Source organism: Taudactylus pleione, unplaced genomic scaffold (assembly GCF_031769625.1).
Source record: "Taudactylus pleione unplaced genomic scaffold, aTauple2 ptg000329l, whole genome shotgun sequence".
In the NCBI taxonomy this organism is placed as follows: domain Eukaryota; kingdom Metazoa; phylum Chordata; class Amphibia; order Anura; family Myobatrachidae; genus Taudactylus; species Taudactylus pleione.
In genome coordinates this window covers 12,670,880-13,247,330 of record NW_028284730.1, presented here as the reverse complement: position 1 = coordinate 13,247,330, position 576,451 = coordinate 12,670,880, and the positions used below count along the sequence as shown (strand labels likewise).

Sequence of the window (576,451 nt, the reverse complement as noted above, 5' to 3'; positions counted from 1 at the left end):
GATAATGGCCCTCATTCAGACCCACTCGCGAGCGGCTGTCCGCTCGCAAGTGGGTCGATGGTCCCCACTGCGCATGCGCACGACGGAGGGAGCTCCGTCGTGCGCATGTGCGAGACCCGACGAGCGAAGGACTTCGCTCGTAGTGTCTCATCAAAGGGGGCGTGCTGTCGATGGTGACTGACAGCACGCCCCCTTGGTGGGCGTGCCGGGGGCGTGCCTGCCAGACGGAGGCGTTCCCAAGGGAACGCCTACCGTCTGAAGCCGGCCCCACTGACATCACTAGTGATATCAGTGGGAGTGATTTTGGCTCTGATAGAGTCAAAATCACTCCTGGCCTTGCGGTTGAAAAACCCAACCGCAGGCTTTTGCTCACAGTTTCGGTGGTCGCGATGGTCAAGACCATCGCGACCATCATCCTGCATGCTCGTATATGCTGTGGGTGGTGACCCACAGCTATACGAGCGTCCAGGAGGACGCTCCATATTAATGGAGGTGGGCCCTGATTCAGAGCGAGCGCTCTGGTCAGAGCGTCTGGCTCTGAATCAGGGCCAATGTCAGGACATCTGTCCATGAGATGCATCTGAAGAGAATTTTGGTCATGCAGCAAGACAACGACCCAAAGCACACAAGTTGTTCGACCAAAGAATGGGTAAGAAGAATAAATGTAAAGTTTTGGAATGGCCAAGTCAAAGTCCTGACCTTAATCCAATTGAAATGTTGTTGAAGGACCTGAAGCGAGCAGTTCATGGGAGGAAACCCACCAACATAACAGAGTTGAAGCGGTTTTGTACAGAGGAATTGGGTAAAATTACTCCAAGCCGATGTTCAGGACTAATAAACAATTCACGGAAAACTTTAGGAGCAGTTATTGCTGCACAAGGGGGTTATACCAGATACTGAAAGCAAAGGTTCACATAATTTTGCCACTCACAGATATGTCATATTGAATCATTTTCCTCAATAAAAAAATTAGCACGTCTAACTTTTTTGTTTCATTTGTTTGATTTGGTTCTCTTTATCTACTTTTAGGACTGAAAATATGAGGTAGTTTTAGGTCAAATTTCAACAGAAATGTAGAAAATTTACCAACTTTCAAGCAACACTGTAGCTGTCACTGAAGATAACTCGAGAGAGGAGGACAGGGAAGAATTTAGAAAGACTTTGTGCTGCACAGTTGGCCATGAAGATTGACCTTCATGACACGTGGGCTCCCCTAGAGTTATGGCTGGGAAGCAATCAATTAATACTGCCCCAGCCATATATAATGTAGCTCTTAGTATTAACACGCAATGTTCCCGTAGTCGTAGTGGGTCACATGGGCAACTGCAAATGCGTTGCTTAGCTCCAGCATAGCTTTTTTTGGCCAGGAATGGTTTAAATGAGAAGCGTTATGTTTGGAGAAAGAAGAACACTGCATTCCAGCATAAAAACCTCATACCATCTGTAAAACACAGTGGTGGTGGTATCATGGTTTGGGCCTGTTTTGTTGCATCTGGCACAGGATGACTTGCCATCATTGATGGGACAATGAATGCTGAATTATACCAGAATATTGTAAAGGATAATGGCCCTCATTCAGACCCACTCGCGAGCGGCTGTCCGCTCGCAAGTGGGTCGATGGTCCCCACTGCGCATGCGCACGACGGAGGGAGCTCCGTCGTGCGCATGTGCGAGACCCGACGAGCGAAGGACTTCGCTCGTAGTGTCTCATCAAAGGGGGCGTGCTGTCGATGGTGACTGACAGCACGCCCCCTTGGTGGGCGTGCCGGGGGCGTGCCTGCCAGACGGAGGCGTTCCCAAGGGAACGCCTACCGTCTGAAGCCGGCCCCACTGACATCACTAGTGATATCAGTGGGAGTGATTTTGGCTCTGATAGAGTCAAAATCACTCCTGGCCTTGCGGTTGAAAAACCCAACCGCAGGCTTTTGCTCACAGTTTCGGTGGTCGCGATGGTCAAGACCATCGCGACCATCATCCTGCATGCTCGTATATGCTGTGGGTGGTGACCCACAGCTATACGAGCGTCCAGGAGGACGCTCCATATTAATGGAGGTGGGCCCTGATTCAGAGCGAGCGCTCTGGTCAGAGCGTCTGGCTCTGAATCAGGGCCAATGTCAGGACATCTGTCCATGAGATGCATCTGAAGAGAATTTTGGTCATGCAGCAAGACAACGACCCAAAGCACACAAGTTGTTCGACCAAAGAATGGGTAAGAAGAATAAATGTAAAGTTTTGGAATGGCCAAGTCAAAGTCCTGACCTTAATCCAATTGAAATGTTGTTGAAGGACCTGAAGCGAGCAGTTCATGGGAGGAAACCCACCAACATAACAGAGTTGAAGCGGTTTTGTACAGAGGAATTGGGTAAAATTACTCCAAGCCGATGTTCAGGACTAATAAACAATTCACGGAAAACTTTAGGAGCAGTTATTGCTGCACAAGGGGGTTATACCAGATACTGAAAGCAAAGGTTCACATAATTTTGCCACTCACAGATATGTCATATTGAATCATTTTCCTCAATAAAAAAATTAGCACGTCTAACTTTTTTGTTTCATTTGTTTGATTTGGTTCTCTTTATCTACTTTTAGGACTGAAAATATGAGGTAGTTTTAGGTCAAATTTCAACAGAAATGTAGAAAATTTACCAACTTTCAAGCAACACTGTAGCTGTCACTGAAGATAACTCGAGAGAGGAGGACAGGGAAGAATTTAGAAAGACTTTGTGCTGCACAGTTGGCCATGAAGATTGACCTTCATGACACGTGGGCTCCCCTAGAGTTATGGCTGGGAAGCAATCAATTAATACTGCCCCAGCCATATATAATGTAGCTCTTAGTATTAACACGCAATGTTCCCGTAGTCGTAGTGGGTCACATGGGCAACTGCAAATGCGTTGCTTAGCTCCAGCATAGCTTTTTTTGGCCAGGAATGGTTTAAATGAGAAGCGTTATGTTTGGAGAAAGAAGAACACTGCATTCCAGCATAAAAACCTCATACCATCTGTAAAACACAGTGGTGGTGGTATCATGGTTTGGGCCTGTTTTGTTGCATCTGGCACAGGATGACTTGCCATCATTGATGGGACAATGAATGCTGAATTATACCAGAATATTGTAAAGGATAATGGCCCTCATTCAGACCCACTCGCGAGCGGCTGTCCGCTCGCAAGTGGGTCGATGGTCCCCACTGCGCATGCGCACGACGGAGGGAGCTCCGTCGTGCGCATGTGCGAGACCCGACGAGCGAAGGACTTCGCTCGTAGTGTCTCATCAAAGGGGGCGTGCTGTCGATGGTGACTGACAGCACGCCCCCTTTGGTGGGCGTGCCGGGGGCGTGCCTGCCAGACGGAGGCGTTCCCAAGGGAACGCCTACCGTCTGAAGCCGGCCCCACTGACATCACTAGTGATATCAGTGGGAGTGATTTTGGCTCTGATAGAGTCAAAATCACTCCTGGCCTTGCGGTTCAAGCAACACTGTAGCTGTCACTGAAGATAACTCGAGAGAGGAGGACAGGGAAGAATTTAGAAAGACTTTGTGCTGCACAGTTGGCCATGAAGATTGACCTTCATGACACGTGGGCTCCCCTAGAGTTATGGCTGGGAAGCAATCAATTAATACTGCCCCAGCCATATATAATGTAGCTCTTAGTATTAACACGCAATGTTCCCGTAGTCGTAGTGGGTCACATGGGCAACTGCAAATGCGTTGCTTAGCTCCAGCATAGCTTTTTTTGGCCAGGAATGGTTTAAATGAGAAGCGTTATGTTTGGAGAAAGAAGAACACTGCATTCCAGCATAAAAACCTCATACCATCTGTAAAACACAGTGGTGGTGGTATCATGGTTTGGGCCTGTTTTGTTGCATCTGGCACAGGATGACTTGCCATCATTGATGGGACAATGAATGCTGAATTATACCAGAATATTGTAAAGGATAATGGCCCTCATTCAGACCCACTCGCGAGCGGCTGTCCGCTCGCAAGTGGGTCGATGGTCCCCACTGCGCATGCGCACGACGGAGGGAGCTCCGTCGTGCGCATGTGCGAGACCCGACGAGCGAAGGACTTCGCTCGTAGTGTCTCATCAAAGGGGGCGTGCTGTCGATGGTGACTGACAGCACGCCCCCTTTGGTGGGCGTGCCGGGGGCGTGCCTGCCAGACGGAGGCGTTCCCAAGGGAACGCCTACCGTCTGAAGCCGGCCCCACTGACATCACTAGTGATATCAGTGGGAGTGATTTTGGCTCTGATAGAGTCAAAATCACTCCTGGCCTTGCGGTTGAAAAACCCAACCGCAGGCTTTTGCTCACAGTTTCGGTGGTCGCGATGGTCAAGACCATCGCGACCATCATCCTGCATGCTCGTATATGCTGTGGGTGGTGACCCACAGCTATACGAGCGTCCAGGAGGACGCTCCATATTAATGGAGGTGGGCCCTGATTCAGAGCGAGCGCTCTGGTCAGAGCGTCTGGCTCTGAATCAGGGCCAATGTCAGGACATCTGTCCATGAGATGCATCTGAAGAGAATTTTGGTCATGCAGCAAGACAACGACCCAAAGCACACAAGTTGTTCGACCAAAGAATGGGTAAGAAGAATAAATGTAAAGTTTTGGAATGGCCAAGTCAAAGTCCTGACCTTAATCCAATTGAAATGTTGTTGAAGGACCTGAAGCGAGCAGTTCATGGGAGGAAACCCACCAACATAACAGAGTTGAAGCGGTTTTGTACAGAGGAATTGGGTAAAATTACTCCAAGCCGATGTTCAGGACTAATAAACAATTCACGGAAAACTTTAGGAGCAGTTATTGCTGCACAAGGGGGTTATACCAGATACTGAAAGCAAAGGTTCACATAATTTTGCCACTCACAGATATGTCATATTGAATCATTTTCCTCAATAAAAAAATTAGCACGTCTAACTTTTTTGTTTCATTTGTTTGATTTGGTTCTCTTTATCTACTTTTAGGACTGAAAATATGAGGTAGTTTTAGGTCAAATTTCAACAGAAATGTAGAAAATTTACCAACTTTCAAGCAACACTGTAGCTGTCACTGAAGATAACTCGAGAGAGGAGGACAGGGAAGAATTTAGAAAGACTTTGTGCTGCACAGTTGGCCATGAAGATTGACCTTCATGACACGTGGGCTCCCCTAGAGTTATGGCTGGGAAGCAATCAATTAATACTGCCCCAGCCATATATAATGTAGCTCTTAGTATTAACACGCAATGTTCCCGTAGTCGTAGTGGGTCACATGGGCAACTGCAAATGCGTTGCTTAGCTCCAGCATAGCTTTTTTTGGCCAGGAATAACTCAGAACGTGAAGTAGTACCATGCTTACCCCAACCTCTGGTAAGCGGCCACATCTGATTCAGATATGTACGCTATTGTACAGCTCCCAGCGGCTGTTCAATCAAATGCTAATGCCACAGGAGGCGTCTTGTGTAAATAGAGACCTCCTGCCGCCTTCTCTGATCCACTGCTGCATCCTAAGATGCAGCATTAGATGATCTGCTTGAACATCAGCCATCTGAGTAGTACAGGGCAGCACTGACTCTAACTGTGTGGAGTTTGTATAGTCTCGCTGTGCTTGCGTGGGTTTCTACCGGGTACTCCGGTTTCCTCCACATTCCAAAAATATACTGGTAGGTTAATTGGCTCCCAACAAGAATTAACCCTAGTACATGTGGCAGGTAATATAGATTGTAAGCTCCACTGGCTGCAGGGATTGATGTAAATGGACAAATGTTCTCTGTAAAGCGCTGCGGAATATGTGCACTATATAAATAACTGGTAATAAATAAAATAAATCTGAAGTAAGCTGCGATATCACCCCTAAACTAACATACTCTGTGACAGAGCCGTAGCTAGACATTTTTGGTGCCCTGTGCCAGAAAGAGCTTTGGTGCGCCCCCTCCCCCATCGTAAACAGGGGCTAGTTTACGATGGGGGGGCGCACGGGACAAAAAAAGGGCATAGTCTCATTGGGGAAGGGCGTGGCCACACTATAGTACCCCCAATTCACATTAGGCCACACAGTAGTGCCCCTTATTTCCATTACACTACATACATGTAGTAGTGTCCCTTATACACAATACGCTAAATTGTATTAATGCCCATTACAAATTATGCGACACAGTACAACTCCCCCCCTCCTCCCTTACACATTGTGCCACACAGTACAACTCCCCCCCTCGCACATTATGCCACACAGTACAACTCCCCCCTCCTCCCTTACACATTATGCCACACAGTACTACTCCCCCCCTCCTCCCTTACATATTAAGCCACACAGTACAACTCCCCCCCTCCTTGCACATTATGCCACACAGTACAACTCCCCCCTCCTCCCTTACACATTATGCCACACAGTACAGCTCCCCCCCTCCCTTACATATTATGCCACACAGTACAACTCCCCCCTCCTCCCTTACACATTATGCCACACAGTACAACTCCCCCCTCCTCCCTTACACATTATGCCACACAGTACAACTCCCCCCCTCCTCGCACATTATGTCACACAGTACAACTCCCCCCTCCTCCTTTACACATTATGCCACACAGTACAACTCCCCCCTCCTCCCTTACACATTATGCCACACAGTACAACTGCCCCCTCCTCCCTTACACATTATGCCACACAGTGCAACTCCCCCCTCCTCCCTTACACATTATGCCACACAGTACAACTCCCCACTCCCTTACACATTATGCCACACAGTACAACTCCCCCCTCCTCCCTTACATATTAAGCCACGCAGTACAACTCTCCTCCCTTACACATTATGCCACACAGTACAACTCCCCCCTCCTTCCTTACGTATTACACCACGGCACCGCCCACCCCTGTCTGTAGCTGTGTTAACAACACAGTGGACTGGACCTCACCTAGCAAGTTCTGTCACTGTCCAGTGTCCTGGTGTCCACACAGCGCGTGTCCTGGTGTCCACACAGAGCAGCCGCTCCCTTTCCGACCCACCCAATAGCAGCAGCTCCTCCGCAGAGAGACTTTACCGACGGAACTGTGGGAGCCTTGGGCGGGCAGACGTCATGACGTAATTACGTCTCTCCCATCCCAATAGATACAGGGTTTGTTGCACTTGCCGGGACTCGTGAGGCGGCGCCGGAGACTCAGACTGATTGAGTCACACTCTTTCACATGTAGGGAGGGAGAGCCGGAGGCTGCGGCTGTTAACTGACCACCTGCTTGGCGCCGCGGCCGAGCATCGCGCTTTAAGCAGCGGCCGCCCAGTGTCAGCAGAGAGACTAGAGAAAATTAGGTGGGTGACCGGTGTTCCACCCTGAGGGCAGATGCGCTCTGTGCGGTGGCACCGGTGCACCACCCTACCTACGGCCCTGCTCTGAGAAAGGCTTAACATAATCTCAGACAGTTGTTACGGGCATATGTCCATTCGGAGGGGTGAAACTGGTAGAAGCTTCTGCAGCAGCTAGATGTCTGTCTAATATGGCTACCTACCTGTTTAGCATGTCTCTGTACAGTAATTGTCTGGCTACCTACCAGTCTATCAAATATCTGTACAGAATCTGTGTAATATGGCTACCTACCTTTCTATCAAATATCTACAGTACACACTTGCCTACTTTTGAAAAAGCATTTCAGGGAGATTGTGAAAGCAACACCTATGAGCGCGCTACAGTAGACGTATACCCTCCAACATTTTACAGTAAGAACCCGGTACAGGGGCGTGGCCACCGATAAAGGGGGTGTGGTCACAGATAATAGGGCGTGTCCACGTGGGGCTGGAGACAGCTGGTTTAAACCTTACAGTATAAGCCAGTCTGTCGCCCGGAGCGCCATGGTATCCGGCGGGCACATGAAAAGTCCTCTCACACAGCGCTGTTGATGATATACGCTCGGGGAGGGAGCGGAGGAGGGAAGGGGCAGCAACACAGGACAGTGCTGGGCGCGGCACAGCCTAGAGCCGGCCCTGAGTATAAGTACTGCAAGTTCTATATACCGGAGCTAGCATCAGGGCAGGCTGTAGAGAACCACGGAGGACGGAGAAGAGCCGGCTGTCACGCAGCAGCACCGTGAGAGTCCTGTGTCCCAGCAGCACTGCTTAAGAAATAGGGAGATTGTACCCACCCGGTACAAAACGGTACAGCCCCTGTTTGCCGGTACAGTCCATTAAAAAACGGTACTGTACCAGCTAAAACGGTATAGGTGGAGGGTACGTAGACGTATACTGCTACATCTGAGAGACGTGTCATAAAATTGACTTACAGACAAATGTAAATGAGCCCCAAAGCAGTTAGTAAGATCTACAGACTTTTTAGAAAATACATGTAGCCATAGGGATCATTGTGCCTTATATCCAATGCAGGGAAATGATACTAATGATCCCATTTGAATGTATATATCTCTGTTTTTTTAATATAACAGCTTCAAAATGGGGGTAAGGTTCAATCAGGGAGATTGCTGGACTCGACAGGGAGATTGTTACTATTTCAGGGAGTCTCCTACCTTTCTATCAAACTACATTTCTATCAAATATCTGTACAGTATCTGTGTAATATGGCTACCTTCCTTTTTATTACATACAGTGGGGCAAAAAAGTATTTGGACAGCCACCGATTGTGTAAGTTGTTGCACTTTAAAAGATGAGAGAGGTCTGTAATTTCCATCATAGGTACACTTTAACTGTGAGAGACAGAATCGGAACAAAAAATTCCGGAAATCACATTGTATGATTTTTAAACAATTTATTTGTATATTCTTGCGGAGAATAAATATTTGGACACCTACCAACCAGCAAGAATTCTGGCTTTCACAGACCTGTTACTTCTTCTTTAGGAAGCTCATCTATCTCCACTCGATACCTGTATTAATGGCACCTGTTTGAACTGGTTAACTGTATAAAATACACCTGTCCACACCCTCAAACAGTCAGACTGCAACCTCTCCACCATTGCCAAGACCAGAGGGCTGTCTAAAGCTGGCCACACATCTAAAGATTATCTGTCCAACCAGCCAACATGTTTATTGGTTGGAATGAAAATCTGGTACCGTATGGGAGTAACTGATGATCAGAAATTTGCTCCTAAATGCCAGAAAACAGATGAAAATGGTTGTTCAGTCAAGTTTGTTAAATGTTTGATCTGTACATTTTGTTCAAACAACAGTTTTTGTCCCATTTTTCGGCGTTTGGGAGCAAATTGCTAATTGTCATTTGCTTTCATACCTTACCAAATTTTCATTCCAACCAATCAACTAGTTGGATGTAAGTTGGTCTAGTGTGTGGCCAGCTTAAGGACAAAATTGTAGACCTGCACAAGGCTGGGAAGAGCTACTAGACAATAGTCAAGCAGCTTGGTGAGAAGAGATCAACTGTTGGCGCAATTATTAAAAAATGAAAGAAATACAAGATCACTGACAATCTCCCTCGACCAGGGGCTCCATGCAAGATCTCACCTCGTGGGGTATCAATGATCTTGAGAACGGTGAGGGATCAGCCCAGAACTACACGGGGGTCCTGGTCAATGACCTCAAGAGAGCTGGGACCACAGTCACAAAGGTTACCATTAGTAACACACTGCATCGTCATGGATTCAAATCCTGCAACGCCCGAAAGGTCCCCCTGCTTAAGCCAGCACATGTCCAGGCCCATCTAAAGTTTGCCCGTGACCATCTGGATGATCCAGAGGAGGATTGGGAGAATGTCATGTGGTCAGATGAGACCAAAATAGAACTTTTTGGTATAAAATCCACACTCCATGTTTGGAGGGAGAAGAATGATTAGTGGCATCCCAAAAACACCATACCCACTGTGAAGCATGGGGGTGGAAACATCATGCTTTGAGGATGCTTTTCTGCAAAAGGGACAGGACGACTGATCCGTATTACGGAGAGGATGAATGGGGCCATGTATTGTGACATTTTGGGGAAAAACATTCCCTCAATAAGAGCATTGAAGATGCAACATGGCTGGGTCTCCCAGCATGACAATGACCCCAAACACACTGCCCGGGCAACTAAGGAATGGCTCCGTAAGAAGCATTTCAAGGTCCTGGACTGGCCTCGCCATTCTCCAGACCTCAAACCAATTGAAAATCTGTGGAGGGAGTTGAAAGTCTGTGTTGTCCGACGACAGCCCCAAAACATGACACATCTAGAGAAGATCTGCATTGAAGAGTGGGCCAAAATACCTGCTGCAGTGTGTGCAAACCTGGTAAAGAACTACAGGAAACGTTTGACCTCTGTAATTGCCAACCGAGGACACTTTACAAAGTATTGAGTTAAACTTTTTGATTGTCCAAATATTTTTTTTCAGATAGAATATACAAATAAATTGTTTAAAAATCATACAATGTGATTTCCGGATTTTTTTGTTCTGATTCTGTCTCTCACAGTTGAAGTGTACCTATGATGGAAATTACAGACCTCTCATCTTTTAAAGTGCAACAAATATGGCGACCTACCTTTCTATCACATATCTGTACAGCATCTGTGTAATATGGCTACTTACCTTTCTATCAAATATCTGTACAGTATATGTGTAATATGACTACCTACCTTTCTATCACATATCTGTACAGTATATGTGTAATATGGCTACCTACGTTTCTATCAAATACCTGTACAGTATATGTGTAATATGGCTACCTACCTTTCTATCAAATACCTGTACAGTATATGTGTAATATGGCTACCTACCTTTCTATCAAATATCTGTACAGTATATGTGTAATATGACTACCTACCTTTCTATCAAATATCTGTACAGTATATGTGTAATATGACTACCTACCTTTCTATCACATATCTGTACAGTATCTGTGTAATATGGCTACCTACCTTTCTATCAAATATCTGTACAATATAACGAGGCTGAAGTTAGCTTCTTATTCATTTTCCAGCTTCTTATTCAGAAAATATTAAACCATTTAAATCAAATAGAATCACTAAGCTTTACATTGTATAAACATAATATGGTATCTATTATACAAATTTCAATTGTATTTTGCTTGGCCCACAAAACTTTTGGGCACGAAATAGGGTGGTAAAGTGGGCACAAGGACCAGATTTTCTATATTTGAATAAGTAGCTGTAGTTGTGCAAGGGTTAAATAGCCTTGGGCAACAAATTTGACACTTGGAATCCAGAGAGGGGGGTCACTTATGTATGACCCCCTCTGTGAATTCCAAATGTCAAATTTGTTGCCCAAGGCTATTTAACCCTTGCACAACTACAGCTACTTATTCAAATATATAAATTGGTGATTGTGCCTACTTTACCAACCAATTTCATGCCCAAAACCTTGTTGGGCAAAGCCAATTGCATGCGGGTCATATGTAAGTGACCCCCCTCTGTGGATTCCAAATGTCAAATTTGTTACCTAAGGCTTTTTAAACCTTGCACAACCACAGCTACTTATTCAAATATATCTGTACAGTATCTGTGTAATATGGCTACCTACCTTTCTATCACATATCTGTACAGTATATGTGTAATATGACTACCTACCTTTCTATCACATATCTGTACAGTATATGTATAATATGACTACCTACCTTTCTATCACATATCTGTACAGTATATGTGTAATATGACTACCTACCTTTCTATCACATATCTGTACAGTATCTGTGTAATATGGCTACCTACCTTTCTATCAAATACCTGTACAGTATCTGTGTAATATGGCTACCTACCTTTCTATCACATGTCTGCACAGTATATGTGTAATATGACTACCTACCTTACTATCACATATCTGTACAGTATCTGTGTAATATGGCTACCTACCTACTACATTTCTGTACAGTACCTGTCTATGCAATCTCTGTACTGTACGTTATATGTATAATATACATTCCTGGTAGTTTAATCTCCGCTGCACCTGCCTGTCTGTCTAGTTGGCCAGAGTAAGTGCCAGCCTACTGTGCCTTTGTTTATATTATGGAGGAAGGGGGGATGTCTCACGTGTGTAACACGTTTTATATTTCGCCGAAACAGACAGGTATTATACACATGACATGAGCTTGTTCATATATTTGTCTGCCCCCCTCAGAGAATGTATGTACCAGGCGGGTGGTCTCAGTCTGCCGCCGCCGCCGCTGCTTCCTGCTTTCTATCTAACGTTCCATTGTGAGGAGGTTCCATTGTGACGTCACGGCACTGTGTGTCCATATATGGACAGTTACGTCACTGGAGCTTCCCCGGGCGGGGATAAAAGCAGCCGGAGTCCTGGACAGTGCATCGGGATCCAGAGAGGACGCGAGGGATAATACATACTTCCACCCGGGGGAGAGATCTAATGCACTCTTGCTGACACTTCAATTACCAGCCAGGGGGCATATCTAATAGCCACACCCAGCCGCCCCCAATAATACCCCCTGCCCCCTTCCCTGGGTACAGCTGGCAGCTATCTGCCCCAGACACCTGTTGCACATCCCATGCAGCTTGTTCACCTTCCCCAGGCTGCAAGTAGATGCAAGATATCCATTATTCTTTATTTAACCCTTTCCGCTCAGACTGCACATTCCTCCATCTTATGGGGTAGCGCTTTATATTAACATTTCATTCATTCCACGAGCACTTTGCTGGCTCTCACCCGCCACATCCCTTCTCATTCATCATTTATCTGGGGCAAATGTGAAGCGCACATACGCCATGGATCACAGTTAGTGCCCCCTCTGATTCCCATCTGCCCATCTGGGGGTAGATTTACCAGCGAGGCAGAGCCCGTACCAGAGGCAGATTTGAGGATTTCTAATCCAGGATCTGACACCCTTCGCTGCAAGGTGGGGTAACTCTGCTGGACACCCTGTCACCTGGTGCTATGACTGGGAAGCTGCTGGAAAAGCTACAGGTGAATATGACATCGCTTCTACCCGACACACTCTACGCTGATGAGGGGCAAGATCTGCCGGGTGCTCTGGCTATCTACCCCGGAGGGGGCAACGAGCAGCACTACTCCACCATGTCTGCAGGTGAGTAAGAGTACGAGCCGGGCAGAGGATGGGTGGGAGAGCAACGAAGATGGAGGGGGAAGGGGAGACAAACTATGGCTCCCCAGCAACTAAAAGTCATGCTAGAGAGCTTGAGAGCCACTGGATGCCTAATGCTTATGGTAACATTAATTTGACTCTGCGTATAGTATTACAGATACAATCGCAAGTACGATATATGCTTTATACAGTATATACATGTATAACACTGTGTAATACTATTATATATATATGTATTACATAGCTGTGTAATAATATTGAAACGGACACATGCACTACAACTGTATAACAATGATGTCATATTTACACGTACTACGGATGTGTATTATAGATACATGTATTATGACTGTGTATTAATATTATAGATACATGTACTATGGCTGTGTCTTAATATTATATATACATGTACTATGGCTGGCTGTGTATTAATATTATAGATACATGTACTATGGCTGCATATTAACATTATAGACACATATACTATGGCTGTGTATTACCGGTAGTATTATATATATATATGCATGTACTACGGCCATGTATTAGTATTATAGATAAATGTATAGATGTGTATTATATATATTAATTCCACTGAGTTGCAATAATATTGTAGATACATGTATACTTTGTATATTAGTAATTAATACATATCTAGAGAGATAGACAGACACATAGAAATAGCGATTAGTAATATCTCAGATACATGTACAATGGCTGGGCATAGCCTAGCGATGTGTGCTACATTGTATCGTTAGGAAGTTTTCTCGCCTCTTATGATGTATGTGTGGGAATGCTAGCTGAAACATGGCTGTTCTGCATGTCCCATGGCTTGCGATGTTATATCCTCTCCTTATTGGTGTTAATTTGTCTATAAGGATGTCTATAGCAATTTCCTAACGATTCATAACGTGCACTGATCAATAATCTGATGGTTATCTATAATAATCTGATGGTTATCTATAATAATCTGATGGTTATCCATCTCCAGGGTCCCTGGCGGTCCGAACGCCCTGGGATGATAGCACCTGGGTTTGTCAGTCCGGCACCAGAAGGGGAACCTATTTCCACTATACACCTATCTGTCCCATCAGCTGGAGGTAACCCACCTTGAAGGTGCCTGATTATCAGAGCGCTGTGTCAGTACTATAGCACAAAGTAGCACTATAACATGAGAGGAGCCACAGACATGTGTTTAGTGATATCTACAAGTGTCCCATCAGCTGACGGTAACCCACCTCCAGGGTGCCTCACCGCTATGACAGCTGCTCAGTTCCCTCCTCAGACTTTTGAAACGTCACATTGTGGGGGCAGAAAGTCTTTAAATATGGTTGCGGAGGTGGGGAAGCTCCCAGCCCGGTGTGTGGGGGAAGCAGGCGACTGAGTTGGAAGGTGACACGTGGGGGCAGCTTGTGACAGCTCACAGGATGGAGGGTGAGTGGGTGAACTGTGAGGAGGGGGTTTTCCATGCTTAACCCCTTAAACCCCATATGACCTGCAGGCAGCATTTTGCTAAGCAAAGGGGGTCATTATAAACATAGCTCCACTTTACTCAGTGAATGTTTAAGTCAAATATGGTGTAAATTCATATTCACATAGTGTAGTCTTATTTGATTTTAAAAAAAGGTAAATGCACTTTATTGGTCCGTAGCAGGAACATGTCCTAAATTATTAAAGTTTTTTTTATTTAATATTACCTTAAAATAAATCCTTAGATATAAATAATAAATACTAATAAATTACTGTTAAGAAAAGCATTAGGATAATTAGGTCAGGAGTAGTGGAGCTGTATTTATTGTAATACAGGTCTCATAGTCAACGTGTCTAGAGACAGACCCTATGTCAAATCATTAAACGTATTGTTACAGTCATAATTATAGCAGACATTCTATGGTGCTATTAAAGCTGCATCGCGGTCCAGCAATGGGAAGACTTTTTCCCCTAGCTAACTTTTCATGCTGCAGCTGGCTGATGATACATGTAGCTAATACATGTAGCTGCCCACAATGGGGCTGATTCACCTGCAGATTGTCTGTAGTTGCCGGCAGCTGCAGAAGCCAGACATAAGGACCCCATATATATAATGACAGGTTTCGCGATTCTGCGATCGAATCGGAAACAGTGCCAACCGGTGGCCATCGATGTTCCGCGATCCGGCGGAGGGTCAGTGAAATTATACATGTTAAATTTCACACATTTGAAAATCATGATCATATTTTGATCGTGATCGGCAAATCTGTGAAATCCAACATGTTGGATTTCACCGATCCTCCGACCCGGCATCGCAGTAACGCAGGATCGCGGCAATCCATAGCAGATGTATGGGGGCCTTTACTACATTATGCTAATGTGAGATTCCATAGGGCTAATGCGGGGCTCCATGTATCTGTTGCCTGCTGGTCATCATTAGTATCAGCATGTGCTCCAGCTCCAAGCTAGGTGCAAGACATCTGTCAGAAACAGGCTACTTTCCTCAGTATGCATGGAGCTTATAATACCCACGACAAGCCAATGACACATCCACAAGTCAGGTCAGTTACGTGCCAACCTATTGTTACCGCTCAGATCCTGCCCCAAAACACCCCATTTCCCAGAAAGACAGATCCAACTAAGGGCCTGATTCAGACCCACTCGCAAGCGGCTGTCCGCTCGCAAGTGGGTCGATGTTGTGCACTGCGCATGCGCACGACGGCGGGAGCTCCGTCATGCGCATGCGCCAGACGCGACGAGCGAAGGACTTTCCTTCGCTCGTTGTGTCTGATCAAAGGGGGCGTGCTGTCGATGTTGATTGACAGCACGCCCCCTTTGGTGGGCATACCGGGGGCGTGCCTCCCTGACGGGGGCGTTCCCAAGGGAACGCCTACCGTCAGAAGCCGGCCCACTGACATCACTAGTGATGTCAGTGGGAGTGATTTTGGCTCTGATAGAGCCAAAATCACTCCGGGCCTTGCGGTTGAAAAACTCAACCGCAGGCTCCGGCTCGCAGTGGCGATGGTCGCTGTGACCCACAGCTATACGAGCGTCCAGGAGGACGCTCCATAATTATGGAGGACGGCCCTCATTCAGAGCGTGCGCTCTGCTCAGAGCGTACGGCTCTGAATGAGGGCCTAAGTTCCATCCAGGACTGACATACGCAAAAATGTGGAACTTCACATCTGCGCATGTGCTGTATGCAAAAACTTGTCGTTTGCGGCTGTGCACAGAGGTCCATCCAACGCAGAATAAGCCCCTGATGCGCAGTGTGTTCTGACACCTTGCTATCACAGCAGGGCTGTCTTAACAGCAGTGTGAGCCCTGGGCAAAGCAATACACTGGAGCCCCTACCCACCCATTCATCGGGAAAAAAATTTAGATGGTCAATGAATTTAAACCCTCCTGCATGCCCATTCAAACCTCCCACACATGCTCATCTGATATCGTCTCATCATGCCCCTTACATGCCCATCAGGCTTACCAATAGGCTTATACCATATCATAGTATGTTATGGTATTATTGCAGAAATAAGCCCAGTCATAGTGAGATTTGTCGGGTTATAATTATAGGATTGCGCAGTCATTTGATTTATGCTGCACAGCTCAGCCGCAGCATAGCCCTTACCTTTTCAGTGCAGGTGGGTGCGCTTGTGGCCGGGCGGGAGTCGCCGGGACAGAGGCAGTGGCTCAGGCTGGTAGAGGAGTCTCCTGAGGAGGCTGAGACCAGGCGGACGGGTCCTCCAGGTCCGGAACTCAGGGCCTGATTCAGAGCCGGACGCTCTGACCAGAGCACTCGCTCTGAATCAGGGCCCTCCTACCTAATAATGGAGCGGCCTCTTGGACGCTCGCATAGCTGTGGGTTACCACCCACAGCTTATGCGAGCGTCCATGATGATGGTCGCGATGGTCAAGACCATCGCGACCATCGGGCTTGCGACGAGACCCTGTGGTAGGGTCTCGGTGACCGCAAGTCCTGGAGTGATTTTGGCTTTATCAGCGCCAAAATCACTCCCACTGACATCACTAGTGATGTCAGTGGGGCCGGACCCAGATGGTAGGCGTTCCCATGGGAACGCCTCCGTCTGGGCAGCCACGCCCCCGGCACACCCACCAAAGGGGGCGTGCTGTCACTCACCATCGACAGCACGCCCCATTTGGTGCGAGACCCCGAGCGACGGCTTCCCCGTCGCTTGCCGGGTCTCGCGCATGCGCACGAAGGAGCAGCCTCCATCGTGCACATGCGCATTTGGGTACCATCGACCCGCTCGCGAGCGCAGGACTGAATGAGACCCTCAGTCTACGCGGCAGCGGCTGAGCAGTACACACACCGCACCAGCCAGCAGCAGCTCTCAAGGCAAGGCAACGCCCAAACTGCCAGGCCTGGGCAGAGCTTCTGCTGCTCACGCATCAACCAGTCAGCAGTCATCTCTCACACTTAGAGAGACTCTGTCTGACAGGTCTGAAGCCGGCGGATGAAGTGAAACTGGGACTGAGGTGAGTACTCGTCACTGGGAAGTGGGGGGAGGGGGGAGGTTAGATCGGAATACAGTGCACCGGCGGCCGGCTTATAAAAATGTTACAAATTTAACAACTGCCCGTGGCTGCAGGGGGGCGGGTTGGTGTGCCCCTACAAGCTTCAGGCCCTTGGGCAACTGCCCAGCAAGCCCAGTGGAAGAGACGGCCATTAACTACTACTTGTGCTACAGTGGCCCTTCTATGGAATAAGACCAGACTGGCTAGCCTTCGTTCCCCAAGTATATCAAGGAGCCTTGGCACCGCACACCATAAACCCATTATAAATACACCTATGGCTAGTGTCGGACTTGGGCATAAAAGGCCCCACCAGGGGAATGCAGTGATAGGGGCCGATGTTTAAGGGGTGTGGTCAACCACCAGAAGGGGAGTGACCAGCCACCACAGTTGCTTGACTAATCATTAGGCAAGTCTTGGTGTGTTTTCTACAGAAACAAACCAATAACCAATGTTTATCAGTGGTCCGGCTCCATCAGGTAACTGATCCTCTAATAGTAACAATGTACAATTCAGTACATAGTCTGGAACCTGATCCCTAGAGGAGGGGGTGGGGCACTCAGGCAGTGGGGCCCACCTGGAATTTCCCCTGTACCTCCGTGGGCCTGTCCAACCCTGCCTATGGCACCCATGACTCTGTTCTCAGTTCACCGTTTGTTCTTCCTTGGGCCACTTTTGGTAGGTACTTAACACTGCATACCGGGAACACCCCACAAGACCTGCCATTTTGGAGATGATGTGACCAGTCGTCCAGCCATCACAATTTGTTCCTTGTCAGAGTCGCTCAGATCCTTATGCTTGCCCATTTTTCCTGCTTCCATCTCTTCAACTTCAAGACTTGAGTGTTCACTTGCTGCCTAATATATCACAACCCTAGACGGAAGGCAGTCGGGAAGCCAACGGACGGAATCCCGACCACCGGCTTCCCGACTGTCTAATCCCAACAAGGGTTAAATGACAGGCATCGAAATCCCGACGCCAGTCATTTTACCTACGCCGGGAGCCTGATGCCTGGCTTCCCGATCGAAGGTAAACCGGGTGCGGACAGCCGCACGGGGGGAGAGTTAGGATAGGGGCTCCCGGGGGGTACTTAGAGTTAGCCAACCCCCCGGGAGGGTTAGGTTTAAGATAGGGGAAGGGGTGGTTAGGGTTAGGCACCCCTGGGGGGAGGTTAGGGTTAGGCACCCCCCCGGGAGTCTTAGCTTTAGGGTGCGGGAAAGGGGGGGTTAGGTTTAGGCACTTAGAGGGGGAATTAGGGTTAGGCACTGGGGGGGGAGGTTAGGGTTAGGCACCCCTAAGGGAGGGTTAGGGTTAGGGGTGGGAAATATATGAGGGATACTTACCTAAAACTCCGTTCGACATTTTGACCCTTGTCGGGCTTCATACCAATCCCCCCTTATCCAGTGTAATGAGATAATCAATGTTATTCACTTCACCTGTGGCCAAATACAATTCAGTGCAATCTTTCGGAACAATTTGCCTTGTACCACTGGGCAAACCCACATAGAACACATCAATAAAAATTGAATGTATACTCCACTACTAGCGCTTTCGAGTCAGCTAAGGACCTCACATAACAAAATGTTGGAAATCATACAATCTGGTTGTCCATTCTGTCATATGACTGTCTGGGATGTAGCCACACTCTGGCCCTCATTCAGACCCAGTCGTAAGCGCTGAGCGCTCGCAACCAGGTTGATGTTTAGGCCCTGCGCACGCGCAGCGGCCGCACTGCGCATGCGCAAGCCCCAGAGTGAGAGAGAAATTCTCTCGCTCCGGAGCTCACTACAAAAGGGCCGGCTGTCGATGTTGATCCACAGCTCGGCCCGTTTTGTAGGCGTGGCGGGGGGGTGGTTTCACAAACGGAGGCGTTCCTTAAGTAGGTTTCCATTGCCGGCGTTCATCCACCGTCACATTGGTACATTGCTGATATCGTCTGTACATCGCTTCTAATTGATTCACCCCTAAAAATTCTATCTATCTATTTAGCAATCTATTATTTATTTATTTATTACCAGTTATTTATATAGCGCACACATATTCCGCAGCGCTTTACATAGAATATTTGGCCATTCACATCAGTCTCTGCCCCAGTGGATCTTACAATCTATGGGCCTGATTCAGAGCTGCTCGCTCACGCTGTGCATTCGCAAGCGGCCCGATGTTTTGCGTGCGCGCATGCTTCGTTCTGCGCATGCGCGAACTACACACTGCGATCGCATCCCTCTCGCTCGCCCAGCAAAGGCAGCCCATGGTAATGAGTGACAGGAGAGGCCATTTGTGGGTGGTAACAGGGGCAGGACACTAATAACGAGGGGTTAGAGATGCGAACGCAGGCGTGCCTGAGTGTTTCAACGCCATTTTAGAGGCATGCATAATTAAGAGGCAGTGTCATAGCACACGTCACTTGCCTTTTTTTTACACTGATTTCCTCGCAATGCTTGCGGTAGGGTGAAGCTACCTCAAACACTGCGTTCACATCCGATGGTGCTCGAAGTACCAATGTTTTAATACACTTCCTGGAGATGACGTGTTGCTGGTGGGTGGCTCTGCCTATGCGATTGGGCGTATGCATACACAAATTGGCCGCTCGCTAATACATGGTGGTGCGTGCTTATGCCTTGGCGAGCGTTCACTTCCTGTGGCGTCACTTTGACAAATTTGCATACGCATCCAGCGAGCGTATGCAAATAGCGAACAGGTCTGAATCAGGCCCTATATTCCATATCACAAGCACACACACATACACACTAGGGGTTATTTTTTCGTTTGGAGCTGATTAACCTACCACATTATTTTTGGAGTGTGGGAGGAAACCGGAGTACCAGGAGGAAACCCACGCAAGCACAGGGAGAATATACAAACCCCACACAGTTAGGGAATCAAACCCACAACCTCAGTGCTGTGAGGCAGTAATGCTAACCATTACACTGTCTGTGCTGCTCTATCTATCTATCTATCTATCTATCTATCTATCTCTGGACCTCATTCAGAGGCGGTCATTAGTTGCAAGCGGTCGCACTGAGGGCCTGATTCAGACCCGCTCGCGAGTCTGGCGTTAACACCCACAGCTCTAGCAACCGACATGGGTGATGGTCGCGATGGTCAAGACCACCGCGACCATCGGGGCTTACGACCAGACGCTAAGGTTGGGTCTGGGCACTCGTAAGCCCCAGGGAGCTTCCTGCTCTGATCGAGCAGGAAGCTCCCCACTGACATCAGCAATGATGTCAGTGGGGCCGCCCCCAAATGGCAAGTGTTCCGGCGGAAACACCTCCGTTTGGGCAGGCACGCCCCCTGCCCGCCTCCCAAACGAGGCGAGCTGTCACTCACCATCGACAGCTCGCCCCGTCTGCTGCGAGACCCCTAGCAACGGAGTGTCCGTCGCAAGCTGGGTCTCGCGCATGCACACGACGGAGCCGGCTTCATCGGGCGCATGCCCAGTGGGGCAACATCGAGTCGGTTGCGAGCGCTTAGCGCTTGCAACCGACTATGAATGACCCCCTTTGTCTGTATATCCGTCTGTCTGTCTATCTATCTATAATCTGTTTATATATATCTCTGTCTGTCTATCTATAATCTTTCTGTCTGTTGATCTATAACCTGTCTGTCCGTCTACCTGTAAGGAGCTGTACATTTTGGGCTTCCAGTCAGGAAAGCCACCACATGACATTGACTTGCCTCTTCTAGCAGAGAAGATAAGTGCCTAAACCTAGCCCCCCCTTCCCCGCCGCCTAAACCTAATTCCCCCGGGGGGGTGCCTAACCCTAGCCTCCCCACGGGGGTGCCTAACCCTAACCCTCCATTCCCCTAGCCTAACCCTAAACTCCCAGGGGGTGCTTAACCCTAAGTCCCCCCCCCCGGGAATCCTAAACCTAACCCTCCCCCCAGCGCGGCTGTCCGCACCCGGCTTACCTTTGATCGGTGAGTCGGGTGTCGGGCTCTCGGCGTAGGTAAAATGACGTGTCGGGATTTCGCCGTCTGTCATTTAACCCCTTGCCGGGATTAGACAGACGGGAAGCCTACCTTTGGGATTCCGTCCGTCGGCTTCCCTACTGCTTCCCATTTAAGAGGCACAAATGGTCAAGGGAAAGCATATATAATCCTCCTTGGTGTTAATATAGGCGTCATTTGCTCAGATATGCCTAGATTTTCACCACAGCTAGATGTGGAGGAACTTGTGGAGCTAGAGATGAAGAGGAATATGTGAAGCTAGATGTGAAGAGGAAGATGTGGAGCTAGATGTGGGGATGAAGATGTGGGGATGAAGATGTGGAGCTGGATGTGGGGATGAAGATGTGGAGCTGGATGTGGGGATGAAGATGTGGAGCTGGATGTGGGGATGAAGATGTGGAGTTGGATGTGGGGAGGAAGATGTGGAGCTGGATGTGGGGAGGAAGATGTGGAGCTAGATGTGAGGAGGAAGATGTGGAGCTGGATGATGTGGAGCTGAATGTGAGGAGGAAGATGTGGAGCTAGATGTAAGGAGGAAGATGTGGAGCTAGATGTGAGGAGGAAGATGTGGAGGAACTTGTGGAGCTGGATGATGTGGAGCTGAATGTGAGGAGGAAGATGTGGAGCTGGATGTAAGGAGGAAGATGTGGAGCTAGATATGGGGAGGAAGATGTGAAATTAGATGAGGGATGGAATATGTGGAGCTAGATATGGTGGTGTATACAGAGCACAATGTGGCGGAAGATGTTGAGCTAAATGTGGAGTAAGATGGGGAGCTATATGTGGGGAGGAAGATGTGGAGCTGGATGTGAAGGAACTTGTGGAGCTAGACGTAAGGAGGAATATGTGGGGATTAAGATGTGGAGTTAGATGTGGGGAGGAAGATGTGGAGCTAGATGTAAGGAGGAATATGTGGGAATTAAGATGTGGAGTTAGATGTGGGGAGGGAAATATGGAGCTGGATGTAAGGAGGAATATGTGGGATTAATATGTGGAGTTAGATGTGGGGAAGAAAATGTGGAGGAAGATGTGGAATTAGATGTGAGGAGGAAGATGTGGAATTAGATGTGACGAGGAAGATGTGCAGATGGATGTGGGGAGGAAGATGTGTGGAGGAAGCTTTTGAGCTAGATGTAGGGAGGAAGATGTGGAGATGGATGTGGGGAGGAAGATGTGGAGCTGGATGTGAAGGAACATGTGAAGCTAGATCTGTAGGGAGATGTGGAGCTAGATGTGTGGAGGAAGCTTTTGAGCTAGATGTGTGGAGAAAGGTGTTGAGCTAAACGTGGAGGAACATGTGGAGCAAGATGTGGGGAAGAAGGTATGGGGCCTTATGTTTAGCAGCCAATGTGTGGAGTTGTGTGGAGCATGGGCGTTCCTCACTATAGAGAGTAGGTGCAGCAGTTCTCCTGGTTTTGCCGAGTGCAACATGAGGTTTAATTTTGTGAAGTGATATTATTGGAATAGTATCAAGGAGGGTATGGGGCACATTTTTGGAGTGTTATTTGTTTTCCAAAAGAGTGAACTGACATTCTCACACTTGATGTAAGAGGTTAAACTTTAGTGTGACAGTTACACTATGGTACAATGCACCTCTTCGGTTTCTTCACCTCCCCACAAATCTAGGAACACTTGTAATCTACAGATGTGTCTCCTGGGCAGAGACACTGACGTATCTATAATGGACCCTGCACCCATTTCTTCAATATTTACTGTACCTCTCCGGAATCCTGCGTCGGAGGCAGCAGTGCTGAACAAATCACTGGGAAAATTGCGCAGAGCCACATGTTTTGCACATGCGCAGTAGGAAAATCGCAGAGGAAAATTACTGCCGTACCATTTCCCCGGAGACCTGCACATGCGCAACAGACTCTGGCACAGCGCTAGAGTCAACTAGTGCTCAGAGTCTACTGCGCTGCTGGGTAGAGACAAGAGGCCCCCTGGACGGAGACAGCACATGGGCCCTCCTTAGTTAAGACGCCCCTGAGCAGAGAGTAGGCATTCACCGTTCAAAATCAATGAGATTTGCTGTGTTCGGAATCAAATGGATGCCGGGCTCCCGACATCAAATCCAGTGATGCGATGATGGTGTAGTATTGGCGATGGTATGGCAAAGTAATAGAATACTCCAGCAGGTCCCTCTGAGTCACAAAACAGCCCAGTGCTTTACAAATGGGGTAGTTTATTTAGCAGTAATGTGATTTATACAGCTGTACTCAGTTATACTTTCACTTACTCTTGGCATGGAGCAGAGCTTATGTGGAGCATACAAGTGACCAGCTGGTGACTGTATACGGGTAGCGGTGCTTGAATAAGCATCAGCGGTATGCTGTGGGGGCGGGTATCTCCCAGTATATAGCAGGGTCCCACAGAGCTAAGTGGGACACATCTTTGTCCCACTGTGGTGCTCATACACAGTGGCAAGAAAGCGCCACACATGCACAGAAGTACAGAAGGTGGCCATCTTGGTAAAAGGTAATTACTTCTGATGGAGACAACACAGAAGTGCTCGCCATATTCCAACACACAAACATGCACACGCACACACACAGACAGAGAGACAATAGAGACAGACAGCCCTCGCTGCAAAAAACAATTTTACCTTTAGCACTAAAGCAGCATCCTGCAAAAACTTGAGGGTTAGAAAAACAGGAATACATCTATATTTCAAACAATTCTAGTCCTCATTCCTTTGAAAGAATATCAGTCAGAGTCCTCTCACTGCGTGAACTACATCAACAGTCTGTTTCATCACGGACTCACGACTGCTGTCACTCTTGATGTTGTTGATGCCTTCCATACTTCATACATACTCAAAGGGCCTGAATCAGAGATGGATGTATTGCACAGCTGCAAGGGAGCCGTACAATACAGTACAAGGAGAAGCAATTCTTGCCAAACTTTGGGGCATGAGTCATTAACCCCCACTTACCCTAAAACCGATTTGCCCAAGGAAGTACCCCAACCGCCCGAGGAAGACTCCACTTCATGAGAGGCCTCATGCTTCTTATGCTGAGAGTTGTGATAGTCACTTGTCATGCTCTGATGAGCTGACCCACCATCTTCGCATCCACACAGGACATAGGCCCTCATTCAGAGCCGTTCGCTATTTGCGGTCGTTCGTTTAAAAACAAGGGGTGGCTATTCAAATGATCCGTACGCACATTGCTGTCTGTCCACACCTCTAAGTCTGAACGAGCGTGCAAAACATACGCTCGTTTATTTGTTAAAAACGCCCCCTGGCCGCTCGCATCCTACGTCATGTCCGCTATTTATTAGATTAATCGAGTACATCGACCAGCGTATGAACTGCTCGCTATTCTTGTGGTTGGTGTTTGCTACCACAAATTTGCGTGCAGTTCTGGCTATAAAATAACCCAGTGACGTGGTCAATGACGCTGCTGTTTTAAATATACACACCCATAAAACGCCCGCTTTGACCTTTAAGCACGCCTGCGTTCGGATCTCCACTCCCCATTTTCAAGCACCTTCCCCTGTTACCACCCACATACGCCTCATTCTGTCACTCAAAATAGCAGGCACTCGCTATATAGCGTACAAAGGATTTTCGGCCGCACTGACTGGTTCGCGCATGCGTACTAAAACGCGTACGCATGCGCAGATGTGCAAACATCGCTCGGAACGAGCGTACAGCCGCTAACGAGCGGCTCTGAATGAGGGCCCTAAGCCCTTCCAATGTCGTATCTGTATGCGAAGCTTCAGCCGTTCCGACCACCTAACTACCCACATCCGCACACATACAGGGGAGAAGCCCTTCGCTTGTGACTTCTGTGGACGCAAGTTTGCACGCAGTGATGAGAGGAAGCGACATGCCAAGATCCATCTCAAACAGAAGGAGAAGAAAGGAGGGGATAAAGCAGTCTGCTCACCCTCTGTCGCTGGGGCACCAGCAGTTACCACAATTGCAACCATCGGACGCTGCCCCCAAACACCGCAGCATGTCAATCATGCTGCAGCTAAGGGGGGTCTGCGAGTGAGCATGCAGGACCCATTATGGACATGTGCAGAATGGGTCTTGCGCCTACACAGACCCAGAAACATCTGAGATGTACGCAAGCCATTGGACCATCTGTGACCACTTTGCTTTAGGATACTGATGGCTATGAGATTTGTTTCCATCTCTGATACGTAGAATATTTACAAATTCCTCATAGTATCTCCTTGGTGGCTTTCCAATAATCGACGTTGCATAATACACTTTATGGAGCTTAAGTCCAACTTGCGTCTTCTTTCTTTTGGTATGAGTATGAGGTGGTGCTTGCAAAAGTTCTGAGATGCTTAACACTTGGCTTTTTTTCTGACCACGTTTCAATTGGCGTTTTGTCTTTTTAAGGCCACTATGGGAGCACGATTCTTCAGAAAAACTGCTGTTGACACTGCTTCCACCCAAAATGGCTTGTTCAGGCCTGTATCTTTCAGCAGCATCTGGCTCTCTCCACTAATGTGCGATTTGCACAGTCCCTTACACCATTCTGCTCTGGTGTGTATGCCATGGTCAATTTATCCTCAATTTCATGTTTCTTTAGGAAGAATTCCACGTCTGTTTAGCTATTCTCCACCATTATCAGATTTCAAGGTATTTAGGGCCTTATTCAGGTTGGATTGCATGGCTGTGTTCGCACGCAGCCGGTCGATGTTTCTGCTCTGCGCATGCGCACGCAGTGCGTGAACCGGCCGCTCTGATTGGGAAGCGATTGCAGTGAGCACGCAGCCCAATAGCATAGTGATTGACATGAAGTGACCGTTTAGGGGTGGCGAGGGGGGGTGGTTGGCTGAAAGCATTCGTGCCTGTGCACTTGAACGCCGTTACAAGGGCATGCATAATTGAGCCCCTGCGATTGTATACGCTGCCAGAGGTCTAGATGGCGACAGGAAGTTTAGCAGTTTGTGAGGTAGGGTCAGGTCAACCACATCTGTGCGAATGGTTCTGATGTTACCGATGTTTTTGCTGATTTGCGGATGCATGTCATGGGGTGGGCGGCTTTATACAGTGATGGGCGTCTTGGTATGGAGCTGTGGTTGCCATGCGATGGCATTCATTAGCATTTTTTCGCAGCTAGAGGGTGCATGCAAATGCAGTCGTGTGATCCGTGCTGAATCAGGCCCTTAGTCTGTGACCGGTCTGATTTTCCACCAATCTGTTATAGTCTGCAATTGCAGGGGAGCTTCAGCTCTGTTTGCTGACTCTTGAAATGGACAACTAATTTGTTTGCCTGTTATACAGCTTTCACACATAGGACCTCATTCAGAGTCTCTCGCAAGCGCTGTGCACTCGCAAGCAGCCCGATGGTTTGCAATCGCGCATGCGCACGCTTCGTTCTGCGCGTGCGCAAACTACTCTGTGCGATCGCTCACCCAGCAAAGACAGCCTAGTAAAATGAGTGACAGGAGAGGCCGTTTGTGGGTGGTAACAGGGGCAGGACACTAATAGCGGCGGAGTGGAGGTGCGAACGCAGGCGTGCCTGAGCGTTTCAACGCCGTTTTTAAGGCATGCATAATTAACAGGCAGCGTCATAGTACACGTCACATGCTTGTTTTTTACACTGAAGTCCTTGCAGTGCTTGCGGTAGGGTAAGGCAACCACAAGCGCTGCGATCGCTACCGATGGTGCTCGATGTACCAATGTTTTAATACACTTCCTGGAGATGACGTGCGCTAGTGGGCGTCTCTACATAGGCTAATGGGTGTCAGCATACACAGAGCGATCGCTCGCACAGCTAAAGTGGGTGTGCTTATGCTTTGGCGAGCGATCGCTTCCCACGACGTCACTTTGAAAAATTTGCATATGCTGGATGCGAGCGATCACATCTAGCGAGCGGCTCTGAATGAGGTCCATAGTCTTTTCTGGATCAGTCACTGACATTTCTGTAGCCATCACATTCAATGGTTTCTGGGTATTGTCACAACCAAAGTGACCTAATCTTCTGTGTCAGAGTTCCGTAGGTCAGATGTCATCATTGCATAACACTGTTGTGTGCTAAGGACATTTAATTGACAGCACTTTCAATGCACTTTCCATTTGCGAACTGGACTCTGTGACCTCTTAAAACTAGGACACTGATGGCTATGAGATTTGCTTCCATCTCTGGTACGTAAAACACATCTTGGAATTCTGAGACTTTTGTTTTTGTCCCTATTTTCAAGTGTGTAGTGATTGTCCCAACTTTTGTAGTTGTAAGTACTTAATTTCCAATTCCTTTAACTGTTATATTAGCACACGTGGATATTAAAGTGAGCCACTCTGCATTGCAGCAGAAATGCCTGGTAGCACCTGAGTCAAAATACCAGTAATCTTTTTTCAGTTGTCTGTGACAATCAAAGCTGACTTATCTCTACTGCTGCAATTCTTACCTTGCATAGAATTTGTATTCTGCTTACACTCAGATATTTTGTGACCTATTTTGTGACATATACAGTCAGGTGCATAAATATTGGGACATTGACAGAATTTTCATATTTTGGCCTCTATTCACCACCACAGTGGCTTTGAAATGAAACAAACAAGATGTGCTATAACTGCAGACTTACAGATTTAATTTGAGGGTAATTACATCCAAATCAGGTGAACGGTGTAGGAATTACAACGGTTTCTATATGTGCCTCCCACTTTTTAAGGGGCCAAAAGTAATGGGACTATCAACTCAAAAGCTATTTCATGGATAGGTGTGGGCTATTCCCTCGTTATTTCATTATCAATTAAGCAGGTAAAAGGTCTGGAGTTGATTCTAGGTGTGACATTTGCATTTGGAATTAGTTGCTGTCGACTCTCAATATGAGAGCCAAAGAGCTGTCACTATCAGTGAAGCAAGCCATCATTAGGCTGAAAAATCAAAACAAACCCATCAGAGAGATAGCAAAAACATTAGGTGTGGCCAAATAAACTGTTTGGAACATTATTAAATAGAAAGAACGCACCGGAGAGCTCAGCAAAAGACCCGGAAGACCATGGAAAACAACTGTGGTGGATGACATAAGAATTATTTCCCTGGTGAAGAAAACCCCTTCACAACAGTTGGCCAAATCAAGAACACTCTCCAGGAGGTAGGTGTATATGTGTCAAAGTCAACAATCAAGAGAAGACTTCACAAGAGTGAATATAGAGGGTTCACCACAAGATGTAAACCATTGGTGAGCCACAAAAACAGGAAGACCAGATTAGAGTTTGCCAAACAACATCTAAAAAAGCCATTACAGTTCTGGAACAACATCCTATGGACAGATGAGACAGATGAGACAAAGATCAACTTGTACCAGAGTGATGGGAAGAGAAGAGTATGGAGAAGGAAAGGAACTGCTCATGATCCAAAACATACCACCTCATCAGTGAAGCATGGTGGTGGTAGTGTCATGGCGTGGGCATGTATGGCAGCCAGTGGAACAGGTTCCCTTGTATTTATTGATGATGTGACTGCTGACAAAAGCAACAGAATGAATTCTGAAGTGTTTCGGGCAATATTATATGCTCATATTCAGTCAAATGCTTCAGAACTCATTGGACGGCGCTTCACAGTGCAGATGGACAATGACCCGAAGCATACTGCAAAAGCAACCAAAGAGTTTTTTAAGGCTAAAAAGTGGAATGTTATGCAATGGCCAAGTCAATCCCCTGACCTGAATCCGATTGAGCATGCATTTCACTTGATGAAGACAAAACTGAAGGGAAAATGCCCCAAGAACAAGCAGGAACTGAAGACATTTGCAGTAGAGGCCTGGCAGAGCATCACCAGGGATGAAACCCAGCGTCTGGTGATGTCTATGCGTTCCAGACTTCAGACTGTAATTGCCTGCAAAGGATTTGCAACAAAGTATTAAAAAGTGAAAGTTAGATTTAGGATTGTTTAGTTTGTCCCATTACTTTTGGCCCCTTAAAAAGTGGGAGGCACATATAGAAACCGTTGTAATTCCTACACCGTTCACCTGATTTGGATGTAGTTACCCTCAAATTAAATCTGAAAGTCTGCAGTTAAAGCACATCTTGTTTGTTTCATTTCAAAGCCATTGTGGTGGTGAATAGAGGCCGAAATATGAAAATTCTGTCAATGTCCCAATATTTATGCACCTGACTGTATAACATTAGTATTTGATTTTCTGGACTTCTCACTCTTAGGGGTATATTTACTAAAGTGAGAGTTTTTAGAAGTGGAGTTGTTGCCCATAGCAACCAATCAGATTCTACTTATCATTTATCTAGCACCTTCCAGGGGCAGAAGTATGGGAGACAATGGAGGCGCCTGCCGCCGGGCGCCAGCACTGAAGGGGCACCTCCTCCATCACCCACAATATATTCACCCCATATAGGGCTGTAAATATGGGGGATAGGGGGGCACTAAATGATAACTTGCCTCCGTGCGTCTGGGATGAATTTACGCCACTGGCACCTTCTAGAAGATAATAGCTATAATCTGATTAGTTGCTATGGGCAGAAACCACTTCTAAAAACTCTCACCTTAATAAATATACCCCTTAGTGTGTAATGCAGTATTCTCAGCATTTAAATCAACTGGCACATGTTCTTGGAACTGTAGCAGCTTTGTTCTGACAAATTCTGTAGTTAGCTTGGCTGTACTTGCTTCTACCAGAAAATCAAATTCAGGCATTAAGGGCCTGATTCAGCAAGGAACGCAGTTGCTAATACGCATGCAGTCGGCTGATTGTTGCGTACTGCGCAAACGTACTGCGCATACGCGCTCAAACCGGCCACTGCGATCACAGTAGCTACGCAGACCCATCGCAGAGTGATTAACTGGAGGTGCAGTTTGTGGGTGGTGACGGGGGGTGGTCGAGCGAAGGCACATCAGATCGGATAATCTGCAGGAACATCAGCCGGCTTAAGTGACCCATGGGGTCACGCAAGCATGCCGCCACAGAGACAAGAAACAGGCCAGGAAATCTCCGTCAGCCTCTTCCCTCCCCCCAAATGGCAGTGACACACCTCTGTCTGCGCCCCCTTCCTGCCCACAAACGGCAGAAGACTGTCAATGACAGACTGCTGCCAGTCTGCGTGCAGATCGCCAGGTACCTGTGCAGATTTCCGACCATCGGGAATTATTATCACAGGGCTTCCCCCGGTATCTATTAGAGCAGGAAGTTCACTCGGGCTTGCGGGAACCGAGACCCTACCACAAGGGTCTTGTCGCAAGCCCGATGGTCGCGATAATCGTGACCATCGCCAGGCCATTTGCAAAAGCTGTGGGTGGTCACCCACAGCTATGCGAGCGGCCTGGAGGCAGATTTTTTTATTTTTTTTTAAATCCGCCCTGATTCAGAGCGAGCGCTCGCAAATAGCGAGCACCTCTGACATGCGCGAACCATTCAGTGCGGCCGAAAATCGTGTGTACGCAAAATAGCGAATGCCTGCTATTTTGAGTGACAGAATGAGGCGTATTTGGGTGGTAACAGGGGAAGGTGCTTGAAAACGGGGAGTGGAGATCCGATCGCAGGCGTGCTTAAAGGTCAAAACGGGCATTTTATGGGTGTGCATAATTAAAACTTCAGCGTCATTGACAACGTCACTGGTTTTTTTTTTAGCCAGAACTGCTCGCAAAATTGTGGTAGCAAAAACCAACCACAAGAATAGCGAGCAACTCATACCCTGTTCGATGTACTCGATTAATCTAATAAATAGCGGACATGACGTAGGATGCGAGCGGCCAGGGGGGCGTATTTTCCCAAAAAACTACCGCAAGTTTTGTACGCTCGTTCAGACCTAGAGGCGTGAACAGACCGCAAACAGCGAATGGTTCATTTGAATAGCCACCCCTATTTTCTTGACGAGCGAGCGCAAATAGCGTCCGGCTCTGAATCAGGCCCTATGTGTCGTAGTAAAGGGCAAATTAAATTATTTCTTGTGTCATGTGTAACATCTGTCACATCTGCCTTATGGGCTCAGATGAGATGAGTACACTTGGTAATTAAGGGTCTGATTTAGAGGTGGGCACTGATCCTGTTGCGGCTGGGTCTTTTTACACAGCGGTAGAGAGAACTCAAGCTAATGCAGCTGGGGGTATATTTACTAATGTGCGGGTTTTTAGAAGTGGAGATGTTGCCCATAGCAACCAATCAGATTCTACTTATCATTCATTTAGCATCTTCTAGAAGATAATAGCTAGAATCTGAGTGGTTGCTATGGGCAACAACTACACTCAGGGGTGTTTAAGAGAGGAGGGTGCCTGTGTGCAGACTCAGGCCCTGATTCAGAGCCAGACGCTCTTACAGAGCGCTCGCTCTGAATCAGGGCCGTCTTTATCTTTTTTAAGAGCGGCCTCCTGGCCGCTCGCATAGCTGTGGGTGACCACCCACAGCTATAGCGAGCAGCCAAAATGATGGTCGTGATGGTCAAGACCATCACGGCCATCGGGCTTGCGACGAGACCCTTGTGGTAGGGTCTCGTCTGCCGCAAGCCCTGGAGTGCTTTTGGCTCTATCAGAGCTTGGCCGTCGTTACTCGGGTCTCGTACATGCGCACGACGGAGTCGCCTCCGTCGTGCGCATGCGCACTTGGCCAACATCGACCAACATCAGCGCTCGCGAGCGGGTCTGAATCAGGCCCTCAGTGTGGGCCCCCTCCTCTCTCTGGTGGTGCTGCAGTGCAGTAGATTCTGGCTTAGTGTGGGTCTTCATTTCCCGGGGACAGCAGTACCACGCATGCGCGTGTCACCGGGAAAATGGCTGCCGCCATTTTCCCAGTGATTTTTACTGCTCTGCCGACCCGGCGCTGCAGAGCAGCACTCTGGAGACTACGGACAGGTAAGAATAAGACCATATGGGCGCAGGGTGTGCCCCGCACACACTGCACCCATTATAGATATGCTCGACTCCACTTCCAAAAACCCGTACTTTAGTAAATATAGTAATAGTAATCCTATGTGCCTGATCTGCCCCTTATGTACAAAGACGCACAATCGTTCAAACTACTGAACTATCCTATGGCTTTCAGAACTAAGCCGTCGGGGAAAGCGTAAAAAGATGCAGTAACTGGCTGCAACACGCCCACAAAACGCTTGCGGCACGCCCACGTTTGACTAGCCACACACACACCAGTTACCTCCTATGCACACTGACTGAGAAATATTCACTACGGCCACTGTCGGTCAATATCAAAGTGCATGTGCTATGCGACGCAGACCCACGCACAGTACAAAAGACATCGGACAACTGCGCCAAACAACGGCATAACGTTCACCTCTGAATCAGGCTCTAAGTTTCAATGGAGAAGATTCCAGCCAGGGGTAAGCATAGGTACTTTTCACATTCTGTCATTGTCCAAGTATCTACCGATGTCCATTTAAACCTTGTATGTCTCCGGCGCATGTATGCACTACAGTTGGCTATATTATATTTGATTAGTGAACCATACTGCAACAATTCAATTATCTGAGTAGTAAGGCTGATTCTTTGTGCTATCACTGAATTACCCGTAACTGCCGTTTCTCTCTGACATCTGGTGCTATGGAGATACATTAGAGCTTAGTAACTCCCTCGGTGCTGGGGGCATTGTTGTAGAGCTCACATTATATATTAAGCATTGTATAAAGCGACAATGATAATGTTATTTCCTAAAGTGGTATTTGAGTAACTCAGAACGAAATAATAGGGAAGAAAATAGCATGTCACACATAGATAGAGCAAATCAACAATGCTACAGAGGGTCCTGTTCCTACAACCTAGCTATAGATATATTCTGATAATATGTGCACCACGCTCTATGATAATCATGATCAGTTTCTGCATTGATAATTTATAAGCCTTATTCTGTCTTTCTGTCTCCCTTCAGATAACGTAATGGATTTAGGTCTGAGCAATGACAAGACCAGCCAGGACCTCTCTTATACTGGTACATTCCAGCCAGGCAACAAGACTGTCACATACCTGGGCAAGTTCTCTTTTGATTCCCCATCCAACTGGTGCCAAGAAAACATCATCAGCCTGATGAGCGCAGGCATCCTTGGTGTACCAACATCCCAAGCGCCAAGTGCAGGTGGGGGAGGAAATGGTGGAGGTAGCGGGGGCATCATGGGGCAGGCACAAAGTGATGTGGAGTCTATGTTCCACAGCCTTCCACCTTATTCTAGTTGTGGGGATCTGTACCATGATCAGGTGGGCTTTCAAGGAGGTGGTATGCCCCCGTACTCCTCCCAGGAGTACCCATCTGCCAAACAAAGCTTAGACTCTAGTGTGTTTCCAATGATACCTGACTACAACTTGTTTCACCACAACACAGAGATACCCACAGTAGATCAAAAGCCTTTCCAAAACATGGAGGCCATGCGGGTCAATCCACCACCCATCACCCCACTGGAAACCATTAAAGCTTTCAAGGAGAAGCAAGTCTTGCCAAACTTTGGGGGCATGAGCCATCAGCCCCCACTTACCCTTAAACCGATTCGCCCAAGAAAGTACCCCAACCGCCCCAGCAAGACTCCACTTCATGAGAGGCCTCATGCTTGTCCTGCTGAGGGTTGTGATAGGCGCTTTTCACGCTCTGATGAACTGACCCGCCATCTTCGCATCCACACAGGACATAAGCCCTTCCAATGTCGTATCTGTATGCGGAGCTTCAGCCGTTCCGACCACCTAACTACCCACATCCGCACACATACAGGGGAGAAGCCCTTCGCTTGTGACTTCTGTGGACGCAAGTTTGCACGCAGTGATGAGAGGAAGCGACATGCCAAGATCCATCTCAAACAGAAGGACAAGAAAGGAGGGGATAAAGCAGTCTGCTCACCCTCTGTCGCTGGGGCACCAGCAGTTACCACATGCGCTTGAGTCATCGGCCAAATTGACTTTTCCCTGAGGCAATTGAGGGGAGTACATTGTGCAGTGTACTCACCTTCATTGTGAATGGTGCTCTGCAGACCATTACGCTATACTGATTATTACTATTAGTGAGCTGTAGCTTATTTAAGAGGGACCTGCAGAGCATTTCTCTCCTCAACTGTTTACTGCCAGTGATCTGCAGAGCATTACTCAACTTTCTAGCTCAAATGCAAAAATGACTTCATAACTACTCCTTCAAGTTCCATTTTTGGAGCATTAGACCATCACTCTCCTGATGAAGACATTAACACCAACCCATAACAGCTCTAACTGCAGACCATTCCTTCATCTCCCATGCAGATCATCTCTGCTTCAGGCCACGCCCAATGACTGTGACTTGTACAGCCTCACTCCATATTCCTAATCCTATTCTACATGCTGGAAAGATGAGAACAAGGGTCTCAGGGTACATAGGATTTGGGGAAGCTGAATCCTTAAAGTTTGAGGCAGGGTCGCTAATTTGCTGCTATGGCAAAAATATTCTGCTGCTATGTCCAAATGTTACACCCTCATGTGCCTGCTGTCCGCGTGCGTCCCCTCCTCCTTTATTTGTATTCATCATTCTTTTCATCCTCATCCTGCAATCATTATCTCTCTAGGTTCACATCTGACAGTTTTCACATTTCCTTTTATTTCAGAGGTTTTCTCGTCTTATCATTCTCTTGCCTCTCCATCCCCCCCTCCACTCTCTCTCTCCTGTACAGCCCCCCCTGATTCCTTTTCAACGTCTGTCACACAGTTTTATTAGGGAAAAAAACAACTACAGCTTGAGTCAGTGTGTGTGAAACTGTGTGTGCATGAGTACATACCATATACAGTAAATCACTTGGCCAAGTTTAATTGTCCACAGCTCAGGCTCAGAGAAATGAAAGAATATGAGGATTGTGTCCATGTTTCTTTGTTTTTTTGACCAAAGCGCAACTCAGTTTAGTCTCCAGCTGCATGTGGGCCAGAACTAATATTCTGGGCCTGATTCTTTAAGCATCGCTATTGCGATCGCAGCTCCGTAATCGCATGTAGGTTTGCTGCGAAAATATGCTAATGATTGCAATTGCAATGCATTCGCACTGCCAGCATAGAGAGGCCCACTACCGCTATTTCACATCCGTAATACCTTGCAAACCTCCATAAACATCGGTAACATCGAGCACCATCGGCCCCTCACGCAGGATTACAGCAGCCCTGACCCTACTTAGAAATTGCAAAACCTCATTGCACACAGTGAGTACTCAAGCTGTGTATGCAATCAGCAGCGGCGTTCAAACGGTCAGACACGCCTGCGTTTCGCCGACCCCCCCCGTCACCACCCCCAAATGCTCACTGCCTGTCAATCACTCTGCGATGGCTGTGCGTTGTTTCTGTGATCGCAGTGCAATCGCAGTGGTGCCTTCGAGCATGTGCACTGCGATGCATGCGCGGTACGCAACAACCACCCGTCTGCGTACGCTTTAGCAATAGCGATCCGTAATGAATCAGGCCCTCTGTCCGTTGTTCTGAGTGTGAAGTGTAATTGTGGATCCACGTAATGAAAGGCCTGCCTAAGATTCCCCGGACACAGGCTTCTGTGGCAACTTTCTCACATTCTATTCTTATTTTACTTATTGCTGTCTGTTGCTCATTTATTTGCAAAATAAAGGGACATTTATAAAAATATATACAAGCATATCAAATGGCACTCTATGGGGCCGATGCAGAGTTGTAACTGACCGTTGTCATGTAGACTAAAGCTGGGTACACACCCAGGGCCGGCTCCAGGCACGTTCATTGCGTGCGGTCGCACAAGGGCGCCAGGGGGAGGGCAGTGGTTACAGGGCAGCACAGGATATCGCTGGGTGCCGAGAAACCTAGCATGGGCCCTGTACACACCATACGATGGTGCGACCCAGCGACAGTGCGATGCCATGTAACGATACATCATCAACGCCATACACACTGCAACATCCAGTAATTGGCGGTGTAATGTGTCATTACATGCTGCATGTAACATCTCCGCATCGTGCAGAACAGCAGATGGGACGATGCAATTAACGACCATCATGAATGACGGATCGGGCGTACGCACTACACGATGTGTACGGTATATCGTTCTGATCCATGTTGGAAAGATATGTCATAGGATACATTGTACAATGTGTGTACCCAGCTTAAGATTAGTGAGAATTTGTACACTGAACTGCGGCCAATACAGAAATGGGCAAATATGCCGGTTTCAGGCAAAACTTTGCAGCAAGGATTGAGCTGGTGCAAGTGCGCACTAACAAAGAAACGGCTATCAAACAGAGGGCCTGATTCAGACCCGCTCGCAAGCGGGTCAATGGTGGGACATTGCGCACGCGCGGCGTGCGCAAGCCCCGGAGCGAGAGAGAAATACTCTTGCTCCGGGGCTCGCTACAAACGGGGCGGCTGTCGATGATAATCGACAGCTCGCCCCGTTTTGTAGGCTGGGTGGGGGGGTGGCTGGACAAACGGAGGCGTTGCTGAAGGAACGCCTGCCATTTGTGGGCGGCCCTACTGACATCACGAGTGATGTCAGTAGTGAGCTTCCGGCTCTATTAGAGCCGGAAGCTCACTTGGGCTTGTGGCAGACGAGACCCTACCACAAGGGTCTCGTCGCAAGCCCGATGGTCGGGACCATCACAGCCATCACCTGGCCGCTCGCTAAAGCTGTGGGTGGTCACCCACAGCTTAGCGAGCGGCCAGGAGGTCGGGTTTTTAAAAACAAAGCTGCCGCCCTGATTCAGAGCGAGCGCTCGCTTTTTGCGAGCGGGTCTGAATCAGGGCTTGAGTGTACAGATGGAGTGGTCTGTGCACAACTCAGCATATGGGCAAATATACGCATTTAGTTCTGTGCACACGTGTTCAAATCTGCATCGGCCCCTATGTGTCTCATCGTTTTCTCTTTGTTTCTTTATGCAAGCAATAAAAGGCAAAAAGGCTTTCTTTAATATCGTTTTAGATGTACGAAGCCAGTACTCAATTAACTTTACACTGGGTCAAGTTATAGTGCCCGCATATTTTTTTTTTTTATCTGCGAAGCAATCCTATGTGATCAGATCATACAGTTACCACTACGTCCAGCACATTATTGATCTAAAACCATGCACCTTAATCTAAAGAATCGTAATTCAGAAATATGATTGGCCAAGTGTGTGCAATATAATTGGCCGATACTAGTGAACAATTGTTTTGCTGTTTGCGCAGAGTGAATGGTCATTAATTAGCTAGTGTTTCTGTGCACGGTTACAATTTGTCATGTAGGGCTCATTTACTAACACTATATGTAGGTGCAAAATGCATTCTGAGCCACTGCAACCAAACAGCAATTAGCTTTTAGCTTTCTAGCGCAAGTTAGACAATGAAAGCAAGTGGGAGGTTTCACAACGATTTACTGAAAATTTTCCACGTAAAAGCAATCTTAGTAAATGAGTCTTTGGGGCCCATTTATCAAGGATCACTTTTGCAACGCGATCAGGGCCTGCCAGTAACACCCCTGAAGGCATTGCAAAAAGCGATCTATCCGGCCGGATATATCATGCAGGACACGCAGGGACACGGGCTCCAAAAGAAGCCCGTCCCTGCGATGTCTCCGGAGAGCTGCCGACCTCTACAGAAGGTGGAGCGCATGCGCCATCCCCTGGACTGCACATGCACATCCGCCATAGCCGGGAAGGGTTTCCGGCGGATCCCTCCGCCGGCTAATAGTGCGTGGTGTAGCGCATAGGCTACAGCGGCTAACGTAACCTTCAGTTGGCATTAGCTGCGGGGGCCAATATCTGGAATGCATCGTATTCCGGATATTGGTAAGTTTGCCAGCATCGGTTCTCCCATAGAAACCTATGGGGGAGGTGGCTGCCAGCGGTAAGGGAGGGATTACAGCAGGTATCAGAGATACCGGCTGTGGTCCATCCTTAATACATACGGAGGAGGCAAACCTTAATACATACGTATTTGAGGCAAACCCCCGAAAACGCCCGTTTTCTGGGATTTTACCTCATACATTTTGATAAATGGGCCCCTTTGTGTGTACAAATTGTTCAATGATTACATAATTGGAGAATTATATAACTCGTCTTAAAATTCATATAAGTGAATGCGTGAACGGGGGTACCTTTAAACTGAATTTAAAAGCATAAAATACTTACAGAAGAGATGCAACAATTTTACAAAAATGAGAAATACAAAGTGACATTATATAGATTGCATCGGATTTTATATATGTCCCTCATTGATGATCGGCAAAGTGTTTGTAAAACGGTTCAGGAACAAATCCAGAACATGGGACAGACGGGGGGCAAAAACATATCACATGGAACGGCTATGGGTTCTATGACTGAACGCCAGATTTTATGTTCCATACGAAGCGTTTCAAATGTCATAAAATTCTAGGTCTATCTACTGATTTTCTGTATTCTGTTCCCTGATCACTTTTAGTTTCCGTTTATTACTCCTCTCCAATTCATTCTCCTGATTCCTCTTCTCTCCTATATTTTCCTTGTCACTTACACTCTCTCTGCGGCTGTCATTCTCCTCCTCCTCTGAAATTCCTGCTTGTGCTGCAGCCCTCTTTTTTATACAATGACATGTGTTTGTCACTTTGAGACGAGTTGGTGGGGGCAGGTTTGGGGGTGAGCCACCCCACCCCTCTCTTGCATGTCTCTGCATGACAGTCAGGTCTTTTTTGCTAATTACTCCTTTTGCTGCTATGTTATAATATACTATTGCAAAAAAAAAAATCACCCCTTTACTGTCAGAACAGAGATATAACCAAATACATTGTTGCATTGCCTGTGTATTAAAGCATATATACTGTATTATGTATATGGGCAAGCAGAAAGCACTACATTCCTGGAGCGATTCATTCCCTGCTAGATAATGGACCTGGCTTTTAGTACAGGTAGAATAAGCAATTGATTAATAGACAGTAAACATTTTCATTCCTGATAGTAGGACCTTTATAGAGGCAGTAAAGGACTCATTTGCACCAAATCAAACCATAGCAACCAGCCAGACATACTATATAACTGGCAACATTTTCCTTTCTAATGACATTGGGGGAAATGGATCAAACCTTTTAAAGATGACAAGTAAAGGTGTTGTCCATATCAGCCAATCAGCTTCTGCCTCCTATTTTATAGAATGTACTAGATAAATTATAGCTAGAAGCTGATTGGTTGCTATGGGAAACTTCTCCCTTTGATACATCTCCCCCATTGTCTTACGTGCGGCTTTTATGGATACAGACATTTTGGATCACTAAAAACACTGGGCTTCTGCTAAATACAGTAAGAGGCCCGTCAGATATCTGCAGTCTCCGAGTACTTCATCCTATTTTAATATTTTATCCTGCAACAATGAAATGCCTTTACTTATATATTCCCACAGTCCAGTATTCCGTAATGAACGCCCGCTTCGAGCACCTATGCGCACATCCTGCAGAAAGGTACACCCATGTGTGGTTTTTGCATTTTCAGTTAGTAAATAATGAACTGTATGTCCTAAACTTATACTTACTAGAAAGAAACACAGAGATACAAAAAACGTTAACACTCTCCTGCAGTTCATATAACATCCTCCAGAATTCCGAATAACCCTAATTACCTGGATATGACCATATCCAGGTACACATTGTGGCTGAGATTTTACATAAGCACTTTACAGGCACTTTGACCGCAGTGTAGATTGCTTTCTATGTGCACCGCACTTTCTTCCTTATACATATATGTACTGCTCCGCTCATCATTTCAGTATGCACTTCGATATCCACACACTATGGGGGTATATTTACTAAAATGTGAGTTTTTAGAAGTGTTGCCCATAGCAACCAATCAGATTCTAGCTATTATCTAGAATGTCTGATTGGTTGCTATGGGCAACATCTCCACTTCTAAAAACCTGCACTTTAGTAATTATAGCCCTATAAGTCTGCACCCTATATGCTGTGTGTGCGCACGTACATGTATTGCTTAAATACACATTGCAGCTGTACAGTCAGGAGAACATTTGTGTTCTGGCAGATAACGGGTTAAAGGCAATGTACAGTGTCCCTTTTCTACCTACTTACTTACGCATGTATCAATCTACAGAACTGGCAAACCAATATGGTACCTGAGAGGGCGTTTCCACTCCCATTCCTGCCCTAAGATACCATGACATTGATCATCGTTATGGCTGGTAATCAATGTACTGCCCTTTATAGTTGTGTCAAGTATTTCTTTGCAATGATGAACATGCTGCACTGTATAATGACGCTGAGTATCTCTATACTCTCTGTAGGACTACAAGGTACAGCAGGTCATACTTGGCACTGCTTTATGTGCTTTTTTAAGTGTCGATGGTCTCGGGAGTGGGAGCTGCTGCTTTTGTGGGAACACTTTTCCAAAATGGCGGTTGTTTTAATACACGCTTATTTTTTTGTACAAAGTTGTATAAAAGTGAAAGCAGATGTCCTATATATTTTGTGGCTGTTTATATTCCCAGAGAGATTTCTATGTACCTTATAATAAGGTGAAAATATATCTATATTTCCAGGAACATGTGGCTTGGCTGGATCTCTGGCGGAGGGAACTGCACTGCGCGCCCTCTGCCTGAGAGAGAGAGTTACTATGCTGTGGATTAGGTCTTTCAGATCCCACGTTTGCTCCCTCTGTAAAGTGGACGTGTCAGGCTGATATATAAAAGCATTTCAATCCAGGACTGGTCAAATTTACTCCTGTGTGTGTCTCATTCCTTCTATTGGATGCAAGTGATAGCGCGTGTTGTGTGCATGGGAGCCTCTGAGTGCAGCAAGTAGGCCCTGGATGGGCAAACACTGAGGGTGAGAATGGAGAGTAAAGAAAAACCCCATCACACACAGTATAAAGAACATAGAACAAATCAATGAAACTTTACAGGGTTAAAGTGTGTGTGTGTGTGTGCCCTCTGTGTGTGTGTCATACATGCCAACTCTCCCTCATTGTCAGGGAGACTCCCTGAAATAGTAGTAATCTCCCTGTCTCCCTGAAGAGTCTATAAATCTCCCTGATTGCACCTTACCTACATTATGAAGCTGTTATATATATAACAAAACAGATATATACATTCAAATGGGGTCATTAGTGTAATTTCCCTGCATTGGTTATAAAGGCACAATGATACCTATGGCTAGAGGTATTTTCTAAATAGTTTCAGTGTGCTTTCATCAACAAATAGATCTTATAAACTGCTTTGGGGCTCATTTACATATGAATGTAAATCAACTTTATGGCACGCCTCTCAGATGTAGCAGTACACGCCCACTTTACCACTGCGTTTCTAGGTGCTGCTTTCACAATCTCCCTGAAATGCTTTTTAAAAAGTAGGCAAGTGTGTGTGTGTGTGTGTGTGTGTGTGTGTGTGTGTGTGTGTGTGTGTGTGTGTGTGCCCTCTGTGTGTGCCCTCCGGGGGCAGCTAGGTCTGCATAGTGAGGGGGTGTGGTGGGAGAGGGCGTGGAATTGAGACGAGGGGCGCCACCGCTACACAGTGTTGAGATTACCGGCATTGGTAAGAAGGGGACGGGGCCATGGTGATAATCAGCGAGTATGGCATCACCCCTCCCCCCTGCTGTGGGGTGTGTGTATGTGGGGGGGGGTTTGAGGACACGAGGCCGGCCAGGAGACTTGCACACTTTTCCGGATGGCCGGGAGTGCCACACGATATTCGGGGGCCTTCCAGCTGTTCCAGGAGACTAGGCTAGTATGTGTAGATGGTCAAATCAATCAATGATCTGTTTTAAATTGATGAACTTTTGCTAAAAAGTGACCACACCTGAACTTTGGGGTTCTGAGTCGAGCTGAGTCAGGACTCGGATAAGTTTTTGGGTTCCAAGTAGAAGCGAGTTGCTGCTCGGGTCTTCCTGCAAGTCAAATCTCAGATCTAAAAAAACGTATCTTTTGTATTTTTTATTGCATGCAATTCCCTCTCCCGTGATATAAGGTGCCAAATCTGGTCATAATTGACAGGAAACTAATGTTATAGGAACACAAAAACAAGTCTAAGTTACCGTACATGCTTTTAGCTGTTTTTATTTTAAAGTAATCCAAAACAGAAGCAAAACACTTGAGTGTAGTTTTACCAAAACCTTTGAGGGTGGTTTTACCAAAACCCAAACTCGGGGGTCTGAGCACATGGTATTCGGTAATTAGGCCTACATTGTCTAGATAATGTTTAGGTAGACAATGGAAGATAGACAGGCAGTAGGTCGACAGGGACTGAAGGTCGACACACGAATGGTCGACTAGTAACAAGGTCGACAGGGACTGAAGGTCGACACACTAAAGGTTGACTAGTAACAAGGTCGACATGTACTGAATGTCGACATGGTCACTAGGTCGACATTCATATGGTCGCCATGCAAATGTTCAACACATTTTTTTTTTTTAGCCTTAATCTTTACCCTAATCCTAACCCTCCCTTCAAGTGCCTAACCCTAACCGTCAGGGTAAATGCCTAACCCTAACTATCGGGGTAAGTGCCTAACCCTAACCATCAGGGTAAGTGTCTAACCCCAACTGTCCGGGTAAGTGCCTAACCGTCCGGGTAAGTGCCTAACCCTAACCGTCGGGATAAGTGCCTAACCCTAACCGTCGGGATAAGTGCCTAACCCTAAACGTCGGGATAAGTGCCAAACCCTAAACGTCGGGATAGGTGCCTAACCCTAACCGTCGGGATAAGTGCCTAACCCTAACCGCCGGGATAAGTGCCTAACCCTAACCGCCGGGATAAGTGCCTAACCCTAACCGTCGGGATAAGTGCCTAACTGTCGGGGTAATTGCCAAACCCTAACCGTCGGAGTAAATGCCTAACCCTAACCGTCGGAGTAAGTGCCTAACCCTAACCGTCGGAGTAAGTGCCTAACCCTAACCGCCGGGGTAAGTGCCTAACCCTAACCATCGGAGTAAGTGCCTAACTCTGACACTAACCCTAAAAAAAATATAAAAAATGTGTCAACCATTTGCATGTTGACTATATGAGTGTCGACATAATTACAATGTCGACCTTCAATACATGTCGACCTTGTTACTAGTCGACCTTCAGACCCTGTCAACCTTCAGTCCCTGTTTACCTATTGCCTGTCGACCTTCAGTCCCTGTCAACCTATTGGCTGTCGACTTTCAGTCCCAGTCGACCTATTGCATCTCGACCTTCGGTACCTGTCGACCTATTGCCTGTCAACATTCAGTACCTATCGACCTATTGCCTGTCGACCTTCACTACCTGTCGACCTTGTTACTAGTCAACCTTTAGTGTGTTGACCTTCAGACCCTGTCGACCTTCAGTACCTGTCTATCTATTGCCTGTCTATATTCCATTGTCTACCTAAACATTGACTATCTAGACAATGTAGACCTAATGATCCACACCCCTGAAATGGCCGGATCTCTATGTATGCTCACCACTAAACAGCTTGCAATTCTGTCACAGGCTCACGTCACTCTCATCCTATGTGCAAACACCTTATTGCTGCCCAGTTACACCTATTTAGCTGCAAGTGGGGATCTGACTTATGTGCATCTCTGAATAGCCCGCAGATCCCCAGTGATGCGTATCTACAAATCAGAGACCAGCAGACGCATGCGCCATGTGAAAACAGATGCACCTGGTTTGTGTGAGACTCAATCAGGCGACTCTTTCCTCCATATTTGTCTTAGTACATAGACCTCTTAAGTCTCACTTCCATAAACCCCATATTATACCTTGCATTAATGCTGCTGGCAATGTTATCTTGTGCGAAGTGAAGTGAACACCTACCAGAAACGGTATGCATGCAGATCCCTTTGCCATACCAATAACACCCAGGACCCTAAATCTCTCCTACATTTAGTATGAGCTGTAAAAGCCTTTCTACTGTATCAGATAAAAACTAATGCCTGTGAGACCACTCAACTGTGTTACTTATGATCCGAACAAAAAGGATCTAATTAATTGCGTATGTTAGAAAGAATATCTGTTAAGAAGGACTGGCAACAGTGGTGTGACTACACACTTGTGAGTGCCCAATGGTAACAGACATATAGATAGAGCAAATGATAGTGCAGGATGGAGGGGGGGTTCCAATTGCCCGGCAAATGCACTCCCCCTCCTTCTTTACCAGTGGTTCATATTGTGACCACAATAGCAGTAATATATAATATGATTTTATTAGTGCTGAGGTTGTAATTTGGAATATAAGAAAGGATGGAACAGAGCTGCTGCATAAGTCCAGTGGAGCAGCTCTTCTACCAACTCTGCTGTGTGTATGGAGAAGGCTGGCAACAGAAATCCTGGGGCCCGGTACGTAGATATCTCTGGGGCTCCCCTCCCAATTTCCCCCCCACCATCGCCCCCTAGTCTGCCTCCATCTTTGCAATGTACATTTTGTGCTATTATCAACCACAAGCAAAAGTTTCTCTTTTTCAAGTACACTTGTCCCCAAAGCATAATAATAAGATCCAGCTATTAAAAAGTCGACATACAGTATATATATATATATATATATATTTATATACATATATATATATATTATATATATAAACAACACAGGGAGATTGACTGTGGGCGACAATTCCGCTCATAAGTGGTTTTTATGTAAACAATATAAATCCCATACCCAGTTTTATGGGATAAATATAAGGTGCAAGGTGCCAATCAAATAAAGTGCATGATAATAACACTAAACAGCATAGATCCATAAGAATAAAATATATAGATACAATTAAAATGTAAAACACAATTTAATTCAGGGATTTTAAAACATGAACATAATAAAAAACTGCTAAGCAGGAGAAGTTCACTTAATGAATAGCCAGTGCAACAATAAATAAATAGGAGATAAATATAGAGAAAATAAAAAATCTAAAAAATACAAATAAAAATAAATAAGCTTATCTGAGTCAAGGTAAAGCTTATTTCTGGGACAAAGATAGAATACCCAACGCGTTTCGTCTGCTGACTTCTTCATGGGGATGAAGGTTGTGGTGTATTGTCCACCTTTTTATACCCCTTCATAACTCATTACGGACAATTAGTTTCGGGTTCAAGGTTCAACTGTGATTCCTATTAGCATCAGTAAGCTCTATAATCCATGTAAACACTGACTCAGGGAGTAAAAAACGAATTAATAGTCAGCTAAAAAAACTATATGTTAAAAAAGTTAATTAGATAATTTAATTTCATGACCGGAGTGCTCCCGCTCGAGGTCCAGAGCGATACGTCACTTCCGCCCGCTGTCCTTGCTTCTACCAGGCCGTTAGGAGTCCGGAGCGTCATGTCACTTCCGCCCTTCTTCGTCCGGCTTCAGACATTGCTGCATCGTGTCACTTCCGCCCTCTGCTGTACTCCGGGATGTGCCGCGTCATATCAGCCCTCTTCACTCGCTTTTAGATGATGCGGTGTTAGCACAGGACTTCCGCCCTCACTTCTTGCCAGGATCCGGTCTCTAATAGTCCACTCGCCTCTGCTCTTAACATCCTGCACACAGCGTACTTCCGCCCTTCTTGTTCTGCTTTACATTCTGGGATGCCCTTAATGCAAATAGCAGGATCCCTAGAATTAAGCAGAATCAATAATATATTTATAGAAATAGACAGCAATGTCCAGACGGGGGAGAGGGGTTACCATGCTTTGTTATTTTTAGTTACATAAAAATTCCTGCAGTGTGTATATTTAAGCAGGTATTTATGATTATCAATATAGAACTTGATTGCCCGAACCTTGAACCTGGAAGTAATTGTCCCTAATGAGTTATGAAGGGGTATAAAAAGGTGGACATTACACCACAACCTTCATCGCCATGAAGAAGTCAGCAGACGAAACGCGTTGGTATATTCTCTCTTTGGGCTCTATTTACTACAATCCGCATATTGAATGCGGATTGTAGTGTGATATTACCGAGTGAATTCGCATTGCGAATTCAGACAATATCACAGGGATTTACTATAAATCCCTTGCAGGGACAGAGCTTGCGATAAACCTCTGTCCCTGCGGATCCCACCCGCACTCTAGTCGCGGTATTTTCGGAAAAATACCGCGACTAAGAGCCCGCGCAAGCGCCGACCAACCACCGCTACTACCCCCCACCGACGCTAAGCCCCGCCCCCCGCGACCCCCCCTCCCTTCATTACACTTACCTGCATCCTCCTGGCCTCCGGTGATCTCCGGGCTTCCCGATCAGGTGATCTCCCATACTGCACTGGGGCCCGATCACCTGATGACTAGGCCCCAGTGTACTATGGGAGACCAGCTGACCGGAGAGGAGCCATCACCGGAGGCCCGATCACCGGTCCCTGGAGTCAGGTAAGTAAAAAAAAAAATGTTTAATTTTTTTTTTTTTTTTTTTTTACAGTAATCAGCTTGCGGTCTGCTTAGACCACATAGCTGATTACAGGTACCAGCTCCCGCCTCGGCTCTCCACGTTAGAGCAGAGTGGGAGCCCGGTAACCGGGGGAGACCCTGGATAACGCCACCTCCAGGTGGCGTTATTATCACAGGGCTTCCCCCGGTATTTTTTTACAATTTATTTTTAGTAACTTAGGTCGGATCACATTTCCCATTACAATTATGGGAAATGCGATCTGCTTTACTAAAAATAAGTGATACTGGAGGTTGGAGTAGAATTTTACTAATTCAACTCCAATTGCCCTGTAATAACTACAGGTGAAACTAAAATAATGTGAAATGGGTGTGAAAACACCCTTTTTCACTTTATTTTAGTAAAAATAATGTTAATAAATAGAGCCCTTTGTCCCAGAAATAACCTTTACCTTGACTCAAATAACCTTATTTATTTTTATTTGTATTTTTTAGATTTTTTATTTTCTCTATATTTATCTCCTATTTATTTATTGTTGCACTGGCTATTCATTAAGTGAACTTCTCCTGCCTAGCAGTTTTTTATTATGTTCATGTTTTAAAATCCCTGAATTAAATTGTGTTTTAAATTTTAATTGTATCTATATATTTTATTCTTACGGATCTATGTCTTTTAGTGTTATTATCATGCACTTTATTTGATTGGCACCTTGCACTTTATATTTATCCTATAAAACTGGGTATGGGATTTATATTGTTTACATAAAAACAACTTTTGAGCGGAATTGTCGCCCACAGTCAGTCCCCCTGTGTTGTTTAGCTCTTTAGTAGTATATCACCTATACTACATTTATTCATTTATTGACACGGAGCTGACGCCCAATTATAGTTCGGGGCTTTTCCGCAAACACTTATTGAAGTTTGGTATTATTCACTGTCACTTGTTATTGTGAAAAATATTACTGGCGCCGAATCCACGTATATCTACATATATATATATTGACATATGCTGCCTAATATTCAGTGTACAGTCCAATGTTAAATTTAAAGGGGTAGATTTAATTAATTGGGATGTAGAAGGATTTCATTAAAATGGAAATTATATTGAGTAAAAATACACTGTCACTTACCTTACCACAGCGCATGCCGTCTCTAGTGCAGGCTGCTGAGGTCAGTGTCAATGCTGCGGTGGATACCTCATGGGTGGGGAGGGTGTCTTCAAGGAGCAGATACTGATAGTGCCTGCAAGTAGTTGCTGCTTCAAGTCCCGCAGTGCCCACTGCTCTGAGGTTCCACGCTCGTCATCAGGCTGCGTGTCCCTGCTGTTCTTAGGCGGACCGTGACTGCGACAACAGGGAGGCAGGCAGGTACAGGACAGAAGGGTACAGCGTCGCGCATAATGACTTCGCAATGCGCACGGACCGAACCAGAACATGTGACGTGGAAGGAGGGGTATCTTAGCCTGCGGTCACTTGATAATTTTATTGTCTCTGCGCAGACTACCGTCAGTTTATAAGTTACACTTAGGTTTCTCTGAACTTAGGGGTCCCCTGAACCTTCGGGCCCGGGATGGGTATACCCTTAGTACCACCTGTTGCCGGCAGTGTCAGATTAACGTCCACATGGGCCTGGAGCTGAAATTCATGAGGGGCCTATTGTGTACTGCTGTTGGGGGTGTGACAAGTGCCGCAGCAGTGTGACTGGTGATGTGGGGTCATGACCAATGTGGTGTAGGTGTGGTTTACATAGGGGTGTGGCCTGTGCTGTGGGTGTGTTTAGTTCCATGGAAGGTATTGCTGGCACCTACCTTAAAACTAAGCGGCCACTGTTGGAAATCTGCCATTCTCTCTCCTTCCCTCCAAACACCACTCTCAATTTTTATATATTCATTATATATATATATATATATATATATATATATATATATATATATATATATATACACACACACACACATTGGGCTCAATTCTATTAAACGCGAAGTGAATAGCGCGAGGAATCAGCTCCCGGAGCTATACAATTAATCGCGCTGCTAAGCCCGACTGGGGATCTCTTCTCCGAAATCCGACAAAAGTCCACCTGCGATGCTGTTTTCTGCCTTTAGCGCTGGGAAAACAGCATCGCACCGGGAAGTTTAGTTGGAGAATGCCCGTTCTCGCAACTAAACACCCTGTTTAAGGTGTGAGAATGGCTATTCCCTGACCTAACAGCGCGCTGAATTGAATAGCGCCGGGAGCTCATTCCCGGTGCTATTCACTTCGCATTTAATTGAATCGAGCCCATTGAGCGCAGTGCCGCACTGATAAGACTTTGGGCACTAGAGTGTGTCCAGAGACTATAGTGCATGCACAGGTCACCAAGAAAATGCCCGTGGCAGCCATTTCCCCTGTACTGAGCATGCGCAAAACAATGGGAAAATGACCATGGCGGCCTTTCTCCAATCATTTTTTACAGTGTTGACACCGATGCCGACGTGGGACTCCTGAGTGGTATGTATATTATGGATGCAGGGTGTGCGTTGCGGGCCCCCCTTGAGCCCGTGAGCACTGCATACCCTGTACCCATTATAAATATGCCCCAGTATATATATATATATATATATATACATACACACGCACTATATATATATATATATATATATATATATATATATATATATTAGGGACGTGCAAACTCGAACCTATCCGAGCCTGCACATCCCTAATATATATATATTTACATACATACATATACACACGCACATAGTGTATATATATATATATATATATATATATACAAAAAGCAACATGGTATGGGGTGCAACATGGTATGTGACCACATTGTTTAAATAGAAATCACAGGGGCTCACACACACACGTCATATATATATATATATATATATATATATATATATATATATACTGTATATATAAATACTCTGGAGCCAGACATTACACTGACCTGTAGCAGGAAGTAAATATGGACCTGCTGGGCTGCCTTCCTTCCTGATTAATGAGCTAGGTGACAGGGTGGTGGGAGCAGGAGGGTCAGTGGGCAGAGCTTCGGATGAGTCGGGGGGCGGAGCTTCGGCGGGTCGGAGGTGGGCGGAGCTATGGCCAGCCGATCCGTCCACCGGCCGAGGGGGAAGGAATGGGAGGTGGGCAAGGGGTTGTGGAAAAGGATTAACCGGGGGAAGAGTTAGCTGGGCTGGTGGTGACAGGAAAAAAAAAAGTATTTTTTTTTTTCCTGTCTCCACCGCAGCCAGTGTATGTGGGCCTATTTTCAACGGGAGGCCTGGAGCTGTAGCTCCACCCGCCCCATTGTTAATCCGGCCCTGGTTGCCGGGCCTGTGTATGGATCTGAGTGCTCAATCATCACCCTGGACCAGAGAGTTTAGTTCTGTTTCCTACTGGTTATACTATGTATGTATATTTATCATGGGATGTATAACCTTTTCCTGACCAATTATTTATATGAGATAAATATATTCCACACAGAAAGTTTGATTTTTAGTCTTTCTCCCCTACAACCTATACTATAGGCCATCTATAGTGTAAATAATTAAAACTGTATTACCTACAGTATCCAGTGTGTAAGGAGACCAATGTGTCCATATATGCCATGGGCCTGTGCTAGGTCCTTCTGCTGCTCCCCAAGACCCCCGAAGCTGCCCCAATTATCCGCAGAGCTGGCACTTGGTTTGTGGAATGAGGCTCATATCCGGAAAATTCACCTCGGGAAGACCACATCAAACGGCTTACTGTGATCGCTGGCCCTGTATATGTTTGAAGTATTACAAACACTGATCTTGTTTGAGGCAGACTATTGCTTGTTATGTGCTAATTATGCCCTCGTCATGGGCTGGTCACACTCACTTTAAGCCAAGCATTCGGATCCCCCCTAGAAATCCTGCATTTGCCCCTGCAGAGGGCTTTGCCAGGATAGGCGTTCCCCGCAGCCGTGTGTCCCTTAGCAGCTGCTCCTCTGGTAGTTACATCCGTGAATGGCTAGATATTAAGACCCACTTGGCTATTTTCAAAAGTGACTATTTTAGTAGAGCCATAGTGGGCAGTTCTTTTTGCCTCTGACAAAATGTAATTGAAATAGTGCGTTATGTTTTGAGTGTGGGGTTTATTTGCACACTAATGTAAAGTTGTATGTGTGTTACTTGTATTTTAAGTATGTTAAAGGTTTATGAAGCTTAGTCCTACACCCCACCCGTGTATCATAGCTGGCAACACTTTAAAATAAATTCCAGGGACACTTTGCTGCTGAGCTGGGGTACATACAAAGGTTACCCACAATATGGCCTTGGTAGACCTTTGCACTATTTGCATGTTAACTATTTATTTTTAATACATGAACTACTGTAGCCCAGAGAATAATGATAGATGGTCAGAATTGCATCTAACATACAGAACAATTATAAAAACAGGGACAGTTCCAGAGTGACATTTCCAATAACTAAGCTGTAAATACTAGCAGCAGTCCCTGTAATTCAAGATGAAAAGAGCTCTCTACATATCCGCAGACTTACTTTTAATGTTAGAATAAATAACAGGAATTTGTTAATATTGAATACTCAACCAAATGTCAGACATTATTCATAAACGCACCAGGGGTACGTATTACCCTGGAAAATCACAGCTCAGCATTTATTAGCTTAGGTCATCCTACGGTTTGTGGACCTAAGTGAATTTGGACAAGTAAGTCGCATTAACAAAACATAGATGTGAATGTACTGAAAGATAAGAATGGATGGAACAGATGGGAAGTGGTTTCATGTACACAACTGGAAGAAATGTCTTCATTCCTCCTGGTGCACATGTCTGTGTGTATGTGTAGGGAGAGGGACCTGCAATGCAATACAGGAATGAAGCAGAATGGGGTAACAGTGGTTGTCATGGTAATTGCTTGGCCTGGAATTTTTGAATAGCAAACGTTGATGGAGAACCAGGCACTGCCAGCTCACCACTGAGGTGGGGGAGAGTGCACTCTCAGGCTCTATATCAATGCAGCTATAGCCTTCCAGGCTCCAGTTCTACTCTGAAAAAAAGATGGCCAGGATCCTCCTCCATCACATGAATAGCCAGAGCAGAGCGGAGGCCTTTAAGTCTGGCGACCTTGGCCCCCTCACCGTCAAGTCCTGTATCAACCATACCCATACTTGCCTACTGTTGAAAAAGCAGTTCAGGGAGACTGTGAAAGCAGCACCTATTAGCGCGGCGGTAAAGTGGGCGTGTACTGCTACATCTGAGGGGCGTGTCATAAAAATTACTTTCATCCAAAAGTAAACGAGCCCCAACAGCTGTTAGTAAGATCTACTTGTTGATGAAAACACACTGATACTTTTCATAAAATACATGTAGCCATAGGGATCATTGTGCCTTATAACCAATGCAGGGAAATTATACTAATGATCCCATTTAAATGTAAATGTTTTATTTTTTTTACATAACAGCTTCATAATGGGGGTAACGTGCAATCAGGGAGATTGCTAGACTCTTCAGGGAGATTGCTACTATTTCAAGAAGTCTCCCTGACAATGAGGGAGTGTTGGGAAGTATGGCCATACACCCTGATCCCACTGTCATTCATTCCTAGCCACCATTCCAAGGCCCCTGCTCTGCTTTGTCATTTGATTCCAAGTGTTCACTAAGGGCCTGATTCAGAGCCGCTCGTAAGCGGCCGCTCGTTCGTTCCGAGCGATGTTTGCCCAATTGCGCATGCGTACGGATCGTAATACGCATGCGCGAACCAGTCAGTGCGGCCGAAAATCGTTTGTTCGCTAAATAGCGAATGCCTGCTAATATGAGTGACAGGAGGAGGTGTAAGTGGGTGGTAACAGGGGAAGGTGCTTGAAAACGGGGAGTGGAGATCAGAACGCAGGCGTGCTTAAAGGTCAAAACGGGCGTTTTATGGGTGTGCATAATTAATACAGCAGCGTCACTGACCACGTCTCTGGGTTATTTTATAGTCAGAACTGCTCGCAAATTTGTGGTAGCAAAAACCAACCACAAGAATAGCGAGCAGTTCATACGCTGGTCGATGTACTCGATTAATCTAATAAATAGCGGACATGACGTATGATGCGAGCGGCCAGGGGGCATTTTTAACAAAAAAAGACCGCATGTTTTGTTCGCTCGTTCAGACATAGAGGCGGCAACAGACCGCAAAGAGCGAACGGTTCATTTGAATAGCCACCCCCTTTTTCTGAACGAGCGAGCGCTAATAGCGACCGGCTCTGAATCAGGCCCTAAGCTCTGTTCTTATAATTTCACACACGCCCACATAGAAGTGAGCATGCCCATGAACTCTGATGGATGGGCTACCATAGATGTAGTCAAATTAAGATGATAAAGAAGAATGCAGAATGGCAGTGACTATTAGTCATACAGTAATGAGTGGGGGAAGCTATGAAGGGTAAAGCAGGAAGGATGGGTAATCAGTGTAACTATCCTGGATAAAGTCATATAGAGTGACAACAGTTATCATGAATAAGGTGGGAGTAGAGGAGTTGGGCACCTCCATTACATTACTGGGTAAGTTGGGAAGATGAGATTGAGTAGCAGTGGCTGGGCCAAACATAATAGGGTGACAGTTTAGAAAATGTGAGAGTTTAGCAGTAATCTCTCACATTATTATATTGGTTGAGTTTTATCTTCAAAATGGGAAAACACCTGGATGAGAGTTTAAATCTTGAGAGTTTTTTGAGTCTGAAAAAGTGAGTTTCATGTTCTCAGACCCTATTACATTGGCCGAGTATAAAAGTGTCAGAGGTTACTGCTAAACTGACATTTTCTAGCGCTCACCCTATTACATTTGGCCAAATATGTTATATAAAGTAGGATGGATTAGCAGGTAGAAGTGCATGTAGTGAAAATAGCCATCATGGAGAAAAGAGATGGAGTAGGAGTGGTGGCTCAAATTAAAGTGGGCGAAGAGAAACTGTCAATGGTTATTTTGGAGAAAATAGTTTGGAGCAGCAGCACTATCACTGAACATATGCAATGGGCTCAGATACTGAGTTAAAGTCAATTAATTGGTGAGACTGACATGGACATAGTGGGATGGAGGCAGAAAGGGTGTGATCATAAGTAATACAGTAATATAGAGTGGGAGTGGTTATGAATAAGGTGGAAGTGGGAATTATTGGGTAGGGTGAACAGGATATAGGGTAGCAGCAGCTATTTTGGATACAGTAGAATGGAGTGGCAGTGCTATAATGGATAAAAGGGGATGGCATAAAGTAGATATCTTAGATAAAGAGATGGAATGGGAGTAGCTAGCATGGTTATAGTGGGAATGGGGATAAAGTAAATGAAGTGAAGATTATATAAAGGGAAAAAGGTATCTTGGATAAAGTGGGATGAGATGGAGTGTGAGTGACTATCACTGTACACATCACCTGCATGTATTTCAGCCACTGCTGATCCATGTGCTTGCAGCAGGCTAAGGCAACCCCAAGAGCTGCGAGCAGCTCCGATGGCTCACGATGGTCTCGATCAATCCTTCATTTCCCGGAGATGACGTGTGTTGCGAGTGGCAAGGGAGCGTCTTCAGACATTTGCAAGACCACTTTGCCGTAGCTCACTAAAACATAGTGGGCGTCCTTACGCGATGCAGTGCGAGCGCTTCATTTAAATATCAGGCCCCTTTTGCCAGCGAGCGATCGCATCTTGTGAGCGGCTCTAAATCAGGTCCAGAGTGAGCAATTACCTAACCCCTTATCAGGTGACCAGGAGACCCTGTGTTACAGTCACCTAAACAATGGAAGGGTTAAACTATCCCAAGGGGGGGAGTGACTCAGAGCAGCCTGTGAAAGGGAATAAAAATGTGTGTTTGATATGAAACACTGGGCCTGATTCAGACCCGGTCGCAAGCGTTGAGCGCTCGCAACCGGGTCGATGTTTGCCCACTGGGCATGCGCACAATGGAGCCGGCTCCATCGTGCGCATGCGCAAGACGCGTCTAGCGACGGGTGCTCCGTCGCTCCAGATCTCGCACCAAAGGGGGCGAGCTGTCGATGGTGATTGACAGCTCGCCCCATTTGGTAGGCATGCCCGGGGGGTGGTTTCACAAACGGAAGCGTTCCCAAGCGAACGCCTGCCATTTGTGGGCAGCCCCACTGACATCACAAGTGATGTCAGTGGGAGAGCTTCCGGCTCTATTAGAGCCAGAAACTCTCTGGGGCTTGCGGCCACGAGACCCTACCACAAGGGTCTCGTTACAAGTCCGATGGTCGCGATGGTCTTGACCATCGCGACCATCATCCTGGCTGCTCGTAATAGCTGTGGGTGGTCACCCACAGCTATGCGAGCGGCCAGGAGGCCGCACAAAAAAAAAAAAAGTGCTCTTTCAGAGCGTCCGGCTCTGAATCAGGGCCTCTGTTCATTCTGCATGAGGCTATCGAAGGATATAGATGATCCCTAATTCGTCATTGGGAAGGCCTCATACCAGAACCATTTAATCCAACGTGATCCAAATGGTTTGTTTATCACTTTTTATTATTTGATTTGATTTTCTGGAAAGTGTAAGTAACTGTAATTCTTTAACATTATTATATTCTTTCTAACTTTTTGTACATAAGCTTTGAAGGCCGCATATGGCTCATGCTACCTATTTTTCTAAGTATTGATAATTGTGTACGCAGGAGAGAGCAGAAGCTCACCTTCTGCCTTAGCATTATACTCTTCTTCTGCTGGTGGCAGTTACCAGGTTTAGTTAACCACACGTGCGGAGGTAACCTGTAAAAGTCACGGGCGGCGATTCTCAGATTGACGTATCTGGAGGGTTGGCCCGCAGGACCGTGACAATTGGTTCACAGCAGTGGGAAAAGTTTTTATAAAAAAAATAAATAATTAAGTGAAGGAGGGAGTACTCCAAGAGAGGAACCCAATTTCACCAGATACCAGAACTCAAAGCGTATATTAGGAAAAGGTCACACTGTGAAAGCAATTTCTGTTGCCCCACCCGTTCTCTTATTTTTATTTTGGAGAATGATGGCCGTAAACTACAAAGAGCTCAGGAAGGAAAAGCTTGAGGCGTGGTGCAGGCAGAAGGGTCTGGTCAGTGAGGACCAAACCAGGCAACAGATTATCAAAGTCCTAATGGACAGACCAGCAGCAGAGAGCTGGAGGGGATCCACTGGATTCCAGGTCTGTTGTTGGGGATCAGTTGGCACTGGACGTAACGGTCGGGCTCCTCTAATACTTCCAGTGGGAACTCTGGGCCTGATTCAAGCCCGCTCACGAGCGGGTCGATGTTAGGCCACTGCGCTTGCACACGCAGGAGCCGGCTCTGACGTGCGCATGCATGAGACCCGGCAAGCGATGGGCGCGCCGTCGCTCCGGGTCTCGCACCAAAAGGGGGCGGCTGTCGATTTTGATCGACAGCTCACACCATTTTGGAGGCGTGGCGAGGGGGTCGCTTCACAAACAGAGGCGTTCCCATGCGAATGCCTGCCGTTTGTGGGTGGCCTCACCGACATCAAGACGACGAAAGAAGCTGCCAGACTGGCAGACAAGTACGCTGCTACGCGAACCACCACAGCAAAGAAAAGCTGGGGACCGCCAGGTCAACCTGCCTGGAAAGAGAAGCAACCTGGAGGAGCCATCCCATCGCCTTCCTTTGCAGCTTCGACTCCTGTTTAAGCACTAGTAAAGCGGGTGGGGGGAAAACCGGTTTGGACCACAGGCCACTGGTGTTTTGTATGTGATGATCCCGGGCACCTCAGTGCTAGTTGTCCTGTAAAAAAAGATGACACCCTTTCCTGAAGGGGGCCTCACCAGCAAAACCCGTGTACGCAGTTTTGTATGCACAAGGGTCCCAGTAGGGCACCAGCAAGAACCTGCAAGCTGTGGTCGTAGGAAGCTAGGTAACTGTGGGGCTACGTGACACTGGAGCAGATTTGACATTAGTGCATCCCACCTTAGTGGACCTGTAGAACTTTATTCCCAAAAAGACAATTGCTGTACGCGGTGTCGGGGAATCCACTCTGAAGTAGCCTTGGCCCGGGTATACCTGGACTGGAGGGTGGGCAGACCTAGGTCGTTTGAGCGCCACCTTTGTGACAGCACCTGATGTCTCAAATACCATGTTGCCAGTTTCTCCCACTAACCTCATTCCTCCCCAGGCAGCAAGTGATCCCAATAAAGTCTATGTGTAAGAGGGGGGCAATGATTCCATGTAGTGATGAAAATGCTCATGTTGATTTACAGGTACCCAGAGAGAATACACCAGGTCGGGTTAATGTGGTTAATGTTGATAATGTATTGTCTTGTGCCACTGTAGCCAGTAATCCTGCCAATGCATGCATCACTGCTGGGGATGTGCCTATGTGTGGGAGAGACCAGGGGGAACCTGTATGTGTTACTAATATGTCTGTTGAGGATGGTACCATACATATGTGTGCTGTCACTACACCTTCAGAAAGCCCAGTCCAGTGGAGAGCACACACAGGAAACACTTCTCCAACACACTGAGATTGCATTAGAGAGCTTGGCATTCCAAGTCGAGCCAAGGACTGACCCCCCCCTACTCACCCTCAGGGTAGCAGCTGATGAGCCTGACAATGCAAAACACACACACACAGAGTGTACTGGGAAAATGGTTGCTTACAGGGAAGCTCTGTCCCTGGTACTACACCAGGGCAAGTTACTGAGTGGCAGCTTGTAGTACCCCAAACGTATCGGGAGGGTCTGCTTAGGGTAGCACATGAAATACCCCTGGCAGGGCACCTTGGCGTTAACAGGACGAAGGTGCACCTGACACCAAATTTCTACTGGCCAGGCATGCTGACTGACATACCATAATACTGTCAGTCATGCATACCTGCCAGTTAGTAGGGAAATCCGGGGATGTAGGGAAGGCCACCCTTAGTCCCCTCCCCATTATTTCAGAACCATTTGAGCAAGTGGCCGTAGGCATTGTAGGGCCCCTTGCGATTCCCAGTAGCTCAGAGAAAGAATACATCCTGACTGTGGTAGATTACGCCACCCGCTACCCAGAGGCTGTGCCCCTCTCCTCAATTAGAGCAGACAAGATAGCAGACGCCCTTATCACCATCTTCTCCTGGGTAGGGTTCCCCAAGGAGATGCCGACTGACCAGGGCCCGCAGTTCATGTCCAGCCACATGCAGAGCCTCTGCAAAAGGATGCAGGTGGATCACCTGATCACCTCTCCTTATTACCCGGCTGGGAATGGACTCGTGGAAAGGTATAATAGCACCCAGAAGCAAATGCTCCGTACATTTGTGGAGTCCCAGGGAAGAGACTGGGAGAGATTCCTGCCACACCTCCTCTTTGCATACCGTGAAGTACCGCAGGAATCCACTGGCTTCTCACCTTTCGAACTCTTGTATGGACGCAAGGTGCACGATCCCTTGGATTTGATCCTAGAGGGCTGGAAAGGGAAACTAGTCACCCCCGAGACATCTGTCATGCATTATGTCATGCAGTTTAGGAAAAAGATGCAGACCTTGATGGGGTTGGCCCAGAGCAACCTTTAGGCTGCACAAACCAGACAGAAGCTCTGGTATGATCTTAACGCCAAGGAGCACATATTTGAAGTGGGGCAAAAGGTCCTGGTACTGATTCCATTAAGGCAGAACAAACTGCAGGCTGCATGGGAAGGCCCATACACGGTAGTCCAGTGCATAAAGGATGTGAACTATGTAATTGCTGGAGAGGAGGGCATAAAGAGACATAGATCATGTGAATATGCTCAAGGCCTACCACGACAGGGACACATGCGTGCTAGCAGTTTGCAACCTCCTGGAAGAGAAACAGGAACCGGACACACTGCTGGACCTCACTGCAGCGGCTGCATCAGGTGGGACCCTGGCAGATGCCCAGTATGGGAAAGAGTTGCAGTGAAGTCAGCTATCTGACACCATGTGTAACCTACCAGACCAACTTCACAGGAAATATTAAAGGGAAGGAAAATGGAAAATGGGAAGTGTCACTGCACAGGTTTCATTATGCACAAGAGAAATATGCCCTATTTATTGATCCCAGATAAGCATGTTGTCAGGGCTCTGCCGGGGATCAGCGCGGCCTTACCTCCTCGCCGGCTTCCTTTGATCTCCTGGGCGGTCGGGCAGCTGGCGCGGCGGCTGAGAGGACGCTGAGCATTCCCCCCGTGCGTAGGGGACTGCGGGCGGTTCGGTGTCTGGACTCGGGGTTCCCGGCATGGGCGCCGCCATGTCAGTCGGCCCATGTGACTGTACTTCTGGCCTGGGATAGGTGAGCGTCAGCTGATCGCTGTGCACCTATCAAAGGGTTCTGTGGGGTATATAGCCTGCTTCCACCTTTCTGCAAACTGCCTGAACAACGGTTGTCTCCTAGTCCCTAGTTGAGTTCCGGTCCAGGTTCCTGGCGTTCTATTTCCTCTACAGTGTGTTCCATCTCTGCCTGTGTGCCAAGACGTTACTGTGATCCCTGTGCAACAGTGAGTTACCATCTGCCTGTGTGCTAAACGTGTCTCTAGTGAACTTCTTGCAACAGTGTATTACCATCTGCCTGTGTGCTAAACGTGTCTCTAGTGAACCTTGTGCAACAGTGAATTACCATCTGCCTGTGTGCTAAACGTGTCTCTAGTGAACTTCATGCAACAGTGTATTACCATCTGCTTGTGTGCTAAACAAGTCTCTAGTGAACCAGGTGCAACAGTTAATTACCATCTGCCTGTGTGCTAAACGAGCCTCTAGTGAACTTCATACAACAGTGAATTACCATATCTGCCTGTGTGTTAAACGTGTCACTAGTGAACTTTGTGCTACAGTATTGCCAGACTTCTTTACGTTGTTTGTGGATCACTCCACAGTGCCTTAAATCTTAGGCATCTCTTATTAGGGCCACGGTTGTTTGTGTCTCCAATTCCCACTGAGCTCGGGTACCTGGTCAAAGGACCGCGACCTGCTCACAGGGTGCAGCTAAGCCCAAATCCCGATTGGAGGGGTCACTGGCGAACACCATCCTGTGGGTTAGACTCCGCACCATTGCCCAGGTCTCGTCAACACTCGAACCCGGACCCAGAGTTTCCACTCCCCCAGCGCCAAGCGTGACACATGTATAACATGTATTGCTTTCACAAGGAATGTTACTGAGGTATCTCTATGGCTGGTAACCGCTCCATATATGGAGTAAATAGTTTGTGGATGGTGTAACTGAACCTGGTGTCGGGGTGTCCCGTACTGCGCAGTCACGGGGCACCCGGGTCCGACGCGCGTTTCGCCTGTTGTGGCTTGGTCACGGAGATCAGCTGCAGGTTTTTTGTAGATCTATCATTGATGGTGATTATCTCATGTCCTATATAGGGAGCAAATTTTGATTTATTATTCTGTACCTGGTGTTTTTTACATTAAAACCTTTTAACATTTATGTTAGTGATGTATCTATGTAAAATTTGTAATACTTCGCCTTTAAATGACCAATAACTACAGTGATTACAATATACTGCAGTTTTGTCAACTTGTCTATATCTGTTATATGTAAATGTGAGTCCAATTTTACTTTGTTTCCAACAATCTAATTAAAGGTTAAATTTTAGTCAGATAATAATGGGTGATAACTTGCTATTTTGAGTGCTCTCTCTATAGAGTCTTTTGTGGCTGGCCTAGACCTTCCACCTTTTCTTTTACTACTTCACAGGGAGAATGCACCTAGTCACACATCATGTAGACACAGGCAACCAAACCCCCCTTAGACAGCCAGCATACAGAACTACCTTGGATGTGTTACAGGCAATGAGGCGGGAGGTGGATAAGATGCTGAGATTAGGGGTAATAGAGAAGTCCTGTAGTTCATGGGCTGCACCCATAGTGCTGGTTCCAAAGAAGTGGGAGGGCTCTCGGTTCGGAGTGTACTGAAGGTTAAACAAGGCTACGGCATATGACCCATATGCCATGCCCAGGAAGGATGACCTGATAAGTCAGCTGGCCTCGGCATGATATGTCGCCATCATGGATCTCAGCCGAGGGTACTGGCAGATCCCTTTGTCACCCGATGACCATGAGCGGTCTGCCTTTATCACCCCATTTGGGCTGTATGAATTCTTAGTCATGCCCTTTTGGGATGAAAAATGCCCCAGCCTCTTTCCAGTGCCTGGTTAATGACCTGCTGAAGGGCCGGGAGGGGCACATGGTTGTGTACCTGGATGACATTGCGGTGTTCAGTCAGACCTGGGAGGAACATGTGATCCATTTGGATGATGTATTAAAACAGATCACTGAGGCCAGCCTGACCATTAAGTGCCAGCTGGGCATGCTTGAGGTAAAGTACACAGGACACAGAGTAGGGGGTGGTAACATCCATCCAGAGCCAGGGAAGGTGGAAGTTGTTGCTGCATGACCTACCCCCTGAACCAAGAAACAGGTCATGTCTTTTTTGGGAACTGCAGGGTACTATCGCAAGTTTCTACCCCAGTACAGTACAATTGCGAAGCCCCTGACAGATCTCACAAAAAAGAAGCTTCCCCAGTTGGTACACTGGACTGAGGCCTGTGAACTGGCCTTCTGCACTCTGAAGTCCACCCTTTCTGAAGCCCCGGTGCTGCAAGCAACTGTCTTTAAACGAAGGTTCATAATGCAGACGGACGCATCTAACCTTGGTCTGGGGGCCATGCTCAGTCAGGTTGATGACCAAGGGGGGATACACCCTATTATGTTTCCAAGCCGAGGGCTGCTCCTTCGCGAGGTAGCATATGCAACCATTGTGAAGGAGTGTATTGCAATAGTCTGGGCTGTCCAGAAAGTACAGTCCTTTCTGTACGGACGTGATTTCACTGTAATAACGGACCATAATCCATTAAGATGGTCACACCGTGTCTCTGGTGACAATGGAAAGTTGCTCCAGTGAAGTTTGTTACTGCAGCAGTATAACTTCACCATTCAGCACCGAAGGGGCCCACATCATGGGAACTGCAATGGTCTGTCTCGACAGGGGGACAACAGCAGCCCATAACGCCAGCAGAATTGCGCCTGTTAGACGCTGCTACTCTAGTGGCTATCTAAAGGGGGAGATGTAGCGGGGAAGCCCATTTTGTCTTGGAATGGGCGTATTAACAAATTGTACTGTTTACAGTGTATGTAATATATATTTTCTGTAGGAAAAATGTATTTTAAATTGTATAGCTGAGAGGTAATTTACTGTCTAGTGTTTACTTATTGCCTTAGGCTCAGTGTACAAGTTGTTAATGTCTGTGGTTTTCGCACTTGAAGCATGGATCAAAGACTGGGGTCTGTGTATAACCCCACATTGGGTCAAGCTTACAGGCCAACGATAGACAGACCGACCAGCAAGGTGTCGAATCTTTCTCCTAACCAGCTGAGCTTCAAACAGGATGGAGTGAACAATTACCTAACCCCTGGTCAGGTGATCAGGAGACCCTGTGTTACAGTCACCTAAACAATGGAAGGGTTAAACTATCCCAAGGGGGGGAGTGACCCAGAGCAGCCTGTGAAAGGGAATAAAAATGTGTGTTTGATATGAAACACTGGGCCTGATTCAGACTCGCGAGCGAGTGCTGAGCGCTCGCAAGCGGGTTGATGTTGGGCCAGTGCGCATGCGCACGACGGATTTGGCTTCGTCGTGCGCATGCGTGAGACCCGGATAGCGACGGGCAAGCCGTCGCTATGGGTCTCGCTACAAAGGGGGCGTGCTGTCGATGGTGAGTGAGTTGATGGGTACTCCTACCGCCTGGGACCGGCCCCACTGACATCACAAGTGATGTCAGTGGGAGTGCTTTTGGCTCTGATAGAGCCAAAAGCACTCCAGGGCTTGCGGCAGATGAGACCCTACCACAAGGGTCTCGTCGCAAGCCCAATGGTCGCTATGGTCTTGACCATTGTGATCATCTTTTTGGCCGCTCGTTATAGCTGTGGGTGGTCACCCACAGCTATGCGAGCGGCCGGGAGGCCGCTCTAAAATTCAGAGGGACGGCCCTGATTCAGAGCGAGCGCTTTGTCAGAGAGTCAGGCTCTGAATCAGGGCCACTGTTCATTCTGCATGAGGCTATCGAAGGATACAGATGATCCCTAATTCGTCACTGGGAAGGCCTCATACCAGAACCGTTTAATCCAGTGTGATCCGAATAGTTAATTTCTCACTTTTTATTATTTTACTTTATTTTCTGGAAAGTGTAAGTAACTGTGTGATTCTTTAACATTATTATATTCTTTGTAACTTTTTGTACATAAGCTTTGAAGACATTCTTAAATTAAACATTAATTCTAGTTCTAGATCTGTGGGCCTGATTTAGACCCACTCGCAAGCGGCTGTCCGCTCGCAAGTGGGTCGATGTTGTGCAGTGCGCATGCGCACGACGGCGGGAGCTCCGTCGTGCGCATGCGCCAGATGCGACGAGCGAAGGAAAGTCTGATCAAAGGGGGCGTGCTGTCGATGTTGATTGACAGCACGCCCCCTTTGGTGGGCGTGCCGGGGACGTGCCTCCCTGACAAGGGAACACCTACCATCAGAAGCCGGCCCACTGACATCACTAGTGATGTCAGTGGGAGTGATTTTGGCTCTGATAGAGCCAAAATCACTCCGGGCCTTGCGGTTGAAAACCTCAACCGCAGGCTCCGGCTCGCAGTTTCGATGGTCGCGATGGTCACGACCATCGCGGCCATCATCCTGCACGCTCGTATAAGCTGTGGGTGGTGACCCACAGCTATACGAGCGTCCAGGAGGACGCTCCAGAATTATGGAGGGCGGCCCTCATTCAGAGCGTGCGCTCTGCTCAGAGCGTACGGCTCTGAATGAGGGCCTGTATTTTTATGACCCAAGGCCTCATATGGCTCATGTTACCTATTTTTCTAAGCATTGATAATTGTGTATGCAGGTGAGAGCAGAAGCTCACCTTATGCTTTAGCATTATATTTTTCTTCTGCTGGTGGCAGTTACCAGGTTTACTTGACCACACGTGTTGAGATAACCTGTAAAAGTCACGGGCAGCGATTCTCAGATTGGCGTATCTGGAGGGTCGGCCCGCAGGACCGTGACACTACCATTTCAGTATAGTAGACACATACTCCATTATTGTGAGGATGTACCTCTTCCCTGATCTATGGAAAACAGTCAGTGGATGAACTATGGGCCTGATTCAGAGCCGGACGCAATTAGCGCTCACTCGTCCTGAAAATATGGGTGGCTATTCAAATGAACCGTTCGCTGTTTGCGGTCTGTTCACGCCTCTAGGTCTGAACGAGCGTACAAAACTTGCGGTCATTTTTTGGGAAACTACGCCCCCTGGCCGCTCGCATCCTACGTCATGTCCGCTATTTATTAGATTAATCGAGTACATCGAACAGGGTATGAACTGCTCGGTATTCTTGTGGTTGGTTTTTGCTACCACAATTTTGCGAGCAGTTCTGGCTTAAAAAAAACCCAGTGACGTGGTCAATGACGCTGCTGTTTTAAATATGCACACCCATAAAACGCCCGTTTTGACCTTTAAGCACGCCTGCGATCGGATCTCCACTCCCCGTTTTCAAACACCTTCCCCTGTTACCACCCACATACGCCTCATTCTGTCACTCAAATTAGCAGGCATTCGCTATTTTGCGAGCACATGAATTTCGGCCGCACTGACTGGTTCGCGCATGCGTATAACGATCCGTACGCATGCGCAGTTGGGCAAACATCGCTCGGATCGAACGAGCGGCCGCTTACGAGTGGCTCTGAATCAGGCCCTATGTCCACAACCACCCACTGTAAAGATTCCCCAACTACTGGTAAAGAAGACTTGAAGGGAATGCGATTGTTGGGTACACATTCCAACGCAACCATCATAGACTTCCAGAAGGTCCGGACATCATACGACACTCAGAGTTAGAAAACAATCTGGGGTGAAGCAGAGTTGTCTGCAATTGCACCCAAATCACAGACACAATTTCATTATAGAACCTACCATATATAAAGTGGCAACTACCTTAAGATGAGTGCTGGCTGACAACATTGGCCTATGCACCTGGTATACATCAGCTGAACTTATGTACCACTTGCTAAAATACACACAAAAGCACAATCTATGCCCGAGCCACGCAGAAAGCATCAATCAGTGGCAGCAGAGTGTTCACAGACAGCCAATCACAAGCAGTGTGCCAGTGGCAGCACTGGGGTCGGTGACACCTAGTGCGGCAAGCAAACACCCTGCAGCCGAAAAGGAGGCATGGCCTTGCTGTGATGAAGCGTGGCTTCATGACACATCTCTGGTTTCATCACTTTGGGGGCGTACCCAGCAATCCAAAATAATACAGCGATATGGCACATGTGCATCTTTCTCCCAGTCTATAAAAAGCCTACCCATCCAAAGGCAAGCAGGTGTAAGTGACAGAAGGGCCTATTCATCAACACTAAAATAACAGTTTTAAGGACATTTTCCTTAATTACCATTATTTTAGTATTCATGAAGACACTTAACACAGGAGATATCACTGATATGTCCTGGTTAAGTCCGCCTGCGTTAATTTCCACACTCCCCATACATTAGTACATTAGTATGGGGATATGGAAATTATGGTATTTATCAAATTCCGAAAATTATGCATTTTCAGAATTTGATGGTGTTACTTTACGCCACTCTCAGGATGCGTACAGTGGGTGACACTTACCTGCTGTCAGCTGGGCAGGTCCTCCTCCGCCTCCCTCCGTCGCTCTGGTCCCTTCCTAGGCTCTGGCTGCTGCTCTGTGTTCTCACAGCATTGCGGATGTGAGATACAAGTTTAAAAAAAATAAATAAATGTAAAAAAAAATCTTCAGCCCCCTCTGCCTGTCCGTGCAGACGGGGTCCAGGCGGGAGGTAGGGATCTACAGCTGCAGCCGGCCAAGTAAGTGAAGGGGGGGAGAGGACACAGAATTATCGAGGGTGTAACCTGTGCTGTGCATGCGCTGCTTTTGAAAACGTAACGGCGCATGCGCAGCACTTATTACAGCTGTGGTCAGAGAGTAGATAGGGAAAAGTATATATTTCCCGAAAGCTGTCATCGCAAAAATGACAGCTTTTTGGAATAGATAGTTATGGGGAGGAGGAATGATGAATTCCTCCGGGAATTAGGTAAAACTCCATGCGAATTCTAAACCTAATTACCTCCAGAGAATTTTTAGTTATAAATAATAGGCCCCTGAATCACTCAAATCTGTATGTGTGCACTGTGCATGCACAGCTTAATTTCACACAAAATACAGCATGCCAAATGGCATAGCACCCACTCAGTATGGGCATCCTGTGGAGCCAACAACCAGTCAAATGTCTGTCTCTTTCTAACGTCCTTGCTACCCTGTGTATCAGTTTATAAATTAAAACCTGCAGATAAAATGGGGGAGGTGTCTGAAGGGGTAAGGGTGACAGGTCAAAATTTGTTATAAAGGGCTCTATTTATTAACATTATTTGTACTAAAATAAAGTGAAAAAGGGTGTTTTCACACCCTTTTCACATTATTTTAGTATCACCCAGAGCCGTAACTAGACTTTTTGGTGCCCTGTGCCAGAAAGAGCATTGGCGTCCCCTCATTTTTCAAAGGGACATAATGCACCCAAAAAAGGGCCATGGCTTCATGGGGAAGGACCAGGGAAGAGATAGGAGAGGCCAGGAGATGCTGGGGATGAAATAAGAGGAAGCTACAAGCAAGAATGATAATAACCAGAAATTTGACAGGCCCAAACAGCGCCCCCTGACCTGTGGTGCCCTGTGCGATGGCATCGGCCGCACTACCCTAGCTACGGCCCTGGTATCACCTATAGTTATTACAGGGCAATTGGAGTAGAATTCGTAAAATTCTACTCCAACCCCTAAGTATCACTTATTTTTAGTAAGTAGATCGCATTTCCCATAATTGTAATGGGAAATGTGATCCGACCAAAGTTTCTAAAAATAAAATGTGAAAAAAATACCTAGGGAGGCCCTGTGATAATAACGCCACCTGGAGGTGGCGTTATCCAGGGTCTCCCCTGGTTACTGGCCTCCTACTCTGCTCTAACGGGGAGAGCAGAGCCGCGAGTCGCTCCCAGTAATTAGCTGTGTGGTCTAAACAGACCGCAAGCTGATCACTGCAAAAAAAAGAAAAAAAATTGTAAAAAATTTTTTTTACTTACCTGACTCCAGGGACCGGTGATGTTCTCCCTCCAGTCAGATGGTCTCCCATAGTGTAGCAGCGGCGGCCGGTCGGCGCATGCGCGGGCACTTTGTCACTGTATTTTTTGCGAAAATACCGTGACTAGTGTGCGGAGGGGATTCGCAGGGACAGAGCTTTATCGCAAGCTCTGTCCCAGCAAGGGATTTGTAGTAAATCCCTGTGATATTGCCTGAATTCACAATGCGAATTCAGTCGATAATATCACACTACAATCTGCATTCAATATGCGGATTGTAGTAAATAGAGCCCAAAGTCCTTAATATGTTATTCAGATTCTTTTTCTGAAGATGTTGCTGTTTAGGACCTTATTGAAAGATATAATCCAAAGTTCACATCAGTAGCATACTTGCCTGCTTTTGAAAAATCATTTCAGGGAGATTGTGAAAGCAGCACCTATGAGCGCAGCGGTAAAGTGGGCGTGTACTGTTACATCTGAGAGGCGTGTCATAAACTTGATTTACATTCAAATGTAAACGAGCCCCAAAGCAGTTAGTAAGATCTACTTGTTGATGAAAACACACTGATACTTTCAGAAAATACCTGTAGCCATAGGGATCATTGTGCCTATAACCAATGCAGGGAAATTATACTAATGATCCAATTTGAATGTATATATCTATCTTGTTTTTTGTTTTAAATATAACAGCTTCATAAAGGGGGTAAGATGCAATCATGGAGATTACTAGACTCTTCAGGGAGTCAGGGAGATTGCTATTATTACAGGGAGTCTCCCTGACAATCAGGGAGAGTTGGCAAATATGATCAGTAGCCGTTATCCAAAGTCGCCTAAATAAAGCAGAAACTACTCAGAGAGTATTAATCAGGCTTGCCTACCCTCCCGATTTGGCCGGGAGCCTACCGAATATTGGTTGCCGGTCCCGGCCCCCCGGAAAGGCAGGCAAGCCTCCTGGCTGCCACCTGCCCCCCCGACTACTAATAGAAACCCCTGCAGCGGGCGGAGCCGGTGACGCGCTAAATCGTGGCCCCGCCCCCTGCATCATAATGCCGTTATTTTCGGCATTGTGAAGAGGGGAGGGGCCACGATGACGTGATCTCGTGGCCCCACCCCCAATGCGGCATCATTACCCAGCCACTCCCCCCACTGTGCGCAGACATTCAGCTCCCTCCCGGAAGGAGGGAGCTGAATGTCGGCAAATATGGTATTACTGTAGGACAAATGTCACGACAAAATGGCTGCCAGTAGCTGCACTGTGACCTGCGCTGTGACATCACAATGCATGCAGGCAGCAGCTAGAGATGGCTGTAACTTGGATCAGCTCTGGGCCCAGATGCCCTGCAGCAGCACTCTGAGAATAGAAAAGCTGGTGCTTAGAAGATGGCAATGCAACTCAGTGCAGGGAGAGGGTGGTGCCCAAGAGGCGGCCTGGACCCCGTAGCAGCTGCACTCTCCGACCAACCATAGCTAAGCTCTTGACTGGGATGCAGGTTGTGCTGTGTGGCTGGCACATAGATGCTCTCTGTATTGTATGTCTGTCAAGTTGGCTGTCTGCTAGCACCACATATGTTTGTGTTGGGACATCTACAGTTGAAATTTGAATGAGGCCACTCTCAGGGACACTTTAAGTTCCCAATCTGCCCCTGTCCCCTTGTGTCAGGTCACAGTGCTTATCTCTGGAGTTATTTCCCCCTCTAGGTGCAAGATCAACTCTGGTCAATTCAGCAAGCCTGGGCTGTGCGGAAACAACATCCTCTGCGATGCTGGTGAAAATTGTGTGTCCAGAGGTGAGGAGGTGGCCTGAGATTCCGTCTACTCTAGGAGATTGTTTAGGTTCCTCAGAGCTCGGCCAAGCTGATGTTGTTCCTCCAGAACACTGTAGTGTGGGCACTTGACTCCTGGTGCTGTAGACAAGGAATTTGATCCACGTCACTAATTCAAGACAATTTTACAATTTCTATAGATATCTATTAAAAACAATGGGCCTGATTCAGACCCACTCGCGAGCGGCTGTCCGCTCGCAAGTGGGTCGATGTTATGGACTGAGCATGCGCACGACGGAGGGAGCTCCGTTGTGCGCATGCGCCAGACGCGACGAGCGAAGGAAAGTCCTTCGCTCGTTGTGTCCGATCAAAGGGGGCGTGCTGTCAATGTTGATTGACAGCACGCCCCCTTTGGTGGGCGTGCCGGGGGCGTGCCTCCCTGACGGGGGCGTTCCCACGGGAACGCCTCCCGTCAGAAGCCGGCCCACTGACATCACTAGTGATGTCAGTGGGAGTGATTTTGGCTCTGATAGAGCCAAAATCACTCCGGAGCTTGCGGTTGAAAACCTCAACCGCAGGCTCCGGCTCGCAAATTCGATGGTCGCGATGGTCTCGACCATCGCGACCATCACAATGCACGCTCGTATAGCCTGTGGGTGGTGACCCACAGCTATACGAGCGTCCAGGAGGACGCTCCATGAAAATGGAGCCCGGCCCTCATTCAGAGCGTGCGCTCTGCTCAGAGCGTACGGCTCTGAATGAGGGCCAATATTCACAAAAGATGAAAGACCTACTTGCTAATTGCAATAAAACACAAGTGCACAGAAGCATTTATCCAGCTTGTTTGCAGTTTCCCTAAACGCAGAAGGGCAGAGAATGTGATAGAAGCTTATGGATCCTGTATTTGGGCAGAAGTGAACTGGAAAACTCTTTTGCAGGGCACATCCTGATCACTGGGCCCGTGTAGTGAGCCGTGACCACATGAGTGATACAGGGGGAAATCAGATCATTCCTGGCTTCAGACTTCGGACAAGCCTGACCTTCTGTTTTCATTGTATGCATTTTAACTAGGGGTGTGCACCGGCCACTTTTCGTGTTTTGTGTTTTGGTTTTGGATCTGGATCTTTCTTCGTGTTTTGGATCTGGATTGGTTTTGCAAAAACCACCCTTCCGTGTTTTGGGTTCTGGGTTTTGTGTTTTGGATCTGTATTTTTTAGAAAAAAAGCATAAAAACAGCTAAAATCACAGAATTTGTAGGTTTTTCTGCTGCTATGCTATTATTAACCTCAATAACCTTAATTTCCACTCATTTCCAGTCTATTCTGAATACCTCAAACCTCACAATAGTGTTTTTATGTCCAAAAGGTTGCACCGAGGTAGCTGGATGACTATGCTAAGCGACACGAGTGGGCGGCACAAACACGTGACCCATCTAGGCGTGAAACTGCAGTGGCAGACAGGATGGCATTGAAAAACTAGGCCCCAAACTGTACATAATGCAAAGAAAAAAAAGAGGTGCAAGATGGAATTGTCCTTGGGCCCTCCCACCCACCCTTATGTTGTATAAACAGGACATGCACACTTTAACAAACCAATCATTTCAGCGCCAGGGTCTGCCACACAACTGTGGCTGAAATGATTGGTTCGTTTGGGCCCCCACAAAACAAGCTGGCAATTTATCTGTCCCTGCACAAACTGGCTCTACGGAGGCAAGATGTCATCCTCATCCTCCTCATCCTCCTCATCCACCGATTCCTCACCCTCTTCAGTGTGTACATCCTCATCCTCACAGAGTATTAATTCGTCCCTGCTGGAACCACAGGTCCCTCTGTACGTTCTGGAGGCTGGTCTCCCTGGAAGAGTTGATAATTCATTTTGATGAACATCATCTTCTCCACATTTTGTGGAAGCAACCTCCTACGCCTTTCGCTGACAAGGTTCCCGGCTGCACTAAACACTCTTTCGGAGTACACACTGGAGGGGGGGCAACTCAGGTAAAATAGAGCCAGTTTGTACAGGGACCTCCAAATTGCTTCTTTTTCCTGCCAGTACAGGTACAGACTGTCTGACATGCCTACTTGGATGCTGTCACCGATGTAATCCTTTAACAGACAGACGCACGCTTGTCGCTGCTGCTTTGAGGATTCAAGTGCGGCTACAGCCCACACAATTCACAAAGACAGAAAAAAAAAAAGAATATTTTTATTGTTTGTGGAGCACACTTTGAGGGTTACACCACCCTTTAACAGACAGACGCACGCTTGTCGCGCTGCTTTGAGGATGCAAGTGCGGCTACAGCCCACACAATTCACAAAGACAGAAAAAAGAAGAAGAATATTTTTATTGTTTGTGTAGCACACTTTGAGGGTGTCACCACCCTTTAACAGACAGACGCACGCTTGTCGCTGCTGCTTTAAGGATGCAGGTGCGGCTACAGCCCACACAATTCACAAAGACAAAAAAGAAGAATATTTTTATTGTTTGTGTAGCACACTTTTAGGGTGTCACCACCCTTTAACAGACAAACGCAAGCTTGTCGCTGCTGCTTTGAGGATGCAAGTGCGGCTACATCGCACACAAGTCACAAACACATTAAAAAAATAGTTTTTTATTTTTTGGAGCACTTTGAGAGTTACACCACCCTTTAACAGACAGACGCACGCTTGTCGCTGCTGCTTTAAGGATGCAGGTGCGGCTACAGCCCACACATTTCACAAAGACCAAAAAAAAAGAACAATATTTTAATTGTTTGTGTAGAACACTTTGAGGTGTCACCACCCTTTAACAGACAGACAGACGCACGCTTGTCGCTGCTGCTTTAAGGATGCAGGTGCGGCTACAGCCCACACAATTCACATAGACAGAAAAAAGAAGAAGAATATTTTTATTGTTTGTGTAGCACACTTTGAGGGTGTCACCACCCTTTAACAGACAGACGCACGCTTGTCGCTGCTGCTTTAAGGATGCAGGTGCGGCTACAGCCCACACAATTCACATAGACAGAAAAAAGAAGAAGAATATTTTTATTGTTTGTGTAGCACACTTTGAGGGTGTCACCACCCTTTAACAGACAGACGCACGCTTGTCGCTGCTGCTTTAAGGATGCAGGTGCGGCTACAGCCCACACAATTCACATAGACAGAAAAAAGAAGAAGAATATTTTTATTGTTTGTGTAGCACACTTTGAGGGTGTCACCACCCTTTAATAGACAGACGCACGCTTGTCGCTGCTGCTTTAAGGATGCAGGTGCGGCTACAGCCCACACATTTCACAAAGACCAAAAAAAAAAGAACAATATTTTAATTGTTTGTGTAGCACACTTTGAGGGTGTCACCACCCTTTAACAGACAGACGCACGCTTGTCGCTGCTGCTTTAAGGATGCAGGTGCGGCTACAGCCCACACATTTCACAAAGACCGAAAAAAAAAGAACAATATTTTAATTGTTTGTGTAGCACACTTTGAGGGTGTCACCACCCTTTAACAGACAGACGCACACTTGTCGCTGCTGCTTTGAGGATGCAGGTGGAATCTAGACGGGATTTGGAACCGAGGACACACTACCTCCATCAATTGTCTAAATCCCACTGCACTAATGTTGGATACCGGACGCACGTCTAACACCAACATAGCAGTCAAGGCCTCAGTTATACGTTTTGCTTCAGGATGACTGCTGTCGTACTTCATCCTCATCGCTAGGGACTGTTGGAGGGTCAATTGTTTAGTAAAAGTAGTGATGTTCCTACTTCCTCTCTGGGATGATGAACAACTCCCAGCAGCAGCAACAGCACTAGGAGGAAGTGGTTCTTGATCTTTCCCTATTTTATTTTTATCGGAGAAAGTTTGGTCCTCCATTTATGTTATATTGATATATATACGTGCGGCTAAAGCGCACACAAACACAGAAAATATTTTTTTATTTTTGCTGGAGAGTAGTGCACTTTGTGGGTTACACCACCCTTTAAGAAATGAGCCAGCCAGCTCTTTACTTATGGGACACAGGCGCACGCTTGGCGCTGCTCCTTTGTTGATGCACGTGCAGCCACAGTGCACACAAGTCACAAACACAGAAAATATATATTTTTTTGGATTGGAGTGTACTTTGTGGGTTACAGCACCCTTTAACGGTCAAGCCAGCCGGCCCTTTACTTATGACACAGGCGCACGCTTGGCACTACTTTGTTGATGCACATGCGGCTACTGCGCACACAATTCACAAACACAGAAAATAATTTTTTTTTTGGTTTGGACTGGAGTGTACTTTGGGGGTTACAGCACCCTTTAACGGTCAAGCCAGCCGGCCCTTTACTTATGACACAGGCGCACGCTTGGCACTACTTTGTTGATGCACGTGCGGCTACTGCGCACACAATTCACAAACACAGAAAATTATTTTTTTTTTGGTTTGGACTGGAGTGTACTTTGGGGGTTACAGCACCCTTTAACGGTCAAGCCAGCCGGCCCTTTACTTATGACACAGGCGCACGCTTGGCACTACTTTGTTGATGCACATGCGGCTACTGCGCACACAATTCACAAACACAGAAAATAATTTTTTTTTTGGTTTGGACTGGAGTGTACTTTGGGGGTTACAGCACCCTTTAACGGTCAAGCCAGCCGACCCTTTACTTATGACACAGGCGCACGCTTGGCACTACTTTGTTGATGCACGTGCGGCTACTGCGCACACAATTCACAAACACAGAAAATATATTATTTTTTTAGCACTTGGGGGGAGCACCCCTGATGGACAGAGCACCCCCTGGACAACACTACAGCACTCCTTTAGGACTGGGACACTGCACAGGACTTTGGAGTGGACACAGCCCCTATGGAGAACTGACTGCACAACACAGTCCAGCCAGCCCCTATGGACTTTGAAGTAGTGGACACAGCCCCTATTAACAACAGCAGCACAGCACAACACAGCCAGCCCCTATGGACTTTGAAGTAGTGGACAACAGCAGCACTACACTACACTACACTACACAGCCCTAACTCCCACCCTCCCTCTTCACTGTCCACAGCCGAGTGAGAAAATGGCGCCGACGCGGGTACCTTATATAGGATCCAAAACCCGCGAGACTCGGAAGGCGGGATGATGACGTTTTGCCTCGATTTCAGATCCGAGACAGGCGGGAAAAGTCGAGCCTGACTCGGATCGGACTCGGATCGGGGGGGCTCGGGGGGGTTCGGATTTCAGAAATCCGAACCCGCTCACCCCTAATTTTAACACATTATAGTGATAATGGCTGCTTTCACAAGCAGATGTATAGGACTGGTGCAGCCAAATAAACCAGGCTTGCCCACCCTCCCGATTTGGCCGGGAGCCTCCCGAATATCGGGTGCCACTCCCGGCCCCCCGGAAAGGCAGGCAAGCCTCCCGGTGGCCGCCGTCCCTCCCTCCACCCTCCCCCCAGAGTAAATAGAGAAACCCCCGCAGCGGGGGGGGGGGCGGTAGCGCGATTTGTGCTGAACCGCGTCATCGTGGCCTTGCCCCGCTTTACAACACCATTTATTCCGACATTGTGAAGAGGGGGCGTGGCCATGATGAAGCGATCTTGCAGTCATGCCCCCGGCTCCACCCCCAAAACGACACTATCATCCGGCCACGCCCCCCGCTGTAGACTGACTTTCAGCTCCCTCCCGGAGGTAGGGAGCTGAATGTCGGCAAGTATGAAATAAACGCCTTGATTCTGAATACAGGCGGAGATCTGCAGATTTGTTTCAAGCACGCAATATGGCCACAGATGTGACTACTTGCCTGTGACTCTGATCAGCCCCCCTGGTCAGATCACTATTGGGGAAAGTGCACAGGAGCCAACAAGTTATCTAATTGCCCTTATTCATTTGTAATGTTTCAGTCAAATGTGATTATTGATAAAAAAAAAATAATAATAATCCTTAGAAAACAGTTTTCATTATTTCTGACTGCTGTAGTTGTATATACAGAGGTGTTTATCTATAATAAATTAATAATAAATAAATACCTAATAATTTATAATACATAACCAAACACATATTTTCACAGATTGTCTGTGCTTGGTAAATGGTTTACATGGTTGAAGAACCAGACGCAGAATCCAGGTTTATGATTGGTTGGCCTCACACAGCAAAAGTGAGGTAAATAGATCTGAGTTACCATAGCAACAGAAGCAAACCTCACAAGAAGAGAGCTCAGATAATTAACATTTGTGTCTGGTATGTATAAGTAAGGATGTGTGTATGTGTGTTCCGGTGTATGGGAATATAAGAAGGTGCATAGATATGGATATTTATAGGGCTGCAAAGAGGTAGGTGCACTGTCCAAGTCATGGGGCGGGCAAGAAGATTTTTACTGGTGGTTAAAGAAAACAAATTGATAACCTATAATGGAGATTATATGATGTTAGTGCTGTCTGATTCTGTCCTGATAAAGTGCAGTCAGGATATCAATGTAAATTTATACCTACCTACTCCCTCAGAACGTCCGGGAGGCTCCCGAAAACGGGGTGCTACTTCCGGCCGCCAGGAAAATCGGGCCGGCTACCTACTCCAGGACCCCCTCCCCAAACCCACACACACCGCAGGGTGGGGGAGGGGGTGCTATAACGTGATTTGCGCTGAATCGTATCATCATGGCCCCGCCCCCTGTATCGCAATGCCGGAATCTCGCTCTGCCCCTAATGCCGGGTAATGTCTACGCCACGTCCCCCATGCTGCACCCCCCACCACCACTGCTGCTATGCCGGCCTGGGTGCCCCCTCCCTAAATGTCAGCAAGTATGTGTAAATTAGATATAAACCCAGCACTGTGTGATCCTGATAATGGGCCTGATTCTGAGTCCGTGTCGATGCCGCACGCAGTTGGCCGATGTTGTCTGAGTTGCACAGCGCTGGTGTCCCGATTGTCAGCTCTCAGAGGGGGCGATTCAGTTGTTTAGCTGGCGGCAATTTTTTGAAGGTGACCGACGGAGCAACTCAATCTGAACATGATAGCCGCCGACACCGTCATTTCTGTTTGCACCCTCAGGAGGGTGCAAGCAAAAATGTGCGAGAAACCCGTGGTTAGGGCTCCCTAACCAGGACTTTAGATGGGTTCAGCCGTTTTACATGTCTAAAACCCGGTCTAATAGGACGTGAAGAGGGCGATAATTAATGAGCGCCCAGAACTACTGAATTGCATAACTGGGTGCACATTATCACCACCCATGTAACAATTGAATCGCCCCCACACACACAGGGCCTGATTCAGCAAGGAACGCAGTTGCTTTATATGCACGCAAGTGCTCAATTGTTGCATAATGCTGTGTATGCATCGCAGTGCTCATGCTCGAACTAGCAATTGCGATGGGTACGGCATTTGCAGAGGCTACGCAGACCTATGGCTGAGTGATTGACAGGAAGTGCCGTTTCTGGGTGGTGATGGGGGGATGGTTGGCCAAACGCAGGCGTGCCAGTGCATTTCAGTGCTATTGCAGGGGCGTGCATTAATTAGCCACTGCAATTCCATACGCAGCCTGAGGCCTCATAGCGTGCGCTGATATTAGCAATTCCTGAGAGAGGTCTGACCTGCCTTACCTGTGCGTATGGGTCCGATGTTACTCGATGTTACCGATTGTTTTACTGTGTTGTCCAAGTATACGGATGTGAGTGAATGGAAGTGGGTGTCCTCATGTTAGTCTGAGATCGCATTGTGAATGCAAACATTTACATATCACTGACGGAAATGCATTGTCTCAAGACGCTGCAAGTATGCATCTTAAGTTGTGTGAAAATCAGCCGCAGCATTACCATAAGACCATTGGCGTGTCTATAATGGCTGCAGCAAGTTCAGTACACACAACGCACACCCTGCACCCATAGAATTATACTCCGGATTCCTGCCATTTTCCCAGTGATTTGTGCATGCACAGTAAAGATGTCGCCGAGAAAATAGCACAAGCGCCATGATCCCAGAGACCTGCACATGCACATTAGATTCTAGGACAAAGCCAAAGTCTACTGCGCTGCCGGAGAGGAGGGGGCCCGTGTGCAGCCTTTAAATCTCCCCTGCATAAGACGCAGACGCAAATGTGGCAAAAAAACCCAGATGCATAGGCACCTGCCTCCAATTTATAATTAGGTTCAATATGCAGTCAGGAGATCCCTGGATATAAACCGTGCACTGTGTGACCCTCTCCCGACACCTGTCAGAATTCCGGCGCCGGCATCTCGAAGGTAAGTAGCGGGGTTAGGGGGAGGGTGAGGGGTTAGGCACTAGGGGGAGGGTTAGGCACCAGGTGGTGAGGGTAAGGTTAGGGTGTCGGGAGGGGGAGGTTAGGTGTAGGCACCGGGGAGGGAGGGTTAGGAGATGGGTTAGGAAACCTCCCAACAGGTGTCCGTATCCTAACCCTGTTGGGATGTCGGCAACAGGATTTTGACCGCGGGGATCCTGGGCGTTGGCATCCCGTACCCAACCCCCTGATAATATGCAGTCAGGTGACCACGAAATATAAACCCAGTACTGTGTGATCCTGTCCTGATATTGTGCAGTCAGGAGATTACTGGATAGAAACCCAGGACCTATCTCAGAGATGGACGCAATGTCGATGTTTGCTAATACAAATAATTATCGGTAATCTGTGCATGCATCTGAGCCGCACTGTGCATGCTTCAAGTTTTATTATTGTTGTCACTCGCAGTGAGGAATTATTCACAAAGTGATTAACTGGCAGGGTCCGTTTGTGTGCGGAAACAGGATGGGGTGACTCAAACGCAGGAGCGTCTCCACCCTTTTTTTAGACATGTCTCAGCCTACGACTGCGGTCCCGTACACAGTAAAAATGGCTCTGTTGCCTCAGCTCCAGCAGCCATTCTACACGCTGCACGACCATAGGGTTACTCAGAAGGACGATTATCGGCTGATCTGCAACTGACTCTGTATTTGGGCCTGATTCAGAGTACACAAACCCATTCTCTGGGCGTGCTAAGGTCAGTGTCTGCGTCTTTCAATGCAGCTTCCATGGCCCCAGCAGTTTGAATTTTACGGCTATCCTGAGTAACCTGAGGGTTACACAGATGGCCCGATGTTCACACAAGTGATCCGATGGAGGAGTCCTCAGATGCAGCAGCGGACCATGGTAACCGGCAGGAGGCTTGTATTGACGCAAGATGCCTCCTGAGGCATTAGCATATTATTGCACAACTGCTGCGTACAAAGGGCCTGATTCAGAGATGGATGCTAATGCGATCGCAGCTGCGATTTCATATGCTAATAGTTGTAAAGCTTCCCCGAGCATAGGGACGCACATTGCTGCCTTCTCATCTGTGTCCGAATTTACGTAGCAGCGTAAATATGTTCCAGCATTCCTGCCAGAGCCGTAACTGGACATTTTGGTGCCCTGTACGAGAAAGAGCATTGGTGTGTCTTCATTTAAATAAGATGATGGCATACAAGAAAACATTATTGCTTATTGGTTGCCAGCTACATTAGTGCCTTATCCTTGGCACAGTAAGGATAATTTTAATATTATTATCATGTCATGTTCCCCTCCCCATCTCCGCCCCCCCCTTTCCTCGGGGCTCTTTCCAATAAACAGTCAGCAATAATACAATATCATCAATAATACTCTATGACCAGGCACAGACCGCCACTGCCACAGATTGTGTCGGACCCGAGGAGCCTGCTGCCTAATGTCAAAAAGCCATTTCTGTCTTCATTTATTATCTTTTTTGCATTATATCCCTTTTTTCCCCTTTCAATTAAAGTTTTTACACTCTTCTCCCTTTTTATTATGCCGTTATAAGCACATATTTTATGCTCATTATCCCCTCCCCACTCCCCTTATATATTTTATACCCATCATCCACTTCGCCTCACCCCTTATATATTTTATGCTTATTATCCCCTCACCCAAGTCCTAGGCCAGGATGTCTCACCTTTAATTCCCAGAGTGCATAACCAGCTAGCTCCAGCGCCAGCCTGGCCCTGGCTGGTGCCCGCAGCTCACCCTGACCTCTGCTCTGCCTGGAGCCAATGACGTGCGGTGAGGTAAATGGCTGGGGAGGCACTGGGTAGTATCAGAGTCAGATTTACAGATACATATATGAACCCGAGGGGTCATGTGGGCATTATACAAAGGTGCAGCAGAATATAGTGCTGGAAATTTGGTGTGTTTTGATCAGGGATGTGCGGAAAAGGTAGACGGGGAGGCAGCGCCTCACCTCCCATACACTTATTACTCCAGAGTTTTGACTATAAAAATGATTAGACTAATACAAAGATATTTATAATACTCTTATAATTTTTATAGTAACAACTCTGAAGTATACCTACAGTATGACCGCACATCACTGCCTGGAGCTGCACTGCTGCCTGCAGGATCAGTAGGTGGGCAGGGCTAGGGTTGTACTGTGACTGGCACTGGATGAACCCTTGCCGCCATGTCTGCTCTGATGTGCGCCCAACAAACAGCTCCAACAGCTCCTCACTCTTGGAACTGTGGGAGTGTGGAGAGGAGAGACATCATGATGTTTCTTCCATCACTACAGTGAGTGCGGGAGACATTGGAAGCGGGACTGTGAGTGACAGACAGGCAGGCAGGCAGGCAAACAGACAGGCAGGCAGGGCTGCAGTGAAGGAGCCAGGCACACCGCTAATATACACAGCAGTGCATCCTGCGCTCTGTGCGGTGTCCCAGACCACACCTCCCTAGTTACAGCCCTAATCTATGCACTGCTACCCATTTACAGCATACACTCAATGGCTGGTGAGCTGTCTAAGGGCCTAATTCAGACCCGCTCGCGAGCGCTCGCAAGCGGGTCGATGGTGCCCTAATGCGCATGCGCACGATGGAGGGAGCTCCGTCGTGCGCATGCGCGAAACCCGCATAGCGACAGCCAAGTTGTCGCTATGGGTCTCGCACCAAAGGGGGCGTGTTGTCGATGGTGAGTGACAGCACGCCCCCTTTGGTGGGCGTGCCGGGGGCGTTGCTGCCCAGACGGAGGCATTCCCATGGGAACGCCTACCGTCTGGGGCCGGCCCCACTGACATCACTAGTGATGTCAGTGGGAGTGCTTTTGGTCTTATAGAGCCAAAAGCACTCCAGGGCTTGCGGAAGCGAGACCCTACCGCAGGGTCTCGTCGCAAGCCCGATGGTCGCGATGGTCAAGACCATCGCGACCATCTTTTTGGCCGCTCGCATAAGCTGTGGGTGGTCACCCACAGATATGCGAGCGGCCAGGAGGCCGCTCCATTTTTGGGTAGGAGGGCCCTGATTCAGAGCAAGCGCTCTGGTCAGAGCGTCCGGCTCTGAATCAGGCCCTAAATCCATACTATGCTCAAGCTCCGCTTCATTACCGGTGTACATGTAACAGTGAGTACGGCTGTACCTGCCATGTCTGCCAATACACCAACACCACTGGTTAAGTAACCGGGCTGTCCATAGTTTGTCATCCGCTGGTGTGGTGCGCCTACATAATTTAAAAAAAATTGTTTTTTTAACAGCCAATACACGTACAAATGGAAAGTACACAGGACATCAGAAATTGAATGGTGTGATAACATGAACAAGGAGAAATAACAGTAGAATAGTAAAAACAGCAGAAAACACTTGTTGTAAGCAAGAAAGAGTGATGCCCTATAGATTGTAAGCTTGCGAGCAGGGCCTTCCTACCTATATGTCTGTATGTTATTACCCAGTTTTGTTCTATTAATGTTTACAATTGTAAAGCGCAACGGAATATGCTGCGCTATATAAGAAACTGTTAATAAATAAATGTCATAAGATGTAACAGTCAAAATCAACAGAGAAAGTAGTAATAAAATAAAACATCACCAGCTGTTGGCAGAAGGGGGGGCGGAGGTATCAGCGGGGGAGGCAGAGGCCATCTGAGCCAGAAGGTAATGGAGACGCGCAAGGAGGAGAAATACCTAGAAGGCTTTCTCCTCCTTGCGCGTCTATTCTGCAAATGGATTAGCCTTCTAGGTATTTCTCCAGGGCTGCTGGAGAAATACCTAGAAGGCTAATCCATTTGCAGAATAGGGTCTTTCAACAAAATGTGGGTCTCGTACCACTGTTTGGGGCCCATTTATCAAAGTGTATTTGAGGTAAAATCCCCGAAAACACATATTTTCGGGGGTTTACCTCAAATACTGAGTATCCCCCATATGTATGAAGGATCCCTCCGCTACACTTCCTAAACCTAATGCGGCTAACGCTAAGGGTGCCCTGGACTTACCTCATTCGTGCTGGCGTCCTTCAGCGTTCCGGCGTCGGGATTAAGATAGGCGTCGGTATTTTGACGCCTATCTTAAGTCCCTTGTTGGGATTTCCTTGTCGGTATTGAGACAGGCGGCATCACGGCCGCCGGTCTCATAACTACATCCCATACAGACGCCCACCTTACCTTACACACATCCGTAATACTTTGCCAGACTGCAAAAACATCGGTAACATCGAGTACCATCGGAGCCTCAAACACCTGTCAATCACTCTTTGTGATGGGTCTGCGTAGCCATCTCAGTGCGCGTGTGCGCGAACCAGCCACTGCGATCGGGAAATGTGTGCACTGCAATGCATACGCAAGAGCAGAAGCGACAATCGACCAATAGCGTGCGTAATCGCAGTTGCGATCCAACCTGAATCATGCCCTTGGTTCAGTCTAAATTCGGGGTTATATACCGCCCACTCTGGAGTTAAAGGGAGAAAATGTATCAAATCCAATTTAGTGTTTTTCTTGATCAATGTCCAAAATTGTTTTATTTGCTGGCATTTCCCAGAAGCAATGGTATACAGATGTGTCCTCATACATTATTGCTGCAATGGCACCAAACAGCCAATCTCGACACGTCAGATCTCGTGCTACTCTGCTAGCACCAGGCGTTTTTTTTGGCATCTTTTTTTTGCCGAAAATGCATCTTAATAGAGATGCGATGTACTAGGACACACCAGGAGACTGTGCGATTGAGTTGCCTAGATGTATGAGGACACATCTGTAGTGTGGCAGGAGAAATGGAAGATTTTGGAAATGTTGGGGAATCAGTTTGATCAGGGACGCTTTAGAAGGTGACAGATAACCTCTATAAAATGCTAGACCATCATACCTGTTTGGTGATCACAAGAGAAAAGCAGAGTACGTATAAGGCACTAAAAAAAGGAAATGGCTTTTAGTACACATCAATTGGTCTGAAGCACAATCAAGTACATTGGAACAATCTTATGAAGAGAGAGTGGGTAGTATCAAATGGGCATTATGCCGGACCTGAAGAATAGATAAAGGGAAATAACACAGGAAGTTAAATTTGTCAGTAGCTTGGGCAAAGGTCACAACTCTATGGGACCTATTATCTAGCAACGATCTAATAGAGGATAGGCCATTAGTCACCCAAGAGGAAAAAAAGAGGCCTGGTGCCTCTGGAAATCCTTGCCCAGCAGAGGGAGGAACAGCGAAAGGCGCCATTCAACTTCCACATTTTTGTAGGTTTGAACCAATATAGGGATTAAGCAACTGTGATGCCGCAATAGCAGCTATAGCAGACCATAACCCAAGAAAGAGTGACGAGCAATGGTGAAACCAAGTTTGTGATGGGTTAAAAGCGAGGGTATCGAGGGATTGGAGATGGAAGGACACAAGTTTTGCCAAAAGTTTAAAGTCCTGGTTCATTAAGGGCAATTAGACGGTAGGAGTCAACCAGTTCACAATCTTAGTTGGGCTTATGGATCAGAATGGTACAGTATAACCCTTATTAAAGGTAGGATAAGACACATGGTAGGATACGACGCCTGTCATTTTCCCTACGTCGGGAGCCCGACACCAGGCTTACCATTCCAAGGTAAGCCGGGCGCGGACAGCCGCGGGGGGGAAAGGGTTAGGTTTAAGGTTCCCATCGGGGACTTGGTCAGGCACCCCCCCGGGAGGTTAGGTTTAGGCTAGGGGAAGCGAGGGTTAGAGTTAGGCACCCCTGGAGGGAGGTTAGGTTTAGGCTAGGGGTAGGGAGGGTTAGGCACCCCCGGGGGAGGTTAGGGTTAGGCACTCCCCCCGGGGGACTTAGGTTTAGGCAGCGGGGAAGGGGGGGTTAGGTTTAGGCACTTAGTGGGGGGATTAGGGTTTGGCACTTGGGGGGGAGGTTATGGTTAGGCACCCCTCAGGGAGGGTTAGGGTTAGGGGGGGGAATTAGGTTAGTGAATACTTACCTTGGGACGATCGGGATTTTCATCCTTGTCGGGCTGCCGCTGTCGGGATTTGTAAATCATACTGAATCCGTCACGTACCCATCAGGGTAAATGTGGAGGAGCAGCGGTGGATGAGGGGTTAATAATATAAGACGAGGTTAAGGATGGAGGGAGTAAATAATAGAATAACAGGCTCTGACGGAGGGCTAATAATGCAGAATGGCGCCGTTCATATTGATGCAGAAAATAGGAATTATTGATGACTGGAGAATGAGGATGTTAATGATCATTATGTGGAATGGAGTATAATTATGTTGATTATAATGATGAAGAGGAGGGGGAAAGTATGGCGATTCCAAAGAAGGAGATGTTGATAGGTTCCCGAGGAGAGGCTAATGAGTGAGAAAAAAATGGTTTTGCCTTTGACCAAGTCACTCTCTGTGCACAGAAATGATGAATACGACACCCTGGTCTGACCACTTGTTTAGAGTTGAAAATGAATGTTCTACCCAAGCAATTTGCTGCAGTCACACATACACATTCAGAGAGTAATGTCCACATTATAGTTTGCTGCTCTAAGATTGTGCTCAATAATAACTTCTAAGAAAGTCTGCATTTAATTATTACAGCAGGCTTGCCTACCCTCCCGATTTGGCCGGGAGCCTCCCGATTTTCGGGTGCCGCTCCCGGCCCCCCGGAAAGGCAGGCAAGCCTCCCGGAAGCTTGCGACCCTCCCTACCTCCCCCCTGAAAAAAACGGAAACCCCCGCAGCGGGGGGCCCGGTGACGCGATTCGTGCAGAATCGCGTCATCGTGGCCCCGCCCCCTGCTTCACAATGCTGAAAATAACAGCCGTGGAGCTGGTGAGAAGGCGGCGGAGGGATCGGCTCAGATCCCTCTTCGCATCCCCGGAACTCCTTAACATAGGATGGAGCGGGTATCCGATAAAAAGCGCCGTCTGAAGATGGCGCTTGTTCTAGGCAGCAAACTCCGAAAAGTTTCAGTTTTCGGAGTCTGCTGAATACCGGGGGGGGTCCGATAGATGAATAGCCCGGTAACTTAAAAAAGAGTTTCCGCATGGTTACCGAGCCATTTATCTTTTGATGAATAGGCCCCAATGATTCCTATGGCTACATGCATTTTCTGAAAAGTATCATTGGCCCTCATTCAGAGCCGTATGCTCTGAGCAGAGCGCACGCTCTGAATGAGGGCCGGCCTCCATGAAAATGGAGCGTCCTCCTGGACGCTCGTATAGCTGTGGGTCACCACCCACAGGCTATACGAGCGTGCATTTTGATGGCCGCGATGGTCGTGACCATCGCGACCATCGAAACTGCGAGCCGGAGCCTGCGGTTGAGGTTTTCAACCGCAAGCTCCGGAGTGATTTTGGCTCTATCAGAGCCAAAATCACTCCCACTGAAATCACTAGTGATGTCAGTGGGCCGGCTTCTGACGGGAGGCGTTCCCGTGGGAACGCCCCCGTCAGGGAGGCACGCCCCCGGCACGCCTACCAAAGGGGGCGTGCTGTCAATCAACATCGACAGCACACCCCCTTTGATCAGACACAACGAGCGAAGGACTTTCCTTCGCTCGTCGCGTCTGGCGCATGCGCACGACGGAGCTCCTATCGTCGTGCGCATGCTCAGTCCAGAACATCGACCCACTTGCGAGCGGACAGCCACTCGCGAGTGGGTCTGAATCAGGCCCATTGTGTTTTCATCAACAAGTAGATCTTACTAACTGCTTTGGTGCTCGTTTACATTTCACCCTCTGACACCGCTTCTGCTGCAGCTCTCTCCTCTGGGGGCCTCACCTTTTCCCACACCCCACGACCTGGGGGTCGCCATGGTGGTGGTGTTGGGGTCCTTCTATCCCCTGGTTACTCATACCAACCCATTCCCTCTGAACCATCCCTCACATTCTCTTCATTTGAAGTCCATGCTATACGCCTCTTCCACCCAGTACACCTCCAAGTAGCTGTCATTTACCGTCCCCCTGGCCCTCCCTCCAAGTTCCTTGACAACTTTGCTTCCTGGCTCCCTCACTTTCTCTCCTCAGACCTTCCCTCCATTATCCTAGGTGACTTCAATATTCCAATTGATATCCCCACAGAATCCTCTGCCTCCAAACTCCTCTCCCTCACATCGTCACTTGGTCTCTCCCAATGGACCTCCTCACCCTCCCATGTGAGTGGCCATGTGCTTGATCTGGTATTCACACACCGTTGTGATATTTCTGACCACCTCAATTCCCCATTCCCTCTTTCTGACCATCACCTTCTCTCTTTTAACCTGTCCCTCTCTCCTTCCCCTCCTCTACCTCGAAAAGCCTCCATTACTAAGCGTAACATTGACACTATCGACACAGGTTCCTTTTCTTCCCTGCTTGACTCACTTCTCTCCCCCATCCTCTCTCTCTCCTGCCCTGAACAAGCCGCCTCCCTATACAATGCCTCCCTTACTTCTGCTCTGGACTCTGTTGCCCCAGCGATCACTATTCACACTCGCAGATCTACTCCTCAACCCTGGCATTCCAAATGCACCAGATACCTGCAAAAGTGTTCTCGAACTGCTGAGCGACAGTGGAGAAGATCACGCTCTAAGGCAGATTTTCTCCATTTCAAATTTATGCTCTCATCCTATAGTGCTGCGCTCTCCCTCTCTAAACAGTCATACTTTAAGAACCTCATCTCCTCTCAGTCCTCTAATCCCCAGCGTCTCTTCACTACTTTCAAATCCCTCCTTCGCCCACCCCCTCCTCGTCTCCCCTCCTTGCTCACTGCCCTTGACTTTGCTACCTATTTTACATCTAAAATTGATTCCATACGTCAGGACATCATATCCAATCAGTCCCCCAGCTCTCCACCTCCTCCTTTCCCTAGTCACCCCTCCCCATCAACTTTACCAACTCTAACATCCTTCTCCCCTGTATCTGGAGAGGAAGTCATGGCCCTCATCCGGTCCTCCCCCCCTTCCACCTCCCCCCTTGATCCCATCCCCTCCCGCCTCCTCCGCTTCCTCTCTCTCTCAGCCTGCTCCCATCTTGCCCACCTCATTAACCTCTCCCTCTCATCAGGCACTGTTCCTTCTGCATTCAAACATGCCCTTGTCTCCCCCATTCTTAAAAAACCTACCCTTGATCCTAACCTTCTTTCTAACTACCGTCCCATCTCTCTCCTCCCCTTTGCCTCCAAACTCCTTGAGCGGATTGTCTACAACCGCCTTACCACTTTTCTTTCCTCCCACTCCCTCCTTGACCCTTTTCAGTCTGGCTTCCGTTCTCTCCACTCCACTGAAACTGTCCTCACAAAAGTCAGCAATGACCTCCTTGCTGCCAAATCCCAAGGCCACTACTCTCTTCTCATTCTCCTTGATCTCTCTGCTGCTTTTGACACTGTGTACCACCCTCTCCTGCTGAATATCCTTCACTCCCTTGGTCTACGTGAAACTGCCCTCTCCTGGCTGTCATCCTACCTCTCTGACCGATCTTTTTCAGTTTCCTCTCACGACTCCTCTTCCCCTCCACAGCCTCTTACAGTAGGTGTTCCCCAAGGTTCTGTTCTTGGTCCTCTCCTATTCTCCCTCTATACTTCCTCTCTAGGTGAACTCATCAGCTCTTTTGACCTCCATTATCATCTCTATGCTGATGATACTCAAATCTACCTTTCCTCCCCTGATCTCTCCCCCTCTCTTCTGACTCGTATCTCCAACTGTCTCTCTGCTGTCTCTTCCTGGATGTCCCAGCGATTTCTTAAACTTAATATGTCTAAGACAGAGCTAATCATCTTCCCACCCTCCCACATCACCTCACTTCCCACTATTTCTTTATCAATTGATGGAATAACTATCTCATCTAGTCCCAAGGTGCGCTGTCTTGGAGTTATCCTGGACTCATCCCTCTCCTTCAAACCACATATCCAGAACCTTTCACAGTCCTGTCGTTTCCATCTCAAAAATATTTCTAAGATCAGACCCTATCTCACCCAGGATGCTACTAAAACCCTCATACACTCACTGGTCATCTCCAGATTGGACTATTGTAACCTCCTCCTATCTGGCCTCCCCAAATCCCATCTCTCTCCTCTCCAGTCTGTCCTCAATGCTGCTGCACGGCTTATCTTCCTCTCCAAACATTCTGTATCTGCCTCCCCTCTCCTACAAGCCCTACACTGGCTCCCCTTCCCTTTCAGAGTCCAATTTAAGGTTCTCACGCTTGCTCACAAAGCCCTCACCCAATCTTCTCCCATATACATCTCTGATCTCATCTCCCTTCACGCTCCTCTCCGCCCTCTTCGCTCAACTAATGCACGCCGCCTTTCATGCCAGCTGATTACTTCCTCCCACTCCCGCCTCCAAGATTTTGCCCGCACTGCTCCCCACCTCTGGAACTCTCTCCCACTCCGCATCAGACTCTCCACCTGTTTGCAATCCTTCAAACGGGCTCTCAAGACCCACTACTTCATCAAAGCCTTCCAGCTATCATTCTAACTCCTTGCTACATGCTCATTCGTCCCCATCTACCCCATCTGTGTCAACCCAGTTTGTCTTCCCCCACCTTTTTAGAATGTAAGCTCTCACGAGCAGGGCCATCTACCCTCTTGTGCTTCTCCTTACTATAGTGTCATTTACTTCTTACTCACCACTAGGGCACCTAACACTTGGTTGCTTATGCTCTGTTGCTTATCTGGGTGATATGGTCACTAATGTAGCAATATATATTATCCATGTCCTGTATTGTATTGTTCTGTAAGTCACTTGTATACAATTTGTTTTTGTACTTTGTAAGGCGCTGCGGAACACTTGTGGCGCCATATAAATAAATGCTAATAATAATAATAATAATAATAATTTGGATGTAAATCAATTTTATGGCAGCCTCTCAGATGTAGCCGTACACGTCCCCTTCAAAGCACGCTCATAGGTGTTGCCATCACAATATCCCTGAAATGCTTTTTCAAAAGTAGGCAAATATGGTGCAAGGGCTGAGACTCCCACTTTCCACATGTGCAAGGGCTGAGACGCCCACTTTCCGCATGTGCAAGGGCTGAGACTCCCACTTTCCGCATGTGCAAGGGCTGAGACGCCCACTTTCCGCATGTGCAAGGGCTGAGACGCCCACTTTCAGCATGTGCAAGGGCTGAGACGCCCACTTTCCGCATGTGCAAGGGCTGAGACGCCCACTTTCAGCATGTGCAAGGGCTGAGACGCCCACTTTCCGCATGTGCAAGGGCTGAGACGCCCACTTTCCGCATGTGCAAGGGCTGAGACGCCCACTTTCCGCATGTGCAAGGGCAGAAGACTCCCACTTTCCGCATGTGCAAGGGCTGAGACTCCCACTTTCCGCATGTGCAAGGGCTGAGACTCCCACTTTCAGCGTGTGCAAGGGCTGAGACTCCCACTTTCCGCGTGTGCAAGGGCTGAGACTCCCACTTTCAGCGTGTGCAAGGGCTGAGACTCCCACTTACCGCGTGTGCAAGGGCTGAGACTCCCACTTTCCGTGTGTCCAAGGGCAGAAGACTCCCACTTTCCGCGTGTGCAAGGGCTGAGACACCCACTTTCCTTGTGTGCAAGGGCAGAAGACTCCCACTTTCAGCAAGTGCAAGGGCTGAGACTCCCACTTTCCGCGTGGGCAAGGGCTGAGACTCCCACTTTCCGCGTGTGCAAGGGCTGAGGCTCTCACTTTCCGCGTGTGCAAGGGCTGAGACTCCCACTTTCCGCGTGTGCAAGGGCTGAGACTCCCACTTTCCGCGTGGGCAAGGGCTGAGACTCCCACTTTCCGCGTGTGCAAGGGCTGAGACTCCCACTTTCCGCGTGTGCAAGGGCTGAGACTCCCACTTTCCGCGTGGGCAAGGGCTGAGACTCCCACTTTCCGCGTGTGCAAGGGCTGAGGCTCTCACTTTCCGCGTGTGCAAGGGCTGAGGCTCCCACTTTCCGCGTGTGCAAGGGCTGAGGCTCCCACTTTCCGCGTGGGCAAGGGCTGAGACTCCCACTTTCCGCGTGGGCAAGGGCTGAGACTCCCACTTTCCGCGTGGGCAAGGGCTGAGGCTCCCACTTTCCGCGTGGGCAAGGGCTGAGACTCCCATTTTCCGCGTGTGCAAGGGCTGAGACTCCCACTTTCAGCTGTGCAAGGGCTGAGACTCCCACCTTCCGCATGTGCAAGGGCTGAGACTCCCACTTTCCGCATGTGCAAGGGCAGAAGACTCCCACTTTCAGCTGTGCAAGGGCTGAGACTCCCACTTTCAGCTGTGCAAGGGCTGAGACGCCCACTTTCCGCATGTGCAAGGGCTGAGACGCCCACTTTCCGCATGTGCAAGGGCAGAAGACTCCCACTTTCAGTTGTGCAAGGGCTGAGACTCCCACTTTCCGCATGTGCAAGGGCTGAGACTCCCACTTTCCGCATGTGCAAGGGCTGAGACTCCCACTTTCCGCATGTGCAAGGGCAGAAGACTCCCACTTTCAGCTGTGCAAGGGCTGAGACTCCCACTGAGACCGTTGCCTTCCCCAAACATTGACTACCTGACACTTTGTGAATAAATCCTGAGACCGAAGTCGCTGTGACTTATGCGCAGTGGCAAAAAAAATGAGTTGTACTTCGTCCAAATTCGAACCATCTCTGAACCAGGCCCTGTGTACGCAAACACTTCTGCCACACACCTATTGGACATACAAGTACCATCTCTGTCTTCTGAATAGCCACCTCCCAGGAACCTGCAATACACTTTTAATGTACTTCTGTGTGTGTGCGACCTGCCGTTCGCCCGTACACATGCTGCAGGGACTCGGCGGTGAGTGACAGTTCAACTGGGATGGCGAATTTAAATGCCCGTCCAGTTGTGACGTCAGGCCCGACATATTGGTTCCTTTTCTTCCCTGCTTGACTCACTTCTCTCCCCCATCCTCTCTCTCTCCTGCCCTGAACAAGCCGCCTCCCTATACAATGCCTCCCTTACTTCTGCTCTGGACTCTGTTGCCCCAGCGATCACTATTCACACTCGCAGATCTACTCCTCAACCCTGGCATTCCAAATGCACCAGATACCTGCAAAAGTGTTCTCGAACTGCTGAGCGACAGTGGAGAAGATCACGCTCTAAGGCAGATTTTCTCCATTTCAAATTTATGCTCTCATCCTATAGTGCTGCGCTCTCCCTCTCTAAACAGTCATACTTTAAGAACCTCATCTCCTCTCAGTCCTCTAATCCCCAGCGTCTCTTCACTACTTTCAAATCCCTCCTTCGCCCACCCCCTCCTCGTCTCCCCTCCTTGCTCACTGCCCTTGACTTTGCTACCTATTTTACATCTAAAATTGATTCCATACGTCAGGACATCATATCCAATCAGTCCCCCAGCTCTCCACCTCCTCCTTTCCCTAGTCACCCCTCCCCATCAACTTTACCAACTCTAACATCCTTCTCCCCTGTATCTGGAGAGGAAGTCATGGCCCTCATCCGGTCCTCCCCCCCTTCCACCTCCCCCCTTGATCCCATCCCCTCCCGCCTCCTCCGCTTCCTCTCTCTCTCAGCCTGCTCCCATCTTGCCCACCTCATTAACCTCTCCCTCTCATCAGGCACTGTTCCTTCTGCATTCAAACATGCCCTTGTCTCCCCCATTCTTAAAAAACCTACCCTTGATCCTAACCTTCTTTCTAACTACCGTCCCATCTCTCTCCTCCCCTTTGCCTCCAAACTCCTTGAGCGGATTGTCTACAACCGCCTTACCACTTTTCTTTCCTCCCACTCCCTCCTTGACCCTTTTCAGTCTGGCTTCCGTTCTCTCCACTCCACTGAAACTGTCCTCACAAAAGTCAGCAATGACCTCCTTGCTGCCAAATCCCAAGGCCACTACTCTCTTCTCATTCTCCTTGATCTCTCTGCTGCTTTTGACACTGTGTACCACCCTCTCCTGCTGAATATCCTTCACTCCCTTGGTCTACGTGAAACTGCCCTCTCCTGGCTGTCATCCTACCTCTCTGACCGATCTTTTTCAGTTTCCTCTCACGACTCCTCTTCCCCTCCACAGCCTCTTACAGTAGGTGTTCCCCAAGGTTCTGTTCTTGGTCCTCTCCTATTCTCCCTCTATACTTCCTCTCTAGGTGAACTCATCAGCTCTTTTGACCTCCATTATCATCTCTATGCTGATGATACTCAAATCTACCTTTCCTCCCCTGATCTCTCCCCCTCTCTTCTGACTCGTATCTCCAACTGTCTCTCTGCTGTCTCTTCCTGGATGTCCCAGCGATTTCTTAAACTTAATATGTCTAAGACAGAGCTAATCATCTTCCCACCCTCCCACATCACCTCACTTCCCACTATTTCTTTATCAATTGATGGAATAACTATCTCATCTAGTCCCAAGGTGCGCTGTCTTGGAGTTATCCTGGACTCATCCCTCTCCTTCAAACCACATATCCAGAACCTTTCACAGTCCTGTCGTTTCCATCTCAAAAATATTTCTAAGATCAGACCCTATCTCACCCAGGATGCTACTAAAACCCTCATACACTCACTGGTCATCTCCAGATTGGACTATTGTAACCTCCTCCTATCTGGCCTCCCCAAATCCCATCTCTCTCCTCTCCAGTCTGTCCTCAATGCTGCTGCACGGCTTATCTTCCTCTCCAAACATTCTGTATCTGCCTCCCCTCTCCTACAAGCCCTACACTGGCTCCCCTTCCCTTTCAGAGTCCAATTTAAGGTTCTCACGCTTGCTCACAAAGCCCTCACCCAATCTTCTCCCATATACATCTCTGATCTCATCTCCCTTCACGCTCCTCTCCGCCCTCTTCGCTCAACTAATGCACGCCGCCTTTCATGCCAGCTGATTACTTCCTCCCACTCCCGCCTCCAAGATTTTGCCCGCACTGCTCCCCACCTCTGGAACTCTCTCCCACTCCGCATCAGACTCTCCACCTGTTTGCAATCCTTCAAACGGGCTCTCAAGACCCACTACTTCATCAAAGCCTTCCAGCTATCATTCTAACTCCTTGCTACATGCTCATTCGTCCCCATCTACCCCATCTGTGTCAACCCAGTTTGTCTTCCCCCACCTTTTTAGAATGTAAGCTCTCACGAGCAGGGCCATCTACCCTCTTGTGCTTCTCCTTACTATAGTGTCATTTACTTCTTACTCACCACTAGGGCACCTAACACTTGGTTGCTTATGCTCTGTTGCTTATCTGGGTGATATGGTCACTAATGTAGCAATATATATTATCCATGTCCTGTATTGTATTGTTCTGTAAGTCACTTGTATACAATTTGTTTTTGTACTTTGTAAGGCGCTGCGGAACACTTGTGGCGCCATATAAATAAATGCTAATAATAATAATAATAATAATAATAATAATAATAATTTGGATGTAAATCAATTTTATGGCAGCCTCTCAGATGTAGCCGTACACGTCCCCTTCAAAGCACGCTCATAGGTGTTGCCATCACAATATCCCTGAAATGCTTTTTCAAAAGTAGGCAAATATGGTGCAAGGGCAGAGACTCCCACTTTCCACATGTGCAAGGGCTGAGACGCCCACTTTCCGCATGTGCAAGGGCTGAGACTCCCACTTTCCGCATGTGCAAGGGCTGAGACGCCCACTTTCCGCATGTGCAAGGGCTGAGACGCCCACTTTCAGCATGTGCAACGGCTGAGACGCCCACTTTCCGCATGTGCAAGGGCTGAGACGCCCACTTTCAGCATGTGCAAGGGCTGAGACGCCCACTTTCCGCATGTGCAAGGGCTGAGACGCCCACTTTCCGCATGTGCAAGGGCTGAGACGCCCACTTTCCGCATGTGCAAGGGCAGAAGACTCCCACTTTCCGCATGTGCAAGGGCTGAGACTCCCACTTTCCGCATGTGCAAGGGCTGAGACTCCCACTTTCAGCGTGTGCAAGGGCTGAGACTCCCACTTTCCGCGTGTGCAAGGGCTGAGACTCCCACTTTCAGTATGTGCAAGGGCTGAGACTCCCACTTTCAGCGTGTGCAAGGGCTGAGACTCCCACTTACCGCGTGTGCAAGGGCTGAGACTCCCACTTTCCGTGTGTCCAAGGGCAGAAGACTCCCACTTTCCGCGTGTGCAAGGGCTGAGACACCCACTTTCCTCGTGTGCAAGGGCAGAAGACTCCCACTTTCAGCAAGTGCAAGGGCTGAGACTCCCACTTTCCGCGTGGGCAAGGGCTGAGACTCCCACTTTCCGCATGTGCAAGGGCTGAGACGCCCACTTTCCGCATGTGCAAGGGCTGAGACGCCCACTTTCAGCATGTGCAACGGCTGAGACGCCCACTTTCCGCATGTGCAAGGGCTGAGACGCCCACTTTCCGCATGTGCAAGGGCTGAGACGCCCACTTTCCGCATGTGCAAGGGCTGAGACGCCCACTTTCCGCATGTGCAAGGGCTGAGACGCCCACTTTCCGCATGTGCAAGGGCAGAAGACTCCCACTTTCCGCATGTGCAAGGGCTGAGACTCCCACTTTCCGCATGTGCAAGGGCTGAGACTCCCACTTTCAGCGTGTGCAAGGGCTGAGACTCCCACTTTCCGCGTGTGCAAGGGCTGAGACTCCCACTTTCAGCATGTGCAAGGGCTGAGACTCCCACTTTCAGCGTGTGCAAGGGCTGAGACTCCCACTTACCGCGTGTGCAAGGGCTGAGACTCCCACTTTCCGTGTGTCCAAGGGCAGAAGACTCCCACTTTCCGCGTGTGCAAGGGCTGAGACACCCACTTTCCTCGTGTGCAAGGGCAGAAGACTCCCACTTTCAGCAAGTGCAAGGGCTGAGACTCCCACTTTCCGCGTGGGCAAGGGCTGAGACTCCCACTTTCCGCGTGTGCAAGGGCTGAGGCTCTCACTTTCCGCGTGTGCAAGGGCTGAGACTCCCACTTTCCGCGTGTGCAAGGGCTGAGACTCCCACTTTCCGCGTGGGCAAGGGCTGAGACTCCCACTTTCCGCGTGGGCAAGGGCTGAGACTCCCACTTTCCGCATGTGCAAGGGCTGAGACTCCCACTTTCCGCGTGGGCAAGGGCTGAGACTCCCACTTTCCGCGTGTGCAAGGGCTGAGGCTCTCACTTTCCGCGTGTGCAAGGGCTGAGGCTCCCACTTTCCGCGTGTGCAAGGGCTGAGGCTCCCACTTTCCGCGTGGGCAAGGGCTGAGGCTCCCACTTTCCGCGTGGGCAAGGGCTGAGACTCCCACTTTCCGCGTGGGCAAGGGCTGAGGCTCCCACTTTCCGCGTGGGCAAGGGCTGAGACTCCCATTTTCCGCGTGTGCAAGGGCTGAGACTCCCACTTTCAGCTGTGCAAGGGCTGAGACTCCCACCTTCCGCATGTGCAAGGGCTGAGACTCCCACTTTCCGCATGTGCAAGGGCAGAAGACTCCCACTTTCAGCTGTGCAAGGGCTGAGACTCCCACTTTCAGCTGTGCAAGGGCTGAGACGCCCACTTTCCGCATGTGCAAGGGCTGAGACGCCCACTTTCCGCATGTGCAAGGGCAGAAGACTCCCACTTTCAGCTGTGCAAGGGCTGAGACTCCCACTTTCCGCATGTGCAAGGGCTGAGACTCCCACTTTCCGCATGTGCAAGGGCTGAGACTCCCACTTTCCGCATGTGCAAGGGCAGAAGACTCCCACTTTCAGCTGTGCAAGGGCTGAGACTCCCACTGAGACCGTTGCCTTCCCCAAACATTGACTACCTGACACTTTGTGAATAAATCCTGAGACCGAAGTCGCTGTGACTTATGCGCAGTGGCAAAAAAAATGAGTTGTACTTCGTCCAAATTCGAACCATCTCTGAACCAGGCCCTGTGTACGCAAACACTTCTGCCACACACCTATTGGACATACAAGTACCATCTCTGTCTTCTGAATAGCCACCTCCCAGGAACCTGCAATACACTTTTAATGTACTTCTGTGTGTGTGCGACCTGCCGTTCGCCCGTACACATGCTGCAGGGACTCGGCGGTGAGTGACAGTTCAACTGGGATGGCGAATTTAAATGCCCGTCCAGTTGTGACGTCAGGCCCGACATATTGGTAATTCGACCTACTGTGTACCCAGCGTTAGACAAAAAGAAAATGCACAACCACGTCTGACATGGAAATAGCGTACGACTGAATTAGGCCCTATAGTCAGAGCAGCAGTGACTGCCCGGTCTAAATGTAGCCATACACTGTGACGTTATCGCACCGATCAGCCAATTGCACAGTCAGGGAGTGAGCCAGAGGTGCTCATAGTTGCAGTAGTGCATAGGATAATGAACATCATTTATATAGTAGTTTTCCCATTTCCTACAGCAAATATCATCCATGCCCTCAAGTCTCACTTTGGGGTCTATTCATGAAAGCTTGGAGAGAAACTTGTGAGAGATAAAGTACCAACCAATCAGCTCCTGTCACTTCACATGCTGTGTTTGAAGTATGGCAGTTAGGAGCTGATTGGTTGGTACTTTATCTTTTTTCAATTTTATCTATCGAAGCTTTCATGAATAGACCTCTCTGTCAAACAGGCCACTGGTGGGCATAATATAACCATATATGTGTGTGGCCCATACTGGGTGATTTGAGGTGATTGCTTTTAGCAGCATGAAGCCTGGACAACAAAAAAAAGGTAACACAGCCCATGACGTCACTGCGCAGTGATCCAGGCCATGGCACTGTCACCTGACGGCCGAAGTGACACCTGTTACCCTCCGCTAGCGAGCAGGCGCAGTAAATAGGTTGCTATAGAGACACCGACGCCTCCTCTCTCCAGTTACTGCAATTGGGCTGGAGCCGTCAGGTCACGCCCACTCATGACGTCACTTCCGTCCAGAGCGATGTTTGGGATGTAAACTTCCCAGCCGCTGGTACAGACCCGGAAACCGCAGGAGGATAAAAACACCGGGAGCGTCCGCCGGGCCGGGGGGGAAGATGAGCTGGTGAGTTACCGACACCTATAGGGCCCACTCCTGCTGCCAAAGTCAGAGATTGCTGGGACTTGTGGATCCACAACAGCTGTAGCTCGCTCATTTGTAACCACACCCGGGCATGGCATTGTCAGAGAGTGGTGAGAAGTACGACTTATGTTACATATGAATGTGTCTGTGCGGCCACATAACACAGACCCATCATCATGTCATCAATTAAAATGGTTTATTATGGATTTGTATGCACTTACTCTGCCCATGCTTCACCAGTGTTGTGTAAAGGAGAAGTGTGACATGTATATAATACATTTTCTCTTCCTATTACATTATATAATACATCTTTACTCTTCCTATTACATTATATAATCTCACTTATCAATCTCGTCCGTTCCTGTTTTAATGTTGGGATATACCCAGCGTAGAGGTTAGTACTTTGGGGCATATTTATCAAATAGAATATTGATATAGATCTCCTGACTCTCTTTTCAAACTCACTTGATACATGTTGGCTGAAATCTCCAGCTCAAAAGTACAGTGCAGTAGATCAGTCATAGTGGCACATTTATCATTATTTGCAGCATATTCCCTGAAAACACCCATTTTTGGGGCATATCCGCAATTAAGTATCCCCCAGATGTACTATGGAGACAGTACAGATATCTCCATATCTGCCGGCCATCACTCCATTTCTGACAACAGCCGCAGCTCCCATAGGTTTCTGTGGGCGCTGCGAAGCTGTCAGGTTTACCAAGCTGCGAAATGCGGGTAGATGGTGGAGTCTATGGGCTACAGATCACAGATATTACCAGGAGAGGGTTCCTCTGGACCCCACCCCGGTAATGGCCACTGCACGTGCTTGATCTTTAGACTGCGTGTGGGCAGAACGGCCCGGCTTCGGAAGGAGAATTGAAATGATTGCTTTTGTGATCAGTTCACCTTTTACACATTGCAGGGTACCCCTGTCTCTGCATGTGATTAAAAGCATGTTTAAGCAATCTATGATTTCTTATTGCCGTGAATAAAAAAAATATATGTATTGTATCTAAACCCGATAATTAGTAAATATGCCCCCCAGTCTTGTTTATTTTTTAATTTTATTTACAGAGAACTTTGGCAACTATAGGGTCTTATGTAATACCTGTTAGATACAAGCACAGGTGCAATTTTGGCAAATCTGACCATATTTTCACAGCAGCAATTATTTAAAATCCAACCTGGGTTTGCCTTTTAAATTATTGCTGCTTTAAAAGTACAGGCTACTCACCCGTAGACTTCAATCAAAATGGTTAGTGGCAGTGCAATGTAAGTACTGCTTGTCTTCTAGATTACTCTGGTCCTGTTATTTGTTTACCCATAAATCACATCTATACTTATGCAAGTTTTGATTAAAGTAGATAATAAATGGTAATCTGCTGTAATTATAAGTGACAGTAATTGATGTACATTCAGGATGCATGAGATTTTATGTGAAACCTCTATGGATGCTTTCGAGTGTCCATGTTGGGATACGTGTCCGGTGACATTCCATGGTTATCTGTAGGATTACCAAATGCAGATCGTGGTTTTCAAAGATGTTTAGGTCACATGATGAAAATCACCTAATTATGCAAATATTGACATTTATTTTTAAGAACTGTTTTCCTCTCCTCTTCATACAATAGATTTATAAGTGCATAAATTGTATATGTGCTTGTAAACATAACTGTACCCTGAGATTTTTTTATTTTTATAATATCCTGCTAAAACACAAAATGCTATAGTAACTAATCATGTGGCAGCTTATAAAAATCTAGATGAAAACTGACTTCTAATTGGTTGTTGTGGGCTACAGCAGAAAAAAGTACTTTTTGGGGAGTGATAATGTCTTGTAGGAGTAGCAATTGCAGTTCATGTTAACCAGTCCCTGAAAAACAGGTGGTGCTGTTATTACCATTGATGAATGTCTAACCCACCCTAAATAAAATAAGATATATTGTCTTCAGTTTGTTTAGCTAGCACCCATCACTATATATTTGCTTCCCACTTAGTTTAGGAAAAGAACATCTTGGCCCGTATTCAATTAGAAGCGAAAAGTCAGTTATCGGCGATATATGATGTAATTTTCACCATTTTCACTTTTCCCTATATTCAATTTCAAAGACTTTTCGCAGGTGCGAAAAGTCTTTGTAAAAAAATGGGGATAACTTTTCACCATAGAATAGGTGGCGATAAAAAGTGCAGAATTGGGGTTTTGGGGTGCAGACTTAACAAAAAATAGCCTGCACCCCTTGGAATGTCCCCTAAAAGTAATCTGTGTCAAAAAATATTAAAGTTCAATAGGACACCCCAAAAAAAGTGGTTTAGTTTTGGGGAGAAAATAAAAATGGGGGGACAAGCTTAAAAACTAACGAAATATACTCAGGGGGGATCCCCAAGTATGCGGCAGGTGTTTTTTTTGTAGCGGTTGGTTGCGGCAGGTGGTTTTTTTGTAGCAGTTGGTTGCGACAGGTGGATTTTTGAAGAATTTTAAAAGTTCACTTTAGGGACTTAAAGATATGCTTGCACCCATTTCATGTACCCCAAATTTGATGGGACTGGTTATTTTTCACAAAAAAATGTAGCTAAATACTATTCCTTATCACTTTGTGAAAGACGCATTAAAGCACCTGCCGACACCGTTTAAAAACCCTAAATACCTTTAGCAGGGCTTTACGGGGGTACCCATAGTGATCTCCTGTGTTAGTACATCTTTTGAAGGGTGAGAGGCTGATTTCCCCAAAAAGTGACAGTACTTTTCGATATTTACCTTTCTGCCGGGTCCCGTTTTTGCCAAATCCTAATTGAATGCGCAGATACGCGGGCACGCGCCCGATACTTTATACCCAGGAAAACCTGCGATGATGGGAAAAAGTCCGACCTCTGACTATTCGCCTCTAATTGAATATGGCCCTTTGTCATACAGCTTAGGTTGCAAGCGCACAGGCATTCAGCCCCTGTCTCCTTTCGGTGGAGCTACAGTATGTTACATTCAAACAGGATTCTCAAAGAGATCTTAGATCCCTATAGGTCCACCATGGCCACTCAGGGCAACACAGAGTGACTACGCAATGGAGTGTAGACACAGCTTGATTTGTTTTGTTACCCTATGTTACTCCAAGGGGCCCTGTGAGTGCCCCTTATGATCACCATAGGGATGCATGTTCTCTTATTAGACTCCTGTTGACCGTACCGTGTTTTGTGGCGAGACCTCATCTACTGCACTATAAATGTGCTCAGCAACTGAAGAACTGGGCACTGTTGCAGCACTTTCAATTGAATAAATATATTCCTTACACAGTTTGTGGGCATGTACAAGAGATACAGATCAAAAAGATGACACATATTGTAATAAATAAAAAGCAAGCAAGGAAAGTCATAGAGCATGTAGGTGGCAATTTTTTTTTTTTTTCTTTAAAAAATTTTTACTTTGCAAGTATGGTTCATTTTACTGCGTTTTTGTTCCTATTCTTCGTCTTGCACAATGAATACGTTATCATTTTGGTATAGGTCTGTTTGAAATAAATATTTAGCAGTGATTAGAGTTCTTGCTCTATAATACCAGCTTCAAGCCCAGACTCAAACTGGTGCTACACCTAGGGGGGCCTGTATTGGAATTAATACATTGTAATGTACTTGGGGGTAAATGAGGTGGGTGTTATATAAAGAGACATGGTGCTATGAAGAGGGAGCTCTGTCTTTGTGAATACTAAGGCAATCTTTCATACATTGGCAGGTCTATTTCACTGTAATTTGTCTTGTCTACAGAAATAATTGTTGCTTTAACTATCAGCAGTCAGGAGGACAGTCTCACTTGCCCATGCTTAAAGATGTGCGTGCTTCGGCGACAGAAGGGTTACACAGCTTCCATAGCGCAGAGCTCTCCGCAGAGCCCATTCTTGGGTATTTCTGGCCATTATCCAGCTCTCAGAGAAAAATATCAAATGCAGCCAAATATGCTCCGCAAACAAAATCTATGTGAAGTTCCCCCTCCCCTCCTTCTCTCCCGAGCCCTGAATCACCCTGTTCTGCATTCACTTGTGACAGCTTGGTTCCAGTGACATTCAGGTTCTCAGAGAGGTAACCAAAGTTATATGGCTGATAAACGAGGAGACAGTACACTTAAATAATACACCCATCATCTAGTACAGAACATCAGTACCTGTAATAATACATCTAGAACATCAGTACCTGTAATAATACATCTAGCTGGCCTTTATTAAAGCATGAACAGTCCTCTGTGCACATGCGTCCCTCATGCTAGTGTCATAGGACTTGGTAAGGACTCTAGAAATACTGTATGTAGGATGCTGATGTAATCTATGACACCTTTATTGAGGAATGTGACCGATCAGGCGATACCTCTGACTTCTGTGTTAACCAGAAGGAAAATATGAATGAAAGATTCAGACACTGAACAACCATTTCAAGAATGAGGAAAGACGGACGCAGAGGAGTGTCTTGCACACAATAGCCTGTGCTTTTATATATTAAACATTTTCACTAAAGACTGTATAGAAAAGTATCAGCTCGGGAATGACTGCAACCTCTTTCCGTACTTGGCTCATGAGTTTTACCTTTTAACTCAGAAATATATTGTGTAAGGCTTTTAGTTGATGCCATGCTTCCTTAAACCTGTTAATACAGCCTTTAATTATCTCTTACTTGTTGTCCGGGTCCAGTAGTGGAGTTCTGAGCGGAGAAGGTGCCTCGTTTATCTGTCTACTAGCGACCCGCTCCGGCTTCGCATTTGGAGCAATGTAGTATTTACGGTGATAGTCTTTTTAACCGAGGTCTTATAAGATTGTCTTGTAGATGACATTAGTCGTTTTCCCTCCTGATGTCAACACAAAAAGATCTACCTTTGATGTGACACGCAAAAGGGCCACGTAAAGTTGTCCATGAGAAAAATAGTCTCCACTTAGTTCAATTCCAGCCAAGGTAAAGGTGCCCACACATATAGCGATCTTATTTTTTTACCCGATCTGGCCGATTCCGACACATTGGAACGACAGATCGGGTAAAAAATGCCCAAATCGTGAGTCCCCACTCACGATCACGATGCGATGCGCGCACCCGCAGGTCGCACATCGCATCTTCAGATCTGCCGTTCGGTACGGCAGGTCTGACAATCTAGGACACAATGCACTATAAAAAAGTCTGGCTGCAGGAGATTGTATGAAGATTGGACAGCATATCGTGTGCTGAGCTGCCGGGGAGAATTTCAAGGGAAATCTGACACATCATCGGATCGTAAGTATATCGGTATGTGTGTGGGCATCTTAAGTGTCTGTCCTTGTGCTTTTATTGTCATGCCAAAGCAGACTCTTACCGGGAACTGGACTAGTTTGAAATGTAAAGAATAATTTTTCACATAAATGAAGTCGGAACGGTAAAAATGGGGAAAACTGAAATGTTGTATCAGTAAACATCAATTTTTCTGGAGAAACCAGGTAATACGTATCAATCGCTACATGGTATAAAATAAAGCCAATTGTTGTGATATATCTGTAACAGGCAGCGTAAGCCAATAAAGCACTTGGACGTCCATTTTTCCATGGACTTACTTCATTATATTCATCACTTTTTCGGCTCCCTTTTTATCATAAATTAATGTTTCATACACCTAAACCTTCCTCACCAAATGCTCTGTAGAATAGTGAAAACGCTTCAAAATCCGTCCAGTGGATCTCGAGATTAGCCCAAAGAAAGAGACCGATGCCTATCAGTGCCTATATTTTATACTATTTATAGCACATTTGCCTGAATATATACAGTGGGATGCATGCCAAGATGCATCTATAATTTGTGCCAGGTGTAAGTCAGGGGTAACAAGTTTGTATAGTTGCACTCAGTGCTTTGTTTCTCTATGAAAAAACTACTCATACTATGGTAAAAAGGTGTCTGTACTCACCTAAACTGCTGAAAGTCCAATAGCCAGCTTAGTGTCTCCCTGGTCTATAGAATAGCTAGAATGGAGAAGTCTAGTGATACAAGTTCCAGGCACGACTGTTGAAATATATCAGCAATTGCAGAAGATCTGTTTCCAGAAAGCAAAGGTACCGGAAGTCAGTACTGCTGAGTACCACCATAAAACAGCTGAGTTTTGCTCCGCGATACTGTAGAGATGTATCTTAAGTGTTTGTAGTGAATACAAAAGTTGCGTTACCCTATTTGTGCGCAATATAAAAATGTAGTAAAGTGTCACATACGGAAGAGCAAATGTTGTCTTGACAGTGTTATTAATAAATACAAAGGACGTATGTGCCATATAAAATAGTTAAATACCATTGAAATAAAATACAAACGTGTAGGTTACCCCATTGGGGGACAAACGGGCATCATCTTCTTTCCTGCAATAATCCGAATGGAAATCAATTAAATGTGACTACGATTTCATATGATATAACGGCCACACTAATGATATAAGCATGATTAGATAGAGGGGTCAGTGTGCAACCAGCCGGTCAGGTCTACTTGAGTCCTGATTGCGTAAACACGTGCTTACTGCAACCTGCTTACTCTCGCCCATCGCTTCCCTTCTCCGTTCCCCCTCAGTCAGTGTAAAGGAGGTGCACAAGCTTCCTGTGGGAGCACATGGCTGACTGAATCTGCCGTTTAGACTGTAATAACAGGATTTTGGTACATACCGGTAAATCAATTTCTCCGATTCCACACGGGACACTGGAGCTCAAGACACTGGGGTATAGACGGTGGTAGAGTAGAGCCTGGCACTTTAAATAATTCAGAAGTGTGACTGGCTCCTCTCCCCTCTATGCCCCATCAGCCCTCCATTTCCCAACAGCCCCAGTTTAGAAACTGAGCCCGAGAAGAGATGGAGGACAACAGGCAAACGTAGAGAAGGAGAAGATTACAGGACGGAAGGAACCGACAAAAAAGGGAGTCCAGAGGAGCCCACAGCAGGGAACACATGCAGTCATACAACCATATAAGGACCCGGACAAAAACGTCAGGAAAGCAGCGCTGGGCGGGCGTCCAGTGTCCCCTGCCGAATCGGAGAAATGGATTTGCCGGTAAGTACCAAAATACACACTCTCATGGGAGACGTACTGCTCTCTAAAATCTAGCTTTGATAAAGTGTGGTCTGCTATTATCCCCTAGGCTGTAATATCGTAAGGTATGCGTACACTAGCAGCGCTCTGAAAATACTGTGCATGTGGGGTAAACTGCACAACACACTGATTTCGTGAAACGAGTCGCACAATTGCAAGCTTCTCTATAGTGACAGAGTCCTATCTTATAAAAGGGGACCTTTCCAGTGGGGAGCTCCACAGCGCAAGACCCCCACCCTTCCACTCCGAGCAGGGTTATATGATAAGCCATGGCAACGGTAATTTAGCACAGCGCTAGAGATGTGTACAGAGCCATATACAAAACTCCTAAGTGTGAATACATGGGAGGATACCATATTAGTATATGTGCTGCTGAAGCGAGCACAATAGACATTTTTATATATCATATACATAAATACATATTGGTTGTGTGTCCTGAGGAAGGGGTCGCCGTACCACGAAATGTTGATCATAATAAACACAATGTTTCTTCCCTGAGTCTGAGAAGTCTGCACACACACATACCAGATGCCCTTTTGTAGAGCGCTAGATACAGCAGGACCACGTGGCGCAACTATGTTGCGCTAATGTATGGGAAGAGTCGGGGTGACTGGCACTTGGGGAGCTCTATGGAGTTAGACCCCCCCCCCCTCCATCAGTGCTCAGAGTGGTGAGGAGAATAGGAGCTCTCATCCCAGCTAATAGCGCTGCTATGTGTCAGTCTGCGTTGACTCCTACACAATTAAATGGCGAGGTTGTGTTGTAAAGGAGCTTACCGGGTTGGTGAATCAGAGACCGGCGCCACATTGGCCCCTGCTGCCTGTGTTCGGGGAAGGCAAAGGAGACGGGGAGAAGGTGTAAGTGCATACTCCGGAAGGTGGAGGGGCGCACTCTGGGACCATTACCCTCCTTTAGATAGCAGGATTTTACAAAATGGCGGAGCCGCGCTGTATGACAGAGCGCGCTCAGTAACTCCCTGTGCTGCTTGGACTCACTCACTGTTGTGAAGCATCCTTTGCTTAGAGGAGTGGGAGCAGCAGGACACGCGGTCTCGCTCTCTTATAAAGAGGAGGGAAGCCGGTGGAAAGTGTGACAGCCGCGGCTGCCCTGTTTAACCGCTTACAGGGGGTGATAATATCGACTAACCCCCGGGGTGTACTAACAGCAGAGGTGATGGGGAAGCATAGCGGGGACCTTTTCTATAGTGACAGACCCGGCTGCCAAGTCTAGCTACCTTATAAAACAGTCCTTTTACCGACTGTAACTCTTCCACCCATTATTATGGAGTGGAAGGATGTATAGGGGGGGTCGTCTGTGTGACCGCTGCATCACAGCACGCTGTCACTGAGCCCAGTCTTTCTCCACCGCTCCTGCTACTCTGAAGCGGTCGTATATTTGCAATACTCGAGATGCTGGACTGGTGAGGAACACAAGCCTTTTCCAGCTGTGGCGAGCCTCACAGAGACATTGGACCTCATTCAGAGTCTGTTATTGCGGCCGCACGGTCGTAAGGTAAAAGGGGCCGGATATGCCGGATATGCAAATGAAGTGCTCGCAAGTTGCGTCGTTAAGATGGAATCGTTAGCTGGACGAGCGAGGGGAGCATGCGGCCGTAAGACTAAAAATACGCCCCCTTCTCGTTCGCGTTACACGTCATCTCCTGGCATATAAGGATTAATCGGGAACCATCGGAGCTGCTCGTTGACCATACCCTCTCTTAAGCACTACGATCAAGTCGGTATAAAAACCTCCCATGTCACATGTCCCATGACACTACTTAGTTAATTATGCACTCCCATAAAACGCCGTTTGCATAGTCAGGCACTCCTGCGTTCGGATCTCCACTCCCCCGTTCACAAGCACCTTCCCCTGTTGCCACCCACAAACGCCTCATCCTGTAACTCATACTAACGACCTGGCTGTGTTCAAGGAGAGAGCAATTTCTGATCGTAATAGCTAGTTTGAACACGCGCATTGCATTTTAAAATAAGCTCTGTGCACTCCCTGTCAGGTCTGACTGTGTCCCGACGCCAGGGACCCGGACCCCAAACTTTGCAAAGGTGGCGAAGGGACCCTAATCTAGGCAGACTTGGCTGCTCTGTAAAGTAAAAATAAAATACAAAGGGGCTTGGAGACAGCCCCACTGTGCACCGGCTCTCCCGGGCACAGATTCTAAACTGGGGCTGTTGGGACATGGAGGGGAAGGAGCCAGTCACACTTCTGAACTATTTATAGTGCCAGGCTCTACTCTACCACCTTCTATACCCCAGTGTCTTGAGCTCCAGTGTTCCCTACGGGATGAAGGAGAAAACCAGTTTGTGAGCTTCCCAAACTCCCACTACCATGGGTTTTTTTCAGTTTCCAAAATGACTGTTCCCTAGGTGCACCCAGCAAGTCAAGTGAGAAAGCAGATAGGGAGCTCTGTTACCAGATAATGGTTCTGTGGGGTGCAATTCAGTTGTTTGTGCCACTGGGCTCCCACTATGTCTGCTTGCACCCTCCTAAAGTGGCAAGCAGGAATCCGGCCCTCCCCACTGCAGAAGGGAGCAGCATGGTAGCAGGGTGTCAGGCACAATCCTTCTGTCATTTTAACTCAGGTACTCTTTTTCGGGTTGTCGTGACCTAGTCTAGTGGCGCATTCAGATTTATGCAATGCTTTCAGCAACAGACACTGCCTAACACCACGTACGAATCGGTGTCCCCCACCTCTCCCTTTATTTTCTATCAGTTATTCCTGATCCCTCTCTCATCCAGGTGTCCGCTCATAGAAGACCCTGGACAGCAGAGGGGACCAGGTACTTGTACTCCATACTTACTATTTAAATTTCATTGGGGTTATGTGACACAACATGATATTATCTGTCTATAGTAATTTATAATATTTAAGTATGTCATGCGGGATTGCTATCCTGATATAAATCAGTATCGGGTTATCTGGGATATTTACGCCTACAGGGTGGTCTTTGCTCTCCCCTTTTTTCAGAGTACTCTGCTAGCATTTCATGTGTATATTTATATATTTTTGGTTACATTGAGGTAGTATCCAACCCGGCAATGGGATTAAATAATTTGTTGCAAGGCGGGGATCATTTGCATATGTGTTTGGCCATACATGGTATATGAATTTGGGCTGATACTCAGCAGACACGCTATTATCACACTCAATGTATAGATTTATCTCAAATGACCGAGTGGTTATTATTACATACAGTTCTAATTTATGAGTTATTTCCAATTATTATTTCAAAGTTTTATATGTCATACGAACTGTACCTGACCCTGCTATTATTTATTATGTACCCATCATTAGCTATATGAGCATAAGAATTTAAACAAGCATAGTCACCACATACTTTATGCTAATTCTTATAATAGATCGATTTTTATAAATTCATGAGATTAATTGCTAAGGGAGCTCGATTAGATATTTTATAAATGAGCACAACAAATCCCTATTCTTTTATTGGAAATATATTAAAAGCTAATTTTTAATTATACTAACAAATCATTTATGTACAAAAGAGTGCCCCACGAAGGAATCGCTATACTGATGATTGGTTTTTCCAATTATTGTTACTTTTTGAGTAGAACTAAACATCCCAGCATGCCCTGCCACAGTTTTGCTATTTGACCATGCTAAAACTCTTGCAGGGCATGCTGGGATATGTAGTTCATCAGCAGCTGGATGGCCGCTTTTTGCCCACCCCTAGGTTAGAGTGTAAACTCATTAAATATTGTGAGAGAGTGACCCATTTTGGACCCAAGGACTGGAAATGGATCAGCCTTCCTTTCTGCTCTTAGCGTGTCTGGCTGTGTGACCGGCCACTGGGCCTGATTCAGAGCCGGACGCTATTTGCGCTCGCTCGTTCAGAAAAAAGGGGTGGCTATTCAAATGAACCGTTCGCTCTTTGCGGTCTGTTCACGCCTCTAGGTCTGAACGAGCGAACAAAACATGCGGTCGTTTTTTAAAAAAATACGCCCCCTGGCCGCTCGCATCCTACGTCATGTCCGCTATTTATTAGATTAATCAAGTACATCGACCAGCGTATGAACTGCTCGCTATTCTTGTGGTTGTTTTTTCCTACCGCAATCTTGCGAGCAGTTCTGACTATAAAATAACCAAGTGACGTGGTCAATGACGCTGCTGTATTATGCACACCCTTAAAACGCCCGTTTTGACCTTTTAAGCACGCCTGCGTTCGGATCTCCTCTCCCCGTTTTCAAGCTTCTTCCCCTGTTACCACCCACATACGCCTCCTCCTGTCACTCAAAATAGCAGGCGTTCGCTATTTAGCGAACAAACGATTTTCGGTCGCACTGACTGGTTCGCGCATACGTATTACGATCCGTATGCATGCGCAGTTGTGCAAACATCGCTCGGAACGAACGAGCGGCCGCTTACGAGCGGCTCTGAATCAGGCCCACTGTACCTGCAGCTTTTATTTGGACAGTGACACTTAACCCTAACTGGGATCTCTATTATAAACTGAGGCTCTGATTCAGAGCCGGACGCTCTGACAGAGCGCTCGCTCTGAATCAGGGCCGTCCTTCGTGAATTTTAGAGCGGCCTCCTGGGGGTGACCATGCACAGCTATAGCGAGCGGCCAGGAAGATGGTCGCGATGGTCAAGACCATCGCGACCATCGGGCTTGCGATGAGACCCTTGTGGTAGGGTCTTGTGGCCGCAAGCCCTGGAGTGCTTTCGGCTCAAACAGAGCCGAGAGCACTCCCACTGACATCACTCGTGATGTCAGTGGGGCTGGCCCCAGTCGGTAGGCGTTCCCACCAAAGGGGGCGTGCTGTCACTCACCATCGACAGCACGCCCCCTTTGGTACGAGACCCGGAGTGACGGCTTGACCATCGCTATCCGGGTCTCGCGCATGCGCACGAGGGTGCCGGCTCCGTCGTGTGCATGCGCACTGGGCCACCATCGACCCGCTTGCGAGCGCTCATTTCTCGCGAGTGGGTCTGAATCAGGCCCTGAGTTCCCTGCCGCTTTGCCCATTACAGAAGTGGAATCCCCAGCAGTACTCCAGCCTGTTATAATTGAGGGGTCCTGTGATCTCCTTGCTCTTCTTCTTTTTTTTTTTCTCTTTTTCTTTTGTATTTGCAGCAATGGTTACAGGAACACATTGGGAGAAAGCTGTATAATGGTTCCTTCAGCTGATTTTTGTGACATATTACAGACTGGGGAAATCATTATTTTGTGTGTGTGTGTGTGTGTGTGTGTGTGTGTGTGTGTGTGTGTGTGTGTGTGACTTTTGTTGACTGGCAGTTCTGCGTGCTTTGTGAATGTTACTTGGGAGCCTAATATAAAGCTCAGCATTGTCCAGTGGGTATGCGTTCAGCATCCTGGCGGTCGGGATGGCGACGCTTACATTACCGGCGCCAGAATACCGACGCCGGTCAGAATCCTGGCGTTGGCATCCCGAACGTTGGGATGCCGAAGGTAAGTAGCTGGGTGGGGAGGGTTGGGGTTAGGCACTAGAGGAAGGGTTAGGTTTAGGGTGCGGGGAGGGGTTAGGTTCAGGCACTAGGGGGGAGGTTAGGGTTAGGCACCAAAGAGGGAGGGTTAGGGTAGGTAGAGGGGGAGGGTTAGCATACCGATCAACAAGTGTCGGGATTCTGACCGCCAGGATCCCGACTGTCGGTATTTCATATCGGTTCCGTCCAGTGCAATAGTTTCTGGACTATTTTATGTCTGTATTCTTTCAGTACCCCCTGATTATCAGGATATTCACACTTCTCATTAATGCTGCCATTTCTCCATGGTCCCAGTTCTCTTTCTGCATCTAACTGTAACTGGGAAAGCTCCTCCATTTGCCACTGCTGCCACCTCCGTCCTGGTTGAGACTAAACACTCTCTGCTTGCCCCAGTGGGAAGGCCGAGCTTCTCTTACTGAGTGTACTAGTGGGGAAACTTAGCCTGAGCTCCCTTCAGTCTTCATTAGTACCAAGTTCAGAATCGGTATGCAATACCGGCGGCCGCATGGCCGGCAGTTCGAATCCCGGCAGCGTCATGCCGACAGAGGAAGAGATCCCGGTAGCGACAGCCCGACAGCGCTGGAAATCCCGATCGTCCCCAGGTAAGTACTAACTAGCCTAACCCTAATCCCCCTCTAAATACCTAACCCTCCCTTCCCCTAGCCTAACCCTCCCGGGGGGGTGCCTAACCCTAACCCCCCCTTCTCCTAGCCTAGCTCTAATCCTCCTGGGGGGTGCCTCGCCCTGTCCCCCCCCGGGAGCCCTAAACCTAACCTTCCCCCCCCCCAGCGGCTGTCCACTCGCGGCGCCCAGCATCCCTTCAATCGGGGTGCCGGTCTCCCGACATAGGGGTAATGACAGGCGTTTAGATTTTAGACGCCTGTCATGTAGCCGGGATTGAGGAGTCGGGAAGCCGGTGGTCGGTATTGCGGCCGCCGGCTTCCTAAACGTATACCATTAAGTTCTTTGCATGTTTGGCGCTTAACTTTGTAGTAAGTGAGACAAAATGTCTATTGTAAGCTTCACCAGGAGTTGAGTATATTTTGTCGACATGCAGCACGTCAACAGTAATCATGTCGACAAAACAATCCTGGTGGTTCAGTGGTGACCTTGTTTGGCGGCTCCTGCGGTGACGACATGATGATAAATACTAGCATCCAGCAGTGAGTGACGACCCTAACCCTTCGCTCCCACAGCCTAACTTTTATATCTACTTGTTCCGTGTCGACATATGAACAGTGTCGACATTATGACTGACGTTGTGATTGTTTTCCATTAATATCAGGTTTCCATTGTTACCGAAAGAAGTCTTATGTTGTATGTAAGAGCTGAATTTGTGATGCACATGATTTTGGTGCTCGTGCCAGTTTATACAACAAGCCTAAGCACAATCATGTTCAGTTGACAGCGAGGTGAAAGGGACTTGGATGGTGCTGGGGTGTTCATAGCTTTCATCAGCACATGTGAGGTGCTGCTCCTGGTATCGCACACTTGGGGGGAAAGGAGTTTGTGTTGTAGGACAAGATATCTACATACACTTCAGTGGGTGCAGATTGTGCATTTGGAGGGGCGGCCAGTATCCCTCTCCCTAAGCGTCTTACCTTACACACCTCTGTGGTGCCAAAGGTTGTCCGCCATGCTCTCAGTAAGATACACATGAGGTTCCCAGGAGCAGTATTTTAGGGGAGATGTATTATAGGAGAACATTTGTAACTGCGGGGGTGGTGCAGAGTGACAGTAGGGAGTACTGTGAGGGAATGAGTGGATATAAGCATGCTGCAAGTAGAGACCTCATAGTCAGGCAACTCTTAAAAATAGAAAGTGGGCATGATGTGCCCCCAGCAATTACTGAATGCGCTGTTTTCCCTATATTTTATTGTTGGTAAATAGCCAGGTACAGCCGGCGCTCGCCTTGGTTTCTCTCTGTTCTGTTCATGGTTGTATGATCAGAATTCTGCTGATATTGTGATTTGGTCAATGCTTGTTATACTTTTCTACCTTACAGCTGGTGGGAGCTGGAAAACGCTCACATAATCTATATGTTTATTAGTTCTAGAACCTGGTCTATTCTTCTCGGTATCGTGAACAAGTTGCACTACTTCATAATGCCAAGTATTTCTGTTGGGGATCTGTGCGGGTCCACGTATTATCATTAAACTGTGTCAGTCTGTGTTTTCTGAGAGTCAGGGGGAATCTGTATGGGATCATAGCCCTTTATCACGGTATAGGTGACCAGAGAGAATTGGGCAGACGCTGAGAAATGATTGGCTGGTGGCCGACCGCTCAGTTACATCCAGGATATGCCAAGATCTTGGCCAGCTGGGCTCGTGGCATGGTCTAGGGACACAGCTTAGCACGTAGAGCCCTTTTTAGTACATATGAGACTTGTATAGCCATGTCATTAACACTGAAAATCTCATGGTCAATAGTTATTGGGTGCTATAGAAAGCAGGGGGTTAACCAAGCCTTCCTCTTGAGATGTTAAAAAGCAATAATATATCTGTATATTTTCCTTGCAGTGGATTGTGCTTTCCACGAGTCCATCTGGAGATCTGTACTGTAAACAAGCTGTGAGTCAGGGCTTCTAAATATACCAATGCATAGCCAGCCTCCAAAAACCGGTCCAGCCACTGCTGCCACCCCATTGGCTGTTTGAGAGCTGGTTGCCATGTGCATATCTACTTTTTTTTTTTCTTCTTAATAATTATTTTTTCTTTTTAATTATCCTCTGCTGCCAGAGAACCCCCTGTGCCAGAACTCTTGCATATCCCACTTGTGGAGACATTAAAGTTTGGTGAGGGAGGATGGGAGCAGAGATGGGTATAAGGAGATACCTGGGGGTATATTTACTAAGGTGCGGGTTTTTAGAAGTGGAGATGTTGCCCATAGCAACCAATCAGATTCTAGCTATTATCTTCTAGAAGGTACTAGATAAATGTTAAGTAGAATCTGAGTGGTTGCTATGGGCAACCCATCTCCACTTCTAAAAACCTGCGCCTTAGTAAATACACCCGCTGGTGAGACCAGATCTTATTGTGAGTAATGAGAGCAAGGTACACGGTTATCAGGTCTGTACTGGGACATTTATAGCTCTGTGTATCTGACAAGGGTCATCTGATATTATGCACTCTCCTAACCTAATCACTATCAGCAGTGACATACTAATGATTGTGCTGAACTATATAGTAATGCTGTTTATTTCAACACAGTTATTGTAAACTGGGCATGATACCATTGCTGTATCACTATAGGTATACTGAACATGCTGCACTGTATAATGATGCTGAGCATCTCTATACACTAATAATGATCACACTGCACTGTATAATGATGCTGAGTATCTCTATACACCGATAATGATCACACTGCACTGTATAATGATGCTGAGTATCTCTATACACCGATAATGATCACACTGCACTGTATAATGATGCTGAGTATCTCTATACACTGATAATGATCACACTGCACTGTATAATGATGCTGAGTATCTCTATACACCGATAATGATCACACTGCACTGTATAATGATGCTCAGTATCTATACACAGATAATGATCACACTGCACTGTATAATGATGCTGAATATCTCTATACACTGATAATGATCACTGTGCACTGTATAATGATGCTGAGTATCTCTATACACTGATAATGATCACACTGCACTGTATAATGATGCTGAGTATCTCTATACACTGATAATGATCACACTGCAGCGTATAATGCTGCTGAGTGTATCTATACACTGATAATGATCACATTGCACTGTATAATGATGCTGAGTATCTCTATACACTGATAATGATCACACTGCACTGTATAATGATGCTGAGTATCTCTATACACTGATAATGATCACACTGCACTGTATAATGATGCTGAGTATCTCTATACACTGATAATGATCACACTGCACTCTATAATGATGCTGAGTCTCTCTATACACTGATAATGATCATACTGCACTGTATAATGATGCTGAGTATCTATACACTGATAATGATCACACTGCACTGTATAATGATGCTGAGTATCTCTATACACTGATAATGATCATACTGCACTGTATAATGATGCTGAGTATCTCTATACACTGATAATGATCACACTGCACTGTATAATGATGCTGAGTATCTCTATACACTGATAATGATCACACTGCAGCGTATAATGCTGCTGAGTGTATCTATACACTGATAATGATCACATTGCACTGTATAATGATGCTGAGTATCTCTATACACTGATAATGATCACACTGCACTGTATAATGATGCTGAGTATCTCTATACACTGATAATGATCACACTGCAGCATATAATGCTGCTGAGTGTATCTATACACTGATAATGATCACATTGCACTGTATAATGATGCTGAGTATCTCTATACACTGATAATGATCACACTGCACTGTATAATGATGCTGAGTATCTCTATACACTGATAATGATCACACTGCACTGTATAATGATGCTGAGTATCTATACACTGATAATGATCACACTGCACTGTATTATGATGTGTTTATAGATTAACATCACATGTGTATTATACACTGATAATGAACCTGCACTATATCACAAGGAAGAGTATCTGTTTATGCTAGTAACAAATTTGCTGATTTGTAGAACTATGCTGAGTATCTTGGTACATGTCTATTAGCCATGAGCTCGAACAGCCTGCAGTATCCACTAATGTTAATAGAGGGTATATTTGTTGTCATTAATAAATGCAGTGAGCAGCCCCATTACCAAGTAGTATAGTGCAGCAAGTAGTGACCTGCCGATGGCTCGCACCATATTCTAGAGTGGCCTAGTGTCTGCGTCTCGCTGAGGGATAGAACCGCTCATTAGTGGTTAGACCTCAGTCTGTTCCTGGCAGCCGCATGTCTTCCTGTTCTACTTCTGCTTTTCCCACTACCCCTTCCTGCTGCTATAACTGGAACGTCTTACCCAAGGTGAGCAAATCTGATGTTTATAGAAAATGTATTTGCAGGTGATGTATGTATGCACAGATCAGCTGTGACATGGGTATTGTGGATCATGCATACGTTATATGTTGCGCATTTAAACATGATATGAATGTCGACTTTCAGCACATCGACACTGACAGACTGTTGACATTGTTAATGTCAACAGACAATTTTAGGTGTAGGCTACATTTAGGGTTAGGATTAGGGTAAACTGACAAGTCAGTGGAAAAACGTATTGCCAACATGCTGATTTGACATTCTGGGGCATATTCAATTAGAAGCGAAAAGTATGTTGCCGGACTTTTCGCCGTCAACGCTAGTTTTGGGTGCGAAAAAGTATCGCGTTTATCCCCGTATTCAATTCCAAATTGGCGAAAACGGGACCTGGCGAAACTGAAATCGGCGAAAAGTTCTGTCCGTTTTGGGGAAATCAGCCTGACACCCCCCAAAAGGTGCACTGACATGGAGGGATCTCTATGGGTACCCCCGAATAGCCCTGCTAAAGGTATGTGGGGTTTTTAAATGTTCTCAATAGGCGCTATTTAGCGTCTTTCAGCAAGTGGTGAAGAATAGCATTTTGCTACTTTTGGGGGGGGGAGATAAGTATTCCCATCAAATTTGGGGTACATGAAAATGGGTGCAAGCATATTTTAAAGTTGCTAAAGTCAAGCATTAAAAAGCGACAAAAACACACCTGCAGCAAACTCCTGCAATTCAAAATATCCCCCCCCCCATACTTCCAGACCTCCCCCCAAAGGCTATTTCACTGGATTTTGAATTTGTGATTTTTTTTTCGCCCACTTTTTCAAAGTGCTTTTTTGGGGTGTCCTTTGTGGGGTTTTTATTATTTTTTTTTTAGGCAGTTAACGTCAGGGGGGGTGTCCAAAGGGTGCAGGGTGGTTCCCACAATATTGCACCCCAAAACCCCAATTCTGCAGTTTTTTTCGCGGGTATTCATAGGTGAAACTTTTTCGCCCATTGCGTTATTGCGCCGGCGAAAAGACGTTACAATTGAATACGGGGATAAGTTGAAACCGCCGAAAATGACGTCATCAGCGAAGCTGACTTTTCGATTCTAATCGAATACGTCCCTTTGTCCATGTCAACATTCTGAATGTCTACTTTTTATACCACACGTAGATAATGTTATAATATAGTGAATTACTCTAGACTGACTTTGTTCGTATCAATGGGGCAATTCGGTTAATCCGAACCAGGGCCCTATATGTGTGTAGTTTGTATATTTTCCCCATGTTTGCATGGGGTTTTCCCAGGAGCTCACATTTCCTCCCACACTCCCAAAACATACTTGTAGGTAAATTGACTGATGACTTAAATGTATTTAAATGTATGTGTATGTATTTAGATGGGAAGCTGCTATGGTCCAGGGACTGATGTGAATCACATATTAGGTCTGTACAGCTCTGTATAAATTTTAATAATGTTGGGTGTATTTTTACCTGAAAATAGCCAGGAACCCCTGCAGGTTGGGGTGCCGTGCCGGGAACCCCTGCAGGTTGGGGTGCCGTGCCGGGAACCCCTGCAGGTTGGGGTGCCGTGCCGGGAACCCCTGCAGGTTGGGGTGCCGGGAACCCCTACAGTTTGGGTTGGGGTGTCGTGCCGGGAACCCCTGCAGTTTGGGTTGAGGTGCCGTGCCGGGAACCCCTGCAGTTTGGGTTGCCGGGAACCCCTGCAGTTTGGGTTGCGGTGCCGTGCCGGGAACCCCTGCATTTTGGGTTGGGGTGCCGTGCCGGGAACCCCTGCAGTTTGGGGTGCCGGGAACCCCTGCAGTTTGGGGTGCCGGGAACCCCTGCAGTTTGGGGTGCCGGGAACCCCTGCAGTTTGGGATGAATAATGTTGTGTTGAGCCTTCTAGTTAGGGTAACTTCATTACATTCCATCTACAAGGACACAGAATTTGAAAATGCTGATACCTCAAATAATCAGAAATCTGTCAGATTCTTTTGGTCATTATAAAGTCTGTTATTTTATAACCTTAATGTAGCATGAGGATACATTTACACATATTGTTGACTTTAGTAGACAAAAATAGATTTTGGCTTTTAACACATTCGTCAATCTAGCCCTATGTTATAACACAGCGTGTCTACTGAGGTAATACTCCTATACATGTGCAGGAGCGAGTAATGAGTCAGAAGCAGTTTTTGGTAACACATGGGAGTACAGCCAGATGTGTGACTTACTTGGATGTTCCACTGTCTTATTCCCCCATATCTGGCATCTCATTACTGAACCTTTCCGGGTATTAGGGCTATACTGGCTCATTGCCAGGAGTGCGGTGGGACATGAGCTAAGGGACACTAATAGGTCTTCCTGTGTTTTTGGCAGCTAAGGGGTGCACGGAAGGGTCCAGTGTGAAGGATAGTGGGGGCTATTTATGACTCTTCCGTGAGTGACGCGGTTTGTGTCCTCCTGTGCTGTAACAATAAACAGGAAGGAGTCCAGGCCACAGCCAGTGATTACCTGCCCATAATTGTGTGGCTTTGTGGGCACAGGCGGAAGGAGGGGGAGAACGAGCCAGGAATAAAGTGATCGGAAGTGTTTGGCCAGCCTGCAGCTTCATGTACACAGGCATAGTGAGACCTGTGACTCCCCTGCCAGCATTTTATACATTCCTCCACCTACTCTGCACACTGTACCCCAATGCACCAGGCTGCTAGAGAATACACAATTTAAATCCGAAGGAATATATTAAGGGGTATATTTACTAAACATTCTAGCTATTATCTTCTAGAAGGTGCTAGATAAATAAGTAGAATGTGATTGGTTGCTATGGGCAACATCTCCACTTTTAAAAACCCGCACTTTAGTAAATAAGAGTGAACAGTACTGTTGGGTATTTTCTTAATGTCAGAGATGCTCAGTTTATTCCAAAAATCAGCCAGAAGTTGCTGAGTGCTTGCCGCTATATTTATGTGAATTTCCTCTACATGTTGCTGACTAGGTTTAATACAGTTGGTAAAAAATTGTTGGTTGTAGAACAGATTAAGACTTACAGCAGGGCTCCACAAATCACGGTTGCCATGGCGACTGAGATTTTAGTCCTGGCGACCCAAGTTTTTCAAAGGTTCCCCCCCCGACACACTCCTTCCCCGCCTGCCGCAAGGAGGCTCCATTTGCCACAGGGAGGTTGAAATTTTCCAAGCGGGCGCCCGACTCCCTGCAGCGTCAGCCGAGGCTCACTCCTGAGCTCTGGCGTCCGGCTCCTCACACGGGCACTATGTGAGAGTGACGTCATGACTTCTCTCCCACAATTACGAGGAGCTTCGGACGCCGGAGCACACTCCTGAGCTCTGGGGTCCGGCTCCCCCCCACGGGCACTCCCCCCATAGTTACGAGGAGCGGCGGTCGGCGCTTAAGGTAAGTATTCTGTTTACTGCTTACTTAGCATGTATAAAACCTTAGTTATCAAATAATCTTTATTTCACAGCATTTATACTAAATGAACGAACTTAAATCTTATCCCTTAAAGCTTATGGAACCTTGTATGTGGATATGTAATGTGTGAGTATGCGGGGTTTGATATAAAGACGCTAGTTAACTTGGAGCAGATGCGTGTGCTTAAAGCTAATGAACAGCGTTTTCATATAGGATCTTATGCATTCGCTAATATGCGATTAGTTACCAGCGCAATTGTGCGTATTAATGTGTGTATGAGAAATGGTGCACTTAAATCTCACTTAAACTAAGTGAACACCTAGCAGTGTGGAATGCTGAGCCTTCTAGTTCCACACGCCCCCCTCTCTCAGCAGCCCCCACCCTTCCCAGGCTCAAAAGTAAAGTACTTTGTTCTCCCAGGCTCTTGTGTAAATGCAAATTAGCACAGCTACAAGACCCAAAACCTAAGATAACACTCTTGGCTTTGAAGGTATTTTTATTGCAGGAAGCCTGCTAATGTAAGGTGTGTATTCGAGCAGGGCCACCTGGAGTGAGAGCAGACGTTATATCCAGGAAGCTTGTCTACACAGGCTAGTTGTCATGTGGCCATTTGCTCTGTTTAGCTAATGCAATATATCCTTTAGGGGAATTATAATAATATACACTTTATCCAGAGCACCCAAACTACATAAAGTCATGAAATGGGCTTTTGGCGAATCGCCGTAACTTATGGCGATGGTCACAGATGCAATCGCATGATGCTAATAGTAATATCGCCACATGTACTAAAGAGTGAGTTTATCTAAAATGGCGCTTAGGCGGCCATTCGCAAGATGGTGTCGCTGCGATTCAATTTTAAACTGATCTTGTCTCATTTTACAGGGGGCATTACTACTGGGGGAAATGTTTACAGGGGCACTACTATTGGGGGCATTACTATTGGGTGCACTGCTACTGGGGGCACTGATACAGGAAGCATTACTTTTGGGAGCTCTATTACAGGGGCTGGTATGGGCAATTTGCAGAATCTGATGACCATTAAAGAGGCATGTGTGGTGATTTGATGGCAGGTGGGGAGGTTGAAGGGCACTGAAAGGGCATGTGTGGTAGTCTATACAAGCTTTCATATATTTTGGTAATGGACGATGGTCTGGCTCCTGAGCTTTTAAGATGGCTCCTACAAATTTGTCGAGCCCTGACTGTCAGGATACATTTATATTCTGTATTGGAGCAGGTGACTCCTGTATGTCACACGATACTGTACATAGAACTGTCCACGCTGGATATTGTCAGCCTGATTTTTAGTTGTTCGCAGGTCTGCATGTGGCCACATCTAGCGAGTTTTAGCAGACTGCGCTATAGCAAATGTGCGCATCTCTGCGTATATCTGGTCGATTCTGACTCTGACCGATCTCGGACGTTTCTCTCCATACGTGAAATGAGTGTTTTCAGGGAGTCAGTTGGGCGGCAACTAGACATACGCACAGAAGAGAATTGTGTCATGCGCCAGAAGCCGGATTTGTGTCCTATTCTGAGTCCTTTGTATACAAAGGTGACGCCTCTTTCAGACTGATCGCGTGCCTAGCATAAGGTGGATGGAAAACATTGGGGCGGTGTGATATGTACAAGCCTTATTAGCATTCCGTTGTCAAAGAGTGCGCGTTCCGAGCTGGGTCACATACGGAGCTGTGGGTCATTTGGAATCATTCCCTATATCCTTTGGGGCGGGGGGAATGGCACTTCCCTTTATACAGGTGTTAGTAACTTTTAGGAAGCTAAACTCTGGAGGCATTGTCCTTGCTGCTGGTTTGTCTCTGGCCCATGATCCTGTCTTTACCCTCCTGTCCAATTTACCCATGTGGTAATAATACACTCTAACTACAATAGCTTGGAACATAGTCGAGGGACAGAGTTCAGCAGGAAAAAATGAAAGCCATAGACAAGTTCCTGAATGTGCTGTTATGCTGTGCAGAGAGTAGCACAACACTGTGTCAGACCTATACAATGTGCATCTGTAATATTAACACACCGCACCACAGTTAGAATGGGATCATTTAGGCCAAGCCCAGTAATCTTCTTAGCATACAGTGAATCCCCAGCATTCCCACTGAGTGATCACATGACACTGGACTCCTTCCACAGTGTAGTCACCCCCGTTCCATACCTGACCTAGCCATTGCTCCAGATTAATGCTGGGTACACACTAGACAATGTTTACCCACATCGGCAGGGACTGGACCTGGCATTGGAGCCAGCATCAGCAAGTGCATACACACATGCCGCTGCGGGGAGCAACGGCCATGCTGCATTCAACAGCATGGCCCTCAATAACGACATCCCCCGGCGACCCTACATGCGGGAGCAGGCATAGTCAGCGCCATAGTGGATACACACTAGACGGTGTGCCTGATATGTCTGTCTGATCCGCCGAAGCGAATTACATATCGTCTAGTATGTACCCAACCTAAGAGATCACATAATGCCCTCACTCTTCAGCCCACAGCTCACCCAGCACCACATTTACATTATGCTCCATTGTATTAGGAAGTATTTTATTATTAACTTTCATTTATATGGTGCCACAAAGTGTCCACAACTCCGTACAATGAAAACAAAATTACAGCCATATAGCAAAATACAAGCATAATTAAAGAGGAGGCACTAAACAAAGAGTAGTTGGTTTTTCTATAAGATAGTATTTGTTAAACCTGAGTACCGTATATTTAATGTAGGAAGCTGCATTACTGGTGTGCCTTACCAGGCATCGCCTAATCACAAATCCATGTCTGTCTTTCTGGGGCAAGATTAGACCCATCGCACGCGCTGTACACAATGCACTATCCAGCCTAAGACAGCGCAATGTGTCATTACAACACCGCGTCGTTCATTGCATCGTACCATCTGCCGTACAAAGCAGCAGCTGGGACGATGTGATGAACGACTGATCAGGCGTACAAACCACACGATATATCATTTCCCTATAAATTGTAAGCTTGAAGCAGGGACCTTTTACCTCTGTCTGTTTGTTATTAACCAGTTTTCTATTAATGTTGTTTTGCTATATAAGAAACTTAATAAATATTGTTCTGATCCACATGGGAACGATATATTGTATAGTGTGTACCCAGCTTTATATTTAGCTTCAGTACATGTGTTCATTCTATTCTGTTTACTTTCACTTTAAGAACAGTTTATACTTTCTACCTGTGGGAAAGGAGTATGACGTGTTATTTTATGTTACATCTCTCATATGTAAATCCGTAGGTAATCAGGGAAACCCAACCTGATCTGTTCCACTGGAAATCTACAATACAAATAAAGGCTATAATTAAACCGCACGTTTATCAGTCTGTTAGTACTTTTATTTATGTATCTTCCTCTTTTTACCCCTTGTTGCTTGTATTACTGTTCCACTCTGTTTTATTATTCTGAATATGAAAGTGTCTGTGCAAACTGTGAAACGCAACAGCATTTAAATGCTGTGTTTGTGTATACAGTATATAGCTACATACGGTGTTTGTATATTTTATATATAATATCTATCTCCATGACCCGGAACTCATGAGGTGTAAGCATAAACCAGCCGGATGCCCTCCACAGTAAACCTCATGTTTACGAGGAGATCTGTAAATATCATCCACAAGGCGGCACTCTGTAGTAAAAAAGACACCAGTCATCTTGGCTCATAATGCACCGTTTCAGCGCTTTGATGCGCGGTTTTGTCATATATGTGTGTGTAAAATATATGTGTGTGTGTGTCAGATCAAGTTTATTTATCTGAGAATCAGTGTAGGGACTGGCCAGATGGGAACGACCGTGAAGCGGTGGTCAGCTTAACAAATTATTGCAATATTTTGGAACCAACATTCCCTATGTTCAAAGGAGTTGCAGTTTGAAAAGCATGTGAGTGCCGAGTTTGTATGATATTTTTTATGTAGATGGTGTGGTAACATGCCAAGGGCTCCCCAGATGGTTGAGTGCCGTGGATTAAGCCTGTCATATGTATGTATGTATGTATGTGTGTGTGTGTGTGTGTGTGTATATATATATATATATATATATATATATATATATATATATATATATGTGTGTGTGTATGTGTATATATATATATATATATATATATATATTGTAGTACACATATTTTACACACTACATATATACAGTGTGTTTGTGTGTGTGTGTGTATATATATATGTAGCAGCCAGACCACCGCCCCTCCCAAAATAATTACAGGAGTGAGTGAGGAGCACAGCTCTGTGTGTTATGCAACTGTTATATACACTATACTAGTCCACAAAATGGTCGCAGTTGAATGGATACAGTAAAATGGAGGCCCCCTCACTGCTCTGCACAGCTCCCCTGCTCCACCCCCCACCCTCCAGTAATAACGGGCCACATTTCACGTAAAATAATTGTGCCAGAAAGTACAACAAAACCCCCCTCCCCTTGTGGTCACACCACTATCCCTCTGAAGCCGCTCCGCAATCCCTGGCCACGCATAGACCCTACTACCAGAGAGCTCTATGCAGCCGGAGATGGGAGACAGCAAAATGTGTTGTGTATATGTATACATACATACAGATTCTGTTTACCTCTCCTTATAGGCGGGGATGCAGCTTTTTTATATACTATTATAGGTTGTAGATACAGGTTTTTTTCTTCTCTTCCAGGAACCCCTTCAGACCTGGCCTAAGAAAGCCGATAGTTTCAAAAACAGTAAGTACCCTGTATGTAATTCCTGGGCAATGATGCTGTTGGTTTTCAAAGGTCCAGTTGTGTTGTCTCCTGCTAAAGTATCTTGCTGGTAAGACCCTTCATACAGTACACAGTGCTGGGTGTGAAGTGTACTATGAAATGTTATATTTAGTGATGTTATGTAATAAGTTGCTTTTTGAAAGCTGACACATTGCTCTGAAGTTCTGTTCCAGGCCGCTGGGCACTACCTGCTTGTGGAAGCTATATGTGCTAGAGCACACTTTCTGTTGTGTTTATATCTCTGGTCGGGGTGTTTTATATTATATAGGTAATTTGAGGTGAGAGGTGTTATTTGCTTTTCTATACAGTCCATTTATAAATGTTTATAAATGTTATATATATTTTACGAGTGAGTATATAATGAATGGTGAGATAGTAAATGCCCATTCTGTATCTCTGATTAGAGAAACACTGTGTAAGGACCATTAAACTTACAATACAAGTTGCTTTATATAAGTGGGATATTAATAACACCATTAATATTTATGTAAAATTGTCAGGAGCTTATCAGAACTGAGGAGATAAGGGTGTGATATATGGGGGGGGGGGGGATAGTTTTCCAGGCACAGCACACTTCCTGTCTGTAATCCTATTAAAGGATACTGCTCCTGCACACCGCTTCATGCTGCGGGGGTCAGAGTCTCTGGCTTGTATACCAGCTTCAGCCCTGCTGTGCGTGTGTCCTGAGTGCTGCCCTCTGCTATGCAGTGTGGGCAGCTGATGATGTCTGTGTGTTGGGATCTCGGTCCCATATTTCACAGAGCCTCCATTGTGTGTGACTGTACAACTCTGCACCCACGTGTTTAGCATAAAATTCCCCTTTTCTTTAGCGGGCGAGAGCAGCCGTGACATCACGGAGCCTGGAGATTAGTTCTGAAACCACTTCCATGTGTGCTTATCACTACCGTGTTCTGCTTTCCACCAGTGTCAGCGGCTGGGAGAGGTAGGAGGAAGCACAGGGTCATGGAAAATACTTATTTACCAATCGCCCTGTTAGTACACAAAGAGGATCTCATGGTGACATAAATGCTGAGCACACATAAAAGCGCATCTTTCATCATTCACAAATAGCTGTGACTGGAGTTAGATATGTGATGAGCACTAATACTTAAAATACAGTATATGAAAGGGTTTCTAATATCCAAAAATATACATGTAATAGTGATGGTTCCTGGTTTAGAGCTAGAGATGGCTGGTCATTGTATTTAGAGCTAGAGATGGCTGGTCATTGTATTTAGTGCTAGAGATGGCTGGTCATTGTATTTAGAGCTAGAGATGGCTGGTCATTGTATTTAGAGCTAGAGATGGCTGGTCATTGGATTTAGAGCTAGAGATGGCTGGTCATTGGATTTAGAGCTAGAGATGGCTGGTCATTGGATTTAGAGCTAGAGATGGCTGGTCATTGGATTTAGAGCTAGAGATGGCTGGTCATTGGATTTAGAGCTAGAGATGGCTGGTCATTGCATTTAGTGCTAGAGATGGCTGGTCATTGGATTTAGAGCTAGAGATGGCTGGTCATTGGATTTAGAGCTAGAGATGGCTGGTCGTCGTATTTAGTGCTAGAGATGGCTGGTCATTGGATTTAGAGCTAGAGATGGCTGGTCATTGGATTTAGAGCTAGAGATGGCTGGTCATTGGATTTAGAGCTAGAGATGGCTGGTCATTGGATTTAGAGCTAGAGATGGCTGGTCATTGGATTTAGTGCTAGAGATGGCTGGTCATTGTATTTAGAGCTAGAGATGGCTGGTCATTGTATTTAGAGCTAGAGATGGCTGGTCATTGTATTTAGAGCTAGAGATGGCTGGTCATTGTATTTAGAGCTAGAGATGGCTGGTCATTGTATTTAGAGCTAGAGATGGCTGGTCATTGGATTTAGAGCTAGAGATGGCTGGTCATTGGATTTAGAGCTAGAGATGGCTGGTCATTGGATTTAGAGCTAGAGATGGCTGGTCATTGGATTTAGAGCTAGAGATGGCTGGTCATTGTATTTGCTGAGCAGTTGAACATAGGCTTTATGGTGTCATTTTCTGCACACTAAAAGCTGCAGTGTTCTTATTAAGATTACAGACAGGAAGTCAGCTGAATATTGCAAAAATATCCCCCCTCCCCCCCATCCCACCTTTTCCCTCACCTGAGATCACAACCTTCCCCTAAATGTATTTTATGGTTAGAGGTTAGTTCGGTCACCTGTGTCTGCTGGGGGGAGCGGGCTATGGTTGTGCTCTGTTTTCCTATATCACCACAAGCTCATGAGTCTTCTCTATTTTCAGGTAGAGAGAGACTTTGAGCGTGAATATGGCAAGCTGCAGCAGTAAGTTACTTCTACAACAGTCTGGCACCTATTCTTTCCATTTACCTCCCAGCTAATCCTGGTTTCATAATACTGTACCAATGGCGGTTCTTCTGTCAGCCACCGATCTTCTGTATGGACTGGGGGCCTGATTCAGACCCAGACGCTATTTGCGGCCGCTCGCTCTCAAAAAGGGGCCGGATATTTAAATTGAGCGCTCGCTCTCTGCGGTGTGAGGACGCCTCTGTCTGTGCGAGCGTCCGCTAAATGCGCTCGCTATTTTTTCAAGACGCCCCTTTACCGTTCGCAAATCACGTCGTCTCCTGTTTTTATTAGATTAATCGGGAACATCGAAAGGCATCTGAACTGCTCGCAGCACTTGAGGTAGGAATTACTTCCCGCCATCACTGAGAGCAGTTCAGGCTAAAAGACAAGCAAGTGACATGATCGATGACGCTCCTTTGCTAATTACGCACTCCCATTAAATGCCTTTTTGACCGTTGGGCACGCCTGCATTCGCACAACCACTCCCCCGTTTTCAAGCACCTTCCCCTGTTACCACCCACAAACAGCACATTCTGTCATTCAAATTAGCAGCCCATCGCTGTTTTACGAGCGCACGATTTCCGACCGCAATGACTGGTTTGCGCACGCGTATTGCGAACCATGCGCAGTTGTGCGACCATCGCTCAGTGCGAGCGTGCGGAGGCTTACGAGCGGGTCTGAATCAGGCCCTGTGTTCATCGCTGTCCTTTCCCCCACGCTCTCATGTGCGGCTGTCTGTGTGTCACATGACCTCCATCTCTCCCTTCTGTTTCACAGGCTGGAAGAACAGACCAAAAAGCTGCAAAAAGACATGAAGAAAAGTATAGAGGCAGATTTAGGTATCATGGGATGGGGAGAGGGGTAATAATAAAGGGGTGGTTACCTTTCTCTCTACATCTTACTTATTTCTTTTACTTCCCCATCAGCAATGTCTAAGTCTGCTGTCAGGATCTCCTCAGACCTGCTAGGGAATCCCTTGTGTGAGCCAGACCCAGATTTCCTGTCCATGGTGACTGCACTGGACACAGCAATGAAGCGTATGGATGCCTTCAATCAGGAAAAGGTACAAGACGCACTGTTCCAAATCACTGCACCTGTAAATCTATTGGAGGACTAGTGCAGGTTGGGGTGGTTGCGCTGACCATTAATCTAGGTTGCACGGGATCTCTTAGTGGTGTTGGCAGTAGAGACCTGAACTGGGACTCTCGCACTCCTCGTTTTCATGACTTCATTGGATTTTCCGCTGTCGCACAGGACGGAAGTGTCCAATGATAACGCATTGTGTCCTGTGCCGCTATACGCATTGTATTTGTTGCTCTAAATTTGCAACTTTTCTGTAAAATATACCTTTCAAAGGCGAATTACTTTTTCATATAAAAGATCTACAGATCTATACATCCAGAAGTTTAAGCAGCCTATCGGAATTCCTGATAACTGAGAAAAGGCTTTGGTGTGCATAGGAGAAAACACCCCCCAATGTGAAATCCTGTCTGCAAAAGGACATTAAAAGCTGCCTCTTAATGCCTAACTTGGCGGCTAGAGGAGACGGCATGATACAGTGCAGTAGGAATGTGCCCTGCCATGGTGTGGAGGCACATTATATATTTATCTTATAAGATGGCTGTTCATATTGGATAAGATTGGGTCCCAGGCTATATATTGGTGTTGCTGAGTGGTGTATATGAGAGTTATCCTATAACACTGAGGCTGCTCATATATCTGTCTTTATTATTTCCAGGTGAACCAAATTCAGAAAACAGTGATGGATCCTCTGAAAAGGTGAAGAATATGGGTGTGACATTTGTGGTCATGTACTTGTATGATAATCACTTTTTTTGTCGTGTGTGTTTAGTGTGAGCCCTTAGGTCTGACCGCATAAATAATTGTACAGGAATGAAACCCCACACAGGATAAGCACTTTGAATAGGAATGGGTATGAAGCCCCTGCGGCTAGATAGCTGCCGGTTCATATCCCAATGCCGGAAGCCCGAAGGGAGAAGATCCTAACAGGGCAGGTAAGTACCCTATCCCTACCCCTCCCCCCATAAAAGCCTAACACACACCCCCCCCGGCTAACGCTAAGGGCGCCCCGGACTTACCTCGTTCGGACTGGCGTCCTGGTGTCGGATTAAGATATGCGTCGGTATTTCGATGCCTATGTTAAGTCCCTTGTCGGGATTGTGACCAGCGGTATCGCGGCCGCCGGTCTCCTAACTACATCCCCCTTGGATATTTTAGGTATAGCGTGTTCCCCTCTCTGTACATTGTGGGGAGGCACAGGTATACATTGTGTATATTAGGGGTTCTCAACCCTGATCCTCGTACCATCAACAGGTCATGTTTTGAGGATTTCTTTTGTCATGCACATATGAGTTCATGTATTTTGTTTAGTCAGTAATTATCCCACCTGTTTCTACAGACAGATGTTTCCACAAAACATCACCCGTTAGGGGTACTTGGGGATCGTGGTTGGAGAACCCCTGTTGTATATGATATTTATCACACACAGGTATAGTACCACGTTCCCCTGTCTGAGAATGGCATTGAAGCGCAAGGCCCAGTCTCTAATGTTATAGATTATGTATACGGTATATATCACACACAGGTATAGCAGCATGTTCTCCTCTCTAAACATGGTGGTGAAGGGCAGGGAGCAGTGTCTGTAATGTTATACATTGTGTATATGGTATTTATCACACACAGGTATAGCAGAGTGTTCTCCTCTCTGAGAATGGCTGTGAAACACAGGGCGCAGTCTCTGTAACGTTATGCATACTGTATTTCACACACAGGTATAGCAGCGTGTTCCACTCTCTGGACCTGGCGGCTAAGCGCAGAGAGCAATCTCTGTAATGGTATATGTTATGTACAGTCAGGTGCATAAATATTGGGACATTGACAGAATTTTCATATTTTGGCCTCTATTCACCACCACAATGGCTTTGAAATGAAACAAACAAGATGTGCTTTAACTGCAGACTTTCAGATTTAATTTGAGGGTAATTACATCCAAATCAGGTGAACGGTGTAGGAATTAAAATGGTTTCTATATGTGCCTCCCACTTTTTAAGGGGCCAAAAGTAATGGGACAAACTAAACAATCCTAAATCTAACTTTCACTTTTTAATACTTTGTTGCAAATCCTTTGCAGGCAATTACAGCCTGAAGTCTGGAACGCATAGACATCACCAGACGTTTCATCCCTGGTGATGCTCTGCCAGGTCTCTACTGCAAATGTCTTCAGTTCCTGCTTGTTCTTGGGGCATTTTCCCTTCAGTTTTGTCTTCATCAAGTGAAATGCATGCTCAATCGGATTCAGGTCAGGGGATTGACTTTGCCATTGCATAACATTCCACTTTTTAGCCTTAAAAAACTCTTTGGTATGCTTCGGGTCATTGTCCATCTGCACTGTGAAGCGCCGTTTAATGAGTTCTGAAGCATTTGACTGAATATGAGCATGTAATATTGCCCGAAACACTTCAGAATTAATTCTGCTGCTTTTGTCAGCAGTCACATCATCAATAACTACAAGGGATCAGTTCCATTGGCACCCATACATGCCCATGCCATGACATTACCACCACCATGCTTCACTGATGAGGTGGTATGTTTTGGATCATGAGCCGTTCCTTTCCTTCTCCATACCCTTCTCTTCCCATCACTCTGGTACAAGTTAATCTTTGTCTCATCTGTCCATAGGATGTTGTTCCAGAACTGTATTGGCTGTTTTAGATGTTGTTTGGCAAACTCTAATCTGGTCTTCCTGTTTTTGTGGCTCACCAATGGTTTACATCTTGTGGTGAACCCTCTATATTCACTCTTGTGAAGTCTTCTCTTGATTGTTGACTTTGATACATATACATCTACCTCCTGGAGAGTGTTCTTGATTTGGCCAACTGTTGTGAAGGGGTTTTTCTTCACCAGGGAAATAATTCTTCTGTTATCCACCACAGTTGTTTTCCGTGGTCTTCCGGGTCTTTTGGTGTTGCTGAGCTCTCCGGTGCGTTCTTTCTTTTTAAGAATGTTCCAAACAGTTGATTTGGCCACACCTAATGTTTTTGCTATCTCTCTGATGGGTTTGTTTTGATTTTTCAGCCTAATGATGGCTTGCTTCACTGATAGTGACAGCTCTTTAGATCTCATATTGAGAGTCGACAGCAACTGATTCCAAATGCAAATGTCACACCTAGAATCGACTCCAGACCTTTTACCTGCTTAATTGATAATGAAATAACAAGGGAATAGCCCACACCTGTCCATGAAATAGCTTTTGAGTTGATAGTCCCATTACTTTTGGCCCCTTAAAAAGTGGGAGGCACATATAGAAACCGTTGTAATTCCTACACCGTTCACCTGATTTGGATGTAATTACCCTCAAATTAATTCTGCAAGTCTGCAGTTAAGGCACATCTTGTTAGTTTCATTTCAAAGCAATTGTGGTGGTGAATAGAGGCCAAAATATGAAAATTCTGTCAATGTCCCAATATTTTTGCACCTGACTGTATATGGTATTTATCACACACAGGTTTATCAGCGTGTTCCCCTCTCTGAACATGGCGGTGAAGCGCAGGGAGCAGTGTCTGTAATGTTATACATTATGTATATGGTATTTATCACACACAGGTATAGCAGCGTGTTCCCCTCTCTGAACATGGCGGTGAAGCGCAGGGAGCAGGCTCTGCAGGATTGTAAGAGGCTTCAGTCGAAGGTAGAGAAATACGAGGAGAAGGAGAAAACCGGTCCTGTGATCGCTAAATTACATCAGGTGAGACTGGGTGATGGGCAGTGTGGTTTTACATACCCGGGCACTGGAGAGGGTGACCTGCTATTCCTCTTTATGGTGCTGTCTGCGTTGTATAAATGTTTGTGTGGTGGTAGATAAAGACCAGCACATCCTAACTGTGTTTAGTCTCACATTGTCATCTCTTACTAATTCTCATCTCCAACGTATTCTTAGTGTTTCTTTCTGCTTCAAATCTATTTCAGGCAGCTACTTCCCTTTCAGGTCCTAAAATATCTTCTTCAGAGTATGGGCGAGCTTGTGACAGGTATCGCACTTCTCAGGGGCTGAGTATAGAGTACGCCTGGAATGTGTGCTATGCAGAGAGCTTCACCTCATTTAGTTGCAAGCCTGAGGCATTTAGTATGAGACGCGTTTCTCCTATACAGCTCTCAGCCTGTCAGTCACCACATCATCCCGCTATCGGCATATTCCACCCCCGTCCCGGTCTCTTCCATTCTCCTCCCTCACACTGCCAACGGCATAATCAAAAGGGATTCCACCCTTTCCTTTATTGACTTAGACGGGCAGATCGTTTTCTCCATATACTACAAATGTGTGTATTTTTGTGTACATCTGTTTACAACAAGCCGCTGCTTACACAGAAAATGCCCAGATATATATATATAATATTCTATACCTGTCATGAAACTGACAAGATTGCAGAAGTGAAACTAAACCCAAAGGGAACAACTCCATTCTCCTCGCTGTGTCGTTACCGTAATGTCTGGCTGCACACAAGCCCCCTATGGATTGCTAGAAGAAATGACTGAAGCTCTATAGCTGAGGAGAGCCTTCAACTCTGTTCTGGAGGCAAATTGTAGACAATGGAGGCCCGCACAGAGTCTATACGCTATTTTCTACTTCAGGGTCCATAGGGTATCCACAGGATTCCTTGGGGTATAGGCGATGGCGGCAGACATCCAGGCACCACAGAGTTAAATTTTCAGCCTCCCAGGATGCACTGGGGTCCCTCTCCTATACCCCGCCCCCGAGCCTCAGGCCACTCAGTTTTCGTAGGTGCCTGGCCGGACCAGTCGCACCGTACAGAGGGGGGTCTTTTTAAGGTCCCTGAATATTTCTTCGCAGCTGTGGCTGCACAACCAGAGTGCTCCAGCATAGGACAGTCAGTATTGACGTCCATGCTGTCACTCCTACACCCCGCCGGTACCAGAACGCCGGTACCGATCCGGGGATGCTGGTAGGTAGCTGGGGTCACAGCTAGCGGTGATCCCCTGCTACCTGGACTGTGGCCGGATGCACGGGGAACAAGGTAAACGGCGGGGTCCCGCGGTGGGCACCCGCCGGTAACACAGTCCTGTTTGGTCCCCAGGCAGGGGGCTCCCTGGGGACCGGCTGCGCGTGGGGCCAGGTACTGATCCTGCGCCTTCCACTAGACCACCAGGGACAGCGGGCCGCAGCATGTGCGGTACAGCGCGGCGTCCCAGGGGTTAATAGCACGCCAGGGGAGAACGCCTTCCCTGTCTCACAGCCGGCGTCTCCCCCGCTGCACAGTGCCATTCCACAGCGGTCTGAGCGGGCTGTGTCAGCGCTCCTCCCCCGGGCCCTGCCTTCTCTCTGCTCCTTGTGGCCATTTTCTCACTACGTGTGCTGGGGATGGCAAACGCTGCTGGAAGCTGATATAGATGCCATTGCGGTCCGGGTCCCCCGCATACCTCTCCTTCAATTAAGGTCAGTGTATGCAGCACTGTTTCCTACCAGGCTCTGGTCTGTGTAGTTGATCGCAGTGCTTGTAATGCAGGATGTTATCTGTGCATTGTATGTGACTTAAATGCTAGCGCTGTTTGCCTGTACTTTCATTTCTGACTGTCAGCCTTTTCCTATCCCTGTTCTTCTGCTACAGCCCTTGCGGTGCGGTGTCGCAGGGTGTTTATTACCTCACAGTAAACGTGGTTTTTCTGTGTGGGAGGTCACATACGCTCCGTTCACACTCCTCATGTCGGAAAGTGAACGAGGATATCCTCTTCCAGCTATAATGTACTGATATCATGTGCAGTTAGCGGAGGGATATGTAGACGCTGAGGGTTTATGGAGGGCATGTTGTATTATATATCACGCCCCATTTCTGTCACTGGGCCTGCACAAGAAAAGGGGACCGCCCTCGGCTGGCTTAGTTGCTTACAGCCTTTGTGGGCAACGCCCCCTGCGTTTCCCCATAGGGGTTATCTCAGCCTGTGGTGGTCTCATCACATGCAGGGGTCCCTGGACAGTTGATGGTACCCCAGTGTATCCTGTTTTTCGCCCCCCCAGGTCTCGCAGGAGCCTGTGTGGGTGAATTTATTGTCCAAATGGTATAGCACCTGATGGACGTTTTACAGGGGGAGTCACCATTTCGGCCTTCTAAACGGCCTTTCGGGTCTCAGACGGGTAAAGACATGACGTCTGATGACGGTGACATTATTGACTTTTACAGACACGAGCCCCTTAGTGCAAAGGAGGCGTAGTCTGGGTCTAAAGTCTATATACCTGGCCTTCTACGGGCAGTCCGTGCGGCTTTGGTTATTACATATCCACCGTGGCTAAATCCAAATATGCCTCCTTTAAGGATAAGGGTGTTGCCACTGTAATTCCTCTATCTGGTCAGGTGGATCATTTAGAGGAGGCGTGGAAATTCCGGGTAAGCTGTTCCAGCCTCAAAAACGGTTGACCTTTTGCATACCCCTTTTGCGGATAATTACATTTCCGAATGGGAGTTACCTTTACGGGTAGATTCTCATGTTACACGCCTAGTGAGGAGTGCTACGTTGCCCATGCCCTCCAGGTCCTCTTTGAAGGAGGGGCTTCCAGGCCGGCTATGGCCGTGTGCTGGGGGGCCAGAGCCATGGAACACTGAGTAGGTAACTGGATCTCTGCACACTGACTCTCCAGCAGAGCAGGTAGATAGTGGCAAATTCTCAGAGACTTTGCCACGTTCATAATGAGACGGTCTTACATATAGGCTACTCCTTTCCAGAATCTCCTCGGCAGCAGTAGCGGCTTGCCGCTCCCTGTGGTTGCGCTCTTGGAAAGCGGACGCAGATTCCATTTGGAATGCTTTGCCTTTTACGGGACACGTCCTGTTTGGCCCTCGTCTGGACGCAATTGTGGCCCTGCAGGCAGCAGCTACGTCTGCGTGTCTGCCATCGGCTACAGTCCCATCAGGGTCTGGGACTTTGTCTTTTCGGCCCTGTGAAGCCAGGGTAAGTCTAAAATACAGCTTTCCAAGACAATCAGTAGCCAGGAAATCTGCTCAGCCATAAGAACAGGCTTGGAGTACAAGACGTCCTACTCCCAAGTTGGACTATAAGCCTTCAGCCTCACGGGACGGGCCTCCTCTCGGGAGCCCCCAGAGTTGGAGGACGGCTTCTCCAGTTCGCCCAGTGCTGGTGTCTGACCACCACGGACACTGGGGTAAGAGAAGTATTTTCTTGAAGGTATGTCCTCTCTTCCCGGTAAAAGCCTCCCAGACGGTTTTTCGTTACAGGTCTTCTGTCAATTCAGGACAAGGCCCTGTAATTTTTGAGGGTGTTACACTCTATGCTCCAGGCAGGAGTTATAGTACCTATTCCGTTGCCCCAAAGGGGAACGAGGTATTACTCCATCCTCTTTCTGGTACAGACACCCAATGGGGCTTACCAGGACATTCTCAACCTCGAATCCTTCATAAATTCTTAAGGGTTCCTCGGTTCGGGAGGGGGACCCTGCATTCCATCATTCAATGGAGCCTGGGAATTTTGTGGTGTCGTTGGATATATTCAGGGTGACTACCTGAATATCCCTCTTTTCTTAGCACACCAGTGTTTTCCTCAAGTTCGCAGTGGTCGATAAGCATTTCCAGTTTCTGGCATTGCCCCTTGGTCTGGCCTCACGGTTTACCAGGGTCATGGTAGTTATGGCAGCCCACCTGCGGATGCAGGGGGTCCGCTTGTTACCCTATCCGAGTGACCTCCTGTTGTTACCACGGTCTCCAGAGATACTTCAGTGCCATATGCAACGGACAATATCTGTGTTGCTACGTTAGGGCTGACTGATAAACTGGAAATGGTCCTCTCTGATTCTTCACAGAGGATGCTCCATATCCCAACATCTGAGGATCTTTGTGATTGAGGAAAAGATCTCTGCATTACAGGCAAAGGTACGCAGTTGCCTGCAGAGTCGCCGAGTGTCTATTCACTTGGCAATGTGGTTCCTGAGTTCCAGGGTGTCGCTGTTCGACATGGTGGAGAGTACCCAGCTTCACTCTAAAGAACTTGATCCTCTCCGGATGGGATGGGTTGCCCCATAGGATAAAGTCAATAGGCTTTCCCCGGAGGTTTGTCTCTCTCTGGCCTGGTGGCTGCAGAAAGCTCACCTAAACAAGGGGCACCCCCTTTGGGATTGCGGACAGGGTACTTCTGAAGACGGACGCCAGTATCCGTGGCTGGGAAGCAGTGACGGGTCCACACTTGTTCCAGGGCAGGTGGACATCAGTAGTTTTTGCGCTTCCCATAAACATCTGAGAACTCTGAGCAGTATTCAAGGTTCTCCAGCATGCAGGACAGGTCCTCCACGGAAATACCGTGCAGGTACAGTCTGACAACGCCATCATGATGGCTTATGTAAACCACCTAGGAGGTTCCCGAAGTCAGGCGACACTAACAGTGGTGTCCCGAATTCTGGCTTGGGTGGAAGGCTATATCCCTGCCGTCATCGGCAGTGTTCATTCAGGAATCCTCAGATGGAAAGCAGGCTTTCTCAGCCGTCAAGACGTGCATTCAGGGAAATGTCCTCTTTATCAGGAGGTGTTCAATCTTCTGGTGAACAAGTGGAGCCTTTCAGAGATGAGACTCTTCTGATAGACGTAGGTAGGTCCAGTGGACCTTCCAAGTTGTGTACCTCGTCCCTCCGTTATCCCTTCTTCCTCCAGTAATAGCTGATAGCTCCAGCGTAGTCCAGATGGCACTATTACTCAGATTTTCGGAGCCTCTCAGTTAACACTCCGAAGCTGTTGCCTCTACGCCCGGACCTGTTGTTTCAGGATCCTGGCTGATACCCAGACCTGGGTTGTCTGTCCTTGACGGTGTGGCGGTGGAGACTGCCCTCTTAAGGTCTAGGAGTTTTTCCAGCGCTATAGTTAACAGGGGCTCTGTCCATGCTAAGAGCTCGGAAGTTTTTATCTGCAAGAATTTACCATTAGGTATGGTATACTTTCTTTCAGGTGTCGCCCTAGAGGCTAGGCTCCTCGGGTATTCCGGATATCCAGAGGTTGGCTTTCCTACAGGTGGGCTTAGATAACGGTCTTCGCCTTGCTTACCTGAAGGTGCAGGTTTCTGCCCTGTTAGTATGGTTTCAGTGTAGGATTGCTACTCTTCCTGATGTCCGCACCTTTGTGCAGGGTGTACGTTATATTCAGCATCCCTTTGTTCCACCTGTGGCTCCTTGGGATTTGGCTGTGGGTGGTCCTTAGGGCTCTCTGAGGACCGCCATTTGATCCACTGGGCTCAGTGGATTTCAAATGGCTTACGGCTAGGACTGTATTCCTTCTGGCTCTTAATATGGCCAGTAGGATCTCAGAATGGGAGGCTCTGTCATGTAGACCTCCCTTTTTCTCATCTTTCCTAGGAACAGGGCAGTGCTTGCCTTTACTTCCCCAGTCCTGTCTGCTGGTGAGGCCTATTTGGCTGTGGTACGGGCGCTAAGAATTTAAGTTGACCGTACCAGTCCATTTAGGAAATCAGACTCTCGGTTTTGTCCTTTCTGGTTTCCATAAAAAGGGTTGGCCTGCCACTACGCTAACTTTGGCAGGATGGATTCACAGGTCTTCCTGTTCCATCCTCTATTAAAGCTCTTCCACTAGGTCTGTGGGTCCTTCGTGGCAACTCGACGTGGCGCCTCAGCGGTGATTGGCAACCACGTGGTCATCTGTCCATATTTTTGTAAGGTATTATGCTTTTGATACCTTCGCCTCTCAGGATGCTTCCTTTCGGCGGCGGATTCTCCTTACAGCACAGGAGCGTCCCCACCCTTAAAGGATACTGCTTTGGGACATCCCCAAGGTATCTTGTGGATACCCTATGGACCCTGAAGTAGAAAATATGAGATATCTTAAGAACTTACCCTTGTTATCTCTATTTCTACGAAGTCCATAGGGTTCCACAGGACTCCCTCCCTGTCGCACCTGTACTGCAGATGGGCTTTGATCTGGTCACCGGTTTCTCCGTCTCCTTCTGGTGAGAATGTGATTCTTGTGTGTTCCAGACTGTCTTCTCTCTCTTTTTTTGCTCCTGCTCTGGCCTATGGCTTGTAACGAAACTGAGTGGCCTGAGGCTCGGGGGCGGGGTATAGGAGAGGGACCCCAGGGCATCCTGGGAGGCTGAAAATTTAACTCTGTGATGCCTGGATGTCTGCCGCCATCGCCTATACCCCAAGGTATCCTGTGGAACCCTATGGACTTTGTAGAAATAGAGATAACAAGGGTAAGTTCCATATCTCATATTATAACACTTTGTGGCAGCTGACTATTTCCACATTTGCAAGATGATGATAATTTTATTTAGAAGGACTCGTGGTGCTGTTTAGATTTGCGGAAAATACAGATACCGATAAACATAATACAGGGTTGACGCAGCCATTTTGAATAATAAATTATTATTTATCCTACCCACAAAGGTACCAGACGAGGCAGCCATCTTGGACGCACCACATAGGTTACACAGAGTGGAATAAGCAATGTCTGGAAGAGATGACACATAATGGGGATGGTACATAATACTAAAGTGAGATGTAGGATCCTAAAAAAAATCATCAGGACCATGCATTATGCAGCCTACCCATGAGAGTACCAGACGAGGCAGCCCATCTTGGGCGCACTTCATCAGTTACAATATGTGAGATACGCAATACACGGACAAAGACATATACATGTATATTGTATTAGACACTTTTCATTTACACTATATGAATAGTTCCACGTGTTGCTCATCCTGCCCATGAAAGTACCAGCCGAAGCAGCCGTCTGGGGAGCACTACGTAGGTTACAGTTGGCAGGATGTGCCATTAGTAGAAGTATAACATACAGTGGGGGATTATATATAGATATCATAGGAAAGGGACCATGCGGCGGTGCATTATATGGAAAGCCGGCGGCGCATTGCAGGAAGACGTATATGGTAACAGAATAATAACAAAGGGAACAGAATCAAAAATGAGTGAGGGCAAAGTGCAGAAATGATTAATAAGACATAATGTTATGCACCAGAGCCGTAACTAGACTTTTTGGTGCCCTGTGCATTGGTGCCCCCCCCCTCCCCTCTATTTTTTTTAATAGGGACATAAGATTGTTGCACCTGAAAAAGGGCCCTGGCCTCATGGGAAGGGCCAGGGAAGAGATAGGGGCAGCCAGGAGATACTGGGGATAAAAGAGGAAGCTACAAGTGAGAATGATAATAAACAGGAAATTTGGCAGGCCCAAACAGCGCCCCCTGCCCTGCGGTGCCCTGTTCCATGGCACTGGTAGCACTACCCTAGTTACGGCCCTGTTATGCACTGATGGGTAAAATGACCAGGGGAAGTTGCAGGAGGGTGGCGTAGTAGCAGGCCCGAGGTGCAGTGAGAAATATGTGTACTTTTTATTTTAATTGTTTATCACACAAAGATCGATGCGTGAATTCCGTTTTTGAAAAACGTTTACACCAAAACGCTATGCAGAGTGCCGGCTACCCGACCTTAAAGTGGCCAATACGGGGTACTGTTCATAAGTGCATTCAGTAAGTGCCACTTAAGTGGTTGCATGACGTATAATTACAGTTCATGCTTTAAAGCATTTTAGAAAAATATTTTTAAAACCATTTTGTTATTTATTGGCCATGTACACGCACACCTATACACTAGGATACATTTTTAGGTAAAAAGCCAATTAACCTACCAGTATGTCTTTTAGGAAAGCTCTGTAGCTGGAGGAAATGCGATGTGACTAGGATGCACCAGGAGACTGCACTGATTAATATGAAATGTGACCCTTGTGTATCTGTGTACACCGTAGTCTGACGACTCTGTATACATGGCCCCAGCTTTTATCCACGGCAAGTTCCATTGTATATCTGTGTGCAGTCTGTAAATGAAGAACAAGAGTCGCTTATCAAATTAATCAGAGCAGTCTCCTGGTTCATCCTCACCGCATCGCATTGCTACGAAGACACATATTCTAAAGAAAAAGGCGCCTGGCGCAAACACAGTTCCTTAGGACCTGGCAGCTCACTCGCACCGTCTGGCGTATTGAGGCTAAATGTGTGAGGACACATCTGTAGCTCTATAGGTTGAAACGTCTAAAGATCTCCCCTTGGGGACCAGCACTACAGTCCTTTAGCACGATAGCCGGTAATAGAATGTTAGACACTGCCATCTAGTGTTGTGACTCTGAACTGTCTCCAGTCACAATATGAACTGTGCACGCGGTATGCTGATGTCACACTTTGATGTGTCCTTTGCTCCAGGCCAGGGAAGAGTTACGTCCTGTTCGGGAGGACTTTGATGTGAAGAACCGACAGCTGTTAGATGAGATGCCGAAATTTTACAACAGTCGCATAGATTTCTTCAAGCCCAGCTTCCAGTCATTGATCCGTGCAGAGGTTCGTTCCCTTTCACACCACCACACTTCAGCCATATCCCCCATAGCGATGCTCCTACTCTGACACGGGTCCTGCACTGAATGTCCGTAATCTCCTCCTCTCTAGGTGGTCTATTACACAGAGATGTCCAGGGTGTTTGGAGAGCTGGCGCAGCAGGTGGACGAGGTGCCGCTAACAGACGCTGAGAGAGAGAAGGAAAATGAGGCCAAACTGGCAGAACTGCGTGCCTTGTCCATCGTGGCCGATGACTGATACCAACGCACAGAAGGACAGGGAAATGGTTATATTGGACTGCGATATTGTTACACTAGGTGGCGGCAAGTGTTATCTGGGTCCAAGTTAGGTCAATAGGGCACTCATAATTGGGGTTACCCATAGCCATGTGGCACCTCAGGTATTTGCCATAGAAAATTCTATGACCCCCAGCTGCCTGGACACACACGACTTATATGGGGCAGTGACCTAACGTACTGTGCCCAATCCTATTCCCAGCATGGATGTAGCCAGCGCATTGTAAGAGCCACAGAGGTGACAGAAGGGCAGCTTGAGTAGGGTCGGTATATTTGTTGGACATCCATTGTGCCAACCTGGTCATAATTATGACATTACACATGATAACACATGATGATGATGATGATATACTGTATTTCCTGTCATTCTGTCCCTAACCCTAATGGCAGCCCTAAGCCTTGTGGAACTGTCCATTATGACAACGTCAACACTTCCAATGTCAACAGGTGTTGACATTAATGATGTAGACTCATTAACCATGTCGACATCGTCACTGTTGACTCTGTGATTGTTGGCATAATGAACGGAGACATACTGATTGCATACTGTGTAAGCGTGGGGGTAGTAAATTGTCCATCTCCTAAAGTGCCTTTTTTTTTTTAGTTGTGATGTTTTCACTTTTCTTCTGAATTAGGGTTTGTATAGTATTTGGGTCCACAGAATGTCCATCCCTTCACGTCTTATTGTATAACTTTACATCTGTCCAGTCATCAATTTGGTTTTGTTTCTCCCTTTGATTTACATAACAGCGCTTCACTCAGGATCCCTGTGGCGCACGACATCGCCCATTCGTAGGAAGCCGCTATATCATGTGACAGCCGCTGGCTGACTTGTTCAGGATAGAAATTAGTCTTGTTTATTGCTATTGATAAGTTGTTATAACTCCAACATGTATTGCACCTGAGGTCGCTAGGAGTTATAAGGACACGATACCTCATCTATAATAAGACAGGTGTGCCTCAGCTCTTATCAGTTAAAGGTGTCCGCATACAGTATGTACCTATTCACAAGTGACACAAGTCCACATTTTATAGATTTAATTTATGAAGAAAATAGGTTCTGTAACAGGATTACATGTAATGTGATAAGTGTGTGAGCGTTAGGATCTCTGTTGATGATGTAATGACGCTAGATGCCTCTGCATGTGCTAATCTACATTACTGCTTAAAGAATTGGAATAACAAATGAATTGTTCTTAAAAATATGTTCTAATGGTGGTGGTTTAACGAGTCAGGAATAGGCTATGTGGTCATTTACCAGGAGTTTGCCTAGATTATAATAATTACCCAAATGAGTGGCGGCAGGTAATATAATAGAGGGTACGGGGGAATCTCATTGGCTGAATGTTCCCCTCATCCTGGTGTCAGCTCCCAGGGCCAGGTCTCCTGTTTATTAGCCGCCCTGGAACGTGTTCTATGTAGGATGCCTCACACCACTGAGGGTTATAGGGTGTTCTGAATGTGAAGATCCCTGCAGCATACTGGAGAGACTATATGCTACCTCGGCTTTTTCTCCCTGTACCAAAGAGATAGCCATACGCCACAATCCGTCCATTAACACTATGCATTAGGATTTGTGATCCTGTGTCTCACTCCTGGAGCGTCCATATACTTTGCGTTATTCTCATTTGGAGATGATTACTTACCAGTCTTATTTGTTCCACAATCCCCGTACCACCCTCATCGCTTCTGTCAGAGGCACATAACTAGGGCACTGCTAATAAGCTGCTTACAGTATAAAGAAATGTCAGTTCATGTTACATTTGGAAATAAATGCACTACCTAAACCCTGACCTGCCTAAATTCTAGGCTAAGCTGCGTGCCCCTAGCCCCCTTTTTTTACTCACTTCTACAACAATAGTTTTCGTGCTCCTTTTCATCTGTTCTTCCAGCATTGCAGGTTTTCTGGATCACTGTACATACGCTCTTGTAGCTGAGCAGAATGTGGGACATTTCTCCTCTGCTCTTGTGAAGTGATCCTGAAATCTGGTGTGCTGGGTGCGGTAAAAACTGATATCCTTGTTTTTCAATATTAAAACATGTTCTAGCTTTCAAGCCCGTATTTATATTTTGTCCTATGTAATTAATCTGAGAAATGGCTTATTTTAATACTGTGCAACTGTAACTTGGGCGGATTGTAGGGTTTTGTTTTTTTTAAATAAAAATCTGAAAAATGTCTTGTCCATTACTCCTCTATATGAGTTGGATTTATTCTGTCCTCCATCTCTATCTCCCAGTAATTGTCAGTGGGACAGTGAGGGGGGAATTCCATTGGCTGTGAGATTTACTGCAGGCTTTTAGCTCCTAGGTTAATTAATCAATGGACCTCAATACAAGCAGCATATTTCGTTTAGTATTGCAGTGATACTAATGAATTTACCACTGGTATTTAACAGTACTTACCCCTCCAGCGAGTTCCAGCGACAGCCTCTGCGGCATCCTGCCAGCGACGGGCTGCTGTACCATACGTGATGGCCGGTCTGCACATGTGCATGCCACGTTTACCCAGCGGGGGCCCTGCAGTCCTGTAAGGCTTCACGGAAGCCGGAAAGGCTGTTGCTGGGTCCCCATTGCCGGCAATGGGGACCGTATTGCTTTTGCCATCTATAGATGGTGTAAGCGATATAGTGACAGACAGTGGTAATCTTAGTTTAACGCTGTTCGTTAAATATTGAAAGGAGGCCATAGCCCTGCTAAAGGGGTTATGTCTCGTTGTTAATTGGGGCACTAAGGGGCTAACTCGGCAGTGTACACAAGTGCGATGCTGACCACAGAATCCCAATTATTGAGAATCTGCACGTGCGCAGAACGGGTCCTGCATGTGGTCGCTTCTATGTCTCTGCCTTATTGACAGGCAGAGACATTTAAGGGGTGGTGCGGGGGCGGCCAGCGTTTCCCCTGTTGTACGCCCCATTTTCCGGGAGTGGCAAGGCCAGGGGCTGCGTCCACGGATACAGTTTCCTGTATTCACAAGCCGACCAGCCAGGCTTACTCAGCTGTCGTGATCGCCAATGCTGGTATTGCAAATGCAGAATGGGGTGTTATACGCCTCCTGCTGCATTCACATATTGGCAAGGATGGAATTGCAAAGCTGCCAATTATATCCTAAGCTGAATCAGCCCCTAAGTGTCCAGAGCTATTCAATTATATCCCTTAGTATGCCCCATATCCTGCAGTGAGCCCTGTGGTAAGGCATAAATTCCAGATTAAGTGCCTGGAGCTATGCAATTACCGAGCGCAGTTAATCCACGAGTAATTTACAGCGGCCAGTTATTGAATAGGTCTGTGGTCTTACCCAGGAAGCCCATGGTAAATCCTGCAACTAATTGAATTCCCCCTTCAGTGTGTATGGAAGATTCTGCTATAGTGTTTATCACTAATAATGTGACCTAGAGGGGGACATCTAATTATTGGAGGTTTTGCTTTGAGAAGCCGTTAGGGGCAATAGATCACCATCAAGAGTTGGGTTTTGTTAGAGAGCTTGATGGATACACAATTGGGAGTCGGATAAGATGGGTTGGGTATGGATTCCCGGCGGTCGGGATGCCACGTATACAGCAAACAAGGTAAGTCTAACCCATACTTTAACCCTCCCTCCCAGGTGCCGAAACCTAACCTTCCGCCCCTAGTGAGTAACCTAACCTCCCCCTCCCCGATGACCAACACTCCCCCCTAGTGCCTAACCCCGCACCCTAACCCTCTCCTAACTGGCGATACTTACCTTCGGGATGGCGTCAGACGGGATACTGGTGCCGGGGTCCCGAAGTTGTCGGGGTTTCGTCGCCAGTATTTAGACCATCGGCATCCCACACACCGGGATACTGACTACATCCCGGATAAGACCTGTTAGCTATTCCATAAACACAGCGCAGGAGAAGCCCAGGAGCATTAGTGAGAGGGGGATAGAAGAAGGGTCGGCTATAGGATGCAGTGCAGAGAGTGGTACAATGGGGAACAAGACGCAGCATTACGGAGAGGAGTCTGGATGGGATGTAGTTTAATTCCCAGCTGTGTGGATGTTGGTGCTCAGAATCCCATCGGTAAGTAGTGGGTTAGGGTTAGGCACTGGTGGGGGTTAGATTTAGCAGCAGGGAGGAAGGTTTAGAGGTAGGGTTAGGATACTTACCGATAGGAGTCTGTATACTAAATCTGTTGGGATTCTGACCGCCAGGATCCCGAGCGCTGGCATCCTGTACCCAACCCTTCTGGATGAGGGGAGATTACAGTAACTAATGTGGAAGTTTAGGAGAGTGGGTCAGTTATTTAGTGGAAACTGAGTAATTAAGGAACGTATTCTGCCCGTGTCATTAAGGTGGAGGCAACAGGACTTGGTCATTGCTTTCCATATTCCGTCAGAGTTAAACATTAAGCTTGGAGTTACAGTGTTATTATTGTCGTGTTAAGGAGAAATACACTATGTAGGCAAAAGTGATTGGACACCCCGTGCAGACGAGATTCATGCACTTGCAGTTCTACAGAAATAAATGTTTTTATCAGGACGACAAGTCATGTTTCCAGGGCGATACTGATATACAGAAAATTCGGTTTTGTATACTTAGTATATCAGGAATAGGATTGGAAGTGGTTGGAGGGATGGGTACGAGCGTTCTCTCATCTACAATAAGTTTCCAGAGTCACTCGGGGGGGAGATGGCAGAAAGATGATCTGTGAACAAGCCATGTATAGGGGTAAATTGAGGGGAGGTGGATTTGGGTCTTACTCTAAATACAGGTGACCCACCAGAGAGTATTCGTCTGCTACTGGCAGCAGTAATACGGAGAACAGCAGGAGCCTGGACTTGTAGTACTCTCCAGACAGTGATAATGGTACGAATATCACAGAGAAAGAAACAACAAGGCCCATTTATCAATAATCACATTCAATTCCATCTAGGGCCCGTATTCAGTTAGCGGCAAAAAGTCCCGAACTTTTCACCTGCCGGACTTTGCGTGTTTTTGTAGAAAACACTTTACGCATGCGCCCGCTTTTTGCCCTATTCAATTTCAAAGGACGCGAAAACAGAACCCGGCGAAACTTGAACAGGCGGAAAGTCCTATAAAAAACGGGGAAATCAGCCGGACACCCCACAAAAGATGTTCTGACATGGGGGTTCACTATGGATACCCCCGAATAGCCCTGCTTGAAGGTATTTGGGGTTTTTAAATGGTCGTAATTTGTGCTATTTTGCGTTTTTACAATAGTGGTGAAGAAAAGCATTTAGAAGGGTTTTTTTTGGAGAAAATAACTATTCCCAGCAAATTTGGGGTACCTAAAAATGGGTGAGCATATTTAAAAGTTGCTAAAGTGAAGATTTTAAAAATGTGAAAAATCCATCTGCCGCAAGCACCTGCAATCTTAAAAACACCTGAGGCATACTTAGGGACCCCCGTGGAGTAAATTTCTCTAGTTTTTAAGTTTGTCCCCCAACTTTTTTTTTCACCCCCAAAATTAAAGTAGTTTTTTGGGGTTTTAAGTAATTTTTAAAAGTTTTTTTTATTTACACAGTTTACCTTTTGAGGGGCTGTTCAAAGGGTGCTGGGTGGTTTTCCCATGTTTGCACCCCAAAACCCCAATTCTGCACTTTTTTCCACCTGCTATTCATAGGCGAAACGTTTTTGCCAGGTCCATTGCATTGACTTTCCGCCTAGGCGAAAAGTATTTGGAATTGAATACGGGGATAAGTTGAAACCGGCGAAAATTACGTCATTGGCGAAAAAGTAGCGCCGAAACGGACATTTTGCTTCTAATTGAATACGACCCTGGGCATGATATTAGTGCCAAAAATTGCATTGCAGTATGTGATAATACCGCCATAATGTATGAAATACCTCATGCAGGGAGAGGGGCTCCAAAAGGAGCACGTCCCTGCGATGTGCTCAGAGTAAAGTGACTTCATCAGTGGTCTCTTCACGTCTCTATAAGGGCTTCTGTAAGTACAGTGCCACCCGTGTGCCTCCCACACAGTATTATTATTATTAGCATTCTGTACAGTGCCACCAGGGCTCATCCCACACAGTATTATTATTAGTGTTCTGTACAGTGCCACCAGTGCTCATCCCACACAGTATTATTATTAGTGTTCTGTACAGTGCCATCAGTATTCATCCCACAGTTTTATTATTAGTGTTCTGTACAGTGCCACCAGTGCACATCCCACACAGCATTATTATTAGTGTTCTGTGCAGTGCCACCAGTGCTCATCCCACACAGTATTATTATTAGTGTTCTGTACAGTGCCACCAGTGTGCATCCCACACAGCATTATTATTAGTGTTCTGTACAGTGCCACCAGTGTGCCTCCCAAACAGTATTATTATTAGTGTTCTCTACAGTGCCACCAGTGCACATCCCACACAGCATTATTATTAGTGTTCTGTACAGTGCCACGAGTACTCATCCCACACAGTATTATTATTCGTCTTCTGTACAGTGCCACCAGTGCTCATACCACACAGTATTATTATTAGTGTTCTGTACAGTGCCACCAGTGCGTATCCCACACAGCATTATTATTAGTGTTCTGTATAGTGCCACCAGTGCGCATCACACACAGTATTATAATTAGTCTTCTGTACAGTGCCGTCAGTGTGCATCACACACAGTATTATTATTAGTGTTCTGTACAGTGCCACGAGTACTCATCCCACACAGTATTATTATTAGTCTTCTGTACAGTGCCACCAGTGCTCATCCCACACAGTATTATTATTAGTGTTCTATACAGTGCTACCAGTGCGCATCCCGCACAGCATTATTATTAGTGTTCTGTACAGTGCCACCAGTGTGCATCTCGCACAGTATTAGTGTTCTCTACAGTGCCACCAGTGCGTATCCCACACAGCATTATTATTAGTGTTCTGTATAGTGCCACCAGTGTGCATCACACAGTATTATTAGTAGTCTTCTGTACAGTGCCACCAGTGCGCATCACGCACAGTATTATAATTAGTCTTCTGTACAGTGCCGTCAGTGTGCATCACACACAGTATTATTATTAGTGTTCTGTACAGTGCCACCAGTGCACATCCCGCACAGCATTATTATTAGTGTTCTGTACAGTGCCACCAGTGCGCATCTCGCACAGTATTAGTGTTCTGTACAGTGCCACCAGTGCGCATCACACACAGTATTATTATTAGTGTTCTGTACAGTGCCACCAGTGCGCATCACACACAGCATTATTATTAGTGTTCTGTACAGTGCCGTCAGTGCGCATCACACACAGTATTATTATTAGTGTTCTGTACAGTGCCACCAGTGCGCATCACACACAGCATTAGTATTAGTGTTCTGTACAATGCCACCAGTGCGCATCACACAGTATTATTATTAGTCTTCTGTACAGTGCCACCAGTGCACATCTCGCACAGTATTAGTGTTCTGTACAGTGCCACCAGTGCGCATCACACACAGTATTATTAGTGTTCTGTACAGTGCCACCACTGCGCATCACACACAGCATTATTGTTACTGCGTTCTGTACAGTGCCACCAGTGCGCATCACACACAGTATTATTATTAGTGTTCTGTACAGTGCCACCAGTGCTCATCCCACACAGTATTATTATTAGTGTTCTGTACAGTGCCACCAGTGCGCATCACACACAGTATTATTATTAGTGTTCTGTACAGTGCCGTCAGTGCGCATCACACACAGTATTATTATTATTAGTGTTCTGTACAGTTCCACCAGTGCGCATCACACACAGCAATATTGTTAGTGTTCTGTACAGTGCCACGAGTGCTCATCCCACACAGTATTATTATTAGTGTTCTGTACAGTGCCACCAGTGCTCATCCCACACAGTATTATTATTAGTGTTCTGTACAGTGCCGTCAGTGTGCATCCCACACAGTATTATTATTAGTGTTCTGTACAGTGCCACCAGTGCTCATCCTACACAGTATTATTATTGGTGTTCTGTACAGTGCCACCAGTGTGCATCCCACACAGTATTATTATTAGTGTTCTGTACAGTGCCACCAGTGCTCATCCCGCACAGTATTATTTAGTGTTCTGTACAGTGCCACCAGTGCGCATCCCGCACAGCATTATTATTAGTGTTCTTTACAGTGCCACCAGTGCGCATCCCGCACAGCATTATTATTAGTGTTCTGTACAGTGCCACCAGTGCGCATCCCGCACAGCATTATTATTAGTGTTCTGTACAGTGCCACCAGTGCGCATCTCGCACAGTATTAGTGTTCTGTACAGTGCCACCAGTGCGTATCCCACACAGCATTATTATTAGTGTTCTGTACAGTGCCACCAGTGTGCATCACACAGCATTATTATTAGTCTTCTGTACAGTGCCGTCAGTGCGCATCACACACAGCATTATTGTTACTGTGTTCTGTACAGTGCCGTCAGTGTGCATCTCACACAGTATTATTATTAGTGTTCTGTACAGTGCCACCAGTGCTCATCCCACACAGTATTATTATTAGTGTTCTGTACAGTGCCGTCAGTGTGCATCCCACACAGTATTATTATTAGTGTTCTGTACAGTGCCACCAGTGCGTATCCCACACAGCATTATTATTAGAGTTCTGTACAGTGCCACCAGTGTGCATCACACAGCATTATTATTAGTCTTCTGTACAGTGCCGTCAGTGCGCATCACACATAGCATTATTGTTACTGTGTTCTGTACAGTGCCGTCAGTGTGCATCTCACACAGTATTATTATTAGTGTTCGGTACAGTGCCACCAGTGCGCATCACACTCAGCATTATTATTAGTGTTCTGTACAGTGCAGTCAGTGCGCATCACACACAGTATTATTATTATTAGTGTTCTGTACAGTTCCACCAGTGCGCATCACACACAGCAATATTATTAGTGTTCTGTACAGTGCCACTAGTGCTCATCCCACACAGTATTATTATTAGTGTTCTGTACAGTGCCACCAGTGCTCATCCCACACAGTATTATTATTAGTGTTCTGTACAGTGCCACCAGTGCTCATTCCACACAGTATTATTATTATTAGTGTTCTGTACAGTGCCACCAGTGCGCATCACACACAGCATTATTATTAGTGTTCTGTACAGTGCAGTCAGTGCGCATCACACACAGTATTATTATTATTAGTGTTCTGTACAGTTCCACCAGTGCGCATCACACACAGCAATATTATTAGTGTTCTGTACAGTGCCACTAGTGCTCATCCCACACAGTATTATTATTAGTGTTCTGTACAGTGCCACCAGTGCTCATCCCACACAGTATTATTATTAGTGTTCTGTACAGTGCCACCAGTGCTCATTCCACACAGTATTATTATTAGTGTTCTGTACAGTGCCACCAGTGTGCATCCCACACAGTATTATTATTAGTGTTCTGTACAGTGCCACCAGTGCTCATCCCACACAGTATTATTATTAGTGTTCTATACAGTGCCACCAGTGCGCATCCCGCACAGCATTATTATTAGTGTTCTGTACAGTGCCACCAGTGCGCATCCCGCACAGCATTATTATTAGTGTTCTGTACAGTGCCACCAGTGCGCATCTCGCACAGTATTAGTGTTCTGTACAGTGCCACCAATGCGTATCCCACACAGCATTATTATTAGTGTTCTGTAAAGTGCCACCAGTGCGCATCACACAGCATTATTATCAGTCTTCTGTACAGTGCCGTCGGTGCGCATCACACACAGCATTATTGTTACTGCGTTCTGTACAGTGCCACCAGTGCGCATCACACACAGTATTATTATTAGTCTTCTGTACAGTGCCACCAGTGCTCATTCCACACAGTATTATTATTAGTGTTCTGTACAGTGCCACCAGTGCGCATCACACAGCATTATTATTAGTCTTCTGTACAGTGCCGTCGGTGCGCATCACACACAGCATTATTGTTACTGCGTTCTGTACAGTGCCACAAGTGCGCATCACACACAGTATTATTATTAGTCTTCTGTACAGTGCCGTCAGTGCGCATCACACACAGTATTATTATTATTAGTGTTCTGTACAGTTCCACCAGTGCTCATCCCACACAGTATTATTATTATTAGTGTTCTGTACAGTGCTGTCAGTGCGCATCACACACAGTATTATTATTATTAGTGTTCTGTACAGTGCCACTAGTGCTCATCCCACACAGTATTATTATTAGTGTTCTGTACAGTGCCACCAGTGCGCATCACACACAGCAATATTATTAGTGTTCTGTACAGTGCCACCAGTGCGCATCCCACACAGCATTATTATTAGTGTTCTGTGCAGTGCCACCAGTGCTCATCCCACACAGTATTATTATTAGTGTTCTGTACAGTGCCACCAGTGTGCATCACACAGCATTATTATTAGTGTTCTGTACAGTGCCACCAGTGCTCATCCTACACAGTATTATTATTGGTGTTCTGTACAGTGCCACCAGTGTGCATCCCACACAGTATTATTATTAGTGTTCTGTACAGTGCCACCAGTGCTCATCCCGCACAGTAGTATTATTAGTGTTCTGTACAGTGCCACCAGTGCGCATCCCGCACAGCATTATTATTAGTGTTCTGTACAGTGCCACCAGTGCGCATCCCGCACAGCATTATTATTAGTGTTCTGTACAGTGCCACCAGTGCGCATCTCGCACAGTATTAGTGTTCTGTACAGTGCCACCAGTGCGTATCCCACACAGCATTATTATTAGTGTTCTGTACAGTGCCACCAGTGTGCATCACACAGCATTATTATTAGTCTTCTGTACAGTGCCGTCAGTGCGCATCACACACAGCATTATTGTTACTGTGTTCTGTACAGTGCCGTCAGTGTGCATCTCACACAGTATTATTATTAGTGTTCTGTACAGTGCCACCAGTGCTCATCCCACACAGTATTATTATTAGTGTTCGGTACAGTGCCACCAGTGCGCATCACACACAGCATTATTATTAGTCTTCTGTACAGTGCCGTCAGTGCGCATCACACACAGCATTATTGTTACTGTGTTCTGTACAGTGCCGTCAGTGTGCATCTCACACAGTATTATTATTAGTGTTCTGTACAGTGCCACCAGTGCTCATTCCACACAGTATTATTATTAGTGTTCTGTACAGTGCCACCAGTGCTCATCCCACACAGTATTATTATTAGTGTTCGGTACAGTGCCACCAGTGCGCATCACACACAGCATTATTATTAGTCTTCTGTACAGTGCCGTCAGTGCGCATCACACACAGCATTATTGTTACTGTGTTCTGTACAGTGCCGTCAGTGTGCATCTCACACAGTATTATTATTAGTGTTCTGTACAGTGCCACCAGTGCTCATTCCACACAGTATTATTATTAGTGTTCTGTACAGTGCCACCAGTGTGCATCACACACAGCATTATTATTAGTGTTCTGTACAGTGCAGTCAGTGCGCATCACACACAGTATTATTATTAGTGTTCTGTACAGTGCCACCAGTGCTCATCCCACACTGTATTATTATTAGTGTTCTGTACAGTGCCACCAGTGCGCATCCCGCACAGCATTATTATTAGTGTTCTGTACAGTGCCACCAGTGCGCATCCCGCACAGCATTATTATTAGTGTTCTGTACAGTGCCACCAGTGCGCATCTCGCACAGTATTAGTGTTCTGTACAGTGCCACCAATGCGTATCCCACACAGCATTATTATTAGTGTTCTGTACAGTGCCACCAGTGCGCATCACACAGCATTATTATTAGTCTTCTGTACAGTGCCGTCGGTGCGCATCACACACAGCATTATTGTTACTGCGTTCTGTACAGTGCCACCAGTGCGCATCACACACAGTATTATTATTAGTCTTCTGTACAGTGCCACCAGTGCTCATTCCACACAGTATTATTATTAGTGTTCTGTACAGTGCCACCAGTGCGCATCACACAGCATTATTATTAGTCTTCTGTACAGTGCCGTCGGTGCGCATCACACACAGCATTATTGTTACTGCGTTCTGTACAGTGCCACAAGTGCGCATCACACACAGTATTATTATTAGTCTTCTGTACAGTGCCGTCAGTGCGCATCACACACAGCATTATTGTTATTGTGTTCTGTACAGTGCCACCAGTGCTCATCCCACACAGTATTATTATTAGTGTTCTGTACAGTGCCGTCAGTGCGCATCACACACAGTATTATTATTATTAGTGTTCTGTACAGTTCCACCAGTGCTCATCCCACACAGTATTATTATTAGTGTTCTGTACAGTGCCACCAGTGTGCATCACACACAGCAATATTATGTGTTCTGTACAGTGCCACCAGTGCGCATCCCACACAGCATTATTATTAGTGTTCTGTGCAGTGCCACCAGTGCTCATCCCACACAGTATTATTATTAGTGTTCTGTACAGTGCCACCAGTGTGCATCACACACAGCAATATTATGTGTTCTGTACAGTGCCACCAGTGCGCATCCCACACAGCATTATTATTAGTGTTCTGTACAGTGCCACCAGTGCTCATCCCACACAGTATTATTATTAGTGTTCTGTACAGTGCCACCAGTGCACATCCCACACAGCATTATTATTAGTGTTCTGTGCAGTGCCACCAGTGCTCATCCCACACAGTATTATTATTAGTGTTCTGTACAGTGCCACCAGTGTGCATCCCACACAGCATTATTATTAGTGTTCTGTACAGTGCCACCAGTGTGCCTCCCAAACAGTATTATTATTAGTGTTCTCTACAGTGCCACCAGTGCACATCCCACACAGCATTATTATTAGTGTTCTGTACAGTGCCACGAGTACTCATCCCACACAGTATTATTATTCGTCTTCTGTACAGTGCCACCAGTGCTCATACCACACAGTATTATTATTAGTGTTCTGTACAGTGCCACCAGTGCGTATCCCACACAGCATTATTATTAGTGTTCTGTATAGTGCCACCAGTGCGCATCACACACAGTATTATAATTAGTCTTCTGTACAGTGCCGTCAGTGTGCATCACACACAGTATTATTATTAGTGTTCTGTACAGTGCCACGAGTACTCATCCCACACAGTATTATTATTAGTCTTCTGTACAGTGCCACCAGTGCTCATCCCACACAGTATTATTATTAGTGTTCTATACAGTGCTACCAGTGCGCATCCCGCACAGCATTATTATTAGTGTTCTGTACAGTGCCACCAGTGTGCATCTCGCACAGTATTAGTGTTCTCTACAGTGCCACCAGTGCGTATCCCACACAGCATTATTATTAGTGTTCTGTATAGTGCCACCAGTGTGCATCACACAGTATTATTAGTAGTCTTCTGTACAGTGCCACCAGTGCGCATCACGCACAGTATTATAATTAGTCTTCTGTACAGTGCCGTCAGTGTGCATCACACACAGTATTATTATTAGTGTTCTGTACAGTGCCACCAGTGCACATCCCGCACAGCATTATTATTAGTGTTCTGTACAGTGCCACCAGTGCGCATCTCGCACAGTATTAGTGTTCTGTACAGTGCCGTCAGTGCGCATCACACACAGTATTATTATTAGTGTTCTGTACAGTGCCACCAGTGCGCATCACACACAGCATTAGTATTAGTGTTCTGTACAATGCCACCAGTGCGCATCACACAGTATTATTATTAGTCTTCTGTACAGTGCCACCAGTGCACATCTCGCACAGTATTAGTGTTCTGTACAGTGCCACCAGTGCGCATCACACACAGTATTATTAGTGTTCTGTACAGTGCCACCACTGCGCATCACACACAGCATTATTGTTACTGCGTTCTGTACAGTGCCACCAGTGCGCATCACACACAGTATTATTATTAGTGTTCTGTACAGTGCCACCAGTGCTCATCCCACACAGTATTATTATTAGTGTTCTGTACAGTGCCACCAGTGCGCATCACACACAGTATTATTATTAGTGTTCTGTACAGTGCCGTCAGTGCGCATCACACACAGTATTATTATTATTAGTGTTCTGTACAGTTCCACCAGTGCGCATCACACACAGCAATATTGTTAGTGTTCTGTACAGTGCCACGAGTGCTCATCCCACACAGTATTATTATTAGTGTTCTGTACAGTGCCACCAGTGCTCATCCCACACAGTATTATTATTAGTGTTCTGTACAGTGCCGTCAGTGTGCATCCCACACAGTATTATTATTAGTGTTCTGTACAGTGCCACCAGTGCTCATCCTACACAGTATTATTATTGGTGTTCTGTACAGTGCCACCAGTGTGCATCCCACACAGTATTATTATTAGTGTTCTGTACAGTGCCACCAGTGCTCATCCCGCACAGTATTATTTAGTGTTCTGTACAGTGCCACCAGTGCGCATCCCGCACAGCATTATTATTAGTGTTCTTTACAGTGCCACCAGTGCGCATCCCGCACAGCATTATTATTAGTGTTCTGTACAGTGCCACCAGTGCGCATCCCGCACAGCATTATTATTAGTGTTCTGTACAGTGCCACCAGTGCGCATCTCGCACAGTATTAGTGTTCTGTACAGTGCCACCAGTGCGTATCCCACACAGCATTATTATTAGTGTTCTGTACAGTGCCACCAGTGTGCATCACACAGCATTATTATTAGTCTTCTGTACAGTGCCGTCAGTGCGCATCACACACAGCATTATTGTTACTGTGTTCTGTACAGTGCCGTCAGTGTGCATCTCACACAGTATTATTATTAGTGTTCTGTACAGTGCCACCAGTGCTCATCCCACACAGTATTATTATTAGTGTTCTGTACAGTGCCGTCAGTGTGCATCCCACACAGTATTATTATTAGTGTTCTGTACAGTGCCACCAGTGCGTATCCCACACAGCATTATTATTAGAGTTCTGTACAGTGCCACCAGTGTGCATCACACAGCATTATTATTAGTCTTCTGTACAGTGCCGTCAGTGCGCATCACACATAGCATTATTGTTACTGTGTTCTGTACAGTGCCGTCAGTGTGCATCTCACACAGTATTATTATTAGTGTTCGGTACAGTGCCACCAGTGCGCATCACACTCAGCATTATTATTAGTGTTCTGTACAGTGCAGTCAGTGCGCATCACACACAGTATTATTATTATTAGTGTTCTGTACAGTTCCACCAGTGCGCATCACACACAGCAATATTATTAGTGTTCTGTACAGTGCCACTAGTGCTCATCCCACACAGTATTATTATTAGTGTTCTGTACAGTGCCACCAGTGCTCATCCCACACAGTATTATTATTAGTGTTCTGTACAGTGCCACCAGTGCTCATTCCACACAGTATTATTATTATTAGTGTTCTGTACAGTGCCACCAGTGCGCATCACACACAGCATTATTATTAGTGTTCTGTACAGTGCAGTCAATGCGCATCACACACAGTATTATTATTATTAGTGTTCTGTACAGTTCCACCAGTGCGCATCACACACAGCAATATTATTAGTGTTCTGTACAGTGCCACTAGTGCTCATCCCACACAGTATTATTATTAGTGTTCTGTACAGTGCCACCAGTGCTCATCCCACACAGTATTATTATTAGTGTTCTGTACAGTGCCACCAGTGCTCATTCCACACAGTATTATTATTAGTGTTCTGTACAGTGCCACCAGTGTGCATCCCACACAGTATTATTATTAGTGTTCTGTACAGTGCCACCAGTGCTCATCCCACACAGTATTATTATTAGTGTTCTATACAGTGCCACCAGTGCGCATCCCGCACAGCATTATTATTAGTGTTCTGTACAGTGCCACCAGTGCGCATCCCGCACAGCATTATTATTAGTGTTCTGTACAGTGCCACCAGTGCGCATCTCGCACAGTATTAGTGTTCTGTACAGTGCCACCAATGCGTATCCCACACAGCATTATTATTAGTGTTCTGTAAAGTGCCACCAGTGCGCATCACACAGCATTATTATCAGTCTTCTGTACAGTGCCGTCGGTGCGCATCACACACAGCATTATTGTTACTGCGTTCTGTACAGTGCCACCAGTGCGCATCACACACAGTATTATTATTAGTCTTCTGTACAGTGCCACCAGTGCTCATTCCACACAGTATTATTATTAGTGTTCTGTACAGTGCCACCAGTGCGCATCACACAGCATTATTATTAGTCTTCTGTACAGTGCCGTCGGTGCGCATCACACACAGCATTATTGTTACTGCGTTCTGTACAGTGCCACAAGTGCGCATCACACACAGTATTATTATTAGTCTTCTGTACAGTGCCGTCAGTGCGCATCACACACAGTATTATTATTATTAGTGTTCTGTACAGTTCCACCAGTGCTCATCCCACACAGTATTATTATTATTAGTGTTCTGTACAGTGCTGTCAGTGCGCATCACACACAGTATTATTATTATTAGTGTTCTGTACAGTGCCACTAGTGCTCATCCCACACAGTATTATTATTAGTGTTCTGTACAGTGCCACCAGTGCGCATCACACACAGCAATATTATTAGTGTTCTGTACAGTGCCACCAGTGCGCATCCCACACAGCATTATTATTAGTGTTCTGTGCAGTGCCACCAGTGCTCATCCCACACAGTATTATTATTAGTGTTCTGTACAGTGCCACCAGTGTGCATCACACAGCATTATTATTAGTGTTCTGTACAGTGCCACCAGTGCTCATCCTACACAGTATTATTATTGGTGTTCTGTACAGTGCCACCAGTGTGCATCCCACACAGTATTATTATTAGTGTTCTGTACAGTGCCACCAGTGCTCATCCCGCACAGTAGTATTATTAGTGTTCTGTACAGTGCCACCAGTGCGCATCCCGCACAGCATTATTATTAGTGTTCTGTACAGTGCCACCAGTGCGCATCCCGCACAGCATTATTATTAGTGTTCTGTACAGTGCCACCAGTGCGCATCTCGCACAGTATTAGTGTTCTGTACAGTGCCACCAGTGCGTATCCCACACAGCATTATTATTAGTGTTCTGTACAGTGCCACCAGTGTGCATCACACAGCATTATTATTAGTCTTCTGTACAGTGCCGTCAGTGCGCATCACACACAGCATTATTGTTACTGTGTTCTGTACAGTGCCGTCAGTGTGCATCTCACACAGTATTATTATTAGTGTTCTGTACAGTGCCACCAGTGCTCATCCCACACAGTATTATTATTAGTGTTCGGTACAGTGCCACCAGTGCGCATCACACACAGCATTATTATTAGTCTTCTGTACAGTGCCGTCAGTGCGCATCACACACAGCATTATTGTTACTGTGTTCTGTACAGTGCCGTCAGTGTGCATCTCACACAGTATTATTATTAGTGTTCTGTACAGTGCCACCAGTGCTCATTCCACACAGTATTATTATTAGTGTTCTGTACAGTGCCACCAGTGCTCATCCCACACAGTATTATTATTAGTGTTCGGTACAGTGCCACCAGTGCGCATCACACACAGCATTATTATTAGTCTTCTGTACAGTGCCGTCAGTGCGCATCACACACAGCATTATTGTTACTGTGTTCTGTACAGTGCCGTCAGTGTGCATCTCACACAGTATTATTATTAGTGTTCTGTACAGTGCCACCAGTGCTCATTCCACACAGTATTATTATTAGTGTTCTGTACAGTGCCACCAGTGTGCATCACACACAGCATTATTATTAGTGTTCTGTACAGTGCAGTCAGTGCGCATCACACACAGTATTATTATTAGTGTTCTGTACAGTGCCACCAGTGCTCATCCCACACTGTATTATTATTAGTGTTCTGTACAGTGCCACCAGTGCGCATCCCGCACAGCATTATTATTAGTGTTCTGTACAGTGCCACCAGTGCGCATCCCGCACAGCATTATTATTAGTGTTCTGTACAGTGCCACCAGTGCGCATCTCGCACAGTATTAGTGTTCTGTACAGTGCCACCAATGCGTATCCCACACAGCATTATTATTAGTGTTCTGTACAGTGCCACCAGTGCGCATCACACAGCATTATTATTAGTCTTCTGTACAGTGCCGTCGGTGCGCATCACACACAGCATTATTGTTACTGCGTTCTGTACAGTGCCACCAGTGCGCATCACACACAGTATTATTATTAGTCTTCTGTACAGTGCCACCAGTGCTCATTCCACACAGTATTATTATTAGTGTTCTGTACAGTGCCACCAGTGCGCATCACACAGCATTATTATTAGTCTTCTGTACAGTGCCGTCGGTGCGCATCACACACAGCATTATTGTTACTGCGTTCTGTACAGTGCCACAAGTGCGCATCACACACAGTATTATTATTAGTCTTCTGTACAGTGCCGTCAGTGCGCATCACACACAGCATTATTGTTACTGTGTTCTGTACAGTGCCACCAGTGCTCATCCCACACAGTATTATTATTAGTGTTCTGTACAGTGCCGTCAGTGCGCATCACACACAGTATTATTATTATTAGTGTTCTGTACAGTTCCACCAGTGCTCATCCCACACAGTATTATTATTAGTGTTCTGTACAGTGCCACCAGTGTGCATCACACACAGCAATATTATGTGTTCTGTACAGTGCCACCAGTGCGCATCCCACACAGCATTATTATTAGTGTTCTGTGCAGTGCCACCAGTGCTCATCCCACACAGTATTATTATTAGTGTTCTGTACAGTGCCACCAGTGTGCATCACACACAGCAATATTATGTGTTCTGTACAGTGCCACCAGTGCGCATCCCACACAGCATTATTATTAGTGTTCTGTGCAGTGCCACCAGTGCTCATCCCACACAGTATTATTATTAGTGTTCTGTACAGTGCCACCAGTGTGCATCACACAGCATTATTATTAGTGTTCTGTACAGTGCCACCAGTGCTCATCCTACACAGTATTATTATTGGTGTTCTGTACAGTGCCACCAGTGTGCATCCCACACAGTATTATTATTAGTGTTCTGTACAGTGCCACCAGTGCTCATCCCGCACAGTAGTATTATTAGTGTTCTGTACAGTGCCACCAGTGCGCATCCCGCACAGCATTATTATTAGTGTTCTGTACAGTGCCACCAGTGCGCATCCCGCACAGCATTATTATTAGTGTTCTGTACAGTGCCACCAGTGCGCATCTCGCACAGTATTAGTGTTCTGTACAGTGCCACCAGTGCGTATCCCACACAGCATTATTATTAGTGTTCTGTACAGTGCCACCAGTGTGCATCACACAGCATTATTATTAGTCTTCTGTACAGTGCCGTCAGTGCGCATCACACACAGCATTATTGTTACTGTGTTCTGTACAGTGCCGTCAGTGTGCATCTCACACAGTATTATTATTAGTGTTCTGTACAGTGCCACCAGTGCTCATCCCACACAGTATTATTATTAGTGTTCGGTACAGTGCCACCAGTGCGCATCACACACAGCATTATTATTAGTCTTCTGTACAGTGCCGTCAGTGCGCATCACACACAGCATTATTGTTACTGTGTTCTGTACAGTGCCGTCAGTGTGCATCTCACACAGTATTATTATTAGTGTTCTGTACAGTGCCACCAGTGCTCATTCCACACAGTATTATTATTAGTGTTCTGTACAGTGCCACCAGTGCTCATCCCACACAGTATTATTATTAGTGTTCGGTACAGTGCCACCAGTGCGCATCACACACAGCATTATTATTAGTCTTCTGTACAGTGCCGTCAGTGCGCATCACACACAGCATTATTGTTACTGTGTTCTGTACAGTGCCGTCAGTGTGCATCTCACACAGTATTATTATTAGTGTTCTGTACAGTGCCACCAGTGCTCATTCCACACAGTATTATTATTAGTGTTCTGTACAGTGCCACCAGTGTGCATCACACACAGCATTATTATTAGTGTTCTGTACAGTGCAGTCAGTGCGCATCACACACAGTATTATTATTAGTGTTCTGTACAGTGCCACCAGTGCTCATCCCACACTGTATTATTATTAGTGTTCTGTACAGTGCCACCAGTGCGCATCCCGCACAGCATTATTATTAGTGTTCTGTACAGTGCCACCAGTGCGCATCCCGCACAGCATTATTATTAGTGTTCTGTACAGTGCCACCAGTGCGCATCTCGCACAGTATTAGTGTTCTGTACAGTGCCACCAATGCGTATCCCACACAGCATTATTATTAGTGTTCTGTACAGTGCCACCAGTGCGCATCACACAGCATTATTATTAGTCTTCTGTACAGTGCCGTCGGTGCGCATCACACACAGCATTATTGTTACTGCGTTCTGTACAGTGCCACCAGTGCGCATCACACACAGTATTATTATTAGTCTTCTGTACAGTGCCACCAGTGCTCATTCCACACAGTATTATTATTAGTGTTCTGTACAGTGCCACCAGTGCGCATCACACAGCATTATTATTAGTCTTCTGTACAGTGCCGTCGGTGCGCATCACACACAGCATTATTGTTACTGCGTTCTGTACAGTGCCACAAGTGCGCATCACACACAGTATTATTATTAGTCTTCTGTACAGTGCCGTCAGTGCGCATCACACACAGCATTATTGTTACTGTGTTCTGTACAGTGCCACCAGTGCTCATCCCACACAGTATTATTATTAGTGTTCTGTACAGTGCCGTCAGTGCGCATCACACACAGTATTATTATTATTAGTGTTCTGTACAGTTCCACCAGTGCTCATCCCACACAGTATTATTATTAGTGTTCTGTACAGTGCCACCAGTGTGCATCACACACAGCAATATTATGTGTTCTGTACAGTGCCACCAGTGCGCATCCCACACAGCATTATTATTAGTGTTCTGTGCAGTGCCACCAGTGCTCATCCCACACAGTATTATTATTAGTGTTCTGTACAGTGCCACCAGTGTGCATCACACACAGCAATATTATGTGTTCTGTACAGTGCCACCAGTGCGCATCCCACACAGCATTATTATTAGTGTTCTGTGCAGTGCCACCAGTGCTCATCCCACACAGTATTATTATTAGTGTTCTGTACAGTGCCACCAGTGCGCATCACACACAGTATTATTATTATTAGTGTTCTGTACAGTTCCACCAGTGCTCATCCCACACAGTATTATTATTAGTGTTCTGTACAGTGCCACCAGTGTGCATCACACACAGCAATATTATGTGTTCTGTACAGTGCCACCAGTGCGCATCCCACACAGCATTATTATTAGTGTTCTGTGCAGTGCCACCAGTGCTCATCCCACACAGTATTATTATTAGTGTTCTGTACAGTGCCACCAGTGTGCATCACACACAGCAATATTATGTGTTCTGTACAGTGCCACCAGTGCGCATCCCACACAGCATTATTATTAGTGTTCTGTGCAGTGCCACCAGTGCTCATCCCACACAGTATTATTATTAGTGTTCTGTACAGTGCCACCAGTGTGCAGCACACAGCCTTATTATTAGTCTTCTGTACAGCGCCGCACTGAGACAATGTCGGCACAATATGTCATTTGCGGCCAAATCATAACAACATGTCTATGCACGGCATATGGGCAGGAGTGATGTCAGCACTCCAAATATTTGTGTTGTTACTGATCATGTCTATGTACGGCATATGGGCAGTGGTAATGTGAGCACCCCCATTAATTGTGTTGTTACTGATCATGTCTATGTATGGTATATGGGCTTGGGTAATTTGAGCACCCCCATTAGTTGTAATTAGTAAGGGGAAATAGCTGCCTTCCCAGATAGCCACTCTCCACCCACCCATTTATGTCTCAGTATTAAATAACAAAGCGGTGGGGGGCATTTCCAGTCTGGGTACAATGCATGATGTGTATAGTTGGTAAGGATGCAGAAACCAGTGAAGAGCACAGAATACAGCGCTGACACGTACATTTGTTGTGTTGAGCAGGTTATTCTGAACCTGTGTGAGGTAGACAGATCATTACACCTATCCATTGTGACATGACCACCACATACAAAGCAAGCATTATTCTGTGGTTCTAACTTCCCCTAAGCACACTTTATTTCAATCTTTATCTCATTTGGGTCTGATGGATAAACTGCTCTATTGCCCCCCTGTTTGGCACCTAAATTTATAATAGCATGTATAGTATAGTATAGTATAGTATAGTATATATCTAATCCACCATGTAGGCAGCACTTCTCATAATACACTCTATGTAGAAACGCAGGTGCCCTCCATGTGAAACACCCAGTGGGGCTCAACAATATAACCTTTACCATCCGGTGGTACTCGAGCAGACACAATAATTGTATGCAGTGTAGACCGACGTTTCAATGTTTTAATAACATTTACTCAGGGTGCACCCTGAGGAAAATTTTATTAAAACATTGAAACATCGATATACACTTGTATCTGCAAATATTCTTGTATCTGGATAGAGTGCCGCGGGATGGTAGTGATTATATAATATTACATATATACTGTATATAGTACCATAATAATGGTACGTGTAAGTGTTGTTTGAACTTATGGAAAAGATCAACACCGCACAGTGGTTAGCATTGCAGGGTTGTGAGTTAAATTCCCTACTGTGGAGTTTGTATCTTCTCCCTGTGTTTTTGTGGGTTTTCCCCCCACACTCCAAAAACAGACTGGCAGGTGAAATGGATTCTGCCAACATGAACAGCTGTACGCACACTGTGTTAGAGAATGTAGACTCTAAGCTCCACTGATCCTCAATAAATGTCCAATGCTGTCATTTAAGTGATACAAGGAGAGTACCCATTGAAGATCAGCACTGGTACACGCTGTTACACTCCACCTAGTACAGCAGATTGGACGACAGGACTCCAATACTCCAATGCCATTGTATCCGAAATCAGGTAACGGTGTAAGATTACCCAAAGCGCATTACACATAATCACATTTTCTTTTTTTTTCCCCACAATGTACACTATTGTTGTCTTGCTCAATGTATTTCTTACCATTGGACATATTATATCCACCTTCCGGAAGGGTATGCAGTCGGGAAACCGGCTGCCTTAATACTGACAGACGGCTTCCCGGCTGCTTTATCCTGGCGTGGGATAAATGACCGGCGTCTATATCTAGACGCCTGTCATTTACCCAACGCCAGGAGACCGGCGCCCGGCATCCTGTTTGGAGGGATGCCGGGAGCCGCGGGCGGACAACAGCGGGGGAGCGTTAGGTTTAGGGCACTTAAGGGGGACTTAGGGTTAGCCCCCCCCGGGAGGGTTAGAGTTAGGCTAGGGGAAAGGTGGGGTTAGGGTTAGGCACCCCCGGGGGGATTTAGGCTTAGGCAGCGGGGAAGGGGGGGGTTAGGGTTAGGGTTAGGGGGTTAGGTTAGTTTATACTTACCTTAGGGACGATCGGGATTTCCAGCGCTGTCAGGCTTCTGGTGCCGAGCTCTGCTGATCTGTCGGGCGGCCGCTGCCGGGAATCGAACTGCTGGCCATGCGGATGCCGGGATTCCATACCGATTCATCTACAAGCGCTCTCTCAAATTATGGTGTTGGAAGATGTAGCATTTTTTACCTATATTCTATTACAAAATGTTATGTAAGAAAATTACCTCCTGTTTACCCAATTAGATTTTAGAGATATTTAGTACTTAGCAAGAAATATTTAAATAATTTCACGACAAGGGCCACCATTACAGACAGACTTAATGTAAGCCAGTGCACAATCCCCAACCCCCCTCCCCTGCAAGCTGCAGCATGGAAAATTGCCTTACCTGGGGGAAAGCTATATAAATTGCTTTACACTGACCCCATCTCCTCTTCTACTACATGTGGCAGCTGAGCTGTCCTGGTCACAGCAGTCAATGCGGAATCCTCTCTGGCCAGTATCCTCCTCTGTGTGATGCACAGCTCCACCACAAGCTCTTCTTGACCGTCAGCAAGCGAGCGCACACGGCCTGGCGTCATGACATCACGCACTCGTACATGGGCTGATTCACGATTGGGCTAACACACAGGGGAGGCAGAGCTCTGGAGCAATAAAGTTGAGGCCCCCATACATGGTGCAATTGGGGATCCGACGTCCGACATATCGGGCGGTCCACACACGCGTGCGATCGGGTGGCCAACCGTCTGGTATGCCAGCTCCCCCCTGTCTCACCCGCATAGCAATCCATGGGATCGCACATCACATCCCCTGATCTCATGGTCCTGCAGACAGATCAGGGGTTGCGATGGATGACCCCGCGGGAGCGCGCTCAGCCCGATATCGCAGGCAAATCGCATCAATCAGTCGGATCGCCTGCTAAATCGCCTTGCATATGGGGGCCTTTAAACTGGTCCTCCAGGTCCGGTGCAGCCAAACAGACAATACTGTGCGATCCTGACCAGGCGCCACGGGCAGCCATTCATTAAATAAGATGGATCTGGTGCACCCCCAGACCACCCTCCAGTTCTGCCTATGCAGGTAACTCTTTTGGGAGTGATGGGGACTACCCAAAAAATCAAGATCCTTCACCTTCTAGGAGAGTAGGTATGTGCCTTAGCCTCGCCCCTGTTATCGGTCCTACCCAGCCTGTGTTCGGTAGTAATGCTATGGCATGCCGCTGTTGTGTATTGTACTTATGCCCATTGACTGTGCGCCGGGCTGAGGGGCACACAGCACCCCCCTCCCCAGCACGCGGCACTGCAAATGTTTTTATTTTTTTCTAAGGGGGTGTGGCCACATCTCCCACGATTAGGCCATGCCCCCTGTACCCTGGGCTTGGCGCGGCTCTCGGCGGCCCTGCGCATGCGCAGCAATCCGGGCACATAGCAGGGACAGGCTCCTTTCAGAGCCCCTGTCCCTGCGTGTTCCAGATGATACATCCCAGCGCTATGATTGCATTTTGCAATACGATCAGGGGCAGTAATGTCATTCACCGATTGAATTGCAAATGTGATCATTCATAAATGGGCCCCACAGTATGGCCGCTGGGGACTTCTCATGTGATAAAAAATAGAACGATACCTTTATGTTCAAAAACCTCCATACTACATAATGCTGCAATCCTTCAAAAACAGCTTATATGTTATATTAATACGTTAATAAATAGGCCTCCTGTGTGACTAAAGCTAGACATATATAAGCAGCTGCAACTCTTTATGTCGGGGTATTTAGTAAATACTTTTGTTAATCTAAACTAAACATAACATGTATGTTTAACTAGTCCTTGTCTAACAGAAGTATAATTCGAACACTCACTTCAAGTTTTGCATCCAACCACTTGATGGCGCTGTAGTGCGCTGATTTTATTTACCCAGCCAGCACCAAGTCCAGCAGTTCTGATCGTGGCCACCACGTGTCCTCTGTTTGCCTGGATTGAGGTTGCTGTGCTGTGCTGTGCTGTGCTGTGTGTATACAGGTTTGTCTTATTCATATTCTGCCAGCCTGACTCCATTTCGCAATACTTTTCCTATTTATTTAACTCTAATAACTTTGGATTAGTTATTGTTGACAATGGGTTCAGCATCAGTCCTTTTTTCTCACGGCAATAACCTGTGCTCAGTGTGCTGATAAACTAATTGGGAGAAGGACACAGTCAAGATGAGTCACTGTGTTATGTGGTCACATATTCTAACTAGCACATGCTGCAAAGCCTTTCCTGGGGACTTACTGGTAGAAAATTAGTTTTAGGTTCTTTGGGCATTTATAAAGTGAAACAGAACATATCAATTTTTATACAGTACAAGCCTAGCTGCACTAGTATGTGTGTATTATATAGTATTCATTGTATTTACATTGTTTGGCCGGGATGTACTAAGGTTGACCATTCCCCCAGTCACCGCAACCTTACTAATCGCATATGCCCTTTGCGAAGCAGCTGACGCCGGGTGACTGGGTCTACGTGGGAAGATTAGGAGGACCCAGGAGGAGCGCAGGCCGGCGACCATAGAGTGCAGGTGGGTGGGGGCCAGCGCTGGGCGGCGGTGAAGTGTTGGGTGTGGGGTGCGGTAAGAAGCCCATAGGCTTCTATAGGGTAACGCCAGGTTTTTCTGGCTTTACCCTCTGCACTGATCAAAGTGTGGCCGGGGCGTAGTACATATGGAAATGCGGTAAAAACCCTGTTTTCAGGGTTTTTACCGCATTTTTCTTTTAGTACATGCCGGCCTTTGTTTGCAGTATTTTAGCTTCTAAAACACGCCCATTGCCCACCCTCTAGAGGCAGCCATTATGTGGGCTGAACCAGTCCTCATAAGAATGCAGAGCTTGGTGACCGTGATGTTGCTGGATCCCAAGTCACAACATTGATGAGACAATTCATGACCCAGAGCAGGCCCCTCCAACCTGAGGCTCTCCACTGTTGTGAAACTACAAGTCCCAGCATACCCTCCCACCGCACAGCTGGTCAAGCATGCTGGGACTTGTAGTTTCACAACAGCTGGAGAGCCTCAGGTTGACCAGGCCTGACCCAGTGTAAGGGGCTTTGCCACATAACCCCTTGGGGTGGGTCCAGCACTTTGGAAGTACCAGGTTGCCCCCAGAACCCCTTCACATAAAGCACCACCTTAGGGATGGCCATAGGTGGTATGAAACTATGCAAGGTCATGCCAGCGATGGTTCCTACCATCAAAGTTTTGCACATGCGCGTTGTGGATTCCCAAATCCTTCCTCGCACACAACAGCGAGTGCACTAGTGCCGCCTTGCCCACTGATGAATGAGTGTGTGGGTGAGGCTGCTGACTGGCAGCTGAGGCTGTCAAGTCAGCACACAGCTAAAAGATTAGGGATGAGAGGGGCAATGGCAGGCCAGTGGTGGGTAACAGCAGCACTGATGAACTATTACAGCACAACACGCACTGTATGTATAAGGCTGCCTTAAGCAATGCTGTGCGCTGCCTGGAGGACTTGGCTCTGCATCGCAGGGCTACTAGGCTGACAGGCTAGTAGCTCTGCGCTTCAGTGCAAGTATAAAATGAAAACCATTGGCTGGCAGGCCCATGGCTACCATAGATGCTGTGAAACTATTTGATTCTTCTCCATAAATGATAAAACCACCGGTCATCAAGTGATAACCATCGTTCATCCCTACACCATCTGCACCTGGTATTTGGGGCATTGAAGTAACATCATTCAGTGGGACATTTCTACTTCAGGGTCCATAGGGTATCCACAGGATACCTTGGGGTATAGGTGTGACGTCAGTCGCAGGGCACCAAAGAGTTAAGCTTTCAGCCTCCCAGGATGCACTAGGTCCCCCTCCTATACCCCGCCCCCGGGCCAAGGCACCTCAGTTTAGTTTGGTGCCCGGCCGGAGTCGGGTGCACCTGTTGGAGTGGGGGCTAGAAGAGCCCCTGAAGCTTTTTCTTCATGCAGCTGTGGCTGCACATCTGGATGAACAGCATGGACAGTCAGTCCTGACGTCCATGCTGTCTTCCCTACACCCCGCCGGTACCAGAACGCCGGTACTGATCCGGGGATGCTGGTGGGCGTCTGGGGTCACAGCTAGCGGTGACCCCAGATGCTCCGGACCATGGCCGGATTCAAGGGGGACAGAGGTAAGCAGCGGGGTCCCGCGGTGGGTCCCCGCTGATCACATGGTCCTAAGTCCCCAGGCAGGGGGCTCCCTGGGGACTGGCTGCAGCGTGGAGCCAGGCGACCAACCTGCGCTTCCACTACCCCCTGGGACAGCGGACCGCAGCAGAGCGGTAGCGCTGCGGCGTCCCAGGGGTTAAATGCATGCCAGGGGAGCGCGCCTTCCCTGTCTCACAGCCGGCGCCTCCCCCGCTGCACACAGCCCTCTCTGCACTGTGCTGACTGGTCCTGTGTCAGCGCTCCTCCCCCAGGCCAGCTTCTCTCTGCTCCTCGGCGGCCATCTTCTCTGCAACGCATGGTGAACGATGCTGGAAGTCTGGAAGGAAGCATCGTGGTCTGGGTCCCCCCGCATACCTCTCCTCCGCTGTGGCTCAGGTCTGTGTATGCAGCGCTGTGTCCTACCAGGCCCTGTGTCTGTGTAGTTGAGTGATCAGCGCTGTTAGTGCAGGAATTGTTATTTCTCTGCATTGTATGTGACTGTGCTAGCGCTGCCTGTAACTTTTCTTCTCTAAACTGTCAGCTTTATTACTGTCCCTGTTCTTTCTGCTAAAGCCCTTGCGGTGCGGTGCTGCAGGGTGGTCTCTCGCCTATTTAATACTTAATTGGTGATAGAGGTCACATACGTGGTGCCATCATGTCTGAAAGTGATTTTCCCCTCCGGCTACAGTGTACCACGTGCAAAGTACCGTTAGCGGAGGGGGAGGGTAGCGCGGAGGGCCTTTGCCGGCAGTGTTTGTCCATGGCGCGGCCTATTACGGTTACAGCACCGGTACAGGAGCCGCCCTGGGCTTGTTTCGCTCAGGCGTTAACAGCTTTAGTGGGCCAGTTAGCTCCGCAGCCCGCGTTTACTCCGATGGGTTTGTCCCAGCAGTCTGTGGTGTCGTCACCCATGCAGGGGTTCCCACGACAATTGGTGGTACCCCACAGTCTCCCTATTTCCCCGCTCCCGGGTTCTCAGGAGCCAGCGTGGGTTAACTCCCTGACGAGTTCTGTACAGCACTTGTCGGATGTGTTGCAAGGGGAGTCTGTGATGCGGCCTCATAAAAGGCCGGTGGCGTCTCTGTCCGCTCCTTATGAGGATGACGAAGGGACGTCTGATGATGGGGAGATTCTGGATCCTTACGATCAGGAACCTTTCCATACTAAGGACGCTGATGCTAAGTCCAAAGTATATATTCCTGGACTTATTCGGGCGGTCCGCACAGCCTTGGTGATTGAGGACGAAGTTCCCCCAGCGGCTAAATCTAAGTATGCCTTTTTCAAAGATGTGAAGGGCGATGCCACAGTCTTTCCTCTTTCGGGTCAGTTGGTGGACCATTTAGAGGAGGCGTGGAAACAACCTGGCAAAAGATACCAGCCGCAGAGACGCCTGGCGGTGGCTTATCCGTTCGCGGATAATTATTTTGCTAAGTGTGAATCCCCTCCACAGGTGGATTCTCACGTGACCCGTCTTGTCCGTAGTGCCACATTGCCGATGCCATCCATGTCCTCCCTTAAGGATGCTACGGACCGCAAGGTAGAAATCTGCCTGAAGTCCACTTATTCCCTTGCAGGGGGGGCAGCACGGCCGGCTATGGCCATTTGCTGGGTTGCCAGAGCGATGGAGCGCTGGGCGGATTCATTAGAGGCTTCTTTTGAATCCGACTGTCCGGCCGAACAGGCGGAGTTGATTGGCAATCTCCGTGATTCGGCCACCTACATCAACGAGGCGGCTCTAGACATTAGTACTCTGGTGTCTAGAATTTCTTCAGCAGCGGTAGCTGCTCGTCGCACCTTGTGGCTGCGATCCTGGAAGGCGGACGCAGATCCAAGAAAGGTCTGGAAGCGTTGCCGTTTACCGGAGAAGTTCTCTTCGGTCCGGATCTGGATAAGATTGTGGCCACGCTGGCGGCAGCCAAATCTGCTTGTCTCCCGTCGGCCGCTGCTCCTTCTGGTTCTGGACCATCGTCCTTTCGGTCATCTAGGGCCCAGGGCAGGCCCAAACCACAGTCGTTTCCTCGACAGGCTGGCCCTAAGAAATCGGTCAAGCCCCGGAAACAGGCATGGAGTACCAGACGTCCGGCCCCCAAGCCAGATGACAAGCCTGCGGCCTGACGGTCCGGGTCTCCCCTTGGGGGATCCCAGGGTGGGAGGCCGCCTGCTGCAGTTCTCCCGGTGTTGGTCGTTCACTACGACAGACACTTGGGTTCTGGAGGTGGTCTCTCACGGGTACGCCCTCTCCTTCCGGCACAGACCCCCGGCTCGATTCTTCACCACGGGTCTACCATCAGACCGGAACAAGGCTACGGAGCTGCGGAAGGTATTGCACACTATGCTCCAGGCTGGAGTTATAGTGCCTGTTCCATTCTCCCAGAGGGGCCAGGGTTTCTATTCAAATCTATTTTTGGTACAGAAACCCAATGGGTCATATCGTCCGATTCTCAACCTCAAAGCACTCAACAAGTCTTTGCGGGTCCCGAAGTTTCGGATGGAGACCCTACGGTCCATCATTCTGGCGCTGGAACCTGGGGACTACATGGTGTCATTGGACATACAGGACGCTATGGCGGTCATGGCGGCTTCTCTGCGGCTGCAAGGAGTCCGCATGTTGCCGTACTTGGACGACCTGTTATTGGTGGCAGGATCTCCAGAGCTCCTGTTACACCACTTGGACCTGACCATTGCACTGCTGCAACGGCACGGCTGGCTAATCAACTGGCAGAAGTCCACTCAAATCCCGTCTCGGAGGATTCTGCATCTTGGAGCCTTATTGGACTCGGGACAGCAAAGGATCTTCGTGACGGAGGACAAGATCTCTGCTTTACAGTCAAGGGTGCGCAGTTGTCTGCACAGCCGCCGGGTGTCCTTACACTCGGCGATGAGGTTACTGGGCTCCATGGTGTCGGTGTTCGACATGGTGGAATACGCCCAGTTTCACTCCAGACCTCTGCAGCACCTGATCCTGTCCAAGTGGAACGGGCTGCCTCAGTCTCTGAAGTTCCAGACGATTGTGCTCACCCCGGAGGTTCGCCTGTCCCTTGCGTGGTGGTTAAAGACGACCCACCTCAACAAGGGACGTCCGTTCTGGGTTCCAAATTGGGTACTGTTGACAACGGACGCCAGTCTTCGGGGCTGGGGAGCAGTTTCGGGTCCACACTTGTTCCAGGGCAGGTGGACACCGACAGAAGCGGAGCTTCCAATAAATATCTTGGAACTCCGTGCGGTCTTCAATGCTCTCCTGCAGGCACAGCGGTTTCTCCAGGGTCACCCGGTGCAGGTCCAGTCGGACAATGCTACCACCGTGGCCTACATAAACAGGCAAGGAGGAACTCGCAGTCGGGCGGCTCTCGTAGAGGTCTCTCGGATCCTGGTTTGGGCGGAGCGCAATCTTCCGGCCATATCAGCGGTCTTCATCCCGGGAGTGCTAAATTGGGAGGCGGACTTTCTAAGTCGCCAGGACGTTCATCCGGGGGAATGGTCCCTGCACCCGGACGTTTTTCAACTACTGGTGGACAGGTGGGGTCTTCCAGAAATCGACCTCATGGCGTCCCGGCACAACAACAAGTTGCCGGTGTACGGGTCTCGCACAAGAGACGAAGGGGCGTCTCTGGTGGATGCTCTGTCCGTCCGGTGGACGTTCAGGTTCGCATACCTGTTCCCTCCGGTCTCCCTTCTTCCACGGGTAATCCGGAAATTCAAACAGGAAGGAGGGACGCTCCTGTTGATAGCTCCCGCGTGGCCCAGACGGCACTGGTTCTCAGACCTTCAGGGTCTGTCCGTGGACAGTCCTCTGCAGTTGCCGCTACGACCGGACCTTCTGTCTCAGGGTCCTTGTCTTCACCCGGACCTGACTCGGCTGTCTTTGGCGGCGTGGCTGTTGAGACGGCCATGCTGAGGTCCTGGGGGTTTTCCAGCTCTGTGGTGCGTACCATGTTACGAGCTCGGAAACCGTCTTCCGCGAGGATATACCATCGCGTGTGGCATACGTTCTTCCAGTGGTGTCGACCGAGAGGTTATGCACCGCGGGAGTTTCGTCTGTCTCGGATTCTCGCCTTCCTGCAAGCGGGACTAGATCATGGGCTTCGCCTTGCTTCTTTGAAGGTACAGGTTTCGGCCCTATCTGTCTGGTTTCACCGTAGGATTGCTACAATCCCGGATGTGCGCACCTTTATGCAAGGTGTTCTCCGTATTCAGCCGCCCTTTGTTCCACCTGTGGCGCCTTGGGATTTGGCTGTGGTCCTGAGGGCTCTCCAAGGACCGCCGTTTGAACCACTGGGCTCAGTGGATATTAAATGGCTAACAGCTAAGACTGTTTTCCTTCTGGCCGTTGCTTCAGCCAGACGTGTTTCTGAGTTAGGGGCTCTTTCTTGTAGACCCCCTTTCTTGGTTTTTCATGGGAACAGGGCAGTGCTCCGCACTCGGCCCGAGTTTCTTCCCAAAGTTGTTTCCCAGTTTCATGTTAACGAGGTAATAGTTGTTCCGGCCTTTAACTCACCGGGTCTTTCCGTGGGTGAGGCCTCTTTGGATGTTGTGCGGGCCTTAAGGACTTATGTTGACCGCACTTCTTTGTTTAGGAAGTCGGACGCTTTGTTGTCCTCTATGGCTTCTGTAAAAAGGGTTGGCCTGCTTCAAAGCAAACTTTGGCAGCCTGGATCCGTATGGCTATTTCTGAAGCTTATCTTCATGAAGGCCTACCGGTCCCTCCTTCTCTGAAGGCTCATTCCACTAGGTCTGTGGGTCCTTCATGGGCAGCTCGACGTGGTGCCTCGGCAGTTCAGATCTGCAAGGCTGCTACGTGGTCTTCTGTCCATACCTTCGTGAGGTATTACAGGTTTGACACCTTCGCCTCTCAGGATGCTTCCTTCGGGCGGCGGATTCTCCTTTCTGCACAGGAGCGTCCCCACCCTTAAAGGATACTGCTTTGGGACATCCCCAAGGTATCCTGTGGATACCCTATGGACCCTGAAGTAGAAAATATGAGATATGGTAAGAACTTACCCTTGTTATCTCTATTTCTACGAAGTCCATAGGGTTCCACAGGACTCCCGCCCTGTCGCACCTGTGCTGCAGATGGGCTTTGCTCTGGTCACCGGTTTTCCGTCTCCCTCTGGTGAGAATGTGATTCTTGTATGTGTCCAGATCTTTGTTCTCTCTCTTCCTTCTCCTCCTCCGGCCTATGGCTTGGTAACTAACTGAGGTGCCTTGGCCCGGGGGCGGGGTATAGGAGGGGGACCTAGTGCATCCTGGGAGGCTGAAAGCTTAACTCTTTGGTGCCCTGCGACTGACGTCACACCTATACCCCAAGGTATCCTGTGGAACCCTATGGACTTCGTAGAAATAGAGATAACAAGGGTAAGTTCTTACCATATCTCATATTATCTCCCAACTGTTACAGAATCCTAGAATCAGGACTGTCCCTCCAAATCAGGACATTTGGGAGATATGAAGTGAAAAGTTGTAAAGTCTTTCAGGTCTAGGTGAATAGTGAAACTTGCTTTCATAGTCTTATTACTTGCACTGACAGATACAGTCTAATTGCTGCTCCGTTGCTGTAGTTCTTTGTAAATTTTGCACCTAACTGCAATGTTAGTAATGGAGCCTTACTGTGTTTTGTCCTCCAATTACTGTGTGTTCTCCTCCAATTATCCTTATTCCTATTGATAGTAAATTAGCGGTCACTGTGTACACTGACTAAACACAGTAGTGACACCTATGACTGCCCTCCAGCTGTACTACTAAGCCCTAAACACTGTGATTTCTATGTAAAACAGACACTTATAACATTTTGGGAGTTTTAACAAACCAGAGAAACGCCTCAGATGTCTTACGCTATTTAATGAGACCACAGATTAAATAGCATATAACAGACCATTGCCCTGTTTCAGAGCCGGACGCTCTGAAATAGCGCTCGCTCTGAATCAGGGCGTTTTATGTGTTTTTGGTAACCACCCACAGCTATTGCGAGCGGCCAGGATGGTGGTCGTGATGGTCAAGACCATCACGACCATCGGGCTTGCGACGAGACCCTTGTGGTAGAGTCTCGTGGCCGCAAGCCCCAGAGAGCTTCTGGCTCTAATAGAGCCGGAAGCTCTCCCACTGACATCACTGGTGATGTCAGAGGGGCCGCCCACAAACGGCAGGCATTCGCATGGGAACGCCTCCGTTTGTGAAGCCACCCTCCCGCCACGCCTCCAAAACAGTGTGAGCTGTCGACAGCCGCCCCCTCTTGGTGTGAGACCCGGAGCGACGAGAGCGCCCGTTGCTAGCCGGGTCTTGCGCACGTCGGAGTCGGCTCTGGCGTGCGCATGCGCAGTGGCCTAACATCGACCTGCTCGCGTGCGCATAGCACTTGCGAGCGGGCCTGAATCAGGCCCCATGTTCTTGTTGAAGAAGTGATGTAAATGTTATTTAGACCAGAGTTTCCCAAACTCTGCCCTCAAGGCCCCCTAACAATCCAGGTTTTAAGGATATTCATGTTTGTGCACAGATGGTGTTATCAAATTGACTGAGGTACTAATTAAGTCACCTGGGCTTAAGCATGGATATCCTTAAAACCTGGACTGTGAATTGAGGAATGAGTTTGGGAACCACTGATTAAAACCATTGTGATTAGTATGTAATGCTCAATATAAATTATGAATTTGTTGAAGTGATTCCACTCAATTCTTATTGTCTATGTGTAACAGTCCGCAGTGTCAGACAGTGGATATAACAGGGCAGACATAAATCATGGACTTAGGAGGGAGACCATATAAATTCACCAGAGGAAGGAAAGGATAGGAAGTGTTGTGCACAATTGTGAGAGTACATTCTAGTGGTTGAGACCTGGGGGTAAATTTACTAAAGTGAGAGTTTTTAGAAGTGAGTTTTAAAAGTGATGTTGCCAATAGCAACCAATCAGATTCTAGCTATTATTTTCTAGAAGGTGCTAGTTAAATGTTAAGTAGAATCTGATTGGTTGCTATTGGCAACATCATTTTTAAAACTCACTTCTAAAAACTCTCACTTTAGTAAATTTACCCCCTGGAATGAGTGGATTTTGGCTGAATTGTGAGTAAGAAAATTGCGTATTCATTTAATATTTAGCTTGAGGTGGCAGGATTAGAGATCTATAAAGATTATCCAGAAAGAACTGTGTGAGCTCTCCTTCTGTCCTGTTGACATGTAGCATTATTATTGCAGATGCAGCGTTAATGTATGCTAAGTGTGCACTGTATCTTACATACTGGGGCAGATTCAATTACCTCCCAGGTTAAGTGCCCAGAGCTATTCAATCACTGCACACGGTAAGCCCGCGACTAGCCCTGAGGGTGCATTTAAAGGAGATTTTTGCTACAGAAATCCGCATTAACTAGTCCTTCCGGGGCTAGTTACGGGCTGTAACTGCATAGCGCCATAGTGGCACTTAACTGGGCAGCTATGGCTCACCGCAGGAAATACCTCAATAGCACCGGGCACTACCCAGGAGCTAAACCCTCAGGTAAGTCCCACAGCTAATTGAATCTGCCCCACTAATCTCAGAGATTATCCTTTGTGGACATAGCCTACCACATTAGACTCGCCCAAGGGCAGCCAAACCGTAAACTACAAGGAAAGGCACCTGGTTTGGGGGAGTTCCAATGGAAGAAATGAAGTAATTGCAGCAATGCTGTTTCAGTAAACGGTTATCACAGACAAAGATGTACTAAGAGAAATGAGAGCTTCACAATTAAAGAAGCAATAAACCGTATCCCATCTGTATATTGTGATAAATACACCCAACAAATCATTTTTGATTGTAATAGAACATAAAGGGGCTTATTCTCCTTTTGAGAGCAAAAAAAAAAAAAGTGAGTAACCTTGTTCAGCTAACAGTCGCGCGCCTGGCACTTCAGTCAGAGAATGCCGGTTACCGCGCTTTAACACCCAGGTTAAGTCGCGATAACCGGCATTCTCAGACTTAACCCATTCCCGACGATGCTAACAGCTCGTAGAATTAAATAGCTGCAGGAGATCCCTCTCGCGGCTATTCAACATCGCACTGAATTGAATTCGGCCCTTTTCTTTGCTTTGCTCCCAACTCAGAATCAGACCCCTAAAGTACACAAATAACTAAATACATAAAACATACTCCTTATATCGGTGGGTGGAAGCTCTCTCCATGGAAGTTTGAAGATGTGTACTAAAATATACATTAAAAACAAAACAAAAAAAAAACACAGCTTAACGTGCGTACCACAATGATTATTACAGTTCTGGGGCGGGATGCACTTTGCCTCCATTAATAAATGGGCTACCAAGAGCAGCACGAAGAATGGAACGATAAGTGTCCTTTAAAATAGTGTAACAGTGATCCAAGCCACGGTGACGCTAGAATTTATCCCACCTTTTGATTTGACTATGGAAACGCTGGATCTCACCCTAATTTGCCCAATTCAATTCAGCTTTATTTGTCCAATTATACATAAATATCCTTGTTTCTACTTCAGGGTCCATAGGGTATCCACAGGATACCTTGGGGTATAGGTGTGACGTCAGTCGCAGGGCACCAAAGAGTTAAGCTTTCAGCCTCCCAGGATGCACTAGGTCCCCCTCCTATACCCCGCCCCCGGGCCAAGGCACCTCAGTTTAGTTTGGTGCCCGGCCGGAGTCGGGTGCACCTTTTGGAGTGGGGGCTAGAAGAGCCCCTGAAGCTTTTTCTTCATGCAGCTGTGGCTGCACATCTGGATGAACAGCATGGACAGTCAGTCCTGACGTCCATGCTGTCTTCCCTACACCCCGCCGGTACCAGAACGCCGGTACTGATCCGGGGATGCTGGTGGGCGTCTGGGGTCACAGCTAGCGGTGACCCCAGATGCTCCGGACCATGGCCGGATTCAAGGGGGACAGAGGTAAGCAGCGGGGTCCCGCGGTGGGTCCCCGACATGGTCCTAAGTCCCCAGGCAGGGGGCTCCCTGGGGACTGGCTGCAGCGTGGAGCCAGGCGACCAACCTGCGCTTCCACTACCCCCTGGGACAGCGGACCGCAGCAGAGCGGTAGCGCTGCGGCGTCCCAGGGGTTAAATGCATGCCAGGGGAGCGCGCCTTCCCTGTCTCACAGCCGGCGCCTCCCCCGCTGCACACAGCCCTCTCTGCATGCTGCCGACTGGTCCTGTGGCAGCGCTCCTCCCCCAGGCCAGCCTCCTCTCTGCTCCTCGGCGGCCATCTTCTCCAGAACGCATGGTGAACGCTGCTGGAAGCGCTGGACGGAAGCATCGTGGTCTGGGTCCCCCCGCATACCTCTCCTCCGCTGTGGCTCAGGTCTGTGTATGCAGCGCTGTGTCCTACCAGGCCCTGTGTCTGTGTAGTTGAGTAATCAGCGCTGTTAGTGCAGGAATTGTTATTTCTCTGCATTGTATGTGACTGTGCTAGCGCTGCCTGTAACTTTTCTTCTCTAAACTGTCAGCTTTATTACTGTCCCTGTTCTTCTGCTAAAGCCCTTGCGGTGCGGTGCTGCAGGGTGGTCTCTCGCCTGTTTAATACTTAATTGGTGATAGAGGTCACATACGTGGTGCCATCATGTCTGAAAGTGATTTTCCCCTCCGGCTACAGTGTACCACGTGCAAAGTACCGTTAGCGGAGGGGGAGGGTAGCGCGGAGGGCCTTTGCCGGCAGTGTTTGTCCATGGCGCGGCCTATTACGGTTACAGCACCGGTACAGGAGCCGCCCTGGGCTTGTTTCGCTCAGGCGTTAACAGCTTTAGTGGGCCAGTTAGCTCCGCAGCCCGCGTTTACTCCGATGGGTTTGTCCCAGCAGTCTGTGGTGTCGTCACCCATGCAGGGGTTCCCACGACAATTGGTGGTACCCCACAGTCTCCCTATTTCCCCGCTCCCGGGTTCTCAGGAGCCAGCGTGGGTTAACTCCCTGACGAGTTCTGTACAGCACTTGTCGGATGTGTTGCAAGGGGAGTCTGTGATGCGGCCTCATAAAAGGCCGGTGGCGTCTCTGTCCGCTCCTTATGAGGATGACGAAGGGACGTCTGATGATGGGGAGATTCTGGATCCTTACGATCAGGAACCTCTCCATACTAAGGACGCTGATGCTAAGTCCAAAGTATATATTCCTGGACTTATTCGGGCGGTCCGCACAGCCTTGGTGATTGAGGACGAAGTTCCCCCAGCGGCTAAATCTAAGTATGCCTTTTTCAAAGATGTGAAGGGCGATGCCACAGTCTTTCCTCTTTCGGGTCAGTTGGTGGACCATTTAGAGGAGGCGTGGAAACAACCTGGCAAAAGATACCAGCCGCAGAGACGCCTGGCGGTGGCTTATCCGTTCGCGGATAATTATTTTGCTAAGTGGGAATCCCCTCCACAGGTGGATTCTCACGTGACCCGTCTTGTCCGTAGTGCCACATTGCCGATGCCATCCATGTCCATGGGTTGCCAGAGCGATGGAGCGCTGGGCGGATTCATTAGAGGCTTCTTTTGAATCCGACTGTCCGGCCGAACAGGCGGAGTTGATTGGCAATCTCCGTGATTCGGCCACCTACATCAACGAGGCGGCTCTAGACATTAGTACTCTGGTGTCTAGAATTTCTTCAGCAGCGGTAGCTGCTCGTCGCACCTTGTGGCTGCGATCCTGGAAGGCGGACGCAGATTCCAAGAAAGGTCTGGAAGCGTTGCCGTTTACCGGAGAAGTTCTCTTCGGTCCGGATCTGGATAAGATTGTGGCCACGCTGGCGGCAGCCAAATCTGCTTGTCTCCCGTCGGCCGCTGCTCCTTCTGGTTCGGGACCATCGTCCTTTCGGTCATCTAGGGCCCAGGGCAGGCCCAAACCACAGTCGTTTCCTCGACAGGCTGGCCCTAAGAAATCGGTCAAGCCCCGGAAGCAGGCATGGAGTACCAGACGTCCGGCCCCCAAGCCAGATGACAAGCCTGCGGCCTGACGGTCCGGGCCTCCCTTTGGGGGATCCCAGGGTGGGAGGCCGCCTGCTACAGTTCGCCCAGTGTTGGTCGACCACTACGACAGACACTTGGGTTCTGGAGGTGGTTTCCCACGGATACGCCCTCTCCTTCCGGCACAGACCCCCGGCTCGCTTCTTCACCACGGGTCTCCCATCAGACCGGAACAAGGCTACGGAGCTGCGGAAGGTATTGCACACTATGCTCCAGGCTGGAGTTATAGTGGCTGTTCCATTCTCCCAGAGGGGCCAGGGTTTCTATTCAAATCTATTTTTGGTACAGAAACCCAATGGGTCATATCGTCCGATTCTCAACCTCAAAGCACTCAACAAGTCTTTGCGGGTCCCGAAGTTTCGGATGGAGACCCTACGGTCCATCATTCTGGCGCTGGAACCTGGGGACTACTTGGTGTCATTGGACATACAGGACGCTTACCTGCATGTCCCTATTCTTTTGCGCCATCAACAGTTCCTCAGGTTTGCAATCCGCAGCGACCACTTCCAGTTTCGGGCGTTAACTTTTGGCCTGGCAACAGCACCACGTGTTTTCACCAAGGTGATGGCGGTCATGGCGGCTTCTCTGCGGCTGCAGGGAGTCCGCATGTTGCCATATTTGGACGACCTGTTATTGGTGGCAGGATCTCCAGAGCTCCTGTTACGCCACTTGGACCTGACCATTGCACTGCTGCAACGGCACGGCTGGCTAATCAACTGGCAGAAGTCCACTCTAATCCCGTCTCGGAGGATTCTGCATCTTGGAGCCTTATTGGACTCAGGACAGCAAAGGATCTTCGTGACGGAGGACAAGATCTCTGCTTTACAGTCAAGGGTGCGCAGTTGCCTGCACAGCCGCCGGGTGTCCTTACACTCGGCGATGAGGTTACTGGTTTGGGCGGAGCGCAATCTTCCGGCCATATCAGCGGTCTTCATCCCGGGAGTGCTAAATTGGGAGGCGGACTTTCTAAGTCGCCAGGACGTTCATCCGGGGGAATGGTCCCTGCACCCGGACGTTTTTCAACTACTGGTGGACAGGTGGGGTCTTCCAGAAATCGACCTCATGGCGTCCCGGCACAACAACAAGTTGCCGGTGTACGGGTCTCGCACAAGAGACGAAGGGGCGTCTCTGGTGGATGCTCTGTCCGTCCGGTGGACGTTCCGGTTCGCATACCTGTTCCCTCCGGTCTCCCTTCTTCCACGGGTAATCCGGAAATTCAAACAGGAAGGAGGGACGCTCCTGTTGATAGCTCCCGCGTGGCCCAGACGGCACTGGTTCTCAGACCTTCAGGGTCTGTCTGTGGACAGTCCTCTGCGGTTGCCGCTACGACCGGACCTTCTGTCTCAGGGTCCTTGCCTTCACCCGGACCTGACTCGGCTGTCTTTGACGGCGTGGCTGTTGAGACGGCCATGCTGAGGTCCCGGGGGTTTTCCAGCTCTGTGGTGCGTACCATGTTACGAGCTCGGAAACCGTCTTCCGCGAGGATATACCATCGCGTGTGGCATACGTTCTTCCAGTGGTGTCGACCGAGAGGTTATGCACCGCGGGAGTTTCGTCTGTCTCGGATTCTCGCCTTCCTGCAAGCGGGACTAGATCATGGGCTTCGCCTTGCTTCTTTGAAGGTACAGATTTCGGCCCTATCTGTCTGGTTTCACCGTAGGATTGCTACAATCCCGGATGTGCGCACCTTTATGCAGGGTGTTCTCCGCATTCAGCCGCCCTTTGTTCCACCTGTGGCGCCTTGGGATTTGGCTGTGGTCCTGAGGGCTCTCCAAGGACCGCCGTTTGAACCACTGGGCTCAGTGGATCTTAAATGGCTAACAGCTAAGACTGTTTTCCTTCTGGCCATTGCTTCGGCCAGACGTGTTTCTGAGTTAGGGGCTCTTTCTTGTAGACCCCCTTTCTTGGTTTTTTATGGGAACAGGGCAGTGCTCCGCACTCGGCCCGAGTTTCTTCCCAAAGTTGTTTCCCAGTTTCATGTTAACGAGGAAATAGTTGTTCCGGCCTTTAACTCACCGGGTCTTTCCGTGGGTGAGGCCTCTTTGGATGTTGTGCGGGCCTTAAGGACTTATGTTGACCGCACTTCTTCGTTTAGGAAGTCGGACGCTTTGTTTGTCCTCTTTGGCTTCCGTAAAAAGGGTTGGCCTGCTTCAAAGCAAACTTTGGCAGCCTGGATCCGTATGGCTATTTCTGAAGCTTATCTTCATGAAGGCCTACCGGTCCCTCCTTCTCTGAAGGCTCATTCCACTAGGTCTGTGGGTCCTTCGTGGGCAGCTCGACGTGGTGCCTCGGCAGTTCAGATCTGCAAGGCTGCTACGTGGTCTTCTGTCCATACCTTCGTGAGGTATTACAGGTTTGACACCTTCGCCTCTCAGGATGCTTCCTTCGGGCGGCGGATTCTCCTTTCTGCACAGGAGCGTCCCCACCCTTAAAGGATACTGCTTTGGGACATCCCCAAGGTATCCTGTGGATACCCTATGGACCCTGAAGTAGAAAATATGAGATATGGTAAGAACTTACCCTTGTTATCTCTATTTCTACAAAGTCCATAGGGTTCCACAGGACTCCCGCCCTGTCGCACCTGTGCTGCAGATGGGCTTTGCTCTGGTCACCGGTTTTCCGTCTCCCTCTGGTGAGAATGTGATTCTTGTATGTGTCCAGATCTTTGTTCTCTCTCTTCCTTCTCCTCCTCCGGCCTATGGTTTGATAACTAACTGAGGTGCCTTGGCCCGGGGGCGGGGTATAGGAGGGGGACCTAGTGCATCCTGGGAGGCTGAAAGCTTAACTCTTTGGTGCCCTGTGACTGACGTCACACCTATACCCCAAGGTATCCTGTGGAACCCTATGGACTTTGTAGAAATAGAGATAACAAGGGTAAGTTCTTACCATATCTCATATTATATTTATGTATACTTGGTCAAATAAAGCTGAATTGAATTGGGCAAATTCTAGCGTCACCGTGGTTTGTTCATTTGCAAACATACCCAATATTGATTCTATCTATTACAATAGGATTATTATCTGGTATGATGACCATTTTGTCACAAAAGGCACAAAGATACGTGGTTCCCAAACTTTCTTGATTCACGGCGCCCTAGAGTATCAGCATATTTTTCACGGCACCCCTTGAAAGGAGATTGGGAACTTAAAGTGGCCCTGGAAAAAATTCTGAGAATTACCTCATTCAAATTTAATCTGTAGGTGCCCCAAAACAAACATGGTGCTAGCAAACAGCCAACTTGACAGCCATACAATACAGACAGCATCTTTGTGCCAGCCATGCAGCACAAACAGCATCCCAGTCAAGGGCTTAGCTATTGAAGGTGCGGAGAGTGCGGATGCTACAGGGCCCAGGCCGTCTCTGGGGCCCGACCCTCTCCCTGCACTGAGTTACACTGCCATCTCCTGAGCCCCAACTTTTCTATTCTCACCAGAGTGCTGCTGCGGGTCATTTGGGCCCAGAGCTGATCCAAGTTACAGCCATCTCTAGCTGCTGCCTGCATGCATTGTGATGTCACAGTGCAGGTCACAGCCCTATATAAAGGATGTCCAGCTACTGGCAGCCATTTTGTGGTGACATTTGTCCTACATAGATACTCTGAGTAGTTCCTGCTTTATTTAGGCGACTTTGGATAACGACTACTGATATGAACTTTGGATTACATCTTCCAATAAGGTCTTGAACAGCAGCATCTTCAGAAAAAGAATCTGAATAACTTTTTCAGGTAAGGACTTTATAACAAATTTTGGTCTGTCACCCTTACCCCTTCAGACACCTCCCTCCATTTTATCTATGGATAAAGCAAATTATTCATCTGATATGAAATTGCATGACATAAGATCCTCTGAGGACCCAACTCCAGACCAGACTGTTGACACAATCCTACTGGAGACCTGGACGTAGATTCCACACCCAGTATATGCCTACGCACCTGTCCAATTTTGCAGCAGATCTCGTACAGTAGGTGCAGAGAATGGGGCTGCTATGGGGTCTAGGCCGGCGCTGAGTGCTGCTGCAGGGCATCTGCTCATACTTACCTACCCTCCCGATTTGGCCGGGAGCCTCCCGATAATCGGGTGCCGCTCCCGGCCCCCCGGAAAGGTAGGCAGGTCTCCCGGTCCCCGGCGATCCATCTGGCTCGCCGCCGCTCCCCCTGCAAATACAGTATTATCCCCGTCAGCGGGGGGCCCGATGACGTGATTCGCGTCATCATGGCCCCGCCCCCTTCTTCACACTGCCATTTATCTTGGCATTGTGAAGAGGGGGAGGGGCCGTGATGACGCGATCGCGTTGTCATGCCCATGCCCCGCCCCCATTGACTAGTCATAGTCCGGGTCACGGCCCCTTCTGATGGGTCACGCCCCCCTGCTGAGGATGGCCGACAGCTCCCTCCCGGAAGGAGTGAGCTACAAGTCGGCAAGTCTGCATCTGCTGTCACTGGCTCAGCTGTCTTTGCCTCCATCTCTCACTGACTGATTTATTAGTGAACCATAGCCCTCTTATATATAATGTTATATCATAAACATTTAGGTTTAGAGAAACTATGTCATTTTTAAACTGTATATTTTTTTTTATAATGCTCATTATATGCTAATCATCATTCATTCAGTTCTGCATGTCAGCTAAGTAGACAGATATTTGATCCTGGCTGCTGGTCCTCCATACCCTACGCTTTGAGTGACCCTTGTTGCCCAATTCCTGTTACATATTGCACAAAACAAATTACATACAGCTACCAGTGAATCCTACGACTAATCCGCCCTGCTGTTAGGTGCGCATAGTTATTTTAAGCTGCATACACACGTAAAGATTTTCTGTCCAACCATCCAACTAGTTGATTGGTTGGAATGAAAATCTGGTAACATATGGGAGTAACTGATGATCAGCAATTTGCTCCTAAATGCCAGAAAACAGATGAAAATGGTCATCAGACAAGTTTATTAAATGTTTGATCTAAACAATTTGTTCAAACAACAGTTTTTGTCCATTTTCCGGCGTTTGGGAGAAAATTGCTGATTGTCATTTGCTTTCATACGTTACCAGGTTATCATTCCAACCAATCAACTAGTTGGGTGGTTGGATAGAAAATCTTTACGTGTGTATGCGGTTTTAGTCTACATCAGTATTTTAAGTAATTGTTTCCTATAGTTTGGTAAAATTAGCCAGTATTTTGCTTTGTTTTTACATAGAGGCATGTTATCTCATAACTTAACGCTAGTTAAAGTTAGTATTCTGCAGACTAGAGTACGAGAATGCCAAATTAGGTGTCCCTGAGTTGGTTTGATCACAATTGTATTTTGATTGCTGGCAATCTAAATAGTGTGTGTTTCTGTTAGTTTGATGAGATCTTCATATGGACACTGTGTGTTTGGATGTTTAAGTAATATTTCCTTCACCCCATTTATGAGAGAGGAGGAGTCAATTAAATGTTGAGGACGGGAGGTCTTGTTGGCTGAGACCCACTCTGTTACTCCTCGGGTGAATCCTCTAGCCCAATGGTTCCCAAACTTTTTTGAATCATGGCGTCCTAGAGTATCAGCATTGTTTTCATGGCACCCCTAAGCCAAAAGATCGTTATTGAGAAATTCAGAAAAAATGTAGTAAAGTGAAGTAAATTGTCCTGACCTGTCATCCTTAGGCTCAGTAATATGGTGGTGGACAGGTTTGCGCTGCTCTTTGTCCACATATTTACATTACACTGACCATAAATAATTAGATTTAGTGATGGACCATCAACCTGAGGCACCCCTGCAAGTGTCCCGAGGCACCCCAGGGTGCCACGGCGCACAGTTTGGGAACCACTGCTCTAGCTGGTTGTAACAAAGTAACAGGACTTTGCTCTCTTTGAGGGAGTTTCCCAGCTGCTGGACTTGGGGCTGTTCTCCTGCTGTCAGCAGGGCCAGATTAACAATGGGGTGGATGGAGCTACAGCACCAGGCCTCCACATAAAAATAGGCCCATCACAGGGCCCACACCGCACACCCTGCACCCATATGTTTTAATACTTACCCTCCCGAAGTCCCGCTTCAGGCTGTAGCGCTGGACAAAACACATGAAAAATGGGAAATCGCCCGGAAAATGGCGGCCGGGCCATTTTCTCTGTGACCAGAGCATGCTAAGTAGTCTCTGGGCACACTATAGAGCCCAGCGTTTACTGCTGCAGTGACGTGGCCAGCAGCCGGTGAGAGAGGAGGGGGCCCCGGATGGGGAATGCACACGGGCCCCCTCCTCTCAAGACTCCTCTGGGCCATCACCATAGTAGCATGATGGTGACCAGCTGCATCAAATAGTCAGCCATAAATCATAACTATATAAATGGAATTTCTCTTTTTTTCCCCACAAAATTCTGCAATTTTTCTATTTTGTAATGTATTTAGGTAGACAGTGGGGCTGAGAGTGTGGGGGGGTGTACATGCCCACATGGCTCTGGCCATACCCACACAGCACTGGTCACAGGTCCTCCCCTTTTCAATTTAGGCCATTGAACATTTACAGCCCCAGGCCCATGTAGCCCTTAATGCAGCCCCGCCTGTCAGCCATGGTTAGTAGAAGCAAGGCTTTTTAGGTAGCTTATTCTTCAAAGAGGGCAGGACAAGTGGTGGAACTTCAGTTGTTGTGCCCAGAGGCGGCAGAGACATTTACCAAGTAACTTAAAAAAAACAAAAAAGTGTTTCTTTTTCTCTCAGTTTGTACATTTACCAAATACACACTAAGGCCCTGATTCAGAGCCGGACGCTCTGACCAGAGCGCTCGCTCTGAATCAGGGCCCACCTCCATAATTATGGAGCGTCCTCCTGGACGCTCGTATAGCTGTGGGTCACCACCCACAGCATATACGAGCGTGCAGGATGATGGTCGCGATGGTCTTGTCCATCGCGACCATCGCCACTGCGTGCCGAAGCCTGCGGTTGAGTTTCTCAACAGCAAGGCCCGCAGTGATTTTGGCTCTATCAGAGCCAAAATCACTCCCACTGACATCACTAGTGATGTCAGTGGGGCCGGCTTCTGACAGTAGGCGTTCCCTTGGGAACGCCCCCGTCTGGGAGGCACGCCCCCGGCACGCACGCCAAAGGGGGCGTGCTGTCAATCAACATCGACAGCACGCCCCTTTTGATCAGACACAACGAGCGAAGGAAAGTCCTTCGCTCGTCGCGTCTCGCGCATGCGCACGACGGAGCTCCCTCCGTCGTGCGCATGCGCAGTGCAGACCATCGACCCACTTGCGAGTGGACAGCCGCTCGCGAGTGGGTCTGAATCAGGCAGTAAGTGCAGTCTGTGTTATGCAGGCTATTTGAATGACTGCACACATGGGAGTTACACCATTGGGCAGCGTAAAAATATTTTATACACTATATACAAAACAAAAACACAAAGCAGTACACTGGGAATTACTGATGAAGCTATGGCTTATCCGCCCATGCCCTCAGCAGTGAGTGTACAGCGGCCTAAATCCAGTGTAGGTGCCCCCTGAGCAGTGAGTGCCCAATGATGAATGAGAAAGTGGCCTCCGGGGGTCTGCAGGCGGGGGAGGAGGAGTAACGGATGACCTCTGCTGCAGTGACCAAGGGGGTCAGCAGCAGCCGCCAATACTGCATTCACAGAATAGACAGACAGGGAGTCGTCTGTGGCCGGCTTTGAGGCACTCGCACACCTCACATCCCTACTTTCCAGCACGTGACGCCACCAGCGAGGAGCCAAGTGAGGGTGAGTAGTGGATCAGGAAGGGGTGGGCTGATCTGAGAAGCACAGCCATTAGTGGCTGGTCCCTGGGGAGGGGTCAACCACCATTAACAACTCATGTCGTTTTCAACCATTAATACGCATTACGCATGGGCTGACTCCCATTGGGTGGGTCAGGTCACATATTTAAAAAACAAAAACCCAGAAAAATAAACTGTTTTCATTGTCCCCAAAACAGTCCGTCCCACTGGGAAAACTCTTGCTGAGGTCTATGGCCAATCCGCCCCTGCCCCTAGGCCAAAAGTTTCTTATTGAGAATTTCAGCAAAATTGATTATATTACATGTAAATTGTACTTACCTGTCATCCTTAAGCACCGTACACACGGAGTGATCAGACAGCGATCAGATATCGTTGTCTGATTGTCCTTCATGTGCTGGATGATCGATATCGAACATCCAGCACATACACCAACCCCCAAACAACTGTAACGCTCCGTGATCGAAAGTTCCTATAGTAACCAGGCTAACCTGGTCGATATCGACCCGGTTGGCCGGCATGCACGGGTGATGGTTGATATCGACCATGCGTGCCCAAGCATCGACCATCGTTTGGGGGTTGGAAGGGCCCAAAAACAGGACGATATGATCGATAACAATATATCGATATCGTTATTGTTCTTTTCGTCCTGTTAAATCTGACCGTGTGTACGCACCATTAGGTTCAGCTGTATGGTGGTGGACAGGGCTGTGCTTTTGTTTGTCCACGTATTTTATGATTGGCAGCAACCAGCAGTGTTTTTTCTGTCACATTGACCACCAACCCGTGGCACCCCTTCAAGTACTCTGTGGCACCCCAGGGTGTCACGGTGCCCAGGTAGGGAACCATTGTACTAGGCAATACGCACACAAATACATAATGGGGACGATTCAATTTTTTTTTAGGCGCCCAAATGTAATGGACGCCCATCAGACCAATCCCTTTGTACCCCCCATTGGGCGCGAGTGGTGCGTGTGCGTGCCCAGAAACACCGGACCACGCCTCCTTAAGAAAATAGACCAGAAAAAATATAGTTGCGTAGCGTCACGCGCTGGGGAGGGGGACGCCGTGAGCCCTTCAGCCCAGCGCAAATCCAGGAGGGACCTCACAAGCAGCAGCAAGAAGTCTCCCTTTGCTGCTCAGCTGACAGGGAGGAGGGGGGCAGCGACCCGGGCCCCTCCAGCAAACCCGGGCCCGGGTAATTAGTACCCGCCTCCCCCCCCCTCTCGGCAACCTGGGTTTAGCCAGGCAAAGCAACTAAACCCGTCTAAAGTACTGCTTTACTGCAAACTCCTATGTTGTCGCCCAAACTGCCGACTTATAGCACATTTCTGCTTGCCACCTTGGGAGGCAGCGAGTAGAAATGTGTGCCCCCGTGGCAATTCGTGTCCTAATGCAGCAACAATTGAATTGCTCCGACAGGCGCCCAAAGTAAATAGCTGCAAACAAATGAATTGGCCTTTATAATTTTAAATGTGTGCAATAGAGAACCTGGTGACTGGCCTTCTTTAAAGGGCATATTTATTATCCGGTCCTAGACCCAATAATTATCATTTCTTATTGCCGCTATTTGCTACAATAAAAAATGAATTATTGCCCAGTTATATTAAAAAACCCCCATAGGTAAGGAGCCCGTCCCTGTGGGGCTGTAGATGTGAAGGGATCACTAATGCAATCTCTTCACTTCTCCATCAGCACTACTGTGCATACATGGTCTGCAGAGAACACGCATGTAGTGTAGAGAGTGCCAAGGAGGGATAGATAGGCTACAGCGCCTAACGCCATCTGGTGATGTTGGTAAATTCTGTAATAAATCATCCCCCATAAAAACCTGTGGAGGCTGCTTTTGCGAGTGAAAACTGCGGATGGCAGCAGATATCTGCGGTGGTCCCCAAGATACATTCAGGGGATACTGTAAATTTGCAGATATCCCCAGACATTTTTTATTATTTATTTTGGTTCGGGGATATCTTGCAAATTTAATTTAGTAAATAGGCCCCTATGCCTCTTATTTTTGTGGACTGGAGTGTAGTTCCTTTATGGAACAAAGGGGGAGCTCTTTGCTGTAAGCATTGATATAACAGGTGCTGCATAGCCATAACACTAACACAATAGTTTACAGAGTAATCACAGCAGACAATGCCTCGTTCTTTCTCTATAGGGGAAGTGAGAAAGTTATATCAACTGTGAAAACAAAGACCTAAGAGCTAATTAGTGGACTTTCCTGCTGACTGTGGTGGCATATCTGCCTACTTGTATGATGGTGACATTAACATACAATAGTGCTCACTGTACATTTGCTGTAGAGAATCTAGACAGCAGGACGGTGCTTCTTAGCCATGTAATCCCCATTCATAGTGCGAACGCATCGGATCCCCCCTTACAACCACCTGTCCACACATACTAATAGAATCCAACTCAATCTCAAACAACAGCAGGAGTTTTGTGTGACTGTAACTCTCAAATAGAGGCTAAATGAAAGTACCATTGTATAGTGAGATATAAACTGGAAGCTGCTCTGTGTGCTGTACACAGAGACTTGTATTGTTTATGTGGATATCTAAAGTCAGGTCCCCATTGTACAAGCAAAGATGAAATAAATCCCATCAGAGAAATGGATTTACCTCACACCTCACACCTCCCTCCATTGATGCTTTTATGAACAGCTGATCTTGTGAAGTGCACAATGTGGCCGAAACACAGGGCAGGAAGCCATTTTATGGGCTGGAGCAATGTTCCTGAGAATGCACCTTATAATATCACTGAGACACCATTGAGGCATGAGGCACTTTGTAAGAATGCAGTATGCGTGACCATACATCTGATTGGTTCACTATGAATTGGTGCTTTCCTATGAATATTGGTTCATCTGATAATGACTACCTCTTTCCTCAGTGATGTCACTGATTCCTGGAGGATTGATCGGCTGCCCCTAATATGACTGCCTGTATTGTGTGCAGGTGATGCCCATCGCAAGTGACACGCCTTTGTCAGCGGAACCATGCGGTTTTTCTTTTTACCGGTCTTCATTTTCTGTGTATGGACAGTGGGGGTACATGATAACCCCCCTCCCCTTTTCTAGTCACGTGAATTTTTGTATCTGCCAGTAAAGGAAGCCGTCTGCACTTTTCTGTGCTGCCTAAAGTTCCCTGTACATCAGCGACGGATTGCGGCAATTCAACGATACCCAGACGCCGGGGTCGGGGCATCGGTGAAATCCAACATAAACATAACCTTTTTTTTATCACATGAAGGGTGTGTTTGTCATTGTAAGGGATTCAGGTACAGTAAAATGAGAGAAGATTTATCATTCGAAGCTAAGAACTATAATGTATTAATCCAGTAATATGTCTAGTTTAAGGTTTGCTTGGACATGTAACATGACAGATATACAGTGAATTAACAAATGACTATATCATTTGTGCTCCCTGGCCAAAGTCTGCATAGCACGTACATGGATGGCTACCACGGGTCCTGAATTTCGGGAATGGGTGTCCCTAGTAAATGCCACGATGTCCCATGAATGATACCTATATTTTGCCCGTAAGGTTGAATGTAATCGTATTTGGCAGAGGTGGTTAGAATCCAGGTATGCTGTGTCGGGCTAACTTGGATACACTGAGGCAGTGAGTGAACATCGTTTACTAATCCCCTGTCGTCTCTACTACCGTTACACTCAATTACCGGCAATTAATTCTATTCGGGAAGACAGAACACTATTAAAGCCTATGCAGCATTAACACTTCGCGCAAGGTAAAATCCAGCTCCCTGGTCAATTCAATCTGTGGCTGTATATATGCCTCTGCATTTCTAAACCTATAAGCCTGTACATATCGGAGGGCTGGTGTATCGAACATCTGTGACGTGGAACACTCGGACCGCTGACTCCGTTTGAGAAGTGCGGAGGAACGAATAACAAGTTATTGTACCCGAACAGGGAACTATAAAGGGAGCATATACCGAGACACTGCGTGTGATCATTAAATCATTCTTCTTTCATTACACTTTTTTTTCTTTTATTTATTTTTATATGTGATGTTTATACCGTATGTTGTTACTTGACGCATTGTTTTACCTGAATTATACATTTTTAACTAGTATAATAAATTTCTATTTCATATTGTGAGCGTCTAGCAACTGTTTCTAATGCGCAGTTCCTTGTAACAAATTAGTTTGCATGCTAAAGTATCAGACGACATTCTCATATTCTGACTACAGATAATATGGATGATTAGGGCATAGTGACATATTGTGGTCATACCCTTATTTCTAGTGATCCTTCATTTACCCTAAATGGAGGTGTAAGGATGATTTACACTGTGTTTAGTACTGCTACAGGTATGAGTTTCTTGTATAAATGGTTACACTACGTCTATATATACTGTATATGTCTCAGTGCTGTTTTTACTTCAATGGTACCAAATTTCTGTCTTATGTGCTGTTTTCTGTTCAGTTGTATTTTTCTTTGATGATTTAGATTGTTTTTTTTTCTTGTTTAAATATTTTTTTATTTTGTTTTATTTTATTATGAGTATGTATATGTTTGTTTATGAAAACCAATAAAATAATACTCAATTTGAAACAAACAAACAAATGACCATATAAAAATAGAACTGTATGAGTCGTAGAGGTGCTGTATACAGAATCTTAGCCAATAGTATTTTGGTGCATGTTTTTCCAATGATTTTCTGACTGGGTCTCTTTAATCAGCAGTGAAACAGTTCCCTATGTATAATCTGACTACATCCACTTTAGTTGGATAAATACAGAGCTAGAAATTATAAATACCTCAATAAATATGTCTTCTAATTCTAAATGGCTTTAGGCAGCATTTAAATATATATTTAACCTTTTCTTAAACTTTTATAAGTGGCTTAGCCTAGTTACTGATACTATGCGTCATGAGCGCTGCAAGTACACTAGTAGAAATGACAGTCACACCGTATATATGACACTTGTTTTACACTTGAACCAGATGATCTGGTAACAGTGCATATTAATAATATAATATATTAATGGACAGCATGTAGTATAGTAATTAGCATTATTGACTCAAGGCACCGAGGTTATAAAATAAATTCCTTTCCATGGCCTATATGTGAGTTGTCCGATTTCCGTTGTCGCGCTGGGGGCATGCCCAGCTGGGAAGCTCCCAGCCTCTCAGGACACAGGGGTGTGTGTAATGTATGACACATGCGTGCGTCATCCATCACCGCTGTTAGCTTCTAGTTGATGCCGTTTGAGGGGGTGACACCAAAAAAGCATAGCAGCTCTGCTATTTGGGTTCATCCCCTTGGAGAGTCTCACCGGGTGCGTGCCGCACCCCCCTAGTGACGCCACTGGTGTATCTATAGTGGGTGCAGGGTGTGCCTATGGGTCCAGGGGACTCCGCACCCAGACAATATCTTATACTTCTTACGGCAAGCGGGTCCTTTTGCGTCCGGTGCCGTCTTTCCAGTGATAGCTTTGGAAAGATTGCGCTGCGCGTTTGAAGTAAAAACTCTGTGACAGAACCTTAGATAACTTTTGCGCATGCGCCATCTTCACAAATATTTCTGGGAAGTTGGCGCCGGTCACAGAAGGTGTGTGGGGAGTCCTGCTGTGCAGAGAACTGGCGATGGGCGCTGCACGGTACCCTCACTCGCCGTTAATGCTCCCCTGCCTGCTTGCTTATCAGATTTTATATGCGTAGTTATACTAATTAACTAATAAATTACTATTATGGTACCTTATTTATAAGTCCTTATTTATTTCCCATGTTATTTAATGACTGGGGATTCTTTTATTTATTGAAAAATGATCAATAAAATCTGTCCTAATGAATAAAAGAACTTGTTCAGAAGGTGCAGGGGGTGGATACGTGAGGATGGTACTATGGTCTGACTGTGACAATACTGGTAAGATCATTTACTGTGAATTATACGACCTTTTACTTTCATATAAGGCGCGCTGTATAAACCAACTTAAAGAAAGGATATAGCGACCTCCATTCACCTACAGCTAAGGCATCCTCACTCCGGCATCTAGTACTGCGCTCACAGTCTGCAGTGGTACAGCTGTGTAATGTGACCAACCGCGTCCTGCTTGGCTGATTATTATCCCGGCAGTCGAGGTTGGTTAGTTTTTCCAGTACAGCACGGATAATAAGTACCCTACAATTATGTGATTGGACCTGAGGAGGAGATTGGGAAATCCACCCCAGCATGGGCTGACTGTGCAGACTTTTTGTATGGAACGGTATGAACATTGGGCGCAATATTTCATTGAAAAAAAAGGATCAGATGGGAGATAGGGGGTAAAATGTATATCTTATATGTCAGACACTTTTATGCTTGTCCCTATTGCAGGTGTATGTAAAATACAGCTGGCAGCCTTCCTGCTTCTTGTCTAGGAGTGATAGAGCTGGGAAGGAGATGAGAACGGGATGGCTCAGTATAGTGAAGTATGTGGGCCTAAACCATGCCAGAAGTAACCCATACTAAATAATTCATTGTATCTGAGACACACAGAGAGCCTCCTATTTCAGGGATCACAGTCTTCATAGGACAAGGAGAGAACCAAAATCATAAAATCTATAGTGTAATATTGATAAACTGTTAGTTATAGAAAGTGTACATTTCTATGTAGAGTACACTTATTACCAGTTATTTATATAGCACACACATACTCCGCAGCGCTGTACACAGAATATTTGGGCATTCACATCAGTCCCTTACCCAGCCACATACACACACTTGGGTTTATTTTTATCAGTAGCCAATTAACCTACCAGTGTGTTTTTTAGATTGTGGGAGGACACCAATGCAAACATGGGGAAACATACAAACTCCACACCTAGTTGTGAGGCAGTAATGCTAACCATTACACAAACCATGCTACCTGTATATAACCAGCCTCATGGATTCTCTACCAGTCCATCTGTGATCTTCCAAACAAACATACAATCCTGGAATTAAATCCTGGCAAGCGTGGAGCAAGGAAATGGTCCAAATCCCCTACACATCTTACATACACAGAGCTCCCCAGAGGGAAGGGAAACATGCTCTGACATATATATATATATATATATATATATTGTGGTCGATGGCGCCAATGGAATGAACCTGTTCAGAGGATAATATACTAATAAATAAATACATTAGTGAGGAAGCCATCATTTAATTTGTTCAGTGTGTTTGCAGCAAATATGCTCCGTGCATGTGAAATCAATAACCTGTTACTCTTAAAACATTGGGCCCTTAGTTAAATAGTGGTTAAAATGTGTTTAAAACGAATATGGGACATGTAAAACTTTAAAATACCTTATATGTAGGCTATAAGTACAATCTGATATATAATTTGAATATAATTGTTATATAAAACATCCAGAAATGATTAAAAATGTATATGAATTATAAGATTTTTAAAGATTATACCAAGCAATGTATATAAAAATATTTATGATCAGTTCTTTATATAGCGCACACATACTCAACGCACTTTACAAAGACTACTTCAGTCATTCACTCCAGTCCCTGCCCCAGGGGAAGGTAAAATCTATGGGCCTGATTCAGACCCACTCGCGAGCGGCTGTCCGCTCGCAAGTGGGTCGATGTTATGGACTGAGCATGCGCACGACGGAGGGAGCTCCGTCGTGCGCATGCGCCAGATGCGACGAGCGAAGGAAAGTCCTTCGCTCGTTGTGTCCGATCAAAGGGGGCGTGCTGTCAATGTTGATTGACAGCACGCCCCCTTTGGTGGGAGTGCCGGGGGCGTGCCTCCCTGACGGGGGCGTTCCCACGGGAACGCCTCCCGTCAAAAGCCGGCCCACTGACATCACTAGTGATGTCAGTGGGAGTGATTTTGGCTCTGATAGAGCCAAAATCACTCCGAAGCTTGCGGTTGAAAACCTCAACCGCAGGCTCCGGCTCGCAAATTCGATGGTCTCGACCATCGCGACCATCACAATGCACGCTCGTATAGCCTGTGGGTGGTGACCCACAGCTATACGAGCATCCAGGAGGACGCCCCATGAAAATGGAGCCCGGCCCTCATTCAGAGCGTGCGCTCTGCTCAGAGCGTACGGCTCTGAATGAGGGCCTATGTTCTCTATCACATGGACACACACTAAGGTTATTTTTTTTTTTTTTTTTTGTCAGAAGCCAATTGACCTACCAGTATGTTTTTGCACTGCCGGAGTAAACCAAAGTACCCAGAGGAAATCCATGTTGGCACAAGGAGAACGTACGAACACCAAACATATATGGCCTTTATCTGGAATTGAAATTGTGCTGGGAAGCAGTAATGCTAAGCAATATGCAGGTAAAGATTGAATATTTTATTCAATGCTTTAAAAATGTGACCTGTCAGCAGTTAGTGGGCCTGATTCAGTAAGAATCGCTATTCTGCTTATACACGCGCAACGCAGTTGCTAATATCAGCGGTGATATGTAAATGTTTGCATTCGCATTGCGATCGCCGCCTAACATAAGGACGCCCACTTCCCCTTACTCACATACAAATACTTTGGCAACATAGCAAAATAATCGGTAACATCGGACCCATACGCACAGTTATGGCAGGTCAGACCTCATTCAGGAATTGCTAACATCAGCGCACGCTATGAGGCCTCAGGCTGCGTCTGGTATCGCAGTGGCTAATTTATGCACGCCAATGCAATGCCGTTGATACGTACTGACACGCCTGTGTTCGCCCGACCACCCAGAAATGGCACTTCCTGTCAATCACTCTGCGATGGGTTTGCATCGCCACTGCTATCGCAGTTCCGATCGCAGCGTCTGGTTCTCGCACTGCGATGCATGCGCTATGCGAAATAATCGGCCGATTGTGTGCGTATAAGCAATTGCGGTCCTTGCTGAGTCAGGGCCAGTAGTGTGAAACTGAAGACAATGATTTGGATCTGAATGGATAGTGTTTTTAATGCTCCTTAAAAGTTCCTGGATTCCAGTATTCAAATATGTTTTTAAGGCCACAAGTGGGCTATAAAAGGTGAACTGCTGAGCAGATTGTGCAGTTAAAGATTTGGGAGTAAAATGGGCGTACATTGTTCCTAGATAAAGTACAGAGAACAACAGTGTATTACTGCACATATGCCGAGCTGTATGCAGCACGTCTGCAGCTCATGCTCCTGGCCTTACTACAAGCCATCATCACTAGTGCGTACTAGACAATGGCCTAACCATGTAAGCGTAGATACAATCACAAGTCTTCAGTCTTGTATTTGTGTGCGCACATTTCCCGAGCATGTGCTGTGCATGTATGTTATAAATACGCCCAGCAAAAGGGAGCGTGTTTAACGCTGCATCAGCCGCTGTTATTTATTCAACAGTTATAGGATAAGGGGCCAGATGTACCAAGCTCTGAAAAGTGATACAGTGGAGAGTGATAAACAACCAGCCACTCAACTCCTAACTGTCATGTTACAGGCTGTGTTTGATAAATGACAGTTGGGAGCTGATTGGCTGGTGGTTTATCACTCTCCACTTTATCACTTTTCAGAGCTTAGTACATCTGGCCCAAGGAATCCTAGATCAGCGATGTGTACAGGACATTTATAGGATGAGGAGTAGTAATAGATCAGTGATATGTACAGGACATTTATAGGATGAGGAGTAGTAATAGATCAGTGATATGTACAGGACAGTTATAGGATACGGTTTAGTAATAGATCAGTGATATGTACAGGACAGTTATAGGATGAGGAGTAGTAATAGATCAGTGATATGTACAGGACAGTTATAGGATGAGGAGTAGTAATAGATCAGTGATATGTACAGGACAGTTATAGGATGAGGAGTAGTAATAGATCAGTGATATGTACAGGACAGTTATAGGATGAGGAGTAGTAATAGATCAGTGATATGTACAGGACAGTTATAGGATACGGTGTAGTAATAGATCAGCGATGTGTACAGGACAGTTATAGGATGAGGAGTAGTAATAGATCAGTGATATGTACAGGACAGTTATAGGATGAGGAGTAGTAATAGATCAGTGATATGTACAGGACAGTTATAGGATGAGGAGTAGTAATAGATCAGTGATATGTACAGGACAGTTATAGGATGAGGAGTAGTAATAGATCAGTGATATGTACAGGACAGTTATAGGATACGGTGTGGTAATAGATCAGCGATGTGTACAGGACAGTTATAGGATGAGGAGTAGTAATAGAGCAGACATGTGTACAGGACATTTATAGGATGAGGAGTAGTAATAGATCAGTGATATGTACAGGACAGTTATAGGATGAGGAGTAGTAATAGATCAGTGATATGTACAGGACAGTTATAGGATGAGGAGTAGTAATAGATCAGTGATATGTACAGGACAGTTATAGGATACGGTGTAGTAATAGATCAGCGATGTGTACAGGACAGTTATAGGATGAGGAGTAGTAATAGATCAGCGATGTGTACAGGACAGTTCTAGGATGAGGAGTAGTAATAGATCAGCGATGTGTACAGGACAGTTATAGGATGAGGAGTAGTAATAGAGCAGACATGTGTACAGGACAGTTATAGGATGAGGAGTAGTAATAGATCAGTGATATGTACAGGACATTTATAGGATGAGGAGTAGTAATAGATAAGTGATATGTACAGGACAGTTATAGGATAAGGAGTCCTAGATCAGTGATATGTACAGGACAGTTATAGGATGAGGATTAGTAATAGATCAGTGATATGTACAGGACAGTTATAGGATGAGGATTCTGTATGCGTAGAAGGATGCCAGAGGGACTTCTGGGTGTTAGAACTCTAGCTTGAATGCCAGGCGTTATGTTTGGAGGAAAGTAGGCACTGCTCATCACCAGTCCAATACCATCCCTACAGTAAAGCATGGTGGTGGCAGCATCATGTTGTGGGGATGTTTTTCAGTGGCAGGAACTGGGAGACTAGTCAGGATAGAGGGAAAGATGAATGCAGCAATGTACAGAGACATCCTGGATGAAAACCTGCTCCAGAGCGCTCTTGACCTCAGACTGGGGCGACGGTTCATCTTTCAGCAGGACAACGACCCTAAGCACACAGCCAAGATATCAAAGGAGTGGCTTCAGGACAACTCTGTGAATGTCCTTGAGTGGCCCAGACTTGAATCCAATTGAACATCTCTGGAGAGATCTGAAAATGGCTGTGCACCGACGCTTCCCATCCAACCTGATGGAGCTTGAGAGGTGCTGCAAAGAGGAATGGGTGAAACTGCCTAAAGATAGGTGCGCCAAGCTTGTGGCATCATATAAAAAAAAAACCTTGAGGCTGTAATTGCTGCCAAATGTGCATCAACAAAGTATTGCGCAAAGGTTGTGAATACTTATGTACATGTGATTTCTTTCTTTCTTTGTGAATTTATTCCATTTTGGAATAAGGCTGTAACATAACAAAATGTGGAAAAAGTGAAGCGTTGTGAATACTTTTTGGATGCACTGTAAGTGGCCCACTGTCACACACCTCACATAAGTGGCCCACTGTCACACACAGCACATAAGTGGCCCACTGTCACACACAGCACATAAGTGGCCCACTGTCACACACAGCACATAAGTGGCCCACTGTCACACACAGCACATAAGTGGCCCACTGTCACACACAGCACATAAGTGGCCCACTGTCACACACAGCACATAAGTGACCCACTGTCACACACAGCACATAAGTGACCCACTGTCACACACAGCACATAAGTGGTCATACACAGCACATAAGTGGCCCACTGTCACACACAGCACATAAGTGACCCACTGTCATACACAGCACATAAGTGACCCACTGTCATACACAGCACATACTGTAAGTGACCCACTGTCACACACCTCACATAAGTGACCCACTGTCACACACCTCACATAAGTGACCCACTGTCACACACCTCACATAAGTGACCCACTGTCACACACCTCACATAAGTCACCCACTGTCATACACAGCACATAAGTGACCCACTGTCATACACAGCACATACTGTAAGTGACCCACTGTCACACACAGCACATAAGTGACCCACTGTCACACACAGCACATAAGTGACCCACTGTCATACACAGCACATAAGTGACCCACTGTCATACACAGCACATAAGTGACCCACTGTCATACACAGCACATACTGTAAGTGTCCCACTGTCACACACCTCACATAAGTGACCCACTGTCACACACCTCACATAAGTGACCCACTGTCACACACAGCACATAAGTGACCCACTGTCACACACAGCACATAAGTGACCCACTGTCACACACAGCACATAAGTGACCCACTGTCATACACAGCACATAAGTGACCCACTGTCATACACAGCACATAAGTGACCCACTGTCATACACAGCACATACTGTAAGTGACCCACTGTCACACCCAGCACATAAGTTGATCTCCATACCACTCTGGAAACACAGAGGAAACTGGAAACCTGATCTCAGATATGAGCATCATGATTCCTCTGAGGGGTTATTCCTGGTCTGGATACATTTGGAGGCTGAGCCAGTTTTATGTGTACACGGTCCTTGATTATTTCTACATTAATGTTTAGTTATAAAAATAAGGCATTAGATACGTAGCACCTGGGGTAATGTTACATAAATGTAAGTAATAAGAATATTAGCTTATGATTAGTATATACAGGTTGAGTCTCCCATATCCAAATATTCCGAAATAGTTGTTTTTTTAGCATGACTGAGATAGTAAAACCTTTGTTTTTTGATGGTTCAATGTACAGATGAGACTGATATGACATTAGAGATTCCTGTTCTCCTATGTCATCAAGTGCATAAGAGGGCAGCCTTGGGGTCTCCATTACCAGTGTCAGGCCGTCTGATGGGGAGTCCACTGAAAGTCTCCTTAGGACCAAATGCAATTAGTCCTCTATAAAAACTGCCCAGGTAGACGCCTATTCAGTCCTAGTGACCGCAGTTCAGATTTTTCCCCATGTTAAAATTTGTAGGATAATGGATTTAGGGGTCTATTTATCAAGCAGTGAAAAGTGTGGACAAGTGGAGACGTTGCCCATAACAACCAATCGGCTATTGTTTTATAGACTGTACTTGTTAATTGCTACTTCAAAGCTCATTGGTTGCTATAGGCAACTTCTCCACTGGTTCACTTATCCACACTTTTCACTGCTTGATAAATAGACCCCTTACTTTCTAGCCGTTTGCTTTTGCAGACATCAGTTATTGCCGGTGTGTACACACTTGCTGATATTTTGAACGATAACGATATCGCTATCATTCAGTCCTTCACTAAATCGGCCAGTGTGTACGCTAAATCGATGAACCATAACGACGAACGAGCAACGATGCGCGCTCTGTCGTTGGTCACTATCGTTTGTCGCTCGAACATGCAGGCCAACCTGACAATATTGTCAGGTTGTTGCATGTTCGGGGACGAGGGAGGTTGCCCGGCACTGAACGACATCGTTAATGATATCGTTCAGTGTGTGTGCTCAATGACGTTATCTACATTCAGCACACCCCTGCCGGGGACACGCGCTAGACTATATCGCTCATGGAGCGAATCGTCTAGTGTGTATGCACCTTAACAGCCTGGATACTCCGTATAAATCCCTACAGAGCTATGTGCAGGGGGCGCTGTGATCAACCAAATGAGCAAAGCCACAGTCTCAGAATTATAGCTATGACTAGTTGTTAGTAGTGTCCTCATTGTGGTGGTGGGCTGTGGCAAGCTGAAACTGTGAAATAACACTGCCGACTCTAGTTTTTTTGTATAACATATATAAATAAATACAATTTTGTTAAATAAAATATTTATATTTTAATTCCAATTATATTTATAAATTAACCACATATATACAAATGTAGTTCTGTACATACCTATAGATACATATATATATTGTGCAGCTCTGCATACTGATACAATTGGTAATGTTCGTACATTGTGATAATGTATGTCCTCTGACCAGAGAGCTGCAGCGGTCAGTAAGTCCTTTGCTGATAACACCTTAGTGCAGGGTATGGCTGGAGAAAGGAGGTACATTCCCTGGCAGTGCTACTTATTGCCATTGTTAGTCTTCCCAGATACTGGTGCGTTTCCCCCAGGCTTGTGTGACTGGAAGTAAATGTGTTTTGTACAGTGCATTCCTCCATCAGTCTATTTCCCTAGGAAACAGTCTCTCGCCGGAACTGTTGGTTGTGGTTTCGTGGTCTAATCACCAGTCCGGGCAGGAATAGTCTTTTCGGGTGTTGAGAAGTTCCTTCTAGCAGAGTCTGTGACCTGTGAGGTGGGAAGGAAGAGACCGTTAGTTACTATAACAACACTTATTGCTGCTGCATCTTATCTGCACAAATGCCAAAATGATCTGACAATGGGCTGTTCCCATACCTGCAGTTGTAGTGTGGTTCTGCGGTGTGAGCGCTCCCATGACCGGCTGATGGTCCTGCACTTTTACGGGCTAGTTTAGTGATCATATCCTTCACTTTATACCACTGTGACACTTCTGCCTGTAGGAATAAGAGAGAACTTTGTTACAATAAACATATTGTGCCCATCACCTACACACAGAGGAGGAAGCCATTTTGTGGAATCGCCACCTAGGTTGCCTCTTGAATAAATAAATAGGTCTGGGTTTGCAGGGTCTTATTGTTATTAATTTATATGTATACATACTACTATAATGGAGGGCTGCAGGGTGTTGGTTTGGTAGGCGTGCATGCTAACACAGAGAATACATCATTTGTAGTTCCTGTTACAATACATTTATGTCTAAGTTACAGGTGGGATGTAGGCAAGGGATGTGACCTATAGTACTGCAGCGTTGTGATGGCAAAGGGTGTCGCCAAGCACATGAGGCTGGGGGAGTGGTCAAATCTTTAAACCTAGGCTCACTGGACATATTCAGTATTCATCAGGGGGCAGCCTACAGGGATACATACCACTGGCACATGTTAGCGAATTTATTGGTTGAATGTTGGCCAGCACACACAATAGCCATCTCCACTGGATGTAGTTTATAAAGCAAATCTGTTGTGATTACCTTGGTTTTGGTAACACAGCACCTAAATGGTCCACTCAATACACTTCAAGGTGCTCACCTATCCTACCCTCATTTGGGCTGCTTGCATGGGCGTAACTACCATAGGTGCAAGGGGTGCAGCTGCTATGGGGCCTAGAGCTGAGGGGGGCCCATCTTCCTTGTCAAAGTTACATGTGTTTATATACATTTGTCACCATTGGGTGGTGCATATGGGCCATTACCAACTTTTACTATGGGGCCTTCAAATACCTAGTTATGCCCCTGACTGTTTGTATCACAAGTGGCGATTTTATATGTGTGAATATTGCTGATCTGAGGCATCATCGGCCATCTTTTACTCTTCTATAGTATCGCAACCGTTTTACCCTGGTTACTGCTCTTTGTAGTCTGTATCCTGTGATACCTTGAGGTTTGCTTCTTATGCTAAAGGTGGAAGACGTACATTGTGGGAATGAGTGACGTGTGTGTAATGTGCCAGTCTGTCTTCTGGAGATGAGAGATTACTCACTTTGTAGCTTGGGGTTGCTCTTGGTCTGCCTCCTGCCTGCAGGTTTGGGACACTCACATACTGAGATTCCATTTTGTCTGTTTCTCTCAGAGTTCTGTCTGTAAAAGAAAATGAAACTTATAAGAATGTCAGTCAAACTTTCCAAGCGCAGCCGCAAAATAAACCTCTTCTGAGGCTTGCAGTACAGGTATTATAGAACCGATAGTGTTGATTCTGTTATGTGCAATGCAGTGCGCACCCATACAGTACATGCGGTAGTCCCTATATCATACAGTTTAATTCGCACCCTTTTGGGGGGCTGCAAACTAAAATGCACTATTTAGAGGCTATGAAGGGTGCTGTTGCCGGCGACCCAGTGGCACATCCTCTGCCTCACCGCACATCTCCTCTAATTGAATCGACCCCTTAAAGTCAGCAGCTTAATAAGTCACTATGTACATAGTGTAGTAGCAGTGACTGTTTGGAGCGTCATTCCAGTCTCTCACCTGTGTGTCCGGCCAAGCCGATCAACATTCCCGCGTGGGAGGTCGATCTCTTCCTGTAATGCTGGGCTGTCCAGGTTCCGCCATTGGGAGGGGAGTTATCAGTCAGGTCTGAATCCCTGCGGGCCTGAGAGCCACCACACACACATGAATCTAAGATTAGCACCTACAAAAAGGGAACAGCTCACATCAGCGCTTCCTACCAAAGTGACCGATATAAATCTAATACAATAAGAAACGTTTTATTCGTATTGAGGTGTCACTTCTAGAAGTAGATGTTAAAGATGTTTTTTTTTTTCTTTTACTATTCTGAATTAGTGCAGCTACTTCTTCACCTCTAAATAGGCCGTTGTGGTTATACATATGAAAGTTTCTTATAGACCTGCGCCAGTAGAATTATCAGCGGAGGAATTAACCAGGGAAAGACGCCCTTCAATAGGTCTCCTGTAAGAGTCAATGTATTAAGGGGATTTCCTGGCACTTCTGCAATCCTCAGTATAATAGTTTCTTGGAGTTGGGTTCTTTTTTAGTTATGTTATATTGTGGAACCAAGACTAGAAGAAGAAAAATACGGGTGTCGTACAGAAGATTGACACTATCTAGATAGACATTCAATACATCGATATCAGATGGTAGATAGACAAAAGGTTGACAGATACAAATGGTCGACACATTGTCGACGGCACAAATGGGCAACATGTATAAAAGGTTGACTGTCAAATGGTCGACACGCATATAGTTAACACAAAAACAGTCAGCACTTTTTTTTTTGCTGCAATTTTAGCCTTATCTTCACCATAACCCTGACCCAAGTGCCATCTGGTGTTGAACTGCTGAGTGTCCGTCTTACTGAAATATTCACCACTGTTTTAAAAAATGATGAATTGTCCCAGTCGATAGGTAATAACGCTCACCTTGTGAATGTAATAAATACACTTTGGGCAAACTCCAAGAGACCATTACACTGAGGATTTCTGGGGCACTGAGAACCCCCCTTTTTTACATTGAGTTATATTTATGCCTATTTTTCCCTTCAGCCAGCGAATGTCAGACAGCAGCAGATTACTGTATGGCTTAGCTTGTATCCCTTATTGCTGGTACTCACTCGGTTGCGCAGCCTCTCCTCTGTCTCCTTCTTTTCATGCTGGAGCCTCAGATTCCTTTGCTGTAGCGCTGCAATTTGCTCTAACATGTCACACAGACTCTCTAGGTATCGGAGTCCATCACCTGGGAGAGGCAGGGCGTCCTGATCCTACATATGACAAAGTGAGAACAGTGAGTGTCTGATTATTTATTTATTTATATATATATATATATATATATATATATATATATATATATACATATATATGTGTATATATGTGTATATATATATATATATGGGACTGGTGGAATTGTATATTCTCCCTGTGTTCTTCTGGGGATCTTCAGGATTATCTAGTTCCCCCCGGAGTAATAACACTTGTTGCTTGGTTACCTGGCCCCACTGCTTGTGAATTTGTGTTAGTGTTATTAGATTGTAAGCTCTCCTGGGGCACAAACTGATATGTCAGTATAAAGTTATCTGTACAGCTTTACCTGATGTTAGCATTATAGAAATAAAATATATCAATAAAAATCAACAAAACCCCAAGCGATGTCAGAGAGCTGCTGGTGAAAGGGGGTGTCAGCCCCTTTAAATAGAATGTAAACAAAGAATGAAAAAAACAGCGCTATGTGTGAATGAGCGTAATTACCAATGGACAGTAAGGTCGTAATAATATTCAAATTTAATACAATAACAGATATGATTTATTCACACTAGTATGTGGCTTTTTTATTTAGTTATTTTATTAGATTATGTGCATGCTTATTTTCATGTGTTTTTAGGGTTATTGTATTAAATTTGAATATTATTACGACCTCACTGCCCATTGGTAATTACGCTCATTCACATATAGCGCTGTTTTTTTAATTCTTTGTAGAAATAAAAGATAAATTGCTCAAACTATATGTAATGTATGTAGGACTGACCTTATTTTCTTCAATGTGACGAGTTGGGCTCCTCGCTTGGTGGGAGAAGTTTTTCCCTCTACATTGTTCCTTTAGTGAACCCGGATATTTCCTGTTATATCTTGCTGCCCTGTTCTGGATAGACTCCCTGCTAGTGCTCCGCGGCCGTCTGCTCCTAAGGATTGCCTGTTCAAGCTTATGGGGCACACCTGACGTGTCTCTTTCCCGCTGCTTAGGGTGAAAATATTCCAGTCTGTCAATATCCTTCTGGGGATGCATTGTAAAACTTCCAGGATTCTTAGTAGCAGAATGTTCCAGTGTGTGTGACTCCTCAGAGGGTGAATATGAATCTTTTTTTTCATATCCAGAGCTTTTCAGGCTGTCAGGATCCTCGGAGGCGGAGCTTTCTGGAGTCTCAGAATACTCAGGGGTGGAGCTTTCTAGACTCTCTGGCTCATCTGGGTTATAGCTGCTCTCAGACCCAAAAGGGGAAGGAGGTGGTATCTCCACACCTGAATCTTCTGAGACTGATTTTTCAAAGCATTTACTTCTGACCGTATATTCTCTATTTCCTCCATGGTTACTTGCTAATTGGGCATAATGAGAAACTGCTGGACCACTGCAACCCGTGGGAGGATCCATGAGGCGTCGATATACAGCCGTGCGCCCTATCAGCACACAACCCTCTGAACGCTCTGTAAACACAAAAGGAAATATATAAATTGCTATGCATTGTTAGGTGCAGTTTTCTGCAATGCAAACATCATGTAATGACACCTGCAGTACAGCACTATGTAAATGTCAGGAGTCAGCTGATTAATGACAGTGTCCTGCAGCAATACAGGATGACAGTATAAATTTTCATACACTTACAACTTTAAAGCACATGGCGTCAATTTTATGCATTCTAAATATAACATTTCATACAAGTAAGCACTGATAAGGAAGGTGGAAATAGTGGTACACATATGGCCTGATTCAGATCTGCATGCAAATGCCATTGAAGCTGCGATCTCTCATGGATCGCAGTAGCGAAAATATGGTAATGTCTCCAAAGCCCGCTGCTGCCTTCTCATATCCGTCTGACGACGTGCAATAGAGTGACCATCGGGAATATCAAAGCCGATCTGGCAGCCACGCACTTTCTGAGTGAAGTCTGACCTGTCTCACACACTCTCATGCTGTGAAGGAGATGGCAATGGCTAATTTATGCACGCCCATGAAAAGGCATTTATACGGTCTGCGTTTTCCTAACCACCCCCATTACATCCCCCAAACACTGACTATCTGTCACTTACTTTGCGAGTGAATCCTCTGTGCGAGCGTAATTGCAAATAAATCACATCGTGAGTGCAGTGCGGCTTCCACGCATGCGCAATGGCAGAGTCTCGCTCAGTCTGCAGAAGCATTGGCATTTGCGTGCATATGTGAATCAGACCCACATTCAAGAGACAATATACAGTATAGAGGCTGATGACCTATTGTATAATATAAATAAAAAAAGCAAAAAAAAATAATTAGTTTAGAACTATTTTGGGCCTGATTCAGAGCCGGACGCTATTTGCGCTCGCTCGTTCAGAAAAAGGGGCCGGATATTTAAATAGAGCGCTCGCTCTTTGCGGTCTGTTGACGCCTCTATGTCTGAACGAGCGAACGAAACATGCGCTCGCTATTTTTTAAAAAACGCCCCCTGGCCGCTCGCATCCTACGTCATCTCCGCTATTTATTAGGTTAATCAAGTACATCGAAAGGCATCTGAACTGCTCGCAGTGCTTGTGGTAGGATTTTCCTACCGCAATCATGCGAGCAGTTCAGGCTAAAAGACAACCAAGTGACGTGGTCGATGACGCTGCTTTGTTAATTATGCACACCCTTAAAACGCCCGTTTTGACCGTTTGGCACGCCTGCGTTCGGATCTCCACTCCCCGTTTTCAAGCACCTTCCCCTGTTACCACCCACAAACGCCTCATTCTGTCACTCAAATTAGCAGGCATTCGCTATTTTGCGAGCACACAATTTCCGACCGCAATGACTGGTTCGCGCATGCGTATTACAACCCATACGCATGCGCAGTTGGGCGAACATCGCTCGGAGCGAACGAGCGGCCGCTTACGAGCGGCTCTGAATCAGGCCCTTTGTTCTGTAAATGATGAAACAATTTCAAGGAATGAGATCTCATTAGTTTGATACCTGATGCATATGTTTGTACATCGTATCAAACTATGGTGCTTGTCCATTCAATTCTCTTTGTGTTTGGAGACCAGAACAATTTCTATTAGTTTGGATCGCACCTCTCATTTTGTTATATCATAAATCACTTTACTATGTTTAATTCTGATCTATACAATAATATACCCCAACTGTCTTTCTCTATGGCCGCAAATTAATTGAATGATCTAATTTTGCTTCTGCCACAGTCATTATTGAAGGGACAAGAGAGTCTCCTCCACGTCTTCTTATCGTATAAATATACACTGTTTGCTGTAAGTGAATGAGCAGCTCCCCATGGCAGAGCCCATGGGAATATAGCCTGTGCCCACCGCATCTGAGCAGTATGTTTTCTAGAGGCATATATGGAGCACACCGTGAGAATTATACATATATACAGTTCTGTGTGTTTGCATGGTGTTATTCATTAACGACTGTAAACTGCTGATTATCCCAGCACTCTATGTATATTTGTAATTCTATTATTGTTAAAATCATAGATCACTGACACATGGATATAAATCTGCTTCTACACATTGATATAGTAACATAGGAGACGGTCACATACCTGGCAGTGTACCCAGTGAGCTTTTGAGACAGGTTTATCCAGATATTATACACGATCCTCCGTCTACACCTACAGTATGTCAGTGTTCAGCTGAGACTGAGCTGTCCTAGCCTATTCCCTAGTATACCTGCCCATTCTCACCTGGACACGCACCTCACAGCTTCCTCCCTGCCTTATATGGCTGCATATTATAACGTCAGATTCCTGCCATAGCTGAAACCATCCAGCGACCGGTGCCGGGATATTGGGAATGCAGTATAACTAGAGCTGCCACATTCCAGGTTTCATCTGATAGCAGCAGGTCAGATATTCAATAAGCAAACAATGGTGAACTTGCTGGACTAAATATGCACATGAATAACACACACCTAGGGCTGAATAGACAGGATAATCCATGGACCACACCACATACTGACATTGTATTGATAACACACCAGCTATGTGCCCTGTCTCCCTGGAAGCTGCACCCTTCCCTTTCCTTGCCAGTCAGTCCTGCCACACTGTGCCAGGCTTCTTACACCCTCTTCCCAGGTTTTCTAGATTACCTTAATCATGCTCTAATACCCTAAATGTGCCTAACAGGTTGTCTAGTCTGCCTATATTGTCATGATATGTGTAATTATTGCTTTCACTGTAGCTGCCTTGTACTCTCCTCATGTTTGCTCTAAGTGTAGAACAAAACCTGGAGAGCATGCTGGGGTTTGTAGTTCCAAAACAGCTGGAGGACTACTCAATTACCATGGGCACCTGTGGTCGCTTCATGGCCACTTCGCACCCCCTGGATGTTTTATGTTTATTGCACCTACGTGCAAAATGGGTCTCATCGTTTCAGTAATAGAAAAGCACGCGTACGTCCGCCAACTACATACAGATGTGCCCACATACATCTACCCTGCATGCGCTACAAATTGCGCCACACATAACGTGGCAGCTCCGTGTGACTCCGTAGCGCAGGGTGTCTTTCATGCAATTTTTTACCTTCAAATGATTAAAATGATATGTGGCATGCCTATGTTCTCTTTGCGTCTGCGGGTGTATCTGTATGTGAAATGCTACGTTAGTATAAGAGGCTGTGACACTGTAGCGTAGCATTTCGCATGCAGACGCACACAGACTATAGGCGCGATCAGAAGGGCTGTCTAACGCGCAGGGAGGCTCGATGTATGAGGACACATCTGTATGTGCTGCTGGGTGATATAAATGGCTCACACAATACTAAGATTGAGATAAGCTTATTATAAATGACAAAATGAACAGTTGGCTGTTCTCTGCCCACTTTTTCAGGCACCCACACAGAGCTACGCTTGGCTTACAAAGATGCTGCTTGTGGAATTTATCAGATGACAAATTCACATTCCAGCGGCATGACTAGTGTTACAGGATGGGGCCGAGGTATTGTACATGTGGGGACAAGTGTATACACAGCCATCTCTTCTAGGGGACAGGTATATACACAGCTATCTCTACCAGGCTGACTGCTATCAGCATTGGGGCAATTTATATACACAGCCATATGCACCATGGCAAGTTACATACACAGCTATCTGCACCATTATCTGCACTGGGGCAATTTACATATACAACTATCGGCACAGAGAATAGGTATGTACACCATTATCTACTATGGGAACATTCACATACACAGCTGTCTTCATCAGAGGACATGACATGACCATTTGGGGCTGGTCAATGTCATGGCAGGAGGACCCCATGTTGTGTCTCCCTGTTATGGTGTTTTTCCCCTGGCTTGCTCAGCGTGGTGGTGTTGATTGGAAACTAGGGGGATCCCCATGCTGGTTTTTTTTTCCAATACCAGCTCAGGGTCAGCGGTCCAGGGCTGGTTATTAATTTAAGAGGGACAGCACATTTTTATTTATTTTTTCATAATTTTTAACTATTTTTGTACTTTTTAAACAAAATGATGAAAGTTATGTATAGACTGCTTAACCCAAATTTTCTTGCCACTGGCTGATCTATTGTTTGAAAGGGTTTGATGGCGGTTTTCAAAACCACTGCTTGATCAATTAGGGGTCTTTTATTCTATTCTTTCTATGGTCTAAAACATCCAGGGTGTTGTGATATTCAATTATGCTCTATTCTATTGTAAAGTGCTTTCTCTGCAATTTTGCGCTTAGTAAATCGGTGAATCACAAAACCACCAGGACTTTGATCACACCGCATAGTAAATTTTGCCCTTGGAGCCATTCATGCAATTTGCATCAGACTGCGCTAATATAAAGGAATCTACTGCAAGATAGCAGACTTCACATGCATACATAAATCAGTCATGGCTCCAAAATAGGAAATTTGGACTAATTTGTTAATATATTAATTTTTAATCTGATATTTGTTCACAATTAAAAATACACATAATCTACAGACAAATACAACTCACATTAGTCAATATATACAATACACAAAACAATAAACCTCTATTGAGCATATATATCTATACTAAAAACCACTTTGCTACTTGTGCATGATATGGCATGAATATTTTAAATCAATACAGAAGGTGAAATGCCCAGAGCAGTCCAATTAGAATATTGATCATGTGTCCACCATACAACAGTTAAATGTCATGTACTGACTTGCCAGCCGAATACTGAAAAAGCGCTCTACCTATCCGTTGTACAGGTCAGGTAATATAGCGTTACGGTAAGCAAAATAAGATGCCAATTTCTCCAGTGCAATAGGTTAATGCTATAGCAAGTATGGCTAGGCACAAACAATCATACCGTCTCCCTTGGCTCATGCTGCGCTAATATGTTATCCTCAGCTGTCCTTAATACAGATCAAGCGGTGCAGCGCCGCTGTATTTAATGGGAGGTGGTTTCTCCAGTTAAAGTGAGCGGGTGTTGATGCAGGGGTATTTGGAATCAGTAGTCCCTCAATCTCCCCTCATCTCTGCTCACTTGACAGTACCGCCCAGCTAAAATAACAATGCCGATGCCTCTCTGCAGTGATGCCACGGAGAACAAATAGTGGCTGCAAACAAACCAGCTGGCGGTTCCACTGGAGATTGTCCACAAGTAGGAAATGCTGTGTAGTAAGGAGCCATTCATGTCCGATAAGCTGGTATAGAAATTTCCCAGCTATGCAGTTGTAGTAATTGTGTCATTATACCTCAGCCCTGCTCTGTTATCTGCGAGGTGACATATATGTAATAATATATAATAATAATAATGGCTGGTTGGAACATTTCAAATATGTGGCCCATGTGAAATCCAAGTCGGTTTCTGTATATGTTCCCCAATTTGTAACTGGCTTCACTCAGCCGCCCAAAGCTTCTATCCCCACCCGTCTCCATCAGACAGCAACAGACAAAGGTCTCTCTCCATCCGTCTACAAGACTACATGCTTGGCTGTCTCTATGCTAAGTCTTTTCAGACAGACAGACATATAAATCCCTTGCTCTAATTGTTCTGAACCCTACAATAGAGACCCTGTATTATAACGGAACGTTGTGTCGTACAGCTCTTACAAGCCGCATGCTATATTCACATACATAGGGAGTTACATCTTCCGCAATATATTTACATGAATGGAAGGGTGCCCCTAAACGGGTGCTAGGTTGGACTGATAGAACATTTTGCACCAACTTGCAAAACAAAGTGCAGCTTGATATAATGGGGTGTTTCTAAAGGGCGTGAAATGGGCACGTACCATTAAAGCAGATGGAAGATCAGAGCAAGCAGAATTCACAATAACACATTGGCCCATTTATCATAGGAAGACCCATTTTGGAGAGCAATCTGCTTGCTTGATATTTTTTTCCTTGCAGATGTGGACATAAGTGATACGGGCTTGAACTTTCTTTTCAGCTTCAATAATAAAAAAAAAAAAGAAAAAAGTTTAAAAATGTATTTAACAAATATTGAAAAACCTTTTATATGTAAAAAAAATGCTTTTTTAATAATAATACTAATAATAATAATAATACTAATAAAGCATTTTTTATGGATTTGTTGTGTTGTCACCATCCTATTCCTAGCCTATCCTACTGCATATTGTATAAGGAATTGTATAGAATACAGAATGAGAATACTGAGAATTGCATCCCACACTAGAGAAGTGGTTGTATGTAGTTATTTGTGCACAATATTTCAATATGTGTCCACCAGGGGCGCTGTTGTGAAAATTTGTTTTGCCTTTCACCTAATCTAAGTGGTCTATTTGGCAATTTGCGACTAGTAGGGGTAAATTTAGTTTTTAGAAATGGAGATGTTGCCCATGGCAACCAATCAGATTCTAGCTATTATCTTCTAGAAGGTGCTAGTTAAATGTTAAGTAGAATCCGATTGGTCGCTATGGGCAACATCTACACTTCTAAAAACTCTCACTTTAGTAAATATACCCCTAAGTCTTTTATTACTAAAATCTGTTATTGCCTCAATTTAAATAAAAAAGTCCTGATGTCTTCTGCACTGCGTAAACTGGGCTTTGGGCCTGAATCAGCAGCGGACGTTAATGCAATTGCACCTGCGATTTTGCACGAAACGCAGCTGCGAAAATATGGTAATGCTTCCAAAGCTTACCCGAGCACAGGGACGCCCACTGCTGCTTTCTCATATCTGTCCGATGACGTGCTACAGCGTAAACATCGGCAACATCGGGCAGTCACGCAGCAAATAAGTCACGTCTGACCAGCGGTAAACTCTGCAGCTCTCCTGACACACTTAGGACCTCATTTCAGTGTCGGTCGTAAGCGGCCGCTCGGTCGTACGCCTAACGATCGAGAATCAGAAAAAAAACAATCGCACGGCCGGGCGATTGCAACCAAAGTGACGCCCATACATGAACAAAGCACCTCCTCTAGCTAATGAGTGATAGCAGTTAGCGATCGAGTCAATCGTTGTCAGTCGCTGTATGTTAATTTTCTTATGATGGTTGCGGCCGCTTGTGTTGTGTGCAAATTACACCAAAAATGAACAAAAAAACGCATAGAATAAGCCATCCCGATGAAATTTATTCTTATTATTCGCTAATGCTAACGCAACTGAATCAATTACATGCCAATTAGCAGTGTTATTAGCAACAACAAACGATTATTAGCTGCTTGCATTGTGTGGCACAAAATAGAAACATCAAACATAACATCAGTCACATTCAATAGTATCGATTGTACTCTGGGGCTTGAGATAGCACATACCCAACCTCAAGCTGTACGATCAGCCAGGCCTCTAACCTGCTCGCAGAGTGACGTTTTACTACTTCCAAACTTCTATGTCGGTCATAGCAGTAAATTTATGTACGCCCCTGAAAACGGTGAGGAACGCCTGCGTTTTTAGACCACCACCCCGTCAACACCCACAAAGGCCTTTCATGTCAATCAACTCTCGGAAGCCGTACGATCGACAGCATTTTGAATCGCAAGGTCTCGTACGTACATGCGCACAACTAACCGTACGCATACGTGGTTTGGAAACATCGGATGCGTACGACCGTGTGGCCGCTAACGACCGACTGAATGAGGTCCAGAGAGCTCTCATGCTGAGAAATAGATCGCAGTGACTGTTATGCACGCCCATGAAACAGCAATTAACGGTCAGACATGCCTGTGTTTGCCTAGCTATCCCCCCTCCCCCTCGTTACCTCCCCCAAACGCTGACTACCTATCACTCGCGTAGCGAATGATTCCTCTGTACGAACATAATTGCAGTGCAGTCGCTGCGCACATATGAGCACTCCACTGGATGCCCGCCTTCATTTGGGGGTATCCAATTAGCCCCGAACATTGTTCGGGCGCTAATGGATTGTTGCATTCAGTGAAAAATGTTTTTTTTGGGTGATTACCCTGTTTTTCGCCGATGTTTTTTTTTTTTTTTTTTCCCAGTCAAAATAATAGGATCGCTCTCCCGAAAACACATAGGACCCGCGATAAGCTTGTGGACCTATTTGTTTTCGCCGTTTAGGTGGTGAAAAAACAGCATTTATCGTGGATTATTTTTCGGGACACATCAGGTCCCGAAAAATATCCACGATAACTGCCGGCGGCGGGCGCAACTTCGGGGCTAATTGGATAGCCCCGCCGCGACCAATTAGCAGCGCTACTAGTAGGATACCCACCACTGAATAATTAATAATATAGCCAGTTGCAAGAATGCTTTATTTTAATCATAAGGCATTATATTGCCGCTGTTGATGTCAGTGTTAGGCTTGGACTGTGCTTTGCATGGGGGGAACTACTGCTGGAGGAAGCCGGCGAAGACTGTCGCTGGTGATACCCGGATACATATTTTTATCAGATTTACAGCTTAATTCTTTTCCATACATATACTCCCTAATGCTGGGCATACACAGCCAGATAAAATGTCTGTCAGACCGACAGATATTTTATCTGGCCGGCTGCCAGCTGCAGATGTCGCCGACATACCCTGTGAGAGAAATCTCACAGTGTATAGCCCAACATCCGCGCTCCGCCCCCGGGGGAGGAGACATTTCCCTGTTCCTTCCGTAGGAAGGAACACAGGAAATGTCTGTATGTCGGAGCGCTGGGCATACACTGCCCGATGCGGCCGACAGTTACCAGGTAAATATCGCATCGGACGGGCATGCTGGACAATCCTGCATGCCCGACCGAGCAATATTTAACCCTCGGTCGCCCGCACACACGCTACAATTATCGGGGTGATCCGCTGATATCAGGTGGATCGCCCCGATAATTGTAGCGTGTATGGCCAGCATTAGTGTAAGTATATGCACTGATGTTATTCTACAGATGTTTAGAAGTTATTTGTTTTTCTGTACTAAGAGATGTCATATTGTTCTATGCAGTTAAACTACTTTTCATCTATGAAGGTTTGTTCTAACAGATACAAACTATGGAAAAATAAGCAGAGAAGTTGCCCTTTAGATAATGAAACAATGTGTTTGAATTATAGTTAATTTAGCTTTAGTTTTGTAACAATCCCTTGTTATCTTAGCATATAATGATGTTCTACTGTATCTCATTATTTAAAATTAACAATTCCCATTTTTAACTCAAATCCTATTGTCCCTCTTAACATATAGCATTGTATAGATTACATAGAGTACTATATGTGCTTAGCTGCCAACCATCGCTAATTTCCAGGGATAATGTCAGACTTGTTTATGGAACTATTTTTTACATGTGGTTCAAGTGTATAATACAGTTTAATTTTTTTTCTGTACATTGAATGCTATTCTCACAATGGATCCTATGTATTAAGCTTTGTTCCTTGCTATTCATTGAAGTGGCATTTTCCACATGAATATCCCGCATTTAGGTAGCAGAGTTTTTTAACCCAGGCCGCGGATGTGCTGGGACAATGCCAGGGCAGAACCCGGCAGCGCGATCTTTGTCCGTCATGACGAGCAGCGACATGCTGGGTTTTACCATTCTTTGGAATAGCTGCATATCGTAGAAGCTGTCCCCGGTATGAAAAGAATGGTACATAGCCCCTGTCCTTCATCTCTTACTGCTACGATTGGTGGCTCTAAGAGATGTTCGTTATCTGGGCACATTTGGGAATCATTAAATAGACATTAATCACACCTGTAACAAAGTTACACTAAGATGGCACCTCCTTAGCTGAATCCTTTAAAACTTTAAATCTGTCTTTCACTAAAAAAAAATAATATATAACTTTTTGTGTTAATAAATACATTTAGTTAGACTTAGCGCTTAACATTAACCATTATCGCTAAACTGCGCATGCAGCAAAGTACTTTACCATAGTTGCACGCTGCGACTTTTAAATCGCAGTGTGATTGACAAGCCGGCAGCGTTTGGGGGAGGTAACGGAGTGGCGGCAAAAATGCAACCATTTTCCGGGCATGACGCTGCCTGCATCTGCAATCTTATACGCGGTAAATGTGACTTCAGAGTCTCCCCACAGCCACAGTGGGACCAGGACTGCGACCAATGCTGCGACTTTGTACGCAGATGCTTGGATTTGCAAAGTCGCAGATGGGCATCTCAATACTTCTCCTGGCGGCTGCAACATTTGCATATTTTTGCATAGCAGCTTATACATTTCAGTATATACCCGCAGCCTATGAGGCTGGTGCAAAGTTGGGTGTAAAATGCGCTTTAAAAAAAACAAAAATAGTCTTACTGTCAGGTGCTGGCTGGCAACTTTTGGCCTGGGGGGCAGACACAAGTAAGTGGCCCGATTTCTCCACCAGCGCATTGCAATGGAGAAAAGACACATTATAATAGCCTAATTAGGTGTGCCTAATGTGGGTGTGCTTTAAATAATGTAGAGAGGTTTGCAGTGACAGCCAGATTAGGGAGAATCGCAGTGACTGCCATATAATGCAGAGAGGTTCACAAGGACCATCAGATCAGGGAGTGTCGCAGTGACTGCCCTATAATGCAGAGAGGTTCACAAGGACCATCAGACCAGGGAGTGTCGCAGTGACTGCCATATAATGCAGAGAGGTTCACAATGACCATCAGACCAGGGAGTGTCGCAGTGACTGCCATATAATGCAGAGAGGTTCGCAGGGACCATCAGATCAGGGAGTGTCGCAGTGACTGCCATATAATGCAGAGAGGTTCACAAGGACCATCAGATCAGGGAGTGTCGCAGTGACTGCCATATAATGCAGAGAGGTTCGCAGGGACCATCAGATCAGGGAGTGTCGCAGTGACTGCCATATAATGCAGAGAGGTTCACAAGGACCATCAGATCAGGGAGTGTCGCAGTGACTGCCCTATAATGCAGAGAGGTTCACAATGACCATCAGACCAGGGAGTGTCGCAGTGACTGCCATATAATGCAGAGAGGTTCGCAGGGACCATCAGATCAGGGAGTGTCGCAGTGACTGCCATATAATGCAGAGAGGTTCTCAATGACCACCTGATCAGGGAGCTTTGTAATGGCTGCCAGATAACGCAGTAATCACCAGATTATGCAGAAATCATCAGTGACCCACATATAACACAGGTATTATGAGTATACAGTAGCCCTCACACACAATAATAATACCCCCCACCCACATTCACACACATTATTACATCACCCCCAGCACAGACAGTATTAAAACACCCCATCCCCCCCAAGATATAAATAACTACAGCCCCCCATTGCATAAGTATTCCAACACCCCCCCCTTCCCTCTCAAATGTCATGTAAACATGTAGTCCACCACTGGCACTTGCCTGCCTGGAAGGCTGCTCTGTCTCTGGTCCCTGCGGAGCTCCAGGGTACAGGAAGAGATCACACAGACAGGCTAGACTAAAGAAAGGGCGGAGACTCGGGGTGAGGGGGCGGGGTCTTCAGCAGGGACAGGAGGAGATAGATTAATATAGTCAGACAGGGTAAGAGAGGGGGCGGGGCCTCCTGGAGAGGGGGCGGAGCCTTAGCCGGGGAGAGGAAGGAGCCCGGGGAAGGGACAGAGGACACAGAGGTAGGTGCACAGCCCCTGCAGCGGAGCGGCCTCGGAAGGAGCGCTGCTCAGTGTGCAGCCACAAGCTACATAGGGTGACAGACAGCCCGGTAACAGGCAGAGAATGCTGCCCAGCCGCTCTGATGCTGCTATAGTCGGAGCGTCTGAGAGCACTTTCTGCCTGTCACCCGGCCGTCAGTCATGCCTGTGCACTAGTGATACCGGCCCTCACTGAGGCAAAAGTCTACCGGCCCGGGGGGCATATGGCACCCTGCCCCCCGGCCCAGCCCGCCACTGCTTAATGTCCATATCCAGTACCTGATATGCGTTGCTGTTGGCAACATTAGCATATGCATCTGGTTTCTGCCAATTACACATCAGATGCCTACATCCAATTTACGTCCATGTTGAGAACCACATATTTTATGTGCAACACCGAATGAGCTACTAGGCATGAATTAATCAAGATATAAATATCTCTAAGCAGACATATCTTCCCATCTTACACAAAATTGCTTGCACACACGGACAAGAGCATAAACTATTGCCCCAATGATGAAGATGGCACAAATCACAGCCAATCACAAGCATTGTGCTGTACTTGCCACCAGCATCTGCATCATCTGCTGTTTGTCCCTAACCAATTGCAAGTAATGCTCCTTCCACAAATGTTTATGCTTCAGTTGCACTTGCGCTTACTATCTGTACATGGCCGAAGGTAACGCCATGTCCCACCTCATTACCCCCATCCAGGCAGAGGCCGGTGTAGTGTAAGTGGCAGTATTACACAAATCTGCATGTGCAGATGTGCCCGGCTCTGGGCATGTACGATGCCAGTTCACACAAGATATGTCAGACCTCCAGGTATTGTACTCGCTCCTCATCAGTCCCTAGGTGACCTAATATCAGTGTCTGTGTCTGTATGTGTTACTACTGATTGCAAGTGTGTCCAATGTTGCGTTTCACCCTCTAATATGTACAATATATTATCCAATGTTGTGTTTCATCCTCTTATATGTACAATATATTATAGCCTAAGATGATCAGAGATGTACATTAATAAACAATGGAACTTGCTGGAAATAATATTTTAGGGGCTGTGTTATATTTCATGTTCTTTATAGTGTTCTAGTCTGTACTTAGGGCCTGATTCAGAGCCGCTCGTAAGCGGCCGCTCGTTTGTTCCGAGCGATGTTTGCACAACTGCGCATGCGTACGGATCGTAATACGCATGCGCGAACCAGTCAGTGCGGCCGAAAATCGTTTGTTCGCTAAATAGCGAATGCCTGCTATTTTGAGTGACATGAGGAGGCGTATGTGGGTGGTAACAAGGGAAGGTGCTTGAAAACGGGGAGTGGAGATCGAACGCAGGCGTGCTTAAAGGTCAAAACGGGTGTTTTATGGGTGTGCATAATTAATACAGCAGCGTCATTGACCATGTCACTGGGTTATTTTATAGTCAGAACTGCTCGCATGATTGCGGTAGGAAAAACCAACCACAAGAATAGCGAGCAGTTCATACACTGGTCGATGTACTCTATTAATCTAATAAATAGTGGACATGACGTAGGATGCGAGCGGCCAGAGGGCGTAGTTTTCCAAAAAACGACCGCATGTTTGGTTCGCTCGTTCAGACCTAGAGGCGTGAACAGACCGCAAAGAGCGAATGGTTCATTTGAATAGCCACACCTTTTTTCTGAACGAGCGAGCGCTAATTGCGTCCGGTTCTGAATCAGGCCCTTAGTTCTGTATGTTAGGAGTATTGTTGGTTTTTGTAAGTATACATAGAAGTATGCAATATATACAAAGTCGCAGTATATACAAAAAAAAATGTATAAAATGTCTATATAACACCTATAAATGACATATTATGCCTGTGCTTACCTTCATTCCATAGAGTCCCAAAGGTCAGCTTCCTGTGACGGCCCAGCATCTTGCTGAGATAGCTCCTCTGGCAGGAGTCTCTGTACTTGTCTATGAGACTGTTGCAGTGATATGAGAGAGAGAGTGTGGGAGAGTGAGATAAAAGCCCCTCTGTGTGTGTCTCTGGGAGGGGTCGATAATGTCAGCTGGTTGGAGATGGGAGGTATTGTGTGAGTGGCAGGGAGGGGGGTGTTAGACCGTTAATGAGGTCTTATTTCTTTGGGAAAAGTCTTTTGTCCTTTCTCACACTCCTGGCTTCTAGAGAAAAAAAGAAAACACATATAGGAGGTGTTGCGTCACTGTGCTGCTACTGTTCTCATAGGCTGGACCTAAAGAGCTGACACTCTACTACTATTATTGATACATGACATTGACCTGACACTTCTGCATTAGGTCTGCATCTGTTCTCATAGACTAGGCTTAGAGAGCTCACTCTCCTCCAGGCAGGGTACAGTAATGTGTTAGGTCATAATCTCCATGGACAGATATATTGCAGATGGTTGGTAGGTGAGTGTCAGTGTTTGCAGCGATCTCATAAACTGGACCTGGGCATTGATACAGAAACAATACAGAGAGGTGTTAGATCTCTGTTCCCATAAACTGGAAGAGGTCTACAGAACTAACAGTGTAACTGTAGAAGAATAGGTACAACAAAGTATTAGGTCATTGTCACAGTGTGGGGAGAAACATTAACCATAATACAGGGTTAATACAGACAGAATGTCAACATTTAACATTTGGACATACACATTGTTGACAATGACAGAATGTTAACATGACATTGTCAAAAATGTGAATATCGATAATAGAATGTAGGTTTTTTCATGGTGTTAAGCATGGTCACCGCGTCAATGCAAAATCACTTTGTCGACATGCCGACTGTTGACATTCACAATGCTTTTAATCTGGCAATATCCATATTATGCCAAATGTCAGCATTGTGACTGTCGACTTTTCGCTTGTTGAGCGCCCGTCCTTGTTGACATTTTGTACCGCACCCAGTAAAACCTGTGTTGGTTGGGCCAATAAAAATGAACCACATTTGGCCCAGAGGCTTACCATCTTGATATTAGGTGTATATCCAATTACTCTGTACAGCATTGACGGAAATGTGTCTGCCTCAATGAGGAGTAGTTATACTTATAATAAACTTGTAATGGTTGTATCTGTACATAGAAATGTTTTTAGAAAAATGTACCCCTGGGACTGTATATGAGCTATGGAGACCAGAAAAAAAATTCCGGAATTTTTGTCTGTCTGTTCATTCCGGCATCACGCAAAAACTTCTGGATGAATTTGGATTGCGTTTTCAATATTGTATTGCTTTGTCACCTAGAAAGAAACTGAGGTATGTATTATGTCAATGTGACATCAGGGAGAGGAGCAATAAAGGGAAAACCAGATGTTTGACACTCAGCGCGTGCAGTGTGCAGCCTCCTCAAGCCAGAAATGACTAGATCACAGGTTCTCAAACTCTGTCCTTAGGACCCCAAACAGTGCATGTTTTCAATGTCTCCAAAAAGGATCACAAGTGAAATAATTAGCTCCATCTGTGGATCCTACAAAATGTGTCAGTGAGTAATGAATACACCTGTGCACCTGCTAGGTGACCTGAAAAATGTGAACTGTGTGGGGTCCTGAGGACCGAGTTTGAGAACCACTGGACTAGATGTATATAAATATATTTTTTTGTGGACAAATATACTTTTAGGGACTGTGGAGACAAAAAATGGTTTAATCGGAATTTGTGCAGGCACAAGTCCAAAATTACCATGTGTGTGTGTGTGTGTATATATATAATACCCGAAAAGAAATAAGCCCGCAATTGGATTTACCCATATCATACATGGTACCAGCAGCGTGGCAATATTAATGCCATAATTTTATACAAAACAGAAAAACTTTTTGCTATCGGCGCGAACAATAATATACTGCAAATCTATGTGTGTGCAGCAAATAAAACCAAGGGGATTTTGTCATGATTTGATCAAAGCATATAAGCCTGCAGCCCAGCGTCAAAGGACCCCTTCTTTTTCTGCAGGTCCCTACACTAGCATATATGCCCAGCACACCATTACAGCCAGCCCCTGTTATATGTGCCCCTCTGTACATGTGTACATTTAACTGCAATGTAATGGTGTGATGGGCATATATGCTAGAGTAGGGACCTGCAGAAAAAGAAGGGTCCCCTTGTTATATGCTTTAATTAAATCATGACAAAATCCCCTTGGTTTTATTTGCTGCACACATAGATATTCTGCAGTATGTGTGTGTGTGTGTATATATATATATATTTATATATAATAGCACACCCCGAACGCAAACAGTTATGTATCTATGCATATAGAAATACATAGTTATATATGTAACTATCTCAAATGCAGAAAATCCACGGGAAAATCCAAATATATATTAAGCACTAATCAGGCAGCTTATCTTGACTCATGAAGTTGCAGTATACATGTCAATCCAATAGATTGCACACTACATATCAAATATACATCACAATATTAGATGTCACTTACTGTCTTTGTAAAATTAGTTCCATTGAAGCAAGCAAAGCTGTGGGCAATTGCTAGTTATTAATATTAGGAGTATTATGGTAAATTGGCACGGGTTGTGAAGTAATAATTCACCTCTCCTAGGGGCCTATTTATCAAATATTATTTGCAGCATATTCCCCATAAACACCTGCAAATATTAAGTATCCCCCAAATGTATGAAGGAGGGACCCTCCATTTCCGACTGCAGCTGCAGCCGTCATAGGTACTATGGGGGCTGCAAAGCTGTCCGATTTGCCAAGCGCATCCCGGAAGATATCGTTCGCCGCTGTAGCCTATGGGCTACATTTGATAAAATTTACCAGGAGGGGGTTCCTCTGGAAGCCTCTCTGGTATTGCCCGCCACACATGCATGGTCAGCGGGCCACACATACGCAGTAGCGAGCCAGGGGGCCCGATATAGTAGTGAAGTGAGCGCTAATGCTTTCGGAGCCCCTTTCCCTGCATGTTATTTTTGATACATTTGGGCAGTAAATAATTTCTTAATGCCGCGAATAGAGGTGATAAGAAATTACAATGTAGCTGTTCTAAAAACCTGATAATTGATAAATATGCCACTATTGTGTGATATGTCACTTGTCCTACTGCCTTGCAGTGAATAGTTTTGCACTGTCCCCTAATCTCAGTGTGTGTCTCCCCAGGGCACATATCACCTATCCAGTTTCAAAACAGGCCCATTGTCAACAGGAAGAGTGTGTTTGTGCACCTACAGTACATGGCCTGTACTTGTGTTAGTAAGGGATTTATAGCTGTGTCCCCATTGCTACACATGGCTCGCATCTCAGTGATGTCACAACCATCTGCGCACGCTCCGAAACAAAGTGTACACATCTATGGAGATGGAGAGTCGTACTCAAACCAAACACATCTCCACTTGTGACTGAAGGGGTGTAGTAATGGGGCGTTCATACATAGGCTAAGTTTAAATAGGGCTATGCAGAGTTGCGTGTAATTCTTAAATATGGCTGTTTTCTGACAGTTTTTTTGCGCCTAGAGTAGGGCTGGTGGACGTACGCATTGGGAAGCCATATTTTTTCGATAGGTTAAATGTAAGGAGCCAAACCTTGTGTCAAGTCTGCCCAGACTAATATGCATATCCTTCCCTGGTGCCAAGTCTAAACAAAGTTTTGCAGTGTATGTGTGTGACATCCTCTGTACCTCTCACTAGAGACGGGGGTGCTCTTAAACATTATGGAGCCTCCTTCAGATACAAGAGTAATAATAATTTTTGCATCTGAAAAAGGGTGAGGTACAAAAACATTGTGCACCTTGTTATAATGACTAGCTCAATGAGCATATAAGACTTATTTGCTGTTCCGTAGTGTGTTACCTTAACCATACTTGCCGACTTTGTAAATCTCCTCTCCAGGAGAAGCCCGGAGAGGAGACGTAGCTGGCCACTTATGGGGAGATAATTGCCTGGAATCGCAGCTCCATATGGAAGGGGCAGGGCTAAATCACACCATTTAGCCTAATTACATAGGATTAGACCCATTTTCTTGTCATCTATCCCCACCCCTCCACTCAGAGCCGCGATTCCCTGCAATTATCTCCCCATCATGCCCACTTCACTAGGAAGTGGGTGGGATGCGGAAGATATGGACACACTTCCGGGGGGAAATACGGGATCCTCCCGAATGCAGGAAAAATAGGAAAGTATGCCTTAACATAGAAAGAGTGTCAATCCACTAACGCTAAAATACTCAGTGTTTCATCTGGTAGTATAGATACTTACCTTGTTATCTTTCCTCCAATCAGGTCCCAATTACGGCGATATCTGCTTAGCTTTTGTCTCCTCGCTGTACCTTTCATGTCATCCACTGACACCCTGACCCCTCCTAGATAGCCCATCAAAGCTCCAGCCGCCACTCACTAACTTAAGTGATGCACTCCAAACCAGGCTCACAATCTGACCCATTACCTCTTGGGGTTGCTACATGGCTGAGCATCACTGGATGCAATCTTGTTGCTTCATCCACATGATATTCATCCCATCCCCTACCGTACTCCCACTCACCAAGCATACTTATTCCTAGTCTGTTCTCTCAGCACCTCTTTGCCACCTTAAACTCACCTATCTGCTCGCCTCTACCACCGTCGTCACTACCCAGGATTTTTGCGATCTGGGCCAACATTTGGCAGGACATCTTCCTACAACAGGTCTCCAGCCATCCTGCATACACTCTGATTTTAATTAAGGGGACATTTCTTTCTATATTGCACAGAATATTATTACATTAGTGGGTGTAGCTTTGAATATTGGTTTTATATACTGATATTAAGGAGTGTTTATAAATGTTTCAGTTATGCAATTAGTGCAACCAGAGAAATGTGTCTAGGGTCCAGAGTAATAAATAGATTTGCTAGGTGGTGGGGATGGGAGCAGTCTATGGGGTAAATTTACTAAGAATCGGGATTGACACGATTTTCAAAGTGATTCATCTCGGCATAACTCGCCTGAACTCGGGTGATTTTTTCACTTTTTTTTGTACCAAATTTACCAACAGGCGATTTGTTGAAAAACAAGTTTGCCGATGGTGATGTAGATCGAGATTCTTGGGTGATTTTTAAAGCAAGCTCAAGTGAGTTATATCACCCGAGATTGCAGTGATTTCTCTCAGCACCACTCTACCTAGCAAGCAGCCTGCACATATCAGTGAGATATGTGTAAGCTGCTTGTGTTGTGCCTGTCATAAACGGGTTCATTGTACCAAGAAAATGACGTGAGGTCCCCTCCCAAAATACTAACCAGCCCCGGACTTGCCAGCCAGTCCTGGTTCTTAACATTACAGGGAAAAAAATGTGTAGGGTTTCACTGTAATTTAAGAACCAGCACCAGGCAGCAGGGACAGAGCTGGTATTAAATATACGGAGAAAAAAATTGGCGTGAGGTACCCCGTATATTTAAAACCAGCCCTGGACCCTTTCTAACCTTTCCAAAAAAATGGTTTATAAAACACACAACACACCGTGAAAATAAAGCTTCAATGCATCCATAAACACACTTACACATACTCACCTGTTTCCAGATGTTCCCATCCCCTTGTCAACGTAAAGTATCCAAACAAATTACCTGTTAAAAAAGATCCAATACTCACCTTTATGTCCCACGATGTTCTCCGCAGAAATCCAATACGGGCTTCGGATACACTGTAACAACATGTTTCTGCATGCTGTTACAGTGCGCTAATGACAGCTCGTGAGAAAGAGTTGTCATTAGTCCCGGGCCGCCAGCCAATCAGCGGCGGCTAACATTAGCGGCCGCTCATTGGCTGGGACCAACGTGGAGGAGCCGCTCATTGGCTAAGTCCACGTGGGTCCCAGCCAATGAGCGGCCGCTAATGTAACCCGCCGCTGATTGGCTGACGTCCTGGCAATAATGAGAGCTCAAGCCCTGAGTTCTCATTATTGTTACTGTATCAACATGCTGATGTGTGTTGATACTGAGTATCCGGGCCCCTCTGGATTGGCCCCTCTGGATTACTGCGGAGAACTTCGTGGGACAAAAGGTGAGTATTGGAGCTTTTTTTTACAGGTACTTCCATTGGATACTGTACGTTGACAAGGGGACGTGAACATCTGGTACTAGGTGAGTATGTATGTGTGTGTATGTATGTATGTAATTTATTTTAATGGTGTGTGTTGTGTTTTATTTACACATTTCTTTACAGGTGAACTACACGTACCATTGAGCCCTTAATGCCCTGCATGCTGGTACTTGTGATTCTCCAAGTACCAGCATGCGGGGGAGGCTTGCTGGGACCTGTAGTTCCATTGTATAGACAATGTGAAATATTATAGTTTTTACACAATACACAGACACCATCAACCCGCCACCCACCGCCCAGGGGTGGCGGGGATAGCCCCGGGCTGTCAGCCTAGGCCATGGCTCCCCTGGAGAGGGTGACCCCTTTATTGGGGGGTCCCCAACTCCCCAGGGAGCCATGGCCTGGGCTGAGTAACGGTCAGGGCTGATGCTGCGGCTGGGGAACCCAGTGAAAGGGCACCCCTGGCCGTGGCATCAGTCCCCCGTTAGAAAGGGTCCAGGGCTGGTTTTAAATATACGGGGTACCACACGTCAATTTTTTACTCCGTATATTTAAAACCAGCTCTGTCCCTGCTGCCTGGTGCTGGTTTTTAAATTACAGTGGACAGTGGAACCCTACACATTGTTTTCCCTGTAATGTTAAGAACCAGGACTAGCTGCCAAGTCCGGGGCTGGTTAGTGTTTTGGGGGGGAACCTCACAATATATATATTTTTTTTAAATTAACCCTATTTTTAACATTTACAGAAAGAAACATACACAAATCACAATGATCTGTGTATGTTTCGGACCATCTCGCAGCTCAGGGGGTTGAGAGTTTGAAAAGTGATTTTGACAGAGTTTGCTCCTATCTCACCCGAGCTTGTCATCCCGATTCTTGGCAAATTTGAGAGATGTATGTTTTAGGTGAAAAGTGCTTCAGATTTGGCCTGATGGTGATTTGATTCGAGATTGCTATCTCACCCGAGTTTTACGAGTGAGATGAGAGAAATCTCTCTCTAAGTCACCTGACTTTACCTTTTAGTAAATTTGCAAGCAGGAAAAAAATTAATTAATCACCCCGGATGGTTATCTCGACCTATCTCGAATCTTATTAAATTTACCCCTTACTCTTAAGCAAAACAAAGCACTTGTCAATCGATGATGAAGATTCCATGTAAATTGTGTTGGGTCATTCCATGTCAAGTGCACCAGTAGTGCCCACCTGACCCTCTCCAATTTTGATAGTTACACTTTTTGAGGGCCATAGTTTTGCTACTATTGCATAATGTGAACTAATTTTTTTCCAAAGTTAGTCTGACATGTACTGAATTTGAAATGTTATCAAAATTGGAGATGGTCAGGAGGGGACAATGGGCCTGATTCAGAGCCGGACGCAATTTGCAGACGGTCGTTAAGGAAAAGGGGGTGGCTATTCAAATGAACCGTTCGCTCTTTGCGGTCTGTTCACGCCTCTAGGTCTGAACGAGCGAACAAAACTTGCGGTCGTTTTTTGGATAACTACGCCCCCTGGCCGCTCGCATCCTACGTCATGTCCGCTATTTATTAGATTAATCGAGTACATCGACCAGCGTAGTTCTGACTATAAAATAACCCAGTGACGTGGTCAATGATGCTGCTGTATTAATTATGCACACCCATAAAACGCCCGTTTTGACCTTTAAGCACGCCTGCGTTCGGATCTCCACTCCCCGTTTTCAAGCACCTTCCCCTGTTACCACCCACATACGCCTCCTCCTGTCACTCATAATAGCAGGCATTCGCTATTTAGCGAACAAACGATTTTCGGCCGCACTGACTGGTTCGCACATGCGTATTACGATCCGTACGCATGCGCAGTTGGGAAAACATCGCTCGGAGCGAACGAGCGGCCACTTACGAGCGGCTCTGAATCAGGCCCTCTCTTCAAAATTGGTCCATTTGACATGGAATGACTCTATTCTAATCTTACCAGCTACATCAATCCAGTCATGACTACTTTTGAAAGTTCAGAGATTGTGAAAGCAACCCCTATGTGCACTGTGCCAAGTCTGAGAGCTGTCATAAAATTGACTTACATCCAACTATAATTCGATACATCTATAATACATAGACATATGTAACCCGAGATGTTTTACCGTAGGTGCGACTGTGCATTAAAAATATGCTGCATTGTACAATTTTTTGGCATCTTGTTTGACTTCCTCCCAACCACCAGGTTCATGCAAATCTTCACATGTCCCCTGTATTGCAGCACACAGCTCCTCTTGTAGCCATCAGTGTGCTGGAGGGTGGTGGCCAGCTTCTTTGAGGACACATCTTTCTTATTTTTCTCCCCAGTATTTCCTCTATGGTAGGCGGAGAGTGATCACTGTGTTGCACACAGCCAGTCTGACTCTTCCTGGAGTCAGAGAGCTCAAACCTATTTCAGGGAATGACGTGGAGAATCAGCAAGTATGCATCAACCTGTACAGACTGCAGTAGAATCTAATAACTGAATTGCACATGGGACATTAATGTGTTGTTAATATACAGTGTATATAATATCCGTATGAGCCATAGCTCCCAAAAGTCTGAACTTGAGACCATAAGCCACTGTGTGCACATGAGAAGGGGGCACATCTCCTGTAAATTGTCACGGATGGTAGATGTCATCTCTGATTTCTGTTGCCTGCTTACATATATAACCGGGATGTAATGGAGAATCCAGACATAGGCAATGTTCAGCGAGGGCTTGTTACCAGAACTGCGGGGAGATGAATGCCAGCATTATCACACATGTTTTCGGGCAGAAATTTGTACCCAATATTAGGCTGGTGCAAGTCTTGACCATCGCGACCATCATCATGGCCGCTCGCTATAGCTGTGGGTGGTAACCCACAGCTGTGCGAGCGGCCAAGAGGCCGCTCCAAAAAAAAAAGAAGCCCTGCCTTGATTCATAGCGAGCGCTCTGTCAGAGCGACCGGGTCTGAATCAGGCCCACAGTGCAGGAGCAACAATCACCCAATTTCCATGCAGTTCTGCATCATTCCCTATATATACACTGCTGTCATTCCTCAGCATTTCCTGTATAATGTCATTGTTACTTACCTGAACACAGTTAATGTACAATATATGTTGTATTACACACAGGCTAGCAGTGAGCACATTATACACAAGATAGCATAATACTCAAATCAGTGTATAGCTGTATTATTCAGTGTGTCCCTTTATTGACAGCATTTTGTATCAGGGTGTGTAGGTCACAGTACAGGAGGCCTATTTCTGTCAGTGAATCCCTCTCTCTCTCTCTTTCTACCCTTACCCCAGGGGTCCTGGCCTTTCTTCCCCCTACATAATGGAATATTAATGACCCTTCCCAGGAGGGGTTAGGAAGAGACCATTACCATGAGATAGGAGCACTACAATGGGCAGGAGCCCAGCTGCTCACCCTACCCCGCCATGTGAACTTGAGGATGTGTCTCTAGTCACATACTCCCCTCCACAATAGCATTATCCTAATCCCATCCTAAGCACAAATGTCCACAAACACTGACCAGTGCTGTGCAGTTGAAGGAGGACACAGACATGACACCTGTTTTATGTTGTTTTATTAAACCTGTTATTGCTATCTTGGGAAAAAGAAAAAAGAAAGTCTTGTGTTCTCTCCAAAATTATGATCCTCCCAGTATAGGAATAGAAGCTCAGCAACACCCATGCCAATGGCTTATACTGATCTACACGAGGGAGGACTTTGTGGCTAATTCTGTAAGGCTACATGCACATAGGTTCTGATGTACTGGGATGCACTCAGCCATGTGTGAACATTGCTAAAACTCACTCTATAATAGGGAACACCGCTCCCTATGGAGGACAGCTAGGCAGTACTGATGCCTGTCAGTCGGTTTTATGGCTTTATTGTGAAATGTGCATGTGTTTAATATGGCTAATGTGATTGTTTGCATGGTGATACTGAACTTGTGTGCTGTTCACTACACTGAAAGGAATACTAATGACGTTATGATAAATGAGTGCATATTTAATGAGTCATTACAGTCATATGAAACTAGCACAATTATAGATGACAAACTAAATATGATCTGAATGCTGTCAGTGCCGCCAGTGTGTATGAGCCGCGCCGTGCTGCCGGCAGTGTGCTGCTTCCTTGTCTCATACATACTTGCAAAAAAAAGTTTTAAAAGGAGATGGAAATTGCTGGTGCCTCCAGGAGTTTGAACTCTGGTCTTTCATATTCATTACCCGGCTCTCTTTATGTGTGTAAGTGTGACTGATGTGATCTGGGGAACTTGTTTTTTTTTTCATTTTTGTGGTAAAGATTTGCCTCAGGACTTGCTACTTATGCCTCCTCTTATAATATGTCTTGCTTGACTTCAAATGGATAGCTGCAGAAATTAAAAGGTGATTTGGCCCCTTCCCAGGGCCGTCTCTTCCATTGGGCTTGTTAGGCAGTTGCCCAAGGGCCTGAAGCTTCATGGGGCCCGCCAACCCTTCCCCCCTGCAGCCGCGACCAGTTGGTACATTTTTTATATTTTAAAAGCACTGTATTCCAATCTCAACCCCCGTATATAGTGTGATATGGTATTATTGCAGCAATAAGCCCTGTCATAGTGAGATCTTGTTATGTTAGAATGATAGGATTGCGCAGTTATTTGCTATTATTGCAGCAATAAGCCCCGGGGCAATGTGAGAGACATGACTGCTCATACATGGCAGCCTATCTCCAGTGCTGCAGCTGCTGTGGGATATTGATCTACTTGTGGGGATCTAAAGGTTTAATTTTATTGACCATTGACATATTTTTCCCGTGAATGGGTGGGTAGGGGCCCCAGTGCATTGCTTTGCCCAGGGCCCAGACTGCTGTTAAGACAGCCCTGCCCCTCCCTAATAATACACCCATCCCTATTCCCTGTGACCGAGCTCCAAGATATCCCTGGCTACTGAAGATCTAGAATTTGCCATGAACTAGTGGTTATAATGAGACTGTATGTGATTATACATTTGTTCTGGGAAAAATAAGTCTTTTTTTTTTTTTTTTCCCCCTGGAACATAGTAATACCCCTTTCACATAACAAAAATAACCCGGGCTATTGCCAGTTAACCTGGGTCGAGGTGCAGTGTGAACGCAGCACCAAAAAAATTCCTTGGTCGAGCAAGCAGGGTTGAAGTGTGAACGGACCCTACCTGGGTTATCCAGCCCTGGACTCAGCAAACACCACTGATTGGATGTTCCTGGGTCTCACTTGATGATGTCAGCAGCCAGACACCCAGACAGCACATTGCAGACAACAGCAGAGGCAGCATTCCGGCAGTCTGAAAGGGGTTAATACCACTACTGTCATTACAGTGATGGCTATTTGGAGTGATGAAGAAGTGAACTGTACACTATGCTGCCTGATGCTGTATCATGCTCTCACTGGCTGAATCAAACAGCAGTAAAACACAAACACTCATGAACTCATGGCTACACAGTGGTACTCCATCAGCCATGATTCCTGCAATGCTGTGAGCAGTCCCCACCCCTCCCTTTTGTGACCTTATCTTTTGTGAGCCTGAAAAAGTCAATTTTTAATTACCTCCATAGGGTTTGACAGTGCTGACCCGGGTTCAGTGCCAACCCGGGAAGGTGCAGTGTGAAAGAGGTCTGACCCGGGTCGCAGCCGGGTTAGACCCGTGTTCAAAATCCCGGGTCAGAGCCGGGTTTGCGAAGTGAAAGGGGTATAACCGGCCCCAGATGTCTATTTACAATTTGTTCCAACAATTTTGAAACCTTTATTGCCACTTTAACAAAAACAGAAACAAACCAATTTATATGAAACCATTAGGTCGGCCAATCAGAGACCTCAACCTCACTCATTTCATTTGAGAGATATTGTCTTAGACTTTCCGTTTGAATTTGGTTTGCAAGTCTCGTTTTATAAGCCCAGGTTATATCCATCTGAAAGTCAATGGTAAGTTCACGAACAGACAAACATCTGATATGGGTCAGCGTGACGTCTGGGTCATCTACCCCATACAAATTCCTACCTGTGACCTCTAGTCCATTAGATACACTCTGTATACATGTGTGTGTGTATGTAAAGATTACATCATCCAGCAATGACTAATCTAGTTCCCAGTGTCAGTCCCTTAGAATACTGTGGAACGTTGAATATTGACCACTGATATAATTGAGTTAAATGCCTAAAGGTGCCCATACATCTGCAACAGATTGTCTCGATGTAGCAATGCGATCGGAAATGCCGATCTACCGGGTGGAAACGCCAACCGCCCACCATAGATGTTCAGCGATCCGTCGCAGGATCGCTGAAATTTTACATGTTAAATGTCCCCGATTTGACGATCACGATCATTTTTTGATCGTGATCGTCGTATCGGGAAAATGTTGGATTTCTGCGATCCTGCGATGCCGGGTTGCAGCATCGCAGGATCGCGACAATCCGTCGCTGATGTATGGGGCCCTTAACACAGAGAGCTATTTACGTCTGAAACTACAGCCCATGTATGTGTTGCTAGTAGCTCTAATAAAACTTGCACTGATATAAGTTGGGTGGCATAGTGGTTAGCGATGCTGTATGGCAGTGCAAGAGTCATGGGTTGAACTGCAGCCTGGGTGCTGTCTGTGTGCAGATTACATGTTCTCTCCTTGTTTGTATGAGTTTCTTCTGGATGCTCCAGCGACCTCCCACTCTGGTTTGTCAATTGACTACTGACATAATTATATAGATTGTAAGCTCCACTAGGTCAGGGGTTGATGTTACTGATTACATATTCTCTGCATAATAAGAACTAGGTGCTATATGAATAACTGTTAAGTATGATGTCTACTAATTTGTAGAAACCTGTGACTGTCCCGGAGACCCCCGGGCAGCTGGTAATATGTAACTTCCCATATTGCACCTTCTGTCTCCAGGACTGGTGTCATGTTGTGCATTAAACCTAATTGAGGTGTCCTAGCTCAGAGGGTTTGGTGACACCCGGTGCGCACTCTGACTATCCCTGCGAGCCTATGGTGTGCCCGAAAAGTGGGCATGGCCTAAAAGAAAGGGGTGTGGCCTTGTGGGGGATCCCGATTACTTCACTCCGGGGGCAGCCCAGCATCGCCGGTTCCTCTGTCGGCTCCTCTTCTATGGCAATAGCCGGGTGCTGCAGGAGAATGTCACACTGCAGCACCCGGCTCCTGTCACTGCAGAGGAGCCAGCATTTCGGTGTCACCACCTCCGAGGGTGACACCCGGGTGTGGCCCGCACCCCCTCTATGGATCTATGGATCTATGTTCTATGGATCAAATAAAGTCAAATCTAATTAAACTTAGGAAATCATATCACTATAACATAATAATACTTCTGAGTGTTATTTTGCCCATCCTCAGAATATTTTCATTGAGGACAAGTGCACCTTGTATCCCCCAGTGTCACTGTGTGCAGCAGTGCAGCCTGTCGCACCAGCTAGGTTACTATTCTTGCAATTTATTTATAAGTTAATGCATTTAAACACTCTGGTCCTTATTCACAGCTGAATGTAAACACAACATTGCAGCTTTATTGGCGACAACTTGCTCATTTTTTGTTGTCTTTTCACAATGCAGTTTTTCCTGGTATGTTGCACTTATGACTCCCTACAAGAAGGGAGCTGGGATGGGGGTTTGAGGGGGCCTATAGAGTCCATACATCTCTGCTCTCCCAGAAGGTGCGGGAGACTCCCAATCTTTTGGGTAGTCCTCCGGACCCCTTGAAGAGTGGGTGGATCTCCGCATCCCGCCACTTCCTAGTAAAGTGAGCAGGATGGAGAGATAATACCAGGAATTGTGAGTCCATATGGAGGAGACTGGGCTAAAATTATGCAAATCATGTCATTTTAGCCCCACCCTTTTGCCAAGGACCCGCGTGTTTTGCCCCAATGGGATAGGGCATAATTATGTGGAGAGTCCAGCCCCGCCCCCCATGTGGTTGGCTACATTTCCTCTCCGGGCTTCTCCCAGAGAAGAGAAAGGCAAAGCCGGTAAGTATGGTGTAGACGCATCCAAATACAGTAAGGGCATATCAATGTGAAATGCACATAAGATGATCCCCTAAATAGTGATGTTATTTATATAGTTCTTTATGAAAATGTGCCTGGTGTGAGGTTCTTAAACCCCCCTCCCCCGGCAATATTTGCAAGCTACTAATGATGGAGGGCGCTTCTCATTCGACGAATGCGACTAAAGCTGGGAACACACTTTGGTGGTCATTCAGACCCGCTCGTGAGCGTCAGGACGCTCGCAAGCGCGTCGATGTACCCCACTGCGCATGCGCATGACAGAGGGAGCTCCGTCGTGCGCATGCGCGAGACCCGGGGAGCGACGGGCTTTCCATCGCTCCGGGTCTCGCACCAAAGGGGGCGTGCTGTCGATGTTGATTGACAGCACGCCTCCTTTGGTGGGCGTGTCGGGGGCGTGCCTGCCAGACGGAGGCGTTCCCATGGGAAAGCCTACCATCTGAAGCCGGCCCCACTGACATCACTAGTGATGTCAGTGGGTGTGATTTTGGCTCTGATAGAGCCAAAATCACTCCAGGGCTTGTGGCAGGGAGACCCTACCGCAGGGTCTCCGTCGCAAGTCCGATGGTCGCGATGGTCAAGACCATTGCGACCATCTTTTTGGCCGCTCGCATGTGCTGTGGGTGGTCACCCACAGCTATACTAGCGGCCAGGAGGCCGCTCCATTTTCATGGAGGAGGGCCCTGATTCAGAGCGAGCGCTCTGGTCAGAGCGTTCAGCTCTGAATCAGGCCCTATATGTTCTATCTTACGATATATCGTTTCATCGTGGATTGGAACAATATATCATACACATCATACATTGTGTACGCCCGATCCTTCGTTCCTGACGCATCGTCCCATCTGCTGTTCTGCATGTCAAATGGGACGATGCAATGAATGACGTGGTGCAGTTACAGTACATGGAACATGTAACGATACATTGCGCCATTATACACCGGATTATGCAGGGTGTACATTGCGCGCGATGTATCGTTACATCGCGTCGCTGGGTCACAACATCACATGGTGCGTGTCCAGCTGTAGATACACCGAGTTATGCACATGTAGTAAGACACATTGCAGGATTACAGTGTACTGAACACATTTGCACACTGTTTATTAGTAAAAAAGTTACAATTTTATATTTTTTGTCCTTTTTCAATTTGCGTTTCACAAACTTGGGTACTTCTCATCTACAGTCTCAAGGGGTTGAGGGGTTTCACTTTAAGATAATTGCTGCCTTGTCAGCTCCTGAGGATCTATCCCAAAGATCCAAAACAGTTTAAGCAATAGAAGAATATGATGCTGAGACTGGCGCTATTATGTTAAGGATTAAATTTTATTTTAAACTTCACTCAAAAGAGGCAGCTTTGGTTCCTTTTTATGGTTGTGTGGTTGATGTCCTCAGTTATTTCATATTTAGCCAATTTTACATACAAATAAAGGGAAATAACACAATGTATAAACCAGACCTCAAGGAGATATAATTGGTGATAAATACAATTATTGTCAGTAGGTATTAGATAGAGGTGTATATGGCGTACTTCACTTACATTAATAGATTCTATTAGATATTAGATCATTCTATTAGAATGAGGTATATGCTTAAAAAGCTTTCTTTTATATCTGATCTACTGTAATGCGTATCAGTACTCCCGGTGGGAGAAGTGGAGTCATTCATGTAAAGGTAATATAGCCAGTGATAAAATCATAAGTAAGAAATAAATAGTGTGATCTAGAGGGGGCTACATTACCTGGAGTAGTAGGTAACAAAAAAAATACTACACCCAGGACCGGTTCCTGAATGTAAACAAGATAAAACATATAACAGAATAAAAATCGTACCGCACCTAAGGTGACCCGTACCATAAGGAAATGTATAGAAGTCTGCAGTTTTCGGTCGCATTCTGCAGTTTCCGGAGATAATGCCTTTCCCGTGCCCCCGTTACAGGGTTCATCGCACGCTTTACTAATGACTCCCTTACAGGCAACTGCTTCTTTTACTTATCCCAACCAGTGTGCCACGTCTAATCCTATTGCTTCGTTTTACAGGGAGGTCGCACATATTATTATTTTATTCTAATTGAATAATCGGTATTGCTGGACCTGCTGGGGGCTCTTGCTTAGCAGTGTCAGCTCTGGGACACCAGGGAGATGTTGTACATTTCCCTGTGTATTGGATATTAAAAATTAAATTGTATAATCTGTGGGGCAGGAACCTAAGCGCCTTACTTCACAATAACATCCCAGACTGTTGCCCTGTCTTATATGACTCGCTTTGAGTCTTATGCTTTATATTAAAGTAGAAAGAAAATATCTTGTTTATTGGGCAGAGCTGAAGTGTGGACATAAAATGACATAGGGGCTGGTTCTGAGTTGGGAGCAAAGCAAAAATAAAACAAGTAACTTTGCCCTTGAATAAACAAGGGGGCAGATGCATTTCTGCTTTTTGCCTGCAGGGTAAATACCTTCTGAATGTAGCCCACAAATTCTGGACAGCTTTATTCTTACACCACAATATAGATACGAGTTTGAACGCCCCTCCCAAACATAAATCTCTTTGCACATTTTATATCTTCCCCACCTGCATGGTTTGTCCAGGTTACTCCTTTATTTTGCTTTGTTCCCAACTCAGAACCTGCCCCATACGGTTATAGTTCCTGACTCCTGTTTGCCTCATTCTGTCAGGGAGCCTGCCGTGCTGGCGTTACTGCTTATGGCTGTGCTGCACTTTCCAGGTTCCTTTGTGGTTTAGTAAACTGCTGGCAGGGCTTGCTCCACACATTGGTTCTAAGTGTAATTGGCCGAGTCATAAGCGTAGCCAAAACTAATATGCTGAACCATATCTAATGCCAAAACTAAGGTGAATGGCTATAATTGGTGGCAAAAGCAATGTGCAGAGCCATATCGGGTGCCAGAAGGTGTCTCATTATCTATCATTCTTTTTTTAATTAGGTGGAATTTTCTCTAGTCTAGAGCAAGGCTAGTGCAGGGGGCGGGTCATAAAAGTGCTGGTGTGGTTTTTTTTGGAAGGGGTTACCAGTTGGAAAGGGTTACCAGTTGGAAAGGGTTACACATTAAAGCCTATCTTATATTACAAAAGTATTAAAAAAAATGTCACGAGGGCAACATTGCCAATAAAAATGTGCTTTCTCTTCTGTCTTTGTCTTCTTGGGCTAGGGTCTTACATTTGGCTAGGGCCTTACGTTTGGCTAGGGCCTTACGTTTGGCTAGGGCCTTACATTTGGCTAGGGCCTTACATTTGGCTAGGGCCTTACATTTGGCTAGGGTCTTACATTTGGCTAGGGTAAAGATGTCTATTGCATCCTTTTTATAATCTGGAGACAGTCTGGCATGCAGGAGATGTAATGAGACCAATGTTATTATTTCAATAATGATAGTTTCCCAAGACAGTCTTCCAGATATTGGTAGAGCAGGCGAGGTTAATAAATGACAGTAGATGTAAATGCAATAAAATGACCAGTTATTTATATAGCGCACACATATTCTGCAGCGCTTTACAGAGAATATTTGGCCATTCACATCAGTACCTGCCCCAGTGGAGCTTACACTCTATATTCCCTATCACATGCTCACACACATACACACTAGGGATAATTTTGTTGGAGCCATTTACCTAGCAGTATATTTTTGGAGTGTGGGAGAAAACCAGAGCACCCGGAGGAAACCCACGCAAGCACAGGGAGAAGATACAAACTCCACACAGTTAGGGAATTAGTGGGAAAATTAAAGTTTAATAGGTATCGGCAATAGAAAGGAAAGTGTAGGATGTTTGCCCTGTGGCATCACAATATTGCGCTTGGCTCACGTCACTCCTGAGTGCCTTGTTTCGATGCTCAGATTGGCGCAGCGTAGCCCTCCCCACCATCTTGTATCTAACTGGCTGCCAGCTGTTAATGTGTGACCCACAAAGCTGAGGACGGGTTCTCCGCTATTCTCTTTAAAAAAATAACTAAAACGTGTTTGTTTAGCCGATCTGTAAACACTGTAACTATGTGGTTTAGTAATAATGTTCTGGTCTGTAAACCTACATTACACACACAGAATATCATTGTTCCCCTGTTACAGAATGTCGTTTCTTCCTGCACTGTGTATTCTCATTCCTCATACCTGACCTGTCACCGTATTGATGCACCTATGTGACAGGTGAGGTATTGGATTCCTGTGGTTATAAATGTGCAGACAGCTTTGTAACCTTCCCCTAGTTTACAGCTCAGATAACATTTCTACTATAAACACCCGATGGGCCTGAATATTTCCACCGCGTTCAACTTTTGTTTGTGACAGCAGACAAGATCAGGTCATCTCATCTCTCCCCTAATATTAGCTGTCAGCTTCATAAATTCATTTTAGATATTTATCTGCTTTTGTATGTTAGATGTGCACATTATTTAAAAAAAAAAAAAAAAAAAAGTTATTTCTGTATTCTAATGAAACCTAGCTCCTACCTAGAGTGGTTGGTGGTATAATGTAGAATGTACATCAGGCTGTGATGATACATTGATGGTTGTAGGCGGCGTACGCTTTGTCCCCATACGCTGCGTCTCCCAATAATCAGCTGAGATGAAGATTTTCCTCCGCTATGGTAGTGTGAGGTGCTGTGCTATGGAGCGCACCTAATAAGTAACGGCAGGTTGGGGTTTTACGATTTAAATAAGCAGAAAAAAAAAAACGATATCCAGCAAGGTGGACATAACCCTTATTATTACTTACTGTGTATGTTATTGCAAGTTTGAGACTGTCACCCCATTATTGTACACCCTTTAAAGGAGTTCTCCAGCCGCTCTTCATAGTTAGTGGCTCTCCATTTACCAGTCTGGTTTGTGTCTCTCAACTAGGATTACTGCCATTGCTAGCAATAATACCGCTACCGATTCCCCCAAATCACCGTCAGTGTGGTGGTGCTGTAAACTGTGTCTTCAAGCCAGGACCAGGGGCGTGATGCCACAGTAAGTATCATCATACACATTGCTCCGCCCACTTCATGACACAAATCATGCAGCGTCCACACTTTCTTTTAATACCTGCGCTTTACATCTCGCAGAGTACAGATATGATAAGTAGGCAGATTTTAATCCTGGCCCCTGCATACAACTGCATGACATAGAGATCTGAACATAATAAAGACATAACTAAATGTTCATACTCCCTGACTGTCCCGATTTACAGCCGTTTTCAATTAGGGGTGAAAATTATTTACCGATGACATCATTTCGCCAGCGGAAACTTATCCCCATATTCAATTGTGGAGACTTTTCGCCGGTGTGGAAACGCAATGCAATGAACCCGGAGAAAAAGTTTCGCCTATGAATAGCAGTTGAAAAAAAGTGCAGAATTGGGGTTTTGGGGTGCTGATGTCCGGAAAACGCTCAGAATCCTTGGGACAGCCCCCCAGTGGTAAAGTGTGTAAAAAAAAGTTTAAAAAGTACTTCAGAACACCCTAAAAAAGCACTTTCTTTTTGGGGGCAAAAAACACCAAAGTTGGGGACAAACAAAAACTAGTGTAATAGACTCGAGGGGGGGTCCCCAAGTGTGCCCCAGGTGTTTTTAAGATTGCAGGTGCTTTTTTTTAAAACTTCACATTAGCAACTTTTAAATATGCTACCACCCATTTTCATGTACCCCAAATTTTCTGGGACTAGTTATTTTGTTGAAAAAATATATTGCTTTATGTCATTCTTCACCACTTGATCAAAGACGCTAATAGCAAGCTATTGAAAAAAAGAAAGTACTCAGAATAGCTTTATTTGTGGTACTAGAACACCCCTATAGTGATCCCCTATGTTAGTGCATGTTTTTGGGGGTTCCAGACAGATTTCCCCATTTCTGACAGGACTTTTCGCCAGGTCCGAATTCTACCGGTGCCGTTTTCACCGATTCCTAATTGAATATGGGGAAAAGCGGGGACGCGCGTAATACTTTTCCGCAGGTAAAACCAGCAATGATGGCGGAAAGTCCAGCATGCGAAGAGTTTACGACTTTTTGCACCTAATTGAATACGGCCCTTATTTGGGACAAGCGTTGTTGTGAGAAAGTGGGTGGTGTTTTAGCTAAGAGTAGCATGCAAATCTGTGTTTTGTGTGAAATGTGGTGTGTCTTGTCTCGATTTTGGCTGTTTGAGGTATGTACTGCACATGTATAGTGTTGTCCATATTTTGTGTTATATTCACCCCTTTGACCTTACACCTATTTTTCTGAGCACTCCCCTGGGTGATAAGGAGGAGAGTCAGGTCAGGCGTACTAAATAATGCTATTCACGTCATTAAGCACCACCCACTATGGGACAATTATTGCAGTGCAGTGCGAAACGCGTTGTCACACACGGTTATGCAACCATATCTCATGTTTGCCTGGCATTAGGGAAACTGCAAGAATATCTTGGACATCAGGGAGAGTATGATATTTATATAGCGCACACCCATTCCACAGCGCTTTACAGATAAATATTTGGACATTCACATCAGTCCCTGCCCCAGTGGAGCTTACACTCTATATTCCCTACCACATGTATATGCGCACACTTACACTCTAGGGTTAGTTTTTTGTTGGAGCCGATTTGCCTACCAGTAAATTTTTGGAGCGTGTGGAAGACAGTAGATCCAATACAATGCAATGTAGATTGTAAAACCAATTGATAATCCGATCTGATTCGGTGGAATGCTTCTATACAAAACAATCACCCCTCTTTCTAACGTGTGCCTCAAGTACAGGATGTGTTGATGGTATTACACTGAAATGATGGCTATTATATAACTGAACTAGAGTTCTGCAGGGGTTCCCCGTCCCCTCCCTTCCCTCACTGCTCTCTCTGCTAAAATATTGAGGCGCAAATTCCAAAATAAGCACAAATGGAAAAAAAAACTCTTTGGGTTCTATTCACTAAACCGTAGAGAGAGATAAAGTACCAACCAATCAGCTCGTAACTGTCATGCTACAGGCTTTGTTTGAAAAATGACAGAGGACCTGCTTGGTTGGTACTTTATCTTCGTTCACTTTATCTCCATCCAAGGCTTGGTAAATAGACCTCTTTATCTCTCTCCATTGCTTAGTTAAAAGACGGACCTCTTTGTCACTTATTTTATATTCTGTCTCACTGCCTGCCGGAAACACATAAGGTAGACTGCAGCTGCCAGGTTGGAGGAGGAGCTAAAGGCAGTGTGTTCCTGCCAGGAGGGGTTAAAGGAGGAGGAGCTATACAGAAGATTGGCAATCTGCAACGGGATGCAGTCATTATGTTGACATACACAATGTTGTCAGTTATGATATCAACTGTTGAAATGTCAACATTGACCATGTCGGCATCTGCAGAATGTCGACATAAAATTTTGACATTTTGAATGGACCGGAGGGTTAGGCTGCAGCAGTGTAGGGTTAGGTTTATCCCACGTGAGGGCAGGGTTAAGCTGCGGGAGGGGAGGTAAGGGTTAAACACTAGGGGGTGGTCCCAGCCGGATCAGCTGCAGGATGAGCCTGAAGTCATCATGATGGCACCTACTGACCCAGAAGACTCTGCTGGAGATGCAGGACCCACTGTACAAGGTAAGTCATTGCTAGACCACTAGGAATGTTGGCATGGGGAATATTGACATGATGGATGGATGGATGAACCACATCGGTCTGCATCTGCCAGGTAGGAAGGATTAGAATCCTGACTTCTTACTGACGCTTAAGATATGTCACCACTCAACTTACTTCTGTCACATGCCCTATCCCTGGGACTGCCATAATTGTTAAGGGCAGCGCTCCCTGGCTGCCTAACAGCACCCAGCCCTTGTCATTTAGCCTCCAGACATGTGCGGGAGATGGGAGAGGGAGAAACGGGAAGAGGGGAAGAAGAGAGAAGACAGGAATAGGGGGAGATGTAAGAGGAAAATAACTCTGTAATGACAGCCACAATAACCAGCGGCCAGCAAATGACAGGTCCCAAATACTAGTTGTTAATATCTTGTTAAGCCTAGAACACATCTCTTGCATTGTATGGCCAGGACAGTGGTATCTGAAACGGGATGCGGTCAGAATGCCGATCACTGTAATTCCGGCGGTCAGAATCCCAACTGCCGGAATCCCGAAGGTAAGTACTGGGGCTAGGGGGAGGGGTAGGGTTAGGCACTAATGCGAGGGTTAGGGATAGGCTGTGAGGGGGGGGTTAGGTTTAGGCCCTGGGGAAGGAGGGCTAGGGGTTAGGTTAAGCTTACCAGCCTGGGGACGTCTGCATTTCTAACCTATGGCCGTATTCAATACCAAGTGAAAAGTCTGAGGCCGGACTTTTTGCCGTCATTAGAGGTTTTGGGTGCGGAAAAGCATCTCGCACGTCCCTGCTTATCCCCCCTATTTAATTCCACAAAGGCGAAAACGGGACCCGGCGAGAATGAAATGAGCGAAAAGTTATGTCATTTTTGGGGAAATCAGCCTGACACCCCCCCGAAAGATGCTCTAACATAGGGGTTCACTATGGAAACCCCCGATTAGCCCTACTGAAGGTATTTGGGGTCTTTGAATGGTCTCAATAGGCGCTATTTAGCGTCTTTGGGACAGTGGTGAAGAATAGCATTTAGCTATTTTTGGGGGGGGAAATAAGTAGTTCCATCAAATTTGGGGTACATGAAAATGGGTGCAAGCATATTTTGAAGTTGGTAAAGTCAAGCATTACATAGCGCCAAAAACGCACCTGCAGCAAACACCTGCAATCAAATATACCCCTCCCCCATACTTCCAGACCCCCCCACAAAGGCTATTTCGCTAGTTTTTGAATTTGTACCCCCACTTTGATTTTTTTCACCCACTTTTTCAAAGTGCTTTTTTTGGAGTGTCTTTTGTGGATTTTTTTTTAGCGGTTTTTGACGCAATTAGCGTCAAGGGGGGTGTAAAAAGGATTTAGGGGGTTTGCCACAATTTTGCACCCCAAAACCACAATTCTGCCCTTTTTTCCGACGGGTATTCATAGGCGAAACTTTTCCACTGGTTACAATGTGCAAAGTTTTCGCACCTGCGAAATGTCGGAATAGTTGAATACGGGGATAAGTTGAAACCGGCGAAAATGACGTCATTGGCAAAAAAGTATTGCAGAAACTGTCGGGTTGCCAGTATCTGGATTTTGACCGCCGGGATCCCGTAGTTAACCCATCTGAAATATACATGAAATAGTTGTCAGTCTTGGTTAATGTTACATGACAGAGTACTCCGTGCTGCTATGTGTGGTCATAGTGAGCTGGTAAAAAACCAGATGATCCGGATCTGCTGCGTGTAAAATAATAAAGGTACAGTATACGTGAGTTATCGCACACAAGATGTTAACTTGTGGCACGTACCAGACATGAGCCTCATAGAGGGCTGTGTGTGCACCCGCATCTGGGGTGTGAGGGGAGATCATATCCTGCATTGTTTGGCATTCCCTGAAGCTCGACTCGCATTCCTCACAATGGGACCATAGCGCCCATTTGTGTGCTCCAAGTCATGAATAAGGGGAGGGGGGAGCTTTAAAGGAGAGCCAGACCGAACAAATAGTTGTGGTAAAATAGAAGCATTGGGTGATAATTCAGAGTAATGAAAGTGAATCACTACAGTGATATAAGAGAACCAGTCAGAGCCACAGAAAAACAAATGAATCACGGCATTAATGTCAGCGAATAAATGCAAGTGACACATCTAATGTAAGTAAAGCTGTGGAAAAAACTACAAGTGAATCACTTACGTTGTGTGAACAAGTGGAATAAATGTAAAGGATTCACTAATAATATAACGATAAATATATAAAGAAAAACAAGTGCAGTAACAGTGGGCTCAGTGTATCCATTCAGGTCACAGCACCTGCACTGAGGATGCTGCAATGACCAGGCTCAATTTTTCTTCAAGAAGGTATCTATGATGATCCTGATAACCTTCCGGATATTATTATTATCGTTTATTTATATGGCGCCACAAGTGTTCCGCAGCGCCTTACAAGGTACATAACCAAAAAGTGACTTACAATAAAATACAATACAATGACGGACAAGGACATGGATAATATACATTGATACATAGGTGGCCATAACATCCAATTAAGCAACAAAGCATAGGCACCAAGTGTCCTAGTGGTGAGTAAGATGTAGATGAGCATAAAGTAAGGAGAAGTACAAGAGGGTAGAGGGCCCTGCTCGCAAGAGCTTTCATTCTCAAGGGAGGGGCAGACAGACGGGCATGATACAGATGGGGAAGACAGGGAGGAGGGAGCATGTATTAGCAAGTTAGGATGAGAGCTGGAAGGCTTTGATGAAGTGGTGGGTCTTGAGAGCCCATTTGAAGGATTGTAGAGAGGTGGATAGTCTGATGGGTAGAGCAAGAGAGTTCCAAAGGTGGGGGGCAAAGTCTTGGAGGCGGGAGTGGGAGGAACTAATCAGTTGGCAAGAATGGTGGTGTGCATTTGTTGAACGAAGAGGGCGGACAGGAAAGTGAAGGGAGATGAGGTCAGAGATGTAAATGGGAGAGGAGTGTGTGAGGGATTTGTAAGCGAGCGTGAGAACCTTGAATTGGGTTCTGATGGGGAAGGGGAGCCAGTGGAGAGCTTGTAAGAGAGGGGAGGCAGATGAAGAGCGTTTGGAGAGAAAGATGAGTCAAGCTGCAGCATTGAGGACAGATTGGAGAGGAGAGAGATGGGAGTTGGGAGGCCAGATAGGAGAAGGTTACAGTAATCCAATCTGGAGATGACCAGTGAGTGTATAGAGGTCTTAGTAGCATCCTGGGTGAGAAAGGGTCTGATCCTGGAAATATTTTTAAGATGGAGATGACAGGACTGTGAGAGGTTCTGGATATGTGGCTTCAAGGAGAGGGAGGAGTCCAGGATAACTCCAAGACAGCGCACTTTGGGGCTAGAGGAGATAGTTGTGCCATCAATTGATAAATTAGTGGGAGGTGAGGTTATGTGGGAGGGTGGGAAGATGATCATCTCAGTCTTAGACATATTAAGTTTAAGAAATCGCTGGGACATCCAGGAAGATATAGCAGAAAGACAGTTGGAGATACGAGTGAGGAGAGAGGGAGAGATGTCAGGGGAGGAAAGGCAGATCTGAGTGTCATCAGCATAGAGATGATAATGGAGGTCAAAAGAGCTGATGAGTTCACCTAGAGAGGATGTATAGAGGGAGAAAAGGAGTGGTCCAAGAACAGAACCTTGGGGAACAGCTACTGTGAGAGGATGTGGGGGGGAAGATAAGCCATGAGCGGAGACAGAGAAGGATTGATCAGAGAGGTAGGAGGATAGCCAGGAGAGGGCAGTGACACGTAGACCAAGGGAGTGAAGGATTTGCAGCAGGATAGGGTGGTGCACAGTGTCAAAAGCAGCAGAAATTTCAAGGAGAATGAGCAGAGAGTAGTGGCCTTTGGATTTGGTAGCAAGGAGGTCGTTGCTAACTTTAGTGAGGGCAGTTTCTGTGGAGTGGAGAGAACGGAAGCCAGACTGAAAAGGGTCAAGGAGGGAATGGGAGGAAAGAAAGGTGGTAAGGCGGTTGTAAACAATAAGCTCAAGGAGTTTGGATGCAAAAGGGAGGAGAGAGATGTGTCGGTAGTTGGCGAGAGTGTTAGGTCAAGGTTAGGTTTTTTAAGAATGGGGGAAACATGGGCATGCTTGAATGCAGAAGGGACAGTGCCAGATGAGAGGGAGAGATTGAAGAGGTGGGCAAGATGGGAACAGGCACAGGGAGAGAGGTAGCGGAGGAGACGTGAAGGGATAGGGTCAAGGGAGTGTGGAAGGGGGGGGAGGACTGGATAAGGGCCATGACTTCCTCTCCAGATACAGGGGACAAGAATGTTAGTGTAGGTAAAATGGAAAGGGAGGGATGACCCGGGAAAGGAGGAGGTGTAGTGCTGGGAGACTGGTGGGATATGATATATCCCTCCCTTCCCTTTCTTTTCTCTCCCCTTACATTATTATCTTTTATTTATAAGGTATCCAAGGGGTTCCCTGGCACCGTGCTTAGTGTGTGGAACATACAACAACAGTACATGGGTGATCAGATAGGACACTTAGATACGTTCACAACTTTACGAATATACAAATATACATAACTAGATGAAGTACCCGGCATTGCCCGAGTTTAAATCTTCAAGTTATTAAGTTTTATTATGTGATGTCATCCAAATCCATCAAGTGTCAGGCCCAGAACAGGCTCCCTGGTTCAAAGTTCTGCCCGTTGCACTCTGCTGTGAGGTCCGACCAGGACCCCAACCACTCCATTAGGCATCCCAGACCGAATGCCACCCCTCTGTGCAGTTTTCATCCATATCCATCCAGTGGAAGGCCTAGAAGAGGCTCTCCGGGTCAAAGTTCTGCCCAGCGTACACCAACGGGAGGTCCGACCGGGACCCTAACCCCCATAAAACCTGGCCAGGATCCAACTGGACCACCTCGCGTTGATTTCATCCCAGCCAAGGGATGTCCGAATGCATAACCGGACAGATCAACAGACCAATGAATTTTATATATAAGATAACTGACAAGTATAGTGAATAACTTTAATTATCTCATTACAATGGTAGCAAGTGAACAGTCTGATCTTGAAGTTGATATGTTGGAAGCAGGAAAAATGGGCAAGAGTAAGGATCTGAGCGACTTTGACGTCGGCCAAGTTGTGATGGTTGGATGACTGGGTCACACAGGGCCGGATTAAGCTCTGTGGGGGCCCCTGGGCAACAAACATGTGGGGGCCCCTATCAATAAAGGTTATTTATAAATATATGTATATCTATATCTATATATATATATATATACACACATATAGTACCCCTTCTGCAATGCCCCCTGAAGTTGTTCCACTTCTCCAATGCCCCCAATAGTTGTGCCCCTTCTCTAATGCCCCCAGTAGTTGTGTCCCCTGCAATGCCCCAGTAGTTGTGCCTCTTATTCAATGCACCCTGTAGTTGTGCCCCTTGTCCGATACCCACAGTAATTGTGCCCCCTGCAATGCCCCCAGTAGTTGTGCCTCTTCTTCAATGCTCCCTGTAGTTGTGCCCCTTCTCTAATGCCCCCAGTAGTTGTGCCCCCTGCAATGCCCCCAATAGTTGTGTCTCTTATTCAATGCTCCCTGTAGTTGTGCCACTTGTCCGATGCTCCCAGTAGTTGTGCCCCCTGCAATGCCCCCTGTAGTCGTGCACCCTAAAGTAGTGCCCCCAGTATTAACTCCCCCTCCGCGCCCACACACCTGTGAAAAACTTACCTGTCGGGTCCCGCCGTCGCGGTTGCCGCTGCCTGCTGGATCTAACTAGATCCAGTAAAGGCGCGCAGGCTCCTCTTATCGCACGGGTGCCGTCATGACGTCACCCGCGCAATGAATCACTGGGAACGCTGGCCTCTGAAGCGGTCAGAGGCCAGCGTTCCCAGTTAGTTGGTCACGATCTACATGCAGGAGCTCCACAAGCTTCTAGTAGATCGCGACCAACCTTAGTCGGACCTGACCTGAGGCATGTGGCCAGGGGTCGGGGACAGTGTGTGTGGGCCCCCTATGTGTGGGGGCCCCTGGACAACCGCCCCTGTCGCCCTGCCTTTAATCCGGCCCTGGGGTCACATGTTGTAAATGTTCAGTTCTGAATAATGCAGTTTGTAGACTATATTAGAGGCGGTTCATATATATTTTACAAATATACAATTTATGCATTTAAGCATTTATATAGTTGTGTGTTTATTATACTACTGAGAGAGTGAGGGATGAGAAGAGGAAGGAAATGGGTTTAATGATGCAACTTCCAATATCAATTGACAGTGAGCGCTGGGTGACTGGGACACAATGGTGCATTTTATGTCCTATATTCCCTGCCGCTCTTGGCTTATGGAGTTGTTCAGAGCATAGTTTCTGCAGTTTTTAGGGGGCAGGCCCTCCTATGAACAATTATCTGCTCTCTCAGGAGTACAGGAGGTCGCCTCCTAAAGTCTCCCAGATATACATGACACTTAAATATAAAAAAAAAAAATTGGTGCGATTTTGGCGTGTCATTATAATTGTCAGTAAATAATGCTGGAAGAAGGATGTGTCTTTTGCCAGATACGTAGTGACAGAGGTGGACACTTGCCCTGGCTGAAGGAGGCTAACGGAGGGAACTAATGAAGGTTGATGATCAATCATTACCCTACAGATCTACTGCTTGTAGTCCTTGTAAGCGCAGGCTCATTTCGTCAGTGTGTTTGGTGACATGCTGGCTGCGCACAGTATGCAGGAAGGAGGGAGACAGGGCAGTGTTATGTCACAGGAAATTCAGTATACCTGGAGCCCTGCACGGAGGACAGCTCTTCCAGGCGCTCGCTGTTACTGACTTCAGTTGTGATCACTGTAATCTCTTCTTGTGGGCCAACTGATAGACTCTGACCCTAGAATGGAAGTCATAATAATGTTGAATAATATGGTACCTACAGGCTACGACCATCTTTGCCCCAGGTGACACCATATCTTCATACTCTATATTACTCTTCACCTTTTTGTATTAACAATCTGGGAGGAAGTGGCCCTGCTACCATTTGCCCAGGGCATCTGGTGATCAATATAATTTGGGACTAGTTTACATTTTAGTATCGTGAATATTTGCCTACTTACAAGGAAGTTGATCATAAAATTCCTGGTCTGATCCTTATACACTCCTGTAAATTATGTAGCAGGGGCTGTTTAAGAGAGCAGTGCTGTCTTTGTGCTTCCCCCCATTCTCTCACCAGCGCATGCACTGAGTAGACTCGCTGTGAGCTCTTCCATATCATGGGAATCATGGAGAAAGCTGTAATCGGGGAAAATTCTACATTCTCCCGGTGATTTCTCTACTGCGCATGCAGGGAATGTGGTAAGTATAGGTTATGGGTGCAAAGTGTGCGGTTTGGGTCCCACTGGACACAGGTGCCTTTGTGCACCACACACCCTACACCTATTATAGATACACCCTTGTTATAAATATGGAGCTAACTTGGAAAAGTCAAATCTTCTTTTTTTTCTTTTTAAGAGCCAAACTAATGTTACCTGCCAGGAGCCATTTCCCAGAATAGTGCATAGTCCCTGCCAGGAGCCATTTCCCAGGATAGTGCATCATTTCTGCCAGGAGTAATTTCCCAGGATAGTGCACAGTCCCTGCCAGGAGTAATTTCCCAGGATAGTGCACAGTCCCTGCCAGGAGCCATTTCCCAGGATAGTGTATCATTTCTGCCAGGAGTAATTTCCCAGGATAGTGCACAGTCCCTGCCAGGAGCCATTTCCCAGGATAGTGTATCATTTCTGCCAGGAGTAATTTCCCAGGATAGTGCACAGTCCCTGCCAGGAGTAATTTCCCAGGATAGTGCACAGTCCCTGCCAGGAGCCATTTCCCAGGATAGTGTATCATTTCTGCCAGGAGTAATTTCCCAGGATAGTGCACAGTCCCTGCCAGGAGCCATTTCCCAGGATAGTGTATCATTTCTGCCAGGAGTAATTTCCCAGGATAGTGCACAGTCCCTGCCAGGAGCCATTTCCCAGGATAGTGTATCATTTCTGCCAGGAGTAATTTCCCAGGATAGTGCATAGTCCCTGCCAGGAGCCATTTCCCAGGATAGTGTACAATCCCTGCCAGGAGCCATTTCCCAGGATAGTGTTTAGTCCCTGCCAGGAGCCATTTCCCAGGATAGTGTTTAGTCCCTGCCAGGAGCCATTTCCCAGGTTAGTGTACAGTCCCTGCCAGGAGCCATTTCCCAGGATAGTGCATAATCCCTGCCAGGAGCCATTTTCCAGGATAGTGTATAGTCCCTGCCAGGAGCCATTTCCCAGGATAGTGCATAGTCCCCGCCAGGAGCCATTTCCCAGGATAGTGCATAGTCCCTGCCAGGAGCCATTTCCCAGGATAGTGCATCGTTCCAAACACACAAAAAAAATAACAGATGCACAACTCCACCATTACTCATTATATATAGTAATACATATTGCAATTTGCAATAGAATTTTGCAAATAATAAAATAGAGGTTTTGGCATAATCATGGCCATGGTTATGGGCCTACCCACCACGCCCAGGTAACCTCTGAGGGTAGGTCCCTAACATACTGTGGTTGAAATCCAGAGCGCAGGACACCCCCCAAATCAGCCCAGCTGAGTCACCCCAGGGCATCACTCTAATGAGGAAAGGTGAGGTGTAAAAAAAAAAAAAAGTTTTGGATAGATAAGAGCAGCTGCTCTCCACAGGTAGCACCTCCCATATTGTGTGTATGTATGTATATATATATATATATATATATATATATATATATATATATATATTCAGGGTCTGCAGTCTAGGGCCCCTCTCCACATAGTGCATCGTTCCTGCTAGGAGTAATTTCCCTGGGTAGTGCATAGTCCCTGTCAGGAATCAATTCCCAGGTTCGTGTATAGTCCCTGTCAGGAGCCATTTCCCAGGATAGTGTATAGTCCTTGCCAGGAGCCATTTCTTAGGATAGTGCATAGTCCCTGCCAGGAGCCATTTCTCAGGATAGTGTATCATCCATGCCCGGAGTAATATTCCTGGATAATACATAGTCCTGCACAGGAGCCATTTCCCAAGATAGTTCATAGTGCCTGGTAGGAACCATTTTCCTGGGTAGTGCATAGTCCCCACTACGAGTCATTTTCCAGGATAGTGCATAGACCCTGCCATGATAGTGCATAGTCCCTGTCAGGAGCCGTTTCCCAGGATAATACATAGTCCCTGCCAGCCAGGACCCATTTTCCAGGATAATGCTAAACATTTGAGGCCTCTCCCATGTTCAGCTTCTCTACAGCAACGATGCCCTAGACGTGCCAGAAAATATGCAGTTTAAATCTGCTTTAGGGGGAGTGACATTTTGGAGGTAATCCCAGTCAAGTGGGTGTATGCGGAGCTTTATCAGAGCTAATGTCAGTAATTAGATGTTGGCTTCTCCTGTTAATGGGCTCTTTTATAGAGGCCAGTTCTAATGGAATAAAAATATTAAAACCCTCAAATGTGATGAATGAATTTAGGCCCTCATTCAACCTGCACTGCTGATCGTAGATTCCCGATTATTGGGAATCTGCACCTGCGCAGGAACTGTTCTGCGCATGTGCAAAACAAGACGTGCGGGATCGTTCGCAGCCTCTGCCTGATTGACAGGCAGAGGCGTTTGCGGGCCGGGGACGGCCTGCATTCCCGTAGAAGAGAGTGTGTCGCCCCTGTTTTCCGCGAATGCAAAGGCCAGGGTCTGCGTCAATGGTCCTGACGGTGATTCAATGCTGCGTCATTGGTCGCAGCGCTGGGATCGCAGATGCAGCAGGAGGTGTCTGGGGGGTTAGGTTTAGGCACTAATTGGGGAAGGTTAAGTTTAGGCAGTAACAGGGAGGCTTAGGGTGTGGAGTGGGGAGGGTTAGGGTGTGAAGGAAGGTTAGGGTACTTGCGTGTCTCCTGTCGGGATTCTAAGCATCAGGATGCCGCTGTCTGTCTTTTTACAGCCGACATCCCGAGTGCCGGGCTCCCATCCCCAGTCCCTTATGGTTATTTTTGGATCACACTAATGGATCCCTATGTGATCTAATTGATCTGTCTGAGTGCTGAACGCCCGGGCCTGTCCATATTAGAAAATGATCCTGTTGTTCATCAGTCAGGCCCTGGTGGAAGGATCGGTCCACGTGCGGTGTATGGGTTATTGACAGATTCCTCCAGCTGGAATGCCCTGACTCTTAGGAAGACAAGTACTGTAATGGACAATTACACCTGTCACTCAGTGGACAGGCCTACAACCCATTATTTTGAATGCTCCGGGTAATCACACTCAGTGGAAAACCTGGTTTATCAGCCATATGTTAGTATGAGAAACTGGATTGCCAACAATTTTGCCCAGGGCTGTAATACTGTTTATGAACAATTGTCAAGAATTGCCACAGGACCACTAAACCTATAATTACGGGCTGATCCAATATAAGGAGATATATTCTGATGGTCACTAGTATCTTACTTCTACAGTTATCGCACTGAGCAAAAAAACATTGTGGGTCCCGGGGACCCCTCACTTTAAAAAAATCAGGGTCCTACTTCCCTGTTTCTGGGTCCCATCACATATGATCGGGGATGAGGGCAGGTAGCAGTTGGGGTAGAGGGGATTAAGGGTAAGCAGTAGTTGGGTTAGAGCTGGAGGTAAAGGCAGGTTGAAGTTGGAGTACAGCTGTGGGTAGAGCGGAGTAGGGTGGGCAGTGCTGGGGGTGGGTAGGGAGGGGATAAGTGCAGACAGTGGTTGCAACAGTACTCCAGGGCAAGGAGGGGGCTAGGGGCAGGAAGGGCTGCAATAGGGAGGGGACAAGGGTAGATAGCAGCTGGCGCATTACTGGGGGGCAAGGAGGGGTTTAGGGGGCTTTGAAACGAGGAGGGTTTTGGCCGAGGCAAGGTGCGGGAGCAGCACCCTTGTTGGAAAAAGTCAATAGCTGATGGTGCACAGCCTCAATGTCTGAATAATCCTGGATGACTGCGTGGTTTATGCTCCTGGTAAAGGTAAGTAATATAGCGGTCGCTGACGTATGGATGAGTGGGCTCAGTGTAAAATCAGGACCCAGATACCAGCGCTGTGTTACAGGGTACAAGCGCAGAGGCTGCAGCGGGAGCGCTGTATCATACAGCACACTGACTCCCCTCCCCCTATGTGCTTAATGCAAATGATATGAGTGGCAGCCTGTTACATGTTATAGGGTCAGCATGAACCCTGGGTCATGTGTATGGTGTCCACAGCAGCTACATGATATGACACACACAGCATCACACTCATCACTACACACTGCAGGTCAGCGAAGAGACTGGTTCAGCATATTATGTCGGCAATAATCATGTTGACAGTGTGTCAACATGAGAATGTTGATAATCCATCTTGCAGTATTCTAACCCTAATGTCAACACTGCCAAGTGTATGTCAGAGTAATCCTATGGAGTGGGAATGATAAAGTTTGCTATGGAGCAGGCTTTTTATTATTGTTTATTGATCGGGGATGATCCTTACATTATGCCATAAGGCTGATCCTACTCTAGTGTGCTGTAAGCTTCAGTGAGCAGAGCCTGCAGCGGGAGTTATATTACCCATCAGTACTTACCACCTCCGGGCGGGCTGTACGTTTCCATGTACCGGGGTGTGCAGTGTCATCAGAGTTGCAGCTTGCTTGCAACTTCCGATCCTCCCAAAACGCTGTGTCCTGGCTGGTGGAGGAAAGCCCAAGGGTGTCAGCACACCTGAGCATTGATGCCGGAGCACAGCCTGCCCGCGCGGCGCAGTGAATGGGGAGCAGCTGAAATCATATAGCGGCACAGCGCCACCTCATAGATCAGTGAGGGGGGAGAGCCCGGCGATGTCACGTGACCGGGAGGCGGAGGTCTCAGCCAATTGGCTGATGAAAAGCTCCTGCCCGCAGTCATTGGTAGGGAGACACAGAGGGAGGTCACTGGGTCGGCAGCTGCGGGGCACACACAGTGCTTCCTACAGGACCCGGGGACTGAAAAACTGGGTCCCTTAGTGCCTATAGCAGTTAAATACGTGCTATAGCGCATATTTTGCAAACCCTGCTACTATCTACCCTGCTACCACGCAGTCCATGATACAGTAGTTTTACATTATACGGGGCCCTATTAGCTAAATCAGCACAATTCTGGAATTTTTATACAGATGCAGAGTTGAAAGTAAATAGGCCACAGATGCTTGCGCATCGCATGCACGGAACTAAATGCATTGAGCTCCTGCCCATAATGCAAGCACTCTAAAATGAACGTGGATCAAATTTACCAGACATATACAGAAATCTTTTGAAACCAGCTTGTACCCATAGGGCAGCGAATTTCCCAGTGGGATAGAGTGGGTATCTCCAAATTGGGTTAGAGGAGAAGTGTTACTCATTGAGTGTTCTTTAGCAAGGTTGTCCCACAAGTCTAGTGTGATCGTATAGAGGGGATAGAATTTGCCAAGGACGTCTGTTGTAGAGCCAGAGGAGCCATGGTTAATATATTGGACAAGGGCGTCTAATATTTTTAGTATTGTCTACCCATATTTTTAAGTCCACTTCAATTTTCCTAGATGATACATGGTTTAGCTGAACCGCATGATTTTGTTTCAATATGAGTAAGCCCAGACCTCCTGAATGAGAGGACTTTGGGCCTGATTCAGAGCCACTCGTAAGCGGCAGCTCGTTCGCTCCGAGCGATGTTTGCCCAACTGCGCATGCGTACGGATCGTTATACGCATGCGCGAACCAGTCAGTGCGGTCGAAATTCATGTGCTCGCAAAATAGCGAATGCCTGCTAATTTGAGTGACAGAATGAGGCGTATGTGGGTGGTAACAGGGGAAGGTGCTTGAAAACGGGGAGTGGAAATCCGATCGCAGGCGTGCTTAAAGGTCAAAACGGGCGTTTTAAGGGAGTGCATAATTAATCCAGCAGCGTCATTGACCACGTCACTTGTTTTTTTTTAACTCAGAACTGCTCGCAAAATAGTGGTTGAAAAACCAACCACAAGAATAGCGAGCAGTTCATACGCTGGTCGATGTACTCGATTAATCTAATAAATAGCGGACATGACGTATGGTGCGAGCGGCTAGGGGGCGTATTTTCCAAATTTACGTTCGCATGTTTTGCTCGCTCGTTCAGACTTAGAGGCGTGAACAGACCGCAAAGTGCGAATGGTTCATTTGAATAGCCACCCCTTTTTGGAAAACGAACGACCGCAAATAGCGAGCGGCTGTGAATGAGGGCCTTTGCTAGGAAAGAGTGTCTTATTCATCTTCTGTCCAGTAAGAAGTAAATCCCTCTTTTTATGTGAATAATGTATTGCTTTGATCGTTTTGTGTCTATTAAATGTTTTTACATACTACTCTGTATATGTTCATATATTTGTTTATGAGGAATTACACTACCTTTTCAGTTCCATATGATATTGGGAGTTGGATATGAAATATACATTCCTGTTGTGATTGTGAAGATAAAAGAACCTGTTTTGGACCTTGATGCTTGTTATTATAAAGTAAGCATAACATCTAAAGGCACTTTGTCCCGCTTGATCTGTCTACTTCTATCGTTCCTCTCTCTGGACACCTTACTGTAAGTGGCACCATATGAGATTGGAACTGAATACAGTTAGAAATTTATTATTACGTGCATTGATTCAAGTTTGCATGAATTAAGCATATTACTTAAAGGGACGGTGTCCCATTTTTTCCCATCCTTTTACACCTTTCCCTTGGGAGGCTTGTCACCCTATTAATACGCACTTGTGGGTGATTGACATCAATTACAGGTTTACACTATATTGTTTTTTTATCTCTTCTTTCACATGTATGAACATCATTATCATACTACCATCGTAGGTTACCTATAAAAATTGATATTACATGACCCAGTGGCATCACAAGGAGGGTGTGGGCCTCACCCTGGTGTCACCCTCCAAGGGGTGACACCAAGTGCTGACTTCTCAGTGAGGGGAGCCAGGTGCTGCATTGTAGCTCCTGACACAGAGAAGGAGCCGGCACTGTACACAGAGTGGTCCCCGGGGGCAGTCCACTCTCCAGAGTGATTGTAATAGGGGTTCTGGCCGCAGGGCCACGCCCCCTACCGGCGAGGCCACTGCACTTTTTTGCCGGCACTGTAGTCCTCCCCGCACCGGGTGTCACCGCGGGGAGGGACGCAACTGACATGACCATCATCGAGGGACTTGTCCACAGGATTTGTCCAATATAATCAAGGTCTCTTGGTGCCAATTGCTTGGATAGTTGTTTGTTGGATTCATCAGGACGTAATTGCACTCAGCTATCGTTCCACTTATCTTGGCCTTTTCATTTTCATAAACTCTACTTTCTTTCTTGAAAACAGTTGCCGATACTCACCTAAAGTTACACGTTGATACAAGATTTATAGTAGCCTCCATACTCTGGATAAGTGTATAGTATATTCCATAACCTTGATCAGTGTGTAGTAGCTCCCATACTATAGAAAAGTGTGTAGTAGCTTCCATACCTTTGATCAGTGTGTACTAGCTTCCATACTCTGGATGAGTGTGTAGTAGCTTCCATACTCTGGATGAGCATATTATAGCTTCCATACCCTGGATAAGTGTGTAGTATTTTCCATTCTCTGGATAAGTGTGTAGTATCTTCCATACTCTGGATAAGTGTGTAGTAGCTTCCACATTCTGGATAAGTGTGTAGTAGTTTCCATACTCTGGATGCGCGTATAATAGCTTCCATACTCTGGATGAGCGTATAATAGCTTCCATACCCTGGATAAGTGTGTAGTAGTTTCCATACTCTGGATGAGCGTACAAGCTTCCATACTCTGGATAAGTGTGTAGTATCTTCCATACTCTGGATGAGCATATAATAGCTTCCAGACTCTGGATAAGTGTGTAGTATCTTCCATACTCTAGATAAGTGTGTAGTAGCTTCCATACTCTGGATAAAAGTATAATAGCTTCCATACCCTGGATAAGTGTGTAGTAGTATCCATACTCTGGATGAGCATATAATAAATTCCATACTCTGGATAAGTGTGCAGTATCTTCCATACTCTGGATAACTGTGTAATAGCTTCCATACTCTGGATGAGCATATTATAGCTTCCATACTCTGGATAAGTGTGCAGTATCTTCCACACTCTGGATAAGTGTGTAGTGCAGGGGTTCCTAACCACGGACCTCAAGGCACACTAACAGTCCTGGTTTTAAGGATAGCCATACTTGAGCACAAGTGACTTAATTAGTATCCCAGTTAATTTGATTTAACCATCTGTGCTGCAGCATGGCTATCACTAAAACCAGGACTGTTATACCCCTTTTACACCAGAGCAAAAACCTGGGTTTTTGCTGCGTCTACCCAGGTCGCAGCTCAGTCTAAAAGGGTCCCTGAAAAATAACCCAGGTCAAGTGACCCAGCAATCCAACCCAGGTAGCTACCAGGGTTGGACCCAGGATGGACCCGGGTAGTGGTGCAGTGTAAACGGTGCAACCCGGGTTATCTGACCTGGGTCATGCCTAAAATTAGCTGATTGGTGGTTGTGGGGCATTCACCTCCCACTTTTTATGATCTCACAGGTTTAGCATGGCAGACCTGAGTTCAGTGTGAACAGGGCTGACCTGGGAGTAACCCAGATCGAAGGTGCAGTGTAAATGGGTCTGACCTGGGTCTGACCAGAGTTGGAACTATGTCCAAAAACCCAGGTCGGACCTGGATTTTTGGTGGAAAAGAGGTATTAGTGTGCCTTGAGGACTGAGGTTGAGAATGACTGGTGCAGTAGCTTCCACATTCTGGATAAGTGTGTAGTAGTTTCCATACTCTGGATGAGCCTATAATAGCTTCCATACTCTGGATAAGTGTGTAGTAGGTTCCATACTCTGGATGAGCGTGTAATAGCTTTCATACTCTGGATGAGCGTATAATAGCTTCCATACTCTGGATAAGTGTGTAGTAGCTTCCATACTCTGGATAAGTGTGTAGTATCTTCCATACTCTGAATAAGTGTGTAGTATCTTCCATACTCTGGATGAGCATATAATAGCTTCCATACTCTGGATAAGTGTGTAGTAGCTTCCATACTCTGGATGAGCGTGTAATTGCTTTCATACTCTGGATGAGCGTATAATAGCTTCCATACTCTGGATAAGTGTGTAGTATCTTCCATACTCTGAATAAGTGTGTAGTATCTTCCATACTCTGGATGAGCATATAATAGCTTCCATACCCTGGATAAGTGTGTAGTAGTTTCCATACTCTGGATGAGCATATAATAGCTTTCATACTCTGGATAAGTGTGCAGTATCTTCCATACTCTGGATAACTGTGTAGTAGCTTCCATACTCTGGATGAGCATATTATGGCTTCCATACTCTGGATAAGTGTGCAGTATCTTCCATACTCTGGATAAGTGTGTAGTAGCTTCCATACTCTGGATAAGTGTGTAGTAGCTTCCATACTCTGGATAAGTGTGTAGTGCAGGGGCTCCCAACCATGGTCCTCAAGGCACACTAACAGTCCTGGTTTTAAGGATAGCCATACTTGAGCACAGGTGACTTAATTAGTATCCCAGTTAATTTGATTTAACCATCTGTGCTGCAGCATGGCTATCGCTAAAACCAGGACTGTTATACCCCTTTTACACCAGAGCATAAACCTGGGTTTTTGCTGGGTCTACCCAGGTCGCAGCTCAGTCTAAAAGGGTCCCTGAAAAATAACCCAGGTCAAGTGACCCAGCAATCCAACCCAGGTAGCTACCAGGGTTGGACCCAGGATGGACCCGAGTAGTGGTGCGGTGCAACCTGGGTTATCTGACCTGGGTCATGCCTAAAATGAGCTGATTGGTGGTTGTCGAGCATTCACCTCCCACTTTTTATGATCTCACAGGTTTAGAAGGGCAGACCTGAGTTCAGTGTGAACAGGGCTGACCTGGGAGTAACCCAGATCGAAGGTGCAGTGTAAATGGGTCTGACCAGAGTTGGAACTATGTCCAAAAACCCAGGTCGGACCTGGATTTTTGGTGGAAAAGAGGTATTAGTGTGCCTTGAGGACTGAGGTTGAGAATGACTGGTGCAGTAGTTTCCACATTCTCGATAAGTGTGTAGTAGTTTCCATACTCTGGATGAGCCTATAATAGCTTCCATACTCTGGATGAGCGTGTAATAGCTTCCATACTCTGGCTGAGCGTATAATAGCTTCCATACTCTGGATAAATGTGTAGTAGCTTCCATACTCTGGATGAGCGCATACTAGCTTCCATACTCTGGATAAGTGTGTAGTATTTTCCATACTCTGGATAAGTGTGTAGTATCTTCCATACTCTGGATAAGTGTGTAGTATCTTCCATACTCTGGATAAGGTGTAGTATCTTCCATACTCTGGATAAGTGTATAGTATCTTCCATACTCTGGATAAGGGTGTAGTAGCTTCCATACTCTGGATGAGCGCATACTGGCTTCCATACTCTGGATAAGTGTGTAGTATTTTCCATACTCTGGATAAGTGTGTAGTATCTTCCATACTCTGGATAAGGGTGTAGTAGTTTCCATACTCTGGATGAGCGTATAATAGCTTCCATACTCTGGATAAGTGTATAATAGCTTCCATACCATGGATAAGTGTGCAGATACTTATTTTTGAGTACCACCACAAGCAGCTTATGTAACACATTGATGAGACACACAGTATTCCCACAACTGTGCCAACAGCTTCAGAACCTCGTTATTTTCGTGCCTGGAAAAAACCCAAAAAACTATTTTATCATCTGTGTGCACTTGACTTTAAAACTGTGCATATATACCCCAGCTTTAATGTGCAGATGCCGCTAATTCATCAATTTACTGTAATTCTGTATAAAGCCCTTACTTGCTCTAAGGACAACCCCAGGGACTGGTGTGAATGATCAAATAAACTACTCTGGGCACATATCAGTGGCCACCACATCCCATCATTATTTTTTTTAGCTTGGCCGTCCACTGATAAACTAATTTTATTTCCAATAGACCCCGTAGATAATGTATAAATATACACAGCCGGTCTAGTACATATTATAGTATTTATCAGAATCCGCATCTCCGATGTGGATGGCATATGATAAATTCGCCCAAAATCGCACGGCAATATTTGAATACATTGCAAGGATGTATCAAATACTGCCTGCAGGGACCGAGCTCGCAAGACAGCGAACCCTCTCCGCACAGTTATCAGGGTATGTTTTGCAAAAAGAGAGTGTGAGAGTGTGACCGTGCGTGCACTGCCTGGTAACCCCTCAGCCGACTGAGATGTGGATTGTGATAAATATGCCCCTTGGAGTAGTTTTTTACGACAACGTCTTCAACAACCCTTTATACATTTAAGTGATACTAAAATAATGTGCATAGGGTGTGAAAACACCTGTTTTCACATTATTTTAGTAAATAAAAGGAATAAGTAGAGCCCTAAGTAAGTATATAAGACATAGACTGCACCCTTTTACCACTTGTTATTGTTACACGTGCATTACTGAGCCTGAATGGAGAAGGTCTGTAATCCACCACTGCAATTGATTGACATGCCAGGATTTCCATGACTGAGCTTACTGCAACAAAACCAACCGGGGGATTTCTGCAAGACAAAAAACACCTTAATTACTTCCTGCAGACAGAGGTTTGTCAGCTGTGAATTCTACAGAGCCAGCATTGTCATTGGGTGGATGATTTATAAACGTTGTGCTTATGTTGGACGATGTTTTAACATTTTGTGTTTAGGAAACTTTACAATACTTTTGCAGTGTAGATATAGAGATAAATAAATGGTAACTGGTAATCTTTCATGATGTTTTCGGGGTTTGATAGCATTCCCATATGTACAAAGCTTCGGAAAGCTAAACTTTACAGAGCTTATACCCGATAGGCAGAACCATCTATAGATGGTGTTTGCCTAATAGAAGCCTATGGGGTTCCTATCACAATATTCCCCATGAGGGAACCAATAGGATTCCTCCCAGGGTCCGCCGCGGCTCACACATATGCAAAAGGACTTCCAGGTCATGACCCGGAAGTCATCTGATCGCAAAGGATAGTGCTTTCCGATTTTAATCGCAATTGTACATACATACTGGCGTCATCCGATTAGTGGCAGGATGTATCGCATCCAAAATGTGATACATGATACATCCCGCCCCAAGCCTGGAATGGCCTCCGGGAAAATTCCATTCTATTATACTCCTCCATATTTGTACTTGTGTTGCCCCTTTCTGATATCGTCCATGGAACTAAAGTTCTGTGAATCTTCCCGAGATCAGGCACCATCTGGGCACATTAAATGAAGTGGCACTTCTCTCGAAGAGTAATCAATCCAGCTTCTCCCAATCATATTAAGGATTGTAAAACTCACAGAAACATTCTTCTTAGTACAAAATAACCTCTGTCTCTGCCTTTAACAAAACTTTCATAGACAAAGAAATTAATAAACCGTACATGTACTGTATAACACTTGACTGAAACAGAGAGGAGACACTAGGCCAAGGGTAGGCAAACTGCAGCTCTTGTGGAACTATACGTCCCAGCATGCCCTAACAGCATAACTGGCAAAACATGCTGGTATGTGTAGTTCCACACCAGCTTAAACTCTGCAGATTGCCCTTCCCTGCACTGGGCCACTCCTTTATGTTGTCAGTCATCCACAGGACATGGAACAATTCTTACCTAAATATAATAAAGATAATCATCTAGAGATTCTAGGCCGTATATTAAATACCTTATTCCATTGTTCCAGCAAGAACTTTTAAAACAAACACAGATGATTATCTCTCTGATCACCTGGGCTTATGTCTGTGGCACATCTAGAGTTTATGTTGGTAACAGTCATCTTGGGCAGTGCTAGTGAGAATGTGGTGAGCGTTGGATGCATACCCTGCAGGCTGCTAGTCACCTCAGCTCTCCAGCTATCCGTAATCTATCCCTGTCAGGTGAGACATTGGGGGAGTCGCATGTCTCAGATACCTGTATATCTATCAGTGTGTGTGGACCGGACAGACACTGGTCCTTCCAGGTAGCAAGGATTATTTACCTCATCTGCCCAACTATCAGTAATCTATCACTGCCTGACCAGAGGCAGGTGAGATGTGGAGAGAGTTCACATCTCCCAGACACCTGTAAAGATAAACCGTAGGAGTTTCTGTACAGGTGTTTGTGGACCATACAGTCTCTGGTCCTCATATGTTGCAAGATTCATTTACCTCATCTCTCCAGCTATCATTCATCTGCCTGACCTACGGCAGGTGAGATGTAGGGGCAGTCATAACTCCCAGACTCCTGTATATATTGTCAGTGGGAGTCCCTGTACAGGTGTTTGTGGAGCGTACAGTCACTGGTTGTCACAAGCAGTGAGTACTGTTTACCTCAATCCCCCAGCTATCAATACTCTATGACTGCCTGACCTGCGGCAGGTGAGATGTAGAAGGAATTGCATATCTCAGACCACTGTATATATTGTCAGTGGGAGTTACTGTGCAGGTGTTTGCGGTCCATACAGACAATAGTCCTTATAGACAGCGAAGATCACTTACCCCTATTCAATAGTCGGATATACAGAAAATATGGTGGGAGAGAGATCATGTTTATTATGTCTCAGGGAATAAGTTCGGGCACTTTTCTCCTCCTTCCACCTGACACCTCAATCTAATAAACGGCCACCACCTCCGATCCCTTCACCCTGACGTCTGCATGGCATTGCCACCTGCTCAACCTATTTGTCTCTTCTGGTACCTGCCCAATTTCATCAAAAAACATCTCTGCAAAATCCAAGGTTCACTTCTCTACATTGATCCTTCTTGCCCTCAGGATGGTATTCAGTACCATTGACCATCCCCTCATTCAGTACTGTTGACAATTCCTTCATTCAAATCCTCTTGCCTCTGTGATACTACAATTTCATGGTTCTCTTCCTACTTGTTCAACAGTCCCCTCTTTGCCTCCACTCCTGATTGCACCTCATATCCCGATCCCCTCCCGGTTGGTGTTATCAAAGACTGTCCTTTGCCTACTCCTCTTCTTCCCTCGGCGAGCCTATAATCATCTCAGGCCTTTGATATTGCTCATACGCTGATTATACACAACTCTCTCTCTTCCCCTGACTTCCCCTCCTGCCTTCTCTCATATTACTTGCTGCCTATCAGACATCTCCTCTTGGATGTCCAACTCTTCCTTAAATTCAACTTCTCTATAGCTGAAATTGTTGTCTACCCTCCCACCCCCACCAATACTCCTTAACTTCCCCCCCTCTCCCTCACTGTTGACACCTCCATTTCCTCCAATATCTAGGTGTTATCCTCTACTCCGCTCTTTCTCTCCCCATGCCAAGTCCCATTTCTGTCTCCACAATATTTCCAGGATCTTCCCCATGGAAGACACAAAAACCCTTATCCCCTGCCCTTGTCATCTCTTGTCTTGATTACTGTAATCTACTCCTCACTGGCCTACCAATCTTCCACCATGCCCCCTTCAGTCTACTTTTAATGCTGCTGCATGCTTCATTTTCCTCTCGCAATACTCCACCTCTGCCTCCCCCCTCTGCCAATGCTCCACTAGCTCCCTGTTCCTCTCAATATTAAATTCAAACTGTCTCACCCACTTCAAAGTCCTCAAACACACCATCATCTGTACACCTCTGGCCCCATTCCCACTCACACTCCCTCTTGCCCTTTTCGATCTTCCAATGACTGCTGCCTCACTTCCTCCTACAACCCACACTAGGATCTCTCCTGGGAATCGCTATGAAATACCGCTGGTCAATTCCCGGCAGCGGCAGCCCGACAGCTGAACAGATCCCGGCAGCGGCAGGTCGACAGCGCTGGAAATCCCGAACGTCCTGAGGTAAGTAAAAACTAACCTAACTTAACCCCCCTAACCCTAACCCTCCTTAGGGGTGCCTAACCATAACCTGCCCGCCAAGTGCCTAACCCTAATCCCCATCTTCCCCGCTGCCTAATCCTAAATCCCCTGGGGGGGTGCCTAACCCTAATTCCCCCCCGGGGGTGCCTAACCCTCCCTGGAGAAGGAAAGGAACTGCTCATGATCCAAAATATACCACCTCATCAGTGAAGCATGGTGGTGGTAGTGTCATGGCGTGGGCATGTATGGCTGCCATTGGAACTGGTTCCCTTGTATTTATTGATGATGTGACTGCTGACAAAAGCAGCTGAATGAATTCTGAAGTGTTTTGGGCAATATTATATGCTCATATTCAGTCAAATGCTTCAGAACTCATTGGACGGCGCTTCACAGTGCAGATGGACAATGACCCGAAGCATACTGCAAAAGCGACCAAAGAGTTTTTTAAGGCTAAAAAGTGGAATGTTATGCAATGGCCAAGTCAATCCCCTGACCTGAATCTGATTGAGCATGCATTTCACATTATGAAGACAAAACTGAAGGGAAAATACCCCAAGAACAAGCAGGAACTGAAGACATTAGCAGTAGAGGCCTGGCAGAGCATCACCAGGGATGAAACCCAGCGTCTGGTGATGTCTATGCGTTTCAGACTACAGGCTGTAATTGCCTGCAAAGGATTTGCAACAAAGTATTAAAAAGTGAAAGTTAAATTTAGGATTGTTTAGTTTGTCCCATTAGTTTTGGTCCCTTAAAAAGTGGGATGCACATATAGAAACCAGTGTAATTCCTACACCGTTCACCTGATTTGGATATAATTACCCTCAAATTAAATCTGAAAGTCTGCAGTTAAAGCACATCTTGTTTGTTTCATTTCAAAGCCATTGTGGTGGTGAATAGAGGACAAAATATGAAAATTCTGTCAATGTCCCAATATTTATGCACCTGACTGTATATATAAATTAATTTATTATTTATTTATTAACAGTTTCTTATATAGCGCAGCATATTCCATTGCGCTTTACAATTGTAAGCATTAATAGAACAAAACTGGGTAATAACAGACAGATATATAGGTAGGAAGGCCCTGCTCGCAAGCTTACAATCTATTAATGATCTAAGGGCCTGATTCACTACAACTGCGAATGCAATAGCGGTTATGCACGCAGTTCAACTGCAATAGTATGCTAATCCATTGCGATCACAATGCCGCCGCTGCACTACACAAGGACGCCCACCTTACTCAGCACACACCCGTAATGTTTAGCAAGATTGCAACCATCGGTACAATCGCAGCCTCACGCACACTTGCACAAGCCCTGACCGTACTCAGAAATTGCTAACTTCCTTGCACGCTATGAGTCCTCAGGCTGCATAGGGCATCGCAGTGGATAATGAAACGCACTGGCACGCCTGTGTTCAGCCAACCTCCCCCGTCACCACCCACAAACGGCACTTCCTGCCCATCACTCTGCGGTGGGTCTGCGCAGTCACTGTGATCACAGTCCCAATCGCAATGGCTAGTTCGCACACTGCGATGCATGCGCAGTACGCAACAATCGGTCGACTTGTGTGCGTATTAGCATCTGCATTCCTTGCTGAATCGGGCCCTAAGAGTGCATTGCTGCTATTATTATACTGTAAGGAATAATTGGTTTCCTGTTTATTTCTTTTGATATTTGATCTTGTAATTTAATGTAATATTTTTTCTTCTTACAAACTATATAGGGTGACTCATCCAGTGAATTAACGGTTATGGGAATTCTCCTATTTAAGGGGTTGGCGTATGTAGAAGATAAACCATAAAAACTATTTTGAGACGTGCCATCATTAATACTATGTATATTTTTAAAATACATTTTTGGTTTAAAGATTGAAGGAATTTGCAACCAAAAAACAGGAGCAGTGTAAAAATTACCAGTGAATGTATGCACAATGGTAACAAAAAACCCCCCCAAACAGACAAGTACAGTAAATGAATAATATGATTTACATCAATAAAACATTTTAAGATTACTGTATTAAACCTGAAAGTGTTCATTAACTGGATGATTCACCCTAAGGAAAAGCAGTAAACCCTTGTACTTTGCAGTGCTGCTATCTTCATTCTCTGTGTACGGTGCTGCTGAACCCTTGCGGTGCCTTATAAATAAAAGCTAATACAATTATGGGAAGTCATTTGGCTTATTATTGCCTATGCAAGAGGCTGGTCAAGAACGTGACTTTTGGATGTGATTGTTCGTGAACCTAATTCCTCAATACTATCTTTGAAGTTATGATAAAGAAAAACAACAAAATTGCTTATAAATATTTGGCATTATGTACAAAGAATATGTTGACGGTGACAGAAAGTAGCACAATATTATATACATTTTTTTCTTTCTTGAGCACTTGCTCAGAGCAAATTATTTTATGACTTTTGCTGTTTTCCTCTGTTTTTGCTTCTTTGCACCTGTGTTTTACTCTGCTGCTTTATTTCAAGTGCAGCATAAGTCAGTTTTCATCCGTCAGTTCTTGCACTTCCTTTACAGACATGTGGATTACTTAAAAACAAGTAGAAAATTGATAGAAAAAAAAACATAAAACATTTAAATCCAAATAATATATACGGAATGGCACATATATAATTTTTTATTACGTCGGTTTACTAATAATACACAATGAAACCCAATTGGAGATTTCCATGTCAAGTTTTATAGCAGGACTCCATAAACTACAATAAAATGCAAAAAGCCTTCAAGTAGGGTCGTCTGCCATTGTTCTGGGTGACTCCCTTCTCTGCGTCTTCTGTGACCGGGGCAATTTCAGGTCTCCATTCTAAGACAGAAAGGGACAAAGTATGAACAATCTCCAGGGAACATCAAAGAACAAGGAGAGGACCCCTTCACCTCTTCTCTCTCTCAGTCACATCTGAGTGGACACAGGGAGGAGGTCGAGAGCCTGGTCATTAATTCCCATGATTGATGTGTCCTCACCAACACCCTTTCTGCAGTCTCACCCCTAAACTGTCAACAAACAAGGAGGTGGCTTCAAGTAATCTATAATGAGACCATATAAACTAGTAATTACAGGAAAAGAAAACCACACACACATAGGCCTCCACAGAAAAAAAACACTCAGATAGACCTCCACAGGAAAAAAAATATAACACTTTGTCCTGCACAGAAAAAAAATATAATACATTGGCCCACACAGAAAACAATAATGCACATATTACTCCAGAAGACAAAAAACACACAATGGCCTCCATAGAAAAAAATATAACACTTTGTCCTGCACAGAAAAAAAATATAATACATTGGCCCCACAAGAAAAAAAAACATTGACCCACACAGAAAACAACAATAATGCAAATAATTACTCCAGAAGACAAAAAACACACAATGGCCTCCCTAGAAAAAAATTATAATACACATTGGCCTCCACAGGAGAAATATAAAACACCTTTTCCCTCATAGGAAAAAAATTAAAACACATTGTCCCCCCCAGAAAGTAACCCTGCTCCCCCAACAAGAAAAATTAACACCACACTGGCCCCCTCAGGAAAACAAATAATAGACATAGGCCCCCAAATTAAAAAATAAAATAAAACACATTGTGCCCCAGTGAAAAAATTAAATAAAACACACATTACCCAGCCCCCCACAGAAGACTTACCTGACACCACAGAGGCACCCTCAATACAGACTCCAGAGCACTGTGCGGGCGGCAGCATGACCAATGATGTCACATCAACGTAGGTCATGTCCCAGCTCGCGTCTGAGTTTGCACCAGCGGGGCATTTTGTCTGTGCTTCCCACTAGTGTAATAGCCCAAATGCAGACAATGTTATGCACCTGCATATTACCATATATATTTTTACATGTTTTTATGTATTGATAGTATGATTATTGATAGGTACATAGCTTTTTAGAATTTTCTTTATTGGTACGTTGGCTCTTTACCCCATATAAAGTAGGAATCAGATGGTTCTTTATCCCATGTAAAGTAGGAATTCCATTGTCCCAATGTGTGAAGTGAGCAGATGGCTCTGTATCCCATATAAAGGAGGAATCGCACTGTGTGATGTGATCAGATGGCTCTGTATCCCATATAAAGTAGGAATCAGGAATCGCACTGTGTGATGTGAACAGATGGCTCTGTATCCCATATAAAGGTGGAATCGCACTGTGTGATGTGATCAGATGGCTCTGTATCCCATATAAAGTAGGAATCGCACTGTGTGATGTGATCAGATGTCTCTGTATCCCATATAAAGTAGGAATCGCACTGTGTGATGTGATCAGATGTCTCTGTATCCCATATAAAGTAGGAATCGCACTGTGTGATGTGATCAGATGGCTCTGTATCCCATATAAAGTAGGAATCAGGAATCGCACTGTGTGATGTGATCAGATGGCTCTGTATCCCATATAAAGGTGGAATCGCACTGTGTGATGTGATCAGATGGCTCTGTATCCCATATAAAGTAAGAATCGCACTGTGTTATGTGATCAGATGGCTCTGTATCCCATATAAAGGAGGAATCGCACTGTGTGATGTGATCAGATGGCTCTGTATCCCATATAAAGGAGGAATCGCACTGTGTGAAGTGATCAGATGGCTCTGTATCCCATATAAAGTAGGAATCAGGAATCGCACTGTGTGATGTGATCAGATGGCTCTGTATCCCATATAAAGGTGGAATCGCACTGTGTGATGTGATCAGATGGCTCTGTATCCCATATAAAGGTGGAATCGCACTGTGTGATGTGATCAGATGGCTCTGTATCCCATATAAAGTAAGAATCGCACTGTGTGATGTGATCAGATGGCTCTGTATCCCATATAAAGGAGGAATCGCACTGTGTGATGTGATCAGATGGCTCTGTATCCCATATAAAGTAGGAATCAGGAATCGCACTGTGTGATGTGATCAGATGGCTCTGTATCCCATATAAAGGTGGAATCACACTGTGTGATGTGATCAGATGGCTCTGTATCCCATATAAAGTAAGAATCGCACTGTGTTATGTGATCAGATGGCTCTGTATCCCATATAAAGGAGGAATCACACTGTGTGATGTGATCAGATGGCTCTGTATCCCATATAAAGGAGGAATCGCACTGTGTGAAGTGATCAGATGGCTCTGTAGCCCATATAAAGGAGGAATCGCATTGTGTGATGTGATCAGATAGCTCTGTATCCCATATAAAGGAGGAATCGCACTGTGTGAAGTGATCAGATGGCTCTGTATCCCATATAAAGGAGGAATCGCACTGTGTGATGTGATCAGTTAGCTCTGTATCCCATATAAAGGAGGAATCGCACTGTGTGAAGTGATCAGATGGCTCTGTATCCTATATAAAGAAGGAATCGCACTGTGTGAAGCAGAGGCGGATTTAGACCTCATAGGGCCCTAAGCAAGACACCAATTTGGGGCCCCCTTCCTCAAACAATCCATAACAGTATATTTTTGTTTCTGATTTATTCCCTTTACATTATTTGTCGTCTTTCCTCCTTATACTCAGCTTTTTTACAATTTTGCCAATTGACCAAGGCCTAGTTTAGCAATTGTAGAGGATTAGATAGTGGTCACTATAGGATTTTTTTAGGGCACACCAAAACAGAACCATAACTACACATTTTGGTGCCCTGTGTACATAAAGAGCATTAATGCCCCCATCCACAAATGAAGCAGGGAGACCGTGCACCAAAGCCATGCGCTGAAAACCCCCCAAAAACAGATGTGGTTTCGCTGGGAAGGGGTGTGACCACACAATAGTACCACCAATTAAAATTATGCCACACATTAGTACTCCTCACATTACACCAAGCAGTAGTGCCCCTTAAGTCACATTACACCGCACAGTAGTGTCCCTTATTTACGTTACGTCACACAGTAGTGCCCCTTATTCACGTTACACCACACAGTAGTGCCCATTCTTGTTATGCCTCCAACGACGCTGACGCATCTCCGTTTTGGGTAATGGACACTGTCTCAGCCCTCTCCCCGCCCACAATCACCAGCAGACTATCAATCACTGACAGTCTGCTGACGCTCTGCGTACGGTCACGCTGAACCTGTGCACTGCTGAACGAGAGCCTCTGACAAAGTGTGAAAGCTACAAAGTGTTTCCAAGTTGCATTTTTAAGAAGCGATTGTCTTTTAAATCATAATCTATAGAGAAAGTACAACAAAACGGCTTTTTGCTGCTAGAGTTACCAATTACAAAGGCAGACAAAATCCAATACAAATTCTCTTTGCAATGATATCCTCATTACACAATCTCCTAGTGATTGCATGCTCAACAATAAAGATTATTACCCAGCAAGAAGGATGGGTCATGCGCCCGCCATCTATTCTCCCTGTCAGCAGCACTTGGGGGCTGCCCGGCGTGTCCGAAAGTGCCGGGCACGCCCCCAAGAGTGACGAAAAGGGCGACGCACCTTATAGACACGCCTACGTACTTGGTATTTCTGTCTTTACAAAACTGTGAGGAAACAAATACTGAAAAAACCTGGTCTGATTTGGTAATTCAGGTCAGTTGTTGCCATTTTTACTTTCTATCCCAGAGGTTCCCAATCATGGTCCTCAAGGCTCCCCAATAGTTCAGGTTTTAGAGATATCCATGGTTGAGCAAAAGTGATTTAATTAGTACCTCAGTCAATTTGATTTAACCACCTGTGCTTAACCATGGATATTTCTAAAACCTGAACTGTTGGGGAGCCTTAAGGACCGCGTTTGGGAACCTCTGTTCTATCCCATTTCCCATACTTATTAGTAAACAGACCCAACTATGGGACATATGTAATAGGCTGCGTGTTACGGCAAGTGCTGAGATGTCAGTAATGTAGTTTTCAATGTTGCTTTAAACCTCTCTGAATAAATCAATAAAATCTTTATATTTGAAGCAACTCGCAGGCTTGTCCCAGTGATGGGATAATGTAATATCTGCTGCCTCCTAGTGGTCATCAACATGTACTTATAACATTTCTCAAAGAAAAAATCTGAACTAGAGGTAGGAGCAATTATCCAGAATGTTTTGGTGATTAAAGTATTCTGGATAATAGGGGTTTCCATAATTTGCTTGATTTTACTAAATTCATTTGAAAATGATCCGTATTCCCACAATGCCACAAGACCGATAACTGGAGACACTGATGGATTCTGTCTGTATGTACTATAGATTGTAAGCTTGTGAGCAGGGCCTTCCTACCTATATATCTGTCTGTTATTACCCAGTTTTGTCCTATTTATGTTTCCAATTGTAAAGTGCAACGGAATACGCTGCGCTATATAAGAAACTGTTAATAAATAAAATAAAATGTATAGAATTTAAATTAATATTGTGAAAAAAACCCGTCTTGTTAACTCCTGGTGGGTGTGTGCGCGGTGCGCTCCACCCAGGATGAATGTATATTTCCAGGACATGATCTAATCACACTGAAATGGGGCAGGCATCCAAAACAGTCCACACACCAATATAAGCATAGCAGATGCAAGTGTGAATGCAGATGATTATAGACCCGTAGAAGGTAATTGGTTTTATTATTACATACCTGTGCATACTTTGCTCTTGTCAATGCAAAGCTGGTAGTGCTGGATGAAGGCTTTGAGGAGTCCAGACCACTTAAGGCAGAGGGGGTCCCCTGTGGAAAAGCATTACAATCATAGGGCTGTAATTCTGAGTCAGACGCAGCAGCTCCATATGTGCGACTTTTCCGGTCTTGCGCATGCTATTACCTGGTGTACAGCCGCAGACTCTCCAACATGACCCATTCCATTAGGTACAAAATTCTCTACTCCTGGACTTCATTATTAATTGATGATTGCAGTCACCTGTGTTGAAACACCCTTCTCATCAATTACCTAGCTCAACACAGGTGGCTGCAATCATAAATTAGGTGGGAAGTCCAGGAGCAGAGCATTTTGTACCTGATGGGAGGGGTCATGTTGGAGGGTAGGCAGCCGTGCGTCTGACTGTGCGAGGACTTAGATACCCACTTTGAGCTTCTTTAGATGCTGAAATACCATTTGGTGCATCTTTAGATTCCACCATCAGTCGCACCATTGAAACTTGAGCCAGCCCCATGCTATCGCAGTGCTCAGTGCTGCAGACCATTCCATCAAGGTGTACAGTATATTATGTCAGCGACAGATCACAGCAATATTGCACATCTGATACACTCTGTTCAATAACTGCAGTGATCGCGCTGAGTGAAAAATAAAACTTGGGTTTCCGTGATTATCTAAAAGTTATACGGGACAAACATCTACGGTCCCGATTCCCAGTTATGCCGATCCAATCCGCCAATTAGCAATCAAAAATGCAGATCCGTGAACATCAGTGATCAGTGATCTGTCAGCGGATCAGTGAAAAACATGTTAAATATCCCCAACTCGCCGATACCAATAATTTTTGGATTGGGATCAATGAATTGAGGATTTCCAACATGTTGGGTTTCCCCCGATTCCCCGGCCATGGCGTTGGCAGAATGGGGAATTGGGGCAATACATCACAGATGTATGGGGACCGTTAGAGAGAAATAATGAAAGATAAACAGTTTATAAAGCACTATTTTGCTTTATTACAGTTCAGGACCTTTACATGTCACGTACAGGACTCAAAGGAAACTTCTACTTGATAATTAAGTCAACTCTTTGGGGTATATTTACTAAAGTGAGAGTTTTAGAAGTGGAGATGTTGCCCATAGCAACCAATCAGATTCTAGCTATTATCTTCTAGATGGTGCTAGATAAATGTTAACTAGAATCTGATGGGCAAAATCTCCACTTAAATTTCCCCCTCTGTATTAAGAGACTATTATTTCTATTATTTTTTAATAAGACCTATGAGAAACTGCAATAATTTAACTAGTCAACCTATATTGAAAACTTAAGATTGCTTTGAAAAATCTCCCCCTTTTTCTTCATCTTTGCTTTACAACAAGTTCCACAGAACGTTTTACCATCTTTGTATTATAAACATGGTAATTCAACTTTCTGCTTTTCATTAAATACTCACTGACATTTTACTGCAGAGGATTTTGTAAAGCTAAAAATGAAGAGACTGTGGACCTCATTCAGAGTCGGTCGTTGCAGCCGCACGGTCGTAAGGTAAAAGGGGCCGGATATGCAAATGAAGCGCTCGCAAGTTGCGTCGTTTAGATGGGATTGTTAGCTGGACGAGCGAGGGGAGGATGCGGCCGTAAGACTAAATATACGCCCCCTTCTCATTCCCATTACACGTCATCTCCGGGCATATAAGGATTAATCGAGACAATCGGGAACCATCGGAGCTGGTCGTAGACCTTAAGGTTGACCATACCCTCTCTTAAGCACTACGATCAAGTCAGTGTAAAAATCTCCCATGTCACATGTGACATGACACTACTTAGTTAATTATGCACTCCCATAAACCGTATGCACTCCCATAAAACGCCGTTTGCATAGTCAGGCACGCCTGCGTTCAGATCTCCACTCCCCCGTTCACAAGCACCTTCCCCTGTTACCACCCACAAACGCCTCATCCTGTCACTCAAACTAACGACCTGGCCAATTTGAAGGAGAGAGCAATTTCTGATCATAATAGCTAGTTTGCGCACACGCATTGCGAATTTTACGCATGCGCAGTTTAGCGAACATCGGTGGCGTACGACCATGCGGCCGCAATGACCGACTCTGAATGAGGTCCAGTGTATCAGGAAACATCAGGGCTTGGAAGGGAGTTGCATAGTCTGGGGCCCATTTATCATTAAATATTTGCAGGTTATTCCCCCAAATATTTAGTATCCCCTGAATTTAGGAAGGAGGGAGAGCAGCTGATCCCCAATATCCGATATCTGCTACGGCCCCTCCATTTCCGCCATCAGCCACAACTCCCATAGGCTTCTATGGGGGATGCAATGTTGTCAGATTTACCAAGTTCCGGAATGCAAAGCACTCCAGATCTTGTTCCCCGAGATGTCGTAAGCCGCCATAGTCTATGGGCTACATATAGCAAAACTAGTGGGGAGAGGGTTTTATAGGAACCTTTCCCCGGCAATGACCGCTGCACATGTGTGGTCTGTAGGCCGTGCATGCGCAGGATCCCGGGCACAGGAGTGAAGAGACTGCTGACGCTTACTTATACCCCTTTTCCACCTAAATTCCGGGTCTGACCAGGAGTTGGAACAAAGTTCCTATCCGGATCAGACCCGGAATTTTGCCGGCGCCGACTCGGGATATTCCCGAGTCAGCGCCGCTCACACCGCAGTCGGGTCTGCATAGACCCGGCTTTTGCGGAGTGAAAGTGGTCGCTTGGAGATGACGTCATCTCCAAGCGCCACTGAAGCCGGACCAATCGGCCGGCTAGCAGCGCACTCCAGGTCATCGTGACCCGGAGTGCGCTGTTCTCACAGCAGGGTTTCACGGGCTACGCCCGTGTTAAACCCTGCTAGTTACCTGGGTTGGATTGCCGGGTCACTCGACCCGGCGATCCAACTCTCTGCCCTTTTACACCAGGGAGCTGCCCGGGTTAACCCTTCAAAAACCCGGGTTTTAGCTCTGGTGTAAAAGGGGTATTATTGAACCATCCTTGTACTTGTCAGCGAAAGAATTTAGTACATGATAGTGAACACAAGGTGGCAGCATATACTTATATTCCATGTGAGGACAGCATTAGTAGTGCCTATAAATGGATTTACAAAGCAGGCAGTGTAGGTGAGATCTGAGGACATAATTGAGAAACTTGCATTTTGAAACCCTATTGGCATTGTTAAATAAATTATTTTATTCTATTTAAACAGAATAAAGCGTTCAATGCAATAAACTAATTCTGGGTATACACTACAACGACCGATCCTCAGTCCGAGCGAACGATTTGTAAGCTTTACATACCAATTGGGCGCTCAATATGTCTGGCCTGACATCACGACTGGGTGGACATTTAAATTTGCCCGCCCAGTTGTGATGTCAGTGTCGGCGGTCCCTACAGCCAGTGTACGGGCGGTCGGCGGGTTGCCAGTATACACAGCCGGACGTACCGATATATCTGCAAAATAGGCAGAGCTGGAGTAGGCTTTGGGGGGGGGTGGCTGGGGCACTTAAGCCTGGGGGCCTAAAAAGCATCATTGTGCTCTTTAGGCTTTGTGCACTGTGGGCCTGATTCAGACCCGCTCGCAAACGGGTCGATGGTCCCCCACTGCTCACGCCGGAGCCGGCTCTGGCGTGCGCGAGTCCCGGCCAGCGACAGGCTCTCCGTCGTTATGGGTCTCGCACCAAAGCGGGGCAGCTGTCGATTGTGATTGACAGCTTGCCCCATTTTGGAGGCGGGCACCGGGGGTGGCTTGCCAAACGGAGGCGTTCACGAAGGAACGCTCTATTAGAGCCAAAAGCTCACTGGGGCTTGCGTGAACGAGACCCTACCACAAGGATCTCGTCGCAAGCCGCGATGGTCGTGACCATCGCGACCATCACCTGGCCGCACGCTAAAGCTGTGGGTGGTCACCCACAGCTATGCGAGCGGCCAGAAGGCCGCACAGGGACGCCCTGATTCTGAGCGAGCGCTCTTAAAGAGTGTCCGTCTCTGAATCAGGCCCTGTGTGCACTGACACAGTATCTCCTGGTTAAGTCCGTCTGCGTTAATTTCCACACTCCCCATACTTTAGTACATTAGTATGGGGATGTAGAAATTAGGCTATTTATCAAATCTGAAAATGATGTGTTTTCGGAATTTGATGGTGTTACTCTACAAAGAAACAACAAAAAAACCCCCAGTAAAGTTTAAAAAATAAAATTAATCAACTCTTCTCCTTCAGCAGGAGGTCGGGGTCCGCGGCTGCAGCCAGGTAGGTGAGGGAGAGGAGCGAAGGGGGTGGGGTTGGGGGGGGCACAATTACCTCAGCTGTGGGCAGTGCTGCGCATGCGCTGGTTTTACAGATGTAACAGCGCATGTGCAGCACTGATTCCAGATGCGGTAAGTTACAGTAGAGAGGGATAACTATCTATTTCCTGAAAAGCTGTCATCGCAAAAATGACAGATTTTCTAAATAGTTATGGAGAGGAGGAATGATGAATCCCTCCGGTAATTAGGTAGAACTCCATGCGAGTTCTAAACCTAATTACCTCCACTGATTTTTTTTTTAGTTCTGATGAATAGGTCCCTACGTGTGGTGTAGCCCCTCACCCCATGCCCCAACTCCACCTCCCTTTCAGCCTCCTACAGCTCTATATCGTTTGTTGATCAAACAAATTACCTATCTACAAGTGTGTACCCAGCTTAAGAGATCATCATGCTTTCTTTTAGGACCAGAATATCTGTAGTGGGAGAAATCAGGGCCGTAGAGAATCTCCTCAGCCCCGGGTCAGGGGTGTAGCTTAATCGCGAGAGGCGTGGCCATGCCCCCTTAAAAAACAAAACAAAAACCATTTGCAGCGCATATTCACGCTGGGGAGGGGGGCGCTATGAGCCCCTCAGCCGGCGCAAATCCAGGGGGGGCTCAATCAGTGTGTTTGCTATCACCTACAGGCAGAGAAGAGGAGAGCAGTAGTGAGCAGTCTACCTGGTCTTCCATTGCAGCCCAGCACACAGCAGCATGTGCTGGGCTGCTGTCAGGTAAGAGGGGGGGGTCGCCAGATCAGGGCTCCCACCGGACCCTTCTAGCAAGCCCGGGTAATCGGTACCTGCCTCCCCTCTCTGCGCCCCTGAGAGAAATTATGGTATTTATGCATGAATACCAACAGCAGTGGTGAAGTGTGGAGCCATGGTACCAAGGGAAGGCGCATGGCCATCATGTGAGGGCAGAGATGAAAATAAACCCAGCAAGGGGCAGCTTGGATTTGGGCATAAACGATCTTTTGAGGGAACGCAGGCGAGGAAGTATTTGGGCAACTACAGTGCATGTTCTGCACCAACCCCAGGGGCCTTAGTCAATGTTTAGCCAGGGTAACAAGCACACCGACTGGCCCCTAATGCATAAGCAGCGCCCCTCTCCAAAGGGGTGCAGCCCAACTCCCCTGACTAATCACTGGGATCGGCAGGCCCCGATACTGACAGTGTACCTCGGGCATGGTGGCTCAGCAGTGACGACGTTGGCCACTCCAATCCAGCACCACTACATCATCAGTCAGCCCCATCAGGAAGGGCTGAGCGTCTGTTCCGGGGAAGGCCCTGTGGGGTAGTGGCCATGTCATGCACACCCCTCATGAAGACCCTGCGCACAACTACTGTATGCTTAGCTCTTAAAATGAGTATCGTGGAAAGCATGAAAATAGAAAAAAAATACAATTATAAAATGAAAGGTGAAAACAGATTAGAGTCTGACTTTTAGTACAGTCCAAATTAAGGAGTATTTCTCCAGGATTGTACTTTTATTTATAAAGTTGGAGCAGTTATTCCAGGACAGCGGCTGCCCATGTGCAGTAGGACTCCCTGTGTGCCCCCTGTAAATACACTGATCGCATGCTATCTCTGTTTAGGAATAGACAGTAGGTTGCCAGATTTACTGCTGCCTTTCCCTCTTCATCCCAGGGTGTATGGGGTCAGTGTGGGCAAACAGAGGTGCACACACATACAGGTGAGAATAATGATGAGAGACAGGTGAGGCAGCCGGTAAATAGGTGCCCGGTCATCTTCAGTAAATAACTATTGCTATTAATGTATTTATTGTCTCAATCACATCAAATATCACATTGCAGCATCATCACACGATCACATCTGTATGCCGCAGTCGCTGTGTAACACTGACCTGTAGAAGCAGCTTTTCCTTCAAGTCAGAGGTCGGCACTATAAGTGGGGGTTCCGTGTGGCATTAAAAATACTGACTTTTTGTTTGTTAGTCATTCAGTGTTTTGGGCACACCTTAACCTAGCTTCGTCTAATGAAACTGGTGCTATCATTGCTTCGTCTAATGAAATCACATTTCTGATTGCAATATAATCAACTTTTATCATCCCGTCAATCATTAGACTTGTCAGTTATAATCTAACAGAGCTAACACTCTTTCATAATGGGACTGTCACTCAATGTTATTACTGGTATTAATAAATACTCCTTAGAAGCATAATATTGGCAACCAAACTCCCGATTTCTGATTCTCACACTTGGGGGGCCTTTTCATCATCCGCGAGTAGCGGCGGATACATAATTACTGGAGCAATTCACAGCTGTGGCGAGGACAGCTGCTCCGAAAAGCAGCTGTACCCGCGATCCTCTAACACTGCTACTGAAGTGACACCATGTACCTCCTTCCCATAGCAAGTATCTGGGAATCAACGTCATCTGAAGATGGCATTGGTTCCCGCAAGCAGACTCCGAAAACATTGGATTTTCCGGGTTTGCTGAATATTCGGCAGCATGTGTAACTGGCCCATTAGTGATCATGAATAGGCCCCTTTGTGTCAACTGCATGCCAAGCTGTCTTCTCTGTGTTGAACTCAAGAACGTCACATGTTCCAATCTCTTCACTCTGCTCCAAACCTGCACTGTAACTTTAAACTCAGGACTCTCCGCATTACACAAGCCTTTGCCACATAACCCTTACATTAAATGAAAAAAAGAGAAAGAACAAGCCCATTTCCAGGAGGCCCTAGAACAGTGGTTGTGTGTGTATGTGGTGCATACACCCCTGGACACATGAACCAATACACGTGTAACATTGTGTACCGAAGAAGCTCATGAGTAATAAATCCTCACCAGATGTTGCCCATTTTCTTCAGTGTCTTATCCAATATGTTATCTATAAATAGGAATGTTCAGAGGAGCACCTTTAAACTGTTATATGGTGTGTGAGAGAAAAATATTTGTTTTCTTTGAAATGAGTTTGACTGGAAACAGCCCCAAAGACGTCTGGAATCAGCCCCACAGAAAATGTCCTGTCTGGAACCAGCCCCACAGAAAATGTCAGGACTGAAAACAGTCCCAAAATAAAATGTCCTGTCTAGAAACAGTCCCAAAGAAAATGTCCTGTCTGGAATCAGCCCCACAGAAAATGTCCTGTCTGGAATCAACCCCAAAGAAAATGTCCTGTCTGGAATCAACCCCACAGAAAAGGGTCTGTCTGGAATCAGCCCCACAGAAAATGTCCTGTCTGGAATCGGCCCCACAGAAAATGGTCTGTCTGGAATCTGCCATACAGAAAATGGTCTGTCTGGGATCAGCCCCACAGAAAATGTCCTGTCTGGAATCGGACCCACGGAAAATGTCCTGTCTGGAATCGGCCCCACAGAAAATGGTCTGTCTGGAATCAGCCCCACAGAAAATGTCCTGTCTGGAATCAGCCCCACAGAAAATGTCCTGTCTGGAATCAGCCCCACAGAAAATGTCCTGTCTGGAATCAGCCCCATAGAAAATGGTCTGTCTGGAATCAGCCCCACAGAAAATGTCCTGTCTGGAATCAGCCCCACAGAAAATGTCCTGTCTGGAATCGGACCCACAGAAAATGGTCTGTCTGAAATCGGCCCCACAGAAAATGGTCTGTCTGGAATCGGACCCACAGAGAATGTGCTTTATATGTATGTAATTAGCACCACCAGTAATCCCTGTTTATTATTATTATTATTATTACCAGTTATTTATATAGCGCACACATATTCCGCAGCGCTTTACAGAGAATAGTTGGCCTTTCACATCAGTCCCTGCCCCAGTGGAGCTTACAATCTATGTTCCCTATCACATGCTCACACACATACACACTAGGGTTAATTTTTTTAGGTTTTGGAGCCAATTAACCTACCAGTATATTTTTGGAGTGTGGGAGGAAACCGGAGTACCCGGAGGAAACCCACGCAAGCACAGGGAGAATATACAAACTCCACACAGTTAGGGCCGTGGTGGGAATCGAACCCACGACCTCAGTGCTGTGAGGCAATAACGCTAACCATTACACCGTCTGTTTATGTGAATCTATTTCAAACAGGATTTTTCTGGCTGTCATTTCACATTTACTTTTTTTTTTTTTTTTACAAAAGTTACCTTTCATTAATTATATGTGAATAGCAAACATGTAACACAGTATACTCCCTGCCTAATCCACCTAAGACAAACCCGGTCGTCCATGGTGCAGCCATTTGGATGAAGACATGCCCATTTTCAGTAGCCCTCTTCCATTTTAATATCTAAAATCTGTTGGCTGGCACATTATAAGATTTGGACATGTAGATCCGGGGGTTCCCCATTTAAGACATAGGGCAGTGGTTCCCAAACTTTTTTGAATCAAATATCAGTATTGTTTTCAAGGCATCCCTAGGCCAAAAGTTTGTTAATAAGAAATTGAGACAAAAAAAATTAAGTAAATTGTGGTTACCTGTAATGCTTAGGTTTAGTTTGCGCTTCTGTTTGTCCACATAGTTACATTACATTGATAATAAATAATTTGATTTGGTGCTGGACCACCAAGCTGAGGCACCCCTTCATGTGTCCTGAGGAACCCCTTCATATGTCCTGTCCACGGTATATATCTGTTCTTTGTTGCCTTAAACATTATCAGTGTAGGACAAAGGTTCCCAAACTCGGTCCTCAAGGCAACCTGAAGCCTATTTCACACCTGCCGGTTTTGCCCGGCCGGCAAAAAAACAGGCAGAAGTTAGCCAGTTTTTTCACATGCCGCGGCTTTGAGACGTTTTTAATGTTGTGATTTTTATTTTATTTTTTTTTTATCTTCTGGGCATGCCCAGAAGGCTTGCAGGGACAGCACGGCAGCCATCCTACCCAGTGGATATTCCCGGTTGTAGCACGATGACCGTGCCCGTGCCATGTGAAAGGACTAACCTGCTTCCATCTACCACTAAATTTCACACCCGGCAAAAAACACCCAGATTTTTGCCGGCAGGTGTGAAATAGCCCTATGGCCAGTTTCACATTTGCTGGTTTTGGCTGGTCCGGGAAGAACCTGGCGGTAGCCGGCCGGCTTTTTTCATGCACTGTGTGCCTTTCACAAGCAGAGGCTTTGAGCCGCTTATTTTTTTTTTTTTAAACCAATTGGGCATACACAGCAGCAGTCACTGCTGCACACGCTCGGCCGGCAGAAGCCAGTGTGTGAAAGGAATCATTGTTTCCTTTACACCACTGGCGTGCAAGGACGACACGGAAGCCGTCCTGCACAGTAGATATTCCCGGCTGTAACACGACGACTGTGCCGTAGCCGTGCTGTGTGAAAGGACCCAGCTGATTCCCTGTATTACTATATTTCACAGCCAGCTAGCCCAAAACCGGCAAATGTGAAATAGCCCTAACAGTCTTGGTTTTAAAGATATATATGTTTGACCATAGTTGAATTAATTAGTACCTCAGGCAATTTGATTTAACCACCTGTGCTCAACCATGGGTATCTCTAAAACCTGAACTCTTGGGGTGCCTTAAGGACCGTGTTTGGGAACCTCTGGTGTATGATTATTGTTGCACCAGCGGATATTGGGCATAAGGAAAAAAGACTGCATTTTATTTCTTGTGCAGTCATTGTAATTGGTATTTTAAAATGTACTGTGTAAATATTAGATCTGACCATTTCCCTCCAGACACACAGGAAGTAGGAGGTAAGAGGTTATACAGGAGATTACTTACTGCTCAGCTATTGCTGCCCAGGGAATCTCTTCATACAGAACATTCCTGCCGCAACATTCCAAAACTTCCCCAAACAAAATACAATTGTGAGTCAGTGTGTACTTACAGGATGAACTACAACTCCCAGCAGGTTATACTACACAATGTGCCTTCTGTCTCACTCTGCTTGTTTTGCTAGAAGCCAGATTCCCCCAGATGTAGTTGGAATCTGTTGCTGTTGTACAGTGCAGCTGAAAGGAGACATAGAAAAGCCTTTTTAGACAAAGTAGATAGTAGACTTCGTGAATGTCCTGGTTTTCTGTTTAATAACATGACGCTAATGGTCATTTACAAAACCCGATGTATGTGACTATGTAGCAGATCTATTATCAAGTGATTTTTTTTTTCTCCAAGATGGGATCTACTGCAGGTAGAAATGTTTTGCCCTGCTAATTGGGAGTACCTGGGCTTGGTAGCCAATGCTTGGCATGGGATTCCTACACCGCCATATAGGTTAACTGAATATATGAAACCACAAATAGAAGGAACAAAATGCCAATGTAATTAAAACTTGAAATACTGATTTTCCTCTCCCTCGGTCCTTCTCTTTCCTCCACTGGCTGCCCATATCCATAAAGCCCTTACCCACTCCTACATATTACACCCTCGACCACATCTCTGTATACTCTCCCTCATGCTCTCTACATTCTGCAACCGGCATCAACTCCCTGCTGGTTAGTGTCCCACACCCACCTCCGTGTTTTCTCTTGTGCTGCTCCACCCCTATGGGACACGCTCTCCCACACCCAATCAGAGTCTCAGTTGTTTTAAAGACTTAGAAACCCACATTTTATCACAGCCGCCCCCGCTCTTACTTCACCAACTGATCCTGTCTTGCTGGTCCGGTCTGTCCTCACTCACAGCCCCACTCCACATTGTACCATCCTGTTTCAGACTCAAACCTCCTCCATTAGATTGTAAGCTCTCGGGAGCAGAACCCTTTTTCTTTTTGTTTTTTTGTTTGATCCATTCTTGCCAAGATGTGCAACCAATTTGTTTCTTGCTTTATGCTTTGTTTGTCCAGTGTTTTTGTTATTCGTATTTGGCTTGCTGTCTAATTACGTTTTATGTATAATATTTAATCACCTGGGTTTTTTTTTAATGTAAGGAAACAGTTTCTATACTTTTTTTTATTAAAGTGTAACAAATGCTACAGGGCCTGATTCAGAGCTGTACTCAGTACACACAGCACTGCGTCTTTGGACTCGGCTGCTGTGTGCAAATATCCTAATGCCGCGAGGGGCGTCTTGTGTAAATATAAGTCTCCTGCAAGTTTCTGTGATTCACTGCTGCACCCGAGGATGCATCATTGGATCATAAGGTTCCTATAGATTGTAAGCTTGCAAGCAGGGCCCTCTTACCTCTATGTCTGTCTGTTATTACCCTGTTTTGTTCTATCAATGTTTCCAATTGTAAAGCGCAACGGAATATGCTGCGCTATATAAGAAACTGTTAATAAAATAAAATAAATAAAATCTGCGTAAACATTAGCCATGTGAGTAGCACAGGATAGCGGCCGGTGTTTTCTCTCAGCCCGGGGCCAGGAAATCTGCATAGGAAGACGCAGACGCTTGCCTTGGTGTGCCGATGCACCCCCGTTTTCAAGTACGCTGGCCATCACAGCTCTTCCTCACCCCAAATGGCTGCAGCAAGTGAATCATGCTGCAATTTATGGGGGGGGCTGCGACAGTCATTGCAGTCAGTGATCGGTACATGCATAGGAGAGATCCTACTCATGCGCCAATCATTAAACATCGGAGTTGTGCGTGAACCATTAGGTTTACGTAGAACTGTGATTCAGGCCACAGTCTGCTAATGTCTGAAGCATTTGAGAGATCTGAAAAGTCTATTTATTAAAAATCAGTGATAGAAGATGGGAATGCTCGGCGCACTGGCAATACTGTTCCATCAGCGGGAAGCACAAATTTACCTTTGCGCTGACCGGTCATGGTCCTTCTGCGCACGTGTTACACTGGTCATACATGCACACTGCACTGGAAGCCCTGGATTCCTGATGGATCCAGCCAGCTCTGTCTATGGCATCTACCATACATTTAAGGTTCAGACAAATTGAAAATTTGCAGCCGATGTTAATTTGCCACCGATGGTGATGTGTCAATGATGTCATCGATGGTAACATGAATATTAAGTCTTCAATGTCTCAACCCAACCTTACTTTATGGAGATGGTAAGGCTGGGTAGGAAAATATATGGTGCATGAGGGTTATTTGCATGAAGTGTGCGCGGTAATTACACTAGAAAGCCAAGTTTTGCTTCGGTAAGCATTGCGTAGTCGGGATGTTACAGCACGATTCATGGCATCAAGCATCTGCTTCTAGGTGTTTGCTCCCATGTAAGAGGCTTGATGCCGCTAATTTGGGAGTCTTCCAGACATACCAGGAGAGCAGTCAATTTTGACTTGTATATGAAACTGACTGACCATAATTCACTATTAGAATCCTATAGCATCCGTCCTTAGTAACTGATTACATCTTGTCCTAGTTTGTAAACTATTAGGGTGACACTACATCAGCACTATCTATGGCTAATTGTAATAACTTGGACTTGGTACAAATAAATATCTCAATGTAAATATAGCATTATCCCCTTTGAATCCACATATTTCACTCTAAGTAGTCCTATTGCTATGATCATGTGTAGGTACTGGTGTTTACTGAGCGATTTGCATCCTGAATATAGCAGGATGTCAGCAGATTCAGGCAGTGGAGAAGCTCACCTAACAACTGTAAGGACAGGTAGGATCCTGGGGAGGTTGGCAGTCATTATTTGGACATAATATGGTGCATGTCACAATCCTCTTTGTACCAGGTCACAGTTGCTTTAAGCCTGATTAAAGTGTGCTTCCACATCATGGATACATTGCATTGTGTAGGGGAGAGGCGCACTTTAATCGTGTGACATAAAATGTAACATAGAATTTTCTTTCACTGCAGTGATAATAGTTTTATATAAAAAAACAAGTACAACTTCTATTAAACAAAGCAGCTTCTGGTGCAGAAACTCATGTCCGTCAGATACAGGTTAGTGCAGCTGGGAACTTGTCTAAGCCTAGGGAGTCTGTAACCAGCCATTGTTTCATCGTGCTCAGCGTGTTAGTGTGTCAGTGCTAATGAGAGCGCCAGGAGGGCCCCATCCCCGGATCCATAAACAAACCCTCAGGCTTTCTAGGTATACCTAATTATGGTCACATGTTCGTGTACAGGATTATGTGACGGAGAAAAGCCTTTAAATAATTTAAACCACATTGTTGTTTTTCCCATATTCATGCTGTCGGTAATTCCATGATTTTCCACCTCTTGTATTATGTCTTGTCCAGTGTCTGATTATTCCCTAGTTGTTTTGTGTACAGCCGTGGTGTTTACGCTCCGGTAAGCAGATATTTAGGTCACATGCTTTAAATTTGGCGCAGTACTTGGATTGTAGTCTTGATTCTGAATATGTCTTTTGAGGTTTGCAATGAGTAAGGGGCCCGAAATTGTGCCTGCTTTACATTAGGTGACTTTATGATGAGTGTTCTACAGCAGATTTATTGACATAGCTATATATTTTCTTATGTCCAGATCAAATGAATTATATTTCATGTACTTATATGTAACTGTGCCTTGTTTGACCTCAGCAAGTCATAAAAACCTTAAAAAAAATATTTTGGATATGAGAGATGAACCCATTAATTTATTCAATCATAATATATGTACAAAATGAGGGATCTTTAAAGAAATGATGCAGATGTGATGTTTTACTCAGTTACCTGCTGTAAGACACTTTCATAAATTACCACAACACTACATAGTACAGTGAGACATGTGCGCTTGCGTGACCTACAGGTCACGCATGCGCACAAGAGCCCCGACATTCGGCAGAAGGAGCTGGACAGGGGTGGAGGGATCTGAACGGATCCCTCTGCACAACTCGGGACTCCTTCCCATAGGGGAGATGGCGAATGCTACTGCACTCAAGCTCCGAAAATATGATATTTTCAGAGCTTGATGAATTCTGCAAGAGGAAGGTAAGTAGGAGATACTGTATCTGTGATGTCTCCTGCACAGTGGCGGGCTGGGCCGGGGGCAGGGTGCCATGTGCCGCCCCGGGCCGCAGCGCCATGCGGGCTGCGGGCAGTCTGTGTCTGTGTGAGTTCGGCTCCGGCAGCTGTGTGTTTTGTTTTGATCAGCAGCCAATGAGCGGGGGGAGCGGGGATTTAGGTAACTGTTTTTTGTTTTTTTTTAAATCTTTTTTTTTAAGTGTATCTACTGGGGGGGGGGGCTGGCACTACTACTACTGGGGGCACTGCAAGGGGGGGACTACTACTACTGGGGGCACTACAAGGGGGTGACTACTACTACTGGGGGCACTACAAGGGGGGACTACTACTGGGGGCAATACAAGGGGGGCTACTACTGGGGGCACTACAAGGGTGGGACTACTACTACTGGGGGAACTACAAGGGGGGGGACTACTACTACTGGGGGGACTACAAGGGGGGGGACTAATACTACTGGGGGCACTACAAGGGGGGGGACTACTACTACTGGGGGGACTACTACTACTGGGGACACTACAAGGGGGGGACTACTACTGGGGCACTACAAGGGGGGGACTACTACTACTACTGGGGGCACTACAAGGGGGGGACCACTACTACTGGGGGCAATACAAGGGGGGCTACTACTGGGGGCACTACAAGGGTGGGACTACTACTACTGGGGGAACTACAAGGGGGGGGACTACTACTAGGGGCACTACAAGGGGGGGACTACTACTACTGGGGGCACTACAAGGGGGGGACTACTACTACTGGGGGCACTACAAGGGGGGGGACTACTACTACTGGGGGCACTACAAGTGGGAGGACTACTACTACTGGGGGCACTACAAGGGGGGGGGACTACTACTGGGGGCAATACAAGGGGGGGACTACTACTACTGGGGGCACTACAAGGGGGAGGACTACTACTACTGGGGGCACTACAAGGGGGGGGACTACTACTGGGGGCAATACAAGGGGGGGACTACTACTACTGGGGACAATACAAGGGGGGGCACTACAAGGGTGGGACTACTACTACTGGGGGCACTACAAGGGTGGGCTACTACTACTGGGGGCACTACAAGGGGGGGCTACTACTACTGGGGGCACTACAAGGGGGGGACTACTACTACTGGGGGCACTACAAGGGGGGACTACTACTACTGGGGGCACTACAAGGGGGGGACTACTACTACTGGGGGCAATACAAGGGTGGGACTGCTACTACTGGGGGCACTGCATAGGGGGGGGACTACTACTAGGGGCACTACAAGGGGGGGGACTACTACTACTGGGGGCACTACAAGGGGGGACTACTACTACTGGGGGCACTACAAGGGGGGGGACTACTACTGGGGGCACTACAAGGGGGAGGACTACTACTACTGGGGGCACTACAAGGGGGGGGACTACTACTGGGGGCACTACAAGGGGGGGACTACTACTACTGGGGGCAATACAAGGGTGGGACTGCTACTACTGGGGGCACTGCATAGGGGGGGGACTACTACTAGGGGCACTACAAGGGGGGGGACTACTACTACTGGGGGCACTACAAGGGGGGACTACTACTACTGGGGGCACTACAAGGGGGGGGACTACTACTACTGGGGGCACTACAAGGGGGAGGACTACTACTACTGGGGGCACTACAAGGGGGGGGACTACTACTGGGGGCAATACAAGGGGGGGACTACTACTACTGGGGGCACTACAAGGGGGAGGACTACTACTACTGGGGGCACTACAAGGGGGGGGACTACTACTGGGGGCAATACAAGGGGGGGACTACTACTACTGGGGGCAATACAAGGGGGGGACTACTACTACTGGGGACAATACAAGGGGGGGCACTACAAGGGTGGGACTACTACTACTGGGGGCACTACAAGGGGGGGCTACTACTACTGGGGGCACTACAAGGGGGGGACTACTACTACTGGGGGCACTACAAGGGGGGACTACTACTACTGGGGGCACTACAAGGGGGGGACTGCTACTACTGGGGGCACTGCATAGGGGGGAGGGGACTACCACTGGGGGCACTGCATCGAGGGACCACTGCTGGGGGCTCTATATAAGGGGCAGTACTGGGGGTACTGCATAGGGGGGAGACTACAACTGGGGACACTATTTAAGGGGCACTGCATAAGGGTACCACTATTGGGGGCACTGCATGGGAGGTGGACTGCTACTGGGGGCACTATATAAGGGGCACTGCATAGGGGGTACCACTATTGGGGGCAATATATAAGGGGCTTAATACTGGGGGCAAAAGGGGCACTGCACAGGGGGGACCACTACTGGGTGCACTATATAAGTGGCTTACTACTCGGGGCACAAGGGGCACTGCACATGGGGGACAACTACTGGGGGCACTGCATATGGGGATCACTACTGGGGGCACTACTGGAGGCCTGCATAAGGGGGTCCTCTCCTGGGGCACAGGGGGGCACTGTATATGGGCACTACGACAGGGGGCTGCCCCTAATCTTTATTTTTACTTTACATTAATCCCATATGGACCCGCCTCCTCCCTGGAACACTTGAGGGGGGGGAAGCGCCGTAACACTTACAGTTCTTCGGGCACCCTGGCTACACGCTACTCCTCTGCCAGGGCCGCCTGCATGCATTTCCCCCCAGGCTAAAAGTTGCCAGCCAGCCCCTGCTCCTGCATTACCTTCTTGATGAATGGCCCGATAACTTAATTTCTATAATTGCAGGTGAAAATGTTAATTTTCACCTGCTTTTGTGGAAATTAAGTGATGATGAATAGGCCCCATAGTACGTATATGAAATGAACAACTTCTTAGCATAATATTCTTTTGCCATCAGAAATAATGCAAAAACATCAGTAAGAAGAACAAATGAATACAGAAGGATCATAAAACACTTATCGAGAAAAGCTAAAAACAATATAAATAACGATTTAGACACTTTAATGAAACTAGATGAACTTTTCGTTACAACCTAACCAGCAATTCACCACTCCTTTTACCGTAATCCTTAAATTAGCACACTCGGCCTAAATCAATTTGAAAGTTTTCTTTAATAGCATATAAAATAAGGACACAATAATGCATCTGTAATGTGAGAATGGCAGGGAGTAACCTGTGTACTGTGACATACTGTGAACAGTGAGGGGATAATATATATATATATATATATATATATTATATTTGCAGCCTATTGCATGGTGAGTGCAATTGAAATCTGCTTAGGGTCAGTATCATTATATTTGGCACTGCTGTAGCTATTTTTATAATTTAATGCATGAGAAATGTTTATACTGTGACACATATCTAAATTATTCTGTTGTGTTTGCAGATAAGTCATTAATTATAAGCAGTCAGTTGTGGCATCACCACTTTCTAATTGACAGCGGCCTAATACATACAGGAGGATATAACAAGACTCTTCAGATCTAGCTCTTATGCATTTATACTTTGATGGAATCAGTCTCTGTCTTTATAATACCCTTAAAATATGCACTAGTGACTACGTACTGTATTTCACGTGATGGTTTGGGGGAAGACCTGAGACAGGAAAAGTATGACTCATGCTGCTAGTTGATCAAAGCTGCTGTCAGTAACTTCTTAAACACAGGTGAGTTTATCAGTGATTCTTCAGCTTATTTCACTTCACTCACCTATGTTCAAGCAAAGGGACTCATAGTCCATTTTACAGATTACCAATGACCTGCTTGGTAAGAACATTGCGTTAAGTTGTTCCTGAGAATGTAACTGCCAACAGTCCCGATTTCCATCATACGAAAGGGACAAGGCCTCCCACTAAATAGATGGGTGGATTGGGGTGAGGTTTGGGCGAGACAGGTCTGTGGCCTGAATTGTCCCAATCCTAGAATGGAGAATGGTGGCAGGGAAGGAGAGCACTGCCTATGTTACAGTGGTTTAGATGAAGAGGTCAGATTTAGGGTTGTTTGCGGGATAAAAGGTGAGCACTCTAATTATCCGTTCATCGGGATCCCAGTCTATGTGTGATGTCTGGCGCGGGCATGTTTCTCGCACACTAGATCATTGCCCGCCCAGAAGTGTCCTCTCATACGTAGGTTGAGGCCGCAGTCTGCACACACGTAGCACGCTGGGTGGCGGTGATGTCCATCTGAAATCCTCACTGCTACGTCACTGCACAGGATTAGGAGAGAGAGAAAGAGACAAGGACATAACGGTTACTGACATGAGGTGTGCAAGTCTCATTTCTTATCTACATATGTGTGAAATATGCAACACAGTCAGCAGTTGTGAAACAATAGATTCTTAGGGGCATATTTATTATTTATTGAAAGGAGCTCGTCCCTGCGATGTGTAAGAAGTGAAATGATCGCTAATGCCATCATTTCACTCCTCTGTCAGGACCCTGCAACACTATTGCGCATGTACGGTAGCCATTTCCATTGCGGGTGCAGTCGGAAATTGGTAAAGGAAAATTGTCTCTTGGAGCTTGGTAAAGCCAACAACAGCCACTACGGAAACCTATGGGGGCTGCTTCTGCTGTCAGAAATGGGGGGACCAAGGCAGATATTGGAGATATTGAGGTGCAGTCCCTCCATCTCATATATAAAGATCATTTGTCTGTTTGTTTGTTTGTCTGTCTAGTTATGCATTCGGACACCCCTGCACCAACTGGGATGACACCAAAGCGAGGTGGTCCAGTGGGATCCCGGCCAGGTTTTAGGGGGGTTAGGGTCCCGATTGTACCTCCTGTTGGTGTACGCTGGGCAGAACTTTGACCCAGGGAGCCTGAACTGATCCTTCCACTGGATGGATTTGGACAAAAACTTAACAGAATGGTAACATTGGATCCCAGTAGACATACTAGTGGGTTGAGGTCCCGGTCGGACCTCCTGCTGATGTACCCTGGGCAGAACTTTGACCCAGGGAGCATGTTCTGGGCCTTCCACTGGATGGATTTGGATGCAAACTGCACAGAGGAGTGGCAATTGGTCTGGGATGACTAAATGAATGGTTGGAGTCCCGGTCTGACCTTATGGCGGAATGTGCAGGAAAGAACTTTGACTTAGGGAGCCTTTTCTGGGCCTTCTACTGGATGGATTTTGACGACATCACATAATCTGGACAAAAACTTCAGAGTGGAGATCCCAGAAGACATACTCGTGGGGTTGAGGTCCCGATCGGATCACCCGTTGGTGTCCGATGGGAAGAACTATGACCTGGTGAGCCTTTTATGGGCCTTCCACTGGATGGATTTGAATGTAAACTTCACTAACTGTGGCAATTGGTGTGGGATGCCTAATGGAGTGGTTGGGGTCCTGGTCGGACCTCACGGCGGAGTACGCGGGCAGAACTCTGACCCAGGGAGCCTATTCTTCCACTGGAATCAGTGCCTCTCTCTGAGTCCAAATTCAGCTTTCGTCGTTAGTCATCAGGACACATACAGTGTAATGAGCTAATAGCCTGTGACTTGCTGGCATTGGCGAGTCTGCCAATCTGGTTTTGCTTTTGAAATGATTGCCACTTTAAAACATCGTACAGATCCACCAGAAACTGGCCGATGTCTGCAAGCTGCAGACTATTACATTTAACGGAATCGGTATGATTTACCGCCGGACACATGTCCGGTGGTTGGAATCCCGACAGCGGCTGCCCGACATGGGTGAAAATCCCTATCGGCCCTAAGGTAAGTATTGACTAACATAATTCCATCCCCTAACCCTCCCTTAGGGTTGCCTAACCCTAACCTTCCCCCCCAGTGCCTAACCCTAATCCCCACTCTAAGTGCCTAACCCTAATCCCCTAATCCCCCCTTCCCCGCCGCCTAAACCCAAGTCCCCCAGGGGGGAGCCTAACGCGAAGCCCCCATCCCGGGGGTGCCTAACCCTAAACCCCCTTCCCCTAGCCTAAACCTAACGTCTCGGGGGGGGGTGCCTAACGCTAAATCCCCGCCAGGAACCCTAAACCTAACCCTCCAACCCCCCCTCCCCCGTGGCTATCCTTCGATCGGGATGCCGGGCGTCGGGCTACCGGCGTATGTCTGACAGGCGTCGGCATATCGACGCCTGTCTTTAGACACTTGCTGGGATATGACAGGCAGGAAGCCGGCTGTCGGGATTAGGTCCATTTAACCCCTGCTGTCTCTTTTCTTCTTCAGCACGTTATCATTGGTCTGAGACACATCCAGTCTGTTTCACGGCTTGAATTAGGAATTCTAATGGTGAGCCCACTGCAAAATACCTGATGCCCTTTGCAAAAATGGCCGTGGGTACTTGACGCAACAACTTTCGGTCACATGGATGTAAATTTAAAAAAAAGTAAGAAAAAAATAATCAAAAAGCCAGAATGTCTTGTTCTGCCCTCTGAACCGGACTGAGCCTTCCTCTGTCTATATGTTACATAGTTCTTATTATAAGCATGAGGGTAACTTATTTATCATGAGTACAGCTGGTGACATGCCAGTCACTAGGACACACACTGAGGACACATGGGCCTGATTCAGAGCCGTTCGCTATTTGCGGTCGTTCGTTCAAAAACAAGGGGTGGCTATTCAAATGATCCGTTCGCAAATTGCAGTCTGTTCACACCTCTAAGTCTGAACGAGCAAGCAAAACATACGCTCGTTTATTTGATAAAAACGCCCCCTGGCCAATCGAGTACATCGTACAGCGTATGAACTGCTCGCTATTCTTGTGGTTGGTTTTTTCAACCGCTATTTTGCGAGCAGTTCTGAGTTAAAAAAAACCAAGTGACGTGGTCAATGACGCTGCTGTATTAATTATGCACTCCCTTAAAACGCCCGTTTTGACCTTTAAGCACGCCTGCGTTCGAATTCCACTAACCCGTTTTCAAACACCTTCCCCTGTTACCACCCACATACGCCTCATTCTGTCACTCAAAATAGCAGGCACTCGCTATATAGCGTACAAACGATTTTTGGCCGCACTGACTGGTTCGCGCATGCATGCTAAAAACCGTACGCATGCGCAGATGTGCGAACATCGCTCGGAACGAGCGTACGGCCGCTAGCGAGCGGCTCTGAATGAGGGCCATGGTGTACAGAAAGGACTGTCACATTTACATTGTCATTATTAAACACTTTAAGTAGTGCGACCCAACATTCGACACGAGAATGTTTGACAGGTTCTGAATGTCGATGACATAAGGTTGACAAAAAAAATGTTGACATGGTTAAAATGTTGACATTTAACATGTCGACACTATAATGTCGACAATAGATTTTTTTTGTGTTACTGTTAGGGTTTAGCTAAAATATGATGCAATCCCCCCTGTATGTCGACATTCTGATATCGACATATCAGGTGAACTTGTCAGCAATGGTGACATTTGTGAATGTCGACATATTGCTTGTTGACTTAATGTCCATTTTTGACATTCTGCCTGTTGACTTTTTCTACCACACCCTAAATAGGATGGGAGTGCCAGACACCTAGCATGCCATGGTCATTATGACAACACTCTAAAAGTATGTATTGGTATACAAAATAAGTACTGCACACCCAACACATGTCATAGTACATCACGTACATACTGTTATGACCTTTCACTACGATCACTAGATAACAGTGACACTTACTTGATACCCAAGTTACACCTCTCGCACACCCGCTGGGGGGAAGGCACTCTGTTGGTGATAGGCTGCTGGAGTGGGCTGGTGGTGGGTCTCTGAACATTGGGTGACAATCTGCTGGGCGGGGCCGTGGAAATGCCTGTAATACAGCAATACAAGAGCTTTAGTCCACATCCTTGTGATGCTGGACATTAGGAAATGTCAGTCACCCTCAGTGCGCTCTTCTCCACTAGTCTACAGCAGCCAGTCATTGTTATCTTCAAGTCAAAACGTGTCTGAGCACCTGTGATAAGAGCAGGCTTGTGTCTGACCTCCAGCAGGGTCAGAGGATAGAACATGTACAGGATTCCTAGTGACAACCGAGCACACGTCACCACCTTTTATCTCAGTGCACAGTCCTAGGCCTACAGTGTGCTTGCATCAAGTGTTTCCTGTTTGTATGAAACTATAGTTTCTATACCCACACTAAGTATTATATGGAGAAGTTGTAATCATAACTGTCAGGGCTGATTGGTTAAAATGTGCGACTGTCTCTTACCTATGTGATAGTGTGGCATCATAACTGTGTATCCGTATTCTGCAGTGAATTGTCTAATATAATGATGTTTCTGTTAGTGATGGCAGTGTGTGTTGGTAGTGTAATGTTAGTGATGGCAGTGTGTGCTGGTAGTGTAATGTTAGTGATGGCAGTGTGTGCTGGTAGTGTGATGGCAGTGTGTGCTGGCAGTGTGTGCTGGCAGTGTTATGTTAGTGATGGCAGTGTGTGCTGGCAGTGTTATGTTAGTGATGGCAGTGTGGTCCTGCAGTGTTATGTTAGTGATGGCAGTGTGGTCCTGCAGTGTTATGTTAGTGATGGCAGTGTGTTAGTGATGACAGTGTGGGCTGATAATGTTAGTGATGGCAGTGTGTACAGGTATGTGTAATGTTAGTGACGGCAGTGAGTGCTGGTAGTATTATGTTAGTGATGGCAGTGTGTGTTGGTAGTGTAATGTTAGTGATGGCAGTGTGTGCTGGTAGTGTAATGTTAGTGATGGCAGTGTGTGCTGGTAGTGTGATGGCAGTGTGTGCTGGCAGTGTGTGCTGGCAGTGTTATGTTAGTGATGGCAGTGTGTGCTGGCAGTGTTATGTTAGTGATGGCAGTGTGGTCCTGCAGTGTTATGTTAGTGATGGCAGTGTGGTCCTGCAGTGTTATGTTAGTGATGGCAGTGTGTTAGTGATGACAGTGTGGGCTGATAATGTTAGTGATGGCAGTGTGTACAGGTATGTGTAATGTTAGTGACGGCAGTGAGTGCTGGTAGTGTTATGTTAGTGATGGCAGTGTGTGCTGGTAGTGTAATGTTAGTGATGGCAGTGTGTGTTGGTAGTGTTATGTTAGTGATGGCAGTGTTATGTTAGTGATGGCAGTGTGTGCTGGTAGTGTAATGTTAGTGATGACACTGTGTGCTGGTAGTGTTATGTTAGTGATGGCAGTATGTGCTGGTAGTGCTATGTTAGTGATGGTAGTGTGTGCTGGCAGTGTTATGTTAGTGATGGCAGTGTGTGCTGGTGGTGTAATGTTAGTGATGGCAGTGTGTGCTGGTAGTGCTATGTTAGTGATGGCAGTGTGTGCTGTTGGTGTAATGTTAGTGATGGCACTGTGTGCTGGTAGTGTTATGTTAGTGATGGCAGTGTGTGCTGGTGGTGTAATGTTAGTGATGGCAGTGTGTGCTGGTGGTGTAATGTTAGTGATGGCAGTGTGTGCTGGTAGTGCTATGTTAGTGATGGCAGTGTGTGCTGGTAGTCTAATGTTAGTGATGGCAGTGTGTGCTGGCAGTGTAATGTTAGTGATGGCAGTGTGTGCTGGTAGTGTAATGTTAGTGATGGCAGTGTGTGCTGGTAGTGCTATGTTAGTGATGGCAGTGTGTGCTGGTAGTGTAATGTTAGTAATGGCAGTGTGTGCTGGTAGTGTTATGTTAGTGATGGCAGTGTGTGCTGGTAGTATTATTTTAGCGATGGCACTGTGTGCTGGTAGTGTTATGTTAGTGATGGCAGTGTGTGCTGGTAGTACTATGTTAGTGATGGCACTGTGTGCTGGTATTGCTATGTTAGTGATGGCAGTGTGTGCTGGTAGTGCTATGTTAGTGATGGCAGTGTGTGCTGGTAGTGCTATGTTAGTGATGGCAGTGTGTGCTGGTAGTGCTATGTTAGTGATGGCAGTGTGTGCTGGTAGTCTAATGTTAGTGATGGCAGTGTGTGCTGGCAGTGTAATGTTAGTGATGGCAGTGTGTGCTGGCAGTGTAATGTTAGTGATGGCAGTGTGTGCTGGTAGTGTAATGTTAGTGATGGCAGTGTGTGCTGGTAGTGCTATGTTAGTGATGGCAGTGTGTGCTGGTAGTATTATTTTAGCGATGGCACTGTGTGCTGGTAGTGTTATGTTAGTGATGGCAGTGTGTGCTGGTAGTACTATGTTAGTGATGGCACTGTGTGCTGGTATTGCTATGTTAGTGATGGCACTGTGTGCTGGTAGTGCTATGTTAGTGATGGCAGTGTGGTCTGGTAGTGCTATGTTAGTGATGGCAGTGTGTGCTGGTAGTGCTATGTTAGTGATGGCAGTGTGTGCCGGTAGTGTTATGTTAGTGATGGTAGTGTTATGTTAGTGATGGCAGTGTGTGCTGGTAGTGTTATGTTAGTGATGGCAGTGTGTGCTGGTAGTGTAATGTTAGTGATGGCAGTGTAATGTTAGTGATGGCAGTGTGTGCTGGTAGTGTTATGTTAGTGATGGTAGTGTTATGTTAGTGATGGCAGTGTGTGCTGGTAGTGTTATGTTAGTGATGGCAGTGTTATGTTAGTGATGGCAGTGTGTGCTGGTATTGCTATGTTAGTGATGGCAGTGTGTGTTGGTACTGTTATGTTAGTGATGGCAGTGTGTGCTGGTAGTGTTATGTTAGTGATGGTAGTGTTATGTTAGCGATGGCAGTGTGTGCTGGTAGTGTTATGTTAGCGATGGCAGTGTGTGCTGGTAGTGTTATGTTAGTGATGGCAGTGTGTGCTGGTAGTACTATGTTAGTGATGGCACTGTGTGCTGGTATTGCTATGTTAGTGATGGCACTGTGTGCTGGTAGTGCTATGTTAGTGATGGCAGTGTGGTCTGGTAGTGCTATGTTAGTGATGGCAGTGTATGCTGGTAGTGCTATGTTAGTGATGGCAGTGTGTGCTGGTAGTGTTATGTTAGTGATGGCAGTGTGTGCTGGTAGTGTAATGTTAGTGATGGCAGTGTGTGCTGGTAGTGCTATGTTAGTGATGGCAGTGTGTGCTGGTAGTGTTATGTTAGTGATGGCAGTGTGTGTTGGTAGTGTAATGTTAGTGATGGCAGTGTAATGTTAGTGATGGCAGTGTGTGCTGGTAGTGTTATGTTAGTGATGGTAGTGTTATGTTAGTGATGGCAGTGTGTGCTGGTAGTGTTATGTTAGTGATGGCAGTGTGTGCTGGTAGTGTTATGTTAGTGATGGCAGTGTTATGTTAGTGATGGCAGTGTGTGTTGGTACTGTTATGTTAGTGATGGCAGTGTGTGCTGGTAGTGTAATGTTAGTGATGGCAGTGTGTGTTGGTACTGTTATGTTAGTGATGGCAGTGTGTGCTGGTAGTGTTATGTTAGTGGTGGTAGTGTGTGCTGGTAGTGTTATGTTAGTGATGGCAGTGTGTGCTGGTAGTGTTATGTTAGTGATGGCAGTGTGTGCTGGTAGTGTTATGTTAGTGATGGCAGTGTGTGCTGGTAGTGTTATGTTAGTGATGGCAGTGTTATGTTAGTGATGGCAGTGTGGTCTGGTAGTGTTATGTTAGTGATGGCAGTGTGTGCTGGTACTGTTATGTTAGTGATGGCAGTGTGTGCTGGTAGTGTTATGTTAGTGATGGCAGTGTGTGCTGGTATTGTTATGTTAGTGATGGCAGTGTGTGCTGGTAGTGTTATGTTAGTGATGGCAGTGTGTGCTGGTAGTGTTATGTTAGTGATGGCAGTGTGTGCTGGTAGTGTTATGTTAGTGATGATGGCAGTGTGTGTTGGTAGTGTGTGCTGGTAGTGTTAATGATGGCAGTATCAATGTGTGCTGGTGGTATTTTCTTATGGACAGTATTTGTGGTGGTGATTGTTGGTCCTTCCACTCACAGACAGAGACATGCTGTTGTGGGCAATGTGTGGTAGAAGTAGTGTGAGCAACAGCTGTACAGACAGCAGTGACTGAGCACTGTCAGAGTCACGTTAGAGGTACCATCAGGGTTGTTTTCCAGGGCCTCCTGTAGTAGCCTGAAGCTGCTGGATTGCCTCGGGGATGTTCTCATCTCCTGATTCCCCTGCAGCATCTTATACACCTCCGAGTCCTCGTGTGTCCAACTCATCTTGTGCTCTGTCTGCTTCCACCTCTACGACTGGAATGGAGAGGGTTTTAGAACTTGACAGATAGAAGAGACAGATACTGCTCATGCTGTAGTGTTTTACTGTATGAAACTGGTTCTCTTAACCTAGTTCTCTCCTGTGCTCATGTTCCCACCCTCTCTGTTTAATGATCTTTGCTCTATCTCAAGCTACCTCTTTCTCAGTTTATTTTTCCACCAGTCTCTGCTCTGTATTACACTTTTCCCAATGCTGTATTACACTCTTAACCCCACACTGTATGACACACTCTCCCCCCCTACACTGTTTTACACTCTTCCCCCCCATGCACTGTATGACACTCTCCCCATCCCTGCTCTGTATTACTCTTCCCCCCCATGCACTGTATGACACTCTCCCCCTCCCTGCACTGTATTACTCTTCTCCCCCCTGCACTGTATGACACTCTTCCCCCTACACTGTATTACCATCTTCCCCCTGCACTGTATTACCATCTTCCCCCTGCGCTGTATTACCATCTTCCCCCTGCGCTGTATTACCATCTTCCCCCTGCGCTGTATTACCATCTTCCCCCTGCGCTGTATTACCATCTTCCCCCTGCGCTGTATTACACTCTTGCCCCTGCGCTGTATTACACTCTTGTCCCTGCGCTGTATTACACTCTTGTCCCTGCGCTGTATTACACTCTTCCCCCTGCACTGTATTACTCTCTTGCCCCTGCGCTGTATTACTCTCTTGCCCCTGCGCTGTATTACTCTCTTGCCCCTGCGCTGTATTACTCTCTTGCCCCTGCGCTGTATTACACTCTTGCCCCTGCACTGTATGACACTCCCCCCCCCTTCACTGTATTCCTCTCCCCCCCCCCCTGCACTGTATTACTCTTCCCTCTGCACTGTATTCCTCTCCCCCCCTGCACTGTATTACACTCTTCTCTCCCCTGCACTGTATGACATTCTTCCCCCTGCACTGTATGACATTCTTCCCCCTGCACTGTATTACACTCTTCCCCCTGCACTGTATTACACTCCCCCCCTCACTGTATTCCTCTCCCCCCCTGCACTGTATTACTCTCCCCCCCCCCCTGCACTGTATTACACTCCCCCTGCACTGTATTACCATCTTGCCCCTGCGCTGTATTACACTCTTCCCCCTGCACTGTATTACCATCTTGCCCCTGCGCTGTATTACACTCCCCCCCCCTGCACTGTATTACACTCTTCCCCCTGCACTGTATTACACTCTTCCCCCTGCACTGTATTACACTCCCCCCCTCACTGTATTCCTCTCCCCCCCTGCACTGTATTACTCTTCCCCCCCCCTGCACTGTATTACACTCCCCCTGCACTGTATTCCTCCACCCCCCCTGCACTGTATTCCTCTACCCCCCCTTCACTGTATTCCTCTACCCCCCCTGCACTGTATTCCCCCCCCCCTGCACTGTATTCCTCTCCCCCCCCTGCACTGTATTCCTCTCCCCCCTCTGCACTGTATTACTCTTCCCTCTGCACTGTATTCCTCTCCCCCCCTGCACTGTATTACTCTTCCCTCTGCACTGTATCGCACACTCTTCCCCCCCCACACTGTATTACTCTCCCCCCCACTGTGCTATATACTATTCTTACCCCAGCACTGTATTACAATCTCACACACTGCTGTGTTTCAAACTCTGCCCCTACGCTGTATTGCATGGTGTCCCTGAGCTGTATTACACTCTTTACCTTGCACTGTATTATTTTCCCCCCTGCGCTGTATTACACTCCTCCTCCTGCGCTGTATTACACTCCTCCTCCTGCGCTGTATTACACTCTTCACCTTGCGCTGTACTACACTCCTTCCCCCCTTGTTGTATTACACTCTCTCCCCCTGTGCTGTATAACACTCTCCCCTGCGCTGTATTACACTCTTCCCTCTGCGCTTTATTACACTATTCCCCTGCACTGTATTACACTCCCTTCCCCGTATCACACTCCCTTTCCCTGCGCTGTATCACACTCCCTTCCCCTTATCACTCTGTATTACACTCTTCCCTTTGCGCTTTATTACACTATTCCCCTGCACTGTATTACACTCCCTTCCCCGTATCACACTCCCTTTCCCTGAGCTGTATCACACTCCCTCCCCCTGAGCTGTATCACACTCCCTCCCCCTGAGCTGTATCACACTCCCTCCCCCTGCGCTGTATCACACTCCCTCCCCCTGCGCTGTATCACACTCCCTCCCCCTGCGCTGTATCACACTCCCTCCCCCTGCGCTGTATCACACTCCCTCCCCCTGCGCTGTATCACACTCCCTCCCCCTGCGCTGTATCACACTCCCTCCCCCTGCGCTGTATCACACTCCCTCCCCCTGCGCTGTATCACACTCCCTCCCCCTGCGCTGTATCACACTCCTTCCCCCAGCGCTGTATTACACTCTCCCCTGCGCTGTATTACACTCTTCCCTCTGCGCTTTATTACATTATTCCTCTGCGCTGTATCACACTCCCTCCCCCTGCGCTGTATCACACTCCCTCCCCCTGCGCTGTATTAGTTCTCCCCTTGCACTGTAGTACACATTATCCCCTGCACTGTATTGCACACTACCCGCTGCACTGTATCACACTCTCCCCCACTGTGCTATATTCTAGTCTAACCCCAGCTCTGTATTACAGTCTTCCTCTTGCGCTGTATTACACTCTTGCCCCTGCACTATAATTACACTCTTGTCCCTGCACTGTATTCCCATCTTGCCCCTGCACTATAATTACACTCTTGTCCCTGCACTGTATTCCCATCTTGCCCCTGCACTGTATTACCATCTTGCCCCTGCACTGTATTACCATCTTGCCCCTGCGCATGTATTACCATCTTGCCCCAGCGCTGTATTACCATCTTGCCCCTGCACTGTATTACACTCTTGCACCTGCACTGTATGACATATGTAATTACACTCTTGCCCCTGCACTGTATTACCATCTTGCCCCTGCGCTGTATTACCATCTTGCCCCAGCGCTGTATTACCATCTTGCCCCTGCGCTGTATTACACTCTTGCACCTGCACTGTATGACATTCTTCCCCCTGTGTTACACTCTTCCCCCTGCACTGTATTACCATCTTCCCCCTGCACTGTGTTACACTCTTCCCCCTGCGCTGTATTACACTCTTCCCCCTGCGCTGTATTACACTCTTCCCCCTGCGCTGTATTACACTCTTCCCCCTGCACTGTATTACACTCTTCCCCCTGCACTGTATTACACTATTCCCCCTGCGCTGTATTACACTCTTCCCCCTGCACTGTATCACACTCCCTCCCCCTGCGCTGTATTACACTCTTCCTCCTGCACTGTATCACAGTCCCTCCCCCTGCGCTGTATTACACTCTTCCCTCTGCGCTTTATTACATTATTCCTCTGCGCTGTATCACACTCCCTCCCCCTGCGCTGTATCACACTCCCTCCCCCTGCGCTGTATCACACTCCCTCCCCCTGCGCTGTATTAGTCCTCCCCTTGCACTGTATTAAACATTATCCCCTGCACTGTATTGCACACTACCCCCTGCACTGTATCACACTCTCCCCCACTGTGCTATATTCTATTCTTACCCCAGCTCTGTATTACAGTCTTCCTCTTGCACTGTATTACACTCTTGCCCCTGCACTGTAATTACGCTCTTGCCCCTGCACTGTAATTACGCTCTTGCCCCTGCACTGTATTACCATCTTGCCCCTGCGCTGTATTACACTCCCCCCTTCACTGTATTACCATCTTCCCCCTGCACTGTATTACTCTTCCCCCTGCAGTGTATTACTCTCTTGCCCCTGCAGTGTATTACTCTCTTGCCCCTGCACTGTATTACTCTCTTGCCCCTGCACTGTATTACCATCTTCCCCCTGCACTGTATTACCATCTTCCCCCTGCACTGTATTACACTGTTGCCCCTGCACTGTATTACACTCTTCCCCCTGCACTGTGTTACACTCTTCCCCCTGCACTGTATTACCATCTTCCCCCTGCACTGTATTACACTGTTGCCCCTGCACTGTGTTACACTCTTCCCCCTGCACTGTATTACCATCTTGCCCCTGCGCTGTATTACCATCTTGCCCCTGCGCTGTATTACACTCTTCCCCCTGCACTGTGTTACACTCTTCCCCCTGCACTATATTACACTCTTCCCCCTGCACTATATTACACTCTTCCCCCTGCACTATATTACATTGCTCTGCCTCAATTTCTCTCAGTTGCTGTGTCTCCCGCACTCCCCACCCTGCCCTCAGGCTGTTTATATCACAGATAGACTCACATGCAGAGGTTCCTTCTGCCAGTGATGCCCCTTCTGTCCCAACCAGTCTTCCTCTTTATGCCACTCTCTTGGCTCTCTGCCTTCGGGTTGCCAAGTGTGTCTGCAGTGCACCTCTAGTTTCTCTCACTCTCTTTCTGTCACAGATGTCTCTTCTTCCTGTCTGTAGGACACACCTGTCTTTCTGTCTCCGCCTGTCTCTCTCCTCCTCTTACCACTGACACACCTTTGTCTCCTGACACTCACCCTTCCCCTCCCCTTTCATTTTCTGCAGTCTCTTCGGTCAGTGTCCTCCTCCGTCTCAGTAATGAGGCACTCAGAAGTTGGGTTAGCTTCCAAATAGCCGGTTCTCACTTTCTCAGTCCCCATATAAGAGCCTCTTACATCTGTTTTTAGTTAACTTACTAGGAAAGCAGGGGAGTCTGAGAGACAGCCAGAATGAGAGACTGCCAGGGGGGGAGTAAGAAAGAGCTGCTTGGAAAACAGACTACAGATTCCCAGGAATCACGACACTGTGGAAGGCGCAATGCAATGGGACCACATGTGCTCTCCTGAGTTCATAAAAAAATTGTTTTAATCCTGTTTGTCTACATTTACAGGAGGGGCCATGTTGTGCAGCGTAATAAGTTGCACAATCAGCAAATAGTATACGGATTGATGGGTGGACCTGTTTGATCTGCAAAACTATGACTGTGCTGAATTCCAGGATACTGAAATCAGACAGGGATGTATATTACCTGTGCTTTATTTTATGGTGCTCCACCAGCTCCTTTATTTCTGGAAATAGGTATTTTTTCTACAGTCATCACTGGTATATTGCAACAGTAGTGCCTGGAGCTTGTATAGATCAGGGAGACACTAGCCTGGCCACAGCACCTTGAGCTTAGGTGAGTGCTGGTACATATTATTTGTACCAGTACCTTTTTTTTTTACAGAAGATAAATTACTGGAAATGATGCACATTTAAAGATATTTCCCTATTTGCAGGGTGCTGCTGGGTTCCTTAGAAGAGCAAATGGACTAGAGACTAAAATACCTCAGTGGTTGTAGAAACTGTCATTTTCTATACAGTTTAAATAGGTTTCTTGCTATATCTGGGCGCAAATAAAGTATGTGCCAATAAACCAACTCCTTTTTTTTTAAGCAAGGACATTTGTTGCTTAAAAGAAAGGCTTCTTGGGAGTTTATATATATATATATATATATATATATATAAACAAAGGTGGAGAAAAGCGCCTTATAGTGTAGTATTATATAATAAGTTGTAGTGCCACACACGTGTGTATGCGTACCGTATGGCTCCAAAAACGGAGCATGTAGAGATAGGTCTTTCAATGAGTCCCCTCTGATCGTTCTCGCAATTCAGGGATGGGCTTAAGGACAATGCTCAGGTGTACATAAAAGAGATGGATAGTGCTCTCATAGTGTAGTAGTGTAAACACAGTTTTATTCTATTTACACGCAACAAAATATAATTACTTTAAAACAGGATTCAAAGGGCTTATCTGAACACTTGACCAAATGGAAAGGCAGAGGTCCCGTTTCCCTCAACGCGTTTTGTCTCCTACAGCAAGAAGACTGGACTTCGTCAGGCCATTCAAAACACTAACATTCATCCCGGTCTTATATAGCTAACCACTTAGTCAATTATGAGCCAAATAAGGCTTCAACGGACATCCGGGAAACAGCGCCATTCCACTGGCAACAACAACAAGTAGACATCTTTTCGGATAGGTTTCGGGAGAAATGCTACCCAGAGGAAGTTATAAAAAAGCAAAGAAGAGAACTGATGCTTTAGAGAGAGACACTCTACTACAATATAAGGTTAAGGAACAGAAGGACAATCAAATTATGTTTGTCACACAGCTTAATCATAAAGAAAAAAAATCAAACAAATTATGAATAAACATTGGGATATTCTAAAAACAGATCCCATTTTGAATCAAATGATTACAGATAGTCCCTGTATATCCTTTAGGAAGGTAAGAAATGTGAAAAATCAGCTGGCACCTAGCACTTTAAAATCTATGGGGATATCCACAAAACAATGGTTACAGAATCATAAAGGGTTTTTTAAATGCTCTAGCTGCGATGTTTGTAAATTTGTGAGTACAACGAATACATTTTTTTTTTAATTTTAATAATATTACGTCTTTTGAGATTAAAAGTAGGATGAATTGTTTATCCACATGGGTAATATATGTTCTGGAATTCCCATGTCACCTTAAATACTTGGGGAAAACAAAAGGGAATATTAAAATAAGGATACAAGAACATATATAGGAGGTATTAAAAACAAAGTAGATAACCATTCTATACCAAAACATTTTTCCAAATATCATAATAGTGATCCCTCTGGTCTCTACCTTAAAACCATTGAGCATGTACAATTGGGTGAAAGAGGAGGTGATAGAGAAAAGAAACTGACCCAAAGGGAAATGTTTTGGATTTTTACCCTCAATACTATGATGCCATTTGGTTTAAATGAGAGCTATGAAATCACACCATTTTTATAATTTTTATGAGACTATATTATATATAATTTTATGTGAATTTATTGGATAGTTTTATGATTCGGTGTGTATATGTATTAACTTTTTTAGCTACTTATTTTATCAGAATCCTCTTAAATGTAGTTGATATGAATTGTAAATTGTAGTGCATATATTGTCTATTATAACTCCACATCCATTCCCCTTTTTTATCTATATCTCTATTTTACATTTACACCATATAATATATATTGCGGCAGAATATAGTTGTATGGTGTTCAGTTATAAGTAGTCTACCTATTAATAGTATCCATCCCGGTGTTTATCCATTTGATTGAGGTTAATGTTCTGAGACTCTTACAAAATGGCGTCAGCATGCAGGATAGAGGGGACTACGATAAAATGGCCAATGTACATTGAGATCCAAAGACATCTGGCACGCAGAGCGACATTCCTCTCACGTGTAGGGGTGAACTAGAGAACTCTGTGAAATACTGCGGGTCCTCACGCATGCGAAACATCTTTAAGGTAATAATAGAAGGATGATCGTAGTGCCGTGAGAGTTTAGGCATTTGGTGCATGCGCGGTGGTCAGTGGAATGGCGCTGCTTCCCAGATGTCCGGTGAAGCCTTATTTGGCTCATAATTTACTAAGTAGTTAGCTATATAAGACCGGGATGGATGCTAGTGTTTTGAACCTCCTGACGAAGTCCAGTTTTATTGACGTAGGTGACGAAACGCGTTGAGGGAAATCGGACCTCTGCCTTTCCATTTGGTCAAGTGTTCAGATAATCCTTTGAATCCTGTTTTAAAGTAATTATATTTTGTTGCGTGTAAATAGAATAAAATTGTGTTTACACTACTACACTATGAGAGCACTATCCATCTCTTTTTTGCACACCTGAGCTTTGTCCTTAAGCCCAACCGTGAATTGCGAGAATGATCGGAGGGGATTCATTGAAAGACCTATCTCTACATGCTCCGTTTTTGGAGCCATATAGTACGCATATACACACATGTGTGGCACTACAACTTATTATATAATACTACACTATAAGGCGCTTTTCTCCACTTTTGTATTTCATAAAAACCCTGAGGACCTGACAACAGACGCCCTCCCCTGGGAGATCACGAGCAGCCCCCTTCAAGATTGGGAATTTAGTGGGTTTTTTCCTTATTGGAAGAAGTTTTGGACAATATTCCGATTGTGATTAAGCACCGCCTCTAGTACCATTATTATATATATATATATATATATATGTGTGTGTGTATATATATTAAGGGACATTCTAAATAATATACAAGAATGTTGGATGATAAACTTGCTCAAATTGGTTAATTGTTCAAAATTTTTTTTTTTTCCACTGGTGCACTAGTAGTCCCAGCAAGTCCTAGCATCCATAAACTCCTTTCTGCATACACACGGCTGCCAGAGCATGCTGGCAATAGAAGAACTACAAGTATCACCATACCATGGTACCCAGAACCTTTTGGGACGCAGTGCACCTGTAAAAAAAAAATACAGAAAAATAACTTCATGCACTGCAATAAAGTCCTTTTATTTAAAAATAATAGCAATAAATGTATTGCTCATCTTATACCATAGGGACGTCCTCTTCTGTCTTCCAGCTTCAAATCCATTGGGATAATAAAAATAAAAACTCACGTGAATGCTGAAGATCCGCTTCTTGCGGAACACTAAACGCTACGCAATTGAGTGTTTTAGAGCATGTTATGTCTGCGTATTTTGGGCCTCCAACTCTTTTTGTAGTAGTAACCCCTGCCCACCGCCCATATGTCATTCACATCTCTGATTATTGCTTTACCCATCACACGTCATCCCTATAATAAACATGCTGATGGGCATTTAGGTATTATACCTCGGTGCATTGGGCAAGAGCAGACTATCCCAGATAAGTGGATCCATCTGTCAGTCTCAAAGCCTGAGAATAGACCAAGATGGAGGCACTGGGAAAGACTAGGGTCATTGATGTGCCGCTACTGATGCCCCATAGAGAGACAGCGCCTCCTGACACTAGTAACCTGCACATGTCATGCACAGCAACAAGTTTGGGTAAAATAAAGGAGTGTAGTTCAATCCATTCTCCATTAATCCCTCTTCCCCTGATCTCTGAGGGTGCATTAGTCTGAGAGTCAGACCTGTCCTGTGCATGCAAGAAGTTATTAGTCGCCTCCTGGTAAATACAACGTGGAGTTTGTTTTCTTTGTTTTATATTAAGAAAAGTGAGGGATTAACCTATAAGGAGAATGTGAGAAGTACTGAGACAAAGATATACTGTGGTAGCAATAATATGTAAGGAACATGAGAGCGGACATATGACCCCGTCATTATCACGGCGGCGGAGACAGTACACTGTTCTGTCGCTGTGCTTTGTTACTGGCGTCCAATGGGCCACGAGCTATTCCTTACATTAGCTGGGGAATATGTGCAGGAACTAAAATCACTGGCACCTTCTGCCACCTAATATTACTCTGTCTGGGCATTACCAGCTTCCTTTCCCTTCACTATAGCTCCGATTATCTCAGCATTACCATCTTTCTATAGTTTATCCTTCCCCAGTTGACACTACTAGGAGATTACCAGCTTCCGTCCCTCTAGCTCCCCCTGTCTCAGCATTACCATCTTCCTATAGCTTATCCCCCCCCACCTAATACTATTCCCTCTGAGCATTACCAGATACTGTCCCGTCCCTCTAACTCCCATTGTCTCAGCTTTACCATCTTCCTATAGCTTATCCTTACCCCCACCTAATACTACTCCCTCTGAGCATTACCAGCTACTGTCCCGTCCCTCTAGCTCCCCCTGTCTCAGCATTATCATCTCCTATAGCTTATCCTTACCCCCACCTAATACTATTCCCTCTGAGCATTACCAGCTACTGTCCCGTCCCTCTAGCTCCCATTGTCTCAGCATTACCATATTCCTATAGCTTATCCTTCCCCCACCTAATACTACTTCCTCTGAGCATTACCAGCTACTGTCCTGTCCCTCTAGCTCCCATTGTCTCTGCATTACCATCTTCCTATAGCTTATCCTTCCCATTCCTAATACTATTCCCTCTGAGCATTACCAGCTACTGTTCCGTCCCTCTAGCTCCCCCTGTCTCAGCATTACCATCTTCCTATAGCTTATCCTTACCCCCACCTAATACTACTTCCTCTGAGCATTACCAGATACTGTCCCGCCCCTCTAGCTCCCCCTGTCTCAGCATTACCATCTCCCTATAGCTTATCCTTCCCCCACTTAATACTACTTCTGCTGAGCATTACCAGATACTGTCCCGTCCCTCTAGCTCCCATTGTCTCAGCATTACCATCTCCCTATAGCTTATCCTTACCCCACCTAATACTGCTCCCTCTGAGCATTACCAGCTACTGTCCCGTCCCTCTAGCTCCCATTGTCTCAGCATTACCATATTCCTATAGCTTATCCTTCCATTCCTAATACTACTTCCTCTGAGCATTACCAGCTACTGTCCCGTCCCTCTAGCTCCCCCTGTCTCAGCATTATCATCTCCCTATAGCTTATCCTTCCCCCACCTAATACTACTCCCTCTGAGCATTACCAGCTACTGTCCTGTCCCTCTAGCTCCCATTGTCTCTGCATTACCATCTTCCTATAGCTTATCCTTACCCCCACCTAATACTGCTCCCTCTGAGCATTACCAGATACTGTCCCGTCCCTCTACCTAATTTCTGTAATGAAGTCGGCAGTCTGTGATGATGTCATTTGCATAATTGTGGCCCCACCTCTTGCTTCAAAATGCTACTATTCACCGTGTCATGCTTCCACGGTTGCCCCTGAGATTTTCCCCTCAGAATCTCCCATGGGGGAACCCAAAATGTCAGCCAAACATAGTTTAGACTCCTAGTTTAGATTTCATGGGGTATATTTTCTAAAGGTCGATTTTAATCGATTTAAAATCAATGTTGTATTTCTGGGGCTAAATTACACATTTACGAATACTTAAAAAAAAATTGTTTTAAATTGTCTGTTAGTAAATTTGTGATTTAGCCCTAGAAACACAACATCGTTTTTCATCGATTTTTAAATCAATTAAAAATCTTCCTTTAGTAAATACACACCATATGTTATGTCTGTGGAGTCTTATCTACCCTCCTCAAAAATCTTTCCTTTTCTGAATCACAAGTGAAATAATTATCTCCACCTGTGGATTTTTTAAAATGTGTCATTGAGTAATGACTACACCTGTGCACCTGCTGGGTGACCTGCAAAATGTGACCTGTGTGGGATCCTGGGGACCCACTGCCTTTTATCTTGTACAAAATTACCAGTATTCTCCTTCTTATACCCTGCCAAGCTGCGTATCCACAGGTGTTTCTAGAGAGGCGGGGGCCATGTGTGCAGTCTCCGTAGCGGGCCCCCTCCTCTCCGTCCGGCAGCTGGCAGCACAGTGAGCGATGCGCTGCCAGCGCCGCACTTATAGACTCTGGGCACTAGAGTGTGCCCAGAGTCTATAGTGCATGCACAGGTCACCGGGTGGCCATTTTCCCTGTACTGCGCATGTACAAACGACAGGAAAATGGTTGCGGCAGCCATTTTCCAGTCGTTTTTAAAAGCGCATACACCGGCACCGACGTGGGACTCCGGAGAGGTAAATATAATATGGGTGCAGGGTGTGCAGTGCAAGCCCGCACAGCCTGTACCCATTATAAATATGCCCCTGTGTGTTTCCTGTGTTACTAGTGGTGCTTACAGCATACTTACCGACTTTTGTGAAATCCTTTCCGGCAGCAGCGGGAGAGGAGATGCTGCGGTAAGCTTCTGGGGGGCGGGGCCAGACGATAGCTGTCATTAGGCCCCACCCACTTTACAGGAAAAGCCCACAATTCGCAGGTCCGTGAGGAGGGGCGGGCCTAAATGACACGATTCTGGCTTACAGTGTTCAAATGTAGCTGAGGACCAGAATAAGACTGGGCCACAACTAACTTCTGTAAAGTAGGTATGGAAATTTTGTCTTTAAGATAGTTTATCGTATTACTTCTTATTGCGTATAGTTACAGCAACACTTTTTATTTTTTCATATCGCTTATGATAATTAAAAAGTGGACTTGGTTTGAGAATTATTAAGAAGTGGTTTTAGTTTAGTTAATTTCAAAATAAAACTATAATAGAATACATACAGTAAAGTTTTAATTTTACACTTATTTTCCCAAAAGAATCAGAATCCCATATTAAAAGAGTAGGGAATTATCTGGTGTTAAGGGAATAGAGAATGTCTGCGTTCATAAGATCACATGGCAACAGCAACTTAAGGAATAAGAATGGACAAAGGACGTTCTCATATACTGTATAAAGGCTCTCTTACAGAATAAGGCATAACGAGGTATAGCTGTTCCATCGGAGTCATGTTTAATAACATTTTCAGATTACCCTATATTTATAGAATATACCCATTTAGTGTAATAGTGACAGAAGCTGGATTATCTATTAGGCAATGTCTGCTCATGTCTAGGGCCCAGTGAGGATAAAGGGGCCCAGATTACCTTCAATCCATTTTTATATGTGGGTGGTTTGACAAATGGAGGAGTGCCGGGCACCCAAACCACTATCTCGCTTAGGGCCCTATAACGTGTTAACCGGCTGAGTCATGAACATGGAAAAATGTATCTTCTATTAAGAAAGGAGCTGGGTTATAGGTTGCATTGGTTTCTGTTTCACGTTTCTATCTATATTTGGTAGTTTCAGCTGTCTGGACGTTGCTGCTGTACAGAGTCCACTTATGTTACTGGCAAACAAACACATACCAGACATACACTGCCTGTCATAAAGCAGCATGTATATACCTACATTTATAGACCGGGAGTTTGCATACTATATTTAAAGGCTTGCATGCCTCTCCCAGATAAAGTCCCTATTTTGTACATTGTCCGATTGTACTAAACTATTTCAACTATTTCTATCATTCGCTAAACTGAATTTAATTATCTGAGCTTAATGGGTTAATATTTGTTAGAAATTTATAGGTAAAATAAACAAATGATGACGTTTGTAGTGAACCACGTCCTGCTTGTGCTGTATTTGCGTCATGCACTTACATGTGGTAACTCTTCAGCATCAGGAAAAGTGTAAAGTTACTGTATCACGGTTCATTATTACCAGGTCATCACTCTATTAATGTAGGTGCAGCTGGCTAGCGTGTCACTGCCCCATCCATACAGCCACTGATTCATATTGTGTAGATGTGGAATGCAAGCAGACATCTTCTTTACTGCCACCTCGCCCGGCAACTCTGCCTCAGGCAGAGGGCACTGTGACAAGTAGGGGCAGGGCGGTTACGTAAGGGGAATCAAGGGCACCACGCCCAGGGGGAGGGTAGACGGAAAGTGCAGAGAGACGATGTGAGGATGAGCAAGAGGCAGGGAAGTGAGAGAAGGAAGAGAAGAAGAAGATGGCAATGAAAACACATTGGCTAAGAGATTGGATGAAGTGGCCAAGATGGGCAGAGAGATGGGAGAGGGCAAGGAGAGATGGTGATGTGAGGGACGCAGGAAACACACGGGCCAACTAAGAGCTGCATGGAAGTCACCGCGGTTACACTCACATTGAATGCTCAGAATTAGTATTGTCAGTGCATGGTGTCCTCTTCTTATATGGTCCTATGCTGGAGTATTACTTAATGCATAAGTTGGTGTTATTCCAACAGAATATAGTGAGGTGCTACCCACTACTAGAGAAAATACTATTAACATATGAAGGAGAAAAGTAAGTAGTTACCAGGGTGCACTCACACCAAATTCATTAATAAAAGTCAAACACTTTGTTGGTATACATGAAAAATTATTAATGACTCGATCTGTATGCTTGGTTATGTAACTGTCATTGCTATCAGTGTGCACTAACATATGGGACCATAACTAGGAGTGTGCAACCGCAGCGACCTCGTCTGTATGCTTGGTTATGTAACTGTCATCACTATTGGTGTGTGTGCACTAGCATATGGGACCATAACTAGGAGTGTGCAACCGCAGCGACCTGGTCTGTATGCTTGGTTATGTAACTGTCATCACTATAAGTGTGCACTAATACACAGAGCCATAACTAGGGGTGTGCAACCGCAGCCAGGCCCGCTGAGAGCTTCGGCGGGCCCGGGTAATAGGGGGCGTGATCTAATCGCGGGAGGCGTGGCCACGCCCCCTTCCCGAAAGAAAAAAAAAGATGTGCTGCGCACTGGGGAGGGGGGCGCTCTTGGCCCCCTCAGCCCTGCTCAAAGCCAGGGGGGCGCGATCAGTGTGATCGCTCCCCCCCCACAGGCATAGGAGACTGCTGTGGCTTCTGCTCAGCTGCCACGAGCAGTCTCCACTGCAGCTCAGCACACGAGGGAGGGGGAGCGGCGCCGGACCCGGGCCCCTCAGGAAGCCCGGGCCCCCGGTAATCTGTACCCGCTCCCCCCCCCCCCCCTCTCGGCGCCCCAGACCGCAGCGACCTGATCTGTATGCCTGGTTTTGTAACTGGCATCACTATCAGTGTGCACTAATACACGGAGCCATAACTAGGGGTGTGCAACGGCAGCAACCTGATCTGTATGCTTGGTTATATAACTGTAATACCAATGCATATGCACAGACATGGGGCCTGATTCACTACCGTACGCAACTGCGAATACACAAGCAATCTGCCGATTGTTTCGCACTGCGCATGTGTATGCATCGCTGTGCGCGAACTAGCTTTTGCGATTGGGACTGTGATCGCAGGGGCTACGCAGACCCCTCGCAGAGTGATTAACAGGAAGCCCCATTTGTGGGTGGTGATGGGGGGATGGTCGGGAAAATGCAGGCGTGCCAGTGCGTTCGCACGCTGTTGCAGGGGTGTACATAATTGTCCACTGTGTTGCCATACGCAGTGTGAGGTCTCATAGCGTGCGTGGAAGTTAGCAATATCTGAGTAAGGTCTGGCCTTGTGCAAGGTGTGCGTATGGTTCCAATGTTACCGATTTTTTGCAATGTTGCTAAAGTATACGGATGTGAGTAAGGGGAAGTGGGCATCCTTATGTTAGGCTGCGATTACAATGCGAATGTAAATATTTAGTGTGTTTTAGCAGAACAGCGATCCTTACTGAATCACGCCCATGGTCACCAAGTGATGTCCCACTGATAAATAAAGGACTAAGTAGGGCAATGCTGGGGGTAGTGAAGCAAAATATAAGGATGAGGGTTTTATTAATGTTATTTAGTACATTTTATACATGGTGCCATAATTTCAGTATAAACCTTTTATCTGGAATACCCTGTCCGAAGCCTTCCAGATAATAAATACAGACACTGTAAAAACACACAAACAATAGAATGACTTTATTGTGCTGTAATTGGTCTACAGTGATGGCCGCACCATTCATATTCATTGCGCAAGTAATTACTTCTGTAAGCCTAGTGGTGGACATGCCCAGTCCCATCATGGATTATTAAATGGTAGTTCACTTGGGAGAAGTCTCCAAAGCCACATATGGGGCAACAAAATTTCCAGGGAAGGTTCCAAAGTTTTGTGTCCTCCAGCAGACACCTGTGGGGCAGAGAGAGGGGGGACATGAGCCATGCAGGAGTTATGGCCACGGTCAGCACCATTCCCCAGCCCTAAGTTACTCACCTACGTACCACCCATCATCACAATGCTGTGTCACCGTCACTATGTCCCCTATAACCAGCTGCAGCTCATCCGCGTTATTTGGGGAGAAATTAAACACTGCTCGATACCTGCAAGTACAGGACAAAAGTATTGGAAGCACTATACTGATAGAGATCTGCGACGACTGATTTATAAAAGAAAACAAAATTTACAGCCTGTTTGTTACATGACCACATAATGTACTTACAGGGTCCCAGCCAGCTGCTGCAGCCTACTGGACGCAGGGGCTTTCACCGTACAGGGCTGTTCTCTGAGTGAGATACCAGCAGAGACCTGCCAAGGAAAACCTGGTTATACAGTGAGAGCATATGGGGTTTAGACTCAGCAGTTTCAAAATAGTAGTAAAGGTTAACAAAATACCAGAATGTGGAGGGAACCCAGACCACATAGAGTGGACAGGAAGTAGTGTCAGAGAGCACTGGCTGGATGGGAGAAGGGCCATAGACGAGAGTGGTAGGGGTCAGAGTCCAGTAGTGTAGTGTAGTTTGTGGAGCAGAACAGGGTCAGAGAGCACAACGGGAGTAGACAACAGGGTGTAGAGCAGAACATGGTCAAGTGTGCAGGGAGGAAGGGAGAACAAGGTCAGAGAGCAGAATATGCAGCACAACAGGGCCAGAGAGCAGAGTGTGGAGCAGAACATATCAGAGAGCAGAGTGTGGAGCAGAACAGGGTCAGAGAGCAGAGTGTGGAGCAGAACAGGGTCAGAGAGCAGAGTGTGGAGCAGAACAGGGTCAGAGAGCAGAGTGTGGAGCAGAACAGGGTCAGAGAGCAGAGTGTGGAGCAGAACAGGGTCAGAGAGCAGAGTGTGGAGCAGAACAGGGCCAGAGAGCAGAGTGTGGAGCAGGACAGGGTCAGAGAGCAGAGTGTGGAGCAGGACAGGGCCAGAGAGCAGAGTGTGGAGCAGGACAGGGCCAGAGAGCAGAGTGTGGAGCAGAACAGGGTCAGAGAGCAGAGTGTGGAGCAGAACAGGGCCAGAGAGCAGAGTGTGGAGCAGAACATATCAGAGAGCAGAGTGTGGAGCAGAACATATCAGAGAGCAGAGTGTGGAGCAGAACATATCAGAGAGCAGAGTGTGGAGCAGAACAGGGTCAGAGAGCAGAGTGTGGAGCAGGACAGGGCCAGAGAGCAGAGTGTGGAGCAGAACATATCAGAGAGCAGAGTGTGGAGCAGAACATATCAGAGAGCAGAGTGTGGAGCAGAACAGGGTCAGAGAGCAGAGTGTGGAGCAGAACAGGGCCAGAGAGCAGAGTGTGGAGCAGAACAGGGTCAGAGAGCAGAGTGTGGAGCAGAACAGGGCCAGAGAGCAGAGTGTGGAGCAGAACATATCAGAGAGCAGAGTGTGGAGCAGAACATATCAGAGAGCAGAGTGTGGAGCAGAACAGGGTCAGAGAGCAGAGTGTGGAGCAGAACAGGGCCAGAGAGCAGAGTGTGGAGCAGAACAGGGTCAGAGAGCAGAGTGTGGAGCAGAACAGGGCCAGAGAGCAGAGTGTGGAGCAGAACAGGGCCAGAGAGCAGAGTGTGGAGCAGGACAGGGTCAGAGAGCAGAGTGTGGAGCAGGACAGGGCCAGAGAGCAGAGTGTGGAGCAGGACAGGGCCAGAGAGCAGAGTGTGGAGCAGAACAGGGTCAGAGAGCAGAGTGTGGAGCAGAACAGGGCCAGAGAGCAGAGTGTGGAGCAGAACATATCAGAGAGCAGAGTGTGGAGCAGAACATATCAGAGAGCAGAGTGTGGAGCAGAACAGGGTCAGAGAGCAGAGTGTGGAGCAGGACAGGGCCAGAGAGCAGAGTGTGGAGCAGAACATATCAGAGAGCAGAGTGTGGAGCAGAACAGGGTCAGAGAGCAGAGTGTGGAGCAGAACAGGGTCAGAGAGCAGAGTGTGGAGCAGAACAGGGCCAGAGAGCAGAGTGTGGAGCAGAACAGGGTCAGAGAGCAGAGTGTGGAGCAGAACAGGGCCAGAGAGCAGAGTGTGGAGCAGAACATATCAGAGAGCAGAGTGTGGAGCAGAACATATCAGAGAGCAGAGTGTGGAGCAGAACAGGGTCAGAGAGCAGAGTGTGGAGCAGAACAGGGCCAGAGAGCAGAGTGTGGAGCAGAACAGGGTCAGAGAGCAGAGTGTGGAGCAGAACAGGGCCAGAGAGCAGAGTGTGGAGCAGAACAGGGCCAGAGAGCAGAGTGTGGAGCAGGACAGGGTCAGAGAGCAGAGTGTGGAGCAGGACAGGGCCAGAGAGCAGAGTGTGGAGCAGGACAGGGCCAGAGAGCAGAGTGTGGAGCAGAACAGGGTCAGAGAGCAGAGTGTGGAGCAGAACAGGGCCAGAGAGCAGAGTGTGGAGCAGAACATATCAGAGAGCAGAGTGTGGAGCAGAACATATCAGAGAGCAGAGTGTGGAGCAGAACAGGGTCAGAGAGCAGAGTGTGGAGCAGAACAGGGTCAGAGAGCAGAGTGTGGAGCAGAACAGGGTCAGAGAGCAGAGTGTGGAGCAGAACAGGGCCAGAGAGCAGAGTGTGGAGCAGAACAGGGTCAGAGAGCAGAGTGTGGAGCAGAACAGGGTCAGAGAGCAGAGTGTGGAGCAGAACAGGGCCAGAGAGCAGAGTGTGGAGCAGAACAGGGTCAGAGAGCAGAGTGTGGAGCAGGACAGGGCCAGAGAGCAGAGTGTGGAGCAGGACAGGGCCAGAGAGCAGAGTGTGGAGCAGGACAGGGCCAGAGAGCAGAGTGTGGAGCAGGACAGGGTCAGAGAGCAGAGTGTGGAGCAGGACAGGGTCAGAGAGCAGAGTGTGGAGCAGGACAGGGTCAGAGAGCAGAGTGTGGAGCAGGACAGGGTCAGAGAGCAGAGTGTGGAGCAGAACAGGGTCAGAGAGCAGAGTGTGGAGCAGAACAGGGTCAGAGAGCAGGGAGTATGGGAGAATAAGGTGTAGAGCACAACAAGGTGCCACAGCATAAAGCAGGGGTAGCCAACCTCAGTCCTCAAGAGCTACTAACAGTTCACGTGTTCCAGACCACCTAGCAGATGCACAGGTGCATTCATTACTCACTGATACATTTGAAAAGATCCACAGGTGGAGCTAATTATTTCACTTGTGATTCTGTGAGGAGACCTGGAAAACATGCACTGCTGGTAGCTCTCGACGACCATGGTTGGCTACCCCTGGCATAAAGTAAAGTGATCGCTGATGCAGAGGAGAGAAGCAGGGATGGGAAGCAGTGTGGAGGGGAGTAGGGTCACAGATCAGTTTGGAGAATGGATGGGTAGGAGTGGAGAGAAGCAGGGATTGGGTGCAGAGTGGAGTAGAGCAGGGTCAGATCAGTGTGGAGAGAAGCAGGGATCGGGAGCAGGGTCAGTGCCAGAGACTTGTGCTGGGTACACACTAAGCGATGTGTAGCCGGATGTTGTGATGACCGACATATCGTTACCGTGGATACACATTAGAACAATGTAATGAACGACAGAACGATCCCTTGTTGTCCTTCATTGCCTTGCGCGGTGCCTGCATACGATATCGTCCGGTCGGCTGTGCTGCACATCGCATGCGACCACGCGCAGACAGTCTGTACACACTGAACAATCCGGCTGATATGTCGTTTTGATTCTCCCAGAAATAACAAATTGACCCGACATCGTCCTGGTGTGTACCCAGCTTTAGTTGGACTGTATATAGTAGTACTGGGCTGTAATAGTCCAATACTCACTAGACCTGAAGCAGAGTTGGATTAGTCGTCATAAAAGTGGGACTGGATCTGAGTCTTTTTCTGCAGCTGCGTCTCGTGCTGTTACCGTGGCCGATTTCTGTTATACTGGGAGACACGCACTTGCAGCAGTGCATTTCCATCATTAGCCGCACCATGGGACGCACCATCATATCTTGCACCTACCCTATGGGCAGGTGCACTTTCTCTGTTGGACCATGGCCTCCAGTGTGAGCGGCTGTGAGCTTTTGGACACAGCCACTTACAGCGACCCGCCCACATCCGCTTAGTCACTCCCCCTGTTACATCGCAGGAACTCGCACTGGAAACCCCGATCCTGCATCCACATCTGTGCTGCGTCTCTGAGCACTAACAGGACGCATGCGCAAACTTAAAATATCGGCCAATGGTGTGTGACTCAGATTCAGCCCCAGAGCACATGCATCTACCCTGTACTAGTTGCAGACGATATACGCCGGGAATCCGGCATATTTAATCTTACGCCCAGGCCTACATAGACCGCAGTTACCCCGACACGCCCTTAGTGAACTTGGCCTACATGAGCGTGCCCCAATGCAGCCCAGTTACTCCTCGTCATTAGTAAGTGTAGTTAGCAATGCATATGGCTCTGTATTCCCCATGCTTATGTAGTCTCTGGAGCATGTGCAATGCGACGACACTCAACATCCGCAGCGCCAACAGGCGCGTTCTGTTCTGCATCAGCCGCACTATGTTTATGTGGACAGGAGAGCACCATTACAGTGATAGGCTTATGAGGGGTCATTGCAGTAACCGGGGTTAGTACTGACCTGCTCTACAGAATTAGTGTGTGGTTCTCTTCTAATTTTGGATATCTTCTTGCTTTCCTGCAACTGCCGCTCTTGGAGCTGCACATAGCTCGCAGGAAACAGACCAAGACGTTCTGAGCCTTCAATTCGCCCTTCAAACCATTTGCCATCAACCCTCTTAGTTATGGCGACACGCTGGCCCTGAGACAGATAAAGGCACACGGACTGACACACATGGACACACAGAAACATAGACAATGCATGCAAGGATCAGATTGATTATACAAACACGTTGACACAAGCAGCATGATGTATAGTACAGTATTGCCCTGTAACTGCTTTGTACTGCAAGGAAGATTTCATTGTAATGATCTGATATACACCATAAGCAGGCACCGAGCCAATATCATACAATAAGAACACAGTCACCATGGAATGCAAATTCACCATGTGGGAAGAGCACACAAGGGTTTGTTGTCTGAGCGCACTATGGCAGTCACAAGGAGCAGGACAAATGCACCAAGTCACAAACGCTCCATTTGTCTGATGTGACACCACTGGGGGCCATTTATCAACCAAAAGTAATGTCAAATATGAACTGTTCTAGAAGTACACCTAAGTCGCTGCCACATTACCCAAGGGGCCCCTAGAAATGTGCAAATGGAAGTTTTAAGAGACCCATAAAAACTACACAGAGGAGGAACTTGATTCTGTAGCCTTTTCAGTATTGGCATAAACCAGTGCTCTGACCCCTTAATCCTGTCTGTACAACACACCACTCACTAAATCCTCTCTTTCCATTTCTGAAGACTAACTCGTATTAATTTTGCTCTGCAAAACAATATAAAATGTTTCCACCTTGGAAGTATTCCTGTAGCTGTACTAGCCAACCATTGCTCTGATACGATGTCTTCGAGTGAAAATGTTTGCAGCCATGCAGAGGCCGCCATCATGGCCTGTGTAGTGTATACATGAGGATTTCTATACAATTCCATGCATGTATGCAAAAGTAGTCTCTCTGTGTCACATTAGAGCATTTGCACAGTAGAGATGTGTATAGAGATGTGCACCTACCCCATATGGTTAGGGTTAGTCATCGGGAGGGTTAGGGTTAGTCATCGGGAGGGTTAGGGTGAAGATTGGGGTTAGAAAAAAAAGTATCTATCATTTGTGTGTCAACAATTTTTTTTCCGACCTTTAACAATGTCGATCATTTGTACCTGTCGACCGTCCATGTCGACATTTTGTGTGTTGACTTTTTGTCACTGTCGATCTATCGACTGTCTAACATCTGGGGCCAAATGTAATAGGGTGAGAGTTTATAAAATGTGAGAGTTTAGCAGTAATCTTTCATATTGGTCGAGTTTTATATCAAAATGGGAAAACATCTGAGAGTTTAAATCGCGAGAGTTTTTTTAATCTGAAACCATGCGAGTTTCATGTTCTCGGACTCTATTACATTGGCCGAGATTAAAAAGTGTGTGAAAACTCTTTAGCACATTTTCTAATCTCTCACCCTATTACATTTGGCCCCTGGTATCTATCTAGACATAGTCTACCTTTTAACTGTCTATATATAGTCCAGTTACCAAGTGAATCTTCTGTGCAATGTTCACACTAATGTAAATATAGGTAATGTACAGTAACAGTAATGTAATTAAAGGGCATGACATGCTAATGTAGATAAAGAAACTTTTGCACACTAAAGTAGGTAAGGAAATGTAACATACTAATATAAATAAATGGAATGTAACACACTATTGTAGGTAAGGGAATGTAACATACTAATATAAGGATATATATAACAATGTAACCATCTATGTTTGAGAAGAAAGCGGCCGCTGGGACAGAACGCCAAGGAGGGAAGGACACAGGGAGACAGGGAAAGGGGAGGTCTAAGTGGACAAAGCATAATTCCCTAAAAATCTAACCTAATTGGAGGATCCACAGATATTGTTTGTTGACAATACCATTGGGTAAATTTGAATGATTAACATACTAATATAAATAAATGGATATACTAATTTATATAAAGAGAATGTAACACACTAATGTAGGTAAAGTGAATGTAATATACTAATATACATAAAAAAATTTAAAATGTTAATGTTGTTAAAGGGAATGTAACATACTAATGTAAATAAAGAGACCATAACACACTAATGTAGGTAATGGAATATAACATACTAATTTAGATAAAGGGAATGTAACACACTAATGTACAAAAATAGAATTTGACGGCAGATAAGAACCACTTGGCCCATCTTGTCTGCCCTTTTAATGTAGGTAAAGAGAATGTAACAAACTAATATACATAAAAGAAATGTAACATACTCATTTAAATAGACTGTAACACACCAATGTAGGTAATGAAATATAACATACCAATGTAGATAAAGGGAATGTAATACAGTAATGTAGGTAAATGGAAAGTAATACAGTAATGTAGGTAAGAGAATGAAACATACTAATGTAAATAAAGAGAATGTAATACACTAATGTACAGTAAGTAATGAAATATAACATACTAATTTAGATAAGGAGAATGGAATACACTAGTGTAGGTAAGGGAATGTAACATACTAATTTAGATAAGGAGAATTGAATACACTAATGTAGGTAAGGGAATGTAACACTAATGTAAATAAAGAGAATGGAATACACTAATGTACAGTAAGTAATGAAATATAACATACTAATTTAGATAAGGAGAATAGGATACACTAAAGTAGGTAAGAGAATGAAACATACTAAATTAATGTATTCCATTCTTTATTTACATTAGTATGTTACATTCTCTTACCTACATTAGTGTATCCCATTCTCTTTATTTAAATTAGTATGATACATTTTCTTACCTAAAATAGTGTATTCCATTTGCTTTATTTACATTAGGGAATGTAACATACTAATTTAGATAAGGAGAATAGGATACACTAATGTAGGTAAGAGAATGTAACATACTAATATAAAGAGAATGGAATACACAAATTTAGTATGTTACATTCTCTTACCTACATTAGTGTATCCCATTCTACACCCTCCGTAGTTACGCCACTGCAGGTGGAGCACCGATCAGCGGCGCTCCTTCTCCATGCAGCTCCGAGTGACAATGGAGCCAGGTGCCGCCTTCAGGGCTGGCGCCCAGCGGAAAATGACTCCATTGTCTCTAGGAGTTCCGCCACTGAAAGTAACATGTGAATGGAGATGAGGGAATGTAACGTGCTCATGGAGATGAGGGAATGTAACGTGCTCATGGTGATGAGGGAATGTAACGTGCTCATGGAGATGAGGGAATGTAACGTGCTCATGGTGATGAGGGAATGTAACGTGCTCATGGAGATGAGGGAATGTAACGTGCTCATGGTGATGACCGATCCTTCTCTGTCTCCTCTCATGACTCCTCTTCTCCCCCACAGCCTCTTGCAGTGGGTGTTCCCCAAGGTTCTGTTCTTGGACCTCTCCCTTTCTCGCTCTATACATCCTCACTAGATGAACTCATCAGCTCTTTTGACCTCCAATATCATCTCTATGCTGATGATACTCAAATCTACCTTTCCTCCCCTGACCTCTCTCCCTCTCTCCTCACTCGTGTCTCCAACTGTCTCTCTGCCATTTCTTCCTGGATGTCCCAGCGATTTCTTAAACTTAATATGTCTAAGACTGAGCTAATCATCTTCCCTCCCCCCTACATAACCACACTTCCCACCATTTCTTTATCAATTGATGGCACAACTATCTCCTCTAGCCCTAAAGTGCGCTGTCTTGGAGTTATCCTAGACTCCTCCCTCTCCTTCAAACCACATATCCAGAATCTCTCACAGTCCTGTCGCTTTCATCTTACAAATATTTCCAAGATTAGACCCTTTCTCACCCAGGATGCCACTAAAACCCTCATACACTCATTGGTCATCTCCAGATTAGACTACTGTAACCTTCTCCTTTCTGGCCTCCCCAAATCCCTTCTCTCCCCTCTCCAGTCTGTCCTCAATGCTGCTGCTCGGCTCATCTTCCTCTCAAAACACTCTGCATCTGCCTCCCCTCTCCTACAAGCCCTCCACTGGCTCCCCTTCCCCTTTAGAACCCAATTTAAGGTTCTCACACTCACTTACAAAGCCCTCAGCCATTCCTCTCCCATTTACATCTCTGATCTCATCTCCCTTCACTCTCCTGTCCGCCCTCTTCGTTCAACAAATGCACGCCGCCTCTCATGCCAATTGATTACTTCCTCCCACTCCCGCCTCCAAGATTTTGCCCGCGCTGCTCCCCACCTTTGGAACTCTCTCCCGCTTCCCATCAGACTCTCCACCTCTCTACAATCCTTCAAACAGGCTCTCAAAACCCACTATTTCATCAAAGCCTTCCAGCTCTCATCTTAACTTGCTGCTACATACTCCTTCCTCCCTGTCTACCCCATCTGTTTCACCCCTGTTTGTCTGTCCCTCCCCCTTAGATTGTAAGCCCCTTTGAGCAGGGCCCTCTACCCTCTTGTGAATCTCCTTACTATACCTTCATCTACTTCTTACTCTCTACCAGGGCACCTAACACTTCATTGCTTTGCATTGTTGCTTATCTGGGTGTTATGGTCGTGAATGTAGCAATGTATATTATCCATGTCCTGTAATGTATTGTACTGTAAGTCACTGTAAATCAATCTATTTGTGTATGTACTTTGTAAGGGGCTGCGGAACACTTGTGGCGCCATATAAATAAACGATAATAATAATAATAATGAGGGAATGTAACATGCTCATGGTGATGAGGGAATGTAACGTGCTCATGGTGATGAGGGAATGTAACGTGCTCATGGAGATGAGGGAATGTATCGTGCTCATGGAGATGAGAGAATGTAACGTGCTCATGCAGATGAGGGAATGTAACGTGCTCATGGTGATGAGAGAATGTAACGTGCTCATGGAGATGAGGGAATGTAACGTGCTCATGGTGATGAGGGAATGTAACGTGCTCATGGTGATGAGGGAATGTAACGTGCTCATGGAGATGAGGGAATGTAACGTGCTCATGGAGATGAGGGAATGTAACGTGCTCATGGAGATGAGGGAATGTAACGTGCTCATGGAGATGAGGGAATGTAACGTGCTCATGGTGATGAGGGAATGTAACGTGCTCATGGAGATGAGGGAATGTAACATGCTCATGGTGATGAGGGAATGTAACGTGCTCATGGTGATGAGGGAATGTAACGTGCTCATGGAGATGAGGGAATGTAACGTGCTCATGGTGATGAGGGAATGTAACCTGCTCATGGTGATGAGGGAATGTAACGTGCTCATGGAGATGAGGGAATGTAACGTGCTCTTGCTGATGAGGGAATGTAACGTGCTCTTGCTGATGAGGGAATGTAACCTGCTCATGGAGATGAGGGAATGTAACGTGCTCATGGTGATGAGGGAATGTAACGTGCTCATGGAGATGAGGGAATGTAACGTGCTCATGGTGATGAGGGAATGTAACGTGCTCATGGAGATGAGGGAATGTAACGTGCTCATGGAGATGAGGGAATGTAACGTGCTCATGGAGATGAGGGAATGTAACGTGCTTATGGAGATGAGGGAATGTAACGTGCTCATGGTGATGAGGGAATGTAACGTGCTCATGGTGATGAGGGAATGTAACGTGCTCATGGAGATGAGGGAATGTAACGTGCTCATGGTGTTGTGGGTATGTAACGTGCTCGTGGAGATGAGGGAAAGTAGCATAATGACTAAATATACTAAAACTTTTGGACTTAACTATGGTATTAGATATTTTCCTCTGGATTACATTCACTCATTGGAAAATGTATTACTCCCACAGTTAGGACTGAGTGGTATCATGCTCCATATTTATGTTGTAGCAGATGTTCCTGTGTTACATATCCTCCTCCTATAGGATCTATTCCTCTCCAGACTCTAATCTGTCCAATCATTTAATTCTGTGAAGTGGACATTTTCCTAAAATGCAATTATACACCCCATATGTTCATTTATAAGGAAAAGTAAATGTAATTTATATGTTATTCATGTGCTGCCCCAGGGAGATAGCTCAGTGCTTTCAGCAGAGCCCTGTAGAAATATGGGTGTCGTACAACTAGAATGAGATAGGGGTACAAAGACCTTGTGTCACAGACACACATGTATACACATTGCAACTGCATTGTAGTGACCAGCACACGCCCTGTGATCAGTTACATAATAGGGACCAGTTGGGCCACCATGCATGTTTAGGGACAGTAATGGTTCCACCTCCAGATGACTCTAATAAATTGTACATGTCATCTTCCAACTTTTACTCAATACACGGCTTTATCTTTCTGGTTTCCCTATGTGCTTTACAGCCATGTGTTTATATCATCAGGCAAAGGGGGTCATTCAGACCCGCTCGCGAGCGGAAGTACACTCGCAAGCGGGTCGATGTTCCCCACTGCACATGCGCACGACAGAGGGAGCTCCGTCGTGCGCATGCGCGAGACCCGGGGAGCGACGTGCTTTCCATCGCTCCGGGTCTCGCACCAAAGGGGGCGTGCTGTCGATGTTGATTGACAGCACGCCCCCTTTGGTGGGCGTGCCGGGGCATGCCTGCCAGACGGAGGTGTTCCCATGGGAACACCTACCGTCTGAAGCCGGCCCCACTGACATCACTAGTGATATCAGTGGGAGTGATTTTGGCTCTGATAGAGCCAAAATCACTCCAGGGCTTGTGGCAGGGAGACCCTACCGCAGGGTCTCCGTCGCAAGTCCGATGGTCGCGATGGTCAAGACCATCGCGACCATCTTTTTGGCCGCTCGCATATGCTGTGGGTGGTCACCCACAGCTATGCGAGCGGCCAGGAGGCCTCTCCATTTTCATGGAGGAGGGCCCTGATTCAGAGCGAGCGCTCTGGTCAGAGCGTTCAGCTCTGAATCAGGCCCAAAGTTCCTATTGTCATAACCATGTGATGTGACACAGCTGTTTTCCTATTTGCATTGTATATAATTGTCTAGAAAACAGCTTCAAGTCAAACGTTTACCTACTAATATAATGTGATATAACACTACATAGGTCATTGTCAAGACAACAAATGAAAGTAATCTGAAGGTGAAAATAAGGGCCGTAACTATGGTAGTGCAACCTGTGCCATGGCATAGGGCACCGCAGTGCAGGGGGCGCTGTTTGGGCCTGTCAATTTTCTGTTTATTATCATTCTCACTTGTAGATTCCTCTTCTTTTATCCCCAGTATCTCCTGGCCTCCCCTATCTCTTCCCTGACCCTTCCCAATGGGGCCATGGCCCTTTTTTGGGGTGTTTCGTCTTATGTCCCTATTTGAAAAATAGCGGGGAAGGCGCCAATGCTCTATTTGGCACAGGGCACCAAAATGTCTAGTTAAGGCTCTGATGAAAATAAACATTTAATATTGGCGGACATCTTATTAAAATCACTTTTTCTAGGAATGACATGATACTATTCCCATATAGATGGGCAAACGTTATCACAAGTACAATGTTCAGGTTATGGTAATCAGTAAATATATGGTAGTTCCACGTGAGATAACAACGGCAACAGAATATCAGTACTAAGAACACACAGACTGTTATCCCTCACCACACACCATAGCAACAGGGCCGAAACTGACATATATATCCCATTACATAGCAAAGTGCACGTGAGCACTAAACCTCATCCGCATACAGCAGGAAGCCAATTAAACTATGCTTTAGTAAATTATGGCAAGGATTATATCTGAAATGTATTATAATTGGTTGTAGGATTGGTGTTAAGCAGTCCATACATGGTGCGATTTTTTTTTTGTACGATTGCGATCGATAGTAATGATCAATTGTGGAGATCGTGTGTTTATGTCCGTTGACGATGCCGATGCGCTTCCCCGCCATCGTAGAGCTGGATCGTAGATCTTACGGCAAACCGTAAGATTGCGATCTATCATGTACAACGTGATACATATGCATATGGGGATCGTATGATCGTAACGATCAATCGTACTCCATTTTGACCACATCGTATGTAGAATTTCAAGGGAAGAATTTCAAGGGCAATCGTACAACACATCTTAACAACAGAAAATCGCACTATGTATGGCCAGCATTAGAATGCTGTTACTGTGCTTGGTTTAGTTTATTACTGTAATGCATATAAAGGGCCAGTTTATGCGTCAGTTTATTTGGTCCCTATGGACTGTAGAAAGTAATTGTGGATTGTGCATGCGCTGGACAAGGCGCACAGGGACGGAGATGGCGTGCTGAGCCATCTGTGGACAGACTACTCTCTCTATGAAATGGGCGGTAACTGTGCAGCAATCATGCGGAAGCACCAAACTGTGCCATCTAGTAAGAGTGTAGCGGTCATGTAAGCTGAATTCCAAATGGAGTGGGTGCATGTCCTGATAGTAATGATCATAGTGGGGGTTGCGGATGGAACAACAGTGGGCGGGACGGTATTCCACATGCAGATGCAGGGATGTACGCCATACACGGGTGGATTCTCGCATTAGGGTAAGCAGGCTGCTGCAGCCGTACAGTAAAGCGCGTACAGATGCGTCGAAGCCAGAATCAGCCCAATAGTGTTCCCTCCGTAAGCTGCCAGCATGATATATTGTACAAATCTGCTGCTAAACACAGGTTGTATAAAAGATAATATGATTGGTTGCCACAGGAAACCATTTTATGTTGTTGCGTGTTCATAAATGTTATCTTGTATGTTTTAGACTAAGGGGTCTATGTACTAAGCAGTGTTAGGAGACAGAGTGATAAGTGATAAGAAAGTGATAAGGTGCCAGCCAATCAGCTCCCAACTGTCATTTTTCAAACACAGCCTGTGAGATGACAGTTAGGAGCTGATTGGCTGGCACCTTATCACATACTTATCACTTTTCATTCTGTCTCTTATCACTGCTTAGTACATAGACCCCTCATATGTTTAAGTCCGGGAAATGTAATTAAGTTCTATAGGTGTATACAGGCCACACCCCGGATCCCTTGGATCATCAAACACAATAAAAGAAATACACATTCATGACTTGCACAGACTGTAAAGCTGGCCACACACTAGACCAACTTTCATCCAACCAACCAACTAGTTGATTGGTTGGAATGAAAATCTGGTAACGTATGGGAGTAAATGATGATCAGCAATTTGCTCCTAAATGCCAGAAAACAGATGAAAATGGTCGTTCAGATAAGATTGTTAAATGTTTTATCTAAACTATTGTTGAAACAACAGTTTTGGTCCATTTTCCAGCATCTGGGATCAAATTGCTGATTGGTTGGAATGAAAATCTGGTAAGGAATACAATCAACTAGTTGGCTGGTTGGACAGATAATCATTAGATGTGTGGCCAGCTTTAGTCTACATACAGTAATGCAGCTATGCAGGCATGGTAGTAATGGGTGCACAGAACCCAGCACTGAGGGCACCCCCAGTGTAGCAGTCACCTGCAGCCTCCTGGGTAGCAGATGGCAGTCACATGCAGCCTCCTGAATAGTGTACGGCAGTGACCTACAGCCTTTTGATTAGCAGATGGCAGTCACATGCAGCCTCCTGATTAGTAGATAGTAGTCACCAGCAGCCTCCTTACTAGCATATAGCAGTCACCTGTAAATATCCTTATTAGTCTATAGTGTAACCTCTGATTGCAGACTCTACCCAACACCTAATTTTAAATAATGTCGGCAGTCACCCCTGAAGTCCATGACATACACAAAGGCACATGGCCTCTGGTGCTGAACCATTTAATGAACTCCTAATATCCCTTTATGTGATTGATGGGGAATAACACACTAGCATAGATAATCACTGCAGCCAGGTACACTAGTGACAGCAGAAATGTGATTGCTTCATGCTCCTATGGAACATTCAGGTGTCGGTTCTCACTTTGCCTCTTTTCCTCTCTCCTAGAAGTAACAGCACCTCTCCCTGTGTTCCACCCGTACACAGGAATGTTCCTGCAGGTCTGATCACATGTGTCATCCTCGCAGTGATAAACCTACGGCATTGTTTTGTGTTTACCTTACTATGGCAACAACATTTGCTCCAGTTCCATTCCATCTTTACAAGGGGAGTGTTAACGTAGTAGCAGTTTTCAGGCTTTGCCTTGTTACAAACTGTACTGGTCAGAGCTGGAGTGAGACCTACAGAGGCCAGTCACTTTCCAGTGTGAGATCACGCACTGTATTGGAAGGTGTAAATGTCTCACTCAATTTTTTCGATCATTAAGCCCACGTCCCTAATGCCCATTTTGGTGATACCCATGGCAAACTCACAGCTCCTCACAGCTTCTTCCCATTTGATGATGTTTACAAGACATATATAAATGGCACATTCACACCTTCACCCACAGTGCCAGTGACGTTACAGAAATCCGCTTTGCACAGTCAGTGACACCATATACCTGCTGATTTAGCCATCTACCAACCATATTTAATCTGCTGACACGATAAAACATAATTTCCATATACACAGAGCAGGGAATAGCCGTATCCTCAAACTCTGCTGACCCTACACAGAGCCCTGCTGTGACTAATGCAGCACTGATCACAGTAAATTATAAGCTTCCCTTTAAAATGGCAGGAAAAGATGGAATCGGTATGTTATCCCGCCGGATGTCAGCCTGGCGAATGAAATACCAATGCTAGAAGGCCGGCATATGGAGATCCCGACAGGGTAAGTATAAAGACTAACCCTCTTCCCCCCCCTAACCCTAACCCTCTTAGGGGTGCCTAACCTAACCTCCCCTCTAGTGCCTATCCCTAACCTCCCCCCAGGGGTGCCTAAGCCACACAGGGGGTGCCTAATCCTAACCTCCCCCCGGACGTGCCTGACCCTAACCCCTCCTTTCCCTAGTCTAACCCTCCCAGGAGGGGTGCCTAACCCTAAGTCCCCCCGGCTATCTGCTCCCTACGCCCGGCTTACCTACAATCGGTATGCCGGGTGTCGGTATTTCAGCGTGTGGCTAATGATAGGCATCAGTATTTAGATGCCCATCTTTAGTCCCATGCCGGGATTTCACTGTCGGGAAGCTGGCGGTCAGCATTTCGACCGCCGGTTTCCTGACTACATACCGGAAAGGACAGTATTCCCAGGCAATGCAATAGTTGTTTCTGTGTGTAGTACAGCATTAATTACTACAGAAAGGAAGTGCAGATCCGCAATACTATTCAGCAAAAAACAGGATGGCATAGACCCTACCCATTAACTGCTCACACCTTGTCCCTAGCCCATGCAAACGCTGCCCTGATGCACCCACCCATGAAAATTTGTTAATATCCGTTTTAAGTGGAATAATAACTAAAGAATCAAAAACAATTCCATGCTATCTTGAAGAATTCTGACAAAATAACATTATCAATAAATGAATAGATAAATAAAACCTGTAGATAAAGCATCACAGCATATATACAATTTTACAATCACTTTGTAATCGATACTGAGTTGGTAAAGTTTTTTTTTTTATTATTTGCACATTCAGATTGACTGAGAATGGAGGCAGTATTATAGCTCAGGTGTAATAACACGGACATTCCCTTACTTTACGTAGAGGTAGCTCTGCGGCAGAGTCAGCCTTGAAGTCATACAGAGCAATTGCTGAGAGCTGGGGTGTGTCTGCTGGTTCAGACTGACCGGGGGATAGAATCTGCAGGAACAAGCAAACAATGATTGATGTAGTTACACTATGAGAATCACACTGAGCTGTATTATGTATTATATGTAGAAAAGAGAGATAAGAAATGATCATTATCCAAAAAACAATGACACTCACAAAATTCTGCACATACAAACCATGAGCTCGTACAGTACTTGCAGGGCCGTCTTAATGTATGGGCACACTGGGCAGCTGCCCAAGGCCCCACAATTCTAGGGGCCCATTTTGGCCAGTACAGTGCCGGTTTTTAATGGTCTGTACCAGCAAATGGGGTCACACCGACTTGTACCGGGTGCTGGCACAGCAAAGCCCTCCCGCATATGATCTCTTAGAGATCTCTAGAACTGAAGTGACGGGCTGACGATCAGCTCTTCTGTGGTTCTCTGCACTTACGCTGACGTCACAACGTCAGCTCCATTGTAGAGAAGGACGGAGGAGTCACCACACGCCAGCAGCGCTGCAGGTAAGAGAAGAAAGCGCAGCAGGTGCTGTGGCCTGCGGCAATTTCAATAAGGTGAGCAGTTAACAGGAAAAATCTGGAGCCCCCCTGTATACTACATAATATACAGCATACAGACTTCATTGAATGATACTCCTATATAGTGCATGTACTGGTGGGGGGAGTCTGAATCTTGCATTATATAATCGTACATTATATAAACTATCCCCATTTATCAAACATCCTGCTGTGCTGTGCTAATTAGCATTTTCACTCCCCGTGCTTTTTGTTTCTCGGTGCCGTGTATTTAACATGGTTACATTTCAATGCAAGCGGTAGCGTTTATTGTCTTGTCAGCTCAGCTTTAAACACTCAAGTAGCGCTGACGATGAAAGGTAGGGTAAGCCCTGGCACCCGGAAGTAGGCCCAGCATGCCTCGCCACTACCGGGTTTCTATGGAAACATCCTGAACAGGAATGCAGCCTCAAAATGTCCGCAGCATCCGGATGTCTCGACTGCGCATGTGCGGACATTTTGAGGCTGCATTCCTGTTAACGATATTTCCATGGAAACCCGGCAGCCGCGAGGCATGCTGGGCTTCTGGGTGCCAGGGGGAGAGTGCTGGCTGACGAATTGAAATAAGGTAAATGAGAGCTATTTCAAACATCGCGCTCAATGATAAATGCAGAAACAAGCCATCTGATATGAGGGGGCGAAGTGCTGAAAGCCATACATGCCAACATTCCTGGGCAGCTTTCTGGGAGCAGCAGGAGGGGACCTGCTGCTCTCCTTTTTGAGGGGGCGAAGCCAGACGATAGACAACATTAAGCCCCGTCCCCTTTTCAGAACACACACCTCCCCGCGCGCGTGATTTGCGGGTCCGTGAAGAGGGGCAGGGCTAAATGAGGCAATTTGCGTAATTTAGCCCCGCCCCTTCCCCACGGACCGAAAATTTCCAGGTAAAATCTCCCCATCCTGCCAACGTCACTAGGAAGTGGGCGGGATGCGGGAGATATGCCTACTCTTCGGGGGCGCAGGGGGCTACCCAAAAAATCTGGAGCCTCCCGCGATTCCCAGGAGAGTAGGCATGTATGCTGAAAGCTCTGCTTAAAAACAGCAATATCAGCAATATTAAACTACACTTATATTTCACTGGAAATAAGTTTTATAGTATAAAACTCTGATAAATGGGGGCCTAAGTATGCTGTGCAGTATATCATGTAGGATACAGGGGGGCTCCCTAAGTGTCAGAGCTGTGAGGAGCCGGACCCCTGACTGATGCCTCATATCATATATCCCTGGATATACACCCAGCAGCAGCAGCAGCAACCCAGGAACTGGCAGCTCCCACTCAGTAATCCTATATATGACGTGAACTAGGAGTGGGGGTGGACTGTGATTCCGCTATGGAACATGACATCACAGATCATAGCAGAATTACTATCACAGTTGCATATTGAGCCCTGTTATAAGTGCCAAGAAAGTACCACCCAAAATAGGGCTCTCTATGCCCCATAATAAATATTTTGGTATTCCATTTTAATTGAGTAGAAATGATCCCTCCCCCATAATAGGTCTTTATACCCCCATAATAAGTCTCCAGCAATGAGGAAATGAGTGTAGGGAGAGAGCAATGCTGTTATCTGACCTTTTATTTGCACAGACGTCTGAAAGACTGAATACCTGCTTGTTTTCTAACCAATGTCTTTTACTTTATGCTTAATTTCACAAACATTTGTGTTGATTAATAATAAATAACTCATTAATTCATACTGTACGGTTTACCAATTCATTATCATTTATATCTTGAAATGTTTGAGTTTTTCATGGCTTATAATGTTCAATCATTTCTGTTGAATAATCCTTGCTTTACATTAGTTTTTTTTTTATGTTTTAGCATTCATTTTGTTGAAATTACCAATATATGAATAAAGGTTTCATTTTATTAACCATTTGCATATTTATTCCCGTGACTGGGTGGGTGGGGCGGCCCAGTGCATTGCTTTGCCCAGGGCCTGCAATGCTGATAAGATGGCCCAGAGTACTTGTCACTGTCTACATCACAGCCAAGAACCTGAGTGGTGTGGGCAGAGCCCTGTATACAGAGATCGCTATGCAGTCACTATATGTCACAAGGTTGACAGCAGAAGGTCGACATTGATATCGGCATGGTTAAAATTTCAATATCATCAATGTCGACACCTGCCAAATGTCATCATCGGAAATGTCGACATTGTCAGGAGGCTTATGGTTAGGGTTGTCGTTAGGGACAGAATTAGAGCACAACTACCATGTTAACATCCTGACAATGTCAACACAACATCTGTGTCAACACGATGTTACAATGAATGTCGGCATTGTGATCACCGACCATATATACCACACCCCCCACTCAACATAGCCTGACCACTAGCCATAATTATGCTACATGTCTGTTCCACGCTATATGGACTCGGGGCACTACACATCCTGCAACAGGATGGAATCAGGGCTTAGACAATCAAAAGGTCGACACCAAAATGTTGACAGGGTCAAAAGGTTGACAACTAAAAGGTCAACAGGGAAAAAATCTAAACGCATAGAATGGCATTTATAGACATATGTTAAACGGATACCATGTTGGAATTGCAGTTAGAAGGTGCCAGCAACAATATAGCTAACTTCACATACAGTCGTTCACCCTGCATTCAAAATATAGGGATGCAATCGGGAAGCCGGCTGACATTATACCGACAGCCGGCTTCCCGACTGTCATATTCTGGCGAGGGTGAAATGACCGGCGTCTAGATGTAGACGCCGCTCATTTCACCGATCGAAGGGATGCCGGGCGCCTCCAGCAGACAGCCGCGGGGGGGTGTTAGGTTTAGGGCTCCCGGGGGGACTTAGGGTTAGGCCCCCCCCCCCGAGAGGTTAGGGTTAGGCTAGGGGGAGGGAGGGTTAGGGTTGGGCACCCCCGGGGGGGGAGGTTAGAGTTAGGCACCCCCCCGGGGACTTAGGTTTAGGCAGCGGGGAAGGGGGGGGGGGTTAGTTTTAGGCACTTAAAGGGGGGATTAGGGTTAGGCAGCCCTAAGGAGGGTTAGGGGGGTAGGTTAGGTCATTTAATACGTACCTGGGGACGATCGGGATTTCCAGCGCTGTCAGGCTCCTGCTGCCGGGACCTGTTCCACTGTCGGCCTGACGCTGCCGGGAATCGAACTGCCGGCCATGCGGCCGGTGGTATTACATACCGATTCCCAAAATATAGACATTTTGACCCAGTCAAAGCATAGACAGGCAACAGCTAAAGTATAGGTCACTGCACATACTGTAACCTGCAGTCAATATATAGGCAGGTGTACATGCTTTATTTAGCGCAAATAAGCAGGGGATTAGCGCTACTGTTATTGTCCGTTATTTGGCGCTAGTGTGCATCTAATGTATGCTGCTGTGGAACAACACATGCCACCATGGCGTGCCACAGTTTTAGCATGCCCTACCATCAGTACTACTATCATGGGGTTTAGCGGCCGTGGCAATTAACGTAAATAATGTAACTATACATGCTGGTATGTGTAGTTCCACAGCAGCTCATTGCATACAGACTGTAGGTTTCATTGCAATTAGCATTACAAGGGTAGTATCATTTGCGTTGCTAATTGCAATCACATGACAGGCTCACTGTTTACTGGTTTTAGCTATATCGATATTTTGACGGCGTGCATGTATGCTGTGTGCATAAGCATTCACCTCTGAACCAGGCCTATAGTTCATAGCCCATCCTGCAGGAGACTCAACCACGAACTACATGTACCATAGTCAGCCATTTAACTGGTGAGCTATCCGTAATTCTTTAGTATGTGTTTGCATCATGCTCATATAACCTTAAATGAATTAAAAATCCTCCTATAATAAAATACACAACACTCTAAGCAAGGGATTTGAATACCAAACCACCTTTAGTCAGACACTTCACTTGTGAGCTATACACGTAACGATTTTGTAACCAACGATTTTCTGTCAGATTTTCCCTTGTAAAAGTGAACAATTTTTGAAGTGTAATGAACGATTTTTACAATGATGAACGAAAAATGTTCCTTCCCTTAATGAAAATCGTTATTTTGGACAGCTTGAAATGGACGATGAACGATAACTTCAAACGGGAGTGCGCTTGAACGATTATCGTTCATCGTTATAACTCAGAAACTGAACGATTTTTTGAACGATAACGACGTCGTTAACGACAAATCGTTCAAAAAATCGTTACATGTGTATACACCTTAAGACTGCATGCAGGGGACTCAAACTCCAGACCTCGTGTAGCACAGTCAGTAACTTAACACGTGAGCTAGTTGCTACAAAGTAGAAGTAGAAAGCCTGGTAATTTTAACTCTGTATATGTTAGTGCAGACCATGGAATCCAGGAAGATCTATATAGCTTACACATAGTTAGAATTACTAAGTATGCTGCATAGTGTCAAATAGCTCAAGTGCTAATAATAAACCCAAATTGACTTGTGTTAACAGTATAATAAAATGTAGACACAAAGTACACACATGGGATTGATTAGGTGCGAGGGAGCAAAGTGCTGCTGCAACGGTATGTAAATCCCGGGAGCGGAACCTCTGCTTGCCCCATCCCTCCCGATCTCACCCCAGACTCGCAGATTGTTGTACGCAGCCCTATAGGGCTGCAAACAAAAGTCAGAGGTTGCGGAGCTACCAGAAATGCTGCATATGCATGCCCTTACTCGCAGCTACTCACGGGGCGAGTCTAATTGAATCAACCCGTTAGTTGGTGATTAATGTATACGTGCTATCTGACATACCCTGGCATAGCTCGCAGGGAAGCGGCCTCTCCGTCCATCTTGCTCTCCAAGAAGCCAGTTTTTGTCCACTTTCTTCAGGATGTTGACAGTGGTTCCACGCCGCAGTGATAGTTCTCTACAAGTGGGCCAATGAGAATTGTAATGAGAAGGATTGAAATGGTGACATGAACGAATGAGCACACTGCATAGCATTTACCAGGCACGGGTCACATGATCAATGGAGGCACAAAGTCATCTGTGTAGAAACAGATCATAAATACCAGCAAGTAGCATATACCACCTCCCAAACATCGTCCAGGAATGCCCCTGGTCATGACTGTCTGTCTCCAACTGAAATGGGAGCGATTGCGTATACAGCAGCGGTCTCTGCGTACACACTCGAGTACATACGCAAATAATCACAAATATCGACACTGTGTCCCCCTCTGAATTAGGCCCTGTGGGCTTGTCGCCTTACATTCTACTGCACTCTTACTATCTCACCTCATCTTCTAATACAATAATGCAATGACTGATATTCTATTACTTTTCTCTATTGTGTGGTGTATAGACATAACATGGAATGTAGTATTTTACTAAGGGCCGTATTCAATTACGCTGCGAAAAGACTCTCTCGGTGAAACTTTTTCGCCAATGACGTCATTTTCACCGATTCCACTTTTCTCCGTATTCAATTTGTCCAACTTTTCGCCGGTGCGAAAGGTCTATGCATTGGAACCAGCGAGAAAGTATCACCTATGAATAGGTGGCGAGAAAAAGTGCAGAATTGGGGCTTTGTGGTGCAGACTTCCAAAATCCACCCTGCACCCCTTGGACAGGATCCCAAAGTTTTTCTGTGTCAAATTTTTTTTTAAAGTACCACAGGTCACCCCAAAAAAGGTACTTTCATTTTTTGGGGCGAAAAAAAAAAAGTAGGGGGCCAAACTTATAAACTAGCGAAATAGACTCTGGGAGGGTCCACAAGTATGCCCCAGCTATTTTTTTGTTTGCAGGTGCTTGCGACAGGTGTTTCATACTAGCAAGTTTCAAAATAAGTACCCATTTTCAAGTACCCCAAATTTGGTGGAACTAGTCATGTAAAAAAAAAAAACTTGCTAAATGCTATTCTTCATCACTTATTAAAAGACGCAAAACAGCAGCTATTGAGACCGTATAAAGACCCCACATACCTTTAGCAGGGCTATTCGGGGGTATCCATAGTGAACCCCCATGTCAGAGCATCTTGTGGGGGGTGTCAGGCTGGTTTCCCGAAAAATTACAGGACTTTTCGTCTATTTCGTATTCGCCGGGTCCCGTTTTTCGCCGATTTGGAATTCAATACGGGGATACGCAGGGACGAGCACCATAAGTTTTTGAACCTGAAACCTGCGATGAGGGCGAAAAGTCCGGCAACGGACCTAAGACTATAAAATGTAGTATAGTCTTGTGTTCACGAACTGTATGCCTGATCAGGAATGTAACCAAATACAAAAACAAATTCTGCTGCTATACAACTAAATAAATACAAATTAATTTCTGATTAGCGCACAATTAGCTGTCCGCTCGCAAGTGGGTCGATGGTGTGCACTGCGCATGCGCACGACGGAGGGAGCTCCGTCGTGCGCATGCGCGAGACGCGACGAGCGAAGGACTTTCCTTCGCTTGTTGTGTCTGATCAAAGGGGGCGTGCTGTCGATGTTGATTGACAGCACGCCCCCTTTGGTGGACGTGCCAGGGGCGTGCCTGCCAGACGGAGGCGTTCCCAAGGGAACGCCTACCGTCAGAAGCCGGCCCACTGACATCACTAGTGATGTCAGTGGGAGTGATTTTGGCTGTGATATAGCCAAAATCACTCCAGGGCTTGCGGTTGAAAAACTCAACCGCAGGCTTCTGCTCGCACTGGCGATGGTCAAGACCATCGCGACCATCATCCTGCACGCACGTATAAGCTGTGGGTGGTGACCCACAGCTATACGAGCGTCCAGGAGGACGCTCCATATTTATGGAGGTGGGCCCTGATTCAGAGCGAGCGCTCTGGTCAGAGCGTCCGGCTCTGAATCAGGGCCAATATGCTCAATGTGCCAGGCACGCTGGTATTTGTATTTTCTAAAGTGGCAGCAAGCCCTGCTAGCCATGGTTATGCTGTAACTTAGTACTACAAGTAGCAGCATGCCCAAGCACCTTTAGGCGACCCGGGTGCTGGTACTTTTAGTGTGCCAGGGAAAATTCATAGCCTTCTCAATTTTTTTTTAGTCTTCATACAGACTGACGCATTTTATTATTCCCCATTATATGCTCTACAATCTTACACATGAGCATTAATTACTACCCCGGATAAATCAGTAGGATGGGACTGCTGACTATATTTTGCACTTGTTCTATGTATATATTTAAGGGGCCCATTTCTCAAAATGTATTTGAGGTAAAATCCTTTACCTCAAAGACTTAAGCTGGCCACAACCTAGACCAACTTACATCCAACCAGCCAACTTGTTGATTGGTTGGAATGAAAATCTGGTAAGGTATGAAAGCAAATGACAATCAGCAATTTGCTCCGAAACGCCGGAAAATGGACCAAAACTGTTGTTTGAACAAATTGTTTAGATCAAACATTTAACAAACTTGTCTGAACGACCATTTATCTGTTTTCTAGCATTTAGGAGCAAATTGCTGATCATGTATTCCCATTCCTTACCAGATTTTCATTCCAACCAATCAACTAGTTGGATGGTTGGATGAAAGTTGGTCTAGTGTGTGGCCAGCTTAAGTATCCCCTGGATGTATTAAGGAGGGACCACAGCCGGTATCTTCCGATACCTGCTGTGCTCCCTCCATTGCCTCTGGCAGCCGCATCCCCCATAGGTTTCTGCGGTGCATTCCAGATATTGGCCCCCGCAACTAACGCCATCTGAAGATGACGTTAGCCCCTGTAGCCTATGGGCTACACCGCACACTATTACCCGGCGGAGGGATCCACCGGAACCCTCCCCGGCTATGGCAGATGTGCATGTGCGGTCCACAGGACTGTACATGTATACCACCCCCTGGTGTGACCGGCAGCTCTCCGGAGACATCACAGGGACAGGCTTCTTTCAGGCCCCATGTCCCAGGTGATACATTCGGCCAAAGAGATAGCTTTTTGCAATGCGATCAGGGGTGTTACTGGCATGCCCTGATCGCGTTGCGAAAGCGATCATTGATAAATGGGCCCCACAGAATATAATTCCAAATACTCACTTTTCTGACTCTGCAACAAAGTCAAACTTTACCACGGCTTTTGAAATTGTCGAGAGATCCTGCCAGAGAGAGAGAGAGAGGGGGAGAGAGAGAGGGCGTGAATGCTGGCAGAGAGAGGTAATAGTGAGGGAATTTTATATAGAATATATTCTAAATTGAGCTACTGGTGTGTAGCAAACAGTTACCGCAGAGTGATGCCTGGTAAGTGTTTACCAATTAGTAACCGGCCGAATGTCTCACTATCACTGGTCACAGAGAGGGGGGAGGGGGGCAATAATCGTGAAATGTTATTCTAAAACAGAATAATAACTTTCTATGTTGCAATATAAAGTAAAATAAATGAATACTGTAATTTTGTCCAATATTATAACATTAGTTAGGTAGGCAACCTTTGGCTCACCAGCTTTTGGGAGACTTCCCATGCTGGAACTTGTAGTTCCACAATAGCTGGAGAGGCATGGGTTTTCTGTGCTGGCCCAGCCTCCTAAACACTCAGGGCCTGATTCAGTAAGGAACGCACGGATGGAGACGCACGCAATTGGCCAATGTTAGCAGTCTGCACATGCATCTAAGTCGCAGTGCGCGTGCGCGAACCGCTCACTGCATCCGCAAAAGAGAGCGCAGTGAATACACAGACCCATGGAAGAGTGATTTACAGGAAGTGCCGTTTGTGGGTGGTGACGGGGTGGCCGGGTGAACGCAGGCGTGCCTGTGCGTTGGGACGCCCTTTTAGGGGTGTGCATAAATTATCCACTGCTATGCCGCACGCAGTGATGAGACTCCGTGCACATAGGAAGTTGCCAAGATCCTGTGCGAGGTCTAGTCAACCACTATTATGCAAATGTGGTTGATGGTTCTCGATGTTACCGATGTTTATGCTATCTTCTGTACTCATCAGGCTGTGAGTAAAGGGAGATGGGCGGCTTAATATAGGGCTGGGCGTCTGCATCTTATGCTGCTGTCTCCATGCGTATGCATTGATTAGCATATCCTCGCAGCGGCTGGGTGCGTGCTTCTACTAGCATGCGTTCTTTGCTGAATGAGGCCCTCAGTCAGATCGATTTCCTATACACGTATTTCACTCACCTGATTATTCTCACTCGTCTGCTTTCTGTTGGTGGTTGGCTCAGGGCTGCCACCTGCTGGAGATACTGAAGTTAACATTAATTAGTTTCTTACCATCTTAAAGCCTCTAATCCAGTGCTTCCCAATCTGTGTGCCGTGGCACTCTGGAGTGCCTCAGGTTGGTGGTCCATCACCAAATCAAATTATTTATGGTCAATGTAATATAAATTTGTAGACAAACAGAAGTGCAACCCTGTCCACCACCACATAACCGAACCTGACTGGTAAGCACAATTTGCTTCACTTTATAAAAAAAATTCTGAATTTCTCAATTACAAACGTTTGGCTAAGGGATACCGTGGAAACAATGCTGATACTCTAGGGTGCCGTGATTCAAAAAAGTTTGGGAACCACTGCTCTAATCCAAACCCGCTCTCGGGCATTTCTGAAAACTGTTACACAGTAAAATGTGTTGTAACTCATAGCAACCAATGACACATTTGTTTTCATATTAAAACTGTACTAGAAGAATAATTAGCATCTAATTGATTGCTGTGGATTACAGTATCTTAGTACACAAGGTGCCCCCCTCTTGCTGGTCCTCTAATACCTCTTTTCCACTTAAGTCCCGGGTCTGACCCGAGATTTGGAACATAGGACCTCATTCAGACCCAGTCACAAGCGCTGCGTGCTCGCAACCGGGTCGATGTTTTGGTCCTGCGCACGCGCAGCGGCCGCACTGCGCGTGCGCAAGCCCCGGAGCGAGAGAGAAACACTCTCGCTCCGGAGCTCACTACAAAAGGGCCGGCTGTCTATGTTGATCGACAGGTCGGCCTGTTTTGTAGGCTGGGCGGGGGGGCGGTTTCACAAACGGAGGCGTTCCTTAAGGAAGCTCCCTGGGGCTTGCGGTTGCCGAGACCCAACCTTAGGTCTTGACCATCGCGACCATCAACCTGGTCGGTCACTAAGCTGTGGGTGGTAACCCACAGCTTAGCTAGCAACCAGGAGGCCGCACTAGAAAAAGCAAGCGGCCGCCCTCATTCAGAGCGAGCGGTCGCTTCTTGCGACCGCCTCTGAATGAGAGCCATAGTTCCAAACCAGGTTAGACGGCACATACCCCTTTTCCACTGTGGCAATGATCCAGGTTATTCCCAGATCGGCGCCGTACACACACTGCACACAGGTGCACAGCCGGCACTTGGAGATGACATCATCTCCTTGCGCCAGAATGCAGCTTTACGCTGAGCCTTACCCGAGTCCTTCCTGGAAATAATCCTGCTCACTGCCAGGATTGGCTTCCCTGGTGACTGGATCTGGGTGTTGCTGTTTCCACTTATCAAAATCCTGGCTTGGGAATGTGAGGTTAGTGGAAAAGGGGTATAACAGCATAATAAAGTTGTTTACTCTACAATTTAACAATCTGCCACTTCTGTTCACACACAAGATGTTACTAACACTATGACTATGAGTAAGGGGTACATGTAATGGCCTGCGCGGTGTAGGCATCAGAGATTTTCTGACAAGTCTGCCCCAATCTTTTAAAGGGTAAACCATTTAAAAGGCAAAACCAAACTGGTTTTGCCTTTTAAATTATTCCCCCTTTAAAACATCAGACTCGCTAGAAACTCGCCTATGCCTGCACCGCGCAGACTTTTATATTTACTCCTACATCGTTCCTCACACTTAAGCTGGGTACACACTAGACGATATGTCGTCCGATACCGCGGATTGGAGCGACATGTTGGGTACATGATCTAGTGTGTACCCACGATATGTGCACTCCCGCGGGTCGCTAGCGACATTGCCCGTCAACTCTAGTGCAGGACAAAAGGGGAATGACGTTGTGGATGCCATGCTGCAGAATGCAGCCTGACACGTAGCTGCCCTCCATCTGACCTGGCATCGGCAAGTGTCTATGCACTTGCCACATGTTGGGTCCCATCGCACTGGGTGCACATCGTGTAACTTGTACCCAGCTTAAGACTAATATGTTCCCCTCATTAAAATGTTCCTCGCAATTAGACGATCCTTAAGTTTCCTAATTATAGCACCACCGTGGTCTAGAGCACATGGCACAGCCTGTGCTCTATACCTCGTTAGCTGTAGCATCATAACTCCTAACCTCATCCAAGGAACAATGCCAGCTTGCACCATGCATCATACAGGCCCTTCAATATCAGCCTCACCTGATCGGTATGAAGTCCTCCGGTTTAGGATTTCCTGTGGAAAGAGGGCAAGTAAGAGACAGCAGACCCCAGTCAGTGCACACATCCTGTATTATACACTGGGGGCTTGAGACTTGGGAACAAAGCAAAACAAGCAAGCAACTTTGTACCTGCAATGCAAGGGGTGCCATTTATAAATATATACAGTCAGGTGCATAAATATTGGGACATTTACAGAATTTTCAGATTTTGGCCTCTATTCACCACCACAATGGCTTTGAAATGAAACAAACAAGATGTGCTTTAACTGCAGACTTTCAGATTTAATTTGAGGGTAATTACATCCAAATCAGGTGAACGGTGTAGGAATTACAACGGTTTCTATATGTGCCTCCCACTTTTTAAGGGGCCAAAAGTAATGGGACTATCAACTCAAAAGCTATTTCATGGACAGGTGTGGGCTATTCCCTCGTTATTTCATTATCAATTAAGCAGGTAAAAGGTCTGGAGTTGATTCTAGGTGTGACATTTGCATTTGGAATCAGTTGCTGTCGACTCTCAATATGAGATCCAAATTGCTGTCACTATCAGTGAAGCAAGCCATCATTAGGCTGAAAAATCAAAACAAACCCATCAGAGAGATAGCAAAAACATTAGGTGTGGCCAAATCAACTGTTTGGAACATTCTTAAAAAGAAAGAATGCACCAGAGAGCTCAGCAACACCAAAAGACCCAGAAGACCACGGAAAACAACTGTGGATGCCAGAAGACTTATTTGCCTGGTGAAGAAAAACCCCTTCACAACAGTTGGCCAAATCAAGAACACTCTCCAGGAGGTAGGTGTATATGTGTCAAAGTCAACAATCAAGAGAAGACTTCACAAGAGTGAATATAGAGGATTCACCACAAGATGTAAACCATTGGTGAGCCTCAAAAACAGGAAGACCAGATTAGAGTTTGCCAAACAACATCTAAAAAAGCCATTACAGTTCTGGAACAACATCCTATGGACAGATGAGACAAAGATCAACTTGTACTAGAGTGATGGGAAGAGAAGAGTATGGAGAAGGAAAAGAACTGCTCATGATCCAAAACATACCACCTCATCAGTGAAGCATGGTGGTGGTAGTGTAATGGCGTGGGCATGTATGGCTGCCAATGGAACTGGTTCCCTTGTATTTATTGATGATGTGACTGCTGACAAAAGCAGCAGAATGAATTCTGAAGTGTTTGGGGCAATATTATATGCTCATATTCAGTCAAATGCTTCAGAACTCATTGGACGGCGCTTCACAGTGCAGATGGACAATGACCTGAAGCATACTGCAAAAGCAACCAAAGAGTTTTTTAAGGCTAAAAAGTGGAATGTTATGCAATGGCCAAGTCAATCTCCTGACCTGAATCCGATTGAGCATGCATTTCACTTGAAGACAAAACTGAAGGGAAAATGCCCCAAGAACAAGCAGGAACTGAAGACATTTGCAGTAGAGGCCTGGCAGAGCATCACCAGGGATGAAACCCAGCGTCTGGTGATGTCTATGCGTTCCAGACTTCAGGCTGTAATTGCCTGCAAAGGATTTGCAACAAAGTATTAAAAAGTGAAAGTTTGATTTAGGATTGTTTAGTTTGTCCCATTACTTTTGGCCCCTTAAAAAGTGGGAGGCACATATAGAAACCGTTGTAATTCCTACACCGTTCACCTGATTTGGATGTAATTAGCCTCAAATTAAATCTAAAAGTCTGCAGTTAAAGCACATCTTGTTTGTTTCATTTCAAAGCCATTGTGGTGGTGAATAGAGGCCAAAATATGAAAATTCTGTCAATGTCCCAATATTTATGCACCTGACTGTATATATATATATATACACACATATATGTATGTCGCCCCTGTTTTCCTGGAGTGACAAGGCCATGGTCTGCGTTGACGGACGCAGTTTCCTGGCCTTGCAAGCCAGCCTGCGTAAGATTAGGCTACTCAGCTGGCCGTCGCTGGTTATGCAGCAGCGGGTGTCAGACACCTCTTGCAGCAATTGCATATTTGCAAGGATGGAATTGCAAAGCTGCTTGTGTGCGTCTGTCCTGTGCTGAATCAGCCCCTATATGCTGATATACTTCTCTGTATTATATTGGACGAAACGCGTCTGGACGTGGCTTGACTAGGATGTGATTGCTGTGACGTCACGGGTTCAGAGAGGAACGCGGAATAACATTAAAGATGCCGGTGTGCTGATGCGACTGGGGTTCACGCGCTTCCTCGTGCTTGATTTGTGATAATGCAATATACAGTATCACACATAGCCTATGTGAGTGTTTTTAATCCTTTTAGTAAAGTTAATTACTTTTATATACTACACTATTGTACGCCTCCTTTCATCTTTGTTCATACAGTGCTATACCCTATGGGAGAAGGGCTTATCAGGAGTGCTGCACCACGAATATATATGGACACTTTCTGGACTGTTTAAAAGACACAGATTGTGTAAATTGGGTTAGCCTGTCTGTTTTGGATATGACGAAACATGTTGGGGCGTGCAATGGCGTGACCTTCTGCTACTGCTTGACTGGCCGGATCAGATCCTGGAGACGTTCGGGTGAAACACCGGCCTTATTGTTATTTCTATCATCACTTATGCTTGCGGTGGTTTTAGACCACTTATTTTGTTACGCACGCTGAGCTGAAGTCTTTGTCTTTGTGCACTAAATATAAACAAATAATTTATTGCATAAATGTGGCGCCCCCTTTTTGTGCTATAATGTATGTATGTATATATATAAAGTCAGAAATCCACTGCACTCGCCACTCCTAGATTTGGGGTGCAGACCTGCACTCGCCATTCCCAGGACTGGGGTGCAAGTGGCCTGTGACCACATTGCTTAAATAAATAAAATCAGAAAACCCAGCACTCACCATGTTTAAACACTCACAATGATGTATAAATAAATAAATAATGGGGATTTGGTTCATGGATTGATCAATGCAATTAAGCCCACATCACGGGACCCCACCTTTCTGCAGGTCCGACTCCTACACTATCTGTCACACTGATGGAAACCTGGTAGCTGCTATCACATAGTTTAGACTGAAAAAATGTTACCTGGTTTAAAGGTAAGGCAGTCACCTGACATAGGGCCTGATTCAGAGCCGCTTGTAAGCGGCAGTACACTCGTTCCGAGCGATGTTCGCACTTCTGCGCATGCGTACGGTTTATAATACGCATGCGCGAACCAGTCAGTGCGGCCGAAAAATTTTTGTTCGCTATATAGCGAATGCCTGCTACTTTGAGTGACAGGATGAGGCGTATGTGGGTGGTAACAGGGGAAGGTGCTTGAAAACGGGGAGTGGAATTAAGAACGCAGGCGTGCTTAAAGGTCAAAACGGGCGTTTTATGGGTGTGCATAGTTAAAACAGCAGCGTCATTGACCACGTCACCTGGTTGTTTTATATTCAAAACTGCTTGCAATATAGTGGTAGGAAAAAACAACCACAAGTATAGCGAGCAGTTCATACGCTGATCGATGTACTCGATTAATCTAATAAATAGCGGACATGACGTATGATGCGAGCGGCCAGGGGGCGTATTTTTCAAATAAACGTCCGCAAGTTTTGTTCGCTCGTTCAGACATGGAGGCGTGAACAGACCGCAAAGAGCGAACGGTTCATTTGAATAGCCACCCCCTTTTTCTGAACGAGCGAGCGCTAATTGCGTCCGGCTATGAATCAGGCCCATAGCTTCTATCATATGTATATATTCATTGTGAAAAAAAAACCCATAGCCCACATGCCACAGCTCCCAACAGTCCCGTTCTAAGACCCTGTAAAGGGTGTGGCCAAGTGGGTGTGAATATGGTGGCGTTTTGCTGAATTGTTGGTTTGGGCAGAGCTCATTTTGTCCCAGTTTCTAGGCTTCAATTTATAAAGATATTGTAAAGGGTATTGGTAATTCCCATATTGCTTTGTTGTGATCATTTTATAAGCTACCAAGCCTTCGATTAGACTTTTCTCCAATCATGGGCTATCTTCCATTACTGCGCAGTGCCATGCTGGAGAGCCCATGCGTGCAGAATTTTCTGCCTCCATACTGGGAGTCCGTCAGCCAGTAAGGTAGTTCATGCCCAGTAAACACTTTAACTTTCCTCAGCACTGCGCTCGTGTGAGGTGGAAATCGTGCACGCGTTATGCGTTTATCTGTAACTGCAGTAAGCAGAGCTTACCTCAGTGTACTGAATTGCCAATAGGTCACTCTCAGGTAGTCGCGGTAACCTGCTCCTTCAATAGCACAAAGCTGTGGAAAGCCCTTTTATCACAGGTGATGGATAAATAGAGCCCCTAGGGGGAGATTTATTCCATTTTGGAGAGAAATAAAGTGGAGAAGTTGCTCATCAAAACCAATCACCTTCTCACTGCCATTTTCTAGCACAGCCTGTAAAATGACAGCTAGAAAAACTGATTATTTGGTACTTAGGGCCTGATTCAGACCCGCTCGCGAGCGCTATGCGCTCGTAAGTGGGTCGATGGTGGCCCAGTGCACATGCCGGCTCCGTCGTGCGCATGCGCGAGACTCGGATAGCGACGGGCAAACCGTTGCTCCGGGTCTCGTACCAAAGGGGGCATGCTGTCGATGTTGAGTGACAGCACGCCCCCTTTGGTGGGCGGGCCGGGGGTGTGGCTGCCCAGACGGACGCGTTCCCATGGGAACGCCTACCGTCTGGGGCCAGCCCCACTGACATCACAAGTTATGTCAGTGGGAGCACTCTTGGGCTTGTGGCAACGAGACCCTACCACAAGGGTCTCGTCACAAGCCCGATGGTCTTGACTATCAAGGCCGCTCGCTATAGCTGTGGGTGGTCACCCACAGCTATGCGAGCGGCCAGGAGGCCGTTCTGAAAAACCAGAGGGCCGGCCCTGATTCAGAGGGAGCGCTCTGTCAGAGCGTCCGGCTCTGAATCAGGACCTTAGTCTCTCCACTTTATCTCTTTCAAAGATTTGATAAACCTCCCCCCCAAGGTTGGGAGGTATGTACTATAAGAGCCGCAGTCAGTGTTTACAGCTCTGTGTAAGCCGCACTGCGCATGCTGTGAATTTCATAAAAAAACATGTTCCTGGAATTGTCTTTATTTAAACATTGCATCTATGTAAGTATAATCTCAATGTCCTCTGAGGCTATTGTCCATGCAGCCAGTGATTGGTTAATATAAATGGTGGTCTACAATCCTGGTGCACTGGTTGGAGCTCCTCATAGTCCCTGTGATTTATGACACTTAACCAGAATCAGGTCCTGTGCTATCTCTGCAGTCATATACAGTGCTTACAGAGGAATCTGTATGACATACTGCCGGACTTAGGCCCAGGGGATGTAATACCGACGCCGGAAGCCAGAAAACTGGAAATCCCGACTAAAGTAAGTTCTAACCCTCCGCTTACCCCTAAACCCCCCCCTAGTGCTAACCCTCCCTCCAGGGGTGCATAAATCTAACCCCCCCCTCCCCGCACTCTAAGCCTAACCCTCCCGGGGGGGGGTTGCTTAGCCCTAACCTCCGCCCGGGGGTGCCTAACCCCCCCCTTATCCTAGCCTAACCCTCCCGGGGGGGTGCCTATCCCTAAGTCCCCCGCGGGAGGGCCTAAACCTAACCCCCCTCCCGGGGGGACTTAGACGCCCGGCTTACCATTGTTCGGTCTGCCGGGCGTCGGGATTTCGACGTCTGGATAATGATAGTCGTCTGGATAATGATAGTCGTTGGTATTTCACAGTCGGGAAGCCGGCGGTGGGCATTTCGACCGCCGTCTTCCTGACTACATACCCTTACGGAGACCCACTGTGTTACAGAAGCAGTGCAGGGTAATAGCTATTAGTATATGACCCAGTCAGTCGTCGGGGCCCATAGTGGGAGAATCTAACACTATGTAGATAACTGGGAGTCACAGGACGGGCAGCAGATTTTATTGTGTGAATAAATCACACACTTCCCAAGAAAGGTCAAGTTCTCCCTCTCCATGCCACCCTGCAGGAGATAGTTACAAGCTTCATATATGGACATGTTTAAGAGAAAAACACTTCCAGGACCTGATATAATATGAACTGGGCAAACGTTTTGCTTCAGGTCCAAGAACAATAAGTTTGTCCAAAAAGTCCAGTGAGTCAGAAAAACAAACACGTAATTTTATCCATTCTGATATGTCTAATGGCCAAAACATACGGGCTGTGAGGTGACGTGAGACCAGCCCAGCCCCCCAGAGCAGGCTGGGAGGACGGGTCTGACACCTACCCTAACGGACATGTGAAATACAGGATGAGGAATATTTATAATGAATAAACTATTCAAAATACAGTTTATGTTGCAATTGCTGGTGGGCTCTATTTAGTAAAGTACAAAAAAAACTTTTCTACCACATATTTGCTGGAAAAAGCTAGTTTTGGTGGCTGTGCACAAACAATATATAGATGTGTGAAGTGAAGCTTCTCTCAAAAACATAAAAGTCCTTTTTTTAGCTGCGGCGATTCATAGAGGCCGGTTACTGTGTAGAAGGTTCTCCCTTCTCCCCTGCTTCGTGTATGAATCGCATCACCATACTTTACGCTGTGTACAGATTCGCCATCTGAGTAATTTGTACCGCAAGCCGAACAGAGCATGGAAGCTGCATACTTCACTGTCTGCCCGCCGCTGACTCCGCACCCTTTTCCCAGCATCCTTTCCAGCAGGTCTCAGCTGATCTAGGACGCCGACGCATTCGCTGTGAGGAGCAGGCAGATCGGGCCCCTAAAATGTCTGTATTCCCACTGCCTCCAGGATCGCGGAGGGGCCGGACACGGCCCGAAGACACCGGACAGGTATGTCTGCATGAATGGCTACTAAACAGCACTATATATGGCAGCGATGTGATGCGATGTATAGTGATATTTTTCAGTAGCCACCTTATGTTCTATACGAATAGACCCCATAATGCCGTCCCACTGACCCGTTCTGCACTGTGCTACAATATATAGTGCCGTCTTCTCTTCTCATGGACTGTCCCGCAGGTAGCTTTATACACAGATGGTGAAAAACACAGATTTCCTGCTGTATATAGCTGATTTTGCTAAATAGATCCCTAAGTCTAGTAACCAGGGGCAATCAGCTGGGTGTGCTTCAGACTGGAAATGATTAGGCATGCTGGTCATTATAGTTCAGCTTAAATCAATTTAACTACGGGCCTGATTCACTACGGATCGCTATTGTGATCGCAGCTCCTCAATCGCACTCAGGTCTGCTGTGAAAATATGCTAATAAATGCTATCACAATGCCAGCATAAGGACGCCCACTGCCTCCCGCTACCGCTATCTCACACCCATAATACCTTGCAGTCCTGCGTATACATCGGAAACATTGAGTACCATCGGCCCCTCACGCACAATAACAGCAGCCGTGACCTTACTTAGAGATTACTAACCTCGTTGCACGCAGTAAGTACTCAAGCTGCGTATGCTGGCGCTGTGGCTAATTTAGGCGCGCCCATGTAACGGCGTTCAAATAGACAGGCGCGTCTGCGTTTCTCCAACCCCTCCCATCTGGTAGAGCTAAGGGCAGGAGTGGGGACTCGGGGAATGTTCAGGAGCTCAGTGCTGGTGTGAGGTTTGGGGCAGGTGTGGGGGCTCCAGGAATGTGCGGGGACTTAGGGCAGGTGCGGGAGCTCGGGGCATGTGCAGGGTCTAAGGGTAGGTGTGGGGACTTAGGGCATATGGAGGGGCTTGGGCCAGTTACTGGGGCTCGAGGAATGTGCAGGGTCTAAGGGTAGGTGTGGGGACTTAGGGCATATGGAGGGGCTTTGGCCAGGTGCTGGTGCTCGGGGAATGTGCAGGGTCTAAGGGTAGGTGTGGAGACTTAGGGTAAATGGACGGGCTCCCGCCAGGTGCGGGGACTCTGGGAATGTGCAGGAGCTAGGGATAGGTGCAGAGTCTTGGGACAGGTGCGGGATCAGGGCTCAAAACATACATGAACTGAAAGATTGTGTTTTTTTCACTTCACAAAATAATTCTTATTTTATGGACAGTATCCTCATTAAAAAAATTTATTTAATGTAGTATTCTTATTTTTTATTTTTTTTCAGTTTATTCTTTCTGTTAATACCAACAGAGCAGGTATTGCAGCAGTACTTAATAAATAGTGTAATATTTGCATAGGGGAATATGGTAAAAACCTGTTATCACCGGTGGTAACTGCTATCACGAGTAAAAAAGGCCCTATTGCCTTTAATAAATAGATCACTGGATCACATAATTTATTCAAAAGTACCTTCATATACAACTTTATGTATTTATATAAAATATACATCATGCATTAGAAATTAAAACCGCATTGATTGACGAAAAAAAGCTAAATGTATTAAATCTAACCAGTCTATCCCTGATAAACACAACATGTGGCTTTCCAACTCTTGTGGAACTACAACTCTATGGGGTATTTTTACTAAAGTGAGAGTTTTTAGAAGTGGAGATGTTGCCCATAGCAACCAATCAGATTCTACTTAATGTTTGCCTACTACCTTCTAGAAGATAATAGCTAGAATCTGATTGGTTGATATGGGCAAAATCTCCATTTATACAAACTCTCACTTTAGTAAATGTACCCCTATGAGTCTCTGGCTACTGGGTTACACTGGGATTAGTAGTTCAACACCAGCTCGAGTGGCACAGATTGCCTAAACTAGTAAAGAGTCCTAGAGGGAGATTTACTAAGGGCATAGTTGACGACAATCTGTCTGCCAGGTTGGCACAATGGGTGGGGGGAGGCGTGACACACATTTGGGGGCAAAGCCGGGGCGTAACTTTGCGATCACATCGCGGCCCAGCCCCCTTTACACAATGCTGAGATTATCGGCATTGTGCTGCAGGGGGTGGGGCCACAATGACGCAATTCTGTGCGAATCGTGTCATTGGCTCCTCACGGATCACCAACTTGTACTGTATAAGTGAGTGGCTGCAGGGTGAAAGGGGACGCCGGAGGGCCCTTATTGCCCCGCATGCTGATACTTTTAGTTCTCGGCGGGGGTGGCTTGCTGGGTCCTCTAGTTCCCTTGTAAAAGACAATATTAGTTTATATACATTATTTAACATATAGTATATACATTATTTAACACTGCATCCACTGGCCAGGGATGCGCGGGATAGCCCCAGGCTTCAGGTCCAGCTTGGGTTAACCTGGAGAGAATGCTTTGGCTGGGGACCCTGTGAAGCGTGTCTCCCCGGCTGCGGCGCTAGTGGAGCCCCCTTTGCTGGTTCTAAAAATATGGGGGACCCCTGCGCCAATTGTTCCCCATATTTTTAGAACCAGCGCCAGATCCAACAGCTCGGTGCTGGTTCATTAAATACAGGGGACCCCTACGTTTTCTTTTCCCTGTATTTTGGAACCAGTGTGGGCTGAAAGAGCCTGGAGCTGGTTATGCTTGGGATTGGGAGCCCACTTCAATTTTTTTTAAAATATTTTATAATTTAATGGGTTATTTAAAATCAGAAGCATACACGGATCTCACTGATCTCTATATGCGTCTGCTCAACACGCTGCAGGGGTTTGGGAATTCATGTGCGATTTGGGGACAATACGAGTGAAGTCGCACACGCCACAACACGAGCATTATCACCATTGAATGACCATTGTCAGCCTGTTCAGATTTGCTGAAGGAAATGTTCCAGCGATAAAATCCGATTTGTAATTGCAGCCCAACAAGGATCAGATTTGAACTTAAGCAACATTATATTATAAGCAGTGCTTGTATGAAGAAATAATAGGTTTGGAAATTTACCCTTTTCCATTAAGGTGCATATACCTGTATTGTAATTTGTTCTGTAGGAAAGGGGGCCAGGGGGGTTATAATTTACATACATCCATTACATTACTGTTAAACCACTTGTTTATGGTTAAAGTATACACGTCACCGGGTCTGGTGCAACCCGGTACGCACTCCGTATGCCCCTCGTGCGGCGGCCGAAAAGGGTGTGTGAGCTAACACAAAGGGGCGTGTTCTAATGGGAAATCCCTCCGGGGCATGTCCAGCGTCCCCGATGATGCTGGGCTGCCCCCGGAGGCTAGTGTCTGCGCTGTTGGCTCCTCCTCTGTGACAGGAGATGATTGCTGCAGGAGAATGTCACACTACAGCACGCGGCTCCTGTCATTGAGGAGGAGCCGGCATTTTGGTATCTCCCCCCTCTGAAGGTGACACCCGGTGGGGCCCGCACCCCCATAGCGAAGCTGATCGTGCCCTTTCATTTAAACACACATGTGAAGTGTGGGACCAGATTTACTCAAATTATCTGATGAATAGATCACTAAATCTACACGGAATAAATACTGTAGGTGTGAGTCCGGCCGTTCTTACCTCACACTGCTCCAGGGTAGGTAGGTTGGTTTCCGAGCGCTGTTCGCAGGCCTGCAGATCTTTGTCCAGTTCATCTGTGAACTGACGCAGGTCGGACTCCAGCTGCTCCTGCCAGACAGTGGGGGTGCAGGTTACACATACAGGTGTTTGTGTTCTTATGTTTTTACAGAGAAGAGAACATCAAGACAAATAAACAGAGGGGTCTATTCATTAAGATATGCGGTAAAGAATTGTTACTTATCGCTATAGATTGCATCACTTCGATACGATCTATAGTTTTGATAAGTAGCAATTCATGGACACTTACCTTCGGGTCCCATCGGTGGCAGCAGCAGCAGCGATTGGGGGCGCGGGGGCAGCTTGGATAGAGGTGGAGCAGAAGGTGACCCCCCCTTACAATACCGGCGGATGCCGGGTCACTTTACAGTAGCGGCGGCAAGGGAAGGAATAGGGGGGGAGTCGCGGGGGCAGAGGGCAGCCTGGATTAAGGTGACTGGGCATATGCACTTTAAAATAGCGGTGGCAGGGGTAGAAAGTGGAATGGGGGGGGGTCCTGGGTCAGTGGGGGGCAGCCGCCATCCAGCTACCAGCACTGCAGGAGGTGGTGACCCGACATATGCATATACCCTGGGCACCTCTGATTGGCTGCTGGCAGATAAGGGGGCGGAGATAACCAGGAGAAGGCAGGAAAACGGCTGTCTTCGCTGCTCTTCTCCCCTAACAGCACTGCTTACACCATCCCGAGATGGCGAATGCGTTGCTAGCTGAGGACTGTATGGTGCTGCGATACATACAGGAGCGGGTGCACCAATGGAGAGGTAATGAGCTATGAATAGCTCGTAGCAGAGAAATGCCCTGTTTTCAGCTAAACAGGACACTTCACTGCTTCATGAATAGACCCCACAGAAGCAAATGAGAACCTGCCATGCAACAAGCACTGTCATATATGTGGTCTTGTGGCTTCTAGCATGCTTAGGGATATGGTTAAAATTGCTGGATTGAGCCCTTGATGATATAATGTGCCTATATACATGTACCATGTGTTCCACATATATTGAGTGTATTTTACAAATACACAGTTGAAATGTACCAGCCACCTACACAGAGTGGAGTCAGCCATTTTGTGCGCTGAGGGAATAGCCATGTGAACACAGCTTATCAAGTCATTAGGAACTAGAGACATCACTGAGGCAAAATGTGAATGACCTGTCTGCATACTCATGAATAGGTAACAAAATGGCTACCTCTGTAGGTGGTCGGTACACTGAAAGTATGTGTTGCCATCCAAAACACTGTCTATGTTCCCTTATATTCAGTAATCACTAACCAAGATCTTGGAAGTGGATCTCCTTTGCGGCTGCCTGGAGATATTGTATGACGGACTCTTTGCAGAACTTGTGGATGTAAAGGAAGACTGTTTATCCTGCTTACTGATGCTTTGTGGGGAGGATATCTCCTTACTGGCAATATGAGTTGAGTCAGAGACTTGGGAACTGTGAAAGGAACGATCGGAGAGCAAATGAAGTGGAGCAGGTTTTAGTTTCTCATGATAGGTCTGGCTGTGATGTGTTGGTGCTCGCGAAGGCTGCGTGGTGGAAGAGTGTGTATTGTTGGAGCTAATTGTAAACTGTGACCCTCCAGAAGAGAAGCGTGGAGATAGCTGGGCCTCTGCTGGTGGACGAGGTGACTGACGTGGCAGAGTAGTAGCTCGTATCTTGATGGAAGATGACTCTGGAGATGATTGAGTACTGGAGGCGGTGATGGTTTTGCTTGGTAACTCTCTGATGGAGGACTTTACCGTTATCTGCAGACTTTTAGGTTCATGACTTCTTGTTCTGGAGTGCTCCCCCAGCTTTGGTTGATCATTTCCCAGATACTTTATAAACCTGCAGTCAAAAGGGAAAAACAAAATCATCATACTATGCAAATATGAGTTATCTATGCAACTGAAATGACCGTGGGTATAATATTGTGAGATGGTAAAATGTCCTCCCAATGGTATCAGTGGAGCATAGACGGGATGCTAGGCACTGCAGGTAGTTACCTGGAATTGTTTGACACATCGAGGTACTGTGTTTGGTGATCAGCAGGTTTGGACCCCTCCTCAATGTCACTGTCCTCAGAATCTAAAAGAACAATTAGTTACAAAGTCACCTTCACACATTACGGACATCTATGGAAACCGTTCCACAGATATCTGTACAAAATAGGTAATGTTACCCATAGTAACCAGACTAGAAAATTACATTTACAATCTGGTTGGCTGCTATGGACAGTACCATGATGTGTGTGCTGAGAACTAGTGACCACTGACCTGACATCTGGTGCAGAACCCTGAACATGTTCCTGTACCATTGCCGTGGTTTGTCCACACTCTGGAAGAACATAGAGGAAATCAGGCAACAGAGAAAGCCCTGTCATACCTCCAAACTGCCCTGTCTCTCTCCCAAACTGCCCTGTCTCTCTCCCAAAATGCCCTGTCTCTCTCCCAAACTGCCCTGTCTCTCTCCCAAACAGCCCTCTCTCTCTCCCAAACTGCCCTGTCTCACCTCCAAACTGCCCTGTCTCTCTCCCAAACTGCCCTGTCTCACCTCCAAACTGCCCTGTCTCTCTCCCAAACAGCCCTGTCTCTCTCCCAAACTGCCCTGTCTCTCTCCCAAACAGCCCTGAAAGACAATGAGCAGCCTTCTGAAAGCCATTATGTGGAGGATTTAGGGTGGGATTAAAGTTGTCCCAGTGTCCCCACCAGAGGAAGCTATTGGGAGGTCCACTCTTCAGTTACAGAAAGTATTGTATAAATAATTGTGTATCACAATTGTATACACACATTTAATTTCCCCTTTTATCATTGTAAATGCAGCCTGAGTCCTGTATATGGTGCCCAGTAGTTAACACATACATTATGTCTGATAAAGCTGGAGAACTCTTATCACATACTAAGTATGGTTCTGTATTATATTCTGAAAATCTGGCTATTCTGTAAGGAGATGTGTGGCTATACTATAGCCTGGATATATACTGGACATTTGGTGCTGTATAATATACTGATCAAAATCAATAGGGATGATACTGAGGTCACATGAGGGATGTCAGGAGCCACAGGGACCTCTATTAATGTCACTACCATAAGATATATAGATCCATAACATAATAACATATAAGGCTAAAGCAGCTTATTTGAGACTCACAGATCTGGAGGCAAAGGGCATCCCGTCTTCATCTGTGGGTCCAATGCCATCATAGCGGATCCAGTGTCTCTCTACACGTGGGCTTGTGCTCTCCAACGTATCGCCCAATGGATCGTCAGAGGTAAATACCATTGTGGCCTTGTAGAATGTGCCACTATCGGCAGAGCTCGCCTGATGAATGATAGAACAATGTACAACATAAATAGTTTACTGAATAACAATACAGGTTCTCGTGGTGTTCATCAATGATGACGCATTTTAATCCTCGGCATAGTCACTGGTGTCACTGGTTGCCGAACTCGCAGTCAAGTGTCGGAATCTAGGGAACCAATATCTTGTAGAGCGGAACTCTAGCTGAGTAACAGGGACACATGGAATCTAAGCTCCCACCCGGGATCCCCTTTACTACTGCAGACTTGAATCCTGATTTCTGATCCTCCCCACCCACATTAGGGTGGTGGACAGGGAGCTAATATTACACAAGTTTTCTGCCATCTAGCTTCATTTAAATATCTCTATTTGGTTTGGCATTTGGGAAAATCTAAAATATGCTGCCATAACGAATAAAGGGCTTGCTTCAGAGATGGACGCTATTCCAATGTTTACGCAGTTGAGCGATCATCGGTACTCTGCGCATGTGTATATGTCGCACTGCGCATGCATCAAGTTAGTTTCATTTTCGCTGTCGCTAGCAGTGAGGATTTGTTGGCAAAGTGGGAAGGGAAGGGACTGCTTATGGGTACATAGCTTCGCTCAGCCGCTGCGTACAAATCTGGAGCTGTGGTGGCATTAGCATTCATCTCTGAATCAGACCCAAAGTCTGACAATGGCAGAATCTTACCGTGTGACCATTGTGGTCCAGTGAAGGTCCCTGAACCTGCTTCTTCTGCAGGTGACGGGGGATGAAGTCATCCAGTGATAGCAAGTCTGCTTCTATTCCTATTAGCGCCATCTGCTGGAAGTGACATGTCATTATACGACAATATCCTGTAATGCCACAACACCTGCCCCTGCACTGTTATAGAGATTTCACCTGTTCTTGTTGTTAGTAGTCCATCAAGTCACTTCTTACACGGATCTCTCACTGCATGCATGTATGTATGATGAGGAAACTCCTACACAAAGTAACACAATCATTACGTGACAGAGACAAAACAGCCGCCACACAGTATCACCAGTCTCCTCAATGGCTGGCAATCTATCACACCACACATATGCACTCAAGTTACACAATAGTGCACAATACGTCACAGCCACACAACACCAACAAGCTCCTGTCACACACGTACTGTATGTGTATACTGCAGTAATTTCTATTCTTCAAAGGGAATGTTAGCACACACCCTTCTCTATGGCTAATACACACCCCTGCTGCTTTCCATGACACACACACACTGTTACTGCTCTGCTAGTCCCATTTCTGACACACACACACACACACACACCCACCCACCCACACACACACACCCACCCACCCACACACACACACACACACCCACCCACCCACACACACACACCCACCCACCCTCTGAACTCTGCCCTTAGAGCCCAGATAAATGTTTAACAGTGAGGGAACTCCTACAGCTGAAGTTTAACAGCAAGTTTACGGGGAGGTTAGACCGAGGCAGATGTCAGGTAGGGGATGTGGATGCACAGGGAGGTCTATATAGGGAAGGTTAGATATAGGCAGATGTCAGGTAGGGGATGTGGATGCACAGGGAGGGGTATAAGGGAAGGTAGATAGAGGGAGATGTATAAAGGGAGGTTAGAGGCAGATATCAGGTACAGGCTAAGGATCCAAAGGGAGATGTATAAGGGAAGGTTCAATAGAGGGAGATATGGATACAGAGGGAGATGTATAAGGGGAGGTTGGATACAGGTTATGGATATAGAGGGAGATATATAAGTGGAGGTTAGATAGAGGGAGATCATGTATAAGGGGAGGATAGATACAGGCTATGTATACAGAGAGGGATGTTAGATACAGGCTATGTATACAGAGGGAGATGTATAAGGGGAGGTTAGATACAGGCTATGTATAAAGAGGGGATGTATAAGGGGAGGTTAGATACAGGCTATGTATAAAGAGGGGATGTATAAGGGGAGGTTAGATACAGGCTATGTATACAGAGGGGATGTATGAGGGAGGTTAGATACAGGCTATGTATACAGAGGGGGATGTATGAGGGGAGGTTAGACACAGGCTATGTATACAGAGGGGGATGTATGAGGGGAGGATAGATGGAGGCTATGGATACAGAGGGAGATATATAAGTGGAGGTTAGATAGAGGGAGATCATGTATAAGGGGAGGTTAGATACAGGCTATGTATAAAGAGGGGATGTATAAGGGGAGGTTAGATACAGGCTATGTATAAAGAGGGGATGTATAAGGGGAGGTTAGATACAGGCTATGTATACAGAGGGGATGTATGAGGGAGGTTAGATACAGGCTATGTATACAGAGGGGGATGTATGAGGGGAGGTTAGACACAGGCTATGTATACAGAGGGGGATGTATGAGGGGAGGATAGATGGAGGCTATGGATACAGAGGGAGATATATAAGTGGAGGTTAGATAGAGGGAGATCATGTATAAGGGGAGGTTAGATACAGGCTATGTATAAAGAGGGGATGTATAAGGGGAGGTTAGATACAGGCTATGTATAAAGAGGGGATGTATAAGGGGAGGTTAGATACAGGCTATGTATACAGAGGGGATGTATGAGGGAGGTTAGATACAGGCTATGTATACAGAGGGGGATGTATGAGGGGAGGTTAGACACAGGCTATGTATACAGAGGGGGATGTATGAGGGGAGGATAGATGGAGGCTATGGATACAGAGGGAGATATATAAGTGGAGGTTAGATAGAGGGAGATCATGTATAAGGGGAGGTTAGATACAGGCTATGGATACAGAGGGAGGTTAGATAGAGGCTATGTATACAGAGGGGGATGTTAGATACAGGCTATGTATACAGAGGGGGATGTATGAGGGGAGGTTAGATACAGGCTATGTATACAGAGGGGGATGTATGAGGGGAGGTTAGATACAGGTTATGTATACAGAGGGAATGTATGAGGGGAGGTTAGATACAGGCTATGTATACAGAGGGGGATGTATGAGGGGAGGTTAGATACAGGCTATGTATACAGAGGGGGATGTATGAGGGGAGGTTAGATACAGGCTATGTATACAGAGGGGGATATATGAGGGGAGGTTAGATACAGGCTATGTATACAGAGGGGGATGTATGAGGGGAGGTTAGATACATGCTATGTATAAAGAGGGGATGTATGAGGGGAGGTTAGATACATGCTATGTATACAGAGGGGATGTATGAGGGAGGTTAGATACAGGCTATGTATACAGAGGGGATGTATGAGGGGAGGTTAGATACATGCTATGTATAAAGAGGGGATGTATGAGGGGAGGTTAGATACATGCTATGTATACAGAGGGGATGTATGAGGGAGGTTAGGTACAGGCTATGTATACAGAGGGGATGTATGAGGGGAGGTTAGATACAGGCTATGTATACAGAGGAAGATCATGTATAAGGAGAGGATAGGTAGAGGCTATGGATACAGAGGGAGATGTATAAGGGGAGGATAGATAGAGGCTATGAGTACAGAGGGAGGTTAGAGAGAGGCTATGTATACAGAGGGATGTATGAGGGGAGGTTAGATACAGGCTATGTATACAGAGGGGATGTATGAGGGGAGGTTAGATAGAGGTTATGTATACAGAGGGGGATGTATGAGTGGAGGTTAGATACAGGCTATGTATACAGAGCAGAGGAAGATCATGTATAAGGGGAGGATATTTAGAGGCTATGGATACAGAGGGAGATGTATAAGGGGAGGATAGATAGAGGCTATGGATACAGAGGGAGATGTATAAGGAGGATAGATAGAGGCTATGGATACATAGGGAGATATATAAGTGGAGGTTAGATAGAGGGAGATCATGCATAAGGGGAGGTTAGATACAGGCGGGGATACAGAGGGAGGTTAGATAGAGGCTATGTATACGGAGGGGGGTGTTAGATACAGGCTATGTATACAGAGGGGAATGTATGAGGGGAGGTTAGATACAGGCTATGTTTACAGAGGGGGATGTAAGAGGGGAGGTTAGACACAGGCTATGTATACAGAGGGGGATGTATGAGGGGAGGATAGATGGAGGCTATGGATACAGAGGGAGATATATAAGTGGAGGTTAGATAGAGGGAGATCATGTATAAGGGGAGGTTAGATACAGGCTATGGATACAGAGGGAGGTTAGATAGAGGCTATGTATACAGAGGGGATGTATGAGGGGAGGTTAGATACAGGTTATGTATACAGAGGAAGATCATGTATAAGGAGAGGATAGGTAGAGGCTATGGATACAGAGGGAGATGTATAAGGGGAGGATAGATAGAGGCTATGAATACAGAGGGAGGTTAGATAGAGGCTATGTATACAGAGGCATGTATGAGGGGAGGTTAGATACAGGCTATGTATACAGAGGGGGATGTTAGATACAGGCTATGTATACAGAGGGGAATGTATGAGGGGAGGTTAGATACAGGCTATGTATACAGAGGGGGATGTAAGAGGGGAGGTTAGACACAGGCTATGTATACAGAGGGGGATGTATGAGGGGAGGATAGATGGAGGCTATGGATACAGAGGGAGATATATAAGTGGAGGTTAGATAGAGGGAGATCATGTATAAGGGGAGGTTAGATACAGGCTATGGATACAGAGGGAGGTTAGATAGAGGCTATGTATACAGAGGGGGATGTTAGATACAGGCTATGTATACAGAGGGGGATGTATGAGGGGAGGTTAGATACAGGCTATGGATACAGAGGGAGATGTATAAGGGGAGGATAGATAGAGGCTATGGATACAGAGGGAGATGTATAAGGAGGATAGATAGAGGCTATGGATACATAGGGAGATATATAAGTGGAGGTTAAATAGAGGGAGATCATGCATAAGGGGAGGTTAGATACAGGCGGGGATACAGAGGGAGGTTAGATAGAGGCTATGTATACAGAGGGGGATGTTAGATACAGGCTATGTATACAGAGGGGAATGTATGAGGGGAGGTTAGATACAGGCTATGTATACAGAGGGGGATGTAAGAGGGGAGGTTAGACACAGGCTATGTATACAGAGGGGGATGTATGAGGGGAGGATAGATGGAGGCTATGGATACAGAGGGAGATATATAAGTGGAGGTTAGATAGAGGGAGATCATGTATAAGGGGAGGTTAGATACAGGCTATGGATACAGAGGGGGATGTATGAGGGGAGGTTAGATACAGGCTATGTATACAGAGGGGGATGTATGAGGGGAGGATAGATGGAGGCTATAGATACAGAGGGAGATATATAAGTGGAGGTTAGATAGAGGTAGATCATGTATAAGGGGAGGTTAGATACAGGCTATGGATACAGAGGGAGGTTAGATACAGGCTATGCATACAGAGGAAGATGTATAAGGGGAGGTTAGATAGAGGCTGTGGTTGCAGAGGGAGATGTATACAGTCAGAAGGGATAGAGAAACATATTGCATGGAGAGAGATGGTGACAGAGGGAGAACATGTGAATGTATTAGGAGGAGGAAGGGAAATGATGGAGAGTGGGAGAAGGAGAGAATGTGTGCAAGAATGTGACAGGGAGGAGGAGAACAGAGCAATTAAGATACGGAAAGAAACACAAATGGAAGAAAAGTTCAGTATTCTTGGGGTAAAGTGGATTCAGAGAGATAAAACCAAAAAAGGGAAAGATCTGAGAAAGGTAAAACTGTAAGAAAGTAATAATATAACAGAGCTGTACATACAGTGTCCCGATGTCATTACCCCACTGCATTGTCTGTGAGAGCAGTGTAAGCAGATGCATTTTGCCCACGTTAGCTCACATCTATGTGGATTGTTGCCAACTGGCCCAGATTTAAAGGGGCAGCTCCGTGTTTCAAAATGTGTCCCTGGAATTATTCTCCCTTAACTCTCCTTATAATTGATCTGCTGTTGTCCTAAACGTAATTGTATGACTGACCAATTACTTTTCTGTATGCTTGGTGCTAGCCTATCATTCTCTGGGATGTGTATTGTAGGAGAGTGTTAATAATATTGCTAATTATAACAGCAGTCAGTAAGCTCATCATTATAGTGTAACCAGCACCGCCTGTGATTGGTGTAGCGGCATATGCCTGGCAGCATAGTGGAAATGATATCAGAAGGTTGGCACCCATGTATGCGCATAATAAATAAGCACACCTTGGCAGTGTAATATAAAATAGGTGTTATTACACACAGCAGAGAACAATGCACAGCTGGTGTGTGAGTTTGTTAGTAGACGCCAGTGGAACCATACGTGACTGCCTATCTCATATATCTTCCTACAGTATGGTATAGCCCCAGTACTCTGCTGGCATCTAGCTCAGTGGGCATAGTATAGGAAAACGTAGCAGCTGGATGTAATATCATCTGAAGCTGCAGCAGAGTTACGGCCAATAAGTTGCAGTAATGATGCTGAAATCCATTCCAAAGAAAAAGAGAGAGAGTAGGAAAAATAGATAGTGTGGAAAGTGCAGTACGGGAGCCAGGGCAGCTACTGAGGCCGCCAGCTATGACGTTTTCATGCTGTACATCTGTATAGCTATAACTCTGTCCGTACAGTACTTTCTATTAAAACACACATTCTGCTTAGTTGTGCATGCTTTATTACTTATTAATAAATGTAATATTATATGTAGCGGACTGAAGTAACATCTGAATCTGTGGGCCAGATTCTGAGTTGAACGCTGTTATCATTGCTGCTGCGTGATGCTAAAATATGCTAATGTCTTGTGCGACTATACGTCTCCTAACGGCTTCTGTGATCCGCTGCTGCGTCCGAGGACACAGTATCGGATCACCATTGGGCAGCCATCGGCCATCAGATCACTATTGGGCAGCCATCGGCCATCAGATCACCATTGGGCAGCCATCAGATCATCATTGGGCAGCCATCGGCCTTCAGATCACCATTGGGCAGCCATCAGATCACCATTGGGCAGCCATCGGCCATCAGATCACCATTGGGCAGCCATCGGCCATCAGATCACCATTGGGCAGCCATCGGCCATCAGATCACCATTGGGCAGCCATCAGATCACCATTGGGCAGCCATCGGCCTAAGCTTACTTGCATTGGAAGAGGCAGACCCTGGCCTCGGCACTCCCAGGAAACATGGGCAACATGGCCCCATTTTTAGGAATTCTGCTCGGCGCCACCTGCTCCCTGCACTCAAATGGCCGCAGCCTTTCAGTAAGGCTGCAGCTTAGAGGGCACTGCATGTGGCGATGCAGGACCCGCTCTGCACAAACGCAGTCCCCTCCACTGTCCGAGATGTGCGCAATCCGTCGGCTTTGCTAATATTGCTGAATCAGGCCCTATGTCCATAATGGCCAGTAGTATGTACAGCAGTAGCAATAATAATGGTCAGTAGTAAGTACAACAGTAACAGTATAGCCAGTAGTATGTAGTAGTAGTAGCAGTAATGGGCAGTAGTATATACAGCAGTAGCAGTAATGGGCAGTAGTATGTATAGCAGTAGCAGTAATGGCCAGTAGTATGTACAGCAGTAGCAGTAATGGGCAGTAGTATGTACAGCAGTAGCAGTAATGGCCAGTAGTATGTACAGCAGTAGCAGTAATGGCCAGTAGTATGTACAGCAGTAGCAGTAATGGGCAGTAGTATGTATGGCAGTAATGGCCAGTAGTATGTATAGCAGTAGCAGTAATGGCCAGTAGTATGTACAGCAGTAGCAGTAATGGGCAGTAGTATGTACAGCAGTAGCAGTAATGGCCAGTAGTATGTACAGCAGTAGCAGTAATGGGCAGTAGTATGTACAGCAGTAGCAGTAATGGCCAGTAGTATGTACAGCAGTAGCAGTAATGGGCAGTAGTATGTACAGCAGTAGCAGTAATGGCCAGTAGTATGTACAGCAGTAGCAGTAATGGCCAGTAGTATGTACAGCAGTAGCAATAATAATGGTCAGTAGTAAGTACAACAGTAACAGTATAGCCAGTAATATGTATGGCAGTAATGGCCAGTAGTATGTATAGCAGTAGCAGTAATGGGCAGTAGTATATACAGCAGTAGTATATACAGCATACTTGCCAAGTCTCACTGATTGTCAGGGAGACTCCCTGAAATAGTAGCAACCCCCCTGACTCCCTGAAGAGTCTAGCAATTTCCCTCATTGCACCTTACCCCCATTATGTAGCTGTTATATGCTTGGGAAAAAAAAAGAAATCACAGATACAGTATATACACTCACATTATATAATCAGTGCCATTTCCCTGCATTGGTTATAGAGCCCAATGTTCCCAATGGCTACATGCATTTTCATATAAGGTTTGTTGTGGACACTTATATGGAGGCACTTGTAAAACAATACATGTAAATCTTACTAACTGCTTTGGGGCTCATTTACATTTGGATGTAAGTACATTTTATGACACTCCTCTCCAGGGTGGCAAGAGCCGCACCAGGGAAAGGCATGGCCTAACCGCAGGAGGCGTGGCCATGCCCCCTTAGGCTGCGTGCTGGGGAGGGGGTGCGATCAGTGTGATTGCTCCCCCCACAGACATAGGAGACTGCTGCAGCTGCTCAGTAGCAAGCAGTCTCCCACTTGAGAAGCCCAGCGCACAGTAGTATGTACAGCAGTAGCAGTAATAGCCAGTAGTAAATAAAACAGTACCAGTTATAGCCAGTAGTACATACAGTACAGCAGTAGCAGTAATAGCCAGTAGTATGTACAGCAGTAGCAGTAATAGTCAGTAGTATGTACAGCACTAGCAATAATAGCCAGTAGTATGTACAGCAGTAGCAGTAATAGCCAGTAGTATGTACAGCAGCAGCAGTAATAGCCAGTAGTATGTACAGGGGTAGCAGTAATAGTCAGTAGTATGTACAGGGGTAGCAGTAATAGCCAGTAGTATGTACAGGGGTAGCAGTAATAGTCAGTAGTATGTACAGGGGTAGCAGTAATAGTCAGTAGTATGTACAGGGGTAGCAGTAATAGTCAGTAGTATGTACAGGGGTAGCAGTAATAGTCAGTAGTATGTACAGGGGTAGCAGTAATAGTCAGTAGTATGTACAGGGGTAGCAGTAATAGTCAGTAGTATGTACAGGGGTAGCAGTAATAGTCAGTAGTATGTACAGGGGTAGCAGTAATAGTCAGTAGTATGTACAGCACTAGCAATAATAGCCAGTAGTATGTACAGCAGTAGCAGTAATGGCCAGTAGTATGTACAGCACTAGCAATAATAGTCAGTAGTATGTACAGCAGTAGCAGTAATGGCCAGTAGTATGTACAGGGGTAGCAGTAATAGTCAGTAGTATGTACAGGGGTAGCAGTAATAGTCAGTAGTATGTACAGGGGTAGCAGTAATCGCCAGTGGTATGTACAGTAATAGCCAGTGGTATGTACAGCGGTTGCTGTAATAGCCAGTAGTATGTACAGCGGTAGCAGTAATAGCCAGTAGAATGTACAGCGGTAGCAGTAATAGCCAGTAGTATGTACAGGGGTAGCAGTAATAGTCAGTAGTATGTACAGCACTAGCAATAATAGCCAGTAGTATGTACAGCAGTAGCAGTAATGGCCAGTAGTATGTACAGCACTAGCAATAATAGCCAGTAGTATGTACAGCAGTAGCAGTAATGGCCAGTAGTATGTACAGCACTAGCAATAATAGTCAGTAGTATGTACAGCAGTAGCAGTAATGGCCAGTAGTATGTACAGCAGTAGCAGTAATAGTCAGTAGTATGTACAGGGGTAGCAGTAATAGTCAGTAGTATGTACAGCAGTAGCAGTAATGGCCAGTAGTATGTACAGCACTAGCAATAATAGCCAGTAGTATGTACAGCAGTAGCAGTAATGGCCAGTAGTATGTACAGCAGTAGCAGTAATGGCCAGTAGTATGTACAGCAGTAGCAGTAATGGCCAGTAGTATGTACAGCAGTAGCAGTAATGGCCAGTAGTATGTACAGCAGTAGCAGTAATAGTCAGTAGTATGTACAGGGGTAGCAGTAATAGTCAGTAGTATGTACAGGGGTAGCAGTAATAGCCAGTAGTATGTACAGCACTAGCAATAATAGCCAGTAGTATGTACAGCAGTAGCAGTAATGGCCAGTAGTATGTACAGGGGTAGCAGTAATAGTCAGTAGTATGTACAGGGGTAGCAGTAATAGTCAGTAGTATGTACAGCACTAGCAATAATAGCCAGTAGTATGTACAGCAGTAGCAGTAATGGCCAGTAGTATGTACAGGGGTAGCAGTAATAGTCAGTAGTATGTACAGGGGTAGCAGTAATAGTCAGTAGTATGTACAGCACTAGCAATAATAGCCAGTAGTATGTACAGCAATAGCAGTAATGACCAGTAGTATGTACAGCAGTAGCAGTAATAGTCAGTAGTATGTACAGCAGCAGCAGTAATGGCCAGTAGTATGTACAGCAGTAGCAGTAATAGCCAGTAGTATGTACAGCAGCAGCAGTAATAGCCAGTAGTATGTACAGGGGTAGCAGTAATCGCCAGTGGTATGTACAGTAATAGCCAGTGGTATGTACAGCGGTTGCAGTAATAGCCAGTAGTATGTACAGCGGTAGCAGTAATAGCCAGTAGTATGTACAGCGGTAGCAGTAATAGCCAGTAGAATGTACAGCGGTAGCAGTAATAGCCAGTAGTATGTACAGGGGTAGCAGTAATAGCCAGCAGTATGTACAGCACTAGCAGTAATAGCCAGTAGTATGTACAGCAGTAGCAGTAATGGCCAGTAGTATGTACAGCAGTAGCAGTAATAGTCAGTAGTATGTACAGCAGCAGCAGTAATAGCCAGTAGTATGTACAGCAGCAGCAGTAATAGCCAGTAGTATGTACAGGGGTAGCAGTAATAGCCAGTAGTAAATAAAACAGTACCAGTTATAGCCAGTAGTACATACAGTACAGCAGTAGCAGTAATAGCCAGTAGTATGTACAGCAGTAGCAGTAATAGTCAGTAGTATGTACAGCACTAGCAATAATAGCCAGTAGTATGTACAGCAGTAGCAGTAATAGCCAGTAGTATGTACAGCACTAGCAATAATAGCCAGTAGTATGTACAGCAGTAGCAGTAATAGTCAGTAGTATGTACAGCAGTAGCAGTAATGGCCAGTAGTATGTACAGCACTAGCAATAATAGCCAGTAGTATGTACAGCAGTAGCAGTAATGGCCAGTAGTATGTACAGCACTAGCAATAATAGTCAGTAGTATGTACAGCAGTAGCAGTAATGGCCAGTAGTATGTACAGCAGTAGCAGTAATAGTCAGTAGTATGTACAGGGGTAGCAGTAATAGTCAGTAGTATGTACAGCAGTAGCAGTAATGGCCAGTAGTATGTACAGCACTAGCAATAATAGCCAGTAGTATGTACAGCAGTAGCAGTAATGGCCAATAGTATGTACAGCAGTAGCAGTAATGGCCAGTAGTATGTACAGCAGTAGCAGTAATGGCCAGTAGTATGTACAGCAGTAGCAGTAATGGCCAGTAGTATGTACAGCAGTAGCAGTAATAGTCAGTAGTATGTACAGGGGTAGCAGTAATAGTCAGTAGTATGTACAGGGGTAGCAGTAATAGCCAGTAGTATGTACAGCACTAGCAATAATAGCCAGTAGTATGTACAGCAGTAGCAGTAATGGCCAGTAGTATGTACAGGGGTAGCAGTAATAGTCAGTAGTATGTACAGGGGTAGCAGTAATAGTCAGTAGTATGTACAGCACTAGCAATAATAGCCAGTAGTATGTACAGCAGTAGCAGTAATGGCCAGTAGTATGTACAGGGGTAGCAGTAATAGTCAGTAGTATGTACAGGGGTAGCAGTAATAGTCAGTAGTATGTACAGCACTAGCAATAATAGCCAGTAGTATGTACAGCAATAGCAGTAATGGCCAGTAGTATGTACAGCAGTAGCAGTAATAGTCAGTAGTATGTACAGCAGCAGCAGTAATGGCCAGTAGTATGTACAGCAGTAGCAGTAATAGCCAGTAGTATGTACAGCAGCAGCAGTAATAGCCAGTAGTATGTACAGGGGTAGCAGTAATCGCCAGTGGTATGTACAGTAATAGCCAGTGGTATGTACAGCGGTTGCAGTAATAGCCAGTAGTATGTACAGCGGTAGCAGTAATAGCCAGTAGTATGTACAGCGGTAGCAGTAATAGCCAGTAGAATGTACAGCGGTAGCAGTAATAGCCAGTAGTATGTACAGGGGTAGCAGTAATAGCCAGCAGTATGTACAGCACTAGCAGTAATAGCCAGTAGTATGTACAGCAGTAGCAGTAATGGCCAGTAGTATGTACAGCAGTAGCAGTAATAGTCAGTAGTATGTACAGCAGCAGCAGTAATAGCCAGTAGTATGTACAGCAGCAGCAGTAATAGCCAGTAGTATGTACAGGGGTAGCAGTAATAGCCAGTAGTAAATAAAACAGTACCAGTTATAGCCAGTAGTACATACAGTACAGCAGTAGCAGTAATAGCCAGTAGTATGTACAGCAGTAGCAGTAATAGTCAGTAGTATGTACAGCACTAGCAATAATAGCCAGTAGTATGTACAGCAGTAGCAGTAATAGCCAGTAGTATGTACAGCACTAGCAATAATAGCCAGTAGTATGTACAGCAGTAGCAGTAATAGTCAGTAGTATGTACAGCAGCAGCAGTAATAGCCAGTAGTATGTACAGGGGTAGCAGTAATAGTCAGTAGTATGTACAGGGGTAGCAGTAATAGCCAGTAGTATGTACAGCACTAGCAATAATAGCCAGTAGTATGTACAGCAGTAGCAGTAATGGCCAGTAGTATGTACAGGGGTAGCAGTAATAGTCAGTAGTATGTACAGGGGTAGCAGTAATAGTCAGTAGTATGTACAGCACTAGCAATAATAGCCAGTAGTATGTACAGCAGTAGCAGTAATGGCCAGTAGTATGTACAGGGGTAGCAGTAATAGTCAGTAGTATGTACAGGGGTAGCAGTAATAGTCAGTAGTATGTACAGCACTAGCAATAATAGCCAGTAGTATGTACAGCAATAGCAGTAATGGCCAGTAGTATGTACAGCAGTAGCAGTAATAGTCAGTAGTATGTACAGCAGCAGCAGTAATGGCCAGTAGTATGTACAGCAGTAGCAGTAATAGCCAGTAGTATGTACAGCAGCAGCAGTAATAGCCAGTAGTATGTACAGCAGCAGCAGTAATAGCCAGTAGTATGTACAGCAGCAGCAGTAATAGCCAGTAGTATGTACAGGGGTAGCAGTAATAGCCAGTAGTATGTACAGGGGTAGCAGTAATAGCCAGCAGTATGTACAGCACTAGCAGTAATAGCCAGTAGTATGTACAGCAGTAGCAGTAATGGCCAGTAGTATGTACAGCAGTAGCAGTAATAGTCAGTAGTATGTACAGCAGCAGCAGTAATAGCCAGTAGTATGTACAGCAGCAGCAGTAATAGCCAGTAGTATGTACAGGGGTAGCAGTAATAGCCAGTAGTAAATAAAACAGTACCAGTTATAGCCAGTAGTACATACAGTACAGCAGTAGCAGTAATAGCCAGTAGTATGTACAGCAGTAGCAGTAATAGTCAGTAGTATGTACAGCACTAGCAATAATAGCCAGTAGTATGTACAGCAGTAGCAGTAATGGCCAGTAGTATGTACAGCACTAGCAATAATAGCCAGTAGTATGTACAGCAGTAGCAGTAATGGCCAGTAGTATGTACAGCAGTAGCAGTAATGGCCAGTAGTATGTACAGCAGTAGCAGTAATGGCCAGTAGTATGTACAGCAGTAGCAGTAATGGCCAGTAGTATGTACAGCAGTAGCAGTAATAGTCAGTAGTATGTACAGGGGTAGCAGTAATAGTCAGTAGTATGTACAGGGGTAGCAGTAATAGCCAGTAGTATGTACAGCACTAGCAATAATAGCCAGTAGTATGTACAGCAGTAGCAGTAATGGCCAGTAGTATGTACAGGGGTAGCAGTAATAGTCAGTAGTATGTACAGGGGTAGCAGTAATAGTCAGTAGTATGTACAGCACTAGCAATAATAGCCAGTAGTATGTACAGCAGTAGCAGTAATGGCCAGTAGTATGTACAGGGGTAGCAGTAATAGTCAGTAGTATGTACAGGGGTAGCAGTAATAGTCAGTAGTATGTACAGCACTAGCAATAATAGCCAGTAGTATGTACAGCAATAGCAGTAATGGCCAGTAGTATGTACAGCAGTAGCAGTAATAGTCAGTAGTATGTACAGCAGCAGCAGTAATGGCCAGTAGTATGTACAGCAGTAGCAGTAATAGCCAGTAGTATGTACAGCAGCAGCAGTAATAGCCAGTAGTATGTACAGGGGTAGCAGTAATCGCCAGTGGTATGTACAGTAATAGCCAGTGGTATGTACAGCGGTTGCAGTAATAGCCAGTAGTATGTACAGCGGTAGCAGTAATAGCCAGTAGTATGTACAGCGGTAGCAGTAATAGCCAGTAGAATGTACAGCGGTAGCAGTAATAGCCAGTAGTATGTACAGGGGTAGCAGTAATAGCCAGCAGTATGTACAGCACTAGCAGTAATAGCCAGTAGTATGTACAGCAGTAGCAGTAATGGCCAGTAGTATGTACAGCAGTAGCAGTAATAGTCAGTAGTATGTACAGCAGCAGCAGTAATAGCCAGTAGTATGTACAGCAGCAGCAGTAATAGCCAGTAGTATGTACAGGGGTAGCAGTAATAGCCAGTAGTAAATAAAACAGTACCAGTTATAGCCAGTAGTACATACAGTACAGCAGTAGCAGTAATAGCCAGTAGTATGTACAGCAGTAGCAGTAATAGTCAGTAGTATGTACAGCACTAGCAATAATAGCCAGTAGTATGTACAGCAGTAGCAGTAATAGCCAGTAGTATGTACAGCACTAGCAATAATAGCCAGTAGTATGTACAGCAGTAGCAGTAATAGTCAGTAGTATGTACAGCAGTAGCAGTAATGGCCAGTAGTATGTACAGCACTAGCAATAATAGCCAGTAGTATGTACAGCAGTAGCAGTAATGGCCAGTAGTATGTACAGCACTAGCAATAATAGTCAGTAGTATGTACAGCAGTAGCAGTAATGGCCAGTAGTATGTACAGCAGTAGCAGTAATAGTCAGTAGTATGTACAGGGGTAGCAGTAATAGTCAGTAGTATGTACAGCAGTAGCAGTAATGGCCAGTAGTATGTACAGCACTAGCAATAATAGCCAGTAGTATGTACAGCAGTAGCAGTAATGGCCAATAGTATGTACAGCAGTAGCAGTAATGGCCAGTAGTATGTACAGCAGTAGCAGTAATGGCCAGTAGTATGTACAGCAGTAGCAGTAATGGCCAGTAGTATGTACAGCAGTAGCAGTAATAGTCAGTAGTATGTACAGGGGTAGCAGTAATAGTCAGTAGTATGTACAGGGGTAGCAGTAATAGCCAGTAGTATGTACAGCACTAGCAATAATAGCCAGTAGTATGTACAGCAGTAGCAGTAATGGCCAGTAGTATGTACAGGGGTAGCAGTAATAGTCAGTAGTATGTACAGGGGTAGCAGTAATAGTCAGTAGTATGTACAGCACTAGCAATAATAGCCAGTAGTATGTACAGCAGTAGCAGTAATGGCCAGTAGTATGTACAGGGGTAGCAGTAATAGTCAGTAGTATGTACAGGGGTAGCAGTAATAGTCAGTAGTATGTACAGCACTAGCAATAATAGCCAGTAGTATGTACAGCAATAGCAGTAATGGCCAGTAGTATGTACAGCAGTAGCAGTAATAGTCAGTAGTATGTACAGCAGCAGCAGTAATGGCCAGTAGTATGTACAGCAGTAGCAGTAATAGCCAGTAGTATGTACAGCAGCAGCAGTAATAGCCAGTAGTATGTACAGGGGTAGCAGTAATCGCCAGTGGTATGTACAGTAATAGCCAGTGGTATGTACAGCGGTTGCAGTAATAGCCAGTAGTATGTACAGCGGTAGCAGTAATAGCCAGTAGTATGTACAGCGGTAGCAGTAATAGCCAGTAGAATGTACAGCGGTAGCAGTAATAGCCAGTAGTATGTACAGGGGTAGCAGTAATAGCCAGCAGTATGTACAGCACTAGCAGTAATAGCCAGTAGTATGTACAGCAGTAGCAGTAATGGCCAGTAGTATGTACAGCAGTAGCAGTAATAGTCAGTAGTATGTACAGCAGCAGCAGTAATAGCCAGTAGTATGTACAGCAGCAGCAGTAATAGCCAGTAGTATGTACAGGGGTAGCAGTAATAGCCAGTAGTAAATAAAACAGTACCAGTTATAGCCAGTAGTACATACAGTACAGCAGTAGCAGTAATAGCCAGTAGTATGTACAGCAGTAGCAGTAATAGTCAGTAGTATGTACAGCACTAGCAATAATAGCCAGTAGTATGTACAGCAGTAGCAGTAATAGCCAGTAGTATGTACAGCACTAGCAATAATAGCCAGTAGTATGTACAGCAGTAGCAGTAATAGTCAGTAGTATGTACAGCAGCAGCAGTAATAGCCAGTAGTATGTACAGGGGTAGCAGTAATAGTCAGTAGTATGTACAGGGGTAGCAGTAATAGTCAGTAGTATGTACAGGGGTAGCAGTAATAGTCAGTAGTATGTACAGGGGTAGCAGTAATAGTCAGTAGTATGTACAGGGGTAGCAGTAATAGTCAGTAGTATGTACAGGGGTAGCAGTAATAGTCAGTAGTATGTACAGGGGTAGTAGTAATAGTCAGTAGTATGTACAGGGGTAGCAGTAATAGTCAGTAGTATGTACAGCACTAGCAATAATAGCCAGTAGTATGTACAGCAGTAGCAGTAATGGCCAGTAGTATGTACAGCAGTAGCAGTAATGGTCAGTAGTATGTACAGGGGTAGCAGTAATAGTCAGTAGTATGTACAGCGGTAGCAGTAATGGCCAGTAGTATGTACAGCACTAGCAATAATAGCCAGTAGTATGTACAGCAGTAGCAGTAATGGCCAGTAGTATGTACAGCAGTAGCAATAATAGCCAGTAGTATGTACAGCAGTAGCAGTAATGGCCAGTAGTATGTACAGCAGTAGCAGTAATGGCCAGCAGTATGTACAGCACTAGCAGTAATGGCCAGTAGTATGTACAGCAGTAGCAGTAATGGCCAGTAGTATGTACAGCAGTAGCAGTAATAGTCAGTAGTATGTACAGCAGCAGCAGTAATATCCAGTAGTATGTACAGCAGCAGCAGTAATAGCCAGAAGTATGTACAGGGGTAGCAGTAATAGCCAGTAGTAAATAAAACAGTACCAGTTATAGCCAGTAGTACATACAGTACAGCAGTAGCAGTAATAGCCAGTAGTATGTACAGCAGTAGCAGTAATAGTCAGTAGTATGTACAGCACTAGCAATAATAGCCAGTAGTATGTACAGCAGTAGCAGTAATAGCCAGTAGTATGTACAGCACTAGCAATAATAGCCAGTAGTATGTACAGCAGTAGCAGTAATAGTCAGTAGTATGTACAGCAGCAGCAGTAATAGCCAGTAGTATGTACAGGGGTAGCAGTAATAGTCAGTAGTATGTACAGGGGTAGCAGTAATAGTCAGTAGTATGTACAGCACTAGCAATAATAGCCAGTAGTATGCACAGCAATAGCAGTAATGGCCAGTAGTATGTACAGCGGTTGCAGTAATAGCCAGTGGTATGTACAGCGGTTGCAGTAATAGCCAGTAGTATGTACAGCAGTAGCAGTAATAGCCAGTGGTATGTACAGCGGTAGCAGTAATAGCCAGTAGAATGTACATTGGTAGCAGTAATAGCCAGCAGTATGTACAGGGGTAGCAGCGATCGCCAGCAGTATGTACAGCACTAGCAGTAATAGCCAGTAGTATGTACAGCAGTAGCAGTAATGGCCAGTAGTATGTACAGCGGTTACAGTAATAGCCAGTAGTATGTACAGCAGTAGCAGTAATGGCCAGTAGTATGTACAGCGGTTACAGTAATAGCCAGTAGTATGTACAGCGGTTACAGTAATAGCCAGTAGTATGTACAGCGGTAGCAGTAATAGTCAGTAGTATGTACAGCAGCAGCAGTAATAGCCAGTAGTATGTACAGCACTAGCAATAATAGCCAGTAGTATGTACAGCAATAGCAGTAATGGCCAGTAGTATGTACAGCAGTAGCAGTAATAGTCAGTAGTATGTACAGCAGCAGCAGTAATGGCCAGTAGTATGTACAGCAGTAGCAGTAATAGCCAGTAGTATGTACAGCAGCAGCAGTAATAGCCAGTAGTATGTACAGGGGTAGCAGTAATCGCCAGTGGTATGTACAGTAATACCCAGTGGTATGTACAGCGGTTGCAGTAATAGCCAGTAGAATGTACAGCACTAGCAGTAATAGCCAGTAGTATGTACAGGGGTAGCAGTAATAGCCAGTAGTATGTACAGGGGTAGCCAGTGGTATGTACAGCGGTTGCAGTAATAGCCAGTAGTATGTACAGCGGTAGCAGTAATAGCCAGTAATATGTACAGCGGTAGCAGTAATAGCCAGTAGAATGTACAGCGGTAGCAGTAATAGCCAGCAGTATGTACAGGGGTAGCAGTAATAGCCAGCAGTATGTACAGCACTAGCAGTAATAGCCAGTAGTATGTACAGCACTAGCAATAATAGCCAGTAGTATGTAGAGCAGTAGCAGTAATAGTCAGTAGTATGTACAGCAGCAGCAGTAATCGCCAGTAGTATGTACAGGGGTAGCAGTAATCGCCAGTGGTATGTACAGTAATAGCCAGTGGTATGTACAGCGGTTGCTGTAATAGCCAGTAGTATGTACAGCGGTAGCAGTAATAGCCAGTAGAATGTACAGCACTAGCAGTAATAGCCAGTAGTATGTACAGCAGCAGCAGTAATCGCCAGTAGTATGTACAGGGGTAGCAGTAATCGCCAGTGGTATGTACAGTAATAGCCAGTGGTATGTACAGCGGTTGCTGTAATAGCCAGTAGTATGTACAGCGGTAGCAGTAATAGCCAGTAGAATGTACAGCACTAGCAGTAATAGCCAGTAGTATGTACAGCGGTAGCAGTAATGGCCAGTAGTATGTACAGCGGTAGCAGTAATAGCCAGTAGTATGTACAGCACTAGCAGTAATACCCAGTAGTATGTACAGGGGTAGCAGTAATAGTCAGTAGTATGTACAGCACTAGCAATAATAGCCAGTAGTATGTACAGCAGTAGCAGTAATGGCCAGTAGTATGTACAGCAGTAGCAGTAATAGTCAGTAGTATGTACAGCAGCAGCAGTAATAGCCAGTAGTATGTACAGCAGCAGCAGTAATAGCCAGTAGTATGTACAGGGGTAGCAGTAATCGCCAGTGGTATGTACAGTAATAGCCAGTGGTATGTACAGCGGTTGCAGTAATAGCCAGTAGTATGTACAGCGGTAGCAGTAATAGCCAGTAGAATGTACAGGGGTAGCAGTAATAGCCAGTAGTATGTACAGGGGTAGCAGTAATAGCCAGCAGTATGTACAGCACTAGCAGTAATAGCCAGTAGTATGTACAGCAGTAGCAGTAATGGCCAGTAGTATGTACAGCGGTAGCAGTAATAGCCAGTAGTATGTACAGCACTAGCAGTAATAGTCAGTAGTATGTACAGCACTAGCAATAATAGCCAGTAGTATGTACAGCAGTAGCAGTAATGGCCAGTAGTATGTACAGCAGTAGCAGTAATAGTCAGTAGTATGTACAGCAGCAGCAGTAATGGCCAGTAGTATGTACAGCGGTAGCAGGAATAGCCAGTAGTATGTACAGGGGTAGCAGTAATAGCCAGCAGTATGTACAGCACTAGCAGTAAAAGCCAGTAGTATGTACTGCGGTAGCAGTAATGGCCAGTAGTATGTACAGCGGTTACAGTAATAGCCAGTAGTATGTACAGCGGTAGCAGTAATAGCCAGTAGAATGTACAGCGGTAGCAGTAATAGCCAGTAGTATGTACAGGGGTAGCAGTAATAGCCAGCAGTATGTACAGCACTAGCAGTAATAGCCAGTAGTATGTACAGCGGTAGCAGTAATGGCCAGTAGTATGAACAGCGGTAGCAGTAATAGCCAGTTGTATGTACAGCACTAGCAGTAATAGCCAGTAGTATGTACAGGGGTAGCAGTAATAGTCAGTAGTATGTACAGCACTAGCAATAATAGCCAGTAGTATGTACAGCAGTAGCAGTAATGGCCAGTAGTATGTACAGCAGTAGCAGTAATAGTCAGTAGTATGTACAGCAGCAGCAGTAATAGCCAGTAGTATGTACAGGGGTAGCAGTAATCGCCAGTAGTAAATAAAACAGTACCAGTTATAGCCAGTAGTACATACAGTACAGCAGTAGCAGTAATAGCCGCTATTACGTACAGCACTAGCAGTAATAGTCAGTAGTATGTACAGCACTAGCAATAATAGCCAGTAGTATGTAGAGCAGTAGCAGTAATAGTCAGTAGTATGTACAGCAGCAGCAGTAATCGCCAGTAGTATGTACAGGGGTAGCAGTAATCGCCAGTGGTATGTACAGTAATAGCCAGTGGTATGTACAGCGGTTGCTGTAATAGCCAGTAGTATGTACAGCGGTAGCAGTAATAGCCAGTAGAATGTACAGCACTAGCAGTAATAGCCAGTAGTATGTACAGGGGTAGCAGTAATAGCCAGTAGTATGTACAGGGGTAGCCAGTGGTATGTACAGCGGTTGCAGTAATAGCCAGTAGTATGTACAGCGGTAGCAGTAATAGCCAGTAATATGTACAGCGGTAGCAGTAATAGCCAGTAGAATGTACAGCGGTAGCAGTAATAGCCAGCAGTATGTACAGGGGTAGCAGTAATAGCCAGCAGTATGTACAGCACTAGCAGTAATAGCCAGTAGTATGTACAGCGGTAGCAGTAATGGCCAGTAGTATGTACAGCGGTAGCAGTAATGGCCAGTAGTATGTACAGCGGTAGCAGTAATGGCCAGTAGTATGTACAGCACTAGCAGTAATAGCCAGTAGTATGTACAGGGGTAACAGTAATAGTCAGTAGTATGTACAGCACTAGCAATAATAGCCAGTAGTATGTACAGCAGTAGCAGTAATGGCCAGTAGTATGTACAGCAGTAGCAGTAATAGTCAGTAGTATGTACAGCAGCAGCAGTAATGGCCAGTAGTATGTACAGCAGCAGCAGTAATAGTCAGTAGTATGTACAGCAGCAGCAGTAATAGCCAGTAGTATGTACAGCAGCAGCAGTAATAGCCAGTAGTATGTACAGGGGTAGCAGTAATCGCCAGTGGTATGTACAGTAATAGCCAGTGGTATGTACAGCGGTTGCAGTAATAGCCAGTAGTATGTACAGCGGTAGCAGTAATAGCCAGTAGTATGTACAGCAGCAGCAGTAATAGCCAGTAGTATGTACAGGGGTAGCAGTAATCGCCAGTGGTATGTACAGTAATAGCCAGTGGTATGTACAGCGGTAGCAGTAATAGCCAGTAGTATGTACAGCGGTAGCAGTAATAGCCAGTAGTATGTACAGCGGTAGCAGTAATAGCCAGTAGTATGTACAGGGGTAGCAGTAATAGCCAGCAGTATGTACAGCACTAGCAGTAATAGCCAGTAGTATGTACAGCAGTAGCAGTAATGGCCAGTAGTATGTACAGCAGTAGCAGTAATAGTCAGTAGTATGTACAGCAGCAGCAGTAATAGCCAGTAGTATGTACTGCAGCAGCAGTAATAGCCAGTAGTATGTACAGGGGTAGCAGTAATAGCCAGTAGTAAATAAAACAGTACCAGTTATAGCCAGTAGTACATACAGTACAGCAGTAGCAGTAATAGCCGCTATTATGTACAGCAGTAGCAGTAATAGTCAGTAGTATGTACAGCACTAGCAATAATAGCCAGTAGTATGTACAGCAGTAGCAGTAATAGTCAGTAGTATGTACAGCAGCAGTAATAGCCAGTAGTATGTACTGCAGCAGCAGTAATAGCCAGTAGTATGTACAGGGGTAGCAGTAATAGCCAGTAGTAAATAAAACAGTACCAGTTATAGCCAGTAGTACATACAGTACAGCAGTAGCAGTAATAGCCGCTATTACGTACAGCACTAGCAGTAATAGTCAGTAGTATGTACAGCACTAGCAATAATAGCCAGTAGTATGTAGAGCAGTAGCAGTAATAGTCAGTAGTATGTACAGCAGCAGCAGTAATCGCCAGTAGTATGTACAGGGGTAGCAGTAATCGCCAGTGGTATGTACAGTAATAGCCAGTGGTATGTACAGCGGTTGCTGTAATAGCCAGTAGTATGTACAGCGGTAGCAGTAATAGCCAGTAGAATGTACAGCACTAGCAGTAATAGCCAGTAGTATGTACAGCAGCAGCAGTAATCGCCAGTAGTATGTACAGGGGTAGCAGTAATCGCCAGTGGTATGTACAGTAATAGCCAGTGGTATGTACAGCGGTTGCTGTAATAGCCAGTAGTATGTACAGCGGTAGCAGTAATAGCCAGTAGAATGTACAGCACTAGCAGTAATAGCCAGTAGTATGTACAGCGGTAGCAGTAATGGCCAGTAGTATGTACAGCGGTAGCAGTAATAGCCAGTAGTATGTACAGCACTAGCAGTAATACCCAGTAGTATGTACAGGGGTAGCAGTAATAGTCAGTAGTATGTACAGCACTAGCAATAATAGCCAGTAGTATGTACAGCAGTAGCAGTAATGGCCAGTAGTATGTACAGCAGTAGCAGTAATAGTCAGTAGTATGTACAGCAGCAGCAGTAATAGCCAGTAGTATGTACAGCAGCAGCAGTAATAGCCAGTAGTATGTACAGGGGTAGCAGTAATCGCCAGTGGTATGTACAGTAATAGCCAGTGGTATGTACAGCGGTTGCAGTAATAGCCAGTAGTATGTACAGCGGTAGCAGTAATAGCCAGTAGAATGTACAGGGGTAGCAGTAATAGCCAGTAGTATGTACAGGGGTAGCAGTAATAGCCAGCAGTATGTACAGCACTAGCAGTAATAGCCAGTAGTATGTACAGCAGTAGCAGTAATGGCCAGTAGTATGTACAGCGGTAGCAGTAATAGCCAGTAGTATGTACAGCACTAGCAGTAATAGTCAGTAGTATGTACAGCACTAGCAATAATAGCCAGTAGTATGTACAGCAGTAGCAGTAATGGCCAGTAGTATGTACAGCAGTAGCAGTAATAGTCAGTAGTATGTACAGCAGCAGCAGTAATGGCCAGTAGTATGTACAGCGGTAGCAGGAATAGCCAGTAGTATGTACAGGGGTAGCAGTAATAGCCAGCAGTATGTACAGCACTAGCAGTAAAAGCCAGTAGTATGTACTGCGGTAGCAGTAATGGCCAGTAGTATGTACAGCGGTTACAGTAATAGCCAGTAGTATGTACAGCGGTAGCAGTAATAGCCAGTAGAATGTACAGCGGTAGCAGTAATAGCCAGTAGTATGTACAGGGGTAGCAGTAATAGCCAGCAGTATGTACAGCACTAGCAGTAATAGCCAGTAGTATGTACAGCGGTAGCAGTAATGGCCAGTAGTATGAACAGCGGTAGCAGTAATAGCCAGTTGTATGTACAGCACTAGCAGTAATAGCCAGTAGTATGTACAGGGGTAGCAGTAATAGTCAGTAGTATGTACAGCACTAGCAATAATAGCCAGTAGTATGTACAGCAGTAGCAGTAATGGCCAGTAGTATGTACAGCAGTAGCAGTAATAGTCAGTAGTATGTACAGCAGCAGCAGTAATAGCCAGTAGTATGTACAGGGGTAGCAGTAATCGCCAGTAGTAAATAAAACAGTACCAGTTATAGCCAGTAGTACATACAGTACAGCAGTAGCAGTAATAGCCGCTATTACGTACAGCACTAGCAGTAATAGTCAGTAGTATGTACAGCACTAGCAATAATAGCCAGTAGTATGTAGAGCAGTAGCAGTAATAGTCAGTAGTATGTACAGCAGCAGCAGTAATCGCCAGTAGTATGTACAGGGGTAGCAGTAATCGCCAGTGGTATGTACAGTAATAGCCAGTGGTATGTACAGCGGTTGCTGTAATAGCCAGTAGTATGTACAGCGGTAGCAGTAATAGCCAGTAGAATGTACAGCACTAGCAGTAATAGCCAGTAGTATGTACAGCAGCAGCAGTAATCGCCAGTAGTATGTACAGGGGTAGCAGTAATCGCCAGTGGTATGTACAGCAATTGCCAGTGGTATGTACAGCGGTTGCTGTAATAGCCAGTAGTATGTACAGCGGTAGCAGTAATAGCCAGTAGAATGTACAGCACTAGCAGTAATAGCCAGTAGTATGTACAGCGGTAGCAGTAATGGCCAGTAGTATGTACAGCGGTAGCAGTAATAGCCAGTAGTATGTACAGCACTAGCAGTAATACCCAGTAGTATGTACAGGGGTAGCAGTAATAGTCAGTAGTATGTACAGCACTAGCAATAATAGCCAGTAGTATGTACAGCAGTAGCAGTAATGGCCAGTAGTATGTACAGCAGTAGCAGTAATAGTCAGTAGTATGTACAGCAGCAGCAGTAATAGCCAGTAGTATGTACAGCAGCAGCAGTAATAGCCAGTAGTATGTACAGGGGTAGCAGTAATCGCCAGTGGTATGTACAGTAATAGCCAGTGGTATGTACAGCGGTTGCAGTAATAGCCAGTAGTATGTACAGCGGTAGCAGTAATAGCCAGTAGAATGTACAGGGGTAGCAGTAATAGCCAGTAGTATGTACAGGGGTAGCAGTAATAGCCAGCAGTATGTACAGCACTAGCAGTAATAGCCAGTAGTATGTACAGCAGTAGCAGTAATGGCCAGTAGTATGTACAGCGGTAGCAGTAATAGCCAGTAGTATGTACAGCACTAGCAGTAATAGTCAGTAGTATGTACAGCACTAGCAATAATAGCCAGTAGTATGTACAGCAGTAGCAGTAATGGCCAGTAGTATGTACAGCAGTAGCAGTAATAGTCAGTAGTATGTACAGCAGCAGCAGTAATGGCCAGTAGTATGTACAGCGGTAGCAGTAATAGCCAGTAGTATGTACAGGGGTAGCAGTAATAGCCAGCAGTATGTACAGCACTAGCAGTAAAAGCCAGTAGTATGTACTGCGGTAGCAGTAATGGCCAGTAGTATGTACAGCGGTTACAGTAATAGCCAGTAGTATGTACAGCGGTAGCAGTAATAGCCAGTAGAATGTACAGCGGTAGCAGTAATAGCCAGTAGTATGTACAGGGGTAGCAGTAATAGCCAGCAGTATGTACAGCACTAGCAGTAATAGCCAGTAGTATGTACAGCGGTAGCAGTAATGGCCAGTAGTATGAACAGCGGTAGCAGTAATAGCCAGTTGTATGTACAGCACTAGCAGTAATAGCCAGTAGTATGTACAGGGGTAGCAGTAATAGTCAGTAGTATGTACAGCACTAGCAATAATAGCCAGTAGTATGTACAGCAGTAGCAGTAATGGCCAGTAGTATGTACAGCAGTAGCAGTAATAGTCAGTAGTATGTACAGCAGCAGCAGTAATAGCCAGTAGTATGTACAGGGGTAGCAGTAATCGCCAGTGATATGTACAGTAATAGCCAATGGTATGTACAGCGGTTGCAGTAATAGCCAGTAGTATGTACAGCGGTAGCAGTAATAGCCAGTAGTATGTACAGCGGTAGCAGTAATAGCCAGTAGAATGTACAGCGGTAGCAGTAATAGCCAGTAGTATGTACAGGGGTAGCAGTAATAGCCAGCAGTATGTACAGCACTAGCAGTAATAGCCAGTAGTATGTACAGCGGTAGCAGTAATGGCCAGTAGTATGAACAGCGGTAGCAGTAATAGCCAGTTGTATGTACAGCACTAGCAGTAATAGCCAGTAGTATGTACAGGGGTAGCAGTAATAGTCAGTAGTATGTACAGCACTAGCAATAATGGCCAGTAGTATGTACAGCAGTAGCAGTAATAGTCAGTAGTATGTACAGCAGCAGCAGTAATAGCCAGTAGTATGTACAGCGGTAGCAGTAATAGCCAGTAGTATGTACAGCGGTTGCAGTAATAGCCAGTAGTATGTACAGCGGTAGCAGTAATAGCCAGTAGTATGTACAGTAGTAGCAGTAATAGCCAGTAGTATGTACAGGGGTAGCAGTAATAGTCAGTAGTATGTACAGCACTAGCAATAATAGCCAGTAGTATGTACAGCAGTAGCAGTAATAGCCAGTAGTATGTACAGCAGTAGCAGTAACAATCAGTAGTATGTACAGCAGTAGCAGTAATAGTAGTACGTACAGCACTAGCAGTAATAGTCAGTAGTATGTACAGCACTAGCAATAATAGCCAGTAGTATGTACAGCAGTAGCAGTAATGGGAAGTAGTATGTACAGCAGTAGCAGTAACAATCAGTAGTATGTACAGGGGTAGCAGTAATAGCCAGTAGTATGTACAACACTAGCAGTAATAGTCAGTAGTATGTACAGCAGCAGCAGTAATAGCCAGTAGTATGTACAGCAGCAGCAGTAATAGCCAGTAGTATGTACAGCGGCAGCAGTAATAGCCAGTAGTATGTACAGCGGCAGCAGTAATAGCCATGAGTATGTACATCGGTAGCAGTAATAGCCAGTAGTATGTACAGCGGCAGCAGTAATAGCCAGTAGTATGTACAGCGGCAGCAGTAATAGCCAGTAGTATGTACAGCGGCAGCAGTAATAGCCAGTAGTATGTACACGGGTAGCAGTAATAGCCAGTAGTATGTACAGCGGCAGCAGTAATAGCCAGTAGTATGTACAGCGGCAGCAGTAATAGCCAGTAGTATGTACAGTAATAGCCAGTAGTATGTACAGAGATAGCAGTAATAGCCAGTAGTATGTACAGCGGTAGCAGTAATGGCCAGTAGTATGTACAGCGGTAGCAGTAATAGCCAGTAGTATGTACAGCACTAGCAATAATAGCCCGTAGTATGTACAGCGGCAGCAGTAATAGCCAGTAGTATGTACAGCGGCAGCAGTAATAGACAGTAGTATGTACAGCGGCAGCAGTAATAGCCAGTAGTATGTACAGCGGTAGCAGTAATAGCCAGTAGTATGTACAGCGGCAGCAGTAATCGCCAGTAGTATGTACAGGGGTAGCAGTAATCGCCAGTAGTATGTACAGCGGTAGCAGTAATAGCCAGTAGTATGTACAGCGGTAGCAGTAATAGCCAGTGGTATGTACAGTAATAGCCAGTAGTATGTACAGAGATAGCAGTAATAGCCAGTAGTATGTACAGCACTAGCAGTAATAGCCAGTAGTATGTACAGCGGTAGCAGTAATGGCCAGTAGTATGTACAGCGGTAGCAGTAATAGCCAGTAGTATGTACAGCACTAGCAGTAATAGCCCGTAGTATGTACAACGGCAGCAGTAATAGCCAGTAGTATGTACAACGGTAGCAGTAATAGCCAGTAGTATGTACAGCGGTAGCAGTAATAGTCAGTAGTATGTACAGCGGTAGCAGTAATAGTCAGTCATATGTACAGCGGTAGCAGTAATAGCCAGTAGTATGTACAGCGGTAGCAGTAATAGCCAGTAGTATGTACAGCGGTAGCAGTAATAGCCAGTAGTATGTACAGCAATAGGAGTAATGGGCATTAGTATGTACGGCACTAGCAGTAATAGCCAGTAGTATGTACCGCACTAGCAGTAATAGCCAGTAGTATGTACAGCACTAGCTGTAATAGCCAGTAGTATGTACAGCACTAGCAGTAATAGCCAGTAGTATGTACAGCACTAGCAGTAATAGCCAGTAGTATGTACAGGGGTAGCCAGTAGTATGTCCAGGGGTAGCAGTAATAGCCAGTAGTATGTACAGGGGTAGCAGTAATAGCCAGTAGTATGTACAGGGGTAGCAGTAACAGTCAGTAGTATGTACAGCGGTAGTAGTAATAGTAGTATGTACAGCAGTTGCAGTGATAGCCAATAGTATGTACAGCACTAGCAGTAATAGTCAGTAGTAGCAGTAATAGCCAGTAGTATGTACAGCGGTAGCAGTAATAGCCAGTAGTATGTACAGCGGTAGCAGTAATAGTCTGTAGTATGTACAGCGGTAGCAGTAATAGTCAGTAGTATATACTGCGGTAGCAGTAATAGCCAGTAGTATGTACAGCGGTAGCAGTAATAGCCAGTAGTATGTACAGCACTTGCAGTAATAGCCAGTAGTATGTACAGCAATAGGAGTAATGGGCATTAGTATGTACGGCACTAGCAGTAATAGCCAGTAGTATTTACCGCACTAGCAGTAATAGCCAGTAGTATGTACAGCACTAGCTGTAATATCCAATAGTATGTACAGCACTAGCAGTAATAGCCAGTAGTATGTACAGCACTAGCAGTAATAGCCAGTAGTATGTACAGGGGTTGCAGTAGTAGCCAGTAGTATGTCCAGGGGTAGCAGTAATAGCCAGTAGTATGTACAGGGGTAGCAGTACTAGCCAGTAGTATGTAGAGGGGTAGCGGTAATAGCCAGCAGTATGTACAGCACTAGCAGTAAAAGCCAGTAGTATGTACTGCGGTAGCAGTAATGGCCAGTAGTATGTACAGCGGTTACAGTAATAGCCAGTAGTATGTACAGCGGTAGCAGTAATAGCCAGTAGAATGTACAGCGGTAGCAGTAATAGCCAGTAGTATGTACAGGGGTAGCAGTAATAGCCAGCAGTATGTACAGCACTAGCAGTAATAGCCAGTAGTATGTACAGCGGTAGCAGTAATGGCCAGTAGTATGAACAGCGGTAGCAGTAATAGCCAGTTGTATGTACAGCACTAGCAGTAATAGCCAGTAGTATGTACAGGGGTAGCAGTAATAGTCAGTAGTATGTACAGCACTAGCAATAATAGCCAGTAGTATGTACAGCAGTAGCAGTAATGGCCAGTAGTATGTACAGCAGTAGCAGTAATAGTCAGTAGTATGTACAGCAGCAGCAGTAATAGCCAGTAGTATGTACAGGGGTAGCAGTAATCGCCAGTAGTAAATAAAACAGTACCAGTTATAGCCAGTAGTACATACAGTACAGCAGTAGCAGTAATAGCCGCTATTACGTACAGCACTAGCAGTAATAGTCAGTAGTATGTACAGCACTAGCAATAATAGCCAGTAGTATGTAGAGCAGTAGCAGTAATAGTCAGTAGTATGTACAGCAGCAGCAGTAATCGCCAGTAGTATGTACAGGGGTAGCAGTAATCGCCAGTGGTATGTACAGTAATAGCCAGTGGTATGTACAGCGGTTGCTGTAATAGCCAGTAGTATGTACAGCGGTAGCAGTAATAGCCAGTAGAATGTACAGCACTAGCAGTAATAGCCAGTAGTATGTACAGCAGCAGCAGTAATCGCCAGTAGTATGTACAGGGGTAGCAGTAATCGCCAGTGGTATGTACAGCAATTGCCAGTGGTATGTACAGCGGTTGCTGTAATAGCCAGTAGTATGTACAGCGGTAGCAGTAATAGCCAGTAGAATGTACAGCACTAGCAGTAATAGCCAGTAGTATGTACAGCGGTAGCAGTAATGGCCAGTAGTATGTACAGCGGTAGCAGTAATAGCCAGTAGTATGTACAGCACTAGCAGTAATACCCAGTAGTATGTACAGGGGTAGCAGTAATAGTCAGTAGTATGTACAGCACTAGCAATAATAGCCAGTAGTATGTACAGCAGTAGCAGTAATGGCCAGTAGTATGTACAGCAGTAGCAGTAATAGTCAGTAGTATGTACAGCAGCAGCAGTAATAGCCAGTAGTATGTACAGCAGCAGCAGTAATAGCCAGTAGTATGTACAGGGGTAGCAGTAATCGCCAGTGGTATGTACAGTAATAGCCAGTGGTATGTACAGCGGTTGCAGTAATAGCCAGTAGTATGTACAGCGGTAGCAGTAATAGCCAGTAGAATGTACAGGGGTAGCAGTAATAGCCAGTAGTATGTACAGGGGTAGCAGTAATAGCCAGCAGTATGTACAGCACTAGCAGTAATAGCCAGTAGTATGTACAGCAGTAGCAGTAATGGCCAGTAGTATGTACAGCGGTAGCAGTAATAGCCAGTAGTATGTACAGCACTAGCAGTAATAGTCAGTAGTATGTACAGCACTAGCAATAATAGCCAGTAGTATGTACAGCAGTAGCAGTAATGGCCAGTAGTATGTACAGCAGTAGCAGTAATAGTCAGTAGTATGTACAGCAGCAGCAGTAATGGCCAGTAGTATGTACAGCGGTAGCAGTAATAGCCAGTAGTATGTACAGGGGTAGCAGTAATAGCCAGCAGTATGTACAGCACTAGCAGTAAAAGCCAGTAGTATGTACTGCGGTAGCAGTAATGGCCAGTAGTATGTACAGCGGTTACAGTAATAGCCAGTAGTATGTACAGCGGTAGCAGTAATAGCCAGTAGAATGTACAGCGGTAGCAGTAATAGCCAGTAGTATGTACAGGGGTAGCAGTAATAGCCAGCAGTATGTACAGCACTAGCAGTAATAGCCAGTAGTATGTACAGCGGTAGCAGTAATGGCCAGTAGTATGAACAGCGGTAGCAGTAATAGCCAGTTGTATGTACAGCACTAGCAGTAATAGCCAGTAGTATGTACAGGGGTAGCAGTAATAGTCAGTAGTATGTACAGCACTAGCAATAATAGCCAGTAGTATGTACAGCAGTAGCAGTAATGGCCAGTAGTATGTACAGCAGTAGCAGTAATAGTCAGTAGTATGTACAGCAGCAGCAGTAATAGCCAGTAGTATGTACAGGGGTAGCAGTAATCGCCAGTGATATGTACAGTAATAGCCAATGGTATGTACAGCGGTTGCAGTAATAGCCAGTAGTATGTACAGCGGTAGCAGTAATAGCCAGTAGTATGTACAGCGGTAGCAGTAATAGCCAGTAGAATGTACAGCGGTAGCAGTAATAGCCAGTAGTATGTACAGGGGTAGCAGTAATAGCCAGCAGTATGTACAGCACTAGCAGTAATAGCCAGTAGTATGTACAGCGGTAGCAGTAATGGCCAGTAGTATGAACAGCGGTAGCAGTAATAGCCAGTTGTATGTACAGCACTAGCAGTAATAGCCAGTAGTATGTACAGGGGTAGCAGTAATAGTCAGTAGTATGTACAGCACTAGCAATAATGGCCAGTAGTATGTACAGCAGTAGCAGTAATAGTCAGTAGTATGTACAGCAGCAGCAGTAATAGCCAGTAGTATGTACAGCGGTAGCAGTAATAGCCAGTAGTATGTACAGCGGTTGCAGTAATAGCCAGTAGTATGTACAGCGGTAGCAGTAATAGCCAGTAGTATGTACAGTAGTAGCAGTAATAGCCAGTAGTATGTACAGGGGTAGCAGTAATAGTCAGTAGTATGTACAGCACTAGCAATAATAGCCAGTAGTATGTACAGCAGTAGCAGTAATAGCCAGTAGTATGTACAGCAGTAGCAGTAACAATCAGTAGTATGTACAGCAGTAGCAGTAATAGTAGTACGTACAGCACTAGCAGTAATAGTCAGTAGTATGTACAGCACTAGCAATAATAGCCAGTAGTATGTACAGCAGTAGCAGTAATGGGAAGTAGTATGTACAGCAGTAGCAGTAACAATCAGTAGTATGTACAGGGGTAGCAGTAATAGCCAGTAGTATGTACAACACTAGCAGTAATAGTCAGTAGTATGTACAGCAGCAGCAGTAATAGCCAGTAGTATGTACAGCAGCAGCAGTAATAGCCAGTAGTATGTACAGCGGCAGCAGTAATAGCCAGTAGTATGTACAGCGGCAGCAGTAATAGCCATGAGTATGTACATCGGTAGCAGTAATAGCCAGTAGTATGTACAGCGGCAGCAGTAATAGCCAGTAGTATGTACAGCGGCAGCAGTAATAGCCAGTAGTATGTACAGCGGCAGCAGTAATAGCCAGTAGTATGTACACGGGTAGCAGTAATAGCCAGTAGTATGTACAGCGGCAGCAGTAATAGCCAGTAGTATGTACAGCGGCAGCAGTAATAGCCAGTAGTATGTACAGTAATAGCCAGTAGTATGTACAGAGATAGCAGTAATAGCCAGTAGTATGTACAGCGGTAGCAGTAATGGCCAGTAGTATGTACAGCGGTAGCAGTAATAGCCAGTAGTATGTACAGCACTAGCAATAATAGCCCGTAGTATGTACAGCGGCAGCAGTAATAGCCAGTAGTATGTACAGCGGCAGCAGTAATAGACAGTAGTATGTACAGCGGTAGCAGTAATAGCCAGTAGTATGTACAGCGGTAGCAGTAATAGCCAGTAGTATGTACAGCGGCAGCAGTAATCGCCAGTAGTATGTACAGGGGTAGCAGTAATCGCCAGTAGTATGTACAGCGGTAGCAGTAATAGCCAGTAGTATGTACAGCGGTAGCAGTAATAGCCAGTGGTATGTACAGTAATAGCCAGTAGTATGTACAGAGATAGCAGTAATAGCCAGTAGTATGTACAGCACTAGCAGTAATAGCCAGTAGTATGTACAGCGGTAGCAGTAATGGCCAGTAGTATGTACAGCGGTACCAGTAATAGCCAGTAGTATGTACAGCACTAGCAGTAATAGCCCGTAGTATGTACAACGGCAGCAGTAATAGCCAGTAGTATGTACAACGGTAGCAGTAATAGCCAGTAGTATGTACAGCGGTAGCAGTAATAGTCAGTAGTATGTACAGCGGTAGCAGTAATAGTCAGTCATATGTACAGCGGTAGCAGTAATAGCCAGTAGTATGTACAGCGGTAGCAGTAATAGCCAGTAGTATGTACAGCGGTAGCAGTAATAGCCAGTAGTATGTACAGCAATAGGAGTAATGGGCATTAGTATGTACGGCACTAGCAGTAATAGCCAGTAGTATGTACCGCACTAGCAGTAATAGCCAGTAGTATGTACAGCACTAGCTGTAATAGCCAGTAGTATGTACAGCACTAGCAGTAATAGCCAGTAGTATGTACAGCACTAGCAGTAATAGCCAGTAGTATGTACAGGGGTAGCCAGTAGTATGTCCAGGGGTAGCAGTAATAGCCAGTAGTATGTACAGGGGTAGCAGTAATAGCCAGTAGTATGTACAGGGGTAGCAGTAACAGTCAGTAGTATGTACAGCGGTAGTAGTAATAGTAGTATGTACAGCAGTTGCAGTGATAGCCAATAGTATGTACAGCACTAGCAGTAATAGTCAGTAGTAGCAGTAATAGCCAGTAGTATGTACAGCGGTAGCAGTAATAGCCAGTAGTATGTACAGCGGTAGCAGTAATAGTCTGTAGTATGTACAGCGGTAGCAGTAATAGTCAGTAGTATATACTGCGGTAGCAGTAATAGCCAGTAGTATGTACAGCGGTAGCAGTAATAGCCAGTAGTATGTACAGCACTTGCAGTAATAGCCAGTAGTATGTACAGCAATAGGAGTAATGGGCATTAGTATGTACGGCACTAGCAGTAATAGCCAGTAGTATTTACCGCACTAGCAGTAATAGCCAGTAGTATGTACAGCACTAGCTGTAATATCCAATAGTATGTACAGCACTAGCAGTAATAGCCAGTAGTATGTACAGCACTAGCAGTAATAGCCAGTAGTATGTACAGGGGTTGCAGTAGTAGCCAGTAGTATGTCCAGGGGTAGCAGTAATAGCCAGTAGTATGTACAGGGGTAGCAGTACTAGCCAGTAGTATGTAGAGGGGTAGCGGTAATAGTCAGTAGTATGTACAGCGGTAGCAGTAATAGTAGTATGTACAGCAGTAGCAGTGATAGCCAATAGTATGTACAGCACTAGCAGTAATAGTCAGTAGTATGTACAGTAGTAGCAGTAATAGTCAGTAGTATGTACAGGGGTAGCAGTAATAGTCAGTAGTATGTACAGGGGTAGCAGTAATAGTCAGTAGTATGTACAGGGGTAGCAGTAATAGTCAGTAGTATGTACAGGGGTAGCAGTAATAGTCAGTAGTATGTACAGCACTAGCAGTAATGGGCATTAGTAGGTACGGCAGTAGCAGTAATATCCTAGCAGCAGTAATGGCCAGTATTACATGTAACAGTAGCAGTAATGGATAGTAATATATGTCAGTACAGGTTGAGTCTCCCATATCCAAAATGCTTGGGAACTGGGGTATTTTGGATAATGGAATATTCTGTATTTTGGAATAATTGCATACCATAATGCAATATCTTGGGAATAGGACCCAAATATACACACAGAATGCATTTATGTGTTATATACACCTTATACACACAGCCTGCAGATCATTTTATACAATATATTCAATCATTTTGTGGCTCAAACAAAGTTTGTGTACAGAAATGAAATTCATTTATGTGTCATATACACCTTATACACACAGCCTGAAGGTAATTTTATACAATATTTTTAATAATTTGTGCCTACGAAAAAGTTTGTGTATATTGAACCATAAAAAATCAAAGGTTTCATTATCTCAGTCATCCGTATTTCGGAATATTTGGATATGGGAGACTCAACCTGTACTATTACTGCTGATACTGTATTATTTAGCGCTGTTATCGCTGGTGGCTCAGTAATGTCTACAGATATGCCAGCAGTAAAAATGATTTCCATTGATGTTACAGCTGACATGTTACTTGTAGAACGATTATTGCAATTTTTACTTATCATACTCCATACCCCTAATGATGCTTTCTGCTGCCTCTTACAATGCTGCCCAGCAGTACTCACTGTCCAAGATACTTGAGGTGGCCTAATGGTGACGCTGCCAGACGCTAAATGGTTATTGTAAATGTCCCTCTCTGTAGCCTCCTCTCTCTCCACTGCCAGGACCTCTCTCATTTGTCAGGGGACAAAAAAAGTAAAATAAAAATCAATACTAACAAATACATTTGTAAGGCTGCTGTTAGGCTGTGCTCAGTTTCGAGGCTGATGCGAAGGACTGGTTGTGGGCTTCAAGGCCACCAATTCCAGAGGCACGGCATGCCTTTCACTCTACCAGCTGCCTGCATGTCACACTGAACCTACCTAGAACATGTCAGTGAGTTACATTAATTAATGTTTTCTTGTTCCACCATTTGTAATTAAGAAAAGGCTGTAAAGAATCTATCTGCTCCTCTGCTGGCATTCAGCAGATCTCTCTGGTATCCCTTTCTTCCCTTAAAGACAAATAGAGTTTATAAACACCTTTAACATGTTAGATTTACTGCTGAAAACTATTGAAATATTATTTGAAACACTTAAACTTTCTAAGTTGTTTTAACAAATGGTGTTTACATGTATTAACATGTCACTGGCACCAGGTGACTTGGCTCTTACTGAATGTATTCTAAACCCATAATCAGCTTACAGCCTTCACTACATCACAGTCCTCCAGCTATAATGAATGTATAAGTGTTTACATAGTGTACTGACATGTAATAAAATAATAATAAAGCTGTCAGTTTAGGATGTATGTGCACCCTTTTAGTACAGACAGGACGACTTATAAAAGCACGGTGCTTACAAGGTCAGGGAGAAGATGTATGCGCACTCTTATATTTACGTGGCCAATGAGGATGACAGTGGAACTCTTATATTTACGTGGCCAATGAGGATGACAGTGGCACTCTCTATTTACATGGCCAATGAGGATGACAGTGGCACTCTCTATTTACATGGCCAATGAGGATGACAGTGGAACTCTTATATTTGCGTGGCCAATGAGGATGACAGTGGAACGCTTTTATAATTATGATGGTGATGGATGTACTCTTGTATTTACATGGTCAGCGAGGATGATATATTTACATGGTCAATGAGGATGATGGAGGGAGGCATATACATATTTACACGGCCATTGGGGATGATGGAGACATACACAAATTTACGAGGTCAGTGATGATGATGGAGGCACTCTGTTATATTTACATGGTCAATGAGAATGATGGATGAAGTCTCTTTTATATATGCGTTCAATGCGGATGATGGAGGCACTTTCTTATATTTACACCGTCACACTCTTGTATTTACACTGTCAATGAGGATGATGGAAGTACTCACTTTTTTATTTACTTGGTCATGAGGTCAGTGGGGATGAGGGCATCACTTTCTTTTATTTACATGGTCATTAAGGATGATGGAGGCACTATTTTTTATGTGGTCAATGAGGATAATGGAGTCACTCTTATTTACACGGTCAATAAGGAGGATTGAGGCACTCTTGTATTTACATGGTCAATAAGGAGGATGGAGGCACTCATATTTATACAATCAATTAGTAGAGTGGATGCACTCTCTGATATTTACACCGTCAATAAGGATAATTCAGACACTTTTTATGTTTACTATGGAAATGAGGCATTCATGTTTGCAGAGCCGGATTAGGGGTCGGGGCACAGGAGTAATGTGCCCCGGGCCCCCACCCTTTAATTACAGCTGCAGTGCAGAAGGGGGAGGAGGTGGGAGTCCCAGCAGGGGGTGGAGCTACATGGCACTGTACAGTCAGTAGTACCGTGTTTCCCCGATAATAAGACCTAACCTTAAAATAAGCCCTACCCTTACTTGTGAAGCCCGGTCTAAAATAAGCCCTACCCCGAAAGTAAGACCTACCTTTTTTCTTTTTGAGCTGGGAACGCTGCAGAGACCAGCGTTCCCAGTCATGCAGTGCGCGGGTGACGTCATGACGTCACCCGCGCGCTGAGGATCCTGTGCGGCCGCGCCTGCTGGATCATATTAGATCCAGTCAGCGCGCAGGTGAAAGGGACATCCCGGACGGCGGTGACTCAGGTAAGTACGTACTTGCACTGCAATAAGGGGGCCTGCATAAAGGACACTGCTACAGGGGGGCCTGCATAAGGGGCACTGCTACACAAGGGAGGCTGCATAAGGGGCACTGCTACAGGGGGGGGCCTGCATAAGGGGCACTGCTACAGGGGGGGGCCTGCATAAGGGGCACTGCTACAGGGGGGCCTGCATAAGGGGCTGTCAATGTTAGTTAAAATAAGACCTACCCCGAAAATAAGCCCTATGGTGTTTTTTGGAGCCAAAAAAAAAAATAATACAGTGTCTTATTATCGGGGAAACACGGTATCCTGGACTTTCTGCAGATATAGGACCATATCCTATAGATTGTAAGCTTGCGAGCAGCGCCTTCCTACCTATATATCTGTCTGTTATTATTACCCAGTTTTGTTCTATTAATGTTTACAATTGTAAAGCGCAACGGAATATGCTGCGCTATATAAGAAACTGTTAATAATAATAATAATAATAATATTCAATTTGAGGCGAAAATCCGTTATCGGCGATAATTTATCGCAGATGATGTCATTTTCACCTATTTCAATTATACCCGTATTCAATTTCAAAGACTTTTCGCCGGTGAAAAAAAAGACTTTCTTTCTCCAGTGTTTTGCTGGCAAAAAAAAGTGCATAATTGGGGTTTAGGGGTGCAGGCTTAAAAAAAATAGCCTGCACCCCTGGGAATGTCCCATAAAATTAATGTGTATCAAAAAAAAGTTTTTTTTTTTAAATCGGGACACCCCAAAAAATTAACTTGAATTTTGGGGTAAAAAAAAAAAAAATATGGGGGACAAAATCCTAAAGTAGCTAAATAGATTCCAGAGGGGTTCCCAAGTATGCGGCAGGTGTTTTCGTCATTGCTGGAGTAGCGGCAGGTGCATTTTTGAAGAATTTAAAAAAAATAATTTTAGGGACAGACTTAAAAATATTCTTGCACCCATTTTCGTGTACACCAAATTTGATGGGCACAGTTATTTTTCCCCAAAAAATTCCTAAATGCTATTCTTCGTCACTTCTTCACAGGCGCATTTATGCACTTGCCGCGGCTATTTAAAAACCCGACTTCCCTTCAGCAGGCAAAAAACGGGTGTACCCATAGTGATCCCTCATGTCTGGACATCTTTAGGGGGGTGATAGGATGATTTCCCGAAAATTGACAGGTTTTTTTTGCCGCTTCCAGTTTCGCCGGGTCCCGTTTTCGTGTCCATAGAAATTGAATACGGGGATAATCGACACGCGCACGATATTTTTCCGCCTGGAAAACAGGCGAAGGAGGCGAAAAGTCCAACAGGCAAAAAGTCTGAACTTTTTGCCTCAGATTGAATACGGGCCATAGGATAGTCTTATGTTTATCCTTTAATTAACACTAACTACACCGTGGAGCTTACAGTCTAAACTCTCCACAACCTAAATGTAATTAATTAGTTGATGAGCAGGGTGTTAGTTGATGAGCAGGGTGTTAGTTGATGTGGTTTTCAACATCAATTCAAAAAAATAAGTGGGAGGTTCAGGAGCAGAGCATTTAGTATTGGGAGTAGGGGTCTTGTTGGAAGGTGACTGGAAGACGTCTCACTGAACAGCTGATTAACAGTTCTGGAGCAGAAACAAGTTTGCAGTAATAGGTGTGCACTACAGATCACAGAGGTAAAGTCACCAGTGGTGAGAAATCCAATGGTTATGTTACCTTTATTAAGGGGAAACATGCATGAAGAATGGATGCCTATTTATCATGGTGAAACCTAGAGCTGTTGTAAGTCTTGTACTACCATTGGCTCCAGATTGACCTGCACAGCTAATTAATAGAGTTTGAATTATTAGGATTGATTGACTACAGTAAAAGCATTGCAGGTTCCAGGATAAGGAGGCATCAGACACATGTGACACCACCAGATGGGCACCTGGAAACTAATCTATTAATCTCCCCTCCACGCTACAGCAACCCTGATAATCTCACTCACGTCTCTCCCACAAACTCTGTCCCTCTATCCTGTGCCCTCTGGAATGCCAGGTCAGTCTGTAATAAACTGGTCCCAACCCATGACCTTTTCATTTCCAACTCCCTGAATCTCTTTCCATTACTGAAATCTGGATTTTACCCTCTGACACCACTTCTCCTGCAGCTCTCTCCTCTGGGGGCCTCACCTTTTCCCACACCCCACGACTTGGGGGTCGCTATGGTGGTGGTGTTGGGGTCCTCCTATCCCCTGGTTACTCATACCAACCCATTCCCTCTGAACCATCCCTTACATTATCTACATTTGAAGTCCATGCTTTACGCCTCTTTCACCCAGTACACCTCCGAGTAGCTGTCATTTACCGTCCCCTTGGCCCCCCCCTCCAAGTTCCTTGACAACTTTGCTTCCTGGCTCCCTCACTGTTTCTCCTCAGACCTTTCCTCCATTGTCCTAGGTGATTTCAATATTCCAATTGATATCCCCACAGAATCCTCTGCCTCCAAACTCCTCACACTCACATCTTCATTTGGCCTCTTCAATGGACCTCCTCGCCCTCCCTTGTGAGTGGGCATTCGCTTGATTTGGTCTTCACTCACCGTTGTGATATTTCTGATTACTCCAATTCCCCATTCCCCCTTTCTGACATCACCTTCTCTCTTTTAACCTATCCCTCTCTCCTTCTCCTCTACCTCCTAAAGCCACCATCACTAAGCGTAACATTGAGGCTATCGACAATGTTTCCTTTTCCTCCCTGCTCAACTCGCTTCTCTCCCCTATCCTCTCTCTCTCTTCTGCTCTTAGACTCTGTTGCCCACCTCCTTAATCTCTCCCTCTCATCAGGCACTGTCTGCATTCAAGCATGCCCATGTCTCCCCCCTTCTTTTGCCACCAAACTCCTTGATCGTATTGTCTACAACCGCCTTACCACCTTTCTTTCCTCCCACTCCCTCCTTGACCCTTTTCAGTCTGGCTTCCGTTCTCTCCACTCCACTGAAACTGCCCTCACAAAAGTCAGCAATGACCTCCCTGCTGCCAAATCCAAAGGCCATTACTCTCTGCTCATTCTCCTTGACCTCTCTGCTGCCTTTGACGCTGTGGACCACCCTCTCCTGCTGCATATCCTTCACTACCTTGGTCTATGTGACACTGCCCTCCTGGCTGTCCTTCTACCTGACTGACCGACCCTTCTCTTCCTCTTAAGCCCCACAGCCTCTTACATTAGGTGTTCCCCAAGGTTCTGTTCTTGGACCTCTCCTATTCTTCCTGTATACGTCCTCTCTAGGTGAACTCATCAGCTCTTTTGATCTCCATTATCATCTCTATGCTGATGATACTCAGATCTACCTTTCCTCCCCTGATCTCTCCCCCTCTCTACTGACTTGTGTCTCCAACTGTGTCTCTGCTATCTCTGCCTGGATGTCCCAGCAATTTCTTAAACTTAATATGTCTAATACCCCTTTTAGACATACCGAGAATCCCGGGAATTTGGCGTATGTCTGAAAGGTACCTACCCGGGAACACGCCACCCCCCACGCCAGTGGCTGTGTACAAAGAACCCCAGCCGGACGCCTGGGACACCCGCCGGCGCTGGAGATCGCCAACGGGCCGCCCGCACTCCCGCTGGACCACCAGGGCAGATATAAATAATTTTATAATAAAATAAAATTGGTGATTGGTCATGACATCATCAGTGGCAGCCGGAGAGGGATAGGCTAGGAAGGGCAGAGGAGAGGCAGGTAATATTCAAAACTAAAAAACCCGGCTTATGTCTGAAAGAGGTATACCTGGGAATTTCCCGGGTTGACACTGTAGTGTGAAAGGGGGGTCTCGACCAAATACCTGGGAATTTGTACAGGAAAAATTCCCAGGTCTGAGGAAATTTCCCAGGTCGTATGTCTGAAAGGGGTATTAGACTGAGCTGATCATCTTCCTTCCCACATAACTTTATTTCCCATTATTTATTTATCAATTGGTGGCACAACTATCTCCTCTAGCCCCAAAGTGCGCTGTCTTGGAGTTATCCTGGACTCCTCCCTCTCCTTCAAACTACATATCCAGAACCTCTCACAGTCCTGTTTATGTACTTTGTAAGGTGCTGAGGAACACTTGTGGTGCCATATAAATAAATGATATTAAATAATAATCGCAATGAAGAACGACATTTGTCTCGGCTAAACCAACATTGATGAGAATTCAGCCTATTGGTGCAGTAGGAACTAGTGTCATCACTTTGCCGTAATACCGCAGCGAGGTCATTACTTATTAGTGAATTGATAGGTCACATAATGGTTCACCCAGAGAAATGTGTCAGCAGCAGGTGCACTTTAAGATGGAAATACACAATGCTGCTCTTTAGTACAATACTCTACCGTTAATACATTGCGCCATTCTGTAACACTATATCTATATTGCTAGTTGTGAAATGGGGAAAGTGAGACCAGCGCTTTTCTTTGTGATTGCAAACAAAAGGAATAGCGTGATGGGACATGTGATTTGGCAAGACTGCATGCACGCTTATATTGCACATGTATAGAGGCAGACACTGGGACCACATTTACAGCAACAGGCACACTTGTGACAAACACACTCAATTGTTACACACCTTCACAGCATTACAGGAAACGTCCAACCAAAATACCCTGTCCTCCCACCACCTGCCTATAGTATCTCCAGGCCAGTGCTTAAAGACGGGAGTGGGCCTGTGTGCAGGTGGTGATACACCCCTCCTATCTGACAAACAAAAAGTTTTAATGGCGCACGTGCAAAGTATCAGACAGACCCTGGCACTGTGTATATTTCTGGCACTATCTTCCGGGACGGCAGCAGGAGGAGGTAATTAGAATGGGTGCAGGGTGTGTGGTGTGGGCCCTCCTGGGTCCAGGGGTCTGTTTGAAAACCACCCTGCATCCTATAAACGCCAATGAGTATCTCTTGCCAGGGTCCAATGTCTAAATACTCTGCCCTCCAAGCAGTAACCACCCATTTGGTGCCATCTTACTGGGTCATTCTTCGTCCTTTCTGATACTTGGGGTTATGCAGGTATTAATATTAAGTGTGTTTGGACTGCTGACATTTCTTTTAAAGATGTGCACACAAGTCACACGTCTTTTACCTTGGTTTTCACTTTCAAGAATAACGTCTGTAATGCCATATGCTACCTGTGATGTACTGCAACACCATGTACTGCTCTGTGACATTATACACCTCCAATATGGTGCTGTGTATCACGCCTCACTATACTACACTGTAATACCATATGCTACCTGTGATGTACTGCAACACCGTGTACTGCTCTGTGACATTATACACCTCCAACATGGTGCTGTGTATCATGCCTCACTATACTACACTGTAATACCATATGCTACCTTTGATGTACTGCAACACCGTGTACTGCTCTATGACATTATGCACCTCCAATATGGTGCTGTGTATCACGCCTCACTATACTACACTGTAATGCCATATGCTACCTGTGATGTACTGCAACACTCTGTACTGATCTGTGACATTATACACCTCCAATATGGTGCTGTGTATCACGCCTCACTATACTACACTGTAATACCGTATGCTACCTGTGATGTACTGCAACACCGTGTACTGCTCTGTGACATTATACACCTCCAATATGGTGCTGTGTATCACGCCTCACTATACTACACTGTAATGCCATATGCTACCTGTGATGTACTGCAACTCTGTGTACTGCTCTGTAACATTATACACCTCCAACATGGTGCTGTGTATCATGTCTCACTATACTACACTGTAATGCCATATGCTGCCTGTGATGTACTGCAACACCGTGTACTGCTCTGTGACATTATGTACCTACAAACATGGTACTGTGTATCACGCTTCACTATACTACACTATAATGCCATATGCTCCCTGTGATGTACTGCATCACTATATACTGATCTGTCACATCATGCATCTCCAGTTTGGTGCTGTGTATCATGTCTTACTATACTGCTCCATAATACCATATACTATATGATACCGGTGATGAACTGCGTCACTGTACACTGCTCTGTGACATCATGCATGTTGCCCAGAATTGCCCTCCCTGCCAGCTCAAATCATGACCACAATAACAGAAGTATATGATATGATTTTACTAAAGATGCAAACCCATCATTTAATATAATGCTTGGAATGGCTAATCTGCTCATGTGGCAGCAGCTTTTCCTACAGAGTATGCTATGTGTGTGCTTTTGAGCGCTCAGTCAGCACACTGGACCAAAGAGCAGCTGCCAACAAGACGAGAAAGGCGTCATACCATGAGGCGGGAGACAGAGTGCATAGAAAGCACAGTTCTGTGTCCTAGAGGTTATAGTATATATGTTTATTATGGCATGTTGAACTTCTTCCTGACCACTTATTTATAAAAGATAAATGTTTTTGATACATAAATGCTCTGGAGAATAGGGGACTTGGATTGTGGAATGGTGCCCACATCTGGAAAAAAACAAACAAACATTCAGTTCAGACGGGCTGGCCCTAGCCACATGTAACAGCTAATGGTGACTGCTGGCCCTATATACAGTATGTATGGAAGTATGGGCTGTCCACAGTCTCTCTAAAATGAAGCATTTGGAAACCTTTATCATATACTTCACTGAAGTGCCCAAAGTCATGGGATAGATAGCTAGCTTCGTGGAGGACCCCCTCTATCCCTGCAAAGTGCAGCAATTCAGTGTGGCATCGATTCCAGAAGTGGGTTGAAAACCTCTAGAGAGATGTTGACCCATGCCATCTGGATGGCTTCCCACAGCTCCCTGATATTTGTAGGTGCAGGATCTTTGGTGCGAATGGACCTCACCACTATGTACTGCGGCCGGTGCCATTGCACAGGGGGCCTTAATCAGACCTGCTCGCACGCGAGCCCCGGAGCGAGCGCAAAAAGCACTCAGGCGCTCGCATCCAAAAGGGGCGGCTGTCGTTGCTGATCGACATCTCACCCCGTTTGGAAGTCGGGGCGGGGGGGTGGCTGGGCAAACGGAGGCGTTCCTGCTCGTGATGTCAGTAGGTCAGTAGGTGGACTTCCTGCTCTATTAGAGCAGGAAGTCCACTGGGGCTTGCGGCAACGAGACCCTACCGCAAGGGTCTCGTCGCAAGCCCGATGGTTGACCATCACCTGGCCGCTCGCATAAGCTGTGGGTGGCAACTTAAAAAACAAGCGCCCTCCCTGATTCAGAGCGAGCGCTCGCTTTTTGCGAGCGCCTTTGAATCGGCCAGGGCACCACAGGTCAGGGGGCGCTGTTTGGGTCTGTCAAATTTCTATTTATTATCATTCTTGCTTGTAGCTTCCTCTTATTTCATCCCCAGCATCTCCTGGCCTCTCCTATCTCTTCCCTGGCCCTTCCCCATGAAGCCATGTCCCTCTTTTGGGTGCATTATGTCCCTTTGAAAAATGAGGGGGTGCCAATGCTCTTTTTGGCACAGGGCACCAAAAAAGTCTAGTTACGGCTCTGGCGGTTACCAGTCAATGATATGTTCAGATGGACCAGTGGACCCAACTCATACTACGTGAACACATCCTACACCATTATGGAACCATCATCAGCCTACACGGTGCCATGTTGACAAATAGGGTTCATGGCCACATCTGAAGCCTACCATCTGCCCGAAACAACTGGAAACCGTGACTCATCGGACCATTGCACATGTTGCCAGTCCACAGGGTCTTCTGCTCCCATATCTCATGGAAGCTAAAGAACGCTGCACTGACCTGCCTTCCATGAGGTATTCCCGGTACACACGTGACACTTTAGTTGGAGGAATGTTGAATGTTCACACAACTTCAGTAATGGAATGTCCCATCCGTCGGGCACCAACCATCATGCCCCATTTGAATCGAATTGATCACTTTGCTATGAGCAGCCTAGCTGTTGTTCATACTGACTCACAAGATGTCAGATTACAACTGATGCAGGTCTGGGCATTTCCAAGTTGTCACAGTACGGTGACGCCACCTACCATTACTTTTACATACTGCTATCCCATGACTTTTGGCACTTCAGTGTATATGCTACCTGTGATGTACTGTGTCACTGTATACCATTGTGGGATCCGGGGGAGGGATGTTTCTGGCTACACGCCCAGTGGCACTATGGGTCTGATCCTGAGTCATACATGTCTTATGCTAATGCCGCGGCCAATATTGTTATACTGAGACACCCACTTGCAGCTTCGTGCATCGGTGCTTTTCCATCTCGGTGCCTCTTTAGACCCACCATCAAAACTTACACCAGCCCCATGACAGGTGCAGGTTCTCTGTCTGACCGTGGCCTCCTGTGTGTCATTTAACACAGCCGCTTACAGCGACACGCCCACCTAGTTACCTCTCTGGATTTCAGTGCAAGTTCCACAGACCCTGCGTTTGATTCTGTTCTGCGCTAACAATGGGGACACATGCGCCGTGCCACTCGGACAGATGAACAGACTTAAACCATCGGCCAGCTGCGCGTGGCATCAACGCTGCCATATGAGTTTTATTGGTCACTCTTTATAAATGACCCAGTCTTCTCACCTCTAAGTATATGCCACTGTGTGCGGGACTTGTGTGGGCACAGAGCTGGTGACTGTGCCTCAGCCCTTCTATAACTGCTCCGCCAGCCTCTGTGGGCACAAATAGCTCATTGTCTCTTTATTTGCCGGTTTCATCCACTTACAATTCCTACTTCTCCCTGATACAGACAGTGACACGTACAGGAGACATAGGGATGGAGAGAATTAGGGTCATACATTAGCACTAGTAGAAGGGACAGATTGTGGTTGATGGACATACATTTCTTGGCACACACTCCCTAATGACGCTCAGCACTAATCCCGGCTCACCTTTCATCTCATTACTCCTAGCTGCCATCTCGTGTCTGAGCACCATAGCATCTATTGCTGCTAATTATCACCATCTGGGCCACTTACATGTACCCTATACCTGGTGCCTGGTAACCAGCATATTTACTCTTATCTCCAACTCTGCATAGCCCCCAGCTCCGTCTATGCCCCCTTATTTAGCTTTGCCTACATGAGCGCTAATAGTTACAGCACAGTTATAAGTGTAGATGCGCTTGATATACATACGGCCATACATCGCCCACACTTGTGCACACGCAGGTCTGGTACATGTGCAATGCGAAAACACACAAGATGCCCTCCTTATGCCCACTAGAGCGATGTGTAGCTGGACAATATGGCGGCCGGCGGGACGTCATATCGTATCCATGGTACACGTCAGAACGATCCCTCGTTTCATCCTTCATTACCTTGCACAGCGCCACATGCTATATAGTCCGGTTGGCCGTGCAGCAAGGACCGCGCAGATTGGATATACACACTGAAGGATCTGGCTGTATCATTGGGGTCTATTTACTAAGCTGTGTTAGGAGATAAAGTGAACTATTGATAAAGTACCAGCCAATCAGCTCCTAACTGTCATTTTTCAAACACAGCCTGTGACATGGCAGTTAGGAGCTGATTGGCTGGTACCTTACCTCCGTTCACTTTATCTCCTAACACAGCTTAGTAAATAGACCTCATTATCTTGTTCCCATTCCGAAACAACATAGTGGGGCCGATATCGCTCCAGTGTGTACCCAGCTTTAGACAGGTGTATACATCAGATTATATTTCAGCTACACCCACAAAGCGTTATTTGTTACCTAGATGCCAGCAGCTGCTATTTTCATTTATCAGGTCAGTGATGCCCGTGTGCCCCCACTATCGCATTGCACAAGTGCAGGGATGTGCCATACTTGCCGACATTACTGGGCAGCTTTCCGAGAGCAGCAGGTGGGGTCCTCCTCTTCGGGGATCGGGGCCAGACGATAGACAGGATTAGGTCCCGCCCCCTTTACAGGAAACCCTCGCGAATTCCGGGTCCATGAGGAGGGGCCAGGGCTAAATTACGCGATTTGCACCATTTAGCCCCGCCCCTTCCCTATGGACCCAAAAATTCCAGGTAAATTCTCCCCATCCTGCCCAATTCACTAGGAAGTGGTCAGGCTGCGGGAGATATGCCTGCTCTTCCAGGGGGGCGGGAGGTTACCCATAAAATCGGGAGCCTCCCGGGAGAGTAAGCATGTAAGGGATGTGCTGAGCAGGTTTGATTTGTCGGGCAGCTTCATTCCACCATTGATGTACTTTAATTTGTTGCACATGGAGGCTCCTATGTTTAATGTGCCTCTAAATATTACGGAGTTCATGTGTACAACTTACATTATATTACATTACAGATGAAACAAGCAGTCACACTTTCGGCTTATGTTTATTTAATGTGCTGCGCTGACCACATGGGCTATAGGCAGGCAGTAGTAAACAGGACTCTGTAGCTTCCCAAACTTCCATTAGGTGAATGTTATATATGCATGTTGTTGGTGGGCACAGGGACTGGATGAGCCACACAAGCACACTGAGTGTAGATTCATTTTTTTGCATCAAAAGTAACATTTATTTACCACTTCTCATCTTGTGTATTGCAGCAGACAGCAGAATACATTGAAACTCGGGGCTCAATTCAGACCCGTGTCCTAGATGCATACGCTCACACCCAGCGTATGTCTTGGCGTGCGATCATTTTTTGTATGTAAATGCCCACCAGCCTGTCTTGAGTCACCCACTTGCGCACGTAATCTCCAGGTAGTGTATGCAACCATCGGTACATCAGGTACCATCGGAAGCAAACGCAGCACTTGAGGTTGACTATACCCTGCTGCAAGCACTGCGATCACTTGAGTGTAAACATCAGCCAGGTGACGTGTACAATGACGCAGCCTCTTAATTATGCACGTCTCTGAAACGGCGTTGAGACGCTCAGGCACACCTGCATTCGCATCCCCACTCCCCCGTTATTAATGGCCAGCCCCTGTCACCACCCACAGACAGCCTCTCCTGTCATTCACTCTGCTGGGCTGTCTATGCGCAACGAGCGAGCGCTTCTTGATGTCTCGCACTGGTTCGCGCACTGCAATGCATACGTATGCGCAGAATGCAAAAATCGGCCAGCTACGAGCGAACGCATCCTAGCGAATGGGCCTGAATGAGCTCCTCTGTACCTTTCCCTCGTGTTACACAGATAGAGATGGACACTTGCCTGAAAAAGGCCCCAAACTCACCATTTAAAATGTCCTCATATGATGACTTTTACAATGTTCTAAATACAAATTGCCAGATTTTCTTAATTGGAGTTTATCAAAATCCCAGCAATTCACCAGAAAAACAAGACCGACAATCATCAAACAAATCAGTTGGCGATGGTTAGATTGCCCGCCCACCGATCAGGAAGACCCTGTATAACAGTGACGCACCTCTATGTAACATTGGGGACATCGTGAACATAAGAAGTATCATAGCTGCCTACTTTCCCACAATGTTCAGGGGACTTCTGAATTGTTGGGAAGGATAGATATAATAATGTTGCCCAGTAGAGGGCAGAATTCTAAGTCCCTGGTGCAGATGGGCTGCAGCACAAGTAATAATGCCCATCAGCAATATAAAGTGGCAGCATACGCACAGTGCTGCCTCCTCCTCTTGTAATATGTAGATGCCTCCTGTTATCCTTTGGGTCCTGGCCTGTGGGTAATGCTGCCCCTCTTATCCCCTGTATTTGCAATGTGCTGACTCAGCGTTGCTTGCATGTGCCACCTATATGTGGACATCTTTTCCCCAGATTGCCAACCACACATCAGCGAGCTGTGGTTCCCCTGTGCCTCACACAGAGAACAAATGTGCTGCACCCAAGGCACAGGCCCCCACCCACATTACAAGGTGGGATACATAGCAGGCCTGGGTGTGATTTGCCTTCACAGGACAGACATAAAGGGAAGTCTGCTTTCCCCGGCTTCTTCTTTTCCTGGCAGATTTATTTCTGTTGCCTTGACAACAGATCTGCCATGTAGATATTATTGCAGCGATAAGGAGAGATAAACATATTTATCACTGTATCCAAGGGAAACTAAAAGAAACAAATCCGCCTCTGAACGTGGACTTCTCCTTTAAGGACTTTGACATTGGCGTGCCATACTACTCCTAAGGACTTGCTATGATAGATCAACAAAGGGACTTTAAATAGAATTACCCATATAGGTAAGCAAGCATATGGTATGACATGACTATGGTACTGGGACTAATGATGCCACGCAGCTGATCTGCCCAAACCATACCAACCATCTACCAAACCATGCCCAGTGTAGCGGACGCCATTCTCGATGTTGGCATCCTGCTCCATCAAAAAGAAAACTTCTATAATCAATGATTTTTGGTGCTTCCATTACAAGTACAATCAGGGCTGCACATTAAAGTTGTCTTTACATCTTTGCATTTAGTAAAAGTTGCAAAAGTTTTGTATATACAGTCAGGTCCATAAATATTGGGACATTGACAGAATTTTCAGATTTTGGCCTCTATTCACCACCACAATGGCTTTGAAATGAAACAAACAAGATGTGATTTAACTGTAGACTTTCAGATTTAATTTGAGGGTAATTACATCCAAATCAGGTGAACGGTGTAGGAATTACAACAGTTTCAATATGTGCCTCCCACTTTTTAAGGAGCCAAAAGTAATGGGACTATTAACTCAAAAGCTATTTCATGGACAGGTGTGGGCTATTCCCACGTTATTTCATTATCAATTAAGCAGGTAAATGGTCTGGAGTTGATTCTAGGTGTGATATTTGCATTTGGAATCAGTTGCTGACAACTCTCAATGTGAGATCCAAAGAGCTGTCACTATCAGTGAAGCAAGCCATCATTAGGCTGAAAAATCAAAACAAACCCATCAGAGAGATAGCAAAAACATTAGGTGTGGCCAAATCAACTGTTTGGAACATTCTTAAAAAGAAAGAACGCACCGGAGAGCTCAGCAACACCAAAAGACCCGGAAGACCACGGAAAACAACTGTGGTGGATGACAGAAGAATTATTTCCCTGGTGAAGAAAAACCCCTTCACAACAGTTGGCCAAATCAAAAACACTCTCCAGGAGGTAGATGTATATGTGTCAAAGTCAACAATCAATAGAAGACTTCACAAGAGTGAATATAGAGGGTTTACCACAAGATGTAAACCATTGGTGAGCCACAAAAACAGGAAGACCAGATTAGATTTTGCCAAACAACATCTAAAAAGCCATTACAGTTCTGGAACAACATCCTATGGACAGATGAGACAAAGATCAACTTGTACCAGAGTGATGGGAAGAGAAGAGTATGGAGAAGGAAAGGAACTGCTCATGATCCAAAACATACCACCTCATCAGTGAAGCATGGTGGTGGTAGTGTCATGGCGTGGGCATGTATGGCTGCCAATGGAACTGGTTCCCTTGTATTTATTGATGATGTGACTGCTGACAAAAGCAGCAGAATGAATTCTGAAGTGTTTCGGGCAATATTATATGCTGATATTCAGTCAAATGCTTCAGAACTCATTGGACGGCGCTTCACAGTGCAGATGGACAATGACCCGAAGCATACTGCAAAAGCAACCAAAGAGTTTTTTAAGGCTAAAAAGTGGAATGTTATGCAATGGCCAAGTCAATCCCCTGACCTGAATCCGATTGAGCATGCATTTCACTTGATGAAGACAAAACTGAAGGGAAAATGCCCCAAGAACAAGCAGGAACTGAAGACATTTGCAGTAGAGGCCTGGCAGAGCATCACCAGGGATGAAACCCAGCGTCTGGTGATGTCTATGCGTTAAAGGATTGGCAACAAAGTATTAAAAAGTGAAAGTTAGATTTAGGATTGTTTAGTTTGTCCCATTACTTTTGGCCCCTTAAAAAGTGGGAGGCACATATAGAAACTGTTGTAATTCCTACACTGTTCACCTGATTTAGATGTAATTACTCTCAAATTAAATCTGAAAGTCTGCAGTTAAATCACATCTTGTTTGTTTCATTTCAAAGCCATTGTGGTGGTGAATAGAGGCCAAAATATGAAAATTCTGCCAATGTCCCAATATTTATGGACCTGACTGTATGTATGTCGGCATCCCGGCTAGCGCACAATGCCGGCGGTCAGAACAGTAGTCGGAATCTCGAATGAGAGTATAAGAAGTAGGGTTATGGGTAAGAGCTAGGCACTAGGCGGAGGTTTAGGGTGAGGTGGGGGGGCAGTTAGGGCAGGAGGTTAGGGTTAGGCTTCAGGAAGGGAGGGTTAGGGTACGGCTGCAGGAAGAGGGAAGGGTTAGGGCTAGGCTGCAGGAAAGGTGCGGTAGGGTTAAGGGAAGGGTTAGAATACTTACCTGCATGTGTCTGGATTTCTACCATCAGGATTACAAAACCGGGATTCTGACCACCAGCTCCGGGATAGCATTCCCAACCAATTATTATTATTACCCTTTATATGGTGCCAGATGGGTTTCACAGCGCCTTACAAAGTACAGAAGAAGAAACTGTGCAAATAAAACAAGAAAATAAAATGCAAAAGTCTTATAGTACAAACCATTGCAGGACGTGGGATACCAGCTGTATAAATATTGTAGCGCCGGCTTCTGAAACCAAAGGTTTGGTGCCGATATGGGCAATAGGGCATATTTGCCTACTTTAGTAATATCCTCTGCAGTAGAAGCCCATAGAGGAGATGCAGGTAGGTGGTAATGGGGGCGGGGCCAGACTATTTGCATAAAAATTTCACTAATCACGCATATTTGAATAGGGGAGGGGACAAATGACAATTATCACAATCACGGCATTAGGCCCCGCCTCCTCCTCACGGATCCGCAGATTCCCGGTATCCCCATTTCACTAGGAAGTGGGCAGGATGTGGGAGATGTACCTACTCTTCCGAAGGTGCGGGGGGCTACCCGAAAAATCGTCAGCCTCTCGCAGGTTCCTGGACAGTAGGCAAGTATGCAGTGGAGAGAAGATGATGGTATAAGTTAGGGAGGGAAGAGAGCTCAGTTTGTGAGAGCTTCCAATCTACATGTACTTATACATATAGCTATACATACATACAACCATGTGCTACTCTCACGCCAACTCCAGAATTTTGGTGATTTCCTCCCATGAGAGCAGGGATCCCTTCTAAATCCCACCCACTTCCCAAGATAATGAGCAGAGAGAGGCATGGTGACGAGATTTGCTGACAATTCCATCATAATGACTTTGCCCCCCATGTTATGATGCCATGATTCCCAGCATTATATGCGGAGGGTAGACCATGATGATGTCATTCACGGCACCACGCTCCCTGATGACATAACAGCAAAAGAAAAATCCCCCAAATAAATATTTTCATATTAACTATAGTAATGTAAAATAAAATGTAGACTGTAGAAACCCAGGCATACACAGTATATATAAATACATTATATAGTAAAAAGAAAAAAACATTTCTGATAATATCTGGAGACTGTTCCTCTTCTATGGCACATGAATTATTGTTTGTATATTTTCTTTGATGCCAATCGGTTTACTGCTAAACGTCAAGGGGTAAAGTGTGGTTTACACACAGTAGACTTGTTGCCCATAACAACCCATTAAGTTTAGCTATCATTTTCAAGAATGTACCAGATAATTGGTCACTACGGGTAACAGCTGCAGTTTTGTAAAATCGCACTTCAGCAAATGATTCTCAGGGGTAAAATTACTGATAAGCAGAATCTTGTTTGTCTACTTCTCTGACTCAGGAAAACTTTAGCAGACACTTCACTGGCAGCCACAGGGTTAAGGTTTATCTATATGGCACCCTGAAATATTCAAAGGTCACATACTGACAGGATAATATAATGTATAGCAACAGGCAATCAGTCCTGTCAAGTGTACAGTACAAACTCCTTCAACAAGTGTTCCAATTTATATATCAATTACCAGATCCACAAACCAGTGCTGCCATAATAAAGTCAGTGGCTGTTGGGTAACTCCCGTACATTACAACATTTGTAAATCACAAAGTAATTCGCATTTTCTATGGCCACATTTCCCTGTCAGTTTAACCACTTTGAAATGAACTTCACTCCTTCTCCCTCTGAGATGCTCGGTACGCAGTGTCTCACATGACCGGAGTGCAGTTGTAGCTCTTATTATTATTTATTTATATGACGCCACAAGTGTTCCGCAGCGCCTTACAAAGTACATAGACAAAAAAGTAACCATTGACTTACAATACAATACAGGACATGGATAAACATTGCTATATTAGTGACATTAACGCCCGCATAAGCAGCCAAGTGTTAGTTGCCCTAGTGGTTAGTAAGAGATAAATGAAATTACAGTAGGGAGAAGCACAAGAGGGTAGAGGGCCCTGCTCGAAAGAGCTTACATTCTTTAAGGGAGGGGAAGACAAACAGGAGTGACACAGAATGGAGTGGGCCGGGAGAAAGGAAGATGTAGCAGCAAGTTAGGATGAGAGCTGGAAGGCTTTAATGAAGTAGTGGGTCTTAAGAGCTCGTTTGAAAGATGGTAGAGAGGTGCAGAGTCTGATAGGGAGAGGGAGGGAGTTCCAAAGGTGAGGAGCAGCACGGGTAAAGTCTTGGAGGCGGGAGTGGGAGGAAGTAATCAATTGGCATGAAAGGCGGCATGTATTAAGTGAACGAAGAGGGCGGACAGAAGAGTGAAGGGAGATGAGATCAGAGATGTAAATGGGAGAGGAATGGGTGAGGGCTTTGTAAGTGAGTGTAAGAGCCTTGAATTGGGTTCTGAAAGGGAATGGGAGCCAGTGGAGGGCTTGCAAAAGAGGGGAGGCAGATGTACAGCGTTTGGAGAGGAAGATGAGCCGAGCAGCAGCATTGAGCACAGACTGGAGAGGAGAGAGATGGGATTTGGGGAGGCCAGCTAGGAGAAGGTTACAGTAGTCCAGTCTGGACATGACCAGTGAATGTACAAGGGTTTTGGTAGCATCCTGGGTGAGAAAGGGTCTGATCTTGGAAATATTCTTGAGATGGAAACGACAGGACTGTGAGAGGTTCTGAATGTGTGGTTTAAAGGAGAGGGAAGAGTCCAGGATGACTCCAAGACAACGCACTTTGGGGCTAGATGAGATAGTAATGCCATCTATTAATAAAGAAATAGTGGGACATGATGTTATGTGGGAGGGTGGGAAGACTATCAGCTCAGTCTTAGACATTAAGTTTGAGAAGTCGCTGGGACATCCAGGAAGAGATAGCAGAGAGACAGTTGGAGATACGAGTCAGTAGAGAGGGGGAAAGATCAGGTGAGGAAAGGTAGATCTGAGTATCATCAGCATAGAGATGATAATGGAGGTCAAAAGAGCTGATGAGTTTACCTAGAGAAGACGTATAGAGAGAGAATAGGAGAGGTCCAAGAACAGAACCTTAGGGAACACCTACTGTAAGAGGCTGTGGGGGGGAGGAGTCGCCATGAGAGGAAACAGAGAAGGAACGGTCAGAGAGGTAGGAGGACGGCCAGGAGAGAGCAGTGTCACGTAGACCAAGGGAGTGAAGTATATGCAGCAGTAGAGGGTGGTCCACAGTGTCAAAAGCAGCAGAGAGATCAAGGAGAATGAGCAGTGAGTAGTGGTCCTTGGATTTGGCAGCAAGGAGGTCGTTGCTGACTTTTGTGAGGGCAGTTTCAGTGGAGTGGAGAGAACGGAAGCCAGACTGAAAAGGGTTAAGGAGGGAGTGGGAGGAAAGAAATGTGGTGAGGTGGTTGTAAACAATACGCTCAAGGAGTTTGGAGGCAAAAGGGAGGAGAGAGATTGGACGGTAGTTAGAGAGAATGTTAGTATCAAGGTTAGGTTTTTTAAGAATGGGGAAACATGGGCATGCTTGAATGCAGAAGGAACAGTGCCAGATGAGAGGGAGAGATTAAGGAGGTGGGCAAGATGGTAGCAGAGGAGGTGGGAGGGGATAGGGTCGAGGGGAGAGGTGGAAGGGGGGGGGAGGACTGGATAAGGGCCTTAACTTCCTCTCCAGTCACAGGGGAGAAGGATGTCAGAGTCTGTAAAATGGATGGGGAGGGGTGATCCGGGAAAGGAGGAAGTGGAGAGCTGGGGGACTGGTTAGATATGATGTTCTGACGTATGGAATTAATTTTAGATGTGAAATAGGTAGCAAAGTCAGTGGCAGAGAGCAAGGAGGGGAGACAAGGAGGGGGTGGGCAGAGGAGGGAGTTGAAGGTGGAAAAAAGACGCTGGGGATTTGAGGACAGGAAGGAGATGAGATTCTTGAAATATGACTGTTTAGAGAGGGAAAGGGCAGCACTGTAGGATGACTGCATGAATTTGAAATGGAGAAAATCTGCCTGAGAGCGTGATCTTCCCCACTGTCGCTCGGCGGTTCGTGAACATTTTTGCAGGTATCTGGTGCATTTGGAATGCCAGGGTTGAGGTGTGAATTTGCGAAGGTGAGTAGTGATTGCCGAAGCAACAGAGTCAAGAGCAGAAGTAAGGGAGGCATTGTATAGGGAAGCAGCTTGTTCAGTGCAGGAGAAAGAGAGGATAGGAGAGAGAAGTGAGTCAAGTAGGGAAGAAAAGAAAGCAGTGTTGATGGCTTCAATGTTACGCTTAGTGATGGTGGCTTTCGGAGGTAGTGGAGGGGAAGGAGAGAGGGATAGGTTAAAAGAGAGAAGGTGATGTCAGAAAGGGGGAATGGGGAATTGGAGTAAGCAGAAATTTCACAACGGTGAGTGAATACCAGATCAAGCAAATGCCCACTCGCATGGGAGGGTGAGGAGGTCCATTTGGAGAGTCCTAATGAGGAAGTGAGGGTGAGTAGTTTGGAGGCAGCAGATTCTGTGGGGATATCAATAGGAATATTGAAGTCACCGAGGATAATAGAGGGAAGGTCTGAGGAGAGAAAGTGAGTGAGCCAGGAAGCAAAGTTGTCAAGGAACTTGGAGGGAGGGCCATGGGGACGGTAGATGACAGCTACTCTGAGGTGTACTGGTTGGAAGAGGCGTATAGCATGAACTTCAAATGTGGAGAATGTAAGGGATGGTTCTGATGGTATATGTTGGTATGAGTAACCAGGGGATAGAAGGACCCCAACACCACCACCATGGCGACCCCCAGGCCTGGGGGTGTGGAAGAAGGTGAGGCCCCCATAAGAGGGAGCTGCAGGAAAAGTGGTGTCAGAGGGTAAAATCCAGGTTTCAGTAATGGCCAGGAGATTCAGGGAGTTGGGAGATGAAAAGGTCATGGGTGGGGGCCAGTTTGACTGATCTGGCATTCCAGAGGGCACAGGATAGAGTGACAGAGTTGATAGTAGAGATGTGAATGAGATTATCAGGGTTGCAATAGCGAGGAGATGAGAATACTTTGGGAGACCGAGATGAATAGTGTAGGGATCATGCGTGCTCCTGTGCTAGGAGGGGACCCTGTAGGAAGTGGGCAGGGAGGGAAGTTAAGGAGACGTGAATGAAAGTGGGGCGAAGTGACAGGGAGATAAGGGAGGAAAGATTAACAGTGGGGTAGTAGGATCCTTGGGGGGTATAAGAGAAAGAAAATGGATAATGGCTCTTATAGCTGTTACTTCTTCCAACACCAACTACTAATTGTTATGTTTGTGATAAAAGGACTTGTTGGTCCTAACATTGAGGGCGATAGAGAATCTAACAAATTTACTAGACATGATGTAACAATGTTAATATGTTCTGCGACATCCAGTTTACCGAACAGACCATAGCCCAGTCATGCCGCTGTTAACTGCCTGAATCCTAATAGTCGCCTCTGCAGAATTTCTTCTGGCATATTCATTTGTTTAGAGCAGCCCTTCTCAAATTGTGTGTTGTGACACCTTAGTGTGTTATGCTACTGATTGCACACCAGGGACCAACTAACTAGGGCAGGGCCACCGGGGCTTGTGCCCTGGGCACCGTGGGACAGGTCCGTCCTAGTTAGCCAGTGTAGTGCTGACCGCAGTCGCACTACACATTTACACACACATTGCCGCTGGCGCAGCGGCAATGTGTGTGTTTCAGCAGCCAATGAGAGTCAGACAGACTTTCATTAGCTGCTGCTGCGACCACTGCAAGAGCCGGGCTGGAGCTCACTCATGAACTCCGCCTTCCGGCTCCTGCAGTGGGTGATGGGAGAGACGTCATGACGTCTCTTCCATAGTGCAGAGCACACCAGCCCGGGAGGACTGAGGTGCGGAGGTTGGCGGGGGCAGGAGCGGGGATTCAGGTGTTATTTTTTTCTCCTTTTTTAATACTTGTGTGTCAATCTGCACTACTGGGGGCACTGTATCTGGGGGGAACCTCTACTGGGGGTACTGCATAGGGGGGGACTACTACGGGGGGCACTATATAAGGGGAACTGCATAAGAAGGACCACTACTGGGGACATTGCATACTGGGGGTACTGTATAAGAGGCACTGCATTAAGGTGCATATGGAATGGAAAGGAATGTTCAGAGTGACGAGACAGGGGTGTATCATGTTGACACGCTCAACATGACCACGCCCCCAATTTTGCCGCACGTGCCTACAATTTTCTTTTTGCCCTGGGCTCCAAATACCCTAGTTACACCACTGTTTGCGATAATATCACCAGAAAGTATCATCCGGCACATGCAGAGTCCGTCCCAGCGATGTGCCCGGAGAGCTGCTGACACCACATGCACAGCTGCCGTTGCCAGGGAGACTTCCAGGGGAACCCTCCGCCGGTTAATTATGCGCAGTGTAGCCCATAGGCTACTGCAGCTAACGTAATATCTAGCATGCATCGCATTCCAGATGTTGGTAAATTTGGCAAAAATCGCATCCACCACAGAAACCTATGAGGGATGCAGCAGCCAACGGGAATGGAGGGACCACAGCAGGTAATTCATACCTGCTGTGGTCCCTCCTTCATACATCCGAAGGAATCTGATGTTTTTGGGGATATAGCCGCAAATATAGAATGATAAGTGGGCCCCTTGGTGAGGGTGGGCTTTCCAGAGGAGGCGACCTACTGTAAAGGGAAGTGACCAAAGTAAAGGTGAGGTCTAAGTTGGAGGAGGAGCAGAGAGGGTGGGAGGAACTGCGGCAGAGATGTGGATGGAGATGGGGCCATTGTTTGCTACCATTGTCCTCACTGCAATTAGCACCATTATTTGTCACTCAGATTACTCCTTTCCAAACTAAGGAAACTTTTCTATATAGTTTATTTTCACTTTTATGGCTATTAGACTGGTTAATCAAACAAAGGTACTCTGTAAAAGAGGAATGCTTCTGCAGCGCTGAAGTTAGAAAGCCCAGCCACCATTGTTCTGGATGAAATGGAGACATTCGGATACTGACATGTAAGGCTTCTGAATTCATGCTGCTGAGACTCTGGCTATAACCAAAATGCAGATGGCCCAGAGGCCAGAGGAATTACAGATAAAGCACGGTTGGCAAGGTGGTCAACATTACTTCTCACAGCACCGAGGTCAACTCCCAGTCATGGCCAATCTGAGTTTGTATGGGTTTCATCTGACTGTGAGCTCTGCTGGGGCAGGGACTTGTTGAGTGACTGAAATATTCTCTGTATAAGAGCCGCATAATATGAGCGTGCTACATAACTAGCTATTAATAAATAAGATTCCCATAAGCCCCTACTTATCTACAGTCTGTAAACTGACCTTTGCATCTAGTAACAAAGTTTGACAATCTGATCTTAGACTGAAACCTATTATTTTAATCAAATCACTGTAAAAGCAGCATCCTATTGTTAGTGACAAGTGAGTGTGGTGCAAAATGTCGCAGGTAATATGCGTTTTCCATCTATTAATAAAAAAAATATTGAACTTGTAATACAACCTCTATACCGGTACCTACTGATCATAGACAAAGTTCTGTTTTGATGATGCTTTCTCATTCCAAATAACACAAAGCACTGTCACATGTAATGACACACATTGTCACATGTAATGACACACATTGTCACATGTAATGAAACACATAGGCCATGACGGGACACGTGGCAGAGGGTGCCTGTAGGTCTGATTCGCAGTCGTACGCAAAACATGAATCAGTGGAAGTCAGATTTACTACCTCATCCTAATTCTAGATTCGTACAGCTAGTGAGTAATCTGCTCATCTTCCAGCAGGAGGCAGTGCCGCCTCTGATTTTATGGCAACACCCATAGCCATAAGTATTGGATCTTGCACCAGTCCCATGCTAAGTGCAAGAGATCCGTCACAGAGCATTAGCTGCACCTCACTCCCACCAGACAAATCTCGAGTGTTGCAGCACATTTCACACACAAAGCGAGATCCATCCATCATGCGCTGTATGATAGAGATCACTATTCAGGCCTGTGATAATGTTCTCTTGGGGGGGAGATGTACTAAGCCATGGAGGGAGATAAAGTACCAACCAATCAATCAGCTTCTGTCGCTTTACAAGCTGGGTTTGAAAAGTGATGGGAGCTGATTGGTTGGTACTTTAACTCTCTCCAAAGCTTAGTACACATACCCCTTACTCTGGGTAGATTCATTCATAGGACAGCAGTAGGCGTATATATGTACTGTAGTTCAGGCACCGATGGCGGTGTGTAGTGGCGAGTGTTGGGATTGTTGGGAGGTGATTATAGTTATGTAGTCCTGGTGGACAGAATCCCCTTGTTACTATGAGGATGAATAATCTGTAATGAAATCTGAGGGTGGTATATAAAACATACTGTAACATATAATGCACATACAGTGCCACATTGCCTGCATGTAGACAAACCCACGCGCCCAGACCCTCACAGCAGGCAGTAATAAAATGAATCACACGTCAGCCAGTTATCTATTTCGCAGTTTAATCTGAACAATTTTTTTCCTCCCAATTTCTTGTGAAAAAAAAAAATCAGCGTGTACTTTTAAAAACATTTTCCTCCTTTTTTTTTTTTTTTTTAATACAAGACAACTCAGCAAATAATAAACTTAATGAAGAGAAGAATGAAAAGGATCAGAGAGAAACCGACGCATCTCCCGACTTCCCCGGTGCGGCCATCAAACATGGGTGCAGAGAAAGTGTCTCCTTGTGCTACGTCTCACTGGAGCGGCACCATAGAAGATGGTTATCCCACCTCTTGGTGAGTTTACCCTGGTGCCTTAAAGACCCTGCAGGAGATTTATGGATGAGATTATCTGAAGGTAACCCAGCTCCTGGGTGCCTTATTGCCATGGCAGTACTGGTCCCTGGTCTTATACAGGGTAACCCAGTATCTAAGTGCCATAATAAAGTTTGTATCATCTCAAGCCCTTGTAGTACAAAGGTTTCCTGTGTAGATAGCCCTAAACGCACTCCTCTAATATAACGGATGTGCCCTGTCAGAGAGAGATGGGATGGGGAAGGGGGGGGGGCAGCGTTACCCCTCCAGAAAAGAATAAAATATGTTAATGTGATCTCTCTCCATTATAACATTAGTGCCTGAGAGAGAGCAGTAATGAACCTGCAGAGCCACCCCTCACAGTACATTCTGTGCCGCTCATCAGTGCATGTCGCAGCACCCTCCGCAGAGCGCTCAGTGCAGAACCATCCGCTCGGTAGTGTTATCACTACTTCTGCAGTACAATGTATGTGTACACAGCAGCTGTATCAGTCACACTATGGCGGGCAGTCTTTGTGTTGTGATCAGTGATGTCCTGGACGTGCAATGGTCTGTAGAAAGCTCGGAGGACTTCATTTACAGAACTGGGACATAATCATTCTCCACGTTTCTCAGAGAAAGGCCATAGAACCTTGTGAGATCCATCATCATGCTTCTGTGATACAAACGCAGCCCTGTTTAGCACCAAAATACTGAAGTAGACGCCTGGGCTGGGCATTAATGACAGCATGGTTTGCACCTGTGCGCGGTGCAGGTGGCTCTGCAGGAGAGGGGGTGGGAGCTGCGGGCTGGGACCTGACCCTGATAATATTATACAAGACTGCAGCTGCCGCCGCTTAACAAATCCTACATTAAAAAACAGGGTATTTATATTACACATGTATAAATATATATATTATATATAGAACGCAAATGACATTTACAAAGAGAATACAAACTGCAGGACAGACCAGCTCAGTGTGTGCGCACACAACTCGTGTTTTACAAAGAGTGTGTGTGTCAGTATTCCCACTTCTGTATGTCCATGTACCTGCCTGAAGTTGTGTGCAGACCCATGTTGAGTCATGTGATTTCTGAATGGACCCTATAGCCATAGAAACACCTATACTTGTATGTACATCGTTCTGGTGCCTCTGTATGTGTGTAGAGCAGCAGGGTAGAACGTGTGTGTATGTATGGGACGTCAGCCTGGTTTGAGAGTCCTGCCCTCGAGCACGGATTGTTGGTGGATGTGATGGGAGCGTGATGTACAGGCAGGGATAGCGACAGTGTCACTGTTGGCTTCTGTTGGTACTGTTCTTGTCAGTGGAGTTGACGTCTTGCGGGGAAGAAGGGAGGCGCGGAGGCATACGCTCATTGATTCGGTCTAATCCTCGCGCTTCTTCAAAACTGCGAATCTTGTGCTGTGGGGAGAAACCTCGTACAGCTGTGGAGAGAAAAAACGTGTTACTGAGAACCCAGCCGGGAGGGGGTTAAACAGAACATGAATAAAAGGTAAAGCTGGCAAATATCATGTCAACAGTAAAGCATTTTGAGACCATTCATGTGTGGGGTTGCTTCTCAGCCAAGGGAGTGGGATCACTCACAAATTTTCCTAAGAACACAGCAATGAATAAAGAATGGTACCAAAACATCCTCCAAGAGAAACTTCTCCCAACCATCCAAGAACAGTTTGATGATGAACAATGCCTTTTCCAGCATGATAGTTATCACTTTTGCCTTATGACAAGGTGTTCCAAGTGGCTCAGTGAACAACACATCAAAATTTTAGGTCCATGGCAGGAAACTCCCCAGACCTTAATCCCATTGAGAACTTGTGGTCAATCCTCAAGAGGCAGGTGGACAAACAAAAACCCACAAATTCTGACAAGCTCCAAACATTGATTAGGCAAGAATGGGCGCCCATCAGTCAGTATGTGGCCCAGAAGTTGATTGACAGCATATCAGGGCGAATTGCAGAGGTCTTGAAAAAGAAGGGTCAACACTGCAAATATTGACTCGTTGCATAAACTTAATGTAATTGTCAATAAAAGCCTTTGACACTTATGAAATGCTTGTAATTTTACTTCAGTATACCATAGTAACATCTGACAAAAAGGTCTAAAAACACTGAAGCAGCAAACTTTGTGAAAACCAATACTTGTGTCATTCTCACAGCTTGGCCATGGCTGTATAGTTAGATTTATGAATTGTGTTTTTTTTTTAATGCAATATTGGCATCATGACAAATATAATTTAATGCACAATTACTAGCTTATCAGTTTTTTAATACACAAAACAGGATAATGTGACCCACTATTACCACTTATAATTGTGTCCAGATCCATCAATTAACACGTCATACCATAACTCATTTTAAGAACTTACCTTTGTTAACTCTCTTTCTTCAAAGTCCATAGGGTCCACAGGGAGACCTTGGGGGTGTAAGTTGGACATGGATCCTGGGCACCACGCAGTTAAAGCTTTTGCTCCCAGGATGCACCAGTCCATCCCTCCTATACCCCGCCCTCAAGCCAGAGGCACTTCAGTTTGTAAGTAGCCAAAGGAGGATAAGAGAGAAGGAAGACTAAAACACAAAAATCACACTCTCACAGTGAAGGAAACGGGAAACTGGTGACCAGAAATACAGCCCATATGAAGCCAGGTGCGTCAGGGTGGGTGTCCTGTGGACATATGGACTTCTAAGAAAGTGTTAGTTATGGTAACAACTTACCTTTGTTCTCATTTTCTACTTCTGGGTCCATAGGATCTACCGGGAGACCTTGGGGATGTCCCAAAGCAGTCCTTTTAAGAGTGGGGATGCTCCTGCACTGAGAGGAGAATCCGGCGCCCAAAAGAAGCCTCCTGAGAGGCTAAGGTATCGAGTGCTTAGAACGGTCTGAATGGAAGACCACATGGCCGCAATACAAAGCTGAACAGCCTAGTCGCTACGGCAAGCCACCCACAAGGGGCCCACAGACCGAGTAGAATGAGCAGTAACGGAGGCCGGAACAGGCAGGCTGTGTGTAAGCCTCTGAGATAGTCATACGACCATCTGGCCAATGTTTATTTATTGGCTGGCCATCCCTTTTTGAGAAATCCATAGATCACAAACAAGGAGTCCGATTTCCAAAGGGAACTGGTACGGTCCACATCAATCCTGAAAGCGTGGACCACAGCCAAGAGGTCTGGTGACTGAAAGGCAGGTACTATAATTTCCTGTTTATATGGAAATGAGAAACCACCTTAGGAAGAAACTCAGGGTGAGTGCGAAGCACAGCCCTTTCCCGGTTAAATATCAGAAAGGGGGAACGACCGGAGAGCGCCCCCAATTCTGACACCCTCCTGGCAAATGCAATAACCAGAAGAAAAGAAAAAAAAAAGTCTTCGCTGTGAACCACGAGTTCTACAAAATCCAGGGGTTCAAATGGAGGACCCTGGAGTGCACGAAGAACTACCGCCAAATCCCAAGGAGCTACTCTTGGGGGTACAAAAGCAGGTTGTATACGGAGGATAAAAAAGAAAAACAAATAGGTGCGCTATCTGTTCAGTTGCTGTCTTAATATAAAAACCTGCAGCTGACACCAGAGGGGCTTCTGTATTAACCCTCAAAATGTGGAAAAAAGAGAAAGAATTGAGGTATCTGCGCTGGTGATTATATAAATATATGACACCTTATTTATATAAAAATTTATGTAATTTATTCAACAGTGAACTGCAGTTCAGTATAACATACACACATATAACAGATAATTAAAAAATGTTGCCACAAATAATGCTAACAACCAGATAAATAGGATGGTTGTTGCATATGGATAGTATCCAATGGTTCCCAAGGGCTAATATGTAGCCAATAAACACAGTCCAGCAAATGGCAATAATGTTGCTATAAGAAGGCCCAAAATAGGGAATAAGATTCTGGCTATTAAGTGTCACACATCGCTCACATCCCAATGTATAAAGTCCAGTGACTGCAACTCCTAATCCAAGGGCTCACAGGAGAAATAAAGAGCGGCAGTGGTGTATGATAAAGTCACACCGTTCAGGCGACTCCTGCCCGCAATGGGATGGATAGCGAAAATCTGTGGATAAAGGTGTAACGTACCAGATGCTGATGTATAGCCGATTGGCACCACGGGACCGGCTCCCACACGTACCGCTGGCAGAGGACACCAACCCGTGTGGAGGGGGCACCAAGGCCAAAAAGCCCCAATGGACGATAGAGACAAGCGGCAGCAGGTGCGTGTCCGTCCTGGCCGGCACAGAGGCCCGGCGGCTGAGCGGGATGAAGTCAGATTACCGCTAGGTGAGTTTGGGCGGCTGCCGGGAGCTGAGCACACAGAGACCCAGATATCTCGCCTGGAGAGCACAATAGGCAGTCACTCCAGTGCAATCCCTCCAGCACTTAGAGTCAAGAGTGTGTGAAGTAATCGGCAGTTCACTGGTTCCTTGACGCGTTTCTCCCCTATACAGGGGTTTTCTCAAAAGGCAAGCAGCATGTCAATCCTCTGTCAGTAGGGTCTTTTAAACTCAATCCAATTATATGATTAGTAATCATTGTATCCATCTGTGTAACAGACTTAATACAGCCCTTTATTACTGATGGAAACATTCCACTCCCCACAGAGCAATATATATCATTATATCAATTTGCAACGGAGATACCATTTTTTTATTATATATATATATTCATTATTATTATTATTATTATGTAGACACAAAAGGAGACAATATGGAGGCAATAAATATGAAAATAAAAAATAAAAGAACAAGGTTGACAAGAGATACTTTGCAAACAAAAAATTGAAGTGTAGAGATCCCTCAGGTGTGCCGGTTATTTTAGATAAAGATGATGAGGAGGCTGTTTCTATACTGGAACAATTATTGTCAGAACAAGAACAGAGTTGGAAAGAAATTCCTGTTTTTAATATCAACTGCCCCCAAGAGACATCTAAGTTCTCAAGAAAATCTAAGTTTTTTGCTCTGCAATATAAAAACTCGTGCATGGATATGTTCTATAAAAAAACTTTAGATGATTTCAAACTAATGTGTGAAAAGGAACAGGATTCCTTTAAATACAAACAAAATTTGTCCAAACGTGAACTGGTAGCACTGAGAGAACTATCCTCTGATTCTACACTAATCATTAAACCAGCGGATAAGGGGGGAGCGGTGGTGATACAAGATGTAGGTGATTATCTAAAGGAGGCTATGCGGCTCCTTTCAGATGGTACCTACTATCACACCCTCCCCTCTGATCCCACCATTTGCTTTCAGAAAAAGCTTAAACTGTTGCTTGATGAGGCACTCAACGATGGCGTGATATCCAGGAAGGAATTAGATTTTTTATTTTGTATTCACCCTATTATTTCCACTTATTATCACCTTCCCAAAGTACATAAAGATTTATTTTGTCCACCGGGTCGTCCCATAATATCTGGTGTGGGGTCACTAACAGCAAATTTATCATTCTATGTAGCTCACTTTTTACAACCGTACGCTGCCTCCCTGAGATCACACCTCAAAGACACAATTCAAAAAATCCGTAGTTTGTCTAAGATAACTTGGAAGTCTAATTATCGATTTCTGTAATGCTGGATGGGTTAACCAATTATCCACTAGGTATTGCCAACCTTGTTCTTTTATTTTTTATTTTCATATTTATTGCCTCTATATTGTCTCCTTTTGTGTCTACATAATAATAATAATAATGAATATATATATATATATATATAATAAAAAAATGGTATCTCCGTTGCAAATTGATATAATGATATATATTGCTCTGTGGGGAGTGGAATGTTTCCATCAGTAATAAAGGGCTGTATTAAGTCTGTTACACAGATGGATACAATGATTACTAATCATATAATTGGATTGAGTTTAAAAGACCCTACTGACAGAGGATTGACATGCTGCTTGCCTTTTGAGAAAACTCCTGTATAGGGGAGAAACGCGTCAAGGAACCAGTGAACTGCCGATTACTTCACACACTCTTGACTCTAAGTGCTGGAGGGATTGCACTGGAGTGACTGCCTATTGTGCTCTCCAGGCGAGATATCTGGGTCTCTGTGTGCTCAGCTCCCGGCAGCCGCCCAAACTCACCTAGCGGTAATCTGACTTCATCCCGCTCAGCCGCCAGACCTCTGTGCCGGCCAGGACGGACACGCACCTGCTGCCGCTTGTCTCTATCGTCCATTGGGGCTTTTTGGCCTTGGTGCCCCCTCCACACGGGCTGGTGTCCCTCTGCCAGCGGTACGTGTGGGAGCCGGTCCCGTGGTGCCAATCGGCTATACATCAGCATCTGGTACGTTACACCTTTATCCACAGATTTTCGCTATCCATCCCATTGCGGGCAGGAGTCGCCTGAACGGTGTGACTTTATCATACACCACTGCCGCTCTATATTTCTCCTGTGAGCCCTTGGGTTAGGAGTTGCAGTCACTGGACTTTATACATTGGGATGTGAGCGATGTGTGACACTTAATAGCCAGAATCTTATTCCCTATTTTGGGCCTTCTTATAGCAACATTATTGCCATTTGCTGGACTGTGTTTATTGGCTACATATTAGCCCTTGGGTACCATTGGATACTATCCATATGCAACAACCATCCTATTTATCTGGTTGTTAGCATTATTTGTGGCAACATTTTTTAATTATCTGTTATATGTGTGTATGTTATACTGAACTGCAGTTCACTGTTGAATAAATTACATAAATTTTTATATAAATAAGGTGTCATATATTTATGTATACGGAGGATACCCTGGAAGGCGTGGACATCCGGAAGTGGACCAAGTCTACGCTGGAACCAAATTCACAGAGCAGAGCCATGCACTTTCAGTGAGGCCAGGCGGAGTCCTAGGTCCAATCCAGCTTGAAGGAAGGCCAGGACTCTGGAAATCCTAAACACCCGGGTGTCGAAGTGAAAAGACACCATTGCAAATATGTATGCCACACCCTGTGGTAGATCAGAGCAAAGGCTGGCTTACGTGCTCTGAGCATAGTTTTAACTACAGCGCTAGAGAAACCTTTGGACCTCAGGAAGGATGTCTCAAGAGCCACGCCGTCAAAGACAGACGACCCAGTTCCAGGTAAAGACAAGGACCTCAAGACAACAGGTCCAGTCGGTGAGGCAACAGGAACGGAGTGTCGATGGAGGGACTCCGAAGATCTGAGTTCCAATGACATCTGGGCCAAGCTGGAGTCACCTGCAGAATGGTACTCAGTCTTGTTTGAACTTCCGAAGAACTCGAGGAAGAAGGGAGACTGGAGGGAATAGGTATGCAAACTGGAAGGTCCACTCCATATTCTGTACTCGTACCACACTGGTGCATCTACAAAAGGTTGTCTCGGCATCTCATATTCTGGACCCGTTGTTGGGAGGCCATGAGGTCCACCTCTGACAGGCCCCATCTATTCACTAGGAGTTGAAACACCTCTTGGTGAAGCTACCATTCCCCGGGATGCACATCGTGACGGGTGAGGAAGTCTGCTTCCCACTTGAGAACTCTCAGAATGAGCACTGCAGAAACGGCTGGGAGGTGACCGTCGTCCAATCTCAGAATGCGTGACACTTCTGTGATTGCTGCCTGACTTCGAGTGCCTCCTTGATGGTTGATGTAAGCCACTTTTGTGGCATTGTCGGACTGAACCTGTACAGGTTTTCCGTGAAATATGTGCTGGGCCAGGTTGAGGGCCCTGTAGACAGCTCGGAGTTCTAATATGTTGATTGGTAGGGTTGATTCGACCAATGTCCAACGGACCTGAAAGGAGTGCGAACGGCCACTGCGCCCCAGCCCTGGAGACTGGCGACCGATGTTAGGATTACCCAGTCCGGGGTCTAAAAGGGGCGACCCTTGGTTAGATGAGATGTCTGTTGCCACCAATATAGAGACAGATGCACCTCTGGAGAGAGCACCATCGTCTGAGCTTTGATCCGATGGGGTAACCATGGATCCCAGTACCTGCATTGCTGAGTGGATCGACACTCGGCGACTCTGGAGACATCTGCGCACTTGTAGTTGAAGTGTGGAGATCTTGTCTGCTGTCCGAAAGATTCTCTGAACATGAGAATCCAGCAGGGCTCCCAGATGAATCATTCTCTGTGAGGGATTCAGGGAGGACTTTTTCCAGTTGATTAACCCATCCGCGCTTGTGCAGGAAAATGAGAGATATGGTAAGAACTTACTTTTGTTATCTCTCTTTCTTCGGTCCATAGGCTCCACAGGGTTTCTTCAAAGTTCATAGGCTCTACAGGGTTGACCTTGGGGTATAACGGATCTGGATCCACGGGCACAACGCAGTTAAAGCTTTAGCTCCCAGGATGCACTGGGTCCATCCTCTATACCCCACCCCCGAGCCACAGGCACCTCAGTTGGTAAGTAGCCAAGGCCGGAGGAAAAACTGAGAGAAGGAAGACTGAAACACTGGAGAATCACACTCACAGAAAGGGCGGAGAATCATACTCACAGAAAGGGCGACTGAAAACAGGTGACCAGTAACACAGCCCATATGAAGCCAGGTGCATCAGGGCGGGTGCCCTGTGGACCCTAGGGACTTCGAAGAAAGAGAGATAACAAAGGTAAGTTCTTACCATATCTCTCTTTCTTCTTCAGGATCCACAGGGTTGACCTTGGGGATGTTCCAAAGCAGTAAGGGTGGGGACGCTCCTGAGCTGAGCGGAGAATCCGGCACCCAAATAAAGCATCCCGAGAGGCGAAGGTGTCAAAAGCATAGAACCTCAGAAAGGTCTGAATAGAAGACCACGTGGCCACCTTACACGGCTGAGGCACCACGGCAAGCTGCCCACGAGGGGCCCACAGACCAAGTGGAAAGAGCTTTTACAGAAGCCAGAACAGGCAGGCCTGCCTGTGTGTAAGCCTCTGAGATAGTCATACGAAGCCATCTAGCCAAAGTTTGTTTGTTGGCTGGCCATTCCCTTTTGTGAAATCCAAAGAGAACAAATAAGCAATCTCATTTCCAAAGGGAACTGGTTCAGTCTACATAGATTCTGAAAGCACAGCCCACATCCAAGAAGGCCTCACCAGCCGAGAGGCCTGGTGACTGAAAGGCCGGTAAACAATTTCCTGATTAATGTGGAAATTAGAGACCTTTGGTAGAAACCCAGGGCGAGTGCGAAGCACAGCCCTGTTCTGATGAAATTTCAGAAAAGGAGGACGACAAGAGAGCGCCCCCAATTCCGAAACCCTCCTGGCCAAAGCAATCGCCAGGAGAAAAAGCGACTTAGCCGTCAACCACTTGAGCTCCACCGAATCAAGCGGTTCAAAAGAAGGACCCTGGAGAGCCTGACTAACAACCGCCAACTCCCAAGGCGCCACAGGGGGAACAAAAGGAGGCTGAATCCGGAAGACCCCCTAGAAAAAGGTGCGGATATCCGGACGCTGAGCTATCCGTCACTTGAACCACACAGATAGTGCAGAAACATGCACCTTCAACGAGGCCAGACGTAGCATTAGGTCCAAACCAGCCTGAAGAAATGCCAAAATCCTAGAAATACGAAACACCTGAGGATCGTAGTTTCTGGCACCACACCACTCGAAAAAAGTATGCCAGACTCTGTGGTAGATCCTGGCTGAGGTAGGCTTACGTGCCCAAAGCATGGTGACGATAACAGCTAGAGAAGCCCTTGGATCTTAAGATGGATGTCTCAAGAGCTACACCGTCAAAGACAGACGACCCAGGTCCAGGTAAGGACCCTGAGACAACAGGTCCGGGCGCTGAGGCAGTAGAACGGAGTGTCGATGGAGAGACTCCGAAGATCTGAGTACCAAGGATGCCTGGTCAAAGCTGGAGCCAGCAGCAGGACCATGCCCCCGTCTTGCTTGAACTTCCAAATGAACCCTAGGAAGCAGAGATACGGGAGGAAACAGGTACGCAAACTGGAAGGTCCACTTCACTGACAGAGCATCCACCAAGCTTGCTTGTTCTGGACCCGTACACTGGTAACTTGTGATGGGAGGCCATGAGGTCCACTTCTGGGAGGCCCCATTTGTCCACAAGGAGTTGAAACACCTGTTGGTGAAGAGACCATTCCCCTGGATGTACGTCGTGACAGCTGAGGAAGTCCGCTTCCGAATTGAGGACTCCTGGGATGAACACTGCTGAGATTGCTGGGAGGTGGCACTCTGCCCAAGAGATGATGCGAGACACTTCCGTCATCGACGCCCCACTTAGAGTGCCCCCTTGATGATTGATGTACGCCACCGTGGTGGCGTTGTCGGACTGAACCTGCACGGCTCTTCCCCAAAGAACATGACCCAACAACTGGAAGGCACTATACACAGCCCGAAGTTCCAGAATGTTGATAGGGAGAATTACTTCATCCGCTGTCCAATGGCCCTGAAGTGAGTGCGGACCTGTCACTGCGGCCCAACCCCAGAGATTGGCATATGTTGTCAGAAGAACCCAGTCTGGGATCCAAAAGGGGCGACTCTTGGTGAGATGACTCGTCTGAAGCCACCATGACAAGGACAGGCGCACCTCTGGAGGCAGTACCAGCATCTGAGTCCTGATCCGGTGTGGTAACCCATTCCATTTGGATCAGCCCCTGCAGGAATGGAACTGGACATATGCCACAATGTCGAATGCTGACACCCTAGAACAATCATTGCCGAGTGAACCGACACCCGGCAACTGTTCAGGAGAATCCATAAGGGCTCCCAAATGAACCATCCTCTGTGAGGGATTATGGAGGACTTTTTCCAATTTATCAGCCACCCTTGTGCTTGTAAACAACCATTCGTCAGGTGATGTTGTAGAAGTACCTCCGGAGAGCTTGCCAGCAATAGTAGGTCATTGAGATACGGCAGAGGCCGTATACCTTGACTCCACAGATGGGCTGCCATGACAGCCATAATCTTAGTGAATACCCTTGGAGCTGTGGAGGCCAAAGGGCAGTGCCCGAAACTGGAAGTGCTGCTGCAGTATAGCAAACCATAGATACAGCTGATGAGAAGGCGCTATGGGAACATGAAGGTATGCACCCTGAATGTCCAGTGATACCATGTAATGCCCATGTTCCACAACCAGAATGATGGAACGTAAAGTTTCCATCCTGAAACTGGGTACTCTGAGGAACTTCTTCAACGACTTTAGGTTGAGGATGGGCCGATGAGACCCATCTGGTTTTTGGACCAAAAACAGAGTAGAGTAGTAACCAGTCCAAAACTGGTGGGGAGGTCTGTGACGAAAGGAGAGGACATACCCCTGAGAGACTACTTCTCTTACCCAAGCATCCTTGGTGGTGTGGCACCAGTACTGGGCGAACTGAAGAAGTCGGCCTCCCACCCTGGGATCCCCCAGAGGGAGGCCTGTCCCATCAGGCTGATGGTTTATCCTCCGGCTTGGAAGAAGGGCGTCTCCAGGCCTGCTTCTTAGGCTTAGAGGACGACTTGGCTGCAGATTGCCTAGGGAAAGAATGATCTTTTGGCTTCCCTTGTGAACGAAAGGACCGAAATGCAGAGGTCCTAGCCTTAGAAGGCGCAGCTGTCGATGGCAGAAAAGCTGTCTTAGACTTTGCCAGGGTGTCTACAATTTTGTCCAGGTCTGGGCCAAACAAAATCTCCCCATTGAAGGGCAAGGCCTCCAGGCTCTTTTTGGAATCAGCATCCGCCCTCCAGGAGCATAACTACAAAGAGTGGCAAGCTGACACGGCTGCAGCCGAGACTCTGGAGGTTAGTAGATTGGCATCCGGAGCAGAATCACCAATATATGCAGCTGCATCTCTCATTTGGCCCACTTAGGCTCTTTGAGCCTTAGGAGCCTCCTCAGGGAAGGTACTGTATCGTCCAGCACATTGGCCCAGCTCTCAATGGCCTTAGCCACCCAAGATATAGCCATGGATGGACGGGCCACAGCCCCTGAGAGAGAAATCGATTTCAGGCACGTCTCCACCTTCCTGTCCGTGGAATCTTTCAGGGATGAAATGGAAGGCATAGGCATTAGGTGAGTAACATGAGAATCCACTGCAGGCGGTGATTCCCACTATTTGCAATGATCTGCAGGAAACGTCTAGCTTGAGGCTAAACGTTTCTGCGACATGAAACCTCTTAATAGGCGATTGCCAGGCCTACGCCATGTGATCTGTCAGCTGGTCAGAGAGGAAGAACTGCCAAAATCACTTTTGCCTGTTTGAAATTTGGGTATTTGGATTTAGGGGCCGGGAACATCATATCAAGAATGGTTTGAACTGCCCTAACCAATGCTGGCACATTAATAGAAGATTTAGGTTCCACCTCCCAGATAGGGGAATCCGAATCAGACCCCTCAGGCATTTCTCCATCATCCGAAGACACATCCGTGTCTGAGAACTGTGTAGACTGGGATGACATAATTGAATAATTGGGCGTTTAGACGCCTTCTGAGGTTTTTCACTCCGCAGCATAGTTTGAAAGGCCGTAGATGAGGCCGCCAAACTCTGGACTGAACTAGAGAACACATCCACCTAAGGTGGCTGACCAGCTTGCGGAAGTCCCTAGAGGGGAATAACGGACTGTTGACGTACAGGAGGAGACTGCATATAAAGCGGTAACCCCTGATAGGGAGTAACAGTCTGAGGCTCAGGAGTAGACTGCAATAATTGTGGGATACCCTGAGAGGGAAGGATGGCGGATTGCAACCCCATATGGGGGAGAACGTCCACCAGGCAATCTGCAATGGAGGCCAGCACCTAAGAAAGCACCGCCCAAGGAGGGTCCTGACCCATTGTTGGGGGGTTTGCGGGGCCAGGCGACTGATAGCACCGCACACATAGTCCATCCTGAAGTAAATCCTCCTTACCAACCCCCGCAGCACAGCGCCTGCAGGAGAACAAAGTGGGAGCAGCGGAGTGCTCAACCTCCTTGTCAGACATGTCTGACTAAATAATATAGTCTGGGAGCGCCAAACTGGGTAACCCACACGCATGCAACACACAGGTCCACTAACATGGTACTGTGTAGCATACAACTGTATGTGATGGACCTCACAAATACTTGAATTTATATAAGTGAGATCAAACAAAAAAACCTTCCTACACACACCTGTCAGGGCTGTAGGAAAAGGAAAGGTGTAGACTGACAGTATTCAGAAATAAAGACACAGACAGTCAGCGCTAGCAAAAGTCACATACCATGCAGAAAGTAATACTCACTGCACCTTGCCACTACAATCAACCTACCCAGATTCAGTGTTTGGGTGGGCTATAGTGCTGCATACACTGTCCCTTCAGGGGATAGGTATACAAGGGGACGGGTCCGCCGGAGACCTCAGAGGGGGTGTGGCCGTAGAAGGAGAGCAGCTCAGCGACGCCAGACCGGAAAGGCGCGCTGAGCTGAGGGGAGGAGCCGCTAAAACAGGGAAGGCTGCCTCTTCTGGTTGGCTATTAATTGCCTCTCCTGGCTTCCTATTAACCCCCGAAACGTCGGCTCCCGCTGCCATTAAGGTTCCCTGGTGGTCTAGTGGACGCGCGGGGTATGGGGGGGAGCCGCCACTCCAGCACCTCCGGTCTGTCCCCAGAGACTGGAGGCAACAGACGCAAGCGGTGATCCGCGACTTACCTGTCTCCGTAGATCCGGCAGCAGTCCAGGGAGCCCGCAGAGTCCGGCTAGCACAGACTCTGGGGTCCCGCTGAAATCCCCAGATCTGTACTGGCGTCACAGCCCCGTCGGGGTGGCGCAGAGGCAGCTTGGACATCCAATGGACAGCCCGTCGCTGCCCGCTCTGAAGAGTTCAACGTAAAAGCAAACTATCAACTCATAAAATAAAAATTAGCTTAGGGGCTGCTAATCAGCCCCCCCTGCGCAAACAGTGACCCAACTCCAGCCGGGGACCAACTTAAACTGAGGTGCCTGTGGCTCGAGGTACAGAGGAGGACGGACTCAGTGCATCCTGGGAGCTAAAGCTTTAACTTTGTGGTGCCCGTGGATCCAGATCCAGCTATACCCCAAGGTCAACCCTGTGGACCCTGAAGAAGAAAGCGATGGTTAACTGCAGATGGCGGTGAAGCACTTCTGGGGATCCTTCTAGGAGCAGGTGATCGTCCAGATGTGTCAACAGTCGGACACCCTGACCAGGTAGGAGGGCCACCATGACAGCCATAAGTTTAGTAAACACCCGTGGAGCTGTGGATAGTCCAAAGGGCAGAGCCTGAAATTGGAAGTGTTGCTGTATAGCAAACTGGAGATATCGCTGATGTGAGGGCACTATAGGTACCTGTAGGCACGCGTCCTGAATATCCAGGGATACCATGAAGTCCCCAAGCTCCATAGCTAGGATGATGGAGCGTAGGGTTTCCATCCTGAACCTGAGTACCCTGAGGAATTTGTTCAAGGATTTGAGGTTGAGGATAGGCCGATGAGACCCCATCGGCTTCTGAACTAGAAAGAGAGTAAAATAATAACAAGTCCCCCGTTGAGATAGTGGGACAGGCGCAATTCCCCCTGCTTACAGCAAGGACTGTATTGTAAGGCCTTGTTCAGGTCTGAAGGAGGGTCTGTGTAAAAAAACTAGTGGGAAGGCCGTCTGAGAAATGAGAGGGCGTACTAGTGAGAGACCACTTCTTTTACCCAAGAATCCGTGGTGGTTTGACACCAGCACTGGGCGAACTGAAGTAGTTGGCATCCCACTCTGGGATATCCCAGAGGGAGGCCCATTCCGTCAGGCTGAGGATTTATCATCGGGCTTTGAAACAGGGCGTCTGGTGTTCCATGTCTGCTTGGTCCTGAGTTTGGTGGCCCTAGGGGAAGCCAACTGTCTAGGAAACGTCCAACCTTTAGGCTATCCCTGAGGACAAAAGGACTTAATGATGTAATCCGAGGCCTAATAGAAGTAGTTGCTGAAGGCAAAAATGTAGATTCTGATGCTGCCAACGTGGTTACAAACTTGTCAGGGTCTGAGCCAAACAAGATCTCCACATTGTAGGGTAACCCTACTAGGCCTTTCTTGGAATCCGCATTTGTCTTCTATGAGCCACAGGGTACGGCGGACAAACACAGCCGACACTCTGGAGGTCAGGAGACTGGCATCCACTGTCACCTCTCCAATATAGGAAGCTACATCTCGAATGTGAGCAACAAAAGACATCTGATCCCTAGAAGCATCTGAGGGAAAAAAAGTCTTCAAGTGCGTCAACCCAGCTCTCTATGGCTTTAGCCACCCATGTAATAGCTATGGATGGACGGGCAACATCCCGTGAAAGAGTATATCGATTTCAGGCAAGCTTTCACCTTTCTACCGTAGGATCCTTCAAGGAAATAACCGTAGGAATAGGCGACTTAGCGCTTTTAATTAAACGCATAACATGTGAACCCCCCCGCAAGGAGAGATCTGCGTTTAACCACCAGAGAAAATGGCCGCCGGAGACCTCAGAGGGGGTGTGGCCACAGGAGGAAACCGGTCAGCAAAGCCAAACCATAGTTAGAGTGGAGGAGCTGCTACAACAGGGAAGGCTGACTCCCCTGGCTGAATATTAACCCCTGGGATGCCGGCTTCCCGCGCCGATACTGTCCCCGGTGGTCTAGTGGGAGCGCAGGGTACGGGAGGCCTGCATCCACCTCAGTGCCTCCGGTTTGTGCCCTGAGACTGGAGGCAATGACTGCTAATACCGCAAACGGTGACCCGCCTTACCTTGTCCCCGTACACCAGGCCGCATTCTGGGAAGTCCGCGGGGACCGGCTAGCATGGACCCCCGAGGCCCCGCCAAGACTGGTGTCCCAGCACTGGCGGGGTGATGGAGCAGCAGCACAGACGTCCAATGGACAGTCTTGCTGTGCGCTCTGAAGATAGTTTAATAAAAAAAAAAACTACCAAAAACCATAAAATAGCTTTAGGGGCTGCTAAGCAGCCCCTCTGCATTAACAGTGACCCGACTCTGGCCGGGCACAAACACAAACTGAGGTACCTCTGGCTTGGGGGGAGGAGGGATGGACCGGTGCATCCTGGGAGCAAAAGCTTTAACTGCATGGTGCCCAGGATCCAGATCCAACCTACAACCCCAAGGTCTCCCTGTGGAGCCTATGGACCCTGAAGAAGAAATGTTTATCTTGTATGTAGCCAGTAATAACTAGTACATCGCCCCCATGTGTCAGTTCTGCTAACTGCTAGTAAAATTCGTAAGCAAAGCAGACCGTATAATGTGTGCAACCAAACATATTGCCGTGGATAAATGTACGTTTCTTACCTTCCTGAGCCTCAGCTGCTTCTTCTGTGGCTGTATGAGAAGCACAATCAGACCATGCGTCAGTGGAACATCTGACTACCGTTACAATGCACATTATTATATTAACTCAGAGCAGTTATTCAAGTCTTTAATACAGATATTCCCAACACACTGACTTGTGTGCAATAAGCTCACAGAACAGTCTCTCCCACTTATAGGAGGATAAAGCAGAATGTTCTCTCACATAAACACCATAACTGGCTGCCATAGACATAATCATAGATCTAATGGTAGATCACCTTTTCTGTATTCAGCCTAAAATCTGTTCTAACCCCCATGACGCTGCCCTCATCTAACATACTGCATTGCCATGTATCCCGCTGTTTCAGTACCCACAACTAGTCTGTCTCTCTCAGCACCTTCATACATACCCAGAGTAAGAAGCCTTAATGACACAAACTACTCACTTTAAAGAAAGAAATACATCAAGTAATTATTTTGATGTTTAGATTGAATACAGAGGGTATAAAACAGCTCACTGATCAGCTTTAGGCCAAAACCTCATTGGCCATATGTACTCTCCCTCAGTGTACAGAGCGTTACTATACTGCCAAAGCTATCTGCTCCAAACCTCAATACAGGAGCCCAATATCAAAACTTGGCAATAAACACCCAGAAACAAGCTGCATCTTCAACACTCATTATCCCGACCCTCACTACGTCCTCTCCTGTAACAAGACTGTATTATATATAGAAATACAAATTCTGTTATGCAGGAGAAACTATGAATATCGAGAAGCTGGAGATCCAGCAACAGAGACACACACACCAACACACACAGACACACACACCAACACACACACACAGACACACACACACAGACACATACAGACACACACACAGACACACACACCAACACACAGACACACACACACACAGACACACACACACACACACACACAGACACACACACACACACACACAGACACACACACCAACACACAGAGTATTTCTTACCGCTCTGCAGAGTTTGTCTACCACCAGACAGGACGCCCTGGGGCAGTGTCCCTGTGGGTGTCAGGCCTTTCAGTGTCAGCACACTCTCACTTTCCTCCCTGTGGGAGAGACAACAAGGATCAGGCTACATAATTACATAGTGATGCAGTGTTAGAAGAATAAGTCCTGCTTAACAGTAACCTGTGTTCTACAGGTGAAAAACAAATGGAAACACAAGGGTAAGTGAGGGATATCAGGCATATGGGGAGGGGGGGGGAGGTATTTATAAAAATAAAAATCGCATTTCCGATCTGGGCGCACAGCTAAATCTGTGATGTGTAGCCCATAGGCTACAGTGAGATGCTGCCATCTTCAGATGGCGGTAGCTGCAGGGGCCAATCTCCGGAATGCAATGCCACAAGTTGGTAAATATGGCAGCATCGCATCCCCCATAGAAACCTATTGGGGTTGTGGCTGCTGGCGGGAATTTAGGGGTCACAGCAGGTATCGGAGATATCTGCTGCCGTCACTCTGTCATACATTCGGGGAATAATACGTATTTGCGGTTACCCCCCCTGAAAATGGGTGTTTTCAGGGAATAAGCCGCAAATATTTATTGACAATGGGACGGTCAGTGTGAAGGCAAGCCCTCCGCACAGGCTGCAAACTCCATAGGGCTGTACTGGGCACACACTTCATACTGGCATTTCCACTTTCTGCACATTTATACAGGACAACATTCACTAACATTAACATATACACATTTGTTGGTGCATTAGTTCACCTACATTAGGGAAGCTCATTTGTGGCTACCACCCGTGAATTCACTAGAGGCGTTGCACTCACTAGAGGCGTTGCACTCACTAGAGGCGTTGCACTCACTAGAGGCATTACAGTCACAGGGTCCTAATGAACAGATAGGCCGCATTATCATGAATATTGGTTCAGTCACAAAATGGCTCCCCCTGCTGTGCAACACACACAACTGTAACTCTGTATTCCAAAAATTAACCTCATTTATCTTAATAAAGTACATGACCGAAGGGTATGTCGATTTCATCATTATTATTATTTTTTGTCATTATGTAACCAGTATAAGTGAAGTAATGTTTGTTGTTCAAGTAAATATTCCTTCAGGGCCGATCTGTTCATTCAGGATGAGCTGTGAATTGGCACCAGCGTCTCCTTTCATGGTGATTAATTACGTGTGCCGAGTTTATTTGGGTTCAGTGTGAGGTTAGTATGGTGTGTAAGAAGCCAGTGTCCTATTGCTTTGCCACATCACCTGAGCACGGAGAAGACTCGGGCCATCTTCCCGATCGCTCGGATCTTGTTCCGAATAATCTCTTTACGCACAGAAGCGCCACCTTAAAGGGAACAGAATTTGATGTTACCAGTTTAATAAATTAAGAAAAACCTAATTTATTAATTGAAAAACCGGGGATGCACTGCACATCCGTGCGTCTAAATGCACATATGTGACCGCTCTGCGTGACCAGCTATGAAACGCAGGGCAATCAGGAACTACTATTGGCAGGATTACAGGCCCAACTGGAATGCGCATGCTGTATCTGTAACGTAGGTGACCAATAATCACTTTAGGGCCCAACATCCAATTTACATTTTTCAACTTTTTTTCCAGAATATATTTCTTTTGTGTGTCCTGAAGGCGACCTGCACTCAGTAATAATGAGTCTGTCACTGTGGGAGCACAAATGGACCATACAGACTGTTTGCTGCTGCTAGGGGAGGTTATGTATTCCCATCCGATCAATTAGCAGCAGATTGGTCCTCTATCGTCCTATGTCACCAATCAGTAGTTGCACCAGTATAGTTATTTTAAGTAGGCAAAATTCACTTTTCAGTCCATTTAAATAAATTAGATGAATGGGCCGTTGGTAGGATTGTGCCTATAGATCTGTGTTTCCACATGAAGGCTCCTGAAAGGTGTTATTGAAAGTATATGGTGATGCCTGATGGTGAGTCAACACCCTTTGCCACAGATGGCACAATCATTCTATCACCTCCTATCAGAATTAGGGTACCTTTGTATGCCACCTTCATGCACAGCGCCATGCTCTTACTGCATAACGGTATTGGGGGAAAGGTTACAGACTGGTGAATCGGTGGCATTATTCACCATGGAGCTGTGACTCTCAGTCTATGGTTCTGGCGGCAGATACAGTTGGGCCACAATATAAAGATAAGACATCGGGCAGGTTCTGTACATAGTGTGGATTATAAAACAACAGGGTAAAACTCTCACTTTCCAGTGTGTCCTCTCCGTCTGAGATCAGCTCATCGTCTGAGCATATACTGAGAATATTCACCAGCATCTCTGTAACTGGAGAGGGACAGTAAGATCAGACACATACACACACAGGTGGTGTAACCAATAATCATCCTAATACGCAGGAAAACTGGGGCAATCTATATTACAGAGGTGGATAATGTTTGAAGTCTGCTCACTAGAAGTAGTTAGCCTGCAGCCTTGTACATTTATATACAACTTACTCCATTGTATCTTCTAGTAGGGATGTAGTCAGCATCCCGAGCCTGTGGGATGCAGACGGTCTATATACCAGTGCCAAAATCCTGACAGCATCGGGATCCTGGCACCAGTATCCTGACCGCCGGCATCCCGAAGGTAAGTATCGGGAGTTAGGGTGCGGGGTTAGGGTTAGGCACTAGGGGGAGTGTTAGGCACCGGAGAGGAAGTGTTAGGTTTAGGGTGCAAGGAGGGGGGGTTAGGCTTTGGCACTAGGGGGAGGGTTAGGCACTGGGGAGGAAGGGTTAGGGTGCGGGGAGGTGGAGGTTAGGTTTAGGCACCGGAGAGGAAGTGTTAGGTTTAGGGTGCGGTGAGGGGGAGGTTAGGCTTAGCCACTAGGGGGTAGGTTAGGGTTAGGCACCGGTGCGGGAGGGTTAGGGTAGGGGTTAGTGCTAGCATACTTACATATGGGTGTCAGGATTCTGACTGTTGGGATGCCACTGTCGGTATTCTGACCAGCGGCATCCCGACCGCCGGTAATCCATACCCAACCTCTTCTAGTATATCTAGTGTAAGATCACAGTATATCTTATACATCTAGCTGCCATTCTGAGTCACGCACTGGATATCTGTGTAATGTAGTAAGAAGTGGGCATGTGACCCACTTCAGCAGTGGAAACGCCACTCTTTAGTCCTACTGACACTGAGGACAACCAGTGAGCACAGTGCACACTATATGTAGCAGGGTAGTCTGTGATTACTCTCTCTGTGACATCACCATACGGTCACAGTGTCCATGTAGCAGGTTAGTTTGTAGTTGGATTGTGATATCACAGTAAATGGATGGTGAGGTCAGAGTGAGCGCATTGCAGTAGCCAGATATGTTTCAGGTTAGTCTGTGATTGGATGGTGATTCAACTGTGAGCAGTGTCTATGTAGCAGGCTAGTCTGTGAGTGACTGTGTTAATTTTGCAGATTGAGCGGAATACAGTCAAAGTCTATGTCGGAGGTAAGTAATTGGGTGGTGATGTCACAGTGAGCACAATACATTGTCACAGATAGACTGTGTGACTGCACTGGGCTCAATGTAACAGGTTAGTCTGTGATTGGATGGTGAGGCCACAAAGTGAGTAAGGTGCAGTCACACAGTCTACGAAGGAGGTTATGTGATTGGGTGGTGATGTCACATACAGTCACAGTGTCTATGTAGCAGATCAGTATATAATTGAATGGTAATATCACAGTGCAGTAATACAATTTTTCTACTTCAGGGTCCATAGGGTATCCACAGGATACCTTGGGGTATAGGTGTGACGTCAGTCGCAGGGCACCAAAGAGTTAAGCTTTCAGCCTCCCAGGATGCACTAGGTCCCCCTCCTATACCCCGCCCCCGGGCCAAGGCACCTCAGTTTAGTTTGGTGCCCGGCCGGCGTCGGGTGCACCTGTCGGAGTGGGGGCTAGAAGAGCCCCTGAAGCTTTCTTCAGTGCAGCTGTGGCTGCACATCTGGATGTACAGCATGGACAGTCAGTCCTGACGTCCATGCTGTCTTCCCTACACCCCCGCCGGTACCAGAACGCCGGTACCGATCCGGGGATGCTGGTGAGCATCCGGGGTCACAGCTAGCGGTGACCCCAGATGTTCCGGACCATGGCCGGATCCAAGGGGGACAAAGGTAAGCAGCGGGGTCCCGCGGTGGGTCCCCGCTGGTCACATGGTCCTAAGTCCCCAGGCAGGGGGCTCCCTGGGGACTGGCTGCAGCGTGGAGCCAGGTACTGAACCTGCGCTTTCCACTACCCCCTGGGACAGCGGACCGCAGCAGAGCGGTAGCGCTGCGGCGTCCCAGGGGTTAAATGCATGCCAGGGGAGCGCGCCTTCCCTGTCTCACAGCCGGCGCCTCCCCCGCTGCACACAGCCCTCTCTGCACTGTGCTGACTGGCCCTGTGTCAGCGCTCCTCCCCCAGGCCAGCTTCTCTCTGCTCCTCGGCGGCCATCTTCTCTGCAACGCATGGTGAACGCTGCTGGAAGTCTGGAAGGAAGCATCGTGGTCTGGGTCCCCCCGCATACCTCTCCTCCGCTGTGGCTCAGGTCTGTGTATGCAGCGCTGTGTCCTACCAGGCCCTGTGTCTGTGTAGTTGAGTGATCAACGCTGTTAGTGCAGGAATTGTTATTTCTCTGCATTGTATGTGACTGTGCTAGCGCTGCCTGTAACTTTTCTTCTCTAAACTGTCAGCTTTATTACTGTCCCTGTTCTTTCTGCTAAAGCCCTTGCGGTGCGGTGCTGCAGGGTGGTCTCTCGCCTATTTAATACTTAATTGGTGAGAGAGGTCACATACGTGGTGCCATCATGTCTGAAAGTGATTTTCCCCTCCGGCTACAGTGTACCACGTGCAAAGTACCGTTAGCGGAGGGGGAGGGTAGCGCGGAGGGCCTTTGCCGGCAGTGTTTGTCCATGGCGCGGCCTATTACGGTTACAGCACCGGTACAGGAGCCGCCCTGGGCTTGTTTCGCTCAGGCGTTAACAGCTTTAGTGGGCCAGTTAGCTCCGCAGCCCGCGTTTACTCCGATGGGTTTGTCCCAGCAGTCTGTGGTGTCGTCACCCATGCAGGGGTTCCCACGACAATTGGTGGTACCCCACAGTCTCCCTATTTCCCCGCTCCCGGGTTCTCAGGAGCCAGCGTGGGTTAACTCCCTGACGAGTTCTGTACAGCACTTATCGGATGTGTTGCAAGGGGAGTCTGTGATGCGGCCTCATAAAAGGCCGGTGGCGTCTCTGTCCGCTCCTTATGAGGATGACGAAGGGACATCTGATGATGGGGAGATTCTGGATCCTTACGATCAGGAACCTCTCCATACTAAGGACGCTGATGCTAAGTCCAAAGTATATATTCCTGGACTTATTCGGGCGGTCCGCACAGCCTTGGTGATTGAGGACGAAGTTCCCCCAGCGGCTAAATCTAAGTATGCCTTTTTCAAAGATGTGAAGGGCGATACCACAGTCTTTCCTCTTTCGGGTCAGTTGGTGGACCATTTAGAGGAGGCGTGGAAACAACCTGGCAAAAGATACCAGCCGCAGAGACGCCTGGCGGTGGCTTATCCGTTCGCGGATAATTATTTGCTAAGTGGGAATCCCCTCCACAGGTGGATTCTCACGTGACCCGTCTTGTCCGTAGTGCCACATTGCCGATGCCATCCATGTCCTCCCTTAAGGATGCTACGGACCGCAAGGTAGAAATCTGCCTGAAGTCCGCTTATTCCCTTGCAGGGGGGGCAGCACGGCCGGCTATGGCCATTTGCTGGGTTGCCAGAGCGATGGAGCGCTGGGCGGATTCATTAGAGGCTTCTTTTGAATCCGACTGTCCGGCCGATCAGGCGGAGTTGATTGGCAATCTCCGTGATTCGGCCACCTACATCAACGAGGCGGCTCTAGACATTAGTACTCTGGTGTCTAGAATTTCTTCAGCAGCGGTAGCTGCTCGTCGCACCTTGTGGCTGCGATCCTGGAAGGCGGACGCAGATTCCAAGAAAGGTCTGGAAGCGTTGCCGTTTACCGGAGAAGTTCTCTTCGGTCCGGATCTGGATAAGATTGTGGCCACGCTGGCGGCAGCCAAATCTGCTTGTCTTCCGTCGGCCGCTGCTCCTTCTGGTTCTGGACCATCGTCCTTTCGGTCATCTAGGGCCCAGGGCAGGCCCAAACCACAGTCGTTTCCTCGACAGGCTGGCCCTAAGAAATCGGTCAAGCCCCGGAAACAGGCATGGAGTACCAGACGTCCGGCCCCCAAGCCAGATGACAAGCCTGCGGCCTGACGGTCCGGGTCTCCCCTTGGGGGATCCCAGGGTGGGAGGCCGCCTGCTGCAGTTCTCCCGGTGTTGGTCGTTCACTACGACAGACACTTGGGTTCTGGAGGTGGTCTCCCACGGGTACGCCCTCTCCTTCCGGCACAGAACCCAGGCTCGATTCTCCACCACGGGTCTACCATCAGACCGGAACAAGGCTACGGAGCTGCGAAAGGTATTGCACACTATGCTCCAGGCTGGAGTTATAGTGGCTGTTCCATTCTCCCAGAGGGGCCAGGGTTTCTATTCAAATCTATTTTTGGTACAGAAACCCAATGGGTCATATCGTCCGATTCTCAACCTCAAAGCACTCAACAAGTCTTTGCGGGTCCCGAAGTTTCGGATGGAGACCCTACGTTCCATCATTCTGGCGCTGGAACCTGGGGACTACATGGTGTCATTGGACATACAGGACGCTTACCTGCATGTCCCTATTCTTTTGCGCCATCAAGAGTTCCTTCGGTTTGCAATCCGCAGCGACCACTTCCAGTTTCGGGCGTTACCTTTTGGCCTGGCGACAGCACCACATGTTTTCACCAAGGTGATGGCGGTCATGGCGGCTTCTCTGCGGCTGCAGGGAGTCCGCATGTTGCCGTACTTGGACGACCTGTTATTGGTGGCAGGATCTCCAGAGCTCCTGTTACACCACTTGGACCTGACCATTGCACTGCTGCAACGGCACGGCTGGCTAATCAACTGGCAGAAGTCCACTCTAATCCCGTCTCGGAGGATTCTGCATCTTGGAGCCTTATTGGACTCGGGACAGCAAAGGATCTTCGTGACGGAGGACAAGATCTCTGCTTTACAGTCAAGGGTGCGCAGTTGTCTGCACAGCCGCCGGGTGTCCTTACACTCGGCGATGAGGTTACTGGGCTCCATGGTGTCGGTGTTCGACATGGTGGAATACGCCCAGTTTCACTCCAGACCTCTGCAGCACCTGTCCAAGTGGAACGGGCTGCCTCAGTCTCTGAAGTTCCAGACGATTGTGCTCACCCCGGAGGTTCGCCTGTCCCTTGCGTGGTGGTTAAAGACGACCCACCTCAACAAGGGACGTCCGTTCTGGGTTCCAAATTGGGTCCTGTTGACAACGGACGCCAGTCTTCGGGGCTGGGGAGCAGTTTCGGGTCCACACTTGTTCCAGGGCAGGTGGACGCCGACAGAAGCGGAGCTTCCAATAAATATCTTGGAACTCCGTGCGGTCTTCAATGCTCTCCTGCAGGCACAGCGGTTTCTCCAGGGTCACCCGGTGCAGGTCCAGTCGGACAACGCTACCACCGTGGCCTACATAAACAGGCAAGGAGGAACTCGCAGTCGGGCGGCTCTCGTAGAGGTCTCTCGGATCCTGGTTTGGGCGGAGCGCACTCTTCCGGCCATATCAGCGGTCTTCATCCCGGGAGTGCTAAATTGGGAGGCGGACTTTCTAAGTCGCCAGGACGTTCATTCAGGGGAATGGTCCCTGCACCCGGACGTTTTTCAACTACTGGTGAACAGGTGGGGTCTTCCAGAAATCGACCTCATGGCGTCCCGGCACAACAACAAGTTGCCGGTGTACAGGTCTCGCACAAGAGACGAAGGGGCGTCTCTGGTGGATGCTCTGTCCATCCGGTGGACGTTCAGGTTCGCATACCTGTTCCCTCCGGTCTCCCTTCTTCCACGGGTAATCCGGAAATTCAAACAGGAAGGAGGGACGCTCCTGTTGATAGCTCCCGCGTGGCCCAGACGGCACTGGTTCTCAGACCTTCAGGGTCTGTCCGTGGACAGTCCTCTGCGGTTGCCGCTACGACCGGACCTTCTGTCTCAGGGTCCTTGTCTTCACCCGGACCTGACTCGGCTGTCTTTGACGGCGTGGCTGTTGAGACGGCCATGCTGAGGTCCCGGGGGTTTTCCAGCTCTGTGGTGCGTACCATGTTACGAGCTCGGAAACCGTCTTCCGCGAGGATATACCATCGCGTGTGGCATACGTTCTTCCAGTGGTGTCGACCGAGAGGTTATGCACCGCGGGAGTTTCGTCTGTCTCGGATTCTCGCCTTCCTGCAAGCGGGACTAGATCATGGGCTTCGCCTTGCTTCTTTGAAGGTACAGGTTTCGGCCCTATCTGTCTGGTTTCACCGTAGGATTGCTACAATCCCGGATGTGCGCACCTTTATGCAAGGTGTTCTCCGTATTCAGCCGCCCTTTGTTCCACCTGTGGCGCCTTGGGATGTGGCTGTGGTCCTGAAGGCTCTCCAAGGACCGCCGTTTGAACCACTGGGCTCAGTGGATATTAAATGGCTAACAGCTAAGACTGTTTTCCTTCTGGCCATTGCTTCGGCCAGATGTGTTTCTGAGTTAGGGGCTCTTTCTTGTAGACCCCCTTTCTTGGTTTTTCATGGGAACAGGGCAGTGCTCCGCACTCGGCCCGAGTTTCTTCCCAAAGTTGTTTCCCAGTTTCATGTTAACGAGGAAATAGTTGTTCCGGCCTTTAACTCACCGGGTCTTTCCGTGGGTGATGCCTCTTTGGATGTTGTGCGGGCCTTAAGGACTTATGTTGACCGCACTTCTTCGTTTAGGAAGTCGGACGCTTTGTTTGTCCTCTATGGCTTCCGTAAAAAGGGTTGGCCTGCTTCAAAGCAAACTTTGGCAGCCTGGATCCGTATGGCTATTTCTGAAGCTTATCTTCATGAAGGCCTACCGATCCCTCCTTCTCTGAAGGCTCATTCCACTAGGTCTGTGGGTCCTTCGTGGGCAGCTCGACGTGGTGCCTCGGCAGTTCAGATCTGCAAGGCTGCTACGTGGTCTTCTGTCCATACCTTCGTGAGGTATTACAGGTTTGACACCTTCGCCTCTCAGGATGCTTCCTTCGGGCGGCGGATTCTCCTTTCTGCACAGGAGCGTCCCCACCCTTAAAGGATACTGCTTTGGGACATCCCCAAGGTATCCTGTGGATACCCTATGGACCCTGAAGTAGAAAATATGAGATATGGTAAGAACTTACCCTTGTTATCTCTATTTCTACGAAGTCCATAGGGTTCCACAGGACTCCCGCCCTGTCGCACCTGTGCTGCAGATGGGCTTTACTCTGGTCACCGGTTTTCCGTCTCCCTCTGGTGAGAATGTGATTCTTGTATGTGTCCAGATCTTTGTTCTCTCTCTTCCTTCTCCTCCTCCGGCCTATGGCTTGGTAACTAACTGAGGTGCCTTGGCCCGGGGGCGGGGTATAGGAGGGGGACCTAGTGCATCCTGGGAGGCTGAAAGCTTAACTCTATGGTGCCCTGCAACTGACGTCACACCTATACCCCAAGGTATCCTGTGGAACCCTATGGACTTCGTAGAAATAGAGATAACAAGGGTAAGTTCTTACCATATCTCATATTATGTACCAGATAAGCAAGTCATTGTGTGTGTCACAGTGTAGACAGAATATATGTAGCAGGTTAGTCTGTGAATCATTGGTTATTACATTGCGTGCAGTGCAGTCACACAGTGTATGTAGCAGGTTATTATGTGATTGGGTGATGCCTCAGTGAGCGCAGAGCAGTCACACAGTCTATGTAACAGGTTAGTCTGATGGGATGACATAGGAGAGTGAGCGCAGGGCCTGATTTAGATTAGTACGCTAATGCAATTGCAGCTGCGAAAATACGCAAAATGTTGCAGACGCCAGGATATTGATTGAGGTGACAACCGGGGCTATTGCAAATTCAAGCAACTAGGTACACATACGCAGCCGCTGTTGATAGCCACGCATAGATTTATCACTGAATGACCCATGTTATCTGTGTACGGGATCGCAGTTGTAGGCTGAGACACGCCACGAAAACAGTTGCGACATGCCTGCGTTTTTTCAGTCACTCCCCATAACCGTCCCCAAATGGTTCCTGAATGTCAATCACTTTTTTAATAAGACCTCACTGCGAGCGGCATTGCTAAGGTACCTTGGCACATGCCACAACGGAACTAGGCGCTTCTGAACCTCTGTAGAAAAATATAATAACACACAATATGTAAATTCCCGTTTGTGTGGGTCAAAAAGAACCATCTGTGGAGGTTCTCAATAAATTTAAGGTAGAAAATCATATACAAGACCTGCGCAGTAGGAAATTAACACATAATGAGTGTAGCTCGTAATTATAATTTAATAAGGATAATTTCTTGAGCATAAGGAAAATTAAATGAGTACTAAAATAGTATCTAAAAAATATCTGTTGATATTAATGATGGTTAATCACAATAGTGATAGAATTTAAGAACAAAATTATCTAATACATTCAATTGAAAATACAATAAAAAGAAATAATAAATAATAAAAAGCAGGGGAAAAAAAAAAAAACAGAAGTCCAATAATGATATTAAAAATAAGTCAGAAAAAAAGGGGGATCCAAAAAGGAATCTATGTAGCAGTCTGCTAAAACACCTAAAATATTGCTTTTGATGGTGACACAACATCTTAACAATAAATGGTCCATGTGGAAAACGGGATATCCCTGTTTTAGCAGACTACTACATTGATTCCTTTTTGGATCATCCTTTTTTTCTGACTTATTTTTAATATTATTCGACTTCCGTTTTTTTCCCCTGCTTTTTATTATTTCTTTTTATATTATTTAAATTGAATGTATTACGTAGATAATTTTGTTCTTAAATTGTATCACTATTGTGATTAACCATCATTAATATCAACAGATATTTTTTAGATACTATTTTAGTACTCATTTAATTTTCCTTAAGATCAAGAAATTATCCTTGTTAAATTACAATTACGAGCTACACTCGTTATGTGTTAATTTTCCTACTGCGCAGGTCTTGTATATTATTTTCTACCTTGGCACATGCGCAGTCAGCCAATAATCGCTAAATTCAATATCAGCAATGTGTACACATCTGCATCAGGCCCACAGTACAGGAACAGTCTATGTAGCAGGTACTTTGTGATTGCATGATGATGTGATAGAGTGAGCACAGTGCAATAACGTTATGTGATTGGGTGGTGACGTCACATGCAATCATGGTGTCTATGTAGCAGGTTAGTCTGTCATTGGAAGGTGATGTCACAGTGAGCACAGTGCGGTTACACAGACTATGTAACAGGTTAGTCTGGTTTGATGATGTCACAGAGTGAGCACAGTGCAGTCAAAGTGTCTATGTACTAGGTTAGTCTGACTGGATGGTGATTTGAGCACATTGACGTCACACAGTCTATGTATTAGGTTAGTATGGGATTAGAAATTGACGTCACATGGTAGTACGAGATTAGATGGTGACATCACACAGTCTATGTATTAGGTTAGTATGTGATTAGAAGTTGACGTCACACAGTCTATGTATTAGGTTAGTATGAGTTTAGATGGTGACGTCACACGGTCTATGTATTAGGTTAGTATGAGTTAAGATGGTGACGTCACACAGTCTATGTATTAGGTTAGGAACAATTATACCCTCTTGTCTATTCTGGTTTACCCGGAGTTCTCTTAGGAATATTAATCATATTAGTAACAAGTGCAATATCTGAAGGATTTCACTGTGTATTTTTTCTGTTTATTATTTTGTATGTGTTTTATATATTAATTATTCATACACTCCCGGGAGCTATCAATTATGTGAATGATATTTTATATGTAATAAAATATTTATAATTGTATTATATATTTCTACTTCAGGGTCCATAGGGTATCCACAGGATACCTTGGGGTATAGGTGTGACGTCAGTCATCGGGCACCATAGAGTTAAGCTTTCAGCCTCCCAGGATGCACTAGAGTCCCCTCCTATACCCCGCCCCCGAGCCAAGGCATCTCAGTTTAGTTCGGTGCCCGGCCGGAGTCGGAGGCACCTGTTAGAGGGGGGCCATGAAGAGCCCCTGAAGTTTTAATTTTGCAGCTGTGGCTGCACATCTGGAAGTACAGCATGGACAGTCAGTTTTGACGTCCATGCTGTCTTCCCTACACCCCCGCCGGTACCAGAACGCCGGGACCGATCCGGGGATGCTGGTAATTTCTTCGGCAGCGGTGGCTGCTCGTCGCATCTTGTGGTTGCGATCCTGGAAGGCGGACGCTGATTCCAAAAAGGGTTTGGAGGCGTTGCCCTTTAACGGAGAAGTTCTCTTCGGTCCAGATCTGGACAAGATTGTAGCCACACTGGCGGCAGCTAAATCAGCATGTCTCCCGTCGGCCGCTGTCCCTTCTGGTTCAGGACCATCGTCCTTTCGGTCTTATAGGGCCCAGGGCAGGCCCAAACCACAGTCTTTTCCCCGACAGGCTGGCCCCAAGAAATCGGTCAAGCCCCGGAAGCAGGCCTGGAGTACCAGACGTCCGGCCCCTAAGCCAGATGACAAGCCTGCGGCCTGACGGTCCGGGCCTCCTTTTGGGGGATACCAAAGTGGGAGGCCGCCTGCTGCAGTTCGCCCAGTGTTGGTCGGTCACCACGACAGACACTTGGGTTCTCGAGGTGGTGTCCCACGGGTATGCCCTCTCCTTCCGGCACAGACCCCCGGGAACAAGGCCACGGAGCTGCGGAAGGTCTTGCACACTATGCTCCAGGCTGGAGTTATAGTGCCTGTTCCATTCTCCCAGAGGGGCCAGGGTTTCTATTCTAATCTCTTTTTGGTGCAGAAACCCAATGGGTCGTATCGTCCGATTCTCAACCTCAAGGCTCTCAACAAGTCTTTGCGGGTGCCGAAGTTTCGGATGGAGACCCTACGGTCCATCATTCTGGCGCTGGAACCTGGGGACTACATGGTGTCATTGGACATACAGGACGCTTACCTGCATGTCCCTATTCTTTTGCGCCATCAACAGTTCCTCAGGTTTGCATTCCGCAGCAACCACTTTCAGTTTCGGGCGTTGCCTTTTGGCCTGGCGACAGCACTGCGTGTGTTCACCAAGGTGATGGCGGTCATGGCGGCTTCTCTGCGGCTGCAGGGAGTCCGCATGTTGCCGTACTTGGATGACCTTCTCTTAGTGGCAGTATCACCGGAGCTCCTTCTGCGTCACCTGGACCTGACCATTGCCCTACTGCACCGGCACGGCTGGTTGATAAACTGGCAGAAGTCCACTCTAATCCCGTCTCAGCGGATTCTGCACCTCGGAGCCTTATTGGACTCGGGACAGCAAAGGATCTTTGTGACGGGGGAAAAGATCTCTGCCTTACAGTCGAGGGTGCGCAGTTGTCTGCACAGCCGCCGGGTGTCTCTACACTCGGCGATGAGGTTACTGGGCTCCATGGTGTTGGTGTTCGACATGGTGGAATATGCCCAGTTTCACTCCAGACCTCTGCAGCACCTGATCCTGTCCAAATGGAACGGACTGCCTCAGTCTCTAAAATCCCAGACGATAGTGCTCACCCCGGAGGTTCGCCTGTCCCTTGCCTGGTGGTTGCAGACGACCCATCTCAACAAGGGACGTCGTTCTGGGTACCAAATTGGGTCTTGTTGACAACGGACGCCAGTCTTCGGGGCTGGGGAGCATTTTCGGGTCCACACTTGTTACAGGGCAGGTGTACTCCGACAGAAGCAGAGCTTCCAATAAACATCTTGGAACTCTGAGCGGTTTTCAATGCTCTCCAGCAGGCACATCGGGTTCTCCAGGGTCGCCCAGTGCAGGTCCAGTCGGACAACGCTACCACCGTGGCCTACATAAACCGGCAAGGAGGAACCCGAAGTCGGGCGGCTCTCGTAGAGGTGTCTTGGATCCTGGTATGGGCGGAGCGCAATCTTTCGGCTATATCAGCTGTCTTCATCCCGGGAGTGCTAAATTGGGAGGCGGACTTTCTCAGTCGCCAGGACGTTCATACGGGGGAATGGTCCCTGCACCCGGACGTTTTTCAACTGCTGGTGGACAAGTGGGGTTTTCCAGAGATCGACCACATGGCGTCCCGGCACAATAACAAGTTGCCGGTGTACGGGTCTCGCTCTGTCCGTCCGGTGGACGTTCCGGTTCGCTTACCTGTTTCCTCCGGTTTCCCTTCTTCCACGGGTAATCCGGAAAGTCAAACAGGAAGGAGGGACGTTCCTGTTGATAGCTCCCGCGTGGCCCCGACGGCACTGGTTCTCAGACCTTCAGGGTCTGTCCGTGGACAGTCCTCTGCGGTTGCCGCTACGACCGGACCTTCTGTCGCAGGGTCCTTTTCTTCACCCGGACCTGACTCGGTTGTCTTTGACGGCGTGGCTGTTGAGACAGCCATGTTAAGGTCCAGGGGGTTTTCCAGCTCTGTAGTGCGTACCATGTTAAGAGCTCGGAAGCCGTCTTCCGCGAGGATATACCATCGCGTGTGGCATACGTTCTTCCAGTGGTGTCGACCGAGAGGTTATGCCCCGCGGGAGTTTCGTATGTCTCGGATATTCGCCTTCCTACAAGCGGGACTAGACCATGGGCTTCGCCTTGCTTCTTTGAAGGTACAGTTGTCGGCCCTGTCTGTCTGGTTTCACCGTAGGATTGCTACAATCCCTGATGTGCGCACCTTTATGCAGGGCGTTCTGCGAATTTAGCCGCCTTTTGTTCCACCTGTTGCGCCATGGGACTTGACTGTGGCCTGAGGGCTCTCCAAGGACCGCCGTTTGAACCACTGGGCTCAGTGGATCTTAAATGGCTAACAGCTAAGGCTGTTTTCCTTCTGGCCATAGCTTCGGCCAGACGTGTTTCTGATTTAGGGGCTCTTTCTTGTAGACCCCCTTTGTTGATCTTTCATGGGAACAGGGCAGTGTTACGCACTCGTCCTGAATTTCTTCCCAAAGTTGTTTCCCAGTTTCATGTTAACGAGGAAATAGTTGTTCCGGCTTTTAACTCACCTGGCCTTTCAGTGGGTGAGGCCACTTTGGATATTGTGCGGGCCTTGAGGACTTATGATGACCGCACTTCTTCGTTTAGGAAGTCGGACGCCTTGTTTGTCCTCTATGGCTTCCGTAAAAAGGGTTGGGCTGCTTCAAAGCAAACTTTGGCAGCCTGGATCCGTATGGCTATTTCTGAAGCTTATCTTCATGAAGGCCTGCCAGTTCCTCCTTCTGTGAAGGCTCATTCCACTAGGTCTGTGGGTCCTTCGTGGGCAGCTCGACGTGGTGCCTCTGCAGTCCAGATCTGCAAGGCTGCTACGTGGTCCTCTGTCCATACCTTCGTGAGGTATTACAGGTTTGACACCTTCGCCTCTCAGTATGCTTCCTTCGGGCGGCGGATTCTCCTTTCAGCACAGGAGTGTCCCCACCCTTAAAGGATACTGCTTTGGGACATCCCCAAGGTATCCTGTGGATACTCTATGGACCCTGAAGTAGAAAATATGAGATGTGGTAAGAACTTACCTTTGTTAGCTCTATTTCTACGAAGTCCATAGTGTTCCACAGGACTCCCGCCCTGTCGCACCTGTGCTGCAGATGGGCTTTGCTCGGGTCACCGGTTTTTCCGTCTCCCTCTGGTGAGAATGTGATTCTTGTGTGTATCCAGATCTTTTTTTCTCTCTCTTCCTTCTCCGGCCTATGGCTTGGTACAAAACTGAGATGCCTTGGTTCGGGGGCGGGGTATAGGAGGGGGACCCTAGTGCATCCTGGGAGGCTGAAAGCTTAACTCTATGGTGCCCGATGACTGACGTCACACCCCAAGGTATCACACCCCAAGGTACCCACATCCCAAGGTATCCTGTGGAACCCTATGGACTTCATAGAAATAGAGATAACAAAGGTAAGTTCTTACCATATCTCATATTATCTTGTATTTTTGAGCGCCACTAAGCACTGCACATTCTTTTTATATGTATTAGGTTAGTATGGGATTAGAAAATGACATCACACAGTCTATGTATTAGGTTAGTATGGGATTAGATGGTGACGTCACACAGTTTATGTAGCAGGGTATCTGATCAGGTGATGATGTAACAGTAAGCACAGTGCAGACAGAATATATGTAACTGGTTAGTTTGTATTTCATTGGTAATTACAGATTGAACAGAGTGCAGTCACACAGTCTATGCAGCAAGTTATGGAGACCATACATCTATGACCCGATTCCCCGTTCTGCAGACGGCAGTCAGCGTTTTTGATCGATGATCCATCGGAGACATTCAAAAGGTTAAAAATCCTCAACTTGTCGATTCCGACCATTTTCGGGTGCAATGGGGAAATCGAGAATGTCCAACATATTGGATTTCTCCTATCCCCCAACCCGGCAGAATGGCAAAATGGCCCGATATAGGCTAGATGTATGGGTCCCATAAATCTGTGATTCATTGGTAATTACTGGGAGTGAGCACATGACAGGCTCAGGGGTGAATTTACTAAAACAAGAGATATGGTAAGAACTTACCTTTGTTATCTCTGTTTCTACGAAGTCCATAGGGTCCACAGGGTTGACCTTGGGGGTATAGGTTGGGAACCAAATCCGGGCACCACGCAGTTAAAGCTTTTAGCTCCCAGGATGCACTTGGGTCCACTCTCCCTATAACCCCGCCCCCCAGCCAGAGGCACCTCAGTTTGTAAGTAGCCAAAGACCGGAGGAGGAGAGAAAAAGAGAGAGAAAACTGGAACACTCTAGAACCATACTCACAGAAAAGGAGACGGGAAACCGGTGACCAGTAACACAGCCCATATGAAGCCAGGTGCGTCAGGGCGGGCGCCCTGTGGACCCTATGGACTTCGTAGAAACAGAGATAACAAAGGTAAGTTCTTACCATATCTCTTGTTTTCTACTTCAGGGTCCATAGGGGGTCCACAGGGTTGACCTTGGGGATGTCCCAAAGCAGTTCAACCAAGGGTGGGGACGCTCCTGTGCTGAGAGGAGAATCCGTCGCCAAAAGGGAAGCAACCTGAGAGGCAAAGGAAACCAATGCCTAGAACTTTAAAAAGGTATGGACAGAAGACCACGTGGACACCTAGTAAGGCAAAACAGCCGAGGCGCCACAACGAGCCGCCCACAAGGGTTACATGGCCCGAGAAAAAAACAAGCATCAACAACAGAAAGGCCTACCCCTGGGTAAGCCCCTGAGGAAGACATACGAGGCCATCCAGCCAACATTTAGTTGTAAGCCGGCCATCCTTTCCTGTGAAAACTAGAAATCTCAGACCACCAATAAGGAGTCCGATTTCCGTAAGGAGCTTGAACGGATCACATAAATCCAAAGAGACCTGACCACAGTCAATGAGGCCACACCAGCCGAGAGGACTGGGGGCTGAATGGCTGTACCATAAGTTCCAGAATAATATGGAACCTAAAAACCACATTAAGAAGAAACACAGGGCGAGAGCAACTCACACCCTGACATGATGCCCTCCAGAAGAGGGAGCCACATGAGAACGCTCCCAAGTCAGACACTCTCCTGGTTAATATAAACACCCTGAGAGAAAGAGAGAGAGCCTAAGCCAGGGGTTCCCAACCACGGTCCCCAAGGCACACCAACGGTCCAGGTCCCAGGGACAGCCATACCTGAGCACAAGTGACCCAATTAGTACCTCAGTATATTGATTTAACCATCTGTGTACAAGCATGGATATCACCAAAACCAGGACCGCCAGCGCACCCCGAGGACCGAGGTTGGGAATCACCGGCCCAAGCAATAGACCATGTAATGGCTATCACAACCAGCGGTTCCATCGACTGTCCCCGGAGGGAACGAAGAACCACTACTAACTCCCAAGGAGTCCCTAGGGAGGACAAATGGAGGCATAAGCCAGAAAACCCACCAAAGGATGAACTGGATACCAGAGTGGAGCAATTCCATATCTTAACCATACCGACAGTGTAGAGATCTGCACTGTCAGAAAGGCCAGGCCGAGGGTGAAACCCAAGACAGCCGGCAGGAATGCCAGAATATCTGGAAATCCTGGACACCGGAGGATCATATCGACAGGTACGATACCGTAAGAATTACGTATGCCACAGTCTGTGGCAGATCCCAGCAAAGTCTGGCCTGTCTGCTCTAAACATCTCAATGAAGACAGAGCCAGGGAAGCCCTAGGACCACAGCAGGGGCGCAGTCATAGACAAACGATCCAGGTCCAGGGAAAAACAAGGACCCTGAGACAACAGGTCCAGATACTGAAGCAGTAGGAACGGAGCATCGATGAGGAGACTCCGAAAATCCTAGTACCAGTGACGTCTGGGATGAACTGGAGCCCCCAGAAGGAAAGCCCCTCCGTCTCGAATTAAACTTCCGAAGACCTCGAGGAAGAAGGGAGACCGGAGGACACAGGTACGCAAAGTGGAAGGACCACTTCACTGACAGAGTCACTGAAGGTAGATTCAGTACTCCTAGAGCTGGACTGTAACACCGGTAGTGTGTGACAGAGTCAGAAGGCCATGAGGACCAATCACCTCAGGGAGGCCCCCTCTGCTCACCAGGAGTTGAAACCTCTCTTGGAGAAGAGACTAGTCCCCAGGATGCACGTCGTGACGGCTGAGGAAGCCCGCTTCCCAATGGAGAGATCCCGGAATGAACACTGCAGAGTTGGCCAGGAGAAGACCCCTGGACTATGTCAGAATGTATGACATTCCTGTCATTGCCACCGAACTACCAGTGTTGCCTAGATGGAAGCCACTGTTGTGACACTGTTGGACTGAACCTATGCAGGTTTACCGTGACATAAGGGTTAGGCCAGAGTGAAGGCCCAAGACAGCCGAAAGTTCCAACAAGTGGCAGGGCGGAAGCGACAGACGTCCAGCTACCCCGAAATGAATGCGGACCAGACACTGTCTGCAGCAAAGAATACCCTGGACGAGATGGCCATAGCCACCCGGACAGAGACCGACTCGCCTCCGGAGAGAGCATCATCGTCCGAACAGCGATCCGATGGAAAAAGCTCGATCCATCTGGAGAAGAGTCAATTATGGCAAGGCCTGGAATGGAACTGATCACATTCCCCCCTCCCAAAAGGTAGACACTCTGGGAGACCGCGCATCACCAAGAGTAATGACATATGTCGACCGCGTACACATCCGCACACTCCAAGTTGAAGAGCGGAGAGCTTGTCTTACGCCAGAAAAATTCTCAGATTCCTGAGAATCCAGCAGTGCTCCCAGATGAAGAATACTCTGTGAGGGATGCAGGGAGGACTTTTTCTCCGGTGACTAATTATCTGTGCCGAGAAAAAGCCACGGTTATCCTGACCCGGCGGTAAAGTACCTCGGTGATCCTGCTAAAAACAGGACGATGTCCAGAGAAAGGAGCATTCGGATACACTTAACAGGTGAACCGTCAGAAAATCCGTAAATCTGGTAAACCCCGATGGAGTTAAGGACAGTCCCAAAAGGCAGAGCCCGAAACTTGCAAGTTTTGCTGTGGCACAGCAAACCTGAACCCCTGCTGATGAGAGGGCTCTGTATGTACCCGTAGGTACGTATCCTGAATACTCAGATATACCATAAAGTCCCCAGGCTCCAAATGTCGGATGATGGAGCAAGGAGGATTCCACCTGAGTCCAGGCACCCTTGGAATCTGATTCAGGGATTTGAGACAGAGTATAGGCAAATGAAGGACCAGTCAGTCACTGCCCCAGAAAGAAAAAAGAACAACCAGTCCCTCGCTGAGATAGTGAGGCTGGCCGAAATAGCTCTGCTTACCGCAAAGGCTGTATAGCTTTCTGGGTTTGTAAGGCCCTGATCAGAAGAAGGGCCCGTGTAACAACGCCTGCGAGGAGGCCGCCTGAGCAATGAGAGGCCGTTGAGAATCAGTATCTCACTCTGGAAACCCCCAGATGTAGACCTGCCCCGTCAGGCTGAAGGTTTATCCTCCGGCGTAGAAGCAGGGCCGTCCAGAAGTCCAGGACAGCTCGGTACTAGATATGGTGGCCCCCGTGGAGGCCAACAGCCTAGGAAAAAACAGGCCTTTAGGCTGACCCTGAGGACAAAGAGACTTAACAGAGTTAGTCCGAATGTAGTGGGAGTAGCTAAAGACGGCATCTCTCCATTAGTGATACTGCCAATGATGCAACAATCTTGTCAAGGCCGGACCAAACAAGATCTTCCCCATGGTAGGAGACTGCACCTCTGTTTTCCCATAACGTAGCCATAGGGTATTGCGGCGGATACAGACGCAGCCGAAACCCTGAAAGTTAGAAGACCGGCATCCAATGTAGGTAATCCCACATATGACAACTGCATATTTTATGTGAGCGGCAAAAGACATTTGAATCCCAGACGTGTTGAAGGGGAAAAACGTTACAAATGCATCAGCCCAGTATGCAACAGTATTAACCAACCATGCGATGGCCATGGTAGGACGGGCAACAGGCCCTGAAAACGAGTACATTGATTTCAGGTAAAGTCACCACCTCCGGATCCGTAAAATCCGTCCAGGCCGGGATGGGAGGCATATTAATGCCTGTAACCCGACGATTAACATACAAATCCACCCCAGAAAGAGATTTCTATTACTTGTGAGGACCCTCAGGGAATGGGAAACAGGAGGCCTTTGTGACCCCTCGTATCTGGCGACAAGCAGACTCCCGCCATGAGAACCACCCGCTGGGCAGAAACGAGGAATGTATGATATACAGGTGCAGGATCGACATTCTCTATATCCAGAATGAACCTGGCTACCAGCCCCAAAGCAGGAATAATAATACTTGAAATCGGCTCCCCCCATGTGAGGGGGAAAGAGCCGAATACACCCTCCAGTTCACGGCAGAGCCACTGGGAAGTAACCACAGGGCGTATATCACGCCATTTAGTATTTCGAAGAAAACGACATCCACCAGGGTGACCGTTGTGGTAATCCCTGCAAGGGGAATGACAGACCGATGCGGTACCGGAGGTAATTCATGTACTGTGAAAAACCCCGGCAGGGAGCGATAGTCTGCGACACAGGGGTAAAGTGCAAGAAATTGCGAGATACCCCGAGTTGAAAAGGGCAGTATGGTGAAGTAACCACAAGCGAGTTACGACAATGGGGCCCGCCCGGCGATCCTCAAAGGAGAGGATCCTGAGAAAAAAAACGCCCAAAGGGGTTTTGCAAGGGGCCCGGCACCAGATGGCACCGCATACAAAACCTTTCTGAGTCAAATCCTCCGCACTAATACCTGCAGCACATGGCTTGCAGGATAGCAATAATGGGTGCAGTATCGTGCGCAATCTCCTGGTCAGATATATTTGACTATCTTGACGGAAATATTAAGCAGCGCCATACCGGTCCTGACTGACGCTAAGATTAGCTGCAGGGACCCATTATCAGCGTATGCAACTCACAGTTCCATCTAAAATATGGCAACGTGCAGCACGCAACAGTATGTGACAAACCTCACAAATATTAACAAGTATATATATGTGAGGTCTCAGAACCACCCCAGGTACACCTGTATTAGGGCAGATAAAGAAAAGGGATAGATATACACTGACAGGTGAGAGAAAAAGCAGACAGTCAGCACTAGCATGTCACATACAATGCAGAAAAATATATATACATACATTTGCATGACATATAATATACTGCACAATGCCGCTACATTCAACTGCCCAGATTCAGTGTCTGGGAAGGCTATAGCGCTGTGTACACTCACCCAAAATGGACAGGTACGCAGGGGGACTGGGCTCACTGTCATCCTAGGAGTTCTGCAGCACCACCGAGAGATAATGGCCGCTGGAGACCTCTGAAGAAGCGTGGCCCGCGGAGGAAGCAGCTCAGCGACACCAGACTGCGTGTTGAAAGGCGCGCTGAGCTGAGGGGAGGAGCCGCTAGACAGGGAAGGCTTCCTCCCCTGGCTAGCAATTAACCCCCCAGGACGCCGGCTCCCGCTGCCGCTATAATCCCTGGTGGGCTAGTGGACACGCGGGGTATGCCTCCATGGAGGGGGAGCCCGCCGCCACCGCTAGCGCCTCCGGTCTGTCCCCAGAGACCGGAGGCATAAGGCTGCATACACACGTGGATCACCGCAAGCGGTGACCACGCGACTTACCTGCCCCCGTCGATCCGGCAGCAGCCTAGGGATTCCTCCAGAGTCCGGCTAGTACAGACTCTGGGGTCCCGCTGCGATCCCCAGATCTGTACTGGCGTCGCAGCGCCGGCGGGGTGTAGGAGCGGCAGCTTAGACGTCCATTGGACAGTCTGACGCTGCCGCTCTGAAGAGTAGTAAAAAATAATAAAACTCTTTTTTAAAATAAATTTTAAGCTTAGGGGCTGCTAATCAGCTCCCCACTGCACTAACGGTGACCCGACTCCGGCCGGGCACCAACTTAAACTGAGGTGCCTCTGGCTGGGGGGCAGGGTTATAGGGAGAGTGGACCCAAGTGCATCCTGGGAGCTAAAAGCTTTAACTGCGTGGTGCCCGGATTTGGTTCCCAACCTATACCCCCAAGGTCAACCCTGTGGACCCCCTATGGACCCTGAAGTAGAAAGTGAGAGTTTTTAGAAGTGGAGATATTGCCCATAGCAACCAATCAGATTCTAGCTGTTCTCTTCTAGAAGGTGCTAGTTAAATGTTAAGTAGAATCTGACTGGTTGCTATGGGCAACATCTCCACTTCTAAAAACTCTCACTTTAGTAAATATACCCCTTAGTGTCTACGCAGCAGGTCAGGAGTGTCACTGAATGGTGCAATCACGACATGCAATGCACAGTGCGGGGCAGACACATGGCCTGATTCAGACCCGCTCGCAAGCGGGTCGGTGGTGGTCCAGTGCGCATGCGCACGACAGAGCTGGCTCCGTTGTGCGCATGTGCCAGACCCGGATAGCGACGGGCAAGCCGTCGCTCCGAGTCTCGTACCAAAGGGGGCGTGCTGTCGATGTTAAGTGACAGCACGCCCCCTTTGGTGGGCGTGCCGGGGGCGTGGCTGCCCAGACGGGAACGCCTACCGTCTGGGGCCAGCCCCACTGACATCACAAGTCATGTCAGTGGGAGTGCTTATGGCTCTGTTTGAGCCAAAAGCACTTCAGGGCTTGCGGCAACGAGACCCTACCACAAGGGTCTCGTCGCAAGCCCGATGGTCGCGATGGTCTTGACCATCGCGACCATCTTCCTGGCCGCTCGCTATAGCTGTGGGTGGTCACAGCTATACGAGCGGCCAGGAGGCCGCTCTAAAAATCAAGAAGGACGGCCCTGATTCAGAGCGAGCGCTCTGTCAGAGCGTCCGGCTCTGAATCAGGGCCAGTGTCTATATAGCAGGCCAGTCTGTCATTGGATGGTCTAGTCACATGGTGCAGTGTACAGTATGGTGCAGTCACACATTGCAGTGTACGGTGTGGTACAGTCGCACAGTGCAGTCTGTGGTGCGGTCATACAGTACAGTGCGGTTCAGTGCACTATGCTCACATTGTGACTTCACCATACACCCTATGTAACAGGTTAGTCTGAATGGATGATGTCACAGAGTGAACACAGTGTAATTACATGGGCAGATTTTACTGAAGCTTCTAAAACAGACAAGTGGAGGTGTTGCCCATAGCAACCAACACTTGTCTGTTTTAGAAGCTTTAGTAAATCTAACCCAAAGTGTCTATGTAGCAGGTTAAGCGACTGGGTGGCGATGTCATATGAAGCCATAGTGTGTATGTAACAAGTTATGTGATTGGATGTGAAGTCACAGAGTGCGGAAATTGCAATCACACAGTCTATACAGCAGGTTATGCGAGTGGGTGATGATGTCCTATGTCATGATGTCATATGCAGTCACAGTGTCTATGTAGCATGTTATGTGACTGGGTGGCGATGTCATATGAAGCCATAGTGTGTATGTAACAAGTTATGTGATTGGATGGGAAGTCACAGAGTGCGGAAAGTGCAATCACACAGTCTATACAGCAGGTTATGCGAGTGGGTGATGATGTCCTATGTCATGATGTCATATGCAGTCACAGTGTCTATGTAGCAGGTTAGTCTGTGCTTGGATGGTGATGTAGAGTGAGCACTGCATGTACTGTAGCAGCTCATTAAATTGTGATGTCACAGTGAGCACACTGCTTTCACACATTAAGGGATAGGGTTAATACTTACCCTTTCGGGAGCTCCATCTGCCGGCATTGTTGTTTCATCCGCCGGGCTTAGGTCTGGCGGTATAACATACCAATTCCGTATACAGATATTATTATAGTCTTTGCTTCATTTATTATCATAACAACATACATATATATATACATATATATACTAGGGATGTGCAGGCTCGGATAGGTTCGAGTTTGCACGTGGAGTTCGGATTTTTCCCTCCAAAAAAACGGAACTCAGAACGAGGCAAAACGTCATCTTACATGGACGAACATCATCATTCCTGGTCTTTTGTCCAGGAATGATGATGTTCGTCCATGTAAGATGACGTTTTGCCTCGTTCTGAGTTCCGTTTTTTTGGAGGGAAAAATCCGAACTCCACGTGCAAACTCGAACCTATCCGAGCCTGCACATCCCTAATATATACATATATATATATATATATATATATATATATATATCTATCTAATAGATTTCTGCACAATGGTTTGTTACATAGTTACATGGATTGTACCATACACAGTAAAACGCGCTGTTACCTTTCTCCCCTACAAAGGGCAGGGACCAAGTGAACACGTCCATGAAGTTTGGCAGCCAGTAAGGGTGAGGAGAGCAATTAAACTGACGAATATTCATCACATTATTTTCATACTTCAGCACTGCAGCTGTAAGGGGAAAAGAGGGAGCAACATGAAGTAGTTTCACATACAGAGCAGCCATCTGTAGTACTGGAATCCCACACACACACACTCATCAGTAGGAGCTGCTTCCCACATAGACATACAGAGGCAGTACCAGATATACACACACACACACTCATCAGTAGGAGCTGCTTCCCACATAGACATACAGACATACAGAGGCAGTACCAGATATATACACACACACTCATCAGTAGGAGCTGCTTCCCACATAGACATACAGAGGCAGTACCAGATATACACACACACACACTCATCAGTAGGAGCTGCTTCCCACATAAACATACAGACATACAGAGGCAGTACCAGATATATACACACACACTCATCAGTAGGAGCTGCTTCCCACATAGACATACAGAGGCAGTACCAGATATATACACACACACTCATCAGTAGGAGCTGCTTCCCACATAAACATACAGAGGCAGTACCAGATATATACACACACACTCATCAGTAGGAGCTGCTTCCCACATAAACATACAGACATACAGAGGCAGTACCAGATATATACACACACACTCATCAGTAGGAGCTGCTTCCCACATAGACATACAGAGGCAGTACCAGATATACACACACACACACTCATCAGTAGGAGCTGCTTCCCACATAAACATACAGACATACAGAGGCAGTACCAGATATATACACACACACTCATCAGTAGGAGCTGCTTCCCACATAGACATACAGAGGCAGTACCAGATATATACACACACACTCATCAGTAGGAGCTGCTTCCCACATAGACATAAAGAGGCAGTACCAGATATACACACACACACTCATCAGTAGGAGCTGCTTCCCACATAGACATACAGACATACAGAGGCAGTACCAGATATATACACACACACTCATCAGTAGGAGCTGCTTCCCACATAGACATACAGAGGCAGTACCAGATATACACACACACACACTCATCAGTAGGAGCTGCTTCCCACAGACATACAGACATACAGAGGCAGTACCAGATATATACACACACACTCATCAGTAGGAGCTGCTTCCCACATAGACATACAGAGGCAGTACCAGATATACACACACACACACTCATCAGTAGGAGCTGCTTCCTACATAAACATACAGACATACAGAGGCAGTACCAGATATATACACACACACTCATCAGTAGGAGCTGCTTCCCACATAGACATACAGAGGCAGTACCAGATATACACACACACACTCATCAGTAGGAGCTGCTTCCCACATAAACATACAGACATACAGACGCAGTACCAGATATATACACACACACTCATCAGTAGGAGATGCTTCCCACATAGACACATAAGACATGCATGCACACACACCTCTTCAGGCAGTCTCCTATAGACAGTACAGGCCTGTGCAGCAGTCTCCTATTTAGTCCCATATTCAATTTGAAGCGAAAATTCAATTTCGTCGAAAAAGTATCGTGGGTGACGTAATTTCTCCAGGCGGAAACTTTTCGCCGTATTCAGTTTCAAAGACTTTTCGCCTAGGCGGAAAGTCAATGCAATGGACCCAGCGAAAAAGTTTTGCCTATGAACAGCAGGTGGAAAAAAGTGCAGAAAAACTATCGAAATAGACTCGACCGGGGCCCCAAAGTGTGCCACAGGTGTTTTTTTATTACAGGTGTTTGCGGCAGAAGAATTTTTTAAGTTTTTTAAAACTTCACTTTAGCAACTTTAAAATATGCTGGCACCCATTTTCATGTACCCCAAATTTGCTGGGACTAGTTATTTTCACACAAAAAAAGTGCTAAATGCTATTCTTCACCCATTATGCAAATACGCTAAACAGCACCTATTGAGACCATTTAAGTACCCCAAATACCTTCAGCAGGGCAAATCAGGGGTATCCATAGTGATCCCCAATGTTAGTGCTTCTTTTGGGGGGGGGATCAGACTGAGTTCCCCATTTTTGACAGGACTTTTCACCTGTTTCAGTTTCGCCGGTTGCCGTTTTCGCGTCCTTTCTAATTGAATACGGCGAATAGCGGGAGCACTCCCGATACTTTTCCACATGCAAAACACGCGATGTAGGCGAAATGTCCGGCAGGCGAAAAAGTATCACGGGTGCGAAACTAATTGAATACGGCCCATAGACAGCACAGGCAGAGGCAGCAGTCTCCTCTATACACAGTACAGGCAGAGGCAGCACATTCTCCTATATACACAGCACAGGCAGAGGCAGCACAGTCTCCTATATACACAGAACAGGCAGAGGCAGTACAGTCTCCTATATACACAGAACAGGCAGAGGCAGCAAAGTCTCCTATATACACACACACAATACAGCCAGAGGTAGCACAGTCTCCTATATACACACACACACACAATACAGCCAGAGGTAGCACAGTCTCCTATATACACACACAATACAGCCAGAGGTAGCACAGTCTCCTATATACACACACACAATACAGCCAGAGGTAGCACAGTCTCCTAAATACACACACACACACACACACACAATACAGCCAGAGGCAGCACAGTCTCCTATATACACACACAATACAGCCAGAGGCAGCACAGTCTCCTATATACACACAATACAGCCAGAGGCAGCACAGTCTCCTATATACACACAATACAGCCAGAGGCAGCACAGTCTCCTATATACACAATACACACAGAGGCAGCACATTCTCCTATATGCACAGTACAGGCAGAGGCAGCACAGTCTCCTATATGCACAGTACAGGCAGAGGTAGCACAGTCTCCTATATGCACAGCACAGGCAGCACATTCTCCTATATACAAAAAACAGTAAGTGACAGCACAGTCTCCAAAATACAAATACAGACAGAGGCAGCACAGTCCTATATACACAGTACAGGCAGAGGCAGCACATTCTCCTATATACACAGTACAGACAGAGGCAGCACAATATCCTATATGCACAGTACAGGCAGAGGTAGCACAGTCTCCTATATGCACAGCAAAGGCAGCACATTCTCCTATATACACAGAACAGGCAGAGGCAGCACATTCTCCTATATACACAGAACAGCCAGAGGCAGCAGTGTCTCCTATATACACAATACAGACAGAGGCAGCACAGTCTCCTATATACACAGCAAAGGCAGCACATTCTCCTATATACACAGTACAGCCAGTGGCAGCACAGTCTCCTATATACACAGTACAAAGGCAGCACATTCTCCTATATACACAGAACAGGCAAAGGCAGCACGGTCTCCTATATACACAGAACAGGCAGAGGCAGCAGTCTCCTATATACACAGTACAGGCAGAGGCAGCACAGTCTCCTATATACACAGTACAGGCAGAGGCAGCACAGTCTCCCATATACACAGAACAGGCAGAGGCAGCACATTATCCTATATACAAAAAACAGTAAGTGACAGCACAGTCTCCAAAATACACAATACAGACAGAGGCAGCACAGTCCTATATACACAATACAGACAGAGGCAGCACATTCTCCTATATACACAGAACAGGCAGCACATTCTCCTATATACACAGTACAGGCAGAGGCAGCACATTCTCCTATATACACAGCACAGACAGAGGCAGCACAATATCCTATATGCACAGTACAGGCAGAGGTAGCACAGTCTCCTATATGCACAGCAAAGGCAGCACATTCTCCTATATACACAGAACAGGCAAAGGCAGCACATTATCCTATATACACAGAACAGACAGAGGCAGCACAGTCTCCTATATACACAGTACAGCCAGAGGCAGCACATTCTCCTATATACTATATACACAGTACAGGCAGAGGCAGCACATTCTCCTATATACACAGTACAGGCAGAGGCAGCACAGTCTCCTATATACACAGTACAGGCAGAGGCAGCACAGTCTCCTATATACACAGTACAGCCAGTGGCAGCACAGTCTCCTATATACACAGAACAGGCAGAGGCAGCACATTCTCCTATATACACAGTACAGACAGAGGCAGCACATTCTCCTATATACACAGTACAGACAGAGGCAGCACATTCTCCTATATACACACAGAACAGGCAGAGGCAGCACATTCTCCTATATACACAGTACAGACAGAGGCAGCACATTCTCCTATATATGCAGAACAGGCAGAGGCAGCACATTCTCCTATATACACAGAACAGGCAGAGGCAGCACATTCTCCTATATGCACAGTACAGGCAGCACATTCTCCTATATACACAGAACAGGCAGCACATTCTCCTATATGCACAGTACAGACAGAGGCAGCACATTCTCCTATATGCACAGTACAGACAGAGGCAGCACATTCTCCTATATACACAGAACAGGCAGAGGCAGCACATTCGCCTACATACACAGTACAGGCAGCACATTCTCCTATATACGCAGAACAGGCAGAGGCAGCACATTCTCCTATATACACAGAACAGGCAAAGGCAGCACATTCTCCTATATGCACAGTACAGGCAGCACATTCTCCTATATACACAGAACAGGCAGCACATTCTCCTATATACACAGTACAGGCAGCACATTCTCCTATATACACAGTACAGGCAGAGGCAGCACATTCTCCTATATACACAGAACAGGCAGAGGCAGCACATTCTCCTATATACACAGAACAGGCAGAGGCAGCACATTCTCCTATATACACAGAACAGGCAGAGGCAGCACATTCTCCTATATACACAGAACAGACAGAGGCAGCACATTCTCCTATATACACAGAACAGGCAGAGGCAGCACATTCTCCTATATACACAGTACAGGCAGAGGCAGCACATTCTCCTATATACACAGAACAGGCAGCACATTCTCCTATATACACAGTACAGGCAGCACATTCTCCTATATACACAGAACAGGCAGAGGCAGCACATTCTCCTATATACACAGAACAGCAAGAGGCAGGACATTCTCCTATATACACAGTACAGCAAGAGGCAGGACAGACTTCTATATACACAGAACAGGCAGAGGCAGCACATTCTCCTATATACACAGTACAGGCAGAGGCAGCACATTCTCCTATATACACAGTACAGGCAGAGGCAGGACAGACTTCTATATACACATAGAATGGCCCAAATTGTCGGTCCCGCTGACCTTTGTTATTGTATACATCAAGGTAATTTGGTGCAGAAAAAATAGTGATGAGGGAGGGGAAACCAGTCGTCTGACTCTTCCGGTACATTCGGTATCTGTAGGTTGAAATAGAAACATTAAAAATAAAATTATTAAAAATGAGTATTATCATGTCACGCCACATTACCATTTGCCTCTAAAGGGTGACTGAGTGGTATAGTGTAAACCAAAGGATACACAGCTGAATAATTATCTCCCTAAAGATGGTTTCCCTGAGTATTTGCTCAGCTTAAATGTCCATCCCATCACTATTTACTCAGAATCATCCAGAAATAAGTGATACATTTTCCTCTACAATGACCAGGGGAGAGATATTACCCAGCATCCTGTGCTTCATGGGCTCGGATCACAGACAGGAGGTTGTTGCTCTGCAGGAACTCGCAGACAGCAGGGTAGCTGGAATATATAGACAATGTACTAGTAACATACAAAGCAGCACATAGCACTCAGTACACCGAGTAGCAGGATAGTTACCTATAGAAATAGGAGCATCCTCGCACTGTGTTGTGGGTGAAGTGTTCCAATGTCTTTTCATTGCCGTAGTCCTCAGCAGGGTCAGACCAGAGTAGATCACACATAGGGCCGAATGCGGGGGGTTCCTTGAATCTATCTAACTGATGAGGCAGAGAGAGAGGGGAGAACGTGAATTTGTAAAATTGGCGAGAGCAGAAAAAAGGTCAAAAATAGAAACCACCAAGGGTGTCAGGAACCTGTCTACATGATCACGTGCAAAGAGGACGAGACAGTGAAATGCGTGTACCCTAGGGGCTGTGTAAGACTGTTTGAGGAGGCAGAAAGAAAGAAAAACGGGAACCATGAGGGGCCCAGGAAACCATCTTACATCCTTTAGAACGTAAGCTCTCACGAGCAGGGCCCTCTCCCTATATGTGCTTCTCCTTCCCTTACTCATACGATCATCTACTCCTGACTCCCCACAAGGGCACCTAACACTTGGTAGCTGATGCCCTTCTGCCTTTGAGTGGTATGGTCACTATTACAGCAATGTTTATAAACTATGTCCTTGTCCTGCATGGTTTTGTACTGTAAGGTGCTGTCTTCTTGTTTGTTCATTTGTTTATGTACTTTGTGAGGCGCTGTGGAACCCTTGTGGCGCCATATAATATAAAGAAAGGATAATAGTAATAATAATAATAATAATAATAATAAATGATTATGTGGAAAGTGGTGGAGACAGAACAATGAATGTACCACAGAGCCTCTAAGAATCCATGTAACTGAGGATGTGGAGAGAATGAAAAGTGGGAACCACAAGGGTTGTAGGAAACTAATGGATGATGTGGAAAGTGGAGAAGACATGGTGAAATGCGTGTACCACAGGGGAACCATGCGACTTCCTATAGCCCTTACTCTCCCTACAATCAGAGGTTCCTCAGATCTAGTAATGTGAGCAGAGAGTTAAAAGGGCAGCCCATGGAGGTTGTTATCGCTCTACCTGATCCAGTTAAGTGAGAGGACACTAATAACATCCTAATATATTAATTCCAATCTTGTTAGTTATTTATGACACTATGGCTTTATATAAAACTTAATACTGGATAAGTATAATTGGTCTATTCAGCACATGAATGCAGGTCTCAGCCGGGTAATGGCATGGGGGGGTGGAAATCACCTTTCTGATGTCGTCCAGGCAAGTGATTTCAGGGGAGAGACCCCCGTGCACGCACAGGAACTGCTGGTTAAGCAGAGCTGCTAGCGGGAGGCAGTCAAAGGCATCCATGCAGGAGTCATATACTCGCTCTGAATACTTCATTCTACCTGTGGGTGCAGCGCAGAACATGGATTAGAAGGCAGGGAGGGTAACGAAACTCCAAAGCATAAGCAGCGATAAACAATATTATGTTACTAGTTAATGATACTATTTTGTGGTAACACGATTGTACAAAAAGATATGATGATACATTTATACCTTCTCAACATCATAGTGATCGTAGTGTATGCATATAGTGCATTACTTCTGCCCTACCTTCTACATACACCAAGTGACACTTCCTGTCTTTCACAGTAATACCAGAGCCAAAGGGCTTCTATCAATAAAAAAGGTAATACGCCATGAGCAAAGGGCAGCAGGAGCTCAATAAATGTTGTTCTTCATATTCTATGGATATAAAAGCTGAATACAGAAGAGGACACAGAGACATGAGGTAAATATGTATTCTAAGGGCATGAGGCAAAAATGGACCTTGTGGGAGGCAGCAAGAGGTGAAGGTCAGCCGCCGGGGGCCAGGAGGTGAAGGTCAGCCGCCGGGGGCCAGGAGGTGAAGGTCAGCCGCCGGGGGCCAGGAGGTGAAGGTCAGCCGCCGGGGGCCAGGAGGTGAAGGTCAGCCGCCGGGGGCCAGGAGGTGAAGGTCAGCCGCCGGGGGCCAGGAGGTGAAGGTCAGCCGCCGGGGGCCAGGAGGTGAAGGTCAGCCGCCGGGGGCCAGGAGGTGAAGGTCAGCCGCCGGGGGCCAGGAGGTGAAGGTCAGACATTGGGGGGCCATAGGGTTGACAGACATATCAGGGGGGGGGCATGAGATTAGAGTCTGATGGTGGATGGGAGGGGGCATGAGGTGTGAGTCAGACACAGGTGCCATGAGGTAAGGGTCAGACACGGGGTCGTGATAAAAGGTCAGACACGGGGGGGTGCATGAGGTGAAGGACAGACACAGGTGCTATGAGGTGAAGGTCAGAGACAGTTGGGAGGGGTAAGGAGGTAATTACGAGTCAGGGAATGTGTGGTGAACAATGGAGTAGGAAGTGAAAAAAGACAATGAAGGTCATTTAAAAATACTAACTATGCGGTGGTGCGATGCATCCGCTATGTGTGATAGTGCACCGACAGGAGGCTGTTACTCTGCAGGAACTCGCAGACAGCAGGGTATGAGTCTCTGACCAGCTCACACATTCAAAAACCCACAGGAAGCCACCTCCTTCCCTTAGTCTTTGTACCTCCTAGAATATTATTACTTTTATTTATGCCATGTGAGTGAGCGGACAGCAGCAAAGTCTTTATCGTTTTGTGTGTTGAAAAGTCTTTATCACTGTGGTTTCCGGTATGAAGTGGACCTGGCAGGTGCTAGAGGCTGAGGCCTCCATAATGTGTAAATGTGAAATCCTTCCGTGAGGAGGTATAAAGGGGTCTGTTCCCCCAGACTAGACAGGGAATGCTCCTCCCAAATCAGGCTTCCTCACTCCCTGAATTTATAGTCATAGCCCACAAATGACCTCCCCGCAGAAGCCGCACATCATCTCATAAATCACCCTTCCAATATATCAGGTAACAGCATCTTTCCTTTATTGGACAGTGTCTGAGCTGCAGTACAATGACAATTACTCACCATACATTTATACAAATCTGCAGAGACCATGAGGGTTATGTAATGGAAGGACTCATCTGGTTTGATATAGAGCCAGATGGCAAACTACATAAAAAGCCTCAAAAATAGGATGTGTGAGCAGAGGAACTGGCTGGATGGAAAACCTAGCAGGACGGATGCAGCAGAACAGATGGACACACTGATATGTGCATTATACTAAAGGTAGCTGAACGTCCCACTTACAGATGGACACAGAGGGCCTGATTCATCACGGATCGCAACTGCAACAGCATACGCAGATCGGCCGATGGTGCATACTGCGCATACACCACAGTGCACTGCGATCACTTACGCAAACACAAAGCCATCGCAGACCGAGGCACAGGATGTCAGCGTTTGGGGTTGGTGAAACGCAGGAATGCCTGTCCGTTTGAATGCCGTTGCATGGGCGTGCATATATTAGCCACTGCGGCGGCATACTGCGTGCAACGAGGTTAGCAATTTTTGAGAAAGGTCAGATCTGCTGTGATTGTGCGTGAGGGGCCGATGTATACGCAGGATTGCAAGGTGTTACGGATGTGAGATAGCAGTAGTGGGTGGTAGTGGGCGTCTCTATGCTGGATGTGCGACGGCTTTGCCATTGCATTCATTAGCATATTTTTGCAGCAGACCTGCATGCATAGCGGCACCTGCGATGTGTAATGAATCAGGACCAGTGTTACCAGACAAGACTCCTGGTGCACAGATCAAGAGGAGGGTTAAGTACACAGCACACAGCAGAATTTACAAATATACTGGCCCTTAATGGAATGGTCTTGCCACAAGATACCTGGAAAGCAGCAGGACATGGAGATAAAGGGTAAAGCATGTCACAAGATACCTGAAGTAGCAGGATGTGGAGAAAAGTATATAGAGGAACAGGACACTGTGTAGTAGAGTGCAGGGGCAGCAGGACACAGTATGGCAGAGTGTATAGAGGAACAGGATACAGTGTAGTAGAGTGCAAGGGCAGCAGGACACAGCATGGCAGTCTCTATAGAAGAACAGGACACTGTAGTAGAGTGCAGGGGCAGCAAGACACAGTGGAGTGTATAGAAGAACAGGACACTGTAGTTGAGTGCAGGGGCAGCAGGACACAGTATGGCAGAGTGTATAGAGGACAAGGATACAGTGTAGTTGAGTGCAGGGGCAGCAGGACACAGCATGGCAGTCTCTATAGAAGAACAGGACACTGTAGTAGAGTGCAGGGGCAGCAAGACACAGTGGAGTGTATAGAAGAACAGGACACTGTAGTTGAGTGCAGGGGCAGCAGGACACAGTATGGCAGAGTGTATAGAGGACAAGGATACAGTGTAGTAGAGTGCAAGGGCAGCAGGACACAGCATGGCAGTCTCTATAGAAGAACAGGACACTGTAGTAGAGTGCAGGGGCAGCAAGACACAGTGGAGTGTATAGAAGAACAGGACACTGTAGTTGAGTGCAGGGGCAGCAGGACACAGTATGGCAGAGGATATAGAGGAACAGGACACTGTGTAGTAGAGTGCAAGGGCAGCAGGACACAGTGGAGTGTATAGAAGAACAGGACACTGTAGTAGAGTGCAGGGGCAGCAAGACACAGTGGAGTGTATAGAAGAACAGGACACTGTAGTTGAGTGCAGGGGCAGCAGGACACAGTATGGCAGAGGATATAGAGGAACAGGACACTGTGTAGTAGAGTGCAAGGGCAGCAGGACACAGTGGAGTGTATAGAAGAACAGGACACTGTAGTAGAGTGCAGGGGCAGCAGGACACAGCATGGCAGAGTGTATAGAGGAACAAAACACTAGGTAGTAAAGTGCAAGGAGGAACAGGACACAGCATGGCAGAGTGTATAGAGGAACAGGACACAGCATGGCAGAGTGACTGTATAGAGGAACAGGACACTAGGTAGTAAAGTGCATAGAGGAACAGGACACTAGGTAGTAAAGTGCATAGAGGAACAGGACCCTGTAGCAGAGTACAGGGGCAGCATGACAGAGTAATAGGGTAGTAGTGGTAGTAGTAGTAGTAGTAGTAGTAGTAGTAGTAGTAGTAGTACAGACATGAATGAAAGCATTTATACATTATTTGACTAGAACCTTAGTACCCAGAGGTGTAATGCAGGTATCCACTACTAGTTCCATAGAGAAGTATTTCCTAGCATTACTGTCAATCCAAACTATTTGTATGTATAGAGCATGCATATTATATAATCAAACAAAAAGTACAGTATATTTTATGTTTATCTTGCCATTGAGTACTTTAAAACTTGCTACAAGGTTCATGTAAGTACATAATGGTAGAATTGTTTGGCTTTGGAACCACCTGTTGGCCACAAGTGGTGATTGCAGGACCTTAACTTTCAAAACAATATCTGCGTTGGTTAAATTGCCCAAGCAATTCTCTTTCCTGTGATATATATACTCCAGTTATCCTTCTATCACCTCTCCAGGACTACTGTGACAGCAGGGTGGACCATAATTACATCCAAGATCCTATCTGCAGCCCTATAGAGCTGTGTAGAATGGGCAGAGTACAGAGAGCAGCACATAGTGTGCTAGATTCAGAGGTGGGGGCTGCAGCGTCTGTTGCTGGAGTCGAGGCTGAGATAATATGTTAGTGTTAGTTTCAGACGCCTCCCTGTAGCCAGCAGATTATGCAAGCACCGAGACGCCCACTTCCTGCGTCTCTGCACGCTGTAACCCTGCCGGTGATTCTTCACACGCCACCATCGGCGCACCAATAACGCTTGCACCAGCCCTATGGCAGTGACGGTTTCTCCGTCTGAGCATGGCCTCTGCGGCTGTGCGTCTGAGAACGCAGCCGCTGTCACTGACACTCCCATCACACACCCATGAGACCGAGAACGCTCACCACTTTGCCGCCCCATTTCTGATAACGTCTGTCCAGATGAAAACAGCACGTTTGTGCGTACACTCTGACACCTGCACCGTAGGGGCTTCCAGAACTTAGTGCAAAGGCGCAGTTGCTAAGAATTTCTGAGATACGTGAACACGGGTAGTGCAAGTGCTGGGAACCGTGCCCAGTGTGTCATACAGGAGAAACTCACATTCTTGCTTGAAGGTGAAATACTCAGTTAGGTGTCGGCACTCGTGGTTCCCTCTCAGTAGGAACAGGGTTTTGGGGTGGATTATTTTCAGGCTCCAGAGGTAAAGGACACACTGCAGAAGATGAATAATCACAGATCATATGTTAGAAATGTAATGTCCACATCGCTATGTGCATATATTTCACACATTATTATGACTGGATGCAGAAAGCCACAAAAGCTCAGTGTAAATTGTGCCTGTCTGAACAGTGAGGTGCTGGGGCTGTCATGGAGGGGGAGAGACCGTGTGCTCCTTCTGACCTGGGCCCGATTCAGAGATGGTTAGCATATATATATATACGATGGAGAGTGGTCTGCGAATGTGTATAACGGGTCCTACGATCTTGCCCACAGACCTTCCCATTAGGGGAGTGGCTGGCCACCGTTCCCGGAAACAGGGGCGTGTCACCTCCGTTTCCTGGTAGGGACGAGGCCAGGGTCTGCGTCGGTGGATGCAGATTTCCTGGACTCGCAGCTGCCAGGATCCGGTCAGGCGGTTGCAAGCTTAAGCTACCGCAGCCTGCCATTGCGACCGATGGTGAGCCCAGGCTGCGAGTTGGAATTGCAGATGCAGAAGCATTTTAGATGGACGGAATTGCGTGAGTCTCTGAATCTGGCCCCTAGTGAGGCAATGTGCCTGATTGTGTGCTATGGGATGAGTTGTGTGCTATGGGATAAGTTGTGTGCTATGGGATAAGTTGTGTGCTATGGGATGAGTTACTCGAGCAATCTACAAGAAGTGAAATGTCCACGTTTTTGGAGGTGTCTCCCATAGATTTTTACCCATTTTGTGCAGTCATGGCACATTTTATACAGAAATGCATTTTTAAGTGACCACAAGCTAAGAAAAAGAAAAAGAGTTAAAAGTATTCATAAATAAGAAACAAAGACAGGCCCCAGTGCCGCCTTACTCACAAACAGGCTCTTTTGCAGCTAATAAAATGTGTCTCCCGCCCAGCATTTTTGTGTTTTGCTATAACCTCCGACCTCTTCCAGAGCTGTGTGACTCCAATCACTAGCGGTCACATGTATTTGTGTGTGTGTCCTTAACATGTAATGTGTTCATTATTCTCAGTATGGAAATTCCATAAGTGTTTATCCAGCAGTCACACCTTAGATGGAAACGCAATGTCTCATGTACGTCATACCCACTAGATCAGGCCTCGCCAACCTGAAGCTCTTCAGCTGTTGTGAAACTAAATATCGCAGTATCCCACAGTTTTAGCATTCGCAAACAGCAAAACTGTGGAAGGGCATGCTGGCACTTGTAGTTTCACAACAGCTGGAGAGCCACAGGTTGGCCAAGCCTACACTAGATGGACAGCACAGGCTTAGATCCCTGACACATTTCACACATTGTATATATTTAACATCCTCCATGTTTTGACACCAAACAAATAAGTATTCAAATTATTATTTGCATCTGATTAACCTTTTCAACAAAACAAACTTATCCAGGTGTAATCTGTCTGGCAGAGGAAAAGTACTGTGTCCTGGGTTCCCCGGTATGTGACTAACCTCTATACTGAAGTATCCCCGGTCCACATAGTCCCCCAAGAAGAGGTAGCGTGTGGTGTGAGGAGAACCTCCAACCTCAAACAGCTTCATGAGGTCAAAGAACTGTCCATGGATGTCCCCACACACTGCAACGAGAGAAGAGGGAGAACTAAGTGTAAAGCAGAGAGCCCAGGACAACCAATGATGGCCTAAGGACTCCGCCTTCTGAATATTCGTCTAACATTTTATATGTAGCAATAAATGAAGGTTTATTAGTCTGTTAATGTGAAATCAGCCATCAGACATACAGGAGCCTCTCACTGTTTTAGGAATGATCTGAACATAATGTAACGAATACTTTATAAAACGTTTTCGTCAAACATTCTTCTCAACCGCACTCTCCATTAGACTGGTGTTTTATTATTTTAATAAACATAATGTCCGGTCACCTGTGATGGGAGCTTCCACCTCCAACATTGTTTTCTCATGTCGCAGAACAGCAGCTCCTTCTCGGATAATGCGCAACGCCACCTCTTCCTCCAGTCGGCCCTCCTTGGTCAGGTGATTCTTCAGAGTTTCCAGCTGAGGACGGCCCTCCACAAACACCTCATTCATAGACAGGCGCCGTGTGGGAGGGAAAGGGACAGCTGCGAGACAGACAAGAGGGAGGAAGAAAAATGATGAAACACGCAAGGTCAGAAAGTTGGAAATGAGACAAAAATAAGCATGATACTGTGAGAGGTAACTGTATCTCCATTATGTATCTGTAATAGAAAAACACATTTCTACAGTACGTATGAAGCTGAATAAGGTCACCTTGCAAACTGAGAAACAGACCATAGAAAGTCCTATTGTATAACTACGATATCCACTCAGTGGCCCATTATTGGGGACACCTGTTCGTTAATGCTCATATCAGATAATCATGAGGCAGCAAGTCAATACATAAAAAGCATGCATAGGTGGTCAAGAGGGTAAGTTGTTCTTTGACCACAGACCTTCCCCATTCCAGTGTTTGGTTTGGAGTGATTGTTGGTGCCAGACGGGGTAGTTTGAGTATACCGGAACTATTTCCTAGAATGTTTATGAACATCAGCCTCTAGAGCAGGAATGGCCAAGCCAGACATCGAGATCCCCAAACAGTTCATTTTACAGCACACGTAGCTGGTACACAGGGGTGGTCATTACTAACTGTTAGGGGTCCTTGAGTACTGGTTTGGTCACCTCTGCTCTAGAATTAACAGAGAACGGTGCATAAAACTAACAACATCCAACGAGTGGCAGTTCTGTTAATCAGAGTAGAATGACTATGCTGGTTCATGCTAGCAGAAAGGTGAGTAACTCGGAAAAAACAAGCAGTACAGAAGTCCTACGCAGGAGAGCAACTCTGAGTGCACAGTCCGCAAGAAGAAGTAGATGGGCTACAGCAGTCGAAGAACATACCAGGTTACATTCTTGTAAACTGAGCACAGGAAATGAAGGCAACAATGGGCACAGGCTCACCAAACCTGCACAGTTCCCTGGTCTGAAGAACCTCAATATCTGCTGCAACATGCAAATGTTAGGGTCAGGATTTGGCAACATGAATCCATTCAGCCTTGTGTCAACGGTTCAGACTGGTGGTGGCGTAAGAGCACACTAGGCGGCTAAATACAAGTTGATCATCATTTAAATTCCACAGCCTTCCCGGATAATGTTGCTGACCATGAGCATAACTTTATCGCCACAGCAAACTCATCTTCTAATGTCGACTTACAGCAGTGTAACGCACCATGTCAAAAAGCACACCACTTCAAGCTGCTTCCATGAGTGTGACAATGGGTTCAGTATACTGCAATGGCCTTCGGTGTCACCAGATCTCAATCCAATAGCAGTATAGTGTAACAGGTGATTTGCAGCAAAAATGTGCAACCTTCAAATCTGCAGCAACTACCTGATGCGATCGTGTCACCATGGACCAGGGGCCTGATTCAGCACTTCACTGCTGATCGCAGATTCTCGAGTTTGCAGAATGGGTCTTGTGTAGTCGTACACAGACCTTTGAATGCCTCTGCCTGATTGACAGGCAGAGGCATTTAAGGGGCAGTGAAGGGTGGCCGGCGTTCCCAGAAACGGGGAGGGGGGGGGGTCTGCCCCATTTTCCGGGAGTGGCCAGCCCAGGATCTGCGTTGATCAATGCAGTGTCCTGGGCTCGTAAGCCGGCCAGTCTGAGTAAGCTGAAGCTTCTCAGCTAGCCGGAGGCCCGGTGCCGTCCACCATCGCAACCATCAACCACTGATGGTCGCGATGGCGTTCCCAGCCTGCGACCTCCTTCGCAGTGCTGGGATCGCAAGTGCACCTCCTGCTGCATTTGCATAATAGCAAGAATCACAATTGCAAAGCTGCCTGCGTGCATACATCATATATCTATAGCCTGCGTGCACACATCATATCTATAGCCTGCGTGCACACATCATATATCTATAGCCTGCGTGCACACATCATATATCTATAGCCTGCGTGCACACATCATATATCTATAGCCTGCGTGCACACATCATATATCTATAGCCTGCGTGCACACATCATATATCTATAGCCTGCGTGCACACATCATATATCTATAGCCTGCGTGCACACTTCATATATCTATAGCCTGCGTGCACACTTCATATATCTATAGCCTGCGTGCACACTTCATATATCTATAGCCTGCGTGCACACATCATATATCTATAGCCTGCGTGCACACATCATATATCTATAGCCTGCGTGCACACATCATATATCTATAGCCTGCGTGCACACATCATATATCTATAGCCTGCGTGCACACATCATATATCTATAGCCTGCGTGCACACATCATATATCTATAGCCTGCGTGCACACATCATATATCTATAGCCTGCGTGCACACATCATATATCTATAGCCTGCGTGCACACATCATATATCTATAGCCTGCGTGCACACATCATATATCTATAGCCTGCGTGCACACATCATATATCTATAGCCTGCGTGCACACATCATATATCTATAGCCCGCGTGCACACATCATATCTATAGCCCGCGTGCACACATCATATCTATAGCCCGCGTGCACACATCATATCTATAGCCCGCGTGCACACATCATATCTATAGCCCGCGTGCACACATCATATCTATAGCCCGCGTGCACACATCATATCTATAGCCCGCGTGCACACATCATATCTATAGCCCGCGTGCACACATCATATCTATAGCCCGCGTGCACACATCATATATCTATAGCCCGCGTGCACACATCATATATCTATAGCCCGCGTGCACACATCATATATCTATAGCCCGCGTGCACACATCATATATCTATAGCCCGCGTGCACACATCATATATCTATAGCCCGCGTGCACACATCATATATCTATAGCCCGCGTGCACACATCATATATCTATAGCCCGCGTGCACACATCATATATCTATAGCCCGCGTGCACACATCATATATCTATAGCCCGCGTGCACACATCATATATCTATAGCCCGCGTGCACACATCATATATCTATAGCCAGCGTGCATACATCATATATCTATAGCCCGCGTGCATACATCATATATCTATAGCCTGTGTGCATACATCATATATCTATAGCCTGCATGCAGCTTTGCAATTGTGATCCTTGCTGAATCAGGCCATAGATCTCCAGCACCTTGTTGAGTCCATGTTACAAAGAAATCACGCTGTACTGGGGCAAAGGGGGATCTAATTAAATGGCCACTGAGTGTACACACTGTTGATTGCGTCCTATACACGGATATACAGACAAGATATTTATAATTGTATAAATGAGATATATACACTGGAGGCTTGACCTACGGTAGATACTAAGATACAAATTAGATAAATGTCATATTATATACATGAGATATAAATATTGGAGACTGGGCCAAATGTAATAGGGTGAGAGTATAGAATATGTGAGAGTTTAGCAGTAACCTCTAACACTATTACATTGGTTGAGTTGTATTTTCAAAATGAGAAAGAATCTGGATCAGAGTTTAAATCGTGAGAGTTTTCCTGTTCTCGGACTCTATTACATTGGCATAGTTTAAAAAGTGTGAGAGTTTACTCTCACATATTCTAAACTCTCACACTATTACATTTGGCCCTGCCTCTTATATACCAATGGACAGACCAGAGATACATTCTATTGTATAAATTAAATATATGCCAAAGGAGATTGTCCTATATAATGAAGTACAGATAAGATAAATGTCATATTGTGTAAATGAGTTATATGCACAGGAGACTGTCTACATAACAAGGTACATACCAGAGAAATTCACTATTGTATAAATGTGATACAGTGCCTTGCAAAAGTATTCACCCCACTTGGCTTTTTACCTTTTTTGTTACATTACAACCTGTAATTTTTTTTATCTGAATTTAGTGATGGATCTGCACAAAATAGTCTCTTTTTTATATATACTTTTCTCATTTCACTTCACAAAATTAATCTTTATAAATAAAATTCTGAAAATTGGCATGTGTATATGTAATCACCCCCTATGCTATGAAACCCCTTAAAAGTTCTGGTGCAACCAATTACCTTCAGAAGTCACATAATTAGTGAAATGAAGTCCACCTGTGTGAAATCCAAGTGTCACATGATCAGTCAGTATAAACCCACCTTTTCTGAAAGGCCCCGGAGGCTGCAATACCACTAAGCAAGAGGCATCACACCATGAAGACCAAGGAGCTCTCCAAACATGTCAGGGACAAAGTTGTTGAGAAGTACAATTCTGGGTTGGGTTATAAAAAAAATATCCAAATCTTTGATGATCCCCCAGAGCACCATCAAATCCATCATCATCAAATGGAAAGAAAATGGTACCACAACAAACCTGCCAAGAGAGGGCCGCCCACTAAAACTCATACACCGGGCAAGAAGGGCATTAATCAGAGAGACAGCACAGAGACCAAAGGTAACCCCTGAAGGAGCTGCAGAGTTCCACAGCAGAGACTGGTGTATCTGTGCATGTGACCACAATAAGCCGCACACTCCATAGAGCTGGGCTTTATGGAAGAGTGGCCTGAAAAAAGCCATTACTTAGTTATAAAAATAAGACGACACAATTTGAGTTTGCCAAAAGGCATGTGGGCGACTCCCCAAATGTATGGAGAAAGGTGCTCTGGTCAGATGAGACTAAAATTTAACTTTTCGGCCACCAAGGAAAACGCTATGTCTGGCGCAAACCCAACACATCCCATCACCCCAAGAACACCATCTCCACAGTGAAAAATGGTGGTGGCAGCATCATGCTGTGGGGGATGTTTTTCTGCAACAGGGACTGGGAAACTGATTTGAGTCGAGGGAAAGATGGATGGTTCGAAATACAGGGATATTCTTGAGCAAAACCTGGTTCAGTCTGCCTGTGATTTGAGACTGGGACGGAAGTTCACCTTCCAGCAGGACAATGACCCGAAGCATACTCCTAAAGCAAAACTCGAGTGGTTTAAGGGGAAACATTTAAATGTTTTGGAATGGCCTAGTCAAAGCCCAGATCTCAATCCAATTGAAAATCTGTGGTCAGACTTGAAGATTGCTGTTCACAAGCAGAAACCATCCAACATGAAGGAGCTGGAGCAGTTTTGCCTTGAGGAATGGCCAAAAATCCCAGGGGCAAGATGTGGCAAGCTCATAGAGACTTATCCAAAGCGACTTGCAGCTGTAATTGCCGCAAAAGGTGGCTCGACAAAGTACTGACTTTAGGGGGGTGAATAGTTATGCACGCTGAAGTTTTCTGTTATGTTGTCCTAATTGTTGTTTGATTCACAATATAAAAAAAACACAACTTCACAGTTGTAGGCATGTTCTGTGAATGAAATGATGCACACCTTCAAACAATCCATTTTAATTCCAGGTTGTGAGGCAAAAAACATGAAAAATGCAAAGGGGGGGGGGTGAATACGTTTGCAAGGCACTGTATATATATATATATATATATATATATACTGAAAAGTCATGGGATAGATAGTTAGCTTTGTGTAGGACCCCCTCTAGACCGGTAAAGTGCAACAACTCGACGCAACATCGATTCCATAAGTGGGGGAAAGGCCTCTGGAGAGATGTTGACCCATGCCGTCTGGATAGCCCTGATATTTGTAGATGCAGGATCTTGGGTGCGAATGGACCACTCCACCATGTCCAATAAATGCTCGAGTAGGTTAATGTCAGGCGAACGTGGTGGCCACCCCCTTTGTCTGAACTCTCCAGAATGCTCCTCGAACCAATTTTGAACAACCTGGGACGTTGTAGGGGGGCACAAGTCCATGAAGGGCTGTCAATGGTCATCAAGCAATGTAACGTAGTGGTTACTGGTCAATGATGTGTTCAGGGAGACCAGCGGATCCAACCCATGCCACGTGAAAACACATTGCAACATTATTGAACCACCACCAGCCTGCACGGTGCCTTGTTGACAACTGGGGTTCATGGGATCTGCGCCACACCCGAACCCTACCATCAGCCCGAAACAACTGGAACCGTGACTCATCGGACCACGCCACATGTTGCCAGTCCATCAGGATCCAATTAGCGATGTCAAGAGCCCAGGTGAGGTGCTGTGTCCGGTGTCAATAGGGGCACTCTGGAGGGTCCTTTGCTCCCATATCCCATTGAAGTGAACAAATTCTGCACTGATCTGCTGGATATGCGTCTGGTACCTCCTGCTTTGACTGTGGATGTGATTTGAGCCAGTGTTGCTTGTCTATTACAACGTAAAATTCTGTCCAGAAGCCACTGGTCACCAACTTTAAGCAGCTGTGGAAGGTCACTGCACTGTCCACGGTGGGCGGTAATGCCTTCCAAGAGGTATTCCCAGTACACAGGTGACACCGTAGATCGAGGAAAGTTGAATATCCGCACAACTTCGGAAATGAAATGTCCCATCCGTCAGGCACCCACTATCATGCCCTGTTCGAACTCTGATAATTCACATCGCCTTGCTATGAGCAGTTTAGCTGGTGTTCAAATTGACTCACAAAATGTCAGATTACAACCGATGCAGGTCTGGCTATTTCCAGGACGTCACAGTACAGAGTGACGTCACCTACCATTGCCTTTAGATACTGCTATCCCATGACTTTTGGCACTTCAGTGTATACTGTACACAGGAGACAGCGTCCTAATTACCTAGATAGAGACAAGATGAATGGCCTGTTGTATAAATTAGATATATATACCAGAGACTGCATCCAGTCTTGGTCACACTTCTATTCACCCTTTGTACGTCCTCCCTTTGGGGAGCTAATCAGCTCCTTTGGGCTCCAATATCTTCTCTATGCAGATGATACTCAGATCTACCTCTCCCCTCACTCATGTCTCAATCTGTTTCTCTGCTATTCCCTCTGGGATGTCTCAGTGCTTTCTTAAACTAAACAAATATATGACTGAGCTGATCGTCTTCCCACCCTCCCAAGTCCCTTCACTTCCCTCAAATTTGTTATCTATCGATAACATCACCATCTCATCTAACCTGCAAGTCTGTTGTCTTGGAGTTCTCTTTGACTCCTCCCTATCATTCAGACCCTCCCCCAGTGCTTCCACCTCTAAAATATCTCCAGGATCAGACCCTCTCTCACCTTAGAGGCAACTAAGATCCTCATCCACTCAATAGTCCTCTCTAGACTGGACTTCTGTATCCTCCTCCTATCTGGCCTTCCTGACTACCGCCTCTCTCCACTCCAATCTGTCCTCAATGCTGCTGCTGCCCGGCTCATCATCCTCTCCAAGCGTACTACATCTGCTTCCTCTTTCCACCAGGGCCTACACTAGTTCCTCCTCCCTGTCAATAACCCAATTCAAACTCCTCACACTAACCTAGAAAGACCTCGTCCTATCTTTCCCCCATACTTTTTCAACCTCATCTCCCGACACACTCCCGCCCACCCATTTCACTCTTCCAACAATGGACTCCTCTCCTCCCAAATGATCATCTCCTCCCAATTCCTGCCTCCAAGACTTTGCCTGTGCCACTACCCACCATTGAATGCTCTCCCTATGAGAATCTCCACCTTTCTCCAAAGTTTTAAACCCACTTCTTTATTAAAGCCTACAAGCTGTCATCCCAACCCATCATTCTATGCACCTTGTTTGCTGTCTTTCCCCTCTGTGTCACCCGTTTGTCAGCTCTCATGAGCAGGGCCCTCTACCCTCATGTGCTTGGGTTGAGCTGATGCTGCTTTTGTGGCTATTGCGATTGCATATGCAGCAATGATTATATCAACTGTAACATATGTTCTACAAGGTTTTGTATTTTAAGTCTATTGAACTTTTTTCTTTTTATGTTTGCACAGTTTGTTTATGTACTTTGTAAGGCACCATAAAAATACAGGATAATCATAAACATGAGATACAAATAGAGCAAAGTCCTATTGTATATATGAGATATATAAACTGGAGACTGCATCCTATATACTGAGATACAGACCAGAGAAACAGGGATGTAGTTAAAATGCCGGCCGCCAATATACCGATGCCGGAATCCTGACCACCGGCAAAATGCAGACGCTGCTATTTCAAATGAGATCAGGATACCGGTGTCGGCATACTGAACATGCGGACACCGGTACGTAACACAGTTTCCCCGTGGGTAGGGAGGTTAGGTTTAGGCACCCCCAGGGGGAGATTAGGGTTAGGCACCCTTCGGGGAAGGTTAGGCTAAAGGGATGGGGGGGTTAGGCACCATAGGGGTGGGGTTAGGTTTAGGCACCACCAGGAAGGGGGTGGGGCGTTTAGGGTTAGACACCACTAAAGGAGGGTTAGGGGGGGTGAGGGGGGAGGGTTAGAGTACTTACCTCCCCTGTCGTGATCGTCAATGTTCGAGCTTCCGGCGTCAGGATTTGAACCAGCGGCTATTGAGCAGTCGGTAGATCATACCCAACCCAGAAAAACGTCCTATTGTATAAATGAGATATATACACTGGAGACTGCGTCCTATATACTGAGATACAGACCAGAGAAACGTCCTATTGTATAAATGAGATATATACACTGGAGACTGCGTCCTATATACTGAGATACAGATCAGAGAAACGTCCTATTGTATAAATGAGATATATACACTGGAGACTGTGTCCTATATACTGAGATACAGACCAGAGAAACGTCCTATTGTATAAATAAGATATATACACTGGAGACTGCGTCCTATATACTGAGACCCAGACCAGAGAAACGTCCTATTGTATAAATGAGATATATACACTGGAGACTGTGTCCTATATACTGAGATACAGACCAGAGAAACATCCTATTGTATAACTTAGATAAATACACTGGATACTGCGTCCTATATACTGAGATACATACCAGAAAAACATCATATTGTATAAATTATATATATATATATATATATATATATATATATATATATATATACTGGAGACTGCGTCCTATATACTGAGATACATACCAGAGAAATGCCCTATTGTATAAATGAGATATATACACTGGTGACTGCGTCCTATATACTGAGATACAGACCAGAGAAACGTCCTATTGTATAAATGAGATATATACACTGGAGACTGCGTCCTATATACTGATATACAGACCAGAGAAGCATCCTATTGTATAAATGAGATATATACACTGGAGACTGCATCCTATATACTGAGATACATACCAGAGAAACATCATATTGTATAAATGATATATATACACTGGAGACTGCGTCCTATATACTGAGATACAGACCAGAGAAATGTCCTATTGTATAAATGAGATATATACACTGGAGACTGTGTCCTATATACTGAGATACAGACCAGAGAAACGTCCTATTGTATAAATAAGATATATACACTGGAGACTGCGTCCTATATACTGAGATACAGACCAGAGAAACGTCCTATTGTATAAATGAGATATATACACTGGAGACTGCATCCTATATACTGAGCTACAGACCAGAGAAACGTCCTATTGTATAAATGAGATGTACACACTGGAGACTGCATCTTATATACTGAGATACAGACCAGAGAAACATCCTATTGTATAAATTAGATAAATACACTGGATACTGCGTCCTATATACTGAGATACAGACCAGAGAAACATCCTATTGTATAACTTAGATAAATACACTGGATACTGCGTCCTATATACTGAGATACAGACCAGAGACACATCCTATTGTATAAATGAGATATATACACTGGAGACTGCTTCCTATATACTGAGATACAGACCAGAGAAACGTCCTATTGTATAAATGAGATATATACACTGGAGACTGCATCCTATACTGAGCTACAGACCAGAGAAACGTACTATTGTATAAATGAGATGTACACACTGGAGACTGCATCCTATATACTGAGATACAGACCAGAGAAACATCCTATTGTATAAATTAGATAAATACACTGGATACTGCGTCCTATATACTGAGATACAGACCAGAGAAACATCCTATTGTATAACTTAGATAAATACACTGGATACTGCGTCCTATATACTGAGATACATACCAGAGAAACATCATATTGTATAAATTATATATATATATATATATATATATATATATATATATATATATATATACTGGAGACTGCGTCCTATATACTGAGATACATACCAGAGAAATGCCCTATTATATAAATGAGATATATACACTGGTGACTGCGTCCTATATACTGAGATACAGACCAGAGAAACGTCCTATTGTATAAATGAGATATATACACTGGAGACTGCGTCCTATATACTGATATACAGACCAGAGAAGCGTCCTATTGTATAAATGAGATATATACACTGGAGACTGCATCCTATATACTGAGATACAGACCAGAGAAGCGTCCTATTGTATAAATGAGATATATACACTGGAGACTGCATCCTATATACTGAGATACATACCAGAGAAACATCATATTGTATAAATGATATATATACACTGGAGACTGCGTCCTATATACTGAGATACAGACCAGAGAAATGTCCTATTGTATAAATGAGATATATACACTGGAGACTGCGTCCTATATACTGAGATACAGACCAGAGAAACGTCCTATTGTATAAATGAGATATATACACTGGTGACTGCGTCCTATATACTGAGATACAGACCAGAGAAACATCCTATTGTATAAATGGATATATACACTGGAGACTGCATCCTATATACCGAGATACAGACCAAAGAAATAGCCTATGGTATAAATGAGATGGTATCTGTATGTAATGCCAGCGGCTGTTTAGCCACCGGATCAAATACAGACAGCGGCAGCCCGGCGGTTCGGAATCCTGACTGCAGCAGGTAAGTACTCTCCCCCTCCCCTAAACCTAACCCCCCCTAACGGTGCCTAACCCTAAAGCCCCCTTTCCCTACCCTAACCCTCCCAGGGGGGTGCCTGACCCTAACTCCCCCTGGGGGTCCCTATAGCTAACCCTCCCACCCGCAGCTATACGCTAAAACACCCGGATTACCATCGTTCGGTATGCCGAGTGTCGGGATTTAGTAGTGGGGCTAATGATAAGCGTCGGGATTTCGACACCTATCTTTTTTAGTCCCATGTCGGGATGTGGGTGGCGGGATATCGGCGGGCGGGATAGCGCCGGCTGGTATCCTGACAGCATCCCAAATGAGATATAGAGACTAGATACAGACCACCTCCATGAAGAATGCACCTGTGCCGAAACGCGTTGGTGCCCCTCACATCAAACCTGACACTGATCCAGGCTGACCTCCACTAAAGATCCCCATCCCCACCAGGGACCGCCAGTGCAGAAAGCTCTCAGCCCACCCGCCCGCTGGTCCGCACTGCTCACACCTCCAGTGACCGGCTCCACCACGGACCAGCCTCTCTCCCCCCCCCTCCAAGGCGTGCTCAACAACTGACTCCTGGCCAGGGTTGTCTCCACCGTCGATCCCCATTTCCACGAGGTACCGTCAGTGCAGAGAGCACTCCGCACATCCGGCAGCAAGTCCGCACAGCCAACATCGCCAGTGACCAGCTCCATCCCGGTCACCCCTTCCATATCCCCCCTACTCCCCAGCTTTTATCCAATCAGTATCCCTGGTAGACCACCCCCCCTCCCAGGGTGGTCCTAGCACACACGCTGCCTCCCAGCGGCTCACCCATCCACACCTCTGGCTCCGCACCACCAGCGGCACGACCAAGAGCCAACCTCAGCTGCACACTCTGGTCGCTGACCTCCGCAGACCAGATCATAACAGCCGTGCACCTGCAGCACACCAGCAACACGCTGATCCAGCTCACCAACAAACCTGCAGCTTCCATCCTATCTGCAACGGCCGCAACGTCGACGTACATCACCATAACAAAAAACCTACCAGTAGGTAAGTATTGCCAAGACTTGCACCAACATGCGGGACGCCGCACAGGTGTTCCAACCCACTCTGCACATCCCCCCACCCCCTGAGATTTCCTAGACTGTCGACCATAGGTCCAGCAGGGGTGATGTGCAAGGTCACTGAACCGCACGGGAAGGAGCCCCCTGAAAGGGTCCACCTACCTCCCCAGTCTCATCACCAATCACTGAACCCCACCCACCTGCCCGGGATCTCAACAGAGCAGCATTGTAACTACTCAATAAAAGACTTTGCCCCAAACTACTGTGTCTCGCTGGCCTCATTTTGATCCTATCTTATTCCCCTTTTCACATTACTCCAAACTACACTCCATACCCAATCACACCCTCCTTCTCACTCCCAAAACACCACCACCAGAAGAAACATTCCAACTAACACCACTCACAAACACACACAAGTCATCACCACTATTAGCAGGAAGAGCGCATCTTACCCACCCATACCCCCATACGTATTCAGTGCGGGAAAGGTACTCCCACACAAAGGTGCAGCACCGCAAAACCACAACACACCACCCCCTGGTCAACGAGAGCACAGTTCTACCGCCCATCTTCATAGATACAGACCAGAGCAATGTCTTCTTATATAAATGAGACTGGGATCCTATATACTGAGATAGAGAAAAGGCCTATTGTAGAAATAAAATATACAGTGGAAACTTAATTCTTTCTCAATTGCAGTTACTATTTTAGGACATGAATTAAACTTATTTATCGATTGGTCTTCAGGAAGCATTAGAAACATGTAAATGTCTTTATGAAATGGTATAATCTATGGCTGTTTATTTTATAACGTATTACCAATAACACAAGAAATATAGTTTCAACTGAACATTGTTAGTTAATAACGTTGGGAAACAGTCCAATACATAGACACAAAGGAACAATAAATCAAAGCTCCATAGACACAAAGTTACGCACATAACTAAGACAGTGTGCCCGCTGGTGCTGAGGAACACAGTATTCCCAAATATAGGGTCTGTCTGTGCAGTTTCTGTGGCAATGCCAAGGGGCTGTCAGTGTGTGAGGAGCAGGGTGCTAATTACATGGCAGGGAGAGAATCAGCCCCCACAAGACATGGCTGCCCGCACTGCACAAGTGTATGTGTGTGGGAAAGAGATAAACACAAGAACATACCGAGTAACCCTTTCATTGCAGAACGCAGCAGACAGAACTTGTACACACTCCCGTTCACAGTGGCTAAACAAACCCATCCCATCACACAACCACTGAATACTAAGGCCCTACTACAGCTGTCTGCTGTACACCTAGGTCCCCCTGTGTGCTGCACGCCGGGCAGGTTCTCTCTTTCAAAGGTCAGGGTTTGGATGTTCAACAAACAGAAAATATACTGTGCGTTACATCATATAATTCGATGTATGCGGTCACATAACAGGTCAGGGAAATCAATGGTTACACCTTATGCAGAATGTACCCATAATGCATTACAGTACAACTTCAAGGTAATGTAAACTCAATGTGGTAATTCCTCAGACCGATCTCAGAGTTAAGTGAACCTTCACCATCACATGTCCACAGAAGTGTCAGCCATGTGCCAAAGGCTGGACTCATTTCATGAGGCTGCAGCTGTTCAGTTCACCAGGAACCACTGATGCCACTAAGTCACTTTCTGATGTCAATAGTTGCAGGTAAACTTTTGCCAAAGTGATATCACTAGTTTCTCAGTAAGGTTTGTACCTCAGTTTCGTCACTACTTGCCAATGACCCTTGTGCCTCAATGATGTCACCAGTTCCAGTAAGCTCTATTCCTCATTTATGACAAAAATTCCCAAAAAGCTATGTGACATGGTGAAATCACTAGTGCTCAGTAAGCTTTGTGCCTCAGTGATGTCACTAGTTCCCATTACGCTTTGTGCCTCAGTGACATCACTAGTTCTCATTTAGCTTTGGTCCTCAGTTATGTCACCAGTTCCCGTTAAGCTTTGTGCCATAGTTATGTCACCAGTTCCCATTAAGCTGTGGGCTCAGTGATGTCACTAGTACCTGGTAAGCCTCTGTGATATCACCAGTTCACATTAAGCTTTAGACTTCAATGATGTCACCAGTTCCCATTAAGCTTTGTGGCTCAGTGATGTCAAGCTGTGTGTCTTGGGGGGAGATGTATCAAGCCTAATAAAAAGAGTGTGAAAGTTGCCTATTGCAACCAATCAGCTTTGAGGTAGCATTTATCAAATACATTATATTATATCATAGATAAAAGCGGATTGGTTCCTATAGACAACTTCTCCACTCTTTAGAAAGTGTGATACAGCTCCCCCTTGGATCTGTATCAAGCTTACCTAGTTCTCATTATGCTTTGTGCCTCAATTATATCAATAGGTCCCAGCAAGCTTTGTGCCACAGTGATGTTGCTAATTTCCAGCAAGTTTTGTCCTATGGTGACACCGCTCTTTCCCCGTGAGCTGTGTGACTCCGTGATGTCACTAGTTTCCAGTAAGATCTGTGCCCCGGGAATGTCACTATCTATCTCCCTGTAAGATCTGTGCCTCGGTGATGTCACTATCTCCCTGTAAGATCTGGGCCCCGGGGATGTCACTAGCTCCCTGTAAGATCTGTGCCTCGGGGATGTCACTAGCTCCCTGTAAGATCTGTGCCTCAGGGATGTCACTAGCTCCCTGTAAGATCTGTGCCTCGGGGATGTCACTAGCTCCCTGTAAGATCTGTGCCCCGGGGATGTCACTATCTATCTCCCTGTAAGATCTGTGCCTCGGGGACGTCACTAGCTCCCTGTAAGATCTGTGCCCCGGGGACGTCACTAGCTCCCTGTAAGATCTGTGCCTCGGGGATGTCACTAGCTCCCTGTAAGATCTGTGCCTCGGGGATGTCACTAGCTCCCTGTAAGATCTGTGCCTCGGGGATGTCACTAGCTCCCTGTAAGATCTGTGCCCCGGGGATGTCACTATCTATCTCCCTGTAAGATCTGTGCCTCGGGGATGTCACTAGCTCCCTGTAAGATCTGTGCCCCGGGGATGTCACTAGCTCCCTGTAAGATCTGTGCCCCGGGGATATCACTAGCTCCCTGTAAGATCTGTGCCCCGGGGATGTCACTAGCTCGGAGGTTCCCAAACTGCGCCATTACAGTCCAGGTTTTGGGGATATCCATGCTTGAGTCCAGATGGTTAAATCAAATTGACTGAGGTACTACTTAAGGAACCTGTGCTCAAACATGGATATCTTTAAAACGTGATATAGAATAGCGGAGTTTGGGAACCTCTGCACAAGCTCCCTGTAAGATTTGTGCCTCGGGGATGTCACTAGCTCCCTGTAAGATCTGTGCCTCGGGGATGTCACTAGCTCCCTGTAAGATCTGTGCCTCGGGGATGTCACTAGCTCCCTGTAAGATCTGTGCCTCGGGGATGTCACTAGCTCCCTGTAAGATCTGTGCCCCGGGGATGTCACTAGCTCCCTGTAAGATCTGTGCCCCGGGGATGTCACTAGCTCCCTGTAAGATCTGTGCCCCGGGGATGTCACTAGCTCCCTGTAAGATCTGTGCCCCGGGGATGTCACTAGCTCCCTGTAAGATCTGTGCCCCGGGGATGTCACTAGCTCCCTGTAAGATCTGTGCCTCGGGGATGTCACTAGCTCCCTGTAAGATCTGTTCCCCGGGGATGTCACTAGCTCCCTGTAAGATCTGTGCCTCGGGGATGTCACTAGCTCCCTGTAAGATCTGTGCCCCGGGGATGTCACTAGCTCCCTGTAAGATCTGTGCCCCGGGGATGTCACTAGCTCCCTGTAAGATCTGTGCCCCGGGGATGTCACTAGCTCCCTGTAAGATCTGTGCCCTGGGGATGTCACTAGCTCCCTGTAAGATCTGTGCCCCGGGGATGTCACTAGCTCGGAGGTTCCCAAACTGCGCCATTACAGTGCAGGTTTTGGGGATATCCATGCTTGAGTCCAGATGGTTAAATCAAATTGACTGAGGTGCTACTTAAGGAACCTGTGCTCAAACATGGATATCTTTAAAACGTGATATAGAATAGCGGAGTTTGGGAACCTCTGCACAAGCTCCCTGTAAGATTTGTGCCTCGGGGATGTCACTAGCTCCCTCTAAGATCTGTGCCTCGGGGATGTCACTAGCTCCCTGTAAGATCTGTGCCTCGGGGATATCACTAGCTCCCTGTAAGATCTGTGCCCCGGGGATGTCACTAGCTCCCTGTAAGATCTGTGCCCCGGGGATGTCACTAGCTCCCTGTAAGATCTGTGCCCCGGGGATGTCACAAGCTCCCTGTAAGATCTGTGCCCCGGGGATGTCACTAGCTCCCTGTAAGATCTGTGCCCCGGGGATGTCACTATCTATCTCCCTGTAAGATCTGTGCCCCGGGGATGTCACTATCTATCTCCCTGTAAGATCTATGCCCCGGGGATGTCACTATCTATCTCCCTGTAAGATCTGTGCCCCGGGGATGTCACTAGCTCCCTGTAAGATCTGTGCCCCGGGGATGTCACTAGCTCCCTGTAAGATCTGTGCCCCGGGGATGTCACTAGCTCCCTGTAAGATCTGTGCCTCGGGGATGTCACTAGCTCCCTGTAAGATCTGTGCCTCGGGGATGTCACTAGCTCCCTGTAAGATCTGTGCCCCTGGGATGTCACTAGCTCCCTGTAAGATCTGTGCCCCTGGGATGTCACTAGCTCCCTGTAAGATCTGTGCCCCTGGGATGTCACTAGCTCCCTGTAAGATCTGTGCCCCTGGGATGTCACTAGCTCCCTGTAAGATCTGTGCCCCGGGGATGTCACTAGCTCCCTGTAAGATCTGTGCCTCGGGGATGTCACTAGCTCCCTGTAAGATCTGTGCCCCGGGGATGTCACTAGCTCCCTGTAAGATCTGTGCCCCGGGGATGTCACTAGCTCCCTGTAAGATCTGTGCCCCGGGGATATCACTAGCTCCCTGTAAGATCTGTGCCTCGGGGATGTCACTAGCTCCCTGTAAGATCTGTGCCCCGGGGATGTCACTATCTATCTCCCTGTAAGATCTGTGCCCCGGGGATGTCACTATCTATCTCCCTGTAAGATCTGTGCCCCGGGGATGTCACTATCTATCTCCCTGTAAGATCTGTGCCCCGGGGATGTCACCATCTATCTCCCTGTAAGATCTGTGCCCCGGGGATGTCACTATCTATCTCCCTGTAAGATCTGTGCCCCGGGGATGTCACTATCTATCTCCCTGTAAGATCTGTGCCCCGGGGATGTCACTAGCTCCCTGTAAGATCTGTGCCTGTGGGATGTCACTAGCTCACTGTAAGATCTGTGCCTCTGGGATGTCACTAGCTCCCTGTAAGATCTGTGCCCCGGGGATGTCACTATCTATCTCCCTGTAAGATCTGTGCCTCGGGGATGTCACTAGCTCCCTGTAAGATCTGTGCCTCGGGGATGTCACTAGCTCCCTGTAAGATCTGTGCCTCGGGGATGTCACTAGCTCCCTGTAAGATCTGTGCCCCGGGGATGTCACTAGCTCCCTGTAAGATTTGTGCCTCGGGGATGTCACTAGCTCCCTGTAAGATCTGTGCCCCGGGGATGTCACTAGCTCAGAGGTTTCCAAACTGCGCCATTACAGTACAGGTTTTGGGGATATCCATGCTTGAGTCCAGATGGTTAAATCAAATTGACTGAGGTACTAATTAAGGAACCTGTGCTCAAACATGGATATCTTTAAAACGTGATATAGAATAGCGGAGTTTGGGAACCTCTGCACAAGCTCCCTGTAAGATTTGTGCCTCAGGGATGTCACTAGCTCCCTGTAAGATCTGTGCCCCGGGGATGTCACTAGCTCCCTGTAAGATCTGTGCCTCGGGGATGTCACTAGCTCCCTGTAAGATCTGTGCCTCGGGGATGTCACTAGCTCCCTGTAAGATCTGTGCCTCGGGGATGTCACTAGCTCCCTGTAAGATCTGTGCCCCGGGAATGTCACTAGCTCCCTGTAAGATCTGTGCCCCTGGGATGTCACTAGCTCCCTGTAAGATCTGTGCCCCTGGGATGTCACTAGCTCCCTGTAAGATCTGTGCCCCTGGGATGTCACTAGCTCCCTGTAAGATCTGTGCCTCGGGGATGTCACTAGCTCCCTGTAAGATCTGTTCCCCGGGGATGTCACTAGCTCCCTGTAAGATCTGTGCCTCGGGGATGTCACTAGCTCCCTGTAAGATCTGTGCCCCGGGGATGTCACTAGCTCCCTGTAAGATCTGTGCCTCGGGGATGTCACTAGCTCCCTGTAAGATCTGTGCCCCGGGGATGTCACTAGCTCCCTGTAAGATCTGTGCCCCGGGGATGTCACTAGCTCCCTGTAAGATCTGTGCCCCGGGGATGTCACTAGCTCCCTTTAAGATCTGTGCCTCGGGGATGTCACTAGCTCCCTGTAAGATCTGTGCCCCGGGGATGTCACTAGCTCCCTGTAAGATCTGTGCCCCGGGGATGTCACTAGCTCCCTGTAAGATCTGTTGCCGGGGATGTCACTAGCTCCCTGTAAGATCTGTGCCCCTGGGATGTCACTAGCTCCCTGTAAGATCTGTTCCTCGGGGATGTCACTAGCTCCCTGTAAGATCTGTTCCCCGGGGATGTCACTAGCTCCCTGTAAGATCTGTGCCTCGGGGATGTCACTAGCTCCCTGTAAGATCTGTGCCCCGGGGATGTCACTAGCTCCCTGTAAGATCTGTGCCCCGGGGATGTCACTAGCTCCCTGTAAGATCTGTGCCTCGGGGATGTCACTAGCTCCCTGTAAGATCTGTGCCCCGGGGATGTCACTAGCTCCCTGTAAGATCTGTGCCCCGGGGATGTCACTAGCTCCCTGTAAGATCTGTGCCTCTGGGATGTCACTAGCTCCCTGTAAGATCTGTGCCTCTGGGATGTCACTAGCTCCCTGTAAGATCTGTGCCCCGGGGATGTCACTAGCTCCCTGTAAGATCTGTGCCCCGGGGATGTCACTAGCTCCCTGTAAGATCTGTGCCCCGGGGATGTCACTAGCTCCCTGTAAGATCTGTGCCCCTGGGATGTCACTAGCTCCCTGTAAGATCTGTGCCTCGGGGATGTCACTAGCTCCCTGTAAGATCTGTTCCCCGGGGATGTCACTAGCTCCCTGTAAGATCTGTGCCTCAGGGATGTCACTAGCTCCCTGTAAGATCTGTGCCCCGGGGATGTCACTAGCTCCCTGTAAGATCTGTGCCTCGGGGATGTCACTAGCTCCCTGTAAGATCTGTGCCCCGGGGATGTCACTAGCTCCCTGTAAGATCTGTGCCCCGGGGATGTCACTAGCTCCCTGTAAGATCTGTGCCTCTGGGATGTCACTAGCTCCCTGTAAGATCTGTGCCTCTGGGATGTCACTAGCTCCCTGTAAGCTGCTCACAAATGTAATATTAGTATACAAGTAAAACGATCTCTTTGAAACAATCTTTTCAGTGAATATGTACACGTGACCTATGACCATAGGAAGAAAAATAATCACAGAACTATAATTGTTCAATCTGTACATACACAGAGTGATCTGATTACAGTTCTGTAAAATTGCACTGTGTATGACAAACGAGTGTGTACATGTTGTAGGTGATATGGATTGTAAGCTCCAGGGGGGCAGGAACTGATGTGAATGGCCAAATATTCTCTGTGAAGCACTGCGGAATACGTGTGCACTATATAAATAACTGGTAATGAATAAATCCGAGAAAAACAATGTGTACTGTGTGTGGGCATCTTATCCCTATACCAACTTTGAATGATTTTGCTAGGCCTGCCACAGCTGTGCCTGAATCACTGAGTCCAGCTTCCTTAAAAAAATAAATCAGATAAAAAACACATCACAGCGCAGTCACTCTTGGGCAAAAAAATCTACTTTTCTTTCTGTGTAGATGTAAATAAATCTCTGACATACTGCCTGCAGAGGGTATATACAAGCATTTATGAAGTAGTGGCGTATTACGATCTGCTGACTAGAAGGATCACATACAGAGAACATACCACCTGTTCCTCAAGGTTATAAGTTAGGAGGTGCAGATAGATGCTGATAAATATACACGTGGACATGGTGTGCACAGGCGGGGCAGCTCTACGTTCAGCTGTACAGTGATACAGCAGCGACCCCCCCCATCCCTCCCTCCATGGGACTATGGTGATCCAGATAATTAGGGCAAGTCTCTACTGAGCACTAGGAGGATTCCAGGATTGGCTGGAGGTGCCATAATCTTCACCAACAACCTGTGTGACTGTGTTTTAAGGTGCAGAATGTCCGTGTCCTGCTTCTGATAACTGTACTTAGCCATTCACCTGTACCCGATGTTTGTATGGGGACATGATGCTAGGGCTCTGTTCTGTATATAGGACTCCGTACACATAATACATATTGAGTGCACTCAAGAATAGCATAATGAAGAACACAGTACAGTCAGGATTCATTGCTGGTCTAATGCAGGCCTGGCCAACCTGTGCTCCTCCAGCTGAATCTAGCGTTCCCGCTAGGCTGTTTTAGCCTGCCCTGTGCCTTCCCCCCTGCGGGAGGCAGGTGGGAAAAGTTGCAGTGACCGATCACCGCCGGGTGAATAGACTCACCGTGAGAGGAGAGCTTGGGGGAAGCCCAGCATCTGCCTAAGGGCTAGGCTCTCCCCCTAATGTGATGAACTGGGGGCGTGTCACAAGGACATGCCCCCTCCTCATTCAGCCATGCCCCCTTGCCGGGAGCGCACGCAGAGGATGTCCTACCTGTGAGTCTGTGCCCTGCCTGCATCTAGCGGGAACATTATGAAACTACACATCCCAGAATGCCCTTGCCGCAGTTTTAGCATTCCCTAATCACAAAACTGTGGCACGGCATTTTGGGCGCCACAGGTTGGACGGTTCTGGTACATAGGGAAGGAAACTACTGGTTCTATTGAAGTTAGAACCGCTTGTGACACTGGCATCATGTCGATAACGATTGCTATTTACAGTTATTGTTTACTGCAAAATAACACTGGGGTCAATTGAGTGTTCGACTGACAGCCACCAAATGCCAGTGCTGGTGACAACCGCATGTCAAATGCAATTGCGCTGGAAATTGTGGTGTTACTGGCTTATGCATGGAAATATAATAATTAGGAGCGATCTTTATTATCATTTCTCCTGACTGCAATCTCCCCTATATCGGCCCCATCCACACATCTGAGCTCACACTAGAAGATGTCTGTGCTGCGCAGATATATGTGGGAGTCTGCAGGAAATCTGGGGGAAGGGCTCCTTGCAATGTTTTGGCTGCTACTTCAGCTAAGTAGGAAAAAGGTAATGGGATTTACACATGGCACTCCTATATATCCCTGGGGAAACTTACATTTTCCAAGCGGTTACTCCTACAGAACGGAATCGCAGCAATACGGAAAGTGTGAGCAAGACTCTGACCTTCCACTTCGTCAAGAATAAACCCGACCTCCTCAAATGCTGCCAAGTTCACGTGTATCTACAATTCACATCTCCCCTCTCTTACCACTGTGCAATTCACCATGCGTCACAGCAACTCTATACTCCAATATGTCCATCTAGTGAAGTACAGCGGGTGATGTCAGTGATCTTACTAGTGCACCGAGGGAGCTCCAGCACATTGTGAACCTCAGCTGGAATTGGCCGTGTTAGCTCAGTAAACGTGTATAAGAAAACCACGGTGAAATATTACGTGTGTATGCACGAGTTGGATGCATTTCAAGATGGATCCAGTTAAATATGCGATGTAGAAGTGTATACTTCCGTTCAAAGATAAATCAAGCGGTGTGTGCTAAAGTCACATCACCCCATTTGTACACAAATCAATGATATAGCGAAGTGTCATACACACACGAGGATATTGTTTTGACAGTTATCAATAAATGTGAAATATAAAATATACACAATCAGAAATGACTAGATGGTGCCTCCAATAGTCATTATCGTTACTTGGTATAGATGCGCCGACCTTCCTGTACCTGAACGAGACTCGCCTCCTAAAAAGCACATCTGGGGGATGTCTCCACACCTAATTGTGTCACAATTCAGTGACTATACCCAGCCTTGCCGCCACTATTTCACCACTCCTGGAGGGGAAGCAATCGGGAAGCCGACTGCCTATATACCGGCAGCCGGCTTCCCAACTGTCTTATCCCGGCAAGGGTGAAATGCATTTTCCCGTCGCCGGGAGACCGGCATCACGATCGTAGTGTTGCTGGGCGCCGCGAGCGGACAGCCGCGGGGGGGGTGGGTTAGGTTTAGGGCTCCCGGGGGGGACTTAGGGTTAGGCACCCCCCCGGGAGGGTTAGGGTTAGGCTAGGGGGAGGGAGGGTTAGGCACCCCCGGGGGGGACTTAGGGTTAGGCACCACCCCGGGGGACTTAGGTTTAGGTAGCGGGGAAGAGGGTGGTTAGGGTTAGGCACTTGGGGGGGAAGTTAGGGTTAGGCACCCCTAAGGAGGGTTAGGGGGGTTAGGTTAGGTTAGTGGATACTTACCTATCCACGATCTGGATTTCCAGCGCTGTCGGGCTGCCGCTGACGGGAATCGATGCGGCCGGCGGTATTTCATACCCATTCCTCCTGGAGTAAGGGGCCGCACATGTCACTGTACAGGTGCATGTGCACAATTAAATGGGTATCTTATGCACAAAAGACAAACTGGCGTATCCCAAATTCTACATGAGCCACTGTGTTCTTTCAGCTGTGGTCATTGCACTTACTTATTGTGTTAAGCTGGGTACACACTGGAGCGATTGGTACAATGTTCAGATTGACCTTCAGCCTGGACATCGCATGATTGCCGATACACACTACCTGATTTAATGAACGACGGAATGATCACTCGTTCCGTCATTCATTAATATGGATGGCACTACATACGATATCGTGTGATTGGACTTGCAGCGCGGCAAACTATACAATATCACATGCAACCGCGGCAAGGTGCAAATTGGGCATACACACTGAACGATATGCCGATTTGTTGTTCCAATTTGGCCAAATTGGGCTGATATCGCTCCAGTGTGTACCAAGCTTTAGTCACACTTTACTATATGAGCTGGCAGGTGTGCTTACACCAGTGGCAGGTTGCATGTTCTCCTTCCATAAAGGGTAATGCTGGTACACGCGACCTAAAACAGCCTCAGAAAAAAAAAAAAGCTTTATTCACCAAGCAGTTTGTTATGGCAGATATTAAAGTTTCTACCTTATTGCTACCCCAGTAACAGTCTATTCTCTATCCAATGGGGCAGATGTATGAAGCTCTGGGAAGTGATAACTGGAGAGTGATAAACAACCAGCCAATCAGCTCCCAACTGTCATGTTACAGGCTATGTTTGAAAAATGACAGTTGGGAGCTGATTGGCTGGTGGTTTATCACTCTCCAGTTATCACTTCCCAGAGCTTCATACATCTGCCATAATGTACCCAATAAATTATTCATTCTGTCCTGAAATCACCACCAAAGAACTTGTAATGTATTCCATATAACACAACCTACCCATGCTGATACCAGTGTGCCTCTTACACACATTTACCCAAATATACCTCCTTTAATCCAAACCCCATCACTGCATGAACCTAATGTGTCTGCCAGGGGCACTAACCTCCTGTCAACAAAGGAGAATCACTGCAGGAAGCATAACAGTCTCATTATGGACTACAGTAACACATGTACAAAGAGAAGGAGGTCTCATGTGTGACCCATGGGGACAATGTGCAGCATTGGATAATAACCAAAAAAACTACATGAGTATATATATATATATATATCTTTACTTTCTTTTTCCAGTTCTGTATATTGTATCAACCGTCTAAATTAATTCTGATACTAAAGGAGGTGCCAGGAAGGCCAGTGACCCACGACTGGTCATACAGGCAGTCTACAGTACACGGGTCATACAGGCAGTCTACAGTACACGGGTCATACAGGCAGTCTACAGTACACGGGTCATACAGGCAGTCTACAGTACACGGGTCATACAGGCAGTCTACAGTACACGGGTCATACAGGCAGTCTACAGTACACGGGTCATACAGGCAGTCTACAGTACACGGGTCATACAGGCAGTCTACAGTACACGGGTCATACAGGCAGTCTACAGTACACGGGTCATACAGGCAGTCTACAGTACACGGGTCATACAGGCAGTCTACAGTACACGGGTCATACAGGCAGTCTACAGTACACGGGTCATACAGGCAGTCTACAGTACACGGGTCATACAGGCAGTCTACAGTACACGGGTCATACAGGCAGTCTACAGTACACGGGTCATACAGGCAGTCTACAGTACACGGGTCATACAGGCAGTCTACAGTACACGGGTCATACAGGCAGTCTACAGTACACGGGTCATACAGGCAGTCTACAGTACACGGGTCATACAGGCAGTCTACAGTACACAGGTTATACAGGCAGTCTACAGTACACGGGTCATACAGGCAGTCTACAGTACACGGGACCTGAAGTCTCACATCATAAATCAGCCAAGCACTCGGCCTGCCCTAGGGTGTACACGGCTTTAGATACTGCATTATGTTAGCTGCAACTATTTGGTCAGTTCCTTATACAGTATAATGAAAGTGTCTGGGGTCAGTGTACTTATTTCCTAACACAAGTATAACCATGGTCATTTACATGGAGAGACTGAGGAAGAGCAGCGATGAGACACCATCCCCACTTCTCACTGTGCCACCCTCCGCTACACCCTAATTTTAACCCCATACCGATTGCTCTCCTTGCACCTTCTGGGGCCACCGGAGGCGTATGGACAAGGATCCTGTCCTCTCTCTCAGCCTGTCCCCCTGTGGTGTCTCCATCACAGGTTGGCTGGCTTTTAACTGTTCCCATGCCGCATCCGTCCCTCCAGGTGGAGGATTATAAAGGGCACCTCCGAGCCAAGCTGATGTGTGGGGGAGGAGGGCAGGAAATCCTATTAGTGAGTCAGGAGGGGGAGGGAGATCCATGATTACCCTGCACAGAATTGTATTTAGAACAGCCACCCTACATACAAAGTACATTACCTATGTGCCCTTCCTATGGATATGGGGCAGAGTACTATGCAGAATATGTATTTGCCATATGCTATGGGCACCTATTACTTAAAACAGTGCATAGCACCCTTCTTCTAAATTATGAAAATGTTAATACAATCGTCAAATAACAAAACCCTGAATGTAGCAGACATCCTGAGATCCATAAACTGTAGCACAGGTCCAGCTGAGAGACTAAGGAGCCAATCAGCCCAAAGCAGTCTAGATGTGCTAAGGGTGAGGGCAGCCTGTCAGTAAGGCACGTACACAGGACCCACATACAGGCTCTATGGGGAGGAAGATCAGGGTTACATGTGACAGATGTAGCACATTTACACATACATATGGGACTATCAAAATACCATAGTCCCCGACTGACACCAGCGAGCTGATCACTAATGGGACTGATTAAGAGATGAGCATAATGACAATTGTTTCTTTGCTCGCGCCTCTATAGGGTGCCTGGATAAGTCACATTGCATTAGTGTACAAGTTTCCCATGGAACCCCACAGCCAATTATATCTGCCCACTAAGTACAGTGGAAACAACTTGTGTCCATGTACAGTGGGTCAGATTTGCAATAAGAAGCAGCTTTACAACATGCAAATAAATCCATCATCTCCATACATGCCGCCAAGTTTCCTTCTAAAGCTGCCTGCAGTTACCCTAAAGGCTACATACTGTAGGAACTGGTGTTTGCAATGCAGCTTTTATTGCATGGAAAACCCCACATAACCTGCACTGCATTCACAGGCCAATCCCAGTTATGTTTGGTAAACGTGTTGGTAGCAAAGTAGGATGCTCTCTGGTGCAAGCAGAGATCATGTGGTAACACATACATACACAGCACCGAGCAGCATCTAAGTTCTATGAGAGGAATAGGGGTTCATAGGCGCACGTCAGGCTCAATGAAATGGAACAAGAAAGGTTTAAAAATAAATAAATGTATTCCCCCAGCCAGTTAGAAATGCACATTACAATACAGAGTATTAATGTCAGTGGTTGGCTCCTGTGACAATTTCACAAACTGAACCGTAAAAGTTTTTCCAGAAGTAGAAGATAATCCGATGTATATGGGGTGGATCATGTGTGGTTCTGTCACTATCTAGGATAGGTCACAAGTAAGGTCAATGGTAACAGCTTCGGGAGGTCCTTTATCTGTGTCAGTATCTGGAAACTTTCTGTCCTGTGGCAAAGAAAATTGCAGTACTGTCCATAGCTGGGAAAGTCTGAAGGGTGTATCAATAGATGGGGTAGGGGGGTATAGTTATTCTCATAGCTGATGAGATTACTGTGGTTAAACTATAGCTTGAATTACCAGCAGTTTGATTTATTCAGGATTTAAGGGTCTAAATAAAAATGTCCTAATAGAAAATTCAGGACCAAGTAAAGAAATAGTAGTGTAATTTAGGCCACGGGTCAATAACTAAAAGCCGTGTAGTCATTTCACTCTGGCTCCTTGTGCTGGGCATCTCTAGTAGGCAGGGAAAGCTGGTAGCCTCTAATGGTTAGCGTCAATAGTGATCTACAGTGGTGGAGTAAGGTTTGTGGCACTGGCCATCTTTAGTGTCTATGTTTATTGGATACAGTTTGTGGGGCGGAGAGTCTCTGGTGATCGGGGAAAGTTGATGATGTTGGGTGTCTGTAGTTATCAGGAACATGGTGGTGCTGGTCGTATATAGAGCCTGGGACAGGTTGGTGGTATTTCTATTTGTCAGGAATGGTTGGTGGTTAAGAACGAATGCTGAAGCTAGGGGTCACTGGTAATCACTAGAAGTTGGTAATGCTGGGTGGCTGTAGTAGCTGGAAGATGTTGTAATGCTCTCTGTATATGTTGGTCAGGTATTGTTGTGGCTGGAAAAGGTTGGTGGAGCTAGACGTCTTTGGTCATCAGAAAAAAAACTGGTGGCAGTGGGTGTCTGCGGGGACAGTTGATGTTGCTGGGTATCTTTAGAGTTTGGGAAATGTTGGTGGCAGCGGGTGTCTGTAGTGACTGGGAAAGGATGGTGGTGCCGGGTGTCTGTAGTGACTGGGAAAGGATGGCGATGCCGGGTGTCTGTATTGACTGGGAAAGGATGGCGATGCCGGGTGTCTGTATTGACTGGGAAAGGATGGCGATGCCGGGTGTCTGTAGTGACTGGGAAAGGATGGCGATGCCGGGTGTCTGTAGTGACTGGGAAAGGATGGCGATGCCGGGTGTCTGTAGTGACTGGGAAAGGATGGCGATGCCGGGTGTCTGTAGTGACTGGGAAAGGATGGCGATGCCGGATGTCTGTAGTGACTGGGAAAGGATGACGGTTGAGGGTGTCTGTAGTGACTGGGAAAGGATGGCGATGCCGGGTGTCTGTAGTGACTGGGAAAGGATGGCGGTGCCGGGTGTCTGTAGTGACTGGGAAAGGATGACGGTTGAGGGTGTCTGTAGTGACTGGGAAAGGATGGCGATGCCGGGTGTCTGTAGTGACTGGGAAAGGATGGCGGTGCCGGGTGTCTGTAGTGACTGGGAAAGGATGGCGGTGCCGGGTATCTGTAGTGACTGGGAAAGGATGGCGGTGCCGGGTATCTGTAGTGACTGGGAAAGGATGGTGGTGCCGGGTATCTGTAGTGACTGGGAAAGGATGGCGGTGCCGGGTATCTGTAGTGACTGGGAAAGGATGGCGGTGCCGGGTATCTGTAGTGACTGGGAAAGGATGGTGGTGCCGGGTATCTGTAGTGACTGGGAAAGGATGGTGGTGCCGGGTATCTGTAGTGACTGGGAAAGGATGGTGGTGCCCGGTGTCTGTAGTAACTGGGAAAGGATGGCGGTGCCCGGTGTCTGTAGTGACTGGGAAAGGATGGCCGATGCCGGGTATCTGTAGTGACTAGGAAAGGATGGCCGGTGCTGGGTATCTGTAGTGACTGGGAAAGGATGGTGGTGCCAGGTAACTCTAGTGACTGGGAAAGGACGGTAGTGGCGGGTATTTGTAGTTACTGGGAAAGGACAGTGGTGGCGGGTATCTGTAGTTACTGGGAAAGGATGGCGATGCTGAGTGTATGTAGTGAGGAAAAGGATGGCAATGCTTGGTGCCTGTAGTGACTGGGGTTGGAGGTTGGGGCACTGGGTGTTTTTACTTGTCAAGAATGGTTGCTGGCGCTTGGTATATTAGTGAGGAATGCTTGGTGGTTGGTAGACATGGTGAAGCTGTGCATCACTAGTTACCAGGAAAAGTTGGTGGCACTTCCTGACAGTAATGACTGGTAAAGGTTGGTGGCACTGGGTGTCAGGAAAATATGATGATGCTGAGTGAGTCGCATGTGTGTTGCGCTGGCCATTAGTAAGGACTGCACATGGATGTTGAAAATGGTTGGTGGCATTGAGTGTCTGAAATGATGACATAGATTGGTGGTGCTGGGTGTCTGTGGTTGTCAGGAATACTCGCCAGCGCCTGGTAACAACGTAGTTATTCACAATAGTTCGCGTAAACATCGTGGAGGAGTCAGGCATAAAGGGGAAAGGTGGGCACGCCGCAGGGGTCAGGTGGGCATGTCACAGTACCTCTGACAGCTCGCTCTGTGCTGGACAGCTTGTTCGGACCCCGTGGTCCTGACATGATGCCTCCTGCCCACGGATCTCTCTCTTGGTGGCTTGGTGGTTGGATGCCTCTAGTGTGCTGTCACTTCCTCGCCATGTCCTGCACTCCCCAGCACCTGTCTATGGAGATGGCAGCAGTCACTGGGGCTGTCTCAATAGCTGGGTGTGTAATTGCCAGGCTGTCACTGCTTCCTATCACTGTCCTCACATTGCTGTCACACTGCTCTTCCTTCCTCGAACGTCTCTCTAGGTCATCTCCTCTCCCTGACACTCTTTGTTCTTCTGATCTGTAATGCCGTCTAATCTGCACGCTGTCTCCTGTGCTGCCCGGCTGTCCTCCCCTCCAGTTCCCCCCTTCTGACTGCACGGTCTCTCCCGTCTCCGTCTCCCTCTCCCCGGCTCTCTCTCAGTCTCCGGCCGTCTCTCTCCCCGCTGTCCCTGCTTGGCTGTCTCCGTCTCTGTCTCCCCGCGGGCGCGTGCTTCCGCCCACCTGCCGGCCTCGGGAGCGCGCACGCTGGCTACGCCCACTCATGCGTCTCTCCCCCAAAAACTACCACCCCCAGCATGCACCGGGCGGTTACCGTTTCCTAGAGGACTATGTAGTCGCAATGCTAGATGGGAAATGTAGTTCTCGCTTATAACTGGCTCCGTACAGTTTGCAGCAGCTGAGTAAAGTCACTGATACCCATTTCACACTGCCAGCAATAGACCTGGTTACTGTGCAATGCGAAAGGGCCAGGTTGAAATAACCAGGGTCTCGAGCGACCCAGCATTTCAACCCTGGTAATGAGTAGGGTTGAACATGGGTTCAACCCGGCTTGCGGTGCAGTGTGAACAAGTAACCTGGGCCCCATTCACAGCATAGGAAGAGCCAATGCTTGGAGATGATCTCATCTCCAAGCATCGGCTCAGCACATGATGGCGGTGACGTCAAGGGGCAATAAGCCAGGTCGGGCAACCAGTCAAAGGGGTCACACCGGGGATGGACCTGTGTACAAAATCCCAGGTGAGACCCGGCATCACCATGTGAAAGGGGTATACCCTTTATACCGGACTTGAGTCTTGGAGATGAGGCTACTGGTATTCATCATTACCTCGTTGGCAAGGTCCAGAGACACCCTCCTCGTCCATGCGGTCCTCAATGCAATGCCATGTCCACACAAATTTACTGGAATCTGATCTCCCTGTATTTATTCTTATTATGAGGCTCACACTTGACAACTCAGAGCTTTCCATTAAAGACCGCGCCTGCCAATAGGCTACTATCCTTTTCCCCATTCCTTTCCCTTACTGATACCCCTTTCATACCCCTTGTACACCTAAAGCTGGGTACACAGTAATCTACTTGCGTACCCAGCGTTGCGTCCGCCGACAGGCTGACATATTGAGCGGTAGGTACACCATACTTGCCGACTATCTGGCTGCTCCTTCCGGGAGGGAGCAGCCAGATCGGCAGAACAGGGGGCGTGGCCAGCAAAAGGGGGTGTGGCCGGGCGGGCTGAAGGCAGTTTCCAGGTGTGACAGGGGCGGGGCCACGCGATCTCGTCATTTTGGCCCCGCCCCCACTACACAATGCCGAAATACAGGCATTGTGAAGCAGGGGGCGGGGCCAAAATGATGCGAATCGCTTTAGCGGCCCCCCGCTGAAGGGGGTTTATCAGGTACTGACGGGGGGAGACGGGATCGGCGGCATGCGGGAGGCTAGCCTGCCTTTCCGGGGGGGCGGGAGCTGCACCCATTTATCGGGAGGCTCCCGCCCGAATCGGGAGGGTAGGCAACCCTGAGGTACACACTAGAAAATCCGGTGCCCGACGTGTTGCCCCTTCCGGGTTCGGTGGCATGGGGTCGTCAGCCATTGTGTAACCGAGCTCAGGGCTGCCATGAGGAATTGTGGGGCCCGCTACTGACAAAATAGGACCAACCCCCCCATCAAGTGGTGCGTGAGCCAGTTTAAAATTCTCAGACTTGGGGCTGTGGTTGTTATTATAGCAGGTCAATCTATGATATAATATATTAAACTATAAAAGAGAAAACCGCTGTACATTCACACACAAAAAAAATCAAACAGAATGTATACTAAACAGGGCATAACTAGAACTTTGTGGGCCCCATAGCATAATCCCATTGGCACCGAGAGCTTAAAAAACACATTTGCCCCCACATGAAAATAAAAACATACCCAGCACTGCAGGCTCAGCTGCTCAGCACCCCACTGTGGTGCCAGTCATTAGATCACTTTGGGGCCTGGAGTGGCAAGTCTAATTCAAGTGGACTAAAGGACCTTGCCCTAGGTGTGGGCAATAAGCGGCCCCCCTGCTGGGATTTGTAGTTTAACAGCAGCCGGAGGGCCTTTTACCCCTGACCCTACACCCACATACTGCTGTTGCCTATACAGTGCTGTCACCCTCATAATCCTGTAACCTGTACAGAGCTGATGTCTTTCTCCCCTCCACTTGCTGCTGTCTGTCACCCGTCACTAGAGTGCACAGTCTTCCTGTCTCCCTGGGACCCCGTAAATGCACCAATCAACACACTGATCACCCAGCTGCCTCTGACCCACCTTTGCTGTCCCTATGGTTCCAAGTTGGATCTTACCTGGGGAATCATGGTTCCCTCTGGTCGGGCTACCCCCTGGGCTGCCAATCTATCCGCGCAGCATTATACCACTACGAGCAATCACTGGCCTTGGCTGCTGCAGATCTGAGCTCTGCCTGGCCCCGTATATCCGTGGCCTCCGGTAGCTTTGCAGTCTGACCCACCCCACCTTCCGGCTGCCTCCGGAAGAGCCACCATGGTTTGCGTGGGTGGTCTAAAGCAGTGGTCGCACCCCCTCCCTATGGCCCTCCCCTCCTTCCCTAGTACAGTGGCAGCCAGCGCGGCCAGTGTCAGACACAGAGCTTGTGCTGGGGACAGGGCACATCTGACCAGCCCAGCATGTTCCCAGCTGTCCAATCTTTGTGTGACTGGGTGCAGAGGGAACGGCAGGACCTGGTGGCAGCCCGGGCCCCATAGCAGCCGCACCCCTTGCAGCTACGGTAGTTACGCCACTGATACTAAATATATAGGGAAAGCAGTCAAGTCTTCATAAAAATCTGGAACCACAGAAAATACACTGAAAAAGCCGGATCCACAGAAAATACACTGAAATAGCCAAATCCGTTAGGAGGGAAGGAAGAGGACAGAGAAGGCTTCGTAATCAACAATACAAATGAACACACACCACTGCGCAAAGACAAACAGCTCACTTCTACACAAACCTGGGTGTCACCCTACACCACAATAAAGATATACAAAAGACAAATGTGGTTCCTGGAGGTGAGCGTTGTGAAGACCCCGAATAATTTTCAACCAAATGGTCCTTTTTTTCTTCCCCTCAGATGATCCCTCAAGATGGTTCGATATATAAAGGGGGAAACAGAGAGGGAGATCAATTGCTTATGAAGCCACAACCCAAAACGTACCACACTCACTTATATAGTGAGAATTGATAAGTGTATAAAAGGTATTGTCAGGACTTTGACTATTTTAGTACATAAAGATAAACTACACTTGCCGAATTTGCATTGTGGTCGTTGGAGGATCTATCCTGGTTACTGGCGTTAATCACATGCAGTGTGCAGAGAGTTAAAGTGATCATCTGTTTCTTAGATGTCGTCAGGTTGTTGGATTCCTTGATTGCTTATTATTCCAAACCTGTTTCTATTTGGGTCACATGTTCTGAACTTCCTATGATTCACAGACCTCTAGTATAAAGCCTGTTACTAACTATGCCTCATTGTTTGTGCAACGTTACTTTCAGGTCTTCCTTGGACTCTTGCCAGATCCCTGCTGTGCCTGGTGTATGCTAGGGACCTAGCTAAATTCATGCTCATGTTCAGATTCAAGTCCTGATACAGGTTATCAGCTGTACTACAGAGCTCAGCATTGCCATTGTCTTTCCGTTGTTATCTTGCTCTATTACTGCTATTCCATTGTGCGCTACACTATTTGGTTTACTTGTTATAAATGACTCATACGGACACTGGGGTTACTTCTTCTACAGTTGTCAACTGCACCGTTACAGTCTATACTCATTGGAACCCCATCACATCGCAGGGCTCAACCCTGCTCCGGATCTTCATCCTTCCGCAGGGCTCAACCCTGCTCCGGATCTACATCCTGCCGCAGGGCTCAACCCTGCTCCGGATCTTCATCCTGCCGCAGGGCTCAACCCTGCTCCGGATCTTCATCCTGCCGCAGGGCTCAACCCTGCTCCGGATCTTCATCCTGCCGCAGGGCTCAACCCTGCTCCGGATCTTCATCCTGCCGCAGGGCTCAACCCTGCTCCGGATCTTCATCCTGCCGCAGGGCTCAACCCTGCTCCGGATCTTCATCCTGCCGCAGGGCTCAACCCTGCTCCGGATCTTCATCCTGCCGCAGGGCTCAACCCTGCTCCGGATCTTCATCCTGCCGCAGGGCTCAACCCTGCTCCGGATCTTCATCCTGCCGCAGGGCTCAACCCTGCTCCGGATCTTCATCCTGCCGCAGGGCTCAACCCTGCTCCGGATCTTCATCCTGCCGCAGGGCTCAACCCTGCTCCGGATCTTCATCCTGCCGCAGGGCTCAACCCTGCTCCGGATCTTCATCCTGCCGCAGGGCTCAACCCTGCTCCGGATCTTCATCCTGCCGCAGGGCTCAACCCTGCTCCGGATCTTCATCCTGCCGCAGGGCTCAACCCTGCTCCGGATCTTCATCCTGCCGCAGGGCTCAACCCTGCTCCGGATCTTCATCCTGCCGCAGGGCTCAACCCTGCTCCGGATCTTCATCCTGCCGCAGGGCTCAACCCTGCTCCGGACCTTCATCATGTCTCAAGGCTCAACCCTGTTCTAGATCTTCATTACGTCTCAGGGCTTAACCTCGTTCCGAATCTTGTTACATCTCAGGGCTCAACTCTGTTCCGGACCTCTGTCACGATACAGGGCTCAACCATGTTATTGACTTCCATTCTATCCTGAGGCCCTAGCCTCGTGTCGGACTCGGGGTTTCACCCCACACCAGTTCAGTGTGTACTTTGAACTTTGTTTCTCACAGGGGCATACCCCTGCATCGGTAAGTGCAGGTCATGAACTTTGTGTTATTGAGAGTTAAGGTGGAACTTTGCCATACAGTTTTGTTCTTGAATAAATTCTATTTACTTTTATTTCGTGCTAGTGATATTTCATGAAAAGGTCAATCCTAAAACCACCTCAGTTCATACTACCTAGTGAGCCTGACTCTTCCCAGGAGTTTCAAGTGTCTGTAGCCGTGACAGTTTGCACAGACCTAAAAATGAACCCGGATCTGGAACAGGCTACTGGGGTACAGGTGCTCCAGGGTTTGACCGTCCGTCTGGAAGTACAGGAAAATACACAAGTTCAAGTTTTGCAATGTTTACAGGATCTTTCTACACATTTGGATAAATTTAAGACACCTGCTACGAATGCATCAACGGTTTCTGCATCTCATTTACGTCTACCGACTCCAACCTCTTATGACGGTAATCCAAAAACCTGCAGAGGATTTCTCGACCAATGTGAGATTCATTCTGAGTTATTACCGCAAAATTTTTCCACCCCTCGTATTAAAGTGGCTTATATAATGTCATTATTGGCTGGTACTGCTCTCGAATGGGCCTCTCCTTTATGGGAGAGAAATGATGCTTTAATGTCTAATTACCAATGCTTTTGTTTCTACTTTTAAGAGGATATTTGACGAACCTGGAAGATCAGTGGTAGTGTCTGTGGACATTTTGCAATTGAAACAGGGAACATCTCCAGATGGTCAGTATGTGGTTCGTTTTCAAACTATAGGTGCAGAACTTAACTGGAATAATGAGGCATTAAGAGCAGCCTATTGGAATGATCTTTCTGAGAAACTTAAAGATGAGTTAGTGATTTGGGATCTTCCTGAGAATTTGGATGAGTTGATTTCATTGACTATTAAGATTGATTTGCGGATGCGAGAACGAGGGTTCAGAGGAGTCGTCCTGAGCATACTAAAATCTCTCTTCCCCAGTCTCGCTCCTCTCATGGTAGAACTGATGAACCTATGCAAATTATTAAATCTAAGTTATCTGAAGTAGAGAAGCTATGTAGGAGGTGTTCTAATTTGTGTTTGTACTGTGGATCCTCTGAATATTTTTTGGCTAAATGTCCAATCAGGCCGGGAAACGGTCGCCCTAGTTGATGGAGGGGTAGTCAAAGTAGGGGTTCTCTCAAAGAATTTCCCCAAAAAGGATTGTTTAATCTCTGTTACCTGATTTTGGTTCTTCGTGTCAAGTGTTTTCTGCCTTGGTAGATTCTGGAGCAGCTGGCAACTTTATTTTGTCTTCATTGGTTCAAGAGTTGCAGATACCGGTTGTCAGATTATCCCGTTCTCTTTCCCTGTCTGCAGTGAATGGGACTAGAATTTCTAATGGATATGTTACGCATCAAACAAAGTCTATAAAGCTGAGGGTTGGAGCTTTGCATGAAGAAATTTTGGTTTACCATAGTTAACTCTTCATTACTCTCATATTGATTGGACTTGTTCTCAAATCCTTTCTTGGAGTCCTAACTGCAAACCAAAATTGTTTTATTCCTGTTGTACGATTGGCTGAAGTAAAAGTAGATGTTCCACCTTCCCTCCCACAGCCTTATCATGAGTTTGCTGATGTCTTTTCTGAACAGGCGGCAGACGTACTTCCAGCGCATCGTCCTTGGGATTGTCCTATTGATCTTATTCCTGGTAAAGTGCCACCCAAAGATCGAGTATACCCTCTCTCTGTCCCTGAACCTCAAGCCATTTCAGAGTATGTGCAAGACAACCTGCGGAAGGGGTTCATCAGGCCTTCCTCATCTCCCGCTGGAGCGGGATTCTTTTTTGTAAAGAAAAAAGATGTCGGACTTCATCCATGTATCAACTTTCGAGGTCTAAATTAGATCACGGTAAAAAATAAATATCCTTTGCCTCTTATTACAGAGCTGTTCAACAGAGTCAAGGGATCTCAACTGTTTACTAAACTTGACTTAATGGGAGCTTATAATTTGATCAGAATTAAAGAAGGAGATGAGTGGAATACTGCACTTAATAAGCGAGATGGTAATTATAAGAACTTCGTTATGCCTTTTGGCTTATGTAATGCTCCTGCAGTGTTCCAGGAGTTTATGAACTAAATTTTCCGAGATCTACTTTATCAGTTTGTTTTTATTTTGATGATATTTTAATTTTTTCCAGGAATCTTTCTGATCATCGTATTCATGTCAAAGAGGTCATCTTCGAGCTAATAAGCTTTATGGTAAGATCTCTAAGTGTGTTATTGAGGTCCCGGTTATACCCTTTTTGGAGGTATATTATCTCTGGTTCCAAACTTCAGATGGACCCCGAGAAGCTGAAGGCTATACAAGACTGGGTTTTGCCCACTTCATTAAAGTCTATTCAGAGATTTTTAGGCTTTGCCAATTATTATAGAAAGTTTATCAAAGCATTTTCAACGATTGTGGCCCCAATTTCTGCTATGAAAAGAAAAGTGGCTAACCCCAAAGTGTGGTCCCCAAAGGCATTGAATGCCTTCCAGACTCTCAAAGATGCATTTTCTGCAGCTCCTATTTTAGTTCAACCTGATGTTAAGAAAGCATTTATATTGGAAGTGGATGCATCCACTTATGGAGTTGGTGCCATTTTGTCCCAAGTGGCCACAGATGGGAGAACAGTGTCTTGTGGTTTCTTTTCACTAAAGTTTTCCAGTGCTGAGTGTAACTATTCCATCGGGGACCAATAATTATTAGCTATTAAATTAGCGTTAGAGAGGAATGGAGATATTTGCTAGAAGGTGCAAAGCATCCAATTACCATTTTTACAGATCATAAGAATTTGTTGTATTTGAAGACAGCTCATTGCTTGAACCCACAAAAGGCTCGTTGGGCACTCTTTCTCCCATTTTTATTTTATCCTCAGGTATCATCCAGGTTCATTGAATAAAAAGGCAGATGCACTTTCTCGCTCAATGTTGGAAGAGAAAGAACAAAATGAGGATCAAAGGTACCCTATAATAAACCTTCTGGCCTTTTCTTCAACTTCCATCTCTCCTGATCCTCCTACTGGAAGGATATTTGTGGAACCTGAATTACGAGGTAAGCTCCTTTCTTGGGCTCATAATTCTCGTTTCTCTGGACATCCAGGGGTTCATAAAAATGTATTAATTCCTGCAACGTTCATATTGGTGGTCCTCCATGAAAAAAGATATTCAAGAGTTTATATGTTCTTGTTCTAAATGTGTACAACATAAAACCTCCCGGCAGTCTCCTGTGAGTCCCCTCCATCCACTGCCCATCCCTACCCAACCATGGACCCATCTGTCCATGGATTTTATTACAGATCTTCCCGAATCCAGGGGGTGTACGGTTATTTGGGTAGTGGTGGATCATTTTACCAAAATGGCCCATTTTTGTCCTTTGGCACGAATTCCATCAGCCCCCAAACTAGCACAAATTTTTATCAAGGAGATATTCAGTCTTCATGGATTTCCTTCTGAAATAGTGTCTGATCGTGGTGTTCAGTTTGTTGCTCGTTTTTGGAGGGCGTTAGGTTCGTCATTACAAATTAAATTACAATTTTCTTCTGCATATCATCCTCAGTCAAATGGACAAACCGAAAGAGTGAACCAGGATTTGGAGACCTTCTTGAGAATGTATATTTCCTCTTCTCAAGACGACGGGATGGATTTTTTGCCTTGGGCTGAGTTTGCCCATAATTTTCACTATTCATCTGCTACAGGTGTAAGTCCCTTTTTTGCCAACTGTGGCCGGCGTCCTCGAGTTCCTGAGCTTCAATCAGTTCCTACAGTGGACGTTCCAGCAGCCAAAGCTACTCTCCAACATTTTTCCGGAATTTGGAGACAGGTACATAAGTGTCTTAGGAAAGCCTCTTATAATTATAAAATTTTTGCTGATAGAAAACGTTCGGCTGTATTCTGTCGGTGATCGTGTCTGGTTGTCCACTAGAAATCTTCGACTTAAAGTACCCACTATGAAATTTACCCCCCCCGGTATATTGGGCCTTTCCGCATTCTAAAAATTATCAATCCAGTGGCATGTAAGTTACAGTTACCTCCAACTATGCGTGTACTTAACTGCTTTCATGTCTCCTTGCTTAGACCATTGTTTCTTAATCTGTTTCTTGACAGCTTGCCTAAAGTACCTCCTATAACAACTTCTCGAGGAGTGGAGTTTGATTTTGATAAAATTCTGGATTCACGTAAGCATCAAAATCAGTTGCAATATCTGGTAGACTGGAAGGGCTACGGCCCGGAGGAGAGATCTTGGATTAAAGACTCTGATGTCCACGCTCCTAAATTGATACATCATTTTCATGCTAAAATTTCCTTTTAAACCTGGTGGGTGTTCAGAGACCACCCAAAAAGGGGGGGGGGTACTGTCAGGACTTTATGTACTGAAATAGTCAAAGAAACTACACTTGCTGAAGTTCCATTGTGATCGTTGGAGGATCTATCCTGGTTACTGTCGTTCATCACATGCAGTGTGCAGAGAGTTAAAGTAATCATCTGTTTCTTAGATGTCATCAGGTTGTTGGATTCCTTGATTGCTTATTATTCCAAACCTGTTTCTATTTGGGTCACATGTTCTGAACTTCCTATGGATCACAGACCTCTAGTATAAAGCCTGTTACTAACTATGCCTCATTGTCTGTGCAACGTTACTTTCAGGTCTTCCTTGGACTCCTGCCAGATCCCCGCTGTCCCTGGTGTATGCTGCGGACCTAGCTAAATTCATGCTAGTGTTCGGGTTGAAGTCCTGATACAGGTTATCAGCTGTACTACAGAGCTCAGCATTGCCATTGTCTTTCCGTTGTTATCCTGCTCTATTACTGCTATTCCATTGTGCGCTACACTATTTGGTTTACTTGTTATAAATGACTCATACGGACACTGGGGTTACTTCTTCTACAGTTGTCAACTGCACAGTTACAGTCTATACTCATCGGAACCCAATCACATCGTAGGGCTCAACCTTGCTCCGGCTCTTCATCCTGCCGCAGGGCTCAACCCTGCTCCGCACCTGCATCCTGCTGCAGGGCTCAACCCTGCTCCGGACCTGCATCCTGCCGCAGGGCTCAACCCTGCTCCGGACCTGCATCCTGCCGCAGGGCTCAACCCTGCTCCGGACCTGCATCCTGCCGCAGGGCTCAACCCTGCTCCGGACCTGCATCCTGCCGCAGGGCTCAACCCTGCTCCGGACCTGCATCCTGCCGCAGGGCTCAACCCTGCTCCGGACCTGCATCCTGCCGCAGGGCTCAACCCTGCTCCGGACCTTCATCCTGCCGCAGGGCTCAACCCTTATTCCGGATCTTGTTCATCTCAAGGTTCAACCCAGTTCTGGACCACCGTCACACTGCAGGGCTCAACCCTGTTATTGACCTCCATTCTATACTGAGGCCCTAGCCTCATAATGGACTCGAGGTTTCACCCCACACCAGTTCAGTGTGTACATTGAACTTTGTTTCTCACAGTGGCATACCCCTGTACCAGTTAGTGCATGTCATGAACTTTGTGTTATTGAGATTTAATGTGGAACGTTGCAATACAGTTTTGTTCTTGAATAAATTCTATTTACATTTATTTTGTGCTAGTGATATTTTATGAAAAGGTTAATCCTAAAACCACCTCAGTTCATACTACCTAGTAAGCCTGACTCTTCCCAGGAGTCTCAAGTGGCTGGAGCCGTGACAGGTATCTTTAGACTGATCTTTCATCAACATCTATCTGGTACAAAGATCAAAAAAATTAAGTAGCACAGGGACATACCCCACTCACTTCAAACACAAACAAGTTCAAACATGTATTGGTTTCTTTAGGGAAGAATTTCCTCACAATCTGGTTTTCTCCTTATTTAGTGCTCAAACGACCCCAATATGTATGGTAGGAGACAACGCAAAAGGAGGAAAATTACATTAAATCTTATCAAAATCACCAAAATACATACCCCACTTACTTAAAATACAGGAAATATCAAATCGGTAATAATATCTTTAAAGTGAGCATACCATACTCACTTGAAGACATCTGACCTCCTTCTTATTCAAGGTATCTTTGTTAGGTTTAATAAAAACGATCCAGCATCATAATAGAAAGTCCATATATTTAATCACAATGTGCTGGTGCAAACATAAAAACTTCAGTAAAGGCTATAACCAGGAAACTCCCGAACTGATGGATGGTATATGGTACCTTCCGGATAGATACCTAAAATTAGTCAGGTGTACCTTGAGGTATACAGAACAGTCCAAGAAGTAGTCCACAGTGGTAAAACAGTCCCCAAACCAACACGTTTCGACCAGAGGTCTTTCTCAAGGTGTACTGTACCTGGGGATCTGTCCTCTCTTTATACCCCACTCCATGACTCGGGGCGGGGATTAGCCAATTAGCAGTGACAAAGGTGGGCTCTGTCATATAAAAACCTTAAAACTTATAAATTTGGGGTCTTCACAGCGCTCACCTCCAGGAACTACATTTGACAGAGAAGGCCGACTGGGACAGGGCTGGGGGACACTGAAGGCTGACTGGAATAGTAGGGGAACAGGGAAGGTTGGCTGGACTGGGGGGGGTACAAGGCAGGAAGGCTGGCTAGGGGTGGAGACAGGGCAGGGAAGGCTGGCTGGATATGGGGGGGGGGGGGGGGTTGGGACAAGGCAGGGAAGGCTGGCTGGACAGGGGGCGGGGGACCGGGCAGGGAAGGCTGGCTGAGCTGGGGGGGAGACAGGGCAGGGATGGCTGGCTATACAGGGGCTGGGGGGAGACAGGGCAGGAAAGGCTGGCTGGTTGGACTAGAGGGCAGGGGAAACAGGGTAGGGAAGGCTAGCTGAGCTGGGGGGGAATACAGGGCAGGGAAGGCTGGCTGGATCAAGGGGGGGGGGGGGGAAGACAAGGCAGGGAAAGCTGGCTGGACTATGGGGAGGGAGGGTAGGGAAGGCTGGCTGGACTACGGGGGCACAGGGCAAGGACTATACAGTACCTGCTGTCAGGGGTGCTGCACCAGCAACCAGGAAAATTTTACACATCTCCGGCGGCATTTCAAATATGGTGCCAGACGCGAGCCAATCACAGCTCGCGGTCAGGCAGCCAATCAGGAGCGGCCGCTCCTTATTGGCTGCCAGTCTGTGAGCTCTGGCTGGCTCGCAGCCGGCGATGTGTCAAATCTCCCTGGCTGCTGGTTTAGCACCTCTGCCACCCGGGTCCACCTCTTTCTCTGGGCCTCGAGGCTCAGCATCCTCCCCCTCCCCCCTCCCCGGTTTAGAAGGTGAGCATCTTGCCTGGCCAAACCTCTTAGTTTGTCACTTAGACTTTCTCTAGGCAGACTAATTTTCGTAAGTCAGTCTTTAGCGCTTTCCGAAGGACTGAAAAGAAACCTGCCTAGCTCTACTATTTGACGTAGATGGCAGATCTGCTGACTTTGAAGCCACCAGAGTAGGAATTACGTTGTCCAACTCTGCTCCAAAGAGTACCTTTCCATGATGAGGCAAGACTTCCAGTGCCCTTTTTGTTCCTCTATCAGCTTTCCAAGATCTTAACCAAAGGGCCCTTCGTGCTACTATATATGCTGCTGATGCCTTAGAAGCTAAAATTCCAGCATCCACTGCAGCCCCTCCCAGATATGAAGCCGCTTACCAGGGTTACCCCATGCCTCCTTAATGAGCTCAGTGAGCTGTTCAGACACAGGAAACTCAGTTATGACCACCTTTCAGTGTGATTAAACATTGGAGTCTTCTTACTATGAGCCGGTTCATCATCCTGAATATCTAGGACTGATTTAACCACTCTCAAAAGTAGTAACCTCCACAGTAGATGGATGATCCTCCTCCCCAGAAGTAGATCCTGGAGAGGAATCCTGTGCATCAGATTCCTCTGATGAGTCTGAATCCATATGTTGGGCAGACTTAGATAAAGACAACTTGCGTTTCAGCGCTTTAATCACTACCAGTCTGTTATCAACATTAGATAGTGCCATACCCTGACTAGAATGGCCATCAACATCCTTTTTTGAGGAATGCATATGAGGTGTAAACATATGTGGACACCCCATCCAAGGAGGCATCGTTGGAGTAGCCAAACGATTCACCACCTGCATCATAACCTGGGACAAAGAGGCAACCCAAGATGGCTCTTGTCCAACATCAGGTAAACCAGACTGGTGAGGTGGCTCTTTATAACAGGCAACACACAAACCCTCCTTTATGTCCTGTGAAGACACACAAGTCGTACATGATTTACACGAAACCAGCACAGGTGGCTCCCCCTCCTGTTTCCCTTAATCTTTTGACATATTCAAAAGTAAAGGCAAAATCTCAAAGTTATGAGACAGCCTTCACAAAAACTCAAGGAATATGAAATACTCAGAAAGAAATAAGTGATAGCTATAATTGACAGAAATAAAAATCTAGTATTAGTCAGCGGCTAGCAGTCACATACAATGCACATGTAATAAATACAATTGGCTCTAAATCAACTACAGCAATGCGAAGGAATGGTAGGACATAGAGCACCGTATACCTTAACCAAGGGAGAGGTATACAGGGAGACTGACCCAGACCCTCCTGAGACAAACAGCTACCAGGCGCACTGAGCGTGGACCTGAGCGTCTCATGAGTCTGAGTCTGCTGTCAATCCCAGACGTCAGATGATAGAGCCCTGGCTGGTGTAGTAAGGACACGGACAATCTGTGGTCCTGACAGCAGTGGCTTCTGGTGCGCCTCTGACACCAGAAGCAAGGCTGCTACCCGCGATTCCCCGTAGGCGAATAATCGCCTTACCTGACATCTCCAAGCATCTGGTGCAGTCCGGGTTGCAGCATTGCTGCTAGCTAAGCTCAGCCACTACCCGCCGAAATCACCAGCACAACTACTGATGTTGCGGCCCAGCAGGAGGTAGATGGAGTTGCAGTACGCGAGTCTTGATACAGACGCTTGGTACTGCCAACTCAAAAAAACAAAATAAATCATAAAATAAAAAGCTTAGGACTGCCTGAGCAGTCCTGTTACAAAGGTGGGTCTGATCCTGCCGCACCAAACTGATGTCCTATGGCTAGGGTATATATGAAGGAGGACCCAGGGCATTCTGGGAGCCAAAGCTTTAACTGTTGGTGCCTGGTCTTCCAACCATAATATGCCCATGGTATTCCTGTGGATCCCTATGGACCCCGAAGAAGAAAAATGCTTTTTCGGAACTTTAGTATGGGGTGGTATAAATTATGCCATTCATAAAGGATAGGGACTGTGGAAATAAGGAGAGACCTGTCACCAGGAGATATCCGTGATATCCCCTGCGTTACATGAATTATGAATTGGTCTAACTAAATTTCTACAAAAGTAGGGAATTTTAAACAAGGGTTAAAAGTTGTCATTAAGAGAATATATCAATGCAATTCTTCTCCTGCACCGAAAAATTTATTATTTCGCTTTCGTATCTACAAATATTAAAAGAAATCGGATAATAAAAAGCAGAATGAAGCTGGCGGCTGCAGGTGGAGGCTCGTGGGCAAAGGCGTCTTTAGAGACGGGGAATGCACATGGGCCCCCTCCTCTCTCCCTGGCGGCCGGCAGTCAACTAGCGTGTCCTGCACGCCACCGGTGCATTAGTAGACTCTGGGCACATAACGCCGGAAAAAATGGCTTTTTTTTGTACAGCGCTGACACAGACCGCGGGACCTCGGAGAGGTAAGTTTTAAGTAATATGGGTGCAGGGTGTACGGTGCTGGCCCCCCTGGACCAAGGTGCACCGCACACCCTGCACCCATTATAGATACGCCCCTGCTCATGGGACCAAATGACGCCCTGGGGCTATCTGCTGCCCATCACAGAGTGAGTATATTAAGAGGGAGACAACAAAGTACCCAATCCTAGATAAAAAAAAAAAACCATCAGACTAGGCTGGTCAATGTGCTCTTTCCCATCAAACTAGGTTTATAGAATGTCTGGCCATACAACCTTGCAGCCAGTAATGACCAATGCTATGTGGAGGACTCGTATAATAGAACTATTTGGCAGAGAACCTCACACCTGCAGTGAGTGTATGTTTTTGATCCCACTGCATAAGTTTTGGTATGAAATATTTGGAAGATCGGAGTAGTTAAGTAGCTACTAGAGTGATTGTTACTTTATTGACACAATTTGCTAATTTATTATATATATATATCTCTCACAATTGTAATATTTCAGTATGGCTGTGATTGCAGTCAGTGTTTTTATGCAATTATCTTCTGATTAAATTATTTATATTAACAGCTCACAAGGTACTTTATACTTTACAAATCAGTCTTGATTTTTGTCATTTTAAGCGCAGACATTTTATCATTGCAGGGTTCCCTCAGAGTCAACTGCTTTTAGATTATCGTGGTCACTACCCAATTCTAAGTGCACCAGTTTTCTTTTCTATAATGCCACAATACCAGTGCACAGTTCTATAATATCTAGTATCAGCCAGTCCTGGCACTCCGTGCTTCATGCCATCATGGGCGAGGAACCACACAAAGTCTTTGCATTTAAATGTTTATTGTCAGAACCTGAGATGGGAGTTTCAGAAAAAAAAAAAAAAAAAAAAGAAGAGAACAATGGCTACAATGTGCGCCCTCGTCACACCGTCAGCTTGAAACAAGGGACAATAACATTATTGTATGCCGTTAAAAGCCTCAATAAATAAAAATAAGGTAGATTTTGTTCCATTTTAGCTTACATTTTTTGTTCTTTTTAAAAGGAATAACCACATATCAGTCCGTTGTGTTGTTCTTCCCTCCGCTGTTCTAACATCCTCAGCCATGCTAGTACAGCACCATCAAATGCCAACGCTGGGCTCTAAATCAGGAACAACACTACCAGCTCACACAAAGTACCAGCATACAAATCCAGCCCTGGACAATATCTCACTATGATACCTGTGCGATTGTATTCTAGGTGCTACTACATTATACTGCAGTCAGTGTGTTGTATCACACTGTGTGTCCTCTCCTCTAACATCACACACACACACACCACACACTTTGTTCTCCATCCCCCCCCCCCCCCCCTTACTTCAAGTCATAAGAAACACTACTCGGCTGTCACAAGAGCAGCAGTTTAGGAGCCAGCCAATGGTCCCCCACTGGCCTCTTGCTCAGTTTATCAATGAGAAACAGAGGGAGAGAGACAGTCAGATAAACATAACGGAAGAGCCTAGGGTAGTGTATCGGTGACGGCATGTTCAGCATGGCTCCTGCAGCAGAGGGGTCGCCAGCTCTGCTGTAGTGTTACGGGAAATCTCCACTATTGTTCAGTCAGTTTGGTCCATTGTCTTGGAGGAATATAAACCATTTATCAATATGATAAGATACATTTTCTAAAAACAGCCATCAAAATACAGGAGTTATCTCCATTACAGAGACTCTTTAAAAAGGAGAGCAAGTCTATTATTACTGGTTGCTCACTGGGTTGTCAGGGGCTTTGTAAACAAATTGCATCCAAGAAGATCGAGCAACAGCCAAGGAAGACTCACGTCCAAGACCAGAGAACTGGCTGCAATTTCCTATACACCTAAACGTCTTGGTCATGGCTCTGTGCTTAGCCGCGAGAACCTCTCAGTATAGAGGGTCGAATGTCTTCTTTAAATGTTGTAGGGTGCTTGTCTGTAGGATGGTGACTGCAGCAATCCCTTACACTAATGTCCTGTACTCCCTCCAGCGGGTTGAAGAATGAACATCATTGGAAATGCTCCTCTCCTTTGGTCTGATTTCCATCAGATCTCATCTCTTGTTAAAGCAAGATTGAGAACTTGTATGGAGGAGGCCCCGGCCTCTCTCCTTTGCCTATCCCAGCTTGATCTGACCAGAGAATGTGGTCAGTAACAACATAATGGTGAAGCCAGTGAGAAGACCAGCGTTCTGAATGAAAAAGGCAATTAGAGGACGGCCACCTTCCTCATCCTCCTTACTGACTTCATTCATCTCCGGGAACTGTCAGAAAAAAAAAAAAAAAAAAAATCACATTAAAAACAGAAACATGAAAAAGTGACAGGAAATATTTAACCTCAGCACATTATAAGATCAGCTACTCCCTGCAGAGATTACAAGAACTTTACAAAGCTTCTGTACTGAGCAGTAGCAGAAGAGCAATAATATTACTGATTACTTCTAGAACATCAGCTCGTATCACATCATAGCCCTCCATCTGCTAGTACATCAATAGTCCGATCCAGATCCCCTCACTCACACCTCTTCCCTGGAATACTTTTCCTCATGTCACCAGATGCTCAGCGTCTCCAAACTTAAACGTTCCCCCAAAACTCATGTCTATATAACTAGCATACACTTGTTCTGGAGCCTATGATGCATTACACTCACCTAAACATTCCATCAGGACTCACCACAATACACACTCATTGTACAGGTCCCATCACCTCTTGTGTCTATTACTTTCCTGTGCATTGTAAACTCAATCCTACTGTCTCATGTTTCGGTAAATCCCATCATTGGTATAATGCCCTGTACGGATCACATCCTCTGTACAGTGGTATAGATGAAGGTTGAATAGTAATAAATATTAATAATGTTGATAATAACTCAGGAGTTTAATGATTTAGCCCATGCTATTTTCCAAAAATAATGTTTCCCTAAACAATGACTACATAACCGCTTACACTAAACCTAAAAAAAAAAAAAAAAAAACTTCGGTTTTTACAGTTCCTTTCACTATGTTAGAACCGAATTATTTTAGGTCATTGCACTGTTGAGCAGCGCTCGCTATGAAGTATTGTAGGCTGTGGGGGAGTCCTATCTATTTGCATCAGCTAAGGCTCTTGGTGGATCAGAGACGCCAGTATCAGAGCTAGGGGTATATTTTCTAAAGTGCAGCTTTTAGAAGTGGAGACGTTGCCCATAACGGGGGTTGGCTAGAGAAACGCAGGAGTATCTGGATGGTTTAAACCACGGGTGGGAAGTAAGCAGCCCCCAGCTGTTATAGAACACCACATCCCAGCATGCCCTGCCACAGTTTTGCTATTTGACCATGCTAAAACTGGTGCAGTGAATGCTCGGAAGTGTAGCAGCTGAAGGGCCACTTGTTACCCCACCCCTGGTTTAAACAGTTTTATGGGCATCCATAAATTAGCCACAGTGTTCTTGCTCGCAGCAGGCAAGCCCTCTCCATGTCTGGAGACCCGCGGTGTCTGCGGAATCTTAGACTTACTCAGAAGGCTGATGGTCACCTGATGTGTGTTCAATGTTTCAGATTATATGCGTGAGCGGCGGGTGTGAGATGCTGTCAGTGGGCGTCTAAGTACTGGTGAATCATTAGCATATTTTCACAATTGTGATCCTGCGAGATCGCAGCTGCAGTGGAATTTGCATCCAGATCGGAATCAGCCCCTATGTCTGAACTATCCCCAAAACAAGATTACAGGCTTCAAATCATGGAATGCCCAGCACAGTCCCCAGACATAAACCCATCAAGCTGGTTTGGGATGAACAGGACAGATGGGTGAAAGCAGAGAAATAAATGCTACATATCTGTAGGAACTTCAGTAACAGTGTTGGGAAGAGCTTCCCGAGCAATATTTCCATTGTAGAAAGAATGCCACAAGTGTTTTCAGCGGTTATTTTGGCAAAAGGCGGCTACTTTAAAAAGGAGTCAAACATTTAGATTAAATCTTCCACCAAAAAAAAAAAAAAAAAAAACTTTTATTTTTTCATCTTCAAATTGTTACTTTGTTAAATATACATATTTTATTTATTATTTTTTTGAGGAGTATGGAATTGATATAAAGCAGTATAAATGGGAAACAGCTGGGGGGTGGGAGGCATATTGTTAATTGGTAACATCCCAGATTGCTAAGCATTGTGAGACTGATTGACCGTTTCAGGCAGGGAAACCAGAGGAGGGAGAACAATGGGGACAGTCTCGGGTGGGGGGAGAGGGGTCTTAATCTGAGTGCATCAACAAGGTGATAAAAGGGCCCATCTGTTTGCTAAGATTTTAGCAAAGACTTTTAGGGTGACAGTGAGCCGGGATATCGGTCTGTAACTTGAGCAGTGCTTTGGGATCACCACTATATAGTAGTGGAGGCCGAATCAAAGGATGCACCGTCCAGAATTTGGTTAAAAATAAATAGTCAGGGCCAGGGGCAGAGGAGGGTTTCAGGGGGTTTATTAGCCTAAAGTGGTTATTCTTGGGAAGGACCAGCAATAGGGTCTCCTATATTCCAGGGAGAAAAGGGATTCCCCAAGTAGGAGTATAGTCCCCCAGGCTAAATTCGGGTTAGTGTAGAGGAATTCGATAAGTTGTATACCAAACTCTACCATGTCCATTTATTGCTATTTAAAGAAAATTTCTTATTTCAGTTTTACAGTGTATAGCCTTCTGTAACAAGCCTTCCATATGATGGCTGCACTAGCAATCCCCTACCAGAACACTCTACAAGTCAGCGAGGTTGTTCCTGGCAGCAGCCAATGACCATAGACGCGTCGTCACACACTACTGCTGCAGTCTCAAACAGCCCTCTCGGTGCACCAGGTCCCATACGCTCCACTCACAGTGTTTTTTTAAAACTTTTTCGCCCAAAAATGCATCTTAGTCACAATGCGATGCACCTAGGACACACCAGACGACTGCGCTGATACATTCGATATGTGACACTTGTATATCTGTGTGCACCAGAGTCTGAATGCAGAGATGGACGGATTTGCAGAGTCGCACACAAGCGACTGTACAATTCAGTCTCACTCAGATGCAAATGCAGAAAGTGGTGTCAGACACGTCGCAGGCTGGGATCACCATCGTGGCCTTTGGTCAAGCTTCAGCTCCTGCAACCGGTCACTTAAGAGGCCAGGAATCCCCATCCAGATGTAGACCCTGGCCTCACCCCTCCCAGAAAACAGGAGGCCACCCGTTTCCGGTGAACGATGATCAGGCACGCCCTTGCTCCACTCCCCAAACGCTGCAGCATGTTATTCATACTACGCCTTATATAGTAACGGTCAGCAAATTGTTACCATACACTAGCAATCTACAGCCCCAATTGGTCTGTGAAATCCAACATGTTGTACAACCTGATACACCAGCTCCAATCACTTTTTGGCCAGGATCTGCGATCCGTGAACCCCATACATTGCAGATTTATTTTTTTTTTACACAAATCTGCAAAATGCAGGATTGCCCCAACTGAATGTTGCTGTATGGAGGCCTTTAGTCTCATCACATCGCTGTATATGGGTCATGCCATGCCAAATCACCACAGCTTCCAACCCAACCGTATCAGATTTTCATGAAATTGGTTAGGATGATAGACAGTATATAGTAACCTTCATATGTAACATCCATCAGTGATACACGGTGTTCATACAACAACAAGGTTGCAAACATGACAATTTTTTTTTTTTTAATTTATGTTTGTAAGGTCAACTAAAGCAAATCATAACTTTGCTTCGAATTGTGGGACCATTGTTTTCATAAAAAAAGTTTTTTAGATTTAAATATTGACTTATTCAAGGTCAAAGGTCACATGTGACCTTGAAATGTAAATCGGAAAAAAAAAAAAAGTATGTTTGATTTTTTTTGTACATAAAACTGTTATACACAATCTCTATTTGGTATAAGTTTCATTTTGGGATCCTTTGTGAACAGGAGTGAAAAAATTATTACGTACGGCAGTTGAGCCCTTCTTGCACTAACCTTGTCTTGTAGCGCCTCTCTCTGTTTTCTAGGGATGTCATCGGTGGTTTTCCCAATAATAGACACCATTGATGGCACCATCTCACTTTATGGTGAACCTTCAATGGTTTGCACCACTCAGTCTGCCTGGAGCTTCTGCTTTGAGAACCAGTGATACGAGACATGCTTGCCTCCAGAAGGGGCAGCCAAGTCGTCATAGCAGAGAATGGGGAGCGTGGATGGGGATATTACCCGGCATTAGAAGCGGAGGGGGGTGCGGGACCACGCAATTGCATTATTTTGGCCCCGCCACCACTACACAATGCTGAGATTACTAGCATTGTAAAGCAAATGGCAGGCCCATGATAATGAGAGTCCATGTGAATCACATCGACCCCCCTGCTGCGGGGGTGTGTGTGGAAGTTGCAAGGGGGTCCGGGAGGGGTGGGGTAGGCAGCTGGCCAGGGGAGTTGCCTGCTTTTCCAGGGGGGGGGGGGGGGGCAGGCAAGTGGTTGAATGAAAGTTTAAGCAGTGTGGGAGCATCACCTATCAAGAGGCAAAGAATGAAAGAAGAAAAAACACATGCAATTTTTATAGCTTCCCTTTTGCAATAGTTATAAAAAAAAAAAAAAAGGATATATTCCATATTCCAGCGAGGAACCTGCGCCTGATAATTGTTTTATACTGTGCTGTGTCCTTTAATACCAAATAGGTTGCAGCACTGAGTCTTAATGTACTTCTTATCCAGTCGTCATGCTCTTGATCAAACCACCACTATTCACTGATAAACTGTATTAGGTCAACTGTCTTAAGGCCCGATTCATTACGGATCGCAACCGCGAATAGAGATTACGCACGCAGTCTCACTGCGATGATATGCTAATCCACTGCAATTGCTATGCCGTCTCAGCACAACATATGGACGCCCACCTTACCTTACACACATCCGTAATACTTTGCAAGACTGCAAAATCATTGGTAACAGAGTACCATCGCAGCATCACGCACACTTGAACAAGCTCTGACCTTACTCAGGAATTGCTAACCTCATCACACGCAATCGAGCTGCACATGGCATTGCAGTGCCTAATTTATGCGCGCCCCTGCAACGACGTTCAAACGCACTGGCATTCCTGCGTTTCCCCGACCACCCCCCAAACAGTACTTCCTGTCAATCACTCTGCGTAGTCACTGATCAAAGTCCCAATAGCAGTGGCTGGTTCACGCATGCAAACTGCGATGCATATGTATGCGCAGAACAACAATCGGCCGATTGCGTGCATATTCGCATTTGTGATCCTTGCTGAATCAGGCCCTTAGTCCCTTCAAAACACCAGTTTGCAATGCAGAAGCCGCAGCCAGACTGAGGGCCTGATTCAGACCCACTCGGAAGCGGGTCAATGTTGCCCAAGTGCGCATGCGCGAGACCCGAATAACGATGGCCAAGCCGTCGTTATGGGTCTCACACCAAAGGGGGCGTGCTGTCGATGGTGATTGACAGCACGCCCCCTTTGGTCGGCGTGGCTGCCCAGACGGCGGCGTTCCCATGGGACCAGAGGTTTTTTTACTGCTCATGACAGAGCTCAGCCCTGCCCCTTGGCTGTCCACTAAGCTCTACCACCTAAGCCCCGACCCTCTGATTTTTGATTAGCCCTTGGCTTGCCAGGCCATGGAGTGGTGTAAACCATCGATTGTTCAAAATAGACTGATATTATACCATCAATGGTTATTACAGATTGTGCCATCAATTGGTAACCATCCCTAGAACACAGAGAGACGCTACAAGACCAGGCTGAACTCGCCAGTTGCATGGTTAGTGCAAGAAGGGTTCAACTGCTGTATTTAATTTTTTTTTTATCCTGTTCCCAAAATGAAACATACCAAAGATTGTATTTTATTTAAGTGTATAACATACTTTATATACAAAAAAAATAAAAAATTACACACTTTAGATATTAATTTCAAAGTCAACCTTGAAATTTAGAAGTTATTAAACTACTTTTTATGAAACTATGGTCCCTCAGCTTCAAAACAAGACCAACATGAAAGTGCTACCACAATTAGCATCAAAGTTACGATTCGTTTGGTCGACCTTGCAAGCAGAAATGTAACAGTTTTTGTCATGTTTGCAGCCCTGTAACATGAACACAATCACGAAGGGCTAAAATGTTACATAGGAAAGTTACTTTATGCAGTCTATCATCCTACCAAACTTCACGACATCTGAGACGGTTGGGTTGAAAAGTTACTTTTATTTGTGATGACTTGGCATGGAATGACCCGTATTCTGAATATAAATATCATTCATAGTAATGTCAGTGCTGTTTTTATATTGCTGTATCTCTTGTAGAATTTAGGTTTCTTGTTATGTAGTTTTATTTGTAGGATGCAGGTTTGAAGTACATATCTGCAACAGTACACAAAATACAAGAGACCAAGGGCCTGATTCTACACGGATCGCAACTGCAAAATCACACGCAATGAATCTACGAAAATATTCCACCGCTCAGCCAGCGTAGAGACGCCCACTGCTGCCTTCTCACATCCGTAATAACTCGCAGTGCTGCGTATACATCCATACCATCAGAACACCAGCTCTGACCTGTCTCAGAATTTGCAAGTCTCGTCGCATGCAGTGAGTCCTCAGGCTGCGTAGGCAATCACAGTGGCTAATTTGTGCACGCCCATTCAAACGGACAGGCACGCCTGCGTTTCTCCGGCCACTCCCACATCACCACTCCCAAACGCTCGCGGCCTATCACTCATTCTGCAATGGATTCCACAGTGCGTCCGTAATTGCCGTGCAATCGCCATGCAAACGCATGCACAGTACGCAACATTCGGCTGATCGGTGTATGTGGTTGCAATCCATACCGAATCAGGCTCCAAATTAGACATTTTAAAATCCATGAAATGAGAAGACACTTCCGCCGTCTTCATGCCCCCTTCAGACTTTCTAAAATATCCAGTATAAAAGGGTTGTAAAGCATGAGTCAAATGTGATCAGATCATCATCACAGTTATCAACATGCCCCCTTGCCAGCACAAGGCATAAAAATATCCTTCATATCTGGAGATACAGTACTGCAATAGAAAAATGACTACACAGCAGGACCACGCTGGTTAATAAAACCGCCACTAGACTGCAATTTATCAAACAAAGTATCACCATTTATTCAATTGGAATGATCTGTTAATTTGTTCTTTATGTAACAGATCTGTCAAATTGTGATACTTTGCTTGATAAATAGCGGCCTGGTGACGGTTTTATTCACAAGTGCAGTCCTGCTGTGTATTCATTGTTCTAGTTATTGTGGGGTTTGCAAATTCTTCATTGTGAATTGCAGCAGGTGAATAAAATATAAGTAGACAACTGTACATTGGTAATAATTAGCACTAGGTATAGTCCTTTTGTGTTGTTCCTTTAGGATACTGCAACAGGCCTAATGATTCACCTAGATAGCCAATATGCCATTTTAAAAAAAATTGTTGTTTAACTACCCAAATATAAGATGGGTTAGAACCTAGTGGTTTTAATGATGCATATAATAGGGGGCCATTTTACATTACTTTTATTATATAGCACATACACATTTTACCGTGCTTTAGAGAATTTAAGGCCACTCACATCACTGCCCCAGTGGAGCTTACAATACACACACAAGAATATACCATCGTCACACAGTTAGGGCTATGGTGGGAGTCAAACCTAAGACCTCAGTGCTGTCAGGCAGTAATGCTAACCATTACCCCATCCATGCCAAATAACCCATTTCATAGCAGATCTCAATCAGTCCTTTACTGGGTTTTTTTTCCATGTAAATCTACCAATGAGGACTCTGCCTGGTGGCTCATTTCCTCCTGGAGGGCGGGTTTTATGCCAGTGCCACATGGCCATTCACCCTGAGGGCCAACTAGTAGGATTGGTTTCCAATATGGCAAAGAGACTGAACCAGTAATAGTAGTAGATAATCACTATTACCAACAGACCAGATTTCTGAGAGAACCTCAAAACTATCTAATACAATTCCCCTTTATTTTGGAAGAATCATCTCCAATAGATATCAGTCTTCCTCCAGCACCATGTAACCAATCTTGTATAGTGCCAGCCTGGACAGAAGATGGGTTAATTGCAGACTATTCCTTGTTTGTACTTACCATGTCAGCAAGCGCAATGTACAGGAACATTCCTCCTGCTAAGCCGAAGATCCAATTAGAGCTGAAGTGACTGGCAGCAAGGATCCCAAAGGCCAGGCCGAGGTAGCAGCAGCACGCAGACAGGAAGTTAAAGAAGAGAGCCTGAGGAATGCTCATGCCAGCATTTAGCAGAATGACAAAGTCGCCTGCAACATAACATGGGGGGGGGGTGTTAGTACCTGCACACACTACAGAGCGCTAGTGAGGAGACTTGCACAAATGTGCCAGGTTAGTGAACAGCAGACATAAATCCCACTACAGTAAATATCAAGGCTGATGCACACCCAAGAAATAACATTGGGTCAAGAACGCTTGTAATGTTCATAGAGGTCAGACTCTGGGCCCGATTCACAGATGGACATAATGCCGATGTTTATGCAGTTGAGCGATTATCAGTAATCTGCGCATACATCTGAGTCGCACTGCGCATGTGCAAGTTTCATTACAGTTGACGCTCGCAGTGATGATTTATTTGCCAAGTGATTGACAGGCAGGGACAGTTTGTGGGTGACAATGGGGGAGGTGGCGAGGCCGTGCAGCTGCGATCCCATATGCAGACAAAATGGCTTCAGTATCCATTTCCTGCAGCCATTCTGCGCCACCATAGGGTTATCCACTGACGGGTGACAGTGCTGCGTCTCTCTACAAATTTGCTTGGATTTGATAAGCAGCCGGTGGGAGTCTCTGTACAAATCCCGGCGGCTGCGACACTTGAATATACTGGCACAGCCTCTGCGCACACATTAGCAGCTGCGGCAGCATTAGTGTCCATCTGTGAATCATGCCCCCATACCGGCCTCCATGCTCACCAAAACAGCTATAAAATACCAGAGTCCCTCTCCCATATCCATACTTTGCTAACTCTCTGCAATTTAAGTGAACATAACCAGAAATGACTGCATCGCCCCCAACATGGCCGATACACTGGACAGAATCATAGCCCAATACTATTACACTGCAGACCGCCTTCAGCTGGTTACCAGACTGTGGCCTAAAGCAGCGTTTCCCAACTCCAGACGTCAGCCCTAACGGTGCATGTTTACAGATCTCCTAGTTGATGCAAAGGTGTCATTACTGGCTGACATATTTTAAAATAGCCACAGGTGGTGCCAATTATTTCACTTGTGACACTGAGGAGACCAGGAAAACATGCCCTGTTAGAGGTCCGGGCTTCTGGATTTGGGAAACAGTGGCCTAAAAGACCTTCTATTTTTCCTCTTACAAGAAGCTGAAGGTCTGTCCTTCTAGTACTATCCGGTTAAGAGGTTCTCTCTATAAATGTGACCAGAGCGCTTGCCATGTAATTTTTTTTTATTTAGTTAGCCATGGCACCCCTTTACAGGCAATCACATATGGGCAATAGGGGCCAGTATGCTTATGGCTCCTGCATCTGGCAGTGCCCCCTTGTGTTCAGCAGAGGAATAGCAAGTGATACATGGGCCATCTACTTTTTCTTTGCATTGGAATAGTGAGTAACCAATGCAATGTTATAGGAACATGAAAGTGACTGAAGGACATATCCATACCGAGCTCATGCGGAAACTCTTCACACAAGATGGCAATGGACGTGCTGATCCCTTGGAAGACAGAGACTGTGAATGAGGCGCCAATGGCCAGCCCATCTATGAAATTATGGAGCCCATCACTAAGTGTGATCATCCAGGCTAGAGTGCCGATGTCAGAGTAACGGATCCCCTTCAGCCAATAACAGGAGCTCTGCTGCCCGGGGAGGTCCTGCGTTAGGGGTAAAAGGAGAAGGGGGGGGTTTACATCAGTAATACAGAAGGAAGCATTCCAGATTTCACTGGCATTTCAAGAAGTAGGAACTGGGCAGGTGGAACTAACCTGCACAGCCAGCGATGTCACCACAACCTTTTCATCACCAAGGTGTTGGCACAGGTCAGACTCGCTGCCACCTGGCGGAGGAATCATGTGATCCAGGTCTCCGTTCTGCAGCTTTTCCGTCACCCCCTCTTCAGCATCACGTTTACTAGCACCCCCTGTGTAGTGGCTGTGGCCATGCTGGGGAGGGACGGCGAATGAGTTAATAACTGCCAGCACTAAAGGTAATCATACAAGGACCAGAGGCTTCTGTGGAACACTCACTACATCTTCTAATCACAGTGGTCAGCAGTTAGCCAGTAGAAACAAGTTGTCATTTTTGCCTGTGTAACACACATCCCACCTTTAAAATTGCTTAAAAAGGCACAACTACGTATTTCATCATAGCCATTGCGATCATGTGCACTCCTTTTTCCCCCATTAAAGATTAACTTAAATTTGAGTAAACTGAGGAAATGAAAAGTTAATCAGTGGATGCTGCCATACCACTATGAAAGTCCAGCCCACATCACTGACTTGTAAACCTTTTTTGGGACAGAGAACCAAACACAGCTGACTGACGAGAGATTACCTCATGTTTCTGCTTGAGCAGCATCTTCAGGATCTTTTCAGTGAAAAAGAAAAGATAAAACCCTCCAAAGACTACGGCAGAAGTAGATATGTACGAGTCCTCCAGTGGGTTAAAGCCAAAGGCCTGCGGTACGGGAAGAAATGAGGGTCAGTGACCTGGAGTGGAGAGAGGGCTCCAAAAAGTAAAGTAAGTGTTATGAGGTCTATATAAATATGGAGAACAGATCATCATGACCTTTAATAGATGTTACAGCTGTGGCTCTCCAGCTGCTGTGGAACCACAAGTCCCAGGAAGCCCTGCAAGCAGGCAGAAGAGCCACAGGTTGCCGACCTCTGTTCTAGAATGTGTTACCTACCAGTGAAGAGACTAAACCCTCAAACAAGAAACACATACACACAGCAATCTAATCACTACAACAAACACCCAGCCTCAGATTGTAAATGGTTCCCCCCCATACCTCGGGGATGAGCTGAAAGAGAGCGTTGGAATAGAGGGTCCCAATGGCGAGAGCAATGAAGAAGAGAAGAAGACGCTTGTAACAGGCTTTCTTCATGAAGGGCACCACGCCGGCCCCCAGGAGGGAGCAGAGAGATATGACGGTGACACAGAGGAAGCCGTAACCCCAAACTGAGAAGGGAATTGTGAGGGAGGAAGAGACAACATCAGGAGAGAGAAGGGGACGGACATTACAGAGTGACACAGGACAAACACACCGCAAAATTGGACAATTAATACAACCAGAGGGAGGGGAGAGAGAAAATGCTGATCAATGATTAGATTCCACCAATATCAGTCTGATAAAGTCATAAGGTTACTCTCAAACACATATAAACTGAGCCACATAGGTTATAGTACCAGTATATACCACAAAGACTCTGTAGATGTCTTTGCCTACGTCCCAAATAAATTCCACATGACTCATGGAACATCAGAGCTGGTAACAGATTAGTCCTTGATCTTAAGGAATATACTAAAGTACATAAGTCACTTAGACCTACAAAATGGCTGCCCCATGGATTCCATCACATCACTAGGAACTACCAACATCATTGAGGCCCGAGGGACGTACCTCCATGATGTTACATGGTCCCAGTGAAGTGATGGTCTTCAGCATGGAGAACTACACTGGGTGTATGGGATGGGTACATTTCAGTGCTCAGTGTAAATGTGTAGAGTTATAGAGATCCCACAATTTCTCCACTGTATGTGATGATGTATAGGAACATCAGATACAGGAGAGGAGGAGGATTTCAGCAGTACATTAAACACAGGATTACAGAATAATGTTCGTCAAATCAAACAGGAACCCATGTCCCAGCAACATGGAACCACAAACTGCTGTGTATTCTGCTGCGCCATAAGGTACACCTTACAGTAACACCAAACAGATCATTGGTCACAGCTGGAAACAGCCATATATTACACCCTGAAAATGAGAAACATTTTTTAATTGTCAATTAATGTTACCACAAGAACCAATTACTGTACATGTTAGACATGTAATGAAAAATGGTCACTGCAACAAGTTTCATTTGATTCAGTTGGAGACCACATTAGAAGTACCTGTCACCAACACACAATGAAGGCAGCCATTTTAAGTCTGAAGGCAGCCAATCAAATCATTAGGAACTGCCACAGATGTTAATTGTAAACTAAAAAAAAAATAATAATATTGGTTAATCTAACAAAATGGCTTATTCCACTGGGTGCTGGCAGCAAATATATTGAATTAAAAGAAAGATCTCTCAGCTCATCAAGGACATGGGAGAATGTAGGAAACCCTTTCTGAGACCAACTGAGCATGCAATACCTTCATATTAGCCTCATTGAATCACTCCAACTTCACAAAAATTACCTGAAGGAGTCCTCAAATGTATTAATACTAGTGTACAACAGATGCAGGGGCGATAAATATTGAACTGCCACCTGCAGTCAGTAGGCTGTAATATAGAGGATACTATGTGCCTAGTTGTACATTATAAAAGATTTGCGAGTGAAGAGAATTTAATGATCATATGAATACTCTGCATGAAACTTCATGTGATTAAAAACAAAGAAAACAAAACTGAGTTGATGAGTATTTAATTGTCAATTCTATTGTTACAATCTGCCATGAGGTAGACCAGGGGTGGGGAACCTTTTTTCTCCCGAAGGCCATTTTGATATAGAACAGTATTCGCAGGCCCGGGACAGGCCACGCACCCCATGTGTGATGTCGCATGGGACGGGGCCACAAACACCGGTGATTACAACAACAATGCCCAGAGCATCCCGGGGATGCTCAGGGGAGCTGTAAGGGCAGCAGTGTGAACGTCTGAAGCGTCCTAAGGACACTGCAGGCGTCACTGCTGCATAGATTCTGGCTGCAGAGTGCCATTATAGGCACCCTGCTATCCAGATGACGCTATCAGAAAAAAGCTCTGACGGCCAGACCAAAATGATTCCGCCGGCCTTATACAGCCCCCAGGCCTGAGGTTCCCCATCCCTGAGCTAGAGGAAGGGTTCAGCAAGACTAAAGTGGAAGTGAATATTCTGTAGAGTGTGAGCTCCCTCTGTGGTGTGAGCTGGTACTGCACCTCTGGGATCAACTGCAGAAGAGCATTAGACAGCAGCGTGCCGATGGACAGGGCGATGAAATAGATAAGCATTCGTCGGAAGATGGGTCTCTCTACGCATGGGGCAAAGAAGACACCCAAGAGAGAGGACAGGCTGATCACGGTGACTGCCAGGAACCCAAAACCCCAGACTGCGGGACAAGAGGACACAGTGAGGGATGAATACAGACAAAGACAGACAGTGTGGGGAAAAAATGTAAAATTACATAATTTAAATAAAATAAACCACAACATAAGGTGATAAAGAAAAATCAAAACATGACAGTCCTTACCTGAAAATCCTGAGAACAGTATTAAAAAAAAAAGTGCTGCAAAAGGAAGTGCTGCAATGGTCACTGTGCAGGTGCCAAAACAAGTGCTCCAAGAGCAGTATTCTGTCCAATCAGTACATGGGTTATAAACAAACACCACACTGCTGAGGCCCAGGTATGGAATCACCACAGTTTTGCCATTTTGGAGGTGGATTGCAATTTAGGTGAATTAAATTTGCCTATTACGACTGAGAATCTGCTGTTCCCTACAACCCTGCACAATGTGCTTTTCCTACTCACAAGCAATATAATTATATATAATATATATAATTTTTTTGAGATGTTCGGATTTATTCGGTTCTTATCGCAAGTTCGGATTTATTTTATTGGCTATCCAAAACACGTGATAGCCGATGGCCACTAAAATGCCGTTTTGAGATCCAAGTAAATCTGAACCTGCTCATCTCTCTCTCTCTATATCTATCTATCTACACATACACACCTCTACTATTCTCAGCTAGAAGTGAAGGTTGGAAAAACAATTTGATTCTGTTTGAAGATTCCAAACCGAAGCGAATGCTCTACTGATTATGGGGTCTATGTACTAAGCCTTAGCGATGAAGTGAATGGAGACAAAGTACCAACCAATCAGCTCCTGTCACAATACAAGCTGTGTTTGAAAAAGGACAGTTGGGAGCAGATTAGTTGTACTTTCTCTCTCTCTCCAAGCCTTAGTACATCTATCCCTAAATAATTTAGAGCACTTTCACTACACTCCTCTTAGTGTCAAAACTTTTATGCTGTAGCTAAAAGTATTTAAGCATGATGGTGCAGGGAACATGCGGTATGCCAGCTGTTGTGTAACTACACATCCTAACGTGCCATACCTCCGCTTTGCTCTTAGGGCATGCTAAAACAGGCATGCTGGGAAGTGTAGTTCCACAGCAACTGGAGTGCTGCACATTGCTTACCACTGGTGTAGGCAATGTTTTATTTATGTAAAGCATAATGCCCCTTTTTAAGGAATACTTTGGCTTCAGATTGATTTGGTCTAAAACAGTGGGTCTCAGCCTGTTTAGACTAAATCAAAAAAGGTACCCCACGGGTACCTGCTGATGGTAAATGTCTAATGTCGGATGGGACATCTAGATGGTAAGACACATAAGAAAAGCAGTGTCAGATTTGTAGCCCCATAGTAGGACCCAGATAAAATGGAAAAGGTCCATCCCTGTATAAGAACACGTATGTGGGCTACAGCTTAATTGTCCATTTAACTTTTTTTTTCATAAATTTTAATATAAAAAACATACTAAAAAATTTACACCTTCTCAGTCAATGGTTTTGTTTATATTATTTTCAACATAGTAAATTGAAATACTGAAGACATCAAAACGATGAAAGAACACACATTGAATTATGTTGTAAACAAAAAAGTGTTAAACAATTCAAAATATGTTTTGTATTTTAGATTCCTCAAAGTAGCCCCCTTTTGCTTGGATGACAGCTTTGCACACGGCATTCTCTCAATCAGCTTCATGAGGTAGTCTCCAGGAATGGTTTTGAATTAACAGGTGTGCCTTGTCAAGAGTCAATCTGTGGAATTACTTGCCTTATAGGCTGGGTACACAAAGATTTTCTGCCCAACCATCCAACTGGTCGATTGGTTGGAATGAAGATCTGGTAAGGAATGGGAGTAACTGATGAGCAATTTGCTCCTAAATGCCAGAAAAGAGATGAAAATGGTCAGACAAGTTTGAACAAATTGTTTAGATCAAACATTTAACAAACAGTTTTTGTCCATTTTCCGACATTTGGGAGCAAATTGCTGATTGTCATTTACTATTCATTCCAACCAATCAACTAGTTTGATGGTTGGACAGAAAATCTTTATGTGAGAATGCACCTTTAATGTGTTTGAGGCAATCAGTTGTGTTGTGCAGAGGTAGGGTTAGTACATAGTGGACACCACTATTTGACTACTGTTGTAATCCATATTATGGCACCAACCACTCAACTCAGTAAAGAGAAACGACAGTCCATCATTCCTTTAAGACATGAAGGTCAGTCAATACGGAAAATTTCAAGAACTTTGAATGTATCCTCAAGTGCAGTTGCAAAAACCATGAACCGCTATGATGAAACTGGCTCTCACGAGGACTGCCCCAGGAAAGGAAGACCAAGAGTCACCTCTGCTGCAGAGGATAAGTTCATTAGCGTTACCAGCCTCAGAAACCGCTATTTAACAGCACCTCAGATTAGAGACCACATATCCCAACATCAACTGTTCAGAGGAGACTGCATGAATCAGGCCTTCATGGTCATATTGCTGCAAAGAAGTCACTACAGAGGATGAACAAGAAGAGGAGAATTGTTTGGGCCAAGAAACAAGGAATGGACATTAGACCAGTGGAAATCTGTAATTTGGTCTGATGAGTCCAAATTTTAGATTTTTCGTTCCAACCGCCGTGTCTTTGTGAGACGCAGAGAAGGTGAGCGGATGGTTTCTGCATGTGTGGTTCCCACTGTGAAGCATGGAGGAGGAGGTGTGATGGTGTGGGGGTGCTTTGCTTGTGACACTGTTGGTGATTTATTCAAAATTCAAGGCACACTTAACTAGCATGGCTACCACAGCATTCTGCAGCGCCATGCCATCCCATCTGGTTTGTGCTTACTGGGACGAGAATTTGTTTTTCAACAAGACAATGACCCCAAACATACCTCCAGGCTGTGTAAGGGCTACTTGACCAAGAAGGAAAGTGTGGAGGCCAGGTCATCTGACGCAGCACTCCATCAATCACCCGACCTAAACCCAATTGAGCTGGTTTGGGATGAGTTGGACCGCAGAGTGAAGGAAAAGCAGCCAACAAGTACTCAGCACCTCTGGGAACTCCTTCAAGACTGTTGGAAAACCATTCCAGGAGACTACCTCATGAAGCGGATTGAGAGAATGCCAAGAGTGTGCAAAGCCGTCATCCAAGCAAAAGGGGGCTACTTTGATGAATCTAAAATATAAAACCTATTTTGATTTAACACTTATTTGTTTTCAACATAATTTCATGTGTTCTTTCATAGTTTTGATATCTTCAGTACTAATCTACTATGTTGAAAATAATATAATTAAACCAAACTGAATGATAAGGTGTGTCCAAACATTTTACTGGTACTAAATATTATCAAATATATATTATATAATTTTTTTTATTTTATTTTTTTAAATCTGGTTTATAGCACATTTATTGCTTTTAAATATAGTAGCTCTGAAAACTTTTATGTAGCAGCCACTATATTCATCACAACTATTGTTTGTTACACACTGGCAGATGTATTTGTCGATCAATTGATTGGTTAGGTTTAGGTACCCCTGGGGGGAGTTTAGGGTTAGGCACAACCCCGGGAGGGTTAGGGTATTGGAAGGGGGGGGAGGGTTAGGGTAAGGCACCACCAAGGGGAGGTTAAGGTTAGGTACCACCACTGAGGTTAGGCATCCCTCAGGGAGCGTTGGGGCACTCAGCCACCGGGATATCATACCCAACCCATCTGTATGCAGAACATATGTTCTGCATAGTCTGCAGATATATTGGTTAGGTGTGTATCCACCTTTACTGTGCAAATGCTGGGTTAAAAATAATGCTAATGGGCTCCCAGGGGGTGCTCTGGTCGAAAGTGACTGAGAAGCACTGGTCTAAAACAATTACAAGGGTTTCTAAAGCTGGGTACACCCCTAAACGACAGTATAAACCCAGCAATACAACGCATCGTCTGTATACAGTGTATCGATCAGGCATACGACAGCGCAATGTATCGTTACAGGCTACATTCCTTGAGGTCAGATCCAACGTATTCGTCGGAAATGTACAGATGTTATTTTTGAACAAGCAAGTAAATTGAAATCCAAAATTTGTATCTAAAAGGATACAATGAAGATAAAAATCGATAGTACGATCAAGGAGATGAAAAAGATCACACAAGACAAACTCCTAGAATACAAAAATACCTCTAAGATAATTGATCAAATCTTTCTTCCCTTCATTACAACCTATAATAATCAACATCGAATGATCGAACAGATCTTTAAAAGACACTGGTTTATTCTGACTCAAGATCCCAGTCTTAAAAGGAATTATTCCTCAAAATCCTCGGTTTATTTATAAGAAAGCTCCTAATTTAAGCAATCACTTTGTTAATAATGTAATCCCAGAAAGAAAAACAGGGTACACTATAACCAAGGCTGGGTACACACCTAAACGACCGGCAATCGTGCCGATGTTCAGGGCGATTTGCCTTCACCCTTGACATCGCATAACTGCCGGTACACACTTGAAAGATTTAATGAAAGACGGAACAATCACTGTTCCGTCCTTCATTAACATGTACAGGCTCACATGCGATATCGTGTGATTAACCGTGCAGCACAGCCAATCGCACGATATCGCATGCGACCACGGGTACGCGCAAATTGGGCATACACACTGTACAATATGCCCGATTTGTCATTCCGATTTGGCTAAATCAGTCCGATATCGTGCAGGTGTGTATGAACCCTAAGGGTTTTCACAGATAAAAAAAAAAAAAATTATATAAAATAAGAGTTTATGACATGTAATTCCACTAACCATTTATATTATACAGTAACTGTGGTTTACAGTAGATCGGTAAAAGAAAAAGGAGATTAAGGGAAAGATGGGCAGAACATCTCCGTAACATTAAAAAAGGTTTTGATAAAACTTCACTTTCACTGCACTATAAGAAGAAACACCAGTGTTCTATATCAGATATTAAGTCTATTATAGGAATACAAAAAGTAGAGTGAAATTGGAGAACTAAAAAAAAGCTTTAGCCCAGGCTGAAATTAATTTTTTTTATGATTTTAAAACTTTAGAACCCAATGGGCTAAATAGTGATTTTGAATTGAAATGGTTCCTGTAGATCAAAGGATTTTTTACTTTTTAAAATACTTTTATATTTAATAATAACCAGTTTTATTATATATTTTAAGTATTTATATCTATAGATTTTATGTATCCATGTTGTTTTTTTCCTTATTGAATCTTTGCTCTAATATTATTATATGTATTTATCAGTTTCACCATATTTAACCATTTCCAATAGGAGGTGCTGTTGTATAAGTGGAACACTGTAACATACAGCTTAACGGCACATTGAGGCAGAGTTTCGGACGGACCGAAAGTGTAGGCACCTTCACTTCTGGTGCGCGTTGGTGGGACTCCGATTTGTGTGTCCGAGTGGTGACTGTGCGCCACTTCTGGTCCGTAAACACGTTATGCAGGTGCCGCGTGTCCGGAAAGAAGGATGAAAGTTGCGGTGCACCACTTCCGGTCCGCGGCCACGTGGCAGAGATGCCACATGCTTGTTGTCACTGTTTGAGGGGGGAGTGTAATTAGCGGCCATTAGTTTTATATGAAGGATCTAATTACAATTTTTCTTGTGTATGAACATAATTTGGGAGGTTACGGTTTCCTTTGTGGAGCACTAAGAGCATAAGAGAAGTTTGATAAACGGAAAGGGATTTAGAAAGATGGATTGATACTTACAAACCAGTTACACTTTGAGAAAGGCTCTGTGCCGAAACGAGTCAGTGTGACTGCGGGAACCGCTGCTGTGGGGCAACTATACCAGACTGAGGTGCCATTGGGAGGTGACTTGAACCCGGGTGCTCATTCACTGCCTTATGTGAATTTTCCTGCCTTGGTTAGAAAGCCCTATTTGGTACGCGGCCATTTTTATCTTATTGTTGTGTGTATTTACCTAGTGTCTAATAAATGTATCAGAGTTACACTATGGTTGCTTTTCCGTTATAATTTTTTGAGGAACTGATGATTCGGTCAAAAGATCTGTATGTCCATCAGTAAGGGAAATCCAAGGAGGAGGGAGTCCCTATCACCCAGGAGGAGATAGACTATTTAATCCTATATGCAAGTAGGAGAGAGAAATTTGATTATATATACAAAACTACAGTACCTTTCCAACAATATACTCTTTTCCTTTATTTGAGGAACTATTGGAACAAGGAGCAGATCAGAAGAAAGAAAATTCCCTGTATAAGACGATCTATGGAATTATGAACTTCGTTCATATACATGCCAGAAAAAGAAGCACTTGATATATTATTATATTTCATTAATTTAACACCGCATCGCCCGTGGAATCGGCCCATCTAATGGGACGATTCAGTAAACTACGGCAGTGAAGGATGGATTGGGAGTACACAATATACGATGTGTACAATATATCATTCAGATATTATGAAGCACTAAATATACCACATGCAACTTTTCAGTTTAAACATGTAGTCATTCTTAGGGACCAGACATTTGCTTTTAATGTGCAACTTGCTCTGGATCAATGAAAGCTAATAGCTGGTTAGTTGCTATGGTTACTGTCTATTTGACTTCGTTCTAGAACACAAGGGGAGATTATGCTCAGTGTTTATTTAGGGGAAACTTGCTGCTATAGCTACTTCCTTAAAACATGGCGTGTCGCTTTAAAACCTCTTTAGAATGCATTTATATCTTTGTTTTCTGATGTTCCCGCTATTGTCAATCATTATTTTATTTAATGTACTCTTGTATATGCCCATGTTATATGCAACTTTAACAAATATTGTTTATATAGACTTATCTTTACTGAAAACATACAGTACTGGACCCAAAATCCAGAACCTGTACCATCTTATGCAAACTAGATACACTACACGCACCACTTGGATTTACTTTGTGGGGTGCGGTTCTCAGTTCTTCAATGTGGCCCATAATATGTCCACAATGTAATTCCATTTCCCAGTCACTCACACATAATATACAATAAAACAGGATTGCACAGGCTGCACACAAATGCTGGGGGACAGTACAAGTAGAATATGTGATTTCAAAACAGGTGCCAGGGCATTCAGCTTAATCACACAGCCGAGCCCAAATCCCCACTAACTCTGGTCTTCAAGGGTTGACTAAAGTAGCCAGGTTGCTGCAACACCTATAGCTGGATTCTGCAGGTTTGCATTGGGAATGCAGGATTATGGAGGTGTTGGTAATAGACAAGGGGATTTGGGGGCTACATAAATTACAGGAACAGAGGGCTGGAGATGGACAGGACTCATTTATGGTGTGTGGGATCAGCAAGCAGGTTCATGAAATGAGATCCAGTAGGTAAGAGGGATTTAATATAAAGTACACAAAAAAAAAATTCCAAACTCGTTTTGTTGTAGAAGGCCACGGACTGTGGGCAAATATGTTTTACATCACCAAGAAGCAGGGCAATGGAAGAAAAGTGGACCCCTGCTGTCCCAATATACCATCGTCCAATCCTGCTCTCAATAGCGGCACAGACTAATGTGGTACTGGTCAAGATGCGCCGGCACCAGTGGACTTGTGGTAAGTACATTGGTTTGTGCAGGAACAATTTACCTTTATGTGCCTCACAGATTTGGACCCAGGCACCATGGTTTTATTCTATTTATTATAAAACATTTTCAAGGACATTATACCTCCAAGTTTTCCAGTTTAGTCTAAAAAAAAAACCAAACAAAAAAAAAAAAAGCCGACAGGACTCTCAGGACGCCTTGTTTGCCCTCCAAAGGACCTTATAAGCCCCAGATGCATTAGTGGAGGCCTTCAATGCAAATTTCACTCAATCTAATTCATCAGAGGTTCATTGATATTAAAGAACCTGCATGGGGTGTCCCAGGCATACCACCATGCAAACTCTATAATGCTGGGCATCCACTATACAATTTTCTGTCAGATAACTGTCCAATCTGGCTGGTTGGAATGAAAACCTGGTAATGTATGGGAGCAAATGACAGTCGATCATATGGTTTTATACACTGAAAAAAGGACAAAAAAAAAAAATAAGAAAACAAATGTTGTTAAATTTGTGTGTTTAACTTTTAACCAATTTGTCTGAGCAACCATTTTTGCCTATTTTTCCAGTGTTTGTGAGCAAATGGACGTCATTTGCTCCCATACATTACCAGGTTTTCATTCCAACCAGCCAGATTGGACAGATATCTGACAGAAAATTGCATAGTGGATGGCCAACTTTAGAGTTCATCTACCACCATGAAGCCCATTCTAAAATCAAACGAAAAGGTGTTTGTTTTTTCCCCCCTCTGAAGATCAGACAATATCTCATGCCAGCAATCCTTTGGGGATGCTGTATCCAAAAGAGCAATTGTAGTCATTAAGAGACAAACACTTACTTGAGGTTCTCCCAATGTCTCCTCGGAGGAGGAAAAGCTAAACTAGGCAGCAATTAGTAGTTGCCCATCATGTGACTGGTACCTGAAGATGGATAGTGCTGGGTAGAACTCTAACCTATACATGATCTAGACATGACTAGTCTGCCAATTACTCCCAGCAGTTACTAGGATGCCCAGAATGTAGAAATCAGAAGCAGCAGGGAGCAAAGATGCTAGCTTTCCCCTCCTCGCCCTAAGTGGCAGTGGGTCCATTTGGTGAGGAGCCGGCTGGAGGATGAGATCAGCGTGACCCTCCCTCTGGGTACAGAGGAACCAAATACCAATTAATAATATAATAAAATTACCAAGGACACAAAGCCTTGTGCTCAAATGCGATGCCCAAAACCTGCTAGGGGCATGACAGAGGGGCTTATAGGGAGAAGAGGGGCAACTTTTCTTCCAGTGCCGCTGCAACAATGATAAAATCAGTAAGTATATTTAACTGGTGAAGGTCATAAAACGGATTCCATACCTTTGTTATCTTTCTCCCCCGGTTTAAAATGAGCGGACTTTAAAATAAGCACATGCAGTAGTGAGAGGCATACAGGTTAGCCAGACCTTTCTGAGAGCTGGAGCATGGGGAATATGAACACTCACATGTTATGGTTTACTGGCCGAGGATTTGGAAACTTCAGTGACCTTGACAAGTAATCAGTTCTCTCCCTGCCAAGACCTGTAAGGCTAACCACTACACAGGAATACATGGAGTGAGATTACATTATAATAAACTGGGCAGGGAAGTCACAACAAGATAATACTACAGGAACTAGATGCCCATGGCTTGCCCTCATTTAAATTGCATCTACAAGGAGCTCTGCAGGAAATGTCAGTGCTGGCTTTTCTCTTTACCTTCGCCACTGCTGGGTCTTCCCTCTGTGCCGGTGTCATTATGAAGGGCAGGGATCTCCAGGCACGACTGCGTTTCCATGTGCTGGAGGATGGACGGGCAGAGATTCTGTAGTCCCTCTGCACCCACCGTGGAGTCCGACGTCAGGTTGTTAGCAGCAAAGACAGCAGAAGCGCTGAGACACTGGAGAGGAAGACAGAAGGGACAGGCAGCAGTGCTAGTTAATAGGACTACACTGACACAAACCTTGCTCCCTTATACACCAAGCAACCAGAAAATGAGGATGCTGGGGCTCACGGTACATCATGCAGGCACCGAGCTGCAGCCAGAACACACACAGTGTTGTGCATCTACACACAAGGATGACAGGGGCTAGGAGCAACAGGGATCTAACCCTAAAGTAGACCAAACACAAAAATGGCAAGTGCACGCAGAGTATATTTAAATAGGTTCTAGTCCATATGGTGGAATCAGTATGTAATGCTGGCTGCCAGGATGCCTCCTGACAAAATACCAACAGAGGCATCCCGATGTTTGGTATACCGACAGGGGTCGGGTAAGTATACTTACCCTCCTCCTTCTCACCCTAACCTTCCCCGTTATTTTTAGACATGAAGGGGGAAATAGTTTTAGACACTAAGTGTCTCCCCTTCGTGTCTAAACCTAACCCTCCCCCTTTAGTGCCTAACCGCCCCCCCCCCCCCCAGCGGTGCCTAATCCCAACCTCCCCCCCCACACCAAACAAAACACTAACCCCGCTATGGTACCTAAACCTAACCACGGCTAGACATCCCAGATTTACCTGGTTTGGGCTGCAGTCTGTGTTGAGGCGTCGGTATTTCGACACCCATCTTAAATCCCATGTCGGACTTCCAGCGTCAGGATTCAGACCGGCTGCATGCATTCCGCCGGTCTGCTAACTACATCCCCATATGCAAAGCTGCCTTTGTCAACCGTGTCCTGCCACCCCTGACATTATTAAGCAAGAGCAGCAGGTAAGTCACATTGTAAAGTACGATCATATTCCCCTGCACTAACAGGCAGCAGTAATCCAGAAAATACCTGCCAACTTGTCCAGAGCAAGATACTGGCAGGTCCCACCCAGTTAGACCACACTTCTGGGGCAGTGAGTGATCCACAAGCAGGAAGATTGGCCCACATGTGGCCTCTTAATGGTCTAGAGAGACACAGATATGGCAGTATGGAAGCAGGGGAGTCGCTAAATTATTGGTTCATAAACTTTAAGTGCTCGTACCCCTTCAGTTTTCAGATTCTCACTTTCATACACCTTGTTTTTTACAATAATAATAATAATAATAATAATAATAATAATAATAATAATCTAAATTAACCAAATAGGTCCATAGGACATAAGTCTTAAGGTAGATTAAATCCAATGTCCTAAAAGCCAATATTAGAAAAATTCAAAAGAGCATCCATCCCAACCTTAAATCACCAACCACTCTATTCCCCATTTCACTGGTATCCAAAACATTCTTGCGATGAAACAATGGTGCCAGTGCTGGAAGGGAACACACACTGCACAAGGAAAAGTGAAACCACGTGTTTCGTGCACCCCACTAGAATATTACAGGTACCCCTGGTTAATGCTTAAAATCTTGTCCCTTTAATTTACTTTCAAATTTATTTTTCTTGTATTCCATGGTTATATTGCACGAACAGTATAATGGATGTTTATTTTTCTGTCTACACTCCTTTTTAGAGAGACTCTTGTCTCCTAATATATTAGAAACACAGGGAGAGGGGCAGTACTCTGAGACTCCAATATAGGACAAATTTAAATTGTTAACACTTTACTGTTAATAGAGTACATCTAAAACAGAGAATAACCAGCACTGAAACATCACACACTCACGGAACAATGTGGAATCACAATATGATTAAACAATTCGCAATACAAGTTTCCTGAGCAGCCGCAGGAGATAATCACAAATGGCAAGGCCTCGAAAACCAGTGCAAAATGTCAATGTGACAAAGTGCATAAACACTGATCATGGTGAAAGGGTGGTTGTGTAGGGAAGCAAAAATATGTTAAAATTATTTGGTCATTAAGAAAAAAAAATAAAAAAAATATATATATAATTAAATGTAACGTTTTACTGTGTTAGTAGTAATCTTACAGCAATTTTACAAATCTTCCTATAACATGCAGGATTCATTTTAGGATGTAAATATATGTATAACACTATTGTATACTGCAGAGGTTCCCAAACACAGTCCTCAAGGCACCCAAACAGTTCAGGTTTTAGGGATATCCATGGTTGCACAAAGGTGGTTAAGTCAAATTAACTGAGGTACTAATAAAGTCACCTTTGGTCAAGCATGGATATCCTGAAAACCTGGACTGTTGAGTGCCTTGAGGACAGAGTTTAGTTACCTCTGGCATACTGGATTTGTAATCTTAGCCTTTAGTACTATATAAATGTCAGCTAAAAAGTAGAAATACAGTCAACATGAACTAATCACAAATCCAACTTGTCCTTTATTTCCCAGAATTGTTTAATAATTAATAGAGAAAACACAAACAAGTACACAACAGACCTAGGAGATAAGAGATTTAGTAAGCAGATAATCGAAAAGGACACCATCACTTATAGCTTAGAATGATTTTACAGTCAAGACATAGGGGAGCAGAGAACAGAATAGTCCTGCAAATCAAAGCACAAGGAAAGGTCAAAATGACAAGTGTGACTGTACAGTGTGCCGTCAGCATCCACATTAGCAAATGGAACAAAACTAGGATATACATTTTTATCTATACACGAGCAGCGACCCATGTGATAGTGGGAACATAATTACTGGCTCTATAGAGAAGCGCCATCAGGATAGAACAACTCACTTCAATTTAATGGAAACAGTGAGGACTTCAATCACTTCTGTAACTGGGAAAGTTTCAAATACATAAAAGGTAAAATCAATTGTAGGCTTTCTGGATGTGAACGTCCCGTCGCTTAGCAGCCTGTGTCCGCAGTCTGAAATTTCTAAGTAAACTTTGGTGAATGTTGATGGTTTATATTTCCACAACTAGTAAAACTGAAGAGAAGGCTCCCAATAATACCAGTATAACAGATACCACACGTTGTGCCTCTTAAACATCATTGGACAATTGTATTCTATTCAGCAATTAAATCTGCCGCGTTTTACGTAAGCTTGCTATTTCCTCCCCATTTATAGTCGTGCTGTCATTTACGTGCAGCTGACAAAGTGACTTCTGTCTCGGTATACCTGCAGCACTCACCTGGGATATGTTGCGGGGTTCTCTACCCCCTCTTCCAGTTTCCAGCCGCTCCAATAGAGACTGCAGCTGCTGTAATGAGAGGGTCTCGTTCTCTCCATACTTATTCAAGATACCACGCAGGAAGAAAGCAGCACTCAACTCACTCCCAGAGGCAGGGACGGCCAGGAGTAATACTCCAACCAGCAAGGAGACAAGTGGTGTCCACATCGGAGTCATAATGCTTTCTAAAAAGGAGAGAGAGACACAACATTAGAGGGTAGCAGAAAATGGGGACAGACAAAAAATATAGCACAATGTAACAAACACTGTTTATAGGATAGCACTAGGCAGGAGGGTGATACGTAGGAAATGAGCAGCACAGGACACACACAGGAGGGTGTCCGGGACCAGCGCAGGGGCGCACACACACACACACACACACACACACACGAGTGTGACCAGTGCAAGGGGAAACCAGTACACAAGAGGGTGATGTACAAGAAGATGACAGCGCAGGAAGGACACACACACAGGAAGGTGTCTGGGATCAGCACAGACACACACACACACACACACATACACACGGGACTAGCGCTGGGGGACAACAGTGCAAGTGTGACCAGTGCAAGAGGTAAACAGTACACAATAGGGTGATGTACAGGAGGATGACAGTGCAGGAGGGGACACACACACACACACGAGGATGACAGCACAGGAGAGGACACACACACAGAAGGATGACAGCACAGGAGAGGACACACACACAGAAGGATGACAGCACAGGAGAGGACACACACACAGAAGGATGACAACACACTCACACACAGAAGGATGACAGCACAGGAGAGGACACACACACACAGGAGGATGACAACACACTCACACACAGAAGGATGACAGCACAGGAGAGGACACACACACAGGAGGATGACAACACACTCACACACAGAAGGATGACAGCACAGGAGAGGACACACACACAGGAGGATGACAACACACTCACACACAGAAGGATGACAGCACAGGAGAGGACACACACACAGGAGGATGACAGCACAGGAGAGGACACACACACACAGGAGGGGACACAGAGGAAGGTGACCGGGCTACATACAGGCAGCCAGTGTAGGAGGTCACAAGCGCCGGAACTTACCCCTCAGTGCAGCCGTTCCGGTGTAGCTCAGTCTCCCCGCAGCATCACACCCTCTGTCAGCAACGTGGACCTCAGGAGCTGGCTCTTTAAAGCCTGACGTCACATCAGATTAGGAAGCGCCTCTTTCCGTGGCGTAAATCGAAAGGGCGGGACTCACACAGATGGGGGGACGTGACCATCGCACCTATAGTGACACATATCACACGTACTCTGTGTTTGGGGAGACATGTCTGCACTAACTGCACAGAGATGCCATTTTACTTGAGACCAAAATCAGCTCAATGTAAGAGGCCCGGTTTCGCAAAATGGCTCCGATTAATGGAGTCACAGAAATAAAATCCTGCTGGCCCTCTAGTGGTCAGTCCTCGGCGACACACACCGCGCTGTACTCAATGAACTACTTTGAACTTGACAGAGCCCCTCCCCGGCTCTGACTGGGTAGTGTGCAACACGTGACACCATTTACGGAGGTTGCTATTCACATACTGACAGGAATGTGCGAGGGCGAGATTGTCACGTGCTCCCTGAGCTTATACTAAATGCTGCTGCTGCTGTGGAACTATCAGGCTCAGCATGCTGCCAGGGCGTGCTGCGTGTCCTGCAGGGCCACATTTTCTGTCAGTACTCCTCACGTCCCTCCTAGATTATATAATAACAGCACAACAATTCTATGGAGTGTAACATTACAGACCCCTCACTGGGCTCAGACTTATCATTAGTATTATAGCAGCAAAAATCCCCAGATAAGTGCACAATGCTGTGTGTGTCCCTATACTCGCCCATTAGTTTATTATTATAGTGTCCACATACCTAGACTTCTGTTTCTATACCCCAGTGATTGCTTTCATATTTCTACTTCAGGGTCCATAGGGTATCCACAGGATACCTTGGGGTATAGGTGTGACGTCAGTCGCAGGGCACCAAAGAGTTAAGCTTTCAGCCTCCCAGGATGCACTGGGTCCCCCTCCTATACCCCGCCCCCGAGCCAAGGCACCTCAGTTTAGTTTGGTGCCCGGCCGGAGTCGGGTGCACCTGTTGGAGTGGGGGCTAGAAGAGCCCCTGAAGCTTTTTCTTCATGCAGCTGTGGCTGCACATCTGGATGAACAGCATGGACAGTCAGTCCTAACGTCCATGCTGTCTTCCCTACACCCCGCCGGTACTGATCCGGGGATGCTGGTGGGCATCTGGGGTCACAGCTAGCGGTGACCCCAGATGTTCCGGACCATGGCCGGATTCAAGGGGGACAGAGGTAAGCAGCGGGGTCCCGCGGTGGGTCCCCGCTGATCACATGGTCCTAAGTCCCCAGGCAGGGGGCTCCCTGGGGACTGGCTGCAGCGTGGAGCCAGGCGACCAACCTGCGCTTCCACTACCCCCTGGGACAGCGGACCGCAGCAGAGCGGTAGCGCTGCGGCGTCCCAGGGGTTAAATGCATGCCAGGGGAGCGCGCCTTCCCTGTCTCACAGCCGGCGCCTCCCCCGCTGCACACAGCCCTCTCTGCACTGTGCTGACTGGCCCTGTGTCAGCGCTCCTCCCCCAGGCCAGCCTCCTCTCTGCTCCTCGGCGGCCATCTTCTCAACGCATGGTGAACGCTGCTGGAAGCACTGGACGGAAGCATCGTGGTCTGGGTCCCCCCGCATACCTCTCCTCCGCTGTGGTCAGGTCTGTGTATGCAGCGCTGTGTCCTACCAGGTCCTGTGTCTGTGTAGTTGAGTGATCAGCGCTGTTAGTGCAGGAATTGATTTTCTTTGCATTGTATGTGACTGTGCTAGCGCTGCCTGTAACTTTTCTAAACTGTCAGCTTTATTACTGTCCCTGTTCTTTCTGCTAAGCCCTTGCGGTGCAGTGTTGCAGGGTGGTCTCTCGCCTATTTAATATATAATTGGTGAGAGGGGTCACATACGTGGTGCCATCATGTCTGAAAGTGATTTTCCACCTGCGGCTACAGTGTACCACGTGTAAAGTACCGTTAGCGGAGGGGGAGGGTAGCGCGGAGGGCCTTTGCCGGCAGTGTTTGTCCATGGCGCGGCCTCTTACGGTTACAGCACCGGTACAGGAGCCACCCTGGGTTTGTTTCGCTCAGGCGCTAACAGCTTTAGTGGGCCAGTTAGCTACGCAGCCCGCGTTTACTCCGATAGGTTTGTCCCAGCAGTCTGTGGTGTCATCACCCATGCAGGGTTTCCCACGACAATTGGTGGTACCCCACAGACTCCCTATTTCCCCGCTCCCGGTTTCTCAGGAGCCAGCGTGGGTTAACTCCCTGACGAGTTCTGTACAGCACTTGTCGGATGTATTGCAAGGGGAGTCTGTGATGCGGCCTCATAAACGGCCGGTGGCGTCTCTGTCCGCTCCTTATGAGGATGACGAAGGGACGTCTGATGATGGGGAGATTCTGAATCCTTACGATCAGGAACCTCTCCATACTAAGGACGCTGATGCTAAGTCCAAAGTATATATTCCTGGACTTATTCGGGCGGTCCGCACAGCCTTGGTGATTGAGGACGAAGTTCCCCCAGCGGCTAAGTCTAAATATGCCTTTTTCAAAGATGTGAAGGGCGATGCCACAGTCTTTCCTCTTTCGGGTCAGTTGGTGGACCATTTAGAGGAGGCGTGGAAACAGCCTGGCAAAAGATACCAGCCGCAGAGACGCCTAGCAGTGGCTTATCCGTTCGCGGATAATTATTTTGCTAAGTGGGAATCCCCTCCACAGGTGGATTCTCACGTGACCCGTCTTGTCCGTAGTGCCACATTGCCGATGCCATCCATGTCCTCCCTTAAGGATGCTACGGACCGCAAGGTGGAAATCTGCCTGAAGTCCGCTTATTCCCTTGCGGGGGGGGGCAGCACGGCCGGCTATGGCCATTTGCTGGGTTGCAAGAGCGATGGAGCGCTGGGCGGATTCATTAGAGGCTTCTTTTGATTTCGACTGTCCGGCCGAACAGGCGGAGTTGATTGGCAATCTCCGTGATTCGGCCACTTACATCAACGAGGCGGCTCTAGACATTAGTACTCTGGTGTCTAGAATTTCTTCAGCAGCGGTAGCTGCTCGTCGCACCTTGTGGCTGCGATCCTGGAAGGCGGACGCAGATTCCAAGAAGGGTCTGGAAGCCTTGCCGTTTACCGGAGAAGTTCTCTTCGGTCCGGATCTGGATAAGATTGTGGCCACGCTGGCGGCAGCCAAATCGGCTTGTCTCCCGTCGGCCGCTGCTCCTTCTGGTTCTGGACCATCGTCCTTTCGGTCATCTAGGGCCCAGGGCAGGCCCAAACCATAGTCGTTTCCTCGTCAGGCTGGCCCTAGGAAATCGGTCAAGCCCCGGAAGCAGGCATGGAGTACCAGACGTCCGGCCCCCAAGCCAGATGACAAGCCTGCGGCCTGACGGTCCGGGCCTCCCTTTGGGGGATCCCAGGGTGGGAGGCCGCCTGCTGCAGTTCGCCCAGTGTTGGTCGGTCACTACGACAGACACTTGGGTTCTGGAGGTGGTCTCCCACGGGTACGCCCTCTCCTTCCGGCACAGACCCCCGGCTCGATTCTTCACCACGGGTCTACCATCAGACCGGAACAAGGCTATGGAGCTGCGGAAGGTATTGCACACTATGCTCCAGGCTGGAGTTATAGTGCCTGTTCCATTCTCCCAGAGGGGCCAGGGTTTCTATTCAAATCTTTTTTTGGTACAGAAACCCAATGGGTCGTATCGTCCGATTCTCAACCTCAAAGCACTCAACAAGTCTTTGCGGGTACCGAAGTTTCGGATGGAGACCCTACGGTCCATCATTCTGGCGCTGGAACCGGGGGACTACATGGTGTCATTGGACATACAGGACGCTTACCTGCATGTCCCTATTCTTTTGCGCCATCAACAGTTCCTCAGGTTTGCAATCCGCAGCGACCACTTCCAGTTTCGGGCGTTACCTTTTGGCCTGGCGACAGCACCACGTGTCTTCACCAAGGTGATGGCGGTCATGGCGGCTTCTCTGCGGCTGCAGGGAGTCCGCATGTTGCCGTACTTGGACGACCTGTTATTGATGGCGGGATCTCCAGAGCTCCTGTTACGCCACTTAGACCTGACCATTGCCCTGCTGCAACGGCACGGCTGGCTAATCAACTGGCAGAAGTCCACTCTAATCCCGTCTCGGAGGATTCTGCATCTTGGAGCCTTATTGGACTCGGGACAGCAAAAGATCTTCGTGACGGAGGAAAAGATCTCTGCTTTGCAGTCAAGGGTGCGCAGTTGTCTGCACAGCCGCCAGGTGTCTCTACACTCGGCGATGAGGTTACTGGGCTCCATGGTGTCGGTGTTCGACATGGTGGAATATGCCCAGTTTCACTCCAGACCTCTGCAGCACCTGATCCTGTCAAAGTGGAACGGGCTGCCTCAGTCGCTGAAGTCCCAGACGATTGTGTTCACCCCGGAGGTTCGCCTGTCCCTTGCTTGGTGGTTACAGACGACCCACCTCAGCGAGGGACGTCCGTTCTGGATTCCAAATTGGGTCCTGTTGACTACGGACGCCAGTCTTCGGGGCTGGGGAGCAGTTTCGGGTCCACATCTGTTCCAGGGCAGGTGGACTCCGACAGAAGCGGAGCTTCCAATCAATATCTTGGAACTCCGTGCGGTCTTCAATGCTCTCCAACAGGCACATCGGTTTCTCCAGGGTCATCCGGTACAGGTCCAGTCGGACAACGCTACCACCGTGGCCTACATAAACAGGCAAGGAGGAACCCGAAGCCGGGCGGCTCTCGTGGAGGTGTCTCGGATCCTGGTTTGGGCGGAGCGCAATCTTCCGGCCATATCAGCGGTCTTCATCCCGGGAGTGCTCAATTGGTCCCTGCACCCGGACGTTTTTCAACTACTGGTGGACAGATGGGGTCTTCCAGAGATCGACCTCATGGCGTCCTGGCACAACAACAAGTTGCCGGTGTACTGGTCTCGCACAAGAGATGAAGGGGCGTCTCTGGTGGATGCTCTGTCCGTCCGGTGGACGTTCCGGTTCGCATATCTGTTCCCTCTGGTCTCCCTTCTTCCACGGGTAATCCGGAAATTCAAACAGGAAGGAGGGACGCTCCTGTTGATAGCTCCCGCGTGGCCCAGACGGCACTGGTTCTCAGACCTTCAGGGTCTGTCCGTGGACAGTCCTCTGCGGTTGCCGCTACGACCGGACCTCTTGTCTCAGGGTCCTTGTCGTCACCCGGACCTGACTCGGCTGTCTTTGACGGCGTGGCTGTTGAGACGGCTATGCTGAGGTCCCGGGGGTTTTCCAGCTCTGTGGTGCGTACCATGTTGCGAGCTCGGAAACCGTCTTCCGCGAGGATATACCATCGCGTGTGGCATACGTTCTTCCAGTGGTGTCGACCGAGAGGTTATGCATCGCGGGAGTTTCGTCTGTCTCGGATTCCCGCCTTCCTGCAAGCGGGACTAGATCATGGGCTTCGCCTTGCTTCTTTGAAGGTACAGGTTTCAGCCCTGTCTGTCTGGTTTCACCGTAGGATTGCTACAATCCCAGATGTGCGCACCTTTATGCAAGGTGTTGTCCGCATTCAGCCGCCCTTTGTTCCACCTGTGGCGCCTTGGGATTTGGCTGTGGTCCTGAGGGCTCTCCAAGGACCGCCGTTTGAACCACTGGGCTCAGTGGATCTTAAATGGCTAACAGCTAAGACTGTTTTCCTTCTGGCTACTGCTTCGGCCAGACGTGTTTCTGAGTTAGGGGCTCTTTCTTGTAGACCCCCTTTCTTGGTTTTTCATGGGAACAGGGCAGTGCTCCACACTCGGCCCGAGTTTCTTCCCAAAGTTGTTTCCCAGTTTCATGTTAACGAGGAAATCGTTGTTCCGGCTATTAACTCACCGGGTCTTTCCGTGGGTGAGGCCTCTTTGGATGTTGTGCGGGCCTTAAGGACTTATGTTGACCGCACTTCTTCGTTTAGGAAGTCGGACGCTTTGTTTGTCCTCTATGGCTTCCGTAAAAAGGGTTGGCCTGCTTCAAAGCAAACTTTGGCAGCCTGGATCCATATGGCTATTTCTGAAGCTCATCTTCATGAAGGCCTGCCGGTTCCTCCTTCTGTGAAGGCTCATTCCACTAGGTCTGTGGGTCCTTCGTGGGCAGCTCGACGTGGTGCCTCTGCAGTCCAGATCTGCAAGGCTGCTACGTGGTCCTCTGTCCATACCTTCGTGAGGTATTACAGGTTTGACACCTTCGCCTCTCAGGATGCTTCCTTCGGGCAGCGGATTCTCCTTTCAGCACAGGAGCGTCCCCACCCTTAAAGGATACTGCTTTGGGACATCCCCAAGGTATCCTGTGGATACCCTATGGACCCTGAAGTAGAAAATATGAGATATGGTAAGAACTTACCCTTGTTATCTCTATTTCTACGAAGTCCATAGGGTTCCACAGGACTTCCGCCCTGTCGCACCTGTGCTGCAGATGGGCTTTGCTCTGGTCACCGGTTTTCCGTCTCCCTCTGGTGAGAATGTGATTCTTGTATGTGTCCAGATCTTTGTTCTCTCTCTTCCTTCTCCTCCTCCGGCCTATGGCTTGGTAACTAACTGAGGTGCCTTGGCTCGGGGGCGGGGTATAGGAGGGGGACCCAGTGCATCCTGGGAGGCTGAAAGCTTAACTCTTTGGTGCCCTGCGACTGACGTCACACCTATACCCCAAGGTATCCTGTGGAACCCTATGGACTTCGTAGAAATAGAGATAACAAGGGTAAGTTCTTACCATATCTCATATTATAAGCATAGCATGCACTCCTGTGTCCCACGAATTTAGGATTTAAGGGAGAAATGTCCTAAAATAAAATATTAATAATATTGAGTGTGTAATAAATATACTATATTTTCATTTAAAGCTAATAATCCAGACAGTATTTGCCTTTTTTTATTTGCATATTTGATTGTGACTTCTTTATGTTTGGCAATATAATGCATGTGATGCTAATATGTGTATAACTATAAATTCTATGGACAATATCTAGGGCTTCCATCATTTTAAAATTAAGAACCAAGACACGTGATCAGACGTACGCAAAGGCCAGAATTCCACACAATATTTCTTTTTGTGTTCTAAACAAGGATATTAAGGAATCCTGTACCCGTACTGTATATGGAGAGGATAATTAGTCGCCTTGAGTTTCCTTGGTATGTATATAAGCATTTGGGTTGCAGCCTTTATTAAGTCACTATGACTTCTAATGTCCTTACATTGCACGGATGGGAGCGTCATATATATTGTAATATTTGTTTGATCACATATCATGAAAACCTGCACGAAAGACCCTGCACACTATCAAGAAGGTTGGAAAACACTGGCATCCAATGAGCGTGGCATAGAATGAGTTCTTACTACCGTTATACACTCGCTGCGATATTGCAGCATAAATGACACACAATAGTCAATAATAATCATGGGGATTGGTGAAATCGATCATATCTGTTGGTGAGTATGGTTGTACTATAGGATGACCTTTATTGCCTATGTGTCTGGTTATCTGGCTCCAAAAGTCGGTGCTTCTGGAAGTGTGTGCACAGCTTAACATCTGATTGATAGAGGGGAATCGGTATGAAATACGCCGGCCGAATGGCCGGCGGTTCGATTCCCGGCAGCGACTGGCCGACAGATGAGCAGAACCCGGCAGCGGAAGCCCGACAGCGCTGGAAATCCCGATCGTCGCTAAGGTAAGTATATACTAACCTAACCCTCCTTAGGGGTGCCTAGCCTCCTCCCCAAGTGCCTAACCCTAATCCCCCCTCTAAGTGCCTAACCCCCCCTTCCCCGCTGCCTAAACCTAAGTCCCCCAGGGGGGTGCCTAACCCTAACCTCCCCCCGGGGGTGCCTAACCCTCCCTCCCCCTAGCCTAACCCTCCCAGGGGGGTGCCAAACCCTAAGTCCACCCCGGGTGCCCTAAACCTAACCCTCCCACCCCCGCGGCTGTCCGCTCGCGGCGCCCGACATCCCTTCGATTGGGATGCCGGGCGCCTGTCTCCGGGTGTCTGGCAAATGTCAGGCGTCTACATCTAGACGCCCGGCATTTCACCCTCGCCAGGATATGACAGTCGGAAAATACTGGCAGCCGGTTTCCCGATTGTATACCGATAGGGGGGTTGGGTATTAAATCCCGGCAGCTGAATAGGAAGCGCCTATGCCATACCGTCCAGCAAATATTTAATACTGCAGGAGGCGTATATAGAAGCATATACCTCCTGACAGCAATTGCGTTCAGAGTGCAGCGAATGCAGCCCAGGCACGCCACCGCTCCGCCCCCCAAACGCCCCTGCATGTCAGTCATGCTGCGGCTTAGGGGATCTGCGAGTGAGATCGCAGGACCAGTTTTACACATGTGCACAACGGGCCTTACGCATATGCAGACCCCAAACAATCGGACTAGTATGTAAACCATCATAGTTATTTAACAAAAATTGTCCATACAGTATGTCAGTTCTTTGTTATGTAGTTAGTCTCAGTATACTTCCAGAGCATGCTGGGTTTTATAGTTCCAAACAATTAGAGGGCCACAGGTGCTGAATCTGATATCCAAAGTAGGTGTAATGGAGACCCTGTCAGTACAGCCCACTTCCCTCCTAGTTGTGTGTGTGTGTTTAATAACAGTGCACAACTCTATGGAGTGTAACATTACAGATCCCTCACTGTGCTCAGCCTTATAATTACTATAAGCAGCAATCATTAGGGCAATGTGATTGCGAATGCACAATGCTGAGTGTGTGTGTCTAATACAATCACCCATTAGTATGTGACTATAGATGTCCACATACCTAGAATTCCATGTTTCCATACGCCAGCGATTCCTTTCATTTCTCATATGTGTCACCATAATAGTCTGCGTGTGTCCCATGGATTTAGGAATTATGACAGAAATATCCTAAATGAAAGGTTAAATGATAACATATGCTATATTTTCGTTGACAATGAGGGTAGGTGATAGTGTAGCTTTAACTGTTGTAAAGCTGTATTATATTAGTGCTCTGCTCATGCTTGTACAGGTACATGTTGTCCTGCTGGCAGTGTTATGATTTGGAGTCTGAGGCACCGCTTGCTGGTGAAGTGGAAAGTTGGAAACTGAGGGTGACAGATGCTGGGTCACACATGTACAGCAAGAACTCTGACTGGCCGGTGATGTGACAAGTCTACTACTTACTGCTGCCAGCCAGTGTCTCTGCAGGGCCGAGTACAGCTCAGGTGTTCCAGCGATTTTTATTCTTGTAATTGTGGTCAAAAATATTCTATCACTGCCATGAGAGGTGATATAGGTAATCTGTTGTTTCGGGTCAGTTTTATAAATAGTCACCTTTATCTTTATAACCTTCTTCCTTTCTGTGCACAACACTTGTGGCACTGCTGGGTACACTGGATACTAGGATACAGGTGGATTGGATACTAGGATACAGTGCCTGGTGGATTGGTTACTAGGATACAGTTAAACCAAACGAAAACGATTGCACCAAAGTATCTTATTGACAAAACCTAGGGCCTGATTCAGAGCCGGTCGCTATTTGCGGTCGTTCGTTCTGAAAAAAGGGGTGGATATTCAAATGAACCGTTCGCTCTTTGAGGTCTGTTCACGCCTCTATGTCTGAACGAGCGAACAAAACTTGCAGTCGTTTTTTTGGAAACTACGCCCCCTGGCCGCTCGCATCATACGTCATGTCTGCTATTTATTTGATTAATCGAGTACATCGAAAGGCGTATGAACTCCTCGCTATTCTTGTGGTTGGTTTTTCCTACCGCAATCTTGCGAGCAGTTCTGACTATAAAATAACCAAGTGACGTGGGCAATGACGCTGCTGTATTAATTATGCACACCCTTAAAACGCCCGTTTTGACCTTTAAGCACGCCTGCGATCGGATTTCCACTCCCCGTTTTCAAGCACCTTCCCCTGTTACCACCCACATACGCCTCATTCTGTCACTCCAAAAAGCAGGCATTCGCTATATTGCGAGCACACGATTTCTGACCGCAATGACTGGTTCGCACATGCGTATTAGAATCCGTACGCATGCACAGATGTGCGAACATCGCTCGGAGCGAACGAGCAGCCGCTAACGAGCGGCTCTGAATCAGGACCACAGTCAATATACTCTCCCCACGTGATAATATTCGTTTTATATAAATTATTATAGAATATACAGGGGTGCTATCCCTAGACTAATATTACCAACAAATTTCCAAGAACAATAGAAAAAGTAGTCCTATTAACAGAATGCACACGTATATTGACAAAGATATTTCATTAAACCGTAACTTTTATTGTAAACATTAATTCTTAAATCAGCTAAATAAAATTTATTAGAAAAGAGATGAAAGCTTAAAAACAAGGCTGTACACAGTCTCTGTGTCTCTTTTGACATTCATACTGTAATTAATGAGTCCATCTTTTAATTAAATGTATATATACATATATTTTGTCCACTACTCAAATACACTAGCGACTGAACTTACTTAGAGTATTAGATGAATATTGTCGTAGGCACAGTAATGTGATAACATAATCTTGCGCTTATTACTTATGATGTAACCACATTTGCTGCTTCTGAGTCTATCTATCTTCAAGACTCTAAATTCAGAATCAGTATGTATTACCGCCGGCAGCATGGCCGGCGGTTCAAATCCCGATGCTGGAAGCCCGACAGGGATTTAGGTAAGTAATGCTAACCCTACCCCCCCTAACCCTCCCTTAGGGGTGCCTAACCCTAACCTCCCCCCTAGTGCCTAAACCTAACCCCCCTGTCCCCGCAGCCTAAACCTAAGTCTCCTAGGAAGGGGGTGCATAACCCTAACCTTTGCCTAGTCGAACAGGATTTCACAGTCTGGAAGCCGGCGATTGTGCTGATTTGTATTGGCTTCCTTGCACTGTGTGCTATTGTCTTGGACTAGTTCAGAGAAGGATGCTGGTTCCAGGGCTAGGGTTCAGTGTGCAGTATATAGTCTGTACACTGAGGCGTTTAGTAGCTGTATTACCTATACTGATTGCGTCACAGCAGTACCAGAGTTGCAACTTCCTCAAGTTGTACTCTGAATACATAAGACTCCGATTCCTGGCTTGAGTCCTGATTTCCTATCTACCAGTACTATGCTATTCTGAGTCCCGGAGTCACCCTTGTCACTGGAGTGTATTCCTAGTCTTGCTGGTCTTCACAGGTCACTATACGAGGGGTTGCCCAATGGAGCTGGGCTGTTCACCTTGGTTCCAGTCTAGTATCTGTGGTTCCTACACTGGCACTAGTGGTCCTAACTCCTGTTCATACCCATGAGTCAGAGTTGTATTAAGCCACCTCGTTTTCTTTGTACGTTGGTCAGACCCAAGGGTTCCAAGCCGGATCTACAAAATAATCAGACCGTGACAATTTCACAACAGATGGAGAGACACCGGTTGGCCAGGCCTGGCCTGGTGGATTGTATACTACTAGATAACAGTACCTAGGGGATAGATTTACTAAAGCTTCTAAAAACGAAAAGTGGTGGTGTTGCCAATAGCACCCAAACAGCTTATCTCTAGAATTTTCTAGGATGCAGAAAGCTATAATCTGAGTGGTTGCTATTAGGGTTGCCACCTTTGTTGTGGCAAAATACAGAAGAATAAAAAAAAAATCTATGTGAAGCGGCACCGCACACTGCAAAGGGAAAGGGGAGGGGAAGAAAAGGGGGGGACATTAATGTATACTGGAACAAATAAAATAATCACAAAATGTATATTATAATAATAATTTTATTTATATAGTGCTTTTCTCCCACAGGACTCGCTTTACGGACATCAGAAAACATGGTAGATTGTTCAAGGTTTTGGTATTGCAGAAAATAGAAAACCACACAGAGAGAATTAAAAATAACCAAAACCTAGAAAGCACAATAAGGGTTGGTGCAGACATTTTGGGATATAACTTCCACGGTGTCAGGATGTGGCCTGGTATCAGGTGCTACTCACCTCTGCGCTGGTGTCCTTGGGCTTAGGTGTCCAGACGCTAGGAGTGGAGGTGAGTGGTGACTGAGTATTCTCCCTGGGGTCCGCTAGGGCTTCCATGCATGCGTCCTGGTTTCCGGGGTGCCAGGCATGGGCACAGCCATATTGGTTCATATCACCTGACTAGTCTCTCCCAATGGTAGTCCTGTGGTCACTCAGCTGATCCAATGATCAGCTACCCAGGGGTATTTAAGTCTGACTCCAGGAACAGGAAACTGCTGTTCATCTTCGCTGTTCCAGTGACTCGTGATTCTCACAAGTGTTGCTCTGTGTTTTCCCTTCAGAGTGTTGCTTCAGCCCACTTACAGTTCTCTAGTATTCTGCATTAGCTCCCATGCTATTTTCTGTCTGAGACTTAGGGCCTGATTCAGACCTGCTCGCAAGCGGGTCGATGGTTGTGCATTGCGCACGCGCGAGACCAGATTACCTGCTATTACTAGTTAGCTGTCAACTGGATCTATAGTAATCCCCAGTACATGCCTGTCCTCACTGTGACGCACTCTGCACTATATGTCTCTCACTGCAACGCATTCTGCATTATATGGCCCTCACTGTGACACACTCTGCATTATATGTCTCTCACTGCTGCGCTCTCTGCATTATATGTCCCTCACTGTTATGCACTCTGCATTATATGGCCCTCACTGCTGCACTCTCTGCATTATATGGCCCTCACTGCTGCACTCTCTGCATAATATGGTCTTCACTGCTTCAATGTGACACACTGCATTATGTGTCCTCACTGTGATGCACTCTGCATTATATGTCCTCACTGTGACACACTCTGCATGATTTGTCCCTCACTGTGACACACTGCATTATATGGCCTTCATTGTGACACACTGCATTATATGTCCTCACTGTGACACACTCTGCATTATATGTTCTCACTGTGATGCACTCTCTGCATTATATGTCCTCACTGTGATGCACTCTGCATTATATGTCCTCACTGTGACGCACTCTGCATTATATGTCCTCACTGTGACGCACTCTGCATTATATGTCCTCACTGTGACGCACTCTGCATTATAAGTCCTCACTGAGACGCACTCTGCATTATATGTCCTCACTGTGACGCACTCTGTATTATATGTCCCTCACTGTGACACACTGCATTATATGGCCCTCACTGCTGCACTCTCTGCATTATATGGCCCTCACTGCTGCACTCTCTGCATTATATGGCCCTCACTGCTGCACTCTCTGCATTATATGGCTCTCACTGCTGCGCTCTCTGCATTATATGGCCTTCACTGTGACACACTGCATTATATGGCCCTCACTGTGACGTACTCTGCATTATATGTCCTCACTGTGACGCACTCTGCATTATAAGTCCTCACTGTGACGCACTCTGCATTATATGGTCCTCACTGTGACGTACTCTGCATTATATGTCCTCACTGTGACGCACTCTGCATTATAAGTCCTCCCTGTGATGCACTCTGCATTATATGTCCTCACTGTGACGCACCCTGTATTATATGTCCCTCACTGTGACACACTGCATTATATGGCCCTAACTGCTCCACTCTCTACATTAATGGCCCTCACTGCTGCACTCTCTGCATTATATGGCTCTCACTGCTGCGCTCTCTGAATTATATGGCCTTCACTGTGACACACTGCATTATATGGCCCTCACTGTGACACTCTGCATTATATGTCCTCACTGTGACACACTCTGCATTATATGGCCCTCACTGTGACGCACTCTGCATTATATGGCCCTCACTGTGACGCACTCTGCATTATATGTCCTCACTGTGACGCACTCTGCATTATATGTCCTCACTGTGACGCACTCTGCATTATATGTCCTCACTGTGACGCACTCTGCATTATAAGTCCTCACTAAGACGCACTCTGCATTATATGTCCTCACTGTGACGCACTCTGTATTATATGTCCCTCACTGTGACACACTGCATTATATGGCCCTCACTGCTGCACTCTCTGCATTATATGGCCCTCACTGCTGCACTCTCTGCATTATATGGCTCTCACTGCTGCGCTCTCTGCATTATATGGCCTTCACTGTGACACACTGCATTATATGGCCCTCACTGTGACGTACTCTGCATTATATGTCCTCACTGTGACGCACTCTGCATTATAAGTCCTCACTGTGACGCACTCTGCATTATATGGTCCTCACTGTGACGTACTCTGCATTATATGTCCTCACTGTGACGCACTCTGCATTATAAGTCCTCACTGTGACGCACTCTGTATTATATGTCCTCACTGTGACGCACTCTGCATGATATGTCCTCACTGTGACGCACTCTGCATGATATGTCCTCACTGTGACACACTCTGCATTATATGTCTTCACTGTGACGCACTCTGCATTATATGTCCCTCACTGTGACACACTGCATTATATGGCCCTCACTGCTGCGCTCTCTGCATTATATGTCCTCACTGTGACGCACTCTGCATTATATGGCCCTCACTGTGAAGCTCTCTGAATTATATGTCCCTCACTGTGACGCACTCTGCATTATGTCCCTCACTGTGATGCAATCTGCATTATATGGATGAGGGGTGCTGTGCTGGGAAAGGGGTGCATAATGAATGAGGGGTGCCAACAGCTGGATAAGGGGTGCATAATGAGGCCAAGGGAGCTATTCTGGATGTGGGGTGCTGGATGATGCCAGGAGTGCTGTGCTGGGAAAGTGATACTAGATGAGGCCAGGGGTGCTGTGAGATGGGCAGCAACTGGATCAGTGTGTGTGTGTACATGTAGCTATATGTGTATCTATAGAGAGAGAGAGAGAGAGATGTAATAGATAAAATGGGGGCAAATTAATCACAATTTTATGTCCTCTGCCAGACTCCTAAAGGAAGGAAGAGTATGCATGAAGAGGTGGGGGAGAGTATCTGCAGAGTGTAGTGTGGTGGGATTATCTGCTAGGAGGCACCATCCAAAATCTTGCCTAGGGCACCAAATTGGTTAGGGCAGGCTCTGGCCGCACACAAGCAGCTGTGCAAATCCATCCATCTCCGATGCAAATGAAAAAGGAGGGGTCATGCCACCTCCTTGCTGCATTAGTGATCCCAGCACTGCGAGCGACGTTGCAGGCTGGGATCCCAGCACCATCGCGACCCGGTTGCTTCTCTGGTCAGGCTGCGGGAGCTGAAGCCTCTCGCAGCCTGTCTGGGTGCTGGCCACTTAAGAAGCCAGGAATCTGCGTCCGTCGTCGCAGACCCTGGCCTCGTCCCTCCCAAAAAATGGGGTCGACACGGCTCCGTTTCCGGGAAAACTGACCAGACCCAAACCCCCCCCCCCCAAATGCCGCAACATGTCAATAATGCTGCACCTTGGGGGACTTGCAAGTGGGATCGCTGGACCTGTTCTGCACATTCACAGAATGAGTCTTAAGCATGCCGCATTAGCATATAAAAGTGAGCACGATCCTGTGGCTGCAAGGAAAAGCAGACACAGAAACATGAGACTCGGAATCAGGCCCAATACATTCATTTATTTAAAGTTCTTGTACAGTTTATAAAACCCCCAATGATATGCACCATAAAGTGACGCTTCCAGATATAGTATGTCCAATATATGTATTGGTCGGTGCAGTAATATGGGTTCAGCAGAGCATTACTGCAGTGCAGGATAATACAGGACTGGAGTAAATCAATGCGACACGGTAGATGTTACAGCATGGGAATGTGAGGAAGCTATTTATAGGCACAGCAGGAATATTATCAAAACTATGTCCCTGTATTATTGTCAGCGAGGTCACTGGAAATGGGTCACAATTCTCTTCACATTGGGCCTCAATGCAAAACAAATGATGAGTACTTAGAGATGGTATACGTATGAGGGACGGCATAATATAACTAGATGAAGCTGGCAGATGATGCTGTACTAAAGGCCTGACTCAGCAAGGAACGCACGCAAGCAGACGCGCGCCCCCGTCCGCTGCGAGAATATGCTAATCAATGCATACGCATGGAGCCCGCAGCACAAGTTGCAGACGCCCAGCCCCATACTATGCCACCTATCTACCTTTACTCAGTCTGATCAGTACGCAAGATAGCGTAAACATCGGTAACATCGAGAACCATCGGACTCATTAGCATAATAGTGGTTGGCCTGACATGCCGCAGGAATTTGGCCCTTCCTTTTGGTATGGCTGTGTATGCCGCTGCACTGCCTTAATCATGCACGCCCCTATAACGCCTGCGTTTGCCTGACTACCCACCGTCACCACCCACAAACGGCACCTCCTGTCAATCAGTTTCGGAAGGGTCTGCGTACACACTGCGTGTAGTCTGCGTACCATAATCGAATCGCACTGGCTAGTTCATGCATGCACAGTTCGATGCATATGCAGAGCAAAAACATTGGCCAAGTACGTGCATTCTCTCCTGTGCGTGCCTTGCTGACTCAGGCCCTAAGTTACTAAATACACAATTATTGAAGTAATAAAACGAGGTCATTAGTGCAGAGTCTCATAAACTGTATAGAAGAGACTCAGCAATTACAGTATATGTCTCATGTCAGTTTCTAGATAATTGAGATTACTGGGAACACTTAAGGCTTCCTTATAGAATTACCCAGTCACTTCCCTTCTAGAATTACCCAGTGGCTTCCCTTATAGAAATACCCAGTGGCTTCCCTTATAGAAATACCCAGTCTCTAACCTTATAGAAGTACCCAGTCTCTAACCTTATAGAAGTACCCAGTCACTTCCGTTATAGAAATACCCAGTCACTTCCCTTATAGAATTACTCAGTGGCTTTCCTTATAGAAGTACCCAGTCACTAACCTTATAGAAGTACCCAGTCTCTAACCTTATAGAACTACCAGTCATTTCCCTTAATGAAATACCCAGTTGCTTCCCTTATAGAAGAACCCAGTTGCTTCCCTTAAGCATCCATTTGTTTCCCTTATAGAAAAACCCAGTCACACAGAGGCAGACTGGAGGTGGCATTTTCATGAAAATATCTGTACACAGAAGCAACATAGCAAGACCTATACTGACGATCAGTATGTGCCAGGCAGCAGTGTTACATAATGCAACGGGCAGGAGAAAATCCAACTTTGTGATAACTAGCTTTTTAATATAGGGTTTTCCGATATGCTCTTGCATGTAATGATCTGCAGGCCTGACTTGGGGGAGGCGCAGCGGTAAGCAGACACCGAAAGGGGGCATTTATCAAGACGAAGCTGGAAGCACTAGCGCTAAGATGTATTATAATCTCGGCTGCCGGAGTGAATGAGAGAAAACTTCCTGCTCCAGCGATCTCTGCAAGTCCCTGAGGTGCTGCGTCCAACCTTCTGGCCAGGCACAATGCGCACATCCTGCTGATATGTAAAAAAAAACAAAAATAATAATCCAGTGAGCTTATCGTTTCTCTAGTAACATCTCCATGAATTCTGTCCCCATATAACAGTATGACATCGCCAAAATCATTAGATGTTTGCAAATACTGTATAGAAAAATGATTTTCTCTACACTATCTGCTTTCATACGTGTGTATGAATAGGGCTGCCTGCTTTTTCAGTTTTGATTCCCAGACAGGGGGTGTGGCTAGGGGAGTGGCCAAAACCTCAGTAGCGTTACAGCCATATTATTTGTCAGATTTTAAGAGTTTCTTACCACTCTAATAAAGAGCCCCTAATGCCCCTTTATATACCTCAAGGTGCCTCCTGCCTCTTTATATTCGCAGATGTGTATTATGTTCAAGGATGATTCAGCATCTGGTGTACAATTATATCCTTACGGAGCTCCTCAATGCACCTAGACGTGAGGGTGGCTGGCGCACATGTGTGGTCAGGAAACCCGGCACAGGAGTGAAGAGACCGCTCCTCTGAGCCATACTTACCGACTTTGCAGGCCACCTTTCCGGGAGCAGTTGGAGAGGACCTTCTTCTTTCATCTTCGGGGGCGGGGCCGGACAATAGCCGCCCCTTCACAGGAAACCCATGCCATTTGTGGGTCCGTCAAGAGGGGGCTGGGCTAATGACGCGATTTGCGACATTTAGCCACGCCTCCTCCATACGGACCCGCAAACTTCTCAGAAAATCTCCCCATCCTGCCCACTTCACTAGGAAGGAGATTTGCCTACTCTTTCAGAGGTGCGGGGGGTTACCCGAAAAATCGGGAGCCTCCCACGACTCCAGGGAGAGTAGGAAAGTATGATCTGAGCACATTACAGGAACGCAGGGGAGTATTAAGAGAGGAGGGGGCCCGTGTGCAGTCTCCATCCAGGGCCCCCTCCTCTCTTCCCAGTGCCCAGCAGTAGATTTCAGGCACTAGTCTGTCTGCGGCAGTCATTTCCCACTGCGATTTCTATGGAGCTGCTAACACCGTCGCAGGACTCCGGAGAGGTAAGTATTTAAAATATGGTTGCAGGGTGTGTGGTGTGAGCCCCCCTTCACCCAATATACTGTAGATACTCCCCTGAAAGAGCCCCTGTCCCTGCGTGTGCTTTTTAATACATCTGGGGGGTATAATCACTTCCTGCAGTGTGACATGGGCGTTAATATCGTGCCCAGAATCTTAAAACATAAGAATAAAGATAAAATATTTCTCACTGATAGGTAAAACTGAGCAATGCAAGGCAGTTTATCTGGTCCAGGTGGTAGAATGCTCATACATGCCATCAGTCCCTGACTGACCTGAGATAATGGCAAAGAGACAGGACAAGTACCAGACAACTGAACGAATATTGGATCTCTGGGCTGGTTATCATGCTCTCACTTTTCCTTCTGGGCTGGACCTGGACTTCCCCTGCTTACCTGGTAGGTGGCAAAGGACCCTTGGTAAGTTACTTCCTGTCTATAGAAGACTATCTCCTAGGATTGAGACTTTTCTCTTGCAGCTAGCACTAACAATCTTGCAGCTCTGTATGATAGATTGGCAACCTTTGATACTAGATTTGCAGCTTTATCTGTAAGTGTTGCAGCTTTGTCAATGTTATTATTGTTGTCATTTACATATGTGATACCAACATCATACTTGCCCACCTTGATGATTTCCTGTCTGGGAGAAGCCCAGAGAGGAGAAGCAGGTGGGAGGTGATGGGGGCTGGCGATTTGCATCATCAGGCCCTGCCTCCTGCTGCTGTGATTTGTGCATATTTAAATAGGGATGGGCCCAAATGATACAGCAGAGAACAGCACCTGATGATGCGCATATCTAGCAGCAGAGAACAGCACAGAAATCAGTCACAAAGCAGATCCTACTTGTATGGACACTGGCACAAAGGTTGGTAGATTTTCTCCCGAAATCACTGTCTTATTTCAAATATCTTTTGAATAATACTGAGGGCAGTAGTGCAGTAAAAGTTTTATGGAGTTTGCTAGTACAAATTAGTTTTTCTTATGTTCCAATAGTCCTCTTATTTTTCAACATACACTGGGGTTGGTATGGATTACCACCATTTTTTACACGCCTTTTCTTAAATGCTCATTCCTCAATAAAAAGCTTACAACATGGAGACAATGTGACAAAAAAGCCCCAAATGTATCGAAAGTAGAGATGAGCGGGTTCGGATTTACTCGGTTCTTAAAACGGCATTTTATTGGCTATCGGCTAGCACGTGTTTTGGATAGCCAATAAAATAAATCCGAACTAATCCGAACTTGCGGTAATGTGGCGATAAGAGCCGAGTAAATCCGAACCCGCTCATTCCTAATCTAAAGTCATAAAAAGTGATCACTGAGCTGAAGTCACATCATGTAACCACTTCACCTACTATGAAATGGATTAGGACTACAAACTGTACTTAGTGCTTAAGCTGGGTACATATCAGACGATGTGTACCCAGCCCGACGGGACCTGGCATGTAGCAAGGGCATACACACTTGCTGATGCCGGGTCCGAAGGAGGGGAGGGATGTGCCAGGCTGCATTCTGCAGCATGGCATCGTTGGCGATATATCCCGTTGGCCCTGCAGTAGGGCCGATGGGGGATGTCGCTAATGACCCGCGGGAGAGAGAATATCATGGGTACACATTAGACGATGTATCCGATATGTCAATCAGATCCGCGGGTTCCTTATTTAGAAAATCTTAAGTTTACAGCATTAAGGATAATAGGTCCCATACCTGTTTTCTTTGCACATGGTAACATAGTATGCATATATAATTAGCGTAAACGCAAATGTTCTGGGTGTATATCACAATATTTCAGAAAACTTCCTGAAGGAGCATACACACTAGACGATATGCTCCCTGAGCGATACCGTCTAGTGTGTCCCTGGCAGGGTGTGCTCAATGTCGTTCATGACATTGAGCACACCCGCTGAACGATATCATTACCGATATCGTTCAGCACCGGCCTCTCTCCCCCATTCCCCAACATGCAGCAACCTGATGATATCGTCAGGTTGGCCTGCATGTTTACCCGATGAACGACAATGACGAATGACCCGCGGAAACGCGCATCGTCGTTATCGTTCATCGTTTTGGTGTAAAATCTGGACGATAAAGTGAACGTCTGAACGATAACGATATCGTTATCGTTCAGTCATCCACTTTAATCGCCCAGTGTGTACGCACCTTTACATGGGATATGTGGTGCTAAAATGTCTGAAAATGTAATTTATATACAATGCTGTATATGTCAAAGTGATACAGATATTGGTCGGAATATGACTTTATTCTTATGATATAAGTTTCATAAAGAGCCTTTAATATCAGTGTAAACAGATGCACATTTGTATTTACCACGTGCACCTTTTGTATCCAAATTAACCTAAAACTACAGTTAATATACTAGAAACAGGATGCAATGTAATATGGTATTATACAATGCTGCTTAGGGCATTCTGTGCTCCCAGTCTATGGGGCATATTCAACTGGGTACGAGAATAGTAAAAAACCCGCACCTGCAAGGTCTTTCCTCCTGTTTATGCGCGCCAAGAGCCTTTTATTCTCGCACCTCCAGAGCAAGTGTGATTTTTCCTAGATCGTTATTTATAGGAAAAATCAGCAGGACTTGCTCTGGGACCCTGGCGGCACCACCCCTGAGGACTAATTAAGCAATTGGAAGTTTCCAATTAGCTTAATTAGTCTTTAATTACTTACCTTCTGCAGTGCTGTCTTCATTCAGCGTCGGAAGCCGGGTCTTCTGCAGCAGGGTGAGTATGTCAGTGTGTGTACGTGTGTGTTACTGTTTGTAAGTGTGTATGAGTGAATGTGTTTGTGCATGACCCCCGGTGTGTGTGTGTGACCCCCGGTTTGTGTCTAGGGGATGTGCTACACACTGCCATACTGTATTTATCTGGTGATTGTCCGCCCCCGTTCTGCTTCTCTAGGAAAAAGGGGCAGCACATGTGCAGTACAAAATGTGTGTGTTTATACCGCGAAAATTGTTGTACATTAAACACTAAGGCCCTCATTCAGAGGTGGTCGGAGGATGCAAGCGGTCGCTCAGAAACTGGGCGGCCGATTGCATCCTGACCGTCCACCTCTGTTTTGGTCGTTAGGCTGTGGGTTTACACCCACAGCTCTAACGACCGCTAGGGTGATGGTTGCGATGGTCATAGACCATCGCGACCATCGGGGCTTACGACGAGACCCTAGGGTAGGGTCTCACTTGTCGTAAGCCCCGGAGAGCTTCTGGCTCTGTCAGAGCCGGAAGCTCTCCACTGACATCACTAGTGATGTCAGTGGGGTCTCCCCCAAATGGCAGGCGTTCCCATGGGAACGCCTCCGTTTGGGGTGCCACCACCCCCGGCCCGCCTTCCAAACGGGGCGAGCTGTCAATCAACATCGACAGCTCGCCCCCTTTGGAAAGAGACCCGCTACGACCGGCGCTGTCGGTCGTAGCGGGTCTCACGCATGCGCACAAAGGAGCCGGCTCCCTCGTGCGCATGCGCACTGGACAAACATCGAGGCGGCCGTGCGGTCGTAGACCGTACGTCCGCCTCTGAATGAAGCCCTAAATGTGGCCCCTACTGTGTGTCCCATTGCCTCGTTTTCCATGCAGCTTGTTTAGCCCCTGCTTTTCTGCTGATTCTCCCATCCAGTGCATTCGTTAAACAGTCCTTAATGGTATATATTCTGATATCAGGTGCGCTCAACTAATTGGAATTCGTGTTAAAGAAAACTAGCCTTAGACTGTAGTGTAAAAACAAAACAAAAAATTATTAATTTGTACAATGTCTAAATCTATATATAAAACAGGATAAGTGTGTTTTTATATATAGATTTAAATATTGTACAAAAAAAATAATTTTTTTGTTTTGTTTTTACACTACAGTCTAAGGCTAGTTTTCTTTAACACAAATTCCAATCAGTTGAGCGCACCTGAAATCTGAATATATACTATTAATCCATTGTCTAAGAGAGGTGGCACCCTCTTTGTTGGGTGCTGCCACAGATTGTGGACCTAGTCCAACAGTTCCCAGAGCACATTCCTTAATTCATTGCTAATGGCACACATCCACTAGCAGACTGTGAAACGACTGCAGGAGTACGACATTGTAATCGTGCAGTCGTTTCACAGTCTGTGCTGTGCCTACACTGAACGTGTAGGCACATCAATCATCCACTACCATGCTGATAACGTCAGGTTGTACAACATTTTCGTGCGATGATTGATGTCGGAAACGACCAGCGGGAGCGCGCATCGCTGGTCATTTCTGACATTAATGTGCACAATTCATGCACGATTCATGAGCGATTGAACGCTAACGATATCGTTATCGTTCAATCGCTCATAGAAATTGGCAGGATATCGCACAATCTCACCCAGCGTTTACCCACCAACTGCTAATGTCTGCGCAGTATAGTTAACAGGGCAGGAATATAGGCAGGGCAGCAGGGGCGGTCGTCCCGGGGCCCCCCCACACAGAGGTCCCCCACAATTAGCACAACTAGCATTTAGCTGTGTGCACTCCGGTCCTCCTCGGCGACTGCTCAGCTGCCTCCTGTCTGCAGCCGCTGAGGAGGACCTGAGCTGTAATACAGCAGTACAGCTAGGAAGCTCTGTGAGGGGCTTCCCTGTACTGCAGGGGCCCTGAGTGAGTGAGATATAAAACATGTATATATATATATATAGTGGATATCCACCAAACTAAAGATTATTTTGGGATACAGAAAGATGTCTCTGTGAGTTTTTATTGTTTTTAGTCAAGTTTAGAATTATTGTGAAATCACTTGTAACTTTTTTATATTTGATGTCATCATCATTGATGACAATTTATTGCCCAGGGGCCCCCACAGACCTTAATCCGACCCTGATTATTAATAGGTCCAGTCCCTATCTTACCCATGAGTCATTATTACTTCTTCAGTCCTTAGACCCAGACATTTAATGATGTTAATATCTTTTACTATGTTAATTCCCTTTACCCAGTCTATAATCCCCTCAGTACATACTATTTCTAAACTCTATAACAATAGTGCCAGTGTCACATCCTGACCGATAATGCGGCAGCACCATCCATTTCCAAAGATGATTATTATTATCCATTATTTATATGGCAACACAAGGGGTTTGCAGCACCTTACAAATGGATGATTCACTACGAATGCAACTGTGAATGCAATAGCGATTATGCAGTTCAACTGCGACAGTATGCTAATTCATTGCGAACGCTATGCTGCTGCTACACTACACAACGACGCCCACTTTATCTTACACACATCCGTAATATTTATCAAGACTGCGAAACCATCGGTACTATCGAGCACCATCACAGCCTCACGCACACTTGCACAAGGTCAGACCTTACTCAGAAATTGCTACCTTCCACGCACGCTATCAGGCCTCAGGCTGCATACGGCATCGCAGTGGATAATTTATGCACGCCACTGCAGCGGTGTTCAAACGCACTGGCACGTCTGTTACGGACCGCCATAACGACTCTTTCCAGAAACGACAATCTGTGAGTCGCCGCCGTGACCTTCACCGGTACCTCAGCGCTTGTGGTTATTAACTCCGGTATCTGCCACCAGCAGAAGACCAATTTAACGCTAAAGCATAAGGCAAGCTTCTGCTCTCACCTGTACACACAACTTATCAATATTTATCAATATTTAAACATAGGTAACATGCCAAACATGAGGCATTTGGGTCATAAAAGCACACTTCCAGAACTAGAATTAATGTTTTAATTCAAGAATATCTTCAAAGCTTAGTTACAGAAAGTTACAAGATTATAATAATATTAAATAAAAGGTTACACACAAGTTACTTACAATTTCAGAAATAAAATAAAATGGAAAAAGCAAACCACACTTTCTTTCTTGAGATGATTTGGGGACAGGGGCCGTCCCTAGTGATGAACTCCGATTCAGTCTGTACCTTTGACGATAGCCCCTCAGAAAAGAACACTGACCCAGAAGTCAGCTACAGTTTTATGCCTGTTTCTCCAGGCACCCCCCGACCCCCTTCCTGAGGTGATTTTAACCCTTGTCAACTCAGAGAGGGTTGTCCAGCTGGTTGGATCTTTGGGGTCTCTCTCTCATTCAGACAGGGGTTATTTTAATTACCTTTCAGCCCTTTCTGAAGTTTAGCTCCAAGGCTTATGTCAATAAACATACCCCTGGACTTAGGTGAAAAAATACACACCCTTAGCAGACAATGTGTCTCTGGTATAAGCAATAATGATTTGAACTCTGGCCCTGATTCAGACCCGGATACTCTTTCAGAGCGCTCGCTATGAATCAGGGCGTTTTTTTTATTTTTAATGCGGCTTCCTGGCCGCTCGCTATGATGTGGGTGACCACCCACAGCTTTTGCGAGCGGCCAGGTGATGGTCGTGACATCGGGGCTTGCCTTGTGGTAGGGTCTTGTCCATCGCAAGGGGGTGCTGTATGAGGGGGCAGTGTGATGTGTAAGGGGGTGCTGTGTGAGGGGACAGTGTGATCTGTAAGGGGGCAGTGTGATCTGTAAGGGGGTACTGTATGAGGGGGCAGTGTGATTTGTAAGGGGATGCTGTACGAGGGGGCAGTGTGATTTGTAAGGGGATGCTGTGTGAGGGGGCAGTGTGATCTGTAAGGGGGTACTGTATGAGGGGACAGTGTGATCTGTAAGGGGGTACTGTATGAGGGGGCAGTGTGATCTGTAAGGGGCTGCTGTGTGAGGGGGCAGTGTGATCTGTAAGGGGGTACTGTATGAGTGGGCAGTGTGATCTGTAAGGGGGTACTGTATGAGTGGGCAGTGTGATCTGTAAGGGGGTACTGTATGAGTGGGCAGTGTGATCTGTAAGGGGGTACTGTATGAGGGGGCTGCCTCAGGTACTGACGCTTATTTCTCTGCTGCCCCTAACAGCATTTGGCCAGCTGCTAGCTGAGTTTATTTCCTGCACCTACTCCCTGACTGACCCTGTGCCCCTCTCTATGACCCTTTGCTGTGGGACTGATTAGAGTTCCCTCCTGTTTGCTGATTTTTCATCTTTGACTGCCTACAGGTTCTGGGCCTGATTCAAACCCGCTCGCGAGCGCTGAGCGCTCGCAAGCGGGTCGATGGTGTCCAAGTGCGCATGCGTATGACGGAGGCGGCTCCGTCATGCGCATGCGCGAGACCCGAATAACGATGGCCAAGCCGTCGTTAAGGGTCTCGCTCCAAAGGGGGCGTGCTGTCGATGGCCTACCGTCTGGGTCCGGCCCCACTGACATCACTAGTGATGTCAGTGGGAGTGCTTTTGGCTCTGATAGAGCCAAAAGCACTCCTGGGCTTGCGGCAGCGAGACACTTCCGCAGGGTCTCATAGTAAGTCCGATGGTCGCGATGGTCTTGACCATCGCGACCATCATTTTGGCCGCTAGCTATAGCTGTGGGTGGTCACCCACAGCTATGCGAGGCTCCAAAAGGTAGGAGGGACGGCCCTGAGTCAGAGCAAGCGCTCTGTCAGAGCGTCCAGCTCTGAATCAGGGCCTCTGTACCTAGTGACACAGCCTTTATTACTACTGGGTCATTCCATGGTAACTCACGTTACAAAGTTACATAGCAAACAATCAGGAACTCCTGTATACAGTCTTCCAAAGCATGACCCGTCTCATCACTTTCTCAGCAAACAAAACCACCTCACACAAACTGTTGCTGTTGACAACCATGCACACACTCACCATGTCACCCTGCAACATAAGTTACCATGGAATGACCCTACAGGCCGCGTTTTTCAAAACACATGCCCCCTGTTTGAGTGGCCATGCCCCCTTTTTGGAGCGCACACCGGAGACACACGTAAAAGTTTCCTTTTCACTAACAGGCACCCAGCCCCCTGCAACTCTACAATATATATATAAATATATACATAATATGTGATAAAAAAATTTTTTTTACAAGGAACAGTAAGACAATATCTGACATGGGCTAAAACTGGGACCACCCATTACCAGATCTCTAGTTTCGCCTATGGATGCTCTATATCATAGTCCATGAGATCCCTGATCAATCTCTCCTTAGAATGATCCCTCCAGACCAGACCATTCTGCACACACCGCGCTACCAGCTCTTCCTTCTTGAGCTTTTTGTACTTTGTGGCCATTGTTCGCCAAAATAAAAATAACAGGGTAGAGGAACAGAAATTGCTTTCACAGTGTGACCTTTCACTAATGTAAGCTTTGAGATCTGGTAACTGGTGAATTTGGGTTCCTCTCTAAGAGTACTTCCTCCTTCACTTAAGTTTTTATAAAAAATAAAACACTTTATTATCCCACCACTGCCAACCAACTGTCACGGACCACCGTGATGACTCTTTCCAGATACGACAATCTGAGAGTTGCCGCCGTGACCTTCACCGGTACCTCAGCGCTTGTGGTTATTAACTCCGGTATCTGCCACCAGCAGAATACCAATTTAACGCTAAAGTGTAAGGCATGCTTCTGCTCTCACCTGTACACACAACTTATCAATATTTAAACATAGGTAACATGCCAAACATGAGGCATTTGGGTCATAAAAACACAGTTCCAGAACTAGAATTAATGTTTTAATTCAAGAATATCTTCAAAGCTTAGTTGCAAAAAGTTAGAAGATTATAATATTATTAAATAAAAGGTTACACACAAGTTACTTACAATTTCAGAAATAAAATAAAATGGAAAAAGCAAACCACACTTTCTTTCTTGGGGTGATTTGGGGTCAGGGGCCGTCCCTAGTGACGAACTCCAATTCAGTCTGTACCTTTGACGATAGCCCCTCAAAAAAGAACACTGACCCAGAAGTCAGCTACAGTTTATGCCTGTTTCTCCAGGCACCCCCCGACCCCCTCCCTGAGGTGATTTTAACCCTTGTCAACTCAGAGAGGGTTGTCCTGGGGTCTCTCTCTCATTCAGACAGGGGTTATTTTAATTACCTTTCAGCCCTTTCTGAAGTTTAGCTCCAAGGCTTATGTCAATAAACATACCCCTGGACTTAGGTGAAAAAATACACACCCTTAGCAGACAATGTATCTCTGGTATAAGCAATACTGGTTTGATCTTTGTTCAGTACAATACACAAAGCTCTTAATGACTTCTTCTGGCAGAGCCTGGTCAAATGGCTGGTACTTTCCAGGGTCATTTATCTTATGTGAGATATACATGTTGACACAATTACTGAAGCAGGAATACAGGATTTCCTAACCTCTCTTCACTCTAGGTTCAAAGGCTTGCCACCCTTCACCCATGGGTATCATTACACCAAGTCAACAAAAGGGCAAGTTACATGTCTATACCAATTTAAAGAAACACAAAGAAACAACAAATGACATGTTTATACCTTCCTACAAAGAGACCCATGTACATTGACATTATTCTGTATCAGGCCCCACTTAAGAAAAAATTGACTTTTCCTATACACAAACAACAGTACATATACATTTACAAGGGAAAGTTACGGATTCTGCTGACGCAATCATGTGCAGTTATGCCCATGCGGACGCAAAATCCACTTTTTCGCTACAGTCTGTATTTGGCCGACCACCCACATATGCCACTTCCCGTCAATCACTCTGCGATGGGTCTGCATAGTCACTGCGATCGCAGCCCCGATCGCAATGGCTGGTTCGCGCACTGTGATGCATACGCAAGTGCATTATGCAACAATCGGCCAATTGCGTGCGTATTAGCAACAGCGTTCCTGCTGAATCCGGCCCAAAGTACATAAACAGAATGAGCAAGACAAGAGTCGTAGGAAGTAACCAGTTGGGAGGAGAGGCGGCGCTCATTTGTGGAGCAGACGGGAGAGTAAAGGGAGATAAAGTCAGAGATGTAAATGGGAAAGGATTGGGTGTGGGTTGTAAGTGAGTGTGAGAAACTTAAATTGAGTTCTGGAGGGGAAGGGAAGCCAGTGTAGGGCTTGTAGGTGAGAGAAGACAGATGTAGTGTGTTTGGAGAGGAAGATGAGCCAAGCAGCAGCATTGAGTACAGATTGGAGTGGAGAGAGGTAGGAATCGGGGAGGCCAGATAGGAGGAGGTTACAGTAGGCCAATCTGGAGATGACCAAAGATGTACAAGAAGCATTTGGACCAGAGATTAGAGCCCTGACTGCCCACTGTTAGGTGGCGAAAATGTGTCATATGCAGGCCATACATCTACGGCTCCGATTCCCTGTTCTACCGATCAAAAACGATGAACTGCGTTCCGTTGGCGGATTAGAAAAAATCTGCATGTTAAGATGTCCTGACTCGCCAATCCTGATCATTTTTTGGTCGGGATAGGGGAATTGATATTTGCAAAATTTGAATTTCCTCGATTTCCCTTACCCTGGGAGAACGGTGAATAGGGGCAATACAATGCAAATGTATGATAGACGGCCTTCATTATTAATTTTGTTGCAACTTGCTAATGCTAGTTTGGTTGTGCTGAGATGGTAGCTGATCTGTATTAAACTTGATATACAGGTTTATATGGGTGGCACTTTACATTTCCAAAATAGTTTGGGTGGGCTGACAAGCCTATTGTAATTTGAGGCACACCTGTCTCACTGACACATATAATTCCTGGTGTGTATATATCTCTGAATATTACTGCTGGGTAAATCATTTATGCAGGGTAAACAGCATTTTCATTTTGAACTGAATAGTCGAAAGGAAATGAATTGCCTAATGAGAAATAATAAAAAAATACAGACTATAAAGCAGTTTTGTGTAGTACACGATTAAACAAGGGTAAAGTCCCATAGTTGTATCACTTACGTCTGGTCCAGTGTGTGTTGTTTAATGGTTCCAGGAGGAAGGACTGTTTATATGTAGCCTGATCACAAACGCTCTTATCAGGGAATGTGATATTAAGTAGACTTGTAAAACTTAATGAGGTTATAATTAATTTCTGAGGAGCATAAGTTACTAATTAATAGGTGTGACAGGGCATTGTAGAAAGGAAAATACCTTCCATTAATAATAATTCCACTATTGCTCAAATGATAAGTGTATATATACACTCTATTATTTAATTTTTTTTGGAAATGTAAGGTCATGGAGGGCAGGTAATCTAAATGACTTTGGTTATGATGTTTTGATATACTGTTAAAATTCAGCCCACACAGATCAATAGGAGTTTTAATTACACTCAGGAAGCCCGAGCAGGGCAGGTGTAGTTTTATTAAAATGTACATCCCTTATATCTTGTGAGCAGGAAAAATGCAATTACCTGTACAGCCTTTGTCTAAGTCAGTATAAAGAGACGTGAAAATGCTTAGATGTCTCCTAAAGCAGTGGGGGACGTTCAAACAGCATTTTGGTCACAAGGTGTGATTTAACATAAATAGATAAGACCTTACCATATTTTATCTGTTTTTTTATGTAAAATTGATATTTCTATAAAAGGTAGGAGTTTCCAAATTCATAGAAAAAAAAGCCTTAAATCTGTACGCTGGTATGTTGTGATTTGAGAATCACTAAGACTTATTGTTTGGGAGAAGTTAGATATCTAACCAATCACATATCATAGAGAAGTCATGATTACATTAATTTTTTTTAAATCAGGTAAATTTTTATTGAAAACTTTTTCTACTTAGTATAAAAAATAAAAAAAAAATAAAAAAAAAAATAACACTGCAAAAGACAAATGAGAGTTGCCGACAGAGAACACAATATCCAATAACAAAATACATATTCAAATGGGAAATCAGTAATAATAAGCCAAGCCTAACAACATAGATATAGCTAATAAGGATGTCGATCATAGAGGTAAAGAGAGACAAACAAAGGAATGGAAATAAATAGAGAATCACTTGTATAAGGAAGACAGGAGATTATACTGGAGGATCCCCAACAGGTCTGCGAAGACCCAGCAGAGAAAGGGCCCATCTGTTCCATATCTTCTTAAATTTAGGAACGGCCTTATGACTAGTATAAACATATTGTATATATGGTCAATTGTATTGTTAACCAGCACCTGCCACTTGTATATGTCTGGAGGGTCTGGAGCACACCAGGGGGTAACTTTACTAAGAAATTAGTTTGGTCAAGTTTTTTTTTTTATCTCAATTGAATTCGCCGAATCTCGTGTGATTTTCCCGTATTTCATCTCTCAAATTTACTAATAAGTGAGTTTAGGTGAAAGTGAGTTTTCTGATGGTGAAGCAGATTGAAATATCTCCCCCCAAGTAGCAAGTTTAGATGAGATTACTCACCCGAGATTGCAAAACTCTCCCGAGCAAGCAGCGTGCACATATCAGTGAGATATGTGAAGGCTGATATTGTGTTGTACCTGTAAAAAATGGGTTAAATGTTAAAAAAATATGACGTAGGGGCCCCCCCAAAAGTAAGCATAACCAGCCCCGCACTGGTCAGCCAGTCCTGGTTCCAAAAATTACGGGGAACAAATAGAGTAGGGTAATTGAGAGAACAGCACCAGGCTGCAGGGCCTGTCCTGGTTTTAAATATAGGGGGGAAAAATTGCATAGGGGTCCCCCTACAGCTTGGCCTGACCGGCATGGGGTGTTATGCTTTGGCCATGGAGCCCCAGTGATAGGGTCTCCTGGCTGTGTCATTACACCCCAGTCGGTTTGGGTCCAGTGCTGGTTTTAAATATAGGGAGAAACCTATGCAATTTTTTCCCCCCTATATTTAAAACCAGGACTGGCCCTGCCGCCTGGTGCTGTTCCCTCAATTACCCTACTCGATTTGTTCCCCGTAATTTTAGGAACTAGGACTGGCTGACCACTCCGGGGCTGGTTATGCTTTTAGGGGGTCCCTACGTCATTTAAAAAACAAACAAACCTATTTTTTATATTTACAGGCAGAAACTTATGCAAATCACATTGATCTGTGTATGTTTCTGGCAAACTCGCAGCTCTGGAGGTGAGTGTTTAAAATTTCAATTTGGCAGAGAGTTGTGATGTTCTGGTTTTGTTGTGGACCCGGGGTGGTATAAGGAGCAGACACTTGAGCGGACTTAAAAATAAATGTGGAGTTTTTAATAAGTGGTTTGACAGACATGAAAGTGGCAAAACTGAAATTCTGGGTTTAGCACTAAGTGCACTTGGGAACGGTAGTGATGCAATGGGAAAAAGTCCAGGTAGTGACAACAGAAGGTAATCCAGTATTCCGGGGTTTGTCAGGTTGAAAAGAATTGCAGACTGAAGTGAAATGCTGACTGAGGTGAGTGGCAGGCTGAAGTGAATTAGCAGACTGAAGTGATTGTTGGTTGAAGTGAGTTGCAGGCTGAAACAATAATGTCCAGAGGAAATGCAAGTGGAGGCAGGGTGCAAGGCAAACGACTGACACAGGTACTCAGGCAATGGGAGAGGCAATAGGAGGAGGCGGCAGGGGAGTCCAGCAGAGTTTAGGAGCAGGTTCAGGTGTAGCAGGCTTTAGGCAGAAATCCAACAGGCAGGCAGACTAGCTCAGGAACTCTCTCTCAGCTTGCACTGAGAAACACGTTGCACTGGCAATGCAAAGGAGCTCTGAACTCCCTAAATACCCAGTGCTAAGCCGTGACTGGTCAGAGAGTGAGCATGTGACACGCCAGGTTTGGCCGACTAGGTCACATGGCTGAAAGCAAGATGGTGGCGCCAATGCCGGAGCAGAACGGAAGCACCACCAGGCCTACCCAGCACAGAGTGACAATATGTCCAAACAGGACCACGCACAGCCAATGCTCCCCGCCAGGCGCCAGCACCACCGCCAGACGCCCCCCGCCACAGCATCCTCACAGGTACACCCGGTGACTACCATGCCGAGAAACCCTGGTCATGACAGTACCCCCCCACACACTTTATGGGTGGCCTCAGGACACTCACCAGGCTTTTCAGGATGGGCAGTATGAAATTTCCTGACGAGTGCGGGGGCATGGATGTCCCGGGCATCGGTCCAGCAGCGCTCTTTTCCGGGCCGTAACCCCTCCAATCCAGGAGATACTGTAACCGACCCCTGCAGATACGGGAATCCAGGACCTGGGAGACTTCAAATTCCACGCCTCTTTCTGTCTGAACACGAGGAGGAACAGGAAGAACCTTACGGAACTTGTTCAGGATCAGAGGTTTGAGTAGAGAAGTGTGGAAGGAATTTGGGACTTTCAAATATGAAGGTAGCTGAAGGCGATATGCCACGGGATTAATAATTTCGATGATTGAGAAGGGTCCGATAAAACGTGGAGCAAACTTCATTGAGGGCATTCTGAGCCGTAGACAACCAAACCTGATCTCCGACTTGCTTACAGGGCACCTTTCTCCATTTCTTATCTGCCTGAAGTTTGTAGCGAGAGGACACCTTCTCCAAATCAGCACGTACCTGAGCCCAATTTGACACAAACCTTTTGTACAGTATCGTCCACAGCTGGAACATCAAAGGCAGGAAGGCATTGGAACTCGGGAACTCGGGGATGGAGACCATATACAATCTGGGTTTGGTTTGTGGAGAAATGATACGAAGCACTATGTGCAAATTCGGCCCAGGGCAATAATTCAGGCCAGTTGTCTTGAGAGGATGACATGAAGATCCTTAGGAAGGTTTCAAGGTCCTGATTAACCCTCTCTGTGGATCCATTACTTTGTGGATGGTAAGCTGTAGAGAAGTTTAGTTTTACTTGCAGAAATGAACACAGAGCCCTCCAAAACCTTGTCACGAATTGAGCTCCACGATCAGAGACTATTTCAGTAGGAAGACCGTGGAGATGGAATATATGCTGGACAAACAGATGAGCCAAATCCGAAGCAGTAGGAAGTTTCTTTAGGGGAACGTAATGGACCATCTTCGAAAATCAGTCTACCACAACCCAGATGGTAGTATAGCCCAGGGAACTTGGCAAATCAGTCACAAAGTCCATGGAGAGATGCGTCCATGGATGCAATGGGATAGGTAGGGGTAACAACTCACCAGCTAGGGCTTGATGCAAGGATTTGTGCTGGGCATACGAGGTACATGACGAGATGAATTCCAAGTCATCAGCTTTCATCGATGGTCACCAATAGGCTCTCTCTAAGAGCTCCAGAGTCTTCCGTGTACCAGAATGGCCAGCAAAGTGTGAGGAGTGAGACCAGGTGAGAAGCTGCTTCCTTAACTTCGGGTCCACCAAAGTTTTCCCAGTAGGTGGTTGCATTTGTATGGTGGCAAACACCCTTGATTCCAGCACGGGAGTGCTGCGCAGAATTTCAGAGTTATTATTGCAGGAGAGAGACCTTGATAAAGCATCTGCTTTTTGATTGAGAGCTCCAGAACAGAAGGTCAGAGTAAAGTGGAAGCGGGCGAAGAATATTGCCCACCGAGCCAAGCGAGGGCTTACACGCTGGATATTCTTGAGGAAAAGAAGGTTCCGATGGTTGGTGAAGACAGTAAAGGGAAACCTAGCCCCTTCTAACAGGTATCTCCATTCTTTTAGTGCCAACTTTACTGCCAAGAGCTCCTGTTCCCCTATGGCGTAGTTCTTCTCTGCAGCAGAATTTTTTTGGGAGAAGAATCCACAAGGGTGAACTCGGTTATCCTCGTAGCGCTGGGATAGGACGGCACCACTGCCTCTGATGACGCATCAACCTCCAACAAGAAGGGTCTATACAGATCTGGTTGTCTTAGAGCTGGGGCTGTAATAAATGCTTGCTTCAACAGCTGGAAGGCTGTCTCTGCCTCAGGGGACCATAGAGCAGGTTTAGCGCCTTTACGATTCAGGGCCGTGATGGGAGCCAACAAAGAGGAGAATCCCTTGATAAAACGTCTGTAATAGTTGGCAAACCCAAACAATCTCTGAATGGCCTTCAGAGTTTGAGGTCGGGACCAATCCAAGATTGCCTGTACCTTCTTGGGATCCATTTCTAGACTGGAACCAGAGATGACATAGCCAAGGAATGGCACACTGGGTACGCTGAAGACACATTTCTCCAGTGTGCAGTAAAGATGATTCTTTCTTAATCGAGATAACACTTCCTTCACATGTCTATGATGTTCTTCAGGAGAAGACAAGAAAATCAATATATCGTTCAAATAGACAACTACTGAGATATATAGTAAATCCCGAAAAATTTAATTTTGAAAGACAGCAGGGGCATTACATAATCTGAACGGCATCACAAGGTATTCAATATGACCATCCCTGGTATTAAAAGCGGTTTTCCATTCATCGCCTGTACGGATACAAATGAGATTATAGGCCCCTCGCAAATCTAGTTTTGAAAATATGACGGATCCTTTGACTCTGTCTAATAACTCTGTGATTAAAGGAAGTGGGTACCGATTCTTGACCGTTATATCATTAAGACCCCAATAGTCTATACATGGTCTTAGGCCTCCATCCTTCTTAGCAACAAAAAAGAACCCAGCTCCGGCAGGAGAGGTGGAAAGATGGATGAACCCCTTCTCCAAGTTCTCCTGGATGTATTCGGACATAGCTTCGGTCTCGGGCAAGGACAGAGGATAGGTACGACCACGAGGAGGCATCTTGTCGGGTAATAAATCGATTTGACAATCCCATTCTCTGTGAGGAGGTAAGATATTTGCCTGCTGTTCAGAGAAAACATCAGTAAACATGTTATACTCTTTGGGAATTGCTGGTGGTGTTAATGAGACTGTTTTCCTTACAGGTCGTATCTTGGGAAGACAGGATTTATGACAGTCAGCCCCCCATGCAAGTACTTGCATTGAGCACCAATCTATCCTGGGATTGTGCTGGCGTAACCAGGGTAGCCCTAAAATGATGTCTTGAGAGGCTTCAGGAATCACTAGGAATTTCAGAGACTCAGAATGTATTGCTCCAATACGAACCAGTACTGGCAGAGTTTCTTTGGTAACAACTCCATTAGTCAGGGGGTGCCCATCTACAGCGGTCAAGGAAATCGAATGCTTGAGAGAAGAACAAGGAATCCGTAGTTTGTCAACTAAACTGGAAGTCATGAAATTTCCGGCTGCTCCAGAATCTAACAAAGCAGCAACAAAGACAGGTTTCGACTTGAAATCTAAAGCTAGGTTTAACACGAAATCTTTACAGGTTGGTGTTGAATTTGTAAATAAACTTTTAATACATTCCTGTCTATAAACCTCTAAGATTCACCTGCCTAGAACCTCTAAGACAAAACCTGCCTATAAACCTCTAAGATAAAACCTGCCTATACCTTCTAAAACCACAAGATGTCGCTAATTAGCGCTATGTTTGATTATACCATTAATGAAATACTGAGACAGTTGAATAGCGGTCCAACGCGCTAAAGATTATTATTCAGGTAAAAGTACAGATGTTACAACGCTATGATATAATAATGAGCGCAAATAAATTGTACAAACATTAGGTCATAAGGTACAGTTAATATACATGAAACGGTTATTAAAGATCAAAATACAATGAGCAATATGAGACAGAGAGACAGAGAGAGAGAGAGAGAAAGAGAGACACATCAAAATACAATGAGATATCAATGTCTGCTGAGAGCACAGGTTCAAGATGGCTGGTGATGGTGTGTGTGTGTGTTTGTGTGTGAGGGGGGGGGTTGGGAATGCTTCCTGCCCTATTGTCCAAACCGCATGGTCTACAAACAAACTCCATTATGAAGCTACCTCATTGAAATCTCCCATAATGCCATAGTTAATTAAATATGCAAGCTGGATATCATATGCCAACACATCAGGCAAACACTGCACCATTTAATATTCCAACATGTACAACACAAGCTGATTCCAATATACAACAATACCATCCTACAACAGACCTCATCCAGTACCCACTAGACCGTGGGGAGGGGGAAGGGCTGAAGCACATGCTCTTCCTTTGTTTGCAAGCCTCATGATCCCTAGGCAAACTCCAATTTGAAAACTCACATTAAGTTGTAACTCTGTAAATCATACATCCATCAATGATCACAATTATAATAAAGACAATATACCTATCTGACCCATACAACACCATAACTGGGTAGAATTATAATTTCCTTTGTTCACCCCACATGGAAGTAGCCATCTCTAATAAACTGCAGACAATATACCTATCTGACCCACACGGCAATTACTTATGACCATTCAAAGCTGTTATTAATTCAACTTCCATAATATATAACTGATACCACCCTATGATTACATTCATGAGTATACAACACATACCAAGCATATCTCTCCCAAGCAGAGATATTGTTCAAGCACATGGGAAGGCCCTAACACAGAGCACATGGGAAGGCCCTAACACAGAGCACATGGGAAGGTCCTAACACAGAGCACATGGGAAGGCCCTAACACAGAGCACATGGGAAGGCCCTAACACAGCTCACCAGAGGATCTCAATCAACCAGCATCGATCATTTACAAATATTACAAAAACTCCATAATCAATCCCTTTCCTGCATGCTGATAACAGACTATTGTACCCTACAGTGTAGATTAAAAGTACAGATTAGATAACATATCATCCACTGTATGCTAACACAGACTCGTGAATATCCTTAGAAAACTACAAACCACACACCATGCTAAGCTAATAACAGATTAACACCAAAAATAGCTACAGACACCCAAATAGGCTAAATAGTGCACAATTTATACTTAGCTATAACCCAGAGGAACTGAGACCCATTTTCCGTTGTCTTGTGAGGGAGGGAACCTCTCTCTTTCAAAGATCTGCAAGTGTGTCTGCTGGCTTGTGTGTTCTCAGAATGTGCATGCTGTGTTCCCGCCCCCTTTTACCTGTGAGGTCATCAGAAAGGGAGTATCCTTTTGGTTTATTGAAACTACTGTTAATTAGGTTCTAGTCCCAGTTAGCTATCTCTATTGATTAGACTGGAATAACCAGTCCTTTGGACAAAAATGTAAACAAGCCTACACCATGTCATTGTCTTTTGGTAAGGATTAGAAATCTGTTACAGGGCATTTATTGGACAATTTCAAATGGATACAAAAGGTCTCCAACCTCCCTTTGCATCCCCCACATGCAAATCTAAGCTGCTTATGGCTTACAACATTTCAAATAGTTATTCTCTCTAACATTCATATTTCATAGCCGCATGTTCTGATCTTCATATTGATGTCACCGGAACGCTGTGGAAACAGAGTAGATCAGTACGGTTCCACACACAGTCCAATTGTCATTTACTAAGCCATAGTTACAGAAAACATTAATTTCTTTATATACTGGCGTTTAAACTAGGGGTGGGCGGGTTCGGTTTTACTCGGATCTTTTTATTGGCTATCGCCGAACACGTGTTTTGGGTAGCGAATGAAATCGAGCCGAAATTGCGGTAAAGTGGCGATGAGAACCGAGTAAAACCGAACCCGCTCACCCCTAGTTAAAACCAAGTAGTAATTATCCTTTTTGCGTTATGGGACCATTGCTTTTAAATGTATGTATGCGGGAAAACACCACTGCCTTGCTGTTGCTCAAATATAAGTCTGTGGTGATTTTAATGTGTTGGAAAGTTATTTTATGTATTCTGAACACTGTCGGTATGTGTTTGGGGAAGATTGTTAAAAAGCTGTTGGTGCTACTTTTAGCAACTTTGCACTGTGGTTTGTGTACTATGTATTTTTGACAAAATGGCGCTTGTGTAAGCTTTCTTTTCTAAAATGGAGTCTTGCTGCCATTCACAAGATGGCGTCGTGCAGGTTTTCCTGATTGCAAACAGATTCTGTCTTACCCAATTATCCGGTTTTGACATTGGGGACGGACTCATTACTCCTAGCTTGATGTCCCCGGGGTCAGTTAGGAACGGGCATTTCCCGATTTACGGGAACATGAGGCCACCAGGTGACCCACATCTCCACAGTACAGGCAGAGGTTTTTTAATATTCTTCTCTGGCATTACTCTTTGGAGAGATGGGTGTGATTCCCCTGCATAGGCTCTTCATCTGTAGAAGGAGGAGGTGGATGGGTAGTGGAGAGAGGAGTAAATTACCTTTGTCAATCAGTTCTATGCTTTTCAGCTTGACGTTCTATGAAGCGTAGATCGATCTTATTACAGAGAGAGATCATATCGTCCAGATTAGTGGGTAGCTCACGGGTGACTAGATCATCCTTCAATCGATCAGAAAGCCCATGCCAAAAAGCTGCGGCGAGGGCTTCCGTATTCCACTTGAGCTCTGATGCTAAAATCTGAAACTGTATGGCATACTGGCTGACAGGATGGGTTTCTTATTTCAGTGACATAATACTAGATGAGGCTGATACGGTACGCCCAGGCTCATCAAAAATCCTCCTGAATGATGACGCAAAGTTGGTATAGTTATCCAGCAAAGAATCTGAACGCTCCCAGAGAGGAGAAGCCCAATCCAAGGCTGAGCCAGACAACAGTGACATGATGTAGGCCACTTTAGTTCTTGCAGTGGGAAAATTATAAGGCTATAAGGTGAAATGTATATCACACTGATTCAGGAACCCCAGACAAAGTTTGGGGTTGCCGTCAAATTTACTTGGCATAGGAAGGTGTAACCGGGGGGACACCCTGTACCCCGTATTTTCAGACACAGAAGCAGGTGCAGCAACTGTTACATTAGGGGTAGACAGAGAGGTTTGCAAGTTATCCTGTCATTTAGTCATTTCTTGCAGGAACTGAGCCATTTGGTGCTGCATAGCTTCCAGGTTTTCCAAATGGCCTGCGATGCACTGGAATAAATCTGCTCCAGACTCCTGTCCAGTGGCTGAGTCCATTGGGCCAGTGCAAACTGTGATGTTCTGGTTTTGTTGTGGACCCGGGGTGGTATAAGGAGCAGATACTGGAGCTGACTTAAAACTAAATGTGGAGTTTTTAATAAGTGGTTTGACAAACATGAAAGTGGCAAAACAGAAAGTCTGGGTTTAGCACTAAGTGCACTTGGGAACTGTAGTGATGCAATGGGAAAAAGTCCAGGTAGTGTCAACAGAAGGTAATCCAGTATTCCGGGGTTTGTCAGGTTGAAAAGAATTGCAGACTGGAGTAAAATGCTGACTGAGGTGAGTGGCAGGCTGAAGTGAATTAGCAGACTGAAGTGATTGTTGGCTGAAGTGAGTTGCAAGCTGAAACAATAATGTCCAGAGGAAATGCAAGTGGAGACAGGGTGCAAGGCAAACGACTGACACAGGTACTCAGGCAATGGGAGAGGCAATAGGAGGAGGCAGGGGAGTCCAGCAGAGTTTAGGAGCAGGTTCAGGTGTAGCAGGCTTTAGGCAGAAATCCAACAGGCAGGCAGACTAGCTCAGGAACTCTCTCTCAGCTTGCGCTGAGAAACACGTTGCACTGGCAATGCAAAGGAGCTCTGAACTCCCTAAATACCTAGTGCTAAGCCGTGACTGGTCAGAGAGTGAGCATGTGACACGCCAGGATTGGCCGACTAGGTCACATGGCTGAAAACAAGATGGTGGTGCCCATGCCGGAGCAGAACGGAAGCACCACCAGGCCTACCCAGCACAGAGTGACAATATGCCCAAACAGGACCACGCACAGCCAATGCTCCCTGCCAGGCACCCCCAACCACAGCATCCTCACAGGTAACACCCGGTGACCACCATGCCGAGAAACCCTGGTCGTGACAAAAGTTTGCCGTCATTTCACCCGAGATTGTCATCTGGATTCTTGGTAAATTTGCAAGCTAATTTAGGTGAAAAGTACTTCAGAGTTTGCCTGATGGTGATAAGATTAGAGTTTGAGATCTCGCCCGAGTTTTACGAGTGAGAAGAGAGAACTCTGGGCCTGATTCAGAGCCGGATGCTATTTGCGCTCCCTCGTTCAGAAAAAGGGGACGGATATTTAAATTGAGCGCTCGCTCTTTGCGGTCTGTTGACGCCTCTATGTCTGAGCGAGCGAATGAAACATGCGCTCGCTATTTTGTAAAGACGCCCCCTGGCTGCTCGCATCCTACGTCATCTCCACTATTTATTTGATTAATCGAGTACATCGAAAGGCATCTGAACTGCTCACAGTGCTTGTGGTAGGATTTTCCTACAGCAATCATGCGAACAGTT

At 46.3% G+C, this 576,451-nt stretch overlaps 7 protein-coding genes and 1 long non-coding RNA gene across 20 annotated transcripts; 3 read left to right on the top strand and 5 right to left on the bottom strand.

Moving 5' to 3' along the window:
• The first annotated feature begins 12,240 nt into the window (after positions 1 to 12,240).
• EGR3 (early growth response 3) lies at positions 12,241 to 34,628 on the top strand. The gene is made up of 2 exons (XM_088443268.1): positions 12,241 to 12,951; positions 33,214 to 34,628. The coding sequence occupies exons 1-2, from the start codon at positions 12,801 to 12,803 to the stop codon at positions 34,206 to 34,208; spliced, it is 1,146 nt and encodes a 381-aa protein (XP_088299394.1). The 5' UTR covers positions 12,241 to 12,800; the 3' UTR covers positions 34,209 to 34,628.
• Positions 34,629 to 95,264: 60,636 nt separating this feature from the next.
• On the top strand, positions 95,265 to 139,315 carry BIN3 (bridging integrator 3). Its single transcript, XM_088443420.1, has 9 exons — positions 95,265 to 95,421; positions 121,032 to 121,077; positions 123,387 to 123,427; positions 124,229 to 124,290; positions 124,378 to 124,514; positions 125,190 to 125,230; positions 128,075 to 128,216; positions 136,703 to 136,837; positions 136,943 to 139,315. The coding sequence occupies exons 1-9, from the start codon at positions 95,414 to 95,416 to the stop codon at positions 137,087 to 137,089; spliced, it is 759 nt and encodes a 252-aa protein (XP_088299546.1). The 5' UTR covers positions 95,265 to 95,413; the 3' UTR covers positions 137,090 to 139,315.
• A 22,980-nt stretch (positions 139,316 to 162,295) lies between these two features.
• Positions 162,296 to 408,670, top strand: LOC148509380 (uncharacterized). Its single transcript, XR_015869458.1, has 3 exons — positions 162,296 to 162,367; positions 191,287 to 191,449; positions 408,409 to 408,670. It is a non-coding gene; the product is annotated as an uncharacterized LOC148509380 (long non-coding RNA).
• Positions 196,931 to 215,210, bottom strand: CUNH8orf58 (chromosome unknown C8orf58 homolog). Of its 2 annotated transcripts, none has more exons than XM_088443266.1 (7): positions 215,140 to 215,210; positions 201,144 to 201,817; positions 200,236 to 200,382; positions 199,134 to 199,296; positions 198,649 to 198,746; positions 197,489 to 197,607; positions 196,931 to 197,380 (listed from the first exon to the last, which is right to left on the bottom strand). In XM_088443266.1, the coding sequence occupies exons 1-7, from the start codon at positions 215,186 to 215,188 to the stop codon at positions 197,266 to 197,268; spliced, it is 1,365 nt and encodes a 454-aa protein (XP_088299392.1). In that variant the 5' UTR covers positions 215,189 to 215,210; the 3' UTR covers positions 196,931 to 197,265. The 2 variants fall into 2 exon arrangements, with proteins under 2 accessions (XP_088299392.1, XP_088299393.1); XM_088443267.1 differs by lacking the exon at positions 215,140 to 215,210 and adding an exon at positions 203,899 to 203,987.
• PDLIM2 (PDZ and LIM domain 2) lies at positions 283,238 to 296,775 on the bottom strand. Of its 2 annotated transcripts, none has more exons than XM_088443265.1 (4): positions 296,662 to 296,775; positions 292,015 to 292,171; positions 287,777 to 287,909; positions 283,238 to 284,352 (listed from the first exon to the last, which is right to left on the bottom strand). In XM_088443265.1, exons 2-4 carry the CDS (start codon positions 292,139 to 292,141, stop codon positions 284,199 to 284,201), a joined length of 414 nt encoding a protein of 137 aa, XP_088299391.1. In that variant the 5' UTR covers positions 292,142 to 292,171; positions 296,662 to 296,775; the 3' UTR covers positions 283,238 to 284,198. The 2 variants fall into 2 exon arrangements, with proteins under 2 accessions (XP_088299391.1, XP_088299390.1); XM_088443264.1 differs by lacking the exon at positions 296,662 to 296,775 and adding an exon at positions 296,419 to 296,655.
• On the bottom strand, positions 307,243 to 354,787 carry SORBS3 (sorbin and SH3 domain containing 3). 8 transcript variants are annotated; one of them, XM_088443412.1, is made up of 17 exons: positions 354,744 to 354,787; positions 349,937 to 350,018; positions 349,745 to 349,855; positions 348,904 to 349,074; positions 348,030 to 348,090; positions 347,760 to 347,841; positions 347,043 to 347,601; positions 345,716 to 345,823; positions 335,388 to 335,421; positions 333,223 to 333,287; positions 332,137 to 332,195; positions 328,921 to 329,035; positions 323,563 to 323,667; positions 312,062 to 312,241; positions 307,759 to 307,844; positions 307,533 to 307,639; positions 307,243 to 307,448 (listed from the first exon to the last, which is right to left on the bottom strand). In XM_088443412.1, exons 3-17 carry the CDS (start codon positions 349,853 to 349,855, stop codon positions 307,363 to 307,365), a joined length of 1,929 nt encoding a protein of 642 aa, XP_088299538.1. In that variant the 5' UTR covers positions 349,937 to 350,018; positions 354,744 to 354,787; the 3' UTR covers positions 307,243 to 307,362. The 8 variants fall into 8 exon arrangements, with proteins under 8 accessions (XP_088299538.1, XP_088299537.1, XP_088299535.1 ...); XM_088443411.1 differs by lacking the exon at positions 354,744 to 354,787 and adding an exon at positions 350,429 to 351,860 and having other exon boundaries at positions 349,745 to 349,858; XM_088443409.1 differs by lacking the exon at positions 354,744 to 354,787 and adding an exon at positions 350,429 to 351,860.
• On the bottom strand, positions 408,303 to 493,118 carry PPP3CC (protein phosphatase 3 catalytic subunit gamma). 3 transcript variants are annotated; one of them, XM_088443419.1, is made up of 15 exons: positions 493,084 to 493,118; positions 492,558 to 492,713; positions 464,110 to 464,307; positions 463,682 to 463,806; positions 462,125 to 462,236; positions 457,353 to 457,498; positions 456,197 to 456,336; positions 456,041 to 456,118; positions 455,684 to 455,778; positions 450,462 to 450,587; positions 428,003 to 428,080; positions 427,022 to 427,103; positions 425,758 to 425,855; positions 424,762 to 424,791; positions 408,303 to 410,025 (listed from the first exon to the last, which is right to left on the bottom strand). In XM_088443419.1, the coding sequence occupies exons 2-15, from the start codon at positions 492,610 to 492,612 to the stop codon at positions 409,871 to 409,873; spliced, it is 1,518 nt and encodes a 505-aa protein (XP_088299545.1). In that variant the 5' UTR covers positions 492,613 to 492,713; positions 493,084 to 493,118; the 3' UTR covers positions 408,303 to 409,870. The 3 variants fall into 3 exon arrangements, with proteins under 3 accessions (XP_088299545.1, XP_088299544.1, XP_088299543.1); XM_088443418.1 differs by lacking the exon at positions 493,084 to 493,118 and adding an exon at positions 492,802 to 493,077; XM_088443417.1 differs by lacking the exon at positions 493,084 to 493,118 and having other exon boundaries at positions 492,558 to 493,077.
• Positions 493,119 to 507,886: 14,768 nt separating this feature from the next.
• On the bottom strand, positions 507,887 to 536,452 carry SLC39A14 (solute carrier family 39 member 14). 2 transcript variants are annotated; one of them, XM_088443407.1, is made up of 9 exons: positions 536,244 to 536,452; positions 535,112 to 535,335; positions 531,855 to 532,035; positions 522,462 to 522,631; positions 519,886 to 520,008; positions 519,318 to 519,494; positions 518,999 to 519,206; positions 517,434 to 517,618; positions 507,887 to 509,584 (listed from the first exon to the last, which is right to left on the bottom strand). In XM_088443407.1, the coding sequence occupies exons 2-9, from the start codon at positions 535,325 to 535,327 to the stop codon at positions 509,438 to 509,440; spliced, it is 1,407 nt and encodes a 468-aa protein (XP_088299533.1). In that variant the 5' UTR covers positions 535,328 to 535,335; positions 536,244 to 536,452; the 3' UTR covers positions 507,887 to 509,437. The 2 variants fall into 2 exon arrangements, with proteins under 2 accessions (XP_088299533.1, XP_088299532.1); XM_088443406.1 differs by lacking the exon at positions 522,462 to 522,631 and adding an exon at positions 520,343 to 520,512 and having other exon boundaries at positions 507,891 to 509,584; positions 536,244 to 536,448.
• Positions 536,453 to 576,451: the final 39,999 nt, after the last annotated feature.

Excerpts from the sequence above, each read along its gene's own strand:
- PPP3CC (XM_088443419.1), bottom strand. The coding sequence starts at position 492,612 with ATGTCAGGACCACGGGGTCCGAACAAGCTGTCCAGCACAGAGCGAGCT. Across the intron at positions 456,119-456,196 it reads GGATGCTCCTATTTCTATAG|CTACCCTGCTGTCTGCGAGT; the intron begins GTAACTATCCTG and ends TATATATTCCAG. Across the intron at positions 424,792-425,757 it reads TAGACAAACTCTGCAGAGCG|CCACAGAAGAAGCAGCTGAG; the intron begins GTAAGAAATACT and ends CTTCTCATACAG.
- CUNH8orf58 (XM_088443266.1), bottom strand. The coding sequence starts at position 215,188 with ATGCTGGGCCGTCACAGGAAGCTGACCTTTGGGACTCTATGGAATGAA. Across the intron at positions 198,747-199,133 it reads CGGCTTGGCCGGACACACAG|ACAGAACTCTGAGAGAAACA; the intron begins GTGAGAGACTGG and ends TTTCTTTTACAG. Across the intron at positions 197,608-198,648 it reads GAGCAACCCCAAGCTACAAA|GCAGAAGTGTCACAGTGGTA; the intron begins GTGAGTAATCTC and ends TTATTCCTACAG.
- SORBS3 (XM_088443408.1), bottom strand. The coding sequence starts at position 349,876 with ATGACATGTCACTTCCAGCAGATGGCGCTAATAGGAATAGAAGCAGAC. Across the intron at positions 335,422-345,715 it reads CTACCCTGGAGCAGTGTGAG|GAAATCCTAAACCGGAGGAC; the intron begins GTAAGAACGGCC and ends CTCTTTCCACAG. Across the intron at positions 307,449-307,532 it reads TGATGATGGGTGGTACGTAG|GTGTCTGCTGGAGGACACAA; the intron begins GTGAGTAACTTA and ends TCTGCCCCACAG.
- SLC39A14 (XM_088443407.1), bottom strand. The coding sequence starts at position 535,327 with ATGACTCCGATGTGGACACCACTTGTCTCCTTGCTGGTTGGAGTATTA. Across the intron at positions 532,036-535,111 it reads AACCCCGCAACATATCCCAG|TGTCTCAGCGCTTCTGCTGT; the intron begins GTGAGTGCTGCA and ends CTTCCTCTCCAG. Across the intron at positions 522,632-531,854 it reads AAGACCCAGCAGTGGCGAAG|TCTGGGGTTTTGGGTTCCTG; the intron begins GTAAAGAGAAAA and ends CTTGTCCCGCAG.
- PDLIM2 (XM_088443265.1), bottom strand. The coding sequence starts at position 292,141 with ATGAGTTGGACACACGAGGACTCGGAGGTGTATAAGATGCTGCAGGGG. Across the intron at positions 287,910-292,014 it reads CCTGGAAAACAACCCTGATG|GCATTTCCACGGCCCCGCCC; the intron begins GTACCTCTAACG and ends GCTGTATTACAG. Across the intron at positions 284,353-287,776 it reads AGGTGTAACTTGGGTATCAA|TGACGTAGCAGTGAGGATTT; the intron begins GTAAGTGTCACT and ends AATCCTGTGCAG.
- BIN3 (XM_088443420.1), top strand. Across the intron at positions 123,428-124,228 it reads GAATATGGCAAGCTGCAGCA|GCTGGAAGAACAGACCAAAA; the intron begins GTAAGTTACTTC and ends TCTGTTTCACAG. Across the intron at positions 136,838-136,942 it reads AGTCATTGATCCGTGCAGAG|GTGGTCTATTACACAGAGAT; the intron begins GTTCGTTCCCTT and ends CCTCCTCTCTAG.
- EGR3 (XM_088443268.1), top strand. The coding sequence starts at position 12,801 with ATGACTGGGAAGCTGCTGGAAAAGCTACAGGTGAATATGACATCGCTT. Across the intron at positions 12,952-33,213 it reads CTACTCCACCATGTCTGCAG|ATAACGTAATGGATTTAGGT; the intron begins GTGAGTAAGAGT and ends GTCTCCCTTCAG.